Below are 459,396 nucleotides of genomic sequence, written 5' to 3' on the forward strand. Positions count from 1 at the left end.
GTAGTTCAAACTTCACGGTTCGTTACACGCCACGCGTGACGCGTGCGCACCTAGGGGGTGTCTACTCCATACCACGCGCATTTCACTCGGATATGTTCCATAATTCCATTGTACTATTTGAAACTACTATATCCGTCAAGCTTTCCTTTTAAATATACCTAATCATGTACAAGCTTTCTATACAAGAGGATGTCGGAAAACTGTACCTAAGTTTCTCTTTTCAAAAATAATCTATTGAACCGAAGCCATTGATACCAAAATAACCTTTAAAACCTTTTATTCTTGTTTAGTGCCGTTTAGCATTTTGTAGAAATTGTTAAATACTTACCGGTTTATTTTTGTAACAACAGGCCTGAATAGGTTAATTTATGTTATCGATACATGCATCGGTTTTTCATTAGATCGACACAATGGAGAGGAAAACAATAATTCTCGACCTAATTTTTCTAGAGCAAACCGTATATCAGTGTTCTGAGAAAATGATGCACTATGATGTATTACAAGGTGACGTATTATATTATAAGAAAGAAAGCAGATGTTTCACTTCAAGTTGAACTCGCCTCGGGTGAGTCGGGTTTTCCGCTTAACTGAATATGATAATATCTTCGTAAATAGAAGTATATGCACGAATAATACTGGGTACAGTTTTTATAATCTCTATAAAACATGTTACTTTGCCCCAGATTGTACAAGTGTTGTCTTGGATGAGTATAAAAGTCTTGCTTGAGTTCAAACGCCCAGAGACACTTTCCACAATAGCAGATTTCACTGTTTTCAAAATTTTTTGCATGATTTGACTTTAAACTGAGTTGAAATAATCTGTCGCTAACTTTAAATGCGTATGATTCTGTTCTCCTTACGAGTCTAATATACTTCTTTGAGCAATTAATTACATTAGTATCAGAAATATTACCTTTCGACCAAGGTACTAGTAACTAAGTTCCGCATTTATTAGTTGGGAAAACACAACTCCATTATTTTACCTCCATATCTACTCCATACCCAATTACCTACTCATATTTACCTAAATTTAGGAGACTGAGAGTAAAACGATAAGGCTGTCTTTCAATATCGCAGACATTTGCACAAATCAGACGTAAGAACCCATATAGGATTGTTGTATGTATGTAAGAGTAACTACTAAGAGAAATTACGAGAGCACATTAAAAAATGTTCCAAATATCTTCATGGTGGTTGCGTCTGTTGCGTGTTGTATGCGTACAAACCATACCGTTATTATTTTACTACTCGAATGTACTATCATTTGTACGAGTAATGAGTGGTGATTAGTAGTAAGGTGTTTTAACTATCACACTTACTCTTAAACACTTCTTTGTAAGCTTATGCCCATACAAATTTTCAGGTTTCCTTTCTTATTTTTTACTATTCAACTCACTTATGTTTCCTGTTTCTAGATACTTAGTTTTTTTCCTTTTTCTCGTCTCTAATTGTTGGCGTGCACATATCCCGGGTTCGATCTTGGGTCGGGCCGAAAAAAAAAAGGTTACATTCCACGTCTGAGACTATTTGGTGGAGTTTAGGAAATCTCTCATAAAGCACTTGATAAAAAGAAAAATAAGAAGAATATTAATCACCTGTATTTAAAAATAAAGATCTTTAGGTTTTATTCTACTATCGGTAAAAATATTATTAACACGTAATAAGCAGACGATCTCAGATTTAGTTTTCTTGTCCGCTTTTCCTCATGTTTTCCCCACAAGTCCGTTTAGTTTAAAGTTACCTTAGAAAGTACTGCAGGATGCTGCGTTACCTCAATCTTTATGGTAATTGGCAGCTAAGTTATTGTAATCTGATTATAATATAAATTCTTTGAGAAACCAGTAGTGGAACCATATTAGTGAATGTGTTTACCGGTGCTTTTAAATTGTAATTGTAGATAACGCTTTTGTTGTTCTTTTTTATATTGTTACGGTACAAAAATATACAACTCCCAACAGACAACGTTTATATGTAGGGGCCTAGTCAGGATTGGGAAATGATGATATTTTATCTACTAAAAGGGGTACCTAGGTGAGGTATAGGTACCCAATGTTTACGGTTGTGGGTACCGTTTATTGTTGCGGTGATGAAAATTATTATAGCTCCTATAATCATTCTGTACTCTGGGCTCGTTGGGCCATTAAAATAAGTATAAGCAATAATAATGCGAAAGTAATGTAAAATCGATGGGTTCATTGGAAATCGCTTTGATCTAGAATTATAATCAAAATGAGCCTAGAACGCTTCCACGTGGTGTCAATCGAAATTGTTAGAAAGTGTATGACGATGAGATGAATGTGCTGTGAGTGATTAATTTGCACTTAAACACGTGTGCGGTGCGTCCATCCATGTGCAAGGGCATGTGCTCACAGAGAAGACGCAACAGCACGCAATACTAAGCATATGTTTATCCTATCAGTCATTTTATTGGAATATAGAAATGTATGGAGGAATAGATGTTTTTCAGTTTTTGCAATAAAAATAAATCGTCTTCGTCTGAGGAGAAAGTAAAATCCTAATCATGGAAAATATCTGTTGCCGTCGAAGCCATGAGTTTAACTGATATCCAAAACGTTACATTTACGCGATCACGCATTTGTGCAATACTGCAGATCTTGTACGCGTAGAGTCGCGGAAATTACGACTAGGTACGCTTAAGACCCGTGTGCTAAGGACCCTAAAAACATGTTTCGACACACTTGTGGGGTATTGTCGTACCCGGCTTTAGGGTCCGTTCACACAGACGATAATAACGTACCAATTTCATTGTTGATTTGCGTCAAAAATCATTAGGATAATAACGTCCTTGAATGTGGTGAAATACGTAGTGCAAAATTTATTTACATAATTTATTAAAATAAATACGACTATCAGATAAATAGGTAAAGCATGCATTTTTTTGTGTTCTAATTTTAACATTTTACTTTTAGCCTTTCTAGTAAATGCTGCAGGTATATTCCTCACTTGGGTTATTTTTGACTTCACATATTCCACAGATAGACGGTCTCACGTGTTTCATGTTCAAACCTTTGTTCAAGGATCTGATTTGTATTCATGAAATTTAATTTCATTAATCAGAGTAGGTACGCCCTGATTTGTTGTACTGACCCTAAAACGAATTCAGAAGTTTACGTACTTTGACAGAACCTGTAAATCCCCCCAAGTTTGCATCCCCATCATATTCAACAAATCAGTTAATGAACCAGAGTTATTTTTTTTTTTGGAAATAACACCGTAAGCGTATCTTGCATATTCATTCATTTTCAAAACCGTTAGTCATTTTTTGTTTTTGAGTTGTCAAAACAGAAAAAGTTTTACTTTCTCCATTTCAAAATAATCTTAGTTAGTATTTTTACCAGTCACCAGACAAGTTACGCTTTTAGAACTTTTAGGTGTCTACTGATTAAAAGAATAATATTTAAACATTTAAATTATACTCGTATTCCAGATGTTTATTAGAGTGCACATACCTATCAGATTTTTTGTTAATTTTTTCATTTATCATCTGTCGATTTCTCCAATATTACTCAATCATCAGGGAATTTAGACTCACAAAATAATTCGTAGTATGTAAGTATGCGAAGGCTGCTCTAATTTGCATGTAAATATTTCCTAATTACCATATAAACTAGTAGACTAAATTGTTTTTTTGGAAAGGATATATAATTTAAATTTTAAAATAATTTACGTTTTCGTTCGAAATCATGGCCATGAATACTTTTTTTTTACTTTCAAATGTGCATTTAGGTATAATTTCTACGTAATTCTTAACATTTTTGTATAACATATAAACCTCCCATTTTTGTGTTAAAAATTTAAAATAACTACTTACAAAGGGTTAATTTTTCTACACATACTATAAAGTGGAGATAGATACAGATCACATTTATGAAAAGGAATGAATTAATCAGAATTTTTATGATGTTATGTTTTATCACAGAAGGTATCAAACAATACCTAAGTACTATAATTACAAGACCGTTTCTCAATTAAGCATCCATAACTACTGTAATAACGTTTGTTACTCACCTAGGGTACCTGCGGTTTACGACCTTACATCTATTAATGTCGGTTATAATTTTTTAAGAACATTTAGCAATATTTATATTATAAATATCTAAATTAACGTATTTAATTTAATGTGATTAAGTACGACACACTTAGTATAATTAATACCTGATTGTTTAACTATTCGTGGAATACAAGTGGCGCCATCTATCTAACAAGTATGGAATGAGAACATTATGAAATTGCACAAAAATGCCATCTTAAAATTGTCAGCTTTCAAAATAGGTAATAAGTGTAAGAATAATTATTTCCCCTAAATGTTGCTTCTAATCACGAGAGAGAAAGAAAGTGTTTTCAACTTACGCGGTATTGTTATCTAAGCAAGAAATGTCAAATATGAGTTTGCTACAACGGCAACGCTTGGAGAAGAGCAAATGATTAATTTAGAAAAACACAAGATCGAAACAGAAGTCTTGTTGAGTTTCTTATCACAGGCAACATGGAACAGTCGACTTTGGGGTTACAGCTGTAGGTACGACAACAATAGATTAGATAGGAGTTGGCCTTCTCACTTGAGCTGGAGATGGGATAGTGACCTCTTTCGATTCATTACATCATTTTACGTATCAGTTTTCCCAATAGATAAGACATAAGCTGTTTCTCACGGTTTCAAGCGCCTCCCGGGGGAATCTCTTCCAGTACACGAATAAAGTATACCCTATGTCACACCGAGAGAGTGTAGCTTCCTAACAGTATAATATTTTTCCAGCTCGGTTTAGTACTTTCGGAGCTTTTATACAAACAAATAAACAATATAATGTTTCATCTTTACTAGATTAGTATTGATGAATACATTTTCTAAAACTCCCACACTTAAATCACTTCAGATCATTGACACCTGCGGTAATGCTCATTGTTAGTACAATAATGTCAATAGCGTCCGTAATACAAGTGATAAATAATGTATAGACTACCCGGCAGTCTTTCACTGAACTCGTGAGAATTTAATTATAAACTGGATTCTGAGACTTCATCCAATAGAAGTAATGAACTGTAATGTAACGCTGAAGTGTTAATAGTCTTTGAAGCTCATTTGATGTCCAGCGACAACACTTTTACCTGCAATAAATCATATATTCCTCCTCAGTCTCTTAAGTTTCACTATTATAACGCCGATATAAATCTTAAGATGACATCTCGTTCGTCAAAGAGAAATGTAACATTATGTAACTGGATCCTCATTTACGCTTGCAGAGGTCTAAATGGCTTCTGCAAACTTCGAAATGCTTACGATTAATAACCCGTTTTAATAAGAACCTCTTATTAGCATCAGTGTCATTGAACATACCTTGTCTGAGACGAGCCAGCCATCATTGCATTGTAAAGTGACCTTTCACTATACTTAGATAGTTATACAGGTAAGCCAGTTTACAACGTTCAGACAAACTTGCTCAGACAGACAGTCTCGATTTTTGCACACATATTAAATTAATCACTAGTAAAATGTGTGATGCATCCGACACTTGCACACATTGACGTACCCATAAGAACATACTTAAAATATTATTTTGAATTATACACAGTTGGCAAGACTGTAAATAAAACGGCAACAAAAATAAATAACAAGTGAAACTTCTTTAGTATAACTTACAACGATCACTTATCATATTAAATACGTATTCATTCGCATAATGTATTATTTAATGTTATTGTGTCATTATTACGAGAGATACGAAAATTTGTTTTTCAAATCAGGTCTTTAATCTGCATTCGGAGTGTGTGCCCGTGCGGTCACAGGTTCAAAATCAGCGAGTGTCAGAGGGAGTGCCGAGGCGAACGGTCGCGCTGTATCGCGAGCTATCGAGTCCATCGTAAAAATAAAACACGCCATCCACAGGTACTTGCGCGCTCTAATAACCTATGTACCTCTGGTGACTGGACGAGCGTCGCGCGACTCGGTCCCCGGGGTCAAGACAGTTCACTGCCAGTGTTAGCCCGAGGGTCATTGCCGCCACACAAGCCCCACAAGCAGGTACAACAACACCTTTCAGCATGTTCCGAACACATGACATGTCTGTATGATCGTCTGTAGAGAAATGCATGATTGACAGGGCACTCACGCCGCCGGTTCCTTGCACACTCTTGCACTAAGCATTCACCGCTTCAATATTCACTAGGAAGGAACGATCTCGTGCGTCAATTTTCTCACTCGGTATAGTAAATTAAAGTTTTGCGGAGTACCTACATATGTTTTCTTGAAAAAGTTTTTTTAATTCGGAAACATGTTGCTATGCATGTGTATTTAAGCTGTAAAGTCGGAGGTCCAGACTGTTTATCAAAATATTTACTTAAAAACCAGAAAGGATGACGAAAATTACAAATAAATGAAAAATAAAAACTTTTTCGCTTTGGTAATTAAATGAAAGTTATAAAAATAAATTTAAAATATTTATTATATGTATAGATACTTAAAATAACTTCTTTCATTTGCAGCAATTTTGTATGCATAACTTATAATCCGTACTTATATCTATACTAATATTATAAAGAGGAACACTGTTTGTTTGGTTGTAATGAATAAACTCAAAAAGTAACTGGACCGATTTTAAATTTTCATTCACCATTAGAAAGCTATATTATCTGCGAGTAACAGAGGCTATATTATATCCCGGTGCGGGCAGTAGCTCCCACGGGACGCGGGTGAAACCGCGGGAAAACGGCTCGTAATAAATAATAATGTAAAATATATTTAAACATCAGGTACATCATAGTACTATCTAGAAACTACTTATAAAAATAACGAATTCTGAGCAAAACAACTAAGTTAATATTAATTAATTACACGTTATTAAAATAAACCGTCTGGCAAGTTTCCTTTGTTTATCAACTAACTAATATACCCACCGTTTGTAGGTTTGTTTTCCTTCTCGTTGAAGCAACTGGCGGTCCCAAATTATTTTGTTGTGCCACATGGTCCCGAGGCCGTTAACTTATCGATGTAGGTACGTATCCACGAATTTGATATCGTATCGCTCTTAAAATATGGGATGACGACGAAGATGCAATGATTAGACGAATATGCCACACATGGGATTTTTTTTTCTGTTTTTATATTAATTATATCGTAAAAACTGTTTAGTGTTCTTGGTTCGTACATGTGGAAAAAACACGAAACCTCTTATCTAAAGTGGCCATAATTACTTCATTTTTAACATTGTTCAAGTCATTAGCAAAAGGTATTTTTTTCATTGTTATCCTTAATAGCTATAGGTTTGATAAATATTAAGTGATTTCCCGTAACCGTAACGCGGCTATATAAATGTACATTCACGGCTTTATAAATACTAACTCACATTTGACTTTGTGCCAATTGCATACTGCCTAACTCGTAAGTGTATACTATATTAATTATCCATTTTCTTTTTTTATAAACCTTGTATTTATTTAGTCGAGGTCTACATCAGGCGTGCTTGTAATTAATGGGTTTTGTAAATTTAAAATTATTATACTTTTGGCCATGCTTAACTAATGAGTTTGTGTAGTTAATTTGCATGTGTGTGCTTGTATCATCTTCTATCTTAACTTATATAACAAAAAATATTATAAAATGTTATCAAAAGCTAACCGATTAATCCCACTAGATTCGAGAAAGTGGCTTTCTCGTTGCTTATACCTAGATTAATATCTAGAGAAATATTATTCCTTTTTGTATTAGTTTAACGAACAGGAAATGAATTTTGACTTCATGCCGTGCATAGTGCATCGTTTCCTGTGGTACTGATTTTTTTTATGTTTTTCATTCCTGCCATAGCAAGTCAGTATATCAACGATATCTGTAGTCTCGTTGAATGCATAGACGCGGATGGTGCATCTAGACACTATGGTCAGTTGGCGGGAAACTGTGAGGTTGTATGGCATATCTTACTACTTATAGGATGAAAGGCAGGACGAACACTACTCCAAGTGTTCTACACCTGGTTATAAACATACCCTGTGACGGAAATTTTAGTTCTTTCGTGCGATTCCAAATGTCAAATATCTGCCAATGTTGTGGGTACACAGCTATACCACTCTTAATATCACGTCACACTTATCCATATTTTAAAAAAGCAAAAGTTTGGTAGTAGGTATATAACGTATACATCGGATGCTATTCTTACTTTTTATATAGGCTACATTTAATTCGCTTGTGGGAAGTTCACTAGCGGAAGCTTGTATATCAATATTTTCCTTCTACAAAATTAAATTGAAGTTATATTGTCCACCCGATAGTGAAGTCTATGCTTTTCTTAGCCTCACCGTGTAAGCGAGATACCTACAGACCAGGGGCTTTTAGATCTGGTTTCGCACTCACGTTTTAATAGATGTTGTCAGACAGACTTCACTTTCTGTCTCAATTAAAATATATTTGGCAATCAATAAGAATGATTTCAAAATATTAGAGGTTATTTTATTCTCTAGGCTTCAAACTGGTTCTCAATTAAACGTAGAAAATACAACTTTAATTATAATACTATTAACGAAATGCAAACTACTTATACGCCTACCATGTAATTAATTTATGAAAAAATATAAATTAATTGTTTATTTAAATGTAAATAAATAAAAATACTCCTATCCTTTCAATTTCTAAAAATGGCAAAGGTGACAGCTATCTTTTTTTATCGTCCTACATACTATTAGTTTTTTTTCTAATTAAATTCGATGATAATGCCATATTTTGTTATAAATAGCTGTATTTTTTTATGTGTGTCATAAGACGGAGTTAATGTCACACATCAATAATGCAAGATAGATGAGCACTAGGAAACCCATGACACCCATGGCTTCCATGTCGAATTTGTCACTATTACAATTAGATGTTGAAACTTCATTTAAATTTCGAACACACTATTTTACATAGACATATCCCGTACTCTATGTGACAATAGATCCTATTCCAAGAATTTCACATTATTTTTAACACAAATATTTATTAATATTGTTTAATCATTTATATTTTCAGAATAAGGCATGAGGTTACAATGGAGCGTGTTTGTAGCAGTGTCGTTGTGGAGCGTCGCAAGCGGCCCCCTCACCAAGGCCCAAGCTTCCGAGGTGTTCGATCCCATGGTCGTACAAGTAGAACAGAAGCGAAATGAAAGACTTTCAGAGCCAGTGGCCGAGGTAAGCAGTTGTTCAAAATTTTTAGAAAATAAACAAAAACAAAAAAAAAAACTTTCCGTGTGTCTCAAGCTCTCTAAATATTTCCCTTGAGTTTGTTTCGGAGTTTCCTCTCAGGGATCAGTCAATGTCCAACTTGCAAAATAAACGATTTCATTTCAAGAAGTCGGTGTCTAGAGGCTACTGTTATTTATCATGACATCGACTTCTTCATATAAACATTTGCACCGTGTGATTACGCGCTAAGGCACCTGATTAAACCGTAAGTTCATGTATGAAAAATGTTTTTTTATTAAGCTTCTTTGGAGAGGTAGATAGGTGTACAACATATCGATACCTCTACCACCATGACCTGTGATTGTATTCAATATTATAAATTCAATTTACCTACAGATGATTATTATTCATACTATGATGCAAGGATACAAACTTAATTTAAGTAAGTTACTAACTGTATGCCTCTCACCCATCGAATCCACGATCCAAGGTTTGTGTGAATCTAGTGAACCTTATTTGGCTAAAACTAACCAAATCTCTTACTTTTATCAATTATAATATAGAATTAAAGTTTGTTTACTTAATATGTGTTGACTGTTATTATTTATTATACGTTGACTGTTATTACTTCTCAATTGAACAATCTCAAAAAAACGTATCTAGTTAAACAAAATTAGGGTAGATATTTTAATCAGGTGGTCTTTTAAATAGGTGAAACATGTTTAAAAAATTATGAGCGGTTTAAAGTGAAAGGCAATATTATTTATGTTTTTTTTTAGTCGGGATTTTTTTTAAATGTTGATTTATTAGGCATAATTTTGCCTATTTAGTTTGCCTTTTTGACATGGATCGTAATGGTCAGTATGAATCATTTTAGACAGCAGTGCAGATCCTTGGGTTCTGTACCAATTGACCTACTGATCCTAACATGTACAATTCAAATGTCGCATTGTTCAACGCTCATCAGCGAAACAATAGAGTTAATTTGAAATAAACAATACTACTTACATCAATGGCACAATATGGACCCATAGACGAAAATCATATGAAAGAAGATATTAGAAATAGACAATTTCGGTTTTCCGTTGTTCTATTTTGCTGGGAAATAATCATCCACCACTTTTATGCATAAACATTTATTTATTTAACCTAAGCAAGTCCAATTTCTTCTTCTTTTAATATGGATTACATATAGCTGTAGACAGGTACCAACCAGTTACTTTTTCATGTAGTTTAATTGTTATAGAAGTACGTGCCAAAAAAAAAAAACTTGACAACATTCTACTTTCCAGAAGAAAAATAACATGTCATTTATATAAAACAGATTTTTATAGACATGATAATTTGATATCCAGTGTTATCCATATCCAATAACACTATAATCGTGCCACATGGCGTATACAACTATTGCATATCAAAAAGTGCAAGCGGTAAATATGCATTGGCCAATGCAAAGATATATTGTAATATATGTAGTTCATCATCTCCCGAGCCTTTTCCCAACTATGTTAGGGTCGGCTTCTAGTCCAACCGGGTGCATCTAAGTACCAGTATTTTTACAAGCAGCGACTACCTATCTGACCTCCTCAACCCAGTTACTCGGGCAACCCAATACCCCTTGGTAAAACTGTTGTCAGACTTACTGGCTTCTGACTACCCGTAACGACTGCCAAGGATGTTCAATGACAGCAGAAAAGAATTATAGTTATTTGTGAAAAATATTGTTTAGTTAGAGCATCCTTTTTGCTCTTATCTAAATATCTTCAGCCTAGCTGATCGTTTCGTCACGTCACAAACTATTTACGAAAACCTCAAGGAGCATCCGAGCGTAAATTCAAACATACTTTATTTTAATACTAGCTAAGTAGGTACAACCTACGGATAAAATATATCTATGTATGTTAATGACTGTACCTGCTCAATTGTAAATAACAACTAAATGACGGGTTTTTGTTGTGCACCTTAATTTATTCAAATAAACTTTATCGTATTTCTAAACGTCTCCAAAAAATTGCCGTATTTAAGAAGTGTTTGTTTACATCTAGGTAGGTATATAGGTAACAAGTAGAAAACGACACGTGCCAGAAAAAAGGTTTTGTTATTGTCCAAATAACTGAAAAAAATTACATTGTTTTTATTTCTATTCTTTTATAAAATCACAGGCAGAACAAACGAGCCGGCAGATCAACATAGTTGATGACAAATTCATGGTGGATGGGAAGCCACTGCGCATCGTTTCTGGCTCCCTGCATTACTTCAGACTGCCCGCAGCCTACTGGAGAGACCGTCTCCGCAAACTCAAAGCGGCTGGACTTAACTCCGTTGCCTCGTAAGAATTCTCAAATACTTGAAGGATATAACTAGCTTCTTAAAATTCTTCTTGTGATTGTCAATTTAGTCCTAACTGGAATGTTTTCATAGCCAATTGCTTAGCAAATTTAATTTTAAAATTTCATTAACTAGGTACGATGCAAATATTTAAATGGATAGGAAGGAGTATTAGCGTAAATATTTAAACTTATTTAACTCAGTCATCGGTCTTAAATTATTGAGCCTTATTGAGTTTACAGTGATCTTGATAATCGATCCCGAATGGGAATCTCAAAGTATTTGCTTTTGTTCAGATATGTGGAATGGAGCTACCACGAACCAGAGGAGAGACAATACTCATTCGATGGTGACCGAGATATCGCTAATTTCATTCGCATTGCTGCAGAAGAGGGACTGTACGTGCTGTTGCGCGTCGGCCCTTACATTTGCGCTGAAAGAGACCTGGTAAGTCTCAATTTGCAATTTGCTATTAATTTAACATTCATTATCTTAAACTTTATTAGATAGGTACTTAAGAAGCATCATAAAATTCATATCACTTTATTTATATAGGTATCTATTTGCACTTTAATTACCTCTTAAGTAAAATTTTCAATAAACGGGGTATGAAGCTTCTGCGTATTGCTTATCTCTGGCCTTCCCGTATTTTACGAGATAAATAAACTATACAACATAATAAGGAAAAATTCAGACGTCGTTGTTTTGCTTAATAAATTCTTCGTGTTTGTTCATGGTTTTATCATCATCATCATCATCCTAGATTTTTCCGAACTATGTTGGGTTGGCTACCAGTCATCCCGGATACATCTGACCTCCTCGGCCAAATAACTATTTTTAATAACTGTTGTAGCGTAGTGATTAATTTATTATTTATCCTTTACAGGGTGGATTGCCCTATTGGCTGCTCGGCAAATATCCGAACATCAAATTGCGATCAACTGATAAAGGTAAGAACAATATCAACAAATGTAAAATTCGCAACTAACACCATTCTTTACTGATCAAGCAATAATTTTACTCACTTACAGACTTCATTGAAGAATCCAGGATATGGCTGGAAAAACTGTTCGAACAAGTGTCGCATCTGCTTTATGGAAATGGTGGACCCATAATTCTAGTACAGGTAGGTAAGATAAAAACTTAAAGAAACTATATAACTTTGGACGACAAAGCAATATTGTCGTGCGTGTTAATGCGCTTCAATCTTAATTCAATCCGGGTCAAGTCCTAACGATTTGTGTAATTAACACAAAAAAATATTTTGGTTCATTGTATTAACATTAACAATTCAGTGACCAAAAGGCTAACTGGCATGAACTCTCCGTAAACATCTGTGCCGAGAAAGCTTTGAACTCTGACCTCGTTACCTTTTATAAGTATTTTGCAGTCAAAGATCTACATTTACCTAAATAAATTGCCGTACAGGCATGCCATGTATTATTAACGACTCCGTTTAGTTATACCTAATTCGGAGATCCATATAAGTCAATCGCCTAAGGTAGAATCCATTCAAGATTCTAGCTGCCTCAGACCAGACGTAGAATTTGCTTACGTAATTTCCTTCCAGCAAAACGCAGCATGGTACATTAGAAAAATACAAAAAAAATAAAATAAGTAAGCCGCAGACTAAGAGTGCATTAGACACAATGAATTGAATCGTTGGTATGTATTTTTTGCAGTCCAAGATATGCAAATCATGCATGCTGTAGGTCTCGGCAATATCTCTGAGCTGTATGCGGTCTGGTCTGTAGAAGTGTAGACGACTTTTGTAGGATTGTAGGTTAAAAGTGTAGACCTAGATATTAAGGATAATGAAAAATATTTTATACAATATACTTGTAGAACGACTTCGATAATTTATTTTATATAAAACCGTTAATCTAAAGAAGTTGATTTAAAAATAAAAGGTCGTAAATCTAATGAAGATATTTAAGCAGACGTCATTATGAAGATCTTGTTACTATTTATAGGTAGTTCGGCACATAGTAGCATTATAAAACTGAAGAGTTTGTATATTTGCTTGAATGATATAAACTACCTCTGGAAGCGCGGAGTACTACTGGTGGAAGCTAGTGACGTGCACACACTTGTATATTTATTATTGTAGACAGTTGGAATTAGGTATTTGAGTAATTTGAAAATCCATTGGCTGTTGCTATGCCATTTTTACTTTAATCCTTGTCATCTCCCTCGTACTGGATTGATATGATAGCTCTTTGCACTTACGCAAAGAGAAAATGATGGACCTTTAAAGGAATTTTTGTTTTGCACGAATATAAGTTCTGAATTCCATCAGCAGCAAAGAAAAGAATTTAAAGAACTCAGAATCGACGTTACACCCAATGTTTACTACCTTCATTTGGCATAGTTAACCTAATGTAACTTTTGATGTTACTTCTCTCCAGGTGGAAAATGAGTACGGTAGCTACGGCAGCGACGTGGAGTACAGACTGAAGGCTCGCGATATGATGCATCAGCACGTGAACAATAAGGCCATCCTCTACACCACTGACGGGAGCGGCCTATCCTTCCTCAGAAACGGGGCCATTCCGGACACCCTCGCTACTATAGATTTCAATGCTTATACAAGTAAGATTTTTACATACCTACATAGATTGTGATTGAATTTCGGCAATAGTTGTCTGCATAGGAGATCATCTATACTAATATTATAAGCTGAAGAGTTTGTTTGTTTGTTTGAACGCGCTAATCTCAGGAACTACTGGTCCGATTTGGAAAATTCTTTCAGTGTTAGATAGCCCATTTATCGAGGAAGGCTATAGGCTACTTTTTATCTGGGTTCGTGCAGAGGTTTCCACGGGATGCGGGTGAAACCGCTGGCAGAAGCTAGTTGTACATAAGTGGATCATAGGGGAATAAGGAATAGGGGACCCTAATTTTCTGATTCAGAAACGTACATTTAAATACCATAATATGCTTTTAACGTCTTATAGTTTATGTACCGTTAATATCAATGCTCTTTTGAGCATAGGTAATACAATATCTTGCTATATTATTAATGTCTCTTCAAAACTTGTTTGAAGCTCGCTCCGCGTATAAAATTGTAGTACACAATAAAAAAGCGAAATAAATTAATAGTCTTTATTTTTATGTAGTGTTCGATAGCAAAAAAATAACGAAAACGAAGACGCCGACTTCCACTAATAGCTTTTAATGATGTTCTTTTTTTCTAGTTTTTTTACTCAGTATGTTTTGTTTATCTTTGTAGCAATGACTAAAAAACTTAGCATCGGGATAATTTATGTTAATTTATTAAAGTGTAATACACTGTGACTATACTTTAATTAAAACATCTACGAACGGAAGTTGGTCTGGTTTTCGACGGGTAATGGCCCCAAGACTAAAGATTTTTATTGCACTAAATATTATTACTACTAGTGAGACTGAATTCTCAAATCTTATGTGCACTCGACAGTATTAGGACCCGTCTAAACCATACTTGTAACTATGTAGGTGTTTTTAAAGTGCAATCTAACAAAACCCCAAAAGTATCGTTAATACATCAATGAAGTCTTGCTTTGCAATATAGAAAGGTAATGCTTAAAGGCCCCATAAAAATATGCATAAAACACATGCTGATTAACTAAAATGAACTGTTGAATCTTCAGATGTGAACAGATCATTCGCGGAACTCCGTCGCTTCATGCCGAAGGGTCCGCTGATGAACTCGGAGTACTACACGGGCTGGCTGACGCACTGGGGCGAGCATATCGCCACCACTGACGCTGGCGATGTGGTCAAAACCCTCGGCGATATGCTCGATTACGGAGCAAATGTCAACTTCTTCATGTTCTATGGAGGCACCAATTTTGAATATACTTCTGGTATGTTGATATTTTGTACGTAATAGAAACAAATATGTAACCATAACTGAAACGCTTTCGATTAATGAACAAGATCATAATGAGCATTACTATCAATATTAAGATTTAAGATCTGTCTAAATTGATATAGAGCTAGGAAATGATCAATTTAAGTTCTTGTTATACAGAAAGACCAAAAAGGTAAATTGTGTTTAATTTTTCAGGAGCTAATTACATGGCTACTTTCCAACCGGACATCACTTCCTATGACTACGATTCTCCATTAACAGAGGCTGGCGATCCTACACCTAAATACTATCTTATTAGAGAGAAATTGAAGCAGGTATTATAATACTGATTTTTGAAAAACAAAAAATTAAACATTATCAGAAGATTAAAATCTAGATATCTAAAAGCTGATCATTGTAGATAATTTTGTTTTAAAATAAAATAACAATCAGTTTGAATGCCCTTACTAATTTCAATTTCCTCTTATTTCAATTTCAGTACAACTATGTGGACGAAAGTATCCCACTCCCCAGAGCTAGTGCGAAAGGTGATTATGGACCTGTCAACGTCACTTCAACGTTGAATCTGTTAAGTCCGGAGGGTCGTGCACAGTTGGGCAAGAAGTATGACGATGTGACTGGACCAACTCTCCCAACCTTCGAACATCTGCGACAACGAGGAGGCCTGGTTTTGTACGAGACAGAGCTCCCTGAAGCTGATGATTTGTTGCAAATTGGGGCGCCAAGAGATATGATATTTGTGTTTGTCGATGGTGTAAGTATTTGAGAGTACCATAGATACCTAGTTTGTAATGCTGCACACATACTTTTCAACTGAGCTCATGCAACTGAGCAGGTGCTAATTTCTGCCAAATGAGGATGGTGGCTTCTAAAAATGTATAAAATGAGAGTTTTGAGATAAAAGTCTTTTGAATAGTCTTGTGACTTTAATATATTTCCATTCCACAAAAAGAATTAATTGTCATTCATTACATTAAATTCTATACGTTCTCATACCTGTCATTTCCTATTTCAGACGTTCAAAGGCCGCCTCAGCAGACTACACAAGATCTACAGCCTCCCCATCTCTGCAAAGAACGGTTCCGTTTTGTCATTATTAGTGGAGCATCAGGGTCGGATTAACTTTGGCAATATGCTCCACGATTTCAAGGTAAGAAATGGTTAGAAATCAGTTTGATCTAGAAATTGTCTTCTTCTACTTTCTTCTTGTCATAGATCTAAATTACCTATAACCTCATTGTAAGTAGGTATTGCTTATGTCACCTACTTCTAGTTCTAGTCTTATCAATAGTCACTATCTTTGTGGTAATGCGGTCTAACCGCTGACCTATTATTTCTACAACTATTTCTGAGACCTTTTTTAATACAATTATATTTATCCTCAGACTCCACTGTGCCGTAACACCTATTATTCCGCTTTCTCTATCTAGCATTCTTACTACTCTTAGTTTATTGCGCTTATGTGATGAACTTAGCTCAACTTAAAAACGTTATTCGTAGAGCGCCTATAAGTTCTGTCGCGCAATTATCTGAGTCTCAGTGGCTTTTAGCGTGTCAGATGTTTCAACGGGTTTAAGGTGTAGATTACCGGAACGCATAATACAAAGATATAAGTATTGTTTCGGTACAAATGATAAATATTGAGACTATGAATATTTTTATCAGCAATATACGCCTATATTATCGCAGGCTTATTGTCACTTATCTTGTCATAGCAAAATTCGTTACAGACATTGACCGAGACAGTCACCTCGCTATAAGATTAAGTTATCGACATAATTAAAGTTCAGTACTCTTACAAGTATTTATTTTTATCTAACCTTAATACGATTCGTATGGCCTTCTGTTATTGAAGGAAACTGTATCCAAATCCGTGATTATACTTTGTTTAATGATTAGGATAATAACAATTTTTGATAATAGGAATGTTAGGTTCTTTACACTAGCTACCAAAATTTTTTTTTTTCAAAATGGTAACATTATTTCAGGGCATCCGAAGTGCAGTAGAGTTCAATGGTAAAGCTCTGGATGGAAAATGGAAAGTAACAGGTTTTCCTCTAGAAACATTCACAACAACACCGGTAGCTGGTCAAGATAATTTGCGTATGGGACCTACGTTCTACGAGGGTGACTTCACGTTACCTGTGGGTCAGGAACCCTTGGACACGTTTGTTGACACCAGTGGATGGGGCAAGGTAAAATTATCCTAGCTAAACGGGAATATTGTAAAGTCAAAGGATAATTGCTGCTTATTAAAATATACGCCTTCTCTCATCAATTGATAAACTCATTCTTATTGATCAAAATATTGATGTAATTTTACTTCTACATCCTGAACAATAATGTCTAATTATTTATTTTCTATTTGCGATTTGACTGTGAAATATTCCGTTGTTACCCTGAGCTAATTCGGTACATATTTCATAAACTCTAATATACTTAAAATGTTCCAGGGTTACATATGGGTGAACGGACATAACCTCGGCAGGTACTGGCCAAGCGTCGGCCCACAGATTACCTTATACTTGCCAGGACTTTGGCTCAAACCAGCCCCAGAGAAGAACCACGTTCAGATCCTAGAATTAGACAAACCTCCTCAAGTCCTGACCATCGATTTTATAGACTATCCTATTCTCAACAGGACAGGAAACATTAACCGCTGGAGGATTCAGCCACGAACAAGTTAATACTCACAATTTATGTACAACGTAACATTAAAGTTCATACTTTTATTATTATAATAAAGATTTGTTAGTACTTTACTAAGTTTAAGTCAGATGTTTTAATACCTATTTACCTATCCCATTTTTCAATTTGTTTTCTTCAATTACTATTTAGTGGTTATCCATCCACAAGTAGGTAATTTAAATAAAAAGGCTTTGCATCCAATTATAATTATGTTGATTTTTGACAAAACCAAGATTGATCATTTATTAAAATGGTTCTTTAGCTTAGCAACATGGGTGGACCTATTAGGGCAAAGCCTCTGCCTTACATCGAAAATATGCATTATGTTTAATGGCCTCATTGCGAGAATTACAATAAATTTTCTCATACTTCACGCCAAGTCCATTCCAGATTCGACACATTTCCTCCACCTATCAAAGTATCAGAATACTACGTCTCTAAGAAAAAATATTGATAAGAATTTGCCGCGAGATTTGAATTCCACAGTGATTAGAACAAACTTCAGACCGTACGAACTTGTCTGCACACTATGAGGGCATTGTATTGAACTAAACTGAATATAAGCAATATTCAATTATTCATGGTAACTATAGGAATATTACTTAGATTGTAAGATTAAGTCTAAAGTCCGTCATACATAACTGGTTGTAACATATAACTGATGAGAATCTGAATGACGTGCTTTAATTTTTACTGTATGAATGAATAATTCAATACAATGCCTTTTATAACTCATGTGTTAACAAGGTAGTAATTGTTTACAAATGGCAAGAGAATCAATCCATGTCGGGAACGGGCAAATAATACAGGTAACAAATAATATGCGAGTGGAAGGATTTGAGAGCCAGTTTAAAATCTGATTCTATTAAAGAAGCATAAAGAACACAAACAGAACAATTCACGCTGTAAAGTATGAACCCATAACAAGTGACACGAAAGAGACGGACATAGAGAAGTTATTGATGCGTGAAAGAGCCAAAAGCAGGTAGAAGTCATTGTGTGTGTGACGGAGTATGATAAGGAGGAGGTAATGGGTGAAACGAGTCTGTCGTCGTGTAGACCGCGACAGCGCCGGACCGTTCCTCCCCGGCTTCATAATAAACCACGTGGCCGGCAAAACGAACCTACAAAAAGTGAGTAAAACTACGGTTTATTGACCGATGCTCGGGTTAATAGCTACAACTTTGAACTTCAATGAATTAGTCGTATTCAAAGCCATCTTTATTAATTCCATTCGCATTTTATCTCGAGTTAATGTCATCCGTAACTCGTGTTTAAGATGTAAAGTTTGTTTTAGTCATTTTGGCAAAAGATTTCAGGATTTGTATTTAGTTTTCATTTAAAATTGGTCTCTATGTAACAAATACTAGAAAATATAAAAAATTCTGAAGATTTTTTTTGGTGTAACTTTACCTTGAAATTATGTTTTCTGACCTGTGTTTACTTGGATTTACAAATTAATTAACTGCGTTTCATAAAGTTAGTCGCAGTTCTTGCGATTTTCTTGCAATTAAGTACTAATTTGTATTAAACCCACTGTAAGTGTAAAGACAGTTTATTATCCTTATTAAGTTAGAATGTTCTAAGAATTTGTACGTTAAAACGTTGAGTTAAAAAAAAAAAAAAAAAATCATGTAGGTATGCATGTACACTTTTTACCTAAGTAATGTATATGTACCTTTACATATTTACTATGGCAAATTCAAGGACTAAATCCTAGGCCTTTAGCTACCAATGTTCCGCTAAATATTTATTCATGTCCTCGCATAGCAACTAGGCTGCATATTTTTTATTTAGGAGCAATCTCGTATCAGTAGCTTTTTTACACCGTTAATTTATTATCCCGTTATTATGTTAAACTGAAACAGTAAGTATTGATTGAAATCCACTCCAAACTTTTGATCTGAATTTACCTACAACCGAGTTCCCTAAAAGGAGGAGGTTTTCGATTCGGATGTTTGTATTATTTGTAACTTCTTACATAATATTTAAGTACTGGAATCCTATTGCAGTAATTGTGGTTAATTTATTACAATTGTTTAGTATCAAATGCTCGCTCGTTAAGAGATTGTAAAATGAGATTGTCATCGTGTTTATTTTGACTACCGCGAACTTATTTCAATGAAATATTTACAACGTAGGTGTCCCCATATCACAACACATCAAGTTCCGCACACAATTTGATTTAGTTAGTTTAGTTAGTTACTTAATTATAGTTTAATATTCATATAGTTTGTATGTACCTATTGATATTATTTGTTTCTGCTACTTAAAAAAGACACCTTTTACACACTTGCCAAGAAGGGTTTTTTTAGCCTGTATCTCGTAGGTACTTGTTTTTTTTACGTCTAACGGCGCAGTTTCAATTTCGTGGTAGTTAATTTACTCACGGTTAGGGGACCCCTTGCGTAGATAAGCAAAAGTTACATAGACTGGGACTCAAACTTTGATTCTTCAACTTGTATCTGTTTTTTTCAGTTCAATAATTGTAAACTTTTATAATATTCGGAGCTTTTTGTTTTTAAATAAATAATTTGACTATGTATATAGATGGTGGCTGATGATTTGAGTTGTGAGGTGGGACCACCATGCAGCCTCGTGTTAGCCGATGGATCGGTCTTCCAAGGACGAAGCTTTGGGGCACAAGTACCCGTAGAGGGAGAAGTTGGTAAGTTTATCACAGTCATGTTATATCAGACTTTAAAAAAACAGCCAGATAATTATTAGCAGTCCAATAATACTTTTTTGAATGTTTTTTTAAGTATTGTCAAAGTAAACTAGAATAGTACTCCCCGTAGTGTATTATATGTTATAACTATTAAAAAAAATAAATCAATGGGCATTCTAACTTTATAAATTCTGTAATTTTACCGCTAAATCTCAAACAATTGTTGTTGTATAGTATTTCAGACTGGTATGGTCGGATATCCTGAGTCGCTGACAGACCCGTCGTACCATGCACAATTGTTGGTCCTGACCTACCCCCTCGTCGGTAATTATGGAGTACCTGATGAAGAAGAACGAGACGAACATGGCATACCCAAGTAAGAACCAGAGCTATTTGTTACACGAGACTTCAAAACTTCTATGAAAAAACAAAAAATAATGTTTGAGTATCTACCTCCGTGGTATCTACCTACTCACAAGCGGGTATCCTCGGTTTTAGCTTTACAAAAAAATCTGTTAGACTACCATTACTTCATTTACACCCAACTTACGTATTTATACGTATATATATTGTGGCGTCTTCTAAAAAAATATAACATAATAATAAACATTGCATTCACTTTATCCGCATTCGTGGAGAGATGCCCATTAGATGTATGTGAAACCGCTGGCAGAAGCTAGTTACGGATAATTGATAAGAAATTTCCACATGTTCCAGATGGTTTGAATCTAACCGCATTTGGGCAGCTGGCTTAATAGTGGGCGAGGTCAGTACTCGCGCCTGCCACTGGCGCGCCAAGCGATCCCTGGGCTCCTGGCTAGCGGCCCGCGGGGTCCCCGGCCTCTGTGACGTGGACACCAGGGCCCTGACCTTCCGTCTCCGAGCTGGAGTTACTCTTGGACGTATCATTCAAGGAGTCCCACCTTTTGGCCCACTACCAGCCCTATCAGACCCAAATGCCAGGAATCTGGTTGCTGAAGTTTCTGTTAAGGTTAGCATCAAAGTTTTCATGTATATTTACACAAATGGAATTCTCCTAAATTTCTCATTTTTTGAAATATATACATTTCACATTTATTTGCAGGAACCAAAAATATACAATCCCACTGGAGACATCACAATAATGGCTGTAGACTGCGGCTTGAAGTACAATCAAATCAGATGCTTGATCAAGAGGAACGCTAAGGTTATCTTGGTTCCCTGGGATCACAAGATCGATGCCAGCCAGTATGATGGCCTGTTCATCAGTAACGGTCCTGGTGACCCTGTGAAATGTAAGAAGCTGGTGGATAACATGCGCACAATCATTGAAGATAAGAAGAATGTAAAACCGTTGTTTGGTATCTGTCTCGGTCATCAGTTGCTGTCCACGGCGGCAGGTTGCAAAACATACAAAACTAGGTATGTATTGAAATTCTTTTCTATTACTTTATTATACTAACGTAATTATTAGTTATCTATTTGGAGGTAGATTTTCACAATTATGTATTTGGTATGTATTTATAACCTGTGCTATTATTATAAACGCGATTAAAAAAGTGTATTATAATCCTGATTTAAAAACAAATAACTACGTATGTCTTATTTAATTAACTTTAAAAGGTGGAATTTAGCGATAAAGGATACAAAAAAATATATTATCTTAGCAGGTATGTGTAATTTAATTGTATATTTGTATCCATTTTCAGTTACGGTAACCGTGGACACAATTTACCTTGCACACATAACGGCACGGGCCGATGTTTTATGACATCACAGAATCATGGATTTGCCGTCGATGCGGATTCCCTGCCTGATGGGTGGAAAGTGTTGTTCACTAATGAAAACGATAAAACAAATGAAGGTATAATTCACAAAACCCTGCCATTCTTCAGTGTTCAGTTCCACCCCGAACATACAGCTGGACCGACAGATTTAGAATGTCTTTTCGATGTATTCATCGATGCTGTAAAATCCTACAAAAATAAGCAATCCTGCAACATCGACAACACCATTACCGAAAAGCTAAAGTTTGTTCCAACTATACACGAGAGGCCTAAAAAAGTACTCATTCTTGGATCCGGCGGTTTATCCATTGGACAGGCTGGCGAATTTGATTATTCAGGATCACAGGCTGTGAAAGCGTTGCAAGAAGAAAAGATACAAACAGTATTGATTAATCCAAATATTGCCACGGTTCAAACCTCAAAAGGTCTAGCCGACAAAGTATATTTTCTTCCTATCACGCCTGAATACGTAGAACAAGTCATTAAAGCGGAACGACCAACCGGCGTTCTTCTAACTTTCGGAGGTCAGACTGCCTTAAATTGTGGAGTGGAATTAGAGAAATCTAAGATTCTAGAGAAATACAATGTGAGTGTATTAGGAACTCCTATACAATCAATCGTGGATACTGAAGACCGCAAAATATTTGCCGAAAAAATACATGCTATCGGTGAAAAAGTTGCCCCTAGCGCCGCTGTAACAACCATTGAAGAAGCACTTGCTGCTGCCAAACAAATTGGATATCCAGTTATGGCACGATCTGCATTTTCCTTAGGTGGATTAGGATCCGGTTTTGCTAATAATGAAGATGAGCTTCGTACACTAGCCCATCATGGGCTGTCTCATTCTGACCAACTTATAATTGATAAATCTCTCAAAGGCTGGAAAGAAGTGGAATATGAAGTAGTTAGAGATGCATACAATAATTGCATCACTGTATGTAATATGGAAAACGTAGACCCCTTAGGAATTCATACAGGGGAATCTATAGTGGTTGCGCCTAGTCAAACTCTGTCTAACAGAGAATACTACATGCTGAGAAACACTGCTATTAAAGTTATTCAACACTTTGGAATCGTGGGTGAATGCAATATTCAGTACGCATTGAACCCAAATTCCGAAGAATTTTATATAATAGAAGTAAATGCTAGATTATCTCGAAGTTCGGCTTTAGCAAGTAAAGCAACTGGATACCCATTGGCTTATGTAGCTGCCAAATTATCGTTGGGTATTGCTTTACCCGTGATCAAAAATTCTGTGACCGGAGTAACGACTGCATGTTTTGAACCAAGTCTCGATTATTGCGTCGTTAAAATTCCAAGGTGGGATTTAGCAAAGTTTACGAGAGTGAGCACAAAAATTGGAAGTTCCATGAAAAGTGTTGGAGAAGTTATGTCTATAGGTAGAAGCTTTGAAGAAGCTTTCCAGAAGGCTTTAAGAATGGTAGATGAAAATGTTAATGGTTTCGATCCTAACATCAAAAAAGTCAATGAAGATGAATTGAGAGAACCAACTGATAAACGTATGTTTGTCTTGGCTGCCGCTCTCAGACAAGGTTATACTGTTGACAAATTATATGAGCTAACTAAAATTGATCATTGGTTCCTTGAAAAGTTTAAAAATATAATTGATTATTACAAAATATTGGAGGCAGATCATCATGGTTCAATACCTTTTGATGTCTTAAAGAAAGCAAAGAAAATTGGATTTTCTGATAAACAAATAGCAGCTGCTATTAAAAGTACTGAAGTTGCTGTCAGAAAGTTAAGAGAAGAATATAAAATAACACCATGTGTGAAACAAATCGATACCGTAGCAGCAGAATGGCCAGCTTCTACTAATTATTTGTATCTAACTTATAATGGCAATACGCATGACTTAGAATTTCCAGGTGGATTTATTATGGTTTTGGGATCAGGCGTGTACCGTATTGGTAGCTCTGTTGAATTCGACTGGTGTGCAGTGGGATGCCTAAGAGAACTTAGAAATCAAGGCAAGAAGACTATAATGATCAATTATAACCCGGAGACTGTCAGTACTGACTACGATATGAGTGATAGATTGTACTTTGAAGAAATTTCTTTTGAAGTTGTAATGGATATTTATAACATTGAACACCCAGATGGAGTAATATTATCCATGGGAGGACAATTACCAAACAACATTGCCATGGATTTGCATAGGCAACAGGCGATTATATTGGGTACGTCTCCTGATATGATTGACAATGCTGAGAATAGATTCAAATTTTCCAGAATGCTGGACCGTAAGGGTATAATGCAACCGAGATGGAAGGAACTAACAGATTTAGAATCGGCAACCAGCTTTTGCGAAGAAGTTGGCTTTCCATGCTTAGTACGACCCTCTTATGTTCTTAGTGGTGCGGCTATGAATGTTGCAAATTCAAACCAAGAGTTGGAAGCTTATTTAAAATCAGCCAGTTTAGTAAGCAAAGATCATCCAGTGGTCATATCGAAATTCATTATGGATGCAAAAGAAATCGATGTTGACGTTGTGGCAGCCGATGGTGCTATTTACTGTATGGCAGTATCAGAACACGTTGAAAATGCAGGAGTCCATTCTGGTGATGCTACATTAGTGACTCCACCACAAGATATTAACAATGAAACTTTGGATAAAATCAAAGAAATTGCCAGTATTATAGCGGAGACACTAGATGTAACTGGACCTTTCAACATGCAGCTTATTGCTAAAGATAACGATTTGAAAGTTATTGAATGTAACGTTAGAGTTTCAAGGTCATTCCCATTTGTGTCCAAGACGCTTGACCATGATTTTGTTGCGATGGCTACTAAGATTATCTTAGGTATACCGGTCGAACCAGTTAATGTAATGACCGGGTGTGGGAAAGTTGGTGTGAAAGTACCACAATTTTCATTCTCAAGATTAGCTGGTGCAGATGTAACACTAGGAGTGGAAATGGCATCTACCGGTGAGGTAGCATGTTTCGGTGAAAACCGTTACGAAGCCTATTTGAAATCATTAATGAGTACAGGTTTTAGAATACCTAAAAAGGCTATTTTGCTGTCTGTTGGTACATTCAAGGTAAGACATAAGTTATGAATTTAAATGTATTCTTCATACTACTGCAATTTACCGAAAGTAAGTTTTAAATTTTATCTATTATTTATTTCAGCACAAAATGGAATTATTGCCAAGCGTCAGAATTTTGCACAAAATGGGTTATAAATTATACGCTAGCATGGGTACCGGAGACTTCTACGCTGAGCATGGAGTTGATGTAAGAATGATTTACTTAAAACAGTTTTTTTTGTGTAATATAAATCTTTATTGATTCATTATACGATGTGTCCAGGCATTATTTATTATTATGGGACAGCTATACAGAGAATCAAAAATAATAAATACAAAATATATATTAGAGTATTTTTATAGAAGTTTATGAGTTATTGAAGAAGAACATTTAATTTTATTTATAGGTATGACAATTTTTAACAACGTCCCTAATAACATTACCTTGTTCTTGCAGGTTGAAAGTGTTCAATGGACATTTGACCATATAGGTGATCCTGAAGACGTAAGATCGGACGGTGAACTGATGCATTTGGCTGACTTCATGGCAAGACGTGAATTAGATTTGGTGATTAATTTACCAATGCGCGGAGGAGCGAGGCGGGTATCCTCATTTTCTACTCATGGATACAGAACGCGTCGTCTTGCAGTTGACTATGCCGTGCCCTTAGTTACTGATGTGAAGTGCGCTAAATTATTAGTTCAGGTACATACAGAAAAATATGTTGTGAAGAATGAATTGAAAGTGTACATAAAAAATACAGAAAGGTATTTTATATAATAAAATTGTTTTTATTTTACAGGCTATGCATCTATGCGGTGGAGCACCCGTAATGAAGACTCACACAGACTGTATGACATCTCGCAACATCATTAAATTGCCAGGTTTCATTGATGTACACGTGCATGTGCGTGAACCTGGAGCTACTTATAAAGAGGACTTCGCGTCATGCACAGCTGCAGCGCTCGCTGGAGGTATTACGATGATATGTGCCATGCCAAACACTAACCCTCCAGTAATAGATCGAACATCTTTCGATTATTCATCTGCTTTGGCACGAGTAAGTGCTCGTTGTGACTATGCGCTCTATATGGGGGCATCCACCAGCAACTGTGAAACAGCTGCTGAAATGGCTCCCCAAGCCGCTGCATTGAAAATGTATCTCAACGAAACCTTCACTACTCTTAAATTAGACGATATGACAGTATGGCAAAAACATCTTCAGAACTGGCCAAAAAAGATGCCTGTATGTGCTCATGCGGAAAAAGAGAAAACTGGGGCTGTGATATTAATGGCATCTTTACTCGATAGACCAATCCATATTTGTCACGTCGCCAGGAAAGAAGAAATCCTTATAATTAAATCAGCTAAGGAAAGAGGCCTTAAAGTTACATGTGAAGTATGCCCCCATCATTTGTTCTTAAGCACTGCAGATGTTGATGATATTGGGGCAGGAAGGGCTGAAGTGCGACCAGTGTTGTGTAGCCCAGAAGATCAAGCTGAACTTTGGAAAAACATTGATATTATTGATGTTTTCGCTACAGACCACGCCCCCCATAGTGTGGAAGAGAAAAATTCTGAAAAGCCACCGCCCGGTTATCCGGGATTAGAAACAATCTTACCCCTACTGCTTAATGCTGTACATGAGGGTCGTTTGACTTTAGAGGATCTTATCAATAAATTCCATCGTAATCCTCGTAAAATTTTCAATTTACCCGAGCAACCAAATACATACGTCGAAGTAGACATGGATTATGAGTGGACAATACCTCAAGCAATGGAATTTTCGAAATCTAAATGGACGCCATTTGCCGGCATGCAAGTTTGTGGTGCAGTACATAGAGTAACACTGCGGGGTGAAATTGCTTATGTTGAGGGTCAAGTTCTAATTCCTCCTGGCTTTGGACAAAATGTACGAGACTGGCCTACACCTAAGAAACAGACATTACTCACAGTTGAGAAATTGGAGAAAGAATTTAGTCGGCCGAATTCTGCCCTCGATGTGCATACGTCTGCAGATTTGAGTAGAGTAAGTGATATTGACTTCGATCAGATCGATAACAAGCCTGAAGGACAATCGAAGCCCAACGTGCACTTCAGTGAAATCGCAGCTGCAAGATGTTTGTCACCTTTACCTCCTCAGACGATCAGACAAAGATGTGACAGTACATCCAATTATAACCCACCTTCAACTACAGTTTCTCAACGTCAACGTAGTGACCTATTCGGCAAAAGCATACTGACTGTAGACTCATTCAGTAAAGACACTCTAAACGATATATTCAATTTGGCACAATTTATGAAAACCAGTGTCAACAAAGGTCGTTTCTTAGATGATATTTTGAGGGGAAAGGTTATGTCTTCAATATTTTATGAAGTCAGTACTCGTACAAGTTGTAGTTTTGCCGCGGCAATGCAAAGACTGGGTGGCTCCGTAATTCATACCGACGCCACGAGCTCGTCAGCAAAGAAAGGTGAAACTCTGGAAGATAGTGTTTCAGTAATGGCAAGTTATTCTGATGTAGTAGTACTTCGACATCCTGAACCTGGTGCAGTTGCGGTAAGATATAACCCATATAGTAAAATATTAATATTCCTAAAATATGTACATGTTCATAAAAAAAACATTTTTGTATTATTTTAGCGTGCTTCACGTCACTGCCGCAAACCTATCATTAATGCTGGAGATGGCATAGGCGAACACCCAACGCAAGCCCTGCTCGATGTCTTCACAATTCGTGAAGAAATTGGTACAGTGAACGGATTAACCATAACCATGGTTGGAGATCTGAAGAATGGACGCACTGTTCATTCTCTGGCACGGCTTCTAACTCTGTATCAAGTACAACTACAGTACGTAAGTCCTCGAGGACTTGGTATGCCGAAGCATATCACAGATTACGTTGCCTCCAAAGGCATACCTCAACGAGTATATGAGAGGTTGGAAGATGTTTTGGCCGACACTCATGTTTTGTACATGACTCGAATTCAGCGTGAAAGGTTCCAAAGTCAAGAAGAATATGAAAAGGTATGTATCTATTTATAATTATCCACTTGGTCTATTTTTATTCTTAATCAAATTGTAGCAATACTTGTATTGTTTTTAAATCCGAATCATATCCAATCTTATTTCAATCTTAATGAGGTTAAACCCACGCAGTAGCCAGGATGTGGCATGTTATGTTGTTTGGTGTGACGTTACATTTGTTATCACTTTGTTATTGACTTTGATCGATAGCCTGACGATGTTATTAACCCATCCTAGGTTGTCGGCATTTCACAGAGAACGGCTAGGATAGGGGACGGGCTTATTTCTATCATGTGCTCTGCTCAGCAAACTTTACACACTTGTTAGGAAATTCCATTTGGAAAAAACCATTACCGACTTCAGACTTGGGAGCAATAATCTAATTAGCCCGAATACGTTAATGAATAAGGAATATTTGTATTTTCAGACACGAGGGCTGCTGGTGGTGACTCCTCAGCTGATGACGCGCGCTCGCAGGCGCATGGTGGTGATGCACCCGTTGCCCCGCGTCGACGAGATCTCGCCGGACTTCGACTCAGACCCTCGCGCCGCGTACTTTAGGCAAGCTGAGTACGGCATGTACGTGCGGATGGCTCTACTCTCTATGGTTGCAGGCGTCAACCCACTCACCTGAACTACCTTCCTAGTGTCAGCTCATATATAATTATACAAACATTCGTATCAGTGCCTGATCGGCTGACTCAGCTTTGATTTTTGAACAATGAATTTCCGCCCGATATGTAATCAGTAGATTGAGTCAATTAAAAATATCTTAAATCAGAAGCATTACATGCGCCGCCGACGTTTGATGTTCGGCAAATCGCATCAGATTACACCTATCTAGCTACTAGTACGTCATTGCAGACGTTGATGAATACGTTTTACTGATTTAATGTAAGATTGCAAAAATTCTAGAATACCTACCCAAATTCTATTAAAAAAATTACTTCAACCCGGATTTTAAGTGAATTTTAAAATAAATTGATGTAAACTTTCCAGTTAATCTCTCCTCTTAGTTTTTCTCAAATTGTCATCCTCATTTTAGACACCATCACCTTAGTACTAAGAATTAAAAAAAGAAGTGACAATATTATCAGATAGTTTATTTTTAGATACTTTACAATGGTTAAATAACAAATTATGTATATTAAAGTGATGAGTAACACATTGTCGTACATTATTTTACTTGCTACAATAAACACGAGATTCCATATATGTTAATAATTTATAACGAATTCCGAGAACTTGATTAATCTAAATACAATACAATCTTAATAATAAATAGGCACATTAATTCTATATATTACACTGGTTACAGTTTGGACTCCTCTCCATTTACAAACTCATTCAATTTCATGTGACTGTGACTTGAAGAGTTGTCAGCGTGTACATCAACAAAGGTGAAAGCTGATATTCCAGGGTTATCAGTCGGTGAATCTTGAACTTCTTCAAACTTGGGCCGCTGCTTGCGAAGTGGTTTATGCGCTGTCCGTACAGTCTTGCTTTCTCTTCGGGGCGGTAACTTATAACCACCTTGATTTACTAACTTTCTCTGACAATCGGATAATTTCTCTCTAATCACTTCTAAATACTCATTGGCTGTCATATCACCACCTGGCTCCTCTAAAAGCAAAGTGCAGAGTCTCTGAGCCTGCTCCAAATATATTACCGCCTGTCGAATTGCCTCGAATTTTTCGCTTGAACGCGCCATTGCAATGAAATGGGGAATGAAAAATTCGAAGACCAGACGTCGACGCTCGGTTTCCATTCTTGGTGGTATTATGAACTGCAAAAGGAGAAAAAAGGTCTTTAGTTAAATCACATCATAATAGGCACAAACAAAATGCCGCATCATCAATGAAAAATAAATTTTTGCAAATTGCAAGCTTTAAGAATAGTCAGGTTTAAATGAAATTATTCAAACTCGGATCGTCGGCAACTGACGGCATTTAGCTAAATTTACAGTGGAACTCTTATAAGCTCATGGCAATAATAATAGAAAAATAATAATACAGTAATCAACATAAGTTGATATTTCAAACAACTTACTTTTCTGGAAATTTCTCGTTCTTGCTTAACCGGCCTCTGCTTTTTGGTGGAAACTTGAACTTTTCTTCGTTCCAGTAGTTGACGCTGTCTTTCTTTTTGCCATTGATAGTTTTTATCCTGCGCTTTAGCTTTATCCCAAAAATTGATTTGTGTGTCATCCTCGCTATCAGAACTATCTTGATAATGTGAGACAACTGGCGGTAAATTGGGATTTATCATGCGCAAAGGATTTTTGCAAGTCAAAATATCATACAGCCTTTTACAGTTGAATGAAGGATAAAAATCTCTCTTCGTATATTTAATCTTGTCGAGAGCGTGAAGAACATGCATTACAGGGGACTCTAGAATATCTGCTAAAGATCTTTGTTGCGCATGCAGCAGGGGTGTAGGTATGCTCAAAAATTCATTGCAACTTTCCACAAAATAATTTGGCATTCTTGTTTTCATAAAGTGGCCATATAAGCTAGTTAAAAATAATCTCAAAGATTCACCAAGTCGATCTTCTGGCCATTTTGCATAATTATCTTCACATTGCCAGAACAGATGATTTTTGATATGACTAGCATCTACGCCGATTTTGGCTTTATCGTTCTCTATGAAAGTCTTGTGTAATGCCAAAGTGAATAAGTAGCAGCGGATATGAGAATGTGCCAGACAACTCTCAAGATAACGTTCAGCTGCCGGGAATATTAGTTTCCACTGTAAGGTCTGGTCTGGATTTTGGCCCCTCTTTGGTCTAAATCCCACGGGCACAAGCAAGCATCCAAAGCCTATAGCTTTGCTGACCATGTATTTTGTGGGCCATTGATAAGTGAAGTTTGTTCTGGGATTTTGAATTATTCTCCTCTCTCTAATAATCCATTGATTGGCAGCATTGGGCCAAGTTGCAACAAGTGCTGGAAATATTTCATAACCTGACTTGGAACCATTTTTAAAGGAATCGCAATAAATACTGGCACCCTGAGTTAAAGCGGTGTTCACTTCTTCTGGTGTCAAACCTAATCCCGAACCCAAATTAATTATAAAGTTGTCCACGAAATTATTCATAAATCTAAAAGAATTGAGATAATAACATCTCTCGAACAAGGTAGCTGGTATAGATGACTTCGATGCACTTTCAGCTATTTCATCATCATCGTCTTCGTCGCTCCAGTCACCCAAAGCTCTTATATCTACGGGTGTCCAAGTTTCATCCGGTAAAGCACCTGATGTTAGTGAATAGTTAGATTTCAGACTTAGTTCAATTTTTTTCGGTGTAGCCGCTTCCGTTATGGTGGAATAACCGTAATCAGATTCAGTTTCACTACATTCAGCCTGCCTGCTACTAGAGTTCGATCTGTAACCAGAAGTCTCAGTATCTTCAGCTAAATTACTTTCTGAATAAGCCTGGCGCATATCTATGCTCGGATATTTTTTGAGATCTCTGGTTGGACCACTTAACCTTCTGTTATTTTTTAGAATAGATTTCCTTGGGGCTGTATAACTTTCGTCATACGATGTTGTCTTATCTGTTATTCCATTAATGTTAGTCTCACTTGAATCCTCTTCTTCAGGCAATCCATTGATTTTTTTTAGTCTGTTAATGTTTGAAATACTGTTTTTTGTTACTTGTAAACTGACTTGTTTTATAGGTCCACTATATCTTCTGCTGACTGCAACATTTGTGTCGTGTGTGAATATCTTGGTATCTGTTGTTACCGACGCATCATGAGTCTCCAATTTACTTTTAATTTGTTTTAATAGTTCTTCGCCTTTGCTAGCATTGTATGGATATTCGTCAGAATCATTTGATTCTTTCTCGGAATCGGTGTATATGCTATCATCGGAATCCGATTTATTCATGGTAATCATTTCATTTTCTTTATTGAGAGTGCTCTCTAAGACTTCCATTTTCCTTAGTTTAACATACCCTGCAACAAAAGGTGGTTTTAAATATAATTTTATTTTAAAATACTTAATCAGTTACAGCATAATAATTTATCATGACTTGCTTTGATATATGATGATCATGCTTTATATATTTACCTGACTCTTTGCCGTCCTCTATGCGTAATTTGTAGAAAGGTGCATCGAGAACTGCGCTATAGTCTGAAGTATCTCCTGGTTCACTGGGTTCCACGTTGTCATAGATAACGAAGAGTCTCGGAGCCAGCAGTGGTTCCGCTTGGCCTCGGCTCCTCTGGTAGCTGACATGCTCATGAACGCACTCTTGCAATCGATCAGCGAAGAACACGTGCTTATTTTGTCGCACCATCGCTTCGTTGATCAAGTGCTCACGTTCACTTATTGGGTTATTTTTGATTTGATGCACTTCCCTGAAACCAAACATGAAAGTCATTTTACTTTTTATCTCAAGACTATATAGATTAGTTATACATAAACCCATTATGATACCTACAATGATGTATACAGGAAAATTATTACTGAGGTTTTATTATAAACAGATGATAACAAACGTATTATTAGTTATTAAAAAATCACTGCTAATATATACCTAAATGATAATATGGTAAATTTTTTGTATGCGAATGTTATCATTGAAAAAATCTCTTGCCGATTTATCGTATCTGTCGGAATGATCTTTTGGCACATAAGCAGGCAATAAATGCATCCTGTACTCGTGGCAGTGTTATTACGCAGCTAATAAAGATAGATGATAGATTCAAGAATTTTAGCTAGGTACTTGGATTAGTAAGATCACGCCTTTAATACCTGTTGATGCTGTAATGGAATTTAGCTGATAAAAAGGACTCTGTCTAGAAGAATTTAATACAAATTAGCTCACAGAAATACTGTGTACGAAAATGTTATCATTGGTTAAAGCGTCAGTTTATGATACGAAAAGATTAAGAAGAAGAAAGAATATAGAAGTATTTGATTGCTTTGCCTATTTTTAGGGAGCTGATTTACTCATTTACGACGTTTTGACGACCTCGACGGCGTAATGGTCACCATGCCGGATTGCCGAACCTGAGGTCCCGGGTTCGATTCCCGGTTCGGTCAACATTTGTGTGATGAGCATGCTTGTTGGCCGTGGTCTGGGTGTTACAATATGTATTTATAAATATGTATATATGTAGCTATATGTAGTTTATCAGTTGTGTTAGCATCCATAACACAAGTTAATTAATAACTTACCATGGGGCTAACCGACCGTGTGTAAAATGGTGTCCCGACATTATTATTATTATTATTGTTTATCTTGTTTTGTTTCCTTCCCTTTTGGGAGTATTAAAAATCCTTGCACACGGGCCGGAGCCAAGTGTGTAAGGGGGTAATAATTAAATAGAAAATGTGGATGTTAAAGTAGATGAAGTTAGAAACTTTCGGGTGATGCGGCAGGTGTTGAGGATTGTAGCTTTTTGGAGCATGTGTACTGTGTAACTGGGCATGTGTAGAGTGTCGAGGCTTTGTTTGAGCGATTTTGGTATGATACCAGTGGTGGAAAGAACTATGGGGACAATATGTACTGTTTGGGCTTTCCACTGCGTCTTGATTTCTATTGCGAGGTCTTGGTATTTGCTGAGTTTTTCAGATATTGTGGTTTGAATATTGTGCGAGTTAGGGATGGCAATGTCTATTAAGTATACGGTTTTGTTGGTTTTATCATGAAGGGTTATATCCGGTCTATTGTAATGGATGGTTTTGTCCGTAATTATCGTTCTGTCCCAGTAGATCTTGTGATTTCTGTTCTCTAATATTGTTTCTGGTTTATATTTGTAATATGGTATCATATCTTTTATAAGTTTAAATTTGTGAGCTAATTGCTGGTGAATTATGGCTGCAACCTGATCATGCCGATGCTTGTAGTCAGTTTGTACTAATGATTTACAGGCACCTGTGATGTGCTGTATAGTTTCACTAGCAGTATTGCAATGCCTACACATGTCCGTCTGTTGGTTTGGATCTCGTATAATGTGTTTTCTGTAATTACGTGTAGCTATAATCTGATCCTGGATGGCCAGCATAAAGCCCTCGGTCTCGGGAAACAGTTCGCCTCGCCTGAGCCATTCGTTCGACTGTACTTTGTCGACGTGTGGCTGGCTCAGGAAAGCTCGATGTCTCCCGTGAAGAGCTTTAGCAGACCATTCAGAAATTTGTTGTTGTGTAGTTGTTAGGGTTTCAGTGCTTTGTGTGTTTCTATCGTGTAGGTTAAGTGGTGTTAGGTTTTTATCAGTGTCTGCTATTTGTTTGTGTAGTGGTGAGTGTTCTGTTTTGTGATGAAAGTAAGTTCTGAGTGTTGTGATCTGTTTATTATGTAGGTTGTGTATGTTGATTAGGCCTCTCCCTCCTTCTTTTCGTGGTAGTGTAAGTCGTTGAATACATGATTTTGGGTGGTGTTTTCTGTGTTTCGTTAGAGCTGTGTTGATGATGCGCTGTAGTGTTGTGATATCAGTTTTTGACCATTTTATTATTCCAAAAGAGTATGTTAGAATAGGTATTGAAAATGTATTGATGGCTTTAATTGTATTTCTAGAATTTAGGTTCGTTTTTAAAATTAGATTTAAGCGGTGTGTAAATTTCTTCATCAGATCCTGTTTTGTTGTCTTGACTAGAATCTGCCTAGATTGTTTGAATCCAAGGTATTTGTATGTACTATGTTCGTCCATTGGTTCAACTGTTTCACCTGACTCAAGTATATAGCTGTTGTTTTGAATTTTTCCTTTGACACCGATAATATTTTGCATTTATCAACTCCGAACCGCATGCAAATATCTGTAGAAAATGTTTGTGTTATGTCTGCTAGATGATATAGTGATTGTGTGTCTGATGCGTATAACTTTATATCATCCATGTACATTAGGTGTGATAGTGTGTGTTGTGTGATGTTGTTGTTTAAAGTGTAACCTGCGTTGGACTTATCTAATAGGTGTGAAAGGGGGTTCAATGCCAGGCAGAACCAGAGTGGACTTAGAGCGTCTCCTTGAAAAATGCCTCGCTTTATGCATATAGGCTCTGTAGTGATAGCTGTAGAGGCTTGATTTATTTTAAGAGTAGTTTGCCAATTTTGCATGGAACTTTGTAGGAATGCTATTAATGTAGGGTGTATTTTGTAGAGATTCAAAACATATAACAACCAGCTGTGGGGAACTGAATCATAGGCCTTTCGGTAGTCGATAAACATCGTATGTATGTCAGTTTTATTTTTGACTGCACTATTCATGGTAACCGCGTCAATGGTGAGTTGTTCCTTACACCCTTGACTGTTCTTTCGACACCCCTTTTGCTGTTCTGATAGAATATTGTGTTTAGTTAAATGTGTGTAAATAACTTCACTTACGCAGGCAGTTAGAATTTTATAAAGGGTTTGTAAACAAGTAATGGGTCTGTATTTGGCTGGGTTCAGTGTATCGCATGTGTCTTTGGGAATCATGTAAGTGATTCCTTGTGTTATGTAAGCGGGGAGTAAGTGTGGTGATTGGATGAATTTGTTTAAATGAGTGTGTATGTGCGGGTGTATGCTAGTAAGATTCTTATACCAATAGTTGTGGATGTTGTCTGTACCTGGTGATTTCCAGTTGTGTGTTCGTTTTATGATGTCTATGAATGTGTCTATTGGTATAAAATCAAATTCCATTTCTGGAACCTCTAATGATGAAATTTCGGCAATCCAATCTGCTTGGTTATTATGAATGACCGGGTTCTCCCAAATATTTGCCCAAAATTCTCGCAAACTTTGAGCAGATGGTGTTTCTAGTGTTTGTGCATTTGTATCAGTATAATTGGTTGTAAGGTTTCTGTAGAATATTTTTTCGTTGTATCTAAATGTTGCGTTTTGTACTTTACGTTTTGTGCATGTAATATATCTTCTGAGTCTACTTGACGCGGCATTCAATTTTTGTTTAAGTGTGTCTAGGAAGTGTTCGATTTGTGTGTTAGAGTGTTCATGTTGTGCGTGTAGTTGGTATTTAGATTTTATTGATTCTACTGCTGTCAGTATTTTCCGACTTCTATTACCTCTTATATACTGTGTCAGCCTCCCTATATTTGCTCGTAGGTTTGCAATTTTCTTTTCTAACCTGATCTGCCATTTTGGTTTTCTGTGTGTCTTTGTTCGATAGGAGTTTTGTGTAATATTAGATATTTTTGCACCATTACATTTAGCTGCCGTCCATGCTGCACAATATATAATAGTCTGCAAGCTGTTAAAATCAATATCTGAATTTACATATTTGGGTAAAATTTGTGTATTTATATAATTAACTATAGCTGCAAACTTCCTAGATGACTTTTGTTTCGGAATGTATGGTCTATTAGTAGGGTGAGTGTCAATAAAAAATTGTTGTGCCTGTTTAAAAGTGTCTTCTAATTCAATATTTGTTTCTGGTGCATTATGAAGGTTGGTTTGATAAGTGTTAGGTTCTTCAATCTGTATTTGGTTTAAGGAAGAAACCTCTTCTGTAGTGAAGAGTGAAAGAGCTTCTTCATTATTTTGTGTAGTTATAACTCTGTCTTTGTCAGTCATATGGATGTTTGTTGGTGTGATAGGTGTTTGTGTGTTTGTGAAGTGAGTATTTTGTGTAGGGCTGTGTTCATCGGATTGTGTATCGCGTTGGGGTAGTATATTATATTGTTGACTATAACTTTCATTTTCTGTTTGGTGGGTCGGGTTGCTTAGTTGTTCGGCTACTTGTTTTTTTATTTCTGTTAATCTATTGTTGTTAATGTATTTGTTATTAATAATTGCTCTCATTTGATCTGATACTCTTTGCTCAGTTATATGGGATAATTCGGGGTATAAATTTATGAATTGTTCATGTAAATATTTTCTGTAAGCTGTTTTATTGGTTTCTAGTTCAGTTACAGTATAATATATCCTAATAATTGCTTCATTACATTCGTTGGACCATTTCATACGTTGTCCCGCTTGTGTAATAACTGCAGCTGTTCTGTTAGTTTGTGTGGAGTGTTGTTGTGTTTGTGTGTGTGCAATCTGTAATTCTGTGCGGACTTCTTCATAGATTTGATCTATTGTGTCTTGTGGTAAAAGTTTCTTTTGGACTATGGCTCTACGCTGGTCTCCTATTCTTTGTCTGCTGACCTGCATTTCTGGGTATTTCTCTAAGAACTTAGTATGAAGTGGCTGAAGGTATGCTTTAGTGTCTGTTTCGATTTGAGTGAGTTGGAGATAAGTACGCAGGATGAATTTATTCATTTCCGTACTCCATTTCCTGCGAATTATAGCAGAGCTAGTGGTGGGTACAGGGTCGCTGACAAAATTTGTCTCCTGTACAACATCCGCTGGCTGAACACTAATTGATGATAAAGATGATGATGATGGTGATACACAAAATGATTGTGGCGATGATGATATTGATGGAAAAAGTGATGAGGAATCTGACGACGAGTCGTCCTGTGTCGCTACAACAGTCGGTGACTGGGCAGCTGGCTGCGATACGTTGCCCCCCCCAGAATACGAAGGGCAGCCCAGGCTGGAAGCCGTGGGGCGGGATTCTCCATCGCTGTTAGCTCCGGTACCCGCCTGGGGTATTAATCTATTCCGTAGTCGCATTGCATTGAGTAACTAGAAGTAACCCACATGGGTTGAGAGATAAAAAAGGATAAGTCATATTCAAGAGATACGAAGTGTGATAGGTACTGAGAGGCAGTAGGCATTTTAGTATCTAATTTGATTTGGAGCCTGAAGCTCAAACTTAAGTTTTGTTGGAAGGTGGTAAGAGAAAGGGAGAAGAGGGAAAGAGGAAGGGATTTGTTTATTATTATTATTATTTAACAATCTTAATTATAGATTTTAGTTCATATACATATTAAAGTAGGAAGCAAACTGATTCATAACCTTGTAGATTACGGTAAATTATATTGAATAATAAAATCCGATATCTGAATGATAGTCAAAATGAGGGACTTTCCTTGCTCTTCTACTGATAAAGAAATAAGGTAATGACACCAATCTGTAGCATTTGTACCTATATTGGCTGATACATTAGGCAAAAATTTTAGATACACTTTCTTTTTTTACGTCGAATGTGCAACTTTATATGATTCCTTAAATAAAGTTTGATATAAGGTATAATTATTGAGTGAGTTTTAATGTGAAAATACTCTTTAAGCAGTAATAAATGTTTTGACAGAAATAATAAATTATGCCTGTACCTGCGTGTATCAGATAAACGTAAGATAGAATAAAACAAAAAGATAGTATAATGGTCATTTAGTATTATCGTAATTGGTAATCTGTGTATTATAATTCAACTTTTGAATAGTTAAGCTATTGTAAAAAAAAATTAAAGTCATAAATTTTTACTCTGATGTCGTAGCAACCAATTTTAAATAACAAGGCCTGACCAATAATTGTCGTTCTTTGGAATTCAGTATGTTTGATTAATACTAAATATTCGATGAACCTATCAGCTATTCTATCTGCGTAATTATAATATTATCTAAAACCTTTAATAAATCCGTGCAGAACAATTATCGTGATTAATATATCTAATTCTAATAACAACGATAATTTACACCTTTAGATGTATCTGTCTATTCTGTATATCACTATGATTCTTTATCAGGAGCTACTTCGAAATTGAAAGGATTTTGAATTCTAAGAACGCGATTAAATTGTGCGGTGACGAAAGTCAGCTTGTGTCTTTTTGAAACTTACCGCTCATAGTTCTCAAAGAATTGCACGGAGAGCAGGATATTGTTTAGCAGGAAGGCTTCGGAGTCATTGTGGAGCTGGTAGCGCATGCGGTTGAGAGCCTCGTCGTCGTAGGAGCTGACGTGCTGCGGCGTGGGCGGCGGGCAGGGCCCCGGCGGCGCCGCCAGCACGGCCGGCGTCACCGGGGGCTCGTTCTTGCCCTCCCGCCGCTTCGCCTGCTTCACCTTCAACTTCCTCTGCTCTTCCCGCACCTGTTCCTTCCATCTCTCGCGTTCAAAAAACTTGTCGGGCTCCTTATGAGTCTTCCTTGAATTGCAGTTGCCCATTGAAAAACTTAACTATTTCCACTTAATTTTAATCAATCAAAACATACAAATTGTCGCGCACATTTCAATGTCTTAAATATTTTTTTTTGTATTTTCTATTGTGGAGCGTTCCGCGTGTTTACGTTTGACTGGGTAAACAATCCCCGTAGCACTGACAAAGTGGTTCTCAAACTCGTGCGGTGAAAAACTGTTCTTATCAGGCACCAATAATTATTGGTATACTTATCGTATTTAATCGATTAGAGCTGCAGTGTTTATGCACGGAATGTTGCGATGTCACAGGGTGGTATGCGCTTGACAATTCGAGCATGTTGGCTCGCCTGTCCGTCTCGGCCATGCGCGCGCGCCACTGAAACTCATTCATTAAGAAAAACTGCATTCCTCTTGCTCAAGACACGCTATTACGTAAACTGCACATACCTATTACATAAACAGCTACTGTCACTTGTTTTTATATATTGTGTTCTAATTTCAATTTGTTTTATTGAATATTAAATCACACACTTAAGGTGACCTAGAGGCGGATGTTTCCTTCAAATTAGGCTGTAAATTAAGGCGTAATACAAATCATTTTTCATTATTTTGGGCACACATACCACCCACAGCTTAGCGTGGTTCGTTTGTGGCCGAAGCGCGAAGAAATAACATACCCTAGGCAAAACAAAAACTATTCTCGATATTCTAAATTTTGCATTTTTTAGAAATACAATACAACAAAAAAATACTATTTAAAATAGAATACAATTGCGTATATCATCAATGTATAGATCAGAAGTGCCGAATTCGACGAAATCTTCATGATCCCTCCAGATAGTATCGCTGATGGTATCTATAGGAATCAATCAAAGTTTTGATCTACAATTAGCTACTGCAAACTAATCATGATCATTGCTTTAAAAGTCTACGAAAAAGTAAAAACAGAAGTCGGAAGACATGGCAACTCGTTCATATTTACAACGCACCAACACATGTAAGTAGGTACCTAAATGTTTCGTTGGTATTGGTGCTTCGCTTGCTACTTTCTTGTTTATCATGGACCGTGGTCGACCTTGTGAAGGTCTCTGTTATCTTTGTATACAAGCAAGGACTGGTGCTCTTCATGAAAAAAGGCGTCAAAAAAACAACAGCAAATATAATTATGAATTTATATTGTAAAAATACTCAATTTATCCATTTCAACAGATTCTTAGTCATTACAATTAAATATTCCTTCACTTATTCGACTTCATTTGTTAGTAGTTACTTAAATTAATTACAAATTAAAAATAATGTTGTATATAAAAATAAATTAAAATTATATCACATCATATAATTTTGCGAAAAGAATAACATTTTCTAAAAAATAATATAATTTAACTACTCTTTCATATGCTTGGGATCGAATCCTCAGTTATCATAGCGTGATTAAAATGTTTTGCCTACTTACAATAACTATGTACATGAAAGCTATACTTTGGCCTATCTAATCAAACATACTATAATAACAATGTTTCGTAACATCGCATGTGAAAAACCATTATGTCAGTGGCCAAGCTTCGCGCTCGACTTGTTTAGCAAAACTTTGTAAGTTTTAAGATTCGAGATAGATACAATGATTTCGCGTTCAATTAAGTCACGTTCTTGATAAAGAATTTTAATAGATTTTTCTAACTACCTAGATACTAATTTCCATAAAATTAAAAAGGGTGGACTATATTACGTATTAGTCCTGCTCGATCTGTGACCTAAATACTTGAAATGATCATTCAAAGAACCAATTGCACGAAGCCTATTATAATTGGACGAAATAATTTAAGTATTCTTGTATGTAAAAAAAGTTTTGCTGTAATATCTTCCACCAAAGATTTTTTCTAATGGAAAGTTTATCAATTGGAGATTCAATATTTATTTGGAGTTTTATCCCCTATTAACTATTTTTGCATTTTTAAACAGTGTTGAAATACCATCAGACAGAATAATCACAGAACTCTTAGCTATTGCACAGATAAAAATTAATTGTTGCCACAAAATTCTAAGAGTAAAACTGATATGTATTGTTATAATAACGGAAGACAGTCTTCGGCCATTTCGCCACGGAGATACATGAGTGTGTACTTCTGAGGCAGTTGGTACTAAGGTATATGCCGCAGAGCTTCGGCAGGAGGCACGCTCATGTCAGGCTCCTCCATATTGTTGGCTATGTTTGCACTGTCTTCTTCAGGAGCCGTGTTCACTCGCCTGCTGGTCTTCATGCGCTTCGCCTCACCCATTTTCTTTTCTAGTAATCGCCTGAAAAAAAATATGCTTATCAGTATAATATGTACTTCCAAGCTCTTCCAAAAGAGAGATCCCGGAACCATTTGTGCTAGTCCTCTATATACATTTGTAGGCATTTCTATTAATACGTAGCATTAGGCACAAAAGAGACACTATAATAATATTTATCTACAGATAAAACTACTAAAACCAAACAATAATCAATAGGTATCTTTACTGCCACGATTTAACAATAATAGGATTAATAATCTGGCATTAGGCTGTGATATACGGTAATCGTTAAGCTTTCTCACTGTATCAGTTTCTCGGTAAATAACTCCCTCAGATTAAAGTACATGCACTTTATTGCATACTTTCATTGTTATCAGCAAGAACTCTGTAACGAATACTGAACTCTCGGAATAATAAAACTTCCAAGGTGATTACGTAATTACATTAGTTCCTACGAAATGATAACAAATAAGCGTCGAATGGAATGCATGAATTGCGAATGATAATCGCAACTTTTTCCTCAACGTCATTACGAATCAATTTATCAAATAAGTAAAAATAAACTTTTGAATGGGGTATAGGGCGGAGGCTGTGCTTAAAATCTGAAAGTAAGTCATTTTGAAACCCACATATTGCTATTTTAATTATTGAAGTTTATTGCTACAAGAGTTCAGTTTGTTGCTGTTTGGTATCAAGTCTCTTGCTACAAGAGGAATTGAGTGTCCAACTTACTGTTGTCTGCAATCTATGAGCACTCCCAACAGGAATACGGCAGCGATGGCGATGAGCATCACGACTGTCATGCCCACTATGGTGGTCACCGTCAGGGCGGGCAGCTCCTCGGATATCATCGACACCGTCAGGTTGGGGTCCGACGTTGACTCCACCGAATCTAGAATAAATAATGAGCTAAGTATTATGTGAATGTTCTAGCTTCTTTAAGGGCACTATCCTGGATAAAAGTCTGTTCATCAGTGTAGCTTCCTAGCAGTGAAAGAATTTTTCAAATCGGATCAGTTCGGAGCTTTTAAGGCACCATCAAAAATAGGCTTCAGGAACTAAGACATTGCACTAATGATGGGCACCATTAGCATATAAGGTACTCTTCACGAAGTTCGTAAATGTTTAATAAAATTACAATAATTTAACAAATTTTAAAAATGATTTGTTTAGAGACCATAACATAATTAGCAGAATCTAATTCAAACTTTTAATTACTAATGATGTCCGCTCTGATTAATCGGTTGACAGGAAGTAGCTATCAGTAAAAACCCGTAAACATATTCAACTATTAACAATAACAAAAAAAATACCCAACAACTTTCAGCATCTGTGAAAAGTAATGAATTCTTGAGTGTCCCTGAACTACAGAAATGAGGTTATATTTAAGACCATAACGGACTTATATAGGTAACCCCCTATCAAGAAGGGATCAAAAATGCTCGGTTTCTGAGATTTAGAGGTTTTAGTATTTTAAATTTTGTTGTGCCCCATGGTTTTTTTCTGGAAAATCTTATTTCTGAAAAATCGAAATGTCTACTTATATGATTCAAATTAAACAGAAAACTAGCAATCATACTGCAGCATTCATTTTCGACCCCTAGATTTGAAAGAGGGGTAATAAATCGCAAATCGTCTTAAATAACACCTTTCAAGTAATAAATCAAAATACCTGTGAATTCAAATGTCTGTACATCAAAATACGCAATACTTTAGTAACTTCAAATTGTACGTCGCAATTAAAAAGGCAACAATGACACACAATGAAATTGATCCTAACATTATATTTGATCACACTACCATATAGGAATCAAATTAAATTGATCATTGTGCGAGCATGAAGTTCTTAGAATGTTATTGAATGACGCATACAACGAACATTTACCTTCGTCCGGCCAACTAAATGCCTTCTCTCCAGATGAATCCATTCTTCTTTAGTGTTTGTTCCCGTTTCCCTCCTCGTCAGTCAACTGTGGGCAAAAGAAACATGGCTATAGAAAACCTTTAAAATAAACTAATTATTCAGGTTCGTCAATATCATAATTATTTCATCCCGAGATCTAAAGCAAGAGGAAAATGAAGCCAACTCTAATAAAACAAAACTTTCATTCAGGCTTTAACACACTGGGAAGGAAAATTCCATCATTATTTTTTTTCTTTATTGCATGTTTATAAAATGTGATCATATGGTATTTTCCAAATCGCTTTAGATGTAATCTTTATCCCAATTATTTATAAACGGCCCTAAAGACTTGATAGTATCTGAATCCCAAAAATTGGAAAATTCTTTTCCTAGATTATTAGGTAAGTAATTATCAGCCGCTGATAAAGCGATTCTGTTTAAATGGGTTTCGATATATTTGTGATATTCATCATTCCTTACGGGTTTAGAAAACAATTCCGAGAAGTAAAATAATTGATATGACGTAAATCAATTATGATCAAAGATATCATTTGTATATTTTAGTCAAAAATGTCATATAAATTAAGTACATGTAGTAGCAAAGATTGTTAATCAATGCCGCTATCGTGTATTGAGATCTCTGATTACGAATTTAACAAGGAGCCGACCCTGGCATTGTCTGCTCGAGTATTGTACTGGGTTCATAAACCTAAATAACCTCTAATGTTTGATAATAATGTGCACTGTACGCAGACAATCTAACGTTTATTATTCTTAAATGTTTAGATAACATTAACGATACATTTAACCGGTAAAATCATAGAAGAATCCTTTCTGAATACATTTGTGTGACCAAGTACTGATGATATTGAGTATTATGTCACCCACATCAACCATAAAAAGGTGCCTTTAAATACGGATTGCAATTGTTATAGAATTTGCGTCAGCGTCAACAGTGGCTGCTGATTACATCGTTAACACGATCGGGTGTAAAAATCTTAGCCAAAGTCACGTCCTACTTAGTAGCATGCTATGTTCTGTTATCGGCATTATTTTTCCACCACAGTGCAACATGCTTCACGGGGCAAAGTCACAATTTTATTTTTATAATTTTTTATTTCTTTTTAAATAAAAAACGTGTCCTAAGTATTCCTTAGTTTCCGGTAATGATCAATAATTTTCAAACAAACTGTACAGGTGTTTCAATCATACATTATTTCAACTTGTTTTCAAACACGTGAGCTTCAGTTGCTGTAATTTGCTACTTCAATACAGCTGTTAGCGTTTTATTCGTTTTCAGTGGGTTTTTTGCTTCACAGTAATTGCTGTTGTCGTTGTCATCGCATTTATCATCATCACTTTTTATTGCTTTACGCTGACAGAATCGACCATATGAATAATAAATTGGCCAATTTCCATGAAAGGTTCATCAAAAGCTTAAAAGTCCATATATTGTTTCCGTTTAAGATTTCAGATAACGACTTACTAGAAATAACCATTCATACCTATAATAGGCCTTTTCGGTATCATGAAATTTTCCCGATTTATCAAAATTAAAAGATAACATTCGGAAGTATTAACTAGCGTTTGCTAGATACGTAAGGTATATAAATAAATCGTTTTTCTGTATTGTTTTCTTATCAGCACAAATAATGCGGCTTAAAATCTGGTAGATTGTGTTTATAATCATTTTAATAAATAAGAGTATTTATCATAATTAAAGGAAATGTATTTTGTTTATTTAGAATCGCAACTTTATCTAAAGATTTTGAAAAAAAATATGATTACTTTCCTGTTCGAGTTCGGACCTGTCCATCAGCAACTGTACCGAGTCAGTCCTTTGCAGAATTTTAATTTGCAATAATATGTATATTAACCAAACTACCCGTTAAGACTCCCGAAGACATATGAAAATAATGATTTCACAAGAAAATAAATATACCTTAGCCAGGTGGATAATTATTATGATTTGTTTTCACTGATCTCAGATTTCATTCATAGCTTAACACTCACTGCACCTGATGCTTAGATGCTTGATGATATTTCCTTCTTTAGTTGAAAGACGTTTATGTCACTATTTTAGCGCTTACTTTTATAAAACGTTTGGGACGCCAGGTACAACCTTTTAATCGCTATTTCCTCAAACCGTTACCATTCCTTATCCAGAGAGTTTAAAGCAAGCTCAGTTATTTCGAACGAAGAGTTTCTAATGTCGTCAGCAAGCCTGGAACCAGATTTTAACCGGTCTAGTGCAATGATCACGTCTTCCTCGTTTTGTCGCTAACGTTTCGTTTCACAAAATTAACAGTTATCGCAACTTGCCAAACGACATTTTATATGTTTAAGGATAACCAGTGCCGATACTGTCCTGTTCAATCTTGTTAGTAGGTACGTTAGGTACGGGTACATGATTAGGTATATTTCAAAATACTTTCTTAACGACGCATGTATCTTTGATTAATCTTTAGCTGACGTCATATTCGTCCTTAATCATAGTGCGATAGTATCTTATGACGTTTTTAATGATATACCAGAAGATACAGTATCCGTAAGGAAACATATTGGACCCTCCGTTACGTGGAAGTGTCTTATCACTTCCGTGGCCGGTCTGTTCAAATATTTTACCGATGAATCATTGTCGCTATTCATAAATCTACGTGGAAAAAATATGCAGGATCATTTTAAGTGTGAAAAACAAATTGAGGATACTCCTTTTGTTATCAGTGTACATAGCTATTTACTTATAAATAAAGTTTAAGCATTTGGTAAAATCTTATCATGGCACTTGACGACTATTTTGTATCAAGCACTCCCAAGTTGAATCTACACACTATTGACCATGTTATGAAGTATTGCTACAGTGAACGCCATTGAAATTAACATCAATAACGATTGTTTTAACAAATGCTGTAACTATCGCCTCCACAGTGCTTATAAACACCACTAGGTATTCACGCATGATATACAATGCTTACAAAACATACTACAGATTTCATAACGGAAGAAATCCAATCACATTTTAGTTAAAACAACATAAAATAACAGAGGCTCCTATGACATACTTTGTCATTCACTATGATGACTGAAAATAACTTTTAATTTTTTTGATCGTCTATTTTGTGCTGATGGCGAAATATGATTTAATTAATTTAAATGTTGCAAATTATATACACGTGTATGCATAACTAGGTAGCTTTGACGCAAATCATTATAGAAACGTGTAGAAATCATAAGGATCAAGATCATCATCATCTATCATTGTCATAAAGTCTTTGCTTCATTACACGCTTTACACTGGCAGAGTTTGAGTCCGTTAACAGTATTCAAAGAATATACTTATCAGATTAAACAAATATAATGTAATCTACCTGAGGAATAGCAGGTACGTTAACAAAAGAATTCCGCAGAGGACTAACTGCACCTAATCATTTGAGCACAATACTATTGTATCATTCACTCTGTAATACCTACCTACCTATATACATATAAGCAGTAGGTACCTACAGGAAGAGCTCGTGGCTAAGTCAAAGCCGCGCGGATCGATCGATCATAAGGTTAAGCAACGCTTGGCGCGGTCGGTCCGTGGATGGGTGACCATCTCGTCATAATGAGTTCTTCCGTGTTTCGGATGGCACGATAAACTGTAGGTCCCGGCTGCCATTTAAACATCTTTGGTAGTCGTTACGGGTAGTCAGAAGCCAGAAAGTCTGACAACCAGTCTTACCAAGGGGTATCGGGTTGCCCAGGTAACTGGGTTGAGGAGGTCAGATAGGCAGTCGCTCCTTGTAAAACATTGGTACTCAGCTGCATCCGGTTAGACTGGAAGCCGACCCCAACATAGTTGGGAAAAGGCTAGGCAGATGCAGATGATGAGTAGGTACCTACAGGTAAGTATGTATGTATAGGAAATGCATTAACCATAACAAAAATTCGCTATAGTCGAGTTGGTTACCTCTGTAGCGATTACTGAGGTTTACTGAAACCAGAGGCTGTAAAGATATAATAAGCAGGCAAAAGATAAGCTAAAACAATATGCCTACTCCTTGCAGCACCTTACAAACTAAAAAGATAAGGCGGCCGTATTGCGCATATTAGGATCAAGGCTTAGAATCGATTTTCGAAAAGTGTCCGTTGAGTGTACCGGATGGAAGGACGTCGACCAAGGCTTAGTAACGGGATCATTGTTAGGGAACTGGGTCAAGAACTCAGACCATCGCGGGCACATCGATAAACGATTACATACGCCACTAACTGTTATAGGAATTTATTGCTAAGTCACGACAACTAAGTAGAAGGATAACTTCATTTTATTCATTTAAAACAAGTTCTTCGTCTTCAAGTCAATACTTATTATTCCTTAGATAAACATTCAAATATGTTTTTTTTTCTCACTCCCACTCATGTTTTTAGATAAGGATAAAACATTTGTAACGGCTGATATGTTTGAAAGCACCAAACATTTTAGCAACCTTCAACTGGTAGGTATTTTCCGTCAATACATCTAGTGCCATTCAGCAAGAACGCAAAAAATAACACAAACAGCAGGCAGGTTTCCACTTACGTAAACACGCAGACCCCGACAATGTGGTCCTTTCACTTGGAAAAAAGAACTAGTTCAGTTATAGTCGATTTTACACACTAAATACTTTGGCACTGTTTGTGGATAGGATCACTGTAATGTTTATGTTCGAATATCACTGTATGGCGTGTGCGCGGTCGGTGTGGTGACGACGCATGCGCAGCGCTCCACGGCGCGTCTCTCACTGTGGTGTCGGTAGCTGCGAGATCACTTCACTAATGTCTTGTGACAAAACCTTTTGCTAGACAATAGTTTGACTACATCGGTTACCTATAGCCTATTATTGCATTGACTGCTATTGTATCACTTATGGAACGTCAACAACTATCTGTAAAGTATAAAACAATGATTCAATTTCAATCCACGTCAAATGGTTAAACCTGACGCTTGAACCGCCCCCTTTGGCGCCAGATCACTAAACCACACGAGTAGATAAGACACATAATATCTATTGATTTATGTTGCAAAATGACTATTAATTGTCATAAAAGAGAAAAATAGCTTGGGCACATACTACTAAGTTACATGAGAGCTGATGCAACGAGAGGTCGATACTCGAATGTCCAAGAACGTGAGTCATCGACACCACTAAGTACCTGTTCCATGCAACCTTAATATAATACCTTGATTTAATCGTAACTTGAACACGTACCTTACTGTGGGTAATGTATTTAAGTAATTATCGACCTTCAATTAGCAGTATTATAATTCGTAATCGTAATGAATGTTTAGAATAAAAACTGGTACAGCACGTGTGCATTGTGTATAACGTTTAATTTTAATTAAATGAGAATGAGAACATTCGATCGAATTGCGAATTTATATCGTATATGAAGTTGTAATATGTAAGTAATACGTTCCGCAAATGGACTATTCGATCAATCCATGTATAATTTACTTTCAAACGGTCTGAGTGAACGTGAGACGCGATCACGTGATAACGCGCAGTCGACTCCGGCGCAGGTTGTTTGCACAACTCGGAATCTGCACCACAACGGATATTACAAGATGATAGATTAATTATATTAAGGCCACCTTTACATACCGAAAATTGCATTTATGTCGTTATGGTGATAAATAATCTGCTAATTATGATTGAGCAGATAACTAATTAGTATCATAAATAGCTACGCATATTTTCATTATTGATTATTCAATACTAATTTTGACGTTAAATAATGAGACAATTCAATCAATTTTTAATTATAATAACGATGATAATGCCTAATTTAAGTAAAATGAAAATTACATAATACTTAAATTAATGGCCCGGAAGAAGAAATACGCGTCAATGTAGTTTTCAACTCAATAAGTATGTTACCATATTAATGACGTATCTTACACGTATCTAGGACCTGTATTGTATAACGAATAAAATCTGGGCTGAAATCAAACGAACTGTCGACTGGTCTACTTAGGTAATAACAGTGTTACTGAACCAAGACCGACTTCTTTTACAATATTGATTCCGTGTGAAGAAATCTATCGAACTGTGTAAAAGGCCTTTTAATATGTATAACGCAAGAAAATTAACTTGGAGGCTGCATTACAAGCACCAAAACAAGGATTGTCCACATCCATAGGTACGTAATAAAATACATAGTATTTTCTGCAACAACACCAAGATATCCTATGTCACTTATAAAAAAAAATACACCTATTCTGAAAGTCATATGGTGAATTTTCCGACACCATACTTTGTCTAAACCATTTACGTAATACTGTGTAACTTTTCAAACTCCAAACAATACACAAAAGCTAATGAATCAAAGATTATTCAGAGAAAGTGACAATCCGATTTAAAATTAGCATTCTTAATAACTATGACGAATTGTATTATTCGCTTGCCTATCTATGTCTACGTGTACGATAAATTTGGTATTCGACCTTAGAATAACAATACAATTATCAGTGTTATAATCACTTCTAATAGATATTTGAAATAATTTTCATTAGTTAATGATGGAAATAACTTCATATGTTAAAGATATCCTCCTAAAATATCCTAAAAGGTCACGGCGGCTGTCCTCATATAAGGATAATAATTAGCTGCGCAGGACATGTTACAGTGTACAATCATTTGCGCAGACACAGGTGTACTCTCTATTTTTTAACTCTCATACCGTCCCGGTAATCTGACAAAACTAGAGAGAGATCAGGCGCAAGGACCGTCATTAACGTGCTCTCCGAATTACAAGTGTATCAATCACCTACTTCCAGATTTCGAGCTGCTTTATGATAAGTAGTTTATCAAATTCACAAAACGATTTCAACGCGAACCGAGAAACGAACCCGAGACTCCTTGCACAGCAGTCGCGCTATGCTATACCAATGAAGCAGTCCTGAGTATGTACGGAACTGATTCCAGAAGATGAATTATCCTTTATAACATTACAATTGTACAATTGTGTATATTCATTACAGGCGGTTCTATAGATAGTAAAAGGCTATTATAATTACGCAACGCTATTGAAATAAATTCTAAGCTAATGACTAGAGAGATGTCAATTTGAAAACACAGCATCAAACAATGCGAGGTACCTACTAAGTAACTTTCTTAACTTTTTTCAAAATTAGTAGAAGTACCTTTGGACAATAAAAAAGTAACTACTATTTATCGGTAACACTCTCGTCAGGCCTTCAACACAGAGGTAAAGACTACATGCGCTCTCAAAAACGTGACCGAAATCCCATTTAGGCTGTTCTAGACAATTCCTCATTAAATACAACTGATAAACATGATCAAGTACATAGGTACAAGCAGTGATTGCTGTCCATCATATCTACAACATTATCTTATAAAAACCTGCATTTGATACAAATATATGATAATACTAACCTTAATTATGATCTGCAAAAATAAACAACAACTAGATCAAGTATTATTTGTTTATTTCAGGTAGCTAATTAGTCTATTTTTAATTGCAGTCGATTTGGTGATAAGAAAGGGTGCGTTCGTTATATATTTTGCAATATGTCTAGCGATTAACCCATATTTGTATACTACGCCATTTTCTGAATAAAGCAGCGGTCGTCTGACGGTCAAATTGCTTTCAGAACAAAAAAAAACTTGAGACTGCGTTTCAAGTGTAAACATGCTGTTTGTTTTTTAATAAAATATGATAATGAAGTACGTGCTTGTAGTATCTACCAACAGAAATTGTGACTGTGAGGTACGTAAAATCTATGTTATGACTTATGAAAAATGGTTTCTTCTTTTGAATCCAGAAGATCGTCTCCACTGTGTTAATATCAAAATCAAAGAACAGAATAAATTAAGTTTAAGACGTCAATGTTTTTATTACTACAGGCAAAGATTGAATAAGTATAGTTTCGCGCCAATTCTGGTAAAACCCTGTAGCTGTTGCAGGGAAATTCAAATAATTTGCGTACATATTTTTATCCGAACTGTTGAGGAAAGTTAAAAGAGTTCGAGCAAATGTCATGTTCAAATAAAATAATAATATCCTGTTCAAAACCAATAAAATAGTTTAAATGATTTATTTGAGAATACAACAAACAAATCAGTCAGAAAGTAGCATACCTACATACATATAACGTGAATGAGCAACTAATTAAAATAAAGGAATTCATTTAGATGTCAGAACGAACTTAAAAACATTTTTATATTCAATTGTTTTTTCCAAAAACAATAAGTTTGAATGAATTGTGAATAGGAATGAATTTAACGCATATTGTTATCCAAATTGTCTGACTGTTAGCTGTTTTTTAGTTTAGAATCCACCTCATTTCTGCGAATATACAAACTCATCTATCACATTGATTGAAACTATTGTGATTGCGTAACAAATAGTTAATAAACCTATTATTATGTAAATTATAATCGGATTTTTCGAAACTCTTCATGCAGATGATTTGAGCGTTTGCAACATAACGACCTATAAGTTCTTGCAAGAATGCTACAGTTGAACCTATCTAAAGTTTCTAAAAATAATTTATCGAATTTCATATAAATACGTGGTCAATTGTATCGTGCAAAAATAAAGCGCTCACGTACACTCCCTCACACATTTGCACATTTCATGATAATTTCAGTACCTAATCATATCTGATAATCTCAATTATTTATCGCACAATCAAATTGCTCATAGGTTTAATACCATTCGATGATACATATCCGTATTATAATTATAAGATATATGGATAAAAAGTGACTGATAGCCATGTTTATTTCTAGCTTAAATGTATGTCAGATAGCCAACTGCAAAATATGCCCAGTTTCTTACAGCTTCCGCCCTGGACAAAAGTAGCTCTTGAAAGAAATTGCAATATTACTTAGGTACACCACATAATTAATATGCAGAATAATGTTAATCATCAAGATTAAACTATCTCATAAATTAATCAAGAATTTGAAACAAACAAAAGGCGGAGACCAAAGTACGACGATAACATTTCAGGCTTTATAAATGAAATACGGAGTAAAATTTAACACTCTCTTCAGACTTTTCTAAAGATGCATATAGTATCGCTATGGTCTTAGACAAATAAAAGAAAAACCGACCAAGTGCGAGTCGGACTCGCTCACGAAGGGTTCGGTGCCATTATTTATAAAATAAGCAAAAAATCACGTTTGTTGTATGGAAGCCCCCCAAAATATTTATTTTATTCTAGTTTTCAGTATTTGTAACAACAAATACTGAAACTTATACTTCGTATTCTATCGTTTGTATTTCTTCGTAGAATACCGCTATAACAATAGCCGCAACAGAAAAACATCATATGTGAAAATTTCAACTCTCTGTCACGGTTCATGAGATACAGCCTGGTGACAGACGGACGGACGGACGGACAGACGGACAGAGGAGCGAAAACAATAGGGTCCCGTTTTACCCTTTGGGTACGGAACCCTAAAGACCTACAATTTGACCCGGTACAATAAGATTCTTCGACATTGATCTACAGCTCACTATGTCAAATAGGTACCAAGTGAGAATATAATTGTCCCTTTATGTACTGACTGTCTTCAGTAACAATCACCATTGTCGATTAGACAATATTGTTACAATAAAATTCCTGAACGATGACTTGTTGCTAACTAGAAGAATTTGAGTTCGTGTTAAACGCGCAATTGATAATACATTAAAAATTCAACATAAAATGTAATACTTATTATCAATAGTAAGTATAGGTACTACGTGTTTCATAATCAAACCTTTGTCTTCTTTGTACCTAACAGTTAGAACAAGAATAATTTGTTCATGCAGTCACCGCTATTCGCGGTTGACACTGTTCTCTAATACAATGTAAACAAGTCATGTGAAATTGTGTGCTTGGTAAACATTGTGGGTACAGTTATCTAAGATGGTGTTGGGCGTAGGGAAGCCGGCGTCGGCTTTGGTGCCCCACTTTCCTGTCACTAGACCGTCGAGATCTCCGGATGTTGAAAGCTGTGTCGAAAGTTGGCTGCGTTCGTCGCCAATAGAACACCAGTAGCAGCCTTAATTTGCAAACTAGTCATGAGTCAAGCTAATCGTGGACAAAGAAAATACTCAGTTTATTAATAAGTAGTTTTATTTTGTATGTATTGTATGTATGTATTTTGTAATAAATGCACTACTTACGTAGGTAGGTATAGTGATGTAAAATGAAAAAAAAACGATTTGTTTTTTTCACTTTATTGAAAAAAAACATGAAAAAAAACTTTGCATCGTTGTTTTTTTTCTAAATTTGGTTTTTTTTCTAGCCTACTTTTTAGTTCAATTTTCAAAATTTCCCTTTCGTTGAGTTAATATCAATGAATGTTGCCAATATTTTCATGAAATTTGGTTCTGTTTTATCAGAAAAGTACCGTAGATTCAAGAATAAACCTAAGACTCTATTATGTTACCTTAAGTATTAATCTTTAACGGTAAATGCCCTAACAATTTTAGAGTTATTATACTCTTGAAAAAAACAAGGCCCAGAAAAAAAACAGTTTTTTTTCTGGTTTTTTTTCAAGGTTTTTTTTCACACTAGAAAAAAAACGGTTTTTTTGCAACACTAGGTAGGTACTGTAAGTTAAATATTACAGTACCTATTGTATTCATGTGATAATCTTTATTGTTAGACTTTTGTTTCACCACCCCAAATGGTAGTTTATTATATGGTTAATTTTTCGTTTTTTTTTACCTTATAAGTATTTCATATTTTTGAATTGGATTTTTATTCGGATTTTTATGGACCTTAATTACGTGAAATAAAGGAATACATTAAAAATATGCTTATCCGATGAAGACACCTTTTTAAAAAATATTGTAGGTATTTGTCCCTTTCGCTCTGTGCGAGATATTGTTTGTCATTTACGTAAGCATTGTTATTTTTTATTGGTAGCTACGATAAATAAAAAAAACCCCAAGCACGTATTCGATACAAGAATTATACTTACGATTAATTCGATAGAATAGCTGATTAATTGAACTTAGTACTTGCACTAGTGCAGGACAACCTGCGTCATTTTTTTTTTATTTTATTTTTATTTTATTTTTATTTTATTTATTATTTCAGAAATGTACAATTTTAAAATAAACATTTTCCCACAAAACCGGTTTAGCGGTTTGACTGTGGGTGATGAGCCGCATTGTCTTACATAAACTTATATATATAAACATTTATAATTTTTTAAACTACTAGAATATATAATGGTATTACGCTACTCAATTATTTTATGAAAGTACTTTTTCAACTTAACTTTAAAGAGTTTTCTATTATTTTCTTGTCTGATGTCTGCCGGTAAACTGTTGAGCACATATGGTACACGCTTCTTTAAAGTTCTATCACCAAAATAATTATGAACCCTTGGAACATTATATTTACCGGCAGGCATAGACCTTGTATTGTATGTATTTGATACAATAGATAAGTCATGCTCTTTCCTGCCGTGCTGATTTATGGCTAAGAGATATCTATGTTTTAAATGAACCGGTAAGATGTTACATATTTTAAATAACTTCCTGTAATCACCTTTGCAATTTAATTTGGTCTTTTTTGTAACTAGTAACTTGAGAAATCTTATTTGTAATGACTCTATTTTATTAATGTAAGTTTTAAAGGTTAGGCCATAGCTGTCAAGAGCATAACTTATTATAAATAATACCTACCTACAGTACTAAATATATATTACGACGTTGCTACATTTCGTACACATGGAAGATCGTATATTATACAATTCATGACAGTTTGAAATCTAGTGATTGCGAACGTGGACGTGATTTTAGTTATGCCACCCTTTAAATTGTTGTTAATTATATGGTTTAATTTTTGTTTCTATAGTTTTGCTAGGTACGTTCTTTTGAAATAAGTTATATTTGCATTTACTCTTCAAATAATCGAATAAATCTTAAATGCATCGTTTTCAAAGATGCGCAAGGTCTACGCAGACACTACGCAGCTACGACACCCAATAATGTAGCTACTACGCAGAGACTACGCAGCTACGACGCAGTGTCTACGCAGTTACGGAGTCTACGAGGCTACTACGCATATTCTACGCGGCAATACGCAGCGATTACGTGCATTCCTAATTCATCTATGACTACCTACTCCATACCTAAACACAGCTGCCATGGTATGCCTAAAAAAGTCAACGTCTAATAAAATCAAATCCTCTGAATATTGGAGAAACATTTATGAATTAGATTAAGTTTTCCTGTTTGCCAAATCCGTTCAATCTGTTTATTTATTCGGATGGTAATCTTATTTAAGCTGTTAAAAGACACTGCAAGAGCTGGTGACTGCAAGTTAGTAATAAGTTTATTATTTATACAAGTGTCTCTATTATGTATGAAATTGCAAATGTAATATTCAATAGAAATTAAATAAATAACAGTCACACCAGTGTGACTTATTCACAAATACAAATTCAATGAAACTTGTTCGCTAACACAGCGCTGTGGCGCGACGTTCGTGCCAGGCACGACGCAAGCGCATACCGCCGAATAAAAACTATATACAATCGCTGGACGTTACGAACCAAGCTTAAGATTACAAGGGGAATAAAGCCTTTGTACGCATGGGAACTGCAACTATTAAAATTCCAAATAAGTTACAGAACTTGATAAGAGTTTATTATTTTCGGATTCTACAGAAAAAAACAAAGGAACTTATTACCTCATTAGTGAAGGCCGCAAACGAGCAGATTTGCTATTTTCTTATTTTTATGAGTTTTTTTACAATTTATCCCAAAGCCTTATTTTTATTCTTTTCAGAAACACAGCGTTATATATTTGTTTACAAAAACAATGTGTCGTTCTATGTTTCAATGTCCTCTACTGATTCTTTTCTGCAAAACCTCTACCTCTTTTTTAATTAAAAACCTATTAATATTTATTATTCAGTCTAACAAACGTATGGTTCATCAATATTTAATAAGAGATAAGATGTAAGTGTGGCCTTTCACTAATCCTTTATTGTTATAGATTTTGACTTACCCTTATCAAAAATTTAGGTTAAGTCCCGGCGACCTAGAATTTTTTAGATAACAGGAAAGTACTCGTAGAAATGCAACTTAAATAAGGAAAAATATCAGAATTATCCTTAAATGGTAGAAATCTTTTAAATATGCTTATTAGTCTAGAGTTGATCTAGAGTCTAACCAAGGGGTATTGGGTTGCCCGGGTAACTGGGTTGAGGGGGTCAGATACAGTCAGGCTGGGGAGGCAGTCGCTCCTTGTAAAGCACTGGTACTCAGCTACGTCCGGTTAGACTGGAAGTCGACCCCAACATAGTTTGGGAAAAAGGCTCGGAGGAAGAAGAAGTCTAGAGTTGATCATTCACAAACGCACAGACACAACGAAGATCGTCATAAAGTGAGATAAAAAAACTATTATCTCGTATTGTCTTCACTTCAGTTTCTTTTTCTTGCCTTCAATGTTTTCAACTCTTCAAGGAGTGGAGAAGAATGCCGCTCAGACTTAATTCATTGAACAAATCTTGAAATAAGAAAAATAAAGATGTGTTCTTCATTGATCGGTAAATAAAGTCAAGGTTCGGAACGAACTCGGAAAATGTCAATGTCTTGTCCTTGTATGTTTATGTGTCTTTTATGAACAACTCGCCTGATTGTTTGCACTATTGTTTAGAGACTCACTATTGATACACACTTGTTAAATAATTTGCCATCACTGAAGTTTGCTATTTTGCTAAATGTGCCTTCCTTGATTTCTATTCCTATATAATACGATATACTTCTATAGCTGTGCGCTCACAATAATAACTATGAAAATCTGTCTGGCAATATCATTACATAATGAATATTAAACCTACTGGCTACAAATGAGACAAACAATAGCATATACCTAATAAAACAACGATTGTTATACTATAAAAATAAATCTGATAAATGTTTTATTCCACATTAAATTATACAATGTTGGTACTATAAAACTTTTATAACAAAGATTAATATTTTTAAAAGTCATATAAAAGCACATCAAAGGTTAACATAAAAATAATGACTATTTTATTTATTTTATAGTTAATTAAAAATGCATAAAATCATTAAAATTGGAATGAAGTATTACTCGATTTGGTAGGGCGTAACCTATACATATTCGTTCGTTGTACGTGCCTCGTGATGCCAGATATGTTCAACTCGATTATACAATACATTAAAATCGATTATCCTACATATCTAAAATTAATTTATTATCTGCAAATATTGTTCTCTATGAAACAATTATTGAAAAGAAATTTCTTGCGGATATAGTCGTATTACATATTAGTAAGTAGAACACAGTACATGTCTAGACGTCAGTAGGCCCAGCACGAATATTCGTGGGTTTGTCTGTTCACCGGTATCCCTTGTGGTACTTGTATGACAGATACGCATCTACGCCGTGAAGGATCCCCACAACTACGCCGATATACTGAAAACAATAACAACAATTAGGTAACCCACAATTATCATGTCTTTAATTTCAGAGAACAATAAAACACTAAAGATAATTACTTCGTTTATCTTCGTTACAATCAAAGCTGTAAAGACAGACTGCACCAAAACTTATTGTTTTATCAGAGTTGTTTCTAATTTGAGTAGGTACTTGTAAATGCGAAAGTGAATTTATTTGTCCCACTTTCATCGGCTTGTCAGTCAACTTATCGCGGTGTTCCGCTTAGTTATTTCATGCGTCATCAAATGTGCGTGCAGAATTAATCAGGATGCCTTTTGGGCTAATGCTAAAATGTAATTTCCTTTAGATCAATGAAGCTAAATCAATCTACAACTAAAGCTTTATAACTCGAACAGAACAGATAATGCAATCCAAAATATATTTGGTTTCTTGAACCATAGTACCACTATAGAACACAGCGCCTAGTTGAATCATTGACGCATAAAAAAGCAATTCGTTCAACCAATTAGCTGCCATTGGTCATGCATTAAGTTGTTATTTTTATGGCTATAGGTATTTTTTTTTCTATAAAAAATAAAATAAATAAATTACAAACTTATGGAACGAAAACTAAACCCTACATATGCAAGTTTATTCCAGAGTACAGTTAGAAAACAGTGACGACTGATCCTTGAGTGAGACTTACATAGACAGCTGTCATGGCCGGGTACGCGGCATACATGTTAACTAGCATATACTGCGGGTACAAGTAGATGTTCACCGCGACGCCCATGTACGAAGACGCCGACAAGTATAGGAAGCACGCCACCGCGTTGAACAGGCATTCCTGAAATACATATAAATGTGTAGTTTTACTAATGCCTCTAAGAAAAGAAAATACTAATTAAGTATATTATACGGACACATGTAATTTAAAAGTTTCGTCTAAGTCTATTGCCTTACTGAAAACAAAAATTTGTCCCACGTCCGATAAATTATAAGTTTGAATGGGTACTCTCAAAATCTTCATGAATATTGTCTTTGTCTGTAGGTACGCAGTGTGCAGGATTAGATAAACTAACGGCAAAGCGTGTTAACACAACTTATTGCAATACTCAACTATGCAGGAGCTGCTCACTTATAGGTACCTATAGGCGAAGTTGCAGTAATTGCGCTAAGAATTTATACCTACACAAGTCGATAACATTAAATATGTATGTATATCATCAAAAATATTTTTACTTACGAAGATAGACTGTCGAATAAGCTGCTGTGTGTTTGAGGAGAGCACGTAGCAAGCGATGAGGAGTGCGGTAGTGAGAAGACAGGCGGAGGCCGTCGTCAGGAACCCATGGAACGCAGAGCCCATGGTACCAGCCGCGGACATTCCATACTTCACCAGTAGGCTCTGGCATAGCCCACCTAACATCTGCGGAGAGAAATGAAAACTTTATTTATGCTGCGAACTAGCTAAGTATCACATAAAGAAATGTAAGTTTTATATTTCCGTGCAGTTTCATAGTAGCTTTAATCCAATTTTTTTTTTCAATTTGGCCCAAAATATTTGTCAAGTAATTAGAACGATCTGGCAAATTGCACCATTTTGATGCATTGCGTTCGAATGCAGCTAAGATTATTTTATCTTATGTTTAAACACATGTTGTAATTATGGTCAGTTTAGATGTTTATTTACCTAGTTAGTGCTATATAAGCTAATAGCAAAATACGCAAATGATCTGTAATGATGAGTCAGTGTTACTCATTAAACAAAAATGTGACGAAATTGATTAACAGATGAACTAATTATGAAAGCAATACGCTGACACATTTTTATCAAACGAATATTACAGCACCTTTCACAATTTCATGAAAAATTTATGAATAAGAAATAATGCTTACAGCTTCGGCTAGCTTAATGATCCCATGGTGGCTGGTCAGATATCCAAGGTTCAGACATTCGCAGCATCGGCAGCAGCAGCACTTGATGCCCTTGGAACCGCCTCCTCCCGGTGGTACTCGCACTATCGTTGGTCCACGAGTCATTTTAACTTACTAAAAGCTCACTTAACTTCACTGAACACAACGGATGAACATCGATCAGACACGTTTACAGCACTACTGGATCTTTACACAGGAAATTCCGTTCCGGGAGAGTTCCATCCTCTTACACGGTCAGAATTACTCATAACAACATTATATTTAGAAGACCAAATAGTTTTTAGGTGTTTCGGGAGCGCGTTCATCGAACTCTGACCTACACAATGGATTTAAGAATAGATACAGCCAATACTCAATTCACTCGCTGAAGTATTTTTTCAGATATACATAAAAACAGTCTGGTGATAATTTAAACAAAGATATGTCTGGAGCGGCACAAAGTTGGAATAATTTTGAATGTGTCGCGTGCGCCCGCGCAGCGTGTGCCGTTAATTATAAAAATAGAGCGACGCACTCGCGACGGGAGGGTTGATTTCTATTTCTGGATAATACGCATTGACCGTATTTATTGTTTTGATTTGTACGGAAATCCTAACGAAGCTGTGAACATGTGTATGTCAATTAGTTATCGTCAATTTAAATAAATAATAAGTAAGTGTAATAACTGTGATGAATCATTGGGTATCTACTTGTCGATATCCTTCGGTCTATAGAACTTAATCGGTTGTGTCTTCCCGATAAACCCTTTGTGACAGGACCTCGGGAAATGACTGCCAGCAAACCTGACCATATTGTAATTTTACTATGCGAAAGTGGCCGGGGTTAGTGTTCGGTTCCAAGTAAGTATAGCTGCAAAGGATTATTATGTATGATTGACTATTAGGTAGGATACATAAATCACAGACACATAGGACAGTTGAAATCTAGAATTTGATATCACTCAGATAGAAGACATTCTGCTCCGTTCCCATATCAAATTGCGATTCGATAAGGGTAGGAGGATGATGAATGGAATACGAATAGTCTAACTTAGTTTTAATATGATCAGTTTTATTGCCATGTGTTGGACATTTTATCAGTGATCCAATAACTAACTAGCTTCCGCAGCAATTTCACCCGAGTCTCTTGGGAACAACTTCGCGCACCCGGTAAGATTCCCAGATAAATGAGTTATCTATCACCGAAATTTTCAAATACGACCAGTCCTGAGATTAATACGCTTAAGCAAGTAAATAAACAAACTATTCAACCTTGTCTATACCGTATGATATAGATAGATTTCTGTGTACAGTATTGCGAAATTGGAACTTGTCGCTTCTGGGTACTGGCCTACTAATCTGCTGCCAATGAATCTAAAGAGTGCAGATGCCTTGGATAATGTGTATTTAAATAATTAACACGGTTAAATATTTCTTGTCGTAACAGCCAAGGGCTATTTGAAGACTTGCCGACTGGGTAGGGTCAAGTCTTTTTTGAAAGTTATGAGATAAAATATGATCATGATTAAAGGAAGAAGGAAGAAAAGTTTCTTCTTCTCCAAGCATTTGGCTGGCTGATGATCTTTTCTTAACGGGACGATTTGCTTGCTATCTGTATACGGATAAAGCGTTAATTTATGGTGCAAAATGGAGGAAAAGTAAGGCACATTTTTAAATAAAATATCGGAATATACAGAAAGTACAAACATTTATTTTTCTTTTGTAGCACAAGTTTCTTTTTTCTCTCCTGTGTATTTTCTTAAATAATTTTAATTGTTACGTGAAATCACTGAACCCAAATCAGATCTAGTCAAATAGGCAGAAAAACCCGTGTTCTATTTTTTAATATTTTGTGAAATAATCTTTTTTTTAAATTATATTTCTTAAACATACCCTATGGTATAAAATATCTGTTATATAGTACAATATCTTTTGTCACAAAAATAATATCATTGAAGATAGTGATTTGGCGGCGTCACGGAATTTTCTTATATTTCTTAAACTTATTAATTATAATTTAAATATGCACCTTTTCTTACAATATAATCCAAGGGTTCTTAGCTAAAACACTTATGTACTCGTAATACAAAATCAAGCAAAAGCACAATAGACTGTTTTTTAATAATCACATCCTTAATTAAAAATATATGAACAGCCATAGTGAGCTCACTTTGTACCTATCTTACAAACATGGCATAAAAGCATTCTTATCATTAGAATCTTAGACTAGAGATGTAGGCTAATAAAGGAATTATTCCTGTATAAAAGGAAAAAAAATGTGTCCAATATTGTGGCATTTATTGAGTCTACATTAAATAGTTACACATATAAAATACCTAAATGGCATCTATATATCAGACTAGCATTAACTTTGTCTCAAAAATAGTAAGGCCCATTGCAAATTCGCCGACAGCATAAACGTCCGTTTTTCTTAAACTAATGAAAATCTTACTTCGACCGACAAAATTCATGATAAGTTGTTTAAAGAAAACTGAAGTTTAAGATGTCGGTGCACTTGGGCCTGGTCATGAAACATTTCCACAAATGCTCGAACACTTTTCCTATGACATACTACGGTTAAAATATGAGAACAAAATCTGATTGCTACTTAAAAATAAAGTTATAGCGCAGTTGAAAAAACTACAGGTAAGGAAGAATATTCGTATTATCAGTCACTTTTACATCTCTGCTTTTAATATTGACCCTGCAAGAAAATCCACATTGGGAAAAAAACATTTTTGAAAATGATTTTCACTTTTGAGAATCGTAAATTTTTCAAAAAGCTTCCAAACAGTGAGTTAAAATCCTACACTTAATATACGTATATAGTTATACAAATTCATGTTGGTACATAATATAAAAATATGATTTTCTTAGTGTTAAGCGTTTCATATAAAATTTACTTACTTTGTGCTGAAATCTAGAATCCAACACTTTCAGATTTGTATTTGATACAATTATCGTAAGTTTTAGCAGATTCGATAGCCTTCTTCCAAACTTTAATTCAAGTCTGAAATGAATATATTTGCGCAATGCGAGTATAAAATTAAGTAATAAATTACTATGAAGTAGTGTACAGTTATTCTTTTGAAGTTTTAACATAATTTAAATGCCTCTGTATTGGCGATTTGCCAAAAACGTACTGAGCAAGTAAAGGGCCGCCATCACGAGACCCATAATCTGGAACAAAGAGAAAGTTAAATATAAGCTTGTATCGTTAACACAGGCTTATCTATACTAATATTAAAATCTATACTAATATTATAAAGCTGAAGAGTTTATTTGTTTGTTTGAACGCGCTAATCTCAGGAACTACTGGTCCGATTTGAAAAGTTAGATAGTTAGAGAGATTTCAGTGTTAGATAGCCCATTTATCGAGGAAGGCTATATGCTACTTTTTATCCCGGTACGGGAAGTAGTTCCCACGGGATGCGGGTGAAACCGCTGGCAGAAGCTAGTAAAATTATAAGCTTAGATACCCAATAGTGAAAGAATTTTTCAAATCGGTTCAATAGTTTCGGACCCTTTAGGGTACAAAAATGTTTCCCCTTTATTATATATGTAACATGTGTGTATATGGACATGTAGTTACATGTAACTATAGTTAATGCAGAATATATGTAATGCCATTTCAAATCAATGAAAAACTTACCGCTGCGGCTAAATAAGGTTCATAATCTCTTCTATATTGATCTTTCAGATGATTGACTTCTATCATAAGTGTGATACCAGCGCTCAAGTACAATATAAACGCCACGCCGTGATATATCACCTCCTGGAGAACCGAAAAGATATAATATGAAAATACACATAAAACTGTACTAATTTTCTTTCAAATTGAACTTTGCAACGAACATATTCAGGTAAGAACGAAGAAATATAGCATCAGTATTTCGCAAACAATCATATTTTTTTCGATCTTGTACTTACATAAATAGTTTTCGATATAATAGAAGCTGTAGACAGGGAGACGATACAGGCTGTTATCAGACAGAACGTGCCCATTAGACAGGCGACTGCGACGATCAGGTAGAATAGTTCTGCCTTCCCACTGATGCCGGAGTAGCCTCTATAGTACCCATGATCCATGTAGTATCCCACCACGCCCACGCAAGCCGCACCCAGTAACTGAAAACCATAAGGAGTTCTCTTTAAGAATATATAAAATTAGTTGGTACAGACTGATATGCATTCTGATTCAGAGAAGATACATACGTAATTATGGCTTGAATATCAATAAAGCTCCATACGGTGATAAATTAATAGAATTTATGACAATTAGCTAATTGAGGAAAGACATGTCATAGAAAAACAAGTATAATTATGGTATTCGCGTAAATGATTTTCGTCGTATTCAAACACTAGGGTGAACCTTCATGGCTATTAACAAGCAACGGTAGAATTTAAACCAATAACACATTTGAAACATTTGCAGGCAATTGTTTTCACAAGGTTTTCCTTATTCCACCGGATTTTATCAAAAAGGTCGTACCCGAAACTTGACATGAAAATACAAGTACCTAAGTACATACAAAGGTATATACGTGTAAGTGCGTTTTGACGCACTTTCGCGATGCAAATCATCGAGCGTTTGTTTATTCTTGTTACTCCGAGAATAACCCGCACGGATGAAGTCATGGCTACCTCGTAAAACGCGAGGTCGGAGAAAGATTAGCTATACCTTTAAAATTGGAATTATTTTATTGCTATTTTAAAGTATAGTTTTATCGCCACGATTGATCACACCTATAGATGTGATATCTTTGATTACATCATTTCCTTTAATCGTAGGTTGAACATATCTTTTCATTTTTTCCAATCCGAATGAATGACCCTCGTCAAAGTTTATGGATATAAGAAGAAACTCAACGTTCCAGCCTTCAATTAATTCGTTACAATAAAAGTGACGATTGGTCTAAATGCAGTAACGATAGTTAATTGCTGAGTGCTGGAGTGCATACAAGACTGACTCACGCCACAAAGATAGATCGCTAAATTCATATACCAACATGAAGTTATGTATTTGGACACGAGACAATTCAATAACCGTGATGACGCCATACATGATATCATACTTGTACTCTTCAAAGAAACTTGGACGGAAAACGAAACTAACAAAATAAGCAAACTGAATCACATTAACATTTAACCGGGGACATTGTAGAATCCAATTATTTTGCAAAGTTCGCTACTAACAAATGACAATGATACATTATTGTAATGTCATCAACATTTATTTATGGAAATTGAAATAAATGCATTTGTTGCATAAATAGCGTCATTTGTATTTTGAAGCTTACTAAACTTTAAGAACCCACATTCCGTAATTTAGTTATTATTTGGATGTTTACTGAATCTCATATTTCCATTTGAACTGTAAATATCTAGTTTTACGTATAATTCAGCGTAGAACTTTTATTTATGTGATAATTCAAGGAGCGTCTTGTTTTGATTCGGGTTGCTCAACCACGATATTTACGTAACAGAAACTAGGTTACTCTCCGGATCAAAATATCTGGAGTAGGCAGGAAATATTGTTGATCATTCATACTGCTCACTCACTCACTTTACAAGTTGTTCACAATGCTATTAATACATTGTTATCATTATTCAATAACTAGTATAATAATATTTAACTGCAGTACGTCCGTTTTTAAGTGGGACTATTTCATAACAAGCTATAATCAAAGCTTTTCACTCATAAAACTCAATCATGTATTTATTGTAACATAAAGCTGATATTTTGCTAACAATTGTAACTACTTATATGTTTTCTCATAAATGTACCTGTTGTTAAATGTATATAGTTACAACCTACGAAGGTACTAACTAACACTGTGTAATAACACTTTTAAAAGTTTTGTATAAGGCAGAGATACGGTCTATATTTTCGTCAATTTGCAATGTACGAGTATGATAAACATAATCAAACTTATTTCATATCTATGTAATAGAGTACCTATCTACTCTTTGGTATGTCCTTAGTTAATGTATAGTTAGATACTCACCAACTGGGCCAGTTTCAGAAGACCAGGTGTGGTGCCTAGGTAACTGCTGTTTATGTACACAGGAGTACCAGACGTGGCCACGGTGGTCCGGGTGATGGTCAGCGAGTGAGACATCTTGGTTCACTGAAAAATACATTAAATACATATGTTAATAATTACTATAAAGAACAATGGAATTAAACTGCATTCAGTTATACTGGAAACCAGTCACACAGCTGGGAAAAGTAAAGATAAAGATACTTTATTTTGTAAAAACATGGTACAAAACGTAGTGTCAACTCATATTTTGCCTTACGTACAAAATCTTAAATTCTAAAGTCTAGTCTTTAAAGTTTTTAATGTTGAGTTGAAACTAAATGACATAAGCGCCGCAAGTATGTCAGGGTTGCGTGGTTAAATTCCTGTGACAGAAATGCAACAGGTTTTCCTTAAATTAGTTAAACACAAAAACAATTAATGTTGATTGAATAGAATGACTCACGTTTATGGTCGAAATTGTTTTACGACATTTAATTAATGATGAAATACCACCAATATTAGTTTAAGTTTTGAGCATGCAGTCCAGTCATGACAAAACTTATATCATCTCCCAATAAGGGTCGGTTAGGTCAACGTGTTGGCGTGTGACGCGCGGTTTGTATGCCGAGGCCAGCGGCTCTCTCAAACAATACCACCTCACATCTGTAAATCTTGCTAAAGTACATATTTCTACATAGTCTTTAAATGAAGAACAATGTTGAATAGTACTCCAACTCATTGAGAAAAAAATTATCATTAACACAATAATATAATGCTTGCAATTGCAGCCGGCAGTCTGCCTAAGAAATGAGCTCACAGCTGTTTTCATTTTCATGGTTAATGTCATAAAAGTGACATAAAATTGTGCCAAGAACCACTTAAAACTATTTAATTTTATGAGAAACGTATTTTAAATTGTTCAATGATTTCTTGAATAAAGTTTCCCAGTACCCTACCTTAGTAAAACTTCAATAACATTCCGAGTAATATCGCCTAGATGCCATAACATCGTCTAGATAGCTGTGTAGAGTGTAACTACTTATAAAAACTCTACAAAATCTAAACAAACTCTTTATAAACACTTATGTAAACATTCAAAGTATTCTAAAATTAAATTAAATAAAAAAATAACATAAAGAACCAGAAAAAGTAATTGTTCTTTGTTCAAAAAAATCATAAGGTACTTACGGTGTTTACAGTAGCCGGGAAATGTGTGTGAAACAAGTGAAAAGCGCACGTATGCACGAGCGCGCTATGACAGAGCGACTGGATCACCACACGACGGTGACTCACCGGCTCACCGGCCAGTATCGACATTGCGCACACGAAATACACCAGACGAACTCTCTGCGCACCAAGGATGTCAGTAGACAAGGCCTGGAAGCTATCAATGCGCCAGGAAACAGCCAAACTTACTCGAAAACAAAGGAAGCTATAAATATGTAAATAACTTTCAAATACGACCGCTTTTTTCGTTGATACGTGATCATACTCTTCAAATAGAAAATATGAGGCTGAAATAGCAAGTCCCAAGGTGAAGGTCATTTTCTGAAGCAGTGACTCATTCATGGAGGATATTACAAGATAACCCGCGTTTCAGTAATCATGAAAATATTTTTTTGTTTTTATGTGACTAACTAATTTCCGATTCGAATCGATTAATGGTTATTTCTGCCACAACTGGATATAAGAACCAGGAGCATTTCTTATAGATCCTCCTGTTTACCGGACGGCTAAACGGGAACGACAACGTTATAAACGACATAGATATACATACGAAACCTTTTTGAATATTATGTGTCCATTAGTAAAATAGCCATTGCACGTCATCAGTGTAATTTAGAACTCAGGATTAGTACTGAATTTCCCAGAGGTTTAGATTACTATTATTTTTTCTCGCCGAACTTTTATTTTCTCTTTTTATTAAATTATCGAGACTAACAAAGACAGGTATATAAAGAAAAGTCCTTGCAATATGTTAAAATATATTTATTAACTTTTTACAAATTAGGTCAATAAAATTAACTATTGTTTAAACTTCACATAACACCCGACATTCAACACAACTTAAATATTTCAGTACTTAACAAAAACATCAAAATGTAACTTTAAGACGTAGATATATTAAACAAGTAGTGTAAGTATTAGTACCTATACACGTACAGGTAGGTAGATATAGATGTGTAGAAAACGTGCTCAATACCAAAAAATACAGACAGATTAATATTTTGTAATAAGATTCATCATAAAATAAAAAAACACATCGAGAATATATTTGGTTACAGACAACAAAAAGTTTGGTGTCTTTAGTTCTTTACCTTCAAATCACAATCTGTCTTTTTGTATCTGACCGTTTTATACCAGGTTTATATACTTAGATGCACAAATGTTTTTGTTACTTTTGACATTTAAAACGAAGTTTTTGCCTACCCAAAATAAGTCGCAGTTTTAAAGAACAATGAGACAAACGATCATTGTTCAAAACGATACATTGAATGTATGTATCAGGTACTCAAACTCATACATTAGGTACTAAAGTGCATATAAAATTGTCTTCACCAAAATATCTTTTATTTTTCTCAAATTATATTAAAAAATATATTATATATTACCTTTACTTTATAGTATTTATTACCTTTAATTAATTCGTTTTAGATTACACATAAAAAAACCATTCAAGTTTTGATATTTGCAAGACTAGTCTAACAAATGTATAACAATCAGTGTTAAAATACGAGTAATTACATATACATTGTGTTTACCTAAAAAGAGAAGCCTATACATGTACTTCGTCAAAACTGGCCCCAAATTAATATTTCTATTTTATTCAATGTGTCTGAATTTGGTTAAATTGACCTTTATAATAGGTAAGTAGGTACATTGATAATGTGCATTTTGTATCAAAAGTATTTTTCATCATGATTTTTGCTGTCCGTCTTAGTTCGGCCGGATTCAAGTTTTCGTTTTTGTAATAAAACTATTACAAAATAAATTTTGTGACTATACTATTGTAAATTTTCTGGTAAATTATAGACACAAACGCGTGAACATACCTACTTTGAATATATTTCTTGTCGTAAAAGTTCATGTATTGAGTTCTATGTATTGTATACTTTATCAAAAGATACAGTGGGACGGTTGGTCATTGTAACACATACCATTATATATCTAGCATGTACACAATCTATGGCCATTAATTGAATTCCATATGAAACCATACTATTTGTTAGAGTAAAAGATTTTAAAATATATTATAATTGTATATAAATTACTAGTATAAGCTTAACTAACTGCATAAAATGCAATGTTTTGATCAAACAAGTTACAAAGTTTCCTTTTCACAACATATTTTTTCAGATAAATAATAAATATAAACCTTCAATTACATTATTATATTTATGTAAATCGGCCTGGCAGCTAAAACACATTCATAAGGCCTTCGATATTAAAATTTCGCTTTTAACTAGCTATATAGACATTTGAAATAGGACAATTTATTAATAATTTATTTGTTTATAGAGATGATTCTTGTCAAATTAAATTGGTAACGCCAATAGTCACGTTTTCAAGTATTAAAAATAAATATTTTAAAAAAGTGCTTATTAAAAAGATCGTGAAAAGTACAGTAAGATTTCGGCGTTCTGAATCGAAAGCGAAACGAATGTGAACGATACGATAATAGGCTTCGGTTGAGGTTTGTGGTGTCGCGGCGCATGCGCGTGGAGGGTCGCGCTCACGCCGCCGGCGCAGACGCCATGGAACCTCGCTGCTCCCGGTACAACAGGAACGCGCTGGCTCCGTACGCCGCCGTGTTGAAAATACCAAACACCTGCAAACAAAATACGATCTTTAACATAAGCAATTCTGCAAACTCCTTGGTTAGTAGGTACCTGCGTAGTCTATCGCGGAAGGATAGCAGCTAAGCAGCTGAACAAGACTAGTTGTGGGTAGGTATGTTGTGTTTTTTGGTCAATCCTCTCAGGTAAGGCTAAAGATACTGCAGAATAATCTCGTGTACCGATTTAATCGCCCTAAAGTGATGACACGAGTGCATTATATACTACAGTTGAAACAAATAATACCTATTGTGTAATTGTTTAACATTATAATATATTCATGACTGGAAAGACGTAATCATTAAATATGATGCTTCGAAATACTACCTTCTAAAGTTAGGAGTAAGTCGATATGCAAATTAAAAATAGAAAGTAAGATTCGATAGGTCGACGTTCTCAAACTTAATTACTTACTAGATATACCACTACCACTATCTTCAATAATCTATAGACTTCGTCTGAGGTGTGAGTCTAATGAGAGTGGCAACTCATTTAGATATTTTAAGATCAAGTTTTAATTACTTCCCAAACAAGGAGAAGGTTTTCAATTCATGGAAACCTTTTTTTACTAACAAAAATCGTTTCAACAAGTGAACACTGTTTTCAGCTATCATACGTAATATATATTTTCGTAAAAAGAATGAATGTGTTCTATGTATTATGAAGATCCAAATACAACACAAAGAACTCAGCGCGATTCACGAGTAGATTCCTACATTAACTATTGTTACCGCGTATGGAAGGGAGTTCCAGATATGGAATGCGTTCAATCATTTATAAAAAGAGCTCATAAAATTGAATTAAATTTGTGAGGATCATTTATTTCAAATTAAATAGTCAAATAAGTAAAAAGACAAAGGGTGAAAAGGGAATGTTCCCACAAAGTATAGATTTCCAACGAAATTATAATGATCTCACCGTTTTAATAAAGTTAATGAGCTATATCATTACCCTCCTTTAGAGTATTTCGTATCACTATAATAACCGAATTAACTGTCTGGGCAGTACTTTTTTACCAGACATAAAAAAGACGCATTCTCGACTATGTTTACGATTTAAAAATAGTGCATGTTGACAGCTCTATTTCCATCGCATTATCTGCCTAGCCTTTTCCCAAGCATTTTAGGGGTCGGCTTCCGATCTATCTAACTGGATGCAGCTGGGTACCAGTGTTTTACAAGGAACGACTGCCTATCTGGCTGAAAGATGTTCAAAATACAGCCGGGACCTACAGTTTATCGTGCTTTCAGAAACAAGGAGCTCCATTTCCATCTAGGTAAATGATTTCAGTAATTATTATAAAATCGTTACCATCGCAACATCTGTAAACCAATAAGTCAAACTATGTATTTACCGTAGGTATACATGAGGTAAAAAATGGCTATTCCTTATTAGAAAGCCTATGTACAAATAATCAATTTCGTTAAATTGAATGGACAAACTCTATTTCCTCAAACACAACGTTTAAACTAAACGCTTGTATAGGGTAGTTTCCTAAAAAATAATAATTAGTCCGTCTTGTAGATTGTCCAAAATTAAGCGATACGTATTTTTTCTTTTTTAAATTGGATCAGAACTTGTTAAGATATAGCGTGATAAAGTTGAGTGTGACGTCACAAGTTGCTACAATTTTCAGGACACTGTGACGTAAAAGGCCCCCACTCCTAATTTTTGAAGCGTATTATCTTTGTCATTTTATGTTTAATTAAAAAAAGAAAAAATACGTATCCAATATTTTTTGATTATCTAAAAAGCGGACTAAATATTATTTCATTATTTCGACCCTGGAAACTACCCTATTTAAAAGGAAATTGGTAAGAGCTAACGTAAAAGGTATCCCTCGTCAAGCTATACCTCTTTTGGTGAAAATTGAAGAACCGAAACAAATTGAACGGTAAAAACGTTAAATTGAGTAGTGATACTTACAGCAGCTGCAACGTTTGCTCCGTAAGACGGCGACCAGTAGCCAGCAGTCGCTGCGAACAGGACTATGAAGGCGATCAGGTACATCAGTGTCTCTATAGAAGTGCTAATCAACTCCTGGAACATAGAGAGGTTTGTCATCAAAACAACGAAGAACGGACAAAAGAAGTTGAACAAATCAAAATTTTCAAAAGTGCCTAACAACGTTAAGGGTCATATAATTTCTGAACATAAATGCCAATATTTACTTAACGTTCTAAACTAGAAAAAAGAAGATAAAAACTCTGGTATATTACCGACGATACAGGGTTTAGCAGTTTTCAAAATGTTGATTTACTCGGCTACTTTTGAAGTACCGGGTAATCGAATACCTTGTCGAAAAGACGGGATTAATTTGTGAAGTTCTGTCTGTATATTTTCAATGTTTATGATACAATAATTACATCATCCGGTGAAAGGAATGGAACAGAGAAAGTTTCAGTACTTTTAACCATAAAGTCCTTCAAAGTTTTATAGCAAATTACTTTGCGATTTAATATTTCCTTATGATGATGATGATTTATTTTAATATTTTTTTGCAAAGTTACAATATTGGAAGTTCAATTCAGTACTTACAGATAAGACCCAGTTGATGGGTATTTTGAGGGCTTCCTTGATGCTGAGCAGGTAGACGAAGCTCCACATGAGTGTGGTGATGAAGCTCGTGACTGCGACGAACACGAACCATGTGGAGTACCATGGCGACGCTAGTGCCATGCACAGGATACCCAGGACCTGGAAATAAAAAGGTAAACTATTAAATATTGTGTAAAAGAAAACAAATTATAATATGCATTTTTTTGTAAGCAAAACGTTGGTCTTTATTCTATCGTAATGCACATTGACATGATATGCGTTACACCCTCTCTTTGACTCAGTTTGTTAATAAAGTTTTTCTAAATATTTAAATGTATCTCTGGATCTCTGGGACAATCAGGATTTCTATAATGTACTAATTAATACATAATTTGCTTTTACATTATTGATTGATTACTATAATAAGATAGAGAGGAGAGTATGAAAGATACCGGTAAGAGTAATGTTAGTGGATAGTAAGTAATCACATCTCCGGGTTTACCCGTTATTTATATGAATTGGACAGATTTTAATGTAGTAAATAATAATCTTCCCTATGCAAACTGCCTCAGTCAAATCGAAAAAGATGCTCACATATGTGAGTAGGTATAAAGATGACGGTTACGTTAACAAACATTCACTTTCTTTTTAAAAGGTTATCGCACTGAGAAAAAGTGAAATTGACTTCTACTTCCAAAATACCCAATTATCGTGTTTGTATGCTAAATATCAATGATTTTTGTTGAGGTACTATAAAATAAAAGTATTAAGAGGTTGACACTTTACATTAGGCAGGTAAGTATGTAATGTGCGCAAAAATAATACTTTCATTCTAATCAGCATTGCATTCCTTTGAAAATTACTATTGTCAAATTACGCTTATATTTTCGTGTCATACCTAGGTGAGCTATCTTATCTACCAACAGTTGTGATAAAGATTATCTCAGAACATGACGCATCGAGGATCATTTTTTGCAAGGCCGAGTTAAAAATATAGCTGAGCACAGCTAGCAGTAATTAAATAAAACATCAAATTGTATACGATGGAGTCACTCATGTCTTAGAATAACAGTAGGTAGAGCAGCTTAGTAGAAATATGTTTAATATATTACATGTAAGCGATTATACGACTTAATAGGAGCCAAACAATATACCTGGGTAATGTATGACTAATACAGGCAAAGATTTACACGACATTGTTGTTTAGATAACGTATGTTTTATCGGAGAAACGATAACATTCAATATTATCATGCATATCTTCCACGGGGCTTTTTTTCTGTATTTTATTTTGCCTTTCAACAAAAATTACTGATCGGTCATTCGGGCACAAAATAAGGTTAAGGTTTTTTGTGCAATTAAACTGCATCGACCGCTGTGATTTTTAAGGAAAAATATGAATATAGGTAGGTTTATAGAATTTTATTTATTTCTGATTTGTTTCAATATTATGTAGACCTCGCATTTTTTTATTATTTACTTATTGTAGCTCTAAACAACTAAGTATATCATAAGTAGTCGTAACAGATAAGTCACATTGTAAAGACCATACTGACACAATTGCAATAGCATACTTGGACTTGGAACTACTTTAAACAATGCTAATAAATAATACAAATTACCTAATGGATTCTAATGTGAACATGTTTAGTGAGATATTATTGCATTGGATCTCTTTCATCATAGCTCGCAAATGGTATTTAATTGCTAATATCTCATTTATTTAACATATTTTACCAATATTTGCTACTAATCATTAACGTTTTACTAATTGGATTTTTTGAAATCGTGCAACCAGTTAGGTACTCATTTAAATTAATTTTAATTAGTTCCTGGGCATTGCCTTATCGGTGTGCACGACGTTGCAATGTTTTAATATCCTAAATGGTGTAGGTACCTATTTTTAGGTCTAAAAGTTTGCAAAGGACCTAGCCTTTGCTCCTAGTAAGTATATGCTAGTCTGAAAATAACTGGTAACTAGCGTAAAGTATGTAATAGATAAACTAGCGGTAATATTCCAGTACCACTAGGACAACGGTGTCAGGTAAATGTGAACCATTAGCGTCCATCGAAGGCGGCAAGCGCAGGCGCAGGTAAGCGCGCCATCGCCGCCCCGCGCACCGCCGCGCGGCGGCCTCTACGAACCGAACCGGTTTGATATCGCGCGCGAACACGAACCCTCTGTCGCAATGCCCACTAAACAGGTGTTGTTTGTAGAAATTCCATCCGATAACCGAACGGCAAACACTGCCTTACAATAAATTGCGACCTTCCCACCACGACTTTAAAGTTCTTCAACTAGCAATGTTCATGACCAGACCATATTAACAGCGAGAATATCGTAGACATCCGCTCCACAAGTCTACGTAGGTCCCTGTCTTGCTAAGGAGATACGATAATGTGTGTCAAATGAGGCACGTGCTCAGTTGCATATAATATGGAGAAAGTGCGTCGCCGGCGCAGCCGCAGGGCAAAGTTGTCGTGTGGACGTAGATGTATGTGACGCGGCCGCCATACCGAGTTCCAAGCTCTATCAATGGGTTCACAGACCAACATCGCTTTTACACGTTGCAGTCTCGCTCCAAATAACAAAACGTGGCCGGATTTCCGATACTACTGTATTCCGTGTCTGCATCTATTGACGAAAGTGCTACGAATAATAGGACACACCCACAGAATGTATATGGAAGCAGGGATAGACAACATCAATTAAACAAACTCAAACTATGGAGCTAAGAACCAACATGAGTATTGTTGCACTTAGTTGTTTAAGCAGTTTTTTTACTTTTGAATTACCTAACTCTTTCATTTACCTATTTCTAAACTAGATATTGTGAATGAACTACTTCCTTCACCCAGATAAAAAGATAGTTTTTTAGCCTTCCTTTATAAATGGACTCCTTAACACTAAAATATTTTTTCAATTCGTATCAGTAGATACTTACTTCCTGAGATGAGCTCGTTCAAGCAATACACCAAAAAACGATCAAACTCATCAACAGTATTTTCTTTTATATTTACTGCTTGGCAGGCGTAGCACTTCGGTTAGCCTTTTCAATAAATATCTTTACATAAGTCATGTCATGTCGTGTATAGTTTTACGGTAAATTAAAAACGAATGTTCAACTCATTAGTTTAGAAAAGTTAGCGTGTATTTGTCCAGTTTCCACTCGTTCTCTGTTCCCATGTGAAGGTACAATGCGCAATCGCCCTTGAAGTTAACACCAATTCAGTATGGCGGCTAATTGAAGTGACTCCATCGATCCGTAGTTATAATATTATTTTCAATTACCAACGCTTCCAACACTAATACCACAATAATTGAATCACTTAGTTCGTAGAACAATATCCAGGAAAATGGATACGAAGTCGTTATGACTGTATAAAAAATTGTGATGAATGCATTCGTCTGACAGCGTTCCGTTAGTGGGGTGTTGTATCGGAGTCAATCCAGCAACGCAACGGTTGCGAAGTGAAAATGCAATCAAGTAACATAACATTGGGGTCAATGGGTGCGTGCCGGCGTGGCCAACTTGCCCAAACATTGTCTAGTCGGTTCATTGACCATACTTCCGCATAGTGTTCAAACTGACTTCGTGAAATGGAAACTGATAAGTTAACCTTAAGACATAACTTTCACCTCATATTTGGAGGTTTTATTTTTAAAAAGTTTATAACCATCTACAATACTGTACATACTTTTGAATTAAAATGTCTTTAATGTTTCATGTAACTAAAATACGTAATTCTGAAGTTGTAATAATCATAGAAATCCTGTTGGACAGCGTTATTATATAACTTAACTGCCTATTGTTTTAAATAACATGACTATCACAAGTTCCTATATACCTATGTATAAAATTGAATTTTTATTTTTTCTTCAAGTTTAAGAAGACGGATGTATCCTTGCGAAGTCGGTAACATTCAATTATTAAATATTTGTCTAATGATGTTGACCTTGACAGATACCTAATATTATAAAATAACAAGATCTTGCTCACATGCTAAAGATCTGCCAATCGTCGCGATTTGAGGTTGCGAGTGAATTTTAATTTGGTACTCGCTCACGCTCAACAAAATGACGCAATCCCCAGATCTAGTCAGACTTCGATTTAAGCAAGCAAAGTGCCTGGCCACCAATTGAGTCGCATAGTTGAATGGTAGCTACGAATGGCATTTAAGCCAACCAGATATACTGCAACAGCCCGCGAGCCTCCGCATTCTTCACTTCCCTGCTTAACTAACCAGTCACCACCTACCTATATAATATACAACATCGTAACACTTTCATGTAGACCATGACCGCAGATAGAATTGTAACAATATTTCTGCAATAGCGCAATAGTTAACCCGAACAAAAAATTCGAAGAAAGTTATTTCAATTTCATTGACCTCGATTTCGCAACCGTGACAGAACGTCAACGCATCATGGATCCACGAAAGCGATGTTTACTAACAAACCAACATAGTAATATAAAACTGTTCCGGTAGCAATGAAAATTATATAGAATTACGTTCGATCCTCTCATTAAATATTGAAGTCTAGATTCCGCGTCTTTTCCTTGTGACCTTCGACTTAATACGATACGTCAGCTATACAGCTATACAGAGTCACACGTACACGGAATAAAACACAAATAAAGCATGCTCAGGAGACGTCCGTATAGTAGATTTTATTGCTGATGCGACTAAACTACGGCACATCAGCGAAGACTTGAGAATTTTGTGGGCTGAAGAAATAACAATAGATAGTCACTGTATTACATTCACAGGGTAATGTGCTCTGTGAGAGTGTAGCATTGTGGTTGGACGGCATGGATCGAAGCAGATTACTGACACACTAATACCGTATTATGAAGTGGCAGAGGCATCATTCATTGAGCTTAATAGCGGCTCTATCATTCGAACAATCATTACTTTTATCATCATTTAGATTATTTAACGTGAAATCGTCTGGAAATTAGGAATTAGCTGTAGGTGCTTGGAATCTAAGTGCTACTTGGAAGTCAAGAATTTAGAGATTGGAGATAAGACCTAAAAAAACATCTACTTAATTATCTAGCAATGGAAAACAGCAGCCATGTAGAGAGTTCTAGACTACAAGCCTAAAATGTGCAATCCAATAAAAGGAATATGCAATCGACGAGAGGGAAAAAAATGTTGCTCATCAAGGATAAGTAAACAAAAACAATACATACGGTGCAGGACTATTTACAATATGAATTAAAAATATATACCCAGTAGGTACGTAGGTATACGTGACAACACTACATTCTTCTCAATTAAAAAATTAAACCCAAGGCTAGGAGGATAAGTAACTCAATAAAGACGGTTTGAGAGGTGTCTGAAGTCAAAAGTCAGAGGTCACTTGACAAAATGCATCGAGGATCTTCTAGACTAATTGATGAAAGTATTTGAACTGAGCACACTTTAACTATATCATCTAACTAAGTACTATAGCCATTTCATTCTAATGCATTGAACGCATGAGAAGAACAAGCTGGAATATGAAAACATTATAAAAGTGTTTGCTTTTAGTTGTCTATGATCTCCATGACCCGTTTTCTTAGACGATGCTTACAAGAAAAATAAGAGAACAACAGATGAGCGTCCTCCCAAAATAACCGACCGTCCTGTAGCGGCAGACAAATATAAACTGCTGTTTATATACGTTTAAGACATGACATAATACTTGAACACACAAGCGATAACTTTCTCCTGCCCAATGCTCTTCCTATCGAAGACTAGAAGTTTCCCAGCTACCAAATCTTAATACAAACGCAACGAACTTTTATAGCCATTGTTGTTATGCTCGTGTACATTTCTTAGTCATGTAATAAAATTCATCGTCGAGTTGTTGGAATATAATTCAGCATGATACTTAAATTATAGCATTGACGCTATTTGCAGACTGTGCGCACTGTGATAATTTGCGCTAAGTGTGTTATGTATTTGGATAGTATACTGTAAACAGTAAAGGACCTAGTTTTTGTTTAAGAAGTATACACTATTATGTATGGTTTTCCTACTTACGATGTTTTACATGCACACGCCACACTACGAGTGAACTAAGCGCTTAGGTGTGTCGCAAGCATGGAACACAGCGTAGCTGCACAATGCGAAAATTTCGAAACACATTTTTGTGTTCGACGAATGTATGTTTTAGGTTAGCTTTACTTACCGATTTTCACTTCAGTTCAGTTATAAAAGCAATAGATGTAGGTAAAGTAAATACTACAAAAGGGCTCAGAAGCCTGACTAAAATATCGAATCATTCATTCATTATACAGCACGTCATTAGAAGTTATGTACTTATAAGTTTCCTTGAGGAATTTTCGAAAAGAATTAATTGTATATCCACGTGAATTATGAGCTCATTAAACTTTCAAGCTTGTGGTTAGCCCAGTTGACTTAACTCTGGGAGGTAAATTATGTCTGACCAGTGAAAACTGTTATGAGTACACGCAAGTGTACGTTATTGAGCGATTGAAATGATGGGAAAACGACAAGTTGTCACACCGGACCGAGTGGAGTCAAAGACGCGTAGGTACGACGTTGGCCGGCCATGGCGGACCACATGTTGACAGTACTACTTTCATTTTGATGCCAACTTTCACCCGATGTCGCTCTCGAATAAGCTACGAATGCAAAATTTTAATCGTCGTTAATATACTCGTTATTTTTTTCTTTTATTATTAGGTCCTGTTCTTACACGTGCCAAAATTATATTTTCTCTTTTCGTTTATAGCCTGTACCTATATTCATTTTTTTATGAGCCCAATCATTATCAAATTATGAACAATAGTAGCTAGGTAAATACTGATTATTATCACTAAGATCTGTGCATACTTTTATTGTTTACATATTGATGAAAAGAATTAGTCATAGATAGGTACGTCTGGTGAATAATATATCATTAAATTAAGTACTTAGATTACTTTGGATTATGACGCTATTGAAGTGTTCGGGTCATAATAACTTTAGGCAACTGTGCTGAATGTGAAATGACGATAGAAGGTGTTCGAGCCAAATAAAACGTTAGTGGTAGAGTTTCAAAATTTCATAGACATTTTAATTGTTTATGAATGAATAATACCTAGATCAGTCATTACGAAAACAGGACAGTAAATATCAAGAACAACAGAGAAAACCCCTTTGCCTTGAGTTCACAATTTAAGGAATGATGAGAAATGAGATCGCAAGAACGTTAATACATAGAGTTGAGGTTGTGTTTGTATGTGTCATAGTTTGCTTAATCATGGATATTCATAGCACGTTACGTATGTAAACTTTGCAAATACTATAAAGGTACTTATAATATACATACAATACAACGAACATGTTATACTTCATATAACGTAGATATATTTTCGTAAAGCAATGTAACAATAAGGAAAAAGGAAAATTATGCATATGGGACGTTAGCGATAACTTGTAAAAAAAGTTTTTGGGTATTGGCGCTGTAATGTAGAATGTAGGTATGAAATTATGAATATCAAACACTGATAACATATAGATTTTAAAATTGGCGATAACGATTTGGAAACTCCGACCACAAACAGATTTTGAAAGTTGAAATTATTATTTCTCTACAAGATTAATTTACCCGACTGCTAAAAAGTTATGTTTTTCTTTCTACCTTTGCTAACGAGAATAGAGCTATAGCGTCGCTATGTTCACTGTAAGGTATTTTCTCCTAAAGATTCCACGGACACAAATGTAAAATTTTTGGGCATTGTAGTGGTTTATTGAACTTCTTAAAGGTTAGAAACCATTCAACCTAAAACCCTTCAACATGGCTGACTAATGGTTACGTATATTTCTTTCCATGAACATTTTATCGGTCACCGATAGTGCTGCCAAACGCTAAGGTCACAGTTGAATGACATTAATTCTATATAGTTACAGTGTAACAAGGTTTACAACCGATCGAATTCATGATAACAATCGCCGTTCAATATTTGTTTCGTTGTTTGATTAGCTGATAACAAACGAAGAGATTATAAGTATTTATTATGCTCATAATACGAGTACAGACATGCTGTTCACACACAGATCTTACTTGGATCTGCATCATTTCGTAATGTCACGTAATATTAAAGCGAAAGCGTTGGAAATGTATGTTTTTGCAGTCCCTCCATTGCTGTTTTTAGCACCGGTAGTACAGTTTGTAGGTAATTAAAACTATATTTTTATCACGTAAGAGTATACAAAACTGCATGTCAGCAAGTAGGTATCCATGTAGGTACTGCATGCTTTTGTATCGTTAAGATTTACTTAGATAGACCTGAAAAATATCAGACAAATAGGCATTAGGTGATTCACCACAAACTCCATTTCTTCACAAGACTACAGGAACTTCTTAACCTTTCATAATCCTACAGGATAAGTTAATAAGACCTCTAATTAGAACAATTAATCTAATTGAAGCCAAAGGCGAGCAACGGGAAGTAAATAATATTACGTGACCGATACTCGTCAGACTTGTTGCTATCTCGTATTCTTAGTAACTTTAGCACCACACTTTGCCATTGTTAGGTATTTATTATACCTACCTAGTAAGGAAACTTAAGAGATCTTACGTGAAATTATTGCTCTTTAGACAGAGTAACTGTAGGCGATTTAGCGAGTAGTGTCAGTTTAAATGTATTGAAAAATATAGAACATGTAGAGTCGGATATTAATATACCTCTATGTATAGCTATTACTTTTGGGCAAGTATTATTGTGTCTTTATTAATCCCGTGTACTAATATGGTCCGCAATATTATTGGAGCACAAGCAAGGACGGCCGATGATATCAGCATGCTGAGCCCGAGTAGGCGAAGGCGAACACACGCCCATTCAAAATATGACGAATCCTTCGTACTAAAGTTTAAATAAGGTGATACTATTTTATATTGCTAAGTTATATCATTCCTTCCGAGACCTGACTAATCATTTCAAGGCCGTAGAGTGACAATTCGTGACGTAGCTGCCTTTTGCTACTGCGCTACTTAATTTACATGTTACACGTAAGATCACAATAGCTAGGTTTTATAAACTTGGTGAAAAATATTAATAGAAATATAAATATAAATCTATAGAAAAATTGCATTTAATATTTTTATATGCGTAGGGCGTTAACGACGTTTAATGAATAACTGAACATAAGAATCAAATAGATGGATAGAATTCATAAGGTATGAAGGCATTGAAGACATTTGACAAGATCATCACCTACATATCATCTAAGTACATAAATATAAAATGACTTCATCCGTTAAACAATATATAAAAATAAATATTTACATCACAAGAAAACAACAGTGCATTAGTAGAATGTGTAATAAAGTATTCCTTTTATAGCTTCAATGATACTGGCAGAGACTTCCCTAATCTATCCGGGTTTCTTAATTTTAATTATTTCTGTTGGAATAGCTTGGTAGTTGTTTATCACATATACGGAAAAATATGCAAAATATTGGCTGAAATCCACAAAAATTAAAGTTTTTATTTATTTTCCTCGTAAATACGATCAAAAGAATCAACGAAATAATTTGTTTTCATAATTACCTAGGTAGGGGGATATGTTTTTTCAGCAATTAAGTATTACGGTTTAACATTTTGCTACAAATTGTTTCAGGGAATAATTATATCGTATATCAACTCTCGTAGGTACCTACTTCCGTAGCTTATTTCAGTATCAAAACAACCGGGAGAAGTCTATCCTGAGAGTTGAAAGTTCCGACTAGTAAGCACAGACAGAGTAAACAGTTTTGATAGCCTTCCCGAAATTATAAGTTGACGATCCGTTGGTCTACCAACGAATGTTAATAATGGAATGGTTTGTAGCGTCGGTGAATGGAGGAGTAAGATTAGCTCTCAGCTCGCCTCCACACGCAGGTACCGGCTCGACGTACGAGCTGAGGCGTCAGCCCCCGCCAGCCGCGCCTTACCGCATCTTGCTGCCTACTGACCTCCACGGCATGACACCAAAAAGCATTCTCAGCGACAATATGCAACGTTTTATGACCTCGATAACTCATATGCATAAAATACATTATGCTAGTGTGCCTACGCGCTCTCACGTTATGAGTGCCCCTAAGTTTAGTGTCACACCTGCCTCAAACAAGTATGAAATAACTATGTACATATTTGAAAGTTATTATTCTTATTAGTTATGTGGTTGTTTCTTAAAATATAATTAACATTTTATTATGTACGTTTACAAGTTATCATTTATACGCAATACATTAACTCAACATTTGTTAACTAATTGGAGGGCTTGAACAAGTTAAAAACTTTTCCCCTGAGTTTTCTAATTAACATTAAATCTTCGCTAGTCAGCCCAATTAACTTAAACAATGGATAAATGCTCATACTCACTAGTTGTATTATTTTTAACAGGCCCGGTGGAGTTTTGAAATAGTTAATGTCGATTTTAATCCAATCCAGCGCGCCGCCCTGCTGCTGAGATGAAGGTGCAGTTGGTTTGTTGTGTTCCGTAGTCACCACTGTCTCGGGCGCCATCATTATTTGACTTTAATGTTGGTTTATTTAAAAAGTTTTCTGTGCGTTAATCACGAGCACTGCCACTATTATATCTAGCACACTGTGGACGCGGTACACATTTTTGTCCGTCGATAGCGAGTGTAGTATCGTCCGTGCAGCGCGCAACTGTCGAGCGGAACGGAAGAGTGGCGGGACTGGCGGCCGGTGGGGAACAAGAATGGTGGTGATGGCGTTTGTGCGCCGCAACTACGACCTGCCGGTGACGGAATGCTACGCATATTATTAGTTATGTAGGTGCTCATATGTGTGTCGCGAACAGAAAAAAAGGTAAGTAGTCGTGTATTTATTACAAACAAATGAACTGTCACAACACACCTTTAGAGTACTACTCAAAATTATAGAGACTCTTTATGCATGCAGAGAAAGCAATGAAATAATCGCCTTTCCAGATCAGATACCCTTATAAACCAAATAGTAAGGGTTAGAGCTGAATTATAGAGAATACTATCCAGTGAATTAAGGACACAATCAATATACTTAATTATTGATTTGAGATGAGAAATTGAAGAATACCAACTGCCCCTAAGGTATAAATGACAAACAATAACAAAGGCTGGAACTGGAATGAAGAATATTTATCTTGTGGAAAATATAACTGCTGGAAACAAACCCGGTACTAAATACTTTAGCACCTAGGTACCTATGACATTTTCTCCTATAAGGATGATGTAGGTGTCGTCAGGTGCCGTCAGTAAACAGTATTTATGTACTCGTAGTCTTTAGTAATTAAAATTTAAATCCTAAATAAAACGCAATCGAGAATCGTTCCTCTGGGTGTTGTGTTGAATCAGATGAAACAAGCTATTACAGATTTTAATTGTGATCGTAACGCCATCTATTGTGGAATAGCAGAACTAACTTTGGCTTTATCACTCGTAAAGCTGTTTCTGTAGTAACCCGTTTAAGACAATTTTTTTGCTCCCGATATTTCAGATACTTATGCCCATTTTCACCAACAAATACCTAAATTAAAGGATCCCCTAAGAGCATTTACGGAACACTTAATAAGAATTTCGTTTTCATCAAAGTTTAGGTATCCCTTATCCATAGTTATTTATGTCAAAATTGGGAGAGCCCTTATTCTAAGTGGCACTTAGATTAAGAGATTGTTGGTGAAAATGGGCACTAATGAATGGGACCCGCTGCCCCGCTGCAAAAAAAGCATTGATTTGAAAATTTTCTAAGCCTTTAACTTTGAAAATCGAAGTTAAAGGCTTAGAAAGTTTACTACTAAGGGCAGCATGGATACTATCCAATACTCAATACCTTATTGCTTTCCACATGTATTCTAAGGTAACACTTATAAATTAGTTCTCGTGGACCCTGTCGGGCACAGCAAAATAAGTGAGTTAGGAGAGGTTCCTCACCTTTTATTGGCTATGTTACTTATATCGTAGTAACTATTATAGTAATCTGGGGCCCGATTCTCCTAAGTTAATAATGTCAAAATCGAATAGAAATCGAATCGCAATATGATCGCAATAGCAGTTTTAACCATATCGGGCATTCTGCTACTAATAAAAGACCAATCGTATTCGATTGACATTTGATTGGTGTGCGATTGGTCTGCTATTTTGGTGATTTTGGTCTATACGGTAGTCTGCTGTACAATCATTTTGCAATCGTAAATCATTAACAGACAAAATGATTCATTATTGAATGACAGAAAAGGATAAAAACGTTTATTTCAAAGAAAAAATAGCGGAATGCCACATATGCTTCAATCGTAATCGAGTCGGGATCGGATCTCAGTCGAATCGAGTCGAACGTCAATCGTATGTCGCTTAAGTGAAATTAAGAGAATCGGGCCCCTGTGCTTATATCGGGTGTGTCGTTCATAATCACATTAAATTCTATCACATGTACTTCATGTCAGTGAACCTGGCAGATCATTGTCCAGCAGATCAACTTTTTTTTTGAGTTCTTATCGCATGCAGATGAGTTCTATAGTTCCTGATAGTTTTCAGGAATAGTTCTGCCATTTTCAGCTGAAAAACGATAGTTCACAAAATGATCTGCTAACTTCCGGTAGCAGAGCATTTTTCAGAAAATTAAAAAAAAACTGAGATATTGTCACATAAAGATGAGTTCCATAGTTCCTCATACTTTTCAGGAATAGTTCTGGCGTATTTCAGCTGAAAAATATTTTTTTTCCCAATTCACGTTTGAGTGTTAAAAGAGCATGAATGAAGATTAAAGTGTTATTTTCAAAGTTCAATCCAGATAAAAGGGCGAAAACTCATTTGTTTTCGATAGATGCTTCATGAAACTGTAATCTAGACTTCAATTCAAATCTAGAACTCTCACTAAAGTATCAGCAGAGCATGGTTGAAAGTAAGAAACTGTGAAATAACACATTTTAATATGAAAAAATATTCAAAAAAATATTTTCGCGGTTCCAATTACCATAGGAGGCGGGAACTATCGCGTTTCTGATAGAAGAATACCAGCACCATAATATAACAGCAGATTCAAACCCAGAACTCTCACTAAAGTATCAGCAGAGCATGGTTGAAAGTAAGAAACTGTGAAATTTCACGTTTTAATATGAAAAAATATTCAAAAAAATATTTTCGCGGTTACAATTACGATAGGAGGCCGGAACTATCGCGTTTCTGATAGAAGAATACCAGCATCATAATATAACAGCAGATTCAAACCCAGAACTCTCACTAAAGTATCAGCAGAGCATGGTTGAATGTAATAATCTATGAAATTTCACATTTTAATATGAAAAAATATTCAAAAAAATATTTTCGCGGTTACAACTACTCTAGGAGGCGGGAACTATCGCGTTTCTGATAGAAGAATACCAGCACCATAATATAACAGCAGATTCAAACCCAGAACTCCCACTAAAGTATCAGCAGAGCATGGTTGAATGTAATAATCTATGAAATTTCACATTTTAATATGAAAACATATTCAAAAAAATATTTTCGCGGTTACAATTACTCTAGGAGGCGGGAACTATCGCGTTTCTGATAGAAGAATACCAGCACCATAATATAACAGCAGATTCAAACCCAGAACTCTCACTAAAGTATCAGCAGAGCATGGTTGAAAGTAAGAAACTGTGAAATTTCACGTTTTAATATGAAAAAATATTCAAAAAAATATTTTCGCGGTTCCAATTACTCTAGGAGGCGGGAACTATCGCGTTTCTGATAGAAGAATACCAGCACCATAATATAACAGCAGATTCAAACCCAGAACTCTCACTAAAGTATCAGCAGAGCATGGTTGAAAGTAAGAAACTGTGAAATTTCACGATTTAATATGAAAAAATATTCAAAAAAATATTTTTGCGGTTCCAATTACTCTAGGAGGCGGGAACTATCGCGTTTCTGATAGAAGAATACCAGCACCATAATATAACAGCAGATTCAAACCCAGAACTCTCACTAAAGTATCAGCAGAGCATGGTTGAAAGTAAGAAACTGTGAAATTTCACGTTTTAACATGAAAAAATATTCAAAAAAATATTTTCGCGGTTACAATTACTCTAGGAGGCGGGAACTATCGCGTTTCTGATAGAAGAATACCAGCACCATAATATAACAGCAGATTCAAACCCAGAACTCTCACTAAAGTATCAGCAGAGCATGGTTGAAAGTAAGAAACTGTGAAATTTCACGTTTTAATATGAAAAAATATTCAAAAAAATATTTTCGCGGTTACAATTACTCTAGGAGGCAGGAACTATCGCGTTTCTGATAGAAGAATACCAGCACCATAATATAACAGCAGATTCAAACCCAGAACTCTCACTAAAGTATCAGCAGAGCATGGTTGAAAGTAAGAAACTGTGAAATTTCACGTTTTAATATGAAAAAATATTCAAAAAAATATTTTCGCGGTTCCAATTACCATAGGAGGCCGGAACTATCGCGTTTCTGATAGAAGAATACCAGCACCATAATATAACAGCAGATTCAAACCCAGAACTCTCACTAAAGTATCAGCAGAGCATGGTTGAAAGTAAGAAACTGTGAAATAACACATTTTAATATTAAAAAATATTCAAAAAAATATTTTCGCGGTTCCAATTACTCTAGGAGGCGGGAACTATCGCGTTTCTGATAGAAGAATACCAGCACCATAATATAACAGCAGATTCAAACCCAGAACTCTCACTAAAGTATCAGCAGAGCATGGTTGAAAGTAAGAAACTGTGAAATTTCACGTTTTAATATGAAAAAATATTCAAAAAAATATTTTCGCGGTTCCAATTACCATAGGAGGCCGGAACTATCGCGTTTCTGAAAGAAGAATACCAGCACCATAATATAACAGCAGATTCAAACCCAGAACTCTCACTAAAGTATCAGCAGAGCATGGTTGAAAGTAAGAAACTGTGAAATTTCACGTTTTAACATGAAAAAATATTCAAAAAAATATTTTCGCGGTTCCAATTACTCTAGGAGGCGGGAACTATCGCGTTTCTGATAGAAGAATACCAGCACCATAATATAACAGCAGATTCAAACCCAGAACTCTCACTAAAGTATCAGCAGAGCATGGTTGAAAGTAAGAAACTGTGAAATTTCACGTTTTAACATGAAAAAATATTCAAAAAAATATTTTCGCGGTTCCAATTACCATAGGAGGCGGGAACTATCGCGTTTCTGATAGAAGAATACCAGCACCATAATATAACAGCAGATTCAAACCCAGTACTCTCACTAAAGTATCAGCAGAGCATGGTTGAAAGTAAGAAACTGTGAAATTTCACGTTTTAATATGAAAAAATATTCAAAAAAATATTTTCGCGGTTACAATTAATCTAGGAGGCGGGAACTATCGCGTTTCTGATAGAAGAATACCAGCACCATAATATAACAGCAGATTCAAACCCAGAACTCTCACTAAAGTATCAGCAGAGCATGGTTGAAAGTAAGAAACTGTGAAATTTCACGTTTTAATATGAAAAAATATTCAAAAAAATATTTTCGCGGTTCCAATTACCATAGGAGGCCGGAACTATCGCGTTTCTGATAGAAGAATACCAGCACCATAACATAACAGCAGATTCAAAACCAGAACTCTCACTAAAGTGTCAGCAGAGCATGGTTGAATGTAATAATCTATGAAACTTCACATTTTAATATGAAAAAATATTCAAAAAAATATTTTCGCGGTTACAATTACTCTAGGAGGCGGGAACTATCGCGTTTCTGATAGAAGAATACCAGCACCATAATATAACAGCAGATTCAAACCCAGAACTCTCACTAAAGTATCAGCAGAGCATGGTTGAAAGTAAGAAACTGTGAAATAACACATTTTAATATTAAAAAATATTCAAAAAAATATTTTCGCGGTTCCAATTACTCTAGGAGGCGGGAACTATCGCGTTTCTGATAGAAGAATACCAGCACCATAATATAACAGCAGATTCAAACCCAGAACTCTCACTAAAGTATCAGCAGAGCATGGTTGAAAGTAAGAAACTGTGAAATTTCACGTTTTAATATGAAAAAATATTCAAAAAAATATTTTCGCGGTTCCAATTACTCTAGGAGGCGGGAACTATCGCGTTTCTGATAGAAGAATACATGCACCATTATATAGAAGCAGATTCAAAACCAGAACTCTCACTAAAGTATCAGCAGAACATGGTTGAAAGTAAGAAATTGTGAAATTTCACATTTCAATATGAAAAAATATTCAAAAAAATATTTACGCGGTTCCAATTACCCTAGGAGGCGGGAACTATCGCGTTTTTGATAGAAGAATACCAGCACCATAATATAACAGCAGATTCAAAACCAGAACTCTCACTAAAGTATCAGCAGAGCATGGTTGAAAGTAAGAAATTGTGAAATTTCACGTTTTAATATGAAAAAATATTCAAAAAAATATTTTCGCGGTTCCAATTACCCTAGGAGGCAGGAACTATCGCGTTTCTGATAGAAGAATACCAGCACCATAATATAACAGCAGATTCAAAACCAGAACTCTCACTAAAGTATCAGCAGAGCATGCTTGAATGTAAAAATCTATGAAATTTTACACTTTAATATAAAAAAAATATTTTCGCGATTCCAATTACTCTAGGAGGCGGGAACTATCGCGTTTCTGATAGAAGAATACCAGCACCATAATATAACAGCAGATTCAAACCCAGAACTCTCACTAAAGTATCAGCAGAGCATGGTTGAAAGTAATAAACTGTGAAATTTCACATTTTAATATGAAAAAATATTCAAAAAGATATTTTCGCGGTTCCAATTACTCTAGGAGGCGGGAACTATCGCGTTTCTGATAGAAGAATACCAGCACCATAATATAACAGCAGATTCAAAACCAGAACTCTCACTAAAGTATCAGCAGAGCATGGTTGAATGTAAGAAACTATGAAATTTTACACTTTAATATTCAAAAAAATATTTTCGCGGTTCCAATTACTCTAGGAGGCGGGAACTATCGCGTTTCTGATAGAAGAATACCAGCACCATAATATAACAGCAGATTCAAACCCAGAACTCTCACTAAAGTATCAGCAGAGCATGGTTGAAAGTAAGAAACTGAAATTTCACGTTTTAATATGAAAAAATATTCAAAAAAATATCAGTATAATACCATGTAGGTTGTACCACGTGACGTCGAATGGTGCAATTCTATTGGTCGATATTTGGGTCGGAAAAATAATCAAAAAAATATTTTCGCGGTTCCAATTACCCTAGGAGGCGGGAACTATCGCGTTTCTGATAGAAGAATACTAGCACCATTATATAGAAGCAGATTCAAACCCAGAACCGCGAAAATATTTTTTAGAATATTTTTTCATATTAAAACGTGAAATTTCATTGTTTCTTACATTCAACCATGCTCTTCTGATACTTTAGTGAGAGTTCTGGGTTTGAATCTGCTTCTATACAATGGTGCTAGTATTCTTCTATCAGAAACGCGATAGTTCCCGCCTCCCAGAGTGATTGGAATCGCGAAAATATTTTTTTTTATATTAAAGTGTAAAATTTCATAGATTCTTACATTCAACCATGCTCTGCTGATACTTTAGTGAGAGTTCTGGGTTTGAATCTGCTGCTATATAATGGTGCTAGTATTCTTCTATCAGAAACGCGATAGTTCCCGCCTCCTAGGGTAATTGGAACCGCGAAAATATTTTTTTGAATATTTTTTCATATTAAAACGTGAAATTTCACAGTTTCTTACTTTCAACCATGCTCTGCTGATACTTTAGTGAGAGTTCTGGGTTTGAATCTGCTGTTATATAATGGTGCTAATATTCTTCTATCAGAAACGCGATAGTTCCCGCCTCCTAGAGTAATTGGAATCGCGAAAATAATTTTTTTTATATTAAAGTGTAAAATTTCATAGATTCTTACATTCAACCATGCTCTGCTGATACTTTAGTGAGAGTTCTGGGTTTGAATCTGCTTCTATATAATGGTGCTAGTATTCTTCTATCAGAAACGCGATAGTTCCCGCCTCCTTGAGTAATTGGAATCGCGAAAATAATTTTTTTTATATTAAAGTGTAAAATTTCATAGATTCTTACATTCAACCATGCTCTGCTGATACTTTAGTGAGAGTTCTGGGTTTGAATCTGCTGTTATATTATGATGCTGGTATTCTTCTATCAGAAACGCGATAGTTCCGGCCTCCTATCGTAATTGTAACCGCGAAAATATTTTTTTGAATATTTTTTCATATTAAAACGTGAAATTTCACAGTTTCTTACTTTCAACCATGCTCTGCTGATACTTTAGTGAGAGTTCTGGGTTTGAATCTGCTGTTATATTATGGTGCTGGTATTCTTCTATCAGAAACGCGATAGTTCCCGCCTCCTATGGTAATTGAACCGCGAAAATATTTTTGAATATTTTTTCATATTAAAATGTGTTATTTCACAGTTTCTTACTTTCAACCATGCTCTGCTGATACTTTAGTGAGAGTTCTAGATTTGAATTGAAGTCTAGATTACAGTTTCATGAAGCATCTATCGAAAACAAATGAGTTTTCGCCCTTTTATCTGGATTGAACTTTGAAAATAACACTTTAATCTTCATTCATGCTCTTTTAACACTCAAACGTGAATTGGGAAAAAAAATATTTTTCAGCTGAAATACGCCAGAACTATTCCTGAAAAGTATGAGGAACTATGGAACTCATCTTTATGTGACAATATCTCAGTTTTTTTTTAATTTTCTGAAAAATGCTCTGCTACCGGAAGTTAGCAGATCATTTTGTGAACTATCGTTTTTCAGCTGAAAATGGCAGAACTATTCCTGAAAACTATCAGGAACTATAGAACTCATCTGCATGCGATAAGAACTCAAAAAAAAAGTTGATCTGCTAGACAATGATCTGCCAGGTTCACGGACACATGTACTTCATGATATTCTATAGCGAATTGTAAAAAAAATAACATAATCCATTCAGTGGTTTAGCCACAGGACTCATTTTTCGTTTTCATAATTTACAACATCATGTGTAAAGCAGAGATAAAGTTATCGAATGTTTTGATCAGTTGACAGCTGTCAGTTTTCAAGGGAGAATTTCAGCTGTTTGTAATGACTGACTTGGAAAAAGCGCGGGAAACCTGAACTTTGGCGGACGTGTTTTCTTTTGCTCGAGTTGAAAAATAATTTTTATATTGGATTAGATTAAGTTTTTGTATATATTCTATCCTAATATTTTGTAGTTTAGTTATAGTGTTAGTGTAAATTCTATTTGGTAAGTTTTTATTTAGTTTCTGTTTATAACATGGAACCTCCGGATGATCCCGGAGGAACATTGCCGCCCGAAGTTGGGCATTATGTAACAGTGTCGAATAACGACACCGGAGTAGACACTGATGGCTCCGCCGTCAGTACTACTAATACAAAGAGAAAAAGGGTATCCACACGTAGCCTTTGCAAACAGTGTAATAAGAGAAGGCGCAAAAATGGCGCGAAAACTCAGTCGGACTGTAGTTGTGGCGTGGTGGACATGGAGACTGATAGTACGTCTGTTCCTACTGTTAGTTCGCATATTGATATCCCAAATGAATCTCCACAGAAACCGGTTTCGGTAGCCAGATTGGTATACAATTCTTCCGATGCGGCACCATTTCTTGTACATATACAGAGAGAGCAAACTGCTCCCAACGATAATAGTTACTTAAACCCAATTTCATTCGGTAGGTTTTTAAGGAGGAATTCTTTTAAAGGTATAGTAAACGGAAGTTTAAAAAAAATTGGTCGCAATCGTCTGGTTCTTTCCTTTACTACATACTTAGACGCCAACTCTTTTATTACCAATAGCGTATTAGAAAAAGAACACTTCAAAGCATTCATTCCAACATTCTCGGTGACCCGCATGGGCGTCGTTAGAGGCGTCCCCATGGAGTGGTCCGATGATGATGTCCTCGAAAATATTTCAGTCCCAATTGGTTGTGGAAAGATTTTAAAATTAAGGAGGATTAAGCGAAAGACTGTTGTAGATGGCAAATCGGAGTTTAAAAACACTGAAACTGTTATACTAACTTTTGATGGTCAAGTGTTACCAAAGCGGGTCTATATGTGTTACACTTCATTAGCTGTAGATCTCTACATTTACCCTACAATACAGTGCTATAATTGTTGTAGATATGGTCACGTTAAAAGTCAATGTAGATCTACTCCTAGATGCTATAAATGTGGTCAAGGTCATTCTGGGGATGGGTGCAACATCTCTGAGGACAATTTGCATTGTTGTCTTTGTAAAGGTTTCCATGAGGCCACAAGTAGGAAATGTTTAGAGTTTGAGAGGCAGAAAAACATTAAGGAATCTATGGCCAAATCCTGCATATCATATGCTGAAGCCTCAAAACTTCATCCCACAATTTCCAAAATTTCTTATGCTGATGCTTTGCTTTCCTCTCCCACAGTTTCAAGCAATATAAATGCTTCTGTTCCTCAGGATTACTCTCCAACAAAAAATAAAACATCTTATAAAAAAACTGTATTTATTAAGCCACGTTCCCCCCCTCAGTTTTCAAAAGGTTATGATCAGCAATTCCATCAAGAACTCACTAGGGGTCTGCCTCAACCAAAAGATGGTTGTGCTCTCATCCCCAGAGATGATCTAGCATCAGCTTCAGTAAATGAGTTAATCATAGCACTAATTAGATCTTTAACCCAGACTCAACACCTCTCACCGACCATCGCTGCCACTGTAATTAATGCAGTTTCTGAAAAGAATATTCATAATGGAACACAAAGCCAAGGCAATACAATGGAATTGTCGAAGCGCAATTAATAAGAAATCAGATATAATACATCTTATCAATAATTTGAAACCAATAGTTTTTGCCCTACAAGAGACATGGCTTAAACCAGGGTCTTTGTTTAAGATCCCTGGCTACGCCTGTCTTAGGGAAGACCGTTCTGATGGGTATGGCGGTGTAGCCTTACTCATCAGGCATCATCATTCATTTTCACTTTTCTCACTCCCATCTCATAATAATTCATTCTCCATAATTGCAGCTGTTGTAGATAGTATATGTTTCGTTTCTGTATATATTCCTCGTCCTTCTTCTTCAATCTTTAATGAACTTGTAAATATTTTATCTCTTCTTCCCAAACCATTTATAGTTTTGGGGGATTTTAATTGTCAACATGAAGTATGGGGTAGTGCTACAACAAATAGTTATGGTAGTACTTTATTAGATATGTTAGATAATATTAATCTTTGTATTTTAAACACTGGGTCGCCTACTCGACGCACATCTCCAAATGAAGGTGCCAGTGCACCTGACCTGTCACTATGCACTAATAAACTAGCCTCGCATTTGAGTTGGGAAGTTATGCCTTCTACTTATGGTAGTGATCATTTTCCCATAGTTTTAAAATTTCCATCCAGCCAAAAATCTTATTCCAGTCGCCCTCCGCGGTTGAAGTATAAACTAACTGATATAAACTGGCATACGTATAGGGAACACTTGGATAAAATCGTTTCTAGCCTTCCTGAAATTCAAAGTGGGAATGAACAGGCTTGTGCTGATGCTTTATCAGATGCCATGATAAAAACTGCCGATAATCTTTTCCCTCATAAAAAACCACAAAACAAAATCCCATTGCCACCATGGTGGGATAGGGATTGCACAGATGCTATACACAAAAGAAAGCAGTGTGAACTGTTCTACTTTGAAAATTCTACCGAAGAAAATTTTGACATTTTATGTGAAGTAATTTCAGACACCAAAAAGTTATTAAAAAAAAAGAAGTTTGAGGGCTGGAGATCATTTTGTCTTTCCATATCACCAAATGTTAAACCTTCTCTTGTTTGGCGCAACATAAGAAGATTCAGATCAGCTTTCTCTGAACCGGTTACTGCATGCCTTCCACCTCAATTAAGAAATAGTTTTTTAGATAAATTAGCTCCCCCATACGTCCCAGATAATATATCTGCGTATCATATGCCTTACACATTATCAGATCCTCCCTGCGTACTCGATAATCCATTTACTTTAGAAGAGCTAAAAGGTGTTTTGTACCAAATCAAAGACTCTGCACCAGGTGCAGATGGTATACCCTACTCTTTTCTGGCTAATATGAGTGATTTATCTCTTTTATATTACTTAAAATTAATTAATCAAATTGTAATTTCTGGTAAGGTTCCCATTTCTTGGAAATCGCAAGATATCCTTCCAATTTTGAAACCCAACAAAAGTCCTTCTGACTGCTCATCTTATCGACCAATAGCTTTGTCATCTGTAATGTTAAAGGTCTCGGAACACTTAGCTAAAAATAGATTAGAATGGTTTATAGAAAGTAAGAAAATATTAAGCGAAAGTCAATTTGGTTTTAGGCGTGGTAAAAGTACCCTAGATAGTCTAAGTATCTTTATCACTGATATTAGATTAGCATTTTCTTCCAATCACTCCATAGTTTCAGCTTTTCTGGATATCACTTCGGCTTACGATAACGTTGTAATTTCTATGTTAAAATATAAACTTCTGCAGTTAAATGTGCCTATAATGCTTGTAAATTTCATTTTAAATATATTATCTGAGAGGTATATAAAACTTACTCACGAGGATTCTTGTGAATCTAGAGTCGTGTGGAGAGGTCTCCCTCAAGGTTCAGTTCTTAGTCCTCTGCTTTATGACATTTATACTTATGATCTTGAATCTTCTCTAAATAATGAAGTGAAAGTGCTCCAATATGCTGATGATCTTCTGTTGTATTGCCCAAATAACTCCGTTACAACGGCCTGTGATTCATTGTCATCGGGTCTCACTCTTTTAAAGAAATGGATGGATAACAATGGTCTTGAGCTGTCTACCGCAAAAAGTACTGTTGTACTTTTTTCTAGGATGCGTCTTCCTCCTCCTGTGTATGTATATTATGATAATGTTCCTATTCCTGTTAAATCATCAGTCAAGTTTTTAGGTCTGATATTAGATAGCAAACTTTCTGGACTTCCACACTGCGAATATATAGCAGCGAGGTGTGAACAAAGAATAAATATATTAAGATGTTTGTCTGGAGTTTGGTGGGGGGCCCATCCATTCTCACTAAAATTAATTTATAATGCAATAGTTAGAAGTGTATTAGACTATGGTACATTCTTACTAGAACCTGGTAATTTAGCTGCTTTCAAAAGATTGGACGCTATTCAGTCAAAGGCTTTACGAATTGTAACCGGAGCTATGAAGTCAAGCCCAATTAATGCCTTACAGGTCGAAACGGTTGATCCTCCTCTATCCCTTCGACGTCAGTATCTTTCCGACAAGTTTTTGTTCCGTGCCTTACAATTTTCCAATCACCCTTTACGCGCAAAACTTGAGTCTCTTTTAGAGGAAACCAACTCTTCTCACTATTGGTCTCACAAATCACCTCCCTGTCTTGTTGTTAGCTATAAAAAGTACCTTGCTTTGCAAGCTCCAACTTATAAATCAATAACATTTCCTCTTTTTTGCAATTCTTACGAATCATTAGTGTTTACTCCGAATGTTATTTTAAATTTAGGCATTAATAAAGATGATAATTGTATAAAAGAGTTATTCAACTTTTCAAAGAGCATACACTGGGACAATTGGCATCATATTTACACGGACGCATCTAAACACTCTTCTTCTGGTAATGTCGGAGTTGGCGTTTTTCACTCCCAATATAATATAGTTCAAAAAGTTAAGCTTCCTCCTGAGTCTTCAGTGTTTACTGGAGAATGCTTTGGTCTCCTCAAGGCCTTAGAGTACGTCCGCTTAATGAAATTGGGTAAGACAGTAATATTTACTGACGCATTAAGTGCTTTGCAAGCAATTAAAAAATATCCTTTTAAATCTAAACCAGTATTTCCGATTATTTTAATCATTAGAAGCCTGTTATATCAATGTATTAAATTAGGTTTTCAGGTTTCCTTAGTGTGGATTCCGGGTCATTGCAATATCACAGGAAATGTGAAAGCTGATCATCTGGCTAGCGAAGCGGTAGAATGTGGTGATGTATTTCCATATATAAACTTTGCTCATGACTTGGCTAGTCTACCAAAGAATTTTCTTTGGGATGACTGGAGTAAGTCATGGGCAAATAGCAGTATCAATAAAGGTAACTATTACGCTCGTATCCAATCATGCATCCCAAAAAAACCGTGGTTCGCTAAATTAAATTTTAATAAAGCTGCTACCAGTTGCCTAATTCGTATGAGAATAGGTCATAATTGTTCCAAGCTTCACCTCGCCCGACTGCAGATCGTTGATAGTGCCCTTTGCGAATGTGGTGAGATTGGCGATTTAAACCACATGTTTTTTTCCTGTCCTCTTCTCGATCACGAACCTTTTATATCAAGTCTTTTATCCTATAAGATTCCTTTTCCTACCTCTATCCCTGTCTTGCTAGCAACTAAAGATCCTAATATTTATAGGGAACTATATTTTTTGTCACCAAAATTTATTTTTGTCATCAAGTTGTATCACCTAATAAATAGATTTATCGCCACGAAATATTTTCGTTCTCAGATAAACAAAGAGTGTTCCCATGTATGAATTACCAAATTATTGTCAATATAATGTATAAAATATGAGATGGATCACCAATAAAATTGTAATGCATTACATGAATATAAACTTCGTTCTTATAATAATAGTTTTATTACTTAAATAATAGCTTGGTGCTCAAAATGGTAGATCTGTCACCAAATAAATCGATTAATCGATCCCTGACTGCGACTGCTTTTTATTTGTTATTTTGTCACCAATACAGTAGTTACATTTTATTATGTTCAGTTATTAAAATAATGTATTCGTTACCAATTTAATACATCAGTTTATTTTTAATGAAAATATGTTCAAAGGGAAGAGGAAGGGAAGGGAGACAAATTGGCGCGCTTTCGGGCCTCAACGAATGGGTTGTAGGTTGGTTATGGTATGGTATGGTTGGTAGGTACGATCATACGATGCTTATTTTGACTTTAATTAAGTGTTTTATTTACTATTCAGCTAGAAATTTAATTTAAATATATTTATACTACCTGTGGAAATTAAGACCCTTGGGGGAGGCACATGGCCAGTGAAGTAGTAGACTCTTTTGGTTGAAAGGATGATGACGACCACCCTACATTTTAATACAATTCATGAAAATTTCTAGTGATATAATATATGATTTATTGGTGATCTCTTTAAATTAGTTTGCCTAAATACTATTAGGACAAACCTATTATAATACATACAAAACCATTTATTTGGTACTTGACCCCATATCTCCATGATTTTCGGTAATTTATTGTGGAATTGATTTTATATTGTTTGGTGATACATTTTGGTGACAAATCTACTATTTCGAGGGCAAACCCTATTATTTAAGAAACACAAAATGAATTAAATTGGTGACAGCTTAAATCATACCCATATTTATATGTATTTAGTAGCATTTATCTCTCTGAATAATATACGTATTTAATATCCTAGTATTCGAATAATCCTATCCAATACCTATCCAAATTCCGTTACCTAAATTTTATTCCATTCCTACCAAGTTTCCCCGTTTTTGTCGGTGGCAATGCGCATATAGCGACTAGCCAAGTTAAAAAAAAAAAAAAAAATAAAAAAAATGACTGACTTCTATATGGTGTTCTAATTTTCGCACATTTTTATTCTATTTACTTTGTTTGAAAAATGCATTTTTTTATTTTTACGTATTTTTCTTTTTTCTTTGTGTTAATCGACATATATTAACCAGTACATTAACGCATTTCATTTAATGTGATTATGAACGACACACCCGATATATTATCGTGCTTCCTTACTCATTCAGTTCTTGCCCATCGATTTTTCGAGTACCTATTCTCTAAGCTTATTATTCAGAAATTTGTCCAGAAAATTTCGAAGCTCTGGCCTTCGGTTGTTAGATTTTATTAGTTCAGAAGAGGACATACATACGTTCTTCATACCTTGTTTTTTCAGAAACATTTATGGGATGGGAGTTATCTGTTCTCCACCCTCAATTTTTTTCTTTTGATTCCCTCGCTATGGCTCACGATTCTAACTTTTGAAATGCTGCGCTTACGTTTTCATTCTATCTTGCTCGGTCATCGCAACAAAAGCAACTTTGCACTCTTGTATAACAAATAACCATATCACTGCTAATACATTTATTTATATCATTAAAAACAGTGAACAAAATCCAGCTTTACTCAGTTGTGAGACAAAGCATGGCCTGGGGCCCGATTCTCTTAAGTTAATAATGTCAAAATCGAATAGAAATCGAATCGCAATATGATCGCAATAGCAGTTTTAACCATATCGGGCATTCTGCTACTAATAAAAGACCAATCGTATTCGATTGACATTTGATTGGTGTGCGATTGGTCTGCTATTTTGGTAATGTTGGTCTATACGGTAGGTTGCTGTACAATCATTTTGCAATCGTAAATCATTTGTCGTAATCGAGTCGGGATCGGATCTCAGTCGAATCGAGTCGAACGTCAATCGTATGGCGCTTAAGTAAAATTGCCCCCGATTCCGACTCGATTACGATTGAATCGTATGTGGCATTCGGCTATTTTTTCTTTGACATAAACGTTTTTATCCTTTTCTGTCATTCAATAATGAATCATTTTGTCTGCAAATGATTTACGATTGCAAAAAGATTGTACAGCAAACTACCGTATAGACCAAAATCATCAAAATAGCAGACCAATCAAATGTTAATCGAATACGATTGGTCTTTTATTAGTAGCAGAATGCCCGTTATGGTTAAAACTATTCGTTTTTCACATTATTAACTTAGGAGAATCGGGCCCCGAATTATTTGATATGGCCATAGTTAGCTTTGTTCACTAGTTGGCCAAGAGTTTTAAATCTGACCCCAAAAAGAACAAAAGACATTCAGAATAACATTTTGCTCTCGCTGATAAAATATGTGTGCAACACGAGAGCAAAGTTTTTTGCTTCTCCTGCCTTCGAATGACTACCATTTGCCATTCCTATTTAATTCCATACACATTTTGGAATATTTCAATTCCACTCTAGAAAGCATTCGCGAAAGTTGCCTATGTTTGATTATTTTTAAAGTCGCGATTGGCACTTTCGTGTAAAATGACTACTGGCTCATATTGGCAACGCAGGCAAATTGAATAATTCAATTTAAAAAGTATGAGGTATATAAAAAATTAAACAACCAAATACATTTTCATTTATATTGAGTAAACTTAGAAAAAGAAGCCTAAAATTTTTCCTCCAAGATGTTTCCTTCTGGCTTCTTCATGGTCCATGATTCCACCACTGGTTGTGAGGACCAGGTAGCTGAAACAAGAAAGTGACAGGTTAGAAATGTCATTAGAAAAGAATTTATCAAGGTTTATCTATTGACTAGGTTTTATTAATGAAATAAACTTGTCCAAAATATCACTCACAATATCCATCAATATGAGAGATATCAATTTGTGACATTTTATTCGATTTAGCACAACATATCAAATGCCGACCAACAATAACCATTGGCGATCCGCGGTAGTTATGCAGATGATACCTTAGCACTTAAAGCAGTTGGAAATACATGGTGTATTACAACTCTTTCAGCACAAATCTTGTTATAATTGTATGTTAGTGTCAAAATGTCTTAATTTATTTAAAATGATTTTGTTATGTAACTAATTAAGCAATCACAACATTTTTAGTAAAAAGCGCTGACATTTAAATATTTATATTTTTTTCCAGAATTCCACATATTTTTTTAAAATGATCTTTCCCCTAACAATGTATAGCCATTTAGTCAGAATTTACTTGTAAATAAATTGTAAATAGAGAAATTAAGGGACGTTGCATAAATGTGTGATTTCTGTAAAACAGACAGATTGTAAATACAGTTAAATCTAGTAATAATATGCTTGACATTTTATTAATATTTAAACTAGCTTCTGCCAGCAGTTTCACCCGCATCCTGTGGGAACTACTTCCCATACCGGGATTAAAAGTAGCCTATAGCCTTCCTCGATAAATGGGCTATCTAACACTGAAAGAAATTTTCAAATCGGACCAGTAGTTCCTGAGATTAGCGCGTTCAAACAAACAAACCCTTCAGCTTTATAATATTAGTATAGATTAAAGTTACTTAGATGTAAGATCTGCTCTCATTCAAGATAAAGAAACATGACATGAATTATCACCAGAAATTACTTAACCAATATTTATCTTTTAACCAAGTATTATTCTTAAAAATATTTTTATTGCTCATATTTATGTATGGAACTGCTGTGTTTTCAAAAATTACTGACAAAATTGAGACCAAGAAAGGTGGGTGATCAGAGTGCTTATGTATACAAATGACAACTTTTTTTATATCAATGGAAACTAAATATTTCCGGGATTCCACACATATCCAGCAGGAGGATAGGTATATTGATATTATGAGAAGTTAGAAAAATTTACATCCCTTCACTTTGACATCAATGTTGTCACTATACTTAAAAGCAATACTGTTACACTATACTGCAGGCTCATATAAAATACCATTGCTCTTTACAGTATATAAAACTTAGAGGCAGTAGATAACTTACCCGAACTGTCGTGACGGTAGCAGGTTAGTCCACCTCTCGATGTCATTGATTGGTACGTCGAAGCGGGGTGAAATGACTCCACATTTGTTCAGTCTGCCGGTGAGATTGACGACAATCTTTCCAGCTCTGTGGTCATCGACGATCTCAAACTCGCCGATGTAACCGTGCTTCATCATCACAGTCAAAAACTTGACGATAACTTTGGAACAAGGCCGGATTAGCACTTGTCTTTTGCCGCGCTTCTCGGCATTGTGGATTGATTTGAGGGCATCACTCAATACGTTCATACGCACCATGGCTGAAATTACAGAAATGTATGAGTTAAACAACGAGTCCTAACCAACAAAACCGCAACAAGGAACTTCACATCTGCACGAAGAAATGTCAAAACACCGTGAACCGTCTGAGGTTATCACTGATCATCGATTCTTTTAACTAAAATATAATGCAGAACGTAGTTCACAGTAACTACTTTGCAAAATTACATACTTTCTAGGTATTTAATTGCGTTAAAAACAACGATTACCTAGGATTTAATATCCGCCTCAGCGAACCGAAATGACAGAACACTTCGAAAGAAATAATTTAGTGATGTCCGATAGGGGGAGCAAAATAGAATCGCCTAAAAGTGGAAATTATCTACTAAATGCAAACATATGAATAAAATAAATGTTGTTTTGTTGATTTTCAAATTATATTAATAAAATAAAATATAATGGTAAGAGTTAAATTACCAAGTATATGTGAAAACGTTACAACTCGCACAACAATCACCCAGTAACGCTGAATGAGTGATTTCTTGCCTTAAACCTAGTTGTTTTGCCTATTTTGACAGTATAAATAATTATCAAACTCGTAATTAATAAATTTTGAATTTATTTCGTCTATACTCAATACGTCTCTTATAATTTTATATCACACAAGTGATATTTAAGTTCTTTTTGTTACATGGCAACAAAACAAATCGACTAATTTTGCAGCCCTACTCGTGTGAATGAAATATTAAATGACCGAAGCATTGAATGAATGAATGACGGTTGCCTCGCCGCTTTTGTTCCGAACCCGATTGCAGCCGAAGTTTACCGAACAATCCGAACATACAACAGAGTGCTCGAAGAAACGAAACAAAAAACATATTTTTGCCGTAGTACCCGTTTTGCTCGTCAAGTCAAGTCGCGTCCTTCGAGCGATTGTGCCACAGAGTACTTTTTATATTATAGGTGGATAAAGCACTAATAGGGATAAAAATCTGGAAAAACAAACAAGACACCGAAAAGCACTTCAGCGCAAACCGGCAGCCAAATTTGTTTGATTGACAATTTTTGCATAATGTTGCATGTAGAAAATGGATTTAATGTTGCCAGTAGAAAATAAATTCTTGAATTTTATTTTATTTCTGGCTAATTGATAATAAACATTAAATTTTAGTAATTGCTTCAATATGCAACTCAAAATTTTTATTATTTATTTTTTTATTTTAGCTGAAAAAAAAGATAGGGTAAGAGTAGAACCAATAAAAGATGTGATAGCGCCCTCTTACACACCTAAGCATAACTACTACGCAATCGCGCATCATCGTCATTACAAATAACGCCATCTATATTTCAGTTTCTTTAATATCTTACATTATAATACTACCAAATTAAAATGACACTTCCATGTAAGGACCTCAATGTATTTACTGTCTCACTTCATTTTGCAGACCTATAATGATACGTTTTCTCGTTTGCCACTATTAAGATTGTCACCCCTGGTGCCACAGAGTACTTTTTATATTATGAAAGATTGTGCAATGAAGTTCATGTCATGAAACTTTCGAAGTTTGTAAAACTTTCAAAAAATGATTTAAAGATGTTTTTAAACTTTTAAATAGTGAATTCAGTGAAATTTAATTATGTGAAAGGGTATATAATCTCTTCATTTATATATATACAAAGTTGAGTGAACTTATGAAGTTGTGAGTAATCCCTACCTTGCCCATGCAAGGCGAGCGAATTCCACAGGTGAATAACGAATGTTGTGGCAACTAAAATCCTAGCAACCGAACGAAAATGAGCGGATTCTCTGTAGAGTTTAATTGAAGTACAAAAGTGTTTATTTTATTCAAGGAAGATGTAGACAAAAGTGTGAAACACGAACAAGAAGATTTAACGTGTCATGGAAGAATTAGAGCGGTGGTTCAAGATGTATTGCAAACAGTTTTTTGGCACTTTTATCATACTATTTTTCTTCTCCATAAATCCCATATCTACAATCAACACTACAGGTAAGTTGTTATTAGTATGTTTTTATCGGAAGTCGCTTACAATAAAAAAAAATGCATTCTATTGTTATAATTTTCGAACTCAATCAGTTCAAAGTACTTGAGCAATGCTTTAGTTTCATGATAGTTTTCGTAGCTTTTTAAAATATTATTTTTATTTACATAATGGTTATAGCTTCTTTACAGAAGTTTAAATGCTTGCTAGGATATAGTTTCTCAATTAATATAGACTAAACAACAAACTTTATTATAGTTTAATTTGAATGTTCTTAAATTGTCAACTGCATATGAATGAAATTAATGAGGTGAGAGGGAGGACACTTAATGAACTTCTATAAAAAAACTTACAAACTATAGTATTTTTACTATTATATATGATATGAAGGTTGTATTTAATATAAATAGTGAAGATGTAGGAGACACAACAGACCTAAAAATACTTGAAAAAGTTGTGTCTCCATAAACATCTTCACTATTTATATTTATTTATATAATTATTCAATATAAAATGTAAATACAACTTTGTCTAGTTTAGCGCTACTAGCGGTGCCTGAGAAATATCGAAGTACATACTTTTTATCCATCTACGGGAGGTAGCTCCTAGGATGAGTGTGTAATTGCAGGGAACAGCTAGTTATGTAATAATTTTAACTTTTAAATATGTATTTGTTGCAAAAAACATTGCTGCAGTGTTGGGAAATTTGAATCCTTAATAGGGACATCTTGACATACACATTTTTAAGAACTATTTTTTTTTTAATCTTTTATTTTTAGAGGCTTAAACACTACTGCGTTATGCCAGCCTCATAAGGTTTAACACAACTTAAATAAAAAAACAAATAAAATCTATATAAAAATTAGTAACTATGTAGAGGTACTTGTATTACCCGTAGTCCTCAAGTTTATATTGTTCAGCATGTTGGTTATGCGTTTAGCTAAACAAGAGTAACACCTCTAATGAGCTAAACATGCCCAACTTAATAGACAACTGATCATTGCAGTCAAGCATTTATTTACCAACCGCAGCAATGCTTAGCTCAAACTTATGATCTATCTAACGGTCATTAGGTACCTACTTGTTTGAGTAATTATGAGACGAGTAAGGGGATAATAAGCCCAGCGCCTCACAAATACACAATACCTCTCTGTGGTAATTTCCTGTCAGTATAACTGGATGCATTCGTAACAATAAAAGTCAGACAGATGTGTAGTTACAGACAGCCAATTATACCTCCAATGGCTTAATCTGTGACAATAAAGAGCATTTATTAGAGCTTCTCAAAACAAAGATGGAAAAAATTAAAACAGATTGTCTCATCTATATACGAATGGGGTCATCGAATAATCAATAATTACGATTTCTACTAGCGTCCATTTAGCTCAGAAGAAAACTCTGAATCCTTATAATGTTACTGTGTTGTTCGTTCATCTGTCACACCCCTTAATATTTCATGAACGCATGAAACTTAAATCTTATACTCAACAGTAACTGACCCTTGAAAAAATATTAAAAAATACAGTTGTTTATTCATGAAAAACACTTTCGACTTTGAGAATCGAAATTACCTAAACCTATTGATTGTCAAAGTAAAATTATACCTATTGGTTATCAATTCTGGAGATGAGTTGAAATCAATCACTTGAAAGGTCTTGTTGTGCACAATGCATAAGCAGTCACTAATATGTTATTTTATTTTTTAAATATACTACCTAAGAAGTTTCAGAAAATACCGTAATAAATAACGTGCCTGAACTATTCACATTTCACAACAATTATACTGTAAACACAGGGAACCCTCGGAGTTCGGCGAGGTTCGGCGAGTCGCACTTATCCGGCTTTTTTTACATACAATTTGACTCATGTGTTAATATGATAATCTACACTTAATACCAATATGGATTTAGAAATTATTGCGATTTAAATAAGTTATCGTTGTACATATTAACTAATATTTACGCTGTTGCGGGAATGCTAATGTATTACATCAAGTTTGGCTTAGTGTACCACAGAACCTCTCAATCAAAGACTTTAATGAACTTCGCTAAGTTAGAGTGGATCTAAAATATTCAGTTACGAATTACCGCCAGTCCCCCATAACTCTCCTGTTAATTCACAGGCAGGTGGTTAATTAAACGTCTGTCATTTATATATGAGGAACTTAAATTCTAAATTATACTGAAACTTTACAGTGCCAAAGTAATAAATTGTAGAGTTACAACTTATTTCATGACTCTTACATAGAAGGGAGTTAAAATTAAAAAGTCGTAAGTGCTTAGTGACTTTTTGAAAAGCCAAAACTTGGCAAAATATGAGCAAATTTAAAATTCACTTTTTAAATGAATGCGTGGCATATTCTCAGCAAAAATGGCGAATCGGTGAAAAGGACTTACTCCGCCAGGATCTGAGGACAAGATGTTTCAGAAATGCATTCACGGGCACGCTCCCTTAAGTGCGCGGCTACAAAAACCTAGGGTAACCATTGTGCACATTGCGGTTACTTAGAAGTCTAGAAGGATAAGCTTAGAAAGTCAAAAATATTTACTAGGATACCCTATACTATGAGGTCTCAAGTTATATAAAACTCTCCTGTTATCTGAAAGTCTAATCTAAAAAGGTTATATACTATTAAAATCGCATTAGACGTTCCTTGGACTACGTACGTGAAAATATTATGCAGCTAAAAATATGGCAATAATTTGCATACAATAATATAACTTCGCATAACTGTAGCCATTACTTACGTCTACAACATTTCCTGAGCTATGGTAACCCTATCGCACATTACGAGAATGGCTGACTTGCTCATGTATTGCCAATGATTTCCGTTCAATACACGTGTAAGTTGTAACTTTTTAAACCCGCATATCATGAAACCTCAAATAAAATAAGTTCCTGATAGTAATTTTAAAGAAATTCGAGCTGACGGATCCAAGCCCTATGAATGGTTAAATGTAACCCCATTTCATTTTATCGACTGATATTCTTCTAATAAGAAGGAAACAAAACTCAACGAAGCATTAAATAAACTGTATTCTTTAAAACTAAATAAAACCCACTCTCTCCCTACTAAATCCCCAATTAGATTGAACACTCCCCATCGTAAATTGAAATGGCCGGCCTCAGCAGCTAGTTTATTTCAAAGAGAAGGATTTTGTAGTAAGAAAGTTTACCCTCTGAGGCTAAAACCCGGCGACGAGGACGCGCAACGTGCGCGAGTCGGCGGTAAACATCATCATAAAAGCTCTAGTCTCGCAAGTACGTAGCTACTACGGGAACCTCCTGTATGGGGTTATTAATATTAAAACACCGCGAACCGCGTAAATACAGGCAATGAAGGATCTGGCCTTTACATAGGTCCTACTTTACTGCAGAGTTGAAACTTCGTGACGTGATTTCACAATGAAGTACGTATTACAAGGAAATGCTTGCACAACAATTAGGGCTTTACAACTACAGTCAATTACATGAAATTCATGTCCAGTACTTTGCCCGTTTTTTCTTTATTTCTGTATGAGTCTCCCTGGCTCCACAAGCCCGTGTGGCACGGATTTGAATGCGCTTATTAATCAATTTTACTCAACCTTTATTAAAACTTCTGAAAAGGCATCTTTTTCAATTAACTTTGATGTCTTATCATCACCATGGTATTTATAGAACTCTTTAAGTAGGTAGGTTATTTCGGTCAACCGATGAGGTTGTAGTGAAGAAGGGTGCAAGTGTGCTGGCCGTTCCTAGAGGTAGAAAGTGATTTGTGTTTAAAAATCTTTGTATTCAAAGAACGAACTTGGACATAATGTTTTCATATCAATATTTTATTTTGTACCATGTACCTTCGTCCAGAAAAACTTCTGTGATACAATTACATAATAGCGTACCTATATATTTATTCATTTATTCAATTTTATGACGACACTCGAACGGATGTGGTAGGCAATTCCCAGAAGATAGGATAGTTTTGGGGGACTATAACCCTAGCGACCCTTATTCATTATTCAAGTTATGCGACAAATCTTAACTGTATTTGTTTGCAGACACCCACAAAAGGTAACCCACGAGTATCCGTCAATATTGACGCCGAAAAGTTACTTTGTGTTGCCGTAATTAGTAATTTAGATCTGATCAGACCGCCTCTCCGTTTATAACGAGAATGAAATGTTATAAAATGTTTCTGTATGGTAAATAATCACATTAAAAATGTATTTTCACTAGACATCAGTGTCCATTTAAACACGAGTCCATTAACTCGTATTGTTTGGCCGTCGCCTGTTGATCGATCTGATCGGCAATAAGCCAATCTGAACATGACTCCACCATCAACACGCTGTTGTTAACGTTTTCAATTTACTTAATCATGGATTGATTTAAAAATGTATTACAGCATAATGTATTTTTTCTAGTAAAAAAATAACTTTCGATTTCCTTGAATACTTTCACCGGACTGTTATACCGTTATTTAGAGTAATCGCAAGCTTAAATGTGCACTATTCCTACATAAATGGTTAAGGAAATGTTAAACTTAGGTATATGAGTCTCCGTTTTCGAACACAATCGTATGGAGGAATAAAAGTACATGCACAATTAATAAATAATACTTTGCACAGCAGCATAAATTATGATAAAACACATTTTATTTAAAACTGATGAACAACCAGAAATACTTTGGACTAATGCCTCTGTTGGGACAGTAAAAGGCATTGAAAAAACCGGCCAAGTGCGAGTCGGACTCGTGCACGAAGGGTTCCGTAAATTACAGTTAAATCAACCTATCTCAAAAACTATAAGAGATACTTTGATCAAACCAAAAATCGTTGAAAGAGTTAATTAGCATGCATCACCTCTATTTTTTTTAGAATTTTATACCCCGTAGTTATAAAAATAGAGGGGGGGGGACATACTTTTTACGACTTTGAGAGCTGATATCTCAAAAACCGTTCACTTTAAGAAAAATGTTTTTTAGAAAACTTTATATCATTTTAAAAGACCTTTCCATTGATACCCCACACGGGTATGTACATCGAAAAAAAAAAATTCATCCCTCAGTTACATGTATGGGGGGCCCCACCCCCAATTCTTTTTTTTACTATTTAGTGTCATATTTTTGTAGCGGTTCATACAACACATATTCCCATCAAATTTCATCACTGTAGTACTTATAGTTTCCGAGTAAATCGGCTGTGACAGACGGACAGACGGACAGACGGACAGACGGACAGACGGACATGACGAAACTATAAGGGTTCCGTTTTTGCCATTTTGGCTACGGAACCCTAAAAACCATTACGCACCGTATTTATGGAGCCTAACGCGATACAATTAGGTATAAATTATACATACTTAAGTGCTATGGCGTGTTGGTATTATTTTACAAAATACACATTACCCGAGCAGATATACGGGGGCAACGATATGTCCGCCGACGGGTACTTCATGAAAATATGTATATTGGAACTAGCACACCTTGCTCAAACAATTTCGCCAACACTTTCAACTTATTAGCAATATAAACACAAAACAAAATTATTTAAGTTCATAATTCCTAATATTTACATATGCTATATATTTTATGGAGATCCGTTGCTTTGCTTGTACTTAGCGACATTTGTTTCCAACACACGGTGCTCAATTAACAATTAATTAAATATAAATGACGACTGAGCAAGACGTGAGCTTTCTTGTTGAAATTTCGTACATTTACGCAAATAGAAATCGATATTATTTTAACTTCTGTGCAATATGTTTCAACTATGGATAAACTTATGATCGGTATCGTAGGAGAGATAAAGTAGAATCACAATATTTGCCTCTAAGAACAAAATACTCAAAACCCAAAAGAACTTGGAGAACAGATAGAAAAAAGAATGTGAGCTTCTCGATAGCAGTTCTTTGATCACATCTAGGAAAGAAACACCAGCATAATCGGATTTAGGGAAAATAACCTTCATAGAAAAAGGAAAGAGTAACTCAGTTGTTGTCTTCTGGAAACGCTTGATTGATAAGAACGAGCAAAATGTCCTACCTACTTCTGTATTATTTACCCTAAGTAAGTGAAGAAATTGCACCCTATTTAGTAAATATCCACCACCAATAATAATGAGACTAAGGTTCTAAAACTTTTTCCATACTGCAGAAGTTTTGCGATGACAAAAGCCTTCAATCCTTTTTGTAGTAGAGGTCAATGAATCAAGCTGGTCAATATGAATCATCTAATTGAACAGAACAACATTTGTAGGCGCTGTACCGGGTTAATTGTGTCCATGATCGAATTTCAAAACAGGCTCCATCTATCAATATAGATATTCAAAGAAAATATTCACTTGTCGCAATCATAGTTGACTAAACACTGTGACAGTGGTTAGATATCTTCGATTAAATCGATCCCTTATTTTGATTTCCTGATGATTTCTTGTATTTTGGCGGCTATCTTACCGAAACACAACCTAACAATTTTTCTTATTTGACTGTCAAGACCTATGTTGATCCAATTTGTCTTGTTACGCATATTATAATTACTCTGCTGGTCGGTTTTACTCCTGCCATCCACGCAAATTTCAAAGGACAAGCATGGGATTTTAGGATATTGTGGAAAGGCCAGCAGAAACCCATCTAAACTTGCAATTTAACGGTCATTAGAAACAGCAACCATTATAAAAGAACCTACGTTCTAATAATAGATCAACTAAAAACTCTATACTTCATTGAGTTTTACATAGGTGTTAGAAAAGGTCGGGTTCCTGTTGGGTACCTGTTGATGATGTAGCGAACGGCTGACACGAATAAAAGGATCGATTAACTTCTATTTTTACTCATGGTCGTGCGGGCGGCAAGCTTAACGCTCTGCTGCTTGGGCCCTGATAAACAAAGGACACTGGGAACGTAGGATGTCTAACAGCATTTTTATGTTCACGCAATGCCTCGTCATCTCTTAACGTCATTTTTCGATCAATTATTCTTTTTTTCAACTTGCATGATATTCGACATCCAAAATTGTTAACCTTATCGATTGATCTTTGAGTTAACATTTTTTTTTTAATAAAAAAATATTGTTTTAAATATGAAAAACTTTGTCCCGTGTTTTTTGATTAACCACTCTCATAATATCCCTGACCTAATTTCCTATTAAAATCAATACACACTTTGTTAGTTTAGGTCAAGTATAATATGTATGTGTAGCAGGATGAACCGTAAAAAAGAATTTATGTCGTAATTAAACCTGGTTTATATTTTCAAGCGACACAAATATCGCTGCAGAAGTATCAAGAACATCCAACAAACAGCATTGTGTTTTGAAAAACTTACAATTACAATAATAATGTCTATAGAACCACACTTGCAACATCTTAACGACAAAGTACAGAATAATGTCGCTACTATAGACAACTACAAGCATCGTGTAGCACCATAAGTTGAACAATTACTACACATTCACGTACTGGAAATTTTACTGGAATACAGATATATAGAACGTTCCTGTCCCGGATAATTTCTTAGTTTATATATTTAATTGTATTATTATGTACACAGTTGGTGAGAGATAGAAAATAGTAAAACAATACAGTCCTAAATCAATGCTTTTTAGGCTGCGGGATTATTCGAAAGAATAACCGCGGCCCTGATACATAAAGGGCTTCAGAAGGAACATTATGGTTTTTTAAGAGTGTGACACGACACTTCCTCACGCTGCTAATTTCGCATAAAAATGGGGCACTGCTTGTTTCCTAAAATATAATCGAGCAGATTCGCTATGGGAGAGTTAAAATAGCCTATGTAAAAGAAAATTAGATAAAGATATTATCGTCAAAAGAGTAAAAGAAAAGTTTCTACATGAACTTATCTTCTTATCAAGCTAAGACGGTTAACAATTGAATAAATTAAACGAACAATCTGCGACCTAGTTAAAATAGGCATTTAAGTACAGTTTTCCACTTAAAATGTGGTAATTTCAAAACGTGGTTAGAGAACATTAAAACTCTGTGTTACACTCTTTACATCACACACGCACGTTTAAATTATACGAATGTATACCTAATCGCTCTGAATTCAACTAGTATGATGGTACGATAACAGAAGCCTTTAATGCCATTGCTTTGTTTGTGGGTATATCCGTACTCAGTGTTCATGGTCTGGGAAATGAGCCGTTTTATTCGCTATAATGCTCGCTGCGCTGGCGTCGACCGGTTACTGGTGTGTTGTGCTGTGGCGAGCCGTTTGTGGACTGCGGTCAAACTGCACACGTACCTACATCAAGAATCGGCCACAGAAACTCGCCGAGAGCAGAACAGGAACATTTTGAAAGACAACAAGTCGATTCTTTGTGACTCAGCTTATTTGAGTCCGAAATTCAACCCGACCAAATTATAGCAGCTTTGACCCGGATGAATCGACTACACTGACGTCTATTTACATTGCTGAGGCAAAAGTTTGCAATTAATTAGGTACTGAATCAACTTGTTTCTACATTCTTCGTAGAATAGCTGTAAATAACAATTGATACTGTTTATAAATCGTGGTTGCGGCCATAATTAAAATATGCACAAAACAAAACAACTCAAACTTAGCAGAAAAAAGTAGCGCATAATTACTTACTAGGAAATTATCCTCATACACTGAGTTTTACCTTGAACAAGGACATTTGTAAGTCTTCCTATAAAGGGACCTAAAGCTAATCGAAGGGTTTCCGTACATTGACGTATAAGTAAAACCATGCCTGTCGCCGGTCATATGGGCGAGCGGCGTTTGTGGCACAAGCTCAAGTTACCGCGTGTTATTTACAACCTGAATTACAAAAAACAGGAAACGACCTAGGTAACATATTATGGGATTGGATACATACAATACACGATTAGAAATTCTTATTTGGAAATATCGTCCATGTACACGCCTCATTTCCTGATTTTCACGAGGCATGTCACTGCAATGGCTCGTGAAAATCAGGAAACAAGCATTTTTTATAAAACCTAGGCTCTTGATTCCATGCTAAAATGACTTTATGTAGGACTGAACGTCGCTTATTACTTAGTATGTTAGTAGTCGATGGCTTCGACTAAACGTGCCATAGGTGTGAGTCACGTAACGGAAACGGTTCTTTCGATATTGATGTCTTAGCTTGATGCGTTCCCATGTTTTACTTTTACATAACCTCGCTTTTTCTTTGAAATGTACTTGAACAACTGTAATACAGAATATTTTTTACTGTTCTTTGTAATTCAAATCCCTTTATTGACAAACATCTGCGTACCGAGATACCCAGGAGGCGCAGCTAAATTAAACTTAGTTAAACGACCATTTTATTCTATATGGAAACTCTTAAAACCTTCTGCTGGCAAATGCGAATATTTTTATTTCAATTTCCTATGAAATTAAACTTCGGTTTTTATCGTTAAGAATTCAACTATAAAAGAAAGCACTAAATAGTATGTATAATTAAATACTCTTCAATGTTACTGTGAAAGTATACTTATTTCAGATTAAGTTGTATTTTTACTAACTAAATTAAGTCTCAATTAATTATTTCATTATCTCTGGAAAAACTATGTTATTTAATCTTAAACGTGAATATCCAGAGGAAAACAATTGAAATTAACAATTTACCTAATTTAACCGTAAAACTGTGAACAGAGGAAAACAATTAAAACAACGATAAAGTAAACCTACGTATCTATATTTCCCATAAAAACTATTCGTAACGTTCAGATTTTGACATTTTATATTTTTTTTTACTTCTGAGAAATTACGACGTTTAGCGGATCAGTTATTACGAAATAATATTAGAATCGATCGGTGCACTGAGATTATTGAAAACTAATATTTCGTCCTTCCTTATCAGTGGTAATAAAGGTAGTTGGTATTTTCACCAAAACTAACGAAATCGAAATTTTCATTTTGTTGTAGATATACCTCCTAAGTGTTCTAATGACCTAAAAGTTTGAGTGAGCGTATCTTATCAGTTTATCACAGTAGATATTGCCAAATTAAGATAGAAGAGTGCATACTACGTTGACACGTAGCAAGCAATTAAAATGGGCGGCACTTGTATACGATAAGAACTTATGTACTTTTAAAAATTTATCTTAAATTTTTTAAACTAGAAAATCAGAATCCGAGAGATCTCATATTTTGTAGTTAATCTTTAAAAAAACCTATGTATTTGTTTTTCATTGAGGCCTCGAAAACGAGTTAATGATGAATCGCATTTTACAAGTAAAACTTTTTGACCTGTATTGGCCAAATGTCAATTACAAAAAAATTGCCATAGCTTACTTCATTAAATACGCTTGGAATTAAATTAAGAACTTGGAACTTAGTATTTTATTATGAACGCTTTTAAACTTAAAGCCAACCTCACAGTTTGAGTTAAATTTACGCATTGGCGCTTAACTCGAAGAGCATTATTTTACTAATTCAACCCCTTACGGGTTATTAGATTTAAATAACGACCGATATTCAAGCGGCAGTCCAACTCAAAGTTTGTTTGAGAACGTATTAAAAGTTGTTGTTGGAAAGCGTTTAGCAAGAGCAACATGTACCCATATTGTTTTCAATTATTCACGAACGACTTTTCAGAAGTCCAACAAAAGGGAATGTTCTTCAGTGCCATTTACGGGAGAACAAACAAAATCTTATTAAGCGATTTTAATTACTCGTCATAAATGTGGTCCATTTTTACGATGACTATAAAAAATACTGCAATCGATTCTAAGTCATTCAAAAAATACAAGCAGTGGTTCAGAAAAAAAATTCAGATGAATATAAACATCCATTTCATTTAACACCACATATTTTTCTTCATTCACTTTTAACCAACAAAAATAATGCCTTACTTCACTTCCTTAATGCATTACACATAGTAGAAACTATTTATTTATGCATAAGACTTTTCATCTCTGCTCTGGCGGTGGTCGCTCGTTTGGTATCAATTAAGCTATTGTGTATGTTTCCTACTTATCTTTGAGAAATGTTTCGGTAAACTTTTAACTGCTCCCGTTTAGGGAAAGGCTAATGTACGCTAACTTCAAACCGACGGGTATGATACTCAACACGTGTTGACTGTTGGTAACTGGGTCAGTCAGGCTCACTGCAGTCAATCAAGCGCCGCGGTAAAAAATAAACAAATTCACTTTGTATTTAAATTGCATCAGCTTCACTGATCATGATAACGATTATAAACTTGATTAAAATTTATGCAAATGGATTATAAAAATTTCGCTGAATATCTGTGGAATCGGTCTACTTAAATAAATTGTTTTACGCTAACTAGATTCGGTTACACAACCTGCTGTCTTGATTACTTTCATTTTACCCAATTGGTCCTTTTCGAGAAAATTCCTAAGGCGCGATGGTGTATACGAGGTACCAAGTTACGGAGGTCCGAAACCGTTTTGTCTTTTCAGTCTATATCACTCACAAAAAAACAAAGTCTTCCGCTTCGGAAGTAAAGATATAGTATAGAATTGATATCCGAAATTCCCTGTTTCTTCTTGGCAATCTCTGTATTTCCATACCTTCTTTATCCCTGCAGTTCTGACAGCAAAGTTATGGAAGATAATGTGCGTAGTTTGTGTAGAGTCTTTGTATTATATGAAGTTTTTGTACACCATACAAACATTTTATGTCCATCAAAAGTGGAAGTCGCCTGCCAGTGACAGTTGAAGACATATTTTATTTATAAGCTAGCTAGTAAAGCAATTGTCATCACCGTCAATATTTTGAATCTTATTATACATTCAAAGAACGTCCAAAATTAACATGCTTACACGATTGTCTTAACTAACTTATTAGTAGTCTCTACTACAATCACAGCTCAAACAAATATGGTTATAGTGAACAACGCCCGTCTCGATAGCTGATTTATAAAAAATATAAGGCCATTTTGCCAGGTATTAGGAGCGCAAAAGGATTTATGAAATTTATAGGCCGGCCGCTAAATTATCCCTCTGAGAAAATTACTAACGAAAAGGGTCAACTATATGTTACAATCAATGTAGGACAAGTGTCATCCATAAGGATTTACCTGTTAGATGTAGCTATTGACGTAAAAACTTCCAACTTTTATCTCGGAACAAAGACACCAGATATTTTTGGAGCTTACTAACACCGATCTGTCAACGGCGTATTCAACGTGTTTAGTACCGATTTATTTCTTTTTCCTAGTTACCCTAATCGAGGCGCAGTATTTTTATCCATCTGTTTTATCGTGAGTTCCCATTACCATTTCGACCGAGGATTGGTGTGGAAATATGTGTACCTACTTTATAAAATGGGGATTGGAATTGGAGATGTCAAAGATGTTTCCTGTATACAGCTTTACTTATTATGTTCTTTAATTTATTACAAATATCAAATAGATTACAAATATCTTATTTAATTCTAGTTCCATTCAATCTCAGGATATCAAATTTTCTTCAAATACCAAAGTGGAGAATAAGTGCTTGCATTTCAGTCTAATTCATTATCAGCACCGCATTACGGCGTCCGTCCACTGGTAGCGTTTTTGATGATGGGGAGATAAATCCGGTCAACATTCTTTCCATATAAATTCTAAAAGTGATTTGAATGACGTCTTTCTCTTTTTTAACTGAAATAAGAAATATTAATGTAGCCTATAGGTATCGAAATAAGTTACGATATAATTTAACAAAGTTCTTTAACAAAATATTCATTTTCAGTACAAATGCAACCACCGAGGTTTAGTATGCAACCCTCTTCATCAAACAGTATCGTCAGAGAAGGCACCACCAAAATCTTACAATGTTCTGCAATGGGTGAGATCATTATTAATATTATTTCAAGTTATATTGCCTGGGTACATAATAAGGAAATAAGAACATTCACTTTTCCGAGAAGTGTGAAGTGCCCGGCATGCGGCATCATTAACAAATTTGTGTACCTTATCGCAGGTTATGACCCTTCACTATGAAAGAAACCTCATTCTTGAGATAAGCATTAGATCTCGACAAAAAAAATAGCTCATTATTAGTGTCTTATTTTGGTTTTGTATAAAATATGATATAGCTTATTTTGCTAAATATTTTAGGCATACCACAACCAATGTACAGATGGTTGAGAAACGGTGTACCGCTCAGTGATTATTCATCAGAGCTGTTTTATAAGATTCATAATACCCAGCGACAAGACGCCGGAGCCTACCAGTGTATAGCTAAAAACGACGTCGGAGCAATATTCAGCGAAAAGAACAACATTGTCGTCGCGTGTAAGTAAACTTTCATACATCTCTTTGTACTTTCATGTGTCTCTTTGTTGTGGAGGCGGAATAATCTTGGAGAAAAAATATTTTTTGAGTCCTGGAAATACTACTATTTTGTATAAAAACAAGTTTAGTCAAATCCTAAACAACTCAAAGCCAAGAGTGAATATTTTAACAGAGACATTTGTGTGGTTTGAACGATAGAATAACAACAAAATTCTATGTATTATTCAAATCTGAACTTATTTTTAGATATGGGTGTATTTGAAACTATTACTGAGACAGTAATCACTGCTGAATCTGGAAAAGCGGCGGTGCTAGCGTTTCCTAGGATAGAATCAGAACCGCCGCCGTCAGTCATATGGCAAGATGAAAACGGTGCTCTCAGATATGATCAGAAATATGCTGTCACTGATAAACACGAACTGGTCATACTATGTACTTCACACGAAGATGAGAAAGCGTATAGGTAAGATTGCATATTTTTATAAATGCTGACGACATTATTCCTCTATCTGTGTGTTGGAATAATTTGACAATTTTTGCAACCCCAAGGTAATTTAGAGTTTTATAAAAATATTTTCTTTCAGAGTGCGTGCCATAAATACACAGCTAGGAAAAGAAGAAAACAGTCCTTACATAAAACTTAACGTTTATGGAAATGACAGCAAAGAAATACCACCAGAAATAATAATAAAACCACAAGACACGAAAATAGTAAAAGGACAAGAATACACAAGTTTATACTGTATCGCAAACGCTAGACCTTTACATGAATTAGAAACCTTATGGTTTAAAGACGGGATAATGATTGATTTAGCTGGAATCACGTTCGACTTAAACGATCAGTGGAACAGGACTCTAACTTTAATATCGGCCAATTTGACGCACACTGGACAGTATACATGCCAAGCCAGATTAAAAACTGGAGGATACGCCACTGTCACAGCTTCAGCTTTTGTTACGGTATTAGAAAAACCAGTATTTTTGTCCAATTTGAAATCGGAAACATTTGGCGAATTCGGTAGTACCATAGTACTAGACTGTAACGTTCAGGGTATTCCGTTGCCGAGTATTACTTGGTACAAAGATTCAAAGAAAATCGCTAGTGTCGGAGCTGACGCCGAAGAGTCTGATAATCCAGACGCGGACGACGGCGGTGGCAGATATCGAGTGGAAGTAGACCGCTCACTCGTCATCAACAACCTGAAAATGGAAGATACTGGGATATATCAATGTATTGCCAGCAACGAAGCCGGAGAATCTTCTATTTATACATGGCTGAAGATAAAAAGTAAGTTGTTCACGGCTAATAAAATGTCAACAAAGCTATGAAAAATTGTTAAAACTAAGCATGTGAATTGATGTTTTGATGTATCATAAAATTTGTAAATTAAAACTTGAATAGGCATTCATTCCTGCCATTCGTTACCCGTCGCGTAATTCGAGTCTACAACATAGACTTGTATGAATTAATCCGTCAGGCTCTGTAAGTCTCAGGGTCGTTCGTTGTCATATTTTGTGTGTTTATTTAGAAAAATAACAATGCTGACTAATTAACGTATGCTACTATCGTGCAGTGAAGGACAATAGGCGGTTGCCACGAAGTCACATGAAGTTAATAAGAATGAGGACCTCAGATAAAAAAGCAAAAACATTCAGATTTGACACCGGCAGTAAGGAATTATTGTCATTTAGCACAAACACTTTTAGTATAGATGTTTTTTTTTTCAGCACAGAGTGATGATTGCTTTACGAATCCAAATTGTTCTTCGCCTTAGGTGACATGCAATATTTTGGTTATACCGACTTGTAGTACTTATTTTGTTTTGTATGTCTTAGCGTATTAGATTATCCTGATTTATTAGGTATTGGCATATATACGTAATCCATAGATAATGTACCCACTATCTACTTATTGAAAAGATTAGTTTTTAATACTATAGTTTTATGGCATGACTATCTTTAGACATTATATACTTATAATATATTTCACATTATATAAACACACGTAAAATAACTAACCCGGTGGAAGAAATATAACATTACTACTTTTATGTAGTAAAACCCAAGAATTTAACGCGCATCCTTATAAAAAATTCATTGATTCCCAGCAAAATTGTTGTAGAACCCGGACACCTGCGCGGCTTACTAAGTGTTGCTGCTCAAGTTATGGTGTTTACATGTCTATCCACCGTGAAATTAATAAATACCTGTATTATATTGTACTGATTCAAATTCCTAGTAAAGTACGTTGTATCACAACTAGACATTCGTTAAAACTATGCGAAGGAAATATTGTATGATGAAAAGCTTTGAATAACCATTTTATATATTTCAATTTACAATATTCAATGCACTTCTAATATTTTTTGTACTTTATACATATTTATTTATCAACGCATGCAATTTTCACGCTGGAAATGAGGTGTCACTGTTTTGTTTTTATACATAAAGGTACTAATACTAATAAAACAAACATTGTTCGTAAAATTATTGAATAACCCGCTAGTTCGTGTTCTAACTGTGTGCGTGTGGCTTGTAGCGTCCCCGCCCATAATGCAGAGTCCGCCGACCAACCTGACCGTGCTCGACGGCAAGGACGCCACTGTCACATGCCGTGCCGTTGGAGCACCCACTCCCAACGTCACCTGGTATTTTAACGGTAAGTAGTAACTTCTAAGGGTTAATATTACTCCCTCGTAAACAAAATCCCACGTCAATAGCCAACATTGGGAAGTTGAATGCAATTTTTTTTATCCTTCCTGTTTTTACGAGTCTGAATTTCTTTACTGAGGTAAATAATTTAAGAAACGAATTAATTAGCTCTGGTTTTCTATATTTTATGATGCAATGGTCTATTGTTAAAATACCACAACTCTTACAGATTCAATAATCGTAAACTTATCGGCAAGGCTGCAAACACTTGAAGAAGGCGACCTGCTAATCACAAGTACTACGACCGCCGATAGTGGAAAGTATACCTGCGTTAGATCAAACGATGCTGGGAACGTATCCGGAGAGGCTTATCTCACTGTACTAGGTGATTACTTCATTGTTACGTGTCATTTAATACTTTATAAACAATTCCGTGTCAGGCAGTTCTCGTTAATAGTTCATGTGTAATTTTCCCGTAATTGATAGACTCGCGGTAGTTATAAATGTATGAGACAGCCGATAAGATTGGATTTATCAATGCTTCGATATCTTCATGTTCTTTTTTTACTTTTTTGTAATATATGGTTTAAATTGCTATCGTCATGTTTATCATCAGTTTTTGATGATAGTCGTATTTTCGTTTTACCTTAATTATTTCGAAAATTACATGACTAACAATTTGACCTAATTCTAATGCTAAAGGTAGTGAGCCAATATTAACTGACTATGAGATTCTTTTTATATTTTATAGGTATCTAACCAAACCTAACCTAATTATTTATAAGAGCTAGAGAGGTTAATGTCTAATCGTTGCTAAGGATATGGAAGGGAAGGTAATATAAAGATCCCGGATTCGAAGCCAAAGATCGAAAAGCCAACACTACATGGAGATTTATCTTTAAAAGTCTGTCTTAATTTTCATCCTTTACCGAGAGAAGGGATCCATCCTATGTTCTAGATCCAAGCGAGAAAATATAAAGTTAGGATTGTACCTAAAGCTTGGGGTTCTTTGGAAACGCCGAGCTTCACTGAAGAATTTAACTGACTGAATCTATCAGCCTACTTCTAGAGAATAAAAAATACATACACGTTCATACAATATTTGTTTAAAAAACGTTTTATAGTCTTACTAAACTGCCTACTTAACTATTTACTTAAAAATGTAACTTGGTTTTCATAAGGTAGGTAATAATATAATCACGAGCTTTTTTGATATTTTGAGCAAACAACTTTAAAGACAAAAGGGAGGGAGATTCTTTTTCTTAAACCATTTAGATAACATCTCCTGAATGACGACTAAAACCGTCTAAGTGCACAAAAGATAACCCTTTTCAGCGAGATTTTGCTTAATAGGGTAAAAAGTATTTTTTTAAGCCTTTTTTATTAAGAGAAGGACCTATTAGTAGAATTAAATAATAGTATATACTTAATTACATTGATCATTGTCATTATTATATTCGTAGTAGATTCTACAAATATGTAACTACTTATATGGTTATTTTTCAATAACTGCGGAACCCTAAATGCTACTTTCGGTTTTCAGTGAGAACGCAAATTATTGCTCCACCTGTGGATACACGAGTGTTATTGGGTCACACAGCAACGCTACAATGCAAAGTATCGAACGACCCGAATGTGAAGTACAATATTGATTGGTTTCACAACAAACAGTGAGTTGGGAACAGTTTTATTGTTTTTAGCTTCTAATAAAAGCTGGTGATGTATGATACTGATATAAACGTATTTATAGGCCAATGACAGCTGGTTCCCGCGTATGGGTGTCAGCAGACGGGGCACTGCAAGTGCAGGCTGTGCGAGCCAGTGACGCGGGCGAGTACACGTGCGTCGTGACGTCACCAGGCGGCAACCAGACCCGACATGCTGTTCTGTCCGTCATCGAACTTCCTTTTGCTCCTACCAACGTCCGCGCCTTCAAACTGGAGGCTGCGTCACAGCGAGCCGTCAACGTCACGTGGACACCAGGTTTTGACGGAAATTCTCCCATACAAAAATTCATCGTACAAAGACGCGTCGTTCCCGAGTTTGGTAAGTCTACTTCCCAAACCCAACATTTGTAAAGCTATTAAAATATAGAGAAAAAAATAAACCCTTTTCTACTGTCACTTTAGGACCGACACCAGACCCACTACTGAACTGGGTAACGGAGCCGGTGAACGTGTCAGCAAACCAACGATGGGTCCTATTGACTAGTTTGAAAGCTGCTACATCATATCAGTTCAGAGTATCAGCTGTTAACACAGTCGGCGAAGGTCCTGCTTCTGACCCTACCGATGTTCTGACATTGCCTCAAGAAGGTACGTGAATTATGTATCTAGTACACTTTCATCATGTTACTTGAATTCTTAACTAAATATAATTGGTGGAACTAGCGTCTCATTGCGTGGAACGTGCCTATAGCATTGTAGCTGTTTTATATATTATGGTATCGATTCACCATACATAACCGTCATCCAAACTGCACCTGATAAGGAGTTCCATAGGGCAAGTTCCCCTTTTATTTGAAACTCGTTATCAGACGCAGTTTGGATAATAATCGCGCCAATGCCTATTTTTGTTTGAATTCAAACAGTGAACACTCGGCGTGTTCTAAATATTTAAAAAACTCTGTTAGAACCTGGCGTGATAAATTAAATCTATTTAATTAAAGGGATGAAAAAAGCTAAATAAGCAATGAAGTAACCACCCATTGCGACGTCAGTTACGCCAATATTATGATGCCTACTAAAAACTTTATTCATATTAATTTCACATTGACTAATCAGCACAATTTAATAGCACATTTAACGTTCTAAACACCTTTGTTCAAAACGTTCGAAATAAATGGAAGTCTTTCCTAACGATTTCTTTTTATTCTTGTGTGGACAGGTAAGCGTTAATAGATGTTGTGAATCATATTAAATTGTATTTTCTTTGCGATCAAGCAGCCAGCGATCTTATATGCTGCCAAGGTATGCAGGATAATTTGAAACAGTTCATTGCATTCATAAAATTTTTAATTTTGTCATGCATTTTAGATTTATTATTTTTTTAATGCTATTTTTGATAAGTCAGTCTAAACTTAATGAAATATTTTACCTTTATTAAATTAAAGTAGTATTCCTTCGTTCACAAAAACCAATTATAATTTTTGTTAGGTTGCATTATTATTGTGTATCGTCTGCATGAAACGTGATATGTCTTTTATATAATGATTACAAAATGTATGTCAGTAGTGATTGATGTTTGATACCTCCTATTGCATCACTCGGTAAATGCATGGGGTGCATGCTGATAACAAAAATGGTCAATGGTCTTAAAAGATATATTCTTGTTTACTTTTAAAAACGAGTTAAATAAAACTCTAGTGGTAAATTGATTATATAGGAATGACTTGAATTGGCATGCTTGAGGGTGAACAAAATTTGTGTTAAGAAAGATCACATGATAATCGTAACAAAAGAGATTAACATAATAGTATGTGTTTCCAGCCCCATCGGGTCCTCCGATTGGCTTTATGGGTTCTGCGAGATCTTCATCCGAAATCATTACTCAGTGGCAGCCACCACTTGAGGAGCACAGAAATGGCCACATCTTGGGTTATGTCATCAGATACCGACTTCGGGGTTACGACAACAGCCCTTGGACTAACCAGAACATTACAAATGAGGCACAAAGAAACTACCTCATTCAAGATTTGATTACGTGGAAAGATTACAACGTACAGATCGCTGCATACAATGACAAGGGTGTTGGAGTATTTTCAGATAGTTATACTATAAAAACAAAAGAGGGTGTACCTGAAGCGCCTCCTGACAGTGTTCGCTGTGAGCCTTTCAACTCGACTGCTATATCCGTTTGGTGGACACCTCCCAACCCACAGAAAATTAATGGCATAAATCAGGTACGTCCGCATTATATACGATAAACATTGGCGATATGTAAATACAATATTAAAATTCAAATAAATTACAGGGTTACAAAATACAAGCGTGGATCTGGGACGACAAGGAAGGTGCTAATGTTGAGCAGAAACTTATAAGTGTGCCACCGAACCTTCTGGATCCTTTGACTGAACAGACAGCTGTCATCACTGGGCTTGAGAAGTTTACTGAGTACAACATAACGGTGTTATGTTTCACGGAGCCTGGTGACGGGCCGCCCAGTGACTTTATGCATGTTAGAACGAACGAAGACAGTGAGTACATAATATGTATACTATCATTATACTTATTTGAGAATTTTTGAGCGAAGATTTAATTCCTATATTTTTATAGTCCCGGATGAAGTAGGCAGTCTACTCTTTGACGATATATCGGATCGCGCCGTAAGAGTTTCTTGGACTGCACCGAAAAAATCAAACGGCATCCTGATTGGATACAAGCTTTCGTACGAAATGAGAGACAACAACGAAACGGTTAGAGAGGAGGTTTTACCGCCAAACGTCACCAGTATTAGGGTGGAACACTTGCAGGTATGTTGATGCAAATTAAGCTTCTTATTTCATGCCAATTCGTTAAAGGAATTTTACTTTTTTTATCAACTAATTATCAATTAATCTGTGGTTTTCCATAGGCTAAAAATCAAGTATGTATACTTTTTTGTTTATAGGCCAGTACACACTACAAGTTCTGGTTGTGTGCGATGACGGCGGTAGGCGAAGGGCCGCCGAGAGCTGCTGTGATCCAATCCGGCGTCGAACCTGTGCTGCCTGATGCCCCTCGCAACTTAGCGCTCTCTAATATAGAAGCATTTTCTGTGCTACTGCAGTTCACACATGGCTTTGACGGCAACTCTTCTATTTCTCTTTGGACTGTACAGGTAAACTTCAGGTTTTGTCAAACAATGTAATTTATTAAACCATCTTCATTTGTATCTCAAACTTAACCAAATATGTCATTATCACTGTCTTAATTTTGCACAAAGACTATTCTACACCTTAACTATTTTACACATGAAAATGCATCAAAATGTTTTGCTCAAACCTGGCCAAAAATATTGATTAAACTCAAAACTTGATTACTTTGAAGTAACTCTGATACTGCATGCTAGACTCTATTAACATACATCAAAGCAGACGTCTTCTTACAAGCTCAAAAAGACAGTATTTCTCTCAGCTCCTTCAAGTTAATCAATTTATTTCCACAGGCTCAAACCGCCCGAAACTCATCATGGGTGACAATATTCGAGTTAAACGCGCCCGATGCCCAGTCAATACACGTAACTGGTTTAATACCATTCACTACGTACCGGCTGCGACTGATAGCTACGAACGTGGTGGGCTCGTCCCCGCCTTCCGAGCCGTGCAAGGAGTTCCAGACAATACAGGCGCCGCCACAACACCCGCCGAAGAATGTTACCGTCCGTGCTGTTAGTGCGACTAATTTGCGCGTTAGATGGATTGTAAGTGTCTTGTTTTCATTTTCCTACTACTATTAACCAGTGACATTTATGACCAACGCAAAGCCTATATATTATGACCTTAGCAAATTTTCATAAAGAAAATCAAGTACAATATGATCGAAATTGCAGGATTACATTTGCAGTTTCACACCATTTTCGGCAAAGTTTGTTATCTATGGTCGATAGTATTAATATAGTATATTTGTCGATAGGATATAAAAAAATAACCTACTTTGATATAAGCTATTGTTTCTTGTTTTGTTAAACTTACTTGCTTAGATAGTCATATATTATTACGTGATTACAGCCACTACAACAAAGCGAATGGTACGGCAATCCAAAAGGATATAACATAACATACACAAAGAGCGACAGTAACGATACTCTGCACAGTATTATTGAAGACCACACTGCAAATTCACACGTATTGTCTAATTTAGAAGAATGGTCCGTGTATGAAATACGTATGACAGCTATAAACGAAGTAGGCACTTCAGTTGCCAGTCCCACGGCTATGGAAAGGACGAGAGAAGCTGGTAAGTTGAAAAATAAATAAACGTACATCGTGAAGTAAAAACTGTTCTCAACAATGCTTTTCATTATGATTTTTTATTTTATTTTATAGTTCCGTCAAGAGGCCCCATCGACGTATCAGCGAATGCAACATCATCAACTACAGTGGTCGTACTCTGGGGAGACATCCCACCACAAGAACAAAACGGCCTCATTGAGGGATACAAAGTGTGTTACGCGGCCATAGTGCCACCGCCGAGACCTGAACAAAAGAAGGTCGAATGCCAAGCCGTGCCTTCTAACCAGACACACACTATAACGCTCACCGAGTTGAGGAAATACGTCGTCTATCAAATACAAGTATTAGGATATACGAGATTAGGAGACGGGGCTTTGAGTGATCCCCCAGTAACAGTCAGAACCTTTGAAGACAGTATGTATATGACAGCATATATTTGCTAAACAATTATGATCTATAAGTTGTACTAATTAAGTTCTATTTTCGACTAGCTCCTGGTCCACCATCCAACGTGTCGTTCCCTGACGTGACGTTCACAACAGCGCGCATCATTTGGGACGTACCGGAGGACCCCAATGGAGAGATTCTGGCGTATCAAGTATCATACCATCTCAACAGTTCTGCAAAGCCAATGTTTACTAGAGAGTTTCTACCTTCGGATCGAACGTTCAGGTAAGGGTATATCTTTTCTCTATGTCAATGTATTGTAGTTTGAAATTCATTGGAGCAGCATATCTTTTGTGATATGAAATAATCGATTATTTCCGCAGTCCACTTTCCTAGTTTCCTTCATTGTATAATTTAATTATACTGTTCTATGTTTTCTGTAACTGCTTCACTTACGTAAGTCCAAATTGATAGCGATAGCGTACTATATAGACAAATAATATGTAGATAAATATACATATTTAAAAAATTGAAGCAAATACAGGAAAGCGAGAGGAATCTCGCAATTCGAGAAGCAAAACCGGGATCGTTTTGGGCATGACCATGACCCACCACCCAAAATAGCTAGTATGACATGGTATTTTTTATGGTCTCAGGGCGACGGAGCTAGAATCAGAGCGCTACTACCAGTTCAGCGTGCGCGCGCAGACTCGACTGGGCTGGGGCGGCACCGCGCGGGCGCTCGTGCTCAGCACCGCCAACCGCGCCGCGCCTGCCCCGCCAGCCCGGCCCAATGTGGCCCGCTCGCTGCTGCAGCCACACCACATCACCTTCTCCTGGACGCCCGGCGACGACGGATATGCGCCGCTCAGGTACACTTATCGCCTTACATAATGCCGACTCGTAATAAACTTCCGAACATGCATGGTGGCGAGCTGCCTAGGTAGAATTCCGTGGGTCGCGGCTGACGCAGCCGCGCGCGGCCTACGACAGTCGTCGGCCGCGCGCGACAATAGTCAACCTATGAAAATGTATGGCGCCGCTGCCGAGGTCTGCGACAGTCGCGCGCGGCCGACGAATTTCGTAAGCCACGCGCGGCCGTACGCATCTCAACATGGTCTAGCGCTTAATAACATTGTTTTTTCTAACTTCCTTTTGTTTTCATAACAATACAAATGCTTTTGAATCAGTATTTGGTAGTATCCTTCTTCATTTCTACTTGTTAAAGATAGTGTCGATTGTAGTGGCAATATCTCATATGCGACAAATTTTTATCATGACAAAACTGTTTGATTTATTAATAAAATATGTTACTATCGTAACAAAAAAATACTTAATTCCTTCGCTCACAAATATCTAATACCAAATTTATTCTTACTCAGATACTACACGGTACAACAAAAGGAGGATGGTGGAACTTGGCAAACGATTCCCGAGCGAGTGGACCCATTCGTGACGTCATACACGGCTGAAGGTCTCAAGCCTTACACAGCCTACCAGTTTCGGATAAGAGCGACCAATGATATCGGACCTAGCCGATACAGTAATGCTACAGAAACTGTGCGGACGTTGCCTGCTGGTTTGTATCTATTTACTAACAAATTATCCTTTTGCAAAGAGTATGAAGAATATTCATCACTACGGGCCAGGCCACAACAGTGCGTTGCGGCGTCGCATCGCAAAAATCAATAACGCATATCATATTAATCGCATAGGGCCAGGCCACAACAGTGCGTTGCGGCGTCGCATCGCAAAAATCAACGACGCATATCATATTAATCGCATAGCTGCGCAATGTTGTTTTTGCGATGCGACGCCGCAACGCACTGTTGTGGCCTGGCCCATAGCTGTGCAATGTTGTTTTTGCGATGCGACGCCGCAACGCACTGTTGTGGCCTGGCCCTACTGTCTACTGTATTAACAAAGTTCCAGGACAACAAACTTTAATTTATGTCTGATAGATAGGTTTTTCATGAAGCCCTCATCAGCTTATTACAATACAAACTGTTTCTCTTCGAACACACCCTTACTAATATGACCTATAAATCCCCATCTATACCTATCTCCATGTTTTCGCATACTTGATATTTTATAAACACGTATCTAAACAAAACAAAAGAAAAAAAAACTAAACCAGTGTTCTATTTGACCATCAGCTCCCAGCAAAGCAGTAGAGAACCTCCACGTAGTACCTATCACGCCGAGCAGTGTTCGCGTGCAATGGTCGGCGCTGGGCGAGGCGCACTGGAGCGGCGACACGCGCACCGGCGGCTACCGAGTGCGATACCAGCCGCTCACTGACTTCCCTACCGCGTTACAGCAGACTATGAAGCAGGATGTGCCTGGTATTAAGGTATGTGACGTCTGTATATTACAACCCATGTTATAAGGATGGGAAGGGATATGGACATGTGTACCTGTGCTCGGAATGATATCGGAAGTACTAGTGTGGCTATAATGGCTATAATATGATTACGTACTAATCATATTATAGCCATTGACTCTTCAAGGGGCGAGGATGAGGAGAGTCGGTAATCGAATTGAACTACACTAAGGTGACGGGAGAGGTTTTCATTTCACAAATGTCTCCTATTAACCTATTATTTTGTTACAGCAATTATTTTTTTTTTTTCATGTATTAATGGTGACATGAGGTTGATAATAATGATGTTCTCCTAACCGATTGTCGACCACGGCAGCTGTTCACATATAAAGAGATCAGCCAGCTGCGCAGGACGTATTATAGTGCATATCATATCATACTGATAACCAAGGAGAAACGACAGGTCTAAGTCATCACCCAATTTTTTCCTACACAGAGCGAGGAGGTAGTGCTAACAGACCTAGCCCTGGACCGCAACTACGAGATCAGCGTGTGCGCAGTGAACTCGCAGGGGCTGGGCCCGGGCGGCACGCCGGCCGTGGTGTGGGTGGGCGAGGCCGTGCCCACGGCGCCGCCCACGCGCACCACCGCCCGAGCCCTGTCGCCTACTGAGGTGGCGCTCAGCTGGACGCCGCCTGCGCCTGCTATGCTTAACGGCGATCTGCTGGGCTATAAGGTATGCTCTATTATCATACTTGATTACTATTTGTAGATAGGCCACTTCTTCCCAGTAGTAAAAACATTCTTGAGACAAACAGATGGACGTTTGTCACAAATTATGTTTTCTGTTGCTGCTATATACCTATAGCTAAAAATACTCAACAAAACATAATAAATATTTAGCATAGCCAAAAGCCATAACTTCTTTAAAGTCTTTTAAGAGTTCAGAAACTTATCTTCACATTCAGATAGAAAGTCAAATCGCTTCTATCATATGTATTAATTTTAAAGGTTTATGTGATCCTCATATCTTTCGTTGATTTGTTTAATAAGCATTCTGACTGCACCTTTCCACTTAACCTTTCATAGTTGAGAATAATCGGTTAATATAACTTTTACTTTACAGATATTTTACCTCGTGACTGATTCCCCTGAGGAGCCTGAACCAGGCCGTCGCATAGAGGAAGAGATCGAGGTGGTGCCTGCCACGGCTACCTCGCATTCACTCGTCTTTCTCGACAAGTACACGCAGTATCGTATACAGGTATTAATTTAACATTTAATTTTCCCAAGCGAGTTTCAAACCAGATACTGTTTTCATTGTTAATTTGATGGAAAGAGATAATAAAAAAGACAGACATTTTAAATTAAACGATTTCTCCAGGTTCACATGTGTTCTATAAATATTTATATTTCACAGGTGTTAGCATTCAACGCAGCCGGCGACGGACCTCGTTCAACAGCCATTACAGTCCGAACATTGCAAGGCCTACCTTCAGCTCCACGCAACATTACCTTCAGTGACATCACTATGAACAGCCTCGTCGTGGAGTGGGAGCCGCCGTATCGTCGTAACGGCATTATTCAGGCTTACCTCGTCACTTACGAGACTATCGAACAAGATGAACGTAAGAATATTTGATTCTAATAGACAATTTAATATATCAAAAACCTACATTTTAAGGAGGTTGGTTGTCCTATCTGTCGCTACAGTGGCTGTTCGGCCTATCAATATCTCGCAATAAGGGTCCGTTTAAACAGACCAGCTCGGAGAGCATGGGCGCGCATTTTTCTTTTCATACAGACCGGAGCCGATCGGCTGCGCGAGCATTAAAGAAACGTCAAACGTCAAGAAAAAGTACGCGATCGGAGCCGGTCGGCTCCTCTTATTATTTCACACAAAACATCCAAAAATAAACCTTACTACAAATACTAAGTACTCTATTTTCAACGTGTTAAGAATTTGCTCTTCTCTCCGAGCCGGTCTGTCTGAACGGACCCTAATGAGGGGAAAAATTACAGAAATATAGAGAAGTGATATTTCTTTCGGATAATAAATACGAGTGTTTCGCGTTACAGGTTTCAGTAAGCAAGTAAAACAAAAAGTGACTGAACGTCGGCTAGCTGTAGGCGGGCTAGAGGAAGAGGTGGAGTACCGGTTCAGCGTGCGCGGCGTGACGGCGGGCGGCGGCGCGGGCGCGGCGGCGGAGGCCCGCGCTCGGTCGGGCCCGCAGCCCGGCTCGCCCGCCGCCCCTCGCGCTCTACAGCTGGCGCCCGAGCCCGCCGCGCTGCGCCTCCGCTGGATCAACGCCGCGCCCGGACAGGCCCCGCTCAAGGGATACTACTTCGAGGCACGCCGCAAAGGTACGCTCACTCCCTCACGTGTCGTGTCATGCTAAACTTTCCCGACACCTACATAATCGAACTTCGGAACACTTGGACTTCGCAACTCAACAATGCGCGTATTTGTTATTATTTACTAGCAAATAAATAATTTTATGATTCATAATGAAGTAGAACATTTTTGATATGATTTTATATAATGTAGTAATGATTACCGCCATAACAATTTTTTTTTCTATCTATTATAAGCGAATTTCCGTTATCGAAGGCCGTATTTACTACTCAGTTCTAATGATTTGAAGAATATAACGGGACATAACAATTGTTTCATTTTAAATGCAGCCAAGGAGTCGTGGCAGGCCTGTAAGTTGACTCGTTATTGAGAGCACCTAGAAAATCCCTACACTAATAGATTTATTTACCCTACCACTTTAGCAATATATAAGTACACTGTATATCATTACATATTTTAATATCCTTATTAATTAATATATTTTGATACGTTTTTAACGACAGCAATTAACCGTCAACGAATTTGTTGCCAATTTAGTGCTTATTCGATGTTTATTTGATAGTATTTTTTTTTACGCAGACGACACAAGATGGGAAACAATAACCAGAACCAACAATGGCGTGCTAGAAGAGTTTACTATATCGTACCAGAGTCTGTTGCCTTCGACTGCGTACTCATTCCGAGTAATAGCGTACAACAAGTTTGGAATAAGCAACCCTACATACAGCGACAAAGTCATCGTGACTCCTTCAAAACTGTATTTGGAGTACGGCTACCTGCAGTACCGACCCTTCTACAGACGCACATGGTTCATGGTCGCGTTAGCGGCGGCATCTATCATCATCATAATTATGGTCATTGCAATTCTCTGCGTCAAGAGCAAAAGCTATAAATATAAAAGTGAGTTTACTCTGACAATAATAATATACAAATTACTTTGCTCCTCCCAAATCGGCGGCTAGTGACTGCGCAATAGTCAAGATGTATGAACAAAATATTATTACCCAAGGGCGAGGCATCAAATGGCCGACTTCGGATAGGCAAAGTTATTTGACGAAGGCTGTGGATCATCAGCATAACAATAAATTTAATTTTCAGAAGAAGCACAGAAAACCCTGGAGGAATCTCTAGCGGGTGAGAGCGACGAGCGCGGAACGCTGGCCATGGAGCTGTACCGGTCGCGGCAGAACTCCAGCGGCAGCGGCGGCGCGGGCACGCTGCGGCGGGCGGCGCCGCTGGCCAAGTCGCCGCCGCGCCCGGCGCCCGGCTCCGTGGCCTACCACAGCGACGAGGAGAGCCTGCGCGCCTACGACGAGAACCCCGACGACTCCTCGCTCACGGAGAAACCCTCCGAGATGAGCTCCTCCGACTCCCAGGTGATTACCATTAAGATCAGCGTTGTGTAAGAACCCTTGCCACGACGACACGGTTACACTAAACCCGCCTTATTTTTTCTCCACCATTCCCTGGAGCGCGTCACGGTAAATATCGACGTCTGAGAACTCTCGCTGCTATAACTATTATCATTTTGGACACGCTTTGACGAGATCAGCACTTTTGTAGTCATATTTTGTTTGAGTTGAGTTTCTTAGACGGAGGAAGTAGTACATTACTGTAAAGTTGGCTTTGTGTATTTACATTTAAAATTACAATAGAAAATTTACCTTAAATAAAATACTAAAATAAAACTACATTCTTAAATTTCAGTATACTTCAATAATAAATATTAACTTATTGTACAGCCAACAGCAAAGTAAATGGACAATCAAGTTATTCAAACCTAATACAAAAGTCTTAGTAGAAGTTGAAAAGCTGAACACAAACGGAAGAGTTTGTCTTTGCCATTTTTGCCAATCGGTTTGATAGTTCAATAACATTTAGAAGCTTTTGCTGAGGGCTGTACGTAATAAAAACCGAAGTATTTATCGTTTAATTAAATAAATTTAAACAGATCTGAAGGAGTTAAGGCCAAATTTTCTAGTTAAATAATGCATTGTTTCAATTTTTAACAGAATTCTGAGAGTGAAAACGAGAGCGTCAGATCGGAGCCACATTCGTTTGTGAACCATTACGCGAACGTAAACGATACGTTGCGGCAATCGTGGAAGCGACAGAAGCCAGTGCGCAACTACTCGAGCTACACGGACTCGGAGCCTGAAGGCAGCGCCGTGGTCAGTCTCAACGGCGGCCAGATCGTCATGAACAACATGGCCCGCTCTCGAGCGCCGCTGCCGGGCTTCTCGTCATTCGTATGACAGGAGCCGGCCAGCACGGCGCCCGCCGAAGCCGTGCACATGTAACAATTCACTGCCCATTCCCAAGTATTTAGTTAAGTTGGTAGCTATTGCAATTGTACATATCGAATATAATTTATAAGCTTTAATTAAATTCGTAAATTATCTAACTTTAAATTATGATGCAGTTGATATTTCAGATTAAATATTAGGATATTCTAAAAGTATATTCATATATTAGTAAGCTCAAATAACACTTGAATACAACTGTAAATGATCCTCGCCAGTATGAGTGTCATTAACCATTTTATTATGCCATACCACAAAATGAATTCGATCATTCGATTAGAAGCACGTATATGTTTAGTAACTAATAATAAATAATGGCAACTGTTGGCAGCTATTTTATAGGGCGTTAATTTTATATTGAGATCTCGTATAGTAATTTTGCATGTTTTATTGAACATTTAATGTATTTCTACATTAAACAAAAACTTTTGAAAGCATTTGAATGTTATCTACATAATTATTTTCTATAGACACTTGTGATCAAAACGTTCATTTTCAATTGTGATTAAACAATAATGATTTTTCTGTTAATAAATATTAGTAGTACATATACATACATTATTTGCAGCTCAAAAAATACTGATTGTTGTCGCAAACATTTGACGAAGATAAAAGAAATCTTCATTATGATAATGAGTGCGTTTTGTGCAGCAAAATTGTTTTGTATCTTGTAGTTTACCATGAAAAATATTCGACTCACAAACTTTTATAAAAAGATATTGACCAAATATTTGACTATATGTACATACATATGACTGTTATACTGACCAATATTACGACCCGTAATAATCGTGGTGGTTGTCTGCGCCTAACGGGGCTGCCACTCCTGAATGATAATTTATAAATACATACAACTTTTCATCCTTCTTATCAAAAATATTAATCAGTATTGAATAGTGCTTAGAAATGTTCTTTATTAGCTGTTGTTCCAGTTAAGTAAAATAAATAGTAATGTATCTGAAAGATCAGAATGACTCGTAGTTTAACATTTTATAATATTTTTACAATTTATTATATGCAATTGACTGATAGCTGTAGTGTCTAATTATGTGTGTAAATATATCTTAATAAAATGCATCAATTTTAGAGTTTTTGACATTTCTTTTACAAATGTAATATTTGAATAATTTCAAGACCACACAACTATACATTACAATTCTAGGAATAAATGTAAACTAGGGTTTGGAACAAAATAAACTTAACTTATAAACCAAAATTATTTAAAGATTGGACCACTACTTAGTATTACTGTAATAAATGTTTTAAATGTACTTAAAAACAAAGGTGAATTTAATCCACATCTATGATTATTAAGGGGTAAAGTAAATGAACTCCTATGAATTTAATACTGTAAAATGATATCTGTTGGTAATAGCCTGATAAACATTATTGCGAATAATAGTAATATGTATTAATTATAAGGATAGTCCAAAACAAATTCAATGGACTTGGTTACTTATGAAATATATAAAGTGAACAGTACTTTGGCACTGTGCATTCCATTTGAACATTGCCATCCCCCTGAATCAGAACTGGATGGGTTTTACGGTTTTTTTTTAAGTAGGTCTCTTGACTACGGTTTGGCAAATTCGTACGTGATACTCCCATGGCCCGCAGCCTGGAGTGTCTGTCGTGGGTCGTGGTTATTCCCCTGTGACTCACTTCTGACAAAAAGTAGATCCAAAGGTTTCCGAAATTATTATGTTTAGACTATAAAATAATCTACCTGTTCAGGCTTTTATTGTATTACTTAAATTAGTATACATAGTAAATCTGTATTTAGACAGGAACAAATAATTTTGAATATCACTGTGTTTATAGAATTAAAAACAGTCATATATTCAATACCAGAGTACAGTTCTAAGTTCATGGAGGAGAATATTAATAACATTTCGAATATTGTTTGGAGGCACAGGGGACAACCTTCGCCAAGTGAAATGGACCGTGAAGCATTTGCCAAACCCCTTACAAATTCTGTATACCTGCCATGCGATACTCCTCGACAGATATGCAGTTTAAAGGTGCAGAGGTGCCATTATTTTATAGACTTTAAATCAACTTTGTCTGCAGCTATTATCTTAGAACATAAATGTTTATTTACTTTATTAAATAGCATAAATTATTTACTTGCATTTTATTTAATGCCTTTTAACCCTTTGAACGCCTAAACCATAACGGGAAACTACGCGAATTTTTGGGAGGCCTTTGTCCTACAGTACAAACTGAAAATGTATGTAATGTTTTTTATGTAAATCAGTATTTTGCTAACAAAGTCCCATCCTTATACATACCAAATATAACACTTCCAGTTACATTACTGCAACTACTTTATTAGCAGGTTTAGAATACAAAACAATTGAATATAAATATGTATTTATTTTATTTATTCATACAATTTTAACAGATGATTACAGAATCAGTTTGTCACACTTGTCGACCCAAGCTTTAGGGACACACTTGGGGATATTTTTCCATTGCTTAATTACATTGTAAGCACATAAATCTACAATAGAAAATTCAGTCCCATAAATCCAATTTTTATATGATGAAAACAGTTTGGATACAGCAACTTCTTTGTTCTTATCTGAAGTTCTTTCCAGAACGTGACATAGATCAAGTAAGGAGTCAACATAGTAATCATTAGCATTGTATGGAATGATATTTGGGTAAACATAAGACAGGTATCGTAATATGTTTACATTTCCCACAATAGGAGTGTCCAGTGTAGACAACTTCAACTCAGTGTCAGCCGAAACTGCAAATGCAATAAATAAAATGTACATATAATTTATATTAACTATGTAATAATTATAGTAATGTGAAGCAAGAGCTCATCTAAAGAATGCATTAAGTATATTCATTATATGTGCGTGAATAACAAAATCGAATAATATTTTAATTCAAACAGGAGCACAAATGGTGCCTTTAAAATTATATCAACTGAAATTTTATGAAGTCTCCGATCACAATTCTATGCATAAAGTGGGTACTTAAACATGATCTTACAGGAATAAACTGACACTTACCACACTTGAAAATCAGCCTCAAATTTGTTCTTGAGTTATTTTTCGATTCTTTCAGATTTTTAACATAGTTTTTGATTTTCGTCAATTTTTCGTTTGGCACTGATGAATGAATATGCCATGAAATGTTTAGAGCCACAGAAGATTGTTTTAAAATGAAATTAAGATACCAGGGCACACTATCTGGGCTGAGAACCAGCACAACTTCTTCAGGTGTTGGTAACTGAAATTAAGAAAATTAATAATTCAGACTACTTGACGGTGACAATGGGAATGAGTAACTTCACTCACTGATAATTCTTAGTTTACCTACTGACAGCATCAGTAAGGTAAAGGAAATATAATTATAAACTTAGCTATGGTGACCACCCAGCCTTCGGCCCTAGATTAAGTCTGTACGCACACATGTATAATGTGCTGACTATAATTTTAAGAACTTAGGTAGATAAGTCGCCCCACCGGAGATGTCGCGCCGAGATGGGTCAGACAGTAGATTAGTTTTTTTACAATTAAAAGTACCTCAGAATCGGTAACACGCTTTTAATTTGTCTCCCGAAATTCCTTAGTAGTAATACTTAGTAATTTCAATAGTTTCCCCGCTCCGGAAACAAGAGTGGCGCAGCCGGTAGGATTTCGCTGTTATATTCCTAAATTCTTCGCGGTTTTAAATTCGTCGCGTGTCTCGAGGACGAGCTGCACGATAGCTGTGGGAATTTAAGGACGAGTGAAATCCGACGAACCAAATAAATTACTCTTGGTGCGTGTGGGCAAACAAAGGAATACCAAGGATGAGAGTAGCAGCTGGCTGGTGAGTGATTTTTTCGCCAATCCATGTTCCTCTATCCCCCAATACTTAATACCTACATTATTTTGAGATTAAACCTCTCTCATTATAACGTGTTCATTTAGATTATTGGCTTATCTCATTGTGTTCTATAAATAGAACCGACATAGAGTAGTTAAACTTTCAGAGACGCCAATTAATTGTTATCTCAAGTGTATTCTTTGCATTGATATTTTTATAAATGTGTTTTATTAAAAGTAATAAGTAAAGTGTATGTAATTCTACACCTAATATAAAAAAATATATATATTTTATACATTAATATTTTTAATTTTATTACCTAAACTATTACATACATTTTGCGTCTAATTATTTTCTGATTTACGTGTGTTATGTTTGAATTGTGTTATCTTGTGTGTTTCATAGCATAGTCAATTGTACTCTCACGAATTGTTTTATCTGTTCCGTTCTCTACTCTGTGAACATGATGACTTCAGTGACTATTGAACAAATACCCAAAGAAATTATTCAATTAATACCTTTGTATAATGGTGATAAAAGACAGTTAAATCTTTATTTGCGAAAGTGTCAGTATGTCCTTGACCGATATAAGGGTAGCCACGAACAAAATCTTTACGTTTATAATGTTTTAACTAGTCGATTGAGAGATGACGCCGCAGCGCTCTTATCAGAACGTGAAGATATTGTGACATGGTCTGCTTTTAAAGATCTACTTATTCAACATTTTGGAGACCCGCGTAGCGAAGCGTGCATTAATATCGAATTAGAATCCTTAAAAATTAAATCCGGTGAAAGTTATTTAGAATTTTGTAATAGAATCCAAAGTGTTCGATCATTATTGATGTCCAAGGTCAACATGATTGAGGATACTGATTTGAAGAGTGCAAAGACAATTATTTATAACAATACGGCCTTGAATGTGTTCTTATACAATCTCCCAGAGAATATGGTTCGTATTGTAAGGCTTAAGGCACCCTCTAGTTTAGAAGCGGCCTTGAGTATAGTACTTGAGGAAGTTAATTTCTTAGAGCAGTATAATACTAGGAATCGCATTTACGGTCAATCTAGCAGTTTCGGATCAAAATTGGTAATGACGCCAGCGGGATACAAACCTTTATTGCCAAATAATATTACCACACCTAAATTTAATTTCGGTATTCCACAGAATAAATTCAATCAGCCCCAAGGTCAATTACCAAATGCATTAACATCACGCCCCAAGCCTGGGTACTTACCCCAATCTCAACAATTTGGGTACAGGCCACCCCAACAATTCGGGTACAGGCCACCTCAACAATTCGGGTATAGGCCACCTCAACCATTTGGGTACAGGCCACCCCAACAATTAGGATACAGGCCACCGCCACAGTTTGGCTATAAACCGTTGCAACCTCAGCAGTTTGGTTACAAATCCCCCAATAATTCTAATACCCCACAAATACTAAAACCTCAAACGCAAACTACTGATGTGTCTATGCGAACAGCCCAACCTAAATCGAATGTACCACAAGGTTTCAATTTAAATGAATTGTCTGCTGACGACTATGAGCCTTATTACAATAACTATTACTCTAACTATGACGATGACTATTATGGTGACTCAAATGAAATTAATTATCATGACGAGACTCATGTTGACTATGAATTACAATCAGAAAATGAAATTCAGGCACTGGATTTTCAGGAGAGTGCCTCGACGGACAAGAAATCTTAGAATTAAATTTTGACTCTAATTTAGAGCTACCGTATATTTATGTAGAAGAGATAGACGCAAAAATGATGATAGATACTGGTAGTATGAGATCGTTCATTGGTCCTACAAAAGCATATGAGTATTTTTACGACTATATACGTAATGAAAATTTTCAGGTGGTTAGTACTCATGCTACTAGTAGACATAATGAAGTAATAGAAATTCCTCTTCTACCTACCTTTGTTAGTGACGATTGGCATAAGTTCTATGTATACGAAGTAGATCCACGGTATGACGGGCTTATAGGTAACGACCTTTTACAGCAATTAGGTGCAATTATTGATCTAAAAGAACGAATCTTAAAAACGAATTCCACTTGTATTCCAATAATCAATAATAATTTAAATTATAAAATTACTGTACAGCCACGTTCAGAACAACGATTTAAATTGCCAGTAGATCAATATTCAGGTGACGCTATTCTTGACTACCAAGAATTTCGAAATGGACTACGAATGCCTAGTGCTTTAGTAAACTGTGATAGTGGATACGCATTTACAGTAATTCAAAACACTTCAGATTGCCCAAAACAACTGACTATTTGCCAACCTTTCACAGTAACGCCATATGAAAATACAGAATACAACATTAATTTTACTACGACCAATACTCCTCTAGAAATTGACAAATTACTTGAAGAAAATTTAGATAAATTAAGACTCGATCATACCAATGGCGAAGAACGTGAGAAAATTTATGCACTTTGTAGGGAATATAAGGACATATTCTACTGTGACCAAATCCCCCTTACGTTTACTAATCAGGTTAAACATCACATACGTACCAAAAATGAAGATCCTATATACATTAAACCCTATAGACAGGCACCTTTCATCCAAAACGAAATAAATAATCAGGTAGAAAAATTACTTCATGAAAATGTTATACAAGAATCTCATTCCCTTGGAGTGCTCCAGTTCACCTTGTCCCTAAAAAGAAGGATGCGTCTGGTGAAATTAAATACAGGATGGTAATAGACTACAGACGACTGAATGACATAACCATAGACGACAAATACCCCCTACCTAATATTAATGACCTTTTCGACAAACTAGGAAAGAGTGTGTACTTCACCACATTGGATCTAGCAAGCGGCTACCACCAAATAGAAGTAGAAGAGAAGGATAGACAGAAGACAGCTTTTCGACGCAAAATGGCCATTTTGAGTTTCTCAGAATGCCGTTTGGACTTAAAACCGCTCCTGCTACCTTCCAACGGACCATGGATAATATTTTGCGTGGTCTGCAAGGACTCCACTGCATGGTATACTTGGATGACATAATAATTTACGGAAATAGCCTTGACGAAATGATAAATAAATTAAGAATTGTATTTGACCGACTTAGAACAACTAACATGAAAATTCAATTAGACAAATCTGAATTTTTACGCAAAGAAGTGCTCTACCTTGGACACACTATAACTAAAGACGGGCTAAAGCCTAATGACGACAAAATAAACGCTGTATTGAATTACCCGTTACCAAAGACAACGACAGAGATTAAGAGCTTTCTTGGACTTGTAGGTTACTACAGACGTTTTATAAAAGATTTTGCAAAAATTACTCAACCATTGACAGCCTGCTTAAAAAAGCGCAACAAAATTGTTATTGACCAGAAATACATAGACGCATTTAACAAATGCAAGGAACTCCTGACACATGCCCCACTGTTACAATACCCTGACTATGACAAAACATTTATACTGACGACCGACGCATCCAATGTCGCTCTAGGCGCTGTGCTGTCACAAGGACAGATTGGCAGTGACAAGCCCATTGCGTATGCTAGTCGTACCCTCAGTGATACAGAATCACGTTATAGTACCATCGAACGTGAACTGCTCGCTATAGTGTGGGCAGTAAAGCATTTTAGGCCCTATCTGTACGGTAGAAAATTCTATATATATACTGACCACCGTCCCTTAACTTGGCTCCAATCTCTTAAAGACCCTAGTAGCAAACTCACACGTTGGCGGTTACGTTTGCAAGATTACGACTTTGATTTAATTCACAAAACGGCAAACAAAATACAAATGCAGACGCTCTGTCCAGAATAAAAATCAATGCCTTACTCACAGACGACGAAAATCAGTCTCTAGCAGTTAATATTGATGAGAAGGAAGATAAAAATCTAAATGAATGTGCAGATAGTAAAGGTTCATCAACAGTAACGATATCTGATTCTAGTCGAACTATGACCTGTAGTCCTATAGATTTTTCCGACAATATTAGAGAAGTTCACTACGATACAAATGAGTATCCAATACGATCAGTGTCCAGTAAGTCGAACGAAACCGTTCATTCCGCTGTAGAATTAGAATCAACCGGTATACCTATTTTACATGAGGCGATCGACACCAAGCCGAATCAAATCTTAATATTTTCATGGTTTAAAAATCAAATGCATGTTAAGAACCTGTCACGTGACAAACAAAAGATATTAGAAGTTTTCCTGCCAAAAGATAATCCGCAATTAGTAAAGGACTTTTTAAAGGAATACATACAGCCAAAATTAAAATATTTCATTTATTTTGAGGAGAATGAACATCGGAAACTATTTAGCAATATAATAATTGAACTATTCAGAAAGGGAACTATTAACCTATTTGAATGTACAGAAAGAGTTATTTTTGTAGAAGATGAAGGAGAGCAAAAGGCACTTATACTTAAACACCATGAAGGAAAGACCTGTCATAGAGGCATAAAAGAAACGCTAGTTAGGCTCCGTAGAAATTATTATTGGAATAGAATGCAGGAAACTGTAACAGCCGTCATAAACAGTTGCGATGGGTGCCGTAGAATGAAATATGATAGGAAACCCATCAAACCTATATTACAACTAACACAAACCCAAGACGCGCCTTTTCAAGAGCTATTTATAGATCTTTTTAGTATAGAAGGTAAAACTTATTTAACTATAATTGACGCATTTAGCAAATTAGGTCAGGCAATCGAAACTCAGGGAAAATCAACTCCCGAAGTAACTAGAGCACTGATGAAATATTTTTCGTATTACGGTACACCCAGAAGAATAAGCTCAGACCCCGGAACCGAATTTAATAATGAACTAATTAAGGAATTTTTGAATTTACATAAAATTGATTTCCATTGGAACCCCTAATAACCCCAATTCAATGGGTCTTATTGAGAGGTTCCACTCCACTATAATAGAAATTTACAGACTGGCCAAATACGAAAAACAATGTACTGATGCGGCTTCGGTTATGACTTATTCTGTTCTGGCATACAATCACACTATTCACTCAGTCACTGAACTTGCACCATTTGAAGTTGTCTTCGGACATACCGACTCAAGCAGTCCGTTTAGCATAGAATTAGAAAAACGTTATTTCCAAAATTAGTAAAAGATCATGCAAAAGAATAAAAACATTATATGAACACTTAGCAGACAAAATGGTTAATATTAAAGAAAAGAATAGAGAGAGTAAGGGTGGTGAAGGTGAAATAAAGTTTAAAAAAGGAGAAATTGTTTTCGGTAAAGACATAAATAAGCGTAAAAGTAAGGATAAGCCCCGATATATAAAAGCTGTAGTAACAGGCAAAGCAGATAAAAATATTTTACCTATAAAAATAGGAGAAAGGGATACCAAAATTCCTATTAAAATATAAAACGTCCTCCACAGGTGCGGCATATTATTGATGACAGTCACGATGCTGTCGCTGGCCCTTCATCTGCAAAATCTTGAAGGTAATCCAGGAGTTTTACCGGTGAAACAAGGTCATGCATATTTCCAAACTGATCAGTGGACTATTGTAAAGATCATCAGCCTAGATCAAATTTATACTGACCTTAACTACATCTCTACCAACTATCAAGCGCTTTGTAATTTAATTGATTGGAATGCATCATACTCACAAGAAATTATGACTATTAAAATGCATACAGATTCCATACGTGATTTAACTGTAGAAAAATACCAACAGCTTATACCATCCAAACGATCTAAACGAGGACTCATTAATCCACTGGGCTCTATTATAAAAATTGTTACCGGTAATTTGGATCATGATGATGCGTTGAAGTATGATAATCTCATTTCTAAATTGAATCAAGGTCAAATCACTATATCTAAAAGGTTAACATTGGTCTCTAAAATGTTTGACAGTTTTATTAATGCCACTGAAACTATTGAACAGAATACAATTAACTTCCATAACAGGTTAACTAAAATTGAAACATTAATTAAAGATTTAACTGCTCAGCAAAATAGTTGGATTTTTCTGACGTACTTAACTGGGTTGTTCAATGTTTTCATGAGTAACTTTCGTACTATATTTATTAGATTAAGTGAAATCGAAACTGCACTTGCATTAAGCAGAGTCTCTATTTTACATCAATCAATTGTTAATTCTTCAGAACTTTTATATCATCTTAAATTAATATCCGAATATGAAAGCTTAATATATCCTCCCGCCGAAGCGAACTTGTTAAAATAGAAGAGATTATATGTGTTAAATCATTTATTAAAAGTAATCAAATAACGTTTATAATGGAGATACCACTTACCGATAATGTTACTTATAACTATTATAAGATTTACTCCCTACCAATTTTCCATGACACCGAAAATAAGACCCTAGCTATTTTCCCCAAATACCCTTACCTATTGGCGAAAGAAAATAGATACTCACCAATCGCAATACCGTGTAGACCATTCTCTGCCGGTGCTCGCTTCCTCTGCACTGCAGACAACAGGATCCCCTTCTATGAACTTACCTGTGTCGAACAGCTTATGAATTTCGAAAACGACCTTACCCTTTGCAAACAACATCCAATAGAAATCGAACAGGTCAGAGTCCAACAAGTCGCTAACAACAACTGGATCCTGTATAGTGAAGAGAAGACCACACTAACAGAACGATGCAAGGATGAGACCAGTAGACAATTGGTATTTGGTACTTACCTGATGACCATCGAAGAACCCTGTGAGGTGGAGATTCATGGCATACACATTAATCATCGTATCTTCATAGAGTCCGATGTGGTGAAAAGAGTACCAATCATCGCCTTACCTCAGTTACGCACTAACGCACAGCTATCCAGTACACGTGCACTTGATATGAAGGGCATAAATCTAGACGAAGTGAAATATATGGCGTATTCGTTAAAACATAGTGAAGTGATCGAAAGTGTTTTTGATAAAAGGGACAGTAGCTTCAGTGCGTCCTTGGTGTACGTGACCTTAGGTTTAGTTATTTTAAGTATTTTTGTATTTTCCGTTTATGTTGTTCGGCTCAAATTGCTGAAATACACGTGTTTCAAGAAAAATTATCGGAACCAATCTAAAATCGATTCTCCCGATAATTTTCCTCTTAAGGTCGGAGGAGCTATGGTGACCACCCAGCCTTCGGCCCTAGATTAAGTCTGTACGCACACATGTATAATGTGCTGACTATAATTTTAAGAACTTAGGTAGATAAGTCGCCCCACCGGAGATGTCGCGCCGAGATGGGTCAGACAGTAGATTAGTTTTTTTACAATTAAAAGTACCTCAGAATCGGTAACACGCTTTTAATTTGTCTCCCGAAATTCCTTAGTAGTAATACTTAGTAATTTCAATAGTTTCCCCGCTCCGGAAACAAGAGTACTTACACAATGTTCTGGTTTTCTTGTTTCATTTTGAGTGATGGTACCTTTACAATATGAACTGATAGTTGTAATTCTGTCATATAAGGTATCTAACTTTTTAAGTAATTGTTCCTGACGCTGCTCCAACTCAGTCATTTTATTTGATCCCTAGAAAATAATCATTATTTAACATAATGTCCCAGTGTGAAAAGATAAATGAATGAATTGATTTAGAACCACCTAATCAAGAAATATTTCTCAGAGAAAAGCAAAAACAGAAAATAATGGGTCATTTTTAATTAAGCAGCCAATGTAATGTATCATTCAAAAACATATTACTATTTACTTTTCTGTTTTGTCCATATGCCTAACATTACGTCTGATGAATATAAAGTTGAAAGTTAGATATTAAATCCTATCTTTCAGTCGACTGTAAATTCGGATTTAGGGTAAAATATTATTATTATCAGATCTCCAGAGCCAGAGTAAAATTCAAGCGTGCAGATGGCCTGTCAAAAACCACTGTAATATATATGTTGGATGTCTATCCTCGAGCAAAGGTTTGAAGTTTTTTTTGTTTCACCACATGCTTGAAAGTAATTTTAAGAAAGTAATAAATTCAGTGACAAAAACCTTAAGAAACTTGATAACCTGGTTACTGATACTGAGGTCGCAATCGTCTTCATGATAAAAATCTGTACGATATTTAACAGAATACATGCAGTCCGGCAAAGCAACATCTTTATCATGCACAATGATTTTCTTCATTTTATACATCATTTTAATGTTTGCTAAATAAAATTGTAGCTATTATCAAACTAATATTCTCGTAATACTATTACTAATACTCCTTACCAAAACTAATTTAGGAATAACAGTCAGCTGTCACTCAGCCACGTTGATTGAATGTATGAACGATTGAGTGAGCGAGGTAACATACGTTCGAGCGATCGATTTTCTAGGTAGACAGAGAAAACATTTTCTAATAAAATTGCGAGGGATTCATAAGTTCAACTGCAAATCAATTTCAGTTAGGCGGCTAAGCGGTTGGGACAATCAATAATATCAGATCCAAAAGGCAGTATTCCTTGAAACGAATATTATAGTAGGTATTTTAAAATTTCTCGTTCCTTGGACTCAGTATACCCGTTATCGCTGGCTATTTTTTTTTTAATACTTAATTTTATCTTACTTCTTCCTGCCCAGTTCCCAATTGTATTTGGGATTTAAACATATATAAAAAATAGCGCTCTGTTTTTCAGAATATTTCATTTTTAAAGTTCAAAAGCAGAAGAAAGAAAACCGCATCAAAATCAGTTCAGACAAACGTGAGATAATCGTGCACAAATATATGTACATACAGTACAGGGTAAAACTGAGAAACTCCTTTCTTTTGAAGTGAGTTAATAATCAATTCCGCAATCTATATTAACTTGATAGGTCAATAAATCAACAGTGGACAATAGTTTCACAACTTCTCCCAGTGGTAATAAGCTCCGATCCGACACATAAGGTGACACAACTCTTTAAATTTATTATCGTTAGCCACCTTTGGTAAATTACGACATAATTTTTAGTTATTATTCTCCTTTGTTATTCTCATGGTTCACCACTCACTGGTGGTGGTGTTGGTGCGATGGTGATTTTGTTGTAAAATACGGCACTGTCCTGTCCACCAGTTTGGCCAAATTCGGTGAACACAGATGCCCCTTTTTAGGGTTCCGTAGCCAAAATGGCAAAAACGGAACCCTTATAGTTTCGTCATGTCCGTCTGTCCGTCTGTCCGTCTGTCCGTCTGTCACAGCCGATTTACTCGGAAACTATAAGTACTACAGTGATGAAATTTGATGGGAATATGTGTTGTATGAACCGCTACAAAAATATGACACTAAATAGTAAAAAAAAGAATTGGGGGTGGGGCCCCCCATACATGTAACTGAGGGATGAAATTTTTTTTTTCGATGTACATACCCGTGTGGGGTATCAATGGAAAGGTCTTTTAAAATGATATAAAGTTTTCTAAAAAACATTTTTCTTAAAGTGAACGGTTTTTGAGATATCAGCTCTCAAAGTCGTAAAAAGTATGTCCCCCCCCCTCTATTTTTATAACTACGGGGTATAAAATTCTAAAAAAAATAGAGGTGATGCATGCTAATTAACTCTTTCAACGATTTTTGGTTTGATCAAAGTATCTCTTATAGTTTTTGAGATAGGTTGATTTAACTGTAATTTACGGAACCCTTCGTGCACGAGTCCGACTCGCACTTGGCCGGTTTTTGATCCTAAGATAAATTCATTCTCATAGTCTGATCCAACGCGACCGGAGAGAGAGCAGGCGCAAGATTTGCACCTTCATGCTCTCAGATACACGTGTATGTATGACAGAAACTTAAAAATCATCTGGATATATCACTGCAAAGTTTAGTTGAGTTTAGAAACACTGTGATCAAATCGTAAGCTTCCTAGCTTTTGAGTTCAATAATGTAATTAAATATTGCACATTGGATGCTAAAGCATTCGCATATAGCATAGCATTTCATTGCAATTATGTGAACTTGATGTTTTGTTATTGCAGTGGCAGTATGTTTTGCAATATGATTTTTTGTTATCTGTGTACATCTATTCACCGGAAGTTATAAGGATGGTAAGGTTGGACAAAATCAATGTCTACCGCTGATATTTTCTGTACTAATAAGATGAATTCGTTTTAGAAGAATCAAATATATATGTTTTTGATAGCTCTCTTGAAAAAATAAATTCTTCTTTCTATTCGGGGAGCACTAGTAGCATGTGATATCATAAAAAATTAAAAGACATTAAACAGAGTAGTCTAGTCGAATCATTTTAAAAGAAACAAAATGGCTGCCGATGTGTTCTGTGCGGCGACTACCACTCCTTCCAGTGATAACTTTCAATAAATTGTATCGTAATACAGCCCCAATCTGTAAAATTTCCTTAGATTCAATAATTCTGGTGTGTCGGTTGTTTACGAGGATAAAGTTATTTGTCATATCGAATATTTAATAACCACAAGTTATGAAAACGACATGGCGGACTGATAATCAACCAATAGGAAGCCAGCATCAAGCGTTTCAGAATTGCATGTACTCGCATTTCGCGTCATTACGTTTTCGGTGCCTTCTTTCTCTTATAAAATTTAGTAGGTAATCTTTTCGTATCAGTAAGTTGATTGACTTTTCAGTTTATAACTAAGAAAACAGTGTGAATATTGTGTTTAAAATTGTTATGAGACGATCGTTTGAAGTGAAGTATCCCGACGGCTGGGATCATGACTGCGTTGGATTTAGGATGAACTGAAATGCAATACCATCTTTTTGTTTTTGTAAACAAGACTATGTTTTTACTATACACGTGCGAGACTGTATACAATTGACAGTTGTTTTAACGATGTCGGGAAGGGGGGCGAAGAAACGCGGGAGGCCTCCAAAATCGGGGAGTTTCGAAAAAAGCAGGAAATTCCAGTATCATTTGTTGAAAAAACCAAAATATTTACTAAATCAGCAAAATGCAGGATCAGCTTCGCTGGTGAGTACGCCCTCGGCATCTAGAGCATCGTCTCCTCAAGGAAGTGATATAAGTAGGCGAAGTACACGAAAACAAAGAGGAGGAAAGGCTCATAAAAATAAACGAGGTGGAATATCTGGTTCTTATTCACGAAGAGGTTATAATCCTCATGCAGCTGATTATCATGAATCTGAATATCACTATGGATCTGATTTTGGAGATGAATACAGCGATAGGTCGGAACCAGAAGAAGATCGCGCCAGTGAAAGTTCGGATGGCAGCGTAGGAGACGGTGCCGCGAGCGATAGTGACTTCTCTGTCAGCAGCTACAGCACTACCAGTGGTACACCTCGTAAGGCTAATAATTTACTCAGACCACCAAGTCCAGATCCTCTATGGCTACAACAAGAACGCCAAATTCCAGTTTTAGACCTTCCACCATCATCAGATGACTTGCTAATACCACAGAATTTAATTTTACAAGTTGTTGGTGTATATGAGGTGTTAAGACACTTCAGACATCTAGTAAGGCTGTCACCCTTCCGCATTGAGGACCTGTGTGCAGCGATTAGTTGTGAAGAACAGAGCAATCTACTTGTAGAAGTGCATATGATGCTACTCAAAGCCTTGTTAAGGGAAGAAGATGCTCAACAGACACATTTCGGTCCACTGGACCATAAAGACAGTGTTAATATTACTTTATTTTTGTTAGATGTTATGACATGGCCTGAAGTCCTTAGAATATACATTGAAAGTGATAAATCGTTTGACCAGAATGTTGTTAAAATTTTAAATGCATGTGAATATCCATTCACATCTGTAGAGAATCGGCTGGCTGTCCTTCAATTTTTATGTAATCAATTTTTAATTACTAATCCAGTACGAGATGATCTTCTTAGTGAAGGTAAGTAAATTTGATTTTGTTAAAATATAAATTTACAAATTCATTAACAACCTCACCAACATGTATCCCTCTATCTTGGGGAGGCCTTTATTGTTTATATCATGAGTGGACAAATATTACTTCTATTCCAGCCACTGAGATAGCTGTTCTTGTTCAATCTCTGCTGACATTAAAATCTTTAAAATGTTGATCTTCCGTTAAATTCCAATTTGTAAAACACTCGCTTCTGCCAGCAGTTTCCCATGAGAAATTGTTCCTTTATTTAATGGACTATCTTACACTAAAATAATATCTGACCAGTTGTTCTTGAGATTAGAGTTTTCTAGCAAATAAACAAACTCAGCTTTATAATATTAGTATAGTTTCCACCTGATTACAAAACATGCTCTTAAAAGTACTTGCATAATTGTTAAACTTAAACCATAATCTTTGACTAGTTAATATTTAAAACATAGCAGTACACCTGGTATTTTTTAAACAAAGTTTTGTAAAAACGGTGGATTCAACTATATGCACTCTGTGTCTCATAGGCACAGTAATTAAAAATGCTAATGAATTCCAATTATGAACTTTTATATGGTATTTTAATTTAATTTGTCTTGTTACAGTTCCAATACATTATGATGATCATTGTCGAGTATGTCACCGGTTGGGAGATCTTTTATGTTGTGAAACATGCCCTGCAGTTTTTCACTTAGAATGTGTGGATCCACCTTTAGGAGATGTGCCATCTGAAGATTGGCAGTGTGCTTTGTGCAAGCAACATAAAACAATGGGTGTGACAGATTGTCTTCCAGATGCTGAAAAGCAAGGCTTAATGTGTAGACATGAACATCTAGGGTTTGACAGACATGGAAGGAAATATTGGTTTATAGCACGGCGCTTATTTGTGTAAGTACTTGAGAAATATTTTCTAATGTTAAGTCAGTTGCATTAACATGATTGATTAATTTATTATTCCCAAATATTTTTAGTGAAGCTGAAAATGGGCATGTCTGGTATTATTCATCTTCTGAACAGTTTGAGGATCTATTAAATGTGTTGGATTCTGATGAAATGGAAGCACCACTTGTACGAGAATTATTGGAAATGAAACAGGAAATTTTAAGACAAATGGATATTACTGAACGTCTTACAAATCAAGTCAAGGGAAGTAGAAAATCATACTTAGAAATTGAAAATGCCAACATTGTCAAAGCGCGAAAAGAAAAAGAAGAACAAAAAAGACTTGACCGTAATCCTGAATTAAAACTAGACGATGATAAAATTGAAAATGTGTCATCATTAGTTGGTGATGGAGATGTGGTGAATGAGGTAACTGTGGTCAGTGAGGACGCAAACCATGATGATAATGATGAATCTGCTGAAGATGATGATAATAAGAAGTTAAAAGGCAATGCAGCTAGTAGGACTAAACTGCCACTTCAGAAAAAACATGAAGAAGGTATGTATAAATACGGTTCTAGGAACTGACAAGTAGTAATGTTATACATATATGTTCTGCATATGTTGATTCATACATATAAAACATTTTACGAAATTATTAAAAAATATATCATAAAATATAGCCAAAAACATCGCCAAACGGTTATTGACTCTGTACAAGGGTCATTTAACCCCCTTTCAACTTTATGGGTAATTTTGTAACACCTTGTATATAAGTTGAGTTAAAAGTTGCAAGTAGATATTGTATTTTGTATTATATTGATTTTTTTTATAATTTAAATATCTTCTTTTACAGTAACTGAAAGGTTAACAAGACTAAAGTCCAACCAAATCTCCAATGGGACTTACCTCTTCAAATTAGGAAATGAAAATAGTTTTAAGAACTACATAAATCAGTACTCTGCCAATCCTTTAGCTTTAAACAAGCCACAGAGAAATGAGGAGAGAGACAAAAAACGATACATGTCCCATAAGTTTTCTTTATCATCAGCGCAAGAATTTAAATGGGTTGGATTGCTAAATGGTAATTATCTATTGAACTACAATTTATTGTTATATGCTAAGTAACATTCAGAATTACAGAGACTAATTGTTTAATTTTGTTTTCAGCTACGAAACCATTATTGGAGGCTACTCTTAGACAAACCTTATTACAATTGGAGTCAAACATAGTATTACAATTTATGCACCCCAACTGGTCATTATTAAGGAAGCCCTGGGTGCAAGCTGTACAACTGTGTCAAGCTCCCCGTGATTTTGCCAGGGCCCTTTGTGTACTCCAGGTAAGTGGCTCTGTTTATATTAAAAAGATAAGCACTATACTTTCACGTTAGGGTCTCACTTTAGTATTCGCCTACTAAGATATTGCTTGATGCAGCAGTACCTGGACATATTTTTTTAAACACTCTAACTCTAGAATACGAATCTAAACACGACATACTGCCATTAAGTATCTGAGATCCTACTACTCTGTTGACAAAATACTATTTATGAAACAGTCGTAAGAACCACCACAGAAATAAATGTAAACTACTTTCATACTGCATTGAAAATTGGTTTATGATGTAAAAGTGTGTGTGTGTGCTACAGACAGACATATAGCGGTCAACTTATAAAAGTGCATTTTCTATCGATTCCTATTTTTATCGACATGATAAACATTCGATTAAGAAAAACGGCTGTTTATCAAGAGGTAGGTTCTACGAACATTCCCGCATCGTAAAAAAGACACTCGTCGTTTAACCTACCGATTGCGTGAATGTCTATCGGGGAAACTGGGCCTATGTACTTATATGAATAATTTTTTAACAGGCATGTTTCAAAAGTGTTGTTTGGGTACCTGCGTGGCATGAACAACTAGGTCACGTTAGATTATTACGAACAACTGCGACTGATCGGGAAGAACGAAAAAAACTTGATAAGAGAGAAAAAAAAGAAAGAGACGAAGAAGAGGAAAGATATCGGACTGCATATAATTTTGTCAAGTATTCTCTTGGACTACGACACCAGGTATATTTTAATGTTGTTTTGTATATTTCGGAAGATAATTTTTGTCTATTATCTTCTACTCATATCCACTCGCCTCCCGAGGGAACTACGTCCCATTCCCCTGGATGGGGATAAAAATATTCTATGTCTGTCTCCTGGTTCTAAAGCTACCAATCCACCAATTTTCTGCTAAATTGGTTCAGCTGTTATTGGTTTATAAATATAGTGTAACTAAGACGACTTTCTTCTATATTTATAGATGTGAGTACACAAGTACACATGTGGAAAAAATAGTATAATTTATTTTCATTTATGCAGTAACTTAAATTATTAAATAAATACACAAATTCAATGTACTTTAATGATTTTGAGGTATGGAAACAAAAAGGAGAAGAATACAGAATTCATGGACAATGGGGTTGGTTATGGAATTCGTCGACGAGAAAGTATAAAAAACATGGTGTCACAAAAGCTACTCTCATGAGTGGCCCTGCAAAGATAGCCGTACGAGTAAGAGAAGGCAGTATCATAAAAGTTTTAGCTGTTGAACCTAAAACTTATGACTATCTTATTTCAAATGAAGGCGAAAATAAAGATGTCATGGAAAAATGTAAGTACATAATTAATCAGTAAACATTTACATGGATCTGATAATATTTTTTTAATTATATAATTGGCTTCTATTGCACAGTTTTAAGGAATTATCAAATGTGAAGCTTATAAAATAATTGATTCTAATATTTCTTTCAGTGCCCCCATCAATGCGCAACTTAAAAATCGATAAAGACGATGACGGTTTTGAAGAAATTGATGTTGAAAAAGCACTGAGCTCTTCAACCAGAAGATATTACCCAAAGATTGCAAAAAAATCTAAGCTTGATGAATTTTTGGCTCGACGAACATACCTAAAATTTATGGAGGAAAAGAAATTGACTAATTTGATAGCCAATGTAAAAAAAGAAGAAGCGGAAGTCAAAAGCGAGGATGACAAAAACATTGATGTGGAAAACGACGATCCAGAACCAGATATGTCATCCATTTGTGGTACAGTCAGCGGAACCAAGCAAAGAGATGCAGGTAATACTGAAAATGTGGATGCGTTAAGGGATGAATACCAAAAAATCAATCAGTTAACGAAAAGGTATCAATGTTACTCACATTGTTGTAACAAAATTGATACAGCAAATATTTTGCAGAGTTCTGAAATTAAAATTAATTGTTTTTCACCCCTTTGCATTATGAAAGGCAAACTTTTGTCTCAATTAGTTACTTTATTAAAAGGTGGAGCAGTGAATTCTAATAATCTACTGGGAAATTCAAAAGATAATACTAAAGTATCAATATTGGAACAATATCTACTAGGTAAAAGTTCTTGTACCAATTCAAGCGAAAACATATTGACTGATCTGTTATCAGCAGTTGCATGTGCTCAAGAATGTGACAACAAAGTTTGTGATTCCTATGTTAAAAGAAAATTAAGTGGAGATGACAGCGATAATGTTGATTACAAAGTAGAGAAGGATGATATTGACGATAACTCGTGTGTAGTCAAGTCAGAGAGTACTCTTGAAGAGTCCGCCGTGCCAGCAGTCGGGAACGAAATGGATATTGATATCACATGCAACAATAACGAAGATAATGAGGTTGAAATAGGTCCATTGAAGGAATTAACTGATTGTGAGTCTTCAGAACAAGATAATAATGCCAGTACAACTAACGATAGCAATGAACGACCGCCCATCCCTAAGTTAAAAATAACAAGAGGTCGAGCTTCGAAAGCGTCTTCGACTACTACAAATACTGGAAACAATAATGAAGCAAAAGATTCATCTTACAAATGTTCTGTATCAGCCAAGAATAATGACAAAGTAAAGTATCGTGCAATGGTCAATAGAAGATTTGGTGCAACAAAGACTCATAAAAGAGAAGATAAAACTATCAAAGAAGAAAAAACAGAGGGAAATGTGGTAAGAGTATATTCTACTGAGAATCCCTCTGGAAAAGTTTATCTCAAACGTGTACAAACATCAGCAGTAGAAAAGAAAAAGAAACGGACTCCAGTGAAGTATCCGCTTTGTTCAACATTCCATACTAGGAGTAAAGCCAAAACTATAATGGTTCTTCCTCATCATGAATTACGAAAACTCTGTAGACAAGCTGGCCATAATGCCGTAGCTGGTTTCAGTCATAACGCGAAACCTAATCAAGCCGTGTGGCCGTACCCGTGTCCTCGGCCATTATTTAAGACCTGTTGGCTGTATCGCACTGTAAATCTTCAGTGGTTAGCAAGTGCAGCTTTGCAACTTCGTATTATGTGGGCTTGCCTACGTTGGGATGACATGGCTGCTAAGCCAGCTTCAGCTGATGGTAAACATCAACTTACTACTGATACGGAAATTGTTTCACTGGAATTGCTAAAACATCGACATATAGGGCAATTTTCGGAGCGAACTCAATATCTTCGGCGACGGGTGGTAATACCACTTGAATTGCCGAAAACAGTTCGTGAAGTAACATCAATACGTAGTGGCTTAAGGAAAAGAAAACGAGCTGAGTCGCCCCAAAACACCGAACCTCAGGTAATATATGTAATCAATTAATTTGAATTAGATTATAAAAATGCGTATGACGAAAGCTACTCTACTGATATATATTTTCTTGTTTGAAGGTCTCTGAAGAGTGGGTTGATGAAGATAAGCTAGAACTTTGGGAAGTTCGACAATACGGCGAACGTACGGAGCGAGCTACGCCCGTCACTCGCACGTCCACGGGCAAGCTGCCGCAGCGCAACGTGGCGCCGCCGGCTAACGCTGCTGACCTCAAAGATAAAATGGAACAACAGTTACGCGAACAACGAGCTGCTCATCAACAGAAGAGGGCATTGGAAATGTCGCAAGGTAAAGAGATTTACTATTGCATATAAATGTTTTTGTTTGGCAAATTCATTACTGCCAATCTGATGGTCCATGGCAGGGGACTTTACTGTCAACAGCGACGACACCGATCCCGATGTATCTAAAGGTCTATAACCTCTAAACAGTCGAATATTGATGAAATTTACTGTTGGTACAAGTAGTTAGAACTCTAAATAAAAGACTTCTACGATTATTTACACTGATACTGGTGTAATACCTTACTTTATAGTATTTGATGCCGTAGTAACAACTCTTTATGAAATAATGTACAATAGTACACAATCAACTTTTGTTATTTCAGACAAAACAAAATCTAACACCAACCAGAATTGTGGCAAAAGTACACTTACGTCTTTGCTAACTACAAATGCCACAACCCCTACTGGGCAAAAAACAGTTATTGGCACTAGGAGGATTATTATGACTAAAGGAGCTGATGGATCAACGCGTGTAATCAGCCAGCCTATCGCAGGACCAACGAAATCGGCACAAAACGATGGTACTTCAAAATCAAATGCTACTCCACAGAAAGAAGGGCCCCAAAAGGTTCAAATAATCCGGGCGCCCGATGGAAAAATAACTGTTAGAGGCTTATTAGCGGGCCAGCAGCTGATACAAATGCCTGATGGCAAATTGCACGTCGTAATGGCGGGTCAACAAGGAGTCACAGGGCAACTCGTAGCCGCTTCTCCTGCGCCCAAGCCGATCGAAAGTAACAGTTCTCCCGGAGGAGACGTCAAGAACGCCGACGATGCGAGACAGACGGGTCGCACCAGCACGGCCCCCGCTCAGCAGGTGGTGGTGCAGGGCAACCGGCAGATCGTGGTGCAACCGGCGCAGCAGATGGTGGTGCAGCCGCCTGCACAGGTGGTGGTGCAGCCGGCGCAGCCCGTGGTGGTGCAGGCGGGCGCGCGCGCGCTGGCGCCGCGCATGCAGACCGTGCTGCTGCAGGCGCCGCTGCTGCCCCGTCCCGCCGCGCCGCGCGCCGCCGCGCCGCGCCCGCAGCCGCGCCCGCCGCAGCCGCAGCAGATCGTCGTCAATAACCCTGTCTTAGTGCAGCAGATTGCTGCTGGCAAAATTCAGCTTGCCACTGTCAACGGCCAGCAGGTTCTCATTCGGCCGACTGGAAATAACCAGGCGCAGATAGTTGCCCACATCGGCCAGAGTCCTTCAGGCGTGAGCGCGGCGCCGGTGTCGTCCCCGGCGCCCGCGCCCCGCCCCGCGCCGCCGCCGCTGGCGCCGCAGCCGGCGCCGCAGCCTATTCAGCCGCAGCCGCAACAGCAACAACAACAACAGCTTACCGAAGATGAAATTGTAGAAAAGCGACTTCTGGTTGGCCAACCTCCTGGCACCGTTATAAAAACTGTAACAGCACAGGTAATTATGAGTGATACTGTCTGTCTGAAAAGTTAACTTTTATATTCTGTTCCAATACAATGGGTTAAAATAGTGTCTGACAATTTCGAATAGGTAATCATTAGTTTTTCAATCATAGCATTATAACGTTTTGTATTTTTACGTTACTACGTATCTCCACGTTTGCAGTGCAGTTAAAGCTAACTCCCGAAATATTTCTGTTCTATTACAGGTCATGCAGACAAGTAGTGGTCCCAGCATAGTTCTTCAAGGACTGCACGGGTATTCTTTGACGCCGCAACAACTGGCGTTAGTGCAACACCAAGTTAAACAACAGTTGCTAAAAGGTAAATTAGTAAATACCGAGGTTTAATTAAATCGGTAAATGACTTAGCTATCCAAGCATTCATTGACTGCACCTTTGCAGCTCAAGAGTCTACAGGCAAGCAAGGTATGCTGGGCCCCCGCAAGATGTACCTGGCGGTGCAGCCGGCGCCCAGCGCGCCGCCGCCGCTGGCGCCCGTGGCGCCGCAGCCGCTGCACGCCATACAGTCCTTGCAGCCGCTGCCCGTGCCCACGCATCAGGTAATATATTACTATTAGATGCCGCTCCGGACTCTATTTATACTTTACTATGTATGTATGTATATTGCGAACGAACCGCTTAAACATACATCATTTATTGTAAATCTACTTACAGACGGATTATTATGACAAAAAATTGGCTGCCTTATTATAGTTCGCCGTTAATGCGATAGTTTGATAGCTGAGAAATCTTAAATAAATATATACCGAGTGGCGGATTTATTTCCAAACTTATCGGATTCATATTGGGGTGGGATCAAAATGAGCGCGTATTTTTATAAAAGAACTTTTTAAAGCGCATTTTCATTATGAAGGTAAAAAATACCGCGAGTAAGTCTTTGTAGGTTGCACTCGTTATGATCGAACCCTAAATCTGATGCTAGACATGTTGAACATACAATAATGTATTATAATTTATAAGACTGGCACATAATTATTATGTTATTAAAATGGTGTGAAGGAATAGTTACTATATACCATTAGTTTTACATGAAAAACACCAAAGATTTGTGTAAATAATAAGTATCCATGTATATTTTAATTAATATTTTAGATAAAACATATCTATCACATCTTGAATGTAGGTAGTGCATAGTCATAGAGTAGTGAAATAAAACTCAGTATTATTATAACGAAACACAACCGGTACCCGATATTAATCTTATATTCTTAATTATTAATTTGACATTAAGCTTGATGATACGCGTGACAAAGAGTTTTAATTGCATAAACAATCTTAGTAAACTCACATTTATAAATATTGCGCTTTTTAAACCAACTTGGTATTTATCTAAAAATATATCAATATTTCATTTGTTCGAATTTTATTTCGGCTTTAAATCTAAAAGCAATACGTAGGATACACTATTCCAGCGTAAAATAGGCTATATACCGGGTATAGACCAGTCGTTCCCACGGGATGCGGGTGAAACCGCGGGATAACAAACATAAAAAAATCTATAATCTCTAGATCAACTGAACGAATTTTGATTTTTTTGTTAGTAAAGTAGCTACCTTCTCCAAGCAAGCAAGAGATCTTAGCCCGGTAGGCTATAATTCTGTTGGTAACTCGCTATCCAAGTAGTGTTGGAAAATTGATTTATTTACGTCACCGTTTTTACCAACTCATACCCGCTCATTAATGCTAAGTCGTTGCCAAAGCTCTACTACTCTAAATTGGACAACGGAACCTTGATTAAATCCGTCGATTTTACTTAAATCCGACTGCTAACATATTTTGGATTTTCATTGAGTATTTTATTTATACAATCCGGCTAAATGTGGTAAACAAAATCGTGAATAAGCGTTACAAAACTAAAAATGCGATTATACTATACTACGGCATGTTTTTTTGTTTGTAACGACTGAGCCGATTTAAAAATTATTTCACTATTCAAAAATAGACTATCCCCGAATAACATAGGCTATATTTTATCCTTGTGAGAGAAGATGTTCCCATCGGACGCGTATGAAAACTCGGGAAAACAGCTAGTAATATAGAAATGACCGTGCATAGCACATTAAACCAAACTGCTATTTTTTTAGGACCGAGTCGGTTAATCGGTGTTCCACTGTATTTTTTTTAATGAACTTCTGCTACAGCAAACTGTCGAAAGAGCCATCTTGAAGCTCGTATCGGCTTATTAATATTTCGTGCACATCTATAACTCAACTGACTGAAAGACTGAAATGTTCAAGTAATACAGTATTCAGTATAACGAAAGTTTAAAGCGCTAATATTTATCAATGTGAAGTTGATCTATTATATTTATTGTATGCAACGCGGAACATTTCTAATTTTGTGTTTAAATCTCAAGAAAAATATTGTTTTCATAATGCCCTTGAGGTGCCACGGCATTTGGAGAAAAAATTAAACCACAAATGATACTCATATTTATGAAAACATAAGATCAACTATGAAATTCAATCAATCAGCAATATGCAACTGATTATTATTTCTCCAATTTAAGTGTTGCGATCATAGGTAAACTTTAAACTGTAATGAGTATTAATTGTGGTCCAATTTTCGTATCCATATTGTGTTAGTAAAAGATGATTTTATATTATCTGCCTGTAACTCAAAATAGGTAGATAAAAATTGATCAGACAAATTATTATCATTATCTATTTTAGTTATAATTTTTCTGATTTTTACCACAAAGTAACAATTATTTGACAAATAAGATATAGCGGTCTAAAGAATTGCTCATACACCACCTGTTAACATGTATACCTGGTAACCTGTAAGTTATTAAAACTCGATTCCTTATTAATATATTGATAGTAAAATAGTATCATTTGAATAAAATATTAAAATAATCATCGACTTTTATTTATCACGTCCTATTTTTTTTATGTAGTTTTTATTTCTTGTTATTATTTGTTTTGCTTACAAACGTTTTGTGGGGGTGTATGGGCAATTTAATGCTTCAATATTGAATTTACAATTAAAAAATAGGGATTCTTTATCTTTTTTTGTAGACAAAGAAACTATTTTAATTTTATAAACTAATATATTCCCACAAACGGATGTTGATGATTTTTAGTTCTTTTTTTTACATATAACCCTATTTCTTAATTACAATATTGAAAACGGTATTACCAAAACTTTTAGGCGAGTGGAAAAGGAATGGTATTACATATTTTGACACGAATAACACCTTTTACTTATAGGATGTTAGCGAAGAAGATCAATTAAAACGACAAAAACTTATGAACGGTGAAGAAAATGTAGCTGAGGCGGCTAGTCATCAGGAGGCGACACCTTCCAAACTTGAAGATGTAAAAGAAAATAACACGAAAACAGATATTATTAATTCCGGTCCGGATGTTCTACAAAGTAATAAATTCGTGTTAACACCTGATTATATCCAACAAAGTAAGTATTTATTCCTATTAATTTTTACTTCAATATCCATTAGATTTTACATGGTCAGAAGTCTGGATAAAAAAAAATCTTTCCATAGCTACACAAGAGTGCAGTACCTAACATTTTCTTATCTAAAATGTGTAAAACCATTCAAAAAATAATTTTAAAATTCTTATTGATGATGTCTTATTTCATTCATCATCATTAGATATCCGCCGATCCAGTTATTCCGTCGGCCAAAATAGGAACTAAAGATAGACAGACATCTAAATCAGTACTGCCAGATCTAGTAACTGCTGTTGCCCCGCGGTGATCGCAAGCGTGAATGCCATTCACTAGGACCTGCGTCGGATCGGTCCTGGGTCGCTTTGTTGATTTTTGAAACATTCTCAAGCTTACGAGAGCACGTAAAGCCGACGGCCCTGAACGCTTCTCTGTAGCTGTTGCTTTTGCAATTGCACTTCAGAGGCCACCATGAGGATTTAGTAAAATCTGACACTGACGCTTCATCATCTGCCTTGCTCAACTATGTTGGAGTCCGCATCCAGTCCAACCACTTGCAACTAAATACCCTACTGCCTATCTGACCTCAACCTGGTTACCTGGGAAACCCTTGGTAAGATTGGTGATAGAATTTCTGGCTTCTACTGCTGACTACCTGTATCGATTACCAAAGAAGTTTAAATTATCAATTTTTTTTAAAACCACGGATCAACTCGGTCATGACAAAATGTTCACCCATTCACGATCCGACCGCGCCAAGCGATGTTTAACCTTATAATTGATTAATCGTCCAATACGTGCGGCTGTTACCTAGTCGCGGGCTCCTCCAACACTAGGGCCTGTTTGGAAATTAAACCTGTAGCTTATTCAATAAGAATAATACCAGATCTTCGAAATTCTATCTATTCAATCCAACCGCAAAAAGAGTTTTCTATTTCTAAATAATGTTATAATCAATTCCAACATTGTTGCCACCTCGCCTAATGTCACCATTACTATAATTTGATCAGTCTAGCTAGAAGATTATTCCTAGAAACTTATTCTTTATCAGACCTTGTTGATGTCGTGTCCAGAATTGTAAGTGTAACATTATTATTGAAAGGAAGGTACTTTATTAAAAAGAAAAAGTGGAGTGTAAAGATGACCTAATAAAAAATGCGCTCTTGATTTTAAACAAAAAGGAATCATAGTAATTGTAAAATAGATGGACAAATATTTTCATAAAATTTGGTCTGCTAACATCCGGTTTTTGTACAGTATACTTTTTATCGTTTAGTTTGCACATAGCAGTCCATTTTACTATAGTAATAATTACAGAATAAAGATGAATGTGTTTTTTGTGTGTTTGTTACCCTAAAGGCTGCGAAAATAATGGTCCACTGAAAATATCACCGAGTAAGCTATATTTTGTCCGGGAATGGGAATTGGTACCCCGGGACGCGGATGAAATCGTGGGGAACAGCTAGTATATACACTCCTTTCTACAAACATGACGCTTGAGTGAAATTATAGGCACACATTCAGGTAAAATTTGACGTTTATGTGAAATTATAGTCACTCATCAGGATTTTTGCGAATTGCTCTCGATTTCTTAAGATTTCTATAGTAAGATCCTGGACCTGGATGACAATGGGAGCATTTGGGAAGTATTTTCAAACAAAAAAAATAAAAATTGCTACTTTTGGCACCACAAAACCGTTAGGGTTTAGATCTGACCTGATGATGGAGACTAGGACTACAAAAATATGAGGGAGATCCTCAACGGTATCGCAGCTCGGCTGCTACATTTTTTGAATATTTGATTTCAGCCATTAAAAGTGCGCTCAAGCAAGAAAATTTGAATCCTGAAATAGAGGAAAAGTTGCTGCAGCTTCAACGCTATCAAGAGAAACGAATGAAGCCGGAGGTTCAGCCAGAGAGAGAGACTCGGGCGATCGCTGTGATCGCTCGGTCACCCACGCCGCCCGCGCGCCGCCGCGTCACTTCTTCACGACACGACGACGACGACGACGAGTGGGTGGACAGCAGTCCGCGCAAGCGAACGCGCGGCGGCCGGCCGTGCTCGCCGCCGCCCGCCGCCCCGCCCGCGCCGCCGCCCGCGCGCCCGCCCGCGTGCCGGCCGCCGCGCCCATCGCGCCGCCGCCCGCGCCCGCTGCGCCGCCCCCGCCCTCACATCCCCACCCTACGGGCCTTGATGAGCGTCGTCGAGCCGCTTCCAATAATTCTCGGCTACAGATGTTGCTCTTCAAACACAAGGAGATGCTTAAAAAGGATATTATAAAAAAGCGAGGTCTCTTAGAAAAAGAGCTCGGTGTCGAAATCCAGGTTCGCTATATTTCTGATTGCTGCTTTTTGTAAATCTTCCTAACTATTCATGTCCTTTAAAGTCTTTTTCTATTATTGTAGAAAGAGTTGTCGGCTGAGCTGGCACTCCGAACTCGCGCTGAACGCACCAAGCAAGAGGAAGTGAGAGGAGGCAAGCGACGCGGAACAACCGCCCCTTCCACGCCCAGACCTAACAAGAGATCTGTTAAGAAAGAAAAATTATTATGTATATGTCGCACTCCGTACGACAACACCAAGTAAGCTTTATTTTCGTTACTTATTCTATTTCAATACAGATTCTTTGCGTGCAGAAGCTATAAGCCGAAAGGAGTTCACGCCCTGTCTTCTAAGTTTTTATGTACCTGTACAAAATTACTTTACGGTAAAAGTAAATGCTAAATCATATTTTTCCAATTTTTTTAAAAGTTATTAACATTATTTTCCTGTACATCACTTCTGTATCCACCGTGAACATGCAGTTAGGAAATATTAAGATAAAAATGAATTTTAGGAGCTAAAAGAACTCTAACAAGTTTAACACAATATAAACTTTATAGATTTTATGTTGGCTGCGAGCACTGCAGCAATTGGTTCCACGGCGATTGCGTTGGAGTCACGGAAGAAATGAGTAAAACGATGGAAGAGTATGTATGTCCAGATTGTCGACGCGCCGAGGAAACCCAAGAGTTGTACTGTCTTTGCCGGCAACCATACGATAATTCACAGTAAGTCTATATATCTTTACCTTATTCGCTTTATCAAGACAATACAGTTATATTACAATAACGGTAGTAAGTAGTAAAAAATCAACCTCCTTACAATACCATCAAGCGAAAGTATTTCCAAATATTAAAATATACGTCATAAATAGTAACTTTCGCCATGTACTTTTCAGTTTCGTTATAATGATATTCATGCCAATATTCAGCTTTTTCGAATGTAAGGATTGATATCTAATTTACTTGTCGTGCAGTAACTGAACTTCTCTCATTTAATTTCTAAATTTTCTAAGAACTATCTCTTTATTACAGATTTTACATATGTTGCGACCGGTGTCAAGATTGGTTCCATGGTCGTTGTGTTGGTATATTACAGTCAGAAGCAGATAACATTGATGAGTACATTTGCCCCAATTGTCAAAAAAATAATTCAGTCAATTATGCGAATATGAAAGAGTTAACTCAAAAAGACTTTGAAAACCTAAAGAGGCTTGTTAAACAGATACAACTCCACAAAAATGCTTGGCCATTCATGGAACCTGTAGATCCCAGAGAAGCTCCCACCTACTACAAAGTTATCAAAGAACCTATGGGTATGTTATTTTATTATTAAGCAATTACTATTAATATTACTTTACGCCTTCGTCCTCGTCTTGAGGAAATTAATTCCCGCATCCGAATTAAATTTGTGCATCCAGCTTCCTTCCTAAAAGCGGCTCTTCCAACAAAATTGTTTCTAAATACAAGAACTTTCCTAAGGATACAAGTTTACTTGGCTTCGAAATTAGTTCGATTTATAAAAAAGTGAAATACATAACTATAACTTTGTTTTTCAGATTTACAAACAGTGGAAAGAAAAGTGAATGAACAAATATATAGTACTTTAAGTGAGTTTATTGGTGATATGACGAAAATATTTGATAACTGTCGATACTTCAATCCAAAGGACTCCGAATTTTATCGATGTGCTGAAGGTCTTGAAGCATTTTTTGCACAAAAAATTAAGTACTTTCGTGAAAAGTTATTCGAAACGACTCAATGATAAAAGTTCTAGTGTACAGTGTCTAAAGTATAACATGTGATGAATTCGGTCTACAATAGAACACGTTCGCTATTTTCACTTATCGTTTTTATTTTCTATGATCTGTATGTAAATTGTAAACTATGTGATGAACACTACAAAGAATAATTTATATTAAATTTCGATCTAAAGGTATCTAAAGGAGTTTGTCAGTTTGGTTCTATTTCAAAGTATTTATTGTATTTATTACACACTTCAATTCCCGAATAAAGCTGACGCTCTTTAGATATAAGGCTCTTGACGGGAAATATTATTATGTATAGTTTTTGTGAGATATTATGTTAGCTAATATAAATTAGCAACTTTAGTTAGTTTAGTTGTATTTAGAATAAGACAAACATATTGTATGTAAGTAATAAATTTTTAATAAGAATATGCATGTCTCAATTGTGTCCATTCTTATCATCAGCCTATTCAACTCATATGGAAATTCGTTAGTGACACTCCCATACATACCATATTACCTGCGTTGGAAGGAGACAGTACCCGTTGACAATGCAAACGGTTGTTACCATTACCTAAGAAAATATTCCCGTGTATTTGATGGACGACAAACACTTCACATTCTCAAAACTTCTCAAGATTTCGGAAGAATCTAAATTGCTATGCTAAATTGATATTATAAAGAGAAAAGATTAGATTGTTTGTTTGATATAAATAGGCTCCATAACTACTTGACCGATTTAAAAAGTTATTTTAGTGTTGAAACATTATTCCCAAGTAACAGGATATATTTCATCCGGGTAAGGAGAGTTGCTCAGGGCGCGATTGAAACCGCGGGAAAACGGCCAGTGTTAATCTGCAAACAATAATAATAATCTTTCTCTGTAATTATTATTCAGTCTGAAATGGAATTCATTGGCAATATTTTTACCACGTCACGGGTTCTACCAATGATTGATCATCATTAAGGCTCATAAAGTAGTGAACCAAAATTTTTTCAGAGTTCATTGAATTCCGTTTCAGAATATATATATTTTTTGTCTTTCAAAACATTACCTCGTAAACACAGGCCGTGTTTGACGCGCTGATGTGTGTTCACATTTAATTTTATTATTTCTAGGCTGTCATTATAAACGAGGATGTTTCTGTCGTCTATAACCAGCGGCGGCCCTAGCCATTGCGAGGCTACGTGCGGCAGGTCTTATGCGAGGCCCTTTGTCCTACGTAGGGCTGCCATTTGGAATTCCGCAAAACCCGGAAAAACATTTAAAAAACCCGAACATTTGGCGTAAATCGCATTTTTTCCCCGGACGAGTCCGATTTTTTTTTAAAACAAAACTAGACCTAATTTTTAATATTACCATATACTTAAATTCAATGAGATGCTTCCTTACATGAAAAGTCAGGGCCCTAGCTCATGTAGTACCTAGTATTGAAAGATTGTGACTTAATGTATTTTGAAGGTCATAAATAAGAATGCTCATATGGAAACTAGGAGTTCCCTTCTTGTTAGTTAGTAATAGGATTTTAAAACGGCGCTACCTTTTTGATAGGTTAGGTAGACAAAAAAATACAAACAACTGCAAAGTGAAGTTGCCGCGAGCGTAGCGAGCGCGAAAATTTTTGAGTTTTGGGTCACTAAAGCACCGAAACTTGTATAATAAAAAAAATCCGCAAAGTGAAGAAGCCGCAAGCGAAGCGAGCGCAACATTTTTTAAATTTTGGGATATTAAAGTAGCTGAATGAAAAAAAAAATAGCGCCAAGAAAAGAAGCCGCGAGCGAAGCGAGCGCGAAAATTTTTGAGTTTTGGGACACTTCGACTTCTGCAGCAAATGCTTGTCTATTTGTAATTTTACAAGGTTAAACTTCCATACAAGGCAAGCAATCTCATGTAAACTATGTTTTAAACTCATAGTTGATGAAGGCGAGGCAGACTAGGAATTGGCTTGGTTGGTGGATTTAACGATTGTTATTGAAAAACCTGTTTGACTTCTTATCCTCTCAAATCGAGTGATCATCCTCCGAAATCTGCTGGCCCTAGGAATGTATGGCTGGGTTATTCGCATACCCTGCACCATAGGTTAAGACAGCCCGTGAAATTGACCGGGTTTTCCCCGGACACTTCTTGAAACCCCGCCCGGACGGCCTCCAAACGAGGACAGATCCGCTGAAACCCGGACGGATGGCAGCCCTAGTCTTACCAGAAAAGTATGTGTTGCGAGAGTAAGCTGGTGTTTTGATTTAGCTAATCTTTGTTTGAGGAGAAATGCTCAAGTTAAGCAAATTAATAAAATCCGAATCCGAGGTCCCGGGTTCGATTCCTGGTTCGGTCGACATTTGTGTGATGAGCATGCTTGTTAGCCGTGGTCTGGGTGTTACAATATGTATATATGTAGCTATATGTAGTTTATCAGGTGTGTTAGTACCTACCCATAACACAAGTTAATTAATAACTTACCATGGGGCTAACCGACCGTGTGTGTAAAAGGTGTCCCGACATTATTTATTTTTACTACAGTTTACATTTAAAGAATCACAAAATTAACAAATATTAAAATGATCTGATGCTTGCGACTTTTCTTAAGACTAAAATCTTTAATTAAAGCAGAATAATCGAATGAATGAGCAACGTCATTTTTGATCGAAAGAATAGCAAGGGCTGAAAGTCGATCTTGTGTCATCGAATTCCTTAAACATGTTTTAATAATTTTAAGCCTCAAAAACTGCTTTTTCTATATTATTATTTTATTATTATTCGAATTCTAAGGACTATTTCGGTAGTTTACAAATTTCAATTAAATTATTTTCTAATATACGAGTACCTAATTATATTTCAGCACCGAGATAATCAGGGCCGTCTTTAAGTCATGTAGCGCCCGGGTGCAATCATGACCCAAGAGCCCCCTATGTATTGAAAGATTGTGACTTGAGTAGTTCGAACGTCGTAAATAAGAAAGTTCATACGGAAACTAGGAGTTATTTTTTTGTTAATAAAAGGACTTAAAAGCGGCGCTACCTTCTAGGTCCGGCAAAAAAATTATGAAAAAAATGGAACAAAACAAGTGGAAAGTAAAGCACCCGCGAGCGTAGCGAGCGCAAAATTTTTTTGAGGTTTAGGTCACTAAAGCGCCTAAACTTGTATAACAAACAGCAGTCCAGCGCGAAAATTTTTGTGTTTTGAAAGTCAAAAAATGCAATATTTTTTTCTTGGATCAGATATATTTTTTAATTATATTTTTTTTATATTAGTGTGGGTTGTAGCGCGAGGCCCCCCCAAGCGCGAGGCCCTGTGCGATGGCACAGTTCGCACACCCCTAGGGCCGCCACTGTCTATAACTTCTTTCATTTGTTAAGTATTAAAGGCTATATGCTGTCTTCCTCATTATATTAAAAAATATATGTTCATATTTCAAGCAACTACTTCCCGCACCCGGATAAAAAGTAGCCTAAAAATTATATGCTATTCTGGTTCAATGTATACGCTATATTGCAGCCAAGTTTCATAAAACTCCATTAGTTTGGCGTAAAAGAGGAACTTTTGTTTATCCATACGTACAACCCTACGCATAAAGGAAAATATAGTGTAAAGAGGTTTAATATCGCTACCCATTAGAATAACGCCATCTGTGGTTGAGTAGCGAAATTAGCTTTGGGTTGAACATTGATCTCCGATTCATTTTTGTTATTTTTATAATAGTTATCGGCATGGATATTGAGCTCTCGGCGGAAGAGTGGGGATCGCTTTGCGCATTGTACACATAAGGCAATAAACCAATAAATCGCTTCTGCGCAGGCGAAGGTCAGGGCTCAATATCCGTGCCGATAACTATATACGTGTGTACTTGTGTCTCTACCATGGATCATCGTAGTTACTTATTGATATTATTGTAATGAAAATATGCATTTAAAAATAATGTATCATCAAAGCAATATACCACAAAATTAAAAAGCGAATATGATCTTAATGCAAGTCATCTTCTACGCGGCAGTTTTGAAAGCTCATTTTTTTCACAGTTATATTGTAGAAATCAAAAATCATGAGGTACTGGTTATTCTAGTGAAACGTGCTATTTCGCGCAAACTGCTGAGTTAAACTTTGCGACGCAGCGCATCAACGTATTTATGACAAGGTAGTAATCAGTGGTAGCGCCTGTTGGAGGGTAGGAGCGGGGTCCATTTCCATTATATTCCCGTAGGTATTATTACGCAATTTAATTGATCGTCTAGGCTGCCTCATACAACAACAATCCGGAACATACGATGACTTCAAAATTCAGCATTTTGGTTTACACACACTAGTCACTAAGCACTGCGAATGTTAAAAAAAAAATGCACGATATTTCTGTGTATTTACAGAAATATCGTGAATTTTTAAAAAGGGTAAAAAGGGGTTTAGCCGATTGAAATGTATTTTGGTGCGATGATCAAGTCGATTGGTCTGCCATTTGGTTTATAACGGTAGTTTGCTCTACAATCATATTGCAATCGTAAATCATTTACAATATGATTCATTATTGTATCACAGAAAAGGATAAAAACGTTTATCTAAATCAAAAGAATAAAAATCGGAATGCCACATACGCTTCAATCATGGGGATGACACTACAGTACTTTGAGGTCGAAAAAAGAAAATGTATGGAAAGTGGTGCTGTCTAGCGGGGAGGACGTGTCAACTAAGGCAGAAATATTCCCTTAAATACTACTAGATGTCGCCTTAGATGACCTCTTTCTTAAAATGCATTTTTTTTAATAATTGATCAAATTTGAATTAATAATAGAAACTTAAGAATAATTTTACATTTTTTGCGATTCGTTATCGGGCTTAAAAAGGTCCATAACATTTTTTTTATATACTTATTACTTATTTTTCCAATGGCAGCACTGGTAACATTACGGCCATTACGGGTAAATAAAAGTTTTCAAAACTTTTTGCTTTTCACCAACGTTCGTTGTGTTTGTGTGTGCCGTGAGTTTCCCGAGTTTTCAGTGTAATTTCTCTTTTTTATTGACCATCGCGTGTTTCCTGGACCCCGAGAGTGCTTCTTTCACACAGTTACTTGGCTTTTCGTAAACGGATACCGACGAATACACTTACTTCGCTTGACCCCGGCATCGTTTTATGGACTACGACGTGTATGTTTATTGTGATCAAATTTGGCTACGTTTTTGGATTACGATGGCGAGATTACCGAAAAATCCTCGCACTCATTGCTATTTTGGATGTGAAGAAGGAGGTAAGATAACAATTGACGATATAATATGTGATCCTATTTTATGAAAGATCCCTTCCAAAGTTTAATTCTTCAACTTGTTCTAACAATAATTTTACATTATCATAACATTTTTACCGAACTAATGCACATACAAAACACGAAACGCAAACATAAATTGAACAACCTGTAATGAATTCATTTTATCAAATTTTAGGTCCATTGCATCACTTTCCTAAGCCAGACCGTGATAGGGAAAGGTTTAATGCCTGGACAGAAGTGTTGGACGATGACATCAAAATAAAAGGAGATGCATACATTTATAACCAATTAAGATTATGTAATAAACATTTTGAAGATTATTACATATCTCCAAGCAAGTGCTTGACCAGAAATGCAGTGCCAACCTTGTATATTACGGGGTTATTATCAGGTAAACAAAAATATATACAAATAAATTATAGTCCGAATATAGCTTGATCTCTGTGGCAGATGTCTATGAAATGTATGAAGTAACTTTGCACTAACCTTGCCCACCCATGTCAGACATGTTGTAGGATGCTACTGCTCCACCTGCGTCTTAACGCGTTAAATTTTGGCATTACGCAGATGTGGCCAACGTTTTAATGTCAATTTATACTAATGGCAATATAAATAGCATTAAACGTTAAGCGATAACTCGGGTGTCGGTTTTTTGGACGCATCAAAGGGTTTTAGTGCGTAGCTTATAGCGCTAAGTGATGTTGGCTACATTAATGCCATCTCATTGCACGCATGCAAGGACGAGTGTAGATACTTTGTTTAAGTTGTAACTGCATTTTACGAGCACGATAATGGAATGGTCAAATGAGAAAGCTTTAGTTTTTAGAATTATTTTGTGTGTCTGAGTTTAATCTCTTTAATGTATGTTAACGCGTTACTTCATGAGGGATTAACTCTTTGCGTAAGTGTAGCCAACACGCATTTTTAATGCTATAAGTAACGTGTAGTTGGCCATTGACATTAACGTTAACGCTAACGCAGGTGGAGCAGGAGCAGGACAGATAATTGGGCCAATTTTGTATATTTGTATAGTTATCGGCATGGATATTGAGCCCTGACCTTCACCTTCACCACCTAGAAGCGATTTATTGGTTTATTGCCTTATGTGTACAGTGCGCAAAGCGATCCCCACTCTTCCGCCGAGAGCTCAATATCCGTGCCGGTAACTATAACATTGTTCTGTTTTCTGACTGACTTTTTGTAGGATGTGTGCAAAAAAATCGGTCACTGATTATATCGGACATGGACATGCAGCCTCAATGTCATGTTTATAATTTTATTTTGTATCACTTATATTTTCATTATTAGTGCCAGTTGAATCATAAATGAAGTGCAATTACATAAATACAGTTTTTTTTACAGAATTACATTGAAATGATTTTTTTTTCAAAAATATTGTGCATAGTTATCTAAGAAGCTTATTGCCGCTTTTTAGGTACTACCAGCTCATCTGAAGTTGCAGAAGTGTCTGTTGAGCCAGCTGCTTCTGTTATAACGTCTGACGACACGAACAGCAACATGAAGCAAACATTTCTGGAAGGTGTGTTGCAAATCATAATGAAAGTCAGTTAAATGTTTTGTTTTTCCATCATTTTCATCCATGTAATGATTTAAATTTCTTGCAGATATTTCAATTCATGAACCATCTACATCGCAAGCAAAGACTTTCCTTTCAAAGGATATTAATCAAATCAATGTTCAACCATCCACATCTCGGACAAACCCATTACGGAAACGAAGAACAACAGGTTGGTATATTGTTTTAATATAGGTTATACTTCAACTGTTTTATTTCTATTTTTAAAGAATATATGTATTTAACTATTTAGGCTGTGAAGTCTTCTTAAAATAGGTTGATGTTCGTAATAAAACTTAAATGATTGATCTTTATAAAATAGTTATTTGACCTTTTAATCACCATTGACAACTTAAGTAGCCAAACAGTGTCGCGGTTGAGTCCCCACAACAACTAAAGTTGTCAAAATTTTGCTATTTTTATAACAATATAAACCATAATATAATATACTTTTGCACAGTTAATTTTACTACCCGTGGCATCACAAGTCAAATAAAGTAAAAAGTTACTGGCATTTTGGGGTTAATATATATAGTTAATATTCTAGGTTAATATATATTATATAGTTAATATTCGTTTTTTTTATAATAACATTAATCACCACAGATTTCAATAAATTTGAAATTCAAATTTCTCAACATTTGGTATTATTGTCATTTTGTAAACAATTATTTTTTTCTGATTTCAGGCCCTTCAACATTTAACCAAGCTACTAAATTGATTGAAAAACTCCAAACAAGAATAAAAAAATTAACAGCAAGATATAAGACACAATATAAAAAAATCCAAATTGTTAAAAAAATGGTAGAAACCAAAGCTTTTACCAAAATAATGGACAGATTGCCAGATCCTATTCAAACTTTTATGAAGATGCAAATCCAACATAATAGAAAGCCAAAGGGGAGGAAATTTAATTTGGAACAAAAAATTTTAGCAGCATCTTTATTAAAACATAGCCCCAAATGTTATACTTTTTTAAGAAAATTAATGGTACTCCCTTCTAAAAGAACACTACAGCGCTTATTAAGCAGTGTTAATATTAAACCAGGCTTGAATGATAAAATAATAAGGCACTTGGAAAAAGCAGTAGCAAGACTTCCTCTCGAAAAAAGACTTTTTGCGCTCTTATTTGATGAGATTGCTTTGTCGCCTGGATTATATTTTAATCAAAATAAAATAACAGGATTTCAAGATTTAGGTTTTAAGAAGTCCTCGAATATTGCAGATCATGCCTTAGTTTTAATGTTAAAAGGCATCAAAACCAAAAAGAAGCAACCAATTTTATATCATTTTTGCAAAGGTGGCACTAAAGCACTGGATTTAAAAAAAGTTTTATTAGACACAATTGCAAAATTAAATAAAGCTGGCATCATAATCGTTGCAACAATATGTGACCAGGCGACGCCAAATGTAAGTACCATCAAACAACTGCAAACTGAAACGAGGGTGAAGTATATCAAAGAAAATAAAGATTACAAGTCCAATGCCTTTGAAGCCTGTAACACTAAAATATTCCCACTGTTTGATACGCCCCATTTGCTAAAGGGAGTACGTAATAATTTTATAACAAAGAATATAAAATATAGACAAGATGATAAAGTAAAAATTGCAAAATGGGATCATTTAAGAATGCTTTTATCTGAAGATAAAGGGAAAGATGAAATTAGAATAATAAATAAATTAACGGAGTATCACGTTGATCCTAATAAAATACCTAAAATGAAGGTTAAATATGCAGCTCAAGTTTTTAGCCAGCGAGTATCTGCAGTCATGAAATTCCTCGCAAGTAAGTTTAATTACATATTGTTAACTAGAATAATTAAACTAGTTGAATAATTGCAAGTGGATCTGTCTGAATATTTATTCTTGCTTATCTTCAGAGTACGATATAAAGCTAAAAGATAGGTTTAGTTAAATTTCATATCTCTGCTGAACTACAAGCATGAAGTTGTCTGACTCTCGACAAGCGTTTCCGTCTTCCTACGATCTTGGATCTTTCCAGCAGGGCATATAAAGCATATTATTAGGTTGTCAAGGTAGAGACTTCAATCTACTCCGGTAGAGACATTGTGGCATGGAGACCACTGCTCATAGATTTTGCTAAGCACCTGCATAGCATCGGGCAGAATGAAAAGATATTGACGATACAGTTTAAAAAAAAAGAACTGACATCTGACTTGATAAATTTAAACAAGATAAAATAATAATGTTAAGCCTGCAATACTATATGTATTGTAGGCTGAATATTATCTAACTTTAACTAGCAGTTTTGATTGCTATGGAAACGAAGGTTTTTGTAAATTGTAAATGTTGTATGTCATAATTATCCAAGCTTCAGCTTTGTTCTGCTCACTAATAACTACAAACATTAGTTAATATTGTTTTTCTTTGTTTCAGAACGCAAAATTTTACCAGCGGAGTGTGAAGACACTGCTGATCTATTGCTGATTTTTGACAAATTATTTGACTCTTTTAATGGCCACTCATACCGTGATACAGCAAAAATTCTCAAGGGATGTCTTAAAAATAACTCACCACATTTCCAGTTCTGGACAGAAATTAAACCTATACTAAATTCAATAGAATTTGAAAAAATAAGAAAAAATCAAGATGGGTCTCAAAGTATTAAATATGAAAAAGTGCCCTCTGTCCAGAACTGGATCCACAATATAAACACGTTTATTGAAATGTGGCAATATTTAAATACGAAATTTGAAGTGAAAAATTTAACTACACGAAATTTTAATCAAGACCCCCTTGAGAATTTCTTTTGCTGTATCAGAAGCAATGGAGTAAGAAATATTAATCCAACTTGCATGCAATTTATAAATGCTTATAAAACATTGTTGATTAATAATCTAAATTCAGTTCATTCAATTAATGCGAATTGTGAAGAAGATGATTATAGACCATTGAAATCAATGAAATTATTAATAATGGAAAAATCTGATGACTCAGATACTCCTGATTTTGCATGTGAAGTAGATTCCTTGATTTCAACAATGAATCAAATTATATCTAGTGATTCGATTTTGCATGCGGAAGCGAAGAAATATGTAGCAGGATATATTGTAAAAAAATCGAAATCTAAAATATTTAAAAACTGTACCAGGTGCATGACTGATTTGCTTCAACCAGAAATTGATCCTGATTCATTTAATTATATGATCGATTATACAAAAAAATCATTGTTCAATGCATGTGATTCTTTTATTAAATTACTTAATGATATATATTTTATGATTGTGACTTGCATGAGGGAATCTCCTGAAATTGATCACTTAAGAGAAAAAATTGTATTTTTTATAAATTGCAGATGTGATTTTTCAATTATTCATTGTGAAAAACATAAATTGATTTTAACAGATTATATAATTAATTTGTCAATCAACTTAATTGTAAATAGTTGGTGTACGGGTGTAAATAGAATTTTAATAGGTAAATTTGCTGATTTTGATCATAACGATAAAGTTAAATTACAAGCTTTTAATTACTATAAGACTCATAAAAACAGAAAATAAATGATTATGTGATTATAAAATAATTGATTATAAAATCCACATGTTGATTGAACAAAGTGATTTCGGATGAGTGGCCATTTTCAACCGACATCAAAAAAGGTGTCCGTTACCCAGGCCAGATGTTGTCGAAAATGGTCATTTGAATCTTATAGATAATTACTTGTGCGGCTTCTGTAATTGTTGCGCTTATAGTTTTTTAATTATTTCACAAAAACATTTCCTGCTGGCGTAACGTTACGCCAGCCAGACCTTTTTCTTTCTAATGGGAATATTTAAATAAATATTACCTATAAAATTAGTTGTCTAGATAAAGTAAATGTTGTGATTTGTTCTTTCTTCGGTTGCGAAGTTATTTGAGATTTTGCTGGGGTAACGTTTTTGGTTTTGCTAGATCTCTGAAATGGTTAAGCGGATTCTTATCATATTTTGTACATGACTTCCTAGGACTTAGTTTAAATTTGTTCGGCAATAATAAAACCAAAATAATGCATATCTTAGAAATGCGGTGGTAGATAAGATGATTGAAATGGGAGATATGAATGAAATGAGTGTGAATGAGTGTTGGAGTGAAATGGCAATGACTATAAGGATGGCAGCAAGAAGAATTTTAGGAGAATCGAAAGGAAAAGGTGTGATAGAGAAAGAAACATGGTGGTGGTCTACAGAAGTTCAAGAGGTGTTGAGAGAAAAGAAAGTGAAGTTCAAAGAATGGCAGAGGATACACGAGAATAATGAATGTGAAAAGGCAGAAAAGAAAAATGAATATGATGTGTGAAACGCATGCTACAAAGAGTGTGCTAAGTATGAATGTGGAAGGATGGAGAGGCAGAGGTAGACCGAGGAAAAGATGGATTGATTGCCTGAAAGAGGACATGAAGCAAAAGGGAGTGGATATAAGTATGACGTCTGACAGAGAGGAATGGAAGAAAAAGACATGATGCGCCGGCCTCAAATGACTTGGGAACAGGGCAGGAAGATGATGATGATGATGATGAATGCATATCTTAAAGGTTATTTCATTAAATGAAAAAACATTTCAATTGGTCCCAGCACTCTCAATAAGAAGTCTAAAAACTTACTTTAAACGTTATTTTAAAGCTTGTAACTGCCTTCAAATGTATGTGAAGTTTCATTAGTATCCTGTAAGTATTTAACAAGTTATGATGCTATTCAGTTCTTCACGAGCACGGTCTTGATGCGCGCGGTGTTATTTGGCCACTGCACAGTGATTCACGTTCCATACAAAGGCGGCCATAAATACGAAACTCACAAATACTTTTAATTAATTTATTTTACACGTTGAAATATGTTAAGATAAGTGTAAATTATTAAAATTATAACATAACCACATTCATTTAACAAAAATATCATACTATTTAGGTGTAAAAATTACTCGCAGTAATTTTGTTTTAGACGGTAAACCTAAATCATGTCATACTGCGACTTTTAATGAAAAATCTATATAAATAATGGTTATTTATATTAAAAACAACCAAAGGAATAAAATAAAACAGCAAAAATACATGAACAACCCTTTTTGCAAATACACACAAAACACAAAATATACCAGAATACATTCAAGCTCAAAAGTATTTACTACAAACAGATAACAAATGTAGAACATATTTTGATAGCACACCTTTTGTTTTTGACAGGTAACTTTCGTAAACCTGTTGGGAAGGGATCTGAATGAAGAAGTTGATGGCTCAACTTTGCCAGACTTCTGAGATAAATGTAACTCAATTCGCTCTACATCAATATTTTCAACTACATTCAGCCAATCTGAATATTTCTCTATAAACTTAGACCTACTACGATTTGATTTTGCCCAATAATGAGAAATTCGTTTACATACATTCATAATTTTATTACTTAAAGTCTCTAGTTTGATATTTATGATGTCATCCGAAAGGCACGATGTTTCGGTCAAAGTATTCAGGACATGTTGCATTTTTCATTTGGACTACCCTCTTTAGAGTGCCAAATGTCAAAAATAGTCGTCCTCGAAACAGAACATTTGAAAGCTTTACCTAAAACAACATGAAAGCTGAAGTTAAAATATAAAGTTTTTTCAATACTATGGACATGCATACTTTGACACTCCTTTAACCCAAGAAGGGGCAGAAAGATGCAGATGAAACTTATATGGTTTTATAAGAACATCCTCTTTATTTGAAAAACATTTGCCTCAAGTGCAGCACTGAGCAGCAAAAAGTTATAGGTCCAAATGAAATCAAAGTATACCAAACAAATCTACAAAAACGTTACCTTCAATAAAAAAATAAAAAAAAATATTAAACGCATTAAAAAAAATAAAAAAGTAGTTGATAATAGAAGTACATACCTTGGTCTTGGACCTCCATACTGTCACCATACGTAAACACTTGATTTGGAATAGTGACACTCAAAAACAAAGTGTTAAGTTTTGATGTCTCACACGTTGCGATAATTAGACTCGAGATGCGCCAACTTCCGATGCACAAAAGTGGTCAATAAGTTGACCTTATGACACGGGTATTTAGAGTTTTTGGTAGCTTCTTTACTTGTTAATCAGTTAGTAAGTAGATCTAATGGGGATAAGCCTATGACATTTTTCGATTTATGGCCTTAGAGTGAATCACTGTGCACTGGATTGGATATATGAACCGAATGTTATGTCAATTATTAGTTATTTAGATCAGTTGTATATCAGTAAAATTTCAGCTCAGTACATTGGATAATTAATGAGATAATACGATTAAAGTCATTAGGAAGTGAATGACCGTGGTAACCCGACCAAGTTTAGGTGGTTACGAAAAAGCGACAACGCAGAACATTATGGTACCTTCTAAAATATGTAGGATAGTGTTACAAATTTAGTAAAGACATGTACAAAAGTAAAAAAAAACAACTAAGTACATGATTTTCAAAGATTTCTTATTGGCAGGTAAAATAATCATTTCAATTGAACTTTTAAAGTATTATTATACTTATACTTAAAAACAATCACAGATAAAAATTACAGATGGTAATTTTGCTTTTTTTTTAATTTTCTATTATTTTTACTTAAATTATAGATTTCAGTATACACAGTACACAGTTACAGTATTTATTTAAATATATACATATTGGAATGTATAATGATCACAGACAATAAATATTATGCAATGTTTTTTCAGTTAACACTAAACTTACGTATGTCTTATTTAAAGTGTACGCGTCTGTACCGAAATTGTAAAGTGTATTATACCAAACATTTCAAAAGATAGTATAATGTTCTGCGTTTTCGCTTTTTCGTAACCACCTAAACTTGGTCGCGTTACCACGGTTATTCACTTCCTAATGACTTTAATCGTATTATCTCATTAATTATCCAATGTACTGAGCTGAAATTTTACTGATATACAACTGATCTAAATAACTAATAATTGACATAACATTCAGTTCATATATCCAATCCAGTGGCCAAATAACACCGCGCGCATCAAGACCGTGCTCGTGAAGAACTGAATATCATCATAACTTGTTAAATACTTACAGGATACTAATGAAATTTCACATACATTTGAAGGCAGTTACAAGCTTTAAAATAACGTTTAAAGTAAGTCTTTAGACTTCTTATTGAGCGTGCTGGGACCAATTGAAATGTTTTTTCATTTAATGAAATAACCTTTAAGATATGCATTATTTTGGTTTTATTATTGCCGAACAAATTTAAACTAAGTCCTAACAAGTCATGTACAAAATATGATAAGAATCCGCTTAACCATTTCAGAGATCTAGCAAAACCAAAAACGTTACCCCAGCAAAATCTCGAATAACTTCGCAACCGAAGAAAGAACAAATCACAACATTTACTTTATCTAGACAACTCATTTTATAGGTAATATTTATTTAAATATTCCCATTAGAAAGAAAAAGGTCTGGCTGGCGTAACGTTACGCCAGCAGGAAATGTTTTTGTGAAATAATTAAAAAACTATAAGCGCAACAATTACAGAAGCCGCACAAGTAATTATCTATAAGATTCAAATGACCATTTTCGACAACATCTGGCCTGGGTAACGGACACTCAATAAAGGATGAGGTTCTCAATTCGACTGTTTTTGTTTTCTGTGTATGTTGCCTGATTTCTCAAAGACGCATTAACGAATTTCAAAAATTGTTTCTATCAATAATTTATGTTATTCCTTGTGGTGATTATAATATGAAAATAATGTATTGCAAATGTAAGTCCATCTCTGTCTGGTTACTATTACAATTTGCAAATTATTTTCCTATCAAATTATCTCAATATTTAACACTTTCTCGTACTTCGACTGCTTTTCAGTAGCCATTTACACGGAGTAAATAATTAATTTAATAGTGCTAAAATAATTTATTAGGAAATTGTAATAGTAAAACGAAATATCACAGTAAAAGTGGTTTAATTTCAATACATTATAGTCGTTAAATAATAATTTGTATGAATTCTCTGGAGTTGTAATAAATAAAATAAATTACATATGTATATCTATTTTCGTTGTATTATTTCCCTTTTCATATGTCTTTATCGTATCCGTGTAAAAAATGTACTATGGTGAAAAACCAAGACCCTCTACGGTTTTTCACCTTGGTTCATTTCTTTACCCACTCAAGCGTCCGGGCGACTATAGTCGCCCAAAAATTTTTGGCGTTAAGCGTCCGGGCGACTATAGCAGCCTCTTTGACTTGTTCACTTTAAACGATTTTTTATCTATGACAAGTTTCAAAGAGCTTTACGAATGTTACACTAGATGGATCTGTATTAAATAACGCATCTATGGGTCGGTAAAACAGTATGCCAGGTACAGCAAAAATATAAAAAATAATTGTTTACAAACTGTGTGTCAAGTTTTGTGAAGTGTTTAGGAACTCTGCATTTAAAATTTAAATATTCATTTATTTATCATCCTACTGTATTAGTGTTATATATTAAAATAATCCTCAAGATTCATTCTTTCAAAATATTCATAAGTGCTATCAATCCAAAATTTGATAGGTTGTCTTTACATTTAAATAAAGTCGACATGCGAAAACTGCCTTTGTGTGCCAGTTTTTCGTTAAGTTTTTGTGTGAAATATTCTATATTTTAATAAAATTCTTCTTGTAAGTAAGAGAATAGGTCATAATTAACGTATAAAAAAATATGCGGAAAAAAGAAACGGAAATAGTTACGATTTAACGTTTTTATCGTCATTTCGTCATCCGAGGCGATAACAGATTGCTGCGGGAATGCCTTGTTTGTTTTGGTTTAATGTGCTACACTGTTCATTCCAAGTATATATAATATTGGTATCAAAAAAAAGCTTATTTAATCTAGTTTAATAATGAGTATAAATCAATGAAAAAAGTTAAATAACGTTTAGTTAAAACTTGTTAAAACAAATATTTTACTTGAATTTAGCCCGTTCTGTTAAGTTCAACTTTTTTTTATGCATTTGTGATTGATTTCTGTACTTTAATTAGTACATATTTTGATTCCTTAATAATTCAGCTTTATACTGGTATATTTTACTTTGCTATAGCTGCAATAGTTTGCTAGAAAATACACTTTAAATCGGTAACGGCATGGCGCGCTCGACGCGGTTCAACACAGATCGAGCGCGTGAACGTACAAGGCGTTGACAGGTGTCGCACGCGAACGCTTGAGTGGTTACACGGAAAAAAATAAAACATGTTAAGTATGGTCACCAATATACCTATAGGTACGTAGATGGCGCCTACATAGCTATAACTATATATAACATGCTTTCGCGTAGACGCTGGCGCCAACTAGCGGGGAGGTCGTGTAGTTGAAATAAAACTGTTCTGTCAGTGGCTCATCTATACCAGTATTATATGTATTATCTATGGCTTCAATCATACTTGAATCGTAATTGGACCTCAGTAGGACGTGATACGTATGTCGCTTAGGGTCAATTCCCACTGAAAGAGCAGCGGCCGGCAGCGGCCGTAAATGCAAGGGATTGAGCGCGAGCGCGGCGGGCCGCGCGGCGCCGCGCTGGGCCGCGCCGCGCCGCTCTCGTACATTGTCCGTGCTCTTACGGCCGCTGCCGGCCGCTGCTCTCTCAGTGGGAATTGACCCTTAAGTAAAAATTACGGAATCGTGCCCCTGCTTCCCTTCCCTTACCGGGACAAGATATAGTATTTATTACTCGGTTATAGTGTCGCTTCTCAACGGTGTAATTATTTTTCAAATGGCTTCAGTACTTTCGGACCCCATATAGTCTCTAAACAAACGAACAAATTCATTTTTATTCATTCATTAGACTTCTATAGAAAATCGAATGCAGCTAACCTTCAGGCACTCCCTAGACGGTCAATATAATTGCAAAATATTGTGCAACTAAAATTTTGTTACCCAAAAATCATTGCGCAATCTTCAATTTAATTTTATATTTAATGTTAAAGAAAAACTCAGTCACATGGAAGATTTGTCATTGTGTTAAGCATAAAATGTAACCCTAAATTTCAATAAACCACGACATCGTAATATTGCACAATTATATTGAACGTCTAGGGACCGCCTTATACATCACGATATTGTCTATGAACTCTATGATTGTTTTATTTGGTTGGTATGCATATCCGAACGCCGAAAGGACAATCGTGAGGTTATGTTTACTGCATAATTTTGTCGAGTCAGTCAGAATCACAGAACATATATACCCTAAAGGGAAGAATAACGACTCCGTACAAATTTTATGAGGAAATTTTTCCTTACCGGCCGGCGCCATCTATATTCCGCCCACGAAAACTAGAGAGTAGAAGCTAGGGCGGGAGTTTCAAACTACAGTATATTCTATAGGTCATTTTTATTGCATTTTATGCACAAGTACAGGGGCCCGATTCTCCTAAGTTAATAATGTTAAAATCGAATAGAAATTGAATCGCAATATGATCGCAGTAGCAGTTTTAACCATATCGGGCATTCTGCTACTAATATAAGACCAATCGTATTCCAACGACATTCGATTGGTTTGCGATTGGTCTGCTATTTTGGTGATTTTGGTCTATACGGTAGTTTGCTCTACAATCATATTGCAATCGTAAATCATTTGCAGACAAAATGATTCATTATTGAATGACAGAAAAGGATAAAAACGTTTATTTCAAAGAAAAAATAGCGGAATGCCACATATGCTTCAATCGTAATTGAGTCGGGATTGAATCTCAGTCGAATGTGAATCGACTCGACTGAATCGTAAAATTAGGAGAATCGGGCCCCAGTGCGTTCGTCGATTATGGCTGAGCAAGATTATCACATTTTGCTCAGCAATAATCGACATGAAACACAGTGTACTTGTGCATAAATTGCTAATATTTATCTTTATAGAGCAGTGCAGCAGTGTAATAAAAGGAAGATTACAGTACAAGAGTTTTTTATTTAGCATGTTAATAATTATAATTTATTTCCAGAAATAGGGTACAAAAGGTGTTCATAAATCACAAGTATGTGCACCTATGTAATGAATTTTAAAATACATGAATTTAATCAATTTAGGTAGGTATTTCAGACATTTTCGTCCAAAATAACAAGTATGGATGGGCCTATTGCATACAATTTCAACATCAAAACATAAACAAACAAAAATTCTAGTTAGTTTTAAAGTGTTACTATTATAAAAACAAGACTATGTTATTATACAATAAAGAATACTATCGATTTGTTTAACAAACAACAAGTTTACAGACATGGTTTAAATTATTCTATCATATTGTGTAATAAACGTTGGTGTTATTTCTTCTTTATTATAGAAATGATTAGGAAGAGAAAGACACTAGACCAATTATATTTTGATATTTACAAACATTTACTACATCAGGTACAGCTGTTCTGAACAACTTCTTCTCATTAAAGCATGTGCTTTTGAAATGTTTGCTGCATAGCATCTTATGTTGTTTATGGAGGCGTCCTGGAATTTTGGTGAAGACCAGGCTTCGTTTGGGAAGCAATACTTTGCCCATAATTCACAACTGAAAATTAAAAATATCAAAATTACACACTCATCATCAGCCTTCTAATGTTCCCACTGCTGGGACACAGCCTCCTCTCTAGGAGAGGGCTTGGGCCATAATCCACCCAGGGCCCAGTGCGGATTGGTGGATGTCACACGTCTTCGAATTTTTTGGTTCTAGGACATGCTGGTTTCCTCACGATGTTTTCCTTCACCGTTTTGAGAGCAGTAGTGACGAAATAAATTACACAAAGTTATGCGCCAGATCGGGTTTGAACCCGCGACCTACCACTCGTAAGTTGGGGCAGTTACCACTCGCCACCACTGCTCTCAAATTACACACTATTTTAATCATTTTCCGAGTTAAGATATTATTATATCATGTCAGTGGGTAGTCTTCGCTTTGATTGAAAGAGATGTTATATTAGATACGGGAATGGTGTAAGCAAGAAAACTTTTATAGTAAGTACCTAATGATTTTGGCAAGGAAAGTTGGGACTTAAGTATATAGGTATATATGTTACGTGAGTTTGTGGTAGTTAGAAGCGGAATTAACAATAAATGTGGTATTCTATGTCGTCTAAGACGAATAGCATGGAGTGTACATACCGCAGAGCATTTTAGTGCCAGGCTTTGGAAACCGATGCAAAGTGATGCTGGGATCTTTAGAAGGTGAAGATCCACACAAGCAGCAGATTCTTGTGTTTTCTTTTTGTGAACTCATCGCGAATTAAACACAAAACAAAATCAAACAAGTCACTGTCTCAACACCGAGTCTATATCTCACAAATACACACTTAATTTCACCAAAACACAGCAACGGAGGAGCAAGCTCGACTCAACGTTATCAATGTATGTAGAATTAAATGGAAGTAGTTTATTTATTACAAATAAACATTAGTACAAGATAAAATGGTGCGCAACCGGCCGCAGACATTTTTCTTGTGACGTCAACAATGTCAAAACCAATATGGCGTCCGGACATTAGTGTTGCCACACATAATCCCCCATATATATTTTCTAATAAGTAATATTAAATTTTATATCTAATATTTCTCAACTAAGTATATTTTTTGGCATTAGAATAATAGCTAAAAGTATCTTCAAGGGTAATTTACTTTAAAAATCAATTTATACGCTCATTATTAGGGAGAATACGAAATTGTATTTTTGGTGGCAACATTATATATTTATCTCTTTTACTCTGATGTCGTTGACTCTCTCTTGTTTTCAAGCCCACCTTAATGCAATTCGTAGAACAAACTTGACAGACCCTGGTCAGAATTCAGTCGGTATCTAATTTAGGACAATACTTGCTCAATCATTTTACACTTGCAAAGAAAGTAATCAAAATGTTGGTGACATTGAAGACACTACAACAACAAACCTTTCAAATAGAAATCGACCCAGAAGAAACAGTTAAAGCGCTCAAGCTTAAAATTGAAGTTGAGAAAGGTAAAGATTATGTTGCTGATCATCAAAGACTTATTTACGCAGGAAAAATTTTGCTTGATGATGATAAACTAAATACCTATAACATAGATGAAAAAAAATTCATCGTTATCATGGTCACGAAACCGAAAACTACTGAAGTTCCGGCGTCAACTGCTTCTGCCCCAGAAGCTGGAGAAAGTGCTTCAACGGAAAGCGGCGACGGTAAACCCAAACCCACTACTGAAGAAGCGCCTAAGCCGGTACCTGCAGCAGAACCTGAGCCGGCGGCTACAGCTAACGAACTTGATTTTGAAGCTACAGTTCAAAGCATTATGGACATGGGATACAACAGACAACAAGTGGAGCAAGCCTTGCGAGCTTCCTTTAATAACCGTGAAAGAGCTGTGGAATATTTAATAACAGGAATCCCAGAAGAATTACTTCAAGAGCAGGATGCTGAAGAAGGTTCTGATGAAGACCCACTTGCCTTCCTACGTGATCAGCCTCAATTCCAACAAATGCGTGCAGTAATCCAACAAAACCCAAATTTGTTGAATGCAGTACTTCAACAGATTGGTCAAACAAACCCAGCTTTGTTGCAGGCAATTAGTCAACATCAATCAGCCTTTGTCAGAATGCTGAATGAACCTGTAAACCCAGCTGCTGCTGGCGCGGTAGCGGGTGAAGAGAATGCTGTAGACATTCCGCAAGTACAGCAGCCACAAGTCTCACCACAAGACAAAGAGGCCATTGAAAGATTAAAAGCATTGGGCTTTCCTGAGCATATGGTGATCCAAGCATACTTTGCTTGTGAAAAAAATGAGAATCTTGCAGCTAATTTCTTACTTTCACAGAATTTTGATGATTAGAATTTATCATTCATTGATAATTAAAGTGGAGAGACAAAATTATAAAAATAACACAGAAGTGTATTTAATATGTCTACATCAATAGCCTAATAAACAATGTTTACTGCTTGTGTTTCATGTGTATTTTTACACTGAATTTCAAACATTTTGTCATGATTCAATATCTAATAAATTTCTTATTGTTCAAATATTTATTACAATGATTTTTTATTCTGCCTTTTTTCCATACCAATAATGGATCTAAAAGTAATCTCTAAACCATGTGATAAATCAAAAGACCACAGATCTGATTCTGATGATGGGGAGTAGCAATTGCACGGTACAGAGTGCTCTTGGGATAGGATACTGTCCCTCACACCTCTAACTGGCCAGAGTAAACCTAAGTCCAGCGAGACATCTTTAGTCGCTATGTTCAATTTACCTGTTTGTCGCAAATTTCTTCTAATACGACGTTTTACATGTACTCACAGCCCAAAAAGTTAAATGAGTCAATTAACATTATTTTTAAATCGTTATATAAATTTTTGTCTTACTGCGAAATAAAAAAATAACATTGCATTGCAGTGCAAAGCCCTTGCTAAGTAAGATCAGGATAGGTAAAGTATGCATACGCTAGTTTTTATACCTAATGGCCGCTATGAGAAAAATCAGAATTTGCTTACTCGGCAGCACAACTATTATAGTAATCAGCGGCAGCACTCAGATCCATACAGGGCCGCAGGTCCAGGACTCCAAGCTTGTAGATCTTCCCCCAAACTTTAAGTGGAACGCGGGTCACATGTTGTTCCCGTTGCCTGCCGCCCACGAAACCAACACAAGCGACAACGTTTTATTGTTCAGCTCGGAATCCAGTAGGAATCACCGCCACAAAATTCTTCATAAACATACTGAATCATTGTCAACAAGTGTGACGTTATAGCGCTAGATTTCTCGGTGCGGTGCGACAACGCTAAAATGGACGGTGACGGCCACTGAACATTTTTCGGCCCTTAGGGTTAGTATAATACCCAGCATTGAGAATCTCCCACAGTGAGTCAGAGGAATGAATTGGAATAATAAGACCACGTTATTACATCAAACAGTTAATATTATTAATTTTATAAATAGCATTAAGTTAACATAAAGAGCTATGTTGGTATAAATTTTATTCATTCTAAGTAAAGGCACTTTCCACAATGTCTATCATTAATGCTAAGTCATTTGCCATGAATGATATATACCAAATACATAGTTTTATATTAAATAACAAGTGTTATATCTGATCTTTCTTTACATTTCAGTTTATTTAATCAGTAAACAAAGTCTTTGTATTTGATACTGTCATAATTTATTATTAATAAAAAGATATAACTCAATCATGGCAAATAAAATATATAAAATCTTATTTTAACTCTGGTAGTCAGCTAAAATTACCCATTCACAAAAACAAAATATAATATGTGTATATTACGATGTGGATGATGGAACTGAAGAATCGTATAATGTATACGACTAAATAACATGCGCTTATCCCAAATATTTATATTTTACTTAATGGGTACTACACAAATCTGATAGTAGATAATTAAAACATTTCTCATCCACATTATTACACTAGTATATATACAAAGATTTTTTATACATTCTTTTTTACAATAATGTTCATCTATACACAATGTACAAATTTTTTATTTTCATTTAGTAAAGGTATGTATCATTTATTAGTTCACATAAGAAAAAATAGACAACTGTACATTGCAATATGGATATTGCACAAAACAACTAAAAATATTAACTTTGGCTTATCCATTAAACACACCTGAGTGGTGTTAAAAATATAAGGTAATAATCAGCTTACACAGTGTATGTATCACTTCAGTATCTTCAATCACAGACACGTGTGACGATAACTAGCAGCATTCAACTGCAAACATGAAAACAACAAATGCCTGATTCAATGTACAGAAAATAATACCAATAAACCAAACTGCAACTGTACCATCCCATATGCAAACAATTCCACATATTCCTGGATAACATTCGTTAAACATAATAAGTTATTTCATAAAGATAATGCAAAATATATAAAACAATAATTGCAAATAAGTATCTCTGCTAAATTGTGCATTTTGGGGATCGGTAATTTGTAGTCATAATTGAAAATGTTAAATATCACAATACAACATAAGTCACTTCCAGAAGAAATTAATTTCCATTGATCTAATCTTTCAATCGATTTAAAAAATGAAGGGATATAATATTCAGACTCCAAAAATGGCACCAAGTCGAACTTGCTTGAAATGTACACTATAAAACATTTTGGAATGGTATATAAAGCTATTACAGATTTTTTTAAATTCAACTTATATTGTTTTAGTACTTAGTACATATGTATATATATTTTAAATCAAAGTCACATAAACAGCTTCTTATATTGTGTCGATTTGTTACATACTGCATAAAAATAAAACAAATGATATTAAAACAACAATAGAAAATTACAAAACACATTAACAATTCAATACATCAAATCTAACAATACTTTAAGAAAATATGGGTTGATCAATCAATGCATAAACAATTTGACTTAAGTTGCTAAATACAGAATCTTAAACTTGCAATCCTTATAAAGTCGAGAGCCAAATGAAGGAAATCAGAACGCAGCACTTTAGCACAGACTGTACAGTAGCAATATGTGCTGACAGGCTCTCTGGCAGGGCAGCGGCACACCCATTAGCCAGCTGGACCTCATTCTGTCTTTTGCTGACAGTATAATTCTTTTAGGGATTTTAATTCTTCTATAAGTGCTTTGTTTTGGTTTTCAAGCACTGCCACTCTGTTCTCTAGACATTTTATGTATTCTTTTTTCTTGCGACGGCATTCTCTTGCTGCCTCCCGATTCTTCAATAACCGGAGTTCACGTTTGCGCGTTTGATCTTCTAGCAATGGACCTGAAAGTATTAAAAACATCAAAAGGTTTGATACTCCAATTACTGCTACGAGCTGGAGTCGTGAGTTGAGTGATGAATGCCTAGCGAATTATGCTATCGACCCGGGATCGTTATTTGTACTCAACTACAACCAGTTAAGACTGGAAGCCGACCCCGACATAGTTGGTATAAGGGATTAATAATTTTGAGTGCTAGAGAATAATTCAAATTCCAGTGTTCGCTTCACAAATACGAAAACGTTCGAACTGAAACACTTCTCAATATTAATGGTAAACCGGAGAGGCGTATGTTTTTTCAATGATATAAACAACGCCGGTTTTTATGGGTTTTGATTCCTACATTGCAGTGTGTGTTTGAAGACACCAACTATGTACGTATAAATAAATGTTGATATATTCACACTAAGACTATTCACAGTAAGTCGTAGTGGCGCGGGTTCTATCCCAGGTCAGGCAAGTACCAATGCAACTTTTCTAAGTTTGTATGTACTTTCTAAGTATATCTTAGACACCAATGACTGTGTTTCGGATGGCACGTTAAACTGTAGGTCCCGGCTGTCATAGAAAATCATGGGCAGTCGTTACGGGTAGTCAGAAGCCAGTAAGTCTGACACCAGTCTAACCAAGGGGTGTGGGGTTGCCCGGGTCACTGGGTTGAGGAGGTCAGATAGGGCAGTCGCTCCTTGTAAAGCACTGATACCCAGCTACATCCGGTTAGACTGGAAGCCGACCCCAACATAGTTGGAAAAAAGGCTTGCAGGATGATAGCTTTTACATCAGTTTTGAGGATTGCATATTATAGGAATGCTATCTACATAGAGACTGACAGAGTGATTTCTTCCATTTATTGAAGGCTCTGTGTCATGTGTGTCACCTAATTTTGTCTGACCATTTTTTGGTGCAGTTGCTAGTCAATGCAAAAATGCTATCATCCTTTGAAAACTGACAGCTGTGAACTGCACAAAATTACATCCCTATACAATAGGTTTTATACATTTATGTATTCTTGTATGTATAACATTGAAGTAAATACACAAGAAGGGCCAACCAGCAAGTAGTGTATTTTGATGGCAGGGAGGCGAGAGAATGGTAGAATAAAAAAACTGCAATGGCTACTATGATGAACACCAAATCAAAACCCACTATTTCTACCTGAGATCTATTCCAATCTGTTGACAAGACAGTTAATAACTTTAAACGGCCAAGCCGATTTTGATAAAGTATGTCCAAGAACAAGAACTAGGTGCTGGAAAAACAGCTTTCATAAACAAAATGCTTCCAAATCGGTTCATCTATTTAATAGCTACCGTGACAAATAGCTGTCAAACTTATACCATCCCTCATTTTGCGTCGGGGGTTAAAAATTCAGATAATTGCCATAGCATCTATGTTAGAAGATATGCGCCGAGTGTGCGAGAGCGAATACTGGTCAAAACTACATCTCTGATTTTATTTTTCAAGAGCGTTCTACGATTTTGCCGAATGTATTGGCTGAAACAAAACATTCGATAAGAACTGAAAAACTATTCTCTTGGTATAAAAGTACATTTTTCACAAAACACGTTTCGGAGATATAGGGGGAAGGGGGCGCACTGTTTTATGCATCATTAGTTTTTTTATTTGAAATAAGAAAATACCTTGAACAAAGTAATAATATTTTAGGATGTGCAGAGGAACCCGTATAGTGTTGCAATATTCGTCTGTCCGCGACAGTAGAGCTTCTTTAGTTTACATATTATGACATGAAAAGTGGATGATATTTTACGCATGGACATTCGTACTTTTGGTTATAAAAAAATATGAATTACTATTTGAAATAGCCGTGAAAACAATCATCATTTCAGCTGATGGAAAAATCACAGCATAATTTAATCAGTTCCATGCCCGACACCGCGGCGCTAGTTGCGTTTTGTTTTCAATATGGAGTCAATTTCCCTTTTATTTGTCGACACGGGTAATTATCAGATGTCCCCTGAATGATGAAATGATGATCACTTATAAACCTAAGACCCATTTTTGCTGTGTACATAAGCAGTTGTTTTCATTTATGTTTCAATTTCTTACGTTTGCTAATACCTGAAACAGCTTGCGGAATGCGGACAGACAATCGCACCATATGGGTTCGTTTGTTTTCAATTTTGCTTCAGAACCTTGATTATGTATTTTTATCATTTATGATCGACATAGTCGCTCCTCTTTTTTATGTAAGTTAAAAAGTGATTTGATTGACAATACCAACCAGGGACATAAAAATGTTCATCTTGATTTGTCGCATATTGAACAATTGCACCGCCAGCCCCCCCTCCTGATACTGCCAGCGTATGTAAACCACTCTCCGTTTGCAGAGCTCCAGCAGGAATTACTAGAAAAGAAATATAATTTAACAGAAACTTTCTTGTCTTACACACTAGAATGTGGCATCTGTCATTCCCAGGAGTGATCAAAGTATTAAGCGAAAGCTGGACTTTTTAAATTGAGCGGTAATTTTAATAATTTAGTCTATGACAGAATGACCTGAAGGGAACAAAGAGTGATTTTAGTCAGACCAGTTTATAGTTACTGTAAACCATAACCCTCCTTCTGGAACAGTCGAGTAATGTTAGCTTAGATTTTCCTCACACCCATCTCAGTATTTTAGTAGTAGGTACTACGTGACCGCTAAATATCCATAAACAAAAAATCTTTATAACAGGCCTCTTTCCTGTAGTTAAAGTCTATTTTAAGGATAGGATTTTTCCTAAATTAATAAAATGTAACATGTGGAAAATTACCATGATATCATCTAGTCTAGAGTGATCAGTAATATAGCAGTTTTCGCGGGAAAGCAGGTGACACACAGATATACTTTATAACGCATTTACAACACTAGTAAAAGGAATGAAAATGAATGAATGAAGTATTTAGTCAGTGCAATAGACAATTAGTGTTGTGTGATTGTTTAAAACTATGAGATAACTTTCGATATAGGAACTATTAGTCAGTGTATTATGTACCTACAGATCCAAAGAACGACCTGTGCAGTTAACGAAAGTAGGAACTAAAGTTTTTTTATTGGGTTTCATACTTTAAGGTCAGACGTAGTAAATTCCATTAAAAATAAACCTTTTTTATAATATAAAATACAAAATAATATTTAAGTCAAATATTGTTGCAACGTCACCTAATGTAAGCGTGTTGCAACATAAAAATTAACATATTTATGGATCTCTCGGATAATGTCTTAAATTGGCAACATCAAATCAAAGCATCATATATTTATTATTATGTATAAAGATTGTGCTCTGGTTCGTCAAATGAAAATTTGCCTCTAGGATAACATTTGATGTACTTACAGACAGCACATCAATTTACCTCCTGTCAAATTTCTTCAATGGATTTTCAACCTTATCGCAATAGCGGTAATATTCGTTTGATAAAATTTTACAGATTCATGTTAGGTTGACCTGCTGGCGTCTGTACTATAGAAATAGACTAAAACACACTTGAATAATATAACATTACGGCTAGCCGTTAACAAAAGACAGTACCGTTTTGCAGCTGAATCGCCGGAATGAATTTGCCGCCATACGTCATTTTTCAACACGGCTAGGGTATCTCAGGAACGGTGCCTACGTCCTAGGATCATGTTTTTCAGAATCTAATTTGTTGCTGGCACCCAAACTATTTAGATGTCATATACAAAATTACAATGCCCAATTGCCCAAAACAATGGACAGTTTACATAGTGAATAGTGCATTATGTTCCTCAGACCTTCATTAATCTGTATTTCAAAGCGCATTAAAATCTATCCCAGGAGTCCAGAGAAAAGCAGCCGTTCATCTTTACTAATATTTTAAAACTGTTTCTTTAACCTGTTTATATGAACAACTAATCCCATTTCAGAGTTAGATGGATTTCCCATTTACCTAAGAAGGCTATAAGATTATTTATCCTCGTGCGCGGAATATCTGGTCAGTTAGGCAGTCGCTCCATGTAAATCACTGGTACTCAGTTGCATCTGATTAGAGTGGAAGAGCAGACCATAGGCAATAAATGGATTATCTGAAAGATATGAAATCGGATCCGTACTTCCTGAGATTAGCACGTTCAAGCATACATAAAAACACTGTTTAGCTTTAAATTATTATTATAGTATAGATTGATTCTCGTGGCACAAATTATTTTGCTATGGATAGCGAAGAACAAGCAAGAACTCTATAGTGACTCTTTAAAAATGCTACTAAATTACATTTTATCCACACATTTTGTGATTAACACATACTACTTATAAAGGAAAATATTTTATAATATCAATAGTTAACTGAATTTTTTTTGTCAATATTTTAGTGTTTACAAATATAATAAAACCAGATTATCATAATGTACAAAATACAGTTACATTATAACTCGGCCACTTCTCCATGCGAGAAGGTCTATAAGTTTCGCCACTACAGGTAAATTGAAAACTTAGTTTAAAACAAAAACGAACCTAAAATAAATATGAATAAGCAGGTTGGTGTAGTATGGCGTCATCGTGCCTTCTCGCGGCGGATTACGTCACCGGTTAGAATATTAATCAGGTCTCACAAGCGATGACGTCATCCTTCTAGGGATTTGTACCTACAGATTTATATGCGAAGTGTAAACATTTTCGAGACAAAACATTAATATAGAATTTGTTTCTTTCGATATTCTAAACCATATTTTTTTGTACTTAGTTAAAATAATGTTCGGTTAACAAAACACATACTTATTCCAAGCGCATTTTGCCTATTATTTTCTTAAAAATTAAAGGTTGGTTTCCATTTAGAATTAAGCATGAACCCGGAGAAAAAACAATAAATATTAAATTATTTGTGGTATTTATTATAATACTCTCCGATTCATACTACGAATAAGTGTTTGCAAAACTTCTTTCTGACTTATTCTAGGAATAGGCATGATGACAGGGTTAAAAAATAGTGATTCTAATTAGTCCGCATTTTAGACTGGCCAATTTCTTCTACCAAAAAAGCTGAATTTATTCTTTACTTTAATGTATATAGTTTTTGTTTTGTTTCATATATTTTCCCCATGTATCGTCACTCTCTCACGCGAGTCTCTGGCAGAAATTGCCGTTAATTGCGGCAGATTGCCAAGAATATTAGACCCGATTTTTTTTTTCAAACCCTTCTTATCTTGAAGCTGCTAAAAACTGATCTGAACTGATATAGATATAGAGGGGAATGATTTGATTGCTTATATGTTTGTTTTCATCAAATAGGCTCCGGATCCAGTGAACCGATTTGAATAATTGTTAAAAATCCACATTCTCTGTGCTGACCATAGACTAATATTTTATTTAGGTAAGGGAACAAGTTTCCCCGGGACGCACTAGACTAGTGATGATGAGATAGTTCTTATACTTTCATATGCTTCTAATATGTATAATTCATACCGTATTTAAGTTGACCTTTCTATCCTATTGAAGTACATCAATTTTAGCTCAGCAGTTTCGCTAAGTGAAATATGTAGGTACTATGAATAATTATAAGTAAGAGTACAGGTCCAGATTCAGCAAAGAAACTTAAATATCATTATTATTATTCTTTGTGAACATTTAATTCAACAATTTGGATTTATTAGAACAGATGGGAGTTCCTTTTCTATACTCAGTAAGTTTTGAAGTGTAGAAACTGCCTAGTCCTTCCTACGCCTTGAATATTGTTAATTGCAAACCAAAGAAATTAGTTAGACTGTAGGCTACATTGAGAAAAGAATAAAGAAAATAAATGAAGATTTTTCTCCATATTTTTGTAATTTGTTGAAAAATAATATGGAACCAGAATAACAGTAATAAAAAACACACGCAATGTTATAAGGAATATTGTCTAATCAAAAAATTAACTGAAATAGAATAAGAAATTCAAGATTAATGAATTTTATGAATAGTAGCCCACAAAACTAAACTATGATAGAGAAGTATTGTTTTTTTTTCTTCACACCAAAGGTATATGTAGAACACATGTTCTAACATCAATTTTTACTATATTATGTGATGATATAAAACAAATGACAATGGCATAATCCTCAAGCTAGTGGTTATGAGCTGTGTACCAACACAATGTACATTAAGTTATGTATGATGCGTTGTAACAGGTTAGTGACACATGTTGCACACAGAAACAGAGAGTGTCAACGGCGGCACATATAACTGACCTGGCGCAAATGATAAAGAAGATGACAGCGACACTTCATTCTCGCTTCCTGGTTTAGATCCCATGCGATTGTCTGCAATATTACCAGGTTCAATACTTATTTTGATTTTCTGTTTTTGTTGACCTTTTTTCAAGACCTTTACATTTAAATTTGAATGCAGCCTAAGCGTGCAGGGCCGTATCAACTAATAAGGAAAATTATTTGTTTGTTGTATCTTGTATGACACATTTTATTATTCAAGCTTTTCCTACAACTGACTATGGTATGCTTTTTGTACCCTTTGAAGCCTGTAAACGCTTTTTGTCTGGTAGATATCTATTTGCAGGAATATTTGCTCTTTACTTAAGAATTATGCAAGCTTTATAGAGCCAATAAGTTCTTGATCGACTTATCACAGCACAATCTTTATATGGGAATAATTTTTAAATAAGTATGTATTAGCTTGGTAAAAGTAAAAAATCAATATTTTGTACTCACCAGCAATTTCAGCACCTCCTAGGTCATTCAAGATTTTGCGGTATGAAGGACGCCTGGTCAGCATTTCCCTGTATTTTCGCTTCGGACTCTCATCACCGCTACAACTATCATCACTGCATGATTGACCTTGAGCGCTGATGATTGTGTTTGGTTCCGGTTTAATCTATAAGATCAAGAAATCACTGTTTATCAATATCCTGCCAATATCAACCTCTTTTGCTAAAACTTAACACCAAATAATATTTTCTTAACCTAGAACTCTTAGCTCATTACACAAAATTGTGAGTTTGGAAGGACCAAGGAAGAACTCCTCATAACAAGACTGTCACCCTTCCATGGTGACCACACTCAGCCTTACTTAACCTTATAATCAATCGACCCTTACAATTATTATTCAACCACAAGATCTTGGTTAGAATGGGAAGTAAAGGTTAAAATTTCCTGGCAGTAAATGGTGTCTTATGAAAATATCCATAAACAATATTATCTTTCTAAAGGTCATCACTGGGCAAGCATCAAACCTGCACACTACTTGTGCAATAACAACAGGTACACTGACAGTTCATAGATATTTACAACACTTTGAAACATCAAAACACAAACACCTTATTCAGAGATTATTACTTCAAATTATATAATGATAACTAGAATATTTATTTACATATAAATCATACCTGCAATGTTTGTAATGTTCCCTGTGTTGTGTGTATAACAGAATTTGGCTTGCTGACCAGAATCACATTTCCTTTTGGTAACTGCACAGATTGTATATTGGAGGCTGTTTGAATAACAGACTGTTGGTTAGGTTGTATTACTGATTGGACCTGAAAACATTAAACTTTTTAAATACATCCTATTCAGTGATTTCAGAGTTACAAAGTTGGCATTTTACTGCCAATAATTTACAGTTGGATGTCAATATAAACTAAATAACTAATTAGGTTACAACAAAGATTGTGCAAAATATAAACATGCAGGTTATCTTCATATAATCAAAATATCAGTTAATATACTATAATATACACTGAATATATGTTTACAATCAAGCAATTGACAGAAGCAATTGGTCTCGATGCATAAACATAACAAGATTTGGTAAATAAAGTCAATAAACACCTGTGCAGAAGGAGCTTGGGTTGGCAAAGTGAGTTGCACAATGCTCGTGACAGCTACTACGTGGGGAGCAGACGCGGCCGCCGAGGAGCTCGCACTGCCCAGCGGATCCGTGGGACCAGCACCGCTTGAAGTGCCATTCTCTTCCACCATTCCATCCATGCCCACTAAGGTCACCTAAAATTCAAGGTCAACTTTCTGTGCATTCCTTGATCTTCAGACATGCTCAAGGCGATATCTTTCGCAGAATATAAACACTCTGGTAGTGTGACAAGTTTCTCGTTGGCTTGGAATTCCTAAAACGGAATCATCGCGTCATAGTCGGGACGCGGAATCTCCTATTGCGTCTAATATATACGCAACATATTTTTAAGCTATTTACTAGATTTGAGTATTCCAATATAATGGATCATTCATTATTTGTAAATCCAAATATAAGTAACCATGACAGGTCGCAAGGTTTGTCTTCACAAGCACTCACCAGTTACGTATTCCTCGTCACCGTCTATGCTGCGTCCGGAGTGGGCGAACGGGATGGTACGTAGTAGCCACGTCAACTGTGAGAAGACTCGTCACTGGCGGAGACCTATGATCTTGTATGCGTCATAACAATATGGCCGAAAATTGACAGTCAGACGCATGCGCTAAATGAAAGCGCTGAATTTCTATGTTGCCCACCTTGGAAACCCAAGTAAAAAAATACCATATACATAATATAACTAAACCACACTTGCCCTTCAAAACAGTCATCCACCGAGATGAGTTTTCACTGCTATTGCTATGCTGTGCTATATTCTTGATGATGGAGATAAAAGTTCATTTTTTTAAAGTCCTTAAGATTACGCATCACGGGATTAGGCTTGTTTTATTCGTATTGATAATAACTTTAATTAGCCTTAATTATAGTTGAATCATTAAGCAATCAAATAGCAACCTGGCGCGTTGATTGGTATCGGGAAAATCAAATATCTTAATAGATAACATCAATTAAGAGGTGTGATTATTCTAGGTAAAATATCAAAACCATTTTTTATTTGAATTTCCCTCTACCATTACATACATTTTATATCGGTCCAAACATTTAATTAACACGAATCCGTAGTAAATAATAGAAACTGTAAAAATATGTATATAAGTATAAACTTTATATAGAATTATTTTTGATATAATTTGATACATGATAAAACTATAAAATTTTCTACCAATTCTACCAAACTCAATGATTTATACAACTGGCAAGACCTCAGACAAGGACACACTACCAACCAAAACCCTCTCATCACTTTTATGGAAATAGCTATAGTCTGTTTTTTAATCTCGTAGACTAAATTGACACTTGCAAAATGTCAAACTTCCAAATAATTTTGCTAGCTCTGTGGTGCAGTGTTGTACTTACGATACCGGTTCGTTGAATCGTAACTTTTTACAATAAGTCATCCTGAAATAATGGGCTTATCCTTGATGATTACGCATGGCTTTGTGTGGTCAGATATCCCTGGCAGTTTGTAGCACGTCGTACAGCCATGTGTACGTACGTGAATTTTAAATATAAAACTTTGAATGAATATTAAATTCGTCTATTATAGATAAAAAGTTACGATTCAACGAACCGGTATCGTAAGTACAACACTGCACCACAGAGCTAGCAAAATTATTAGAAAGTTTGACGTTTTGCAAGTGTCAATTTAGTCTACGAGATTAAAAAACAGACTATAGATATAATAGATTTTTTAAGACCTATCTAATTTTACTAACCATTTTTCTACTAACTAGAAATAAAGCAACCTCTACATTACTTCCGAAGTTACTCGGCGATATCGGTATTCGAGAAAGTTAAATAGCGATAAGTTTATGTGCCCCTGCACACTTTTCGTATCCGAATGTTGGAGCGGGGTCGTTCCATGTGTTTGGTAGTGAGTGTCAGGTGTCCATGTGATGTCTTATATGGAAATGGTCGAGGGTGTATGGGTCTATTATGTGATTCTATTCTATTCTTGGTTAATGGCAACTGGCAACCGATTCGTCGATGTCGATGTCAAATCTGGGTGTCAGTGTCAGTTATGTGATTGTTGACAGAATTAGTCTTAAGAACTGTCGAAACAAAATATAGAAGGGATTCAGTTCAAATGTAAAGCAAATAAAACTCGAAAAATTAATTTGTGTGTGAATTAACTACAAATATGGCTCCAAAGGGTTCTTTTGAAAATCAGTTCGATGACTACTCTATTGAGGCTGCAGCAAATATTCTGAATGAAAGTCGAGACGGGGTGCGTTTGTTGTTAATTCTTTGTATCCAGTGCACCTTGTTTGCATTTTTTGCGAAATTACTATATTTTGTTCACTCAGCTGGTTAAGACGCTGGCTAAAGTATGTAACCGAGCCATTTTTACAGTAGTATATATAAATAGATAGGTAGTTGCACACGACTTATAAAGATAAAAACTATACTTAATTTGTATGACTTAATAATTAATGAACTTTTAAACATTTCGAAAAGTAGTAATAATAGTAAATACTCTTCTGCAGATTTCAGAAAAATTTCATACAAAATTGCAAAAGTTTAAAACAGAAAAATTACAGTTGCTTACAATGAAAATGGAAAAAGATATATTTTATGATGGGACAGTTTATACTGGTTCAGCAGGCCTTGCCTTACATTACTTCATGTGTTCCTTGAAAAATGATTACAGCAGTGACCTACTGAAGGTTAGTATTGTATGCAGTTAATACATAGACAGCGGATTCACATTCTATGGGAGTTTGTAATGTTCTTCCCGATTTGGTATTTTCCCTGATAGTTCTAATTTTAATTTTTCCAAGCGACACACACTACTTGTATAAGTAACAGTTTATTATTTACACTTTTTATTTATTATAGTTAAATTAGTACCAGTAAACAAATAAAAGAGAAGGTAAGCTTGGTGACTTACTATTACAAATGAGGATTATTCTCAGTACTTCTGACAAATAAAATAACAAAAATAATCAATGATTTTTTTTCCAATTATATTTCTACTATATGAAATATAAAGTATACAGTATTTGGTTGACTGTATGCATACAGTAATGTAATGTATTTATACGGAATACTTATACTGAAAACATTAAAATTTGTTTAAATTTATGTACATTGTACAGTATACTAAGAAGATTAAAATTTTATTAAGTAGAGGTATACCACCTCTACTTAATAAAATTTTAAGTGTGTGGCAGAAAAAAATAGTCATCTCAGGAATATTATTATTTTCATGAAAGAAGTATAAGTTTAGAATACCAGCTGATGGGTTTGATGCCTCATATTTGTTGTTGCAGACTGCATTAGAATATTTAGACACTGATAATTTGAAAGGACGCAGAATTAGCTTTTTGTGTGGAGATGCTGGACCACTTGCACTTGCAACAGTAATATCATTCAAGCTAGGTTCTAGACGTCATGATAAAACAATGCCAGATTATAAATTGTATGCTCAAAGGTAAATAATGAAAATATTATTAATTAATATATAGGTAATACTAAACAGATATTAATTACCTACTAAAATGCACATAAAGCTAAAGGGCTAAAAGGACCTTTTATAAAAAGTTAATACACAATATTTAAAAACAGTAATATTGCATGATTAACAATGGTACTCTTTCAGATCAATTGATGACTTCCAAATCACTCCTATAATTTTTCAGATTAATGGCATTAATTTCCTTGTTGAACGAATCACCAGATGAGCTTTTGTATGGTAAATCTGGATATCTCTATGCCCTACTTTTTGTGAACAAATACATTAACGGGAAAGAAATAATACCAGGAAATCACATTGAAAGGGTATATAAATTAACATATTAAACCAATATCAATCGATTAATTTTCTAAGTATGCCTATTATAGAAGGGTTTTGCCAATTATCATTCACAGGTGATAAACAGCATCCTAAAATCTGGAAAACAATATGCGGCGACTATGAAGAGTGAGAGCCCATTGTTATGGAACTGGCATGATAAGGTGTATTTTGGCGCAGCTCATGGAATGGCTGGGATTCTATACATGTTGTTGCAAGTAAATTTTAAACATTACATCTATACTAATATATAATATTACATTATATCGGGTGTGTCGTTCATAATCACATTAAATTAAATGCGTTGATATACTGGTTAATATATGTCGATTAGCACAAAGATAAAAGAAAAATACGTAAAAATAAAAAAATGTGATTTTTGAACAAAGTAAATGGAATAAAAATGTGCAAAAATTAGAACACCATATAATAGTCAGTCATTACAAACAACTGAAATTCTCCCTTGAAAACTGACAGCTGTCAACTGATCAAAACATACGATACTCCTAACTTTATCTCTGCTTTACACATGATGTTGTAAATTATAAAAACGAAAAATGACTCCTGTGGTTAAACCACTGAATGGATTAGGTTATTTTTTTTATAATTCGCCATAGAATATCATAAAGTATATGCGATATGATTTAATGTGATTGTGAACGACACACCCGATATATACAAGTTTGTTTGAACGGCTAATCTCAGGAACTGCTGGTCCGATCTGAAAATTTCTTTCAGTGTTAGATAGCCCATTTATCGTGGAAGGATATAGCCTACTTTTTATCCCGATACGGGAAGTAGTTCCCACGGAATGCGGGTGAAACCGCTGGCAGAAGCTAGCATATTATAAGTTACCAAGTATTTTTAGAAAATAGTGCAAGGTAAGCGTGCAGATGCAGCACAGCTGTCTCGAATTTTGGTAACTAACCTACTGCCGGCGGGGTGCAAGCCGCATGCCCAATTGCCCACCAGTCGCAAGCCCACAGTTTGCACGCCCGCGCCGCCGCCGGGGCGCGGCTGTAGAGTCATCTTGTCGCGCCCGATTGTGCGTCGTTATTTCGCCCGTAGCACACGCACTATTAGTCCTAAGCCGTGGGGTTATTGTATTCATGCTATGAAATTTTATTAATAGGCTGAGAGCTGGCTGCGCCATCATACCGCGCCGTTTTAGCCTTGCCTTTATGATTCATTAGCTGTTGCCGCGGTCTCACCTGCGTCGTAGGGAAACTTCTACCTGAGATACTCTGGGATAGTCTAGCTTTCCAACAATGAAAGAAATTTTCAAATCGGTTAAGTAGTTTCATAGCCTTAAGCAAACGAACATTTCAAAATAGTGTACAACTTGATTATATTGTGGGTACCAATTACTTTAGTACATGATAGAAGTACAAGTAGATGTAGGTAAAATACCTACATCTGATTTTATTGTTTGGTTAGATTCATGATATATCTATATCTTCTTAAACTAAGTCTTGTACTTTTTGCTTTTTTTAGGCTCGATTATTTATTAATATCATTGAAATACGAAGCTTTATTAAACCGGCCATAGACTGGTTACTAAGCCAACGCTATCCGAGCGGTAATTTCCCTTCATCCATGGGGAGCAACTCGGGCGATAAATTAGTTCAATGGTGTCATGGTGCTCCAGGATTTGTACCTTTATGTATTCTAGCAGCCCAGGTAAGTACCTAACTACATGACCTTCTTGTCTCCAAGTATAGTCGTCATCCAAATTTTTGTTGTTACCGGCTAGCGTAAGTTAAGAAAAAATGAAATTTGGCAAAAGCATAATCCTACGTTATACCTACCTACAAGTTTATTTCTAAAACATCGAAAATCTTGCAGAACTTATTTAATAGGCTTTATGTTAGATACAAATAATATATCCCATAGAAATGCAATGCAATACGTCATAAGTGGCCCTATGAAGGGTACACCGCGGTAGGCGAGGCTTAGGATTCTAGGTGATCTTGTTTTTTCTGTGGCTTGGGTTTGTTTGTAAAACAAATATTTGTATGATATCTACTTCTTATTTTAGATTTTCGAGGATGACAAATATCTGAAGATAGCAATACAATGCGGAGACGTTATTTGGCAGCGTGGATTGTGTGCGAAGGGATATAGTTTATGTCACGGAGTCAGTGGCAATGCGTATGCGTTTATACAGCTCTATCAAGCCACGAAAGTATGTTGATCTTATTATTTTTTTAATTTTAACCCTTTTCAGCTGCGAGAATTTAAATTAGTACTTACAGGATTGCCTTTTTCTGAATCGGTGCCCGTTTTATCAAATGAGGAGGCATTTTTTTTTACTCGATTTATTTAAGACGCCAGAACTGATTAAGAAAATACTTTATACGAAAGAGTATACTTGCAGTAGGGTCTCAAAGAAAAATATGGACAAGTATTTTACTTTACTTCATTGAAGGATGTTTTTATTCGTCAAGTCTATTGTAAGGCTCTATCGCTGCATCATTACCTACTAACGGGACATTTACTTTTAGAAACCGATGTATTTGTACCGGGCTAGTTGCTTCATGGAATGGTGTGCGGTGGAACGTTCCGGCACGGAACTGCATCACCCGGACAGACCAGCATCATTGTTCGAAGGGTTAGGCGGCCGTCTTTATCTAGCCGAGGATATAACACGGATTATGGATGCTAAGTTCCCAGCGTTTACTGTTTAAGACATTACAAAATAATACAAATATTTCTTTGTAAAAATATTTAATGCTTAAATACATACTTATCTATACTTAATTTTAATTCATTTTAATATCACCCAGCTTAAATTATAAATGTAAATAATGCTACCAGGCGGCAGTCCAACAGTTATATTTTATACCTATACAAATATACATTGTGTAAATACTAATTTGAACACATTATACAATGATCAAAATAAAATAAGTAAAGGTTTGGAAGTATTGTTGCTTATTTTAAATATAGAACGTTATATCAGTTAACAAAACTACTCATAATTTGTAAATCGTAATAAAAACTGTCATCCTCTAAAATATACCCTAAGGGCCTTATCCCACTAGCGGCTGCGGGTAATACGTTAAATCGGGTAGGTACTAACCGACGACATCCATTCGATCACAGTAACCATAGCCAGTCCACGTTGACACGTGAACTATGTTACAGTTTCCCAGCTTTACGTATGCGCTGCGCGCGCCCTCTCCGCTACCGCTTGCAAACCGCTATTGTGATAAGGCCCTAATTTGTGTACGGTTAACAGACAGACCTTCCGATACAAGCGTCCGCGCATAACAAACGACTGTCGGAAGGTTGCCTTTACAGTGTCAAAACATTTGTAGAATGCTTTTACATTATGAAAGTATGGAATTTTCCTCAACAGTTTAAAGTTACTTGACTGACAGACAATATATATTTTCCTAGATGTAGCCAGTCCATTAAGGGTTGAGGCTGAGTCCAAAGGTATTTGGCCAAATAGAATTTAACTTTTGTAGCTAAACATCTTAGCAACTAAACAAGTAGATTCAAGAAGTGACGTAGACATAATATACTTACATAGTAAGAACACTACTTATTTAATAACAATTAATAAAATATGAGAATAAGAAGAATAATAAAGAATAAGAAGTAAATCAAACATTAATTGTAGCTTGTCCTATAATGCACATATAAAAATAAAAAGCAGCGTTTTTCCATATTTAGCTTCAATGAGGGTTTTTTAAATTTTTTCTGCCACCGGGTGGCGCCACGTATGCGTCTGGTCCAAACAGCTGTCAAATAGTATGGAATTGTAGGTGCCGAACTTATTGTTTATTGAAATTCTGTTATATTGGAAGTGTTATTGATTTTATTATGGACTACGGTCAGAATAAGGTTTCCGAACTAAAAATTGAGCTAAGAGAGAGGGTGCAAAAGTCACTGGTACTAAGGAAAAGCTTGTTGAAAAATTTGTTAACACAATATGATTTAGTTTTTTTTATTTACTCAACCGCAATAGTAAAACAATAACGCAGTGCTTTAATTATAAAATAAAAATAACACTACAATCGTTCACTATTCATAGTAAAGATAAGCACTTTGACAGTTACCTGGACCTGACGACTCGGTGCTGCCACCTCGTGGACGCCATTTTAGAAAACCCTCATTACAGAATCACGGTTTCGCTAGCATCCAAAGGCGTAAACACACTCACACTCTCGAATAAATCCTATCTTATGCATCAATATCCTTTTTTATGGGCGCTATTCTCATGGACATCTTCCGTCTGGGGATGGTGAGCGCGAAAGCTAAACTTATTTATACCGACTAGAACCCCGTTGTCATTTCTCGCACGGGAATTCTTGAGATTCTTTTCTGACGTTCGAAAAAAAAAACGATTTTTGATTTCCCCAGTCCCCGTAACGGGTCGATGCATCAATGTTCTTTCTCCCTATCTTTATTGAATCGATAGTTTTACCGTGTAACGGTGCATCGCTCTAGAATTCGAAACTATTACCAGCCGTATACTTGCCGCCCATTGGTCAAATCGGCAATTTGACAACTGAAAATGGTTCGGTTATCGTTTTAGTTAAATGGTGCAACTCACCGTTAGTTTATTAGCCGTTTATATTCCATCTTTTAATTAGCCGTAACACATACAATGTTGTGTTATTTAATCAGCAAGTCTATGTGGAATCATGCCTATGACTACACTACTATTTCAAGCATTGTGACCATTGCCACATTATGACCATATTTAAATGAAACGGAATATAAACTTTCATAGCACCTATTCATTTTTTTCAGCTATGATGGGATTTTTTGTTACAAGAAACCAAAAAACTTTCAAAATAAAGATGGCCCATCTTGAAAAAATAACGGACGAATTGGCGTTAAGTTCAAATTAACTGTATTTTACTACTATCACTTACTCTATATGTTTTTTCTTTCACAGTACTATAAAACGAGGCAATGTTTGTTTGTCGCTCCAGTGAGGTATTATTTTTAGAAATTGTATTTTGGCTTCTGGCCCCGTACAAGGTTATCGTCAAGTTTTAGAAATTACTTCGCGCACCTGGATGAAAAAGTAGTCTATAGCGTTACATCTGCGGATTTGCGGTAGCTGTCTTTTGTTTGCTAAACAGCAAACGGCCTGTACGATCCGCTCAGAAAAAAACGAGCAACCACGGTAGTGTGAACATTGAAATATTTTATCATATCGGTCACTTGGTCCTGTAGATACGCGAAACTCAAAAAATAATTATTGTATGGATTATATGCCTAACTAGCTGTTTTGCATGGTAATTTTTAGTACCCGATTAAAGTATTGATCGATAATTTTCATAATCGGTCCAGTGGATCTAAATTACGCATACAACCTACCACTTGACAATAGTAGAATGGATTAACATTGGTACTGGGTCAATAATTTCGAGTTAAGTACGCGTATTGCACGTACAAATATTTGTGAGGGCATTTGGACGATTATTATTACTTCACTTCTAAAATACACGTTACATCAATAGGTATGTAAAGTATCAAAATGCATAGGAGCTATACTGTCGAATTTTGACACGAAAGCAGCTTAATTATTTGTACGTTTGTCTTAAGCTACGTTGTGCGGCGCGGGCTAGTGTCAGAGCACGGCGGCGCCGGCCTCGGCGCGCGAGTGCGGCAGCGGCGGGCCGGCGCGCCAGGCGTCGTCGCGCGGCGCGTACAGCTCGACGCTGGCGAGCGTGGTGCGGCGCGGGCTAGTGTCAGAGCACGGCGGCGCCGGCCTCGGCGCGCGAGTGCGGCAGCGGCGGGCCGGCGCGCCAGGCGTCGTCGCGCGGCGCGTACAGCTCGACGCTGGCGAGCGTGGTGCGGCGCGGGCTAGTGTCAGAGCACGGCGGCGCCGGCCTCGGCGCGCGAGTGCGGCAGCGGCGGGCCGGCGCGCCAGGCGTCGTCGCGCAGCGTACAGCTCGACGCTGGCGAGCGTGGTGCGGCGCGGGCTAGTGTCAGAGCACGGCGGCGCCGGCCTCGGCGCGCGAGTGCGGCAGCGGCGGGCCGGCGCGCCAGGCGTCGTCGCGCGGCGCGTACAGCTCGACGCTGGCGAGCGTGGTGCGGCGCGGGCTAGTGTCAGAGCACGGCGGCGCCGGCCTCGGCGCGCGAGTGCGGCAGCGGCAGCCGGCGCGCCAGGCGTCGTCGCGCGGCGCGTACAGCTCGACGCTGGCGAGCGTGGTGCGGCGCAGGCTAGTGTCAGAGCACGGCGGCGCCGGCCTCGGCGCGCGAGTGCGGCAGCGGCGGGCCGCGCGCGCCAGGCGTCGTCGCGCGGCGCGTACAGCTCGACGCTGGCGAGCGTGGTGCGGCGCGGGCTGTGTCAGAGCACGGCGGCGCCGGCCTCGGCGCGCGAGTGCGGCAGCGGCGGGCCGGCGCGCCAGGCGTCGTCGCGCGGCGCGTACAGCTCGACGCTGGCGAGCGTGGTGCGGGCGCGGTAGAAGGCTCGCTCGCCGCTCTCGCTGTCGCCGCCCGCCACCACCAGCACGCCCTCCGCCGCGCCCGCCGCGCAGCCCGCGCGCGCCTCCTTCAGGCTCGCCACCTCCTCCCACGTGTCCTGCAACGACACAACCTTACGCTTTACCTATTCTATAGGACCCGCTTCTCTCCGCGGATCAAAACTAGCCTATAAGGCGCGTTATTATCTGAATTATAAGGCCGTTACAAGAAGGAAACCCGAAAGGGTTATATGGTGATTTAAACTCACTGACGGTCTCTTTAGCACACTACTAATAGTTTTTTAGGCATTTTAGATATAGTATAGTGTGATGAAGTATGATGCAGCTTTACCAGTTTATCTCACTCCACTCGTACCTTACCTCGTCAAAGCTGTAGCGTTCTACCGAGGTGAGAACAGACCGCCTCGGCGCGTTGCCACCGATCACATAAAGGTAGTTGTCCAGCACGACTGCTGCGGCTTGACTACGAGCGTGGTGCATCGGTGTCAGAGTATGCCATTTCCGGGACGCGGGATGGTAACACAACAAATCTCTGGTGTGTCTCCATGTGTGAGTGCATCCTCCGACTATGTATATTAGTCCTAAAACAGTCGGTCATTAAAATTCAGAACATAAAATAAAATACAATCATGTATATTTAATGTCGCAATTGTTTTGCTTACCTTCGAAATTAATGACCCCCATGCCGAACCTTGGCTCGGGCATTCTGCCCACTAAAGTCCATTCGTCAGCGACAGGATCGTATACTTCAACTGATGAACCCATGTCGGATCCGACCCAACCACCAAAAGCGTATAAATTTCCATTCCAACCAGTCAGTCCAAATTCACAACGTGCTTCTTTCATTGGCGCAATATTCGACCATTTATCAGTCTAAAAGTTCAGTTAACAGAGTAAAAAATTGCTATGAATTTTCAACAATAAATCAATAATCCCAAACTAATGATCTCAAAAGTTACCGTACCTGAGGATCGTAAACTTCTCCATTGGCAAGTATTTGACTTCCTTGTTCACCTCCAACGGCATAAACCCGTCCTCCTAACGTTGCGACGCCTGGCTGTATTCTTGCTATTCCCATGGGAGAAAGCTCTTCCCATTCTCTGAAAAAATAAGAAATCCTTCATTATATCATCATCATCATACTTATATCCGGCGATGAACATTTGGTTCTAATATTACCCAAGCAATTGTTCGTAAGTCAGAATCCACTAAAGAAAATCTATTTTAGGTTTTCGACTATTCAAATTGAACATAAACATCAACTGTTTCTTGCCATTGTCATTGGAAGTATGGTTGGGTTCTGTACATATTGTTGCAATGTTTAAACATTACAAACATTCTCAAATTATAAAGACCTAATTACCTCTTATGTAAATCGAATTTTAGCACCGAGGAGAGGATATTATCTTGATTATAATGTGTTGATAAGGGCGGATGTACGGCCTTGTCGCGGCATGAGCCCCCAGCTAAGAGTAATATTCGCCGCGCGCGTTGGCGTGGCTCCACCAGTAGAGAAACTAAAGCACCTCGACGAGTTTTCTGAAATACAAAATACATTGTCTAATTTATAAGCTAGAGAACAGGAAATCATTATCCATACATTAGTAGTAAGGCCAATCACGCGAATAAAATAACCCCATGTACAATGAGGGTTTTCTAAAATGGCGTCCACGAGGTGGCAGCACCGAGTCGTCAGGTCCAGGTAACTGTCAAAGTGCTTATCTTTACTATGAATAGTGAACGATTTTAGTGTTTTTTTTTATTTATTTTATAATTAAAGCACTGCATTATTGTTTTACTATTGCGGTTGAGTAAATAAAAAAAACTAAATCATATTGTGTTAACAAATTTTTCAACAAGCTTTTCCTTAGTACCAGTGACTTTTGCACCTTCTCTCTTAGCTCAATTTTTAGTTCGGAAACCTTATTCTGACCGTAGTCCATAATAAAATCAATAACACTTCCAATATAACAGAATTTCAATAAACAATAAGTTCGGACCCTACAATTCCATACTATTTGACAGCTGTTTGGACCAGACGCATACGTGGCGCCACCCTGTGGCAGAAAAAATTGAGAAGACCCTCATTGAGGTGAATACACAATCGATCTGTTTCTTAGTCCACTCAGGCGAGGTCGGAGTGCCGCTCGGCCTTTTTAGTGGGTATGTATACCGGGAACGTTTGTACCGAGGAGTCCCACATACTCCTCTCCCGTCCCCCAACGGGAATGCGTCCCCCCAATGCGTCGTTTTTAGGAAACCATGTCACTCACTTTTACCGAATATTAAGTGATTGGATCGCAATCTCGCAAATTGCGAAACAACAGCATAGCAAACAAAATAAATACTTTTTATGTGGTGAAATTACCTACCTACCTACTTACTACATTTTCAGTTACTTATTGAAAATTCTACATAAATATATTCTAATTAATGTATTGAGATAATAGAATAAAATGGATGACTATGATACTCTTACCATATCAACTCGAACTGTTTTTAGAGCTACTGCTATAGATGGATCTTGTACATTTTTGATGGCTTGATCTAAAACTTGTGGTGAGATAAGTGGCAGTCTTACGTGACTCAATACTTCAAAGCAGTGTCGTCTACGACATGCTGGGTCGTGCTCTAACCATCTTAGAGCTGCATATAAAACCTGAAAATTGTTACATCAAAATAGATTCACTATAATAGATTATTATTTTCTCTAGCGGATTTGGTCGCCGTATAGACTTAATTTTATGTACGCACGGCACGGCAGGGTCGCTCTCAGTTGTTCACGGTTATTATGCGTATCGCGTTCGCAGTCAAACTATTAGATTTTTTAAATTTCAAAAATGCCTATCTCTGACGTCAAAGCATCGTCTATATCTAAGCCATTTTTATTTTTAATCTAAGTTAGTAGTCTAGTAATTTTTTTGTGAAGTCGCAAAAAATGATGTTTAAGTTAATAATAACATATAAGTAAAGATAGTATATGTACCTGTGCTTCACTGTCAACTTTTAATTGCTCTGAAGAAAGTAAAGTAATTAACTGAGGCAATGGCAGTTCTAACAGCTCATCACCATTTGACACTGTATTCCAGTTCGCTTGGACATGTTCTAATGCCTCTTTTACCAACTCCACACAATTGTGGGCTTCAGCAAACCTAAAACATGCATGGCTTTATAAAAAAAAGTCAATAGAAATCCGGTTAGAGGTATTATTCATTTGTATTAGTTGAAGCAATAGGTTTAAAGCTATACTTTCAAAAACTTATGCTTGTTGCAAATCACACCAAATCATTTTTATCATCTTATTAGATTTCACTAAAAACTCTGTCCATTTGGAGTGGTAAATAGGGACAGTATTATTACCTTAATATCCTTATAGGATGTAAGCTGTTTCCTGTGCTTATAGCCCAGTTGTGAGGGAACTATTCACACTAAATCATAACACAATAAATCCTAATAGGTTCAGCTGTTTTTCAGTTAAAGCCAAACAAACACACTCACTTACAGATTTATGTTTTTTTTTTCTGTTATAAATTACCTGAATATTCCAAGTGCATTTGAAGGATGCAACTCCCTCCTCAAGAATTCTCCACAGCCAGTAACAAGCTCCCGGAGCTGCAGCATATCAGCCGCAATCAGTAAATGCTGCACTGTACTCTTGTCAATAATTATCTCACCTACAAAAGTAGTTTAAATATTTTATCAGTTTTCTAATTTAACTCCAAGTTCATGTTTACTTTGATAGATTGGTGGAATTACTTTTAATGGGTTCAGGCAGTAATATTCATGATTTTCTAGCTCTTAGCCATGGTTTCAATGACCTGAAAGTTATATTACTGTACCGTTTCATTATTTTGTTCAGGGAATTTAGCAAGAACAAGCAAATCCTAGCACTTATAATATGTATTAGTATGACAATTATAAACTTACCAGTATAAATAAAATCAATGATCATTGGCAAAATATCAGGAGGTACACTTGGAAGAGAAGCATAACCTTTCTGAGTTTCCTCCAAACCAACATTAAACATAGCATCAAAATATGCACAACTGGCTGCAAGCACCACTCTATGAGCCTGAAATTAGAATGTATTTATTGACTATGGAAAATAAAGTAAAAAACAAAACTAGAACAATCAATGAGGCAATATCACAGGCAATTAATGTAAAATTACTTCATTTAGACACGGGTATTGAAAATAATTGCCAGTTCACACAATGTGGTAAACATTGTGTGAAGTGAATATACAGATAAAATGTAACTTATGTATTGTTTCTTCTTGTGTAGTACAACATATGTATGTTCCTAATGTTATGATGACACAAGATTGATGAGACCAGTGTGGTCATAGAAGTTGAACAAAACATTGTGAACATGGTATAAATTATTTAAATGACGCAAAGCTCTCATTGTGGACTCAGTTTATTGTTATTATTGACCTACCTAGGAGCACACTGACTAATATTTATAACATACCTTAACAATGGTTGAGCCTGATATTAGATCTATATCACAAAACCTTCCATCTCTTTTGAAATTTTGTAAATTTAATGTGATTTTGTTAGAGTAATCGCAACATTTATAAGGGCGAGCTCCATCTTTGGTAGAGCTTTTCTCATATGAGTTTGTCGTCATCTCCAAAATGTAGGATGAGTGTTAACTAAAGGTATCCACAGGTTGAAAAGAAGATATTAGTCAATAATAAAAATATTTACTACTATAAAACTATAACAGTCACATAGTTGACACATGCACGATCTAAATAATTAGGTAGAACACATAGTATTTCAACATTAAACGTTTATATTTTGCCTTTAACTCTATTGGAATAAAGATTTCGGGTAATGAGACAATGAGACAGACAGTCAATAAAGTCTGATGACAGGAAGACTGACGTGACAACTCTCACTCACTGACATTTGTTTTGTTATGTCATGAACAGTCAGTCATCTTGTCATCTTGATCGCAGAAGATGTCTTGTATATTATAAAAACTGTTTTCCCGTGGTTTCACCTTAGAAACTACTGCCGTTCCTGGATAAAATATAGCCTGTGCTACTCAGTATAATCTGTTGTCAGTTCTGCCATTTCTTCAAATGAGAAAAAAAAAAGGCGGGAAACTCGAAGAGCGCGGTTCTTTTAAAAGTATCCTCCAAAATTTTAATTAAATTAATTTGTTATTTGTGCTTAAACATTGTGGAAAACTATTGTAAAATAGTAGAATAGCAGTCTTTAGATGGATGGTGACGTGGATGGGGGTCCAGATGGACCCCATTCCAGGAAGGCGGCTAAGCGGCAAATAGATCCAGAGCCAGAGCAGCAGCAACAGCGGCAACAGGAAAGTAGTAATTTTGCTCCTTTTTTGAAGCCTAATTATATAAGGCAATACCCAGAACATTCAACCAATACTGAATTTAAAGTTTATGTTGAGTCTCAGGATAAAAAGGAGCGAATTGGAAACAAGAGCCCAATTTACCTGAACCACATATTCACATCGGAAATAAAGGGTGTGGTGACTCTGCAGAGAGTCAACGCGAATAAGGTGGTTGTCGTATTTAAACTGGCGAACACGGCTAACAACTTCATAGCCAACTCTGTTTTTTTGAAAAAGTATAATTTAAAAGCATTTATACCGGCAGCCCAAATAGAAAACAGGAGTAATCCGTTTTGTACCTACCAATATCTCCACCAAGGAATTATACTCCAAGCTTTCCTCTCACTTCGAAATTATTGCGATACGACGCTTTACAAAGAAGGTTGGGCAGCAGCGAGTTCCTCTACAAACTGTTAGTTTGACCTTTCTGTCTAATAATCTCCCTGACAGTGTACAGTACGATCTGTTCTCGTATAGGGTATTTGATTATGTTCCGCCTCTGCAGCAATGTTACCGCTGTTTTAAATTTAATCACTCGGCTAGAGTATGTAATGGTAAGCAACGCTGTAGTTGTTGTGCTGGAGAGCACTTATACACCGAATGTGACAAGCCTAATGAGCTCTGCTGTGCCAACTGCAGGGGCCCATTTGGCTGTATCCAGATCTTGTCCCATTAAAATTCAAAAAATGTTAGAAAAACGCAATAAAATTACTTATTCAAGTGTTCTTGATACAAAGAAATATGAGCAGAATTTTCCATCTTTAACTGAAAATGTAAATAAAAATACAAAATATGTTGTAGATAATAATATAATTAAAACCACACCTGAAAATAAAATTGTACAAAATGTAAATAAACCTGCAGCTTCATCTGCACATAAGGTAGATAGTAGCTCTACTTCTAAGATTAATAAATTACCTGTAGTTCCCACTACACAAGCTCCTCAAATTAATTTAAAAGAGCAATTAATAAATAATAAAGATTTAAACTCAGCAATTATTCGCACTATACTTGAAATTAGCAATAAGGGTGATGGGACTCCAATTAATAGTAAAACGGTTAACGATATGTTACATAAATACCTTTCCTAAGCTTATGGATATAAATAGCACCTTATCACAGTCACAGTTAAGAATAGCACAGTTCAATATACAAAGCGCATATAATAAAAAGCCCTTATTAATAGATTTTTTAGCAAATGAAAATATTGATATCTGTCTTCTAAATGAAACATGGTTTAAAAACAATAGATTATTTAATATTCCTGGATACAATTTACATTTCCGTAATGCAATTAATAACCATGGGGGTGTAGCAATACTAATCCGCCCTTTTTTAAAGTATACACAGTTAGATACTCAATTTTATGAAGATTTACAAAGCATAGCTATATTGTTAACTACAGAACATGGTACACTTTCCATTTTGTGTGTTTATTCCCCTCCTACAAGTGGGCACATTAGAATTAACAGATTACGAAATATAATTAATTCATTACCTTCTCCTGTTTTATTAGTGGTGATTTTAATGCACATCATATTGCCTTTGGCTGTGTATCTACAAAAGGTCGTGGACAGCAACTTTATGACATTATTGATGACTCTAATTTATGTATACTTAATGATGGTAATTATACAACTATTCAATATCCAAATCGTAATCCATCTGCTATAGATGTTACTTTTGTCAGTCCTTGTATTGCTCCACTTTGTGAATGGTCGGTTTATGATAATAATATGGGTAGTTACCATTTTCCAACAATTACTTCTATATTACTGAGTGTAGATAAATACAAAGTAAATCCTCCCACAGAAAAATATCTATATAATAAGACAGATTGGAAGCAGTATTGTGAGCTTTCAAAAGACTTTTTTAGTAATGTAAATATGGTTGATAAAGACCCTTTACAAGTATATAATCTTTTCTGTGATAAACTTAACTTGTTAAAAGATACATGCATTCCTAAGTTTGTTCGAACATCTAATTATAAAAGTAAACTTCCTGTACCATGGTGGAATGATAAGTGTAAACAAAGTGTTATTAATTCCTATGAGGCACTAAAATATTATAGGAAGAATCCTGCTATTGAAAATTTCATTAATTACAAGAGGTTAGATGCAGTAAAGAAAAGACAATTGCTGAGGAAAGGAAAAATGGATGGAATAATTTATGTAATAGTTTCAATAGGACAACTCCCATTAGCAAAATTTGGAATCAAATTAAAATGTTTAAACACAGTAGAAAGATTAATAATAAGTCATATTCTGATACATTCATTAATTCCTTTTTAGATAAATTGTCAGATAAGGGCTTAGAGGTCCCTAACTTAGAAAAATATTTCAATATTCATAACGATAATGAAAATACGAAATTTCTCTTAGAAAAGTTTTCATTTCAGGAATTTTCTGCATCTTTAAATTCACGTAAAGATACAACTCCTGGATTAGATGGTTTTCCTTATATTTTAATTAAAAAACTTCATCAGTCAGTCCAAAAGCTTTTCTTAGACATTCTTAATAACTTATGGATTGAACAGATTATTCCTGAGTCTTGGAAAACTCAATGTGTAATACCTATTTTAAAGACAGATAAGCCTCCTGATAATGCTAATTCCTATCGACCTATTTCATTATCTTCTTGTCTAGGTAAAATATTTGAGAACATGATAAAAACTCGGCTTGACTGGTTTGTTGAACACAATGGCATACTGCCAAATGTTCAATATGGCTTCAGACGAGGGCGAAGTTGTGCAGACAGCTTTGTTTCACTTGTCTCCGATCTGAAACATGCGAAAATTAGTAAGTCAAGTGTAATATGTGTGTTTTTAGATGTTCAAGGAGCCTTTGATAGTGTACAACCAGGAATTTTAGTTAAAAGTCTATCAAAACTTGGTATACCTGGTCTTATATGTAAATGGATCTTTAATTTTTTAAATAATAGAACTCTATATGTTAGACATAATAATATTATTCATGGACCTAGAACTGCGTCAAAAGGCACAATGCAAGGGGCAGTATTATCCCCTTTACTTTTTAATCTTTACTGTAGTGAAATTTGTAAATATGTAAATGATGTCCTCCTAGCCGATTATCGGCTACAGCGGCTGTTCTCATGTAAGGAGATTAGCCAACTACGCAGGACATATTATAGTGCACGAGCATTTGCGCAGACACAGGTGCACTCACTATTCCTTAACTCTCATAGCCCGATGGGACGGTAATACGACACGACCGGAGAGAGATCAGGCGCAGGACCGACATTTACGTGCTCTCCGATGCACGGGTGTATCAATCACCAGCTTCCAGGCTCCGGGCTGCTTTGTGAAAGTCTTCTAAAACCCACAAAGCGATTTCGGCCCGACTCGGGAATCGAACCCGAGACCTCGTGCTCAGCAGCCGCACTTGCGACAGCTAGACCAACGAGGCAGTTAAAAATATGTAAATAATCCTGATGTAAATATACTGCAATTTGCAGATGATCTTATTTTTTACTGTAAAAATAGACATTTAGAACAAGCCGCATGTACCTTAAATGATGCTCTATCGAAATTACATATATATTATAATAATTTGGACCTCAAAATTAATACTTCTAAAAGTAGAGTTATAGTTTTTGGCCAGGATTCACCTAGAACTAATATAACATTTAACAATGAAATTATTCCTCAACCAGATAGATATAAGTCTTTAGGCATAATTGTAGATAAGAAACTTTCTTTCGAGTATCATTTAAGATACATTGCCCAAAATTCCCTAAAGGGTCTCAACATACTGCGATGTTTAGCCGGTGTTTCATGGGGTGCAGACCCTAAAACCCTTACAATTTTGTACAAATCTATTGTGCGAAGTCACTTTGACTATAGTTGCCTTGCTTATATTAATATTAACAGTAAGTTTGTAGATAGATTAGATGTAATACAAAATAAGGGTCTTAGGATCATATCAGGTGCTATGTGTTCTACACCTATTAGAGCTATGGAAGTAGAAACAGCAATAATGCCATTATCACTTGAATTACTTTTAGCTCAACGCTTTTGTTTAAAATTATTATCCTCTGACAATCAACTAGTAATGAAGAAAATTTTGCCTTACCCTGTTCAATCTAGTGCTCCTGAGATAACCGGTGAGGATCTTCTTTGCCATCAATATCCAGAACTTTCCCAAATACTCCTGAGAATAAAAAACAACTTTAGTAAAGTATTTTCTGATTCTTTATGGCCATGCTATTCAACACAATTTCATATTTTATTCCAACTACCGAGATCTATTGATGCTTCAGTTTGCACCAATCAAGACCTTCTTAATTTTTTAGATCACAATAGAGAATATTATAAAATATATACTGATGGGAGCAAAGGAGAGTCTCATGTTCATAGTGCTGTTTATGACCCTCAGATTAATTTTGTACAAAGTTTTGTGTTAGATAATAGTTCTAGTATATTTACTGCTGAGGCATATGCAGTTTTAGAAGCGTTAAAGCACATTAAGTCTTTAGAAAAATGTAAATATTTCTTAATCCTTACTGATTCTCTAAGCTTAATTAATAGTTTAAAAGGTTTAAATATTAACTTTAAATCAAATTACTTGCTTTTAAAATTAAAACTCTTATAAATAGTCTAAGTAGTATAGGAAAAGAAGTGTTTTTTATGTGGATTCCTTCGCATAGAGGCATTAGTGGAAATGAAATTGCTGATAAAGCTGCATATAATGGAACTAATTCAATAGATATAAGTATTGTGGTTAAGACTCCTTTTACTGATTGTTATACTGACATCAATAAGGATATAAATGAAGTATGGAGAAGATTTTGGAAAAAAGACCAAGAACAGAAAGGAAAATGGTATGGAAGCATACAAACGGACTTACCTAGAAAACCCTGGTATTATCAGCTAAAGATTGCGAGTAGAGACTTCATTACAACACTGAACAGACTCAGGTTTGGGCATAACACCGCACCCGCTCATTTGAGTAGATTCAACATAATTGAAGATGCGACATGCACTGCTTGTCGAAAGTTTCCAGGAACACCAGAACATATTATATTTACTTGTGAAGAATATAACTTCCAAAGGCTAATACTTGCAAGCGAGCTTTGTGACATAAATGATGAAATGTCAACAAATATTGAATCCCGCCGCCTTAACGTATTGCTGCAAAGAAAAGACTGCTTTATGCCGCTATATAAATATATTAAAAATACAATTGGAAAAATATGAGAAAAACAGAAGATATGATAATAAATAAACAAAGGAAAATATATATATATATATATATCAAAATGAAGATTTGGCACAAAGGCTAGAACGCCATGCCATTAAAAATTAAAAAAAAAAAAAAATTCTTCAAATGACAATGTCATTTATTATTGTGTTATTGTTAGAAGTGAAAAGTTAGTTTATTTCTTTAACACTTTTTGTATTGTTTTAGATAAAAGTCTTAATCACAATTCCAACTAAGTTCTATAGTCATCTGCCCTGTTAGCTAGCTAGCTTTAGAGAATTATCATTACCATGTTAAATAAAGTCCTTCTTTCTTCGGACGTTGCATTGGTCTGTGTTCAACATGCACTTTCTACTGAAAAAGAAGAGATAATGGGCCTTCTTATTGGAGAGGTATACAGAAAAACGTAAATAAATTGGTGAATTCTTAATTTCAATAAACTTTATTCCTAATTTCGCTCAACAGGTTCATAGTAATGGTTCTTTGGTCTCAATAGTTTCTTCTGTAATATTACGTCGTTTGGATAAGAAACCTGACCGTGTTGAGATATCTGAAGAGCAACTGGTCCAAGCAACATTGAGAGCAGAAGAATTAGCCACTGAAGTAAATAGACCACTTAGAGTTGTTGGGTGGTACCATTCCCATCCTCATATTACTGTATGGCCTTCACATGTCGGTAAGTCAACTATAATCGTAATATATGCCTCTAGATGACCCTCTGACCATGAGGTGCATGATGATGATACCTTTCTTAGTGTTGGGGTGTCCACATGTGGTAATAAGTAGTTTTCAATTATAAGAAAATGGTTGGAACCCTGCTTATAATTTTTAAATAATTTAACTTCCAGCTTTCATTAATTTGTTTTGATGAAAGCTGTTTCATTAATATATTTTCAATTGAAAAAAAGTCTCCATAAATAAAAAGTATTTATTCAGTTCTATGTAACTATAAGTTATTATTTTAAGCATATACTAAATGGATTGCATGATATATTTTTTGTATACCTAAGAAGGACTATACCTGTTTGAGCAAGTTAATCATTGATTTGTGATATGAATTATTGACCTTTGTCTCCATACAATTAAGTTGTATATATTGTAAGATGCAATTAAGATATTACTCAAAAATATATGTAAAAGAAAACTTGTAATGCTGTTTCACATTATTTCAGATCTTGCTACTCAATCTATGTATCAGAGAATGGACTCAAGCTTTGTTGGAATCATCTTTGCAGTTTTTCTTACGGACCAAACAACTAAGGCCCCATCGGTAATAAATAAATACTAACAACGTCAATAAATGCATGATAACATTATCATCAAAAATTACTTAATTCTTGTTTACTTTTAGATTCAAATAACTTGTTTTCAATCTATAAATGATGGTTCAAGTCAGAGCAGAAAAGAAATTGAAATGGAAATAATCAATAGTAATGACTCTTTATTGTTAAACAATTTTGAGGTAAGTGAACAGATCATGATTACTTTTGAATGTTAAAGACAACAATCACCCTTAAGCACATATTATTAAAATAATTCACTTCAACAATACTTCAGGAAAAGTTGGGAATAACATTCTAGGCTTTTACAATACATGTTTAGAATCTTTGGTAATGTCAATTGTTTTTTAGACTTTAACTCAATTACCTGCCATATTAAAAGAGGAAGAAGATGAATCATACAATAATGAAGCTGGACCCAATGAAAACGATGATATAATAAACAAACAACATAATGCAGCAGTTAGAACTATTGCAATTGGGCACATAGTGGACAAGGTAATGGTGATACAATAATGATAATTTATGTACATACTGATTAAACTATCAAAGACTGTATACAAGAAAATAATATTAAAAATAGAGAGGACCTACACCTAGAAGGGGCTGTCTTTGTTTATATAATGTTAAGATTTTTAGTTTACATTAATGCAGCAATAATCAACACTCAAAAAATATTTATGGTTGTGTAAATAAACAAAACAATAAATATAATCACAATTTTCAAGATGACTCAAAACTACTCTACAAATATATATAAAAAGTGGAGTGCTAGATATGTTTCAGCCAACTGGTTAAAATAGCCAACCAATCGCTTGTATAGATTTCTAATTAAATAATTGAGCGATTACAGTGTAGTCTTTTTCAGCTCCTTTCTATTACTAGTCTTCATATAGTGTGAACATTGCGGTCAACAAGTCAGCTATTTCAACTTGTTGGCTGTGTCACATACTGAAAGATGTTGGTAATTTTTGTCTGTTTGTGCCAGTAAATCTTTCAAATTGCTGGACAGATTTTGAGGTAATTTTCACTGGCAAATAGCTGATGTAACAAAGAAAGACATAGGCTATTTTTTATGCAGTCACGGGAAGTAGTGGACACATTAAAACACTAAATTCTATTATTTTTTTCAGATGTCCAGGCCTATGCTAGAAGGTCTTGTAGCAAGAAACACACTCAATACAGTACGTTTGAAGGCTTTAAAAAGACAACATCAAGAAATGATGTCTAAGTTAGAAAATATGTCCTGTAATGTTTGAATTATAATTAAGATTTCAACATAAACTTAAATAAATAACTGCTTATGAAAATGGTTATTTTCCCTGTTAAAATTAAATTAGTTAAGTTAAATCATTTTGGTCAATCATTTCAAAACCATCAGATGAGTCTATACTGGATAATCGATTCCTTTTAGTCTCACTGGATTCTGTTTGGATCATGTTTGCCACAGCTCCTGTAATATTCCAGAATGCATTATATGCAGAGCTGCTCCAGGTACTTGCTGGTTTTACCACTTGTAAAGTTGACTGCACTTTGGCTTGTGGCTTTTGTTGATCTAAAATAATAAAAGATACAGATATATTAACAATAAATTAACCATGTAAACAAAGTATATGTTAATAAGATCAAAATAGAAGGCAGTTTTTAAAGAACACAACATGCTGAAATGTTGCTAAGGAGTATCTTACATTTACTTTTCATTTTCTCCATAGACATGTACATATTAATCACTCATAGAACTTGCCTAGAGGTATATATTCATCTTCACTGGTATCTGAAGAATCAACATCCTTTTCAAGGGTTTGGAGTTTTTCTATTGAAAAATTTGTAACTAATGAGCTGCTATTTTCAGAGCTGTCACTGCACTCAGCCAGGGGAACATCAACAGGTTTCCAGTAATCTATTAAAAACAATAATTTTAATAATTAATCATTTTTTTTAATAATAATTTTAAAATAATGTATATGCACTCTGATTTTTTGCATATTTTTATATTATAGATAACATTAACATAGAGGTAGATGGAATGACAATGATTTGTTTTGTTATCATAATGCCTCATTACATTACAAACATCTTACACTGCCGCTTTTAAAATGTATTCCATAGCTGCAAATTCATTTCTCAAGACAGTAAAAGTTAAATAATTTCTTGTGGGAGAGCAGGGGTCACCTCCAAGTAAAACATAAAAGGAATTACCATAAATTTGTTTTTCATCCATATTTGGGACTGGGTCAGGTTCAATAGATAATAAGTTAATATCAACTTCAGATATGTCTGGAATAAAACCTTCCAATTCACAGTCAGATTCTGAAAGAAAAAATAATAATGTGCAGTATTATTATAAATTAGAATATTATACACAAAAATAATTTCAATAAACTTTACCTAAGTCTTGCTTCATATTTTTACATAATTTTAATAAGGGTAATATCAACTTGTAGAAAACACATATAAACATGAGCAATAGGTATGTTAGAACATAGCCACTAATATATTTGCCAGTGAGAAAAACCAATATCAAGTTCATGTTGATTAATAGGAAAGCCTGGAACAGAAAAATATAATTGTGTTAAGTAAAACAAGGTAGCCGGAAGACGCTGGATGCAGGTCGCCTCCAACAGGTATCTGTGGAGATCTAAGGGGGAGGCCTATGTTCAGCAGTGGAAGTCCTATGGCTGAGATGATGAAAACATAAATGCGTTTTGCAGCTACGCCACAGCCTAGAATAAGAAACCAGCCAAGTACAAGTCTGACTCATGTTTGAAAGATTCCATAGATATCTTAAAAACACAAACACAAGAAAATTAAAACAGCAATAGCACATTTGGTCACGCTGTACCTGCTAGATTACCTTAAATTTGTAGTTGAGATTTGAAAGCCCATTGCTACATAATCATTTTGTAATATTTTAAAACTTATTTTTGAATGAATACACTCTATAAACACATATCATTATTGAGTAATATAATAGGAAAAGAATACCAATCGAATAACTTTCTCAACCCATTGTGTTTTCTGATGAGGATGTTAGCTTCATTAGCATAGTATGATTTGTTACTATAACTATAATATAACTATAACTATATAATAATACCTATCATTATAATATAATATCTATTCAATGCTATACTGATGAAAGAAGTACAATACTTGTGTAATTTTGCCATTGTCAGAGATGTGTAAATACAAACACAATTAAAGGATTAAGATATAAAATGCAATTCATGTATCATACTCACTTTAGTGTGATTGGTTTCTCTTAAATACAAAAAGTCATTCCATCTGTTTCGAAACCATAGTTTGATCTGCATTCCTACTGAATATAGTTGATTTCCATGGCCACCTAACCGTTTGAGGCATGAAGTTCTGTGTTTGTGTTTCAACCAACTTTCGAATGCATCAATAGCTACTGCTGCAGTACAGGAACCCAAAAAAAACTCTAAAAGGTTCACTTGTTGATGAACACTTACACTGATAACAAACAGAATGATGAAAGGAATATTAAAAAAATAATTTCACATTTATTGTATTAAAAAGACTAAATACTTAAAGGATATTGATACTTACAAGAATATTATATTTAGAATGAACATAAAAGACAAAGACATCCACATTTTTCTCCAAAATAAGACATCTTCAAGTAAGCCAATAAAAGCTGCGAATAAGAGGGATTTTTGGGTGTCTTTGTTTTCTGAAGGAGATTTTGTTGAATTCCATTTTAATGCCTTTTTTAACGTCGCTAACATGAGTTCAAAATAATGATTAACAAATTTTTAAATATATTCTTCCCAACAGAATGACACTTCGCACAGCACAATACACAGGTAACAGATTATATACAAATGTACTCGGTGTGTGACACAGACACATAGATGTAATATACTAAACAAGATTGCGCACTCTCAAAATAAGTATTTACGAAAATGAATTCTACTCCAACGTAATTGGTTGCATAATACACAGAGGCAAATCCGAGCCGAGAGGGATAGTTAGAACGGAGGCCGTGTGTCTCGTTCTAACACCTTGCCAGCATAAAAAAATGTTATGATCAACAGTTTTGTCTTCCCAAAAAAACAATTGAATCACTTATATTTTTATCTTATTTTAACAATTGTAAGTCAACAAATTAATAACAATTGCATTAATTAATTCGTATTTATTCTTAAAACATAAACAACATACATTATTTTTTTCTAGCGGTAACCCTGAACATTCTTGGCGCGTAATCAGAATTCAAAATTTTGTTTATATTTTTTTGTATTAAATCAATTTAAACTATTAAAATGGTGAAAAAGTGTTGCGTTGCTTGTAAAAGTGAATCCAATGGTGGTTGCAATATATCGTTCCACAGGTTAGCTAATAATAACATTTTCGTAAATCAAACAACTATGAATTCTTGTAATGAGACAAAATATATGTGATGGATTCTCAAAATATTGTACTATTGTTAAAGCTTCCCAAAAAATGAAGAAAGGCGACATAAATGGCTCAGCAGTCTATATGTGAAGCAAAAAATTACAAAAAAATCAGTCTTCACTTCGAATCTTACTGCTTTTATACTGCTAATTCCCGCTAATTATTAAAAGCCTATATTAAACTGCGTAAGTTAAAACTTCAATACCAATCTGTGTTTAATAATCTTTGCAAATTCTGATTGGTCTCCCTCTTAGAAAGGGACAGACGGCCTCCGTACTAACTGTTTCACTCGGCTCGTTTTTACCCACGACGGAACTATGGTTCGACGGAATTATTAGGTGAGAGATGTGCGTTTGTGTGTTCGTTTTTTGGCTATAAGTGCGCAGTCCCGTTTACTATATTATGTCAATGCACAGACATGACACAGATCACTATATATGACAATGCTTATGGTGTTTAGTCCATCGAGATAGGAATAAGTCAATGGATTAATTAGTCCCACTTTGTCGGTTCTGGCGCTGTAGTCGCAGGTTAGATTAAATATCTGTGGCTATCATAGATTTACCGATAATAAGTTTGGTTTGTTTATGTTAACGGAAATGTATGCAATCCGTCATTGTATGCAATTCCTAGGAAATCTATGTAATTCCTAAAATCACCCCGAATTGATTAAAATAAATTACATTAGACACATTTCCTAGGAAATCTACACATTTCCTAAATAGTAATCGGAAATGTATAAGATAAGTTTAAGATATGTTTAAGATATCAAGGGGATTCCGGCCCTGGTTCAGGCGATGGTCCGGGGCGATGCCGCGCCGTCGCCTCCTTCTGCGAAGCGGTCATGCTCGAGAAGGAGGAGGCGGAACGCCAGAGAGTTCGCGCCTCTCATCCCGGCCGCCGCGCTGGACCAGGTAGACACCATGGGCGCCGGGTGTCGCGAGATGACTCCCGGCCACCGTAGGCGTGGGCGTGGGTCTGTGGGCGGTGAGTTCGGGTGGCTCATCGTCCCTCTGTCTGCTTAGACGACAGACCCGTGTCGACGGCGCGCTTTGTTCCACGCGCTCCTCAAACAGATGTCAGCAACCCCAGCGGGGCCCAGCAGGGCCAAGGCCTGCCGGAGCTGCGGGTTGCTCGAAAGAGATAGGTACCGCGGCCCTGGTACATAAAAGGCCTATGACGGAACACGACGGTTCTTAGTCAGTAAGAGTCTGACACTCCCTTACCGCTGCTAACCCACAGCGGGAGGGGTCATTTGATGATTTTTGAGGTCGGTAAAAAAATAAAGATATCAAGGGGATAGCAGAGCGAGCGTAGGTATTGCATTATCCGATCGGGCGCAATGTTACCTGATTGAAGCGAAGCAAACATGCAAACGTGGCGTGCACTTGGAGCGGCGTATGTCCAGCAGTGGACTGCGATAGGCTGATGATGATGAAGATGAAACATGCAAAAAAGGCAGAAGACGAGGCACAAAAGCTGAGGTTTTTAGGGGGTGCAAGCCCCACATAATCTCACCGTTCCCCCGGGCGGTGTGTGTATGCGTCAGGCATTTTCCTCAGCTGATTCAAAAAAAAGGAGTGAGAAAAGAAGATGTGACAATTTGTAAGCACCTACCAACCTAATATTTTTACGTATGTAGGTACGTTGTTACGTTCAGTTTTAGACGCGTTTTAATAGGTAGTAATGTAACATGTAACATCTGTGTACTCCGTGTTTCATACAAATAAAATGATTCTTATTCTTAGGTATTGAACAAAAAGGCAGAGTTTTTAATAAAAAAGGAACCCATGGAGAACAAAATTCCTTCCTCCGTGGACATGACCTATCAAGATTGTTTATCTTTGGTTACACCATGGTTACACCCACTTTGTTCTTCATGGTTCTAAGTGCCTTTTGCCTACTGAAATCAATCTCGGTAGGCTTTAAGACACCATCCGTTTGATTTGGCCAAAGTTTCAGTAGTAGTCGTTTTTACTATAAAAGAATCGCTTTTTTTGAAAAGTTTTACATTTTTAAAACGATTTGTTCAACTAGACAAGTCACGTCAGTTCGGAAGCCGTCATTACAAGTAATTTTATTCAAGTTTTTTTTGTGAGTAGTAACCATTGCGCTTATTTTGGGAGATTAGTTTACTCAGCGTGCTACAATTCCACTGGGTGTGGAAGTGATGTTTAGTTTATGCCTCTAAGTATCTAACTTTGTACCTAGAAAAGCCAACTGCGAGTTTTCCACTTCTCTGAGATTTGGCGTAGGCAAAGTGATACTAACTCACACTGAATACGATAGGATTACGACGAGGCCGGCAGCATGCCACCCACGTTTTTTTTACAGTACAGTTATGTTACCGGCTACCGACATACAAGTAGGAAATTTATGCAAGTCTGCAGCAGGAATAACAGCGAACCGGCGGGTGGGTGTAGTACCGCGGCTGTCTGTATGCAAGCGGTCACAGACACGGTCGCGGCCGCCCTGCTGCCGCGCCGGTACTATATAAGTAAAAAAATAATAAAAAGACAAAAACATCGCCAACCAATGCAAAATGTCATATAATTCAAATAAAGTTTGAAAGTGGCACCAGTAAACCTGCCGTCATGGTATGGGTATGTGATGCGGAGTCAGGTTGTGAGAAAGGTTTTGAGCATGAACGTGGACGAATATAGGAGAAGAGGACGACCAAAGAAAAGATGGATGGATTGTGTTAAAGTCTAGGTATAATATGGTTAGGGTTAGAAAGAATGTTGCTTTTGAGATGACGGTAGATAGAAGAGTGTGGAGGAACAAAACATGCATGCGTCGACCCCAAATAAAATTGGTATAAGGGCAGGAGGATGATGATGATGGTAGGTAAGATAAGCCAGATTATTATAACAGAGGGTAACACATGTCCTGGCCCTGGTTCAGGCCATGGTCCGGGGCGAGAGGGAATGGGATGCCGTCGCCTCCTTCTGCAAAGCATTCATGCTAGAGGAGGACGCGCGGTGGCGGAGAATTTGCACTGCTCATCCCAGCAGCTGCGGTAGACGCTGGGTAGACGTGAAAGACACCACGGCCGCCGGGGCTTGGGCGGGTGTTAACTAACTGAATTTTGAATAAAAAGTGATAAAAATATACTTAGTAATTTATTAGTGATACCTATGCGTTTATTTATTTTGATGTGAAAAACATATAAAACCCTGTTATTAGGGTTCATAAGATTATATCGCTGGTAAAAAAAGACCAATTACCTGTTAATATTAATAAACTAAAAAAATTCCGGAATCCTAAAAAAGAAAAACATTCAACAGGTTTTTTTTATATCACCCAACACGATATTACTAAGTTAGTACCCATACTATCTACCTATAAGAACTACGAATATTTTATGTATTTTAATTTTGCAGAAATATTGAACTTGAAAAGGCCTAACCTAAATAGATAGGTATTGATTGTGTTGGATTTACGTACCTACTTACATGCGTAGATAAGTGTTGCCCCTCACAACGCGGCTGCGCGTGGCGTCGGACACTCCTCTGCAGAGACCCATTTTATATTACTACATCCACTGCTTACTTGTATCTATCAGTCCGCGGCGGAAACGAGTATCAAGTGTGTGATCAACGTTATCCTTAACATACCTACTTACTATGGGATTGTACATTTCGTTCTAATCTTTCGTGTGATAATAACACCATACTTTAATTACAGAAAATAAAGTGGGGTAAACATTATCCAAAATGTTTCGCGTTAAAAACACCAAAGTACCTACAGTGATTTTAAAAGGTAAGGAATATCAATTTATTATTGTTAGTCATACTGGGTAGGTAATTATTAGGTAAGATACCTAATATATCTATTTAGCCATATTTTAGTTTTGAATTTTTAAAGCAAGTTCTACCAAAGGTTTTGTACCTCAGTTATGACTAGGTCGGCCGGCTAAGTCGGCTAATAGGTCATTTGGACCTGCAAAAACGCAATTTTTATAGCACACTGTACCTATAGTATATAAGGTACATAGCTCTTTCTTTCGTCTTCTCCAGTCTTCTCCATTTGAGTAACTAAACGTAAACAATCGTGATATGGCTGTATGATGAAAATAAAATGCGGCTTGAAATCAATGTAGGTAGGTATATTAAATAATAACAAATAGTTACCTAATCAATTGGCTCATTATTTTAAACAGGTACATTTGTACTTGTATCTTTATAAAGGCCTATCAAGATTGTTTACCAGCCTTTAGTTAAGTAGGTACTTACTCAAACGGAGTAAGTAGGTACGGAGAGGTAGGTACCTATAATATACCTACTCCGCTTGAGGTACCTATTAATAGTAAATTCCCCTTTAAATAATTATGGTATTACCTACTCAAATCCTCTGTTGTCCATAGATTTCCAAAAATTCGCATCGGGCTATACAAAAGTACATAAGGAACCAGACGGACCATGCGTTAAAACAGAAATTCCTGGTCCGAAATCAAAGGCACTTTTTAAAGAATTATCTGATATTCAGGTACGTACAACAATATTACTGCTAAGCCCATGTAAAACAGCCATAACCTTCATATTCGTCAAGTATTAGCAATAAATCAATATTTGTCTTTGTATGTTCAATTGGCTGTTAATGGATGCAATTGGGTCTCATTCAATAGGCGCCAACAAAAGTAGTTTTACTGGCTTCTGAATACCCCTAACGACTTCCAAAGATCTTCAATGACAGCAGATAGTAACAGTACTTAAGTACGGAGATTTTTTTTTGCACATTTGTAAAAAGTACCGTTGAGGGCAAAGTTAGATAAGAAGGGCAAAGTGGTACGGTTTGACCGCACTGTTATTATTGTATTTACATTGAATTTTATCTGAATTTTATTTTTATAACTGACGCTATTTATTTACATTCGATACTTAATTGTATTCTGTGGGTAAAGTAACTTACTTCACGTGTGTAAGGTTGGTCCCTAATCCTACTTTACATTGGTACTAAAATCACATAGTAGGTAATAAAAATATGTAGGTGTACTGTGTTGACATTACAAAATCTGTTCGCTGTGTTATTACCTACCTATAAAAGTCTTTATCTTATCATTGAGTTTCGACCCACTGAGATGATTTAGATACCTACCTACCTCTTACAAAGCGACGTATTGATGAAGGTTTACGTATGTGCAACACAAGCTATATTAAGGTAATCTGTGGTATCTCTTAATTTCAGCAATGTGGTTCAGTTAATTTATTTACGGATTACGAGAAAAGCGTCGGAAATTATATTGCTGACGCCGATGGCAATATACTTTTGGATACTTATACGCAAATATCTTCTCTGCCCCTTGGATACAATCATCCTGAACTTCTTAATACATTCAGCAATGACAGCAATATTGTAAGTATTAATGTGCTCCTTGCTTTAACTTTCGTAAGCATGTTATAGGTCTTAGGTCTATATGAAATAAAACCCTTTGATTTGACACTAAACAAAGGACCATATAAAACACATTACAGCTACTGACGCAAAAATACAATAAAAACAAGAAATATCCATTGTAGTTATACCTAATGCTAAAATATACAATAGTCACACATATTACTACAAAAAAGGTAAGCATATAAAACGTTTGTCAGATTTTGTGTGGGAATTTCCTTTAATCTCTTGTGTAATGTCAGTTTTTGTGAGCAAACACCGTTGTTATTTAAAAACACTTTGTTTCGCACTTGTTCGTAAAACGTACAAGTGTAGCAAACATCCATCCTCTCTAACATAACAGGATGTAATTTGATTACCCGGGTTTACCTGTAATTGAAATATATTTCAGAGGGCGTTGGTGAACCGACCAGCGCTTGGTGTGTTCCCAGGAATCGACTGGCCTCAGAAGTTGAGAGATGTTTTGCTCTCCGTTGCTCCCAAAGGTTGTAATCAAGTAATGACTATGATGTGTGGGGCCTGTTCTGTTGAAAGTGCGTTCAAAGCGGCTTTTATATGGTATTGTACTAACAAACGTGGAGGTAAAACAACATTTTCTGACGAAGAATTGAAATCCGTTATGGACAACAAAGCACCGGGGGCACCGAAATTAGCGATCATGTCATTTAAGGTTGGTATCCTCTTTTATTATTTGCTTTGTGCTTTGGTGGCGCTATGGGGCGTATCCATTAGAACCCGGCGATAACATGATCATGTCACCTTATCATAGCATGCAACTCTAATAGATTAAGCTGATCTTGACTTGAAGGCATGTTTTTTCAGTGGCGAAACTGCTACACAGCTTATTTTTTTTGGAAATTAAGAACTTTATCATTCATCACTTACGAAAATTAACTTAAATCATTGAATATCTATGACTAGGCAATTATTGAGTATTTGCGTTTTAACTTTGAATATTTCTTAAAACAAACATTTCAGAATCAGACAGTATAAATTCTCGAGGCTAGTATAACCTAGTAGTTTAGGCTAGTAGTAGTATAACCTTGGTTTTCTTGGCCCCTTTGTGTCGCAACGATCTCAAATCGCTGGTTAACTGGCTTAAATGTTTCAATAACTATTATTCCGCTGGGTATCACAAAGGGGACACAGATTCTAGTACCTACTGAGAAGGGAACGCCCGTTTTAAGCGGCTTCTAATGTTTACGCACATTGTTATATCTAACGTGGTTTAAGGGTTCCGTTCCTTAAAAAATGACACCCTATCCATTACATTTTGAGATGTATCAATACATGATGTAAACACCTATATTTTCCGATGTTACCTTCGTGATCTGTCTATCTCCGATAAAACTGCCGCAATTTCGTAGTTATTGCAGTGTGTATTTTTATCTATTTTTCTATATCTATATATTATACAACTTCTTATACTTATCTATGTAGGTACCCGGTATCTATAGAAAATATTGTTATTAGAACGGCGTTCTATCTACAGATCCTGATATTCCATAGAAGTACCTATTTGCGGTTTACGTTTAATTTTAGTTTTTTAATTAAGATGTTCTCTTTAGTTTTGTTGAAATGGGCCTGGCGAATCTTTCTACGACATTTTGCAACAAAGTTGACATTTTCTTAGGTTCTATTAAAACCCCGTTTCAGCTTTGCGGTAACAGGATATACCTACCTACTTAAAAACTTTTGCCGTACTGTACATAATCAGTGGCGGATTAAGAGTATCCGAGGCCCTAAGCACAGAGCCTGTGTAGACCCCCTATTACTTAAATGGAAATAGAAGGTTGAAGAAATTGACCGAGCGAAGCGAGCGTGATGCACATGTAGTTTCAAATGCGCGAGCGAAGCGAGCGCGAAATTTTTTTCGGACTCGTACGGAGGTAAAATTTATCCCAAACGTACTTAATTTTTTGTTTGTTGACAAATGCAAAAACGAAGGCACATAGTTTCTGAATACGCGAGCGAAGCGAGCGTGAAATTTTAATTATTTTTATTATAGACTCAGAACCAAAATTACGTACAATGTAGCCCAAACGTACTTAACTTTTAATTTGTTGACAAATGTAAAAACGAGGACATATAGTTTTTGAAAACGCGAGCGAAGCGAGCGGGAAATCTTGATTATGTTTTAAGACTCAGAACTAAAATTTCGTAAAAGGGCTACATTTCAAACCTTCATTTCTTTCTGTTGGACAAGTAAGATGGATAACGTAAGATCGATAACAACGTCCGCGGACTTAACCGGTGGTGCGCGGACCACTTGGAATGCCTCCAGGCACCACCAGCCCACCACCACCAGGACCACTGATCTGAAGCATCCAAAATTTTCGGATATGTTTGTTATATTGCACTCGTAGTTACAGCGTGAGCTTCCCAACGACTGTACGATAGCGACTTCGGAACGCTATCGTTGCCTATTAATTCTTTGCCCAGATTTCGGATATATTGTGGATGAATCTCGATAAAATGTAGGTATAAAATGAAACGCCAGCAGAGGATATACGTGCTTGTTGTGCTTATAGGGTTAATCCGCCACTGTACATAATCCTTATTAACTTTACTTTGTGGCATGGATTTTTCTGTTTGAAGCTTTTCATTTTGTATGCATTTGTTTGTCATCATTCTTTTCTTTTTTATTCCCTAGAAGTCATCATGGTCATTGTACACCTGGATCTACGCTACTTCTCTAAACTGATCAGAATGCCGTAAACTGGCTGTTGCTGCTGCTTCTGCATGGATTAAGATTCTTTTTAAAATTTATTTACTCTACGATAATGCAGGTTTTTATACACGTGATTACTTACTACGGTTACAGGCCCCACTTTTACAGGGAGCTTTCCATGGAAGAACATTTGGTGCTCTGGCTACTACGAGATCGAAAGCTATTCATAAGCTAGACTTCCCATCATTTGATTGGCCCTGTGCTATTTTTCCTCACTACAAATATCCTCTGGAGGAACATAAGCGTGAAAATGAAGAACAAGATAAAAAGTAAGGTGTATTTACTCTCATATTGTTTCGTAGTTAGGTTGTTATTATATTAATGAAGTATTTAATAGTACTTCTAGTACCTATTTACAATAACGTACATAGGTTTACGCCGCGCCGGTCGAGCGGTCGTATAATCGAAGTAACATTATGGGAATCTGTGGTATGTCGTGTACGATTCGGCAATTACTTTTCGCCGATGATATTCGTAGCCGCTACGTACCTACGCTCTGCTACGCTGAGCTACTACGCTTTTGTACGCTAATGGGGGTGACTACGCCGATATCTATTTCTACATAGCAGTAGTCTCTATCTTACACGTGGGACGCTACGTGTCATTCTTTACGCCAAGGCTAAGGTGGTGGTCTCTACCTTCGTCGTCCGTTTCTTAACCTTATCATCGATCGATCCGCGCGCCTTTGATTTACATGACCGCGAAGGTTTGGACCATTGACCATACCGGGAATAATTATCTAATTATGAACTTTATGAAGACAGAATGATGATTAAGACGACAGAATTCAAGGGAACTTCAAATTGGTATGTAGCAACTAAGTACCATGTATTTGGGCATGTTACATAAGGATATACAATGTGTCCCGGGGATAAGTGACCGCCCGAAATTTTTTGAATATTTGTACAAAATTAAGGATAATTTCCTTTATATTTGGGACTTACCGCCTTTGGTTTTTTTTTAATGATTTTTAGTAAATATTGTGACGTGCTGCAGTTTTTTTAAGATATTTCCTAAGTTTTTACATATTTTTAAATTCTTTTTTCTTTATTGACTAGCCGACATCATAGTTTACCAATTAAAATTATCAAACATAACAAAAATGTAATAAAACATTTATTAGAAAAAAAAGAAAATAAAAATTCAAAGAAAATAACGCCTTTTTTTCAGTTTTTCCAAAATAAGTCCAATAAATGCCCCCTTAATATCACTTTATTTTAATTTATTAATAAACTACATGATATTTCCTACAATAGCTCAGAACAATGTTTGCTGCTATTTCAAACAAATGCAAAAATACAGTCAGTTGAAATTGACTCCTACTCGGTAAAAAAAGAGCAAAGCCTGTTATTAACAGGCCTGACAATAAATTTTTTTTAATGATTTTTTTCAAAAATATAAAAGAAATTATCCTTAATTTTGTACAAATATTCAAAAAATTTCGGGCGGTCACTTATGCCCGGGACACATTGTATAATTGACGAGATCCTTACAAATCCGAATCCGAAATATGTCATGATTCGAATTCCACATCAGGCTTGACAATGAAAACAGAATGCAGCCTAGGCCTTAACAGTTCATAGTAGGAGGTGGGTACCTCGTGTGGCTTTTCCTAAAATAACTTTGTTTGATTTGATCGAATAATTTGTTTTACTAAGTAAGATACGCCAAAAGGCTTTAATCGGAGACAAACGCAGTTTCCACAAAAAAATTACCTGTAAATTCATTCTTCAGTTCCATATGTGAAACGAAAATTAATTTTTAGGTTCAGTAAATAGTAGTAGGCACCTAAGTAACGATATTATGCAAGGGCCCTATCACACAAGCGGATTGTGGGAGGATACGGAGCGCTCGCAATCGCTCGTGTGTTACTACCCTGTCTTAATACCTCGCTCAAAAATAAAGTACTTAACACGCCATGTATCAATCATAGGTACCAAGTAACATCCTAAGTATACTGGTATCCTAGTTCATCAGTCATAGACAAAGTAAGACATCTTTAAAATCGTTACAATTTTTCCATGCCTAGTTCATCAAACATCAGTCATATAATAAAGCTTAAAATTACAGAGTTTACTGAAAATGACTAATAAATTTATTTTCCAGGTCTCTCGCACATGTATGCGAACTATTCGAGAAGTGGGAAAAGAAGGGTATTCCTGTGGCTGGTGTGATTGTTGAACCCATCCAGTCCGAGGGCGGCGACAACCATGCGTCTCCGGAATTTTTCCAACAATTGCAAGCAATATGCGCAAGTGTAAGTAAGTTACATGATACTTACAAATCGATTATTCCGTGGTTATACAAACCATACTATAATTAAGAAGGTAACTATTCTCAATCAAATCCGCTAACATGCAACTACCTAATTATGTAGATACCTAATATGAATCCGAAAGTACCTAGTCATTAAACTGAAGCAAGTAAACTAAGTACAGAGCAAATCGTTATCTGAGTTTGTAATAATAAATTCACAGAAATGCGCTGCATTAATTTTGGATGAAGTACAGACTGGTTGTGGACCGACCGGCAAGATGTGGTGTCACGAACATTTTAATTTACCATCGCCTCCTGATCTGGTTACGTTCAGTAAGAAAATGTTGACAGGTGGATATTACGCCCGACCGGAATTTAAGTAAGTTTATCTACCTATGTACCAATAATAATCAAGCAAATGCTGTGTATGCGGATGTATGCTGTAAATCATTTTGAACAATTTGAACCTGTTAAGTAGCATTTTACTCATGTGGCATTATTGTCTATATCTTTTTTCTTTGTTTCTTTTCAGACCTCCACAAGCGTATAGGATTTTCAATACATGGATGGGGGACCCATCAAAGTTAATTCTGTTAGAACAAGTTCTAAAGGTCATAAAAACCGAAAACCTACTTGATTTGGTTCAATGTACTGGTAAAGTTTTGAAATGTGGTCTTCATGAGCTAGAGTGCGAGTTTCCAGATAAGATAAATAGCGTGCGTGGTCGCGGCACTTTTTTGGCGTTTGACGCCACTTCACCAGAAATGAGAGACAAAATTATGGGAAATTTGAAGAAAAACGGTGAGTTTCAGCATTTATCTACTTACAGATTCTTCGCCCTGCGTGATACCCTTATCCTAATTTGATTTATATTAGTACCTATTATCTTTTCAAGCCAAATCGTTATCACTACATAGTACCTACTTATAAAACAAAGTCGCGTTCTCTGTCCCTATATCACTATGTATGGAATATCGCGAAAACGCGATATATTCGCTCTGAATGATTACTACAGGCAGGAATATACTTACACACTAAATTATAGTAAAGAATCATACCATCATACCGTTTTCAGTTTTCCGGTATCTGGTACACCACCAGCCTAGTCGTTAATAGATGTTTATTAAACTTACAGGTGTGCTGGGAGGAGTTTGCGGAACAACTTCTGTCCGTCTTCGGCCTGCCTTGACATTCGCACCTAAGCATGCGGAGATCTTTTTGGATATCCTCAAGAAATCATTACAACAAATCAAATAAGCTTACAGTTATTTCTTTATTCACGAAGAATAAGAATATAGGTACATACTTTGTTATAGTACCTAGGTACGTAAATCCTAAGTTTGTGTAGGGTGCACTCAATGTACCTAAACAATTGAATGTGGCCCACTTGTACTACATTTTTATAATGTCTTCATTTCGGTAATTTTGTATTATTCGTATGTTTTAAGACGACGACAAAGATACGTTTTTTTAAAGAATCTTTTATACCATTTTAGTTCACCATTTTATGCGCCTAATCGAATAATAATCATGAGTAGAATGAGGTAAAATATTATCTACCAAATTCATTTGATTTCATGCAGTAGGCATACATGTAATGTGCCCTAATTGCGTAAATGTCACCGCTAATCCGCTTCAGTGATAGAACTTTCGTTTTCATAGTTTTCCGCAACAGCAAAGTAAATACACCCTCGTTTTTAAATGTATTTTTTTCTCAAATACATATACGTAAATAGAGGTAAAGCATAAAGGATCTTGCATACACAACTATACAACGTGTAACGTTAAATGCTCAAAACCTGAAATAGTTTGATCAGAACAACACATTATTCAAAAAATCTTCGCCTCTATTTATTATGGGGTATTTATTATAAACTCAGTCGCAGATTATGGGGTGTTGGCTGTACCTAAACCTAGTCCCAGATTTATTTATCGGCCTCGTGATCAAGCAGATAATTAAGCAAAAGAAAAATGAGATAGCCTAAAGGCTCTTTTAGCTTTATCCGGGTGCGGGAAGAAGTTCCACCGAGGAGCTTATGAATGCGCAACTCAACAGCGACCGGCCACTTGCAAAGAACGATTCGATTCGATATCCCTATCTTCGGTTATCATTTACTGCAATTCACCGCTTTATAGTAACAAAACATTAATTTTCTTCACTGCCAAGTAGGTAAAAGACAAAGTAGTTAAACCATTCTAATGTTGATTAAGGTCTATGTTATCACTTCTGTTTTACATGCACAATGAATATACATGATTATCTGAAGTTATTTTTTTGAATATGTTTTTTTTTTATTATGCCAAAGTCCTACGTCTTTTTATGCGTAGGTGTATGTGTCAGTTTTGTAACTATTTATTATTTTGTAATTTTATTCCATTTGAAGATGTCGTGTTTAGTGGTTTTTTAGATAAAATAGACTGATCCATGTCTTCCAAATATACGAATTTCGATTCTCTAAAATGTTTTTCAATGAGTTACCCCAATGTCTTGCATATTGATCATATGAATACCTATGTTTACAGAGTTATACCTCCAAGAGCCCGATTTTCCTAATTTTACTTAAGAGTCATACGATTCAAATTCGACTGAGACCCAATCCCGACCTAATTACGATTAAAGCGGATGTATTTTTTCTTTTAACTGCCTCGTTGGTCTAGCTGTCGCAAGTGCGGCTGCTGAGCACGAGGTCTCGGGTTCGATTCCCGAGTCGGGCCGAAATCGCTTTGTGGGTTTTAGAAGACTTTCACAAAGCAGCCCGGAGCCTGGAAGCTGGTGATTGATACACCCGTGCATCGGAGAGCACGTAAATGTCGGTCCTGCGCCTGATCTCTCTCCGGTCGTGTCGGATTACCGTCCCATCGGGCTATGAGAGTTAAGGAATAGTGAGTGCACCTGTGTCTGCGCAAATGCTCGTGCACTATAAATGTCCTGCGTAGTTGGCTAATCTCCTTACATGAGAACAGCCGCCGTAGCCGATAATCGGCTAGGAGGACATCATCATCATTTTTTCTTTGAAATAAACGTTTTTATCCTTTTCTATCATTCAATAATGAATCATTTTGTCTGCAAATGATTTACGATTGCAATATGATTGTAGAGCAAACTACCGTATAGACCAAAATCACCAAAATAGGAGACCAATCGCAAACCAATCGAATGGCGTTGGAATACGATTGGTCTTATATTAGTAGCAGAATGCCCGATATGGTTAAAACTGCTACTGCGATCATATTGTGATTCAATTTCTATTCGATTTTGACATTATTAACTTAGGAGAATCGGGCCCCAGATCTTTACCGATGAGTTTATCAAAAAAGGATCTAAAAAGTCCATACGCACCTACTTTTGTACAATACGATGGTTCATGCCGCGTAGCTCCCGGTTTTGATTAGGGCTGACCCATATCATTCCGTGGGTATCGTGAGATGCGGTTAAGGGAACTTTCAACCCAGTGCATAACAATCTTAATCTTCAGGTGAAGGGGAAACAACCAACTACTCGTAAAAAAATAGCCACATCTACACATTTGCAGTATGTCAAGAGAAGTAGAGATGAGCAATAGGGCTAGGGCGTACTTACTCACTAGGAAAGTGTGTGCTAAGTATGAATGCAGATGGATGGAGAGGTAGAGGAAGACCTGAGAAAATATAGGTTAATAATTAACGACCCCTAATAAAAATCCACTTGTCCAATAGGAAACTTTTTAGTTAGCTCTAAAAGAGCTACAATAGGTAGCGTGTTTCAAATTCGCATTAACCAAAAAAAATCTGTGTCAGACCGAGAGCCCATTTATTCAGGAAGGGCTACTTTTTTTGGGTGCTCGTTTTAGTTCCCCTCGTTTAAGTAGCACGCGGGTAAAGTGCTGGCAGAAGCTGGCAAGAAATTATGAATATGACGCCTATCGTATTTTTCATAGCAAAATGAGTATAGTCAGTTACTCCTATATGGACAGCACGCTGATTGCCGGAATGGGCCTGTCCCCTTTTAGAGACGGAAGGACGATGAGCCAACCAGAACTCACCTCCCATCGAGCTTACGGTGGCCGGGAGTCTCTCGACATCCTACGCCCGTAGTGTCGTCCACGTCCGCCACAGGGTTGGGACGAGTGGTGCGAATTCACAATGGCTCCCGCCCTAAATTATGATATGTAGCTCATATGATGATGTTGACTTCTTAGGTGTTTTTTGCCCTTTTATGATAACAGTGTTTCTCATTGAACTCGTTTTATCAAGCGAACTTGAGCCTTGTAGGATTTAATTACCCCACCCACAATTTTTCAATAGAAAACTCGTTGGTACAGTCAGTTTTTATATTTCAATTACTTGCTCGTAGGAGATCTTTCTTATGTCTGAGAATTGACTGTTTACCCTTATTACTTTATTATATACCCAGGTATAATTATATATTTCACAAATAGGAAGCTTACAGAGTGGGCGCGGTTCCTTGTGTCGACAAACTACATTGAATGCACAAACACGACCACTGATGACCAGTCTTGGCTAATGTGCAAATTCACAAATATATTTTGAGTGTGTAGGTCGTTCGTGCAGTATTTTTATGGATGTTGTGTAGTTATAAGCAGGTGTATATAATCAGCAGTTACTTTTTATCTACAGCTAGGTACTACCTTGAACAGATCCTAATTGCAACTTAATCTTGCAACTTGCAATCAATATATTAATTCCGGTCAACGACTTTTGCTTCAGAGGCGAGTATACGAACGGATATTCCTTATGAGGGATCTACATAGATGTAGGTAGATACCTACTCTAAAACCGTCCTAGTATAAGTAATATTGTTTTTATTCGTTCATCCACGCGCTGCATCACCGATTTGACAACAATTTATAGTTATCGTTATCTATAAACCATCTTGAAGTTAAATGTCCTACGCTTTCGCAAGGATGGGCAAGATAGCATGAAGATGCAATTTATTCTGTGAGTTGTCTACATAATGTACCTACATGGCTTTAAAATGAGTCAGGCGATTAGTTGATTGGCCGACTACGTAAACTACGTAGGTTGGATTATTGGATAGGTATGCTAGGATAAATATGTTATACCCATGAAACTTTGAAAGAAAGTGTGAATTAAAGTGATCAAACAAACAGGTGAATAGTTAATTGATTAGTTTAAACTATGCATGGTGATCCAATAAGAGAGAAACGGGTAAATAATCGTTTCTAGAAACCATGCTCAAATAAATTACGGAACTATTCCGGAATCTTGACAGTTTCAGTTGATTTCTAGGATTTGAATTTTATTGATTCGTTGGCATTAGGTTTGCCGAGAGAAATATTTCAATCGAATCTGACATTTGAATATGAAAATACATATACGCATCCAACCCATAAGATCTTTCTGATCCCACGCCTTTTAAAAAGAGACGTGCCAAAATTGGATCACATTGGTACCTAATTTTGGTCATGACACATTAAGTTTTTCACAAATAAAATCATTGTTGAAGAATACGTATGGAAAATATCACACTAACTCATAACGTGATAATGTTTGCGGTAGAAAAGTTGGCACTTAAACACTTTCTCTAAATGTTAGACAGTCGTCAAGTCGTCATTTAGTTGGCGTGTTTGACTGCTGAGGCCGATTTAAAAATGCCGTTACATTGCTTGTAAAGTACCAGATATGTGAAGATAGCGATTTAATGGAATCAGTCATTTCATGTGTATTAAATACCGTTCCACTGGCCTCAATCATGTGCCAACGAACTTACCTACCTATATGTGAGTGACGGAAAGTAAGACAAATTATAAATTTCTCTTTTAATACCATGTAAGATTGATTTTTTGGTTCGTTATTTGCACACAATGTGCTTTGACGTGAAGTTACCTCTCAAAATACACAGGTATAGAATGCACTCAGTATTTTTTTTCAAAAGCCAATATTGTAGGTAGGTAACCCTGTCTATTTTCACATTCTATAAAGCGCCTAAATTATTATATTTACTTTGTTTGAAAACATATTTTTACTTTTACGTATTTTATTTTTTTGTTTGTGCTAATCGACATTAGGTATATTAAAACTGGTGAGTAGTATTTTAGTTTTACCACGAAATGTTGCGCTTAAAAAGATGTTTCAAATGATATACGACTCATTAATAAAGGAAAGTAGACCAACATCCAAACATTTTGCCCATTCTCCTTTATTGACGGGAGCTCTTTCGCGTCAAAAGTGTCTAAAAACTTTCCACGTTTATCAGGATTAGGATTGAAACAAAAAACGCGAAAAACAGATAATCACTTTAAAGTGAAAGTTCTAGAAAATTCTTGATAAACTGACGGCAGAAATTAAAAAAATAATGAATTTGAATCGTGTGCTGTGTGCAATGATAAATATGGTCCAAAATATGTATGCTACCTAGGTATTCCAAACAGCTGCATACCTAATATAACATAATACTACACGTACACAGCTTATTAATAGAATATGACGTCATACACGTGATATATTTAGGAAGCGGTAGATACTTACGTAGGTATATCTGTCTACTTCTATAATTATACCACCTCTTGCGACGTGCAGAAATAGCCCAAATCTCTCAACCTATCCGAGTATGTAACACTAAGATTGTCTACATAATACTCGATATTTACGAGTGCTTCATCAAAAAATTAAAAGCACTTGGGGTATGCTTTTGAAAATGTTAATATGTAATATTGAAATAAAAACGTATAATCTAATTATGTAACTGACCATCAGCATTCCTATCCAAAAGCAAACTAATATTGATGGTACCTACTGCTGCCTATGATCAATCACAATTGGTGTCTCTTAGATAAGTGTTCCATTATTTATTACATGCGTCTATGATTGTTTTAAAACGGTTAGATTTCCTGAATAATATTTTTACGTAATTTTTTCTCAAGCATACTACTCATAGGTTAAACATCAACAACAACTACTTATGCGATTGGCGCTCATTGGGGCAGGCCTACACTCAAGAGTGCACGGCTACAGGCTGATAATGATGATGAGGATGAACAACAACTATTAGATAGTGTCTCCGTAAATTCATTGATTTGGAACGGTACGGGAGGTATCACCCACAACGAACTTGGGATATTTACGGATTGCTACGTTTTAAATAGATTTCCACTGAAATATTATTTTTATGCGTAAGTATCAATGTAACGAGTTTTGTAAAGTCTATTCGCAGTTTTCATTACCTCCATTCGCGATTTAAAAATTGTTGTTCTCGTGATACTAAAACTATTTAAAATATTTGATACGTACGAATTATGGGCGTTCCGAAGCCGGGCAATGAGTGTAGGTACCTTTCTCTTCTTTCTTTCCTTCTTCAGGGGTGACTTTTGGTGAATCATACTTTTCAGAAGTTTTTGTTTTATAGTTTGAAAATATTGTTTTTACCATGTTTTGGCCAAAATTTCGAAAGAGCACCAAGATAAGTTTTGCAAACAACTTTGCCCATGGCCCATGTGTAACACACGTCATAATGAATTTTAACAGCGAGAAGAAAATTTAATGCCTGCCGAACGTCTTTTGTTTTTCATCGAGTGTACCAGCGAGGCAAAGCTCGCCAGGTCTCACTTGCGACTAAAGCAGAATGTGCTCACAGTTCTTAGCAGCGAAGCCTACATGCTTAGAGCTCTTAGCTTGAGAGAAAAGTTTTATTCCAACCGCATCTTTTGTTTTTCTTCGGGGTCGATTGCAAACTCTTGGTCTACTAGTGAAACAAATTCAACGATGGCCATACTGGTTCTGTTCTGTCTTGGGTCTCCTCCGGCCCGAATCTTAAACCACTTTGGGTTGGCAACAGCGTAGCAAGCTCCGTCTAACTTTCCACATGTTGGAAAATAGTAACTAAGTAGTCGGTCAAATCTGAACGGTCTATTTTTCATTGTGTGTAGGTACCTTCCATTCTACCTATGTGTCAGTGTCCTATATTCATAGGTACTATAATATAATGAGCTTAGTATCTCAGCACAATACTATTTTCAGGTTCAAATACAACTCGCGCCTACTAACCTATTTGTGTTGGAGCTAGTTTGTTGACCTCGTTGACCAACGACCTGCTCGCGGTTAAATACAAAAGCCACGAAGCGATGTGTTGTGCAGTGTGCTATATCGTCTAACTTACAACTTGGCATCATTATGCGCGGTTGTACTGGGTAATACTACAGCGAGCATTGACCCTTTGTATCATTAATATGTCCGCGTGTGCTAGTTAGGCTTATTACATTTTGATAGGTTCTGATTAAACGAACTTGAAGTTAGGAATGGGAACAGTGGCAAAGAATAAAATGTATAAAAATAATGTTATGCCTATATTATAAATATTGTTAGTAAATTGCCCCATCAACAACTTCAACAAGCGTTTCCGGCTGTTTTGAGGGGCTTGCAAAACTGTTAGGTTCATCCGGCCGTCATCATGGGAATGAGGCCTCACAATGCTTTGTGCTGGAACTTATAAACTGGCTACTGAGGAATTGGCATCAGACCCATCGATTCATTATATTTATTTAGACAAATTTGACTCCAATGTTTTTAGAATCCAATTGCTCAAATAAACTCGTCATACAGACTGAGACTATAAATTACCTTCCTCTTTCATAATCTTGCTGCAATCCCATCCATTATTAGGAACTTTCACCAATCAGTGCTTAACGGGTTTATTTTATGCAAATCGTTGTAGAAATCACGTATTTGGATATAATAGGTAGGTAATAAATATATGAAGTCGCTTGCTGATATAACTTTTAATTAGATAAATAATTTGTAGCTTGCATGACGGCTCATAATGACGGGTGTGTCATAAAGAGTTGAATTTCTCGAGACAGTCGAGACGATAAATCAAGAAACTTGATTCACATGGCAATAAATAACGTCAAGAGAGTTGAAGTAAAAGTTATCCTTATTTAATGTTGTGCGTAGAAATCCATCTAGTATTAACTCGGCACCCCTCCCCGCATGATGCGTAGCGTGTGAACAGTTTGAAAAGTAAACCGCGTTATACCCAAGTTTATGGGGGAGTAAGTAGGTCCTATACTTCAGCCAAAAATAAAATAGACCCGATCGCAGTCCTAAAAGACAGTACGCAGTAGGAGTCAAGACGGTAGCCTAGCAAATAGTAAATACTACGGCAATTCTTAAATAACATAGTCTGTCGTAAGAGTTAGCTGGCCGACTTTTGAAACAAGTTAGTAGTATCGGCATGGTATTACCACAGTATAAAGAACATATGATTTTTAGACTGTGGTATTACTGCAAGCGGGTGGCGCAGAAAATTCCTGCAACTCGTTGCGATTACTTCATTAAATGTTTTGCCTAGGCGTTTATAAAGTTTCGCCATTGTATGAACACAAATTATTTGCTCATGCTAATGCCAATATTTTGTGAAGTCAACGGCTTTTAAAAGGTACGCCTTTCGTGTTTCTTTCTTAAGCCCTTTATGTTCCTAGCAGGGCCGCGGTAACTCTTTCAGACAATCCCGCAGGTACCTCCTGGAATTGCATTTTAAAATGCGGATAAAAATGATTTACTATTATAAGGACCTACTTGACGCTCAGAAACCTAACTAATGGGGATCTAGAGCTGTGTCAGGAAAAAAATTTACATGATAACTTACACACACAGGAGAAAGGGAGAAAACCAGCTCATGGAAATCCTTGTGACAAGAAGAGAAAGAAAATTAGAATCTGAAGATGCCAGAGTGGAGCAAACCCCACAGCGGTGAGTGTATGTAGTAATATAGGAACTATCTTGTGTTTGGCCTTAAGATTAAAAAAATGCTAAGATCTTCTTCTTAAGAAAAAAGGTCTTCCAGTCCTAGCAGATTTAATATGCTTTGCCCAGTTCATATTTTTATTTTTAGACAAAACTTCATGGCACGTAAGAGAAAACTAGCTCCAAAAGTATTTCGCCCACATTCAACAACATGTGAGTGGGTAACTGGTTAATCATACCTAAATTCTGATGGTTCATTTTTAGCTCTATTTTTTGGTCGCTTAAGTAAGTAGTTCTTTCGCTTTCTCATATGACTAAGGCGAATGCTGTAATGATTGAGATTCAACATCATCTTTCGCCCACCACTCCATTCATTTGTCGATTCATAAACGGTAAATGGGTATAAGATACAATGGCTGATTTTTATTGAAGAAGTTGGATACCGTTGTTTCAGTTTAATTTAAAAACAAGCGTTCCATTTTATTCTTCTTCTCTATGAAGCGAACAATAGGAATTTAATCGATCTTAGCTTATGTTGAGTCACCCAATAAAAGTTGAATGAAATTTTCTGTCACACAGCCACATTATTAGCATGTAGTGACGTAATTGTGAGTCTTGCCGTATCAGCTGTAGTGACTGTACCGCAACCGGTCTCTTGAAGGCCGAGTGATGCTGAATACCACACTTATGCGATATGCAGTCTGTTTAAATAATTCACACTTTATTTGCATGAATCTTTAACTACTATTCTGATCGGAGGTATTACAATTTTTCTTATACATTAAGATTTTGGAACTCCATCGTTCCACCTTTACTACTTACCTAGTTCATAGAGTAAGTGAATCCTTACGTTGCACTACCTACATTGAAGAGTGTATTTATTTTTCTTTCGTTTAGTTTAAAAAAGTTTAGTAAAGAAAAATACAGAAAACCTGGACTATGCAAATCTGAAATCGCCAATGCGCCTTGAACAGTGGTCATTAACACTAATTTCTTTTATTTTTGAGATGAGATCTATGCCCTGAAGTAGGCAATGAAAGGATGTTTTATGGTCATGAGGCAAAACACAAATAATATCCGTTATCAATTAACTTTTGGCACACGATAATCATGGCACAATACAACTAAACTGTTATATTTTATCATGTGTTCTAAGATCTTCTGTACCTATGTCGTGGATAGTCATACATACGGGTAGGAAATGAATGAAGTAAATATAGGTTTGCAATTTCAGACATTAGCTATTGAATTGTATATTTGCTTTGGTGTGCGTTGCCTGCCTTCAGCTAGTCTTGTCCTTCACGCGCACGTCAGCTGGTGCGCGCTACTAGCGCTATTATTGTGTCATGTATCCGCTGTTCGTTGCCATTCGTGAATCGTTCGTTAGTATTCGCGTCTTCGAATGTCAGTCGATGGAAAACGTGCGCTCGGATCGTTTGTACAAGTAGGTGCGGTTACGTTACCGCTACCTCTACCTACGCTTTGTCTTATCGTGCCCACACTGACACCACTGTAAATCTGTGTTTTATCGATTTCGTGTGCGAAAATTTTCCATTTGTTTGGCATTTTGTGGAAAACAGATGATTCTATTATTGTGTTATTAGTTACTCATGCAGATTGAAAACAAGTGTCATTGGACAAGATCAGTCATCCATTTAGTGCAAGTGTGTTCGACATAAACCGTTTGTGATAGTGCCATACAATCGTTTGGGAACAAATCAAGGTTGCATAAGATTCAAGAAACCGGATAAGAGCTACAAACGTTGAGTTTCGCAGTTGGAGATCAATTCTGCTATCCGTGGTTGGCACCAACGTTAAGTCACCGGAAGAGCCAATGTTATTTTAAGGTTCGTGTCTATTACCTGCGTAAACAGAAACTTAAGATTCGGACCCAATATAGCTGCAAAACCAAGGTGGCAAGATTAATCATTGTTATGACTATGAAATATGACACTGACATTAAACATTTAACCAAAGTATTTTGTATGCACAAAACATTCATGTATATTGGGAACTGAGACTATTAGGGTATGCAAGTATTTCAATTAAATATACGGCACTTTTGCTTGAAAATAAGCAGATGAATTTGCCTAGGTAACGCATAACGTAATAATCGAAACAATAACAGCAGTTCAAGTAGAAAGTGGCGCCCTCTTACCTGTTCTTCCAGCTTTGTCCTCGTGGTTAATTAAAGTATAGGAATACAATGCTTGTTTTATTATGATGTCGATAGACGATAAGCCTATAATTTCGTTAAAGTATGGCTCAGACATATATCATAGTGGTGCCTATTACACTTACAAATGTCTTAGTTCAAATACATTTAACGACTTCGCTAAATGAACCTACTGGAAACTGAAATTAAATCAAAAATATAATAGGTATACCTACATTTACATTAAAATGTCGTCATTCTGCTGTTTTTCTAAAATTTGCTGTCGCCACTGATTTAGGAAGTCGAACCTATATTATAGTGAAATGAAATAGGAACCACGCGAATTTAAGGTCCATGTCGAATGTTCCATTAATTGAATTAACTGGCACAAGGTAATCTTTAAATAAATATGTGTGTAAAAAAACTGTACACGTTGGTTTCGTAGGTACCTATTTTGCAAACAGTCTAACAGGCTAATCGGCATCATTACAACAACATGCGATATAGGAACATACCGGCAAGATATTTGTTAAAATCGCACCACAAGTTACGATAACGCTCTTTGTGGACGAGTTAATAAATAAGTATACTCATATAACTGCTGAATCTTACCTTAGTAGTCATATTGATAGGCATATACGTATTTACATATTCCCAGGTGCATGAAACGTTATGCATAGTTCTCATCATAACTCTATAGTGCACTATTTAAGATTCCAATTCTAATAGTCAGCTGCTCCGGTGTCTACTCCCGAAAGGATGTATTATGTGTTTAATTTTTTTAACCTTTTTTGAAACTGCATAGGTATATTTTCTATAGATGTGTTATTCCTTAAGAATTGTACATATTCCGATCTTGTTCATCAGTTAATGCAAAATTATTATTTTTTCATCACGCTGGAGAATTGCATCACGCACGAAAAAAAATAATCTGTCTATGGAGTGCACTGTGAAATTGACGTTTACTTTGACAAATGAATGTCATGACAATTGACATTGTGGTGGAATGTTTTTTTGTGTTTTGAGGTACTTACAAAAAAAAGTCATATCAATTTTAAAATTTCTGCCCTATTGTGTTTTTTCTGGGTTCTAGATAAATTATTGTTTACGTATATCAATCGGTAAGTTAAATTACGGTGTCATTTTTGTTATGATAAAATTGGAATCCCGAATAATAAATATGTACGACGCCGACGCAGGGCAGTCACTGACTGCCCAAATCGATTTGGATTCCTATCTATTTTTGGTTTTACGAATAACTTACCTTGTCAGTTGTGATGTTTGTTAAAGTTTTCAAAATTTGCAACTATTAATGATTTAAAACAGTACACAGGATTTTAGACAGTTGAGGGATAGCTTCAGTCTCCTTATTGTACAGCATTTTATATCCCACCTTATGTTTTTGCTGGAATCCAATGTTTTATAATTTCAAGTTTTTTATTCAAAATGCCTTTACTTAGTATTGAGTACTTTTACTTCTAGATACATCCAGACTAAATGAAAAAGCCTTAAATATAACATTTTTTTATATTTTTATACACTAACTAAACCATTGTTAAAAGATTTTTTTTTGTATAAAAATGTATATAACTAAAGCTGCTTTCTCAGGTAACAAGAAATAATGCCAAAATCTAGTGCACTATTAGTTCCATGAAAACAACAAGGAGTTGAGGCCTACAGCCATTCGCAATGTTTTATTTTTCGGTTGATTACTTACTAGAGATAGAATTTGACAGTAGCCCCATACAAGTAATGTCAAATTCTTGTCACTAGTATCCACAACCACAGATGGATAGAATATTGGGAACAGTTGTTAACAGGAAGATATTTTTGTTATTCTAGATCTTCACACATCCCTTGAGGGAGACCAGCGATGGTGGACTACTACAGGGTACTAGGCGTTACTCGATCTGCTTCAGAGGCAGAAATAAAAAAATCGTAAGTAATTTTATTTTGTATGATTATTAATGCCTGTACTGACAAACAAGAAAGTTATTTCTTTTCAATATGGATGTTAGTTTTTTGATATTATCTACTGTACCACAAGATAATATGACATGGTTTCCAATTGTGTTTTGTAAAGAATTGTGGAAATAAACCTATTATGGCTGTCAACATTTTTTTTACCTGAGCACCTAGTCTTAGGGTCTATTCTATAATATATTCTATTTTGGTGAGTATTCAAATTGCAATTATAACCTTCCAATTCACTGTCTGATATCAAGCTGTTGACATAGTCATTTGCTATATTTTTAGGGGTATTGTACATAGTTCCCACGAGACTTAAATGCAACCGCATGAAGTAGAAGTATTATATAAAAACTGCTATTCATGTGGAAAATAAATATTTTTATATAAAAGTAAACTGCTTACAGACCTACACTTTTCTATACTGAACTATTTATAGTTTGCTGGTTATTCCCTTTCATTTATAGTCTTAGCTGGTATTGTGTTAAACATCCAATATGATATGTACTTATGATGTAATGTTTACAATTCATACCCATGTTTATACTTTCTGAATGTTTGTAATAAAATGAGAATTAAGAATAGAGAAAAGGAGCCTTACTTTGATACAATACAAACAACCAAACTTGGCTAACTGAAACATTGAATAGGTATTATATTGCATTGTTATTGCCACTCCTTTTAATAAAACCCATTACACTATTCACAAAATACCTACTTGGCATCACAGCTAATTATCATTATCAAAAATTTAAAGGAATGGCACCATATAAAAATTTCACTTAATAATGTTAATTGAAATTTCAGTTACAGGAAACTAGCTCTGAAATGGCATCCTGACAAGAATCCAGATAATGCTGATGAAGCTAATAAACGATTCAAAGAAATATCAGAGGCTTATGAAGTTCTTTCAGATGGTAAGTTTTCATTCACTCTTTAAAAATACACTATAAATGGATTAATTACATTGTTTGTTTAGCTGGAGTATTCAATGTTGCTAAAATGTATATCGCTAGTCAGATATTTTTAATTTAAAATTCACTTAGATGCTTTTAGAATTGATTAACCTGTATTTCATACTTTGACTTAAGTTATCAGATAAAAAATGTGAATACAACAGCTATCTACTATTTAGAAAACATTGTTAGTATTTTCATGTATACCACTGTAATGCTGACTAAGCATTTTATTATACTTAATATAAAGAATTTACTGTTTACTGTAAATACCACTTTGTAAAAGCTGCTACTACTACTAAATCTAGTGGCTGCTTGGTAAACAAGTGTAAAATTATTTTTATTGTTGGGTAGCAAACAAGCGGAAATTATATGATGCACGGGGTTCCAGTCACCACGCGCACAGATATCAAAGCAAGAATGGAGTCAATGGGCATCGGCACTTTAACTTCAGAGGGTTTTTTGGAGACACGCCATTCCACCGCTTTTTTGGTAGCTGTCTATTTAATGCAGGATTGGCTTCAAAGTTGTGAATAATATCATTTGCATCTTAAGATATGTGTTGAATGATTATGCAGATCCAGTACTTCTCTACTTTCAGTCACACTGAAAGGACTTGTACTTTGGGTTACATTCTGTTATGATAATATTCAGAACAACATAAAAAAACGTTGTAACCCTTGATTTATTTTGTTTTTGGGCCACTTACCTACAGTACTAACATTGAGTTTCGTGTGAGTTAATCTTCTAATAATTAAGCTTAACATTTTTCCAGTACTTTAACTGAGTAAGTTTTATTTGGTGTTTTGGTTTTATAATTTTATTAATTACCTTTTTATTGGCACAAAGTTACAAGTAGGTGATAATACCTACAATTAACTTCAAAGTTGCATTCAGTTTCTTATTATTCCTCAGTGAATAGTAAGACAACAAGCTTCTACCCAGTTTACCTTGTTTATTATTGCACTGTCGTCATAACAATTGAAGTTAGGTAAAATTGCATAAACCTCTACACTTCTACAACATTTTGAGTAGAATGCAGTAGGACTGACCCCTTTTTATTAGATTTCAATTGAAAGGAACATTGTTTAATTCATATAGGTACTTATTAATGTGGAAGTTTTTATGTAAAGCATTCAATAGGTCATATACAAACATTATCCTCCTACGCACAAAGTGATTCACCTTCTGGGTGATGAATAAAATTGGTACATTATGTATATATATTTGGCGAGTCATTGTAACGGCACCGTGAAACACGGAAGTCGGCTAAGGCTAATTACTACATTGATGCGACATTGTGAAATAAATAGAATTGAGATGGTGGTCAACGGCTTTACCGAAACTTTAAGGAAATTTTATGAAGTACTGACGATATTATTAGTTTCGGACAATCATTCAATGAAAAATGCGCTAAAAATAAAGTACGTATCACCTACTGAAAACACGAATGTTTTCTAAAAACAGAATCTTCAAAAGCATTTTCATGTTTACAATATTTGTATCTATTAGTATTTATTCATTTGTCTTGAGTATTCAATGACGATTAAATAAATAAACAATTCTATAATTTCATTCTCATCTAAAAACAGCACAGACTGCAACTCTGTATTGGGACGATAAAGACATGAAATATTGCTAACGCAATTTCTTCGATGTTATAAGCACATCGATTTGTTGATGCTAAACTGATAGTAATTTACACTCATCGCCTTTTCATTTTCGTTTGTCTACAATAAAGTTACTTTTGCTTCACACCAAATACAACCTTGACTTGATTTCTTTTATATTTTAGTGTTGCGTGTGTTGATTTTAGTTTTATTTGCGCGTGGATATTTATATTATGCTTTGCTTTTTAACTACTTAATAATTATTGCATACTAATTCCCACGACCTAAAAGGCATTTTCTTCATACTTCTGCGTACACCCACGTCGCTATTTTTGCAAGTAGATGCTTTCTGGGAATTCGAAATAGCAATTTATCGTACAGGTGCTTCAGTAAACATGTATCATATTGTATGGTACATATACATAGGTGTAGGTTTGGAATACGAAGGTATTTAACTTTCATAAATGCATAACGTTAACGTTTAACATAATTAAAATTTTCGCATTAGAGTTTGTCAACCACATTCCAGGAACTGGTTATCAACCTGTCACTCTGGTTTTTACTTATACCTAAGTTACATCATTTATTTTCCATACGTATATATTTGTAGGAATTATTAAAAAACCAAAACAGGTACCTAATGTAATAAATGAACATGTAACAAACCATTAGGTTAGTTCCCTAGTTCAGCTCCAAGGTTCACCTAAATTTCAGACTTGTAAATCGGGAGTGAATAAATAACTGGTCAGATGAGAACGAATGTAACATTTAAAACGTGACCTATGTCATTCGGTAATACCCTTCCGGTCACGTACATAAAACTTGAAACCGACTTGTATTATTCTACGAAAAGGTATTGCGATAAAGCCTCGTTTTCGCACTTGGCTAGGAGGCACATGTCACACGTGCGCTGAGATGGACGATAGCGTCGTCTGTAACTATCTGCTGTAACTGTACACCTTTGAAACGTATTCAGATTGCTAGTTAAACCCCTTCAGAAGTTCCGTAAACTGATGACATCATTTACTTCGACGATGCGTGTTCGAGACCTCTTTATATTAACTACGTTTATGTGCGATTATTGAACTTAACGCATGACGTGTTAAGCGTAAAACCCTGCAGCTTTTTTTGTAATAGTGATACTGAGAAACCTAATTTTGTATGTTGTTATTTGCAGAAAGGAAGCGGCGAGTGTATGATCAGTACGGCAAAGAAGGATTGAACAACGGCAGAGGCAGACGTTCCGCTCCCGACGACGATTACGACTTCGGCTACCCTAGTTTCCCGTTCACATTCCGTGACCCCGAAGAGGTTTTCAGAGAATTCTTCGGCGGGTCTCCGCTCGGCGATTTATTTGCTGGTAAATTATTCTTGTCTAATAAACTTAAAATATTACCTACATGCACACGTTTGAAGAAAATGATAACTTAAAAAATACTAACATCCGTATTGAAAACCTTTTTTTGGGCAGTCGGTTAAAAATGGGTAGGTACGTTTAGGTATAACATCGCTATTGTGCGAGTTTTAAAGAAGAAACTTATTTGAATGCTTGTTTGCATTGAATAGGAATCCAACTTTACTGAACCGATTTGGGGAAAGCTTTCACTGTTGGGAAGCGGTAACAGGTTTTATGTATTTGTGATCCTTGAACCCAAGAAGAAGTTCCCACTGTCAATACCTTAACAACGACTCGATGTTAATGATGTTCTCATGATTGTTGTAGTCACCCCGATTGTTGTAGTGTATGTTATGTATAAATAATAGAAATTATTTATTTATTAATTGTATTATTATCTTTTGTTTCAGAAATCAATGGTCATGGAAATCATCATAGGCACGGCCGTAGAAGCCACCCGAGCACTTCCCTCACGTCATCCCTGTTCAGTCCATTTGGGTTCGGCATGCATGGACTCGACGACATATTCGCCCACGCCGCGTCCAATGGGAACACTTTCACTTCATTCTCGACATTCAATAGTTCACTGGCGGGCCCCGGCAGCGCCAACATGAGAAGTACCACCACCACCACGCGCATCGTCAACGGAAAGAAGATTACTACTAAGAAGTGAGTATTACAACTTCATGTTAATGTCTACTGCTTTTGAATAGGCACTTAACAAAATATAAACTAATTAGATAGGACTTTTTACACAAATACTAAACAAATAAACAAAATATATTTCAATTAATTAAGTAATGGTTATTTATTGTATTTAGGTTAAATTGTTTACCTTCAGCTAGGTGCCCACTCAAATTGAGTATAGGTCATGTTAAGTATGGTTTGGATAATAATTGCACAACAAACAAAGGTCCGTATTTGGTATTGGTCACATAATGTCGGGCGTCGCAAGTCTCTGGGGAACGATGTAACCCTCAGGAGCCGAGATGTAATTGTTGTGTATCTAACGTAACTAATGTAATGTTATGTTATAACAAGTATAAAAGCTATTGAACCGATTTGAAAACTTCTTTCACTATAACGAAGCTCGATTATCCCCGGGTAACATAAGTTATACTTGGTCCGGGTAGGGGAAGAAGATTCTCCGGGACGAAAGTGAAACCGCGGGAAAACTTTATGTATTAATATTGCAGCATAATATTAATGAAGAAATTGCGCAGCCTGGAAGTAGGTCAGTTAGCCAGTAGCCTGCAATACCTGATTGTTTTAAATTACATGTTTCGCTTAGTTAATTGGAAAATATTCTAGTTATACTTTACTGAATACAGTCATTTACTTATTTCAGGGTGACGGAGAACGGTCGCGAGACAGTAATGTCGTACGAGAATGGGGTCCTGAAATCAAAGACTGTCAATGGCGTACCTCAATCATTAACATATAGTTAAACTATAATATAATAGCTTATAACCAAACTTGATCCAAATCTACTCAACATGTTTGCGATTTATGAGTTCCAACTTATAATTTATAATTTTGCTTTATTTAAACATGTTGTTCCAGTCACTGTAAATTTTAGTGGTGGAAAGTCTAAACTAAAATAATGCCTATCTAATTTTAGTTGTAATAGATTACTATAATTTTGCTTCTTTACCTACTTATGTTAACTTTAAATAATTATAATTTGAGTGAGATTTTAGAGTATTGCTCAATGTATAAATCTCGCTCTAGGAGTTGTAGGTTCCGTTTGTCGTCGCACGTGCACTGCCGATGATCTCTGATTCAATAACGAGCTTGTATGTTACTGTTTCTGGAAACGACACCACAAACTTATTAGACTTTGTGTACAGCGACGATAATTTTAATTTGCTGCCAAGGTAAGTTTTATTTTATAGCAACTAGGGTATAGAAATATAATCACAGTTACTTTTAATTTTCGACTTTTGTAAACATTTACGACATACGATATAAACAAAAATTCAAAACATAATGTTAAATGAAACTTAATTTAAATTGATGGCATTTTAATTTTTTAGTTATTATGTTATAAGAATTTCATGTTGATAGACAAGCTTTAATTGACTGGAAAAATATCGTCAGATGTTTCAACATCAATTGCGTAACTTTATTAAGTGGTACTTATAATAATATTTCTGTGTAGCGAACTCTTCTATACTTATGACATAGACACCCTACCTTAGTCATCTCAATTCCTTGTAAACATAGTCATGTGTGTCAAATATTTTTAAATGAACTGTTTTCTTCAACAAACAAGACTTTAAATTGTTCAAGATTTTTAATAAGAAGAGAACAATAGTATTTACTCTTTTTGCAAAATGATTGATACAAAGTGAAACGCTCAATCTTTCGGTACCAAATTTTTACTTCTTCACTGACATAATTACAATTATGGTATCAAGGCTTCGTTGATTACAATAAAAAGTTACACTTTATCCTGAACAATTCAGATAAGTAGAAACCTTTTGTAGACATCTTAAATCCACAACTATTGTGACACAAAATCATAATTTGTGTTTTACTTATGTTTGTATAACATTTTATTATAATGTGTTTGCCAAAAAATAGCTTTGTAAGTTAGATTTTGCCAAGATTTTGTTCAAATTTTGTATTGGGTATTTGATGAAGTCATTAAACATAAAATTACCGATACTGTGTTATAGTAGTAGTAAAACATTTTTTCACGTGGAAATACTACATCATAATGTACTTAATATTTCTGTTGCAAAGAATTTGATTTAAAATTGCAGTTTCATAATATTCTAATAATATAGTGCAACCGTTGCCGCTTTACATTAGTAAATAGTGCCATTACTAAACCAGAGAAAGCAAGCCTAGCACACATTAAATGTAAATAATAATGTTTAACTGCAAGATCTCGTTCTTAAATTGTCAGCAACTATTAAGCACTGCAGGAGGAATTAATAAATAAAAATAATTTGTACATTTGTTGTTTTAATTTATAGATAAATCACAAAACTGGCTGTTCTAATTAGAAATTTTTCGGTAATGTACTTAAGCGTTCAATTCTCCGTGTGTAGGCACCGCCGTTTATTTTTTATTGTTTAGCGGGTTATGCGAGCGTGTCGACACGGTGCAGGATGTTTTAACGTTTTCGTGGGAGATCACATGCTCATTTTGTTTTACAAGTAAAATTAACATAAATATTATGAGATAAGACTAACCATGATTATAAAAATAAGAGTATACTTTATTAAGGTTTATAAAGAGAGAAGAAAATATTTAAGTGGGACAGACATCCTCCATATAAACATATATAAAGCCAATTTTGAAGGCGTTTAAAAAAAAAACCTCATCCAAATCGGTTCACCCGTTTAAGAGCTATGGTGCTATAAACACACACACAGTGGTCTAACACCCGTCTTTTCCCATCGGCGTTAAAATGTTATCAGAAATAAAATCTGGTAGATCAATGCTATCAGCAATTATATCGTAATTTACTGTTATTATGAGCCATTAAAGTTGTCACTGTCATGGCATAGGTAATACAATAGATTTTTGTTGGTCACGTAACATTTTGTTGTGATTTGTCATTCGGGTTCTACCTGTATCGGGTAGATAAAGCCAACCCACTTCAAATTAAAACAATATGTAAAACATTGGTGAAGAATTAGTAGTCATGGCTTTAGTGTATAGTTGCTGTTTTTGGTTTTCGTTGCGTTTAGGTGGAATTTTAATTGGCATATTTTCTTTGGTAGGTGTGCTACTTTCATTACCTAAATACCTACTTACTGAAAATGTACCTAATCAATTTGACGATTAAGAAATTAAATTTCTTTGTTAACCTTTAATTAATTTAGTTTCAGGGGCTTCTTGTATTAGTGTTTTGTTGCTTAGGATACGGTCATTCAGAATCTATAAAGGACGAGATTGCCAACTGGATTACTGATTACAATCTAATTTACGCGAAGACTTATCTTGAGAACATACAAGCAGGTAAGTGCCTACACTTTGTCGAAATTTAATTTATTCGTTACTTTAATTTAATCCTACAGAATAATATCACTATGTCTGCTTATATTTTTGCAGATCCAGAAAAATATATTTCATTGGGCATAAGTTTTACAAGCATTTATATGATAGTGTGCGTCATATTTATATATGGAGCTTACACGGTGCGTAACTTAAGTTCGTGACATCTTGGTATATAGCATTTGGGTACTTTGGCTTATCCCATATAAAGAATACTTATCCAATAATAATTCAACTTTCAAGTAGTATGTACCTACCTACCTGGCTGATTTACTAACTGTCTATGACTTGTTTACCATGCTCGTGGATGGAGCTCGATCCACAACAGTTGCAGTCATAATTAAGGTCATCGGAACACCACGGAAAGGGGTTCGCTGTAGAGTGAACCTTCCTATCTATGCGAGCTCACAAGCTCGAGAAACGCGCACGTGCATAGCGGGGGAAGCACCAGCACTTCTTTTATAATTAATTTTGTTTTGGTTTTATTCCAGTGTAATAACATTTTAATGGTCACTTACATATTGCTGGAGCTGTTGCGGCTTATTTTGATTTCCATTTTAGTAGCAACCTTTTTACTTTTGATCAAGCAAAACACTATGGACATTGGACTACTGATAGGAGCAAGTGTCGGTGGTGGATTTCTGCTTCGTAAGTCCTAACATACCTGTTTATACATAATTCGATAACGGATATAAAATCATAAAGTCCGGTGGACTAGATGTGTGCACGGTGCACCGATGCCAAAACAGTGGCTCGGCGGCGTCAAAATAGCATTGGCAGACCAAGTCACCGGGAAAAGCTGATATGCAGGAATATAATAAAGCCTGTATTCTTTCAGTGGGAATGTTTTACATCTGGGTATGTGCTGCCAATCTGCCAATTGTCATAAACGAAATGGAACGCGACGAACAGGCTGCTATCATCAGCAAGCTCGAACAACTGCTGGAAGTTAATCAAAGAAACGCCCCACTGGATACCATCCCCTTTTCGGCTCAATCAGAAGATAATATAGTTAACAGGAACGTTTTCATTGTCCCGCGAAATAGAGGCGTTAACGGCATCAAGAGAGTTACCAATCACTCTACGTTAATTACTAAACCTTATGTGCAATAGTTTTAATTAAATTCTGTAAGCTTCACGAATGTTTTTTTGTTACCTACATTATGCCCGAGTCACCATAGGCTCTATTTTATCCGGGTACGTAAAGTTCCCCCGGGACGTGGGGCCAGTAACTACCTACAATAACGTGTCTTGATCACATATCTATGGTTACATTTTGAAATCTCGGTTCTCAATTTATATTCGTTTACGCTTGTTGTCATCTTGTTGTTCTTATCGATAGGGTTCATAGGGCAAATAAATTGTAGACTATCAAACACAAACCTACGTATGGATAGTTACTTAGTAGGTAATCATGTAAACACGAAAGCATCGTGTCCTAACGTATACATTTCCTAAAAATGACAAGTGAAAATGTTAAGATTAAAACTAAATAAGGATAAAACCTGCAAAAACGTTTATTTTGGTTCAAAAATCATAGATATTTTCGATAGGATATTAAACATAAATTTCGATTTGGTAATTGAGCGCACTGCCACGTTCACTTTTAAGACGAATGTTGACAAAACTGAAGCCCACACCGCCGGCTGTGACGGTAGCGCTTCCTGCTGAGTGATCTATGTCCCTGGCTATGACACCCTGAAAGATTAAACAATAAACATAGTTATACGTACTTCACATATATCAGTAAGTATTGATTTGATCTAGGTATGCCGAAAGAATTAAGTAATAGGTAAGTTTATAAACAGATAACCCGCCCCTGGCCTGTGACTAGATAAGTAGGTACCTACCTAACCTTTTTGTCAACTCGTGTCGTTTTTATTAGCATCTAAAAATCCACCCCCAAGATTTCATAAATGAAAACAAACGTATGAAATGATTGAAACGTGCGGTTAAAATCCCCATTATCCCATTATATATGTATCTATCTAAAATCCTTGCCTATATCCTTTGGTAGGTATAATTAAGTACCTTACCTTGAAGCTACCAGTAGGCAATTAGTTCAACTTATTTTTGAGTACCTGACTAGGTACTCTGTTAGGTACTTATCTACTAATTGTACAGTGAATGCGGGTATTATCTTAGAAAATTACCTATTCCTTGTTAATTAGCACCCTTGGTTAAATTAACTAATCGCCCTTATTATTTTATTTCGTGACTGGGTCCATGTGTGTCTGAACGAATAATACCTGTTTATTAATGACAAATAATGATAACTGTATTTGCTCCCTAATATAAAGATAGCCGAAATAGCTACAAATACTGTGAAGAAAAAACTGTATGCATACCTTAATTATTTGTTGACCAGGGTCTGAGTAGAACACTTCCTTAACTCTCTTTTTGAAAGGAAAGCCCATGTAGTCTGCTTTCTGTTGCCATACTAAGCGAGTATTGTAGCTGGTGCCAATAATTAGATCGTTGGCTAAGCATGAAGATATTGCTATCAACACGAAAACACTTAGTACAATAACGCACTTCATCTTTGTAGTCGCGTTAACGGAACGTTGTCTGAGTGCGATGTAAACCTTCAACTCTTTATAACGCTAGTAAAAGTTAGTTTAAATATGTCAAATGTTTTGAGTAAGTATTGTGATAATGATATAAGAAACGTCAAAGTGCAAAGATAAGCTGAGAGAGTGAATAATTAAACGATATTATTCAACCAATTATTACATTTCTAAGAAAAAAAGAGTATAGGCGTATTTTTTACACACTGTGCTGCGTGACAAATAGTTTTGAATAACAATTAACAGAACGCAGAAAGTCTGACAATCAGTCTTCCCGAGGGGTATCGGATTGCCCTGGTAACTGGATTAATGGTCAGATAGGCAATCACCATGCATAACACTGGTGCATCCGGTTAGACTGGAAGCCAACATAGTTTTGGAAAAGGTTAGGCGGATGATGATCCTAAAATGATACGACAAATTATATATTAGACATTTATTCCGGATAAACTCTGTTAAACATTTAAAGAAAAGCCTGTAACAACCAATTTAAACAACAGCTTGATTAAATTAATATTTCATTATGTAGACCGATAAAGCAATATCAACAGATGTTGATGTAAGTACATATTTTAACGCACCGTAACCAGTAAATAGAAACATGATCATGTAAACTATATACGGAGAAAGTAGATAATACCTTCATAACAATTTGCTACCACCTTGAAACTTCAAAGGTTTTTTCCAATAACCACGAACCATTCAACTAAGTATACGTAACAACTTACACCGAACTGACTTGCATTGCCGCAAAACGTGGAGTAGTCTCCATGTCCAAAGAGTCTGAAGTGACTTGCGAACGTGTGTCAGAGTTCTCAGTGCTGTTTTGTATGGACGTCAAGGACATCTTTTCATCTTTCATACTACCATTTGCTTCAACGGAATTTTCGGTAACGTTTGATTTCTGTTGCGCATCCACCATATCACCTCCGCCGCCACTCAATGAATTCCAAATGCCTTTGGACGACTCCTTGAGGGTAACTTTCTTCTCGCTTGTGGTAGCACCCTTGTCTTTCCCGTCTTTAGTCTTTTTGCCAAGAACTGGGAATGAACTCAACTTGGGTTTGGAACTTCGGATCGCACCGCCTCGCTGAATGGGAGCGGCTTCCGCTTCGCACTCTTCAGTGATCGAAGTGAGCATGTCTGCCGAATCCGTGGGCACCACTTGCCCAGCTTGGATAGGAATGTCATCTGCGAATAAATTCAAAAAATATTAAATTGAGTCAGATTTCAAATGATTTTAGTGAGTGTTTTGTGAGCTTGCTTGAGGCATTTCACATCTAATACGTCATGATGAATCCGTTGGGAGTGTGTATTCAGATTTCAGACTACTCCTAAATTGCAGTTTTCATGACGACCTGCCAACTAATAAAGCTATAGACGTTTACAAGGCAAGTGACTACACTGTGTACAACACTGCGATCTACAATTAATTAATTCCTTAATGTTATGTCAGCGTGAAGAATGTAATTCGTAAACAATGTAAGCTAAGCGCAGAAATATAAATGAACTGTTCCTGTCTCGGTCTCATTAATGAAATCAGCTTTCGTTCTATAAAATTACATAAAAGTGCGACTAGGTCATGGAGTGGACAATGACTAGCGGAGATGCCATAAAGGAAAATCTCCTAAGAAAGCGCGCCAAAATGCGGGTGTACGGACGAGGGACGTTGTCTTCGCCTTTATACGCCTTCTTTGGGTCCGATATTTTTTTCTAATACCAAACATCGTAGAACAACAAAATTTAAAACAAAAAAGATACGCCTTGTTAGTTCACTCGTAACTGATTGGTCATGGCCACCGTCCGTGTTTGACCTAGAAGGCGCCTACCCTACCTTCATTATGACATCTCCGCTCATGTTTCCTTACTCCGTTTATTTGACATGGACTACAATTACTAAGTGATGAAGCAGACTAGTCAATACATATGACTCGGATTGAGTACCTACTGAGAAGTGCTGATGGGTTGAAATCCTACATTTTGACTGTACCTATTCGTGCTCTTCATAATACAAATAATTTTGTAAAGTGTAGGTATACGAGTGAAAAAATATGTGTTATTTTTTTCTAAACAACCTAGTGAGATCTGTGTTTTATATTTGGCCTCTTCAGGAAATGTTCCATAGTTTCATTGACATTGTCGCTTTTCATGATGTGGGCAACTTAATTTGATCAGATGATCACATCGTTTACTTTTCACGATTTTGTCATCCACATTTGAAAATTCAGAGACCAAAATATGTCAAAATTTTTGAGAAGACAACCGGTACCAAAGTGAAGTCGACAGACCCCGTTGTGCGAGGCTTTCCGGTAGTTTTATCAGCCCCGGATCTAGGGGGGGGCAAGCCGGGGCCTGTGCCCCGGGCGGCAAATTCAAGGGGCGGCAAAATCAGGCGGCTGCCAAATTCAACAGACCAATGGATAACTCATCATTTATTCAATTTTGACCACAGTATACGTAAATAAAAATAGCACAAGTACAGCAATTTCATGGCCATATCAACTTGACCGATACCCTGAGCGCGGAGTAACACAAGCTGCATGACTGCACGAACATTTATTATTCACGAGGCGAAGTTTTAGCAAACTAAAATTGATTAAAAATTATTTGCGATCATCTATGAGCCAGGAAAATCGCATATTTATTTTTATTTTAAATCCTAAATTACAGATTACTGTAATAGTTACCTTCAGCGCCATCTTAACCTATGGTGCAAGGTTTGCGAATAACCCAGGCGCCTCGGTCTCAGGGGCGCCGCGGGACGCCCCACCACCACGAATTTCGATGAAATTACACCCGTTTGATAAGGAAGTTCCACATTGTATCACGATACTGACAGGCAAAGTTCCTAAAAATGCGCCTTCGCTTTGTTTGATCATTTTCATTTTTTACTTTTAACATCCTCCAACGAAGTGAAAGAATTCTCGCTCGCTACGCTCGCGGTTAAATGACAGTGTTTGTGCTGTTTTTCTGATTGTTTATTATTTTTATTGACTCGGTCGTCGGTCATTGATTCGGTCACGGATCACGTTTTTTGTACACATTTCCCAGTTTAATTTGTGAGTCTTCATACAAATAATTTAAAAAAGTTCGCTTTACAGTGTACTTGATCAGATAATTTTGTGTCGTAGGCTCAAAAAATTTCGCGCTCGCTTAGCTCGCGAAATATTATACATCATCATCACTGCTGAACATAGATCTCCACAGATACCTGTTGAAGGTGACCTGCATCGAGCGTCTTCCGGCGACCTTTATATTATACATGCATTGCCTTAATAACTTCATTAGTCCACGCTGTCTTACCTTTTATAAGTCAAATGAAGGAAACATTTTTTTATGGAGTCCTCAAAAAAAAAAGTTTGCGCTTCCGACTGCTTGTTATTATTTTACAGCGCTTTTTAAAACATATTAACTTTTGTGTCCCAAAATTGAAAAATTTGCGCGCTCGCTTCGCTCGCGCTACTTTTTACAACTGCCTTGGTCTTTCTCGACTTTCATAACTTAAACCTGGCCAACAGTTTGAGCCTACAATGAATTGGACACATTTTTTAAAGTCCTTTTACCTACCAAAAAAGTGCACTTCATTCGAACGTTCTTATTTATATTCCTTGTAACTACTGTAAGCACTTCAATACATAGTTGGCGCATGGGTGATGATTGCACCCAGGCGCTACATGAGCTAGAGACGGCCCTGCCTGCCTACATATTCATAGCTAATATTATATGGATGATAAAGGTGAAAATAAACATAAGTAGGTAGGCGGGGCGGCATTTTTCAGATTTTGCCCCGCCTAATAAAAATTGAAGATCCGGGGCTGAGTTTTATCGGAGATTTGGATTTCGTAAAAAAAAATTACGAACTGCATTTTTATCCTTGAAAAGGGATAAGGGCATGAAGATGATGATGATGAATTATATCCTTGAAAAAAAAAAAATGCTTTAGCACCTAAGTATCCTTTTGAAAGCCGACATTGATGCGTGTTTAATACCGTGATATTACGTAGAATTATCAACGTTACTGCACATACAATCAAAGTTTTTAGTCCACAAGCTACAATCCAAAGTACGAGGCGAGGAGCATGCATTTGGCAGCAGACAATTACGTTCATCTGTACGTAAACCAAAAACATTGAAATACAGTAAGTATTATTTCAACTAGTATCGTAACGTTAGGAGCGCTAAAACAACAGTCTACATCTACTAGAGAGGGTACAACGTGTAGAGTACTGCTATCAGACTTTTTTCAACTTCAGGGTTCCATAGTCAAAGTTACTTAAAACATGATGTACGAATTTAAATAAAGCAAAATGATAGCATAGATACCAGTCATTAGGTGTTTCTGCAGACCTCAAAGCAAAGCTAAAGATAAAGCTGAAAAGGAATTATCAACTATTATTTTTAAACGATTAATGCCAGAAAAGGCGTTTAACAGCTGCCTATGGAACCCTGTCCTGTGAACTATATACATAGCAACAGATTAATAATTGAATAAATGACTAACATTCAATTCTCACCTGGTAACTTCTTCGTACGGAATGATGCATTAGTGATCATGGATTTAGACATAGTAACAGTTGTGGTAGCCGGAGACAAAGCTACACTGATACCCATGGGGCCATCGCATGGTTGACCTGAAAAATAAAACATTAATTGGTAGATAAAATGGATAAACAACAGGTATCTAATTTCAAGAAAGCATATTGGAAATGGTTACAGATATTAGGTACATAAGTTTTACCTGAGGGATTATTTTTCAAGGAATTTATCACAGCGCTGGAAACCAACATGACATCAGGATACAGTTCATATTGGGCTCTTTGGTCTATATCTTGCACAGCTTGATGTGCCAAGGTGTAGAACTCATTAAACATAGCAAAATAAGCCCCTTCAATCATTTCCAATAAGAAATTAGGTGACACTGGTATCCTGGAAATTTTTCTTACTGGTGCACTTGATTTTTGATAAAATCCTTGGCTAACTATCCTGTAATAACATTAAATAAAATTTTAAAACCATCATCTCAGTACGAGAATATGTAAATGTGACATTTACTTAAATATTTTTAGATGCTACGTAATGAATCACACCAGAGATCCTTGATTATAGTCTGTTTTTTAATCTCGTAGACTAAATTGACACTTGCAAAATGTCAAACTTTCTAATAATTTTGCTAGCTCTGTGGTGCAGTGTTGTACTTACGATACCGGTTCTTTGAATCGTAACTTTTTACAATAAGTCATCCTGAAATAATGGGCTTATCCTTGATGATTACGCATGGCTTTGCGTGGTCAGATATCCCTGGCAGTTTGTAGCACGTCGTACAGCCATGTGTACGTACGTGAATTTTAAATATAAAACTTTGATTGAATATTAAATTCGTCTATTATAGATAAAAAGTTACGATTCAACGAACCGGTATCGTAAGTACAACACTGCACCACAGAGCTAGCAAAATTATTAGAAAGTTTGACATTTTGCAAGTGTCAATTTAGTCTACGAGATTAAAAAACAGACTATAGATATTGCCAAAAAAGTTCTTACCTAGATGCAGCTATGCAGAAATGTCGTAATGCAAGCTTTGGCAATAAGCTCAATTGTCGATTGTAAATGAAGAGCAATGCTGACATCACTTTTAGCCGATTTTGTGCATTTAGCACCTCAACTTGTGGTAATGGGCCCCAGTTCACAAGCTTGGTATTGCACTCTTCCCATCTTCTCAATGCACTTTCAGTTAGAAACTGGGATCCCAAGGATAGTGGCTGAGAATCATAATACATTATAGTTTACAAGATGTACTTAAAGAATTATTTAAATACGAGCATAAATTAATTTCTACCTCATGATAAATGGATGCTTGAGCCAATGATGGGAGCCTAAATGACACCACTTTGGGCTTACCCTCTTCATCCACAACTTCAAAGTTGTACAAGCCTGTAAAATTAAATTGATAAAAATTATATTTGTTATTATATGTTTAATTGAATAATAGCAGAAACTCCTTAAATGGATTAAATGGCATAATTGATGTGACCGATTACTGCACGATAATTGGTCATCTCAATTACTGAGTGTCAGTGGGTTAGTCTTACCAATCAATAATGTTTCTATGCAACGGCAAGTCTTTTTATTCCCTTGAGCTACAGAGCTCAGGTAGTTATAGATAAGAGTAGGTACAAACTGTAATGTAAACCTTTGTAATTCAACCTCTTTTGACCGATAGAAGCTAAATAGCTGTGTGCAGACATTTTCCAATATCTGAAATTAAGTAAACAAAGAGTTAGTCTTCAACACAGATTTTCAACAGATTTCAATATCTGTATGGTCAAGAATTTACCTGCTCATATTGTGATTCACTCTCCAATTTATTACTTGGTTCACTTTCATCTTCAGAATAGAACAGGTTAAAGATTGCCGTGGCTATTTCATGATTGTGTTCATGTTCAGCTGCAAAACTTTTTATTTCATTCTCTTGTAGTGAAGCGTACTCGTTGATCCACTCGGATATCAGTTGCTTCCATTCTGCCATTATGGAAAATGCACCTGTAAGAAGGGAAGAAAAGGGAATTATAATTTTTAGCTCCATGCAATAACAGAGTACCAATTTTATGTGATATTTAGTGGTTAGAGTTATGGATAACTTCATCTAGACTGACTTTATATGAATATCTTAAGGGCAGTTAAGGGTGACTAATGAATACTATTCTTGCAAAGAAAAAGCAAAACCCTATGAGATATTTCAGCAAGGTATTTTTTTATGTTTCATAATCTTGACGTAAATGAAATCATATGGGTACTTATGTATAGAAAAGGCAGATACTTATTTCATTTTAAATTGTTTGCATTCCTTATCTACTAATATTTTTTTTTAATTATTATATTTACCTATTACTTTCTTATTTTCAAAAATACTGTGTACTGAATTAAAATAGTGAATACACAATAATGGCATTGAATGCATTGGAGCAAGATACTGATGTCCTGTACTTTATGCCACACCCCTAATAATAACTTCAACATGAAAATAACAGTACGTTAAGAAGATATACTAGATTACAGAATCATGGCTGGCCATATTAACTAAATTACTGCAACAAAACTGCTTCATTGAAAAATCGATACAATTTTCCGTACGTACTTGTGTGTAATACAAAGATTGACTCACCTTTTTTATTTGACTATTTTTACTTTAATCCAATGGAAAATAACTTAGGTTTCGTTACTGCATCATAAAATATACATGGTCTGGAATAATACTGAATTAGTATTTTATTTCATTAAATAAAGTTTATTTTTTCTTGTGGAATTGGTTGGTCATAGACACTGACAGAAGTGACAGTAGGACCCAGGCAGGTGTAATATTGAGGGAAGCGAACAGTCAACGTCAGTCAGCCTACAGCTACTCAGCCATCTCAGCCAGCCAAGTCAAGAATCAAGTGTAGTAATCATGAGCGTACTGTTTTCTACTTCTAAACATTTTAAACTTAAGCGCTCCCTAGACGGCCAATACATGTAATATACTATAACTGGGCTATAAATCTAGTATTGTTGTTGATGATGTTATCGATCATGGGAAGTACGGCTTGAAAAAACCTTTTCCCATGCTTTTTCTCTCGTTTCGGACTCGTGTTGTGATTAGGTTAGATGAAAATTATAAAATTGACTTGGCAACGATTTTAAAGAGTTTTAAAATTTATTTTTTACAAATGATCTAAGTGTAGGTATTTTAATATACACGTATATGTAGATCGAAACACGTACGCTTCATTTCTACGTATTTGTTGAACGCAGTTCGTATCGTGCCTCATGGATAGCAATTAGCAAAGTCTGGATCCACCATAACCTTTATACACGCAATAAAGAATAGATTTATATTTTATCTGTGGAAGGGAAGTGGACGGACTTCATGCCACGTAATAGAAATGTCAATGCCAAAATTGTTGCGGGTTTAGGGAATTTTTAAATTGACGAAAAAATATTTAAAACTCTATAAATAATATAAAATAGCTGGTAATAGGCATTTATACTTTCAAAAATAACCAATGGGTTCCTCCCATAGTACTGAAGTGCCAGGGGGTGGCTCTGAAGGATATCATGTTTTACGGGTTTGTGTTGATAATGAAAATATTTAGTTTTAACTCATACAAAATGCTTGTATTCAATGACTACGTTTGCCCTTTAAGGTTCAAGATGGATCTCCAGGTCAAAAAGCGAATCTGGAAGCATTTTTCGACTTTATAGTTGCTATTGAAGATACAAGACTGGACCAGGATAATGACACTTTGAAAGAATTGTTGAAGAAGAACGTCGATAAGACTATCAAAATGTTAATTTATAGTAGCAAAACTCAGACTGTGAGGGAAGTAATGATTATGCCGAGCGCCAACTGGGGCGGTCAGGGCCTACTTGGTGTTAGCATTCGCTTCTGCTCATTTGAAGGTGCTAATGAAAATGTCTGGCATGTACTGGTATGTATCAGTACCAATATATGTATATAATAATATAGTCACTGTAACCTTCCTGTGTATAGTTATATTATGTCTGATAAAACTTGGGAGACAAGTAAGCTGTTATTTTATGAACAAATCGGTTGACTCTATTGTTCTAAAGTATTTCTGCAATTCATTATTTGCAAAAGTGTTGTAATAACAATGATTTGTTTGTGTTTATGTTTTTTTAGTGCCATTTTTTTTGTTCTTATTGAATGAAATCTAGATAATTTTAAAATCATATTGGTTTTTGTTTTGCAGGAGGTACATCCAACTTCACCAGCAGAATTGGCTGGCTTGAGACCGTTTTCTGATTACATAATTGGAGCAGATTCTATTATGCATGAAAGTGAAGACTTGTTTACATTAATTGAAGCTCATGAGGGCAGGGCTCTCAAGCTGTATGTTTACAATGTGAATGATGATACCTGCAGAGAAGTTCATATTACACCAAATCATAATTGGGGAGGTGAAGGTAGCCTTGGATGTGGAATAGGCTATGGGTATTTGCACCGAATTCCAATAAGAAATCCTACAACTCTGCCTGCACAACAGTCTTATGCTGCAAGTGCACCAATGGTACTCTCAGTTCAAATTTTTAATACTTAATGATGACAATAAGTAACTGTATGCTAACCTTATTTATTTGTTTTATAGGTAGCACAAAATGTTCAACAGAACTTAGTGCCAGGAGTGCAAAATCTCAATTTAGAAGATGACAAAACCCCATTGATGGCTGCTCCGCAAGTGTCAAGTGTTCATACAGATTATCCACAGCCAGCTCCACCACCATTCTTATCAGGTGTTCCAATGGTCAACTCTGGTAGCTATGCTGCTCCTGGTCCTGCTACTGCCGTCCCACCGGCAGTGCCACCTCAACAATTACCTGGACAGCAAATTATATCTCCATCGCAGCCTATTTCTCAAACACAGTCTGTTGTATCCAACATGGCAGCCTATTCTAGCAGTAAGTATCTATTGAATTACTGTTATTTTATAAATCATCTTAGCACAGGAATATGAAAATAACTATTGATGGAAAATATAATGTCAAAATCATGAACTTTTTTGAGTTTATCATGAATAAACAACTGCTTATGCTTTTGAGTTCTATCTTACGTTTCTAATAATAAATACTTTTAAATATACTCTGATGAAATATGATGTAATTTCATGTTTTTTTTTTTTCAGATTTAGCTGATGCAACATTAACAAATCTGGGAAGTATACCGTCTGTGTCTAATATGCAACCCCCAGCACCATTGCCTAATTTACCTGGTATTCCAATGAACCAACCACAGCCTTACATACCTATCATGCCCAACTACACTGCCTCTCAAGTCCCTACATCTGCACCATACCCTCAGAGTGCACCAAACTTAGTTCCCACATTCGACATGAGCAACTTTGCTCAGGCGCCGATCCAGCCACCGCCAGTCCCGACTGGACTGCCTGTAGTTACCCCAGTGTCGCTTCCCGGGATGCCTTCCATCACGGTGAGTGCTACTCTGCCTGTGTCCACCATGCAAGAGATACATCAACAGCAATCACAACAACAACAACAAGATTTATTATCGTGAAATGATGAAATTGTTTTACTATTATGCCTATTTAATATTCTAAGCAGAGTCATCTCTTATTGGCCCAAATTTATGTTAGTTTTGTTTTAAATGTTATGCTAAAATCATTCCCCTGGAAGGCAGGCATAGTGATTTTAGCATTGTATTATAAATATGATTTTCTTGTATTGTACCTTTATTATATCTTTATTTTAAACAAGTGCAAATGTTAGAGATGTGTACCAAAAGCTGGGTATTTGACAAATACACTTAAGGTTTCCTTTTAGGTCTGCCTTCAAAGTTATTGTAAGTGTACATTTGAAATGATAAATAAATGATAAAAACCATAAACATAGTCTTTATTTTCTAACATTTGATATAAAATAATTCTTATTGTCAAACTGAATACTACATACATACTACATTTTATTTAAATTAACGGAATACTAGTAACTACTAAAAATATTAAATTAAGTATTTCTTTGTGTCAGTGATAAAATATATGTATTTACAAAATATCTTACTAAGTTATATGTACTACAAAATTAATTAATTAATTAATTGTCCGAGTTAGGTATCGTGTAATGCCAATCCTGTGGGTGAATTAACTATATTATAATAACGGGTTTGATTCCCAGTAGAAGATAACCATGTCTATTAAGTGGGACGCTAACACATTTCGTCGTGCCTGTGAAGAAACTAACGCTTGCGCCATCCAAAACCTACATAAACTTACCATTAGATCCCTGTGAATTTAAGTAAGGAACTCTAAAAAAATCGTGTGTGATTCTGATCCAGGGGTCTCGAAAACTTTCAAAATTGCCTTCTAACCGCTACTTAGCCATATGCTAGCTTTGCAGTTAACGTTTTCAGTCAGCTAACTCAACCAATATGGAACTAATCACTTGCTGCGTAATATAAAACAAAAGGTTAGACACGATAAAGCAGCTACGAACAGTTTCTCTGCGTTTATCGTTTCTTATATACGTTAAGTTTAGGTAGGTACCTAATGAAGATTATTGGTGGTCTCTAGCGATTGGCTCTGGCGCGTGCAGTGCATCGTGGATTTCAGAAATGTGTTGTTCGTATGAAGAAGTTTAAGAAAGGCAAGTAGGTACTAAATTAGATGTAAAGCTATTTGTCTTATAAATCTAATTTTGTCTACTTATATCAAATTATCGTGTCGTTCGAACAATAGGTATGGGTATGATAGATGGCACTCGCCCCAGCACTCGCTTTTCAAGCTACCTCAGTCTATTGTTGAAGCGCTTAGTTACATACAGTATTTAATTACAATTAAACATTAAATAATTTTACCTACGTACTTAATTAATGGCTCAACAAGTAGATGTTTCTGACAAGTGATTTTCTGAATTGGGTTCGAATTTAATACTGTTAGATCTGTTATGGTCATTTGGTGGAGGCTTTTCCGGATCAAGGCCGAGGGCGAAATTGTCGTAGCCTCGCGTGAGTGTGGGAGCGTCACTGTAGAACACTCCTCCAGCCATTTCGGACAGTCGGCGGCGACGTCGAGTGTCTTTGTCGTCAGCAACGCTCGGAGGACGCACGCTAGAGCTACGGCGACGCTCCGAGCCAAGCCGAGTGGGCACCTTTAAAGCTCGCTATTGTAAATCAAAAATATTTGATTATTAAAGGACACATACATAAGACAAGGTAAACTAAGCCTGTTAAAAAAGTAAGAGGTATGAAAGGTTATTATGAAACATTATTATTGTAAAATCAAAGAGATTTAGGTATTCGAATGATGTATTAGTGATGATAAGGCAAGAGATTATGATAAAACAGGTAGGATTGTTCACAGTAACACATGTCCGTTGATTTTTCGTTAGTCCAAAGGAATATATCCTACCTTAAACCTCTTTGGCAGAGAGTTGAGTAGTGCAACAACCGGCGGAGAGATCAGGTCGATGGGTACTTGGGCAGGGTCGGTAGCTCCCGTCAAAACGGACACGATGAGTCCCGCCACTAACGTAGCCGCGCATCCGAGACCCGAGTACCAAAGATATGACACACGGAACAGCCAAAATACTGCATCGTCATGGTTTTCACTGTAAACGTCATAAACACTAATGAAGAGAACACACTAGACCTACATAAAACGTTTCAATGGGTTGTTTAGAAATGTACGTGGATCCACTACACCTACCTACGTAGATAGGTAGGTAATACATTATGTAGCTAAGTAGAGTTTACCTGCAGACTAATGGTATTTTGTCGTGTATGTCATTCTAATAAGACTACCTACTATAAACACACCTTTCCTTGTAATCAACCGCTTTGAATAAACCAATATTTAGTTAAGTCCTCGGTATTAGAAGGAAATGATTCTCACTTAGGGTTGACAGTCATGTGCGTGGTCATATTGTAGGGAGCTACGCAGCCATCCGTGGAGCCAGGCAGACGCGGCATGGGCAGCTGAGCTAGCTGTGCACCACCTCCAGCTGCTACCACCAGCAGCAGCCCGAACACACCGCCAGCTACTGCCCCCTACATCGAACACGCATTTATATCATCAGCACTTTAAACAAAAAATGTTGACTAGTCGAAATTATTAACTAGCTATTTTTCGCGGTCTCACCGCGTCCCGGGATAATGCTTACTATGTCACCAAGGTATAAATGTTATGGCTCCCCAATCGAAAGAACTTTTCAAATCCCTTTATTTGTTTTGGAGCCTGATCAAAACAATGAAATATTCTAAAGATTAGTAGGGATTATAAGAAAGATTAGGGAGTAGGTAGGCTTATATAATCTTAACAGGAACCAGAGGTGGATAGTGGAAACGTCAAAACAAAAGAGGCTAAATATAAGGTTCAAAAATGGTTCAAAATAACCAACCTTAGCATTGGCCCATGGGAAAAACATGCCCAGCGAAAACAATCCTAGCGCCACTCCGCCTGCCATTCCGTTAAAGGAGAGCGCCAGTTGTAACACGGGACCGAGGCGCTCAACTGCGAACACGAGCCCGAAGGATACCACGCCGCACGCCAGGCACACCCAGCGAGCTATCTGATGGTATAAAAAAAAACATTAATACTTAGGTACTATATTTTCCTACGCTAAAGGGTACAACCTTAAGGCTGACCCGCCAACGTACCTACTATATTTTATAATTGGAGACCGATTTTAGGGAAGAAAGATAGAACTCACTGATAGCAATAGTGCAACGCTCACGTAATACAAAAGGTCGGTCCAAAAATTTCCTAAATAGTACCTACTACAGAAAATCGGCCCGATTATGTGTTCTAAAAAACTCTGACGTGAGTAGACAGCCTTAATAAAATCTAAGCATTAAAATTGCTTGACTTACTGCTGCTCCTCTATGTTCTGGCAGCGTGATCCCAAGGAGTCCCGTGGCCAGATCTTGACATAGTATAGCAGCCAATGAGTTCAACGCGGAGGCTACAGTTCTGCAATCAGGATAGTAACATTGGCCTAGTTTAATGGAGTATTGATTAATAATTTTAAGATTTAAATAATTAAGTTGCACTAGAATATTACGATAAACGAAGGATGTAAGTAAAATATAGGTAGCTATCTACATGCAGGAGTAGTGGTACGAATCTCGTACAAGAAGCTAAGTGTCAATTACAAGCAAATAAATTAGTTTTTCAGTTCGCGTATGATTCTCTCAAATTAAAACCAGAATAGTCCAGTCGGAATACCAATATCCTAACTGGACTTTTCTAGTTTTATTTTAGCTCTCTTATATGGTTGCTATCTGCGTCAGTTCTCAGGATGCTACCGTGCGTTTCGGAGTGTTGATTTTGGCAAATACGCTGTAACTTAATTTTTGCATTAATTTGTGTAGTTCTAGTGACTTAATTAATGAAAAGTGCTAATTTTGCGTTATTGATGTTCACTTTACCCAAGGCTGGCTGCAAAAATCCCAGCGACGAAGAAACCAGGAATCCCCCGGGAACCTCCCAACTGCTTCACCACGTACAGTGGTAGAAGGCGATCTGATGCGTTGATCACTCCAGCCTAAGGTAAACAACTTAATTTATCGTTTTATTCATAAAAAACGCATAATAATATGTAGACATAGGTCATTAGGGCGGGCACCTTCTTACTAAGAAAAGCTTTCTCAGGATGAACCATGAAATGTTGTTATGGCAATAAGGGCCTTGTGTTGGGTTTCACCATACATTTAGATAGATAGTAATTTTATGCAAGAGTCGTTTGATGATACCGATATTACGTGTATATTGGGTAGGTTGTGTATCGATTCGGATTTCACGACACAATGGATTTTCTTCATAGAAAATTATCGTAGGCATTCTTAATATGTAGGTGAAGGTAGTTGTTTCGACAGTAAACGACTTTGGACTAAATTATAGTAGAATTGTAACGTTGAATTATTTATCCAGCTACGTGTTTACCTGAATCGGATCACAGTCTGCGTAGTGGACGGCTAGGACAGCACCAGTGATGAAATTCACTGAGTAGATGGCGATGAGGCCAATGGCTGATACCCAAAGTGCTACTCTGACTTGCGATATGCGCTCAACTGACAGATACTTCTGAACTGACGCTTGGTTCGCGCAGAACATGCTGACCCAGTACATGGTACCTCCGATTACCACAGACCAAAACGAATGTCGCACTGTTGGGTCGGGATTCATGCTAGAAATAATAAAATAGGTTAGACTTGATAATCTGTTGGTCGTTGCAGCAAAAATAACAGATCTCTTAGATTCACGCCCTTTGTTTGTGAGGTGAACATTCTTTGGCTACGCACATCGTTGGTTTTTGAAGTCACCTACTTACATAATATATGAGGAGGTAATACCTACTTATGTACCACAATGTTAAATAGCTACCAGCTATGAACCTATTTACGAGGTGTTTAGTTAAAACAAGATACTTTTGCCGAATGTTAAGTAGGCAATGGTACAATGCTCTTCTTTACGTTTGGTAAGAACTACCTGATCAGAGTGTAAATTTTGTCTCGTTAGTTGGTACTCATAAGGTATTTGTCATGTAAAATGCCAATTTGAATAGGAGTGGTTGACTTGTCTTATTGAGATTCCTTCGTCTTTCGGAAGCACGTGGATTAGTATCGTAACTAATTGGAATTATTGATAACAATTATAGACAACTTAAAGACGCGTAAAACTTACTCGAAAAAGTGAAGCCGGTGTGTTCGCCAAGCATGCTCCCATACCACGTCAAATCCTCCGACCTGGGTTGAAGACATCGCCAGGACCGCGGCCAGAGATCCGACGAGGACGGCCGATTGAAAGGAGTCCGTCATTATGACTGCTTTCATTCCACCCTGCACAACAAAGACAATAATGAGTTGTCTGTGGCACTAAGTTCCTAAGCATAACAAGGAAAACTGGGTAGGTAGGTGTATAATAGTGCTTACATAACAACTTTCTGAATAACCTATGTCGTCGGTCTATCCGAACCCAAGTATGTTCCTTCTGGAGTTCTAATGTACCTATCAAGCTTCGGTAACTCTTTCGAATAAAGCGCAACCCCGTCGTCGCTATTTTTTTAATTTTTTTAGGTATCCCAAAAGTTAAGTCTCTTTTGTAAATATGAAAGGAGCGTTAAGTATGACGAGTGGAAATGAATAAATAAACTGTACTTAATGTTTTATTGTTTAGTCCATGCAATACTAACCTGAGTAGCGTAGAAGATGCATACCACGTACACCAGTGAAACGGCCAAATAAGTATTCAGTCCGGTAACTGTAAATTTTATAAAAATCTTAATATGACATATTTTATAAAGGCACGTCAGCTTCAAAATTTCATTGGCAAAATCAAAGTTACAGAATACCTTAACTCTAAAATTTCCCAGAAGTTTACAGAAAATTACGACCGGACATAGGAAAATTACATTTGTAGCTGAACACAACAGACTTTGCATTAAAGAATATAGTTTCAGGTATTGCCTAATCCTGATTTTGTTTAAAGACTTATGTCTATTCAAGTACTGTACTGTATATTCAAGTTTACTAAGTTTAATAGAGGATACACTAGTGACTAGAATTATGTATCTAATTGCTATGGAAAGTTGCATACAGCTTTAATGGCCGAACATAATGACATACCCAGGTGTTCCATCATTTACGTGGAACTGGAGAACGTCTTATTTTCCTGAAAAAAGCTTTTAACCTTTTCCCTTCTTATATATTTTATTGCCTATTGGAGACAGTTATCATTTTTTTTTATAAGACGGTTGAACTTTTGAGTCGCTTCATTCCTCCCAATTCCATCTACCTACATAGACAGGTGCAAGTGCAATGATATAATTAATTGGGCGGGTCCTGTTGGCTTCTTAAATAAGAAGATGCTTATTTATAACCTCTTCGTTCGTTTCTTTTCAGAACGAAAGGTACCTACGGTTTTATCGGTTCTATCTGAATACGCAATGGCGGCACGAAACGTTTGACACCAATCACCAAAACTGAAATGATGGCCACTATTGATTCATTATAAATCATTACCGATACCTTACATGACTTAATGGACGCGTTATGTAATTTGTGCAATAATAACCGACGGCATGCGGACTTAAGTGCATAGATGTCATCGATGCACCATACCGAGCCTTAGCTGGCAACGGCTGTAAAGTTTGTGTTGACTCCCTGTTATATAGGTATTACAGGTATAAATACTCTTACCAATAAAGTCATAGTAATAAAAGAACGATAAAATTTTGCAACCCAATAACACACAGTACAGACGCTGAATACTTATGTGAATATTTTCTTTCGTAACTTTACCAATCGAAGGCTAAGTAAAAATATTCAAATACCTATGCAAATAATTCTCACTTTATTGCCCATCATTTGCATTTTCAAAACCTAAGTAGACATGAGTTATTTAAAGTCAATTTTCTTTATTGGGAAACATATTTCTATTAGTCATTGGAAAATGGTAAGCTACCAATTTTCTGCATTTTTGTATGCCACTGATTTAATGCTAATGTGCCTTTTTAATCTTGTACCTACGTTACTCAGTAGGTACCTAGGTCCTACTCATTGTCTGAAATAAACCAATACATGCGACAAGGCTTTCATCTATTATCAGCGCAGCTGCAGTTAAAATAATATGAAAACTGCAATTCCAGGACAATGATGCCTTGCACTTCGTCTGTTATTTGTTAAACAAAACAAATTGAATAAAAAAGTTTTGATGTTCGTTCACCTAAAAAATGTGCAAAATCAATATATCGGTGTTTTGTTTATTTACCCGACAAGGTTTAATAAATGACATTTGCTATGCTGTAGATGCAACTTTTATACAAATATTACTTTCACTGCACTCGCAACCGTCTAGATATCAATATGCGCAATATGGATGATCTTGGAATACTATTCACGTAAGTACCTACCTAATGACCTTTTCTAGCTTTATTTTGAAATTATTATGTAGAAATTAAATAATCACATTTGTTGAACATTTTATCAGGTCAGCTAATTTCCAATTCAAATTACTTAGTTTTATTTTGTTAGACAAAGATCTAATGAAGCAATAAAACTATTTTTAATTTTAGCATTCTTTGGGTCAAATGATAACCTGTGTTCTAAAAGCATTGTAGGTTATTGTTAAAAGCTCAAAGTTACACAATAGGCACTTAAAACAGTTCTCTAATTTATAAAATATTTGACGGACGATAGTCTGTACTAGACGTTGGCCAAGCATGTAAGTACCTAGTTACTGAGTTCCTAGGTTCAAGTCCTATGGCATAAAGCATAATCTTTGTTGTATATCAATGATGTCGGTCTATAAAGCTATCCTCGAGAGATTGATGGTAATCTTACTTTGTTTGTTTATTTAGTTGAAAGAAAAGTTTAAGGATAAGTACCTACCTACATGGCTTAACTATTTTATAGACCTTACAATAGCATTTCAAAGTTAATTTGCTAGTATACAGGCACCTTAGCGTGTTTAGGGGATGTGATGCAATAGAATGCTGTCGCGCCGTTGAACGTTATTTGAATTTTAATTCTAATGTTGATTTTCGGCAGTATTGCATACTTTGTAGTACCACTTGAGAAATAATAAGTAGGCAAAGTTACCGAATCAATAATCGTAACATTACTAGCGATCGTTATTACTAAACAAAAATAACATTTTGCTGACGTAAGTTTCTATGTAACAAAGTAAATCAAGGATTTAGTAGGTACGGAGCGGTTTTGGGTTTGGAAAAAAAAAACTCCAAAAGTCCATTAGACTGAACACCACAAGATTTTTCCACACAAAAACTACCTATGCTCTAACCGAAGCAAACATTTCTTGATTATTTTAATAAAATATTACCCAAACAACGTTACGCAATTAATACTAGTTGATAGTTTCTTACATAGTGTTCACCAGCAGCACTATCTTTTATAGCATATTTCCGGCAGAAGAGCTTCAAAATGGTAAGTTGGAAAAAAATGAGACCAGCCCAAAATACATATAATTCTAACTTCCTGCTTGCTTGGTCAAGCATAAAAGATAACGTTAAATTGTAGTAAAAAAATATTTAAATTATTGCAACACGAAAGTGTCTATAAATTACAAGCAAAAAACATTGGCTGTTAATGTACAATATGGATGCGACAGGAACCACAGTTTAACTTGACCCCATATTTGGCTTCGATACTATTGCAAAATTCCTATTGACATTGACTGTGTAGTGTATGTAAATGAAATCGAACGCATCATCGCTTTCAAAACATTGAAACTGTTTTGTTCCACCAGAAACTTTATAATGAGCAATTGTATGAAGTCTTTTCAGGGTTTTTGAAAATTCTCATCTTATATTTTTGTTTCAATCTTTGGTTTTAGTTAATAATATAGAAATAAGTATTTAACTAACAAAAGAATATCGGCTTCCATTGGGTAAAAGTTTTCAATAAAATAAATCCTCTCTAATAAATAATTAGATTGTTACATTTTTAAGTAGGTGTTGCATCCCGTCACCAGTAGGCAAACAATTGAATCTGCAAGTGGCTTACTTATACCTAAATCACGTAATGGTATAATTTCATTCATTTAAGTTTTATTATGTTACACGTTACAAAAGCTGTAGATAATTATGGCTATTACATGTCAGAATTTTTAGAGCTAATTGGGTACAACGATATATACGTTGTTTTGAAGTTTATATAATAACGAGGCTATTATTTTCTTTGAGGTTTTTTTCGTACATAAAATATGAATGGACAGCTCACAATGGAAACAATGGAATGATTCATCTTGTATTTCACACCTTTTTCAACAGATAAGTTGTGCCTTAAATGTAGGTTAGCGTTAAATACACTAACAGTTCAAATTACCGTGAAAAAAATCCTTTTTGCGAAACATCGCTTTTCTATAAATAGATATAACTTCAAAGTTAATAATAATTATGCTAGTGATATCCTTTCTCAACAATCAATATATTACAATAAATTCATTCTTGCTACGTCGTCATACACTTACCATCGGACAGTGCCAGCGCAGGGGCATACACCGCAACAGCCGTGTATAGTATCATCTGCATTAAATACAATGCACTGGCATACACGCGGATAGACTTGCAGAAACGCACTTCCTGAGAACAAATTGATGAAGTGCCATCAATTACAATTAGGTGGACATGTGTAGCGTGTGATTCAGTTGAACTTCATTCAACCAGCTGTCTATGTGGTAAATGATGATACCTACTAAAAGTGGACGTTTATTTTTGTCAAGTTAAGATGGTGCAGAGGATTTTTCTGTAAGGAATTATATTTTAAAGAATAAATTATTCTCAATACATTGCACTTTCACTGTGCAGCAAGCATTGTGTTGTCTCGTACGAGTGAATAAGTAACATACCAAATATTCGTAACATGACGTCAGCCGGAGTCTCATAAACACTGGCAGGTACAGCTGGCTCGCGATTGGCACCACCAGCACAAACGCGACACAAATCATCCAAAACTGTGCACCTGCCATATACATCTCCGCTGGGTTTCCTAACAGCTCGATGGCTGTGATGAAACTGAAAACAGTCACATGATCATAAACAAGATCCGAATAAAGAAAATTCATAAATGAATATGCAATCAAAGAGGTCAGCTCACCTTGCCGCAAGACTTAATGCCATAGGAAATGTGCCCATCGATGATCCACCAAGCAGGAAATCGTCACCGGTTGTTTGCTTCTCCCCAAAATACCCGTAAAATACACCAATCAGGCACGAAATGAGTAGCATAGCGGCCAGCACGCTGTAGTCTTCCCAGTGGAACAACACCTCGGTCACACTTTCATTTTGTGCTAAAACTAAATCTATTTTCTTGGTCCTTGTTATATTGAGCGATGCTGATGTCACTGGTATCGAACTTGTACACCAACATAGTAGTGCAAGTAATATTGTCTGAAAGAAAACAACGCAATCATTCAAGTTCAATGTTTCATGTCAATGAAAAGAGAATTGTGCAAACTAAATGTTCTGCCTATGTAGGTGAGTGTAACGTTTACAGATGACTCTAGAACTGTTGTCGTAATATCGTGCAGTAATTATACCCTAACACAGTGTACTACAGAGTCGCTTGCTTTTGTTCACGACTTTCCATAGATAGACAAAATCTTATTATAATTTGTAACGTATATTATACTTTATCAGTCATATTATAGAAGTTCCTGTTAATGTTACAGCCTTTTTTTTAACTAACTGAGTGATCAATCAATCAATATTCATATGACGATTTTTGAACCAAGCAACTTATTTAATTTAAGATTCGTAAAGCATGGATTAATTAAGTAAAATCCATTTATTATTTTCTTACAGTGGCTAATTACTCGTATAAACAAGCCATAAAAGAGGTTACAGCAGTCATGTGCAGTGAAAGGTCTCTAGTCCGCCATTAGGTAGAAGCAAATCGTTAGCCCAATTTCTCCTTCTTATACATACATACCTACATAATATTGATGTAATTTGATGTAACAGAAAAACTTTGCAGGTCAAACATTCTTTATATGCTCCGTTGTAGTCGCAGTGCGACTGCCGTGTAGGTACAGTCTCAGGTTCGATTCCTGAGTTGGGGCGAAATCGCTGTGTGAGTTTTAGAAAAACTCATAACACAGCCCCGGGTCTGCAGGTTAGCGCTATATATTATATCTACACCCCCGTACTTGGCAGGGAATATTAAGCCTTCCCGGGATTTGGGAGAACTCTGAATCTACAGCTTGTTAGGTGACGACCTACAGCTTACTCGAAAATTGACAACAACTGAAAACTTTAATATGAGACAAGTAATCAACTATCAAGCGGTTTAGCATTCAGCAAAGTTGTATACGATTGTTATCTGACCACAGATTACTAATAGTTTGACCCTAAATTAACGCTGTAACAGAACATTATGATGTTAAGTTTGCGAAATAAAAAGATAAGCATTTAATTACTATGATTCAATATGTTCTGTAGTTGTGAAACAACACGGGGCGAAGAACGTTAGAAATTAACTTAGTGGTTTAGTTACGTTGGACCGCGATGATGTTGCTGTTGCGTTTTGCTTGTAATTTTTTCGCACGTCCCTCGTAGAAGACATACATTTTTTAATGACTCCTGCCTTGAACTCATATCAATCATTTCCAAAAGAACGTTCTCAAGTTTGCTGGAGATAATTGCTTAATCGGCGAGTGGGCTGACACTAACTGTAGGTACACAAACAATAAGAAATAATGCTTGGTCTTACAGTGTTTTTTTAATTAAGAGCGGACTCAATTCCAATTGCCATCTAAATTGTTTAAAATTGCCGTAGCTTGCTAATGAAGCTAATCTAACAATCAATTAAACGAATAAGTATTGCTGAACGAAGTTCTTAGTTACTTTTATGTTATTTACAGTAATAATTATTTAAATGAATAAGAGTACCTAAACATAAATTATATTCACACTCAGAATGGATTACGCTCCGGGTAGTCGCGGGGGAATTACAGCGATTAAACGCTTGACCAATCGCAAGATTTCCCAAGGATTGTGTCTCATTGTGAATGGTACAGTGAACGTTCATGTTTCACATATGTAAGTATAAGAATATATAAATGATTACGACGTGGCTTGCTAACTCTTGAAGCACAATATGCTTAATAAATAACATGTGCAGAGAAAGCTCTTTCCCAAATAAAAATAAACCTTCTACTCCAAACTTGAACGCTATGACCTAACACGAGCCTACATACTTTCATTCGTGAGCGCATGTTTGACAACCACGCCAATTGATATACTCGAGAGTGCTCATGGGCACTCAAAGCGTTCAAGAGCAACGCTTGTTGTGCTACACCGACACGCAAGCCACGTAAGGGCGGAATAAGCCGGTTTAATACCCGCACTAGCTTCCTCAAACCGGATAGTTCCGGACTGTACGCTTCAATAAATAGCTCGCAGCCAGCTCATGGGCATGGGACTAGTATTGATGTCTCACCACATTCCAAACAATTAAGCATAGCCGTTGATACATCTTGAGACTGTTTTGTTTGTTTAGACGAGCCATGATCAACGAATCTAAAAGACAATTAGGTCTAATCTAAGGGCTCCGCTTCTAGCTAGCTTAATTTCAGCCTTTAGGAATGCACATTACACAGTTTGAAAGATATCAAGTGGTTATTCAGATAATTCGCGACCCTGCCGATTGAAGCTTTATTTTCGTAGTATTATTCGTAGTAGTTTTCGTAGCAGCGGATTCACAAAATGATCTAGTCAATCTATATAAGTAGTTTGTGGTTTTTATAATATTCTTTTATTTGTGGGTGGGTCTTTATGGTGGATATTGAAAATAGCCATTTGTCGTGATATATCAAGGTCAAGCCTAGGTACCTAGTATACCTATTGTAGATTTAACAAGTTTAAGAGTAAATGGTCTACCAAATTGGATGTAGTAAGTAGGTACGGAACCTTACATTGCGCGTGACCCAATGCCGTATCTACACCAAAACATACAAGAGCAAAAGTTATGTTGTCAGTTCCAGTATTACGTCCAGTAAACAACATACTTAGATAGTAAGCCTGCCTCTCAAAATATCTTGTTATTGAAGCATACGTGAAAGTTTTACTATCACGACATTATGTAATACGTTACCGTTATAGTTATATTCCCCATTGGCTATGAATTGGTGAATATTTATTTCTACAATAATTTAACTGTTAAGACAAACAGGAGGTACCTACTTATGGCTACATTTCCGCAATGGTCATCATGATTTGCTGTTGCAAACATGTCTGCCACACGAATTCTTTTAAAGGAATATGCAGACTACGTAATCTATGTAAATTAACTTTTTTGCGTTTATTTTATAAGCTCTCAATTGGAAGTTTGAGGCGGTTAAGTACTTATAGGTATTTATTTTCAGGTCAAACCAAACCCACGAGTGGCCGTGACTGTGGTGTCAGGTCAGGATTATACTAATTTAAAAACGAAGATCATAATAAACAATAACGCTTAATTAGGCATCACCTTCTTAGAAATATCGCAACTACAAAATTAATCTGCACATTGTACAATATTTTGATGACATTTAGTACCGTATGAATGCATGCGGTCTACTCAAAATTGAAAGTTGAAAAATATTGCAGTAGACTACAGCAGACTTCAAATAGTTTCGCCATACCTACTCTAAGATGATGTTACTCTATCGTTCGAGGAGAATTGCAATCTTTCTGTAATTTGGAATAATAGAGCCTTCGGGTTTTTATAAACCGAAACACGACTGTTACGTCAAATTCGAATACTAAGAGTAATAAAGTTTGTATTGTAAGACGAGCATTATGCCCGACTGCCCTTTGTACTTGGCGTTACTTGCATAACATGCTCAAGTTATACTCGCGAGAATCGCAGTCCGAAATAATCACTTTCCGGATTACTTTCGCTTGCAATTTGTGGCCCATTAATAGTTTTTGAGATAGAAATGATGCAGATTAGGCACTAGTGTGAGTTGGACTTGTGCATAAAGGGAACTCATCCATCACCTATCGTTTTAGTAAAACCGTATTTTTTGACCCCAGAGAGTACCCAAAGATTAACAAACCCATGAAAAACAAACGAAAAACATAATGTATACTTAATCGCCTCCTGAACATTTTACATTATAAGGATCTCAGTACGGAACCTTAGGTCCCAAGTCAGACTCGCACTTGTTCGATTTTTTTTAAATGAAGTGACTTTACTTGAGATGTCAAAGGTTATTTCGTGTGGTTGCTAATTATTCAAGGTGGGTCAAAAATGTTCAATCAAAATTGCAATCGTACTGAACTTATCCTTGGTAAAACTTGCGAAAGCTTACTCTTTACGTGAATTACGATATTGATCCTATATAAATATATTGGATGATAATGAGAATATGGTGTGCAAAATACGGAAGTGCCCTAAAAAATATAATCATCAGTCTAGCTGATTTCCAAATAAATAAATATTGGGGTCAACTTTCAGTCTAACCGGATGCAACATACAAGTATTTAACATGGAGCGACTGCCTCTCTCGTCTGACCTCCTCAGTATTCGGCCAACCCGAAACCCGGGTACCCAGGAACCCCGGAAATCGGGTACAAAATAGTGGTTTAATATATAAAGATGGAAAAAAATTGAACACCAATGTCGAGGCTAAATAAATGAATGCTATAAACTTACATTACTTGCATCATGTGAGGTGCAATCAATTACTAGTGTGTTTTACACGCGTGCCTTATTAGATATTGCTTGCAAATATTATAAATCGCAGTAGTTGATAAACTGGATGTATAAGCCATCTCCCATCTACTATATAATTTATGATCAAGTTGTAACTTACCTCACTTAGAACGGCTATCCTCAGCCGTAGTCTTATGTGGGGGGAATATATCGCCATTTCTTCGATGATTGTTTATACTTCGTTAACGTCAAATTATATGCTTGTCACTGGTTTATTAGATTTGTTTACATAATCTCCCGATGGATATAATAGCGCATAGGCGGCGATGGACGATTCACACTGGTGTGCCGTTACATAGATACTGGGAGGCTGCGAGGCTGATACGTGCCGGATATGTACGCCAATCAATTGTAACTAAGACAACGAACACAGAATAATGCGTTGCACGAGGCGTCACTACTGGAGCTTTTTCGGATGTGTCCGCATTTGTCTCTAAGAATCTTCCAGCGACCTCTATAGTTAATTGTTAATCAAGGGCGCTTCGTCTCCTGAATGATTGTAATCTTTTATCGATGCGTGTGAGCGTGGTTATGCGGCGACACAATCTGCAACACCTAGAGGTATTAGGCGTTTATTAGTTTATAAAACATCGATAAGAAAACGGCACTGAGTAGCTGTTGTTGTTACTGTAACTTGCCTGAACATTTTGAAATATCCAATAATTAAGGTTTTTGAATGTATGCAAAATTAAGATTTCTCGTCTTACAATTCCTACAGATTTTTAAAAATAATATCACACAGTGGATACCTATACCATACGCCAAAGCAAATTATTGTAGCGAAGAATATAACGTAACTAAATAAATGTTATTTAATTCATTAAATTTTCTATAAATGTCAACACATCTTAATACTGGAGAAAACATCAATGAACAGGTAATAATGAACCGGGGTGTTGATTACTAAGGATATTATAGAATATCGTGTCCCAGATAACACAAATAGTAATCACAAGTATAAATCAACCGGTTTCGTAGAAATAGGCATCGATGCTCGCCTACCTTCCTGGTGTTTCCACATTATGGGGCCTGCGCCAGCGCCGGGTCAGAGGTCAATTATTCCCACTTCGCTTCGTAAACCGTAAACAATGATGCACTGACAGATTGTCACTAAGTGCTTTGTTCACACTACAAATGACATCTGCGGCGCGTCTCCTTACACTTGTCATGAAACATTATATGTATTAGAATCGTGCAACTACTTCACAATGAACGCAATACTGTGAAACAAGCAAGCGTGTCGTATCGGAAACGATTGGTTAGATGGAATCAATCACAAGTAAACCAACAAGAAACTGAGCAATGCTTATGCGTTTTAATCAACAATGTATTGTTGTGGTACCTACCTACTTTACTACATTTTGTTTTTGAAGTCGATAGCGGGTACATAGCGCTGGAGGAAACGTCTACTACCCTCTGCCTTGCAATCATCTGAATGAAGTAAGATTTAGCTATCTGTGTAGATACTTGTATGTTGGTCATTTGGCTACACACGCGAGTGTTACCAAAGAAGCGCTGCGAGTGTCGGTTAACCTGCAGTAAATTAACATTTGAACTCGAAGCAAATTGCGATTACCTGGTTACACAGTCAGAGGAACATTTCGCTGCCACTATCATATTATACCTTGGAGCGATACTTGCTCTCTCTAATGGACAAATTATTCTCTGCAATCACACATTAAATAATGTAGTACTGCTGCTTACATGTTATCTTAGGTCGACGATGGCTAATACGCAAAGGAAAAGGGAAATAGCTCCATGATAGGCATGCATTTGCTAGAGTTCGTATATTGAAGTTATAATCTTTGTCATTTCCTCAGAGGAGGTAGGTACACAAAGTCTTACTACATCAGATATTTTATGTAGTTAAGGGTAATGCTATTGACGATTAAATCCGGGTCTCGATTCCGAGTCTGGACAAACAGATTCTTCACCTACTTAATTATATTTTGTGTGATCTTTTAATCGAGCTGAGAATTTTATTTCAGAACCTACCTACTTTAAAACAATTGTCGGTAGGTAAATCAGAATTAGAAAAAAAAAACAATAGGTAGATAGGTACTAATTTCTCTTAGTACTTATAAGAAAATAATAGAATAATTCTTAATTTGCGAAAAATATATAGGTTCAATAAAAAAATACCTGACAGATATTAAAATTTTCATTTTGAGATCCTTGTACATTTAACCTTAACTTAGGCATGCAAAAACAGCTGCAACACTTATTGGTGCTTAGGTACGATTATGTTCATGGTTGAAGTAAAACATTACTTACCTATGTTATACTGTAATTATGTTATGTATTCAAGAAATCTGCAAGGAATATAAAAATATTAACAGCAATTTGTACGAGAAAAAGGATTTACGGCAGAATGTGCCCTCGAGCACGTCACTTGGTGTGGCGTCAGTAGGAGGGCGGCGCGTGAGCACCATCTTATTGCGAAAGGTATGTGAACCATCGAAAGTGCCCCCTCCCCCGGATATGGAGCGCACAACTCTTATAAACACAGGTGGCGCCTGGGCACTGGACATTACACTATCTAGCTGCGTCTAATCGCATACCCAGGATGTGTGACAAAACGGTAGGTGTACCGCTGTGAGGATCATATCTGATCAATATTGTGACCTGGTGATATTGGCAAAGTGTGTTCCTGATAACATATCGATGTCTTCGGGACAAAAATAGTGATAAAGTGTGGATTTTGACCCTAACCTGAATACTGATGATATTGAAGTAAGTACAAATTGAATCTAATAGGTGCATAATTTGTGTGTGCAGGTACTACGATCTCTAGTGGTGGCGGTGGTGGTCGCCTGCGCGGTCGCGAGGCCAGAGCCTCCGACGTCGTATGGCGCCCCCTCCCAGTCCTATAGTGCTCCCTCATCGTCTTACGGTGCTCCCTCATCATCGTATGGTGCTCCCGCGCCACAGTACGGACCGCCCCAACAGCCCATAGTACATAAGCATGTTTACGTGCACGTCCCACCTCCAGACAACGACATTCCTCAACCCCGCAAACCAATCTGGGTGCCACCTCCTCAGAAACATTACAAGATAGTGTTCATCAAGGCGCCGACTCCACCCACCCCTACTGCGCCTGTCATTCCTGTGCAGCCTCAGAATGAGGAGAAGACTCTCGTCTACGTGTTGGTGAAGAAACCCGAGGAGCAGCCCGACATTGTCATCCCGACACCGGCGCCTACGCAGCCCTCAAAACCAGAGGTTTACTTCATCAGATACAAGACACAGGTAAGATTTTAACACAGTTTAATTTTATGAGCCGCCGCTCTAAAACGCAGTGCTCGAGATTCATTAGTGTATGGCCCTATACCCCAGTTAACCCCAGATTAGATCAGAGCCACGATTGTTTTCGACTATTTCTATTGAAGTAATGATAGAGAACAGTAAAAATCTTACAAATAATAGAGAATCAATATACAAATGAGAATTCTAGAGATCCCTTATATCAACCCGTATTAGAAGAATATACATAAAATTGGTACTACTGCTATGTACTTTTGAGGAACAAAATTATCATCTTAAGAAACCATTTCAATCTTAAGAAAAAACACTTAGATATATTCTACGCACTACATATTCATAATAGTAGTAGGTAAGGTTGTACGAGTATAATCAAGCCGTAAACATTATCGTTACTTAATCTGTTATTCTGTAATAAAATAAACATTAAGTAATAAGTTTACAGAAAAAGAGAACACATAAGTGCTTAATTCATTTCATGGATCTTGACTTTAGACGATTAATTCATGTTCATAAAGTAGTCGTATGTCATGGCGTGGTGACGGAGGATGCGTCCGCTTGCCTCGTGAAAGTGCGCGTAAACATTTCCTACAGCAATCTAGGAAGTGTTATATGGCATTATCTGCAAGACCTAGCGTGCTCGCTGTCAGTCCAGCACACCTGCTATCATCATTACATTAACGCAACCGAGGATGCCTCGACTCCCACAACCCGTATTTTCTATGTAACGCAATGTCTCTCGCAATAAGTGAGGTAGCTAGATTTTTTGTATCATTATCGCCCGGTAGATAACCCTCTTCTAGAAATGTCACTTAAGGTTGCATCATATTAGAACTAGATTCATAAATATCTAGGCTTCATAATTATTATTGGTAGCTACGCTATGTTTATTTTTCCATTAGAAACCTACATTGCATCGTATACAGGTACCCATGCGCGGACGCAATTGTTTAATATATAGGGTCTGTAACGTTTTAATGCCATAGTAAATATATCACGGCCAGAAAAACAATGAGAGCGTTTCTATTTGACAGCTTAGATCTCAAGGAGTAAATGGTTTCCATTCAAGTTTAAAAATATACCTAACCGCAGAGTCATCGATTTGTAAGTGTATCTACTTTCGTGATCTATGAATGTTTGAAACCATTGTTTTCTGGGCTATTTCGTTTACGTAATACAAATAAGTTGTAATAGCGCATATTTCATACAAATAGCTTTATAATTGGCGGGTCATTCGAAGATCAAAATGGAGCCACAAACGAAAGTATGTGCGTAGCATTATTACGTGGTAACACGTAAAGGCTCTAAACACGTAACATGTAGTTAATACATTTACCTACTTGTTTTTATGTAGGCCAATTTTAAACTAAAGTCAACTCCTAGCCTACTATTATAGACTATAATAATATATTTATCCAATTATCATCACGCGCAAAATCGATTTGAGTGTGAAATTGATTAGTTCCACCGATATTATTCTAAGGGTTCCAGTTCCAATGGCTAGTGAACTACATTATCTTTTGTTTTGAATATAATGCTACGCTGATGAAGAATATTAAATACTTACCTAGGCCTATATTGAAAGTTACGATTTTATTCATTCAAAAATCTGAAGGCCTTTCTTCATAGATAGGATCTAATTTACCAACATACGACAGCATACACCCCCGTCTTTTTCTACAAGATTTAATAACTTTACCTTGCGTTGCGTAATTTTTGGCGAACAGTCCTCTCACTTGGCGATCAACTTTGAACTGTGAAAACTTTTAACCTTCAGTGCAATCAATTCTTCTGACATACCTAAGTGCACTTTTATGCATTACCATCCGTTTGGTAATCGCACATATTTTTGCATGCAACAATCAATGTTAATCTTTCTTAATGGAAGACGTAGTGTTGTGTATTATCTAATCATATCATAATTCAGATTTGTAAAAAAAAATACGATATGCAATTAAATATATTTTTTGTTTTTCAGAAACAGGAAGGTTATCCGGAATCTCCCAAGCCCGAGTACGGCCCTCCCGCTTCAGCTCCATCGTCAGAATACGGTGCTCCTTAAGGCGACCTCTTTGGACGATTATAAACCAGCTGCCCATTTGTAGTGCTCGACCGGCTCGTTCACACCCTCTATCTTAGTAACCATGTTATTTCGGTAACCTGTTTAACTAAAGTTTTTATTGATTAAATATATGTACCTACTAGGAATACCAAAGCTATAAACTATGAAGGTCTACCCGCTATAATCTCCGCAATGGAGATGGTGTGGTAGACTCTGGAACGGCTTGCTCATTAGCTTCTGTGAGATGAGTTTTGACGTCAAATATAATAATATGTATCTATAAATTTTCTTATAGCAAACGGCATTTTCGCAACATTTTGTGTTTTTCCGTTTAAATCTGAGGCGAAGATGCCGCTTTCTATGACCGAATGACGACCAGCGTGTAAACAAGGCATTATTATTTATAGATTAATTAACTAGAATATTTTTGCATTAGTGCCTTCGTTCTATAATCAAAGAAAAACGTATAGAACCTCAAAATTCTAGAGAAGTCGGCCGAGATCTGTGATGGCAGCAATCTGGCGTTGCGCCAAACCGTACTGCAACTCGTATTATTACATCAAATTGATGTGAATGTTTGTAAATATATTATTTTTATATGATTAAAATGTTTTATAATAATTAACTGATGGTTTTATTCTTAATGTAGCATGTGTGTGATCGGAAAATAATAATAAGGTGTACCTCCCATTAGGTCGTTGAAAATCTGAAAAATAACGGTTTTAGTTCCTTCAAGGACCTACATTAGAGTAAAATAATCTTTTTGCTACAAAAATACAGTAAAACTAATAAAATATATGATGCCACATCCCTTGAACTTGAGGAAATATTACGTACCTATCTTGTAGCTGAGAAAACGTTACATTTATTTAATTAGAACCATACCTATATAAGTATATATATGTATAGTGTGTACATTAAATATCTACATAACATATAAGTATAGAGTTATTCCCTATCGATTTGATATTTAAAAGTTGACATAGGCTTAATCCCTTTACCTTATTACTTTACCTACTCACAAAACAATAATATAAGAAAAGATTTCCATATACTTAATATCCCTTTACCTTATTACTTGTTTGTTTAAGCACAAAACAATAATATAAGAAAAGATTTCTAATGTTTTCAGAAGTGATTATATTATTACTTCACATGAAAATGTCCACGAAGTCAGTTGCGAAAGGTGTTAACTAGTGTCCAACAGGGACCCTGATTAGTGACGCGCTAAAAGCGAAAACCTGTGAATTATATTGAAAATAGTAAGTTATTTACTATACGAAGTTGCTTAACAGTGTAAGGTCGACTTTTTCCACATTTAATTACGCAACTTTTAGTTTGCTTAGAAAATATTGAAGGTCAGGTAGGGTGATATTTTAAAGAATTAGCTATATACCTAAGCTTATTTAGTTCTTGCACGTAGGTGTAATGTAGGTACCTTTTATATAATATGCTGAGATACAGAGCCCTAATAATAAAAATGAAAGAGTTATTTTTGCTTGGAAGCTTTCATATATGCGTAGGGAATGCACATTTGTGATCCAACGTCATTGCAGATGACGGATGAGAGATTCAGATTGCGTAGGTTGTACTTAGAAGCTTGCAGTTTGACAGTTGACTACATAAATCTAGAACGTTCTATGCTACAATAAAATTCCATGTAGGAAATCAGGAGTTATTTAAACGTTGCGTAGGTAAATAATACCTGTCTCACGAAGGATGGAATTAGGGAGTGACTTACTGAGAATTTTTCAATTCGGTTCCTTAGTTTGGAGCCTTCAGGGTACAAACAACAAAAAATATTTCACTTTGTTATATTAGTATATGTAGTTTGAAACCAAGTGAGTGACATGAAAAGTTTCAAAAGGACACGGATGCACTGTTATCAACTGTGTAGCTGCAGTTTCTGGCAAAATATTCTAAGCATCACCTATACCTACCTACCTACCTACTTATTACGTAGATACTTGTCTAAATTATTGTATATTTCATTTAGATCATTTTAACGTTACATATCGATTGTGACACTTCGCACTGTTCCATTTAATGTGACCACAACCCTATTACACATTTGTGCAAGTAGAGACACATTAATGTGGGTAGATTATGATGTAATGTGAACATCACTAGGTCTCTTCAATATACACAATAGTAAGAAACGTCTCACGGCTCTATTATATGTCAGCAATTTAACATTTTCACTTTCTCGGGTGGTACAACTGTGGTCAATGGACGCTTCCGTAAAATAGGATTGTGTCTATACAATGCAGAGTATTTACTGTAACATGTCATGTCATCTGAAGAGTTGCATTTTAGCTTGGTCAAAGTACATAAGTAAGTATAGAGTAGACTGGGGGCGGTTAGTCATCCTTTTCATTGTTTTAATGGCCCATGGTGTTGCGTAACAATGATATCACAATGTGGTTCCCGTAATATTACGTGGTTCCTCGGCATATAGTTACTGAGCAGTGGCTATAGCCACATTAATATGAGTTACTCGTACCTAAGTGTGGTTTTATTACTACCAGAATTGGTATCATATAGAGTTCTGCTTTCTACTGTCATATACAAAATATTTACTCGCCAACAAAAAGCCTTAAATGATTTTGAGTGTTAAGATGATTCTTTGTATTCATCTTATTACAACAAATATTTGTATACTGTTGCATTACTACTACTGAACTCGTAATATTGCAAAAAATATTTACAAATTAAAAAAATATTCTACCTATGCAAGTGTTGTTGCATGCATGCACAATATGAGGGCCTCTGTGGTGTTCATAAAAAACAAAGGTTTTAAAACAATGCAGCTTAACTTTCCAAACCCTCATAATTCGACACCTTCAGAATTTAAAAGTATGTAAGTACTTACATACCAATGAACTGTTCTAAAGCAACGGGCATAATTTTTGTTGCCAAAAAATGTGCGATTGACCGCTACGATTCATCTCATATACCGAATACCTACGTATAGCCTATCTACCAATCTTTTTATTTTAGTTGCAACATAGCCAAAATTCCAAAAACATCCGGTTACGTGGTAAGCATGAATTGTATCCCATACATTCCCACAAAAGGAGGATTCTTATAGCCACGGCAAAAAATAAGTTCTGGATTCAGGATTTCTTTAAGGTTTACAAAATGTAGATATTTACAAAACTAACTGAGTCCAAGTTTTATTTTAAATTCATAACAAACATATAAAATACTTCCCGCTACTGGCATCACTAGATTCGTCTAGAATCGTTATTTTTATTTCTGTACAAAAGTTCGTATAGATCATTGGACGCCGCGTTAGTTTATTTTGGGCTCAAATAACTTTCGTGTTGTCGGCATTAGCCGTAGGTTACAGTATTCACAGATATTGGAAGGAGGCTGGACGCATTTAATAACTAAACTATAAGGAAACTAGACCTAAACAACAATATTTTCATAAGTAAAACAATGTCATTAAAAATAGAAGCTGAAATTATAGTAGAATCAGAACCGTGTGTGTTGACCTGGGGCAACAAGTTGTTTGTTGGCACTGAAGATGGTTCCATTAAAGTAAGTATAACACCTATAGCTACCCCTATATATTGTTTTTTATTTGTTTCCATAAATATTAACTTATAACAATCGATGAGCATAAGGACTTGTAATAAATGAAGTTTAATCTTATAAATATATATTTTTAAGGCATTTGATGAGAAACTGGTGGCAAAGGAGTCCTGGGCTGCACATGCAGTACAGCCATTTGCATTAGCTACTGATGGAGCCACCTTGTACTCCTCGTCCAATGACGGACCCATTAAAGTTTGGTCGATTACCGGGGACAAAATCGCTGAACTACCAACTACAGGTGCTGACGTGGGCTCTCTTCATGTATTTGACAAACAACTTTATGCTGGTGATGAAGATGGCAACGTGAGTAAATTATTTGCCTTAATAATACTTACTTAAGTAAGAATCTACAGACAAAGAGACCCATGCAGAGTACCTACCTATATACCTACCTACTAAGTATGTTTTTGATGCAATTTTCATTTATTACCAACTACTCATTACAGATTGCAGTGTATGAAAATAATGCGTTGAAAGCTAAATACAATGTTTTGGAAGAGGTTAAGGACTTGTCGTTCTCTCCGCCGTTCCTGTTTACAGTTCGGGACCTCTACGTCACTGCCACAGAAATAAAGCCAGGTATTACAATCTAACATCTGATTTTCTCAAAAAAAAAAAATAATTATTTTAGTTAGGTACCTATGTACTTACCTAAAATCTAGATACTTATTTACCGCCACCTGGTGGAGACTGTAGATAAATAGTGTGCGCGAGGTAGAGGAATAATCTTAGTGTAAGTAAGGAACTAAAAAGAATGCCTAATGGGTATTGTTAAGTATACAAGTGATTCAGTACATAGGTCCGTGGACCTGCGTAACTAAACAAGTACGATTTACAGTAACATAGATCGGGTATAAAACTGTCTTGCAATGATAACAGCAATAGCTTGTTGCTGTGATGTTGTTGCGGCGTAAACAGCGCAGGCGTTGGATGTTATATATTTTTTAGTTTCACTAACACATAATCAGTTTGTTTTGTTTACCAAACACTTGTTTGCTGCCCTTGTACGTAAAAATAGCTTTGTTTAAAGTTATGAAGCGTATATGTGGGAGTATCAATGAGAAATAAATTCTACCACAATAATATATTTCCCATTATTTCAGAGGAATCCAAGACCCGTTTCACTACAAGGCACACAATGGAAGGTCGAGCTCCTTTGCGGATATCGGGAAATCGACTCGTATTCATGTCTCGCGATGGAAATAGCTTAAAATTACATGATTGCTCAATTGACACCAGTTTCAAACTGCTCCATGAAATAAAGGTCAGTATTGAAGGAGGAACGCACAGTCGGTCGGGATCTCGGGCCCTGAAAATTAACGTGCCTTGCGATTGGTTTTAAATATAACGCTACATTAAAATACTTACCTACATAATATGCGTTGTTGAACCTGGGCTGATTTACCCATAATGATTAAACATAGTCGGTGTCTCACAGTTTCTTTTCCACAGGTCAGTGACATGATTGTTACAAGTTTGTCGACTAGCGGCGACTACGTGTGGACTGCAGGTTGGGACGGCTTCGTACGCCGTTGGAAGATAGCTGGTGACAAATTGGAACCCTGTGGGGAAATAAATCTTGGTGGTTGTGTTAATTCTATTGCTGCCAATGGAGACAGTGTTTATGCAGCTGTGACTGGTGGAAAAATTGTTCATTTGCGATAGTATGCAATGTAGATATGTATGTATTTAGTTAACTAGAATTAAAATCTTTTCAATATCATATTGAAAAAATAATGGATAAATAAGTTTTATCCTCATCCCTACTCAGTGTACAACGCGCCACGGCGCCGGGCCTGTAATCGGGATACTCACAATTATTAGCATAGGTACTAGGTACTTGTAGATACACTATGAAACCACCACATTAGACATGTGTGTAGATAGTGATGTAAAATGAAAAAAAAAACGATTTGTTCTTTTTCACTTTATTGAAAAAAAACATGAAAAAAAACTTTGCATCGTTGTTTTTTTTCTAAATTTGTTTTTTTTTTCTAGCCTACGTTTTAGTTCAATTTTCAAAATTTTCCTTTCGTTGAGTTAATATCAATGAATGTTGCCAATATTTTTATGAAATTTTGGTACTGTTTTATCAGAAAAGTACCGTAGATTCAAGAATAAACCTAAGACTCTATTATGTAATCTTAAGTATTAATCTTTAACGGTAAACGGCCTAACAATTTTAGAGTTATTATACTCTTGAAAAAAATAAGGCCCAGAAATAAAACAGTTTTTTATCAGGTTTTTTTTCGCATTAGAAAAAAAACGGTTTTTTTGCAACACTATGTGTAGAACAACTGCATTGATCTTTAGGCACAATAACATGCTTTATAATGAGGTGGAGAGTTGATATTTATTGTAATCATGGGTGACCCAATTTCTTTGTTACTGGAACAAAATCTTGGGCAGCTTTAATAGAGAGTAAAACCTTGCAAGTGCACAAAACTAATCAAATGGGATTTTAAATTAATTATTATGGTGTCTAGATCAATTAATGCATTTTATTATGAAAATAAAGCATTCATTCAGTTTGCTATTTTTATTTACCTCAAGAAAAAAAAAACAACCATGGATTTTACCATAAAGTAGTTATACATATGGATAATCACCATACAAGATCTTAGAACTACTTACAAAAGCTTAGTGCCCATTTAATGGCAAGGATATTTAATTGTTTATGTTAGGCATTGCTATTGGTGTGCCTTATCTAGTTAAATAAATAATTTTGAACCACACAGTTTATTCATTGTTATTTGCTGTGTAGGAAACTAAGTACCAGAAGAAAATATCTCTGATCTAGCTTTGGCTGTTTTTTAACATGTTTCCACCAGTATCATAATTATGTGCACGAGTTCAGAACTTTCAAGGTGAAAGTAACATTTATGGACTTGGTTTCATTTGCTTTGATGCGCCATTTCTTGAGCCAGTTTGAGATATTGTTTAATCCTTTCTGTAGAATTTCACCTTGAAAAAAGGTACATGTCCACCAGTAAAGCTCAACAACCTCGAGATCCCCCGAGCAGACCATGTGAGATACTTAGGCATACACCTGGACAAGCGGCTAACGTGGCAAAAACATATATTTACTAAACGGAAACAATTAGGATTGCAAATTCGAAAATACTATTGGTTAATTGGCCGCCGGTCACAACTATCAATGTGCAATAAACTGCTATTGTATAAGGCAATACTAAAACCAATCTGGACCTATGGTATCCAACTGTGGGGGACAGCCTCTCACTCCAACATTGAAATAGTGCAGAGGTTTCAAAACAAAATGCTGCGAATGGTAACCAATGCTCCCTGGTACGTGACAAACGAACAGTTGCATCACGACCTGCAAGTACACACTGTCAAACAAGAAATCCTACGACATACAAAAACCTACAAAGAAAGAATTACACACCACCCAAATCGTCTGGCGAAAGTCTTGATGAAGGAAACCCATGCAACTCGTAGACTAAAACGAAAAATGCCACAGGACATACTTAAGAGCGCTATTACAAAATCGAATTGCTCAGTTGTAGGTAAATTAGACGATAGCCGGCAGCACTTGCGCATGTGTGCGTCTAGTGAAATACGCAACGCACACCTGCGGACCGCCACGCGGCACAAACAAACTTGAGACTTTGCCACTTTATTCCGAAATAATTTATTGTTTTTATAGTTTATGAAGTATTATTTTTACCGATGAATTTTATAACCTAGAATAGCTCGATTGAGTTACAATAAACAAGTAATCGTTTACAATTTTTAAATTATTTAATCGACAACCAAACTTTTCACCATGTTTATCAATTATAAGTAATTGATTTATAAAAAAACTAAAATCTATAATTCGTCTTCCATGTATTGTATCTTCATTTTCCTGCAACAATGAAAACTAGGAATGTAGATAGTTTATTAAAACAAATATGTCACGTATACCTTTTGCGGGTGATAAAAAATACTTACCATATTATTTATTTGTACTGGTATTCAATTGAGTCTGATAGTCTGAATTAAATATGCTTTCATTATCCTGCAAGAATCAAAGAAGTCCAATTACATTATTATGCAACAGCGAAACTAACGACGATGATATTTACGTACATATTTCTTTATAACCAACATCAAAAAAAGAGAACCCAATCTATAACATTTTCGAATTAGAATATCATGGCCTAATACTTATGTATATTACATTTCAATCAGATCATTATAACTAATAAATAAAATAAAACTCACTAGTATCAAAACGTGTTAGATGCGTAGGTTGCGCTATATTTTTCGAACTCCGGCGAGTTTACGCGGCCCAACAGCGAGCGATACGTCCCTCCTCGGTAAGCGCCTGGCGCTGACTAAAGTTGAACGCCGCGCGTCACAAGATTTATATTGATTTTTGCATTGCAAACAAAAATTATTTTAAAATATTGTTTTACTTTTAAATAGACCAATTTTTTTTTCAAGCTTTATAACAATACCACCTTAATTATTAAATGTTTTTTATTTGAATTTGGATTATACTTTCATAGATAAAAAATATAGTTTCGTACGGAAAATTGTCAGTAACTCTCAGTTTTATAGAATTATTTTTGGTGTAATACTGTATGAATTGTAATAAATTGATTTAAGCACTTCCAAGTACAAGATATAGTTGTATCTTGAACATTTTTATAAATGGTTAAATTGCTATATCCTCGGAGTACCGAAGCATCAAAAGATACCCAAAAGCAACATTTTATGAAACATCCTTTGCAGAGACGAAGATTTTACTGATGTACGTGGACAAATTAAAATATTTATTTAATACACTTTCAAGATAAATGATCAAACTTTCTGAATCTTATTTTTGTTTTTTTATTGTGACTATATCCAAAGCATCAAAACTCGTATAAAACGTTTAAATTCGCGAAAATTTGTGATAGCCCTCTTAAATCACAATAATGTAAAGTAGGTACGTACGTATGTACATTCCGAGCATGTCATTATAGACCCCGACCAACCAACTGCCCAATGTTCTAGAGTGTGACAGATTGCAGTGATCAAACAGACAAAAAAAAAAAAAAAAGATAGAGTTCAGAACTAAGTTAAAAAAAAACAGTAAAAAGGAAAATAAAATACATAGTTCAGTTTTTAGTTAATGTATTATTTAAACAAAATTCATATATTTACAATTATCTAGGTTCATCTCTGAATACATACTTATCCCAAGTAAAAGTGACCATCTTTATAATAATGTAAGTACTGTAGTTAAAAAAACTACACACAGAAAGTGCAACAAATGGTTGTGGCAATTTTTGTGGAATAAAAGATAATCACATGGTCTAAAAACTTTACTGAACCAATCTACAATAATATTGAAATAATAATTGCTGTACGCACAAATTAAATAATAGTTTCAAGATTGCAGATTTCCTCATCTTTGGGAAGATTAATTAACTTTGGATCGATGTAGTTAGGATCGATTGGAGGAAGACCTGCTTGTTCACGGCGTCGCAGTTCCAAAAATGCTTCTCTCTGAGCCCAGTCTCTTAGATGTGTATCGGGGGCATAAGCCCAGGCAAATCCACCGAAGACTAAACACAGTGTTACAGAAAAAAAGAATGATGCGTGGTGCATATTGGTATCTTCCTCTTTGCTATTATAATCAAACCCATAGCTCACCCAGTTCTTGTCTTCCTTGGGGTTAGAAGCAACAGCAGCAGCATCGCTGTTCTTTTTCGAAGTAGAAATGTTACGGCTTACAACGTTCAAATGGTTCCAAACGCATCTCTGCATTAAAGGCATGTGACGAAGCTTAATTAATCCAGCCATCGTACAAAGGATTCCTTTTTCCTTTAGTGTAAAAACAATCCAGGTAATTATTTTACACACTAAGGTTAAAAGTTGATTATGAAACCGAAAGATGAAAGAATCTGCGGAAATATTCTACATTGACATTAACATCTGAATGCCACTGACATTTTTATGTCACTGTCAGTAAATTATTGCCAGTTATGACCATGGACGTTTATTAGTTTTGTAGATAGTCCGTCTATATGTTTAAATATGCATCATCGACGTTTGCACTCGCGTATGTGGATAGTTTGTTTCTACATACTATAATCATAATGCGCAAATGCGCAGCATACAACCAGTAGAAAGTGTTATGGCTGGATCGTATATTATAAGACATAAAATAACATTTGCAACGCTTGAACAACGCCGTTAAGTTGTACTTCAGCATTATTATCAACATCTGTAAATACCTTAATGAGCGAATAAATAGTTTGAATTTGAGTTGAGAGTATGGATGTTAAAGCGCAATAATATGCATTTTTTAAGTTTAGGGTTAAGTGTAATCAACTCCGATAAACAAACAATATTTTACTGTTTTTTTGTTGTTCTCGGATACTGTTGTAGACCTCAGGCCATCCTCAGGTAGTCTTGGGTAGTCTACACTCAGCACTGATCTACAAACATTGACTTCTTGTAGTAGACGTAGTCTACGTAGTATGTACATACATCGATGTCTACAAAGCATAGACAATTTGCTCAGCTGTCAGTCAAGTGTCAAACCAAGTGTCAAATTGATAGAAATTCTGCTGCCTGCTGAAGTCAGAAGTGCTTGCTGAAGTTGAAGCTGGGTTTCATGTGAAGGAAAACAATTAGTTTGGTTGACAAGAATTAAATAAGGAGTCCTCCTATTGTTCGTTGAGCTTCTTCGTATTCCTAATTTCTTCAAAATGGTTGTGCGTCAGTACAATGAAGAATTGAAGTATCTTGAAAAGATCAATCCATATTGCTGGAGAATCAAAAAGGGTTTTCAGCCCAACATGAACGTGGAAGGGGTTTTTTACGTAAATTCGACACTCGAAAAGTTAATGTTAGACGAGTTGAAGAATTCCTGTAGACCAGGAATGACTGGAGGCTTTCTCCCGGGCGTGAAGCAAATTGCGAATGTTGCGGCTTTACCGGGTATCGTGGGCCGGTCTATTGGTTTGCCGGATGTACACTCTGGATATGGTTTCGCTATAGGTATTTTTTTTACATATTTGTATCCTATTAATATTAATATAAAATATATTATACATTACAGACATTACAGTACTCCCACTACTATATTAATAAATCAGTCATTATTATTCCCCAGTAAAAATTAACAATGTAATGGCAAGATAACTAGGTATGCGAAATAAATAAATAAAACTATTAAAATATGTAATTTAATTTTGTTGTAAAGGAACATAGTAAACTATTCATAATGTGAAAAATATGCCTATGTTACCATAGTTTTATGTATAAGTATTTAATTTTTTGTTGTAAAGGTCCTAAATCTTTTGCACACCTTTTGCTATGCCTGAACCCGAAACTTTTTTATTTATTTCTTTGTAATTTATTGTTTTTATTATTTATGATGCAAGAATTTCAAGCTTTCAAAAAATGATGCAATATGTAGATAAGTCAGACAATGAGTAATGCATATAAACTTCATTGTTTCAGGCAATATGGCAGCTTTTGACATGGCTGATCCACAGTCAATTGTCTCTCCCGGGGGTGTGGGTTTTGATATTAACTGTGGAGTCCGTCTTCTAAGAACCAATCTACATGAGAAAGATGTCCAGCCTATTAAGGTACTTACGAGGATTCAAATAGGGTAAACTAGGGGATTATTGTAGTCTTTAGATAATTTTATAAGCAAATCCACCACTAGAATGACCCACTGACCAAGCTTTTATTACCCTAATTTATTTTAAATTATGATAAATAGCCTTCTTCAATAAATGGATTATCTGATATTCCAATCCTTATAATAATGTTTATTTCCTTTACTAGGAGCAACTCGCACAGAGTTTATTTGACCACATACCAGTTGGTGTGGGGTCTAAGGGAATAATTCCTATGAATGCTAGAGACCTAGAAGAGGCTCTAGAAATGGGAATGGACTGGTCTCTTAGGGAGGGCTATGTCTGGGCTGAAGACAAGGAACATTGTGAAGAGTATGGGCGTATGTTAAATGCTGATCCTTCCAAAGTCAGTCTGCGTGCCAAAAAGAGAGGTTTACCACAGCTGGGTACCTTGGGTGCTGGTAACCATTATGCAGAGATTCAAGTAGTAGATGAAATCTATGATAAATATGCTGCTGGAAAAATGGGTATTGAACGACTTGGGCAAGTGTGTGTAATGATTCATTCTGGAAGTAGAGGGTTTGGCCATCAAGTAGCTACTGATGCTCTTGTTCAGATGGAGAAAGCTATGAAAAGAGATCAGATTGAGACAAATGACAGGCAGTTGGCTTGTGCTAGAATCAATTCTGTTGAAGGTCAAGACTATCTCAAGGCAATGGCAGCAGCTGGTAACTTTGCGTGGGTCAACAGAAGTTCAATGACATTCTTGACCCGCCAAGCATTTGCCAAGCAATTTAAAATGGCACCTGATGACCTGGATATGCATGTCATATATGATGTATCCCATAACATTGCAAAGATGGAAGAACATGTTGTAGATGGGAAAGTTAAGACCTTATTAGTACACAGAAAGGTAATTTAGATTATTTATAATCTTTAGTCATGCACTGACCATTGCTTCACAATATAAATTATATTTTAAAAATAATTCCAGGGTTCGACAAGAGCTTTTCCTCCACATCACCCACTCATACCTGTGGATTACCAATTGACTGGTCAGCCAGTCCTGATTGGTGGAACTATGGGCACATGCAGCTATGTATTGACTGGCACTCACCAGGGCATGACTGAAACATTTGGATCTACCTGTCATGGAGCTGTAAGTAAAATAGGTTTCCTTTTCAGTTTTTAAAAATTAAGATTATTTTAATTTAGAATTGATACAGAACTGGTTTTGATTTGTATCACTCTTTGCAATACCTTAAGCTGTTTTGCTTAAAAAATCTGGATTTGTAAAACAAAACATGTCTTTTTGAGAAAGTGATTATTTTCACATCAGAATGTCAATAACATGATAAATTAGATGTTTATCAACCCTGGAACCTGATGATTAGATAAACATTACAATAACATAATTACCTAATTGTTTATTTATTATGATTGATGACTAATTCTCGAATTAAGTGTGCATACTTATTGTCATATTATAATTTCTAGGGTCGAGCTTTATCCCGGGCAAAGTCAAGGAGGAACATAGATTACAAAGAAGTTCTCACAAAGTTAGAGGAACTGGGTATTTCTATTAGAGTTGCATCACCAAAGTTGGTTATGGAAGAGTCTCCTGAATCCTACAAGAACGTCACAGACGTAGTTAATACTTGCCATGCAGCTGGTATCAGTAAGAAAACTGTGAAGTTACGACCTATTGCAGTTATCAAAGGCTGATGTCATTTTGTATTTTTGATTGTATTGCAATATTTTCATGTAACCTTGAGACTACTGAAGTGATATTGTATTTTTTACTATTACTTATATATAAATAAAAATACTTATTTTTAATTTAAGTGATTTCATACTTAAGTTTGCATTTCAAAATAAAATAACATAAATATTTAGTAACGGCTTTTATTATTGTGACAACAATTAATTAACAATTCAGCTATAATAAATTAATACTTTACAACTAACTTTGGAGGTATACAGAATTGTTCTACTAATGACTTGGTAATGGCTGGGAATTGAATTCCCTTGATTAGATAACTTTTAATTTATCTGCTATTATCACTAGAAGGGCTGTGCCAATGAAGAACAGACCAGGGGGTATCACTGCTGTTGTACGATCTGTTTCATCTGAAATAAACAATAATTTTTTTAAAGCACTCGTTAGCGTTTATTTAATTTTTACCTACAATAAATTTCAAATATAATAAGTTGTTTAAAAGTCAAATACTGAATCCACTCTAATATTTAAAAAAATATTACCAGGGCATAACTTTTCCTTCTCTTCGCTTCCATCTGAAGTCCATGCTAAACATTTGCTTAGAGCCTCTTCCCATCGGACGCGTCTGATGTCGCGTTCTGTAATGTTGTATTTGTTTCAATTTAATATTTTGTTCTTTGTATGTTATAAATGAGCAATATTTTTATGGATAATCAAGAAATACAAGTGGCAATTCAGTGCCGGATTAGGCAAGGGACCTGGGGCCTATAATTTGTGTGCGTTCGCGCAGCGGAATGTTGTTGAATTTAAAGATTTTAATTATGCAGATAATTAGTGTAAGACGTCCTATAATTGTGTATGGTAAATAAAAATTTGTGTATGCAGCCATTGTGGAGAAATTCACCAAAAACAGATTCCGCTGGGCGAACGTTGGCGAACGTTGTCCTGGCGGAACTTTTTTTAATCCATAGACTTTAGAAGAAAAGAGATGTGTCCGAAAATTAGTGTGTATTTGTGTATAATTGATTATGTATGAATGAAATCAGTGCATGCATAAACTTCGGAGAAATTCAAGTTTCCGCTACGCGAACGTTTGGCCATTAACTAGTTTTCATATAAAGCGCTTACATAGAGAGCTGTAGATTTTTACGTACGTTGTTTTGAATTTGTTTATATTTGTTTAAAAAACAGATTTAGAAAAAGTCGTAGGGTTTAAAAGATAAAAATATAAACGTAAAATACACTTATTAGGTCTTAGTTCTTAAAGTATGCAGTTTGGGGTCTAGATTTTCACGTTTACACAAACCTTGTAAGTGTCTCCAACATGTTGCCAAGTATCAATGATATTCCGTTAGTAATTTAAAAGTTATAGGACATTTTACCATGAACAGATCACTGTTACAAAGCAGTCGAATATCACGACGTTCTAAAGGAATTGCATGGTAAAATGTATGCCAATAATTAGTTTAATCATTCAACTATTCACCTGCAAAATTTCATGTCATTAAATTCAGTAATTAAAGAAAGACAATTATAATACTGACGGAGCATCGAAACCCTACATAATCCGACCAAGTTCGGATAGCTACAAAAAAGCGGCCGTGCCATATGTCTAAGCAACGTTCTTAACTTGGAAGGTTAGTATATTTATTAATATGGTACAGTTGGGTACACAAGCGTTAGGAAAAAATAAAACAATTGCATTTCTTGAATGAAAAATATTTTTTAATAATAACGCCACTATCTACGATATTTTAGTTAAAATACGTAACGTTTATTAACGTTATTTTTAATCACGTAGTTAAGTAATTGATGTAAGTAATAATAATAAAAATATTTTTGTACACTTATATTTAAATAGAGAAGTACTTGTTAATTGAAGATTTATTTTTGTCGTAGATAGTGGCATTATTATTAAAAAAATATTTATCAATCAAGACATACAATTGTTTTATTTTTTCCTAACGCTTGTGTACGCAACTGTACCATATTAATAAATACTAACCTTCCAAGTTAAGAACGTTGCTTAGACATATGGCACGGCCGCTTTTTTGTAGCTATCCGAACTTGGTCGGATTATATAGGTTTTCGATGCTCCGTCAGTATTATAATTGTCTTTCTTTAATTACTGAATTTAATGACATGAAATTTTGCAGGTGAATAGTTGAATGATTAAACTAATTATTGGCATACATTTTACCATGCAATTCCTTTAGAACGTCGTGATATTCGACTGCTTTATAAACAGTGATCTATTCATGATAAAATATCCTATAACTTTTTAATTACTAACGGAACATCATTGATACTTGGCAACATGTTGGAGACACTTACAAGATTTGTGTAAAAAATCTAACCCAAACTGCATACTTTAAGAACTAAGACCTAATAAGTGTATTTTACGTTTATATTTTTATCTTTTAAGCCCTACAACTTTTTCTAAATCTGTTTTTTAAACAAATATAAACAAATTCAAAACAACGTATGTAAAAATCTACAGCTCTCTACGTAAGCGCTTTATATGAAAACTAGCTAATGGCTAAACGTTCGCGTAGCGGAAACTTGAATTTCTCCGAAGTTTATGCATGCCCTGATTTCATTCATACGTAATCAATTATACACAAATATACACTAATTTTCGGACACATCTCTTTTCTTCTAAAGTCTATGGATTAAAAAAAGTTCCGCCAGGACAACGTTCGCCAACGTTCGCCCAGCGGAATCTGTTTTTGGTGAATTTCTCCACAATGGCTGCATACACAAATTTTTATTTACCATACACAATTATAGGACGTCTTACACTAATTATCTGCATAATTAAAATCTTTAAATTCAACAACATTCCGCTGCGCGAACGCACACCTATAATTTGAAGTCCTAGAAAATACTCCAAAGTGCGTGGGTCTAAAATATTCGTATACTCTACCTTCAGAAGTAGTCGCTGGTATAAAAGTATCGGCTGGTGGACTCGGAGTAGACGTTGGCCACACTCGCAGTGCTCGGCCCGCCACTATTGCTGCTCCCAGAGCTGTACTTTCCATCATGAGCGGCCGAATCTGAAAGTTATACCTTATGGTAACCGTAATGTGCAGTTCTGCATAATATTACTGAATATTCTCCCTTTAAGGGAATATTTGGGTGTGCTCGTAGGCGGTAAATACAGATCTCTCAAATGTAACTTCGTTCTTTATCTTATATTATTGCCAGATCTGGGGCCCGATTCTCCTAATTTTAGTTAAGCAACATTCGATTGACGTTCGACTCGATTCGACTGAGATCCGTAGGCCAAGCACGAATATCTAACGTATTCGAATCGACAATGTATCGAGGCCTCGATTCGAAAACGGAGTCTGTCGATAGTAGGCAGCACGAAGCACATTCGAAGCACTATCGAACACTCGATTCGAATTCTAATGTGACGTCATGCAAATGTAAATAGGGACGCGCCATAGTGAGCAAAATGAACGATTGTTGAATGAATGGTGCGTTCGAAAACTAACTCTAGTTGTTAATATTTTTTTTACCTTTGATTAAACGTTTTATTATTATTAAATTATAATAAAAACTGAATGTAATATAAAAAAGAGACCCAAAGTTAATTATTAGACATTATAAAATGGCATTATCTTTAGCAATATAACATAGTTACGGAGATTTTATTTTTTTTAAATGACGGGTACCGAACGCACCCACTTGACATCCGACGCACGTAAGGGCGCCAAATTTGTTTATGCTTTGCTACACGTCCACAACAAAAGTATTTCTGTTTTTGTTTTGCTACAAATAATTAAGTGCTTTCAATATAATAAATAATTATGAGAACCAGTCAGACGCACGCAATATGAAATGATGGTTGAATTCATGGAAGCGTGAGTAAACAGTTTTAATAAGTTTGAGTGGCATAAACTTTAGTGTGAAGTATTTTAAGTGCAATGCTATTTCTATATTTTTAAATTCGGTTTCATTTGTGTCCAGTGGGTTAATTCTATTCCTAAGTTTTGCTCTACAATTATTAAAAATAAACATATAAATAACAATTTTTTTTTCAAACACATTAATTCTATAGGTATCTACGCAAATAAATAAAATATGATTTAATTACTTAGGTACCTTGTTTCTCGTGATTGATATCCATAATTTTCTAGTAAATTTGAAGCTAAAAATAATATGCGGTACTACGTTCATACAGTGGCGGTCTTTGCATTTTAAAGTATCTCTCTCTCTTTCTAGCTATTTATCCCACATGGTGGTGGGGTCAGCTTTCCTAATTTTTCTTCTCCACTTCGCTCTATCTACGACATCGTTCTCGGACACCTGGCACTCCTTCATATCTTTTGACACCACGTCCCGCCATCTGGTCTTAGGGCGGCCTCGTGATCTTCGACCGGGGACAGAAAGTTGCAGCGCCAAATTTCCCACGTAGTCTGGTGGTCTTCTCTTTACGTGGCCAGTATATAATAATAGTAAAGTATATTGAAGCTATTACTAATTGTTCCAATAACTTAACAATAATTTTAAAACACTTCTATTCACAAAACTAACTCTAAACAAAACATAAACACGGTTAAAACTTTATTTTTACACTTCTCGAAACTTTTCTCACCGACTTTTTTCAAGTGAATAATGTTTCGACCATACTCGATAGCCAGCCTTCGAGAGTTTACGTTACCGTACGTCAAAACAGTGTTCGTGCTGCCATGTTTTGTTTCCTTTTACGCCCGATAGGGGCGCTGTACAATTCTCATACAAATGATACTCGATTTCGATACGAATAACTTTTCGCAAATATTCGTGCTTGGGCTACTGTAGGCCAAGCACGAATATCTAACGTATTCGTATCGACAATGTATCGAGGCCTCGATTCGAAAACGGAGTCTGTCGATAGTAGGCAGCACGAAGCACATTCGAAGCACTATCGAACACTCGATTCGAATTCTAATGTGACGTCATGCAAATGTAAATAGGGACGCGCCATAGTGAGCAAAATGAACGATTGTTGAATGAATGGTGCGTTCGAAAACTAACTCTAGTTGTTAATATTTTTTTTACCTTTGATTAAACGTTTTATTATTATTAAATTATGATAAAAACTGAATGTAATATAAAAAAGAGACCCAAAGTTAATTATTAGACATTATAAAATGGCATTATCTTTAGCAATATAACATAGTTACGGAGATTTTATTTTTTAAAAATGACGGGTACCGAACGCACCCACTTGACATCCGACGCGCGTAAGGGCGCCAAATTTGTTTATGTTTTGCTACACGTCCACAACAAAAGTATTTCTGGTTTTTTTTCCTACAAATAATTAAGTGCTTCCAATATAATAAATAATTATGAGAACCAGTCAGACGCACGCAATATGAAATGATGGTTGAATTCATGGAAGCGTGAGTAAACAGTTTTAATAAGTTTGAGTGGCATAAACTTTAGTGTGAAGTATTTTAAGTGCAATGCTATTTCTATATTCTATATTTTTAAATTCGGTTTCATTTGTGTCCAGTGGGTTAATTCTATTCCTAAGTTTTGCTCTACAATGATTAAAAATAAACATATAAATAACATTTTTTTTTTCAAACACATTAATTCTATAGGTATCTACGCAAATAAATAAAATATGATTTAATTACTTAGGTACCTTGTTTCTCGTGATTGATATCCATAATTTTCTAGTAAATTTGAAGCTAAAAAATAATATGCGGTACTACGTTCATACAGTGGCGGTCTTTGCATTTTAAAGTATATTGAAGCTATTACTAATTGTTCCAATAACTTAACAATAATTTTAAAACACTTCTATTCACAAAACTAACTCTAAACAAAACATAAACACGGTTAAAACTTTATTTTTACACTTCTCGAAACTTTTCTCACCGACTTTTTTCAAGTGAATAATGTTTCGACCATACTCGATAGCCAGCCTTCGAGAGTTTACGTTACCGTACGTCAAAACAATGTTCGTGCTGCCATGTTTTGTTTCCTTTTACGCCCGATAGGGGCGCTGTACAATTCCCATACAAATGTTACTCGATTTCGATACGAATAACTTTTCGCAAATATTCGTGCTTGGGCTACTGATCCCGACTCGATTACGATTGAAACGTATGTGGCATTCCGCTATTTTTTCTTTGAAATAAACGTTTTTATCCTTTTCTGTCATTCAATAATGAATCATTTTGTCTGCAAATGATTTACGATTGGAAAATGATTGTACAGCAAACTACCGTATAGACCAAAATTACCAAAATAGCAGACCAATCAAATGTCAATCGAATACGATTGGTCTTTTATTAGTAGCAGAATGCCCGATATGGTTAAAACTGCTATTGCGATTCGATTTCTATTCGATTTTGACATTATTAACTTAGGAGAATCGGGCCCCTGGTATAGGTTGTCGTCTCTATTTCAAAAATATAGGACTGTATAACAAAAGAAACTCCCAGGTACATACCACTGGAATACCGAGAATATCTGCTTGCATTTGCATCAGCAGGGAATTCTGTGCCATTCCGCCGTCGGCAAGCAAGCGGCCTAGCGGTGCGCAATCAGCCGCCATGGCTGTCGCCACACTTCGAGTTTGATGGCACACTGATTCCAAAGCTGCTCTTACTATGTGCTCTCGACGTGTCTTTGCACTTATTCCACACATTATGCTGTCGATATAGATTTTAAAAAATGAGTATTTAACTAAAATGAACCTTCAAATTTGCTTATATCATGATTTACCAACCCTCTAGCGTCTTTTCTCCAATATGGAGAGTATAACCCATTAAATGCTGGCACAAAACAAATGCTTCCTTCATCATCATCATTGACCTCTGAAGCTAATGCCTCCGTATCTTGTACGTCACTTATAAGCTCCAGACCATCTCGCAGCCACTGTAATGTGTCACCTAAATAATATCAACAATATCAATGAGTCTTTTTTTAGTAGGAAAGAAGCAAGCTATGCTAATATAATTTACCTGCAATGGCAACAGATCCCTCTAAAGCATAGACCGGCGGCGCATCTGGGCCCAGTTTATAAGCTACTGTAGTCAGGAGACCTTGTTGTGAGTGAATTATTGAATCTCCTAAAAAAAATATGTTTGGATTAGGGAATGACAGAAAAAGAATGTACAGTAACGTAATAAGAATAACAAATTACCTGTATTGTACAATAAAAAACATCCAGTACCGAAAGTACATTTGACTTGACCAAATCTCATGCACCCTTGTCCAACAAGAGCTGCTTGTTGATCTCCTAAACACTGAAGTGAGAATGCAACATTTAAAACAAATGTACATGCATATGCAGAAGAAATGATCGTCAAAAGTTTAAATAGTAGCATGAAATAAATGGTTTGGAAGATTTGAGAGCACGCGTTTGCTATATTTTTTTCAAGTCACGAGCAGGACGTAGATATGCGAGGGCAGAAAGTAGTTGTTGATGTTCAAACGTAGATATGAGAGGGCACAAAGTAGTTGTTGATGTTCAAACGTAGATATGAGAGGGCACAAAGTAGTTGTTGATGTTCAAACGTAGATATGAGGGGGCACAAAGTAGTTGTTGATCTTCAAAGGTAGATATGAGAGGGCACAAACTAGTTGTTTATGTTCAAACGTAGATATGAGAGGGCACAAAGTAGTTGTTGATGTTCAAAGGTAGATATGAGAGGGCACAAAGTAGTTGTTGATGTTCAAACGTAGATATGAGAGGGCACAAAGTAGTTGTTGATGTTCAAACGTAGATATGAGGGGGCACAAAGTAGTTGTTGATGTTCAAACGTAGATATGAGGGGGCACAAAGTAGTTGTTGATGTTCAAACGCTTCCTTTTATGGTAAATGCTAAAATTTGAACTTAGTTCACATTGGACCAATCTCGCCTAATTTACTTTTTGGAGCAATTTTGGAAATACTTTTTGCAGAAATTGCGAATGCGAAATCATGAATTTTATTGTTAGACATTTTTGTTTTACTTGGATCAATCGCACCTAAAGGAGTGCTTTCGTATGTAAAATTAAGTACAAACAGTAAAAATTAACTTCCTATAAGCTTCAACATACTATTATGTATTCAAGAAAAATAGAAACTGACCCCAGCAATAGGAACACCAAGCAGGGATCCAGTTGAGATGTAACCATATATTTCAGCGGAACTTTTAATCTTTGGCAGAATTTCTAATGGTATGTCGAAAAAACGTAACAATCCTTTATCCCATTTCAGGCTTCTCAGTGACATTAGTTGTGTTCTTGAAGCGTTTGTGACATCTGTTATATGAGATCCACCATGGCTGCCACCGGTCAGGTTCTGAAATTAGTTTTTTTTTTTATTCACTATGGTTAATAAAATATTATATCATTGTTTTATTCTATATTTTGGTAACAACAATGATGGAAAATAACAAGGAATTTATGCTATAATAAAATTTACCCAAATCAACCAGGAATCCACAGTGCCCGCCATACATTCTCCAGCTTTGACCGCATCCTTCACTGCAGATACATTTGTTAACAACCATTTCAGTTTAACAGATGAGAAGTATGTAGACAAAGGAAGCCCACTAGTCTGTGTGACAGCATTAACACATTGTGCACCTTTGACTTTAATCAGTTCATCTACGATGCTTGAGGTTCTCACATCCAACCACACTGAAATCATAGAAAAGTATGAGCTTATCATAATTTTTTTTAATACCAAATTATTTAATTTACGCAATGTTACCTATGGCACTGTAGAGGGGTTGTCCAGTCACAGAATTCCATACTATTGTAGTTTCCCTTTGGTTAGTAATACCAATCCCCACAACATCCCCCGGGTTGATATCCAACTTCCTCAGATTGTCAATAGTCACCTGTAAAATGCAACCATGCTCATATTGAAACAGTAATCATTGTTTAACATGTTAATGCTGCAAAAAATGAACGTATATTATTTGTCCATCATAATTGAAAAATAAATTACAGACGCTGTCCTGGAGCATATGATGCCTAATTATTATAGTAATTTTCAGCTATGACTATAGTTCTACTGGTTATTTATCGCTTTCATAGTTCTGATAATTTTGTAGTGGTTTATTGTATGCAATCAATAACATTAATATTCATCTTATATTATTTACCCAAATTGCAAAAAAAATATTGCGGGTAACTCTGACAACCCATCCTACCAAGGGGTATTGGGTTGCCCGGGTAACTGAGTTGTAGAGGTCAGATAGGCAGTTGCTCTGAATAAAACTGCTGCGTTCGATTAGACTGGAAGCCAATCTCAACATAGTAACGAAAAGGCTAGGCAGATGATGATGTATACAATTGACATTTTTTACCTATTACAGAGGTGTTTTTTTTAATATGTGCATCCTTTTGTAAAAATAAATGGACTGAGCTAGCTAATTGGATACCTAAAATTAATATATGGAATGAATCAAATTTCAAATTTGTTACTAATTGTACTTACAAGTGCTCACCAGTTTCTCAACAGAAATAAATAGATGTTACATTGATAAAACTATAATTTTAGTTTATTACCTCGATGCATTCTAATACCGCGTTTAGTATTTCTAAAGCATCTTGTTCTATCCAGCCTTCTTGGGGACTAAATCTTTTCAATGATATTTGATGGTAAGTGAGGACTTCTGAGGTATTTGCTGCAAACACCTGTAAATAATGTAATAGTATACAAATACCAGCCGCATCATAAGTTAAAAATAGTTAACATTGTTTTAAAAAAAATACCAGAAACTTGACATTTGAAGTTCCTTCATCTACAGCACCGATGAGAGGACCAAATTTGCCGAATTCCCGCATAATAACTTTGTTATTACATAGTGAAATAAAGTCTTGTTTTTGCAAGGCTTTTTTAGTTAAAACCTTACTAACTTTTCAAATAGGTAAATCAATCAGCTGATACAGAAAGTCACTCATTCACAGATATAGATACTATCATTGATAACCAAAGACAAGACACTAATAAAGTCGCGACCCCTCCGAATATTAAAATATTTTTTTCATGTTTAATCCCGGCCGCACACATTCGATTTCCGGATCAGGAATTCAGATTCGGAAACCGAAATGCTCTTTTTTCATACAAAATGTTCAGACCGAATATAAAAATATTTTTTTCATGTTTAAAGTAAAGAATTAGTTTCAATTACTTCCAAAACTGAGCATATGGCTTGGACCTTGTAAAATGGCTGGTTATGAAGGATATTAATATTTGAACCGATTATTCTCGGGAGCCATGGGACCGATTTGATTAAAATATTTGGTCGTAGAGTTCGGAGTACATTAAACGACTCTCACTATTTAAAATGTACTGTAAATTAACTGCTCCCTCCCCCTGGGCCAACTCTGAGCTCCGACCCTGGCATTGTGCTTTGTAGATTTAGTTAAATTGTGCGATTTCAATGACTGATAGTCTAGGCTATCCCTTACTCTGGAAAGAAACTGTATCATCCATCGATTGCCACAAAATTTTAGGTTTCATACGAGTTTGACAACTGTTGTCAAATTTGACAGATTGACGTTTTGTCTCTCGGTGTTCTTGTTTCTCGGTTTATAAATAAACACGAAAATTGTTGTGAATTTACATCTATAAACTAGAAAATATGCCTCCTGAAATTAGACTTACTATATCCCAAAACGACAAATTAATACAGACCATTACTAAAACAGTAGAAGGTCAACATTTAGTTAAGTCCCTAGAGGAATTCCAAATAGAAGCGAATGCCGCATTGACGAAGATGATAGAAGAACTCGGTGAAATTGGTGAAGCTGGTTAGTTTCTTTTTCGCTTCAACAGGTCTCGAACGCAGAGGATCAATTGATAAGCTCATCCTACATTAACAACTCTTTAGCTTTTTTGAACCCTTGCTGGTGTCCGAGTACCAGGGCCTTTGCCGTTAGCGTTCCATTAACTAGTTACTGCATAACCTGCCATTGGGAAAGACTGGTCTGACTGACTTCTATAATATAAAAAATAAATAACCAACTCAATAATACTCTGTTTAAGGTGGTGATGCTAACTTCGAGGATGATGAGGACGATGATGATGAGACTGATGATGATGCTGACAGTTCCCTTTCTACCAGTGAGGATTCAAAAGGACACAGTACCTCCAAGAGGAAGAAACATAATTGAATGCCTTATGACTGTGAATATTTATATCTTTTTAAACATTAGTTTCTTAATTATATTGTTCAGTTCATATTTACAGTTTTCTTTATGGCTCTATATACTTTAGGGCTGTTTGAGCATCAATTTTCTTTTATACCATTTTAGGATCAGGCTTTCAGGCTATAATGATCTGATTTAAGCAAGGGACATTGCTGTGCTTGGTAGTACACACAGTCCAAGTTTAATATAATGAATACATAATATGGTATGTCTTGCATCAAGATTTGGTTCAAATAGGACTGCTTATTTAGTGACAAGGTACTCCAGTTTTCCTCCCACTATTTCCATCTGTCACACTTTGGCAAAGCCAAAATTATCTTTTGGTTGCAGGAAGTCTTGTTGTTTAGACATGATTTTCTCCTGTCAAACGTCATCTTCCAAGCCTTTTCACAACTTATGGGGCTGTCTACCAGTCCAAGCGGATGCAGCTAAGTAACAATGTTTTTTCTACTATAAAAATTCACAGTAAATGTATTGTATGTAGGCACCACAGTCTGGGTTGTATAGGTCAGTGATATATGAGATATACAAGAGCTTGTACATTTACATGGTACTTTTGCCATTTGTGGCGCACCATGCACGATTTTAAAACGAATGACTGGGTGCTATGTCGTGTCTTGTACATCTTCTTTGGTCTCTTGTACACAGAACGTTTTTTTGCAACACAAACGAAAATACACTGTTCGTTTAAAAGCTCTTATTAGCTTATAAAATCCACCGCAATATTGACTAGGAAGCTTTTCTTCCTCCTATTTTTTTAATAAATGGACACCATTAATTTCTTTATAAGCAACAAATATACTTAACCATGTACCACATTTTTTCCTTTATTTATTTACAACAAGCTGTTTTCCCGCGGTTTCACCCGCGTTCCGTGAGAACTTCTTCCCGTACAGGAATAAAATAAAGCCTATTATGGTACTCAGGAATAGTGTAATTTTCCAACAGTGAAAATATTTTTCAGATCGGTTCAATAGTTTCGAAGTCTTTGAATACAAACAACAAAAATGCGTGACTATTATATGTACCTATAAGTATATATAAAAATTAAACACCTGGCCATATTATTTAAAGTATATTTTTATTCAATATTCTTAAATGCTAAAGTAACAAGTTTGATACTCGTTTATTTACAAATAGTTGTATTTACATTACGTAACAACATTTTTAGACATATTGTACTATGAGTTCCTATGTAAACACAAATCAAATGTAATTCTTGTAAGGTGTCGATTATTATCTTGGAGATACAAGATTCGTAATAGATCCAAAATATAATTTAAAATAAATTACTGTACTTATGTGCGTGTGTACAATATTCGATTTGTAATAGTCAAACAGCAGTAATGTAGAAGAATGTGGTTTACCCACGTATTTATACTTCCAGTTTAAATCTCTTGATTTTATTCACAATATGTTAAACCTAAGTACTAGGAATAAATAGAAATTTAACTAAATATGCTGTACTATTCTAATGGAATGACTTTGATCACGAAAGTATCAGGGAAACATGCAAGTTCCCACTTACACTTACACTTACATCACGTCGACAAACTCTGAATGTCTCTCTGCGTCAATTTGTTAAAAAAAATCTAAATACTTACTATTAAACTTAATACTGTTTTAGGGTTGTTTACTTAGTTTCAAAATGAGTTTTAATAACCCTTAGGTATGTGGTATGAACTTAGTAGATTATGCACAAAAAGGTTCTTCCTTTGACAGTATAAGTAAAATCGAAGAATATTTGAGCTGACAAAAACGAACAATCGCCTTCAAAACAAATACTTGAAAACTATGCCAGCACTACTTCATTATTATATCTAGTAGGTCGAGTGCGGTCGCCGCCTCATTGTAAATTAATGATAATTATGATGGAATACCGTCTCGTTTCATTATCTTACTGTCTTGTTTATACTTGATATCAAAGCATATCTCACGCTATTGCAGAAAGTAGGTATGTTCTTATTCTCTAAGTTGTTTTCAGACTAGTTGATAGCAGGTTTGTCGTCCGGTTGCTCGGACTCTGAGTAGCAAATATCGCATCCAGTGACACCGCATTCACATAGAGATGTCGGACGTATTGAATGACGCAATTTCTGAAAGAAAAGGAAGAGTTAGATAAAAGTTGGTATGTTACAAACATGTGACGTGCCTTACAGTCAATAAATAAATATACTTCGTGGACAACTCAGATCTCTTGAAATGCTAAAATCTACAACAGGGGAAACATTAAATATTGAGTCTTGGTATTCTTGTTATGTCTAGTCTGCTGACTGATACTGAATGATAGTGTTTGCTAGTCTTTGTGGATCGTATTTCATTTTTAAACATTTGTGATATTTCATTGCACTGATTGCGAAGCAAAACAAACCAAAGTTGATTTGTTTCAAGGGCAATTTTTAATGAATTGTAGTCTTACTTCTCTCCAATTATTTCCGGGCGATCCGATTACGACGAAGACGGCATACACTGGTATGCAGAGCAGTGAGAGAGAAGCAATGATCCAACCGAGCGCCTGCGCCCATGTGGGATACTGATACTGGCGGTAGCTGGGCGGCGTGTAGTCCACCATGCTGGCCACCCACAGCGCTAGCAGAAGCGCCGGAGTCGCTATCAGCCAGCACACTCGGAAATACAGCGATGGACGACGACCTGAAATCATACCAACACTAATAAGGGCCAATTCTCTCCTTACATACAGTTTTGTAGCCTTCAAGAAGACGGCTTATGGGAAAGGTTTTCGGTCCTGAAATTATGTAGGACTTAAGTTGGTACGCATACTGGCGAAATAGACCAGGTTATCGTCAAGGCTAATGCCATGATGTCGTACGTATATCATATACTTGTATGTCTTTCGATAACATACTTAGGCAGGTGTTTTATACACATTACACAGGGTGTGGCGAATCATAAAGTATTGATAAAGTAACAATTACGATGAGTCATCGTTATTTATTCGGACGTAGGTTCAGTAGAATGCAAAAAAATATGATTACTATCTTTGAGAGTAACAAACAAACAAAAGCGGAAGTTGCGCAGTAGGAAATGGCAGGACATCCCGTGTGTATGTATAAATTACAATAAGTAAGTATTAATATTAGGTGCAATGCCCACAAAAATACGAACATGTTTAACTTGGGCGAGTGTTATTCAATGAAAGGGTTTTTTAAATTAATGACTTAAATACCTACTAATTGGCATCTTGATTATAAACAGGCTGATTGTTTAAAAACGAACCTGTCATTTGTTTAATATTTCTAGAAAGTCTTCCTACGCCGTAAAACCAAGCTATGGCCACGACTTCGAAGAAGGCGAGATATGTGATGCTGAGTGATGCAGCGTAGTAGTCCATTAGTTGGAACACGTATATGCCGCTGTGAAGTATGTGTGGTAGGCCGAAAACCAGCGACACCCCGCACACACAGAGCACCAGCAGCTCATGGTACACCAGCCGTCTGCGAATCATGTCTGGGAACCCGTCTTGAATTGACGTCACTACTACCTCTACTATGGCAAACTGAAAAGTATTATATAGTTAGAGTAATTAATTTGCCCATTTCATTACAACAGTGAGTGCAATGTTTTGATTATATTCACCTGGCTATTAAGTCCAAGACAAAGGAACATAAAGAAGAATAGTACGGCCCATAATTGAGAAGCTGGCATTTTTGCAATCGCTTGCGGATACACTACAAATAATAATCCAGGACCTGAAATGAAAATAAGTAGGGGTAAATATATATTTAAAAAAACAGTCAAAATAAATCAGGCAAAAAGTAATCCAGGAAACTTACTATCAGCGATGACGTCCTTCACGGGAGTATTTTGTTCAAAAGCAATGTTTCCAATAGTGGCAAACGTGAAGATTCCCACGATGAGACTGGTGATTGCATTGATTAGTGAAACAGCCACGGTGTCGTGTAGGAAGTTATTGTCGAAACGATTGTAAGAAGCGAACATTATCATGGATCCAAAAGCAACACCAATCGAGTTAAAAACTTGTGATGCTGCGTTCACCCATGGTCTTGACTGTTTCAAAAGTTCCCATTCTGGCTTGAAGAAAAATCTCAGTCCTTTATCAGCTCCATCTAATGTCAAAGAGCGTCCGAGGAAGACTATAATTAGCAGAAAGGGCAGCGTTGTGGTGATATAGCGTACTTTGGCAGAAGACTTGATGCTTTTCCACAGAGCGAAGTAAACTAATACCCAAGCACAGACCAAGCAAGCTGCTAGCTCCCACCGCATTCCATTAGGGAATTCTATTCCGGCGCTCATGCTCAATACCTTTTTCCTGAAAAAAATAGGAGGCATTTAGATAAGATTATAATTTTAAACGTTGAACACATTTGCAATCCAAAACATTTATATTAACGGTTGTAGGATATGTGTGAGTGAAAACTGTAAAATATAAAAAGGCAATAAGTAGATGAATATACCTATTAAATTACATCGATACAAAGAAACGAAGATTCCCAACGTGAAACATATTGGTTCTCTGCACATTTTCCTCATTCCATCCTTTGTTAAGTTCCTGTTTTGGATTGTAAATGTTGTTCTTAGAATTCAGATTCTATAAGTAGGTATTTCATCTATGCCCAGTTGCAGTTGCTTAGCTTATCTTAAGGACTCATAAGCTTCGAACCGGGTAATAGACATCATTGCGGAACTGAATCAACTTCCAAATTTGCGGCATGCAGTATGACTTGGTCATTGATAATAATTTATGACTTATCGAGAACTACAAAGCATGCAATCTTTATTAGCCCTTAGGTGACAGCACTAGTTGGCTGGGCGTGCTACAGTATTATTCATTCCGGAACTCGAAATGAATGATAACATAACATTTAAGTAGGTACGTGAGGTTAGTATTTTTGACTACTACTCGGAGTTCCAAAAATATTGTGAATTTATCAGTGATGCGATTATGACTAATAGATAACGAAATGGGCGTTGCGAATTTACGTACATTGCGAGTTGTATAATACGACAGGTAGGTAATTAATATATTTTTGCAAGTACTTCATCTAGATTATTGATTATGTAAAATAAGTGATTGCAATAATGGATAAGACAAGACCTAAGTTAATTACTTAATAATTAATGAATCGGTAACCTGATAAGTTGTATCAAATATTTAAAAATAAACATTGGTCCCTAAAATTATTCTGAATAACGAACATGTTTACGGCATCAGCTAAAATAACGGGGTTAGTAGGTGCTCAAAATCTTACTCGAAGAATTGTTCGGTGGGTGTCTGCGAGCCATTCGGCTTGGTCATGTTGTGGTTGGGCACCCAGCACTGCGGCGTGTTCCATCGGTTGGAGCAGCTCGCCCACGGCACCTCCGTCTTAAACGATGTGAAGAAGTAGTATATTGCCCACGCTATTATAACCGCGTAGTATGTGGACATTAAAAATGAGATCACTACGCTTGCTAAGCCCGCACCTGAAATAATATCACATATTCTTTGGTCACATTTGTATCCAATTATATTTTCACAACTCAAGAAAGATAATTGTTTCTTTTGCTTTACCTTTGAAGAGTGGGCAAATTTGTGACAGGGCACCAATAGGACCGTGAGCTGTGTACTGGCCCACAGCCAGCTCCATGAAAAGCATTGGCACACCGCATACTAAGAGTATTATGAAATAGGGTATGAGGAAGGCTCCTGGAACAATATTAAAAAAAAAATCAATTTACACATTTCATACGTATTTTGGTCCACAGCGGTGAATGTAGCATTTTTATACATAGATGTGATAAATAATTCGTTTATGCAAACCAACTTACCCAAAAATGGGAATAAAATATATATGTATAGGTATTTTCATGCACCCTAATTCATATTCCTAAGTTTTTATGTAATTAAAAATTGTTTTAGCTTGAAAACTGATTTTGTATATGCCGTGCTCATTTTGAGTTAATCGTGCTTATTACTAGGATGTAGTCGATGTGCCTAGTAGGTAATACTAGCTCTTTTTCCTACAGTTACCTACACCAGTGTTCCAAGATAAATACTTCCCGTGCTGGATAAATAATAGCTTATTTTATAACTCCAATGTGTAAATTATATTAGTTATGTATCCCTAAGTAAATCCTCATATTCTACCAGTTTTATATTCTACGGGATTTATGTCTTACCAACAAAAAATAAGTTTTTACATTCCAGTCGTGAAATTACCACAGCTTCTAAAGTGAATGACCGACTGATTGTTAGCTATTAGATGGAAGAGTACCGAAATGATCATTATCACAAGATCCGCCCAGCAAAGGGGGACTCTTTCTGATTTAAAATAATCACCAAAAAAAATAGACCTGATCTAAGTGGGGTTGCCTAAATGTGTTATTGAGTGTTTAACACAAGTAACAGACGTATCAGTGTTCGAAATAGTAGAATTGGGATACTTATTTATTCGTGTCCCACTCTACAGTGTCTTGTCAGACCCCACGTGAGAATAATTAGTGCACGCGGGACGCATCTGGATAAACTTAGCCAAATGTGTGAACCAGGGCATATAGATAGGTACGTAGTTAAATCGAGACAAAATGTTATCAATAGCCTACATTAAATAACTCAAGATATTGATTATTTGTGGGGCAAATTCGAGTGGACATCGTTACGCCAATTATATCCTTGATACCAATGAGTTGACCTACAGGAACTGTCGCAATTAGTGTGGTCGTTTGCTCATCCGATTATGTGGGCAAAGGTAGGTGGAGTCATTAGCTCTACGCTCTGATGACCAGTAAACAATTTTTCATAAGCTGCTATAAGGCACAATATCGTTTGTAGTTGCTAGGACAGCGTACTAGAGTACAGTACCTATAACAATTGGAATATTTGCAAAGGCACCAGAGCAGAGGCAGTTTTTGTGACTGACTAGAGAGCGTTTAGGTCACTTAAAATTGAGACGACATTATCTAGCACAAAACCCTCGTTTAAACATGAACCTAGATACATATTTGTTTCCACGTCGTAAGTATTTATTTTGTTGATGTAAGTACTTGTATGGCAACTTTAGTGTTATCGACTTCTTAGAAAAGAATAAGTACTATTTTATTTAGCAGCATAGGTCTTGTATACCGTAATCTTGAGGGATCATATATCATCGAGGACATGTTTGAAACTATACATAAGTAGGCATGAAGACTCTTACATCAATGTGACAAATCGTGACGTCATGAATATATCAATGTATAATAATATGTTTTATGCAAAAATGTTGAGTGTATAAACAAATGTCATTATAATATCTGCAGTGATTTCTATGTATATCTGGTGATAAATCATTTGATATCTTGTAAATACGTCGAGGTGGTGTCAAGTATCAGTTTACCGTAGGAATCAGTTGTAATTCACACCGTATTGTACTGTCGTTGGATCGTGTTGGAACCTCGGTGTCAAGCAGCGAGTTAGCACGCCGCGACACAAACACACAAACATCGCTTGGACACGATCTCGCACTCATGTGTACATTACATATTTTACCTTGGTGACTAAGTTCTTTCCTGTTATTTGAGATTATTATTTTCTGTTCCATGTAAGGCGCCATCGTTATGATGTTTACATTGTAAAAATAACTGACTGTAAATAAATTAAACTGAAGAGTAGTAATAGATAGGTGCGTATATTGGCACGAGATAATGACGACGACGCTGATTTCCCACGTTTAAACATTAATAAAGACCATGAAAAATCGCTCATTTAGTCCAAACTTTACAGTTTTAAATAATTGTTAATCGGAAAATATGTTCGTCTCCAAAGTTGCGGTTTGTAGTCCCATGCATAGAACAGATAATAGTTATAAAAATGTTTCTTAAATAAATAGAGTATCTAATGCACCTTTAATCTTAAAATACGTGTTATACTCTCTTTCAAACCAGAAAAAGAAATCTAAAACGAAGCTTAAGAGACCAATTGGTATCCATATCGTGATTCATAAGAAACTTTGTTGCTAAGGACAATGATCTAAGAAACGTAGCGGCTCACAACTCATAAAAAATATGGAGTAGTTATATAATTATAAACATATAATAAAAACATAATCGATGTCCTCAACGTCGTCACAATTGTGTCCACATTTCGTGCTTGGATCATTTTTGCCAAGTGTAAAGTGCTCGACAATTAGTGTAGACTTAATGCAATGTCACGACGGACACGATCGTCTTTTTGTCGCCTTAATGAGTTAATTTACAGTGGCCGCGAGTCGCGACGTCTTATTAAACGAAAATATTTTCAACCCAATACAGACATATTTATTTATGAGTAAATATTTGTATGTATCGAGAGGAAATTCCCATAACCTTAACGTAATAATCACGAGACTGTATATTGCTTAGCATTGTGTTCTTTTTGACGACGTATTTTTTGTTATGATTGTTGAAGAATTGGAGAGATGTAAATGCCTACATCACAGCCCAACGGTAGCCTATAATAGTAGCTAGTAAAGGTGCCTAATAGATTTTTTATTATATTGAAAATGTAATAATCGCCAAAATGATTAATGACTTACTTATTTCCAGATTTTGTAAATAATCCGCTGTTTTTTTGCGTACATGCGGGACTGCTGTCAACAAAGTTCTTAGAGCCCTAAAGGTATGCATTTTGTGGGTGGGCCTAATATTTAAGAGATTCATTAGATATTGAATTATCATAGGTACATCATATTTATTTTTATCGTTAGCAAGATTACGATTATGAAACGCGGGACCGAACTCGAAACATTGAGACGAGAGATGCCTAAGTTTCCGATCGTTTGTTCTTATTAAAAGTTTTATATGTATTATTTCGAAATTATTATTTATTTTTCTATTATTACCAAAACTTGATAACGTCAAGCAAACGAGCACTTAGTATAACCTCAATAAGCAAACACATTTATGTACAGATAGATTTCCGGGAATCCCGACGTCATTCTATGCCATTTATGTAGGTAGAGCCCGAGTAAAATTAAATTTTGTGGGTTGAGTGTTATTGATACTTTAATTAATAGTTCACAAGACATAGTCAATTGTGGAAAGAAAGTAACGACTCCGAAAGGTGTTAATTTAATGATGAACCTTTTTAGAGTTCCTGAGATCAACTGCCTAGCTTTTCTTTCAAAAAGTTGTTGAGATGTGGTGTGTGATACCTGATTGATTTATGTTAGTGTAGTTTATGTTAGTTGTAGAGTTTGCTATTAAGTAAATGACGTGATTTGATTTACCTCCTCCGCTTTTGTAGCACAGGTAGGGGAATCGCCACACATTGCCGAGGCCAACAGAGTAGCCAACACAGGCCAATACAAATTGTATTTTATTGGCCCAGAATGGTCGGCGGGGCTTCAGGTGGGCTGTCGTGTCTTCCTCTTCTTCCTCGCAGTCACTCTCGTGTGACGCCGTATCCTCATCGGGGGGCCTGGCGAAGGAAATTGGTCTTAGTTGAAAGCTCCTATAGTAATGTGAAATTTTATTACTGGAATATTTCAGGTCACATTCATTTGGAATACTTAATGTTTTTTGCATACGTTACTGGTAGGAACATTATTTTGTTAATAACAATATTCCAAGTATCTTTATGATGCTACATAGAAATGAATATGTACCTTAGTAATAATAATTATTAGATATAAATATACTCGTAAAATCCGCAAATAATTGTTGCTGTATAAAAAAGAGATTCAACATGTCGTAGATAATTAATTAATGTAGATTAGGTGTGTGTCGAGTTTTAAATGAAATGACATGTTTGCGCAACTAATGAAATACTAAACATCACGCAGATAACAAAGTTTACAAATGAAGGAAATACTGGCTGCATGCAATACTTTTCTTCTTACTCTTATTTTAAAATTGCCAAGGTTTTTCCTTTCGTAAGGTTATTTAAGGAATAGATTCTATGGCAAACACGAAACGTGAAGAGCCGTTCTTTGATAAACAGAGTTGTTTGGATTAATGATGAATGATCTACAATGACGGTAGATTAAAGTGACGTCACACGGCTCAAAGGCTTTACCTACTTTTCATGATACGTAAGTAGGGCTGCCATTTCGAATTTCGCCAAACCCGGACAAATATTTAAAAAAACCCGGACATTTGGCGTAAATCGCATTTTTTCCCCGGAAGAGTCCGATTTTTTTTGTTTAACAAAACAAGACCTAATTTTTAATATTACCATATTACTTAAATTCAATGAGGTCCTTCCTTACATGAAAAGTCAGGGCCGTCTCTAGCTCATGTAGTACCTAGTATTGAAAGATTGTGACTTAATGTATTTCGAAGGTCATAATTAAGAAAGCTAATTTGGAAACTAGGAGTTACCTTCTTGATAGGTTAGACAAAAAAATGTTGAAAAATACAAACAACTGTAAAGTGAAGTCGCCGTGAGCGCAGCGAGCGCGAAAATTTTTGAGTTTTGGGTCACTAAAGCACCTAAACTTGTATAATAAAAACATCCGCAAAGTGAAGAAGCTGCAAGCGAAGCGAGCGCAAATTTTTTTGAATATTGGGATATTAAAGTAGCAAAACGTAAAAAAAGTCGTGTTAAGAAAACAAGCCGCGAGCGAAGCGAGCGCGAAAATTTTTGAGTTTTGGGTCACTAAAGCACCTAAACTTGTATAATAAAAACATCCGCAAAGTGAAGGAGCCGCAAGCGAAGCGAGCGCAAATTATTTTGAATATTGGGATATTAAAGTAGCGAAACGTAAAAAAAAATCGTGTTAAGAAAAGAAGCCGCGAGCGAAGCGAGCGCGAAAATTTTTGAGTTTTGGGGCACTTCGACTTCTGCATTATTAGGCGGCCGGGTTATTCGCATACCCAGGCACCATAGGTTAAGATGGTCCTATGAAAAATGTCCGGGTTTTCCCCGGACACTTCTTGAAACCCCGCCCGGACGGCCCCCGGACGGCCTCCAAACGAGGACAAATCCGGGGAAACCCGGACGGATGGCAGCCCTATACGTAAGTAAACGTAGGTTTTACAATTTTGGAGACAGACTTTTAATCCGTTTGAGAAGTCTTACTATATTTTGCAATTTCTGCCGGTACTGATAAAACTAAGTCATTGTGATTATCATGAAAGTCAAAACGGATTTTTTAATGCCAGTAAAACCGACATTTAGTTGCTCTATTAAAAGTAGAACCATTAGAACATGTTACATTTACCCCAGTTGTGGTTGTGGTTTTAAAAGGAGAGCCCTTAATTATTGACGCAGAAATGTAATTATATTCAATAGATACATTAATACTTAATACACAGAAAACAGTTTCTCAAAATAGAACAGGAAATCAACAAGCTAGATTGACATTATGGAACAAGATGGATTAGTAGGTATGTTTGTGATACCGATATAGTCAAGAGTATGTACCTGAATAAAAATAAAGCAAGGAGGCTGAGTATCATTGTCTCTTCATAAATACATTCTCTAAGTATTTGTTCAAAGTCTAGAGATAGTCGGAACATTATTGTGAAATGTGTTTCGTAAAGTGTATTGCTAGAGTTTGATATTGTTAAGATTTGGAAAATCCTTTGATGACGGGAAAATGTTTTTCTTACTATACTTATTGTGCAATCTAGGTTTTTATTATTTTTATGGGTATGCAAACCGTACATGAGCGATGCCTAAAAATAGTTATACAAATAGTTTGCCATTATTTAAACTTATTGTTCACATTCACCTCCAACTAATAAATAAAACTAATCTGTCGATGCTCTTTGTTCCTGGAACTGATTATAAGTGCTTATTTGTCAATAAAAAGAAAAGACATTGCGTCATTTTTACCAGCTCTTTATGGTCAAGTGTCAATGCCATGTCGGTCTAGAGTTCTCTTTTTCCACAGAGAAAATGGTGATATTAGGGCTTTCTGGCTTTGGTCCACACGATAAGATGTCGATTCATTCACTTGTGTTGTCATACTATTGTTTATCGCTTATCTTAGAAAGCTATCGCATTAGCAATAGATATAAATTATCTAGCTCTACTTAAATGTCTGATTGATTTTCCTCCATGAAAATGGTCTAAAATCTCCATAAAATTCAAAAACAATTTAAAGAAGTAATCCCTAGCTGTCAACACGTAAGTAGGCAAACGTATTTTAAAATCATTATCAAGTAGGCAGTGATAAGGCGAAGCGGCGCGGGCGCACGATCAATCGTCGTATCCACGTCGTATGCGAGATATGTGTGTGTGGAAAGATAGCAGCATTGCAGTGTTATCGGCTCACGGCGTGAAGGTCAAACGACCAAAACTCCCTATAAACATAAGCCTCTCGGGATTTTAGGATTTCTTCAAGTAGGATGTCATAGTTTAATCGGACACAAACAAAGCCTTCGCCTGACAGTGAAAGTGCATGTCAAGTCATGCATTTTGTTTTTTGGATTTACGATACCTATTTAGGTATATTTTTAAATGATATTTCGAGAAGATTTTCAGAAGCATATCTAATATCTTCTACTTATTGTAAGATAACCACATGAGTGCCTTGTATACCTATGCAGTTACAATCTGGGAAGTACGTTTCTCATTGTGCAGCAAAGTTGCGAGTATTTGCGATCTGTTATGCTTAGGATTTATTCTATGTAGGCACGAACTTGTACAGGGTACTGTAACTGTATATGTAAACCTTCGTATAATGTCATGACCATACGACATAATACATATAGGTACCAGAGTATATCCAATATAGTTTTTAACAAACTACAGCGGGCGTGACGCCATCAGATAGGCCCGAGAAACAAAGGAACCTTTGTCATTTTTATCATCTCGTTTAAAAAATATGAAATGGAAGGTCATTGCTTGTGTTTTAAGGCTATGAGAAGAGACGTCACGTACTACGAGTTTACTGACAATGTTACACTTCTTACGTTTTGATTGATTTGATCTTCATCATCATATGAACATGTTGTTCTACGCCGAGGGGTACCATGTTTGTCTAGAAACGTATGTTGACAATGAAGGATAGCCAGCAATAGCAATAATAAAGAATAAGGTAATCAGACAATAATGTTGAAGAAAACCCGAATTTATGTAATTACTAATCTATAACCGCTTGAGGAACAAGATAAATTCAACATGCTATAAAATTCATGAATGATAACGTGAACTTGTAAACACGAGTAGGTATAATTGTATAATACAAAGTAATCAATTTGTAGGATAAAGGTCATAAATCACAATGCTTACTAAATAAATTAGGTGTAAAACTAACACGTTTTCCGCCAAAGGTTAGGCAGGTTAGGCCAACAAGTAGGTACCTATACCTATACATAACCTATACCTACGTAGTACGTACAAAATGTAAAGTGGAAAATTCCATTTTAAATTTGACTTAAATAGAAGTCGATACCAAAACCTTTATTTTAAAGGTAGGTTAGCTAAATGACTAACTAGTCACGAGTCTAACAGTCAAAGTGTTCTCTGATTTTGCCATCAATATTATGTAGATATTTGTCTGGCTGATTAACCAATCACTATAACGATGACCGAACAATTTTCAGTGCTCAAAATCCCGATTTGACCAATGGACTGCAATTTCATGGCTGGTTATGGTTATAGTTAAATGTTGGAACTCACCTTCAGTTACATGATTTTAGTTTAAAAAAAAAGAAGTTTCCGTTATGATAATATCTTTTCAGTTTTGGTTCAGTGTTGGATTAGTACCGGAGGTACCCGTTCCTCGAGGTTCCCGTTAATTTACAGCTAAACTGATTTGGGTTGTTCGATCTTCAATAAATTATATTTTTCTATTAGACTTATAGTATGAACAAACATGTCCTTAAATTAAAAAATATATCTAAATATCAGGGAAAAAGAGTATTTTTTTACCTACTTTAAAATTGGAAAATTACTTCAAGTACTCCAGAAGCTTCATTTTGCAAACAGATAAAACATAGTAGTAATTCCTAGTAGGTTTTACCAAGGAATTCTGATTGATCTCTAATTCTGATTCTTCCGACTTAAAAAAATATATTCGGCCGCAAAATAATAACAAATAATGGAATAGCGTTACGAAATAGTTCAGAAATATTAATGAGAATAAAACCCCTTACCGACAAATTGCTGAAAATCTACTGATGCAAACGCAGAAGGTTTCTGCCTCCCAATATGAATAAGAAGATACGTATGTATATTTCTATATATAAAAAAAAACTTGGGATAAATATATGGAAATTGCACTAATATAATAGGTAATATAATAGTCTCAGATTTTGTTTGTACAAGAAAGGCACCGACATTACTGAACCGATTTGAAAAATTCTTTCACTGTTGAAAAGTGCTATATTTCATTTATCCCGGTACGGGCAGTAGTTTTCATGGGACCCGCGGGTGAAACCGTGGGAAATTGGCTAGTACCTAATTGGCTAATCCTATATTTAAGTTTTTCTACAGTCTATCTAGGACTTAGTTAGAGTTCTTTCTTATCCATTGATTGTATGTTTTTTCATTTATCATCATAAGTTGGTAAATATGATGTAGAAACTCCACAACATTTCTAAATCTAAATAAGAATCGTCTGAAAACATCTGAATTATTTCTAAGAAAAACATATCCAACATGTCACAAAAGTTAGACGTCTTATTAGTTATTATTAGTTAGATAATTTCGAGTATGCTTCTAGACGTGTGTGTATTGACAGAATTACCTACAGATGAATATGATGGAATGACACGGAAAAGCTATAATATTTCCCAATAATTTCCCGATTTTTTTCATTTTTGTACACTTATAGACAGTTTTCCGTCTTCTATTATTTTTTGTAGCATTAGCCGTACGTTTGTTGCAATGCGGCCGGTCACCTACAGCATTAGATATTGTACACTAACAACCTTTGTAGAGTGAATTGATGCTTGCCAGTCGACCTTGACAAATGACTGGCTATAAGCTATAAGCGCTTTTTAGTATAAAATAGGAGATACCTATGTTTTATATAGGAAAACATGCTACATATCATATTTGAACAGAGTAATTGACACAAGAGCTTTAGCCACAGATTATATAATAGCTTTAGCTATTCTACTGAAATACTTCAGTTGTTAGATATGTTGTTTTAGGAAAAAGAATACCTTATTTCAATTTTAAAGTCTAGATAAAATGAAAGTATAGTTTGGTGAATTTGAAAATGTTCCTTTATTTTTATTTATTTACTATTATTTTATTTATTTAGGCTTCTAATGAGGCTAAGTAACCTTTTTGAATCAATTCTTTCGCAAGTTTTATCATAGCAAATCTTTGCTGTAACTCTGGTGTTGGAAATAGGCATTAAATATTTTAATAGATATCTATAAACAGGCCTAGGGTTTCTTGATAAAGTTACAGTAGTCTTATAAGTGCAAACTACAGCAGCCGAGCGCCATGTTTACGAGATGCGGAACTCTTTATTATAGGTTGAGGGCACAGCGCACATTGTAAGAGCCACTTATGTTAAGTAATTGGACACCTTTGTTCTACAGTTAAGAGTAATCATACTCGTTACTCAGACCTCTATGCTCAACTTATGTCTCAGAAAACTCGAGTAAGAATTTCATGGTCTATAGAGCATTGAAACGCTTGTTAGATTTTCACTTATCTATAAGTACTCATATAAAAGAGATAAAAAAAAAAATGTTTGTACCTTTAAAGCTCCGAAACAACTGAACCGATTTGAAACCTTTCACTGATGGGCTATACTTTGTCCGGGTAAGAGAAGGAGTTCCCTGGGACGCCAGTGAATCCTCTAGAACCAGCTAATATTAAATCAGGTACTATCTGTATCTACTAGAACTACTATACTACTACCTATCCAGAATCATTAATCGTTTGTTAAAATTCGATTTATTTATAGTTTTTGTTTAAGTTTACCCACTATTTGTACTCACTGTATATTTCGAGGAAATAATTAAATTGTACGATACAATAAGACTTTTATCATTCTCCAATCTTAATTCTTGAAATAAAGTGAATCATCGCATTGTCAAATAAATTATATTTAACTAGGTACATAGATATTTATCTATTAAATATAATTTCATATGAAGACCTCATAGCCGTTGTTATTATGTATTATTTTAACTATTCGAGGTCATTGTACTCCCGGGACAGATGTTGCAATGTGAACTAGAACAAAATGTTTGAACAAACAAGTATCTATTTTGATTAATGCTAGCGACTTCGTACGCGGAGGTTTATATACTAAAAACTTCCTCGAGAATCTCGTTATCGAGTGGTGAAAACCGCTTGAAAATCGGTCAAGCAGTTTTTGACTTTATTGAGAATAGATACAAAGACACATACGGTAAGGGATTGAGTTTTATAATACGACTATGTATAGGTAAATTAGTGTTTGACTCATGAATCTTTGTAATGTGCTTAGTACCTAACATTCATCTTCATACTGATTTATTTATACAGACTATTGGCCGACTAAAAGTTTTCCTACCGATGTGTGAGCTAGCACTAGCTACGATACCGCTGTATTTTTATATACGGTTTACATAATAATATTATGACGATAACATTGATATGCATTAACAACAGTTGCTTGGAGTATTTAGGTACTTACACTTAATTTATCACCGATAGCTTTATAATCTTTGATTGTAAATTACAGAAAGATATGTAATATTCATAATATCCAATGCATTTACTTATTGTTAAGTAAAATAATGTTTTTTCACAATTGATTACATTTATTTAAATCCATTTCGCAAGATTCTGTTTCATTATTTGCTCATATAGTGGTAATTTTCAGGTGTAATGAAAGGTTAAGTTAGTTATAAAGATCACAACATAATATATTATATGACCTTCTGATCTCCTTATGTAAACAAAGTATCTAAGCCTGTTATCAATGTTACAGATTGACAAATTTATTAGTTAATCAGTTATTCTCTAGTCTGTAAGTCCATTATAACAAACTAAAATTGATTGTTTCCAATAAGATTTATTGAACAAAGCATGGCGTGTGACTAATGACGAGTTTGCTAAGCTATACCTGAGAATTACAATCACATTCTAATCATCGAGTAAAATAAATATTCAGACAGTTTATTGTAAAGTAATATTTGACGATTTCTTATCGAATGCGTGTAAAAAATCATTGCTCAGAATTAAGTTAGGTTATATATTGGAGAATTGTCTTCTACTGGTTAGCGCCGTGGGGAACGAGTAACCTATTCATTTATTGCAGAAGAGAATTTATGCACTGGCGATGGGGAGATTTGTACGGTTGATAGAAGTCAATTGAATAATGGCAACCCAGAGGATGTATCATTCGCAGAGGTACTCACGTAGGAGGACGAACTAGATGGAACAATTCCGTGGGCGATGTTGGTACCCGTCTTATAACCATTTTGCGGCCATCCGTGCATCCCATTCCGATCGAGGCAAGAGATCGGACTGACGGCGCGCCATAGTGATTGGTGCCACTGTCAGACCCTTCAGGGTAAGTGGCCACTTGCTCGTAAGGCCGAAGACACCGCGCGGATGCTGCACCCGAGGCTGCTGTCACATCACGAATTCTGTGTGTATCACTGAAGCTCTTCACTTTGCGCATTTGCCCAGAGGGCGTTATCATCGGCGCCGGAGCGTGCAGGTCGAGGAGCTTTGAGTTCTCCCTGTCTTGGCCGTCATATTGCTCCACGTGGATCGCCACGCTGGGCGCGGCGGCTTCCGTTGAATTTTCGATTTTACTCATACTATCACGTCACAGGGTCATGACGCGGTGACTATTGTCGCGTGCGTCGCTGGCGACGCGCGACTGTGAATAATGACCGATCGCGAGGACGAGCGAGGTCGGCTGTGCTGGCGGACCGACTGCCCTGACTGGTTCGTCAATCGCGGCAAGGCAATTGGTAAACAAAGTGCGACTCTAGCGTCGAGTGGTGGGAGTATATCAGAAGGAGGGGGGACGGACGCGCATGCGCCGTGGCGGCCCTGAGACCTAGTGCTGCGCTTGCGTTTATCTCAGGTTAGGCAACAATAGCTATGGTAATTTTATGTACGGGCTGGCAGTTAGTTGTCTTGATTTTTGACCATAATATATCAAAGTTAATTATTTTTTTCATCTATTTTAAAATTGGAATGTCACTAAAGAACAGTATGTCAGACTTCAGACTGGTGTCTATTTTAAAACCAGGCGTCTGACAGGATGATAAATACATTTATTTAGGTGCAGTCGTACCTTCCTAATACTAAGGTTAACTTGTAAGTAGGAATTATTATAAATGTGACATACACGTCGTATATGTATGATTTAATAATCTCAGAATAGCAGGGCAAGTGAAGCTCGTTTAGAATTAAGTTTCATAATTTTCATAACATTCTGCGGATTAATTTATTAAAGAAAACATACGCCAGTGTATTGAAACATTATAGTCATTGTGATGTAACCATCCATAACGGATATTTATAATCGCAATCAATCCAGTAATCCTAAGTTTGAACTGGTGTGTCTTGTTTAAATTGCAAGACACAAACCTTCCTTCCCGTGTTCAACGGGACGTGGTCATGGGAACAAACTAGTCAACTGTCAACTAGTTCTTCCTCTCTCTTGCAGCTTGTTACAGTCAATCCTCAAGAGTTTAATTTTTATTAGGTACTACTAATGTAGGTGCCGTGTGCTGTGCACACGCGTTGACAAATATACTACAATTAAGACATTACCTGCCTAGCCTGCGAAGTACCTAGTTTAAAAATAATAATAATGTTTATTGACAGATTTTTTTACATAATCACATACCTACACTCTTTCGAGAAAAGCCTATGCGAAATCTTAGTTTTAATGACTTTATGTGTGTTTCAAAAAGTTTTAATGACTATAGTATGTTACTAGCATCAAAAACGTTAGCCAAGCATGCGCAAGAGTGTATTTAAAATTTGAATTTTTGAGAATTACTAACTGGTTAAACCTTGTTCTGGACAAATTCCTATTAAAAAGTTCGTACCTAGGCGTTATGAAAATGATTTGGATGTCATTTTCAAAATGTGATTGATGTATGTACCTCTCTGTTACATGAAAATATTTTCACTAGAAATATTTTTTGTAATTTTTTCACTAGCGTATAAAAAGATGGTACTCATTAATGGTGTCGAACAGTTTTAAATCCTGCAAAATATCCTGCAAAGTCGTTGTGGTAGATAACAATATTATTTAAAAATTTGGCTATTAACTTACCAAATCGGCTCATATTTTTTGTTGAGTGTGGCTTGGAAAGTCTTCGACATGATCACAATAGATTCTAAAATATATATAAATCCTTATATAACAAGTATTTTAGCTCTACCGACCGGTGACCAACGTAAATGTTAAATGATAATATTAGGTAGCTCTTGTAGTATCAGACCGTGCCCCCTCTTAGCTGCTAATTTGTAATTCGTTCCCCACCGATTAACACTTATAATTTATTTACGTGCTTAGTGTCACCACAACGTATATGTACTGCCCCTCCTACCATTACGTGTAATCATTATAAGAAGGATGAGATTTATTGCCTATGTACTTTGGTGTAAAAAATCTTATAGCAGCTTACTTTCATCATTACGGATGTTATCAGTATGAAAAACTCTATAAACCTCGTATTTTGCCAGATTTACGTATTTACACAGACTTAAACCATTTAAATCCTAGATAATTACGTCACAGAAATAACAAACTTATCAACATAATGTTAGTACCTGAGGTGAAAGAAACGCTGTCAGTTTGTCTCTGTTTATTACTTGTCTTGAAAGTCCAGTAGGACAGTAGGATTAAAGCATCGGACATACATCAGGGGTCACATTAATTGCAAGTGAAATACTTAAGTGATTCAGAAGGTTTACAGAGACACCTGTTTTAAAAGTTACCTCTACCACATTATGTTTATAATAGGTCAGTCGGATAAGTAAAATATTGAAAGCGTCCGAATAAATTCCTCTTACGTTATTTATATAATATATTAAAACTGCATTATCATTTTTTAAAAAACCACATCGAAAAAACTTCAAAATACCGACTAACTTTCTACGGGGAATTACCCCAGAAAAACTTTTTACAACTTTCTTAGCATTTCTTCAAAATTCAGAATACACTCTTAGTATTATGACTAGCTAAGCCTTTTGATGCTAAACTTTTTCCGTTGCCCGTTTTTTTTTGACAGCTGCTGGGACCTACCGTTTATTTTGCCTTCCGAGACACGGTCATTGGTATCCAAGATATACTTAGAAAGTACGTACAAACTTAGAAAAGTATCATTGGTACTTGGCTGAAGTGTAATTGAATCTACACTCATTCTTGAGAGGTTGGTTCTCTACCTACTCTACCCACTTGTACCCTCTAAAAATTTTAGTATCAGACCTGCGCATCTACAGCATCAAGTTTACTACTTTTTAGCGTATTTGCGTTACTTGATTGTTTTTTTCTGAGTACCTATGATTTTAGAAAAGTGACTGTATGTAATGGAGAATTACGTTTTCCTGGCAGAAAACTCATTTGGTGTCCATATCACAGGGGTGGATTTCAGGTAGCCAGTCTGCCATTTTGGGAAGGCCGCCATTTTAGATTTGTAATGACGATTCTTAGATAGTCATGTATTGTCATCAAAACTCAGAGCGTTTGTTATTGTCAGCAAAATACCCTAATCGAAAACCGGGAAGTGGGGCAAAGATTTTCTTACCTATAAGTATACATAGTTACAAGTGAAGCTAATATAAGCTTGTAAAATAAAAAAAGAACAGTAATTCGTTAAAGAATTACAACTCCTACTCCTTCACCGTGCACGCTGTACGGCTATGGAACAATTTGCCGCCTGAACTGAGGAGCTGCCAAATTGTTGCTTTATTCAAACGAAAGTTGAAGGAACATTATGTGTCCTTATCATCATAGACGCATATAGTATTTAGTGTATTTATATACCTATATTTATATTTATATATATATATATAAACGCAATACTACCCCCCATTCTAATCCTGGCAGGTAATATTAAAGCACCTTATATACATATGTATTTAGGTTAATGATAGTAATTATTTTTCATGGATATGGATATTTATTTTAATGAAACACTAGCAATATTATTAATTATTTATTCTTAAAATTAGGTATAATCGATGTTTATTTTACATAAAATTATGGTGATTTCGAATATTTATATGAATATCACAAAATTCGAAGAGCGACGGATGCCACATTAGTAATAGTAAAACGTAAAAAAATATTATAAAATTAAGTAAAGGTTGGGGCGCGGCGAGCGCGAGCGGCGCCCGGCGCGCCCCCGGCCGGCGGTCCTCCGGCGGCAGCACAGAGATAGGGAGAGAGGAAGACCGACACCGCCCGGTGCCGGCGGAGGAGCGCGGCCGCGACTAGCGTACTCAGCGCTGGAACAGCGGGTTGGGGAAGTCGGCCGGGTGCGGCAGCGGCGCGGGCGGCGGGCGCGCGCGCCTCCACGCCACCAGCCAGCACGCCACGGCCGCGGCCACCGCCACCAGCGCCAGCAGCGCCGTCAGCGCCAGCGCCACGGCCAGCCCCGCAGCCGACACGCACACCTCGCCCGCGCCTGCGCCGGCGCCCGCGGCTCCTCCCGCGTCGCGCTGCCGCGCTACCTGTGATGGGTCGCGCCGCTGCAACGTCAGGATTTGGTTGGATTCCACAGTCACTTCTTCGCGGAACTGGCCTGCAGGTGAGGATGCTGCACTGCTATCGATCGCTTCTCGTTTGCGTCGTTTACCAAAGGCGTCAGCGCCCCGACAGTTAACCTGCGTATAAATATTTTCATACTTAGAAGGGAACGTGTTCATGAAAGATTTATTTTTAATAAAAAGTTATAAATCGTGGTACTTACCGGTTGACATTTGCCGAAACAGACCCGTATGTTACATTGGAATCTTATGTTGTCGCTGCTGGGGAACTTGAAAGCGTTAAAGGCAACGCGTAGTACGCTACCGTCTTCGCTTCGCTCCCATTCACCGAATATAGATGGATCCGTAGCACATCCATCGGCGTCTGTCACCGGGTATTCGTTTTCGACGTTCGTGGCAACTTCGCTTGTTTTTGCTATGCAGCTACGCGCGAATCCACCGTAAATATCTACAAAATTATAAAGGGATGTAATGAAAATAAAATTTAAAATATATTGTCTAATATATTTTAAAAATAACATTTAAAAATATTGCTGTCTCGCTATTGTTTTTATTTCAAAAGGATGTATTTGATCCTGATTTTGTTACTTACTTGAGGGTTGAACATCGACTTGTAAGACTAGGTTCTCTCCGATTTCTGCGGAGCTGACTTGACTGCCGGAGCGAGAGACGATCCTCATGGAGCACGTGGGCGGCGGTCCGGTGTTGGCGATGGTGCCGGCTGTCGTCAGCATCGACACATTGAACGCAAGTGTCACGTTCTGTTCGCCCGTCTGGTATATACATTTTATGTGGAACGCCTTTGCGTTCGAAGTAACTAGTTTTGGATGTTTCTGCATTACAAGGACGAAGCTGGCCAGACCCTGCAAAATACATATGTGTACATTTCTGAGGCTATGTCGTAATACATCTCGTGGATGTATTAGAATATAAGAAAAATCTGATTTTATAGAAAGTATTAGGTGTCATTCATAATCATTATGAAAATGCGTTTAGAACTTACATTGACGTGAACTAAACCACACTCGCCGAAATGTACCGTGAAGTCGACAATAGTCTCTTCATCCTTGGGCGTATCCACTGCTAATCGACAGCGTTCGTCCTTGCTGTAGCTCTTTACATACAATACGCCATTAAAGTCTTTAATCTTCAAACTGACACGTACGCCGTCCGCAAGGCAATGGACCTGAATGATACGAAATTGTTAACGCCGATAAGCTAATTATACAAAACCTGTGGTTTTGTAATAAATAAATTAAAAATAGCGATACCCAAAATAGATTTAAAGTAATTATGATGCGCACCTGCATATCGGGCAGAGGGAAATCGGTTCGGTACACTGGCGGGTTGGTAGTGTTGCAGTGAACGCGTGGGTTGCCGGTGTAGCCGGCGATGCACGTGCAGTGCGAGCGGTGGCCGACGGCGTCGCAGGTGGCCGATGTGCCGCACGGCTCAGCGCGGCAAGCGTCCACGCACGTGCCATTGATACAGCGCTCTCGGTCTTCACATTGGGCATCAGCGCGGCAGCCTCGCGGCTCGCACTTGTCGCCACGTGGCACGTAGCCGCGCGTTGCGTCGCACACGCAGCGCCCGCGAGCATCCAGCACTCGCCCTTCCTCCTCTCGGCATGGTACACAATCGCCATTACTATCTATACCTTGCCCTTGTATGCATTCTGTGATTGGTCCTGCGAGCAAAGAGTCGTTTTTATTTATAAAATTGAGATAAAATGAAATTTCAATACACTGAAGTCTTTATTGTAAATAAAAAATATACTCACGTTTATTGGATGTACACTCAACAAGAGCATTTCCTTTGTATCCAGGCACACATTCACAGATCATTGTCCTGACGGGCAATGTGTCAACGACCTTGCACTCAGCATTAGTACCACAAGGCTTTATTTCCAGACAAGGGTTAACACACTTAGCATTCAAGCATGCAGTTCCAGAGGGACAGTCAATATCAGTGTTGCACTGTGGCTGTCTGGTACTCAAGCATCCATCTTCAGTACTTTGGTAGCCAGGTGGACAAACACAATGTACTTCGTGATTATGTACTCTGCATTCGGCAGGTTCGTTGCAAGTGGTTGCATTGCAAGGGTTAACACATTTAGAATTGATACATGATTTGTCTATTGGACAGTCGGAGTCTGCGCGGCAACCTATAGGTGTGCACGCAATCGATGGATTTCCTATGGTTCCAATCTTGCACCTACATGAAGCGCGATGTTCGTTGCCGTAACATTCAGCTGAGTCTCCACACGTGTTGGAATCAACCGAACAGGCTGGTATACAACGGCTGTTGAAGCATGTTTCGTCATCTGCACATTGTGAATCAGATTGGCATAGAACTTTGTAGCACCCGGTTCGAGCATCACCTATAAAACCGGGTTGGCAAGCGCAGACAGGTTTGTGGTCTTTAATCTGACAATCTGAATTAGGGCCGCATTCGCAAGGATTTTTACAGAAGGATGTTATACAAGCATTGTTGGTTGTGCAGTTATCATCAGTGGTACAAATTACATCTTCAATAGTTGTTGTTGCTGGACGACAAACTCCTCCGCCACTGCTCACGTATCTTGGCGGACATGTGCAGAGCATTGTGCGTACTGGTAGAGTTGGTGACACTTCACACTGTGCTGGAATGGCGCAGGGACGTAATTCTGAGCAAGGATTAACGCATCTAGATGATAAACATGCTAGTCTTGAAGGACAATCGGCGTCTACGTAGCACTCAGCTGTTATTTGGGGCTTACATTCGATATATGGGCTTCCAGTATAGCCATGTTCACATTTGCAGACAGCGATATGATTTCTCACCAAGCATGTCGCTCTAGTTCCACATATATGTTCACTAAGACATGGATTCACGCACCTGTGAGCACGACATTGTTTGTCCTGTGGGCAATCACCATTACTCCTGCATTCTATTGCATTACATCCCAGATAAACATCACCTTCGAATCCTGGACGGCATCTGCACATAGGTAAATTCCTTTCTACGTAACATTCGGCATTAGGACCACACGTGCTATTTAAGAGGCATGGGCTGATGCAGTTGCCATTAATACATGCTTGGTGTGAAGGACACTCTGAGTTGCTGCGGCAGCCAACTATATGGCATCTGCGATATGGATCTCCTTCAAATCCTTCGCGACAAGAACAAATAGGCCTGTGATTTCGTATGAAACATTCCGCGTTTTCTCCGCAATTACATGGGTTACGGCAAATTCTATTAACACATGATTCGTGGTCACCGCAGTCTTGATCAGAAGAGCAGCTTAGCGCGGGTAGTTGTGCTGGTTTACAATTTCCTCCTTCTTCAGGAATGTACCCATCAGGACAGCGACATATCAAGGTTCGGAATGGAACGCTGTCAGAAACGGTACAACGAGCGTTGCCAGTGCAAGGTTTCAATTCATTGCAAGCTTCGCGACATTCATCCCTTAAACAAGCATAGCCACTGGGACATTCGCTATCCATGCGACATTCTGGTTTTCCAATTACATCAATTCTCGAGCAATAGACTAGAGGATCTCCAAGGGGTAATGCTGTCGGACACTTGCAAGAGGCGGCATGATTCCGTGCAAAGCATTCAGCGTTGTTGGCACACGGGTTGCGTCCATCGCTTGAGCAAGCGTTACGACAAGAACCCCTCACGCAAACACTGTCGTCGTTACAGTCATTGTCAACCTCACATTCAGCAGCTTGACATCTAGTATACGGATTTCCTGTTGAGCCCGCAGGACAGCGACAGTTAGGTCGATGTGCTTTACCGAAGCATTCCGCGCTGATAGCGCAAGGCGCATCCACAACGCATGGATTAACGCAAGCTCCGTTGTAGCAGGTATCACTGTCGGGACAATCTGAATCTGAGGTACATCCAACTGTAAAAAGAAATTCAAAACTTAATAAACACATTCAATATTTATAATTAAAACATATACTATGATGTAAACGTATTGACTTGCCTTTAGTGCACCCGACATATGGATTGCCTGAATATTCTCGCTCGCAGAAGCAAACAGGATGGTGTCTCACTACGGTACACTCGGCGTTAGATCCACATGCGCATGGATCTGCGCATGCGCCATTGACACATGCTTGTGATAGAGGACAGTCAGAGTTAGCTTTGCAGCCAACTGGGATAATCGATTTGTCTGATGCTAAAAAAAGACATAAAATGAGTACCTATAACATACAAAGAAAAGGCCAAAACTTCTGTATATTAATAAGTGTTACTAAGTACATCATTCAACAACAAATTTGAGAAACTTACGTGGGGTGCATCGAGTATGTGCATCGCCAGAATATCCTCTCGGGCAAGAGCATTGTGGTAAATGATTTATAACTCGGCATAACGCTCCGAGTCCACATGCGTCATTGCATGGGTTCACGCAAGCACGGTCGACACAGGCTCGTTCTGAACCACACTCGTCATCATTGTAACATTCAAAGAAAGTCGGCTGCCGTGGTACTGCGAAGACAAAGACAGGTGTGAATGATTGCTACATTGTGTTGCATACACAAACAAAATACTATTTATGTTTTCAAAATAGGAACTTACTGGTGTTACACTCTGTTCTCGGGTTGCCAGTGTATCCCGGCGCACACCTACAGTGAGATGTATGGTCGATAGAATCACAAAGAGCATTCTGTCCACAAGGATCAGCTCTACAAGATTCGACACAACTTCCACGACGGCAGGTTTGACTGTTGGTGCATTCAGAATCGACTGAACATTCCGGATCAGGTGGAGCTCTACAACCGTTATCGGGTGCTACGCGTCCGCCATCGGGACAGACACAAGCCACAGCACGTAATGGTAGCACATCGACGATCTTACAAATTAGACCAGAGTCGCAGGGATTTCCGAGGCAAAGGTCAGTGCAACGTGCATTCACGCAAGCAAATGGTGCTGAACAATCGGAATCAGTGTTACATTCTGTGGCATCATGTTGAGGAGTGCATCCGAGGCTGTACGGGTCTCCAGTACGACCTGCAGGGCAAGTACATATAGCGCGGTGGTTACGCGTCGTACATAGAGCGCCGGGAGCGCACGATTGGTCGGAACAGGCTGGCTGGCATACTCGGTTGAGTCTGTTGCAAACTTGGGTGTCATCGCAGTCTTCATTGTAGTGACAAACTGCTGAAACGCAGGCTCGGCGTGGGTCTCCTTGAGTGCCCGGTGGGCAGCGGCAGCTGGCAATATGAGCAACCGGCACGCAGTTTGCATCTCTTCCACAGGGCGTACCGAGCGTACATGGGTCTTGGCAATATCCGTTGACGCAGCTCTTATCAAATGGACAGTTGTCGTCTGATGTACATTCAGCTGTTAACGAACAGATATAAATTTTTTAATCATAAACGTAAGTGCTAAAAAGATAAAAATTATATGTATATGCATAGTAATGAGAAGTAAAGCTCACGTGTGTAGCAGATGCGCGAGGGGTCGCCGGCAGTGCCTGGCGGGCAGTGGCAGCGCGCGCGATGTTGCGCCGCGTCGCACAGAGCGCCGGTGCCGCATGCGCCGGCGCACGCTGACACGCAGCGGCGCGACACGCACGCCTCAGCTCCTCCGCATTCTGCATCCGATGTGCACGGCACACCTGGTGAATCTGCACGCACAAGAAATACTTGTATTTATTGTGAACTAGCTGTTTTCAGCGGTTTCACCCGCGTCCCGGGGGTACTGCTTACAATACCCGGACAAAACCAACCATAGCCTGTGTTACCCGGGGATAGTCTAGCTTTCCAATAGTGTCGTGAAAGAATTTTAAAATCGGTTTGGCTATCCTTAAGGGGAAAAAAACAAATGTTTCCTCAGTATAGAGAAGAAACATATTACACATCAGGATCTGAATTGGTATACTAGTTATTTGTGTAGTAAAACAAGTGATGAAGAGAACTTTTAAAATGACACAAAACTGACCAAGCGTGCAGCCTATCTGGGGGTTGCCCTGCAGCGGTGGCACGCAGGCGCATGTGGCGCGGTGCGCGCTGGCGCGGCACTCGGCGCCGGGCGCGCAGCTGATGTCGGAGCAAGCGCTCACACACGCGCGGTTAACGCAATGTTCTTCTGAAGCACAGTCACTGTCCGAACTGCATTCGCCCCCTGTAAATATTACTTATATTAAACATCGATAATATTGTGCGACAAGACTGAGTTAATAACATGTTGTAAATTCACCAGCTTTTTCTAGAGCGTTTGAGAATATTTACACCGAAATCAAACACAAGTTCTCGTAACCAATATTCATTTAAATTAACCTTAACAGAACCTTGAATGACCTACGGAAGAATAGGTGCGGTGAAATGTAAGTACTTGTAATGCTGTGTATATATATTTACATGCATTTCATGTACATGGTGAATATCCACAGTGCAGAATGTAGTTTGATATACATACTTTCAAAAATCCTCTTGTGGGAACTTTTCACCAGTCTTACCTAAGGTTAGGAATTTCTTCTTCTTATAATGAAAACATTTTCCTAGATTTCTGTAAATATTTCTTCATAACGGCAATAATACTTATAGACATTCATTTTAATTTTCGAATAATGATAATGATGAAATCATAGATTTCAAAATACTTACTTGGATTACATTGTACCGAAGCATCACCAACGAGAGGCTTAGGGCACTCGCAAACAAGTGTTCTGAATGGTAATGTGTTTGCAACTCTACATTCCGCACGAATGCCACAAGATGTTGGTTCACAGGGGTTCTTGCATACGCCTTGCAAACATGCTAGGTCGGGTCCACATTCTCCATCCATTACACATTGGCCTGGTTCTAAAACTAAAAGAAAATTATATTGAAGGGGGTTACTGAATCACTTCGAGCTTAATTATGAAATGATGAGATGAGATTCAGTCAAAATGGCTAACCTTGACGACATTCGATTTTGGGGTTGCCCTGAGTGCCCCTCGGGCACTCACACGAAGGTACATGGCGAACTACGGTACAGATTGCTCCTTGAGCACATGCGCCAAGGCATGGGTCTCTGCAAGAACCGCGAGAGCAAGCCAGCCATGAGGAGCAATCGTCATCAACAATACACTCAGCTCGGCGACAACCCGTCCATGGGTCGCCGTGGGCTCCGGCATTACATTCACATGAAGCAGTGTGACCACGCGCAACACAATGCGCCTCGTCGCCGCAGCGAATGCGCAAGCACACCTTCACACATGAACCACTTTCACAGCTTTCGTCATCTGGACAATCGTTGTTGCTATGGCATTGCACTGGAAAACATAATTAAATCGTTATTTATTTTTTTTTTTACATTTTTCGGAACATGGCTAAGTGGGCCAGAGCAAAACTTGACTTTTCAACTAGATATGGGTACCCTGTTTATTAGAAGTCAGCGTGCCTTCGAAATTATGTAGCCATTCTGTATACAATTATCATATTATTTGGATACGACACAAAGTAATACAAAACTTACTTATATACATTAAAATATAGATTTATTTTAGGATTATCTAAAATCATGAGTTTTATGTTTACGATTACAATTATGAATTAATTACCTGAGTAACATCCAGTGTAGCCATTGCCTTCATAACCTGGTAGGCAAGTGCAAAGGGCTCTGTGTTGTTTGGCTATGCAGCGTGCATTGAGTCCACAGTTGTTAGGGCCGCAAAGTGGAGAGCAACGATCATTCACACAAGCAGCGTTGTCTGGACACTGATTATCCGATATGCACTCGGGCACTGGCGTTATCGACGAGATCATGACGCAGCGCACCAGAGGCGAGCCGGTGTATCCCGCAGGGCACGAACATACTGGTGAGTGTCTCACACCCGTGCATATTGCGTTGAGTCCACATGCGTTCACGCACGGATCAGTGCACTTTCTGTTGATACATGCACGGTCACCAGAGCAGTCATCGTTCACAGTACATTCGTAATACGTGCAAATTCCATTCCGGCAGGTGGCGTGGGCCCCACAAGGGTTGGGATCACAAGGATCGTTGGGCTTGGCTGGTGTTTCTTCATGAAAAAATAAAATCAGTTTAGTTTATCCTGGTAATCTTTGCTAATAGTGTGAATAGGCATTGCGTAATTATACGTATGTAATTTTATTAAAGCGGGAGGAAATTCCACAACTTACGCCGCTTTTCGAGCACGGCAATTCATCCCTTAATCTTCCCTTATAATTGTGAATAGATGAATAAATGCCAAAAACGTGTTCAGAAACCGGTTGCAAAAGTTATGTATATTTATCAGTAGCTATGTTAAAAAATTACTACTATCACAGCCGGTAGGGAAATCAATGAAAAAAAAATAATAAAAAATCATCAAGAATCAACATGTTCAGGCTAGCTAGTCCCTGATTATTTGGTAGATGCCGTTACAAAGTTAAGTATCGTTAATATGTTTTTTGCCTTAATGACTAAAAGCTATGTTATTAGCTTGAATTGCTTTGCTTGAATGAATACCAGTAAATACTAACCTATACAATCGATGAATGGATCGCCAGTTGTAGGCGGTGGGCACCAGCAGATGGGTGCATGATTAAAGACGCGACACATAGCTCCATTGCCACATGTACCAGGGCAGGGATCAATGCACTTGTTACGTACGCAGGCGCGGTCCCGCGGGCACTCTGAGCTGACCACACACTCGGGCCTACAGCCTGTCGTGGCCGCATCACCACTCGTGCCGCTCGGACATGTGCACATAGCGCTGTCTCCTACTACGGAGCACAAGGCTCCGGGCCCGCACGGTGACGGAGTACAGGGTGGTTCTGTGAATACATAATCAGTTCATGTTTTTGTCATATTCAACATAAATCATTCTAGAATATTTTCTTTTTTTAACTTACGGGTTACTTCCGTGTAGCATCTTTCAAAAGCGTTTCCTCTAGTTCCAGTGGGGCACGAACACAATGGTATGTGATTGACAGTTTCGCAATCAGCACCTACACCGCAAGTACCCTGGCAGGGGTCTCGGCAGTGAGAGCGTATACAAGCTTTTGACGGTGAGCAATCCGAGTCAGCAACACATTCAGGTCGACAGCCAGAGTTAGGATCTCCACGTAGTCCAGGCTCGCATTCACAAGAAGCACCTGCTCCTCTTACTCGACACAACGCACCCGGTCCACAAGGTGATGGTACACAGGGATCGTTTGGTTCTTTAGCTGTAACATCATGAAAAAGTTTTAACACTTGCCTGCGATACGCCTACTGAAGCAAATATGGAAAGCTTTTCTTTAAGCTACAATAGTTGTCGACATTTTTAGAGGCAAACGGCGCACTTGGTTTCACTAGTAAAACCCATGCCTAAGCTTTAAAAGTGAAGACGCAAGATTGCCGAGACCTACATCACACCTATATTTTTGGAAAATATTTTCAATTATTATTATTTATTCATTTAAACTTTTAAAGCAATCGACCGCTTGATCTAATCTGTCTTACGAATATTTTCGATGGGACGGCACGCCGTAAGAGGATTTCCGGTAGTGGAGGGAGGACAAGTGCAGCGTGGCTCATGAGCTACTGGGGCACAATCGGCTCCCTGGCCGCATGCTCCGGGACAGGGATCTACGCAACGTCTGTTAATGCACGTCAAATGCAATTCGCAATCATTAGAATCCAGACACTCGTAACGACAGAATGGTGGCGATCCGAAGAAACTTGAACGGCAGCGACAGAGGCCATCAATGCAATCGGCATTCGGCCCACAATCCGGGCAGGGTGATTTCTTTTTGGGTTCGGTCTCGAGGGCTGTAAAAACGTTAATATTCAGTAAACGTATAATTGATATTTTGCGAGAAATAAATATAGCCATTTATGCAAAAATAGTTTACCTGGCATACAGCGAATAAATGGATCCCCAGTATAGCCAGTAGGACAAGTACAAATTGGCGAATGCATGGTTGTTCGACAAACGGCGTGGGCTCCGCACGCTCCAGGGCAAGGGTCACGGCACTTGCCAGCTCGGCACGCTAGCACAGTCGGGCAGTCGGCTGAGCTGCGACATTCCGGTCGGCAACTAGGCGGCTCGGAGTGCATGGGCGGCCGACACGAGCAATGTGCCACTGAACCTTGCGCACGACACACGCTGTTTGGACCACATGGATTCGGCGAACATGGATCCGACTCCACAGGTTCTGTATGGGTATTTCGGCATTTGTTACTTAATTGTATGTAGTACTTTGTTTGGTCAAAAATGGTCGTAGTGTATCAAAATTTTAGGTTCGAATATTGTATTTAATATTTTCAGAACAACCTTTTTGCTTTTATAAGGTGGCACCACCTAATTGGTTTAATATCATATTTAATGTATACGCAAAAGAAAAAAGTGAAATTATGATTTAATTAGATATATAGAGCTGCGTATTATTGTAGATTTGATATTTTCATGCATAAGATAAGGCATACATCCATACCTCTGGCTGGCTGACAGGCTATGAAAGCATCTCCTTGAAGCGGAGCTGGACATTCGCATATGGCTATGTGATTGTAGACGTTGCAGATTGCTTGGCGACCACACGTGTTTTTGCACGGATCTATACATTTGTAGTTTACGCAGGCTTGACGTTTGTTGCAATCATTATCAGTAGTACATTCGGGACGACACTCTATTGTGGGATTGCCGTGGTATCCCGGAATACATGAACAAGTACCGTTGCTACAGATAGCGTTACTTCCGCAAGGATTGCCTGCGCAAGGGTCTACTGGCAGTGGCTGCGGCTCTGAAAAACATTGAAAATATTTCGTTAAGATTTTAAATTTAGGAAAACACGAAAGTTTATTCAAATATACTCAATTATATGTGATAATAAAATTAATGTAACAATCTACGTACCATCAAATAGATAGCATCCAACAAAAGAGTTACCGCGATAGCCTCGCAAACATGTGCAAATAGCCAGATGGTTCATAGCTCGGCATTCTGTATTGGAACCACAGGATCCAATGCAAGGATCAACACATCTCTCCCGGACACAGGCTTTATCATTTGGACAGTCTTCGTTGATAGCGCATTCTGGCGCACATCGTGGTGGTGCTCCGAAGTATCCTTCCATACAACTACAGATGGCGGAACCAGCGGAGTCCCTACATGTAGCAAATGGCCCACAAGGATTGGGTTCGCAGGGAGACTTTATTTGTGGCGGTGTCTGTTTTTCTTTTGAACACCTGATGAAGGCATCACCTTCAAAACCAGGTAGACATGTACAGTATGGACTATGGTGATAGACGCGGCATTGGGCATTATCTCCGCAGGCACCGATGCATGGATCCACGCATCTCTGCTTGACGCAAGCTTTATTGAGAGGACACTCCGAGCTCAACATACATTCCGGTCTACAATTTGGTGGGTTGCCAATATGGTCCGTAAGACAAGTACATATTGCTTTATTGGCAGCAGCAGTGCAAGTACTGTATGGACCACATGGTGACGGATTGCATGGATCAGTAGGTGACTCTGTCAAAAATAAATCATGGGTTACTTTTCTTTAGTTAAATACGTAGAATTTGATTAGAGTTTGAAAAGATAAATTTACCTTGTTTAGGAATACATCTATCATATGGGTTACCTACATATCCCAACGTGCATGCACATTTGGGAATATGATTAACCATTTGACATTGTGCATTCGTTCCACATAGACCAGGACAAGGATCTTGACATTTGTTATTGATACATGCTAAATTGTCTGTGCAGTCCGAGTTGATGACACATTCTGGTCTGCACCCTTCATAAGGGTTACCTAAATATCCCGTTACACAAGTACAACTACCAGCATTGTTACGCTCTTGACAGACAGCGTTCGGCCCGCATGGGTTAGGCACACAAGGTTCAGTAGGTGGTGGTGGCTTTTGAGCTGGAACTAAAAGTGAATGATTTAGAAAAAGAAGACAACATTTTTTTAATAATTAAAGAGTTATTATTTCTTACAGAAATTTTTAAAATACCTTTGACAGGAGTACACTGATAGAAAGAGTCTCCTTCATATCCTGGTTGACATGCACATTGTGGCGAATGACTGATAACTCTACATTCCGTGTTCAGACCGCAAGCACCAATGCACGGATCAGCACATTTGTTATTTATGCAAGCCTTATCAAAGTTGCATTCACTGTTTGTAGTGCACTCTGGACGGCAATATGGTGCTTGCCCTATGTAACCAGGTTGGCAGGAACACGTGGGTGCTTCGTTTACTTCTCGGCATTCAGAATTGGGACCACACGGTGAGGGTTCACAGGGTGTTCGCTTTGGTGGTGGTTCATCTAGTAAACACATAGCATAGTCAATTCGACAGCATTTATTATTTTATTAAAACATTCATTCCGAGCAACAAGGCTTGTGACATTAAATGAATGTAAAATAATATCAGTGATACTTACTTTGAATGATTACGCAGTGAGTAAATGGATCACCAGTGAAACCATTTCTGCAGTAACAAATGGGCTTGTGGTAGTGTACTCGACATTCTGCGTTCAATCCGCAAGAACCAATGCAGGGGTCGGCGCACTTTTGATTTGAACATGACATGAGACTTGTGCAATCTGAATCTACCAAACATTCGGGTCTACAAGATGGAGGTACTCCAATATAGCCAATAAGACACGAACATACGGCTTGTTCTTGCATTGCTCGACATACGCTATACGGGCCGCATGGGGACGGGTGGCATGGATCTCGACTTACTGAGATTGCTGAAATAAATATGCATTCCATTCAGTTCACTATAAAAAAAAAAACATCTAAACCTATAAGGACATAAGATCTGTTTACCTGTTACTGGTGTACATGAGAAGAAAGCGTTTCCTGTAGTATTTGATGGACAACTACACATCGGTATGTGATTATATACTTCACATAATGCACCCTGTCCGCATAGATTTGTGCACGGATTAATACATTTGTTGTTCACACATGTTACTGTAGAAGGACAGTCAGAATTGTGTGTGCATTCTGGACGACAACTCAAGTAAGGATTTCCGAAGTAGTCGGGCCTACATGTGCACTGGCCGTCATTACAATCAGCGTTTGCTCCGCAAGGACTTGGATTGCACTTGTCGTAAACAGTAGGCACGGGATCTAGAAACGAGAATATAAAATGGGTAACTAACTATGTAACCTAAAAAGCTATGTTCGGGGTCTATGTGGATCATTATTATATAAGCATGAGTTGCTTTGTAAACTACAGCCGATTCCCGCGATTTGACCAGTGTGGTACCTCTTCACAGTTAAGGTGGCTTCTACTGGTAACTTGAAGTGATAATTTATTATATTATTTTTAATAATTTTGTAACACGGAGTCCGGGGTATTCCTAAGGTGCTTAATAAGATGTAAAGTTGGCATGAATGCGATGAGAAGAACCACTTACCAATTTTCTCCTTTACATGACAACTTTGGAATGGATTGCCAGTGTATCCCTCCATGCAACTGCAAATAGCAGCATGCTGATAGACTTGACACTCAGTATGTAATCCACATGAGCCCTGGCATGGATCGCGACATTTCTGGTTAATGCAAGCTTTGGTGCTCGGGCAGTCAGAGTTAACTGTACATTCTGCTCGACAGTTCGGTGGAGAGCCAACGTAGTTATCCAGACAAGCACATGATGATACTTGGTTTACGATTTGGCATTGCGAATTTGGTCCGCAAGGCGATGGTACACACGGATTTTGATGTTGAACTGGGACTTCTATAAAATAAAAGTTACTGTTCAGAAATACATGTTCATTCGAATGTTATTACACGTTATAATGAATTTGACACCCACCTTTCACAATAGCACATCTAACAAATGGATCTCCTTCAAATCCTCTTTTACAGGAACATATTGGTGCATGGTTTACAACTCTGCATTCTGCTTCTTGACCACACGAACCAATACATGGGTCAACACATCTTTGCCTTACACAACTCTTGGAAGTGTCGCATTCCGAGTTAACTGTGCACTCAGGTCGGCAGTTTGGCGGAGATCCGTAAAACTCTGGCATACACGAACATATTGCTAAACCATTATTGTCCTTGCAAAGGGCATTACTGCCGCATGGATTTGGCACGCAAGGATTTTGAGGAACAGGAGCTGTAAAAAATTTTTGTACATTTTATAAGTATTATGAGGATTTAAAATAAACCATTTATGAACCTGAAACTCTGTTTAAAGGAAGTACTGTTGTAAGGGTCACTTACTCGGTTCATTTATGATGACATGACAATAGGTGTACGGGTTACCAGTGTATCCAGGTGCGCAATTGCATGATGGAACATGATTGATTACTTGGCACAATGCTGTAGACCCGCATACCCCGGGACAAGGGTCTTCACATTTGTTTCTCAGACATGCCTTATTATAAGGACAGTCAGTATTCACTACGCATTCTGGTCTGCAAGACTCGTAGGGATTTCCGAAATATCCAGGTTCACAAATGCACGCTGCAACGCTGTTTCTTGAAACTTTGCATTGAGCATTAGCCCCACATGGTGTAGGATTACAAGGATCAATTTTTTCTATCGCTTGTGGAATTAGATAACAAGCTGTGAAAGGATCGCCGGTGTACCCTTCCTCGCATGAGCACATGGGGCTGTGCAAACGTACAGCACATTGTGTATTCGTTCCACATGATCCAGGACAGGGATCACTGCACTTGTAGTTAATACAAGCTTTGTTTGACGGACACTCATCGCTTGTAGTACACTCTCTTCGACATTGCGGCGGTGTTCCTTCAAATGTTGGTTGACATGTGCAAACATACGAGTCGCCGTTAGGAGTCGGATTGCATATACTGTTTGGTCCACAAGGTGATGGCACGCAAGGATTAGAGGGCTTTTCTTCAATTACCAAAACTGGAAGCAAATGAAAAAAATATAGTTTAAAAATATTTCCGGTACAAAGTGAGATTAGACAGTTTGAAAATCAATATAATTACCATAACAATGACTAAATGGAGAACCGGTGTATCTAGCTGGACATGTGCATATTGGATTATGATTGTTAACGTTACATAATGCATTATGGCCGCATGATCCTGGGCAAGGATCTTGGCATTTTCGATTGATACATGCCAGTGATGGAGCACAATCGGTACTTTGTATACATTCTGGACGACAGTTAGGTGGGTTGCCAATAAAGCCTTGGAGACAGGCACAAATAGCTTGACCATTTGCTTCTCTACATAAACTGTTTGGTCCGCATGGTGATGGCTCACATGGTCTGTTGACAGGCTCTGCGAAGGAAAGGATTGATTAAATATTAGAATGGACGCGTTAACTAAACTAAAAACTAACAAATTAAATTGTAGTAGATACTTACTTTCGATGCGGACACACTTTGTAAATGCGTCACCTGTCATTCCACTTGGGCAACTGCAGATTGCAACATGGTTATAAACATTGCATTCTGCGTTGAATCCGCACATATCGCGACATGGATCTACACATTTTGATCTAAGGCACGCTTTATCCGGAGCACAATCTGTACTAAGAACACACTCCGGCCGACAACCGAAGTATGGGTCTCCTTGATATTCTGGCAAACATTGGCACTCGCCATTGTTACAAACAGCATTAGGTCCACATGGAGAAGGATGGCAAGGATCAACGTTTTCTGGTGTTTCTAAAAAAATATTACATATTCGTTAAAAAATATATTGTTGCGACTTTTTTGGATGGTAAATAACGACTTGGGTTACAAAATGCTATCTTGCTTTGCTCTACCATATGTATATAAGACCTAATATAAAATTAAATATAATATTGATCAACAAATTATCTTACCTGGTGGTTTGACGTTGCATACTGCGAAAGGATCACCTTCGTATCCATTAGGACATGAACATATTGGTATATGATTAACAACGTTACAAATTGCGTTTAGACCACATGATCCAAGACAAGGATTCTGACATTTCATGTTCATACAAGACTTATCGTTACTACAATCTGTGTTGACTACGCATTCAGGTTTGCAGTTCGGGGGACTTCCGAAGAATCCCACTGTGCATGAGCAAGACGGTATTCCACCGACATCGCGACATTCAGCATTTAATCCACAGGGTGAAGGAATGCATGGGTTGGTTGGTTCCGGTGGAGACGGTTGTTTTTCAGGAATAACATAGCAGACTGAGAACGGGTCGCCAGTGTAGCCTTGTTTACAAGAACATATTGGATTGTGTTTGATCACTCTACATTCAGTCTGTAAGCCGCATGCCTTGTCACATGGAGATACACATTTAAAGTTTTCACAAACTTTGTCTAATGGGCATTCCGAACTAGTTACGCACTCAGGGCGACAATCGGGTGGAGATCCTTGATAACCACTCAAACACGTACATAAAGCAATTCCATTTTGTGTTTTGCATTGGCTGTTCGGGCCACACGGTGAGGGATTGCAAGGCTCTATGGGATCAGCTGTAAATAAAATTTTATTTCATAAGTTCCACAATAGTCATATATGCACTGTGAATATTCTCGATAAAGGATATTTTATTTGCATTTTTTTTATACCTGGATATTTTTAGTTTTATTAAAAAAATATTAATGCTAAACAAATTACTTATTATTTATAGGTATTATTATCCTCTATGTTTATGTATTTGGCATTTTAGAAACATTTAAGAGAAGATGATGTACACGGGCGAGTTTAATCCAGAATTGGGATTTCGTACAGCAAACCTTATTAGATTAAGAGAGAAAGTTTACAGTACTTACATTGAACTTTGAAGGTACAGATTTTGTACGGATCCCCGTAGTGTTGCTCAGCGCAAGAACAAGTTGGAATGTGATTGATGACGTTGCACTGAGCATTTACGCCACAAGTGCCCGGACAGGGGTCATGGCATTTGTTCTGATAACATGCCATATTTGATGGACAATCAGAGTTGATTAGGCATTCTGGCTTGCAAGCTTCGTAGGGGTTGCCGAAGTATCCGGGTAGGCAAGTGCAAGATCCGGCATTGTTTTGCTCTCGACATTGTGCGTTTGCACCACACGGCGAAGGAACGCAAGGCGTAGGGCGTTCGTGTTCGACAGCAGCGATTATGACATTGCAGTAGAGGAATGGGTCGCCCGTGAAGCCATTCTGACATAAGCAAATCGGGGTATGACTAACGACTCTACACTCGGCGTTACTACCGCATGCACCGCGACAGGGATCTTGACACTTTCTGTTTATACAAGCCATATTTGCTGTACATTCGGTGTTACTAGTACATTCTGGTCTACAATTTGGCGGTGCACCTATGTACTCTGGCAAGCAGCGGCAATCCGCATTATCTCCATTTTCTGTACATTGAGAGTTGGGTCCACAGGGTGAAGGTAGACACGGATTAACTTTTTCTGGTGTTTTTGCAGCTGAGAACAAAACGGAAACAGGTGTTAATCTAAACTATAACTTAAATATAGAAATACTTCAAACTAAGAAAGAAAATTATAAACTTACGGATTATTTGACAAGAAGAAAATGGATCTCCAGAGTAACCGTTTAAGCAAGTACAGACAGGGTTATGATTGACAACTATGCAGTGTGTGTTACGTCCGCAGGCGCCTGGACAAGGGTCGATGCACTTTTGATTCGAACAAGCCTGGTTTAGTTTACAATCTGAGCTAACTGTGCATTCCGGCCGACAGTTAGGTGGGCTGCCTATGTATCCTTGCACACAGACACAAACAGCATGTCCGCTTACTTCTCTGCACTGACTGTATGGACCGCATGGTGATGGTTGACATAAATTAATTGGCGTTGCTGGTTCTGAAAAATAAAATTATGTTACAAATTTAATTAATGGTAACGGTAAAATCATCTCAAAAACCACATCAATAAAATATTTTTACCTTTAACTTCATTGCAGAAGTGGAATGGTGATCCTGAAAATCCTGCCGGACATGAACACATTGGGATATGGTTGATAGTTTCACAAATAGCTCCAATTCCACACGTTCCAAGACATGGGTCTTTGCATTTGTTTTTAATGCAGGCTTTATCTCTTGAGCAGTCTGAGTTGAGGACACATTCAGGTTTACATCCCACATAAGGGTCGCCATAGTATTCTGGCAGACAAGAGCAAGCACCATTTTCACAAACAGCGTTGGTGCCGCATGGCGATGGTACACATGGGTTTACTGGTTCAATGTCTAAAAGAAAAAACATGAGTAAATGAATTAAGAAAGGTTGTTTTTATATATTTGATCAGGCTACGATTAAAAGTAATAAATACCTTGATTCATGATTGCACAGCTGCTGAATGGATCTCCAGTAAAGCCAGGCAAGCAAGAACATATTGGCAAGTGATTATTGACGTTACACTGCGCATTGTTGCCACACGCGCCGGGGCACGGATCAGTGCATTTGTTGTTGATACACGCCTTGACAGCGTTACACTCAGAGTTGATGGTGCACTCGGGTCTGCATCGCGGTGGAGAACTTATGTAATTTGGAAGACAAGTGCAGCGCGCATTGCCATTAAACTCTTGACATTGTGAATTTGGACCACATGGAGATGGTACACACGGGTTGACTTCCGGCCGTGTTCCCGGTATTGATTGCGGCACTGTAAAACGTAATGGTATTAATTAGAAAAAGAAACTTCCCTTTTATGGACACATAACATTGACATACACTTAGTTTAAATTACTTACTGGGTACGCAGTTTGTAAACGGATCGCCGGTAAACCGATCTTGGCATGAACAAATAGGGTTGTGAGCTATGACTCTGCAGTTCGCATTTCTAGCGCATTGACCGGCGCATGGGTCTACACATTTGCGGTTTACGCAGGCTTTATCACTACTACATTCACTGTTTATAGTGCACTCTGGTCGGCAGTTCGGTGGTGTTCCCATAAAATCAAGCTGACAACTACATACAGCTTGTGTGTTTACTTCTCTGCACTGACTATTAGGTCCGCAAGGCGATGGCGTACAAGGTGTTGGTTTCACGACATCTGAAATTATAAAAAATAAAAATAAAAAAGTCGGCCAAGTGGCTCGAAGGCTCCGTACCATTATTTGTAACACTTTTATTGTATGGGAGCCCCCCAAAATATTTATCTAATTCTAGTTTTTAGTATTTGTTGTTAAGCGGCAACAGAAAAACATCATCTGTGAAAATTTCAGCTCTCTAACTATCACGGTTCATGAGATACAGCCTGGTGACGGACGGATGGAAAACAGAGGAGCGAAAACAATAGGGTCCCGTTTTACCCTTTGGGTACGGAACCTTAAAAAATGAAGCGAACGTATAAGAAAAAAAGATTTGTAATCATATTACTCACCTTCCACAATTTCAACACAATTGACGTAAGCATTCCCTGTTAATCCAGGTGGGCAGTAGCATGAAGGTAAATGGTTAACAACTTGACAGATTCCATTTGGCGCACAGATGCCTGGACAGGGGTCTTTGCATTTGTTTTGAATGCAAGCCAGCATTGGAGGGCAGTCAGTGTTAATAACACATTCAGGACGACAGCCCTCGTATGGGTTGCCGACATACGTATCAAGACATCTACAAGCGCCGGCACCATTCCTTTCCGTGCACTCGGCATTGAGCCCACATGGTGATGGTTCGCAAGGAGAGTTATATTCGATTTTAGTATCTGTAATTACATATTATTTAGTAGAATTTATGTGCTTATTCATTCTAGATTGAATAATGTATTTTTGAGTGAAGTTTAATTACCTTTGACTGGGGAACATGATATCAATGGATCACCAGTTTGACCAAATGGACAAGAACATACTAATGCATGACTAATAACTTTGCAGTCCGCATTATAACCACAGCTTCCTGGGCAGGGATCTCTGCACTTTTGGTTGACACATGCTAGATTGCTTGGACATTCAGAGTTACTGATGCATTCTGGTCGACAATTAGGCGGGCCGCCGATATATTCGGATTGGCACGTGCACGACGGCGATTCCCCAATCACTTTGCACACTGAGTAAGGACCACAAGGCGACGGTGTACAGGGATCAACTGGTGGCAGTGGAGTAGCAACTAAAAAGCAAATTATTTTTTAATATTGCAAAGTAATGTCAACGATGAAAAATTAATTCATAAATAAATAAATTATTTATTTGACATCTAATATAAGTTACATTAAACAGATTTAACTGTTCTTTATTTTATAATGAGGGCTATTTATATCTGAATTTAATATAAACAATCTGTATCTCGGATAGCTACAAAAAGACAGGAGAAATGGAGACTCACCTAAAGGATTGCAACGCGTAAATGGATCTCCAGTATATTGTGGTGGACATGAACATATCGGATTATGATTGACTACTTCACACTTTGCTCCGTAACCACAGCTACCGACGCAAGGATTTATGCACTTGTGGTTATTACATGCTTCGTTTAGAGGACACTCTGCACTGATAGTACATTCCGGTCGGCACGAAGGAGGAGTTCCAATATACGTCGGTAGGCATGAGCACACAGCTTGGTTATTTATTGCTCGGCACTGGCTGTTCGGGCCGCACGGGTTCGGATTGCAGGGTTCAGCATGCATAACTAAAATACAGGTGAGAATACGACATTAGGCTTTAAATAGGTTCTTCTAAATTATTTGTTGTTATTTAAATATTGAAACCTTGTAAGTTACCTTCATATGCATGACATTCTACAAATGCGTTTCCTGTAGTTCCTTCGGGGCATGTGCATATTGGAATATGATTGTAAACATTACATTGCGCGCTAGAGGCACACGTTCCAGGGCATGGATTTATACATTTATTTCCGGAGCAAACTTTGTCTAATGGACAATCCATGCTTGTTAAACATTCTGGTTTGCAGCCAAAATATGGATCGCCCTGATAATCCTTTAAGCAGGTACAAACCCCATCTCTGCATTCAGCATTATATCCACATGGTGAAGGATTGCAAGGGTCTGTTGGGGTTTCATCTGAAAAGGCAGATATAATGTAATCAGTTTATGCGTGCTAACATCAACTGCATACCTTCAATTAGCTGACTAAATTAAATACAAAGATTTCGAGGGCTAATCAAATCCTACTTAACCTCTTGCTTGAATGCCCCTAATTAGAGAACAATAGAAAATCAATTATGTCTCGCGTATATCTACGCACCGGGGGTATATACAAGGGGTTAAATACATAACTTAATAAAAAAAACAGTTATTATCAACATAATTATTTGTCTCACCTTTCAATGGCGGAGCTATGATACAAGAAGTGAACGGATCGCCTGTAAACCCTTGACTACAAGTGCATGCCGGAACATGTGAGAATACTGAACATATTGCATTCAGACCGCAACTACCGGGACAAGGGTCACGGCATTTCAGATTGATACATGCTTTGTCTGAAGGACAGTCTTGATTTATAGCGCATTCTGGTCGACAATTTGGTGGAAGTCCCAGATATTCAGGCAAGCATGTGCACGACGGAGCCCCATTATTGTTGCGACAAACAGCATTTTCACCACAAGGGTTGGGTACGCAAGGGTTCCCAAGAGGTTCCGGAAGATGTTGGATAGGTGCTGAAATTAATAATAAAACAGAAACGTTCATTTAAACAATTAAAAATAGTCTTCTAAAAACCCCAAGTAATTACACTTACGTTTCGAATAACAACGAGTGAACGGATCGCCTATGAAATCTGGATTGCAAGAGCAAATTGGACTATGATTTATCACTCTGCAAACTGTATTCAATCCACAATGACCAGGGCAGGGATCAGAACATTTTTGGTTAATGCAAGCTTTTTCTTTCGAGCATTCTGAACTAACTGTACACTCTGGTCTACAACCGGGTGGAGCACCGATGTAATTTGGCATACAGGAACATACGCTTTGGCCATTGACGGGTCGACAAATACTATTCGGGCCACATGGATTGGGTACACAGGGTGTTGTGATGTCTGGAACTGGTTCTGTAATTACAAAGTAATATTATAAGCAAGGCCTATTATTAAAATTACATTAAGAATCTCGGACTCTGAATATTTCTCACCTCTTAAGATATCGCATCTGACGTAAGGATCTCCACTGTAGCCACTTGGGCAGCTACATGATGGAAGATGGTTTACAACAGTACACATTGCCAATGGACCACATGTTCCCGGGCAAGGATCCTGACATTTATTGCGAATACATGATTTACTTGGTATGCAGTCCGTATTGACAGTACATTCTGGCCTACAACCTTCGTAAGGATTGCCAATATAATCAGGTAGGCAAATACAAGAACCAGCTGCGTTATGTTCTCTGCACTCAGCGTTAGGTCCGCAAGGTGATGGTTCACATGGTGTAGGTTTTTCAGGATAAATAGGTTGCTGATAACAATTAGAGAATGGGTCTCCAGTAAATCCACTATCACAGAAGCACATTGGAGAATGACTTATCGTTCTACATTGAGCGTTGATGCCACAAGCACTAATGCAAGGGTCTTTACATTTTTGATTGATACAGGCTTGATTAGAAGGACATTCACTGTTGCTAGAACATTCAGGTCTGCAATATGGTGGTGATCCGAAGAAGTTTGCCATACAAGTACACGACGGTGTTCCAGATATTTCTTTGCAAATTGAATTAGGACCACAGGGCGAAGGTGTGCAAGGAGTAACATCAGCACTCGGCGGTCCTTAAAAAATATATATATATATATTATAGAGGTACATACAGAATTTCACAAAAGTAACATTATAAAAATGATAGAGAAACATATTTGTCATCATATATAAGATTGTTTACTTACTGAATGGAACGCATCTTATAAACGGATCTCCTGTGTATTTGGTCGGGCAAGTACAGATAGGATTATGTTTTACCACATTACATTTTGCTTCTACACCACAGGACCCAACGCATGGATCGATACATTTCTGATTACTACATGCTCTGTTGAGTGGACAGTCAGAACTGACCACACACTCAGGTCTACAAAGTGGCGGACTTCCAAGGTATCCAGCTACACAGGAACATACAGCCTGTCCATTGATTTCTCTGCACTGACTATTGGGTCCACAAGGTGATGGGATACATGGGTTTGTCACAATAGGCACTATAGAAAGAAAATAAAAATCATAATTTAGAATTTAAATTGTAAGCGGTGATAAGCTAGAAGGTAGGTAAAATCTATGTAAACTACGTACCTTGAATAGGTTCACATCTATAAAATGCATTCCCGGTCATGCCTTGAGGACAACTGCACATAGGGACATGATTTATAACATCACAGACCGCCGTAGCAGCACATGTGCCCGTGCAAGGGTCGATACATTTGTTTCGGACGCAAGCTTTGTCACGCGGACAGTCCGTGCTAAGCACACATTCTGGTCTACAGCCCACGTAAGGATCTCCTTGATGCTCCTCTACACATGAACATAAACCGTCTTGACATATAGCATTTGATCCGCAAGGAGATGGATTGCATTTGTCGATGACTTCATCTTCTGCAATTTGGTTAGGATACAATTATATGGTAAAAAACACTGTAACATTTAATAAAAAATACGATGTTGATTTGTTTAACGTACCTATCGGTTTAGGAGAACATAACGTGAATGCATCTCCAGTGAAACCATCTGGACATGTGCAAATAGGAGTGTGTCGTGATACTGTACACAATGCGCTAACGCCGCATGAACCTAGGCAAGGATCCCGACACTTTTGTTGTATACATGCTTCAGAAGTGGGACAATCTGCATTTATTGTACACTCTGGTCTGCAATTGGGTGGACTTCCAATATAGTTCGGCATACATGTACAAGATGGTACGTTTCGCAATTCTTGACATATCGAATAAGGACCGCATGGAGACGGAATGCACGGATTCTTGTACGGTTCTAATACCGAATTTGCGACAGGTGCTAAAAATAAATTGAATAAAATTAGTACGCGTGCATCAGCTATCTTATATAAGGATTTTAAATTAACATTTTACTTACGCGGTATAGGGTTGCACCTTGTAAAGGGGTCACCAGTGTATCGAGACTTGCATGTACAAATTGGGCTGTGGTTAATAACTTTGCATTCTGCATTTGTGCCACAAGCATTTACGCATGGATTTTCACATTTCTGGTTTATACATGCCTTTTCTCTCGAGCATTCTGCACTTGTAACACATTCTGGATGACATCCCGGTGGAACTCCTATGTAATCAGGTAGACAAGAGCATACCGCTTGCTTGTTTACTTCTTGACAACGGCTGTTTGGTCCGCAGGGTGATGGCTGACATACATTGATTGGTATATCCAAAACTTCTAAAATGAAAACATATTTAATTACATATCAATTATATTACATAAATATTTACAAATCGATGTTAAATAAGTTGAAATGAAAAACTTACGTTCAGGAGAACAGAATCTATACGGATCGCCTGTATAGCCTCTTTGACAGGTACATGACGGGGCATGGTTTACCACTTGACACAATGCGTTGGGTGCACAAGCTCCAGGACAAGGGTCTTGACATTTAGTTTGAAGACATGCTTTGTTTGATGGACAATCTGTGTTTATAATACACTCAGGCTTGCACCCTTCATATGGGTTGCCAAAGTAATCAGGTAAACATGTGCACGATCCTGCGCCGTTATATTCTTTGCAGACGGCATTTGCTCCGCAAGGAGATGGTTGACAAGGTGATGTTATTTCTTGAACGATTTCAAGTCTATGGCATTCTATAAATGGATTGCCGGTATAATCGGCTATGCAGGAACAAGACGGAGAGTGGCTTATTACGTGGCAATGAGTGTTTGAACTACATGCACCACTACAAGGATCTGCACACTTTTGATTTATACAAGCAAATTGGAGAGGACATTCGGAATTACTAATACATTCTGGTTTACAATACGGCGGTGAACCTACGAAACCATTTATGCATGAACAAGAGGGAGCACCTGACGTTTCTTTACAGATTGAATTTGGTCCACATGGAGATGGAAGACAAGGATTTGTAGGTTCTGGATTAAATTCTTGTACAATACATCTCACGAATGGATTTCCAGTGTACGATTGTGGGCATGAACAAATAGGATTATGGTTAATAACTTGACATTTTGCACCGACTCCACAGGATCCTTGGCATGGATTTACACATTTCATGTTGCTGCAGGCTTCACTAGGCGAGCAATCCGTGCTAACGGTACATTCGGGCCTACAAGATGGTGGACTGCCCTTGTAACCACTGAGGCAGGAGCATACTGCTTGATTATTTATTTCTCTACATTGACTATTAGGTCCGCATGGACTTGGTTGACAAGGTTGCGTATTTACAACTGAAACAATATTAAGAAGGTGAGGCAATGTATTTTTTAGGTAATTACTAGTATATTTAAAAACTTACTATTTACCCCCGTTCACACGGAATTGCACTGCACGTTTTTTGCTGTTTACATCTACCAATGGCGCATAATTAACATAGAAACATTCACACGTTGTTTGTAGTGCAAAAATCATGCAATACAGTAAAGTGTGAAAAGGGGTTTTATATTCATTTTCGGAAACCATTTTATGTTTTCGCATTTAAAGCGAGGCTATCCGTAAAGTCGTTGAGTGTTGCTACTCAGCTTAAAAATCGAAATGCCAAATGTTCAATCACACAGATAGCCATACATATTTAAAAGTACATTTTTTGTTTATTACTACATTCATCAAATTAATTTCAAGTAAGGATAAAATTACCTTGCACGGGTGAACACTGAACAAATGCGTTGCCAGTCATGCGTTCCGGACAACGGCACATTGGAATATGATTTATCACTTCACAAATTGCGTTTGCAGCACAAACTCCACTATTGCATGGGTTTACACATTTATTCCGTAAGCATGCTTTGTCTTGAGAACAGTCTGAACTAAGGACGCACTCGGGGCGGCATTCATAATATGGATCTCCTTGATATTCTGGAAGACACGAACAATCTCCGTTGTTGCAAATAGCATTCGATCCACATGGAGATGGATTGCATAAATCAACTTCGTCGTGGGATATTTCTGTAACAATATTATGTTTTTTTCGTAAGTTCAATAAAATTTCGATGCACTAATATTCCACGAATGGTCAATAACTTACCCTGAAGTTTGCACTCAGTGAAAGCATCTCCGGCGTAATTGTCTAGGCAGGTGCAAATAGGCATGTGGTTCTTAACAACGCACTGTGCATTGATACCACACGAACCAGGACATGGATCCCTACACTTTTGATTGATACATGCCAAATTACTAGAGCAATCGGCATTTATTATGCACTCGGGACGACAACCTGGTGGTGCCCCTATGTAGTTGGGAAGGCAGGAGCAAGATGGTACCCCACCAATATCTCGACAATCACTAAATGGCCCACAGGGTGAAGGTAGACAAGGGTTCTTTGGTGGTTCATCTTGTGGAGTATTCACAACTGGATAACACCTGCTGAATGGATCCCCTGTAAATCTGTCTTTGCAAGAGCATATTGGACTGTGGTTGATTACAAGGCAGTTTGCATTGAGACCACATTGCCCAACACATGGATCCATGCATTTTAATGAGACGCACGCTTTATTTGATGGGCATTCAGCACTAACAACGCATTCTGGTCTGCAATTTGGCGGAGTGCCTCTGTAATCTGATAAGCAAGTACAAACAGCTTGATCATTTACTACTTTGCATGCACTATTGGGACCGCATGGTGATGGCGAACAAGGATTTGTCATAGGTTCAATATCTGAAAAAAATATATTAGATAGTTAGGATTAGGATGGTCACCAAACATTGTCAAATAAATTAATGGTTTAGAGTAAAAAATAATAAATTCGTTAAAATTCTAGATTTTCGGTGTGCGAAACCTATTTTACAAAATTTCTTTAACTTACTTTGTATGATGGTACAACGTTGGAATGGATTGCCTGTATATCCAGTATTGCACGTACAAATTGGAGCATGGTTCACTGTTTGACATTGGGCGTTAGTGCCACAAGTGCCTGGACAAGGATCTTGACACTTATTTTGCTGACACACTTTGTTTGAAGGACAGTCTGTGTTTACCGTACATTCTGGCCTGCAACCTTCGTAAGGATTTCCAAAGTACCCAGAAGAACAGACACAAGATCCCGCGTTATTGCGTTCTTTGCATATGGCATTGCTTCCGCATGGAGACGGAGTGCAAGGTGTCGGCCTTTCCACTGGCGTAATGTCATGTTGTACTTTACAATATACGAATGGATCCCCGAAGTATCCTTGAGGACAAACACAATTGGGAGTGTGACTAACAACACGACATTCTGCCATAGATCCGCATGCTCCCGCACACGGGTCACTGCACTTGTTGTTAATGCAAGCTAAGTGGTTTGAGCATTCACTGTTACTCGAACATTCTGGTCGGCAGTTTGGCGGCGATCCAGTGAACTCTGGCAAGCAACTACAGGACGGCGAGTCGTTAATGGGTTGACAAGTAGAGTATGGTCCACAGGGTGATGGTACACAAGGATTTAATAGTGATGGCACCTCAAGTACTGAAAAAGATTAATAAATATGAATTATTGAAAAGCATTACATAACTAAAAAGTAAAATCTTGCAATTGATATACTTACTTCTAGGTATACATCTGGTAAACGGATCACCAGTAAGTTCACTAGGACACGAGCATATAGGATTATGATTTACTACTTCACAAAGTGCTGCAACTCCACAAGCACCTTTGCAAGGGTCGATGCATTTATAATTGTTGCAAGCTTTGTTAAGTGGACATTCAGCGCTTGTAGTACATTCAGGTCGACAAGTTGGAGGATTTCCTGAATATCCAGGTATACAGGAACACACAGCCACTTTATTTATTTCTCGGCATTGACTATTTGGACCACATGGACTCGGATTACATGGGTTCGCAGGCAAAGGCGCTAAAATAATATGAATGTATATAAGTTTCATTATTTCTTACAATATTAACTGGCATATTAATGAAAAAACCTGTTTGCTATATTTTAACTACCTTGTATAACGTTGCATGAAACGAAAGAATTTCCAGTATAACCCGCAGGGCAACTACACATTGGTATGTGGTTGAAAACTTCACATACAGCATTGGCACCGCAAGTGTCCGGGCATGGGTTCGTACACTTTTTGCGCACACAAATCTGATTTCTTTGACAATCTGTGCTGACAGTACATTCTGGGCGACAACCAACATATGGGTCACCATGATAGTCTGGCAGACATGAGCACGCTCCGTTATCACATTGTGCATTGGAACCACAAGGTGATGGATTACACAAATCGGCAGGAGAGTCTTAAACAGAAAATATTTATTATAGTTTTTTTTAATAATTTTAAATGTAAAGTAATTTCAAATATAAATTAACATGAAGATACAAACCTTGTATAGGTTCTACGACGCATGCGGTAAATGGATCTCCCTTATAATTTTCGAAACAGGTACAGATGGCTAGATGGTTCATTACTGAACAACGAGCATTTTGTCCGCACGAGCCAAGGCAAGGGTCTTTACATTTCTCATTAATGCATGCTAATGAACTAACACAGTCTTGGTTGGTAACACACTCAGGTCGACAATTAGGTGGACTACCAACGTGTTCCGGAGAGCAAGAACACGAAGCTTGACCTCCAAAGTTACGGCAAATTGCAAAGGCTCCACATGGCGATGGTACACATGGGTCTCTTGTTTCATCCTGAACAGGCTGGGGCACTGAAATTTTATGATTAAGGTGAAATCTACCGATACAGTGTGACGATAATTTGTTTAAATCTTTAATCCAGCTAATCTTTAATTTTAAAAAGGGAAATAAATAGTTTTTTTTGAAATATACCTGGTTTTGGGTAGCACCTAGTAAATGGATCACCAATGAGACCAGTACCGCAGCTACAAATAGGGTTATGATTAAATACCCTACATTCGGCTCTCTGGCCGCAAGGTCCAGGACAAGGATTCACACACTTTTGATTTATGCATGCTTTGTCTGTGGTACAATCCGCATTCATAACGCACTCTAGTTTACAAGCTGGAGGCTCTCCAAGGTAATTAGGTAAACAGCTGCAAGTGGCTTGACCATTTATTTCACGACATTGGCTATTTGGCCCGCAAGGGTTTGGACTACATATATTCACTATTGCTGCATCATTTTCTGAAAATTAAAAAAGTCGTTTCATTAATAGGTTTGTTGAAATTTATAAAATACTAGCTTTCGCCCGCGGTTTCACCCACGTCCCGTAACCGAATGGTGACAAAAACTATCCTTAAACCTTCTCCCGGGTCTAAGTTACGTCCTCTCTAATTTTCAGCCAAATCGGTCAAGCCGTTTTCATGTTATATCGTGACAACGGAAAGCGGGTTTCATTTTTATATGTATAAGATTTAAAAAAATTGCCATTCCGGTTTCACCGGACGGATATAAGTAATGAAATTGTTTTTTCTTGTTTGTTTGAGGTATTGGAATTGCATAGGTAAATACTTACTAAAAATAAATAACGTAAAATATATAGGCACATTCAAAACATCATGCTTACTATTTTTATCATTTCACACGGATAGTCCCAAAACTATGCTTAAATCAAATTTAGCGAATAGTCGTATTAGTAAAGGTGTTTTGGTTTAGGCGTTTCAACTAAACTTCCAACAAAAAAAAAACCGAAAAAACTACTTACGTGGAATAGGGTTGCAACGGCGGAAAGCATCCCCTGTATAACCTCCTAAGCATGTGCAAGTTGGAGCGTGATGTAATGTGGTACATTCGGCATTAATGCCACACGTCCCAGGGCAAGGGTCTTCGCATTTGTTTCTAATACATGCTCGGTTTCCAGGACAGTCTGAGTTGCTTACACATTCCGGGCGACAGCCTTCGTACGGATTTCCAAAGTATCCTTCGTTACAGACACACGATCCAGCCTTGTTTTGTTCTCTACAAACTGCGTTCGGACCACACGGTGATGGAGAGCATGGAGTTAATAATTCGTTCACACTACGAATTGTGCATTGTGAGAATGGATCTCCGAAATAGCCTTGTGGACATACGCACATAGCAGAATGACTAACCACTCGGCATTCAGCATTTGTTCCGCAAGCTTGAAGGCATGGATCTCGACACTTTTGATTTACACAAGCCAATTGCGGCGAACACTCACTATTACTTATACACTCTGGTTTACAGTAAGGTGGTTGGCCTTTAAATTCGGGCAAGCAAGTGCAAGATGGGCTTCCGTTTATTTCTCTACAAATAGAGTTTGGTCCACATGGAGATGGCTGGCATGGATTTATTTCCAAAGGTGGAGCATCTAAAAGATAAGTGTGTTATTTTAGGGTTTTATTTCTAGGTCTCTAGGATAGGTAAGAAGTTCCATGAGTATTTAAATAGTGATAAAATAATTGTTTTTAAAGGTTCTTGTATCTTAATCATACTTACTTGAGACAAAAGTACATTCCACGAATGGATCACCGGAATGAGCTGCAGGACAAGCACAAATTGGATTGTGATTGACCACTTCGCACGTGGCCCTCAAGCCACACGTTCCAATACAAGGGTTCACACACTTCTGTTTCATACAAGCTTGGTTTTGCGGACACTCTGCATTAACTACACATTCCGGACGGCAAGCCGGTGGAATTCCTAAATATGTAGGCAGACACGAACACACAGCCTGGTTGTTAATTTCACGACATTGACTATTGGGTCCACAGACTGCAGTACTACACGGGCTTTGAGTGGGTGTATCTGAAAGTAAAAAAAAACATGAAGGACTTTGTCAAACATAAGTTGTTTCAAGTTTGTCTTGCACAATTAATAATACATATTTTACCTCTGATAGGATTGCATAGAACGAAGGCGTTTCCAGTAAAACCATTATTGCAACTGCACATTGGTATATGATTAACGACTTGGCATATGGCATTTTGTCCACAGGCGCCAATGCATGGATCCACACATTTTCTTTGCACGCATGCTTTAGTTTGATCGCAATCGGAACTAAAGACACATTCTGGTCTACAATTAAAGTATGGATCTCCATGATATTCCGGTAAACATTGACACTGGCCATTTATACATTCTGCATTGGAACCACATCTTATATTTGTACACGCATCCACAACTGTTGTCTCAACTGAAACAAATAACGATTATTTTTAAATAAATTTGTTTAAACTTTCTAATTGTTTTTTTTAATGATTTAAGAAAAAAATAACATACCTTCCAGTGGTTTCGGCTTGCAGCTAGTAAATGGATCACCAACATAACCTTCGATGCATGTGCAGATCGGTATATGGTTTAGTACGCTACATACCGCCGAGACGCCACATGAACCTGGGCATGGGTCTTGACACTTGGAATTGATGCATGCGACCGCACTTGGGCAATCCGCGTGTATCGTGCACTCTGGTCGGCAGTTCGGAGGAGAACCGATGAAAGAAGGAAGGCATGAGCATGATGGCCCATTGCCGATGTCTCTGCACTCAGAGTTAGGCCCACACGGAGATGGTGCACAAGGATTTCTGACGTCATGTACGGGCTCGTCTGTAAATAATATTCGTAAACGTTATTACAATGTACAATAAAATATACATATTGATGTAATAAAGCGTAACTTTATTGTGCGTTTTGTCAACAAAACTTACACTTTATAGGCGAGCATAGAGTAAAGGGATCTCCTGTGAAAGTCGACTTGCACGAGCATATCGGGCTGTGGTTTATAACTTTGCAATTAGTATTAGTTCCGCAAGGACCGGGACACGGGTTAACACATTTTTGTTTGATACAGGCTTTGTCTTGCGAGCATTCTGAGCTTACAACACATTCGGGCCGACAGTTTGGTGGAGAGCCCATGTACTCAGGCAAACATGAACATATTGCTTGATTGTTAACCCCTTTACATTGGCTGTTTGGTCCACAAGGTGACGGGTAACATACATCAACCGGTGTGGGTACTGGCGCCGGAGCTATTAACAAATAAAACATAATTTATATAAAAAAATGGCAAGACTAAAATTCCGATTATGAAGAATAGATAAAGATGAAATAAAAATCATACCTTGGTATACGCAATATCTGAATGGATCTCCGGTATATCCGTTGATGCAAGTGCAGAGAGGGTTATGGTTCACAACTTGACATTCAGCATTTGTACCGCAGGTACCCGGACAAGGATCGACGCATTTGTTTCTTATACAAGCTTTATTTGAAGGACAATCAGTGCTCACAACACATTCTGGTCGACAGCCTTCATACGGGTTTCCTATATATCCCTCGGAACAAGTACAAGAGCCAGCGTTATTTCGTTCTTGGCATATAGCATTAGCTCCACAGGGTGATGGTGAACAAGGGGTAGTAATTTGTTCAACTTGCAAGGGTTCTTTATGGCAATTGAAGAACGGGTCTCCAGTAAACCCATATGGACAAAGGCAAACAGGTGAATGACTGACGACCTTACATTCTGCGTTACTAGCGCAGGCTCCTTCACATGGATTTTTGCATTTGTTGTTAACACATGATAGATGTGTCGAACACTCTTCATTACTAGTGCACTCAGGCCTGCAGTACGGAGCTTGCCCATGATATCCTTCCAAGCAAGTACAAGATGGGGCTTCATTTACTTCCCTACAAAGCGAGTTAGGCCCACAAGGTGAAGGTTGACAAGGATTTACTCGTTCCGGCAGACGATCCGCTGCAACAACAGTATATAAACTACAGTGCAATTGTTTGTTATTAAAACGAGTACATGTGTTAGTTACGAAGACTCGAACCATATAAATTTTACTTTAATTTAGATATTGGGTCTATCTTCGTACCGATCTAATCTGGGATCATTGTCAATATACGACAGCAATTGGGCTTTTCATCGGGGCGTCTGAAGGAACTCCTATGAAAAGTGATTAAGATCATGGAAAATAGCGCACCATGGAACGCAAAAAGGTATCAGCGAGAATAATGACAAAGAACTTATTTATTGAATTATATACGTTGAGATTTTACTTACGTAGTCTAAAGCATCGCGAGAATGGTTCCCCGGAATACGATACAGGACATGTGCAAATTGGATTGTGATTTACTACTTTACACTCTGCGTTTACACCACAAGAACCAACACAAGGATCTACACAACGTTGGTTGCTACAAGCCTGATTCAGTGGACATTCAGCACTTATAGTGCATTCAGGCCTACACGCAGGTGGAGCTCCGATGTTATTAGGAGCACAGGAACAAGCTGCTTGGCCGTTAACTTCTCTGCATTGACTGTTTGGACCACACGGAGATGGCTGGCACGGGTTGGAGACGACAGGCTCTGTAAATATTTTCGAATTGTGTTTAATTTCATTTTGGCATATCTTTCCATAATAGTTGATTGACAATCAATATAGTGATATATTCACCTAACATAAGTCTACATTCAACGAATGCGTTGCCTGTCATTCGTTCAGGACAGCTACACATCGGTATGTGGTTAACAACACTACATACAGCAGTTGTAGCGCAAGTGCCAGGACAAGGATCCTGGCATTTGTTTTGTATGCAAGCTTTGTTGCGATCACATTCTGAACTCTGCACACATTCTGGTCGACATCCAACGTACGGATCTCCAATAAACTCGGGTATACAGCTACATTGACCGTTGTTACATTCTGCATTGCTTCCACAAGGAGATGGATTGCATGGATCCTCGTTGTCTATAAGAGGAAAAATACGGGTTATTAAAACTGAAAAAAATCAATTGTAAATTAATTAAGTAATAAAAAAATGTTACCTTTAGGTGGAATGACGTCACACCGAGTAAAGGCATTACCAGTAAAACCTTCAGCACAAGAACATATCGAAACATGTTTTATGACTTGACAGTTTGCATTAATTCCACAAGAACCTGGACATGGGTCTTTACATTTTTGATTTATACAAGCTAGATTGCTCGCACAATCTTCATTGATACTACATTCTGGTCTACAATTTGGAGGACTTCCTTCAAAGTTGGGTAAACATGAGCACGATGGTATACCACGCAAGTTCTGACATTGTGAATTAGAGCCACACGGTGATGGTACACACGGATCTCTTTCAGGTTCTGGGGGTTGTTCTTGAACTGAAAAATGAGAAACATTGTAAGAAGTGCCAAAATTACTAGTGTAATACACTTTTCAAACAAAAATTACTTACTTGTCACTACGTAACAACTGGAGAAAGGATCACCAGTGTATCTATTTTTACAAGTGCATATGGGGCTATGATTGATCACTCTACAATCTGTGTTACGTCCACACGGTCCTGGGCATGGAGAGATACATTTTTGACTTTGACAGATTTTATCTGCGGGGCATTCAGCACTCACGACACATTCTGGTCTACAGTTCGGCGGCGAGCCACGATATTCTGGCAAACATGAGCACGTACTTTGGCCATTTGATACTCTACATTGGCTATTTGGACCACAAGGAGATGGTTGGCATGGGGTGGCAGGTTCCTCTTCATATACTAAAAAGTAAAAACAATTATATCGTCTATGTGTCAAGAAAGCGTGGACCGCTACACGGTCATGATTGTTTTATGACAGATCAGATACACACAATGAAAATTATATTTTACTTACATTTGTAGATACATTGTGTGAAAGGGTCACCAACATATCCTTGTCGACATGTACATAGTGGCGAATGATTGACTACTTGACAATCGGCATTAACAGCGCATGTGCCTGGACACGGGTCTATACACTTATTTCTTGTACATGCTTTGTTACTAGGACAATCAGAGTTTACCATGCATTCCGGATGACACGCTTCATATGGATTGCCAAAGTATCCAGTAACACAAACGCATGCGCCAGCTCCGGCGTGTTCCCTACATTCTGCGTTCGAGCCACAAGGTGATGGTGTGCAGGGCGATATCGGTTCAAACTGTGCCACAGCTGTTGGGGTACACTGCACCGCCGCGTCACCTGTGTAGCCTTCAGCACAAATACAAATAGCCGTATGACTAATCACTTTGCACTCAGCGTTTATACCACATGCTTGTATGCAAGGGTTTTGGCACTTTTTATTAATGCAAGCCATTTGCGGAGCGCATTCACTGTTTGCGACACATTCTGGGCGACAATTTGGTGGGTCACCAATAAATTCCGGCAAGCATTGGCACGAAGGAATCTGATCACCGGTAAGATGACAAATAGAATTAGACCCACAGGGTGATGGTACACATGGATTCACTGGTTCGGGCGGTGAGGCAACAGCTTAAAGAAGAAAATTTCAGTTTAATGCAAATCATCATATAAGTAAGTATCTAATCAAAATTTAATTAAGTAGTTAAGAATTGACCACTTACGAATAACAGTACATCTTGTGAACGGATCCCCAGTCATCCCTGATGGGCACGAACAAATAGGGTTGTGGTTGACTACTTGACATTTGGATCCTACACCACATGTTCCTTGACAAGGATTTATACATTTTTGGTTGCTGCAGGCTTTATCAAGAGGACAATCAGAACTTGCAACACATTCAGGACGGCACGAAGGTGGTGCTCCTCGGAACCCAAGCAAACAAGAGCAGACTGCTTGTTCATTAAACTCTCTACATTGACTATGAGGACCACATGGACTAGGTTGACAAGGATTGGAAGAAATCATTTCTGAAAATTAATATGAAAATAAACATCAGTAGGTAATATAATCGAGAGGAATCTATTTTTCGTACTTTATGTTAAAACTTTGTTACCTCTGACAGGGCTGCACTGAATAAATGCATTGCCAGTAGTTCTAGCAGGACATGTGCAAACTGCCATATGATTTACTACTTCACAGTTTGCGTTAGTGCCACATGTATTAATACATGGGTTTACACATCGATTTCTAACACAAGCCTTATCCTGTGGACATTCAGAACTTATGGTGCATTCAGGCCTGCATTCAAAGTATGGATCACCGTGATATTCCGGTATGCAAGTGCATACTCCATCGGAACAAAGAGCGTTTGGTCCGCAAGGAGAGGGGCTACATAAATCTGTAACGACTGGTTCTGAAAACAAGAATTAAATTCATAGTTTAATAAATAATAAAATACAAAACTGTACAGTATTTTTACAACAAATAAATATTTCGTACCTGTATTTGGTTTTAATGAACAACTTTGGAAAGGATCACCACTATACCCATCGAAGCAAGTGCAAATAGATACATGGCTCTGTACTCTACAATTAGCGTTTACTCCGCATGAACCAGGGCAGGGGTCGACACATCTCTCATTAATGCAAGCTAGCTCATTAGAACAATCCGTATTAATAGTGCATTCCGGACGACAATTTGGTGGACTGCCCATATATTGGGGTAAACAGGAGCATGATGGTGATCCTCCTATATCTCGACACTGAGAGAATGGTCCACATGGTGATGGCAGGCAGGGATTTGTAGCAATAGGAACGACATCCATAACTAAAACAAAATAATTAATATGAAAAAAACATACAATAGAGTTATAGCCACATCAGAAAAGGTTAACAATGAAAATACCTGGTGCTCTGTAACATCTGCTAAAAGGATCACCAGTATACAGAGTGCGACACGAGCATATTGGACTGTGATTAATGACCTTGCATTCAGTATTTACACCGCAAACGCCTTCGCAAGGATTTTTGCACTTTTGTTGAATGCAAGCTTGTTGTTGATTACAATCTGAGCTTACAACACATTCAGGTCTACAAGCAGGCGGTGTCCCCATATATTCAGTCTGGCAGGTGCACACAGCTTGACTATTGGATATTTTGCAAATGCTGTTTGGTCCACATGGTGATGGTGTACATGGATCTTTGGGCACAACTGAAATTTCTGAAATAGGCAAAATAGAATTATTAATATTGGTAGAAGAGTGATACACTTAGTATTTCTAATGGCGTAGACTTACGTAATGTTTCTTCGAAACAGCGTTGGTATGGACTTCCTGTCAGGCCAGGCAGGCAAACACACGTTGGAGTATGATTCACGACATTACATACGGCATTTTGACCACATATGTTATTGCATGGATTTTTACACTTATTCTGTACACATGCCAAATTTGTAGAACAATCTGAATTTACAACGCACTCGGGGCGGCATCCTTCATAAGGATTTCCGATATAATCTGGTAGACACACACATGCGCCAGCGTTGCCTTGCTCTTTGCAAATAGCGTTTGAACCGCAGGGTGATGGTGAACAAGGTGCAAGAGGAACATCCATTATTTGACACCCTATGAATGCGTCTCCAGTATATCCTGGGGCGCATAAGCATTGAGGAGAGTGGCTGACTACCCGACACTCGGCTGCCAAGCCGCAAGAGCCGGGACAAGGATCTTGACATTTCTTATTAATACAAGCCATATTATTTGGACATTCAGAGTTAGCAATACATTCTGGGCGGCAGTTAGGTGGATTTCCAATAAAATCGCCTTGACATGCACACGATGGTGATCCACCTACTTCTCTGCATACTGAGTTCGGACCACAAGGTGAAGGTTCACATGGATTTACATAAGGCTGTTGTGGAATATCTGTAAATGAATTAAAATCTGTATAATTAAATGTACCATTGAAAAATTTTACGTTTGATTGCAAAAGAATAAAAATTACCTTCGAAGATACATCTAGTAAATGGATCCCCTGTGTATCCTGTAGGGCATGAGCATATAGGATTATGATTTATAACTTGGCATTGAGCCCCTGACCCACAATTTCCTTTACAAGGATCTATGCATCGTTGATTAGAACAAGCTCGGTTTAGCGCGCATTCTGCACTCGACGTACACTCTGGCCTGCATGAAGGTGGTGCGCCCATATATCCAGATAAACATGAGCATATGGCCTGTCCGTTCACTTCACGACATTGGCTGTTAGGACCACATGGCGATGGATTACAAGGCTTTATGTTCTCGACTACCCGTACCGGTCGACATTCAAGGAAGGCATTTCCGGAAAATCCTTTGGGACAAGTACACATGGGCACGTGGTTGAATACATTGCATAAAGCATCCTTGCCACAAGTATTTATACAAGGGTCTATGCATTTGTTTCTTGCACAAGCTTTATTTTGAGGGCAGTCCGTACTCATTAGGCACTCTGGTCGACAGCCGTAATATGGGTCACCTTGATATTCAGGTAGACATGTACATATTCCATCGTTACATAAAGCATTCGCACCACAAGGTGATGGATTGCATAAATCCTGCTCCAAAGGAGTTTCTGTAAAAAACATAAACGGTGAATGAAAAATTAATGGTTTTTATGTCAATTCATGTTGCATACAATTGACTACATAATTAAACTAATATCAAAACCTAAACTAACAAACACTTGATTGGGTTTAAAAAAACTGTTTCAGTAAAACCATAATTACCATCATCGTCAGGCATTGGAAGGCAATGAGTAAACGGATCTCCAGAGTAGCGTTCAGCACAACTACATTGAGCAACGTGATTAAACACGGTACATTGAGCATTTACACCACATGCTCCAGGACAGGGATCCCGACACTTTTCGTTAATACAAGCCTGAATGCTGGGGCATTCAGAATTTATTGTGCACTCAGGTCTGCAGTTTGGTGGACTACCGATATAGCCAGGGAAACAAGCACATGAGGGAGCATTGCCAATGTTTCGGCACTCCGCATATAAACCACATGGTGCTGATAAACATGGATCTTGAGGTACGTCCGAAGGTGGCTGTGATACTGAAAAAAAGTAAGCATATAATAAAATTGCTTACAAATTATTTAACTTGAATTTCTAATGTGGAAATCAATAACTTACTTTTTATTGGATAACATTTTGTAAATGGATTTCCAGTAAGACCTTGTTTACACACACATATAGGGCTGTGATTGATCACATTACAATTAGCATTTTCTCCGCATGTATTTTGGCACGGATTGACGCATTTCTGATTTACACAAGCCAAATGGGATTGACATTCAGAGCTCACTACACATTCAGGACGGCAGTTTGGAGGTGCACCCATGAAATCCGGTAGACAAGAGCATGCCGCCTGTCCCTTAACTTCCCTGCATTGACTGTTTGCTCCACACGGAGAGGGACTGCATGGATTAGTTTCGACTACTACTGCTGCAAATATAAAAATAACAACAGTTTACTTTTTGTTGTAATTTGAATGATTAAATAAATAATTTTCTCAATAAATAGGTACTTACACTCTTGCATGATATTGCAATGGCTGAATGGATTTCCTGTGTATCCTTGTTGGCAGATACATGTCGGGATATGGTTATGTACTTGACATAAGGCATTTGGGCCACAGGTTCCTGGACAGGGATCTATACACTTCATTCTAGAACAAGCTCTGTTAAGGGGACAGTCAGAATTCACTACACATTCTGGTCGACAACCTTCATAAGGATTGCCTGAATAGCCATCTTGACATTGACATGATCCAACACCTCTTTGTTCTTTGCATATGGCATTAGAGCCGCACGGGTTAGGATTACAGGGTGTTAAATTTTCTTTCTGATCCATGATAGGTATAGGACTACAGTATGTAAATGGATCGCCCGTGTAACCAGATTGACATAAACACATTGGAGCGTGACTTACGACTCTGCATTCAGAATTAGAACCGCATGCGCCTATACATGGGTCTGTACATTTTTGATTAATACAAGCCAAATTATAATCACATTCACTATTGCTAATGCATTCGGGTCTACAGTTTGGAGGTGTTCCCTTATAGCTCGGTAAACAAGCACAAATGGGGCTTTCTCCACTTATTCTGCAAACTGCATGGGGTCCACAAGGTGATGGTTCACATGGATTTACCTGTACTTCTACTGCAACTAAAAAGATAAAATAAAGAAAATTAGCTCATATCGGTGTTTTAATAAAAATCGGGAATAAAGCGTATATTTACCTATAACTGTACACCTTACAAAAGGATCCCCGGTAAACGATGGTGGGCATGTACAAATTGGATTGTGATTGATAACATCACAAACTGCAGCCGTTCCGCATGCTCCAATACAAGGGTTTATGCATTTTTGGTTGTTACAAGCTTCTTTTAGAGGGCATTCGAGACTAACAACGCATTCTGGCCGACATGTTGGTGGACTTCCTCGATACCCGGGTACGCAGGAACATACTGCTTGTCCATTTGATTGCTGACAACGACTGTTGGGCCCGCAAGGTGACGGATTGCATGGGTTGGTGATTGAAACTGGAACACAGAAGTTGAATATTTATAAAATTATACACAATTATAAATCTTGTGCTAAATTTATGAAATACTAGCTGATCCCGAACTTCGTATCGTTTAAACCTCTACAAACATTTTAAACCAAAAAAATCAAATCGGTCCAGCTATTCTCGAGTTTTAGTCAGACTAACGAACAGAATTTAATTTTACCCCTATATATAAGGTTAAAAAAATATATACTTTATAAATGTTTACCTGCTGATGGTCTACACTCCACAAAAGCATTGCCACTCATGCCTTTGGGACATGAGCACATTGGCACGTGGTTCATAACGTCACATAATGCATTAATTCCGCAGGTTCCAATACAAGGATTGACACATTTGTTTCGTAAACAACCTTTATCAAGAGGGCAATCTGTATTATAAACGCATTCTGGTCGGCAGCCAAGATTAGGATCACCGTGATAGCCAGCCACACATGAACATGCACCATTATTGCAGACAGTATTCGGTCCACAAGGATTAGGATGGCAAGGATCACTAGGAATAGCCACAGGTTCATCTAAAAATAAAATGGTTATTCTGAATCCTGTTCGATGATTTAAGACTAACAACATCTTTATAGATACAATTTAAATGGGATGTGAGTATTTTTTACCTTCGACGGGCTTTGGAGTGCATTGCCTAAATGGATCTCCAGTGAAACCATCTGGGCAAAGGCATACCGGAACATGGTTATTAACAAAACATGTTGCATATAGACCGCAGGAACCTTCGCAAGGGTTTCGGCATTTTTCAGCTTCACAAGCTCGGTCACTTGGACAGTCGGAATGAACGACGCACTCAGGTTTACAGTATGGAGGAGAGCCCACATAGGAAGGTAAGCAGGAACATGAAGCTATTCCGTTATTATCTCGACATTCAGCGTATGAACCACATGGAGACGGAACACAGGGATCTAAGGGTGCAGCTACGCTAGGTGACGTTTCTAAAAAATAAAATAAGTGCAATTATCTCGAAGATAAAAATAAATCATAAAGGACATACAATAAAGGAATGTTTTTGCAACTTACGCATGATTATACTACACATTGTGAATGCATTTCCAGAGTAACCCGAACGACAAGTACACACAGGACTGTGATTAATTACTTTGCATTCAGTATTTTGTCCACACGGCTTAGGACAAGGATTTATGCATCGCTGATTAACGCAGGCCCGGTTAGACTTGCACTCAGAGTTCATCATACACTCTGGCTTACAGTTTGGTGGTGTACCCAAATAATTTGGTAGGCATGAACAAACAGGCTGATTATTTACTTCTTTACAAATAGCGTTTATTCCACAGGGCGACGGGTTACAAACGTTTACAACTGAAATGTCGTTTTCTGAAAAGGTTCATTCATTTTAATTGTGATCATAACTGATATTTATCCGAAATTGATTATTAATATTTACCTCTTATGGGGTGACAAATTGATAATGGAGTCCCAGTGTATCCAGGCTTGCAGTTACATATCGGTTTATGGTTTGTGACATAACAGTCTGCGTTATACCCACATATTCCCGGACATGGATCTACACATTTATTTCTGCTGCATGCCAAAACCAAGGGACAGTCTGAATCAGCTAAACACTCAGGCCTACAACCTTGGTAAGGGTCACCAAAATAATCAGGCAAACACGAGCACGATCCAGCATTTCCTTGTACTTTACATTCGGCATTTGCACCACAAGGGGATGGTTCACATGGATTTAGATATTCGACCTTTGGTGGAGCTGAAATATTTTCAAATAAAATAAATTCACTTACCGATAACCAAGTCAGTCACCGTTGAAGCACTTCCTTGTTCCGAAGCATTAGTTGAAGCTTTCTGGGCCTGGCGACGCTTAGTGACCTCCTTATCCGGTTGCAGCGTCACTATCTCAAGCAGCACCGTCCAAAAGCGGCCGTCATGGCGGACAGCCTAAGCTTTACTGTAAGTGCTATGTTATCTCCGCGTGCTCCGTCAAGCATGAGGCATTAATTATATCACATTAACAGTTATTTTATAAGTTAGGTTTGTCCCTCCTGAAAGCGATTTATTTATCTATTTTGTCTTGATGTCCGTCCCTACCGACCTGGTCCGAGGCTTATGTTGAAAGCATTTTGCATAGGCGCCGTATCGATGCAATACCTTTGAACCAAATGGCGGGCATGGTCACCAGACAGTCCCAAAGTAAGAACATCTATACAGACCCATGTACATTAGTAACCGTGTGAGGCGTGAACGCTAAGTAAAATATCTCATATGACAAGCACGTCATTTAAAGCATGAACAAAAATATCACGCTTTGCTAAGCTGAGGGGTTATATGCATCTCGAATGGTTGGTACTCAGCTGTCAGTTTTACTAGAGCATTATTTTACAAAATATCCGTTAACCTTAATCTTAAAAAAATAATGATAAAAAAATTACCTACCAACATCCACATAATTTTTACAATTGATTTTGACCATAATATGAGATTTTTAATATGAAGTTTCTCTAGTATAGTAAAACGATTATTCAAAAAATTACAAATAAAGTACAAGTATTTTTATTGATTTTACTGTTACCTTTTGACTGTGAACAGCCCTGGAAGGGATCACCCTCAAGGCCTGGTTCACAGGCGCAGATCGCACGATGATCGACCACAGAACAAATTGCTCGTGGGCCACAGGCTTGTTCGCACGGATCCTTACATTTCTGCGCTACACAAGCTAAAGCTGCTGGACATTCTGCGCTTATGGTGCATTCTGGGCGACAGTTTGGTGGAGCTCCTATAAAACCAGGCTGACAACTACACGCAGGTGTGTCTCCAGAGTTCAGACAAATTGAATTCGGACCGCATGGCGATGACTCACATGGGTTAATTGGTTCTGGTGGTGGGGCTACAAAAACGACAGTCATTAACATTTTCAAAAAACCGTTAATTTTACGCTATTTTAAATATTAGTTAAAATATAATACCTGGTTTTGGATAACAATAGGAGAAAGGATCTCCAGTATATTCTTCATTACATGTACAAATTGGTGAGTGCGCAATGACTTGGCAACGAGCTCCGCGACCGCAAGCTCCTTCACAAGGATCGCGGCAGCGACGATCAATACAGGCTAGTTGTAATTTGCATTCAGCGCTCACGAGGCACTCCGGCCGACAAGAAGGAGGCGATCCAACGTGTCCTGCCTTGCAAGAACAAGCCGCAGCACCATTTTTACTCACTGTACATTCACTATACGGGCCACACGGAGAGGGAGAACATGGTGATACTTGTATGGTAATATCTGTAATAATCACATCGTTTTTATTAGTCATTTTGTGCGTAAAAAGAATCGTTAGGCGAAAACCAAACATTTTATTACCTTTTTGTATATCTGAACAAAGGGTGAATGGATCTCCTGAGGTAGCAGGAGGGCAGGTGCAGGAAGGTATATGGTTATTGACTGAACAAATTGCATTCGTTCCGCAAGCACCTGGGCATGGATCAACACATTTGCCTCTTTGACACGTACGAGTTGGAGAACATTCACCGTTGGTACTACATTCGAGTCGACAACCAGTATAAGCATCTCCGAAATATCCAGGTGCGCATGAGCAGGCGCCGCCATTACAAATTGCATTACTACCGCATGGAGACGGATTGCAAGGATCGGGTGAAGTCGTTGGTATGTCTGTAAAAAACAAATGACACTAGAGCCTTCATTTCTGACTACCTAATAAATTAGAATGAGTTTATATGAGTACTCTAGATTTTTTACGTACCTATCACTTCAACACATTGGATAAATGGATCACCAGAGTAACCGGTAGGGCAACTACAAATAGGTATATGATCGTGTACGCGACATTCAGCTCTGAAACCACAGGAACCTTCACATGGATTTCTACATCTCTCAGCAATACATGCTTGGTGCGACTGACAATCTGTATTGACAAGGCACTCTGGATGGCAGTTTGGTGGAGCACCTAGATATCCTTGAATGCATGAGCACGATGGACTGTTGTTAATCGGGCGACATTCACTGTATGCTCCACAAGGATTTGGTTGACATGGATGAATTGGCTGATCTACTTCGTTGTCAACCTTCGCTATTTCAATGCACTTTATAAATGGGTCTCCAGTCATACCCGCTGGACAACTACATAAAGGACTGTGATTAATAACTTGACAATGAGATCCTATGCCACATGTTCCTCTGCAAGGGTCAGCACATTTTAATCGATGGCAAGCACGATCTGATGGGCACTCGCTGCTATCAGTACATTCTGGTCTACAATCAGGAGGTGCACCTCGATAGTCTGGAAGGCATTCGCAAGAAGCAAGTCCACCATTTTCCCTACAAATACTATTGGGACCACAAGGAGACGGCTGACATGGTTTAATAATTTCTATAGGTTGTTCTTTTATGCATTGGTCAAATGGATTTCCAGTATATCCTTTGATGCATGCGCAACTTGGAACGTGGTTAATAACGTTACATTCTGCATTTCTACCACAAATGCCTGGACAGGGGTCTACGCATTTATTTCTTATGCATGATTTATCAGCAGGGCAGTCGGAGCTCAGGACACATTCTGGACGGCAACCATCATAGGGATTTCCTTGATATCCTTCCAGGCATGAACATGATCCAGCACCGTCTCGTTGGCTACAAACTGCATTTGCTCCACATGGCGATGGATCACAGGGTTGAACAGTATTTTCTGGAAAAAAAGAACATATTATTTATATGATCATAAAAAAGAGTTTTCCTTTAGTCACCACATCAAGTAAAACTATCAACATACCCTCTTCAGGAACACATTGCATGAATGGATTGCCTGTAAACCTTTCTCGGCAGCTACATGAAACCGTGTGGCTCACTACGATGCAGTCAGCATTTACTCCGCAAGATCCAGGGCATGGATCAATGCATTTATTCTTTATACATGCTTGATTGGAAGGGCAATCAGGATTAATAACACACTCTGGTCTGCAATTTGGCGGCTGTCCAATGTAGTTTTCGATACATCTGCAATTTGCCTTTCCATTTCTTTCCATACATTGTGAATTAGGACCACACGGAGTTGGATTACATGCATCCACTGGTTCTACTTTTGGATCTACAATATCATAACAGCTTTTGAATGGATCTCCTGTTTGTCCCGAATTGCAGCTACAAATTGGGCTGTGATTTATAACTTCACAGCGCGCAGATATTCCACACGCATTAATACACGGATTGATGCACTTTTGATTAACGCAAGCTTTGGTAGAAGGACATTCGGAACTAACAACGCATTCCGGTCGACAGGCTGGTGGCGAGCCTTGGAACCCTTCGAGACAAGCACATATAGCAGCGTTATCGACGTTTTTACAAATACTGTTAGGTCCACATGGCGATGGATGACAAGGATCTCTTGGCCTTGGTTTTTCTTGTTCCATTCGGCGGCAATGTGTGAATGGGTTCCCGGTGTATTCTGTCATACAGGAGCATGTGGGAATATGATTTATAACGTCACATTTAGCATTCTGTCCACATGTGCCCGGACATGGATCACGGCATTTGTTTCTGAAACATGCCTTATCCCTCGGACATTCTTGACTTCCCGTGCATTCCGGTCTGCAACTTTCATAAGGATTACCACTGTAGTCAGCTAAACAAGTGCAGAATCCGTTATCGCATACAGCATTTGCACCACATGGGGATGGATTGCAGGGATCCAAAGGCGCAGGTGTCGTAGAATCTAAAAATGAAAAAAAAAAACAAGTTAAACGTTATAAAATATAGAAGCACGTTACAAAATATGAACCCCAAAACAGATAGTATTCTTTTTTTACCTTCAAGGATAGGCAAACATCTTGCAAAAGGATCGCCAGTATATCCTTCATTGCATACACAAACTGCTACATGGTTTAAAACATGACATGATGCATCCACTCCGCACGATCCTGGACACGGATCTTCACACTTTTGACGAACACAGGCAAGTGATGCCGGACATTCGGCATTAATGGTACATTCTGGCCGACAAGAAGGCGGGGAGCCCACATAGCCAGGTAAACATGAGCAAGCTGGTCCACTTGCTAATAACTGACAACGTGAATTAGGACCACACGGCGAAGGAGTACAAGATGGAGGCCTTTCAGTTGTGGTGGATGGAATTCCTAAAAAGAAAGATAAAAGGCTTGTAGATATGCATTCTATTATTCAGTGTGCTGTAAAAACAGACCTACTTTAAGTTATCTCAAACATACCATAACATTGTGTGAAAGGATCACCAGTCATGCCTAATGGGCAAGTGCAAATAGGACTATGGTTCTTCACTATACAGTGTGCTCTTAAACCGCAGGAATGTGGGCAAGGATCATCACATTTCTGATTGATGCAAGCCTTAGATGTGTCACATTCGCTATTTACAATACACTGAGGTCGACATGACGGCGGTGATCCAATGTAATTCGGCAGACACGAACATACTGCTTGCATGTTCACTTGTCTGCACTGACTGTTTGGACCACAAGGTGTAGGTTCACATGGATTTTGCGGAGGAGTAGCTAAAAACAAAAGTATGATTAGTTTTGGTTACGCTTTGATTACAAAAACAGTGTGTATCAGTTTTACGTAATTTTAAATATTTGATTTACCAAACCAGGTGTAAGGGAGGGGAAACAATGTATATCAATTTGCCAATTACAGCTAATGTTAATCAGCCTATATTATCTGTGGGTGTACATATTCAAGTTACGAAGTTATTCAATTTAAAAAAGCCACTTACGTGATACGGTTATTTCTTTACACTGGAAGAAAGGATCACCAGTATATCCTCTCGGACATGTACAAACAGGAATATGGTTTTCAACGGTACATTGCGCTAACTGGCCACAAGTTCTTGGGCAGGGGTCTATACACTTGAATCGTGTGCATGCCAAGTTTGGTGTGCAATCGTCGTTACTCTCACATTCTCTGCGACATCCGTTCGTACTGTATGGATCACCTTCGTAACCCTCGGAGCAGACACAAGCCCCTGCACCATTGTATTCTCGGCATTCAGCGTTAGGTCCACAAGGCGATGGCGTACAGGGACTTGAGGTTGGAGTCATTTCGGTTGCTAAAATGTACAGGAAGATAAAATGGCTTAACGTTACGTTTATTCAGTAGTTTAGTTCTCTAATGTTTGAATATGATTACATATCTATACTAACATACAATGGGATACAAAAGTTCTCTTAAAACTCGTAGGGCGGTAAAATAGTCCCATATAAAAAATCATCAAATAACGATGTTTTTAAACCGTAATATTATTTTTTGGCTTACCGCGAAATAAAATAAAAACAATAGTCATTCTTATACCAGCGCTGCATAAAATAAACGAAGTAATTCCCTCGGCACGCGGGTGAAACCGTATGGAACAGCTAGTCTAACATATTTATGACTTTTTAAGCTTACTTACATGATATTACAATTTGAATACAATTTCTCGTAGCGTCACCAGTAAAGCCTTGTTGACAAGAGCACACTGGTTTGTGATTAATAGTCAAACAAAGAGCATTAACTCCACATGCTCCTTGACACGGGTCTTTACAACGCTCATTAATACAAGCTGTGTTACTAGGACATTCAGGATCTATAGTACATTCTGGTCTACAGTTTGGCACTCTGCCAATGTAATTTGTTAAACAGGAACAAGCAGCCTGATCTCCAATAACACGACATTCGGAATTAGGCCCGCAAGGGGAAGGCACGCATGGATTGGTTGAGGGGGGCACATCACCTAAAAGATAATATAACAATAAGAATAATTTAGTGAACAAAAACAATACATCAATGGCAATATTAATTGCCAGTTAAGTGTAGAATGTGTATTTTTCATGCTATAACTTACGCTCTATTAATTTGCACTGTGTAAACGGATCTCCTGTGTATCCAGGACTGCATGTACAAATAGGATTATGTGTAATAACTTGGCACCGAGCGTTAACGCCGCAAGAATCTTGGCATGGATCTTTGCATTTCTTTTTAATGCATGCTTTATCTTGCGGACATTCAGAACTGACGATACACTCAGGGCGGCAGGAAGGTGGAGTGCCAATGTAGTCACTTTCACATGTACAAACACTGTGTCCATTTATCACACGACATAAGCTGTTAGGACCACATGGTGACGGTTGACAAGGGTCCAAAGGAATCTTAGAACTTTCTGTAACAACTGAAAGAAAAATAATATGTCGCATGTAACAAAGTCAGTAATATGTAGTTATAGTGAGTGAATATTTTATGAAAAAACTACAACTTACTTTCTATTTCACATCTGACAAGTGGGTTACCATTGTAACCTGTCAGGCAAGTACATGTCGGAGAATGATTTACAGTTCGGCATTCCGCATTAATACCACAAGCTCCCGGGCAAGGATCTTTACACCTATTATTTGAACAGGCTTTGTTACGATCACAATCAGAATTAGATACGCACTCTGGGCGACACCCTGTGTAGGGATCACCAAAGTATTCTGGCAGACACGAGCACGAGCCAACGCCGTTTCGTTCTTTGCATAATGCATTGGCGCCACAAGGGGATGGACTGCATGGATTGGGTGGCGGCTCTGGGTGTTCTGAAATTAATAAAGGCATGTTTTCATACTACAGTTAAAAAGCCACAAAATTTTACAGCCAAAGCGCTTAATAGCGCTTTACTCCCGATAACTTACGTTCAAAAGGTGAACAACCGCTGAAAGGGTCACCTGTATATCCCAATAAACAGCTACAAAGTGCTACATGATTCGCTACAGAACATTCCGCGTTAAAACCACAAGAGCCAGGACACGGATCCACACACTTTTCATTTTGGCATGCAAGATTACCAGGACACTCAGCGTTGATAGAACATTCAGGTCTACAATTTGGTGCAACACCAATATAGTTCGGCAAGCATGAACATGCAGGCGCTTCGCTCACTACTTTACATTGAGAGTATGGACCGCATGGTGAAGGAACACATGGATTTCCTTTAGGCGCGTCTAAGATAGTTTCTAAGAAAGAAAGAAAATAAGACAGATTTAGAAAAAAACAGAATACAGGAAACAAAGAAACATTCAAGGTAGAAAATATATACATGAAAAGTGATCAAGAAACGAAAAAATATTTTTCTTTTCAAATTATAAAATTTTAGAGGGATCAAAATCAATAAACAATTTCAATTTGTTGGATTTTTATTATTGTAGTCGTATTCTTACTTTGCTCCAAACGACAAGTAACGAATGGATCCCCAGTAAATCCGGCTCTACATGTACAGATCGGATTATGATTTATTACTTGACATCTTGCATTGAGACCACACGTTCCCGGGCACGGGTCTCTACATTTTTGTTTTATACATGCTTGGTGTTGAGGACAATCCGTGCTTATAATGCACTCTGGTCTACAAGTAGGCGGTGAGCCCACATACCCTTCCCGACATGAACATACTCCATGATCATCTACTACCTTACAATTGCTGTAAGGCCCACAAGGTGACGGTATGCATGGATTGAAATCTGCAATTGGAGCTAAAATAAAATATTTTTTATTAGTCTGATTCAAAGTAGTAAGTAAAATATTTAATTTAAATTTTGATATCCATATACTAACGCTTTCTTTGAGGATGACAAGATACGACTGGATTACCGTCATAACCATCAATACAGAGACAAACTGGTGTATGATGTGCCACGGTACACTGGGCATTTATCCCGCACGCACCCTGACATATGTCTACACATTTATTGTTAGAACAAGCTTTATCGTATGGGCAATCATTATTTGTGACACATTCAGGTCTACAACCCAAATATGGATCTCCAAAATATTCTGGCGTACATGTACAGGCCCCCACTGAATTCCTTTCAGTACACACTGCATTTGGACCGCAAGGTGACGGGTTACATGGGTTTGTCTCGTCTTCACTTGGTATTGTTACTACAAATAAAATCATTTATTTAAGTTGTGAATGAAATACAGATGCAACAAAAACAAGAGCTTTCCGTTAACTAGACTTACCAATAAAATAGCAACCACTAAATGGGTCTCCCGTATAGCTTTCGCGACAATGACAAATTGCTTTATGATTAATGACAACACATTCTGCGTTTGAACCACAGGACCCTTCGCATGGATTTACGCATTTTTCACGAATACAAGCTAGGTTGCTTGGACATTCTTCATCGTATATACATTCGGGGCGACAATTTGGTGCTCTTCCTATATAACCAGCTAGACAAGAGCAAGCTGGGGTTTCTCCTATTAACCTACATTGTGAATTTGGCCCACAGGGTGACGGTATGCATGGATTTCCAGAAGGCTTCGGTTCCGGTCCTAAAATTTATTTCGTCGTTTTAATGCATAGAGTAACAAAATATAGGAACATAATTTTACGTGAGGTAGATGTTAATACTTCTATTAATAATGCTGAACTTACTTTTTTCAAAGGTACAATGCACGAATGGATCTCCGGCGTAGTTCGGAGGACAACTACATAGTGCATTATGATTAACTACAGTGCATTTTGCGTTATTTCCGCACGCTCCGATACATGGATCGACACATTTCTGATTGATGCAAGCTTTATTAGGCATACATTCACTGCTGACCATACATTCAGGCCGACAAAAAGGCGGTGAACCAAAATATTGTTCTTGGCATGAACATATTGCATGCCCACTGGTGACACGGCATATGCTGTACGGCCCACAAGGTGATGGTAGGCACGGATCAATTGGGATGTCGTTTTGGCCTAAAATAACCATTAAATTTAAATTATTTTTTAAATCTTTTAAGTAATGCACGTTGACAACAGAATAGGTACAAAAAATCTTACGTAAATAACAAGATGTAAACGGATTTCCTTCATAGCCTGGCAGGCACGCACAAGCGGGAGCATGATTGTTTACGCGGCATTCAGCATTCATTCCACACACTCCAGGGCAAGGGTCTTTACATTTATTGTTAATGCAAGCCCTATCTTTGGGACAGTCTGAATTTAATACACATTCTGGACGACATTCCACATATGGATCTCCGTAGTAATCCGGAAGGCAAGTGCATGATCCTACTCCATTTCTTTCTTTGCAAATAGCGTTCGCCCCACATGGTGATCGTGAACACGGACTTTCAACTGTAGGTTCAATGGCTAAAAGTTTATGAATTTATAATTATTGCAGTGTCTTTTATACGTTATATACATATTTTTTTACTTTAGAAACTTACTTGGTATAGGGGAACATCCCGAAAATGGGTCGCCGGTATAACCTTGGTCACATGTACACACAGGTATATGTTTGACAACAGCGCAACTCGCGTGGTACCCGCAAGATCCTGGGCAAGGGTCACTGCATTTTTGAGAAATGCATGCCAAGTTACCCGGGCATTCAACGTTAATCATACATTCTGGTCTGCAGTTAGGAGGACGCCCAACATAATTTTCAAAGCATGAACATACTGCTAGACCATTGACGTCCTTGCATTGCGAATGTGGACCACATGGATTAGGTAAACAATTATTTATTGGTTCCATTTGTTCTGTAAAAATGTTTCAATTATATGTTTGCTTTATTCCTACAAATATCCAATGTAATTTACATATAATCCGTAATACTTACTGTCTTCAAAGAAACATCTAACGAAGGGATCGCCTGTATATCCGTTATGACAGCTACAAATTGGATTATGATTCACAACTTGACACTGAGCGTCAATACCGCACATACCAGGACACGGATCCTGGCATTTTTGATTAATACATGCTTTGTCTGGTCGGCAATCAGAACTGACAATACATTCTGGCCTACAATTTGGTGGAGAACCAACGCATAGGTCAAGGCATGTACAAACAGCATGCCGATTAAATACGCGACATTTACTGTAGGGCCCACAAGGTGAGGGATTGCACGGATCCGAAGGTTCTGGTATAGCTAGATTGTAGAGAAGAAAATAGACAGATAAGTATAATAGTACGAAACACAGAAAAACAGATACAAAGAAAGATCAAGAAAGAAAGTCTTACATGAAACAGGAGTACATGCATGAAGAGGATTTCCTCTATATCCAGGCAAGCAGTAACATGAGGGTGCATGGTTGGCAACTCTACATTCGGTATTCTGTCCACAGGCTCCAGAGCACGGGTCCACGCATTTATTATTGAAACAAGATCTATCTCTGGGACAATCAGTGTTCATCACGCATTCTGGACGACATCCACGATATGGATCACCATAAAATTCATCTACACATGTACAAGAACCAGCACCATTCCTTTCACGACAAATGGCATTAGGTCCACAAGGTGATGGATTGCAAGGTTGATGAAGTACATCTTTCGAAACTGCAAAATGTTTATACATAAAACATGCTATCTTACATAACTTACTAAAGAAAACCATGCGCTGTAATAGTGCAGTAAACCATTCATGCATAATATAATACTATTACTTACTTGTTATAGGGTTACAGCCAGCAAATGGATCACCCGAAAAACCTTCGTCGCAGGAGCAAACTGGTTGATGATTTTGTACTATGCAACGCGCGTTGAAGCCACAAGACCCAACACACGGGTTGACACAGTTGCCACCCAGACAGGCAAGTGCCAAGGGACAGTCCTGGTTGATGACGCATTGCGGACGACAAGATGGCGGCGCTCCTAAGGTTCCCGGTTCGCAAGAACAGACTGCACGACCGGCTTCGTTCCGGCATGAAGAATGTGGTCCACATGGAGATGGCAAGCATGGATCTGGTGCTGGATGAATAATACCTGCAAATAAACAAATTAGATTTTATATTCAAGCCACTGCAATCTGAATCTATCAAGGCAAAACAACAAGAAACGAAAAAAAAAAATATTATCACACTTCACACAAATCTATAAAGATTGTGTTGGTAACTACATATTTCTTGGAAAAAAAATTATCAAACTTTATATGAACGATATATTACTCCTAGGAGTTGATCGATGCAACTATCTAATATATAAGATCGAAAAGCGGAAAGCTGTTCCCTGAGGATGGCTGTACAGGAAGTTTAACTTAATAAAAACTCAATAAATAGCAATGATAAATCATATTATGAAGATTTTTTAGTGTAAGGGTAATTGCTGACATTGCAATTTAGTTGAGCTATGTATACAGTGTGTAAAATATTTTGTTTGGAATATAAACATAATATTTTGATAACTCACTTTCTCTGTAGCATCTGATAAATGGATCTCCTTCTGGTAAGTTTTCTGGACAAGTGCAAATAGGGTTGTGCCCTACAACATGGCAGCGTGCGTCTAAGCCGCAGCTATGTTGACAAGGATCTTTGCACTTGTTACCGAGGCAAGCTTTGTTTGTTGGGCAATCCGAGCTGACCGAACACTCAGGGCGGCAGGCAGGTGGGGCTCCCAGGTAGCCAGCACGACAGGAGCAAGCGGCGCGGTCGTTCACCACATGACATTCACTGTTGGCTCCGCAGGGAGATGGCTCGCAAGGTTTGAAATTCGTTGCTATAATAGTTTAAACGTTATGTAATTTTTTTTTATATTCAATAACAGACATATTATATACAGACATATTAATTCTATAATTTTATACATACGTGGAGTTGATTTCCGACGGCATGAAGAGAATGGCTCGCCTTCGTAACCATTGAAACATGTGCAGACTGGAATGTGATTAGTGACCGAACATTCTGCGTTAACGCCACATAAGTCTTTGCACGGATCTCGGCAGTGATTTGACAGGCAAGCAAGATGATTTGGACAGTCGGAGTTTATTGTACATTCTGGCCTACAGCCACCTGCATACGGGTTGCCAATATTGGGAGGTATGCATGAGCATCGAGCTACATCGTTAACCACCGTGCATATTGTATTATCTCCACAAGGTGATGGGTTACATGGCGACTGTGTGTCACCCTTGGCTGTAACACATCCTACAAATGCGTCGCCTTTATATCCATCGAGACAGCTACAGAGTGGGGTATGATTGATGACATTACATTTCGCATTGTTCCCACATGCGCCTAGGCATGGGTCCGCACATTTTTCATTGATACAGGCTTTGTTAGATGGACATTCCTGATTTATGACACACTCTGGTCTGCAGAAGGGCGGAGTGCCTGAATAATTCGGGCGGCAGGAGCATACCGGATGATTAGATTTAATTTCACATACAGAGTTGGGGCCACATGGTGATGGTACACATGGATTTTTATCAACAGGCAATGGATCTATGGCATCTGCGCAAGCCACAAACGGGTCTCCAGTTTGTCCAGGGCTACAGCTGCATATTGGATTATGATTTACTACTATACAATCTGCATTCACACCACAACTACCTTGGCATGGGTTAGAGCACCGTTGATTTACACAAGTCTCTGTTTGAGAACAGTCTGAATTACTGACACATTCTGGTTGACACATCGGTGCTATCCCTCTATGTCCTGGTAAGCATGAACATACAGCAAATCCAGACGACGATACAAGACAACGGCTGAATGCTCCACAGGGCGACGGATCACATGTAGACAACGAGGGTGGTCCTACAACGGCAGTTTGGCATCGCACATAAGGATCACCTGTGTTTCCGGTCGGACAGTAACAAACCGCGTGATGGTTCACGGTTTTGCATAAGGCTCCAATTCCACATATATCCTTGCAAGGGCTTTCGCATTTATTATTCAAACACGCCAATTCTGGTGAGCAGTCGCTGTTGACGACGCATTCAGGACGACATGACATATATGGGTTTCCATAAAAGTTGGGCAAACATTTGCAGGTGAGAGCACCGTTCCTGTCTTCACATACTGCATTAGCACCACACCGTACATTATCGCAAGTTTCAATTAAAACAGCTGTAAAAAAAGACAATGTCTTAAAATATAAGTAAATAGAAGATGCGTAAGAAGTAGCCGATACAAGGTTTCTATAAATTAGATTCGATTAGTTTTGATACGAACGGTAGTTTTTTGACATATGACTCGTATAATAAACGTCATGCATTTTCGTATATTATGATAGGAATGGAACTAGGCATACATTAATCTCATTTGATACTTACGATTTGTTATTAGTTTACAGTGTTCATATGGATTTCCTTCGAATCCTTCAGCACAGTGACAAATAGGGTCATGGTAGTAAACTGAACATAAAGCGTTGACACCGCAGGAACCTGGGCAGGGGTCTGTACATTTATTCCTCAAACAGGCTTTATTGAAGGCGCAATCCGAATTAAACATACATTCTGGTCTGCAAGCCGGGTTGTTGGCAGCATTCGGCCCAACACAAGCATCACAAATTACAAATTGATTTCCATAGGTATCGCATGGAGAATTGTGGTCACAGTCATTTGGTGAACAGGGTGGAATTGTGGTATTATCAGACCCAATAATGATTGCTGAAATGAAAAACAAAATTGTATAAGTAAATATAGTCATAACTGAATTTATATATATATAATTTTTTATTTAATAAAACTTACGGCGATAAAGACATTGAGTCAATGGATCACCAATATATCCATCTGGACACAGGCAAGACACCGTATGTTCTGTGCACAAGCACACTGCGCCAATTCCACACACGTTGTTAAATGTACATGGATCTGTACACTTTTTATTGATACACGCTTCGTTTGATGAGCAATCCGAATTCATTGTACATTGAGGTTTGCATTCTACGCTTGGGTCTCCAAAGAAGTCCGGAGGACAGAAACATAAAGCTTTGTCACCGACGTCTTGACAAATAGCGTTTAAACCACATTGAGCAGTGTTACAAGGTTTTTTGGAATTAGATTTTTGATCTCCTGGTGGTAAGCAACTCATCAGAGGATTACCAACAAATCCATCTTCACAAATACAAACTGGTCGGTGCGATTCAACTCGACATTTTGCATTCATTCCACAGGCCCCGGGACAAGGGTCTCGACAGGCGTATCCTATGCAAGCTCTATTTAATTTACATTCGTCATCTACTTCACATTCTCGAGAGTGACATCCATCAACACCGTAAGCATCACCTAAACTACCCTCGGGACACAAGCACAACGCTTGTCCTTCATAATTCACTTGGCAAATAGCTTGTGGTCCGCATGGATTCGGTGTACAAGGACTTCTTTGAGGTTGGCAGCCAACATGAGGATCTCCCGTGAATCCAGTCTTACAGAAACACATTTCCATATTGCCGCTTACATAGCAATCTGCGTTAGGTCCACATGGACCTGGTTGGCAAAGCACATCGGGTGGCAGGTAACCTTGTCTGTTGCAAGACTTGTAAGGATTTCCAATTGCGTTTTCGGGACAGTAACAAGGCGGCGATCTATTCGGATCGCATCGAGCACCGACACCGCATGTATTTGGTTCACAAGGATTGCGAGATTCCACGCAGCCTCTGATTGTATTAGGGCTTTCGATATACCCTGGAGAACATGTGCATTTTGCAAACCCGTTTGATTGTATTGTACATTGTGTATTAGGTCCACAAGGTGATGGATTGCATGGATTATTCGGTAGCCGACATGGTTGGCGTGGGGGATCACCTTCATAATTCGGTAGACAGAAACAAGCGGGTTTGTTGTCAATTAGTCTGCACCCAGAGAATGGTCCACATGGATTTGGTTCACATTCGTTGCCTTCAGGAACTGAAATTAATAATTTAGAATTCAGTAGTTCTTACATTATAATTAAATAAGTAAAAGCTACAGTATTCATTAAAGCGTAGATATACATTCAGAAAACTTACTGCAATTTTTGAAAGGATTTCCTGTTAATCCCTTAGGACAAAAGCAAATTGGATTGCCATTATCAATTTCACACATTGCATTTGTTCCACAAGGATTTGGAATACATGGATTAGATGGTGGTTCACACCCATGCTGGGGGTTCCCAGTGTAACCAGGCAGACATTTACACGACGCGCGATGATTTAAGACGTCACAAACAGCGTTAGTACCACATCGACACGGAGATCCACATTTTCCATTAATACAAGCTTCTGAATTTGCGCATTCATTATCAGAACGACATCCTTGCACTAAAAAAGAGAAAGATAACAAGTTATTACTTTCCTTCTTACTTTAGGGTATGACATCTAAATCATTTTATTTTTATGTAAGAAAAAAGACAAATTCATTTAAATACCGAATATAAACTTTTTACTATAAAAAATCAAATTAAATCTAGAAAATACCCTTACCTTGGAAACATTCTAAGAATGGGTTCCCAGTAAATCCAGCTGAACATTTGCATTCAATGCCATGATTTGATGGTAAGCATTCTGCGTTATCTCCGCATTTGTTCACAGCACAAGGATTAATGCAAACTCTGTTTAATCGATCACAAAGCAGTTCTGGAGGACAATCCTCATCATACTGACAAACTGAACCTGAAGGTATTACTAAAATAACAACAAATGTATGATATAGCAATTGTTGAAGTTTTGTTACTCGTTAAATGAATTGATAATATTAATATTTACCTGGTACACATCCGACGTAGCCATTTCCTTGGAATCCTTCAGAGCAGCTACAGTCTGATCCATGGTTTGTGTTTATACAGACCGCATTAGGTGCGCACGGATTGTGTATGGCACATGGGTGTTGACATGCATTATTTATACAAGCTTCAGTCAAGGGACAGTCTTCATTTCGAGTGCAACCAACTGAGCAAAATGTAAAATACATATTTATATAATATACACAGAGAGTGTTGCCCCCTAAAGAACTAATTTGCTATTAATTTAAATTGCTAAGAGCTTGAACTTGGATTATATACATGGAAACCAATTAACCTCAACCACAATTGTTTTATAATTTACGTTAGGTTCTTTTATTTATGCGATATTTTACAATTCTACCTTCTTTAATCAATGACTTCCCTTGTATAGTGAGAGTAAGTAAATGGTTAAATTAATTTAATAACTATTAGTAGGTATCAGTAATTAAAGCTTACATATTTTAGGTGAACACTTAACAGCAGGGTCTCCATCGTGCCCGGCGGGGCACGAGCACATAGGCCTTTGTTTTACTGGTTGGCAATTGGCTCCTATGCCACATACGTTGTCGAACTCACAGGGATTTTGACATAATCCCATAAAACAGGCTTCAGTCTCTATACAGTCCCGATCAGAGTGACAAGGTTCTGGTACCTTGGGTGTTCCAGGTGGTTCTAGTATGTTACACGTTAGATACAATAATTAGTATGTTACATTAAAAAGTAGGTGAACATTAGTGTATTTACAAATATTAACATGAATTGATATTATTTGATTATTATTTGATATGAAAAATACGCATTTGTCCGACAAAACAACCTCTTTCTGTTTCTATTATAATAAATACATTACTTTGTGTTTCTAATTGCGCAATTACAAAAAAAAAACCTATATTTCTTATGATTCAACAGCAAATACTTTGTAAGCCTACCTTTACGAGAACAGTGTATTCCAGTGGAGTCATCACACACACAAACAGCAGCGTGGTTGACAACTATACATGATTCGTTCTTTGTACAACCAGGGATTTGACAGGGATCCTGGCATACTCCATTTAGGCAGGCCTTATGCGTCGGGCAATTCACGTTTATTTTACAAGAAGTGTTAATGTGTAAGTCTGTACTTTGTACAGTGGTTTCTGTAGTAGTCATGTCAGTCACTAAAGTAGTATCAGTCCATGCAAAAATATCGTCGCCTTTTCTACGAGATGATAAACTTTCAGTAGAAGTACTAATAATACCCGTCGATGTGTGTTGTGTTTTAGGAGAAATGTCAGTATTACTAATTGTTGTATATGTTAAGGAGTCTTCTATATCTTCAGTAATTGTATTTTGAGTTGTTGCAAGATTATGATTTTCTTTAACTAAAGAAATTGTTGTTTCATAATTTTTCGTTATACTTATTGTTTTGTCGGTATCACTATTCAATATTGGTATAGCAGTTTCAGTAGATGAAATAAAATCATCGTTTGTATTCTGTATGGCCGAAGTTAAACTATTTGTCGTACTGGTACTATGATCGAAATAGGATGTTACCGATTCATTTGATATGGAAATAGAAGTCGTTTCATAGTGATTTTCAGATCGATTATCGTTATAAATCGTAGCTAATGTCATTTCAGGGTTATCTGAATTAACCTCCAAAGTATTGGAAACCAGTATAGGAGTACTTGTATCAGGCTGAACTGTTACAGTCTCCGAAGAAGACGCTTCCGGATTAACAGTCGTGATAGGTGTCGTTTCGCTATTTTCGTCACTTACACTCTTAGATGTACTAATAGTGTATTGTAAATTGTCGCTCGTAGAAATTTGTGCTTCTGTTGTTGTGATAGGAGAAAATGGTTCTGACGTGGCACTAGTGGTACCATGCATTTCATTGAAAGATGTTGTTAGTTTCACTTCATTAGGCACAAATTCACCCAAACTTGTATTAATACTTGAATCAGTATGCCCCGTACTATCAATTTCGTTCGTAGTAGTTTCAGTGCTCACATTATCATAAGTGAATGTATTGGCATCCAAATCATTAGAATCTTTAAAACCTTGTTTTGTAACTTTGGTAACTGATACACCTATACTTGTAGCATAACCCATACTTTGATTTTCCATAAATGGAGTTGTTATTTCAGTAATAACTTTTTCTGTCTGTTGTGTGCTAGTCTCTGTTGTGTAAGTAGTTGACGTTAAATCTGGTGATGTATTTTGTAAGTCTTTGAGAGATTTTACCTCTGTTGAAGGTTCAGTTGTTTCAGAGATACTATCTGTATTTATTTTATTTGTAGTTATATGTGCCTCAGTTGATGTTGAACTTTTCAAATCCATAGGAATTTCAGTATGAATACCAACTAATGGAGTTGGCATGCTATTTGCTTGAGTGGATGCTAGTGTCACAAACGAATCCGTCATTTTATTTTCATCAACATCACTGTGTATCAAATCAGTAGTTGAATCAACGATTTTTTCTGTAGCATAACCAGTGGTATCGCTAGTTATGGTTTCTCTATCTATTGATGAATATGTTGTATGCTGTATTACATTATTCAAAGCATTTGTGTGAACAATCATCATGTCATCTGTTGTATATCCGAGACTTAAAGTATTATCATGTACAATTGGACTTTTAGTTGTTGTTATGTCACTTGCAATAGTCGATTCAGCCATTCCTTGATCTACGGCTATAGTTGAATCAGTTACCTCATTATCATTTGTTTGAGTGCTAAATGTACCTATATGTTCAGTATTTTTTTCGACATTCACATAGGTTGTACTATCCGTTTCGGGTGGTAATGATTGAGTCGTATATTTATCGATTTTTGTTACTATTGCATCTTCTAATTTTTCTGTGCTTGGATTATATGTGGTGTACATTGACTTGTCTTGAATGTTTGTGTATGTTACTTCTGTATATTTGCTCTGTGTAGATAATTGTGTCGTAAAAGTTTGCTTAACATCAAACTTGTCGTCAGTAGTCCCTAAACCTTGTTCCATTTTGAATGTCAACTCATATCCTGACGTGGTTGACTCTATTAAATTCAGTTCATTGATATCAGTGGAATCCTTATTAAGTTGGGTTGAACTTGGACTTTCTAGCATTTCAGTGGGCACTGGCATTACCATTATTTTTTTAATATCTATTTTGTCTGTTGTTGCTGGTGAGATATCAGTGGTTTCTTTATCTATTTCTTGTGCAGGCAAAGATGTCACTGAGATATTTTTATCTTCTTGGATCTGAGTCTGTGATCTTATTTCCGATTCAATTGTAGTAGTGTCAGAATTTTTAAAAGTCGTTAAATCATTTTCTATTTCTGAACTCGTGGATTTTTCTGCGGTTGTTGTTATTATCAAAGTTTGGTCAGTGGGTACTGAAGGCTCAAATGTAACCCCTGTCTCTTTTCTAACAACCCCACTATCTGTAGTAGTTTCACTGTCTTTGTTAAACGAATCCGTTGTTAATGAGTCACCATCCTTGTTTTCTGTAAAGTAAATATTAGTTTCCGTACTTTTAAGCGTAGCTATAGCAATTGGTAACGAGCTCATATCGACACTCATTCTCTCGGTGGTAACTGGTATAACATCAGATGTAGAAGTATCCTTGTTATTTATTTCAAATTCTACATTTTCAGAAGTAGTTGATTCTTTCAAACTGTTTACTGTTTCTGTAGTAAATGTCCCACTTCCTGTTGTAAGTGATAATGATTTAGTCACATAATCCGGAATAAGTTCCTTGTCGCTATGTAGCTTTTGTGTTATAGCCTGTGTAGTTCGCGTATCAAGGTGAATATTTTCGGTTGTAACTGTCCCTTCCGGTATACTAGAAGTTGAGCTACCATCAACTTTTCCGTTTTCCGTAAAATCAGAGTCAGGTTCAGTAGAGGTGAGTGACTTATGGATGTTTTCAGAATTTTCGGTTGTAACTGTCCCTTCCGGTATACTAGAAGTTGAGCTACCATCAACTTTTCCGTTTTCCGTAAAATCAGAGTTAGGTTCAGTAGAGGTGAGTGACTTATGGATGTTGTCAGAATTTTCGTTTGTAACTGAAGTACCAATTTCTGTAGATGAAGCTGTTGTTTCATCAAATATATTTTTTTCATTTGAATGGGATGTTAACTCAGTATTTTCAAAATCGTTAAGTGTTGTTATCGTTTGTGATGTAGTCGTCTCAATATTTGGATACCGAGACGTTATCAATGCATCATCATATGTTGCTGTTGGAGTTGGAATTTTCTCGTCTATCGCTGTTGATGAAGATTCTTTCAATTCACTATCTGTTTCTGGCGTGACTGATGTATTAGGTATTTGACTAACATTCACTTGTCTATCACTGATCAGATCTGATGTTAATGTTACTGATCCATCGTTGGCGACTGTTGAAAACGTAGGAGTAATTTCTTTTTCATTATCGAATATCATTGTTGTATAAAAATCACTATCTTTTGTTTGTGTAGAGTCAATTGTACTTGACTGTGTAGCTGTATCAGGTGTGAAAGTCACAGGTTCGTTTTTCTCAGTTACTAAGGTCTTAATTAGTTCAGGTCCTATAGTTGATTCTCCTAATGGCAATGAATTAGGTTGATTCGTAGTTGTTTCCAAGTTCATTGTGCTAGACACAATATCTCTAAAAGCTGTCGTCCCTGTAAAAACGGTCACCCCTTCTGTTTTTGCAGATTCTATTGTAATAGAAGCGGTACTGGTCGTTTCTGGTGGATCTGTATAGATATGTCTCATTGTGTCAGTTCTGGTTAATTCTGAAGCGGTAGTTCCTGAATAAAATTGTGTGATTTCGTCCTTTGAATTTATTGTGGCCGTATTATCAGGTTCCTTTGTAAAATCTATTCCTGGTATAGGATTGTCAGATGTTATTCCTTTTGTTGTTTTCTCAATTGCTTGAGTTTGTATTGGAAATAATTTATCTGTTACTGTGTTATGATCTATTGTGGTCATTGAGTCTTCAGTAGCCGTATTTTGCACAGATTTATTAGTAATGTTTTCAGTAACAGTTATGGTTTTAGGTTTTGATGTGATGCTGTCTGACGTGACTGTAAAGTCTGTTCGATCTATGGGTTCATTTATATCGAGACCTGTTGTATCTGTTGTTGATTCAATCGAATAACTGGAAGAGGTACTTTGATCTAATACAATTTTCATTGTTGATGTTTTTAGTGACACAGTATTCGTGACAATGTCTTCCGTGAATTTATCTATTTCATTATTAGGTTTACTGGTTTTGAGATCAGACGGATCTGTTGTTGTCTCGACCAAATAACTGGAAGAGGTACTTTGATCTGATTTAATTTGTATTGTCGATGTTTCTAAAGACGCTGTTTTTGTGGCGATGTCTGTTGTGAATTGAATTGTTGTTCCATCATTTTCATAATTAGGTTTATTGGTTTTGAGACCCATTGTGTCTGTTGTAGACTCAACCGAGTAACTGGAAGAGCTGCTTTGATCAAAACTAATTTGCATTGTTGATGATTCAAAAGACACTGTATTTGTTTTAAAATTCGTATAAGGTATAAGTGTTGGAGCTGAAGTTGCGGTTGTGTTTTTTTCTACTATACTATAGTCCTGAGTTTCGATTGTCGTGTTATTTTCATTCGAATATTCAGTTTCCGTATGAGTAGTGAGCTCTGGTGTACTTTGTAAGTCTAGAGTAGGCCTTGTGGTTGCAGTTATACCAGACAAGTCATTAAGTTTGGTTTGTTCCCGCAAAGTTACTGGAATAGACGATGAAGAAGTGGTCTCAGAATCTGCAGATGAAATGTCAAATTGGGTTGTTGTTTTTTTGTCAGATTGTTCAGTTTCCGTGACTAGGATTGATTTTGTTGTTATGTCAGTAAGTTGTACAGTAATGTAAGATTGTGTTATTAATTCATCTGCGTCCATCGTACTAGCCGTACGCACAGCATCAATCAATGATGTAACATCGTCGATGGCAACAGTATCAGACGTCTCTGGAGTAGTATAACTATCGTCAGTTGCAAAAGTACTATGAGCGGTAGTATCACGGTGGGTCTCTTCAATTGGTATTTTATCCGTAACATTTTCATGTAACATTTTTGTATTAGTTTCACCTACATTTGAGTCAACTGCTGTCCCAAATGTAGTTAATTTAATGCTCGTTTCGGTAAGTTTTTCTGAGTTTGTATACCTTGTAGTGCTAGTTGGCAAAGTTGAAGTAGTTATATTTTTTTGAGGAAGATCTTCCACTAAAGTAATTCCTGTGTAATTACTGTTCAGTTTTCTTTGATTTTCTGGGGTTTTTGTGTTTTTATTTTCAATTGAAACTGTTGAGGAATGATTTCCTTCGACAATCTTTTTAGTGTAAGGTTTTATGGTACTTTCAACATGAATTGTACTACTACTCTGCAAGAGGACATCAGAATCAATTGACGAATAATCTTCGATATTTGTATAGGGCGTAGTAATTTGTGTTGTCATATCATTACTTTGATGATCTGTAGGAGTATAGGTTGACTCATTCATATTGTTGCTCAACGTTTTGGTAGTTTGTTTAAATTGTGTCTCTGACAGAATTGTGCTATGGTCTCTTTCACTACTATCCATTGCATTAGTTACTGCATTAAGAGGAGTAGTAGTATCATATAAATCTGAGCTCTTTACAGAGCCTGTAAAGCTTGATGCGTCTTGTATATTTCCTTCTATGGTATTTTTTCCACTTCCACTGAATGTTGCTCTAGCAGTAGAAGCTGTTTTAATTTCGGATTCATCAATTGTAGCTATTCTTTTAGAATCTTCCATGGAATTGAAAGCTTTCGGAGTCGTGTTTTCTAAAATATCAACAGTCTCAGTTATATCATTTAATGTGTTACTGAGACTACTAGAGCTAGTAGTAACACTGAGACTACTAGAGCTAGTAAAAGGAATTTCAGTTGATTCATCATTTGCATTAGATGTGGTAGATTTAAGAGAAGTTTCGTCTGTCCCTGTATTAATGTCGAAATAATCTGTTGAAGTGGTTGATATTTGGCTCCTAACAGTAACGGTAAAGTCAGTCGTCATGTAATCGGGAATTAATGTATTGCGAGTCGTATGAGAGTCATTAGTATCAGTGGACTGAATAGGGTCAGTAGACATAGTCCTATCTTTTGTAGTGGCGGATTCACTTGTTCCTCCTGATGTAGTTTCGGTTAGTGGGACATAAGTTCCATCTGTTAATAGGAATTTACAATGCCATTATTAAATAAATATTTTTAAAACTATTTAAACACAAACGTATACTTATTTATTCGTTTGTTTTTATTGTATTGAAGAAGGAAAAGTTGAACCTTTACAGTATACTTTATGTTCAAGCATAAACGTATGGGTATAGAAGAAATTCTAACTACGATAGTAACTAGTACGTGCTAAGGTCTAAAAACTACTGATAGAAAGAGAAGAGACCATAAGGAAGAATCGAAAACAACGAATTTAGGCTTAATAGACCAAATAACAGTAAAGAAGTGTGCCAGTATTTTCAATAGGTGAGTTATACTTACAGACATACTTAGATTAATTACAGAAATACTAGAATTGCTCGTAACATAATCAAATATTACATATTCATTGAGGATTGTAGTTTCGGTCTCTAAGCCTAAAGCCGTGTCGTGGTGTCAAATAAATAAAAAGTCCTGTGCAACTAACACTGTCTCAAAGTGTTTCGTAGTAAACGTATAAAGAATTGCCTGCCGGGTCTGCCGAGATATCGTAGCCAGTACTTTGTGGCGTTTTATCGGACAAATGGTAGATAAACTAAAATTATAGCAATGACCAGTTCATCTGGAGTTAGTTTTGCTATTCACATAATAAAAAATAGTAGTTGCAGACTTGCAAGTATTACAGCCAAAGTCCACGAAACATTATGTGAAAATAGCATTTACGAGAGGTACAGAAGGCTGATTCGTATTATGAGTACGATTCAATACCGCATCACATCACAAATAGCTTATCTTAAATTAGCAATGTTAACTTCTTAAGTAGCATGATTTATGCTTTGTGAAATTATGTACATAGCACTTACTTTCCATGCAGGCACCGGAGAATGGGTCGCAAGGGACTCCTGGCCGACAGTGAGCGCAGTTTGTGGAGGGATGACGTTCTTCTGTAGTAGAAAAAGTACGTTGTAGAAAAAGCTGATTCTTAGCCGAACGATTGATGGGGAAACTGGGCTTTAATATAGCTATCGATATTGATAAATAAATAAATGTGATTGTAAAATAATGTTATATATACGTTATATATAAAGCTTTTCATGGAGATGTTCTGTAACGTACCCCGAATGCAAGCGCAGCCGTCACAAAATGTATTTGGATATCTTGCGCAGTCTGATGATGTTTGGCACTGACAAACTAAAGAAATATTTTAAATTAATGTAATTTCTTTTTTGATGAAGAAGAACAAAGGATTAGTTGAAAGCAAAGTTTGACAATAAAGCTTGTAAATCAATGTAATCATAATAATAAAGCATTGATTTCACCTTAGCATGGGTATTTGTTAGGTATATTATGTATTTGTGGCGAAAGATGTATTGCAAAGCATACCCTTTGAGCAAACAGGTTGGTGATCGACGACAGCGCAGTGTTGGCCGTTAAGACACGGGCCTCCGCGCGCGCACGGGTCAGCGCAGCGGCCGCCGATGCACGCCAGCGTGGGCGCGCAGTGCTCGTGCCCGCCGCACTCTGTCGCTGCACATCAAACAATGGCCTCAATGCATTGAAAATCATGTAACATACATATTTTCACACCTGTTATTAAATTCATGGTGTCTAAACCAAAGTTACGATTATTCAACTTTCATTATTGAAATTGTGAACTTTTAATGAAATCAAGGGGTACAGTTAATTTAACACATTGCCAAACTAAATATTTAGCGGGCAAGATATTTTGACAAAGAAATATTGAAAACAGATCTTCTATTCCTAATTTTTAATTATACAATTTAGAAATTAGGCATAGTCACTATGATTATAAACAGATCTCAAATAAGTTGGGTTAACAATTATACAAACACATGTCAAAGACACAAATACCGTAATAAATGGCTTTTGTTTAAGATGTTAAGTAAAAGGGATTTGCAATCCATTTTTTCCCTTTACAACAGAAACTAATTAATTTCAGAGGTACAAGTAATGGTAAATTCACACATTATAATTAAATAGATACGTACATAAGTAGTGTGTAGTAGGCATTCTAAATAATTCTGCAAACTCTGTCTCGTGGCGGTTTTGTTGCATAAAGTATTAATGCCAAAGCGTTAAAAGCGTTAAGAATAAATTAAATTAGAGCAACCACTACCAAAATGAGTGTGAAATTAATTCAATATGAGTAGTATGTACACTACGAAAAAACATGCAAGAAAAACTACCTTATGCAGAAGAAGATCATACTGTGGAGTAAGATATATATGAACATGCTAGAAACAATAGAAAACAAAGATAGAAAAAGAACCGCATGAAAGTAGAAACTATAAAAAAATCCTGTAATAATGAAGAACAACAAGATTATTAAGATTCATATAAGACTCTAATATACTAAATGTAGATACACTAATACTTTTTGTTCACTTTAGAATTACCTTTAACGCAGCCATGTTTTTCATCGTGTGTGAATCCACTAGGGCAAAACTTGCAAACTGGGTGGTGGTCTTCTACTGAGCATGGAGCTCCACCACAAGCGCCATTACATGGGTCCTTGCATTGAAAATCTCTGCATGCCAAGTTACTTGGACAGCCGCTATCTCTCAAGCAAATTGATAATGTTGGGTTACATTCTTCGACACATACGCACATAGCGCGGTGATCTACTACTTCACACTGTTTGCCCTTGGGACACATGGGCTCTACAGACGCTTGGCACGGATTCACACACTTGGAATTGCGACAGGCCGCATTCGACGGACATTGTTCGTCTCTTGTGCATTCTGCATGTTCGGGTGCACAAGTTAATTCTCCTTTTTCGTTCAAGGCAAATCCATTCCGACATACACATATCGGTCTATGATCCCGAACTTCACATTTCTGATTTCGTCTACAATTTTGATATCCAAGGCAAGGATTACGGCATTGATTAGTACTGAGATCGCAGGCTAGTTTTGATGGGCACGACTTAGTTTCGGAACAGGTGAAGGTTGTGTTATGTTCATCCGTGGACTTGCAAGAAGGGTCGAGGCGGCATGATATGCGTGGCTGCCCAGTATAGCACTGAGGGCATGAGCACTGCGCCTTGTGCATCAAGGTTACACAAAGGGCGTCTTCTCCACACACTCCGCGCACCGTGCAGGGGTCCACACAGTGTAGGCTCAAACACGCTCTGTCTACTGGGCAGTCCTTGTCGCTCGTACATTCGATACCTAGGAAGATGTGAAAGAAGAAAGCAGAGTCGAAAGAGCGGTACCTTCAGCCGCGAAGAGGAAACTTTCTCACGAGACAGTGCATGCTTTTTGAAACTGATAGTTTATGACGAGAGGTATGTATATAACGGAATATTATAATACAAGCGATATGTACATGAAGCCGAACAAAATGTTACTGACGTTTGATAACTTAAGCACGAACGGTGAGAATGCTTCCACTAATTAAACATACCGTTACGTACAGATATGTTAATGCATCAACCATTTATGGGCAAACATATTTGTACACAAAGTATTTATTTTTATTAGATATAGGTAATTAGAATCATTCCTTCATCAAAAGGGTTCCTAAGGATGTTTGCAAGTTAAAGTATGATAAAAATCTTCAAACAATCTGCTGTGATAATTCAAAATTAATCAATATAAACTTCCTTTGGCACCCATACCTACTCTATGAATGAACTTAAACCCACTTAAATACCATTTGTATATACAAATATGTGGCAGAAGTCCTAATGTAATGTTTGTATACAATAAGTATCTAAACGTAGGTATAGTACAATGCAGATATTAATCATCATTCAAATATTCGATCAAGATGACTCCTGAATCATGAATTCGCCTATTTCTTGAGTATGTCAGTACAGATAGCCTGTACAAGTGCATTTTTACATGGTGTCAACGAACTAAGTTTTATAGTATCTACTCACTGGTGTGGCATTCGACATCAGCCTGGCCTTCTGTGCCGGGAATGCATCGACATACAAATTCTGCGCCTTCTCTTAAACATTCCCCATTAATTCCACAACCTGTTGTTCTACAATCTACTACACTCCGTTCTTGGGCACCTGAAAGTAATATACATCAGATAAAATAGTGATCAAACGATAGTCCAGTCTGTCATAAAAATAAGCTCATAGAGCTCACAAATAATACAAAATATATTAGAATAGTCTGTTTATCATAGTTTTATTAAACTTTAGCTCTCTATGTATAAACTGCACGTAAATCATGTAACAAATATGTAAATGCAAGTCATGTAGTAAATCAACGCTCATTTAAGGCCACTTCAAGGGGTACGATCTTATATGAGGGTCATCGAGGGTGAAGATGTTAAAGTTTGCAGTAATTTATTAAATGAAGTAGAAATGTGTCATAGAAAGTGGAACCTGATACAAATAGGTACACCGTTACTTACATTCTATATTAGGATCACCGTTAGGATAGTTACGTGGACAGAAGCATTGGGCTTCTCCATGTGCACCGATATGACACTCCGCATTGGTGCCACATGATTTATATGCACACGGTTCCATAGCCCCACAAAAGCATTGTTTATGAGGATTGCCGGCACAGTTAGGTGGGCACGTGCACTCGTAGTTGCCGTCTTCTAAGTCACGACAGCGAGCACTCACCCCACAGGGGTTGCGCAAGCAGCTGCCTGCTGCGGGCTTAGAACATTCAACCTTTGCATTGCCAATGTAATTAGGTGGACAAGAGCATTGTGGATTGCCATTAAGTGCACGACATATTGCATTCACCCCACATGCTCCTAAGCATACGTTTTTACATTTTCCTTCCGAACATTTCTCATCAGCATCGCAATCCTCATTGTTAGAACATTCATATGCTTTACATTCTTCCGACGGATCGCCGGTAAATCCACTAGGGCATTTGCATATAGCACGGTGTTTAATAGCAAAACAAGCCGCGTCTTTACCACAAGTATCTTCTTGGCAAGCTTTGACGCAAAGTTTCGAAGAGCATACCATATCATCTCCACAATCTGCATCGTAGTTACACCCAGGTACACAGAGATTGTCTAGGCATATTTGTCTTTCGGGGCATTTATTTGTTACTGAACAAACAGCCCTACAACCTCCATTAAGACATTTCTCGCCACACGGACATTCCGGGTCAGATTCACAGAGTGAGACACAATATCCACTGTCATCGCAAGGACAAAATCCGTCACATAACATTGTTTTCTTTTTACACTCAACAAGAGGATTGCCGGTATAATTGCTCGAGCAACTACATTGAGCACGATGATTTTGTACTTTACAGTCCGAACAAATTCCGCAGACTGCATTTTCACCACACGGATCTATAAATATTCACAAAATTATTACTATTTGCACAAATATCATGTTACGTTGAGGGCTTTTAAAATAACTGATTCCATTTTATGCGCGGTTACGAATGGGATGCGCGATTACAGTCCACTGGTGTTAAAGTGCCAATAATCATAAAGTTTTAAAAATCACATACCTTTGCATTGTCCATTCAAACAAGCTTGGTTAATGTCACACTCGTTATCATCTCTACACCCTTGTTTACAAATTCTGCCATCACAAATATAGCCTTTGCTGCACGCTTCGTTGCTGTTACATACAACTCTGCATATACCACGAATACACTTTTCGTTGGATAAACAAACACTATCACTGTAAATTAAAAAATGGTTATTTTAACTTTGAAGGTAGTTCATAATTTCTTATTTTTATAGTGACTAAGTAAAATTATACCATGTTTGGCTGTCTGTTTAAATCTAGTAGCAAAATATTTGAATAAAATGTATCTTACCCTCTACATGATGGTTGACATGTTCCTCCATAGCAATTAAATCCATCAAGACAGTTCTCGTTCTCGTCGCAAGGCAAAATCTTTCTTCGGCATACTGTTTTTGGATTTCCAAATAATGTCGGCGGACATGTGCAGACTGGTTGATGGTCTTTAGTCGAACATAATGCATTAGCTCCGCAAGTAGCAGGTTCTGTACAAGGGTCCACACACTGTCCTGATACACAGGCTAGCTGATCTGAACAATCGGAATGAGATCTACACCCCGTCACACAGATGCGACCATCACAAACCTCCTCGTCTGAACACTGTTCATCTGAGGTGCAGGCATATCTACACACTCCTGCATCGCATCGTTCGCCTTGCAAACATTGGGAGCCATCAGTTGTGCAAGCTGGGCGACAGCGATCGTCTTCACATCTCCAGCCTGTAGCACAGTCCGTGTGCATGCGGCAGGATAACGATGGAGCTCGGACACAACCTATGTTCGGAGTTGGGTTAGGTATTAAACCTTCTTGGCATGTACATGAAGCTTTGCGATCTGCCACTGAACAAACTGCGTTAGGGCCACAAGGGTTTATGTCGTTTGCACAGGGATTTTGACAAACATTGTTTTTGCAAAATTCGTCTGGTCCACAATCTTCATCGTGTCTACACCCATACATACAGCTATTTCCCAGACATATATGACCTAAGAAACAGTCGTTGTCTACACGGCACGTCACTGAAATAAAATATGTAATTATGATTTTAGCTTTTCCGTCAAACGGTGTGAATCCAAAAAACAATGAAGTCCCAATAGTGATACTTACACAAGCAAGTGCCTTTGGAGCAGCGTTCGTTCAAAGCACATTCTTCATCAGATGTACACTTTGGAACACACATGTCATCTTGACACATGTAGTCATCTTCACATTCACCTGCCGCACCACATAATCTGGGCACTAAAGCAAAAAAAAACTTTTTTTAATTCAAATAATTTTAGATTGACGAGCCAGCGACTGCCAGACCTTCGTTATTTTGTAACTGCTGTAACTTTTTGAATGAATCCCTTACTACAGGTAAACAATTTACTACTACGAATAGAAATATAGGATTACTGTTCTTCAAATAAACATTATACTCACTTCTAACACACTCAATATCTTGATTTCCTGTAAAACTTTGAGGGCAACTACACTGCACAACGTGGTTATCAGTTCGACATAAAGCGTTCAAACCACAGGCTTTCTCCATTTTACAAGGGTTGACACACTGTCCATTGTAACATTTCTCACTTGATCCACATTCTTCGTCCACGAGGCATAAACCTATATAGAAGAAATTAAACATACTTTATTGTTTTTTATTCTCATGTTAGATTTTAACACTACTTATTAATAAATATAGTGTTCCTTACTTTTGCAGAGACCCTTATGACAGTATTGATCTTCGCCACAGTCGCTTCTTTCATTACATGATACTTCTCGAAGCTTACAACCTTTATCACTAGCAGCATTACCAACATATCCACTCTTACATTTACATTGACCAAGGTGTCTTGTAGCAACACACTCAGAATTAGGACCACACTTTACGGTTTCGCATGCATCTATAAAAAATAAGATTTATTTTAATCTTTTAGTATGCGACGTGGAAAATGTAATATGTTATAAAATTTCGAAGGCCAGGGACTTACCAGTGCATTTTCGTATTCCACCAACGACAGTGCATCGCGCCACTGGAGGACAGTCTCGGTTAAATCTGCATTCTTGTGCCTTACGACAACCCTCTTCATAGGGGTTGCCTACGTATCCCGCGGGACAAGCACATTGAGCTTTATCTCTAAGGTTTTTACACTCAGCTCCATTGCCACAGGGATTAGACGCACATCTATTTATTTTAACACAGCCCCTTGCTGGGTCTCCCGTGTAACCAGGTTGACAGTAACACACATGGTTGTGCTTTTCAGACGAACAGATGGAATTTTCGCCACACGAGTTTTCTACTAGACAAGCTATTTTACACATATTTTGATGGCATTGTTTATCATCAGAGCATTGCGTATCCACCTCACATTCTTTTCTCTTACATCCTTGAAGAGCATCTCCGAAAAAGCCTGGCGCACATGAACAAGCGGGTTGATGATTTTTACCAACACACACTGCTTGCCTCCCACAGGGATGTCTTTCACAAACTTTAACGCATTGTGGAACTCCTTTCCTTCCTACAGTACACCGTTCATCATCATCACAGTCTTCGTTGGATGTACACTGTACTTCTTTAGTACAAATTCTATTTAAGCAAAATTGGAAATCTGGGCAAGTGCTATTTGAATTACAAGTAACTCGACAAGTGCCTTGAATACAGAGTTGATCATTCAAGCAATCTCTTGAGTTTTTGCAAACACCTGCAAAGTACAAATTGTTAGTATGAGTTGTGGAACACAGCTATTTAGGAAATAAAATTAATTTGTGTAAAAATTCATATCTTGATTTTTAACACTTACCAACACATAAATTGTCAACACACTTAGTTCCTGATGAACACCTGCTGTCATCCGTACAGAATTGAATAGGCACACAGCCAAGTACAGGGTCTCCCGTAAAACCAGACGAACAGGAACAATGACCAATGTGATTCCTTGAAAGACAGTCAGCATTTTTGCCACATGCTCGAGGTATACTGCAGGAGTTTTTACACTTATAATTGACACAAGCTTCCTCTGATGAACAATCACTATCTTTAATACATTCAAACTTGACACACTGTTTGTAGGGATCGCCTTGGCTATCAGTAGGACATTCACAAATAGGATTATGTTTCGCGACTATGCATTCAGCATTTTCACCACAGGGGGATGACTTCTCGCAGGGGTCAATGCAATAATTGTTTTCACATTTGGTTTTATCGGAACAATCATCGTCAGAAAAGCACTCTCCTGGTAATCTGCAATTCCCGGTATTTGTATCCAGTACAGTTCCATTTGCACAACTACATGAATATGATCCTCGATTGTTTACACAGTTTGCATTCAAAGGGCATGGGTTAGTTGAACATTCGTTTATGTCTTCACAAACATTGTTGACTAAATCATACCCTGTTGGGCAAGTACACAGAGCTTTGTGATTTTCTATAGTACAAATGCCACCCTGACAATAAGTTTCTTCGCATTGGTCTGTAAATAAAACACATCATAAATACTTAAAAAAAAAATCTATCCTTACCTAGCCTGTTTTTTTGTTAAATTCATGTATGGATTTGCATAAAGTTTTCTTTATACATTAAAATACTTACCAGAACATTTGTTATTCCTTGTGTTACAGAATTTGTCGCTTGAGCAGTCAGGGTCATCTATACATTCCACCTTGAAGCAGCCAATTTTCTTGTCTAACGGATTTCCCAGGAAGCCTTTCTCACAGGCACATGCAACTCTATGTTTAACAACCTTACATAAAGCATTTAGACCACAAGTTTTAGTTTGACATGGGTTCGAACATTTTCCTCTAATGCACGCAAGTGAATCTTCACATTGATTATCGTTTCTACACTGGTTTGGTAATAAGCAACCGCTAGTATAAGGATCACCGATGGCGCCAACTGAGCAGACGCACTTGAAAGAGCCTGGGGTATCTACACATTGTGCTGATGGGTGGCATGGACTGTCAAGACATTCATTGATGTTTAGACATTCATCACTTGATAATTCGAATCCAGGAAGGCACTGACATTGTCCTCCATTACATAACTGATTACTTAAGCAGTCAGAACTCGTTTTACAACCAGGAATGCATACGCCAGCACTACAATGTTCTCCATGTAAGCAGTTACTACTGGAATGACATATTTTGTGACATCTATTATCGCTACATTTTTCTCCAATAGCACATCCAGAATTATCTTGACACGGAACTTGACAGAGATATCCAATGCACATGTGATCAGGAGGACACTCAGACGTACGCGAGCATGAACTAGGTTTTCTCACACATCCTTGTTGAGGTGTTGGTGTTCCTTGAAATCCAAGCGGGCACTCGCATTTGGTATTATGGTTGATTCTTGAACAAATAGCATTTGGCCCGCACGCTTTTGTTGATAAACAGGGATTGACACACCTGTTATTTATACAAGCCTCTTCGCTTGGGCAGTCTTCTTGACTTCTGCAACCAATCAAGCATTGTCCTGCGACACAAGCTTGTCCTATGCCACATTGCGTATGTTTAGAGCACTGGGTAACGCAGAAGTTTTTAGCGCAAGCTTCTCCTGGATCACATTGCGCGGAATTTTTACAGGCAGTAAAGCACTGACCATTGGAACAAACATCGCCATTGCAGTCACTTTCACTCGAGCAAATCAGTAACTTTTTCTTGCACGCATTGCCATTAATATTTTCGTAACCATCAGGACACATGCAAATTGCTTTTCTATTTACTACTTTACATAGCGAGTTAATTCCACAGGCACCATCACACGGATTTACACACCGTCTATTCACACATGTTGTTTCCAATGGACAGTCTTCATCGCCATTAGAACATTCATCTTGCCTTCTACAACCCCCATTGAAATCTTCTACATACCCAGTTGGGCATCTGCATACATAAGATGAGTGTCTCGGTTCACAGATAGCTGTTGAATGGCATGGATTAGGATTGCAAACTTCTATCTTCTTGCAGTTAACATCGGGTATAGGATCGGCCTTGTAGCCATTAGGACATTGACAACTTGCTTTGTGATTTTCAGCTATGCATACAGCATTCTCACCACAGGAGTCTTCCCCGCAAGCATTCATACACGAATGTGTTATACGATTGCATAATTCGTGCGGTGGACAGTCTGCGTTATAAATGCAAGGCACAGATTGACATCCTTTTTCCAAATCATTTGGATTTCCTGTAAACGGACCTGATGGACACTGACATTTTGCAATGTGGTTGTTAGTAACACAGACAGCGTTAGGACCGCATATTACTTGTTGACATGCAGAAATACACTTTTTAACGTCTCCCACATATTTACAGACTTCATTTTCTCTACATTGCGCATCATCTGAACATTGATTCTTATTAATAGCTATACATCCATCACGATCATTTGGATTTCCTCCAAATCCAGCTAGACACTCGCATCGGCTTTTGTGATTTTTTGTTACACACTTTGAATTTTGAGGACAAGTAAACAACGAACAACTGTCATCACACTTATTTACTCCAAGCACATCTTTTTGACAAGATTTGTTGTCCTCGCAATCATCATTAGACTTGCAATTTGGTGTTGAGGGCTGTTCACAATTAGAATTTAGAGGATTCCAAAGAAAACCATCTTTGCATTCACATAGTGGGTTATTTTCTATGACGCGGCAAACTTCGTTTGCACTACAGGCTATAGTTGAGCATAAATCAAAACAGCGCTTCGCTGTACCGTCTACGGAAATACAAACCTCAGGTTGTTTGCAATCACTATCTGCATTACATTTAGGCTCATGAGGTTCTTGAACAATTAAATGGCAACCCGTTTTCACATCTGTGGGTTTTCCAACATACCCTTCAGCACATATACAATGAGCTTGATGGTTGGCTCCAATACACAGAGAATTTGGACCACACTGCAGTTTGCTACAAGAATCTACACATTTCCGAACATTTTTCGCGACTTGGAAACATATTTCTGAATCCTTGCAGTCTCCATCTACCATGCATTTATTATCAGGAACGCATCCTCTTTGTAAATCATTAGGATTGCCACTATGCCCAGGTAGACAGTGACACTCGCCTTCTTCACAGATTGATTTAGGTCCACACATCATCGTACGACATACGTCAACACATTTCGATTTTTCACAGATGAATCCCTCAGGACATGTAGCGTTATGGGAACAAGTACATATGGTACCATCGGCGCATTTAGAAATGGAAACTTGTGAACATAACTCGTAAGGATTTCCAACGTATCGGCTTTTACAAATACAACTAAAACTTCCCGGTGTATTTATACATATTGCGTTTTCACCACATGGCTTACTTCCACATTCATCTACATCCGTACATTGTATGTTAGGGTTTCCAATGTATCCTGGAGGACATAAACATTCCACATGTGATCTGGTTTGCTGACAAACTGCATTTAGACCACATGAAGCTTTAGCACATGTTATTTGCCTTCGTGGTAAGCACGTTTTATACGGATTTCCAGTAAATCCTTTGTTGCATTTGCAAGCATTGGTTTGGCCGTAAACACAGTGTGCGTTTTGCCCACATCCAGGTTCACATGATGGTGGAGAAATCGCTGTGAACAATAATAATACGATAAATATAAAAAGCGATGGGAGAATATAATAAACGGATATTATAACGATATACTGTCTTATTACTTACGCGGCATGCAAAGTAAATCAGGATTTCCAACAAAAAATGCATTGCAAATACATTTCCCGCTCTGTTGGTCACATGAAGCGCCAACGCCACAGACAACACCCTCACATCTCTGTCTGCAACGACCCGCCACACACATAAGCGGCTGTTCACACGGCAAGCCGGGCCCACAAGTATCTCTTCTACATGCTCCTCCAGGGAACGGATTTCCAACCATTCCCTCTGGACATACGCAAGTCGGCCCAGTCTTTGATATTATACACTGGGCTCCAGAAGCGCAAGAATATGTATCACATCCTGTGAAATCAAATATACATAAGGTCAATAAGTAAAAAGAAGTTACAATGATTATATTGAGCAAATAATTAAACATACCAGAAATACATTTGCCACCTTCAGGTTTTGTATAGCCTGGGTTACAGCGACACCAAGCAGCATGGTTTTCTACTTCACAGAAAGCATTCAATCCACATGAGACACTGGTACATGGGGACAGGCAGGTGCTGTTTAAACACGCGAGCGTATTCGCGCAATCTTCATCTGCTCGGCATAAACGTTTCTCTGCTGGCATTTCTTCAACTTCACCTAAGAAATAAATTGTGATAAGTAAATTTCATTTTGGATCAACGAATTTACGAAAACGGACACAAATGTTATACTCACATCCGCTTTTATAGGGATCACCAACCATATTCGGAGGACACTCACAGCGATAGCCACCTTTCTGGTCGTGACAAATAGCTCCAAAAGCGCATGGTGCGCTATGACATTCATTTATATTTGTACATCCCGTGTAAGGATCTCCTTCGAAACCTGTCATACACATGCATCGAGGAGGATCACTTGGAGTACATTTCGAATTTATGCCGCAAGTAAATCTCTCACATGGACTTTTACATTTCTGTCCGTCTGTAACGTCCAAATAAAATGGCGGCGGGCATACACATTTTCCGGGCTGAATACATTTTTCATTTGGGAAGCAATCTGAATCGCTTATGCATCGCTTTTGATTTAGTGTGCAATGTCCGGACATTGTATCTTGGCTATAGCCAGCTGGACATTTGCAGGTGAACGAGCCAATCGTATTTACACATTCTGCGCCGAAACCGCATGCTGATTGTCCAGACGTACACTCGTTTATGTCTTCACAAGATCCTTCAGCCGTTTGTGAGAAACCAACTGGACAAGCGCAATAGCTCACTCCATCAGAGATAACAATACATTCTGCACCTTTTCCACACTTATTATCTTTTGTGCACCCAGAGAGCACACAATTACCATCTACAACTTTATATGGCGGTTGGCACTGGCATGTTATATCGTCACAAACTTCACAGAGATGGTAAGGGTTTCCACTGTATTCTGCCGGACATTTGCATTCGTAGCTACCAGGCAAATTCTTACAAATAGCATTTAGACCACATGGAGATCTACCGTGTTGAACACATTCATTAATATCTTCACATAATAGAGTTTCAGTGCTACGCGAAAAACCTTGTGTACAGACACAAACATTTTCTCCGTCATGTGAAATGCATTGTTCACCCTGAGGGCATGGATTGGTACTACTGCATTCAATAGGCATTTTTCCTGGAACACAGCCATTGACATAGGGATCGCCGCTGAACATACCAGGACATTCGCATAGGAAACGTCCAGGAAGATTTTTACAAACTGCTCCAGGTCCACAAGGGCTATCAATACATTCATTTATATCTTGACAACCAGTAGGTGATGATGGGTCGCCTGCAAACCCGCTTCTACATGTACATTGCGCAATCTGGTCATTCAGCAGACATTCTGAATTACTTCCACATTGTAAAGCCTCGCAAGGATCTGCAAAATTAAAATGTATTAAACTATTAACGACCTGTTTAAGAGTATTTCAAATGTTTAAAAATTTTCCTTTATCATAAAATTACTTACGCCTGCATTCATTGCCAACATTTGGCTCTGGGCACAGACACCTAGAGTTTGGATCACATACAGCATTACCGGGACAATCGTTATCAGATTTGCATGTTAGAATTTCAACACAGCGCATCCTAGGGTCTGGGTCAGGTAAACTGCCTTCTGGGCATTCGCAAGTATAGGATCCATCTCGATTGATGCAATCTGCTCCAACTCCACAAGCGCCTTCTATTTGACATTCGTCAATATCTAAACATTGCTTATAAGCATCACCGGTATATCCTTCTGGACATTGGCAAGTAAAGCTACCCGGCGTGTTAGTGCAACGTGCATTATTACCACAGCGGCCAACTGGTCCAACTGATCCATCACACTCATTGATGTCTACACAACCCGCCGCTATATCTGTTGGATCAAATGTCCAGCCATCTTCACAAACACAGTATGCTTCTATTCCATCCGGCTTACAGTAAGAATGATCACCGCATTTCACATCTTCACATGGCGCTCGACAAGCCACTCGTGGAGGAGAACCAACGAATCCGTTAATACATTCACAATTAAAACCTCCTGGTGTATTTAAACATAGTGAATTTTCCCCACAAATGGTAAGGTTTTTCGCACATTCGTCCACATCGATACAAACGGACCCACGAGCATCGAATCCTTCTTTACAAAAGCATTGGCTTTCTATGCATTCTGCATTGTTGGTACAATCAAAGTTTGATTTACACAAAGTGTTAACGTCCACCTAAAAATAAAAAGGTTTTAGAGTCTGGTACAAAATGATATAATTAAAGAAATAATAATTGTCAATGTTACCTGTTCGCAAGCAACTTGTGGGTCTGGTTGAGCTCTATAACCTTGTGGACAGACGCAATTGTATCCTGGAACCGCGTTCTCGCAGATGGCGTGAGTGCCGCAAGGGTGCTCAAGTGTTTCGCACTCGTCGATGTCTCGGCACCCCCCCGCTACTCGCGCATCTCCTGTGTACTCCGGCTTGCAAGTGCACACGAAGCTGCCAAGTGTGTTGGTACACATAGCATGTTCGCTGCACACTGCTTCGCTATTCTTACATTCATCCACGTCTGGTGTAACAAACAACGCAACCTCTAATTACATCTGCTACGGGCGCACTCTCCCGTTTTAAAGACACGCACGCAGTAGGTACGCCGACAGCCACTACGAAGAGGAAGTGATAGACACATAGACGATACGAAAGGCGACAGTGAATCCCACGGGATACAAGAAGAAAATACTGTATTATGTCAGGAATTTACACATCCTTCGATGCACTGGAACACAAAAATGAGCCCGGTCGTCGTAGGTATTATGTTGCCGACGACACGGATGCAGAGACTCACTGAAAAGTTCGATTATTTGTCGAATATATTAACGCCTCGAATTAGTAAAAGCGTGAAGCTACCGAGCGTCCAAGTCCGGTAGTTTTCAGCTCGATACGTTAAACGCGATTAGGTTAATGTAAGTGTCACAAAGCGTTAGACCACAGGAAATGAAAACATGTTAGAATTATTTAGGTCACACCTACTGGCGTTTCAGTGAAAGGCTTACCAATACACTGCACTTCTGGATTGCCTTCAAAACCTGGTGGGCACAGACAGCGATAAGCGCCTGGAAGATTCTCGCAAATCGCGCCAATGCCACAAGTGGCGTGTGCACACTCGTCCTGATCGCGACAGGCGACGCGAGGCTCGCCCTCGTAGCCGGGCGGGCAGCTGCACTCGTAGCCGCCCTCCACGTTGCGGCACAGCGCGCCCACGCCGCAGCTCCCCTCCTGGGCGCACTCGTCGATATCTACGCACTACGTACCACACCGAATCAGTTATACTCTTTATGAACATGGTTTGATTTTAAATGAAAAAGATTATAAAAATAAGATAAAAAGTCATTCATTCTAAGTAGGTTGAAAATCAGCACTTTTCGAAAGTCAAGTTTACAAATGACAGCCCCAAAAAGCCCGCCCTTCTCAACTAATAATGAATAAAATGTTTTTATACTGGCCTAAACCACGTTCTATAGCTTAAGGGCCTGCAATGTCAGTTTTACTCCTGTAGGTATATGGAATTAATTCACTCACGCCGTCGAAAGCATTTCCAGTGTAACCAGTCTGACACGCGCATGTATAGTTTCCGGGATAGTTCTGACACACAGCATTTACTCCACAAGCACCAGGTCGACGACATTCATCAATGTCTGTAACGTCCAAAATAGTTAATCATTCTGGTGCAAAAAGGTTACCATATTGAATGCATAAGTACATTCCAGATAAAAAGAGTAATTTTATACCTCTACACTCTTCTTCGCCGTCGCCCTCGAAACCTCGATTACACTTGCAAATAAAATGAGCTGGCAGGTTACAGCACTCAGCGTTTGCAACGCATCGCGACGCTACTGCCGGATCCTCACACTCATTTATATCTGTAAAAATGCCTCATCAGTATTTTACCAAACTGTGGCTAACAAACGGCGTTAACTAGTATAATATTTTTATTTGATACCAAAAGTTTACATAGATGAAATAAATACTTGATAACGTTACCTTTGCAAGTGAAACCGTCGCCTTCGTAGCCTGGGAAACACGAACATTGGAAACTACCAACCGTGTTGGTACAGTGTGCAAAAACATCGCATGGTCTGTCTTTGCATTCATTTACATCTAAAAGTAAACAATGCAAAAGTGAATAACATGTTCACAACCTATACATGCGTAATGCATATTCATGTGTAAAATTACATACCTGGTTCCTGACAGTTGCAGCCGCCGAAACCATCATTACAATGGCACACCCCGTTTAGACAACGACCATTTATACACTGGGCGCCATCTTCTTTGGTACAATCATCTAAAACATGAAGTGATATTCGGTAAGAACAACAAGCTGGTCTTTGTTAACTGCTGATAAATAATAAACAGTTGGTGCACGTACCTGTACATTTTAACTCTTTCACGAGTTCGTCGGATCCCTTATAGCAATCCTTGACACCGTCGCATAATTTTGATAATTCATATAATTGTAATATTTGTGTCGATTCGTTTACTTGACAGCCAAAATAGCCGTCTTCTAAATTTAAGAAAAATACTTCTCGTTTTATTCCTAAGCCTATTCCATATTGGCTTTGTGTCGCTACCTGTGAAAGACAGATTACATACTTCGACAATAAATCAATGCGACAGGCAATCAGGCTACAAATACTGATATAACTAAAGTTAATAATTAATTAAAAATAATTATATTCTATTACTCACATTTGTCGTTGTGACTAAGAGCGTCCAAACCACGAGCGGTAAGGTGTCTATCAACATTGTCTCTGTAACAAAAGAAATTATAAATTAATCATAATATTCATAAATTAAATAAATATTATTGTATTAAATTAACTGCAAGACGAATTACTATTTTTAAGGACTGAATAAATTAATAATCAACTTGATATTAGTATGGATCTCACGCCTTTTTTCGGTAGAACAAAACTCGGTTGCAAAACGTCGTGTTTAGGGAAGCATGTTGTTTTTTATTGGATTGCTTTTTCTGAACTAACTGTTTCCCGCGGCTTCAGTCGAGTTTGTATATAAGCCTATGCCACTCGGGCAAAGTTAAGTTTCTTAACAGTGGAATTTATATTTCAGGTCGGTTTAGTTTCGGAGCCTTTACGAGTAAAAAATGTTTCCCCTTTCCTATATTAATACCATAATAAAGAGGAAACATTTATGACCTCTTTTAAATGTACTGCCAATTATTTATTTTTCTACTTATAAGGATCACCAAAAAGGTTGTGCACCCGGCACGGGTTTCTATCCTTGTTTCATACAGAGAAGGTAACAGACGATGACAGTGAAGTTCGCTACAGTGCATAGTGCATCGAGCTTAGTATATGTCAATGCTACAGTGACAAATATAGCTACAAAACTCAAAAACTGCGATTTGTTTGTCAGCAGGATTGAAATTTAACAAAATAGGTACTCGGCAGTCAGAATTTTCCGGATATAGGTATGTTATGGACTCGAAATTATTTTTTTTTATTTTCTGTCAATCTGGCAAGGTATAGCTATCTTCCGAATTTCAGTACGAAATAAAAGGTAGAAAGATTTCACTCAATACGTACGTGTACTATCTGCAAAATGTTATTCCTGCCGAGCGTATTTTGTTTTTTTTTTCTTGAAATGGTATTGGATACCATTTTTTTTTTCGTAGCTTTCGTTGCGCTGGTCAGTATTAAAACGAAGTAGATTACATTCTCTTTGGTGGATTAGTCTGTGAGGCTAGGCTATCACATAAATTATTATATTACAAAACTCATTCATTTTTGCGAATACGGATACATGTGGATCTTATATTATTAAACAAAAGGAGCATTTACCATATCCTACCAGAAGGCTAGAGTGGTTTGCACCATTTCAATATAACGATAACCGAACCATAACTATAATCACGATTTCTCACATCTGATAAGATTGTGCTTTAACTACGCAATTCTATTTACCAGGCGAACCTCCTAATTTTTCCAAGTCGTTTATAAAAGATTATTTACTTTACACGTTTCAGCTGACAACAAATCGTCATTCACGTTAACCGTTTCAATGTTCGACACTCAACTCAATAAACCTGTTTGCAAGAAAACGCACTCGATGTTGACAAGTTTAGTGCTGTTTTATTTCATACTGACGTGACGTAAATACGGTTATTAAAATCACACTTTTTAACCCTTAAATTGGCAAATCAATTTATTACAAAAAAATAATATTTTTTTGTTATTTCTTTGTTTATTACGATGACAGATGACTGAAAAAAATCGAAAAAAAAATCTACCTATTACAGTTTTCGCGAAAATCTATGTACTCCGGGGAGTACATTGCCAACTATAGGGGTTCTTCTGTTCGTACTACGTGGAGTACGTTGCCAAAATATGAATAAAACACATTTTAATAAAATCTTCCCTTTATTAATCATAATTCTTATCAAACTACATAATATGCATTTATTGCGTGTGAGATTAGCGGAAGCAATTTCTTTTGTTACTTTCTCCTGCCATAAAACACAGAAGCATATTGCATTTCACGCAAAAAACTTTAGTTCTTCTATCTTTGCAAAACCTACAGCGTGATTGCTTATCCGCTATTTCTGGAAAATGTCCGACAGCATTTTCTGATATTGTCCACCGGCCGTTCAGCTGTAAGTTTCTGAATTATTTCTCCTTCACCTACCCAAATACCACCATGTACTGGACCCCTTTCAAGACGTCGGCTCTTGTACAAAGATATAAGCATATCTGCTAAATCAGGTCGTGTCAGGTTCAAGCAATGCTAAAAATAAAAAAGAACATGCTGTATGACATACAATTCACGACACAACTGAAGTCATTTTACATAAAAACCAATAAAACAAGGGTAGTTTGCATGTCTAAGTAATAGGCAATGTACTTCGTGTATACCAAAGTTTATGTTGTGGACTTCACTATGTACTTGGCAACGGTATTCAGGGAGTACATACAAAGTTATGAAGTTATAAAATTGCGATTACATTATTTACACGCAAAATTACGAATGATTGATATCATTTATAATGTTCCTATGCAATTTAAAAACAAATAACCACAAGTCCCATCCAAAAAAATGTAGAAAAACACACAAAACTTACCCGTGACGCAGATACGCCAGACAGCTCCAAAAACATTTTGAATTTGACAGCTATTTTTCAATGGAACCACATTCAAATATTTTTTCTAACAAAATATACAATAATTGCAAGCCAAAAATAATAATAAATTGTATTATTTTTAAAATTAGTACCTCAATAAATTTTAAAAAAGTTAATGTCTTTGGTGGAGTACGCTGCCAATTTAAGGGTTAAACAAAAGGCTAGAACCTCAATAACATGTTGTATCTTTGTTTTTGGAGGTTAACGCAGTTGTAAAATACATGTACCTATCAACTTTCACCTTATTATTTTTATGGTGGCTAAGGTTGACTTAGCCATAATACGAATGTTAGTTTGTAACCCTTAAAGATTTATCCCGGTGTCCAGAATGTTTATCTCAGATTGTAATTAAAAGAGTAAAAATAGCTTCAAATAATATAACAAGAAGAATTGAGTCTGTGTGACCATTAGCGTAAGTTTTCGTTTATAATTACACCCACGACAAAGGCGAAGGCTGCTGCACGAGGTCATATAACTGTGTGAGCGGCATATTGTCGTTTACCTAGTTCAAACTGCACTGACAAACTTAAAGTACCTAGTTCAGTCAATACATTGTATTCAATATGAATAAATTGGGGTTAGGGACAATGATTTTGCGTGTTTAACTGGTTGCATGCTGATTTACGAGTGCGTTTGCACTTCACCTAAGCGCAGAGCTCACCGCAAATGTCGTTGTGCTAGTTGTCACAGCCGCTGCACCCGTCGTTTACATGCGCATTACATTTTGTACTTTGTGATAAAAACAATCAATTCTACTTTGAAAGTGAACGCTTTAGGCACGAACTGAATATGTGTTAACGTCATGATATCGTCATCGGTGAGTGGTAAACGAAGTATTCTTGTTAAGTGACAAAAAGTACAGACATATAGCAGTAAAGTACGTGAAGTCAGATACTAAGTAGCGGATGTACCTATATTCAGAGTAGGTGGTAATGCTTCTTAATTACGTAGGCTTTAAGTAGGCGATACCTTGATATTACCGCTAAGTAAACGCTTCGTAGAGCTGCGAACTTCGTTGGCTTTTAAAACATTCATTCAAGCAATCGATAATGAAGAAAAACATGCAAAATGTAGATAATTAAATTAGTTATTCCATGTACGATCGTTAATCTAAGCAGGGGCCCGATTCTCCTAAGTTAATAATGTCAAAATCGAATAGAAATCGAATCGCAATAGCAGTTTTAACCATATCGGGCATTCTGCTACTAATAAAAGACCAATCGTATTCGATTGACATTTGATTGGTGTGCGATTGGTCTGCTATTTTGGTGATTTTGTTCTATACGGCAGTTTGCTCTACATACAATCATATTGCAATCATAAATCATTTGCAGACAAAATGATTCATTATTGAATGACAGAAAAGGATAAAAACGTTTATCTCAAAGAAAAAATAGCGGAATGCCACATACGCTTCAATCGTAATCGAGTCGGGATTGGATCTCAGTCGAATCGAGTCGAACGTGAATCGTATGCCGCTTGAGTAAAATTAGGAGAATCGGGCCCCAGGTATAAAAAGCTGTGGCCAGTAATATTATAGTCCTTTTTACTTAATGCCTAAAAACATAAAATTGATTGCTCAGCGCAACATATTACCTATTTACAATAGTTTTCATTACATTTATGCATCTTATATTATATTACAGAATGCTTTATTAAGATTAGCTAATGCAATAAATATAAATTCGTATAGACGCTATTGTTAAAGTATTATTAAATTATCATAAAGCTTATTATACGATTGGTTAACGACAAGGGTATCTGCGTACCTAAACAAAAGGAATTATGACAAGGTTAGTTGGATGGTGTCACAAATTACTTACAAATGATTACTATATACTAAAGGCCAGACGCACTGAAATACTATACCTAATGTTGTTTTCAAATATCGTTACCCTTGACATCTTAAACTACTCGTGACAAACGCACACATGAAGTAAAATGTAGTTATAGGAAAATCCACAGGTGTTAGATCATTGTTATTTCATCGTTTGAGAGGTATGTACAATCGCGATTTTTTACCAAAATAAACCAAACATTAGAAGCAAATTAATTTCAAAAAATATTTAATCATTTTATCCCACAGATTGCCGGTAACAGATAGGTATATAATGTATTTCTTAGTAAATGCATTCGCATAATATTATTTTAAATTGAAATCTGTAATACTTTTAAAATACCATGATGTCATCTTTAATTTGAATATCCTTGAACTCTCAAACACTAAGATATAAAAACATTAACTTATAGCGATGTATTTAAGATGCGTTAGAAAATATATTATTTACAGTTTGCAGTCATTTTGAGAAAATAATATAGAAATTCAGTCTTTCGATAGCTTTATGAGAATTATAAGGTTTATTTATATTACAATTTACTTTTATCTGGATGTACACAAAGAAAATGTGGATACTACAAACATGAATGGCTGCAAGAATATTGCATTCAGAACTCGTTGATAATTCCAGTCGAACAGAGGACATTTCATATTTTTGATCTTTAAAACCGAGAGTCGAATCCGATCCCCATATATTTCGGAAAACGCTAAACAGTTAATGGTGATAATAACTACAAATAGTTCATTAATTTTCTTCCACAGTAACAAGTCAAATGGTTAAATAAAATGAAAAAAGGTTACTCTACCTATTTTGCGCATCGGTAGGTAACCCTAAAACCAGTATATGTACTTGCAATTATGCAATTCTACTCTATGTAGGTGTCCTTTTAGTTTAACGATAAGCAATGGTGATGTAACCGATGCATTTTAATAGTCTGTGTTCAAGTATAACTTTACAGGCTGTTTTTATGAGACTGACTAAGTTGTGACATGTAAGACAAGGACCAATATGACTACATGGATTCTTTTGAAGCAAGGTTTTAGTGCGTGTTGTTTAGAATAAAGAATGTTCCTATCCGTTTCTATGTGAATTTATTTATCAGTCCTTGTTACCATTGTTAACGAAAGTGAAACAAGTAGTTAACCAATATCGTTACCACGTTCGACGCCATAGGCGTATGTTAAGCCTTACGTCATGAACGGAGTTGTTAGCCGCCGTGGGTTCGCGTGTACGAATGTGGTATCAAATCGGGTGTAAAATGCGTCCGCGAGCGCGCGCGGGCTCGCTTGCGCCATTCACTTTCACGTGGCGCTCGCTGCGTACTTCACTCGTACTGAAAGTGGGCTGACAACGAACAATGCCTGACGCAGTTTCTCTCCTCACAAACAATTCTTTATCTGATTCCAGATGTTACTTGCCAACTTTGTCCCTCAATACTGAACTGAATGTCAACCTACTGTAAACGCTTAACCGTTATCTACGAGCTATTTCAGTAAAGCACCTACCCACTGCCCAAGTTATTTATTGTAGGTTCATGTTATAAACAGAATGTTCATATTTTGTGGAGTATTTCTTTTAGATTTAATAGTACATATACACCAGTCCGTCTGAGAACGGAATACCTAGTTATTTTAAGATGATTGAAAAACTCGATGTCTATTACAATACCTTAATAATTTTACCTTTAATCAATATAAAAACCCAATACATTATAAGAATTGATGTTTAATTCAAAACCTGATCGTTTTTTTGTTCCACATACAATTTCAGTTGAGTGATTCTGCTATTGAGATTTTCCCAGAAATGACTCACGGTACTTTAACTAAGGTATCTAAGATGATACATGGCTGAGATGCCTGTGTTCCGTTTCTCACAGAATTCACGCCACCATTATATTATTTCCCAGTAATTAAGTAAGTATTCGTACTTTCTCGACTAAATTGCGGCCAATGAGTTTACATTACTCCACTCTCCATTTGGGTTTTTGTTCAATAAAACAATTCGAGTGACGTAACAGTTTCAACAAAAATTAATAAGACCATAAACAGAATGTATCTAGAGTTATTATGAATTTCGAAATGAATAATAAACCACAAGTATGATTTAACTTGGAGTGTAAAAACTATGTATAAGAATAAATAATTCAAGTAAGCTTTTTTACCTGTTTTAATTGAAATAATTATGTTCTACGTAAGTCATAAAAGGAAGGTCAAAAACATAAGTGTTCTTTGAACCCTAAGCAATCATCCTTACTTACAGAGACGTGATCAAGAACGTTCGTGCAGAATTGCAGATGAAACGCGCGAGTATGTACAAGCGCCACCTTGTAAGAGCAACACAACCACGCCAAGTTGCAGTGAATGTGCTCTGCTTAGATCTTGATAGCTCAGCACAAAATTGCATTGGTATTATCGATAATAATCGATTGGATCGCGCGCGTATCATTGCGAACGGTACCAGTAGTAACACTAGCGGTACAATCCATCTGTCTCAACAGCACTAGCGGAATTGTATCTAAGTATATAATAGGTAGGTACATTGTTATTGGCCCCACATTCACGTCACTCATTATTCGTTACTCATAGAGGCATGTATTTAGCATATTCGATATACCAGTCTATTTACTCACTGGCTTGTTAGTCTAGTAATAATTTTTATATAGATTCGGAGAACAGTTGACAACCCGGATCCGGGTCAGACCAGAAATGTAAATATTTGGCATTGTGTCGCCAAAACTAACACTCGGGTTAAATGTAGCGTGTCGCTACTCCGAAAATTGAATTGTTTTGCTTATTTTCTTATTTCCTTCTGTTTGCTTATTTCTTTCAGTTTATTTTGAATAGGTACATCCTTTTTAGAAGCATCCAATTAAAGAACTAGGAACATTCTGCAACCGGATATAAAAGTAGCCTAAATATTATTCAGATTTTTATTCATTCGTTTTATTATTCCCAAGTTTCATCATAATTTCTGCCTGAATAAGAAACCAACATACAATTTTTCGCTATTTTAATATTATCGTTATGGATTAAGACTTTTAAGATATTTAATTTTCCTCTCTTATTGGTACACAAAGATTAGTGCAGTCATTGAAGCGAAAAATACGGTCTAACCTCCGAATTTTTTTACTGTGAACCGATTTGCATGAAATTTTGGAATTAGGTTCATCTTACCCTTAACTTCAAAAGTGAATATGATTTGAACTCCGCCACCCCCCCTGGGGGTGGTTGACACCCCTTCTTTGGGGTGAATATTTTTTTTGCAAAATAACCTCGGATATCGATAGAAGACCTAATTTTAAGCTAAAGTTGTCTTTAAAGTTTTAAAAAAAATCCTATACTTTTCAAGTTATTGGCAATTGAAAATTGGCAATTTTTTCACGTTTTTCATCGGTTTTTTGCAAATATCTCCAAAAATATAGGTTTTATCGAAAATTTATAAAGAACAAAATTGTAGCAGGTAAAACAACGAACAATTTGTTTTTTTATAAAAGGTCCTAAGTGCAATATTAAGCTAGATATTAAAGATCAAAGCCGTTTTTTATTTTGTCTGAAATTTAATCGACGTAGTTTATGCCATGTATTATTTTAGTAAGTTGATCAATTTACCAGTTTTATTATTTTCCGGTGACATATATACACATTACAATAGTTGTGATTCTTTATTATACTGCCTACTTTCACATATTGACACTCCGAAGTTTTCAGTTACTAAGTAGAAAAAAATATGACAAGTTTTTGGACCGTAACTCCTTCAATTTTCATGCCATCACAATTTATAAAAAAACCACTGTAAAAGTAATTAAGAGAGCTACAACATCCATCATTGCAATATATAGTAAAGAACTTTTTTCTAAAACGGTGAAGGGTTAAAGGGCTTAAGAGAGGCTGTGATTGCGCTGCCACGCGCTCTTTAAACAATCATATCTCCGTCAATTTTTGTTCGACAGAAAAAACAAATAAACCAAATTGTTTGTCAGAAAAATACCTAATTTTTTTATCACTACACTTTTATACGTATCTGCCGTAATTTTTGAGATATTATGAAAAACAAGTGGGTTTTTCTTTAATTTGAAATTTTGTTCTTTTCGTTAATCGTGACTTTTTTGAAAAATATCTGTCCTGAAGCAGCCAAACTGATACTATCTATCAAACTCTTCATAATAAAGTTAATCCTAGGCGGAATACGATTAATTTTAATTTTGGTGGAAATGGCACTTATGAAACCCATTGATTTAAAAGAAAAAATATAAGATGCTCCCCTTATTTGCAATACAGCTCACTTATTTTACGTGCAAAAGACTTTTAATAGTGCTCATCTTAAAGCTTATTTCAAGCACTACAAAACCCATTTGTATTAGAATGTATAAAATGCATCTACTCGCCGCTAAATGGCATTGACCACAACGATTAAATTTCAGACAAAATAAAAAACGGCTTTGATCTTTAATATCTAGCTTAATATTGCACTTAGGACCTTTTATAAAAAAACAAATTGTTCGTTGTTTTACCTGCTACAATTTTGTTCTTTATAAATTTTCGATAAAACCTATATTTTTGGAGATATTTGCAAAAAACCGATGAAAAACGTGAAAAAATTGCGAATTTTCAATTGCCAATAACTTGGAAAGTATTGGATTTTTTTTAAAACTTTAAAGACAACTTTAGCTTAAAATTAGGTCTTCTATCGATATCCGAGGTTATTTTGCAAAAAAAATATTCACCCCAAAGAAGGGGTGTCAACCACCCCCAGGGGGGGTGGCGGAGTTCAAATCATATTCACTTTTGAAGTTAAGGGTAAGATGAACCTAATTCCAAAATTTCATGCAAATCGGTTCACAGTAAAAAAAATCGTAGCAATAATGCTTCAATGACTGCACTAGATGCTCGATTGGTCATTGCGGCGACGTTATTAGACGTGATGGCACTACATGTATCGATAGCATCTATTAAAGGAGAAAGAGCGGTTAGGCAGAGACCAAGTTCCGGTGACGGCGGACGGCGGCGGGCGGCGACCGGCGCGCGATGCGTTACGCGTCAGGAATACTAAACGAGGCTCGGTGACGGAGCCCGAGGGACGGACAAGTGGAGCGACCGCTTCGAGCGCCGCGTTGTACCGCAGACCACACTCCACATCTTGAAGTTGTTTCTTGTTGAATTAATCCAACATGAGACAGCACTTCGCTTAGATTTTATTTATATAATAACTACCAGTAAACAGGAATAGAATGTTTAAGTGTTTATATACCTATGTTTATAACAAAAGTACTTTGGTCGTGGTCGCCAAGTTTATTATTTTGAAATTTGTAAGTACAAATCGTGTTCTTATTTCAGGATTGTTATGTTATATTCTGGTAAAATAATAAATACAAATTCAATAAGATTATAACTTAAGTACGTATACGGAAATGGCTACGATTATCTTATAACGGCATTGACGGCATACCTACACGTTAAAAATAATTTTCATAAGTCTTCTAACATATTAATATATACAGCGATTATTGATGATTCAGACATTCAGTAGCTAGTTAGCAAAGTACCTATCATTACATTGTTATCATTTACATAATTTATTATAATGTTTGCACAAGCTAGCCCCGTATCAGCTGTAACATTGGTAACTGCCAAGAACAATGAAGATATAACGTCTACATCAAGATAAATAATAACTCCTGGAGAATATAATATAGAAACTCCTCCTTTACCAAAGTTATAAAAAGCTTTTTATTTTGTTATTATTGGTGTTACACGAACAAATAGCAAAGTAATGTTTAGAGACGAGGTTTGAAGGTGACACGGGTAACCAAAAAACAATGTGAAAACCGGCTGTCACGGTATGGGCATGTGATGCCGAAGACTGAGAATCATGTGGTGAAGGAGATACTGGGCATAAACGTCGATGGATGTAATGAAAGAGGAAGAACAAAACATGATGAATAGATTGCCGTTTATATGGCTAGAAATAATATTACTAGCGACATGACGGCAGATAGAAAAGTATGACAGGAGAGGAAATGCTGCGCCGACGTCAAATGAAATTTAATAAATTCAGGATGATGATTATTTAAAATTATTATGCAGGTACTTTCGAGATGTTTTATGGCACCAACTCAGTCACTGATGATGGGAACCATAATGGGAAATTAGATAAGTCGTAGGCAATTCGAAGATAACTAAACACGAATTATGTAAGTATGAATCTGGTATAGGTCAGAAAAAAACTACAAAACAATGGCACATGGTTTGAGTATAGAGAAGACAATGTCGAGGAAACGCCACTACAGTATAAGCACCCATCTCCTGTTTTATTTGAGCTTATTTTACGTAGATCACCCTAATAAAATGTTGTCACAAAATATATTAACTAAAACATTCGCAAAGTTATAACAAATGGCAAATGGCGCAGTTATCAAATCTCTTTCCTTTCATATGCCCTTGCTCTGGCCTTAAAACCAATTACAATGATTTTCGATATTATTTTCTTACGTACCTATACTTCTATTTTTACAGGTATTATGTTCTGGTCCGTCTACTCATTAGTGCCTATATGTATATATAAATAATGTTCTTGTGGTCTTAGTCAAACATTCCCAACAGCTAAACGATTTGGGCAAAACTGTTCATCAGGTAGAACAGATACATTTTATTGTAATGAGGTATCCTAAGTAATGTACCGATTAATGACTAGAAAAATAATGGATTTTGACTAGAAAAAGGCTCGATAACCGAACTGAACACTCGTCAAAGGGCTCTTGATCAGTTCCTTTCGTAAAATATAGAGCACTCACATTTGAGGTCGTAAAAGTTGTATAAGTACCTAGCATTGAAAGACTTTATCTTATACGAAACGAGAAGACAAAAGATGGAAAAAAAGATGGAAAAAAGCTTATAATCTGTCTATCGGTGCTTATTATAATAGTTATATTAGGTAAACAATAACTTTGTCTGTTTTATGGATTGATCAACGTAGAACAGAATATGACTAGAGTGTAATTGATTGTACCAGTGAGAAACCAGTGTAATCAAAATTATATTTTTAATACATAATACGCATTTTGCACACCTTTGGTCCTCGAAAAACTCGAATCCAAAATTTTTGTGTATCTAGATCAGAAATATTAAGTTTCAAATAATATCAATAAGGCGATTTTCTTAAATGTGCTGCTTTTTTAATAGCATAATTAATATAAAATGCCCATGGTATTGGTGCCACCTGCATCTACACTCATCAAAATAATGACTTTAAAAAACAAAAAAAAACATCGTTCATATACCTAAATATGCCACACAGAGATACGCTTAGAATTAAACGTTGCTGTATAATGTAAGAGAAAACAAAACAATCATAAAATATTGCACACTTAATGCAATGCAGATGTCAAAGATAGCAGGAATGCATGAAGAAAGAATTCTCAGCCGATGTGGTAGGTACGTACTAAGTTAATGGGCTGGTACATACACAGTTTCTCACAGGCAATGGGATATTGATGTGTTGTTGCGTGAGAATATGGGATGACTTAGGACCGTACATTATAGTTGTATTACGGAATGACATAACGGGCCAATGTCGCCGCTCGGGCGACCAGGGGCGGCGAACGGCGACAGGTGCGCACTGCGCCCGCGCATCTAATGCGGCGCCCCACCTGCTGCGTACAATACCGACGCAGCTCTCTATCGAATAACATTATTCAATCATTAAGACACAGGTATTGTTAACCCTCAATGTTTTTCGTAACTTTGTTCTTTATTCTTACGAAATCGTATGAATAATTAAATTAAGGACTGAGTAACGACCTCGTTATTTATATTAATATTGTTTATATAGTTCAGTTGTGCAAATATATCGTACTTATTTCACTTTCAGACAGGGAAGTTACCTGAACACTAATTATAGAATTATGATCGTTTTCTAACCGAATATGATAACATTAACTACGCTAGCATAACTACAAATAATCAAGTAATAAAAATACGTTTGCGTGCGTCTTCTGTGTAAAAAATATCCAGTTATCTAGCAAAAAATTTAAGGAATTGTTGAAATTATGTTAGGATTCGATGTTATTATTGAGAACGTTTAAAAAATGCTTGGTACCTATTTACTAGACAAGATTAACGGATTAACAATACAACTAACATAGCAAAATAAGTGGTATCTATTTCGAAACGTGGAATAAAAAACGTCTTGATCTGCTGCTGATTACAATTACCGCTCGGTGGGAACATATTGCATTAAGAACAAAGGGGCCTTGAAGGAGGCGCTACGCTCGGGTGCAACCTCGTCTACTCGTGCTGGGCCTTTGTTGCTGTTCTCACTATCCTTCTCAACAATAACCCACGCGAGTAATTCATGCAATAGGCCGAGGGCTAATGAACTGCAACCATTATGAATTTAATTATTTTTATTAGCCAAGTACCTAACTGGCTACTGTTTTTCTCACTGTACTGTAGACATTATACTTAATTGCTTTGTGTACTTGCTGCCTACTTCTTATGAGAATTTAAATAGATATAAACCCAGATTTGTTACTCATCGCTTACACTTAGTTTTCAATAACTTTCAGCCGTAGGTTTTGTATATAAATGTATTTGTATGATAATTGATCATCCATCTCCTGTAATGGCCACATGAGGTCCTCTATTTGTCTCGACTCTCTTCGGCCATTTTACAAACTTACATGGCTATGAAAACATGAGTCATCCGATCTATTATCTACAGATAAAATAATTATTCATCAAAACGCCTTTTTTGTAATCCAAAGTTTACTACAACTTTGCCGTATAGGCAAAACGAGTGAGGTTCATCAAACAAATGTCTTAAATTAAGTTCACGATTGTGATTAAATTCTTGATACTAAATATGTATTTAAAAGCCAAAGTAATACCTACTTTTTTATTTCCAAGATAAATGTGCATTAGTAGCAAAATTAATTGGTTGGTGATTACGCCACTAATCAGAATAAATGGAAACTGCGATAGCGCTACCAGTTGCTTCAGTAGTTTTATTTTTATAATAACGACTTTAGCATTGACTTGTAACACTAGTTATTGTCTCATACATCTGAGCAACTAATTAGACGTTTATTACTAATTTATTCTTCTAAATTGTTAAATTGTGTAATCACGACTTTGTCTCAAAACAATTCAGATTTCGGTTGAAGTGAGAACTTAACTTTATTGCAGACAAGCGAAATACTTGACGTTGCATCTTATATGTATTTACTGGAATAATAAGTAAAAAAGAAAGCAGCATAAGCACAGCACGAGCAGTAAGCAAAAACGCATGTAAACATCCAGATTAACAACTTTCGATCATTTTCAACTTTTGCAGCGTATAAGATGTTTTATGATTCTATATACTCCTCATACCGACTCATTTACCATGTTTGGTTACTGATCGTTATTACAATTTTTTACAAGATGTGATGTGATGAAGAACGATTCACGATAACCTTGTAGATGATTGGACCTGAGTGTGAAACAATAGTTAAATTAAAGGAAGGAACCAAATAATTGGCCGCAAACCGTGTAGCAATGGCAAGAACATGTATCTAAGGAGTTCGTTATAGATTTGTGCGAGTAGACTCGTAGTTCGAATTCGAACCAACCAATTAAAGCCAGCATGTATTGGCGTGAAGCTGCAAAAAAGTTATAAAGAAGTTTGCACGCAAGCCAGCCTAGTCTATTTAAGTATATCCATCCCCATGGCAACTGTACACTCTTGAGTCTATAGTTGTCTCGGAACAATGCAAAAAATGTCCTCACATAAGTAATCGTTTCCAAACATGTCATGTACAATAACTGAATAGGCAATGGCGACGTAAAGAAGAGAAAACGTACCTACCTAAAACGTTGCATTGTTGTTTAAATATTCATATATGGTAAGCTATGACCAAGGCTGACGACCACAGCGATCACGTCATTTGTGTCACACAGATTTAATTGCCAAATCTAATTTCTTATTGGCTAGTTAAAGTTAGCATATGAGAAAATATAAAAAAATACACGCATGTCTATGCACTCCAGATCAATTCGTTTAGTGAAAGTCACATATCGCTTACCAATGACCCCTGCCTCAGAACTTACTTGTTAAAACTTTAACTACTCAAATATTTGCTAGCTGGTGGAGGCTTTTTAGAGGAAGTCCGGTTTTGGCCGTTAATTGCTGCAGAACCTGACACGATCTTTTAACTGAAATTAATGAACCATGAACTGAACATACGCGAATCATGACTCCCACGTGGATTTAAATATAAGGTTAAACAATTTATCATGCCTAAGAAAACACAGATCTCACCAAAGTCTAGTACAAAATATTTGTATTCTCATCCAAGTTATAATATGCAATAACTTTATATTTTATTTCTTAAATACCACACAAGAACATACATAAAAAATAATTAATATAGTAATTGGTATAGAAAATTATGTCGTATTTTACTTAGCTGGCTTAAACCGGGTTTTTCTAATTAAAACATAGTGGGCTAAGTAGTCGTAGTAATCCAGTTTGGTATTATATCAATCGATTGCATCACCGTAATGCGGCGGTACCGGATGCTGTGTAGAATGAAAACAGCTCGACAGTCCCTACAAGGCAATCTTACTTAGGGCTCGCTTGCTACGTAAAACAGTGATTTATAATGCAAATATCAATTCAAAATGGTGATTTATACTAATTGTTACGTATTAATAACATATACAAGATCATTGCTTCATACATTTTATATCGCATTAAATAATAGCAATTATACAAAATGGTTCTGTTTTTGTGAGCTCGTCAGGTCACCGCGCAAAAACTCTTGCAAGCTCTTCTTGACAGGACTTTCACTGCCAGTGGTTACAAGTTCAATATAAAAGAAAGTGGTATCTTTACATAATACCGGTACAAAGCGAACTTTAATAGAGGCTTAGCCATCAATCAATCAATTTATTCTGTAGAGTAATTGATTTCTTAGCCGCTATAGAAGTAATGCTTCAACTTGACCATACACCACCAACACAAAGTAACTGCACCTCACAGCTGTTTAGAGATATATTTTTGCGATATTTCGTTATTAGGGTGTTGCCCCTGGTGACTCACCCAGTTCCAATTTCTTGTCATCATCATAATTACCAACCTATTTACTGTCCCAGTGTCGTACACAGACTCATTGTCGTACAGACTCCGGCCATTGATCTCCCCGTCCGTTCAAGGAAAATTGTCATTTTCTTGTTTATTACATACAATTTTCTCCGCTTAACAAAGTTGGCTTAAAGCTGGACGCAGGTTTTCTTAGAGTTCATGCTTGATTAAAAGTTAAATTATAAAAATGTAAAACGGTTATTGCATATCCTTATCTAGCCTTCAATCAAACATAGTTGGGAAAGCTAGTCTAACCGAATGCAGCTGAGTACCAGTATTTTATAAGGAGCGACTGCCTATCTGACCTCCACAACCTCGTCACCCGGGCAACCCTTGGTAAGTACTGGTCGGCTTGGCAGGCTCTCTGGCTTCTGACTATACTTAACGACTGCCAAAGATGTTCAAATGATAGCCGGGACCTACAGTTTATCGTGAATTCCGATTATTGCATGTATGCATTCATAAAATTTCCTTAAAAGCATGCTTACGCACCATGTAGGAAAATTTACATGTCATGAAATAGATTTAAAGTGAATAGATTTCTGATGGGTTTTTCCATGAGTCATTATGAATCTTAAGTCCTTTTGTTAAGGATCATTATTGACATCACTTCATTCCGAGGCCTCTAACGCTTGCCAATACACGCTCATGTGGCAATCTGATTTTCACTATCTAGGTATTGCTGTTTTACTTGCTTTCTTAGGACACAGTTAAGCTTGTCCTTATAATAGTAACAAAAAATCCGCCTAAATATACATTTAATATGTAATAGGGTTAGCCATAAAACAGTATGTAGAAGAAGTTTTAATTTAGGATGTTTTTATAAAAGGGATGGATGATGACAACACTAAACGTAAATAAATGCTCATCACATTCTTTTCTTATAAGACTCCATTTTTCTTGTGAATTTTGCGAGTTTGGTAGCCCTGTGCAGTTGTACATAGTGTCCACGTAAGAGCAATAACGCGTATTGCAGTGAAACTATCTCGTTTTGCAATCGTTGCCGTCACCAATAAGTTCCGATGCAGAATGCTTTTACATAACAACCCCTTTTTAAAAGCTTTTATGATCCCTCAGCATGTCATTTAAATATTAATGAGTACTTAGTCGTCGTTACGGCTGTTCCTAGAACGAGTTGTGAAGACATTTACATCGAATTCCTTCGACTTTGAGGAAAATATAACAAGTTTTGCGGACTCGAATTTGTTATTTAGGAGAATACCTAGTTATCGCTGATTTAGTATGTTTCAAATTGAGTTGTGTTATTGATAAATGTTGCATTTAACATTGTTAGCATTTTAGTTATTTATCAAAGAAAAGTTATTCTGGCCAGTTAGTCTTTAACATTTTAATGAGGGGAAAAAAGACCAGTGAGTTCCTAGTTAATTATATAAACTATGAACAATATAGCTGAAGTAGGCAAGTGAACGTTTCACAGAGGTGAACTCGAGCGCGCTAAAATGAATGTTAAGTTATTGGAATGAGATCAGAGTAGAGTGTAGAATGCGAGCGGTCGCGGGGTCGAGCCGAGTCGTGCGAAATGCTTGCGACAGTGCAGGATGCGCCGGCGCCGTGTGAGTGTCCGGGAGATGAGACCAACCTTGAGATCATCGGTGAGTGCGGGAGCTGTGGTGTACGGGGCTCATTCCTCCCGGTGAAGCGATGCCTTCCCTCGCAGGCGCACAGCCGTTAGGCAACTCCGTGGAACTCGCCACACAGCAGAGACAGCAATACTTATTAGCGATACACTTTTATGTTGTACAGCTAAAAACACACCATCACTTAGCACTACACCTACACTCCAAGGGTCGGAGTTAACCGTTCGTTTAACGGGCACTCGTACGACTAATGAAGTAGCGACAACGCCGGTCGATGTTACAACGTACGACCGAGATGTTGGTCGGACAATGACTGAACGCGAAGTCGCAGGCTGCGGCGGGCGCGCAGGTTGCGCGGCTCCCCCGCCCCGCGCCCCGCGCCCCGCGCCCCGCGCCCCTCGCCCGCCCCGCGCCGCTGCAACCTTACTCCGGAACGCGTTCCCAGTGGCCGAGCTTTTGCAGCCCTGCTCTATCTACACCGTATACTAAAGCTGCAAGGGCGATAAAGCGAGCACCAAACCCGTTCGCCCACTATTGCAAAAAGACACAGGCACCCATGTAGCCCTCCGCCAGAAAGGTCGACGATTAGAATACAAGGGCATAGTAACGATTTTGACTTAATTTCCAGAGCTTTCTGTATGCAATTCGAATTCAGTTTATTGAAAGAACTCAATCTTTTCTTTCGGAATAAGAGCCTTACTATCAATCTATGATGATCATAAGTTTTTCATTATGTGATTCCAATAATCATAAAGCAGTTCACCTCAGACCATTAACTCCACACAGTACGGGGCCCTTAGCGGCTTTGAGTAAAATGTGTACAAATTCAATCACGGCACACATTCCTGCCAGGGCTATCTATGGGATATAAAAAGCGTGGCTTCTGTGTGGCTATTAACATCCTCGCGACGGCGGCGCGCGGCGCGGGGCTCAATAAGCGATCTTCGTTTTTTTCTCATCACCAATTACATCTATTTTTATAGGTCCATTGAAAAACACAATCGCAGTAATGGCTGTACAATTCGATTGTCCGGAGAATACGCCTCTGGTGATGTTATTCAAAGGCACTCGATAAAAGCAAAATTGAATACAAAATAACGTAAGCGTCTGTAATATGTCATTACATTAAAACAAAAACATGAAGTGCAGATCGCGGCTCGGTGCCTGCCGGCTGTTTTCACTTTTGCGTGGATTACTGCAATCATATGATGTATGTAGTACATCCTTATTTAGTAAATTAATTTTACACTCAGTCTGTGATCCAAAGAAAAATCACAACAGTAAAAAAAAGTTTAGTTCAGTGTTAGCCCTATAACTCTATGTACCTACCAACTAGTTATGAAGTTGATGGCCATCGCCAGCTAATTGTGAGGCAGGAGCTTCTTTTCAATTAAACACAAAACAAGCGAACCATGATTGCTATATTTATATTATAAAACAATTTACCTCTTATAACGATGTCTGTGGCAAAATATTACAACGTAAAGTCGTAAAATATAATTCTTAAATTATAGGATAACCGTAGTAGTTTTATCTGATGAGCTAGTTGGTGCTGTTACGATAATTTCATGTTTAAATCATTTTTGTGTGGCACTCGTAACAGTACCGAGCGTAATCATTGAGCATGCTATGATTTTGTAGCGCATTTCTCGTGACCCATATATTAGACATCAACGCGCGGCTACACTCATTTATTTTAGATATTTTTCGTCTCTAAAATGCATTTTCCTCTTCTTTGGGGAAGTTTTGAAGCTCATTGACGTCATAATTCGAGGAACACGTTAGTAATTATTCTTAAAATTCTATTTAAATATTAGTAGGTAATGCCTACACAACGTGCAACCCGATAGATGATAAAATATTGTACGTTTTCAGATGGTCGAGTGTAGTTGGTTAATTTACATTATGATTGCCTGGAATTAATGTGATTTAGATTTATTATACTAGTTGTTGAATGAGAAATGTTTTTGTTTCTTTAGAAGAAAAACCAGGCGTAAACATTAATTTAAACTTGACATTTGGAAATGAAGTCGGTATAAATAAATAGCCTTTTTATTTTATATCGTGTTAGATTTCAATAAAATATTTTTGCAAAAAGTCCGTTATTAATGCTTCGTTCTCTGAATATCATACCTATACATTATAAAAGCATTGAATAATAACATCAAATGTCGTCGTCCAATACAAATCTTGAATCAGATGTAATATTTATAAATAACCCATGATTCTCTTGTAACCAGTTTGTAAAGCTTTCTTGTTTTACAGCTTTAAGTTTTAATAGCACTTACTGAATATTTCGTTTTGACGTTAATACAGTGTAATAACGTTTTTTCATTAATTTTATATGAGTATAACTTACTAAATCTTCCTTTGTTCTACGTAAATTTATTTTAAATTATTCTGCTGATATGCTGAAATGTAGGATGATGTAGATGAAATAGGTATCTGAATGATAAGTTTAGTATATTTACGAAAGTTTTGATTTTATTATTGTCTTTTTACATGCCGTAAAAATAAACTTATTTATACATATATACAACTAAAAACAATTATAAAATGGCATCAAAAAACTCCTCATCGCCCACCGGGAGTGTACCCAAGAGGCTGGCAGCATTGCCACGTTGGATGGCAATGCTTAATTTTTGACCAAAATAAAAACCAGCCTTTGGGTCACTTGAAGTGTCAGCAAGTCGCTTTTACGAAATGGCTAGTGATGTGAACATTTGTGAACTAATAATCAAATATTTCAGACTTCAAATTCCAAAAATCAATCTGCGATCAATTAATGGTAAAAACAAGCATCAGCTAGTTGCACAAACGCCCAGTCACTGTTGTCATCATCAGCTGAACCACGACCACGCTTACCTCATGCTTTACTGATCTCATCTAAGGTAAAAAATGGGAGAACCCTCACTGCCCTTTTTTTTCAGGAAAAGAATCATCATCTCCCGAACCTTTTTCCCAACTATGTTGGGGTCGGCTTCCAGTCTAACCGGATTCAGCTGAGTAGGTACAAGTGTTTTACAAGGAGCGACTGCCCATCTGACCTCCTCAACCCAGTTACCCGGGCGACCTGATACCCCTTCATTAGACTGGCGTCAAACTTACTAGCTTCTGACTACCTGAAAAGAATGCATTGCGTTTAATTGTTTAGGAATATTGCTGATCACACTCATTAAAGTAAATAGAGGTAAATTTAGCAGCCAGTGAGATTTCTTAGTTTGTAAATGAAATAGATTACTTATATGTAGATCAATATTATAAGCCGAAAATCGATCTCAGTGGCGTGCACTTGGAGAGGCCTATGTCCAGCAGTGGACTGCGATAGGCTGATGATGGATGATGGATGGATGGATCATTATTTAGCATAGAAATTATTCTTAACTAAGTTTTGACACTAACAGTATTTTGTAAGACTTATTCTAAATCCATTCAGATACAGTTGTGTAACTTTCATTTGCATACATCAAAATTCTAGTGCAATTATAATGCTAATCTGTATATTTCGATATATAAGGCTAAAACTTATATATTTCGATATACCTACTAAATGTGGTGAACTGAAAATATTCGTATTTTGTAAAAAAAACTACAATTTAATACGACACTATTTTTGCATTGTTTACTCTCCTAGAACAATAGCGAATCGTTCGATAGATTTATTATTTATATTTGAATAAATATCCCTTATTGAGGAGGTCATCTATCGCGGAACACAGATACTATTGATTTATGAAGGTACCTTCGTATGTAACATGCAATTCGTGATCCTATATCAAACGGGAGGTCTCTCTGAACACGAGATCGCGTACATCGCAGATCTTCAATATCGCGATAATAGTTCTGAACTCTCAACTGTTCGCCTAAATAATACTGAATGCCCACCATGGAATAAATAACAACAGTAAATAGCAAGACATGCGAACTCGTTACTACAAAAATCTTGAATTCTTCTTTAATTTCTGTAAGTTTGACGAGGTATTTTTGTGACGTCGTTTTTGTATTAGTAGGTGGTTGCAGTGGCATCTCCTCGCGGTACACAACTAGTATAGTTTGTGAGGAATGCGCGCGCACTGGAGTGCGCTACTCGCCACTGTCGTTCTTACTGCACCAGCTGAACCATCGTTTCCTGTTGTATTGCCGCAATCGACTTAATTGTATCAAGAGGTAATTGGCCCCTACTTATTAAAGAAATATCTATACAACCCGTCTATAAACCCGAGCGTCTATACGGAATCATGTTGTAAACTGGCGATATCTGTTATGTATCTCACTAAACGTAAGTATGTACCGACAATTAATTTTATAACGGCACGAACATGCGATACTGCGATTTTTTTAAAATTGCTTAATTATGAAGATGTTGCGTGCTTACATCTTTTTCTACTTTATCCTAAGGTTTATGAGAAAAGTGCTACTATTTCTCTTTCATATAGAAACGGAAAGGTATTTATAGAAAAATACGGACGTTAATGAACTCCATAATTATCCGCAGCGGTCACAATTATGTTCGGTGCTTCACTAAGTGCATACTAAACCGTTCTTGTTTCTAATTCCCAGCGACTTGAATGTTGTAGTGATTTCCTTGGCGTGGCAGCGGCGGCGTGCGGCGGCGTAGCGGTGACCGGATAACGGTCGCGAGGTACTCACACTCTGAGGGCAGACACCGACTCCCAACTACATATTTACACCGAAACTCGACAATAGTTGGTATACAAGTCGTCATTATCATAACCCGCGTCAGTGTCACGGTCGGCTCGCCATCGCAATCGTGGCCCGCCATCGCGCAAGGTTGCTTCGCATACGTGTCCACACGTAACGTTATGCCATGGCGTTGTAATACACCGCGATCATATGATTTCCAGCTGCAGCAGCAACTCATTAGAGAACCGTTTGTTCTCTAAAGTGAAGAGCTTTTCAAACGATTTAATGTATAAGGCAAACAACAAGCGGGACTTCTTTTAGTATTTAAACTATTTTTACCGAACTTGGAAAGCTCTGTACGTGTAGGCTAGAGGTGTTACGTTCCTAAACTCAACTTAATTAACCACCGATCTTTTCAATTTACTACTTTCAAATACGTTTATCGATTAACTGCCTAGTTATGCAAATTAATATCTACAACAGATTAAGCTCACCGAAATGAAAGTTTATAAAGTAGAACCGCCTTTGCTTGATGTATCAATATACAAGTTGCGAAATAGTGATGTATTAGACCACATTGTGTTTTACTCTCGACGTCGAACACAAAGTGATTTTACGACGCCGACGCTTGCTTGACGCTTAGGTACATTACCAATAAATAGCTTTTGCTGTTTACGACTTCTTTCATACAACATAATTTAACAAACGCGTTGGTGAAGACATTTTCCCTGAAATGAAAACTTATTGTACCTATTGTATGTTGTTAAGTTCCAATTGCTGCAACGTAATTTTCCATGCGGAATTAAAAATACATTGAAAATATTTAATTTTAAATCAGTTTGTTTGTTTACAATAACTGAACAAGCAGGCTTTTTCCTTGGTACAGGTATTCAGTTTGCATGCGAAAACAACTTTTACTGGGCGTCGGTTTAAGTTGCCATGTATGTAGGCAGTACAGAGAGGGTTCTTCGAAACATTTGGCACATGTGTCGTGGGTGTGATTTCGCCAGACGAGTGCAGCTTTCTCCGTGGCTTGTGTTGTAAGAGAGCGCGTCACTCCTGTCTGCACAAACAACTCGTCTTGACGCTCTGTGACATTTTATCGTGAACAACCAAATATCAAGGCAGACAACTTTTCACGCTGTCCGTCTTTAAAGGCTCAACCGGATAATTCTATATTCGTTTGAAATGGTAAAATAGCCTCTGATTCATAACAACATACGAAGGTGGTGTATCAAATAGGAAACTTGTATATGAGTTTAAACGATTTTAGCAATATAAAAGCTCTTTTAAAATGGTGAGCAGTGACTTGTGATTCATCAGTAATTTACACCAAATAAAAAATCGCTGTTGGTTAAAACTCTCAAAAATTGATTAGTCTGACCAAGTAGAGACCATATTGTCTGCCATAAAAGAGTTAGTAATAATTCAAAGAGCCAATTTCAGATCATTAAATACACTCCCATACTGTTTTGGATATCAGATAAATAGAATTGATTGAGAAAATAACCGGTCATCAGAGTCACGATTGAATCACTGGTAGGTATGTATTTTGATTTTGATGACGAGGTCGTAATAACCTTATTCAAAAACTATAAACTGTGGAAGTACGTTGTTACTAAGGTCTAGGGCACCATTACCGGTTTGAAGTATGTTTGTTGATTTCTATGCATAAGTTCAGTCTGACGTCATCAGCACCTCGCGATTGCGTGACTACGTTATTTGTACCGACTTCCTCCAAATTGTATGCTCAAATTGAAAGCAACATTTCCCACGAAATCAAAAGTGTCTATTTAACTTGCTATACACTATGTTATTAACACAGTTAGGTAATCTGAACAGATTGCAAAAATGCTTAAAACATTGTGTAATGTGTGCAGGGCCGTGGGCAGAGTCCTCGGCGCCCGCGTGGGCTGCGGGGAATGGCAGTCAAGTGCCGGCAGTCGCCAGGCGACACCTAACACCGCTCGCGTGTGGGAGTGAGGCGACACCCGCTAGCGAAGCCTTGACAAACAGTTCGTCATTACCAATCTACGCCCGATATACTGTTACTCCACTATGTCATTGCGCACTATATGAGTAATCGATTTTCAATACGCCATTCATACTTTTTTATGTTAAGTTCTTAAATAAGTAGCCACATTCATAAACAATCAGTTGATGTTTATTTATAAAACATGTAATCATACATAATTGCTCGTTGATACTTTGGTTCTCATACCAAAGAAAAAATAAAATTCTGCGCAATTGATGAAATAACAGCATTCAATTACCACTAGGATTGTCCGTAATAAAATGTAACTCAACATTATTTCTTAACATTAATTTGAAGCAGTTTCCGCACATATCAGAGTAAGAAGAAGTAAACACTTTTTCTCATACAATATCCGCCTTTTAGTTATGAGAAACTCGAAGAAAATTACTTAACGACACGTTAAGTTTTATAACGGCGATAAACAACAATCACACGACACTCGCGGTGGAACCGTAATGCACGTATCAAATTGATAAACACTGGACAACGGACTGCGACCACTGTATGCTACTCTAGACCTCAATAATACATGGTGTCGTATAATGAATGTAGTGTACCTATGTACCAGCATGCGTGTGTTACATAACGCTGCATCTACATAAGGGCACAGCCCATCACATGCCGATGACATCATGTCGCCCGACTTACTGTTACATACTACTTTACACGTGATTTGAATAAAAAAATACGCGACTCCAAATGCGACTCGTGCATGTGTGATCATGAGACTTGTGAAAGCCGTGGAAAATGTTAACAAAGTGAGTAACAAATGCAAATTATCGTAAACACTCAGCACTGCAAATGATAATAAAGCAAAAGAAGCGAAGAGTCAGAACGCTAAGATTGCGTCGTCGTTCCAGGTATACTCGTTCGTACATAATTACCAAGTTTAAAGCACTTGCAGTGCATTGTTAGCATGCCTCATATTTTAATGTTAATTCTTCAACCACTGCTGTAGGTAAGGCTTTATTCGCATGGGCGAGCGGGGCGCGAGAGCAAACGAACGGTGACACAGCGCTAAAAATAGAGCTCGGACTTGGAGTCAGGGCCGATACGGGCGGCGCCGCCAGACCTGTCCCGGCCACCCCCGTCCCTCGCGCGAGACCCCACGATCCCCCACCGCCATCTTGTTGATCCACAGACCGTAGCGGACACTACTTAGCTCTGATGGCAAGGACATCGCAGTCAACTCGCGAATACCTTACCCGGAGGACGTTACGACGACCGTCAAATATTCCGAATACATGACAAAGACATTGAACTCTGACTATGCTAAACATCTATGCGTTTATGTTTTAGCACATAGACTATAGGATATTGCATAATAAAAAGTTGGACCGGTTTATGGCTTCTCTCACTTCTATAAATCCTATGATCTTAAGATTCTGCTATTAAACGAGTTTTACACGACATAATAAAAATATGCCAATCTTTCCAACAAATGACTCTGAGTACTGATCTGTCTGAGTAAGAATTTAGATAACATTTTAATGAATTACAATGCATTAATTAAAATTGTAATAACCTATTTATTGTAAACTATTCGAAGTTAGCTCTGTTAGCCAAGAAATTCATGTCTTCTCGAATCCGATAAAACGATTCCAATACAGTAACACCCCCATACAACATTATCTGAGCCCTTCCAAATATTTACGGTAAAAAAGGCAAAACATAGTTTTCAAACATTTCGAACCTACTACAAATTTAATGTATGGCTCATGATTAAGGTTCTATAAAAGTTATTTTATTTAAGATTTACAGATCTTCGACTTTTCTTCACCGTATAAATAGAATTCATCAGCAACATCTAATTTTAACACACTGGCATATTTATGTAACGCATGCAAAGTGCATTTTCCTAAGGGTCAGTTCATGAATACTAAAGCTTGCGTAAACGACTCAGATGGGCAGACGCAGGAATTCATCCGTAGCATTCATTGTTACAAAACCTTAAAAAATAAACAATGGATGCTACATCCTATCTTATCTTTTTGTTTATGTAATAATCTGATTACCTATAGCAGTTTACTGTACTGCTTATATTCTGCTCAACTAAAAACAACATCAGTAACTAAGCCCATGGGAGTAGCACATGCCAAAACTGTAAGCTAATATGTACTACCCGTGTCTATCTTCAAGTAGCTAAGTAGAACTGGTTGACCATTATTATTCCTACATACTCAATACTCAATACTCAATACTTTTATTGCTTTCCACATGTATTCTTAGGTGGTAGTACTTATAAATAGTTCACATGGACCCTGTCGGGCACAGCAAAATAAGTGGGATAGGAGAGAGGAAGCTCTTATCGGCTATGTTACTTATTATTGTTGACTAAGACTAAAGTAGTTATATAGGCAAATAAGTTATACATATTTATATTTTAAAGTTTTTTTATTTTTTATTTATTTATTTAAACACTTAATCTACACTGTAAACTTGGAAGCTGTGTGTGAGCGCGTATATGTGTGTGTGTGTGTGTGTGTGTGTATGTGCGTGTGACTGTTTATGTCTTTATATTTTTATCATTTAGGTATTCGTTAATGGAATAGTAGCATTTACTTATAAGAAATTGTCTAAGTTTTTTTAAAAATATATTAATTTTATCTTCTCTTTTTATTTGTGCGGGTAGTTTATTGTACAATTTAATAGACATAATATATATAATAGACATAATATACATAATATATATATACATAATAGACATATTCATTAGCTGCATATAATACACAATAACTTTAATTGTCACTATTTTTATATTTCCTATACCACTAAAATGTTCAAACTAATTAAAGTTTCGTCGAGATGTTGATAATCTGCTAAGGACACAGCCGCCTGCAGTACAGGAAGATGATGTCACTGCTTCAACTGGTTTTGCTTATTATTCGATTGGAGTTTAGCAGATTTTAATACGTCAAACAGTCGATCGAATCGTTAATGTTCGTCTAGAAAATAGCTGTCTCGTTTATTGATCGTACTTATATGAAATACAAGAACAAAAAATCTTTGAGATGCGGGAACGCATAAATACATATAATATTAGCAACATCGCTCCTTAAGACACTATATTAGTTATAAGTATGCAAGCTCTCATTCAATTTCATTCCATTGTTGGCGGGCCGGGGACGTTGAGGAGCGCTCGCCGCGGTGTTCTCAGGCGGAGCACAGCGCGTCCTCCAACATTCCTGGAACTCCGTACCGACGGACGCTTGTCCTCCACGTTGAACACATTCTCGTTCCCATCACACATTTTATTTTTTACAGTTACAGACGACCTTAAGTTTTTCACATGCTTATTTACTATGTCGCATACCTATTCGTTAGCAGGGGCCATTGTGTAGAAATCTGAAGTCATCACTAGTAGGTACTAGTATATTTTTCTATACAGTTTGGATTGAGAACCTTGGGCTCTTGACCATAACTAAGTAATTAGCTGTCGGAGCTGCGTGCAATCAATATCAATTATTAATCTAGCTGCCACTAGTTATCTGCGAGCTTCTATTAAACCTGTGTCGGTAAAGAAATAAAAGTAATTGAAAATCAATAATATGAGAAGGTCTCCAAAAGAATGAGATCATCCAAAGACCTCGGCGGATGACACAAGACGTGATTCAACACTACATCCTAGAAGATGGATTATTATTATATTAACATACATACAAAGATAGAAAAAAAAACACATTAATTTGCGGTTTGTGCAGAATGCCTCATGAAGATAATAAGCTACTTGTCATGCCTGCCTAAAACGAGAAAAACGTTATTACGCTAATTACAGTGAGCAACGTAATAGTTATAAAACATGATTAACTATTCAAATTGATCATAATAAAATAATTGCTCAAACACTATACTAAAAAAAATGCGTTTACAGAGAACCAGACTTAAGCAAATAATGTGAAAAAATGAGGCGCTAAAATTGATTTGTCAAGCTCGATAATATTGTAGTGTCAACTGATAACGTGAGCTGGCCATCATGGCGAGCTTGCGGTTCGTTTGTTTAAGCGTTTAGCAAGTAGTGTATGCAGGCAGTGTTGTTCAAATAGTTCGGTGTGGGTGTGGGCTACGAAAGAGCGGCCCCGTGCTATATCCGCCGGTCGCACTGTCGAAATCGCCGCTTGCGCAATGCTTAACAACGAACCGGTAACATACTTAAGCAGACGCGACCGCCAGTTGGACGAGAAATAGAGATACACTTCTTAAAATTCAGACTACTAGGTAGTGCTCGCTTTCCCACTTACGTCGCCTCGGGTACGTAACACAAGACAAGAGACACAAACTTATTGTTAACGTATAAACTCTAAAAAACAAATTCCACAGAAACAAATCCTAAAAAAACGTAGGTCCGTAACTGAAGATGGTAAACTTAATGGTACGTAAGTGCTTAATTGCACCTTAATATACCTACAATCGGCCTTAACAGGCCTTTGCAAGAAACATTTTAAGGAAAACTTGGCGTATTACACGCAAGTCGAGGTATGTACATTATCTTACAGTCGGCAGGCTGCCGCTAACATTAGTTATTCATTAGCAGAATCTTCGAGGTAACGTGAACGGTCAAGGTTGTCACAACAGAGGAGACACCAAACGTAAATACTTCAAGAATCAAAACTAAGGTCACATTGAAAACTCGTTTATTGTTTTATTGCCACTTGAATTCTCCAATTTGCAGAAATCTAATAAACTTTAAATGGTACCTAAATAATATATCCTGTAACTTACTTAAAAAGTTTAAATACTTTATTTTTAATCATTAAAAAGTAAGTCTTTAAAATATCTGCAAAATTACAACTTCTAAACAGCATGCGATTTATTACAAAGTAAAGGCGCTTACGCTGCTTTGTTTTTACATGACTACCGGTGAACAGTAAAACAGCCTATGCTGTCTTGTTAGGCTTTTCAATATGAACGATAGCTTCAAATAATTACTATGATATACTTCAAAGAGGTATAATTATGAAGCTACTTATAGATCCAGGCTGTAACGCATGAACCGGAGCAGAGTTAGGTGCAATGGCCGATGCAATCTGTCCGTAATTAGTCTAGTCTGCCATAGAAACAGCACGGTGTTGGCGGACGACAAGCCGAGCGAGATTTCTGCGAGATGAATTCTCACGCGACAGGACCATCGCATCCTTTCCATTGCTCCGCCCACGTTTGCATATATTGAACGCTGGCACTAAAAAAACTTCAACGCTTAGCCGCGTTTTGGCTTTGTCTGGCGGCCTTAGAAAACAGGAATCAATATTATCCCCATTGTGCCATACAAATTGCATACAAGTAACGCTATTATGTAGTCGGCCTATTAAGTTCCATGCCATCCAAGTTCATACGTGATGAGATCACGTATAGTCATCAGTATGAGAAAATAATTACACGAGTTATTAAATGTGGTAGAAATTAATTCCATACTGTAATGAGTAATCATTCTACTCGGTTACAAAATGGCATTATATTTGCAACCATGACACAACTCTGAAAAGCTTTACATCATAAAGATTGCAAGTCTATAAAGAAGTGTCATAAATGTAATCTATACTACATAATATTATAAAACTGTAGAGTTTGTTTGGTTGTTTGTGTCAGGAACTACTAATTATTACTGAAAGGGGGTAGAGAGTTTAATTTTTTGATTTATCCAATCAATTATATTGTTTTTGGGTAATTTGTAGTAGGGTTTGTGACGCCGAACAAAAATGTCGATATTATTAGCCGGTGCAAATATCCTCAATATTACTGACACATTTGTCTTCAGCTATCAATTACTATTCTTTCCACTTTTTGTCTATGCTAACTAATGTATAGGTAGTATAGAGGAAACATTTTATTTTAACCTTAATTAAAAGCTTCGAAAAAGTGAACCGATTTGAGTAATTCCTTCAGTGTCTCGAAGCTACACTATACCTGGGAGATACTATACCTTTCTGCCTCGTTGGTCTAGCTGTCACAAGTGCGGCTGCTGAGCACGAGGTCTCGGGTTCGATTCCCGAGTCGGGCCGAAATCGCTTTGTGGGTTTTAGAAGACTTTCACAAAGCAGCCCGGAGCCTGGAAGCTGGTGATTGATACACCCGTGCATCGGAGAGCACGTAAATGTCGGTCCTGCGCCTGATCTCTCTCCGGTCGTGTCGGATTACCGTCCCATCGGACTATGAGAGTGAAGGAATAGGGAGTGCACTTGTGTCTGCGCAAATGCTCGTGCACTATAATATGTCCTGCGTAGTTGGCTAATCTCCTTACATGAGAACAGCCGCCGTAGCCGATAATCGGCTAGGAGGACATCATCATACCTGGGAGAGATAGGATATATTTGTCCGGGTATGGGAAGAAGTTACCACGGGACGCTTTCACTGAAACCGTGGGAAACAACTAGTTATTTTGTACATACAATGTACAACATCCAGTATTATCTGCGTAAATGCATGTTAGGACATTTACGATGCATCCTAAGTTATCCGGTCTGTTGAGTGCATATAAAAATGTTTTGGAGTTAAAATGTAGATATGAAAAGCAACTACAAAGATATATTTAACAAGTTTAATGTGTGTAAACCATTTGTTTTCTCAGCTACTCGTGTAAGTAATGGGAAAAATAAAGCGGCAATTTTTATATTATTTCTTAGAAGCACACAACACGCATAAATGTTAGCTTTATGTTAGCTTAACATATCATGCATTTTAAGCATGACATCAGCGTCTCGCGCTTGGCTGCCCCCAATGCCCCCAACAATAAAATACGAATTCGTTCCGTTCCATACGACTTTGTAAAAACTATTAAAATTAGGCTCAGATATTAAATATCTACGTTACGTGATGTTCGTCGGTTTTTGCAGGTACTGCTAACTTCTTACGCTAATCTTGAATTAGTCAGCAATCCACTAATGGTTAGCCTCAAATGCAGCTTATGTTGTTGAACCTCTACGGGTAATAATTTTGCAAACATGATATGGTTTGGCGCTCCGGAGATACTATTCTGGTATGAAATGTTTATATTATGCTTATTCGATTACTAAGTCGGCCATATCCTTAAACATCAGTCAGTAAAATCCCATAAAACTTAAACGCTTGAAAGTAGTAAACAAAACAACTTATGAAGAGTATTTTATACGCCAATAAATATTTTAATTTGCTCGTTACTGGGCGAGCAATCACATCAGATCTGCATGCGCGAGCAATAACAGTCGTCAACATTCCACATAACAAGACACCCATTACAGTAGAAAAGCACCCCGAGTAGATTCCGCAGCAGCGTTTGACCCGACTCAGGGTGTCTCAAAGGCATCGTGATATTTATCTTGCATACCAACTACCACTCCGACCACAGTTTTCTTTTTTTCACATATATTTAAAATGCTTAAGTAAATCCAATTCTCAACTTTTCATCTTATTGCGGCCATTTAATGTTCTTTATTTTATCTTCGTCGGTTCATTTGGCAAAAAGTAAACTTTAAACGTGTTTAGAGCAAAATGGTAATTTAAGAAGGTAAAAGCAACAAAACGCGTTGTGGAGGAGCTGTATAATATTAAAACGATAAGAAAATGTTGCAGCTGAGGTTTTAACAACTAAGTATTACGCATTACCAGCTACATAATATTCATGACACCTTTCTGTGTACTTACTGCGATTGCTAATTAAAGTCAACAGCGGTTGTATTTATAAGTCTTTTATTATTTAATAGCTAGTATTTTTATGGACTTGCGTGATCATCCAATTAATCTGGATGACGGCATTGCGGCACCAGCTTGTTTGTTACGAGAACTAAACGTAGGTACAGCAGCCATCCTTAACCACGACTTCACGACTCCTTGTCAAGTCTATGATGTCACCAAAGCAAACAATGATGGCGGACTCGCAAGGCTACGCAAAGAAATAAATAAGAAATGGTTTGATTCAACACACGACTGCGGTTGAGCATGTGTGTGAAGGACCTCGACCGCTATTTCGTGCGCCTGTCGCCGACCAAATAAAGCTAGACTAGGTACATTGACTTGGACCACTTACAAATTGTGAAAGCGCAATTACCCAAAGTGCATGCTAAAATCTGTTAAAATGGCAATAAGTCGTAATTAGCAAAAGCACTTACATTTTAAATTATGCATTTGTGGTATTATTCAATACAAAATACCGATTTCATAACTATTACACAATTTAAAACAGTAATAAAATTCGTCTTTGAAGAAAACTTAGAGGTAGAAAATCGATGCAGAATAATATTGCCTTAGCGATACAAAGACGCATCATAATCATAAATCATCAAAGTATTGCCTTGTTGCAAGATACCAGCTTTAAGTCTAGAACTGAAAAACATCGTGAGGAGGAAAACATCATGATTTCATTGTTACTACAATGATGAAACAACCACAGCTTCTTCAACGGGTCAATAAATATGTGCATACTTAATTAGTAATTACCGCTTGAAATATGTTAGCCAACAACTATTCATGCTTACTTTACAGGCTATTCATGGCTCTTGAACATCCTAGTAGGCACCAACAATCTTATATTTATAACCTTGTCTACCAGTCGAAGAATTAAATGCACAAGTTTTTCTTCTGACCTTATGTGCATCTTAATCATCTATATTTAATAATGATGCCTACACTAGGTAGGTATTCATTTATTTGTATTGATGATATTTAGCGGCGACCTCAAAACACGTCATCGTTGCCTTTTAACGCAGGTGATATTCTAATAGACCAAAAAACCACACATAAATGTCCCACGTATATACGCAGCTATGGTTAGTAAGTATAACCTACAAGCTAAAGAAAAACTTGAAATTAACAAAAACTCGTTACAATGAGGATGAGCCAACGTAAATACCATTTTGCGTTACTAACCAATACCGTGGTTAATTGCACGCCATTTACCTACTTAAATCTTGTAACATTTGCATACAACCTTTTCTTGTGACTTTCACTTGTAACTGGCGATGATACTGTTTTTTTTTTATATTTTTGAGACCATCCAAAAACAAATCGGTAAAAAAATATAAAATTAATGTGCAAAAGTTAAGGAATGTATGCTTGTATTTGTATGCTGAACTCATTATTACTGTGTTACATAAAGTGTGAGCAATTTCAGTAAAGTCTACATTTGAGAGAGTTCAACGGTCGCCTGTTTGAGCAGTTGTTACTATTTCTGTGTCGATGTTGCTCACTGTTGACTAAACTGCCCCGAGTGCTCGTATACGGAGCTACCTCTAGTATCGCTGCCTCGAGTCTCCTGTTCCTAATCACCTGTTCTACTTTGAAAGTCACATTGTGGATTACAATAAAAAACCATAAACATAAGAAATGTAGTAGAACCAGATGAAGTAAATATAGTCTGTAGGATTTGCACTCATTTGATTTGATCTCAAAACGTGCATCATCGAGGTTGTCGTATCGTCCCAGAATTTCAATAGGCAAACCCTCTCAGTGTTATCACTCGGCTGCCTCCGGCGCCGCTGTACGGAAATTATGTCGGTATGATCACCATTTCGTAAAAGAAAAGCACAAGTGTTGCAGAACCGGAACATCAAAATGAAAAAAAAAAACAATCAGCTTCATTATAACGCAATGCCACGTTTTATACACGCATAATGCTGGGTTCTTGAAAAACCAGTCTGTCTGTGCTCTCAAAGCAGCATTCAAAATCACTGAATACCTTTAGGCTCTTTGCAAAATATTTCTACACAACACGCCCATGCGCCCATCGAATGTCAGTGCCATAAAGGTTTATTAAATTTCTTTGGAAGAAAGATGATTGGAAAGTGTTGGGAGGCCTTTGCCGAAGGGCACATAGAATTACTTCTCTATGAATCTATACAGTAAAACCCTGTATAATAAAGAAGCCTCTACAAACTGAAATCTCTTTTATCATTACTTTGGTAAGTCACACATAAGCTCAATGGGTACCTACGATACATAAGGCTAGTGTCGAGCAGAGAACTTATCGAACATGGGCGATTGTACAATTAAGAAGTTTCACAAAGCACACTTCTAAAATAATGTATATGGAGTGTCCATATACACAGTTACAATTTACTAGGAAGATTAAATTACTTGTTAAATTAACAATCTAATCGTTATATGGAACCTCCACGGATTTACTACAAACCCGTAGTTTATAGACTTCCTAGAATGATGGAAGCGACTACGAAAGTGAATTAAAAGTTTATCAGTATGAACACGTTCGAGTGAGTGCATTATACTCGTGCGGCACGACTCCCGGAACATCCACACAATAAAGCCTGCATCATACGACGCCTTTGTGTAACTAACGAGTACCTAGACACTCTATTTTGGCCGTAAGAGTATCCGCACACTTCAAACTTTTAGTCGGCCGATAGTTTGTTCAGGCTCATGAATCTGTATATGGAGATAAATGGTGGTACTTTGATTGGATTTAAGATTTAGAAGAAGTGTCTACAGTGTGCGGGAGCATTTAGGGTTCTATGTTTACCTAGCTGCAAATGCATGATCCTGTCAGAGTAGATTTTTTTGCAACCGGCCTAATGATTTCAAAAATGATCAACGACTTATTTTTGGTAATTCATAATAATTGGGAAATTACATATAATAACAAAGCATCGTCTCTCACACGCAGCTAACCATAGTCAACGACAAAAATAATGAATGGCTTCTGATGACCTCAAAGAATGTTGATGGGAACACTTATAATTTCCGCGTGTTTGAAGGCCTTCTCACAAATATATGTAATTCCGCCAGTGTAATGCTATCTCATGCTGTGTACTCCACCATGCCGAATATCTACTACCTATTCTATAGACACGCAAATTAAATATAGATCAAAATTAGTTTCAGAAGCGCCTGTCCTCACCACTTAAAAACAAAATTGTAGGGTGACGGATTAAAAAAGCAGGAAACATTTGTCCTGTGAAATTCCATAACATTATTTATTTAGTTAATGCTTTTATTTAGTCAGTCTTCTAATCCACAGCAATATATTATTTAATAATACATTAAGACGGGACAGGTATCTACACACCCAGCTACTCTAAACCGAATATGAAAAGAAATACAATTAAATAATCCTGAAGAATAAGCGTATCTTAGAAATAAAATCTCGGCATGTTTATAGCTTTAAGCCCTGATCATAAAAACGAACACTTGTACATAAAGGACCCGCACGACTTGCCTTCGTACTGAATATATTACATGCGGCATCGGATATGGACTTTCTGTAAATAAACTTCCAAGTTTACACACTTTACGTAATGTTAAAAATTACGGCATAATCATTGAAAATTGATTTACCCATAATAATTACATTGAAATGTTTTCACTCATTATTGCTTACATAAAATTATTTATTTGCAAAGAAAAGTTAAAGGTCAAAAATTCGAAATGTCAATATTTTCAAATGTTCCCGTTGAAGTCTTTTGTAGGAGAGCAGCGAGCGCGCTACGTGAAGCGGCGCTGCGATAAAATAATGAATAAAATACCGAATCCGTCACACAACAATAGAGCAGTATTGGGAAACTGGAGTACGGCCACTAAAGCCGAACAGATCACATCCCAAGATTGTCTTACCGGTACTTTAATCAACCGATAATTCATCTCGACGGAGTACTGAGTACGCAGCGGCCATGATGGAAAGTACAAGATAAGAATCATTCTCGCAATAATAATCTATTTCTTAGTTCTGATAGAAATCAACCATTGAATACAGATACGTACCTGCCTCACCAGTCGCTTGGTAAATATATTTTTGACCTTTTCTGTTATAAATAAGATTTTCCACCTAAGAACATTTTGTATGTTTTTGTTAATATTTCTTAACTACGCATGTCGTCTTTTTGTGAAACAGGTATGAATAAAGGATATTATTTTAATGGCTATTCATTTGCTAGTATCGTAAGTAGAAATATGGATTTTAATGTGTATCTAAAAATAAATAATATTTTATTTAAGTACTTATTTTGGATTTGCATGTAGGTGTGTCAATTTTCCTGCTCAATATAATATATGTATGTAGTTACAGGTTTTTCCAAAAGAACTGGTAAGCAGAATCGTTTGCTAATCTCGCAAATATTGGCCCAAACCAAATCTATTCAAGTAGATAAATGCGTTTTACTAAAAAGTTTAAAATGTCATAGTGCAAAGGATAAGCACTAAGTTATAATTAAGAATGAAGTCAGAAGTATCCTGTCTGCTGGTGTGAATTACGTAATGTTAGTAGTGAGTCTAGTGAGATATTCAGCGAAAGGTCACAGTGCTCGGTGACCGTGGCGGGCAGAGGGTACCGGCGGCGGAGCGCGGGCGCAGGCGGGAGCGGGCGGGGCTGACGCACGTCATGACAACACCACCTTATAATGTGTGTTTAAGGAGACAGGAAATCATGACCGGCAGCTTGTTATTATTTAAAACATAAACAGAATACTAACTAAATCATTCACTTTGACTTTGAATAAACATAAAATCATTATTGTACTATTTAACTAAAAGCGCAAGCGCGAATATTCATCACGAGAGTAGACAGCCGAGACACAGGTATTAGGTAGTACGGGGACGTAATATACTGATTATATGCAAACGGCCACGCCGGCCATGGCATTGCCCAGGATATGGCTGCTTCCGGTCCTCTTGCCCACGAGGCAACTGCCTATTCTAACGGTAACAACTCCGTACCTGCGCGACGGCAGATTTTTTAAAGGTAAATAAATAAGACCAATAACATATCTTCTGCGATTATATTAATTATGGTTGGTGACCTTTTCTAAAAAAATACGTAATAATTAATTACTCCAATTACCTCTTTGCAATTAGCTCAAGTATTTTAACTTAACCGGATTAAAAAGTTTTTTCAGAATATATTTGGTATCTAAAATATATTTGGTAGTGACTCAATACCAGCACTGTCATCACCTTTTTACACCAAGAGATAAATCTCTTAATTGGGAACAAAACACGAAAGATTGATGGAACGTTTAACGGTAGAACAATAAGAGGTCTTACAACATGGTCCATCCACTGCTTGCTTACGTAAGTGGTCAATAGAGCCTCTCCTATCTTATCCGTATATGTCCTAACAAGCGAGAACTTAAAACAAATTCTATGACTACATATGGCACAAATCAATGTACATCATTGTCTCTGTCATGACGAAAAAAGGCCGAAAAATAGCTACATAGTTTTCAAACTATGTAGAATAAGCATTTAATAGGAAAAAAAATTAAGCACGTGCGGTCAGCCAAACTATACGTCAATATATACCCAACAGCGATATCAATTTGCAGAATCGAAATCCTTTTATTTGATTGTTGAATGCAAAAAAGAAATTATTATTCAGAAGGGATCACAATCGCGGCAGCTATCCATGAGTCAGACAAGTTGTGGACGCGACAAAGACATGAAAAAAATTACAATAGGATACATCTTTTTTTAACTTTTAATGTTTATTTAAAGGTTTCTTAAACACAAAAAAAAACCTTTAAGGCGAGGAATTGGTCAACAATAATTCCATAACCGGCACGCGCATCTAAGGCGCCAAAAGGGGTCGGAGCGTCTGAGCGGGGCGAGGATAACAATACGCGCGCTAGCTTATAACTAAAAGTCGTAAGCGACAAAATGGTTTTGTAATTTTAATATTTAGAAATGATAATTTAATAAAAATTCCTACTACAATTTTAAAGAGTATGTATATACTCAACTACTAAAAAAGTTAAGAGGCTTAAATCGGTCCCGTTTGCCCATAATATGTGAATCTCTTTTTAAAAAGAGGTATGTTTGATATATTTTTCTCTGTTATAAAAGTTACCTAATCATGTTTCTACAACTAACAAAATAAGGCTTATATCATGAACTTTCAGATAACCAAGTTGTATTTTGATCCGTTTTGTATTTACTGAGAAAAATTGACATCCTTGGCGCCAAAAATTCCAATTCGTCCTCTTAAGAAGAGTACAGCTCTGCAGTGTTCTACTTGTTTCATAAGTTATTTATTATAAGGCCTTATTAATTGGTCTCTATCAAGAGGAACTTTTAAATCTTTGATATTCCAAAATAATTAACTACCGGTCATTGTGAGAAACCCTATTAAAAGTAGCTCCTAGATATATCAAAGATACCTATGACAGAAACGCAGGTACGCCGCAATCACGGAGTGAAGGAACTCCCTTAGAAGACTCCCGCTGCGTTACTTATTGCGGTGACATTCAATACAACAACACTTTATTATTGACTGTAAGCTATGCGCCGGTTCCCAACACTCCCCACAGTTACGTATAACGACCGCGTTTATTGAAATATCATCGCATTTTTATGTTTCCATTTGGCTTTTCTATCTTCTTCGTTGATTTCCGTTGAAATAATTTCGTACTCTTACATATATTAATCAATAAACAAGTCTAATTCGATTTTTTGAGTTTAATTATTTTTTCTCCTGTCTGATTTCTATTTTCTTTGTCTTCATAGGTACTTATAAGCATAGCCTCTTTACAACCAGCTCTCTGTGTTCCATGGTTTTAATAAAACGTTTGTAGAAGAGCGTTATAAGTATTGACAGACTTCTTGTTTTTTTTTTTTTAATTGAAGCTCAACGAACCCTGGGTAAATTGTGGAATTTAATCAAAGAAGCCTGTGACTTGCAAACTACATTGTTTTCCTTTGAAAAAAAGATGAAATCGAAGAGATTTAATACAATGCAATGTGTTGCCCGAAGGAACTGTGAATTCGTGAGCACGAGGTAAGTCGGAGCGCGGCGGAAGCGCGCGGGCGACGCGCTGCTTGCTCGTGAATCCCGCGGATGGTCGGGTTCATTACCCGCGCCCGTTCGATCACGGACCATCCACAATGGGGGCCATACCATACTTGAACGTGGTAAACCACCGTCTTGGAACCGTTTTGTGCAAACAAAGCTACGGCAAACTATTTCAGCCTTCGAAACGCCTTAAAGAAGATTATAATTTAAAGATTTGCTAATCAACGTCAGCTTCGCCAAGCGGATCGTTAAACTGTTCATTCGCGCGCCCACATTTAAGGACACTGTCGCGATATTAGGCGGAATTTATGTGTTATAAAATAAGTATTTAGGTACCTCAGTGTAGGCGACAGTACCCTAACAATTATTTTTAATGCTTTAAAGTTACTTTTAGAAGGTTATTTTTCGAACATAAACTTGCAATGTTTATCGCAGGTATTTTCATGAGAATTTATATTGGAATGCATAATACCAGCTCTGTACTCAACTACTTGCACCTACGCTCAATTACCTATACTTATTATTTTTAATGCTCCCAATGACAATGAAATCTTTGCGTAGAAAATAGATTTTAGATTACTGAGACATTTTCATACACATATTTGGAATGTTCAATAATAATAAGGAAATAAAGAACATATTCAAACATAGATCGTAGAAAATGGGAACGATAGAACGATTACTCGAGTTGTGTTACACATTTAGCAACCTCTGTTTGCCAGTATTTCGAACTGTTAGCTCAAGTGAAATAACATTATATCGGCATGATATATCAGGTGTTTTAATGAGAGCACATTCTATTTGTATAGATCTACGCTACAGATATGTCTACTTTCTAATACTTACTGCCATAAATATTCGCTATAGATGTTTTCCCGCAGTTTAGTAAAAAACTACTTCCCGTACCTGGATAAAATGTGGCCTATGTTACTCAGGGATATAGCTTCTCAACAGTGAAAGAAGTTTTCTAATCGTTCAAGTATTTTTGGAGCCTATAAACATATTTCCTATTTATTATATTGGTACAGAAGTCCAGGTTAAATAAACAGATTATTTTTGTACTAAAATGTTTTTAGAATGGGTAGGCAATTCTTCTGCGTGTGAAGTGGATATTCATCTCATGTATGCTGTAGGTACCCCGTCGCGATCGCAAAGACCTTTTTATTTTAGAGATCTCTTGCAAAATATGTGAACATGTCGGTATTAGATAAAAATGTTTATTATAAAGTTAATGACGTGCCTAAAGAAGACATGTTTAAAAGATGAGGCGTCTGCACAAGCTTATGAACCTAAGGGTGAATTGTTAACTGTTAGGGTCATATACCTAGTACACCCTTTGATAGAGTTAATTATACATAACCTACGAGAATCTGCAAGATTTATAGACGACCAGCTAAAGAAAATTTTTGGTAGATACCTGATGCTCCTCATAATTTGAACCTACACCAAACTATAGTTGGCCGTTATTCTTCATTATAAATTGAAACTGTACATCGTGAATTATAATTTCTCATGTTACAGATAGTAAGTAAAACCAGGAGTAACTTTCTTAAAAGATTAGTTTGTCGTAAATGTCAGGGATTCAAATCAATCTGAGTCATGCCTTTCATTTTGCAATGAAACTCTAGTCTATTGCATAGATAGGTACAAGCTTACATACCTACTCTACCTTTCATACAAAAGGGGTACCTACTCCACTTTTCTACTAGGTAGGTACCTATAGGTAGAGGTACTACTTAAGAACATGATGTATTATAAAAAATGAGATTATGATTTTTTTCACTATGTCTTATATGGTGATAATAGCAATCGAGTGTGGGATGTCAGGGAAATCATTCTAAATGTTTAGCAAAGACTGTGGGTAGCACCTATAAGGTCAGCCTTGCACCCACACACGCCTTTTAAGTAGGTATCTCAACACTAAGCAAGATAGTTTCTTATTGACACAATAAGTCGAATGTCACGGGTCGTTATCAAATTATTTTATACTTTACGCTCGCTAGATAAAGTTGCAAATCGTTAGCATTTATTTGAATACTTCGTTTTATTTTAGTTCTTGGCATACAGTTTGCAACATTCACCTTTTCCTAAACAGGCAAGCGGATTTTAGAACGGCTCTCGTGGGCGACAATCGTGAATGGAGGGAAGCACTTTGATTTAACCATTTGGTTATATACCTACATTAACATTTTTTTTAATGGGTTTTGAGCGGAATTTAAACGAGAAATATCTGATTTTCTGACGATAAATATTACCCCCCATTTTTTTTTTAATTTATTCGTTAAGGTAGGTTTAACGGAAATTGCAAAGCTTAGTCACATGGTCCATTATCCGATTTAAAGTACCTACGTTAACTACTTAAAATGTTTATACTTGGACTCAAACCTTAGGTACATATACATAATATAAACATAAAAGATAATTATAAATTATAAAAGATAACATGAATTGTGCTTTAATTACTTTACATTTAAACCTAGCTGTAAGATTTTATTGCACAATTGTTTGTTTTCCCAATAAATAAAATAAAAATAATAACAGCTAAGAACAGACTTCGTATTAATTTATACTACTGGATATTAAATAAGCAGGTAAAAATGATGTTATAGAGAAGAAGTTATCAAAATTATAATCAGAGTTAGCAAATTAATTTCTCTATATCGATAGAAGCTCTACTCGTGTCACCCGAGAGTACTTAAAAAGCATTCTCCACACATTTCGCGAATTAGGTACCTAGACGAGCCACTCGGAAAGTAGATCGTAACCATGAGGAATGAGTAAGACTATAGCCGAAGTAAGTCGAAGTGGCTCTGCCCACTCCTCCTATTTGGCTAACCTCGGCTACTTTTTGAATAGTATGGAGGCTTCTTAAAAAATACTTGATGAGAACTGAGGAGTTCCCCTAACCGTAGAGTAAAAATCGTTAAGTTGGCTCTATGGTTTCTTCTAAACTTTTATATTCCAATTTCAAAATACCAATGTATAGTTTCAATATCGATTTGTATCATATATCGTATTCTACTCGTAAATTGTACAAATAATTATGAATACCTAAATTTTTTCAAAAAGACGTGTACTCCTTGACATTCCCTATTTCTTCAAATACAAGATTACCTAGTGCTGTTTAAACTTCCTTATTATATCCCGTTTATATTATTATTTTGAGAAGTAGGTGTCGTGGATTGTTGAGGGTGTTTAAACTCCCAAAACATTCGAAGACATTGGTCTCACGAGTTTTATCACTTTTTACTGTGTATGGAGCTCCACGGTACGCCTCGACCGTTTGGATTATGCAGGACTTACAATATAAAAAGGAAAAGAACCACGCATTGTTTTTCAGAAAAGTTGTAAATGCATTTCTAATTATTTAGTATCCATCTAGGTTCTACTCTACTATTTTTTAATTGACCATAGCCAAGTACCAAAACTCCACAGATTCAGATTCTAGTTTTATTGTCTGTCTACCTCTATTGTGTCTATGTATATAAGATGGCGGGTGATGAAAGTGACAGGTTTGTAAATACCAAATGAATTCACAAAAAATACATAAATATTGGATAATTACCGTATTACAAATGAATAATAAGTCATAATTCATTAAATTCATCATGTCATTTACAATAACATTCACAATTACATAACTGGACTTTGTTATAGTGATCTAAAGCCGTCCAGTGTTGCGATCATAAGAGAAGTTTATGATAGTGAAAATGCTCACATCAAATTTGAAATGGAACTGGAAAGAGCACTGGAGGCCGGCGTTAGCGTTATTGTGATAGAACCAGAGCCTCTGGGAGAAGAAACAGCTCGCTGGATATATGTGGGAAACCTCTTGCATAAGGTTTCTGTTTACAGTGGACTCTGTAGCATTGCATCAGGTGTGCATGTTTCCTGAATATTAATACGCTCTAAGTAAATTCTTAAACGACTGCATGACGTCCTCCTTTCAGAGATTTTGTGTAGTTTTTATGTTCAATAGTCCTACATTATTTCTACTGTCCTCCAAAACTTGGTTTTGAATTATATTCTCTAGAATTATATTTTTTATGGTTATTAGGTCTTTCATTTAAATTTAATGGTAAACCATGTACTAAAAATTTGAACATCTGACTAAATTAAAATTTGTAATTTCAGGTCTTGCATGGAGTTCTTTAGCCTGTACACCCTTTGGGATAATGTCAGTACTTTGTGCCGGCTGTTACACACTGTCGTGGCAGTGGGATCCTTGTTGCAAATATCAAGAGGAAAAGAACCGCAGACATTTATCCACATTACCTATGTTGAGTGATCTTACATCTGCTTCACCTGTTGTACTGGTACATACAGACAATAAACGAAAAATAATTTTACATACAACAGTGTCAATGACAGCAACCGCGATATGCTTATGGAGACTATACAATATTTTTAAGTAAAGATGTAGTCTGCAATAGCATAATACATTATGGCATTGAGCTTAATTTAGGAAGTCACAGAATGCTCCAAAGCAAATATATTAGTGCTTTCTAATAAGTTGTTTTTATGTCTGAAGTCTAATATTGTAATTATATAATTTGTTGTAGGATGCAGTGTAAAAATGTTATAAAGTTATTAATTGTAGAGTTAGTTTAAAAGCCTGTACAAAAGATATTTTCTTGTAATATAAGGATGCTTTTTAGTTAATCAAATGTGATAGTGGTTTATGATGGATTCTGTTATAAAGCTAAGTTAACAGTGATCTCAGAGATATAATATCCTCACTGTTATCATGTAATAAAATAATGATGCAATATAAATACGATTTTTATTTATTGTATACAAATTAACAGCTTAATTAACTGAAACTTAACTAATTGTTCCCTTACTGAAAAAAATAACAACATAAACCAACCAGTCCCTGCACCACATTATAACTTTATGCCCCTAAGTTTAATAATTATGACCATAAAATATAACATTGATTAATTTTAACAGGTTTTTGAGTATTTTCAGTTCACATTTCGGAGTCATGAAAAGACAATGTCCTCTTAAACAAAAAGCATCGCCAATTTAAACATATTCAAAATCTCAAGTTTCAGTCACAAATTCTTATCTAATTGTATGGCCACTTGTAATATCCATTATTAGTTACCCTTAAAATAATACTTTTTAAACTTGCTAAGAATAAATGTTAAGCAGTTATTTTCTTCCTCTCTTTGTCCACCCTACTACTTGTCATGGGGAAAAATAATCTATGAAGTTTTATTTGCCCTCCTTGCCATAACCCAATGATACACTGATGGTGCAGTATGTCTCAAAGTTATTGCAAGGCTTGGCATAAACTGACTTATAATAAGATCCTTTTCCTTGTTGACAACTCCATCTAGAATTTTATTTGCAGTATATTCAGCGGAAAATCCGGCAGCAGTACTGGTATCCATTACTGAAAGAAATTTTTATAGTTTAGTCAATAGGATTAGATAGTGGCTGAATGTAAATAACTAATATATTTTTTGTGTAGATCTATAGCCCTATCTTTAGATAGAATAATATTGTTTACATAGACAATGCAAAATTTATATACTCTGAAATCAGTACTACTTAAAATCATATAGTTACCTCCATGGGGTTCACCAGAACCAGTATAAGCATTCAGGGATATAGCAGTCTTGATATATCCAGGGCTTACAACTGTCACATTGACATTATGCTGATGCATTTCAGCACGAAGAGAATCTCCAAAAGCTTGCATGGCGTGTTTAGCTGCAGCATAAGCTGAGCGCTCCGGTATTGCTATCAGACCTTGAACTGAACTAACAAAAACAATGTGACCTGCTTTACGCTGGACCATGTTTGGTAGACAAGCTGAAAGTACAAAATGAAATAACAAACACAATATATTAAACAATTTCATTTAAAGTCACACAAGAAACATATTTCTATTTGTAATATTATACCTTTAGTTAATACAACAGATCCAAAATAGTTGATTGCCATAATACTTTTGAATACATCCATTTTAGTGTTCAGTATGGATCCTCGGTGGGAGATTCCACCATTGTTTATCAAAACATCAATGTGGCCACATGCATCGTAAACTTTTTGAACAAACGGATCCAATTCTTCGAACTTAGCAAGATCAAGTTCCAGAACTAGTGGCTCCAGAGTAGGAGTGGTCTGAAACAAGAAGTATTATCATATTTACTATGGATGTAGAAACATAGTTAAAATGTTCTAGTTGATATAGTAATAGATAAAATAAATTATGATACATATAAGATAACAATATCTAAGCTCACTTCAAAGGTCAAATTGTGTTACTGAAACATATTTTCTCACAGCCTACAGTCACAGGGTGGAATCTTATATTTAATTTAAAAGTCTGTTTAATATCTTAAATAATATACATACCAGATTCTTTGACATCAGGTCATTTTTCACCCTCTCTAACTCAGGTTTTCTGCGAGACGCTAGAACAACTTTGCATCCTTGCTCATAAAATGTATGAGCCAGAGCTTCTCCTATTCCAGAGCTGGCACCAGTAATAACAACCACCTAGAAAATATAATTCATTCTACATTAAGATAGATAAAAAACTTCCCATCCAAAGAAATCTAAAAGTTCATGAAATTTAAAAGTTTATTTTAATGTTACTTGAGTTACTTAAAAGTCTGGGCACAATCATGCCAATATGGCATTGCCTTTCACTTATGTAGGTAACTCTTGCTTAATCTTGTAGTTACTACGAAGCAAAAACAAATTAAGAATTTAAATAAACTTTACCTTTCCTTGTAGTGCAGCTCTTCGGCGTTTAGTAGTGATACAATTGAATAATTTACACATTGTCACAGCTACTGTCAATGGTATCCCTACGTACTTTAAGTACCAGGTAAGTGAGGGGACTGCAACTGCATCGTTGTGCATAAGTAAGTACTTCATGTTGAACAATTACGTAGCGCAGTACTGACAGTTGCTGTGTACAATTTGCAATTCCAGTAGCCGGTAATTGCGGATTCCCAAAATGTTGTTGCTTGCAGAAACTGCTTCTCCTCGTGCAGCAATTAAGTAACAACTTAAGGTTTATGGCTCAGCAACCCAGTAAAAATAGTTATTTTTAATTAAAATAACAAGTAATTATAAGCTGATAAGTTCCACTTTGAATTTTGGACTTTGACATCCATCATCACATCATACAATAACAAATAAAGACCTTGACTTGACATTGACAACTGTAGACATCTGGCATTCACGTTGGCTGGCATTGACAAATACGTCAATCGCAGAAACAGAAGACTGGAAGAAACCAGTGACATATTAAGCTGGAAACGGAATGGACTGAAAGAGCTCATGACTAAGTGAATACCGCGCAGATTGATCGATCATAAGGTTAAGCAGCGTTTGGCCCGGTCGGTCAATGACAAAAATTTGGAAATTCCAGACTCCGAGTAGTTTTGTTCGAGTTTCTCTTAGGTGCTCCCTAGACGATCAGAACAATTGCACAACATCCTGAATTAAGGCTCGAGCAGACCGGATGCGTATGCGTACGCGCGCGCGTGGTTGCGGCGTAACCATGAGTTGTAATGTATGGAAATGTATGCCACACCGCTTGCGTAACGACGCGCGTGTCTACGTTACGCAAGCGGTGTGGCCTGTCTCATACATTTCCATACATTACAACTCATGGTTACGCCGTAACTACGCGCGTGACTACGCGCGTGGTTACGCATACGCATCCGGTCTGCTCGAGCCTTTAAACCAAAAATCTTAACCGTTTCGTAAGACACAGGCGTATACACATAGTATTCTGTGGGTGCTTCGAAACTGCTAGGTGTTTTAAGCGTTTTCGTGGAGTATCACTTCGGCTCACTACGGCCAACTTTGCCTCGCTAGTCGCTATATTCCATTCTGTATTCTATCTTCATCGGCTCCGAACAATTTTCTTGAGTACCTCGCTGAGCAACTGCGAGAGTAGTGTGTAGGACGCTTTATGGCTTGCGAAAT

At 36.9% G+C, this 459,396-nt stretch overlaps 33 protein-coding genes and 1 long non-coding RNA gene across 51 annotated transcripts; 16 read left to right on the forward strand and 18 right to left on the reverse strand.

The window, feature by feature from the left end:
* Positions 1-5,745: 5,745 nt before the first annotated feature.
* Positions 5,746-29,720, forward strand: LOC110370025 (multifunctional protein r). The gene is made up of 24 exons (XM_064036100.1): positions 5,746-6,040; positions 9,014-9,174; positions 11,331-11,497; positions 11,793-11,943; positions 12,383-12,446; positions 12,528-12,622; positions 13,905-14,088; positions 15,129-15,344; positions 15,548-15,666; positions 15,831-16,106; positions 16,368-16,502; positions 17,341-17,547; positions 17,806-18,036; positions 19,072-19,173; positions 20,591-20,708; positions 20,943-21,084; positions 21,426-21,699; positions 21,793-22,109; positions 22,397-25,538; positions 25,630-25,734; positions 25,984-26,232; positions 26,330-28,087; positions 28,172-28,555; positions 28,983-29,720. Exons 2-24 carry the CDS (start codon positions 9,022-9,024, stop codon positions 29,187-29,189), a joined length of 8,796 nt encoding a protein of 2,931 aa, XP_063892170.1. The 5' UTR covers positions 5,746-6,040; positions 9,014-9,021; the 3' UTR covers positions 29,190-29,720.
* LOC110369988 (uncharacterized) lies at positions 29,645-39,714 on the reverse strand. Its single transcript, XM_021325673.3, has 4 exons — positions 39,225-39,714; positions 32,630-32,919; positions 30,605-32,514; positions 29,645-30,341 (listed from the first exon to the last, which is right to left on the reverse strand). The coding sequence occupies exons 1-4, from the start codon at positions 39,545-39,547 to the stop codon at positions 29,868-29,870; spliced, it is 2,997 nt and encodes a 998-aa protein (XP_021181348.3). The 5' UTR covers positions 39,548-39,714; the 3' UTR covers positions 29,645-29,867.
* A 1,797-nt stretch (positions 39,715-41,511) lies between these two features.
* On the reverse strand, positions 41,512-48,462 carry LOC110369978 (uncharacterized). The gene is made up of 4 exons (XM_064036282.1): positions 48,259-48,462; positions 43,680-43,764; positions 42,527-42,686; positions 41,512-41,815 (listed from the first exon to the last, which is right to left on the reverse strand). The coding sequence occupies exons 2-4, from the start codon at positions 43,720-43,722 to the stop codon at positions 41,659-41,661; spliced, it is 360 nt and encodes a 119-aa protein (XP_063892352.1). The 5' UTR covers positions 43,723-43,764; positions 48,259-48,462; the 3' UTR covers positions 41,512-41,658.
* A 9,322-nt stretch (positions 48,463-57,784) lies between these two features.
* Positions 57,785-60,491, reverse strand: Sing (singles bar). Its single transcript, XM_021325625.3, has 4 exons — positions 60,006-60,491; positions 59,353-59,535; positions 58,813-58,953; positions 57,785-58,142 (listed from the first exon to the last, which is right to left on the reverse strand). Exons 1-4 carry the CDS (start codon positions 60,147-60,149, stop codon positions 58,065-58,067), a joined length of 546 nt encoding a protein of 181 aa, XP_021181300.1. The 5' UTR covers positions 60,150-60,491; the 3' UTR covers positions 57,785-58,064.
* Positions 60,492-63,096: 2,605 nt separating this feature from the next.
* LOC110370002 (uncharacterized) lies at positions 63,097-67,377 on the reverse strand. The gene is made up of 5 exons (XM_064036354.1): positions 67,237-67,377; positions 66,031-66,153; positions 63,953-64,150; positions 63,675-63,797; positions 63,097-63,202 (listed from the first exon to the last, which is right to left on the reverse strand). The coding sequence occupies exons 2-5, from the start codon at positions 66,142-66,144 to the stop codon at positions 63,128-63,130; spliced, it is 510 nt and encodes a 169-aa protein (XP_063892424.1). The 5' UTR covers positions 66,145-66,153; positions 67,237-67,377; the 3' UTR covers positions 63,097-63,127.
* A 645-nt stretch (positions 67,378-68,022) lies between these two features.
* Positions 68,023-83,149, reverse strand: LOC110369928 (protein MAL2). Its single transcript, XM_021325567.3, has 4 exons — positions 82,789-83,149; positions 72,423-72,581; positions 71,811-71,924; positions 68,023-69,877 (listed from the first exon to the last, which is right to left on the reverse strand). Exons 1-4 carry the CDS (start codon positions 82,933-82,935, stop codon positions 69,782-69,784), a joined length of 516 nt encoding a protein of 171 aa, XP_021181242.2. The 5' UTR covers positions 82,936-83,149; the 3' UTR covers positions 68,023-69,781.
* Positions 83,150-99,589: 16,440 nt separating this feature from the next.
* LOC110369993 (small ribosomal subunit protein uS8A) lies at positions 99,590-101,647 on the reverse strand. The gene is made up of 3 exons (XM_021325678.3): positions 101,489-101,647; positions 100,963-101,260; positions 99,590-99,709 (listed from the first exon to the last, which is right to left on the reverse strand). Exons 2-3 carry the CDS (start codon positions 101,256-101,258, stop codon positions 99,616-99,618), a joined length of 390 nt encoding a protein of 129 aa, XP_021181353.1. The 5' UTR covers positions 101,259-101,260; positions 101,489-101,647; the 3' UTR covers positions 99,590-99,615.
* Positions 101,648-102,751: 1,104 nt separating this feature from the next.
* On the forward strand, positions 102,752-134,510 carry LOC110370033 (protein sidekick). Of its 4 annotated transcripts, XM_064036335.1 has the most exons (32): positions 102,752-102,965; positions 103,071-103,228; positions 115,889-115,984; positions 116,257-116,433; positions 116,680-116,896; positions 117,018-117,721; positions 118,008-118,103; positions 118,973-119,092; positions 119,315-119,470; positions 120,629-120,755; positions 120,836-121,131; positions 121,215-121,400; positions 122,031-122,054; positions 122,574-122,986; positions 123,058-123,280; positions 123,360-123,556; positions 123,694-123,903; positions 124,231-124,485; positions 124,793-125,021; positions 125,111-125,431; positions 125,509-125,689; positions 126,061-126,276; positions 126,787-126,983; positions 127,561-127,757; positions 128,224-128,463; positions 128,854-128,991; positions 129,148-129,355; positions 129,807-130,091; positions 130,413-130,433; positions 130,663-130,983; positions 131,182-131,459; positions 132,096-134,510. In XM_064036335.1, the coding sequence occupies exons 2-32, from the start codon at positions 103,120-103,122 to the stop codon at positions 132,336-132,338; spliced, it is 6,681 nt and encodes a 2,226-aa protein (XP_063892405.1). In that variant the 5' UTR covers positions 102,752-102,965; positions 103,071-103,119; the 3' UTR covers positions 132,339-134,510. The 4 variants fall into 4 exon arrangements, with proteins under 4 accessions (XP_063892405.1, XP_063892406.1, XP_063892407.1 ...); XM_064036336.1 differs by lacking the exon at positions 130,413-130,433 and having other exon boundaries at positions 102,752-103,228; XM_064036337.1 differs by lacking the exons at positions 122,031-122,054; positions 130,413-130,433 and having other exon boundaries at positions 102,752-103,228.
* A 237-nt stretch (positions 134,511-134,747) lies between these two features.
* LOC110370034 (uncharacterized) lies at positions 134,748-144,561 on the reverse strand. 3 transcript variants are annotated; one of them, XM_064036341.1, is made up of 4 exons: positions 144,414-144,561; positions 143,583-143,726; positions 135,413-135,632; positions 134,748-135,141 (listed from the first exon to the last, which is right to left on the reverse strand). In XM_064036341.1, exons 2-4 carry the CDS (start codon positions 143,712-143,714, stop codon positions 134,795-134,797), a joined length of 699 nt encoding a protein of 232 aa, XP_063892411.1. In that variant the 5' UTR covers positions 143,715-143,726; positions 144,414-144,561; the 3' UTR covers positions 134,748-134,794. The 3 variants fall into 3 exon arrangements, with proteins under 3 accessions (XP_063892411.1, XP_063892410.1, XP_063892409.1); XM_064036340.1 differs by having other exon boundaries at positions 144,210-144,429; XM_064036339.1 differs by lacking the exon at positions 144,414-144,561 and adding an exon at positions 144,192-144,407.
* On the forward strand, positions 135,639-143,494 carry LOC135117324 (uncharacterized). Its single transcript, XR_010276803.1, has 2 exons — positions 135,639-136,217; positions 141,613-143,494. It is a non-coding gene; the product is annotated as an uncharacterized LOC135117324 (long non-coding RNA).
* A 1,705-nt stretch (positions 144,562-146,266) lies between the features above and the next one.
* LOC110369992 (nucleosome-remodeling factor subunit NURF301) lies at positions 146,267-163,147 on the forward strand. Its single transcript, XM_049839615.2, is given in 20 exon segments — positions 146,267-147,987; positions 148,596-148,878; positions 148,962-149,431; positions 149,729-149,956; positions 150,043-150,215; positions 150,745-150,942; positions 151,294-151,531; positions 151,672-151,998; positions 152,203-153,500; positions 153,590-153,818; positions 154,138-155,213; positions 155,425-155,539; positions 155,620-155,777; positions 158,451-158,655; positions 160,458-160,735; positions 160,738-160,974; positions 161,056-161,231; positions 161,532-161,699; positions 162,006-162,286; positions 162,530-163,147. Coding segments are annotated over 20 exon segments (7,365 nt in total). The 5' UTR covers positions 146,267-146,966; the 3' UTR covers positions 162,736-163,147.
* Positions 163,148-182,275: 19,128 nt separating this feature from the next.
* LOC110369957 (UV excision repair protein RAD23 homolog A) lies at positions 182,276-183,521 on the forward strand. Its single transcript, XM_021325621.3, has one exon. The coding sequence runs from the start codon at positions 182,377-182,379 to the stop codon at positions 183,325-183,327; it is 951 nt and encodes a 316-aa protein (XP_021181296.1). The 5' UTR covers positions 182,276-182,376; the 3' UTR covers positions 183,328-183,521.
* An 872-nt stretch (positions 183,522-184,393) lies between these two features.
* Positions 184,394-212,887, reverse strand: Crebb (Cyclic-AMP response element binding protein B). Of its 5 annotated transcripts, XM_064036148.1 has the most exons (8): positions 212,873-212,887; positions 194,506-194,579; positions 194,028-194,201; positions 193,586-193,735; positions 192,912-193,074; positions 192,435-192,506; positions 188,496-188,618; positions 184,394-186,257 (listed from the first exon to the last, which is right to left on the reverse strand). In XM_064036148.1, exons 3-8 carry the CDS (start codon positions 194,184-194,186, stop codon positions 186,055-186,057), a joined length of 870 nt encoding a protein of 289 aa, XP_063892218.1. In that variant the 5' UTR covers positions 194,187-194,201; positions 194,506-194,579; positions 212,873-212,887; the 3' UTR covers positions 184,394-186,054. The 5 variants fall into 5 exon arrangements, with proteins under 5 accessions (XP_063892218.1, XP_021181206.1, XP_021181207.1 ...); XM_021325531.3 differs by lacking the exon at positions 212,873-212,887 and having other exon boundaries at positions 194,506-194,663; XM_021325532.3 differs by lacking the exon at positions 212,873-212,887 and having other exon boundaries at positions 194,028-194,320; positions 194,506-194,662.
* Positions 196,076-200,617, forward strand: LOC110369921 (lanC-like protein 2). The gene is made up of 8 exons (XM_021325560.3): positions 196,076-196,291; positions 196,551-196,730; positions 197,337-197,497; positions 197,706-197,844; positions 197,935-198,075; positions 199,352-199,537; positions 199,896-200,042; positions 200,362-200,617. Exons 1-8 carry the CDS (start codon positions 196,205-196,207, stop codon positions 200,542-200,544), a joined length of 1,224 nt encoding a protein of 407 aa, XP_021181235.3. The 5' UTR covers positions 196,076-196,204; the 3' UTR covers positions 200,545-200,617.
* Positions 202,817-209,201, reverse strand: LOC110369920 (actin-binding protein IPP). The gene is made up of 10 exons (XM_049839273.2): positions 208,783-209,201; positions 208,237-208,381; positions 207,845-207,983; positions 207,296-207,461; positions 206,789-206,968; positions 205,673-205,848; positions 205,274-205,409; positions 204,972-205,182; positions 204,670-204,890; positions 202,817-204,407 (listed from the first exon to the last, which is right to left on the reverse strand). The coding sequence occupies exons 1-10, from the start codon at positions 208,939-208,941 to the stop codon at positions 204,174-204,176; spliced, it is 1,767 nt and encodes a 588-aa protein (XP_049695230.1). The 5' UTR covers positions 208,942-209,201; the 3' UTR covers positions 202,817-204,173.
* Positions 212,888-215,016: 2,129 nt separating the features above from the next.
* Positions 215,017-217,488, forward strand: LOC110369935 (lys-63-specific deubiquitinase BRCC36). Its single transcript, XM_021325574.3, has 6 exons — positions 215,017-215,290; positions 215,364-215,574; positions 216,071-216,168; positions 216,250-216,360; positions 216,530-216,676; positions 217,312-217,488. Exons 1-6 carry the CDS (start codon positions 215,189-215,191, stop codon positions 217,435-217,437), a joined length of 795 nt encoding a protein of 264 aa, XP_021181249.1. The 5' UTR covers positions 215,017-215,188; the 3' UTR covers positions 217,438-217,488.
* LOC110369934 (uncharacterized) lies at positions 216,323-220,035 on the reverse strand. Of its 2 annotated transcripts, none has more exons than XM_021325572.3 (6): positions 219,749-220,034; positions 219,421-219,652; positions 218,567-218,726; positions 218,378-218,488; positions 217,923-218,078; positions 216,323-217,733 (listed from the first exon to the last, which is right to left on the reverse strand). In XM_021325572.3, the coding sequence occupies exons 1-6, from the start codon at positions 219,925-219,927 to the stop codon at positions 217,519-217,521; spliced, it is 1,053 nt and encodes a 350-aa protein (XP_021181247.3). In that variant the 5' UTR covers positions 219,928-220,034; the 3' UTR covers positions 216,323-217,518. The 2 variants fall into 2 exon arrangements, with proteins under 2 accessions (XP_021181247.3, XP_021181248.1); XM_021325573.3 differs by having other exon boundaries at positions 217,595-217,733; positions 217,867-218,078; positions 219,749-220,035.
* Positions 220,036-224,038: 4,003 nt separating this feature from the next.
* LOC110369949 (4-aminobutyrate aminotransferase, mitochondrial) lies at positions 224,039-233,439 on the forward strand. 2 transcript variants are annotated; one of them, XM_021325607.3, is made up of 10 exons: positions 224,039-224,185; positions 224,285-224,359; positions 224,964-225,085; positions 225,785-225,952; positions 226,383-226,661; positions 228,816-228,991; positions 230,829-230,979; positions 231,200-231,357; positions 231,511-231,779; positions 232,114-233,439. In XM_021325607.3, exons 2-10 carry the CDS (start codon positions 224,314-224,316, stop codon positions 232,233-232,235), a joined length of 1,491 nt encoding a protein of 496 aa, XP_021181282.3. In that variant the 5' UTR covers positions 224,039-224,185; positions 224,285-224,313; the 3' UTR covers positions 232,236-233,439. The 2 variants fall into 2 exon arrangements, with proteins under 2 accessions (XP_021181282.3, XP_063892330.1); XM_064036260.1 differs by having other exon boundaries at positions 224,061-224,189.
* Positions 233,440-242,037: 8,598 nt separating this feature from the next.
* Positions 242,038-251,727, forward strand: LOC110369912 (dnaJ homolog subfamily B member 6). Of its 3 annotated transcripts, none has more exons than XM_021325544.3 (7): positions 242,038-242,527; positions 244,678-244,773; positions 245,611-245,720; positions 246,114-246,251; positions 248,547-248,729; positions 249,176-249,434; positions 250,114-251,727. In XM_021325544.3, exons 2-7 carry the CDS (start codon positions 244,709-244,711, stop codon positions 250,211-250,213), a joined length of 855 nt encoding a protein of 284 aa, XP_021181219.1. In that variant the 5' UTR covers positions 242,038-242,527; positions 244,678-244,708; the 3' UTR covers positions 250,214-251,727. The 3 variants fall into 3 exon arrangements, with proteins under 3 accessions (XP_021181219.1, XP_021181221.1, XP_021181220.1); XM_021325545.3 differs by lacking the exon at positions 242,038-242,527 and adding an exon at positions 243,809-243,956; XM_021325546.3 differs by lacking the exon at positions 246,114-246,251 and having other exon boundaries at positions 242,051-242,527.
* Positions 251,728-252,142: 415 nt separating this feature from the next.
* LOC110369958 (uncharacterized) lies at positions 252,143-253,924 on the forward strand. The gene is made up of 5 exons (XM_021325622.3): positions 252,143-252,498; positions 252,605-252,740; positions 252,834-252,919; positions 253,268-253,424; positions 253,615-253,924. Exons 1-5 carry the CDS (start codon positions 252,424-252,426, stop codon positions 253,887-253,889), a joined length of 729 nt encoding a protein of 242 aa, XP_021181297.3. The 5' UTR covers positions 252,143-252,423; the 3' UTR covers positions 253,890-253,924.
* A 353-nt stretch (positions 253,925-254,277) lies between these two features.
* LOC110369930 (uncharacterized) lies at positions 254,278-255,362 on the reverse strand. The gene is made up of 2 exons (XM_021325569.3): positions 255,125-255,362; positions 254,278-254,474 (listed from the first exon to the last, which is right to left on the reverse strand). Exons 1-2 carry the CDS (start codon positions 255,314-255,316, stop codon positions 254,334-254,336), a joined length of 333 nt encoding a protein of 110 aa, XP_021181244.3. The 5' UTR covers positions 255,317-255,362; the 3' UTR covers positions 254,278-254,333.
* A 402-nt stretch (positions 255,363-255,764) lies between these two features.
* Positions 255,765-262,704, reverse strand: LOC110369929 (hyccin). The gene is made up of 8 exons (XM_021325568.3): positions 262,506-262,704; positions 261,678-261,883; positions 261,433-261,598; positions 261,180-261,274; positions 260,885-261,102; positions 260,082-260,326; positions 259,858-259,974; positions 255,765-256,534 (listed from the first exon to the last, which is right to left on the reverse strand). The coding sequence occupies exons 2-8, from the start codon at positions 261,867-261,869 to the stop codon at positions 256,068-256,070; spliced, it is 1,500 nt and encodes a 499-aa protein (XP_021181243.3). The 5' UTR covers positions 261,870-261,883; positions 262,506-262,704; the 3' UTR covers positions 255,765-256,067.
* Positions 262,705-263,228: 524 nt separating this feature from the next.
* LOC110369915 (Golgi reassembly-stacking protein 2) lies at positions 263,229-265,739 on the forward strand. The gene is made up of 5 exons (XM_021325549.3): positions 263,229-263,445; positions 263,524-263,808; positions 264,091-264,408; positions 264,487-264,796; positions 265,021-265,739. Exons 1-5 carry the CDS (start codon positions 263,383-263,385, stop codon positions 265,407-265,409), a joined length of 1,365 nt encoding a protein of 454 aa, XP_021181224.3. The 5' UTR covers positions 263,229-263,382; the 3' UTR covers positions 265,410-265,739.
* On the reverse strand, positions 265,729-281,204 carry LOC110369913 (sodium-coupled monocarboxylate transporter 1). Of its 2 annotated transcripts, none has more exons than XM_021325548.3 (14): positions 281,067-281,204; positions 280,165-280,610; positions 275,463-275,755; positions 275,215-275,380; positions 274,837-274,948; positions 271,040-271,107; positions 270,532-270,686; positions 269,791-270,034; positions 269,277-269,392; positions 268,719-268,818; positions 268,247-268,417; positions 267,742-267,896; positions 267,259-267,457; positions 265,729-267,010 (listed from the first exon to the last, which is right to left on the reverse strand). In XM_021325548.3, exons 2-14 carry the CDS (start codon positions 280,219-280,221, stop codon positions 266,726-266,728), a joined length of 2,121 nt encoding a protein of 706 aa, XP_021181223.3. In that variant the 5' UTR covers positions 280,222-280,610; positions 281,067-281,204; the 3' UTR covers positions 265,729-266,725. The 2 variants fall into 2 exon arrangements, with proteins under 2 accessions (XP_021181223.3, XP_021181222.3); XM_021325547.3 differs by having other exon boundaries at positions 280,165-280,619; positions 281,067-281,195.
* A 1,349-nt stretch (positions 281,205-282,553) lies between these two features.
* LOC110370016 (uncharacterized) lies at positions 282,554-286,012 on the forward strand. The gene is made up of 3 exons (XM_021325704.3): positions 282,554-282,645; positions 282,843-283,313; positions 285,304-286,012. The coding sequence occupies exons 1-3, from the start codon at positions 282,631-282,633 to the stop codon at positions 285,385-285,387; spliced, it is 570 nt and encodes a 189-aa protein (XP_021181379.1). The 5' UTR covers positions 282,554-282,630; the 3' UTR covers positions 285,388-286,012.
* A 2,704-nt stretch (positions 286,013-288,716) lies between these two features.
* Positions 288,717-291,519, forward strand: LOC110369961 (uncharacterized). The gene is made up of 5 exons (XM_021325626.3): positions 288,717-288,933; positions 289,066-289,293; positions 289,437-289,569; positions 290,094-290,254; positions 290,443-291,519. Exons 1-5 carry the CDS (start codon positions 288,832-288,834, stop codon positions 290,653-290,655), a joined length of 837 nt encoding a protein of 278 aa, XP_021181301.3. The 5' UTR covers positions 288,717-288,831; the 3' UTR covers positions 290,656-291,519.
* A 2,578-nt stretch (positions 291,520-294,097) lies between these two features.
* Positions 294,098-294,943, reverse strand: LOC110369962 (NADH dehydrogenase [ubiquinone] 1 beta subcomplex subunit 11, mitochondrial). Its single transcript, XM_021325627.3, has one exon. The coding sequence runs from the start codon at positions 294,784-294,786 to the stop codon at positions 294,358-294,360; it is 429 nt and encodes a 142-aa protein (XP_021181302.1). The 5' UTR covers positions 294,787-294,943; the 3' UTR covers positions 294,098-294,357.
* A 596-nt stretch (positions 294,944-295,539) lies between these two features.
* Positions 295,540-298,474, forward strand: LOC110369919 (RNA-splicing ligase RtcB homolog). Its single transcript, XM_021325558.3, has 5 exons — positions 295,540-295,989; positions 296,455-296,585; positions 296,788-297,492; positions 297,574-297,738; positions 298,077-298,474. The coding sequence occupies exons 1-5, from the start codon at positions 295,698-295,700 to the stop codon at positions 298,302-298,304; spliced, it is 1,521 nt and encodes a 506-aa protein (XP_021181233.1). The 5' UTR covers positions 295,540-295,697; the 3' UTR covers positions 298,305-298,474.
* Positions 298,469-308,230, reverse strand: LOC110369918 (glycerol kinase 3). 3 transcript variants are annotated; one of them, XM_021325556.3, is made up of 12 exons: positions 308,017-308,229; positions 307,810-307,938; positions 307,007-307,136; positions 306,716-306,933; positions 306,380-306,592; positions 305,450-305,552; positions 305,268-305,375; positions 305,033-305,195; positions 304,754-304,955; positions 301,226-301,355; positions 298,842-298,937; positions 298,469-298,709 (listed from the first exon to the last, which is right to left on the reverse strand). In XM_021325556.3, exons 1-12 carry the CDS (start codon positions 308,086-308,088, stop codon positions 298,612-298,614), a joined length of 1,662 nt encoding a protein of 553 aa, XP_021181231.3. In that variant the 5' UTR covers positions 308,089-308,229; the 3' UTR covers positions 298,469-298,611. The 3 variants fall into 3 exon arrangements, with proteins under 3 accessions (XP_021181231.3, XP_063892246.1, XP_063892247.1); XM_064036176.1 differs by lacking the exons at positions 298,469-298,709; positions 298,842-298,937 and adding an exon at positions 299,019-299,064 and having other exon boundaries at positions 301,162-301,355; positions 308,017-308,230; XM_064036177.1 differs by lacking the exons at positions 298,469-298,709; positions 298,842-298,937 and having other exon boundaries at positions 301,237-301,368; positions 308,017-308,230.
* Positions 308,231-308,779: 549 nt separating this feature from the next.
* Positions 308,780-309,489, forward strand: LOC135117285 (cation channel sperm-associated protein 2-like). Its single transcript, XM_064036145.1, has 2 exons — positions 308,780-309,057; positions 309,293-309,489. The coding sequence occupies exons 1-2, from the start codon at positions 308,889-308,891 to the stop codon at positions 309,418-309,420; spliced, it is 297 nt and encodes a 98-aa protein (XP_063892215.1). The 5' UTR covers positions 308,780-308,888; the 3' UTR covers positions 309,421-309,489.
* A 1,027-nt stretch (positions 309,490-310,516) lies between these two features.
* Positions 310,517-328,813, reverse strand: LOC110369900 (sodium- and chloride-dependent GABA transporter ine). Of its 2 annotated transcripts, none has more exons than XM_021325522.3 (9): positions 328,584-328,813; positions 318,663-318,853; positions 314,990-315,124; positions 314,688-314,901; positions 313,251-313,747; positions 313,054-313,166; positions 312,694-312,973; positions 311,876-312,108; positions 310,517-311,552 (listed from the first exon to the last, which is right to left on the reverse strand). In XM_021325522.3, exons 1-9 carry the CDS (start codon positions 328,631-328,633, stop codon positions 311,442-311,444), a joined length of 1,824 nt encoding a protein of 607 aa, XP_021181197.2. In that variant the 5' UTR covers positions 328,634-328,813; the 3' UTR covers positions 310,517-311,441. The 2 variants fall into 2 exon arrangements, with proteins under 2 accessions (XP_021181197.2, XP_021181196.2); XM_021325521.3 differs by lacking the exon at positions 328,584-328,813 and adding an exon at positions 326,698-327,272.
* Positions 328,814-330,458: 1,645 nt separating this feature from the next.
* Positions 330,459-430,395, reverse strand: LOC110370027 (uncharacterized). Its single transcript, XM_049839294.2, has 136 exons — positions 430,060-430,395; positions 413,052-413,113; positions 412,732-412,933; positions 412,543-412,647; positions 412,344-412,460; positions 412,091-412,222; positions 411,882-411,997; positions 411,356-411,605; positions 410,606-410,871; positions 409,799-410,534; positions 408,536-409,708; positions 408,248-408,457; positions 407,876-408,169; positions 404,799-407,786; positions 404,011-404,679; positions 403,201-403,911; positions 402,922-403,113; positions 402,650-402,832; positions 402,335-402,466; positions 401,526-402,246; positions 401,211-401,386; positions 400,138-401,046; positions 399,650-399,787; positions 398,163-398,936; positions 397,129-397,272; positions 396,862-396,936; positions 396,609-396,689; positions 389,524-395,760; positions 389,051-389,266; positions 388,578-388,760; positions 388,296-388,496; positions 387,843-388,133; positions 386,584-387,741; positions 386,164-386,499; positions 384,701-385,957; positions 384,303-384,608; positions 383,565-383,879; positions 383,136-383,453; positions 382,732-383,043; positions 382,340-382,651; positions 381,951-382,262; positions 381,552-381,866; positions 381,134-381,448; positions 380,726-381,052; positions 380,332-380,643; positions 379,807-380,127; positions 379,396-379,710; positions 378,984-379,307; positions 378,552-378,872; positions 377,877-378,209; positions 377,356-377,655; positions 376,939-377,265; positions 375,906-376,844; positions 374,880-375,821; positions 374,480-374,788; positions 374,087-374,401; positions 373,693-374,007; positions 372,553-372,873; positions 372,168-372,482; positions 371,753-372,082; positions 371,348-371,656; positions 370,811-371,113; positions 370,098-370,736; positions 369,700-370,011; positions 369,288-369,620; positions 368,525-369,133; positions 367,819-368,445; positions 367,428-367,742; positions 367,023-367,349; positions 366,637-366,936; positions 366,245-366,550; positions 365,514-366,152; positions 365,084-365,398; positions 364,680-365,009; positions 364,309-364,602; positions 363,915-364,220; positions 362,970-363,602; positions 362,557-362,877; positions 362,132-362,455; positions 361,743-362,045; positions 361,349-361,657; positions 360,594-361,220; positions 359,759-360,073; positions 359,308-359,637; positions 358,924-359,220; positions 358,526-358,831; positions 357,808-358,446; positions 357,030-357,659; positions 356,642-356,950; positions 355,306-356,235; positions 354,902-355,216; positions 354,491-354,823; positions 354,107-354,406; positions 353,710-354,015; positions 352,966-353,595; positions 352,574-352,885; positions 352,158-352,493; positions 351,598-351,897; positions 351,204-351,506; positions 350,670-350,987; positions 350,266-350,586; positions 349,633-349,935; positions 349,212-349,544; positions 348,829-349,128; positions 348,437-348,745; positions 347,707-348,348; positions 346,774-347,406; positions 346,310-346,612; positions 345,927-346,223; positions 345,190-345,843; positions 344,774-345,082; positions 344,375-344,695; positions 343,779-344,084; positions 343,388-343,699; positions 342,956-343,270; positions 342,544-342,870; positions 341,844-342,464; positions 341,425-341,730; positions 340,843-341,145; positions 340,451-340,759; positions 339,859-340,173; positions 339,487-339,780; positions 338,562-339,023; positions 337,917-338,273; positions 337,624-337,827; positions 336,959-337,141; positions 336,456-336,644; positions 335,594-336,358; positions 335,306-335,503; positions 334,998-335,192; positions 332,805-334,913; positions 332,329-332,711; positions 332,028-332,210; positions 331,617-331,887; positions 331,228-331,472; positions 330,459-331,141 (listed from the first exon to the last, which is right to left on the reverse strand). The coding sequence occupies exons 2-136, from the start codon at positions 413,106-413,108 to the stop codon at positions 330,758-330,760; spliced, it is 60,852 nt and encodes a 20,283-aa protein (XP_049695251.2). The 5' UTR covers positions 413,109-413,113; positions 430,060-430,395; the 3' UTR covers positions 330,459-330,757.
* A 24,470-nt stretch (positions 430,396-454,865) lies between these two features.
* Positions 454,866-456,212, forward strand: LOC110369946 (transmembrane protein 11 homolog, mitochondrial). The gene is made up of 3 exons (XM_021325604.3): positions 454,866-454,949; positions 455,095-455,315; positions 455,572-456,212. Exons 1-3 carry the CDS (start codon positions 454,927-454,929, stop codon positions 455,850-455,852), a joined length of 525 nt encoding a protein of 174 aa, XP_021181279.1. The 5' UTR covers positions 454,866-454,926; the 3' UTR covers positions 455,853-456,212.
* LOC110369945 (dehydrogenase/reductase SDR family protein 7-like) lies at positions 456,204-458,592 on the reverse strand. The gene is made up of 5 exons (XM_021325602.3): positions 458,179-458,592; positions 457,807-457,950; positions 457,353-457,572; positions 457,015-457,260; positions 456,204-456,838 (listed from the first exon to the last, which is right to left on the reverse strand). Exons 1-5 carry the CDS (start codon positions 458,332-458,334, stop codon positions 456,648-456,650), a joined length of 957 nt encoding a protein of 318 aa, XP_021181277.3. The 5' UTR covers positions 458,335-458,592; the 3' UTR covers positions 456,204-456,647.
* Positions 458,593-459,396: the final 804 nt, after the last annotated feature.

This window comes from Helicoverpa armigera, chromosome 9 (genome assembly GCF_030705265.1).
Source record: "Helicoverpa armigera isolate CAAS_96S chromosome 9, ASM3070526v1, whole genome shotgun sequence".
Classification (NCBI taxonomy): Eukaryota; Metazoa; Arthropoda; class Insecta; order Lepidoptera; family Noctuidae; genus Helicoverpa; species Helicoverpa armigera.

Coding starts and splice junctions, on each gene's coding strand:
- LOC110370025 (XM_064036100.1), top strand. CDS start 9,022: ATGAGGTTACAATGGAGCGTGTTTGTAGCAGTGTCGTTGTGGAGCGTC. Junction 12,447..12,527: donor ATTGCGATCAACTGATAAAG/GTAAGAACAATA, acceptor ACTCACTTACAG/ACTTCATTGAAGAATCCAGG. Junction 18,037..19,071: donor GGATTCAGCCACGAACAAGT/TAATACTCACAA, acceptor AGGAGGAGGTAA/TGGGTGAAACGAGTCTGTCG.
- LOC110369988 (XM_021325673.3), bottom strand. CDS start 39,547: ATGGGCAACTGCAATTCAAGGAAGACTCATAAGGAGCCCGACAAGTTT. Junction 32,920..39,224: donor TTCTTTGAGAACTATGAGCG/GTAAGTTTCAAA, acceptor GTTTGGTTTCAG/GGAAGTGCATCAAATCAAAA. Junction 32,515..32,629: donor AGAGGACGGCAAAGAGTCAG/GTAAATATATAA, acceptor CTTTTGTTGCAG/GGTATGTTAAACTAAGGAAA.
- LOC110369978 (XM_064036282.1), bottom strand. CDS start 43,722: ATGGATTCATCTGGAGAGAAGGCATTTAGTTGGCCGGACGAAG. Junction 42,687..43,679: donor ATTTAGTTGGCCGGACGAAG/GTAAATGTTCGT, acceptor TATTTATTCTAG/ATTCGGTGGAGTCAACGTCG. Junction 41,816..42,526: donor CTCATAGATTGCAGACAACA/GTAAGTTGGACA, acceptor ATTTTTTTTCAG/GCGATTACTAGAAAAGAAAA.
- Sing (XM_021325625.3), bottom strand. CDS start 60,149: ATGACTCGTGGACCAACGATAGTGCGAGTACCACCGGGAGGAGGCGGT. Junction 59,536..60,005: donor TCATTAAGCTAGCCGAAGCT/GTAAGCATTATT, acceptor TTCTCTCCGCAG/ATGTTAGGTGGGCTATGCCA. Junction 58,143..58,812: donor CGGCCATGACAGCTGTCTAT/GTAAGTCTCACT, acceptor TATTGTTTTCAG/TATATCGGCGTAGTTGTGGG.
- LOC110370002 (XM_064036354.1), bottom strand. CDS start 66,144: ATGTCTCACTCGCTGACCATCACCCGGACCACCGTGGCCACGTCTGGT. Junction 64,151..66,030: donor TTCTGAAACTGGCCCAGTTG/GTGAGTATCTAA, acceptor TATGGTTTTCAG/TTACTGGGTGCGGCTTGCGT. Junction 63,203..63,674: donor AACCTTATTTAGCCGCAGCG/GTAAGTTTTTCA, acceptor TCTTTGTTCCAG/ATTATGGGTCTCGTGATGGC.
- LOC110369928 (XM_021325567.3), bottom strand. CDS start 82,935: ATGATGGCGCCCGAGACAGTGGTGACTACGGAACACAACAAACCAACT. Junction 71,925..72,422: donor CCATCAACTGGGTCTTATCT/GTAAGTACTGAA, acceptor TCTATGTTCCAG/GAGTTGATTAGCACTTCTAT. Junction 69,878..71,810: donor GAGCAAACGTTGCAGCTGCT/GTAAGTATCACT, acceptor TTTTGTTTGCAG/GTGTTTGGTATTTTCAACAC.
- LOC110369993 (XM_021325678.3), bottom strand. CDS start 101,258: ATGGTGCGTATGAACGTATTGAGTGATGCCCTCAAATCAATCCACAAT. Junction 99,710..100,962: donor CTACCGTCACGACAGTTCGG/GTAAGTTATCTA, acceptor TTCTTGTTTCAG/CTACCTGGTCCTCACAACCA.
- LOC110370033 (XM_064036335.1), top strand. CDS start 103,120: ATGGAAGAATTAGAGCGGTGGTTCAAGATGTATTGCAAACAGTTTTTT. Junction 116,897..117,017: donor GAAGATGAGAAAGCGTATAG/GTAAGATTGCAT, acceptor ATTTTCTTTCAG/AGTGCGTGCCATAAATACAC. Junction 130,434..130,662: donor CAAGGAGTCGTGGCAGGCCT/GTAAGTTGACTC, acceptor TTTTTTACGCAG/ACGACACAAGATGGGAAACA.
- LOC110370034 (XM_064036339.1), bottom strand. CDS start 144,338: ATGATGTATAAAATGAAGAAAATCATTGTGCATGATAAAGATGTTGCT. Junction 143,727..144,191: donor AGGTTATCAAGTTTCTTAAG/GTTTTTGTCACT, acceptor ATTATTTTCTAG/GGATCAAATAAAATGACTGA. Junction 135,633..143,582: donor CAAGAAAACCAGAACATTGT/GTAAGTACTCTT, acceptor TCTTAATTTCAG/TTACCAACACCTGAAGAAGT.
- LOC110369957 (XM_021325621.3), top strand. CDS start 182,377: ATGTTGGTGACATTGAAGACACTACAACAACAAACCTTTCAAATAGAA.
- Crebb (XM_064036148.1), bottom strand. CDS start 194,186: ATGGATGGAATGGTGGAAGAGAATGGCACTTCAAGCGGTGCTGGTCCC. Junction 193,736..194,027: donor CCCAAGCTCCTTCTGCACAG/GTGTTTATTGAC, acceptor TAATGTTTTCAG/GTCCAATCAGTAATACAACC. Junction 193,075..193,585: donor GAACATTACAAACATTGCAG/GTATGATTTATA, acceptor TTGATCTTATAG/ATTAAACCGGAACCAAACAC.
- LOC110369921 (XM_021325560.3), top strand. CDS start 196,205: ATGGCTCCAAAGGGTTCTTTTGAAAATCAGTTCGATGACTACTCTATT. Junction 196,292..196,550: donor TGAATGAAAGTCGAGACGGG/GTGCGTTTGTTG, acceptor ACTCTTCTGCAG/ATTTCAGAAAAATTTCATAC. Junction 198,076..199,351: donor TTCTATACATGTTGTTGCAA/GTAAATTTTAAA, acceptor TGCTTTTTTTAG/GCTCGATTATTTATTAATAT.
- LOC110369920 (XM_049839273.2), bottom strand. CDS start 208,941: ATGACGACAAACTCATATGAGAAAAGCTCTACCAAAGATGGAGCTCGC. Junction 205,410..205,672: donor AAATTCGATTTACATAAGAG/GTAATTAGGTCT, acceptor TTATTTTTTCAG/AGAATGGGAAGAGCTTTCTC. Junction 205,183..205,273: donor GAGAAGTTTACGATCCTCAG/GTACGGTAACTT, acceptor CTGAACTTTTAG/ACTGATAAATGGTCGAATAT.
- LOC110369935 (XM_021325574.3), top strand. CDS start 215,189: ATGTTAAATAAAGTCCTTCTTTCTTCGGACGTTGCATTGGTCTGTGTT. Junction 215,291..215,363: donor TGGGCCTTCTTATTGGAGAG/GTATACAGAAAA, acceptor TTCGCTCAACAG/GTTCATAGTAATGGTTCTTT. Junction 216,677..217,311: donor TTGGGCACATAGTGGACAAG/GTAATGGTGATA, acceptor TATTTTTTTCAG/ATGTCCAGGCCTATGCTAGA.
- LOC110369934 (XM_021325572.3), bottom strand. CDS start 219,927: ATGTTAGCGACGTTAAAAAAGGCATTAAAATGGAATTCAACAAAATCT. Junction 218,727..219,420: donor GAGAAACCAATCACACTAAA/GTGAGTATGATA, acceptor TTTCTGTTCCAG/GCTTTCCTATTAATCAACAT. Junction 217,734..217,922: donor AGATGAATATATACCTCTAG/GCAAGTTCTATG, acceptor TTATTATTTTAG/ATCAACAAAAGCCACAAGCC.
- LOC110369949 (XM_021325607.3), top strand. CDS start 224,314: ATGTTTCGCGTTAAAAACACCAAAGTACCTACAGTGATTTTAAAAG. Junction 224,360..224,963: donor ACCTACAGTGATTTTAAAAG/GTAAGGAATATC, acceptor TGTTGTCCATAG/ATTTCCAAAAATTCGCATCG. Junction 228,992..230,828: donor AATGAAGAACAAGATAAAAA/GTAAGGTGTATT, acceptor TTTATTTTCCAG/GTCTCTCGCACATGTATGCG.
- LOC110369912 (XM_021325544.3), top strand. CDS start 244,709: ATGGTGGACTACTACAGGGTACTAGGCGTTACTCGATCTGCTTCAGAG. Junction 246,252..248,546: donor GCCATTCCACCGCTTTTTTG/GTAGCTGTCTAT, acceptor TGTTATTTGCAG/AAAGGAAGCGGCGAGTGTAT. Junction 249,435..250,113: donor AAGAAGATTACTACTAAGAA/GTGAGTATTACA, acceptor TACTTATTTCAG/GGTGACGGAGAACGGTCGCG.
- LOC110369958 (XM_021325622.3), top strand. CDS start 252,424: ATGGCTTTAGTGTATAGTTGCTGTTTTTGGTTTTCGTTGCGTTTAGGT. Junction 252,499..252,604: donor TAATTGGCATATTTTCTTTG/GTAGGTGTGCTA, acceptor TAATTAATTTAG/TTTCAGGGGCTTCTTGTATT. Junction 252,920..253,267: donor TTATATATGGAGCTTACACG/GTGCGTAACTTA, acceptor GTTTTATTCCAG/TGTAATAACATTTTAATGGT.
- LOC110369930 (XM_021325569.3), bottom strand. CDS start 255,316: ATGAAGTGCGTTATTGTACTAAGTGTTTTCGTGTTGATAGCAATATCT. Junction 254,475..255,124: donor CTGGTCAACAAATAATTAAG/GTATGCATACAG, acceptor TTAATCTTTCAG/GGTGTCATAGCCAGGGACAT.
- LOC110369929 (XM_021325568.3), bottom strand. CDS start 261,869: ATGGCAGAATGGAAGCAACTGATATCCGAGTGGATCAACGAGTACGCT. Junction 260,327..260,884: donor TTCTGCATAGCTGCATCTAG/GTAAGAACTTTT, acceptor ATGTTATTACAG/GATAGTTAGCCAAGGATTTT. Junction 256,535..259,857: donor CCGTACGAAGAAGTTACCAG/GTGAGAATTGAA, acceptor ATTTATTCGCAG/ATGACATTCCTATCCAAGCT.
- LOC110369915 (XM_021325549.3), top strand. CDS start 263,383: ATGGGTTCCTCCCATAGTACTGAAGTGCCAGGGGGTGGCTCTGAAGGA. Junction 263,809..264,090: donor AAAATGTCTGGCATGTACTG/GTATGTATCAGT, acceptor TTTGTTTTGCAG/GAGGTACATCCAACTTCACC. Junction 264,409..264,486: donor ATGCTGCAAGTGCACCAATG/GTACTCTCAGTT, acceptor TTTGTTTTATAG/GTAGCACAAAATGTTCAACA.
- LOC110369913 (XM_021325548.3), bottom strand. CDS start 280,221: ATGGCGATATATTCCCCCCACATAAGACTACGGCTGAGGATAGCCGTT. Junction 269,393..269,790: donor CAGACTGTGATCCGATTCAG/GTAAACACGTAG, acceptor TGTTTACCTTAG/GCTGGAGTGATCAACGCATC. Junction 267,897..268,246: donor TCCCATGGGCCAATGCTAAG/GTTGGTTATTTT, acceptor TGTTCGATGTAG/GGGGCAGTAGCTGGCGGTGT.
- LOC110370016 (XM_021325704.3), top strand. Junction 283,314..285,303: donor TCATCAGATACAAGACACAG/GTAAGATTTTAA, acceptor TTTGTTTTTCAG/AAACAGGAAGGTTATCCGGA.
- LOC110369961 (XM_021325626.3), top strand. CDS start 288,832: ATGTCATTAAAAATAGAAGCTGAAATTATAGTAGAATCAGAACCGTGT. Junction 288,934..289,065: donor CTGAAGATGGTTCCATTAAA/GTAAGTATAACA, acceptor TATATTTTTAAG/GCATTTGATGAGAAACTGGT. Junction 290,255..290,442: donor AACTGCTCCATGAAATAAAG/GTCAGTATTGAA, acceptor TCTTTTCCACAG/GTCAGTGACATGATTGTTAC.
- LOC110369962 (XM_021325627.3), bottom strand. CDS start 294,786: ATGGCTGGATTAATTAAGCTTCGTCACATGCCTTTAATGCAGAGATGC.
- LOC110369919 (XM_021325558.3), top strand. CDS start 295,698: ATGGTTGTGCGTCAGTACAATGAAGAATTGAAGTATCTTGAAAAGATC. Junction 296,586..296,787: donor AAGATGTCCAGCCTATTAAG/GTACTTACGAGG, acceptor TTCCTTTACTAG/GAGCAACTCGCACAGAGTTT. Junction 297,739..298,076: donor GATCTACCTGTCATGGAGCT/GTAAGTAAAATA, acceptor TATAATTTCTAG/GGTCGAGCTTTATCCCGGGC.
- LOC110369918 (XM_021325556.3), bottom strand. CDS start 308,088: ATGCGGGAATTCGGCAAATTTGGTCCTCTCATCGGTGCTGTAGATGAA. Junction 306,934..307,006: donor ACCCCTCTACAGTGCCATAG/GTAACATTGCGT, acceptor CTATGATTTCAG/TGTGGTTGGATGTGAGAACC. Junction 301,356..304,753: donor ATATTCTCGGTATTCCAGTG/GTATGTACCTGG, acceptor TATAACTTTCAG/ATTCGGCCGCTCATGATGGA.
- LOC135117285 (XM_064036145.1), top strand. CDS start 308,889: ATGCCTCCTGAAATTAGACTTACTATATCCCAAAACGACAAATTAATA. Junction 309,058..309,292: donor CGGTGAAATTGGTGAAGCTG/GTTAGTTTCTTT, acceptor ACTCTGTTTAAG/GTGGTGATGCTAACTTCGAG.
- LOC110369900 (XM_021325521.3), bottom strand. CDS start 327,104: ATGAGTAAAATCGAAAATTCAACGGAAGCCGCCGCGCCCAGCGTGGCG. Junction 314,902..314,989: donor AATTTGCCCACTCTTCAAAG/GTAAAGCAAAAG, acceptor ATATTATTTCAG/GTGCGGGCTTAGCAAGCGTA. Junction 312,974..313,053: donor GTCTTGGACTTAATAGCCAG/GTGAATATAATC, acceptor AATACTTTTCAG/TTTGCCATAGTAGAGGTAGT.
- LOC110370027 (XM_049839294.2), bottom strand. CDS start 413,108: ATGTTGATAGACACCTTACCGCTCGTGGTTTGGACGCTCTTAGTCACA. Junction 412,648..412,731: donor GAAAGAGTTAAAATGTACAG/GTACGTGCACCA, acceptor TTCATGTTTTAG/ATGATTGTACCAAAGAAGAT. Junction 331,888..332,027: donor GTGGTTTAGTTCACGTCAAT/GTAAGTTCTAAA, acceptor TGTATTTTGCAG/GGTCTGGCCAGCTTCGTCCT.
- LOC110369946 (XM_021325604.3), top strand. CDS start 454,927: ATGGCGGGTGATGAAAGTGACAG. Junction 454,950..455,094: donor GCGGGTGATGAAAGTGACAG/GTTTGTAAATAC, acceptor ACTTTGTTATAG/TGATCTAAAGCCGTCCAGTG. Junction 455,316..455,571: donor ACTCTGTAGCATTGCATCAG/GTGTGCATGTTT, acceptor TTGTAATTTCAG/GTCTTGCATGGAGTTCTTTA.
- LOC110369945 (XM_021325602.3), bottom strand. CDS start 458,334: ATGAAGTACTTACTTATGCACAACGATGCAGTTGCAGTCCCCTCACTT. Junction 457,573..457,806: donor ACCTGATGTCAAAGAATCTG/GTATGTATATTA, acceptor TTCTTGTTTCAG/ACCACTCCTACTCTGGAGCC. Junction 456,839..457,014: donor TTCTGGTGAACCCCATGGAG/GTAACTATATGA, acceptor AATTTCTTTCAG/TAATGGATACCAGTACTGCT.